General features: G+C 46.1%; 1 protein-coding gene across 1 annotated transcript; it reads right to left on the bottom strand.

The window, feature by feature from the left end:
- Positions 1 to 288,889: 288,889 nt before the first annotated feature.
- On the bottom strand, positions 288,890 to 542,626 carry LOC147113851 (pro-neuregulin-2, membrane-bound isoform-like). The gene is made up of 10 exons (XM_085995212.1): positions 541,912 to 542,626; positions 514,682 to 514,844; positions 506,196 to 506,314; positions 392,660 to 392,783; positions 380,062 to 380,132; positions 319,690 to 319,792; positions 318,683 to 318,806; positions 314,244 to 314,371; positions 306,606 to 306,824; positions 288,890 to 292,943 (listed from the first exon to the last, which is right to left on the bottom strand). The coding sequence occupies exons 1-10, from the start codon at positions 541,988 to 541,990 to the stop codon at positions 292,295 to 292,297; spliced, it is 1,779 nt and encodes a 592-aa protein (XP_085851338.1). The 5' UTR covers positions 541,991 to 542,626; the 3' UTR covers positions 288,890 to 292,294.
- Between the last annotated feature and the right edge of the window lie 34,090 nt (positions 542,627 to 576,716).

Here is a 576,716-nt window from a genome sequence, read left to right as displayed (position 1 = left end):
CCGGGAGGAAGTCCGGGAGTTTTGCGCGAACTGTCTTGTGTGCGCGGCAAATAGCCCCGATCCTCACAGGAGGAAGGTGCCGATGGGACACGTTAGGAGGGTAGAGGGACCATGGCAGTCAATCCAAATTGACTATATCAGACCCTTACCCGCCACCCAGGGAGGCTATAAATACTGTCTCATTCTGGTGGACATGTTCTCTAAATGGGTTGAAGCCTTCCCCTGCCGAACAGCCACAGCGTTAGGGACTGCGAGAATCTTGGTGCGGGAGGTGTTCTCGAGATGGGGACTGCCCCAGTTCGTGGAATGCGATCAGGGAAGCCAGTTTACCGGCCAAGTAATGCAGAACACCCTGATGCTGCTGAGCATTCAGGGGAAATGGCACGTAGCCTACAATCCACAGTCATCGGGGATTGTGGAGCGGATGAAACGCACCTTAAAAGAAAAAATGAGGAAAGAGATAATGGGTTCGCCCCAAAGGTGGGCAGAAGTCCTGCCTCTTGTCCTCATGGGGATCCGCTCCAGCCAGTCGAAGAGTACGGGGTACTCTCCGCATCAGCTCATGACCGGGAGGGTCATGAGAACCCCCACCCATGTCCTGGCCCCAGTCCTAACGGAGGGGCAGCTAAGGGAGGTGAATCGGGACAAATTCGCCCGCACGCTCCTTGAACGCCTCCAAAGGATCTATGAGGGGGCCGCAGGTAACATGGGGAGGCAGCACCAGGGAAATAGGATGCTGCTCGAGCCCAGTAAAACCCATCGCTGGGAGGTAGGGGATCTAGTGATGGTAAGGAACTTCGCCCGTGTGGGGAGTTTTGAGCCACTTTACATGGGTCCCTACAGCATCGTAGATCAGGCCAGCCCCATGGTGTATGCTGTGAAACTGCCCCGGCGCACAAAATGGTTTCACATCAATCAATGTAAGCTGTTTAAGCCGGAGGCAGGGAAGCAGGCAGCGGGGGCTGAAAAAGGCAGCAAAGAATTAAAAACTGCAGGGGAGCTGCAGCCGCAGGTCACACAGGCTGGACGAGCAGTCTGCGTGAGGGGAGGAGTTGTCCCGTCCACACGGGAGACTCCCCCATTGTTCTGGGACCCAGAAGGGGAGGAGCCGGAGGTCCTAGGTCCTGTCCCTGGTCACAAGGAAGCCGAGTCGGAGGACGAAGGTCCCGCCCCCGACTGCGGTGAAGGGGAGGAGCCAGAGGTCTTAGGTCTTGCCCCTGAGTGCAGCATTAGAGAGGTGGCGTCTGGGGGCGGAGACTCTCAACCTGGAGTCCCAGGTAGCGGGGAGGTGCCTGCCGCTGACCCAGAGCCTAGGGAGGCGGAGCCTGCGGGAGGAAGCCCACAGCCGGCAAGTCGTGGGGAAGCCACGGACTGCAGCCAGGGCCAAAACGCCAGCCAAGGGTCCGACCTACGAGGAAGCCTCATATGTGGTGACCCTTAGATGGTCAAATAGGAAACCGCAACCGAAGAAGGTTTGGTCACCGGTTTTCACAAGAGGGACCCCCCGGAAGAAAGCTGCGAGAAGTTTAAACGGTCCACAGCCAGCAGCCACGGGCTGCCAGGGACCAGCAGCTGAGACCGATGTGGGAACGCAGCAGGGGGAGGCCTGCGACGGTCCCCGCAGATTATAAGCTGGCCGCCCGGAGACGGGCGGCAGATGTATATATTTATATAGTTTTGGGTAATAAGGTTTAGTTTATTGTAATTTTAGAAAATAAGTAATGTGGTCTTCTGGAAGTATGGTAGCACTTTGGAGCGGTAGAGTGTGGCAAGTTTTAAGTGAGCTAGGGTCGCGGGACCCACTCACCCCGCACCCAAGCCGAGGAGCCCAGGGAGCCCGGCTCGAAACCTTTTTTTATCTCTCCGCCAAATCATAACAAGATGATGCCAGTTGGAAGCATCACCCTCGCGGCCCTGGTGGGCCTCAACGTCGTCTGGAGAGGAGAAACGGAGGATCACCGTATCTTTGGATGCTCCGGGGAAACTGCGCCTCTGGCCCACGACGGGCAGGGCCTGCGCGAAGCAGAGGAAGTCACTGGGTTGACCCATGAGGGCAACTGGCCCGGATGGCTGGGCTCGAACGCCACGAAATATTCAAGCGAAACTGGCTTCACATACGGGGAGGTCTCTTTGTCGTGTCCTCGGATCAAGATCCAGGCCACGTGGATCAGTGTGACTGTGGGGAATCGTATTTGCCTAACCTGCAGGGGGTACGTCCCCCTGGATAGGTGGTGGTGGCTCAGGAAACTGAGCAGGGACATGGGGAACCCCAGAGGAAAGTGGGAAAGGTTAGGGAACAACACTCACCGGACTATCACAGGGGCTCAGGGAGGGTTGACAGTGTGCTGGGATAAATGGTGGGAACCCGATCAGGGGATTTATGTGTGTATGTGGGGTTCAGAGAAAGTCTGCCCCACAGGTGTTTCCATCATTTTCCACAGCCAGTGGCAAGATAGCGGGAGGGGGATAGACTGGGAATCGCGCTTGGACGCATGCGCGGTCCCCTACTCCCCAATCGCGGTTAATGCGCTGAGCTAGTGGCCCGCCCCCGACAGCCCCTGCCCACGACCCAGACACCACGGACGGTAGCAGAGGGATGCCCCACCACCACCAAGGGACCAGGGAACGGGTTAGTATTAGTTCCCACTGACAAAATGGCCTATCAGGGAGTCCATTACGCGGTGGCCTCGGTCATCCTCAACCTGACCGAGGTGCACCTGCTGGAATGGTGCCCCGTAGAGACGGCAAGGCTGTATCAGGCCCTGCTGAAAGAGACCCTGCAGAAGTTTTACGAGTTTGACTTCGCGGGGGTCAATAGAACCGAACTCTACACCGAGGGCCACAAGGAATGGAAGCAGTTGGGGAGACAAAGAAGGGGCGCCGTGAACGACTGGTTCACAGGGTTTAACACTGGGTCGTCCATCATAAATAGTATGGATGACATCGAATTGCAACGGCAGGTTAACGGGCTAAAGACCCAGTTGAGGGGGATCCTCACAGACGAAAATCGGGTGGTGGGTTTGGAGCTCCATGAGGACCAGGCTATGACTCTCCATTTAAAAGAAATCATAACAGAGCTGGAGAAGCAGGCTTGGACGGTCAACGCTCTCATTAGAGAGGACAGGAACGCCTCAGATCAGGCTGCCCAGAATGAGGTGTGCGTACTATACGGAGCATGGTTGCTGGGCGAGGGCCGCAGCAATCTGGAGGACTTAAAACAGGGTTTGGTCCCCTCCTGGATCAGTAACAAACACCTTGCAGCCCTCCACCCCTTTGAGAACGCGTTGAGTCCGTGCCAGCTCCGGCTCGCTTCTGAGGCCTACCCAGTCCCGGTGGACTGTGGCCGCTCCAACCACACCATCATGGGGGTCGTCGTGCAGATCCCAGTAATGAGTAGGGCGGCCCGACCTGCGCCGGTGTATAGGGTGGTGAACATTGGAGTCATTCGGGGGGGAGCACACGTCCGTTTCGCAGAGGTCCCACCCTACGTCATTAAGTGGGAGCATGCTATGACGGGGACTGACCTCTCGGGGTGCCGTAGCCGGGTAGCACACATAATCCTGTGTCCCCAGCACTTGAATGCCTATTCAACACCACAGTGCGGGTTCAGTTCTGCTGACACTAAGCCTATCAATTGCACCATGGAAGCCATGGCACAAGACCATGTTCCCCCACAGGTGGCATACATAGGAGGTGGGACATATTGTGCCGCCACCGCAGCGTCTCACCACCGGCACGGACAGCACGGCTGGTGCGCGGTCAGTGAAAGCAGCTTCTGTTTCAAACCCGAGGCAGTAGTTCAAGTGGCACAGCTGCGGATAATCCCGATCCCTGAACCATCCACTGTTCACCTCACTGTCAAGGAGAACTTCATCGATCTCCAGAAGTACGTGGCCCACTTTGGTTTCACAATTCCCCCTCTCCCAGAACATTTAACCGAACTGCTGAAAGCAGTTACTGTCTCTCAGAAGCACTTCTTTACTTTAGAGCAGAAAACCACCGACATAGGGGCAAAAATCCAAGACATAGTGGTTCCACCATGGTGGGACCTTTTTGATAATATAGAGATCCCATCATGGGTCAGACTGGCTTCCCACATCTTAGTGGTGTGCCAGGTAGGGATCGTTCTGTACCTGGTCTGTGTCCAGTGTAGGAGGAAGGGACACGACAGGGAGTTCCCTAGTCAGCGGAATTGGCGGGGCCACTATGTCAGCATAAACGGGGACTCGCCCGTGTAGCTAAATGTTTTTATTCCATCTGTTTTTGGTGTATTATAACAAAGATTGTGTTGCGTCGGGTTATGACTCTAAGGTGAGTCTGTACATAGCATAAATGTTTCTCCGGTAGGGGATATCTACTCAACTCCGTTTTCGGGATGAGGAAAGTGCGTGTGTGAGGTACACTCCATAGTCAGGTAAACTACGGGGAAGGTCAGTTGGGGAGGGAGTGGATTTATGCTCACCCTAAAACATTCATGATACAAAAGACGATTTGAGATGTCCATTGTATCACAGGGGGAACTGTAGGATTCGCAAAAATCCAGGAAAATACAGTCTACATTGTAAAACCCCTGAAATGGCCACATTTTATGAACACAAGATGGAGTTGGCAAATCACATGACTCATTTCAGAAGGACATACCACTGCAGTATCTTAAAGAAACCTGAGTCACCACCGATTAGAAGATTCCAGAACTGACTGCAATTGATATGGTAAAATGGTTACAGTAGTAACGAAGTCAAAACAAAAGTATTTACACCTCAAGGTGTGTTAATTGCTAGCAAAACGCAAACCCATCTCTGAAATCGCAGAGCACAGACAAAACCTATTATCTGTACCAAACTCAGAGGGATACAGGACAGATCCCATTAGTTTCATTTACAAGACATTAAAATAAAGTACCCGCTTTTGTCAAAGCAGCCTGCCCATTACTTTAACAAAAGAAAACCCCTGATTTGGCGCCAAGATAAGGGCAAGAAAACAGTATAACTGTTGGGGGAAAAGAGACATTAAAAAAAACACCGTTTCACACAGACACGAGGTCAAAGGCAGAGCGAGTGGAGAGGTTCGATTATGGTTCGAGGAGCACGGATGGCCTACAAGTTCAAGCAGGAGAGCAGGTTCAGGAGCCGGTCCCATAAGGAAGATTGGAGATCCCGGACGATACAGGAGCACCAAGGTCAAGGACAGTTTTAAAAACCCTGGTGAGCATAGAGGTCCAACTCCACCTAGCTGATCTAGTTGAGGTATACTGTAGAGACGGGAGGGTTTTTAATATTAAGGGCTTTGTAATTCGGGCGTGTTATTCATCCTTCGTTGTGCCGTGCGCTTTCTCCACCCCCGTTTTATTATATCGCTGATCTAGAATTGATGTATTATGATAGTCAAAGTAACTCTTGTGTGTTAAATTTTAGTTCCCATTGAGAGGCGTGTTCATGATTTTTGTCTGCATTGTTTCTTCATTCTCTATGTTTTATTCTCCTTAAATATAAAGATACCTTTGATTTAAAACTTATCTTGCCTCACCTGATCCATTTGTCTTCCGAGTCACAAGTTGGGCCAACACATCAAGGTGGTCTGGCAATAAGCCCAGTGTCTAGAACCGGTGAGGGGGGAGCGCTTCGGAACCACTCACGAGCAGTGTGAAATCAAAAACCGATCTCGCACACCACAAGCTCGTTAAAATGACCCCTTACAGTTTCATAGGTTCCATTGTTCTCAAGAAACAGATTAACATGTTCACATTTTATCACCAGATGTCCTAAGCCAAAAGGTCAGCTTGACTTTATTATGGCAGTCAGCAGTTCTTTTAGTTTTAACTAGTTCAGTGTCCTTTGTTCAATTAGTAAAGTGGTCAAGTATCCCAGCATGCCTTAATGTTTAATACGTTTTCTCCCACACACTCAGAACCAAGAAAGAGCAGTATATTAAGAATACACTCAGCTCCATTGAGGAATCTATTGATTCTAATTGTTTCTGGGACAACTGGAATACATTACACAAAAAACAACACGACGAATTGGCCATTCAAAATGGAGACACATGGGAAAACCATTTTGAAAAATTATACCAGAAAAACACACTAAGCCCAGAGCAATATCAAATATGCAAAAAACTGGAAAAGCTCGAACTGGCCATAAAAGATAACCAAAACCCGCTAGACCCCCTAATAACTGAAAAAGAGCTTTTGAAAAATTCAAGGACCTGCGACCAGGAAAAGCTTGCGGTGCAGATGGCACCCTAAGCGAAATGATTAAACACACGGACGATAAAATGAAATTGGCTATCCTAAAACTCTTCAACTTGCTTCTGAGTGTCGGTTACTTCCCTGATATCTGGAACAAAGGACTCATAACGCCCATATACAAAAGTGGAGACAAAGCTGACACAAATAACTATCGAGACATCTGTGTAAACAGTAACCTGGTGAAGGTATTCTGTAGTATCGTAAACAAAAGACTTATAAACTTCCTTGAGGAGCACAATGTCTTGAGTAAAAGCCAAATTGGATTCCTATCAAACTATAGAACATCGGATCATATCTTCACCCTACACACCCTAATTGACAAACATGTTCATCAAAACAAAAGCAAAATTTTTGCCTGCTTTGTAGATTTCCAGAAGGCTTTCGATTCCATTTGGCACGACGGTCTATTCTTGAAACTTATTGAAAGTGGTGTAGGGGGAATAACATATGATGTAATTAAATCAATGTATACAAACAATAAATGTGCAGTTAAAATTGGAGACAAACAAACAAAATACTTCCCACAGGGGCGCGGTGTGATGCAGGGCTCACCCATCTCACCGACACTCTTTAATATTTACATAAATGAATTGGCAAAACTACTTGAACAATCGACAGCACCCGGCCTCACGCTCTATGAATCCAAGGTTAAATTCCTCCTCTATGCAGATGACCTGGTTCTGCTGTCACCAACTAAGGAGGGTCTACAGCAGAACCTGGATCTGCTAGAATCGTTCTGTCAGACCTGGGCCCTGACAATAAACCCCCAAAAAACCAAAGTTCTTGTGTTCCAGCAAAGATCCAGACATCAGGAACCCAGAATAAATTTCACACTAGGAACAACTAAAATTGAACAAACCACTAACTACAGATACTTGGGCTTAAAAATCAGTTCTATGGGAAATTTTCATCTGGCTGTGAATGAACTGAAAGAGAAAGCAAGAAGGGCTTTCTATGCCATTAAAAAATCAATCCAAATAGAAATCCCAATTGGCATTTGGCTCAAAATGTTTAAATCAGTAATTGAACCAATTGCACTCCATGGCAGTGAGGTGTGGGGACTGCTAACACAACAAGAATTTGCAAAATGGGACAAACATCCAATTGAGATCCTACATGCAGAATTCTGTAAAATTATCCTCCGGACTCAAAGGAAAACCGCAAACAATGCATGCAGGGCAGAACTAGGCCAATATCCACTATTAATTACTATCCAAAAAAGAGCCACCAAATTTTGGAAACACCTAAAAATGAGCAACCCCCACTGCTATCATTACGAAGCCCTGAAATAACAAGAGAGGATCATAAAGAAGAATACCCTCAGTCAACAAGCCCTGGGACCTAGTGAAGTAAATACTAACTCTACTAACAATAACCAGCCCCAGGACAGTGACATCGTAGCACAGAGAATTCGACCCAACACAATTGTCACTAAGAAAAAGGAAAAATATCTGTCATATTGGGCAGAAACAACAAAAACCCAAAACAAACTCAATTGCTACTTGGCCCTAAACAGACAATACAACATGGTTGAATACCTGACCACGGTAAAAGATAGCAAATTGAGAAAAACCTTGACTATGTACAGACTTAGTGAACATAGCCTGGCTATCGAAAAAGGCAGACACAGACAAACCTGGCTGACAAGAGAGGACAGGATATGCTCTCACTGCAGTCAGGGAGTGGTGGAGACAGAGATGCACTTCCTCACAGCTTGTGGAAAATATCAGGGCATAAGGGGGAATTTCAACCCAAAATTCACAAAAATATGCCCTGAATTCAAAAATGACGACCAGAAACTCCCATACCTATTAGGGGAACAGAGAAATTGTGTAACCTTAGCGGCACACTATGTTACAGGTTGCCATAAACAGAGGGACAAACATTAAATCTAAGAATAAAGTATATACAAATTATATGAATGTATATTTATACACTCAGGGATGTATATACATTGTATGGATAGATCTGCGTTGATGTGTTCAACCATAAATGTTTTTTCGATGCTTTGGCAACATAAGATGTACCTTGTCATGACAATAACGTGATTTGAATTGAATTGAATTGAATTGAGAGACTGGATTCAGAGAGAGAGAGAGACACTGGATTCAGAGAGATAGAGAGGCTGGATTCAGAGAGAGACAGAGAGACTGGAATCAGAGAGAGAGAGAGGCTTGATTCAGAGAGAGAGAGCGAGACTTGCTTCAGAGAGCGAGAGACGAGATTCAGAGAGAGAGAGACTGGATTCAGAGAGATATAGACTGGATTCAGAGAGAGAGAGTGAGAGAGTGGATTCTGCGACAGAGGGAGACTGGATTCAGAGAGAGGGATGTTGTGACTGGATTCAGAGAGAGATAGAGAGGCAGGATTCAGAGAGAGAGAGAAAGAATGGAATCAGAGAGAGAGAGAGGCTGGATTCAGAGAGAGAGAGTCTGGATTCAGAGAGAGAGGGAGACTGGATTCATAGAGAGACAGGCTGGATTCAGAGAGAGAGAGACTGGCATCAGAGACAGTGAGTGAGACTGGAATCATAGAGAGAGAGAGAGACTGGATTCAGAGAGAGAGGGGGAGAGATTGGATTCAGAGAGAGAGGGGGAGAGATTGGATTCAGAGAGAGAGAGAGAGAGAGACTGGATTCAGAGAGAGAGAGAGAGGGGATACAGAGAGAGGGGGGAGAGATTGGATTCAGAGAGAGAGAGAGACAGGATTCAGTGAGAAAGAGAGAGAGAGAGGCTGGATTCAGAGAGAGAGAGACTGGAATCAGAGCGAGAGAGAGACTGGATTCGGAGAGAGAGTCTGGATTCCAAGAGAGAGAGTGAGACTGGAATCAGAGAGAGAGAGAGAGAGACTGAATTCAGAGAGAGAGAGAGACACAGGATTCAGAGAGAGACAGAGACTGGATTCAGAGAGAGAAAGAGAGAGAGGATTCAGAGAGAGAGAGAGAGACTGGATTCAGAGAGAGAGAGAGACTGGATCAGAGAGAGAGAGAGAGACTGGATTCAGAGAGAGAGAGAGAGAGGGGATTCAGAGAGAGAGGGGGAGAGATTGGATTCAGAGAGAGAGAGAGACAGGATTGAGTGAGAAAGAGAGAGAGAGAGGCTGGATATAGAGAGAGAGACTGGAATCAGAGCGAGAGAGAGACTGGCTTCAGAGAGAGATAGAGATGCTGGAATCAGAGAGAGAGAGAGAATGGATTCAGAGAGCGAGAGGGAGAGACAGGAATCAGAGATAGAGAGAGACACTGGATACAGAGAGAGAGAGAGAGACTGAATTCAGAGAGAGAGAGAGAGACTGAATTCAGAGAGAGAGAGCGAGACTGGATTCAGAGAGAGAGAGCGAGACTGGATTCAGAGAGAGAGAGCAAGACTGGATTCAGAGAGAGAGAGCGAGACTGGATTCAGAGAGAGAGAGCGAGACTGGATTCAGAGAGAGAGAGAGAGAATTGATTCAGAGAGAGAGAGAGAGAGACTGAATTCAGAGAGAGAGAGAGACTGGATTCAGAGAGAGAGAGAGACTGGATTCAGAGAGAGAAAGACACTGGATTCAGAGAGAGAGAGAGAGAGAGAGAGAGACTGGATTCAGAGAGAGAGAGCGAGACGGGATTCAGAGAGAGAGAGAGACTTGATTCAGAGAGAGAGGTCGAGACTGGATTCAGAGAGAGAGAGAGAGAGACTGGATTCAGAGAGAGAGAGAGACACTGGATTCAGAGTGAGAGAGAGAGAGACTGGATTCAGAGAGAGAGAGACATTGGTTTCAGAGTGAGAGAGAGAGAGAGAGAGAGAGAGACTGGAAGCAGAGAGAGAGCCTGGATTCAGAGAGAGAGAGAGAGAGACAGGATTCAGAGATAGAGAGAGAGAGACTGGATTCAGAGAGAGAGAGACTGGATACAGAGAGAGTGAGAGAGAGACTGGATTCAGAGAGAGAGAGACTGGATTCAGAGAGAAAGAGAGAGAGACTGGATTCAGAGATAGAGAGAGAAAGACTGGATTCAGAGAGAGAGAGACTGGATACAGAGAGAGTGAGAGAGAGACTGGATTCAGAGAGAGAGAGACTGGATTCAGAGAGAGAGAGAGGGAGAGAGAGACTGGATTCAGAGAGAGAGAGAGAGACTGGATTCAGAGAGAGAGAGAGAGAGACTGGATTCAGAGAGAGAGAGAGAGACTGAATTCAGAGAGAGAGAGACACACAGGATTCAGAGAGAGACAGAGACTGGATTCAGAGAGAGAGAGAGAGACAGGATTCAGAGAGAGAGGCTGGATTCAGAGAGATAGAGAGACTGGATCAGAGAGAGATAGAAATACTGGAATCAGAGAGAGAGAGAGAGACTGGATTCAGAGAGAGAGAGCGAGACTGGATTCAGAGAGAGAGAGAGAGACTGGATTCAGAGAGAGAGAGCGAGACTGGATTCAGAGAGAGAGAGCGAGACTGGATTCAGAGAGAGAGAGAGAGAGAGTGGATTCAGAGAGAGAGAGAGTGGATTCAGAGAGAGAGAGAGTGGATTCAGAGAGAGAGAGAAAGAGACTGGATTCAGAGAGAGAGAGCGAGACTGGATTCAGAGAGAGAGAGAGAGAGACTGGATTCAGAGAGAGAGAGAGAGACACTGAATTCAGAGAGAGAGAGAGAGATACAGGATTCAGAGAGAGACTGGATTCAGAGAGAAAGAGAGAGAGACTGGATTCAGAGATAGAGAGAGAGAGACTGGATTCAGAGAGAGAGTGACTGGATACAGAGAGAGTGAGAGAGAGATTGGATTCAGAGAGAGAGAGTCTGGATTCAGAGAGAAAGAGAGAGAGACTGGATTCAGAGATAGAGAGAGAGAGACTGGATTCAGAGAGAGAGAGACTGGATACAGAGAGAGTGAGAGAGAGACTGGATTTAGAGAGAGAGAGACTGGATTCAGAGAGAGAGAGAGAGAGACTGGATTCAGAGAGAGAGAGAGAGACTGGATTCAGAGAGAGAGAGAGAGACTGGATTCAGAGAGAGAGAGAGAGAGAGAGAGACTGAATTCAGAAAGAGAGAGAGAGAGACTGGATTCAGAGAGAGAGAGAGAGACTGAATTCAGAAAGAGAGAGACACTGGATTCAAAGAGAGAGAGGCTGGATTCAGTGAGAGAGAGAGACAGGATTCAGAGAGAGAGAGAGAGAGGGTGGATTCAGAGAGAGAGGTTGATCTGTGGGGACCTCAATTCAAGATCTGGCGAAGAACCAGACTTCACCAATAATCAGGGAAACAATTACGTATTCGGGAATAACCTCTTCGATATCCCTTCCCTTCCATACAGGCATAACTTCGACAAGCAGACAAATACCCACGGAAAACAGCTCCCAGAGCTCTGTCGAAGCCTGGGTCTGTACATTGTCAATGGTAGGTTCATAGGAGACCTCCTAGGAAGATCGACCTATTGCTCACCTCTTGGCTGCAGCACCGTAGACTATATGATTACAGATTTGGACACATCCTCTTTCAGAGCATTCACAGTCAAACCACAAACAACACTGTCAGATCACAGTCAAATTACTATGTATCTTAAAAAGACAGAAACAAACAACATAGAAACACAACCCAGTAAACTGTACAACACCAAAAAATCGTACAGATGGGCCAAAAATGACACGGAAAAATACCAGAAAGCAATTAGCAATGAATCAACTCAAGCTCTCTTGGACACCTTTCTGGATAACATATACACTCACAATAAAGAAGGCGTAAACCGGGCAGTGAATAACCTGAACAATATTTTTGATAATTTGGCAACAAGGTCAAACTTGAAAGCTCGCAAGAACAAACCCAAAACAAAAAACTATGAAAAATGGTTTGACCCAGATTGCCATAACATGAGGAAAAAACTTTAAAAAACATCAAACCAGAAACACAGACATCCAGAAAACGAGGAACTACGCCTTACTTATTGCCAGACACTAACACAATACAGAAACACACTCAGAACCAAAAAAGAGCAATATATTAAGAACACACTCAGCTCCATTGAGGAATCCATTGATTCCAATTGTTTCTGGGACAACTGGAATACACGACACAAAAAACAACACGACGAATTGGCCATTCAAAATGGGGACACATGGGAAAACCACGTTGAAAAATTATACCAGAAAAACACACTAAGGCCAGAACAACACCAAATATGCAAAAAACTGGAAAAGCTCGAAATGGCCATAAAAGATAACCAAAACCCGCTAGACTCCATAATAACAGAAAAAGAACTATTTGAAAAACTCAAGGACCTGCAACCAGGAAAAGCTTGCGGGACAGACGGCATACTAAACGAGATGATTAAACACACAGACGATAAAATGAAACTGGCTATCCTAAAACTCTTCAACTTGGTTCTCAGTGTCGGTTACTTCCCTGATATCTGGAACAAAGGACTCATAATGCCCGTATACAAAAGTGGGGACAAAGTCAACCCAAATAACTATCGAGGCATCTGTGTAAACAGTAACCTGGGGAAGGTATTCTGTAGCATCATAAACAATAGACTTATAAACTTCCTTGAGGAGCACAATGTCTTGAATAAAAGCCAAATTGGATTCCTGCCAAACTACAGAACATCAGATCATATCTTCACCCTACAGACCCTAATTGACAAACACGTTCACCATAACAAAAGCAAAATCTACGCATGCTTTATAGATTTCCAGAAGGCTTTCGACTCCATCTGGCATGACGGTTTATTCCTGAAACTTATCGAAAGCGGGGTAGGGGGAAAAACATATGATGTAATTAAATCAATGTATACAAACAACAAATGTGCAGTTAAAATTGGAGACAAACAAACAAAATACTTCCCACAGGGGCGGGGGGTGACGCAGGGCTCGCCAATCTCACCGACACTCTTTAATATTTACATAAATGAATTGGCAAAACTACTTGAACAATCTACAGCACCCGGCCTCACCCTATATGAATCCAAGGTTCATATAGATTCAAGGTCTATGCAGACGACCTGGTTCTGCTGTCACCAACTAAGGAGGGTCTACAGCAGAACCTGGATCTGCTGGAATCGTACTGTCAGACTTGGGCCCTGACAATAAATCCCCAAAAAACCAAAGTCCTTGTGTTCCAGCAAAGATCCAGACATCAGGAACCCAAAATAAATCTCACACGAGGAACAAACCATTAACTACACATACTTGGGCATAAAAATCAGCTCTACGGGAAATTTCAAACTGGCTGTGAATGAACTGAAAGAGAAAGCTAGAAGGGCTTTCTATGCCATTAAAAGATCAATCCAAATAGAAATCCCAATTAGCAGTTAACTCAAAATTTTCAAATCAGTAATTGAACCAATTGCACTCTATGGCATTGAAGTGTGGGGACCGCTAACACAACAAGAATTTGCAAAATGGGACAAACACCCAATTGAGATCCTACATGCAGAGTTCTGTAAAGGTATCCTCCGGACTCAAAGGAAAACAGTAAACAATGCATGCAGGGCAGAACTAGGCCAATTTCCATTAATAATCACTGTCCAAAAAAGAGCCACCAAATTTTTGAAACACCTAGAAATGAGCAACCCCCAATGCTATCACTACGACGCCCTGAAATGCCAAGAGATGACCATAAAGAAGAATACCCTCAGTCAACTAGTCCTGGGACTCAGTGAAGTAACTACTAACACTACTAACAATAACCAGCCCCAGGACAGTGACAGCGTAACACAAAGAATTCGACCCAACACAATCGTCGCTGAGCAAAAGGAAAAATATCTGACATATTGGGCAGAAACAACAAAAACCCAAAGCAAACTCAATTGCTACTTGGCCCTAAACAGACAATACAACATAGCTGATTACCTGACCATGGTAAAGGACAGCAAACTGAGAAAAATCTTGACAATGTACAGACTTAGTGAACATAGCCTGGCGATCGAAAAAGGTAGACACAGGCAGACCCGGCTACCAAGAGAGGACAGGATATGCTCTCACTGCAGTCAGGGAATGGTGGAGACAGAGATGCACTTCCTCACAGCTTGTAGAAAATATCAGGGCATAAGGGAGAATTTCTACCCAAATTTACAAAAATATGCCCGGAATTCAGAAATTTGAATGACAACCAAAAACTCCCATACCTACTAGGGGAAGAGAGAAATTGCGTAACACTAGCGGCACACTATCTTACAGCTTGCCGTAAACAGAGGGACAACCACTAAAGATAAGATAAGAGTATATATAAATTATATGAAAGTATATTTATACACTCAGGGATATATCTGTTTACACAATATATGGATAGATCTGTATTTTTGTGAACAAACATTGAATGTTTTCCGATGCTTTGGCAACATAAGATGTAACTTGTCATGCCAATAAAGCGATTTGAATTGAATTGAATTGAATTGAATTGAGAGAGAGAGAGAGAGACTGAATTCAGAAAGAGAGAGAGAGAGAGAGAGAGAGAGACTGAATTCAGAAAGCGAGAGACACTGGATTCAGTGAGAGAGAGAGAGACTGGATTCAGAGAGAGAGAGAGAGAGACTGGATTCAGAGAGAGACAGAGAGAGAGAGACTGAATTCAGAAAGAGAGAGACACCGGATTCAGAGAGAGAGAGACTGGATTCAGTGAGAGAGAGAGAGACTGGATTCAGAGAGAGAGAGAGAGAGACTGAATTCCGAAAGAGAGAGAGAGAGACTGGATTCAGAGAGAGAGAGACTGGATTCAGTGAGAGAGAGAGAGACTGGATTCAGAGAGAGAGAGAGAGAGACTGGATTCAGAGAGAGAGAGGGAGAGAGAGAGAGAGAGACAGAGACTGAATTCAGAAAGAGAGAGACACTGGATTCAGAGAGAGACTGGATTAAGTGAGAGAGAGACTGGATTCAGAGAGAGAGAGAGAGAAACTGGATTCAGAGAGAGAGAGAGAGAGAGACTGAATTCAGAAAGAGAGATGTGATGAAATATTCCATTCATCACTCATCAGTATTTCTCTGCCTGTGACTGTGGTTGGTTTCAGTTTCATTTCCATTGTATTGTACTGTGTGTAGGGCTCCGCCCATACCTGGCTCCTATGTAAGCTGGCCCAGCCTGCAGCACATCCAGTACGGCAGATCTCTGGATGGAAGATACATTCTCCTCTGTGTGTTACCTTCTAAGTCAATAAAATTGATGTGCCTCAATAAATCCGAGACTCGATGTTAGCGAAACAAAACAAGGCTTTTATTGATTTAGAAGGTAACACACAGAGGAGCACACAATGGATCAACTCCTGAAACCCGAACGTTTGGATTTGGACCAGCATGATTCGGACGCATCGGCACGCTTCGGACACTGGTTTAGGTGTATGGAATTCTTCCTGGACAATTCCGCAGCCGTCAAAGACGCTACGGATGCTGCGAGTATGTATGATGAAATATTCCATTCATCACTCATCAGTATTCCTCTGCCTGTGACTGTGGTTGGTTTCAGTTTCATTTCCATTGTATTGTGCTGTGTGTAGGGCTCCGCCCATACCTGGCTCCTATGTAAGATGGCCCAGCCTGCAGCACATCCAGTACGGCAGACCTCTGGATGGAAGATACATTCTCCTCTGTGTGTTACCTTCTAAGTCAATAAAAGCCTTGTTTTGTTTCGCCAACATCGAGTCTCGGATTTATTGAGGCACATCAATTTTATTGACTTAATTTTCAACACAATGAATCAACTCTTGAAACCCGAACGTTTGGATTTGGACCAGCATGCTTCGGACGCATCGGCACACTTCGGACACTGGTTTATGTGTATGGAATTCTTCCTGGACAATTCCGCAGCCGTCAAAGACGCTACGGACGCTGCGAGTATGAAACTCGGAATTCTGCGGAATTGGGTAAGCCATCGGGTTTACCCCCTCATCCAAGACGCCGACACGTACCCGGCCGCCTGCGACATCTTAAAGGTGCATTACCAGCAGCCTACGAATGAGGTGTATGCTAGGCATCTGCTCGCTACTCGCGCACAGCGACCTGGGGAATCGGTGGAGGAGTTCCTAGGCACCCTGAAAACGCTTGGCAAAGGCTGCAAGTGCCAAGATGTAAAAGCCGCAGTGTACACTGACGAGCTTGTTCGTGATGCCTTTATCACAGGCCTCAGCTCCACTTACATCTGGCAGAGACTGCTGGAAAAAACGGGATTGGACTTGAAACAGGCTGCGGACACAGCACGATCCCTGGATGTGGCCCAGAGAAACTCGGACGCCTACTCTTCAGCCCGCGCCGTCCACGCCGCCACGTGTGCACCAAGGGCGCTGCCATCTTGGAAGGCATCTTCCCCGCCCGGCAGCCCGACACCGTCGGGGCCCCGCTCTCCCCCCAGAAGCCCTACGACAGCCGCGACACGTCGGGGACCCAACTGCTACTTCTGCGGGCAGCCGAAGCACACCAGAAACCTGTGCCCGGCTAAAGGCACCACCTGCTTTAAGTGCGGTAAGAAGGGGCACTTCGGGAAGGTGTGCAGAGGGAACCCCAACGGAAAACCCGCCACCGCCGCGTGTGCGCCGTGGGAGCGGCCATCTTGGACGCCATCTTGCCCGACCTCGTGGGGTCCGCCATCTTGTGAGCAGACAGCGTGGACGCCATCTTGTCTCGATCAGGGCCCTACAGTGGCATCGGTCACAGTGGACCAGACCAGGCCGCACCCGCTATCCAAATCAATGGTGGACATCGAGGTAAACGGGTGCAGGGTTAAATGTTTAATTGACAGTGGAAGCACGGAGAGTTTTATCCACCCTGAACTGGTACAACAACTCTCCCTAAAGGTGGTCCCTACTTGGGGTACCATCTCTATGGCTGATAAAACCCAGACATCGACCATTATGGGTTACTGCACGGTACAATTGTCCGTTAACGGAACTGTATACGATAATTTTAAAGTATTAATCATGAAGAATCTATGTGTGAGCGTGATCTTGGGCCTGGATTTCCAGTGCTACCACCAAAGCATCACGCTCAATTACGGTGGGTCCCAGCCGCCTCTCACAGTGTGCGGTCTGGCTACCCTGAAGGTAAAGCCGCCTTCGCTATTCGCAAACCTTACCCCTAACTGCCGGCCAATAGCGACCAAAAGCAGGAGGTACAGCTGGGAGGACAGGCGGTTTATCGCAACCGAGGTAGACAGGCTCCTGAAAGAGCGCATTATTGAACGCAGCAATAGCCCGTGGCGCGCCCAAGTGGTGGTGGTAAGGGGTAGCGAGTAGAAACGGATGGTGATCGACTATAGCCAAACGATCAACAGGTACACCCAACTAGACGCCTACCCGCTACCCCGCATATCAGAAATGGTGAACCAAATCGCCCAATACCGGGTGTTCTCCACCATCGACCTCAAGTCAGCGTACCACCAGCTCCCTATCAGACCAGAGGACCGCCCTTACACCGCCTTCGAGGCGAACGGACGCCTCTACCAATTCCTCAGAGTTCCCTTTGGGGTGACGAATGGGGTCTCGGTCTTCCAGAGGGAGATGGACCGCATGGTCGATGACCACCACTTGCAGGCAACCTTCCTCTACCTCGACAATGTCACCATCTGCGGTCACAACCAGCAGGATCACGACTCGAACCTCGAGAGGTTCCTGAAAACCGCACAAAAACTCAACCTCACCTACAACGAGGACAAGTGCGTTTACAACACCACGCGCCTCTGCATACTAGGCAGCGTGGTGGAGAATGGGGAAATCGGACCAGACCCCGACCGATTGCGCCTCCTACGGGAGCTGCCCCTGCCCAACACTCCCAAAGCCCTGAAAAGGTGCCTGGGGTTATTTTCTTATTATTCCCAATGGGTCCCCAACTACTCCGACAAAGCCCGCCCTTTCTTGAAAGCATCCTCTTTTCCGCTCTCTGCTGCGGCCCATGCCGCCTTCAAAAGCATTAAGCAGGATATTGAGCGGGCCACGCTACAGGCAGTGGACGAGAACACTCCCTTTCAAGTGGAAAGTGATGCGTCTGACTTTGCCTTGGCGGCCACCCTCAACCAGGCGGGCGGCCCGTAGCTTTCTTCTCGAGGACTCTCCAAGGGCCCGAGATCAGACACTCCTCCGGACCAAAGGAGGCCCAAGCCATCGTGGAGGCAGTGCGCCACTGGCGCCACTACCTAGCCGGCAAACGCTTCACCCTACTTACCGACCAGCGGTCGGTAGCGTTTATGTTCAATAATAAACGGAGGGGGAAGATTAAAAATGATAAGATTCTTAGGTGGCGGATCGAGCTCTCCACCTTTGATTATGACATCATTTACCGGCCAGGGGCCCTTAACGAATCCCCCGACGCCCTCTCACGAGGGATGTGTGCCAGCGCCACCGGGGATCGGCTACAGGCCCTCCACAATGACCTCTGCCACCCAGGGGTCACGCGGCTGTTCCACTTCATAAAGTCCCGCAACTTACCCTACTCGATTGAGGAAGTCCGGTCCCTGACCAGGAACTGTCGCACTTGCGCTGAGTGCAAGCCTCGGTTCTACCGCCCAGATAAAGCCCACTTAATCAAAGCTACACGTCCCTTTGAGCGGCTCAGCTTAGATTTCAGGGGCCCCCTCCCGTCCGTTGACCGCAATGTTTACTTCCTGAACATTGTGGACGAATACTCTCGTTTCCCATTCGCCTTCCCCTGCCCAGACATGACCAGCGCCACGGTCATTAAATGCCTCAACAGCCTGTTCTGCCTGTTCGGTATGCCGAGCTACATCCATACGGATAGGGGGGCGTCCTTCATGAGTGAAGAGCTACGCCAGTACATGCTGTCCAGGGGGATCGCCACGAGCCGTACCACCAGCTACAACACCCGGGGTAACGGTCAAGTGGAGCGAGAGAACGGGACAGTATGGAAAGCAGTCACTCTAGCTCTAAGGACCAAAGGCCTCCCTATCTCCCGCTGGCAGGAAGTCCTCCCAGATGTGCTCCATTCGATACGGTCGCTATTGTGTACTGCCACTAATGCCACGCCTCACGAGCGAATGTTTGTCTTTCTCCGGAAATCCACCTCAGGCGTATCCATGCCGTCATGGCTCTCCACCCCAGGTCCGGTATTCGTGCGAAGGCATGTGAGGGGCCACAAGACGGACCCTCTCATGGAGTCAGTGCACCTACTCCACGCCAACCCCCAATACGCGTATGTCCGGCACGCCGACGGAAGGGAGGACACCGTGTCCATAAAAGACGTCGCCCCAGCCGGTAACGACAACAACCACGACAACAGCAGCAACAACGACCACAGCAACACTTACCCACCCACTACTCTTTCATCATCCCCGGAAGAACATCGACCAACGGTACCCCCACCAACTACCCCTTCAACAACCCTGGCGGCACCCCCGGCAGAGACCCAGGAGGCCACCGGGGAAACCTAGCCGACACCCGCGGCACCACAACAGCCACGTCGGTCACAGAGGACTATCAAACCCCCAAACAGACTAAATCTATAGAAGGGGTGAATGTGATGAAATATTCCATTCATCACTCATCAGTATTTCTCTGCCTGTGACTGTGGTTGGTTTCAGTTTCATTTCCATTGTATTGTACTGTGTGTAGGGCTCCGCCCATACCTGGCTCCTATGTAAGCTGGCCCAGCCTGCAGCACATCCAGTATGGCAGACCTCTGGATGGAAGATGCATTCTCCTCTGTGTGTTACCTTCTAAGTCAATAAAAGCCTTGTTTTGTTTCGCTAACATCGAGTCTCGGATTTATTGAGGCACATCAAGAGAGACACTGGATTCAGAGAGAGAGAGACTGGATTCAGAGTGAGAGTAACTAGATTCACAGAGAGAGAGATTGGATTCAGCGTGAGATTGGAATCAGAGAGAGAGAGGCTTGATTCAGAGAGAGAGAGACGCTTGATTCAGAGAGCGAGAGGGTGAGACTGGAAGCAGAGATAGAGAGCGAGAGAGAGAGACTGGATTCAGAGAGAGAGAGAGACTGAATTCAGAGAGAGAGATACTGGATTCAGAGAGAGAGAGACTGGATTCAGAGAGAGAGAGAGAGAGAGAGAGATTGGATTCAGAGAGAGCGAGAGAGACTGGACTCAGAGAGAGAGAGAGAGACTGAATTCAGAGAGAGAGAGACTGGATTAAGAGAGAGAGAGAGAGAGGATTCAGAGAGAGAGGGGGAGAGCGAGAGGATTCAGAGAGAGAGACTGGATTCAGAGTGAGAGTGACTAGATTCAGAGAGAGAGCGTTTGGATTCAGAGAGAGATGCTGGATTCAGAGAGAGAGAGAGTGAGAGATTGGATTCAGCGAGAGAGAGGGAATGTATTCAGCGAGAGAGAGAGAGAGACAATATTAATATTGTTATTTATCATTATCATTATTGTTATCTTATCAGTATTATTACTATTATTAGATAGATATATGTGCATGCCTCATGAAATTTATACTAAATCATCACTTAGCATTATAGAAAATAGTGTTTCCACACTCATCCCACAAAATAGGTCCATTTTATTTCGTTTTATTGAACTATATAAATGCGTTCTTTCCACATAAGCTGCTGGAATATCCAGGGCCTCCGCTCCTCAACTTTTGGGATGAAGAGTACAGACCCTGAATTCCTAAAAGCTATAAAAGACATTGATATAATTGTGTTAACAGAAACATGGTGCCAAAAGGACATGCCGACCCACTGTCCTCCAATGTACCATGAAATCATTGTGCCCTCAGTAAAGAACACTAAAACACGCAAGGGCAGAACCTCCGGGGGAATATTGGTGTGGTATAAGGGAGAACTGGACAAACACATCTCACCGGTAAAACAGGGGAAATCACACGTATGGCTAAAACTAGATAAAAATATAGGAATAGCAAAAAAAGATGTTTACTTATGTGCGATCTACATACCTCCAATAGATTCGCCATATTTCGAAGAGGAGTTATTTGATACTCTCCACATGGAAATCAGCCATTTCCAGGCCCAAGGAAAGGTGATAATATGTGGGGACCTAAATGCAAGGACCGATTGTGAACCTGACTTCATAGACCCACAGGGAAACAACCATGTGTTTGGCCAGACCCCTTTAGATGTCACACCAGCCATCGCAAATCGGAACAACCTTGATCGTGAAATAAATAAAAGCGGTAGGGAGGTAGTGCAACTCTGCCGAGCCTTAGGCCTGTACATAGTTAATGGTAGGTTCAGAGGGGACTCCCTAGGGAGACTCACATACTCCTCAACTCTTGGGTCTAGTGTGGTGGACTATACAATCACTGACCTGGACCCCTGCGATATCAACGCATTCACTGTCAGGCAGCAATCCCCCCTCTCAGACCATAACCAAATAAATGTGTACCTTAAACTTTCTGCCCAAACTACAGACACAAAAAAGGAACACAGTAAGCTACATAAAATAAACCAGACATACAGATGGGCCCCAGACAGTGGAGATAAATTCATCACAGCACTAAATTCACCTGATCTCACAAGTAAAAGTTCAAAATTTAAAGAAAATCTATATGAGATCACCAGAGATGGTGTAAACACGGCCATAGAGGATATAAATATGATCTTCCATGAGGCAGCTGTAAAAGCCGACCTCGTGAAACAGAAGAGGAAGCATCACAAAAGACAAAATAAAAATATGAAATGGTTTGACCACGAATGCAAAAATGCCAGAAAAGACCTGAGAAAAATATCAAACCAAAAGCATCGGCAACCAAACAATCCGGACCTACGTACTAGATACAATGAAACCCTCAAAAGATATAAACACACCATTAGGAACAAAACACAAAACTATACCCACAAAATACTCGAAGAAATTGAAAACTCCACCAATCCAAAACAATTCTGGGAAATGTGGAATAACCTGAGTACAACACAATTGCAAGCATTACCAATCCAAGATGGCGACATCTGGAGAACACATTTTGAAAACCTCTACAAAGACATCCCAATAAACAAAACAAACCCAAGTCAACATCAGGTCACAGAAAAACTCCACACATTAGAAGCAACAATTAAAGACAACCAAAACCCTCTAGACTCCCCAATCACATGGAAAGAACTGGCCACAAAAACAAAATCTCTCCACCTAAAGAAAGCCTGTGGCCCAGACAACATCAAAAATGAAATGCTAAAGTTCAGCAATATGGAGATGCAGGGTGCGATACTCAAACTATTCAACATCATATTACGCTCAGGCTGTTTTCCCGATATCTGGTGCCAAGGATTAATCTCCCCCATATATAAAAGTGGAAACAAATCAGACCCAAATAACTACCGCGGCATCTGTGTCAACAGTTGTCTAGGGAAGTTATTCTGCAGTATTCTAAATAGTAGATTACTTGATTTTCTTAACAAACATAATATCCTCAGAAAAAACCAAATAGGCTTTCTTCCAAAACACCGCACCGCCGACCATATTTATACCCTTCACACCCTCATTGAAAAACATAAACACCAAACAAAAAATGGGAAAATATTCGCCTGTTTCATCGACTTCAAGAAAGCCTTTGACTCTATATGGCACGAAGGGCTCTATTATAAACTTCTTCAGTGTGGAATAGGGGGCAAAGTCTATGACCTTATTAAATCAATGTATCTGAAAAACAAATGCGGGGTCAAAATTGGAGACAAACGCACCGATTTCTTCACCCAGAGAAGAGGCGTCCGGCAGGGCTGCAGTTTGAGCCCGACCCTGTTCAACATATACATAAATGAATTAGCAGACATGCTGGAGCAAAGCGAGTCACCAGGTCTCCGTCTCCTGGATGGAGAAGTGAAGTCCCTGTTCTATGCGGACGACCTGGTTCTGCTGTCTCCCACAGAACAGGGATTACAGCAACAACTAGACCTACTCGACAAATACTGCCAAAATTGGGCTCTAACAGTAAATCTAAAGAAAACCAACATCATGATTTTTCAGAAAAGACCCAGATGTCAGGAAAACAAATACCAGTTTACCCTCAGTGATACCACTATAGGACACACTATGATCTACACCTACCTTGGTCTAACTATTACAGCATCAGGGAGCTTCAGCATAGCAGTGAATGCACTAAAAGAAAAAGCCCGAAGAGCCCTATATGCAATAAAAAGAAAATTCTACAACATCCAAATCCCAATCAAAATCTGGCTCAAAATTTTTGACAGCATAATCCTGCCCATTGCACTGTACGGTAGTGAAGTATGGGGCCCGCTAAATCACCAAAGCTACACTAAATGGGAAAAACACACAATAGAAGCCCTACATGCAGAATTCTGCCGAAGCATCCTTCGCACCCAAAGAAAAACGCCAACAAATGCATGCAGAGCCGAACTAGGCAGATACCCACTGATAAACATCCAAAAACGAGCACTAAACTTCCTAAATCACCTCAAATCTAGCTCCCCAGACACCCTTCATTTCAAAGCCTTTCAGACCCAAGAGCTAAACCCAGAAAAGAGTCCCCTGAGTCAGCTGCTACTGAAACTAAGTACTCAGCCGGACCCTGACCAGCCCCAGACCAACACAGCCGTCCAAACACCAATCCGAGTGAACCAAATCATTAAAAAATGCAAAGAAACCTACCTGGAACATTGGAACAAAATAACCGAAAGCCAAAGCAGATTAGAATGTTACCGGGCCCTAAAAAGAGAATATAAACTGGCAGACTACCTCACGACCATCAGAGACACAAAACAGAGACAGACCCTCACCAGGTACAGACTAAGCGACCACCAACTGGAGATTGAAAAAGGCAGATACAAGAAATCCTGGCAGCCTAGAGAGAATAGAATATGCGATCAATGTCTGGCTGGCGAGGTTGAAACAGAAATGCATTTCCTCCTAAAATGCGAAAAATTCAACACATCAAGAAACATATTATTCAACAAGCTAAGCCAAACAACCCCAGATTTCAAGGAATTGGATGATCTGTCAAAATTGAGATTAGTCCTAGGAGAAGGAGACAGACCATACCTTGGGGCTAAATATGTAACAACATGTCACAACCTGAGGACTGTTTAAAAGTAAGACTGTTTAAAATTAATATTGAACGTACCAAATGAAGTAGAAAGACTGTTTAAAATTAATATTGTTTAAAAGTAATATTGTATATACCCAACAAATGTCAAATCGATTGACACCTACAGAATGTTGGAAAACTGTACCTTTTTGCAATGTAAGCTTTGGCAATATGGTTCTCTGTAAACTTTCATGCCAATAAAGCATTTGAACTGAACTGAACTGAACTGACTGGATTCAGAGAGAGAGAGAGACTGGATTCAGAGAGAGAGAGAGATTGGATTCAGAGAGAGAGGGACTGGATTCAGAGAGAGCGAGAGACTGGATTCAGAAAGAGAGAGAGAGAGAGAGAGAGACTGGATTCAGAGTGAGAGATACTGGATTCAGAGAGAGAGAGACTGGATTCAGAGAGAGAGAGAGAGAGAGAGACTGGATTCAGAGAGAGTGAGAGAGACTGGATTCAGAGGGAGTGAGAGAGAGACTGGATTCAGAGAGAGAGAGACTGGATTCAGAGAGAGAAAGAGAGACAGGGTTCAGAGAGAGAGAGAGAGAGAGACTGGATGATGTGCCTCAATAATTCCGAGACTCGATGTTAGCGAAACAAAACAAGGCTTTTATTAACTTAGAAGGTAACACGCAGTGGAGAGAGGAATCTTCAATCTGGAGGTCTGCAGTACTGGATATGAGGCCAGACTGAGCTTGCTTACATAGGGGCCAGGTATGGGCGGAGCCCTACACACAATACATTACAATATACAATACAATGGTGAGGAGACGGAACTGAGGTAAGGGAACTGAAACCTGAAACCAACCACAGTCACAAGCAGTGATGAATGGAATATTTCATCACATTCACCCCTTCTATAGATTTAGTCTGCTCGGGGGTTTGATAGTCCTCTGCGACCGACGTGGCTGTTGTGGTGTCGCGGGTGTCGGCTGGGTGTCCCCGGTGGCCTCCTCGGTCTCTGCCGGGGGTGCCGCCAGGGTTGTTGAAGGGGTAGTTGGTGGGGGTGCCGTTGGTCGATGTTCTTCCGGGGGTGATGAAAGAGTAGTGGGTGGGTAAGAGTTGCTGTGATCGTTGTTGTTGCTATTGCCGTGGTTGTTGTCGTTACCGGCTGGGGCGACGTCTTTTATGGACACGGTGTCCTCCCTTCTGTCGGCGTGCCGGACATACGCGTATTGGGGGTTGGTGTGGAGTAGGTGCACTGGCTCCACGAGAGGGTCCGTCTTGTGGCCCCTCACATGCCTTCGCACGAATACCGGACCTGGGGTGGAGAGCCATGACGGCATGGATATGCCTGAGGTGGATTTCCGGGGAAAGACAAACATTCGTTCATGAGGCGTGGCATTAGTGGCAGTACACAATAGCGACCGTATCAAATGGAGCACATCTGAGAGGACTTCCTGCCAGCGGGAGATAGGGAGGCCCTTGGTCCTTAGAGCTAGAGTGACTGCTTTCCATACTGTCCCGTTCTCTCGCTCCACTTGACCGTTACCCCGGGGGTTGTAGCTGGTGGTACGGCTCGTGGCGATCCCCCTGGACAGCATGTACTGGCGTAGCTCTTCACTCATGAAGGACGCCCCCCTATCCGTATGGATGTAGCTCGGAATACCGAACAGGCAGAACAGGCTGTTGAGGCATTTAATGACCGTGGCGCTGGTCATGTCTGGGCAGGGGAAGGCGGATGGGAAATGGGAGTATTCGTCCACAATGATCAGGAAGTAAACATTGCGGTCGACTGACGGGAGGGGGCCCTTGAAATCTAAGCTGAGCCGCTCAAAGGGCCGTGTAGCTTTGATTAAGTGGGCTCTATCTGGGCGGTAGAACCGAGGTTTGCACTCAGCGCAGGTGCGGCAGTTCCTGGTCAGAGACCGAACTTCCTCAATCGAGTAGCGGGTAGGCGTCTAGTTGGGTGTACCTGTTGATCGTTTGGCTATAGTCGATCACCATCCGTTTCTTCTCGCTACCCCTTACCACTACCACTTGGGCGCGCCACGGGCTATTGCTGCGTTCAATAATGCGCTCTTTCAGGAGCCTGTCTACCTCGGTCGCGATAAACCGCCTGTCCTCCCAGCTGTACCTCCTGCTTTTGGTCGCTATTGGCCGGCAGTTAGGGGTAAGGTTCGCGAATAGCGAAGGCGGCTTTACCTTCAGTGTAGCCAGACCGCACACTGTGAGGGGCGGCTGGGACCCACCGTAGTTGAGCGTGATGCTTTGGTGGTTGCACTGGAAATCCAGGCCCAAGATCACGCTCACACATAGATTCTTCATGATTAATACTTTAAAATTATCGTATACAGTTCCGTTAATGGACAATTGTACCGTGCAGCAACCCAGAATGGTCGATGTCTGGGTTTTATCAGCCATAGAGATGGTACCCTGAGTAGGGACCACCTTTAGGGAGAGTTGTTGTGCCAGTTCAGGGTGGATAAAACTCTCCGTGCTTCCACTGTCAATTAAACATTTAACCCGGCACCCGTTTACCTCGATGTCCACCATTGATTTGGATAGCGGGTGCGGCCTGGTCTGGTCCACTGTGACCGATGCCACTGTAGGGCCCTGATCGAGACAAGATGGCGTCCACGCTGTCTGCTCACAAGATGGCGGACCCCACGAGGTCGGGCAAGATGGCGTTCTAGATGGCCGCTCCCACGGCGCACACGCGGCGGTGGCGGGTTTTCCGGCGGGGTTCCCTCTGCACACCTTCCCGAAGTGCCCCTTCTTACTGCACTTAAAGCAGGTGGTGCCTTTCACCGGGCACAGGTTTCTGGTGTGCTTTGGCTGCCCGCAGAAGTAGCAGTTGGGTCCCCGACGCGTCGCGGCTGTCGTAGGGCTTCTGGGGGGAGAGCGGGGCCCCGACGGTGTCGGGCTGCCGAGCGGGGAAGATGCCTTCCAAGATGGCGGTGCCCTTGGTGCACACATGGCGGCGTGGACGGCGCGGGCTGAAGAGTAGGCGTCCGAGTTTCTCTGGGCCACATCCAGGGATCGCGCCGTGTCCGCAGCCTGTTTCAGGTCCAATCCCGTTTTTTCCAGCAGTCTCTGCCGGATGTAAGTGGAGCTGAGGCCTGTGATAAAGGCATCGCGAACAAGCTCATCAGTGTACACTGCGGCTTTTACATCTTGGCACTTGCAGTCTTTGCCAAGCATTTTCAGGGTGCCTAGGAACTCCTCCACCGAATCCCCAGGTCGCTGTGCGCGAGTAGCGAGCAGATGCCTAGCATACACCTCATTCGTAGGCTGCTGGTAATGCACCTTTAAGATGTCGCAGGCGGCCAGGTACGTGTCGGCGTCTTGGATGAGGGGGTAAACCCGGTGGCTTACCCAATTCCGCAGAATTCCGAGTTTCATACTCACAGCGTCCGTAGCGTCTTTGACGGATGCGGAATTGTCCAATAAGAATTCCATACACATAAACCAGTGTCCGAAGCATGCCGATGCGTCCGAAGCATGCTGGTCCAAATCCAAACGTCCGGGTTTTAGGAGTTGATCCATTGTGTTGAAAAATAAGTTAATAAAATTGATGTGCATCAATAATTCCGAGACTCGATGTTAGCGAAACAAAACAAGGCTTTTATTAACTTAGAAGGTAACACGCAGTGGAGAGAGGTATCTTCCATCTGGAGGTCTGCAGTACTGGATATGAGGCCAGGCTGAGCTTGCTTACATAGGGGCCAGGTATGGGCGGAGCCCTACAGACAATACATTACAATATACAATACAATGGTGAGGAGACGGAACTGAGGTAAGGGAACTGAAACCTGAAACCAACCACAGTCACAGGCAGTGATGAATGGAATACTTCATCACACTGGATTCAGAGAGAGAGAGAGAGAGACTGGATTCAGAGAGAGAGAGAGAGACTGGATTCAGAGAGAGAGGGAGACTGGATTCAGAGAGAGAGAGACTAGATTCAGAGAGAGAGAGAGACTGGATTCAGAGAGAGAGAGACTGGATTCAGAGAGAGAGAGAGAGAGACTGGATTCAGAGAGGGAGAGAGAGAGGAAGGCGGGATTCAGAGAGAGAGAGGCTGGGTTTAGAGAGAGAGAGAGACTGGATAAGAGAGAGATAGAGAGAGAGAGCCTGAATTCAGAGAGAGAGAGGCACTGGATTCAGATAGAGAGAGAGACTGGATTCAGAGAGAGAGAGACACTGGATTCAGATAGAGAGAGAGACTGGATTCAGAGAGAGAGAGAGAGAGACTGGATTCAGAGAGAGAGAGACTGGATTCAGATAGAGAGGGAGACTGGATTCAGAGAGAGAGGGAGAGAGACTGGATTCAGCGAGAGCGAGAGAGAGAGAGAGACAGGATTCTGGGCGAGTGGGAGAGAGAGAGAGACTGAATTCAGAGAGAGAGAGACACTGGATTCAGAGAGAGAGAGAGAGACAGGATTCAGAGAGAGAGGGGGAGTGACTGGCTTCAGAGAGAGAGAGAGACTGGTTCAGAGAGAAAGAGAGAGATTGGATTCAGTGAGAGAGAGAGACTGGAATCAGAGAGATAGAGAGACAGGATCAGAGAGAGATAGTGAGACTGGAATCAGAGAGAGAGAGATTGGAATCAGAGAGAGTGAGTGAGACTGGAATCAGAGAGAGAGAGACTGGATTCAGAGAGAGAGAGACTGGATTCAGAGAGAGAGAGAGAATGAGAGAGTGGATTCAGTGAGAGAGAGAGACTGGATTCAGAGCGAGAGATAGAGTGACTGGATTCAGAGAGAGAGAGAGCCTGGATTCAGAGAGAGAGTGAGACTGGATTCAGAGAGAGAGAGAGAGATTGGATTCAGAGAAAGAGAGAGACAGGATTCAGAGAGAGAGAGAGACTGGATTCAGAGAGAGAGACAGACTGGATTCAGAGAGAGAGAGACTGGATTCAGAGAGAGAGAGACTGGATTCAGAGAGAGAGAGACTGCATTCAGAGAGAGAGAGAGAGAGACTGCATTCAGAGAGAGAGAGAGAGGGAGATGGAATTCAGAGAGAGAGATACTGGATACAGAGAGAGAGAGACTGGATTCAGAGAGAGAGAGAGAGAGACTGGATTCAGAGAGAGAGCGAGAGACTGGATTCCGAGAGAGAGAGAGAGACTGAATTCAGAGAGAGAGCGACTGGATTAAGAGAGAGAGAGAGAGAGGATTCAGAGAGAGAGGGGGAGAGAGAGAGGATTCAGTGAGAGAGAGAGACTGGATTCAGTGAGAGAGAGAGACTGCAATCAGAGTGAGAGTGACTAAATTCAGAGAGAGAGAGATTGGATTCAGGGAGAGATGCTGGATTCAGAGAGAGAGAGAGGCTTGATTCAGAGAGAGAGAGATACTGGGTTCAGAGAGAGAGAGAGACTGGATTCATAAAGAGACAGGCTGCATTTAGAGAGAGAGAGACTGGAATCAGAGAGAGTGAGTGAGACTGGAATCAGAGAGAGAGAGAGAGAGAGGCGGGATTCATCGAGAGAGACTGGATTCGGAGAGAGAGAGAGAGACTGGATTCAGAGGGAGAAAGAATGGATTCAGAGAGAAAGACTGAGATTGGATTCAGTGAGAGAGAGAGAGATTGGATTCAGCGAGAGGTACTGGAGTCAGAGAGAGAGAGTGGCTTGATTGAGATAGAGAGGGAGAGGCTGGAATCAGAGAGAGAGACAGATACTGGATTCAGAGAGAGAGTCTGGATTCAGAGAGAGGGAGAGAGATTGGAATCAGAGAGAGAGAGAGATTGGATTCAGAGAGAGGCTGGGTTTAGAGAGAGAGAGAGACTGGATCAGAGAGAGATAGAGAGAGAGAGCCTGAATTCAGAGAGAGAGAGACACTGGTTTCAGAGAGAGAGAGAGAGAGAGAGAGACTGGATTCAGAGAGAGAGAGACACAGGATTCAGAGAGAGAGAGACTGGATTCAGAGAGAGAGAGAGAGACTGGATTCAGGGAGAGTGAGCGAGAGAGAGAGACTGGATTCAGAGAGAGAGAGAGACAGGATTCAGAGAGAGAGGGGGAGAGACTGAATTCAGAGAGAGAGAGACACTGGATTCAGAGAGAGAGAGAGAGAGACAGGATTCAGAGAGAGAGGGGGAGAGACTGGATTCAGAGAGAGAGAGAGACAGGATTCAGTGAGAAAGAGAGACAGAGAGACTGGATTCAGAGAGAGAGAGAGAGACAGGATTCAGAGAGAGAGGGGGAGAGACTGAATTCAGAGAGAGAGAGACACTGGATTCAGAGAGAGAGAGAGACAGGATTCAGAGAGAGAGGGGGAGAGACTGGATTCAGAGAGAGAGAGAGACAGGATTCAGTGAGAAAGAGAGAGTGAGAGACTGGATTCAGAGAGAGAGAGAGATTGGATTCAGTGAGAGAGAGAGACTGGATCAGAGAGAGATAGAGAGACTGGAATCAGAGAGAGAGAGATTGGAATCAGAGAGAGTGACTGAGACCGGAATCAGAGAGAGAGAGAGACTGGATTCAGAGAGATAGCGAGACTGGATCAGAGAGAGAAAGAGAGATGGTAATCAGAGAGAGAGAGAGTGAGAATGGATTCAGAGAGAGAGAGAGAGACTGGATTCTGAGAGAGGGAGAGGCTGGATTCAGAGAGAGAGGATTCAGAGAGAGAGAGAGGGACAGGATTCAGTGAGAAAGAGAGAGAGAGGCTGGATTCAGAGAGAGAGGATTCAGAGAGAGACTCTATATGGCACGAAGGGCTCTATTATAAACTTCTTCAGTGTGGAATAGGGGGCAAAGTCTATGACCTTATTAAATCAATGTATCTGAAAAACAAATGCGGGGTCAAAATTGGAGACAAACGCACCGATTTCTTCACCCAGAGAAGAGGCGTCCGGCAGGGCTGCAATTTGAGCCCGACCCTGTTCAACATATACATAAATGAATTAGCAGACATGCTGGAGCAAAGCGAGTCACCAGGTCTCCGTCTCCTGGATGGAGAAGTGAAATCCCTGTTCTATGCGGACGACCTGGTTCTGCTGTCTCCCACAGAACAGGGATTACAGCAACAACTAGACCTACTCGACAAATACTGCCAAAATTGGGCTCTAACAGTAAATCTAAAGAAAACCAACATCATGATTTTTCAAAAAAGGCCCAGATGTCAGGAAAACAAATACCAGTTTACCCTCAGTGATACCACTATGGGACACACTATGAGCTACACCTACCTTGGTCTAACTATTACAGCATCAGGGAGCTTCAGCATAGCAGTGAATGCACTAAAAGAAAAAGCACGAAGAGCTCGATATGCAATTAAAAGAAAATTCTACAACATCCGAATCCCAATCAAAATCTGGCTCAAAATATTTGACAGCATAATCCTGCCCATTGCACTGTACGGTAGTGAAGTATGGGGCCCGCTAAATCAACAAAGCTACACTAAATGGGAAAAACACACAATAGAAGCCCTACATGCAGAATTCTGCTGAAGCATCCTTCGCACCCAAAGAAAAACGCCAACAAATGCATGCAGAGCCGAACTAGGCAGATACCCACTGATAATAAACATCCAAAAACGAGCACTAAACTTCCTAACTCACCTCAAATCTAGCTCCCCAGACACCCTTCATTTCAAAGCCTTTCAGACCCAAGAGCTAAACCCAGAAAAGAGTCCCCTGAGTCAGCTGCTACTGAAACTAAGTACTCAGCCGCACCCTGACCAGCCCCAGACCAACACAGCCGTCCAAACACCAATCCGAGTGAACCAAATCAATAAAAAATGCAAAGAAAGCTACCTGGAACATTGGAACAAAATAACCGAAAGCCAAAGCAGATTAGAATGTTACCGGGCCCTAAAAAGAGAATATAAACTGGCAGACTACCTCACGACCATCAGAGACACAAAACAGAGACAGACCCTCACCAGGTACAGACTAAGCGACCACCAACTGGAAATTGAAAAAGGCAGATACAAGAAATCCTGGCAGCCTAGAGAGAATAGAATATGCGATCAATGTCTGGCCGGCGAGGTTGAAACAGAGATGCATTTCCTCCTAAAATGCGAAAAATTCAACACATCAAGAAACATATTATTCAACAAGCTAAGCCAAACAACCCCAGATTTCAAGGAATTGGATGACCTGTCAAAATTGAGATTAGTCCTAGGAGAAGGAGACAGACCATACCTTGGGGCCAAATATGTAACAACATGTCACAACCTGAGGACTGTTTAAAATTAAGACTGTTTAAAATTAATATTGAACGTACCAAATGAAGTACAAAGACTGTTTAAAATTAATATTGTTTAAAAGTAATATTGTATGTACCCAACAAATGTCAAATCGATTGACACCTACAGAATGTTGGAAAACTGTACCTTTTTGCTATGTTAGCTTTGGCAATATGGTTCTCTGTAAACTTTCATGCCAATAAAGCATTTGAATTGGAATTGGAATTGGAGAGAGACAGGATTCAGAGAGAGAGAGAGAGAGAGGCTGGATTCAGAGAGAGAGAATGGATTCAGAGAGAGAGAGACACTGGATTCAGAGAGAGAGTGAGAGAATGGATTCAGAGAGAGAGAGAGAGACTGGATTCAGAGGGAGAAAGACTAGATTCAGAGTGAAAGACAGAGATTGGATTCAGTGAGAGAGAATGGAATCAGAGAGAGAGAGATACTGGATTCAGAGTGAGAGAGATTGGATTCAGAGAGAGATACTGGACTCAGAGAGAGAGAGAGGCTTGACAGCACAGCGGGCTCAAGCGCAGGAAGATACCACTCAGCTACCATGAGTCTACGCTCAGGAAAACAATATACCCTAGAGGACGTCGACCAGTCAAGCGAGAAGCATGAGCCTCTCCTAGCAAACGATGCCAAGTCACAGCCCTCTAAAGTATCCCCTAGGTCATCTCGGCGGTCCAGCAGACCGTCGTCATCGACAGCTTCTGCAGCCGCCAAAGCACGTGCCAAGGCAAAAGCTGCCCAGGCTCAATTGTCCTTCGCTGAAAAGGAAGCTGACCTTATGAAGCAGAGAGCTGACCTCGAAGCTAGTATGATGAAGCAGAAAGCTGACCTTATGAAGCAGAGAGCTGACCTCGAAGCTAGCATGATGAAGCAGAAAGCTGACCTTATGAAGCAGAGAGCCGACCTCGACGCTAGTGTGATGAAGCAGACAGCACAGTCCTCTAAAGTAGCCACTAGATCATCTCGGCAGTCCAGCAGACCGTCGTCATCGACAGCTTCTGCAGCCGCCAAAGCACGGGCCAAGGCAAAAGCTGCCCAGGCTCAATTGGCCCTTGCTGAAAAAGAAGCTAGTGTGATGAAGCAGAAAGCTGACCTCGACGCTAGTGTTACGAAGCAGAGAGCTGACCTTGCTGCCAGTCTCCACATTCTCCAAAGCCAGAGAGCTGCCGCTGCCGCTAAAGCTAAAGCCGCAGCTTATGAAGAAGGTGAGGAGAACGAAGGCGGGGAGCCCAGCCAGGAAACATATGTTCTGGGACAGCCCCTCAGTCCAGTGCAACGTACAAGTGAGTACGTCCAACAACACTCCAAATTGTTCTCCAAGGAAACATCCAACCATCTCGACGCAGAACCAGCTACTCACCACAGTAGCAAACAGCCTGTTGTTGGAGACACTGAGCTTAAAGGAGAAGAAACAAGCAAGACTTACCTACATAGACCTCCACAGCACTCGGCCAATCCGGCCAAGCAGTCCCCACCCGAGCCACAGGGTACACAGGACCTCGCTGGGTGCCTTATCCGCCGAGAGTTGTTGAGTTCGGGCCTTCTGGAGTTAGATGGCCGTCCTGAAAGTTGTTGGCCATGGAAAGAGTCCAACCCGAGACTACACAAGGTAGCATCGAACAGTGGACAGGTGATGGAAGCCTTCCCTGCAGAGGACCGTGCCAAGGATCTGAAGGATTTGCACCTTGGAGTGGATCCTCCCCCCCTTCAACGGAGCCTGGGGCTCTCCTGGAACCTGGAAACAGACAGCGTCACATTCCTGGTGTCCCGTGAAGAAAGGCCATTCACACGGAGAGACATCCTGTCCACAGTCAACAGTTTGTACGACCCTTTGGGGTTCGTAGCTCCCATAACAATGCAAGGAAAAGCATTAGTACGGGAACTCTCATCGGATCAGAGTGAGTGGGATGCTCCACTCCTCCCAGAAAAAGAAGCAAAATGGAACCTACAGTTGATCAGAGACAAGATTGACATCGATGTGGGCGCCGTCAAGTTCTTCACGGACAGCAAGATTGTACTTGGTTACATCCACAACTCCACAAGAAGGTTTTACGTGTATGTTTCCAACCGGGTGACTCGTATCAGACGATCCACTCACCCTGACCAGTGGTGCTATGTCTCCACAGACCTGAACCCTGCAGACCATGCTACCAGGTCTATACCAGCAGCACACCTACAGCAAAGCAGTTGGTTCTCGGGCCCCTCTTTCCTGTCTAATGTCAACACAGAGGAGACTCCTGAGTCCAATCCCTTCACCCTTGTGGAGCCTGAAGCTGATACTGAGATTTGGCCTGAAGTTACGACCCTGGTCACCAAAGCCTCAGAATCTCAGTTGGGCTCACAAAGCTTCGAGCGATTCTCAAGCTGGAGAACACTCTGCCGAACCACAGCCCGACTCATTCATGTAGCAGCATCCTCCAAGGGGAATTCGGACAACATAGAACGCAAAGGATGGAAATGTTCTAAAGAAGTATCCAGCACAAGTGAGCCTTCACAAGCCAAAGGTGCGATCATTCGCTCTGTCCAGCATGATGTCTTCAAGGAGGAATTCAAATGTCTTGAAGAGGGACAGACATTCCCCAAGCAAAGAGGAGAGTATTTGTCCACCCTACAGAGCCGTAGGAAATGGACAGAAGACAAGCCAAACATCAAAGTGAGAGACGTTGTCTTGCTGAAAGACAGCCAAGCACGCAGAAATGAATGGCCAGTGGGCCTGGTTGTCAAAACTCTGCCGACCAGGGACAAGAGGGTCCACAAGGTGGAGGTGAAGATTGTCAAGGAGGGGCCTATCAAAGTGTTTCTGAGGCCAGTCTCAGAGATCCTCCTTTCTGAAGTAACCTAGAGAACGGACTCTGAGTATGTTGCAGCCAAAGGATGTTTTCTTCAGGTTTATTTTGTATCTGTAGTGGTACAATGGAATTGTACCAAGTGGTGAGTGTGCTGCCTCTCCCTCTAACTTAACCTCACTGTATGTATTTAACTTACTTATATATGTATAACCTACCTGTTGGGGCCGTTGCCCCTTTAACTTACCTTTTAGGGCCATTGCCGCTTTAAGACGCGCCTTAGCGTGCTGACGTCACGTCACGTACAACGTAGAGAGAGAGAGAGACTGGATTCAGAGAGAGAGACAGGGAGAGAAAGCGAAACTGGGGGAGAGAGAGAGAGAGAGACTGGGGGAAGAGATAGAGAGACTGGGAGACAGAGAGAGATTGGGAGAGAGAGAGAGATTGGGAGTGAGAGAGAGACTGGGAGTGTGAGAGTGTGAGAGAGAGAGAGAGAGCAGAGCCCGAGCAGCAACCGGAGCACGGAGCCTGAAGCCGGAGAAAGGCCTGAGGAACCGGGCCGAGCGAGTCACCGGAGAGAAGGAGAGCGAGCAGCAACAGGAGTAGACCCAGACCGGGAGGAGCGGCCCGAGCCAGTCAAAGAGGCGAGTGGAAAGGTAGGGGTGCCGGATCGGGTCGGGCCTGGAGAGCGAGCAAGCCCGAGGCCTGAAACCCGAGAAACTCCGGGGTCGGAGAAACTCGGACAAACACCGGGCCGGGACAGCACAGCCGAGCCGAGAGGCTGGGGCCAGGGCAGAAGCCCGGAGAGAGCGTTGGGAGCTGAGAGCTGAGAGCGCGAAATTTGAATGAAGGGAAACGGCTGAAAGGAGAAAAGGAGCAAAGAGAGGTAACTGCACCTAGAGAGAGAGAGACGGAGCGAGAGAGCGTGAGAGAGAGAGAGGAGAGGAAACACCAGCTGGAGAGAAAAAGCCGGAGAAATAAGTTTTACCTAACTCTACCTAAGTTTCATTTTAGTTAAAGTTAGTTCGGAAAAAGTTTAATTTTATTTAAATTTAGCTCGGAAAAAAAAAAAAAAAAACCTGAATAAAGAACAACAAACCCGCGAGGAAAAGGAATAGAAACCCGAGAGAAACGATAAACTACCCGAACCAAGAGCCTGTGAGAAAAAGAGAAAGATAAACCTTTAAGAGCAGCTATATCAAAGATGAACCCCTGAAAAACTCCCAATTTTGGACCTAAAAGTGGGCTAAGGTGGAACACGACACAAAAAAGAGAAAAAAAAAAAGTTATCTATCTGAGACAAAAAACAAACGACTACAATGAGCAGGGAAATGATATATCCTGAGCAATGCACAAAAAATAAAGCAAAGGAAAAATACAAGTACACAACACTAAAAAATAACCCAGAAATCCTCTACGTTGACTATACCACACACAAAGGGACTAAGCTGAAGAACAACCTCATATTCTACACCGAATACGTCACCTCCTGGAAGGAGACTTTACAAAAACACTACACATACGTCTCCAGTGAAGGTATTGGCAGTGGAGGCAGACTGAAAATATGTAAAGATGGAAACCTAGATAAAGATGACCCCCTGCTAACCATAAGCTACTACAACAAAAATAGAAAGATCATGATACAGGGGAATGTGGAAAATCTGGACACCTTCGAAAAGGAATTCCCCCAGTTGAAAACTAAGGCAGACACAAAGAGGACCAATGGACAGGAAGCAAAAGAGAGTCGAACAGAGGATGATGAGAGCCAAGTGGAGGAAGAAGAAGAGAGACCAGCAGAGGAAAACACCTCCCTGTACATCTCCACCCCCCCCACACCTCTCAACAAAAACAAAACGATGAAAGAGAATCTGGCCAAACTAGAACTTGATTTCAACGAATACAGAGAAACACTGGCCAAGAATTTGAAGGAGGAATTCAAACAGCTAAAAACGGAATACGAGTCCACCATCCACAAGATGAGAAAGACCATAGAGGAGCAAAGAAATGAGATCAAAGAACTCCGTACTCAACAAAACAAAACAAAGGAGACCGTAGAAAGGCTCAGCAGGCAACACAAACCTCTTAAGGTCCAAAAACCTGAGGACACAAAAACAACACACACAAAGACACAGAACCCGCCGGATGCCACCCCACACGAAGACACACCGAAAGCCACAAACCCCGCTCCAACCAGCCCTCAGTCGAGTCATGCCCAGACTACTGCTACCCAGTCCTCACACACAGGAACACAAAAACCGACAGATACCCCCCCAAACGATGACACACCGAAAGCCCCAAACCCCGCTCCTGCCACACAACATATCCCAGAAACCCAGCCAACAACCAGCCACCAGGCGAGCCCTACCCAGACTACTGTTACCCAGTCTGAAAAACCAGCCCCTCAGGCGGTCCTGCTGACCGACTCCAACGGAAAGTTTCTGGACCCCCAGAGGCTGTTCCCAGACCATCAAGTCCTGAAAAAATGGTGCAGCAACACAGGCCAAGCAATGAAGATCCTGAACAAAGAATCCCTTGGAAGCCCCAAATGGATTGTGATCCACACAGGCACGAACGACCTACGCACCCTACAGGAAGGCACGGCTTGGGCGGTGAGCAGGATGGCAGAAAAGGCCAGCAGGGAATTCCCCGAGGCGCGGATCGTGATCTCCACATTACTGCCCAGAAAGGACACCCCAGCCTATATAATCCACAACACCAACAGGGAGATCGACATGAGATGTTCTGTCCTCCCCAACGTCTCCCTGGCCCATCATCCAAACATCAACACAAGGGACCTCTATGACGAAATACATCTACTCAAACAGCGGATGTGGGTCTTCGCAAGAAACCTCATAAACACTGCCAAAAGACGCAGCCCTCCCACCCCCTCTACCATTGGGAGCCCAAACAGGACCACCAATGTCCCCCACCCCCCTTTACAAAACCAACAACAGAACCGTGCTTTTATACCTGACCCAAGACCCCCCCTCTAGACCACAGACTGTAGACCAAGAACTGAGAAAGATCATGACGATGCTGAACAGCCTGATAGAAAGCCGGAGAAATTATTAATATTGTTATTTATCATTATCATTATTGTTATCTTATCAGTATTATTACTATTATTAGATAGATATATGTGCATGCCTCATGAAATTTATACTAAATCATCATTTAGCATTATAGAAAATAGTGTTTCCACACTCATCCCACAAAATAGGTCCATTTTATTTCGTTTTATTGAACTATATAAATGCGTTCTTTCCACATAAGCTGCTGGAATATCCAGGGCCTCCGCTCCTCAACTTTTGGGATGAAGAGTACAGACCCTGAATTCCTAAAAGCTATAAAAGACATTGATATAATTGTGTTAACAGAAACATGGTGCCAAAAAACATGCCGACCCACTGTCCTCCAATGTACCATGAAATCATTGTGCCCTCAGTAAAGAACACTAAAACACGCAAGGGCAGAACCTCCGGGGGAATATTGGTGTGGTATAAGGGAGAACTGGACAAACACACCTCACCGGTAAAACAGGGGAAATCACACGTATGGCTAAAACTAGATAAAAATATAGGAATAGCAAAAAAAGATGTTTACTTACGTGCGATCTACATACCTCCAATAGATTCGCCATATTTCGAAGAGGAGTTATTTGATACTCTCCACATGGAAATCAGCCATTTCCAGGCCCAAGGAAAGGTGATAATATGTGGGGACCTAAATGCAAGGACCGGTTGTGAACCTGACTTCATAGACCCACAGGGAAACAACCATGTGTTTGGCCAGACCGCTTTAGATGTCACACCAGCCATCGCAAATCGGAACAACCTTGATCGTGAAATAAATAAAAGCGGTAGGGAGGTAGTGCAACTCTGCCGAGCCTTAGGCCTGTACATAGTTAATGGTAGGTTCAGAGGGGACTCCCAAGGGAGACTCACATACTCCTCAACTCTTGGGTCTAGTGTGGTGGACTATACAATCACTGACCTGGACCCCTGCGATATCAACGCATTCACTGTCAGGCAGCAATCCCCCCTCTCAGACCATAACCAAATAAATGTGTACCTTAAACTTTCTGCCCAAACTACAGACACAAAAAAGGAACACAGTAAGCTACATAAAATAAACCAGACATACAGATGGGCCCCAGACAGTGGAGATAAATTCATCACAGCACTAAATTCACCTGATCTCACAAGTAAAATTTCAAAATTTAAAGAAAATCTATATGAGATCACCAGAGATGGTGTAAACACGGCCATAGAGGATATAAATATGATCTTCCATGAGGCAGCTGTAAAAGCCGACCTCGTGAAACAGAAGAGGAAGCGTCACAAAAGACAAAATAAAAATATGAAATGGTTTGACCACGAATGCAAAAATGCCAGAAAAGACCTGAGAAAAATATCAAACCAAAAGCATCGGCAACCAAACAATCCGGACCTACGTACTAGATACAATGAAACCCTCAAAAGATATAAACACACCATTAGGAACAAAACACAAAACTATACGCACAAAATACTCGAAGAAATTGAAAACTCCACCAATCCAAAACAATTCTGGGAAATGTGGAATAACCTGAGTACAACACAATTGCAAGCATTACCAATCCAAGATGGCGACATCTGGAGAACACATTTTGAAAACCTCTACAAAGACATCCCAATAAACAAAACAAACCCAAGTCAACATCAGGTCACAGAAAAACTCCACACATTAGAAGCAACAATTAAAGACAACCAAAACCCTCTAGACTCCCCAATCACATGGAAAGAATTGGCCACAAAAACAAAATCTCTCCACCTAAAGAAAGCCTGTGGCCCAGACAACATCAAAAATGAAATGCTAAAGTTCAGCAATATGGAGATGCAGGGTGCGATACTCAAACTATTCAACATCATATTACGCTCAGGCTGTTTTCCCGATATCTGGTGCCAAGGACTAATCTCCCCCATATATAAAAGTGGAAACAAATCAGACCCAAATAAGTACCGCGGCATCTGTGTCAACAGTTGTCTAGGGAAGTTATTCTGCAGTATTCTAAATAGTAGATTACTTGATTTTCTTAACAAACATAATATCCTCAGAAAAAACCAAATAGGCTTTCTTCCAAAACACCGCACCGCCGACCATATCTATACCCTTCACACCCTCATTGAAAAACATAAACACCAAACAAAAAATGGGAAAATATTCGCCTGTTTCATTGACTTCAAGAAAGCCTTTGACTCTATATGGCACGAAGGGCTCTATTATAAACTTCTTCAGTGTGGAATAGGGGGCAAAGTCTATGACCTTATTAAATCAATGTATCTGAAAAACAAATGCGGGGTCAAAATTGGAGACAAACGCACCGATTTCTTCACCCAGAGAAGAGGCGTCCGGCAGGGCTGCAATTTGAGCCCGACCCTGTTCAACATATACATAAATGAATTAGCAGACATGCTGGAGCAAAGCGAGTCACCAGGTCTCCGTCTCCTGGATGGAGAAGTGAAGTCCCTGTTCTATGCGGACGACCTGGTTCTGCTGTCTCCCACAGAACAGGGATTACAGCAAAAACTAGAACTACTCGACAAATACTGCCAAAATTGGGCTCTAACAGTAAATCTAAAGAAAACCAACATCATGATTTTTCAGAAAAGACCCAGATGTCAGGAAAACAAATACCAGTTTACCCTCAGTGATACCACTATAGGACACACTATGAGCTACACCTACCTTGGTCTAACTATTACAGCATCAGGGAGCTTCAGCATAGCAGTGAATGCACTAAAAGAAAAAGCCCGAAGAGCCCTATATGCAATAAAAAGAAAATTCTACAACATCCAAATCCCAATCAAAATCTGGCTCAAAATATTTGACAGCATAATCCTGCCCATTGCACTGTACGGTAGTGAAGTATGGGGCCCGCTAAATCACCAAAGCTACACTAAATGGGAAAAACACACAATAGAAGCCCTACATGCAGAATTCTGCCGAAGCATCCTTCGCACCCAAAGAAAAACGCCAACAAATGCATGCAGAGCCGAACTAGGCAGATACCCACTGATAATAAACATCCAAAAATGAGCACTAAACTTCCTAAATCACCTCAAATCTAGCTCCCCAGACACCCTTCATTTCAAAGCCTTTCAGACCCAAGAGCTAAACCCAGAAAAGAGTCCCCTGAGTCAGCTGCTACTGAAACTAAGTACTCAGCCGGACCCTGACCAGCCCCAGACCAACACAGCCGTCCAAACACCAATCCGAGTGAACCAAATCATTAAAAAATGCAAAGAAACCTACCTGGAACATTGGAACAAAATAACCGAAAGCCAAAGCAGATTAGAATGTTACCGGGCCCTAAAAAGAGAATATAAACTGGCAGACTACCTCACGACCATCAGAGACACAAAACAGAGACAGACCCTCACCAGGTACAGACTAAGCGACCACCAACTGGAAATTGAAAAAGGCAGATACAAGAAATCCTGGCAGCCTAGAGAGAATAGAATATGCGATCAATGTCTGGCTGGCGAGGTTGAAACAGAAATGCATTTCCTCCTAAAATGCGAAAAATTCAACACATCAAGAAACATATTATTCAACAAGCTAAGCCAAACAACCCCAGATTTCAAGGAATTGGATGATCTGTCAAAATTGAGATTAGTCCTGGGAGAAGGAGACAGACCATACCTTGGGGCCAAATATGTAACAACATGTCACAACCTGAGGACTGTTTAAAAGTAAGACTGTTTAAAATTAATATTGAACGTACCAAATGAAGTAGAAAGACTGTTTAAAATTAATATTGTTTAAAAGTAATATTGTATGTACCCAACATTGACACCTACAGAATGTTGGAAAACTGAACCTTTTTACTATGTAAGCTTTGGCAATATGGTTCTCTGTAAACTTTCATGCCAATAAAGCATTTGAACTGAACTGAACTGAACTGAGAGAGTGAGAGATTGGATTCAGTGAGAGAGAGAGAGTGGATTCAGAGCGAGAGATAGAGTGACTGGATTCAGGGAGAGAGAGAGGCTGGATTCAGAGAGTGAGAGACCGGATTCTGAGAGAGAGAGAGTGACTGGATTCTGAGAGAGAGAGAGACTGGATTCAGAGAGAGAGAGAGACTGGATTCAGAGAGAGAGAGAGAGACACTGGATTCAGAGAGAGAGAGAGACTGGATTCCGAGAGAGAGAGAGACACTGGATTCAGTGAGAGAGAGCGACTGGAATCAGAGAGAGCGAGAGACTGGATTCAGAGTGAGAGAGACTGGATTCAGAGAGAGAGAGAGACTGGATTCAGAGAGAGAGAGAGAGACTGGATTCAGAGAGAGCAAGAGAGAGACTGGATTGAGAGAGAGAGAGACTGGATTCAGAGAGAGAGAGAGAGACTGGATTCAGAGAGCGAGAGAGACAGGATTCAGAGAGAGAGAGAGAGAGACTGGATTCAGAGATGGAGAGACTGATTTCAGAGAGAGAGATACTGGATTCAGAGAGAGAGAGACTGGATTCAGAGAGAGAGAGAGAGAGAGAGAGAGAGAGAGAGAGAAAGAGACTGGACAGAGAGAGAGAGAGAGACTGAATTCAGAGAGAGAGAGACTGGATTAAGAGAGAGAGAGAGAGAGGATTCAGAGAGAGAGGGGGAGAGCGAGAGGATTCAGAGAGAACGACTGGATTCAGAGTGAGAGTGACTAGATTCAGAGAGAGAGAGATTGGATTCAGAGAGAGATGCTGGATTCAGAGAGAGAGAGAGAGTGAGAGATTGGGTTCAGCGAGAGAGGGAGACTGGATTCAGAGAGAGAGAGAGACTGGATTCAGAGAGAGAGAGAGACTGGATTCAGAGAGAGAGAGAGATTGGATTCAGAGAGAGAGAGACTGGATTCAGAGAGAGAGAGAGACTGGATTCAGAAAGAGAGAGAGAGACTGGATTCAGAGTGAGAGATACTGGATTCAGGGGTTGAGAGACTGGATTCAGAGAGATAGAGAGAGAGAGACTGGATTCAGAGAGAGAGACTGGATTCAGAGGGAGTGAGAGACAGGGTTCAGAGAGAGAGAGAGAGCCCGAAGAGCCCTATATGCAATAAAAAGAAAATTCTACAACATCCAAATCCCAATCAAAATCTGGCTCAAAATTTTTGACAGCATAATCCTGCCCATTGCACTGTACGGTAGTGAAGTATGGGGCCCGCTAAATCACCAAAGCTACACTAAATGGGAAAAACACACAATAGAAGCCCTACATGCAGAATTCTGCCGAAGCATCCTTCGCACCCAAAGAAAAACGCCAACAAATGCATGCAGAGCCGAACTAGGCAGATACCCACTGATAATAAACATCCAAAAACGAGCACTAAACTTCCTAAATCACCTCAAATCTAGCTCCCCAGACACCCTTCATTTCAAAGCCTTTCAGACCCAAGAGCTAAACCCAGAAAAGCGTCCCCTGAGTCAGCTGCTACTGAAACTAAGTACTCAGCCGGACCCTGACCAGCCCCAGACCAACACAGCCGTCCAAACACCAATCCGAGTGAACCAAATCATTAAAAAATGCAAAGAAACCTACCTGGAACATTGGAACAAAATAACCAAAAGCCAAAGCAGATTAGAATGTTACCGGGCCCTAAAAAGAGAATATAAACTGGCAGACTACCTCACGACCATCAGAGACACAAAACAGAGACAGACCCTCACCAGGTACAGACTAAGCGACCACCAACTGGAAATTGAAAAAGGCAGATACAAGAAATCCTGGCAGCCTAGAGAGAATAGAATATGCGATCAATGTCTGGCTGGCGAGGTTGAAACAGAGATGCATTTCCTCCTAAAATGCGAAAAATTCAACACATCAAGAAACATATTATTCAACAAGCTAAGCCAAACAACCCCAGATTTCAAGGAATTGGATGATCTGTCAAAATTGAGATTAGTCCTAGGAGAAGGAGACAGACCATACCTTGGGGCTAAATATGTAACATGTCACAACCTGAGGACTGTTTAAAAGTAAGACTGTTTAAAATTAATATTGAACGTACCAAATGAAGTAGAAAGACTGTTTAAAATTAATATTGTTTAAAAGTAATATTGTATGTACCCAACAAATGTTAAATCGATTGACACCTACAGAATGTTGGAAAACTGTACCTTTTTGCTATGTAAGCTTTGGCAATATGGTTCTCTGTAAACTTTCATGCCAATAAAGCATTTGAACTGAAAAAACTGAACTGAACTGAGAGAGACTGGATGCAGAGAGAGAGCGAGAGAGACTGGATTGAGAGAGAGAGAGACTAGATTCTGAGCGAGTGGGAGAGAGAGGGAGACTGAATTCAGAGAGAGAGAGACACTGGATTCAGAGAGAGAGAGAGAGACAGGATTCAGAGAGAGAGAGACAATGGATTCAGAGAGAGAGAGAGAGACAGGATTCAGAGAGAGAGGGGGAGAGACTGGATTCAGAGAGATAGAGAGACAGGATTCAGTGAGAAAGAGAGAGTGAGAGACTGGATTCAGAAAGAGAGAGAGACTGGATTCAGAGAGAGAGAGAGAGACTGATTCAGAGAGAAAGAGAGAGATTGGATTCAGTGAGAGAGAGAGACTGGAATCAGAGAGATAGAGAGACAGGATCAGAGAGAGATAGTGAGACTAGAATCAGAAAGAGAGAGATTGGAATCAGAGAGAGTGAGTGAGACTGGAATCAGAGAGAGAGAGAGACTGGATTCAGAGAGAGAGAGGCTGGATTGAGAGAGATAGCGAGACTGGATCAGAGAGAGATAGAGAGACTGGAATCAGAGAGAGAGAGAGTGAGACTGGATTCTGAGAGAGAGAGTGAGAGAGAGGCTGGATTCAGAGAGAGAGACTGGATTCAGAGAGAGAGAGACACTGGATTCAGAGAGAGAGTGAGAGAATGGATTCAGAGAGAGAGAGAGACTGGATTCAGAGGGAGAAAGACTAGATTCAGAGTGAAAGACAGAGATTGGATTCAGTGAGAGAGACTGGAATCAGAGAGAGAGAGATACTGGGTTCAGTGTGAGAGAGATTGGATTCAGAGAGAGGTACTGGACTCAGAGAGAGAGAGAGGCTTGATTGAGAGAGAGAGAGAGACTGGAATCAGAGAGAGAGAGAGAGAGAGAGTACCATGAAATCATTGTGCCCTCAGTAAAGAACTCTAAGACACGCAAAGGCAGAACCTCCGGGGGAATCCTGGTGTGGTATAAAGGAGAACTGAACAAACACATCTCACCGATAAAACAGGGAAAATCACACGTATGGCTAAAATTAGATAAAAATATAGGAATAGCAAAAAACAATGTTTACTTATGTGCGATCTACATACCTCCAATAGAATCGTCATATTTTGAAGAGGAGTTATTTGATACTCTCCACATGGAAATCAGCCATTTCCAGGCCCAAGCAAAGGTGCTACTATGTGGGGACCTGTGGTAAACCACTGTATTGTATATTGCCACCTCTGGGTGGCGCTGTGTATGGAGGCATGCCTCAGCTGACTCCACCCACCACTGTGTGGGTTTCGTTCAGACTTGTTCAGTCACTCACGAAGAAGCATGGTCTCTTCTTAGCTAATAAAAGCCTTATTCATCTCTTCTTTCGACTCATCATCTCTTCTTCGACTCATCACCTTTTATGAAGTAATTGATAAGCGTATCAATTTTATTAGCTAAAAGTTAAATGGCGACACCTGAGGAGCAACAACAGCAACGGATACAGCAGACATTGCTGAGAGCCCTCAGACCACCACGCCTGGACCTCGACCCTCAAGATGTGGGTGCATCAGCCAAGTTTGAACACTGGCTGAGCTGCTTTGAATCCTTCCTCGCAATCTCACAGGTTACAGAGGAGGATCACAAACTGAAAATTTTGACCGCCCAGGTGAGCCATCAAGTATATATGCTAATCCGGGACTCTAATACGTACGTGGCGGCCCTCGAGCTACTAAAAGGGCAATATACGCGCCCAGTGAACACAATTTACACCCGACACCTCTTGGGATCCCGCAGGCAGCAACCGGGAGAATCGGTAGGGGCATTTGCACGGGCGCTACTGGCACTCTGCAGAGACTGCGATTGTAAAGCGGTAACGGCTGTGGAGCACGCGCAGGGACTCGCCTGTGATGCCTTCGTCAGGGGCCTCCAGTCAGACCACACCCGGCAGAGACTGTTAGAAAGCAAGGAACCCGACCTGAAGACGGCCATTGCCCTTGCGCTCTCGTTAGAGGAGGCCCACCGAAACCTCGAGGCATACCCCCGTAACGGCGCCGAGACATGGCAATCGAAACCGTGGGACACGGGACCGCCGCCCCCGGCACCAACCGCTGCAGCGACCCAACCGAGACAGCAGCCTCCGGTAAGAACTGCTTCGATGCCCAGTAACCAGGCCCAAAAATGCTATTTCTGTGGCCAGTTAAAACATCCCAGAGCGCACTGCCCAGCTAAGACAGCTACCTGCTCGGGCTGCGGGAAGAAAGGCCATTACGCTAACGCCTGCAAGGGGAAGCCAGCCAGCAGCGCAGCGTGTGGGCCGTGGGAGCAGCCATCTTATCCGCCATTTTGTGTACCCCCGGCCGCATGGCATCCGCCGCCATCGTATCCAACGCACTCAACCGCCATTTCGTCACCGGAACCGACCACCGTCTCGGCGGATGACTATAGTGACTCACTAAGCCACATACTGGCCTCCGTGACGCTGGATCAAGGCCACCCTCACCATCTATCCAGCTCCATGATGGATATCGCGGTAAACGGCCGCGCCACCAGTTGCCTGATCGACAGCGGGAGCACAGAGAGTTTCGTCCACCCCGACACGGTACGTAGCCACTCCCTCACGATTCTGCCAACGCACCATCGCATTTCTATGGCGTCCAAGTCCCAGTCAATGGACATCAGCGGCTACTGTGTGGTGACCCTGTCAGTAGGGGGCACTGAATATCAAAAATTTAAACTGCTAGTCCTGCCCCGTCTTTGCGCTGCCGTCCTGCTAGGGTTGGATTTTCAGTGCCACCTTAAGAGTGTCACACTAGCATACGGTGGACCCCTCCCCCCACTCACAGTCTGCAACCAACAACTTTTAAATCGCCCGCTGCAAACCACCTGCAGCCTTTCCACATTAAAAGTCCCCCCCCTCCCCTGTTCGCTAACCTCACCCGCGACTGTAAACCCATCGCTACCAAAAGCAGGCGGTACAGTGCCGGGGACAGAGCTTTTATCAGCTCTGAGGTGGAGCGGCTCTTGAAGGAGGGCATTATCGAAGGTAGCACTAGCCCCTGGCGAGCCCAGGTTGTAGTCGTTAAAACCACTGCAAAACGCCGCATGGTAATCGACTACAGCCAAACCATAAACCGGTACACCCAGCTGGACGCGTACCCCCTCCCTCGCATATCTGATATGGTCAATCAGATTGCGCAATACAAAGTATTCTCCACCATCGACCTTAAGTCAGCGTACCACCAGCTGCCCATCCGCCATGAGGACCGCCAGTATACTGCCTTCGAGGCAAACGGCCGCCTCTACCACTTCCTTAGGGTCCCCTTCGGCGTCACCAACGGGGTTTCGGTCTTCCAAAGGGAGATGGACCGAATGGTTGACCAGAACGCGCTGCGGGCAACCTTCCCCTATTTGGATAACGTCACCATCTGCGGCCATGACCAGCAGGACCATGACGTTAATCTAGCAAATTTCCTCCGTACGGCCCAACGGCTGAACCTAACGTACAATAAGGAAAAATGTATGTTTCACACCAAGCGCCTGGCCATCCTCGGCTGCGTGGTGGAGAACGGAGTCATCGGGCCCGACCCCGACAGAATGCGCCCCCTAATGGAGCTACCCCTTCCCCACTGCCAAAAAGCACTGAAGAGATGCCTGGGGTTTTTCTCCTACTACGCCCAGTGGGTGCCCCTCTATGCAGACAAAGCCAGGCCCCTCATCAAAGCCACCTCCTTCCCCCTGACACCAGAGGCGTGTGCAGCCTTCACTCTTATCAAGAACGATATCGCGAAGGCCGCAATGCACGCGGTGGATGAGTCCATCCCCTTCCAAGTGGAGAGCGATGCCTCCGACTTCGCCCTAGCCGCGACCCTTAACCAGGCGGGCAGACCCGTGGCCTTTTTCTCAAGGACCCTCCAGGGCCCCGAGACGAGACACTCCTCCGTCGAAAAGGAGGCCCAGGCTATTGTAGAAGCGGTGCGTCACTGGAGGCATTACCTGGCCGGGAAACGATTTACCCTGCTCACTGACCAGCGTTCAGTAGCTTTTATGTTTAATAATAAGCAGAGGGGTAAAATCAAGAACGACAAGATCTTGAGGTGGAGAATCGAACTCTCCACCTACAATTATGATATCTTGTATCGGCCAGGGAAACTCAATGAGCCCCCAGATGCCCTATCACGTGGTACATGCGCCAATGCGCAGAGTGATAGGCTGCAGTCCCTCCACAATGACCTCTGCCACCCGGGGGTCACCAGGTTTTTCCATTTTATCAAATCCCGTAACCTGCCCTACTCCATCGAGGAGGTCAGGACCATGACCAAGAGCTGCCAAATCTGCGCCGAGTGCAAACCGCACTTCTATAGGCCGGACAGAGCAAGCCTGATCAAGGCCACCCGCCCCTTCGAACGCCTGAGCGTCGATTTTAAAGGGCCCCTCCCCTCCGCTGACCGCAATGTGTACTTCCTCAACATAGTTGATGAGTACTCCCGTTTCCCCTTTGCCATCCCTTGCCCAGACATGACCAGTACCACGGTCATCAAGTGTCTGAATGACATCTTCGCTCTGTTCGGGTTCCCCAGCTATATACATAGCGACAGGGGCTCATCGTTCATGAGCGACGAACTTCGGCAGTACCTGCTAACAAGAGGTATCGCCACGAGCAGGACCACCAGTTACAACCCCCGGGGGAACGGCCAGGTGGAAAGGGAGAACGCGACGGTTTGGAAGGCAGTCCTCTTAGCACTAAAATCTAAGGGCCTTCCGACCTCCCGCTGGCAGGAGGTCCTCCCTGCAGCGCTTCACTCCATTCGGTCACTGCTTTGTACTGCCACTAATGCGACCCCTCATGAGAAAATGTTCATTTTCCCCCGGAAGTCTACATCGGGAACCTCGCTACCGGCATGGTTGACTTCTCCTGGGCCCGTCCTACTGCGGAGGCACGTGAGGACGCATAAAACGGACCCCCTGGTCGAGCGGGTGCACCTCCTACACGCCAACCCCCAGTATGCCTGGGTGACATACCCAGACGGGCGGGAGGACACGGTCTCCATACGAGATCTCGCACCCTCGGGTACCCCTGAATTACCACCGTTATCCCCCTTACCACCGTTATCCCCCTTACCACTGTTATCCCCCACCACCCCTCCCAACCCAACCCCTGCAGACGGCATGCCAAAGCCCCAGGAATCTTCGCCAACCACCCAGACACCAGACCCGACGTCGGATGCTGCAACACCACCGCCGCCACCACGACGATCAGGACGTCAGACAAGGCCTCCTGATAGACTTAACTTGTAGTACCCTTCACCCCGCCGGACTTCACATTAAACAAGGGGTGAATGTGGTAAACCACTGTATTGTATATTGCCACCTCTGGGTGGCGCTGTGTATGGAGGCATGCCTCAGCTGACTCCACCCACCACTGTGTGGGTTTCGTTCAGACTTGTTCAGTCACTCACGAAGAAGCATGGTCTCTTCTTAGCTAATAAAAGCCTTATTCATCTCTTCTTTCGACTCATCATCTCTTCTTCGACTCATCACCTTTTATGAAGTAATTGATAAGCGTATCAGGACCTAAATGCAAGGACCGGATGTGAACCTGACTTCATAGACCCACAGGGCAACAACCATGTGTTTGGCCAGACCCCTCTATATGTCACACCAGCCATCGCAAATCGGAACAACCTCGATTGCAAAATAAATAAAAGCGGTAGGGAGGTAGTGCAACTCTGCCGAGCCTTAGGCCTGTACATAGTCAACAGAAGGTTCTGAGGGGACTCCTTAGGGAGACTCACATATTTCTCAACTCTTGGGTCTAGTGCGGTGGATTATACAATCACTGACCTGGACCCCTGCGATATCAACGCATTCACTGTCAGGCAGCAATCCCCCCTCTCAGACCATAACCAAATAAATGTGTACCTTAAACTTTCTGCCCAAACTACAGACACAAAAAAGGAACCCAGTAAGCTACATAAAATAAACCAGACACACAGATGGGCCCCAGACAGTGGAGATAAATTCATCACAGCACTAAATTCACCTGATCTCACAAGTAAAATATCAAAATTTAAAGAAAATCTATATGAGATCACCAGAGATGGTGTAAACATGGCCATAGAGGATATAAATATGATCTTCCATGAGGCAGCTGTAAAAGCTGACCTTGTGAAACAGAAGAGGAAAAGTTACAAAAGACAAAATAAAAATGAGAAATGGTTTGACCACGAGTGCAAAAATGCCAGAAAAGACCTGAGAAAAATATCAAACCAAAAGCATCGCCAACCAAACAATCCAGACCTACGTATTAGATACAATGAGACCCTCAAAAGATATAAACACACCATTAGAAACAAAACACAAAATTATACCCACAAAATACTCGAAGAAATTGAAAACTCCACTAATCCAAATCAATTCTGGGAAATGTGGAATAACCTGAGTACAACACAATTGCAAGCATTACCAATCCAAGATGGCGACATCTGGAGAACACATTTTGAAAACCTCTACAAAGACATCCCAATAAACGAAACAAACCCAAGTCAACATCATGTCACAGAAAAACTCCACACATTAGAAGCAACAATTAAAGACAACCAAAACCCTCTAGACTCCCCAATCACATGGAAAGAACTGGCCACAAAAACAAAATCTCTCCACCTAAAGAAAGCCTGTGGTCCAGACAACATCAGAAATGAAATGCTCAAGTTCAGCAATATGGAGATGCGGGGTGCGGTACTCAAGTTATTCAACATCATATTACGTTCAGGCTGTTTTCCCGATATCTGGTGCCAAGGTCTCATCTCTCCCATATATAAAAGTGGAAACAAATCAGACCCAAATAACTACCGCGGCATCTGTGTCAACAGTTGTCTAGGGAAATTATTCTGCAGTATTCTAAATAGTAGATTACTGGATTTTCTTAACAAACATAATATCCTCAGAAAAAATCAAATAGGCTTTCTTCCAAAACACCGCACCACCGACCATATCTATACCCTTCACACTCTCATTGAAAAACATATACACCAAACAAAAAATGGGAAAATATTCGCTTGTTTCATTGACTTCAAGAAAGCCTTTGACTCTATCTGGCACGAAGGGCTCTATTATAAACTTCTTCAGTGCGGAATAGGGGGCAAAGTCTATGACCTTATTAAATCGATGTATCTGAAAAATAAATGCGGGGTCAAAATTGGAGACAAACGCACCGGTTTCTTCACCCAGAGAAGAGGCGTCCGGCAAGGCTGCAATTTGAGCCTGACCCTGTTCAACATATACATAAATGAATTAGCAGACATGCTGGAGCAAAGCGAATCACCGGGTCTCTGTCTCCTGGATGGAGAAGTGAAATCCCTGTTCTATGCAGACAACCTGGTTCCGCTGTCTCCCACAGAACAGGGATTACAGCAACAACTAGACCTACTCGAAAATATTGCCAAAACTGGGCTCTAACAGTAAATCTAAAGAAAACCAACATCATGATTTTTCAAAAAAGGCCCAGGTGTCAGGAAAACAAATACCAGTTTACTCTCAGTGATACCATCATAGGATGCACTATGAGCTACACTTACCTTGGTCTAACCATTACAGCATCAGGGAGCTTCAGCATCGCAGTGAATGCACTAAAAGAAAAAGCCCGAAGAGCCCTATATGCAATAAAAAGAAAATTCTACAACATCCAAATCCCAATCAAAATCTGGCTCAAAATATTTGACAGCATAATCCTGCCCATTGCGCTGTACGGTAGTGAAGTATGGGGCCCGCTAAATCACCATAGCTACACTAAATGGGAAAAACACACAATAGAAGCCCTACATGCAGAATTTTGCCGAAGCATCCTTCGCACCCAAAGGAAAACACCAACAAATGCATGCAGAGCCGAACTAGGCAGATACCCACTGATAATAAACATCCAAAAACGAGCACTAAAATTCCTAAATCACCTCAAAACTAGCTCCCCAGACACCCTTCATTTTAAAGCCTTCCAGACCCAAGAGCTAAACCCAGAAAGGAGTCCCCTGAGTCAGCTGCTACTGAGACTAAGTACTCCTACTCAGCCGGACCCTGACCAGTCCCAGACCAACACTGCCATCCAAACACCAATCTGAGTGAACCAAATCATTAAACAATGCAAAGAAACCTACCTGGAACATTGGAACAAAATAACCAAAAGCCAAAGCAGATTAGAATGTTACCGGGCCCTAAAAACAGAATATAAACTGGCAGACTATCTCTTGACCATCAGAGACACAAAACAGAGACAGACCCTCACCAGGTACAGACTAAGTGATGACCAACTGGCAATTGAAAAAGGGAGATACAAGAAATCCTGGCAGCCTAGAGAGAATAGAATATGTGATCAATGTCTGACCGGTGAGGTTGAAACAGAAATGCATTTCCTCCTGAAATGCGAAAAATTCAACACATCAAGAAACATATTATTTAACAGGCTCAGCCAAACAACCCCAGATTTCAAAGATTTGGATGACCTGTCAAAATTAAGATTAGTCCTGGGAGAAGGAGACAGACCATACCTTGGTGCCAAATATGTAACAACATGTCACAACCTGAGGACTGTTTAAAATTAATACTGAATGTACCCAATGATGTACAAAGACTGTTTAAATTAATATTGTTTAAAAGTAATATTGTATGTACTCAACAAGGGTCAAAATTGTTAGACACCTACAGAATGTTGGAAAACAGTACTTCTTTGTTGTGAAAGCTTTGGCAATATGGTTCTCTGTAAACTTTCATGCCAATAAAGCATTTGAATTGTGAATTGTGAATTGTGAGAGAGACTGGATTCAGAGAGAGAGAGAGAGTGAGAGAGTGGATTCAGTGAAAGAGTGAGACTGGATTCAGAGCAAGAGATACAGTGACTGGATTCAGAGAGAGAGAGAGCCTGGATTCAGAGAGAGAGAGAGACTGGATTCAGAGAGAGAGAGAGAGATTGGATTCAGAGAAAGAGAGAGACAGGATTCAGAGAGAGAGAGAGACTGGATTCAGAGAGAGACAGACTGGATTCAGAGAGAGAGAGAGACTGGATTCAGAGAGAGAGAGACTGGATTCAGAGAGAGAGAGAGAGAGACTGGATTCAGAGAGAGAGAGAGAGAGATGGAATTCAGAGAGAGAGATACTGGATTCAGAGAGAGAGCGAGACTGGATTCAGAGAGAGAGAGAGAGACTGGAATCAGAGAGAGAAAGAGAGACTGGATTCCAAGAGAGAGAGAGAGAGACTGAATTCAGAGAGAGAGAGACTGGATTAAGAGAGAGAGAGAGAGAGGATTCAGAGAGAGAGGGGGAGAGAGAGAGGATTCAGTGAGAGAGAGAGACTGGATTCAGTGAGAGAGAGAGAGACTGGAATCAGAGTGAGAGTGACTAAATTCAGAGAGAGAGAGATTGGATTCAGAGAGAGATGCTGGATTCAGAGAGAGAGAGAGGCTTGATTCAGAGGGAGAGAGATACTGGGTTCAGAGAGAGAGAGAGACTGGATTCATAAAGAGACAGGCTGCATTTAGAGAGAGAGAAACTGGAATCAGAGAGAGTGAGTGAGACTGGAATCAGGGAGAGAGAGAGACTGGATTCAGAGAGAGAGAGAGAGAGAGAGAGACAGGATTCAGTGAGAAAGAGAGAGTGAGAGACTGGATTCAGAGAGAGAGAGAGAGATTGGATTCAGTGAGAGACAGAGACTGGAATCAGAGAGATAGAGAGACTGGATCAGAGAGAGATAGAGAGACTGGAATCAGAGAGAGAGAGATTGGAATCAGAGAGCGTGAGTGAGACTGGAATCAGAGAGAGAGAGAGACTGGATTCAGAGAGATAGCGAGACTGGATCAGAGCGAGATAGAGAGATGGTAATCAGAGAGAGAGAGAGAGAGACTGGATTCAGAGAGAGAGAGACTGGATTCTGAGAGAGAGAGAAACTGGATTCAGAGAGAGAGGATTCAGAGAGAGAGAGAGAGGCAGGATCCAGTGAGAAAGAGAGAGAGAGAGACAGGATTCAGAGAGAGGGAGAGAGAGAGACTGGATTCTGAGAGAGAGAGAGGCTGGATTCAGAGAGAGAGGATTCAGAGAGAGAGAGAGAGGCAGGATTCAGTGAGAAAGAGAGAGAGAGAGACAGGATTCAGAGAGAGAGAGAGAGAGAGGCTGGATTCAGAGAGAGAGACTGGATTCAGAGAGAGAGAGAGACACTGGATTCAGAGAGAGAGTGAGAGAATGGATTCAGAGAGAGAGAGAGAGACTGGATTCAGAGGGAGAAATACTAGATTCAGAGTGAAAGACAGAGATTGGATTCAGTGAGAGAGAATGGGATCAGAGAGAGAGAAATACTGGATTCAGAGTGAGAGAGATTGGATTCAGAGAGAGATACTGGACTCAGAGAGAGAGAGAGGCTTGATTGAGAGTGAGAGAGAGAGAGACTGGAATCAGAGAGAGAGAGAGAGAGATGCACTTCCTCCTAAAATGCGAAAAATTCAACATAACAAGAAACATATATTTTGACAAGCTCAGCCAAACAACCCCAGATTTCAAAGAATTGGATGACCTGTCAAAATTAAGATTAGCCCTGGGAGAAGGAGACAGACCATACCTTGGTGCCCAATATGTAACAACATGTCACAACCTGAGGAACAGTGAGGGACTAACGAGCACACCCATAGCATATATAAACATTAAGAATGTTTAAATCAATACCGAATGTACCCAACGACTGTTTAAAAATTAATACTGAATGTACCCAACGAGGGACAATGACTGTTTAAATTAATATTGTCTGTACGCAACGAAGGTCAAAATTGTTTGACACCTACAGAATGTTGGAAAACTGTACTTTTTGTTATGTAAGCTTTGGCAATATGGTTCCCTGTAAACTTTCATGCCAATAAAGCATTTGAATTGAATTGAATTGAATTGACTGGATTCAGAGAGAGAGAGAGAGTGAGAGATTGGATTCAGTGAGAGAGAGAGTGGATTCAGAGTGAGCGATAGAGTGACTGGATTCAGGGAGAGAGAGAGGCTGGATTCAGAGAGAGAGAGAGAGACCAGATTCTGAGAGAGAGAGAGACTGGATTCAGAGAGAGAGAGACTGGATTCAGAGAGAGAGAGTTTACCCTCAGTGATATCACTATAGGACACACTATGAGCTACACCTACCTTGGTCTAACTATTACAGCATCAGGGAGCTTCAGCATAGCAGTGAATGCACTAAAAGAAAAAGCCCGAAGAGCCCTATATGCAATAAAAAGAAAATTCTACAACATCCAAATCCCAATCAAAATCTGGCTCAAAATATTTGACAGCATAATCCTGCCCATTGCACTGTACGGTAGTGAAGTATGGGGCCCGCTAAATCACCAAAGCTACACTAAATGGGAAAAACATACAATAGAAGCCCTACATGCAGAATTCTGCCGAAGCATCCTTCGCACCCAAAGGAAAACGCCAACAAATGCATGCAGAGCCGAACTAGGCAGATACCCACTGATAATAAACATCCAAAAACGAGCACTAAACTTCCTAAATCACCTCAAATCTAGCTCCCCAGACACCCTTCATTTCAAAGCCTTTCAGACCCAAGAGCTAAACCCAGAAAAGAGTCCCCTGAGTCAGCTGCTACGGAAACTAAGTACTCAGCCGGACCCTGACCAGCCCCAGACCAACACAGCCGTCCAAACACCAATCCGAGTGAACCAAATCATTAAAAAATGCAAAGAAACCTACCTGGAACATTGGAACAAAATAACCGAAAGCCAAAGCAGATTAGAATGTTACCGGGCCCTAAAAAGAGAATATAAACTGGCAGACTACCTCACGACCATCAGAGACACAAAACAGAGACAGACCCTCACCAGGTACAGACTAAGCGACCACCAACTGGAAATTGAAAAAGGCAGATACAAGAAATCCTGGCAGCCTAGAGAGAATAGAATATGCGATCAATGTCTGGCTGGCGAGGTTGAAACAGAAATGCATTTCCTCCTAAAATGCGAAAAATTCAACACATCAAGAAACATATTATTCAACAAGCTAAGCCAAACAACCCCAGATTTCAAGGAATTGGATGATCTGTCAAAATTGAGATTAGTCCTAGGAGAAGGAGACAGACCATACCTTGGGGCCAAATATGTAACAACATGTCACAACCTGAGGACTGTTTAAAATTAAGACTGTTTAAAATTAATATTGAACATACCAAATGAAGTACAAAGACTGTTTAAAATTAATATTGTTTAAAAGTAATATTGTATGTACCCAACAAATGTCAAATCGATTGACACCTACAGAATGTTGGAAAACTGTACCTTTTTGCTATGTAAGCTTTGGCAATATGGTTCTCTGTAAACTTTCATGCCAATAAAGCATTTTAATTGGAATTGGAATTGGAATTGGAGAGACACTGGATTCAGAGAGAGAGAGAGACTGGATTCCGAGAGAGAGAGAGACACTGGATTCAGTGAGAGAGAGAGACTGGAATCAGAGAGAGAGAGAGTCTGGATTCAGAGTGAGAGAGGCTAGATTCAGAGAGAGAGAGATTGGATTCAGAGAGAGATAGACTGGATTCAGAAAGAGAGAGAGAATGAGAGATCGGATTTTTCGAGGGGGAGAGACTGGATTCAGAGAGAGATAGAGACACTGGATTCAGAGAGAGAGGGAGACTGGATTCGGAGAGAGATTGACTAGATTCAGAGAGAGAGAGATTGGATTCGGAGGGAGAGAGAGAGAGGCAGGATTCAGAGAGACAGAGACTGGATTCATAGAGAGATAGACTGGATTCAGAGAGAGAGAGAGAGAGAGACTGAATTCAGAGTTAGAGGGAAAGACTGGAATAAGAGAAAGAGAGAGAGAGACTGGATTCAGAGAGAGAGGGAGAGACTGGAATCGGAGATAGAGAGTGAGAGACTGGATTCAGAGAGAGAGAGCGAGACTGGATTCAGAGAGAGAGAGAGAGACTGGATTCAGAGAGGGAGAGCGAGACTGGATTCAGAGAGAGAGAGAGAGAGACTGGATTCAGAGAGAGAGAGAGACACTGGAGGCAGAGAGAGAAAGAGAGAGACTGGATTCAGAGAGAGAGAGAGACTGGATTCCGAGAGAGAGAGAGAGAGACAGAATTCAGAGAGAGAGAGAGACACTGGAGTCAGAGAGAGAGAGAGAGAGACTGGATTCAGAGAGAGAGAGACACTGGTTTCAGAGAGAGAGAGAGAATATAAACTGGCCTAAAAAGAGAATATAAACTGGCAGACTATCTCTCGACCATCAGAGACACAAAACAGAGACAGACCCTCACCAGGTACAGACTAAGCGACCACCAACTGGCAATTGAAAAAGGAAGATACAAGAAATCCTGGCAGCCTAGAGAGAATAGAATATGTGATCAATGTTTGGCCGGCGAGGTTGAGACAGAGATGCATTTCCTCCTAAAATGCGAAAAATTCAACACATCAAGAAACATATTATTTGACAAGCTCAGCCAAACAACCCCAGATTTCAAGGAATTGGATGACCTGTCAAAATTAAGATTAGTCCTGGGAGAAGGAGACAGACCATACCTTGGTGCCAAATATGTAACAACATGTCACAACCTGAGGACTGTTTAAAATTAATACTGAATGCACCCAATGATGTACAAAGACTGTTTAAATTAATATTGTTTAAAGTAATATTGTATGTACCCAACGAAGGTCAAAATTGTTTGACACCTACAGAATGTTGGAAAACTGTACTTTTTGTTATGTAAGCTTTGGCAATATGGTTCCCTCTAAACTTTCATGCCAATAAAGCATTTGAAATGAAAAATTGAATTGAATTGAGAGAGAGAGAGAGAGAGTGACTGGAAGCAGAGAGAGAGCCTGGATTCAGAGAGAGAGAGAGAGATACAGTATTCAGAGAGAGAGAGAGACTGGATTCAGAGACAGAGAGAGAGACTGAATTCAGAAAGAGAGAGAGAGAGACTGGATTCAGAGAGAGAGAGAGACTGAATTCAGAAAGAGAGAGAGAGAGAGACTGGATTCAGAGAGAGAGAGAGAGACTGGATTCAGAGAGAGAGAGACACTGGTTTCAGAGAGAGAGAGAGAGAGAGAGAGAGAGACTGGATTCAGAGACAGAGAGAGAGACTGAATTCAGAAAGAGAGAGAGAGAGAGACTGGATTCAGAGAGAGAGAGAGACTGAATTCAGAAAGAGAGAGAGAGAGAGACTGGATTAAGAGAGAGAGAGAGAGACTGAATTCAGAAAGAGAGAGAGAGGGACTGGATTCAGAGAGAGAGAGAGAGAGAGACTGGATTCAGAGAGAGAGAGAGACTGAATTCAGAAAGAGAGAGAGAGAGAGACTGGATTCAGAGAGGGTGAGAGAGAGAGAGAGAGACTGAATTCAGAAAGAGAGAGAGAGAGACTGGATTCAGTGAGAGAGAGCGAGACAGGATGCAGAGAGAGAGAGAGAGAGACTGAATTCAGAAAGAGAGCGAGAGAGAGACTGGATTCAGAGAGGGTGAGAGAGAGAGAGAGAGACTGAATTCAGAAAGAGAGAGACACTGGATTCAGAGAGAGAGAGACTGAATTAAGTGAGAGAGAGAGAGACTGGATTCAGAGAGAGAGAGAGAGAGCCTGGATTCAGAGTGAGAGTGACTAGATTCACAGAGAGAGAGATTGGATTCAGAGAGAGATTGGATTCAGAGAGAGAGGCTTGATTCAGAGAGAGAGATGCTTGATTCAGAGGGCGAGAGGGTGAGGCTGGATTCAGAGAGAGAGAGAGAGAGACTGGATTCAGAGAGAGAGAGACACTGGATTCAGAGAGAGAGAGAGACACTGGATTCAGAGAGAGAGAGAGACACTGGATTCAGAGAGAGAGAGAGAGAGACTGGATTCAGAGAGAGAGAGCGAGACTGGATTCAGAGAGAGAGAGAAACTGGATTCAGAGAGAGAGAGACTGGATTCAGAGAGAGAGAGATTGGATTCAGAAAGAGAGAGACACTGGATTCAGAGAGAGAGAGACTGGATTCAGAGTGAGAGTGACTAGATTCACAGAGAGAGAGATTGGATTCAGAGAGAGATTGGATTCAGAGAGAGAGGCTTGATTCAGAGAGAGAGATGCTTGATTCAGAGGGCGAGAGGGTGAGGCTGGATTCAGAGAGAGAGAGAGAGAGACTGGATTCAGAGAGAGAGAGAGACTGGATTCAGAGAGAGAGAGACACTGGATTCAGAGAGGGAGAGAGACACTGGATTCAGAGAGAGAGAGAGAGAGACTGGATTCAGAGAGAGAGAGCGAGACTGGATTCAGAGAGAGAGAGAGACTGGATTCAGAGAGAGATAGAGACTGGATTCAGAGAGAGAGAGATTGGATTCAGAAAGAGAGAGACACTGGATTCAGAGAGAGAGAGACTGGATTCAGAGAGAGAGAGACACTGGATTCAGAGAGAGAGAGACTGGATTCAGATAGAGAGAGAGACTGGATACAGAGAGAGATTGGATTCAGAGAGAGAGGCTTGATTCAGAGAGAGAGAGACTGGATTCAGAGAGAGAGAGACACTGGATTCAGAGAGAGAGAGACTGGATTCAGATAGAGAGAGAGATAGGATTCAGAGAGAGATTGGATTCAGAGAGAGAGGCTTGATTCAGAGAGAGAGATGCTTGATTCAGAGAGCGAGAGGGTGAGACTGGATTCAGAGAGAGAGAGAGAGAGACTTGATTCAGAGAGAGTGAGAGAGAGACTGGATTCAGAGAGAGGCAGACTGGATTCAGAGAGAGAGAGAGAGATTGGATTCAGAGAGCGAGAGAGACAGGATTCAGAGAGAGAGAGAGACTGGATTCAGAGAGAGAGAGAGAGACTGGATTCAGAGAGAGAGAGAGACTGAATTCAGAGAGAGAGAGACTGGATTAAGAGAGAGAGAGAGAGGATTCAGTGTGAGAGATTGGATTCAGAGTGAGAGTGACTAGATTCAGAGAGAGAGAGATTGGATTCAGAGAGAGAGAGAGACTGGATTCAGAGAGAGTGAGAGAGAGACTGGATTCAGAGAGAGAGAGAGAGACAGGGTTCAGAGAGAGAGAGAGAGAGACTGGATTCAGCGAGAGAGATACTGGGTTCAGAGAGAGAGAGACTGGGTTCAGAGAGAGAGAGAGACTGGATTCAGAGAGATAAAAAGAAAATTCTACAACATCCAAATCCCAATCAAAATCTGGCTCAAAATTTTTGACAGCATAATCCTGCCCATTGCACTGTACGGTAGTGAAGTATGGGGCCCGCTAAATCACCAAAGCTACACTAAATGGGAAAAACACACAATAGAAGCCCTACATGCAGAATTCTGCCGAAGCATCCTTCGCACCCAAAGAAAAACGCCAACAAATGCATGCAGAGCCGAACTAGGCAGATACCCACTGATAAACATCCAAAAACGAGCACTAAACTTCCTAAATCACCTCAAATCTAGCTCCCCAGACACCCTTCATTTCAAAGCCTTTCAGACCCAAGAGCTAAACCCAGAAAAGAGTCCCCTGAGTCAGCTGCTACTGAAACTAAGTACTCAGCCGGACCCTGACCAGCCCCAGACCAACACAGCCGTCCAAACACCAATCCGAGTGAACCAAATCATTAAAAAATGCAAAGAAACCTACCTGGAACATTGGAACAAAATAACCGAAAGCCAAAGCAGATTAGAATGTTACCGGGCCCTAAAAAGAGAATATAAACTGGCAGACTACCTCACGACCATCAGAGACACAAAACAGAGACAGACCCTCACCAGGTACAGACTAAGCGACCACCAACTGGAAATTGAAAAAGGCAGATACAAGAAATCCTGGCAGCCTAGAGAGAATAGAATATGCGATCAATGTCTGGCTGGCGAGGTTGGAACAGAAATGCATTTCCTCCTAAAATGCGAAAAATTCAACACATCAAGAAACATATTATTCAACAAGCTAAGCCAAACAACCCCAGATTTCAAGGAATTGGATGATCTGTCAAAATTGAGATTAGTCCTAGGAGAAGGAGACAGACCATACCTTGGGGCTAAATATGTAACAACATGTCACAACCTGAGGACTGTTTAAAAGTAAGACTGTTTAAAATTAATATTGAACGTACCAAATGAAGTAGAAAGACTGTTTAAAATTAATATTGTTTAAAAGTAATATTGTATATACCCAACAAATGTCAAATCGATTGACACCTACAGAATGTTGGAAAACTGTACCTTTTTGCTATGTAAGCTTTGGCAATATGGTTCTCTGTAAACTTTCATGCCAATAAAGCATTTGAACTGAACTGAACTGAACTGAACTGAGAGACTGAATTCAGAGAGAGAAAGAGACTGGATTCAGAGAGAGAGAGAGACAGGATTCAGAGAGAGAGAGAGAGAGAGAGGCTGGATTCAGAGAGAGAGAGACTAATCAGAGAGAGTGAGTGAGACTGGAATCAGAGAGAGAGAGAGACTGGATTCAGAGAGTGAGAGAGAGAGGGAGGTGGGATTCATTGAGAGAGACTGGATTTGGAGAGAGATAGAGGCTGGATTCAGAGAGAAAGACAGAGATTGGATTCAGTGAGAAAGGGAGACTGGAATCAGAGAGAGAGAGAGAGACTGGATTCAGAGTGAGAGAGAGAGAGAGACTGGATTCAGAGAGAGAGAGACACTGGATTCAGATAGAGAGAGAGTGGCTTGATTGAGATAGAGAGAGAGAGACTGGAATCAGAGAGAGAGAGAGACTGGATTCACAGAGAGAGAGGCTGGGCTTAGAGAGAGAGAGAGAGACTGGATAAGAGAGAGATAGAGAGAGAGAGCTTGAATTCAGAGAGAGAGAGACACTGTTTTCAGAGAGAGAGAGAGAGAGAGAGATTGGATTCAGAGAGAGAGAGAGAGAGAGAGAGAGACTGGATTCAGAGAGGGAGAGACACTGGATTCAGATAGAGAGAGAGACTGGATTCAGAGAGAGAGAGAGAGAGATACTAGATTCAGAGAGAGAGAGCATGGATTCAGAGAGAGAGAGAGAGACAGGATTGAGAGAGAGAGAGAGAGAGACTGGATTCAGAGAGAGAGAGAGAGAGACTGGATTCAGATAGAGAGAGAGACTGGATTGAGAGAGAGAGAGACTAGATTCTGAGCGAGTGGGAGAGAGAGAGAGACTGAATTCAGAGAGAGAGAGACACTGGATTCAGAGCGAGAGAGAGAGACAGGATTCAGAGAGAGAGAGACACTGGATTCAGTGAGAAAGAGAGAGAGAGAGACTGGATTCAGAGAGAGAGAGAGACTGGATTCAGAGAGAGAGTGAGACTGGTTCAGAGAGAAAGAGAGAGATTGGATTCAGTGAGAGAGAGAGACTGGAATCAGAGAGATAGAGAGACAGGATCAGAGAGAGAGAGTGAGACTGGAATCAGAGAGAGAGAGACTGGAATCAGAGAGAGTGAGTGAGACTGGAATCAGAGAGAGAGAGAGACTGGATTCAGAGAGAGAGAGGCTGGATTGAGAGAGATAGCGAGACTGGATCAGAGAGAGATAGAGAGACTGGAATCAGAGAGAGAGAGAGTGAGACTGGATTCTGAGAGAGAGAGAGAGAGAGAGGCTGGATTCAGAGAGAGAGACTGGATTCGGAGAGAGAGAGACACTGGATTCAGTGAGAGAGTGAGAGAATGGATTCAGAGAGAGAGAGAGACTGGATTCAGAGGGAGAAAGACTAGATTCAGAGTGAAAGACAGAGATTGGATTCAGTGAGAGAGACTGGAATCAGAGAGAGAGAGATACTGGATTCAGAGTGAGAGAGATTGGATTCAGAGAGAGGTACTGGCCTCAGAGAGAGAGAGAGGCTTGATTGAGAGAGAGAGAGAGACTGGAATCAGAGAGAGAGAGAGAGAGACTGGATTCAGAGAGAGAGAGAGAGTGAGAGAGTGGATTCAGTGAGAGAGAGAGACTGGATTCAGAGCGAGAGATACAGTGACTGGATTCAGAGAGAGAGAGAGCCTGGATTCAGAGAGAGAGAGAGACTGGATTCAGAGAGAGAGAGAGAGATTGGATTCAGAGAAAGAGAGAGACAGGCTTCAGAGAGAGAGAGAGACTGGATTCAGAGAGAGAGACAGACTGGATTCAGAGAGAGAGAGACTGGATTCAGAGAGAGAGAGAGACTGGATTCAGAGAGAGAGAGACTGGATTCAGAGAGAGAGAGAGAGAGCCTGGATTCAGAGAGAGAGAGAGACCCCTGCGATATCAACGCATTCACTGTCAGGCAGCAATCCCCCCTCTCAGACCATAACCAAATAAATGCGTACCTTAAACTTTCTGCCCAAACTACAGACACAAAAAAGGAACCCAGTAAGCTCCATAAAATAAACCAAACATACAGATGGGCCCAGACAGTGGAGACAAATCCATCACAGCACTAAACTCACCTGATCTCACAAGTAAAATATCAAAATTTAAAGAAAATCTATATGAGATCACCAGAGATGGTGTAAACATGGCCATAGATGATATAAATATGATCTTCCATGAGGCAGCTGTAAAAGCCAACCTTGTGAAACAGAAGAGGAAACGTTACAAAAGACACAATAAAAATGAGAAATGGTTTGACCACGAATGCAAAAATGCCAGAAAAGACCTGAGAAAAATATCAAACCAAAAACATCGCCAACCAAACAATCCAGACCTACGTACTAGATACAATGAGACCCTCAAAAGATATAAACACACCATTAGGAACAAAACACAAAACTATACCCACAAAATACTCGAAGAAATTGAAAACTCCATTAATCCAAATCAATTCTGGGAAATGTGGAATAACCTGAGTACAACACAATTGCAAGCATTACCAATCCAAGATGGCGACATCTGGAGAACACATTTTGGAAACCTCTACAAAGACATCCCAATAAACGAAACAAACCCAAGTCAACATCATGTCACAGAAAAACTCCACACATTAGAAGCAACAATTAAAGACAACCAAAACCCTCTAGACTCCCCAATCACATGGAAAGAACTGGCCACAAAAACAAAATCTCTCCACCTAAAGAAAGCCTGTGGTCCAGACAACATCAAAAATGAAATGCTCAAGTTCAACAATATGGAGATGCAGGGTGCGGTACTCAAGTTATTCAACATCATATTACGTTCAGGCTGTTTTCCCGATATCTGGTGCCAAGGACTCATCTCTCCCATATATAAAAGTGGAAACAAATCAGACCCAAATAACTACCATGGCATCTGTGTCAACAGTTGTCTAGGGAAGTTATTCTGCAGTATTCTAAATAGTAGATTACTGGATTTTCTTAACAAGCATAAGATCCTTAGAAAAAACCAAATAGGCTTTCTTCCAAAACACCGCACCACCGACCATAGCTATACCCTTCACACTCTCATTGAAAAGCATGTACACCAAACAAAAAATGGGAAAATATTCGCTTGTTTCATTGACTTCAAGAAAGCCTTTGACTCTATCTGGAACGAAGGGCTCTATTACAATCTTCTTCAGTGTGGAATAGGGGGCAAAGTCTATGACCTTATTAAATCGATGTATCTGAAAAATAAATGCGGTGTCAAAATTGGAGACAAATGCACCTGTTTCTTCACCCAGAGAAGAGGCGCCCAGCAGGGCTGCAATTTGAGCCCGACCCTGTTCAACATATACATAAATGAACGAGCAGACATGCTGGAGCAAAGCGAGTCACCGGGTCTATGTCTCCTGGATGGAGAAGTGAAATCCCTGTTCTATGCAGACGACCTGGTTCTGCTGTCTCCCACAGAACAGGGATTACAGCAACAACTAGACCTACTCGACAAATACTGCCAAAATTGGGCCCTAACAGTAAATCTAAAGAAAACCAATATCATGATTTTTCAAAAAAGGCCCAGGTGTCAGGAAAACAAATACCAGTTTACTCTCAGTGATACCATCATAGGACACACTATGAGCTACACTTACCTTGGTCTAACCATTACAGCATCAGGGAGCTTCAGCATAGCAGTGAATGCACTAAAAGAAAAAGCCCGAAGAGCCCTATATGCAATAAAAATAAAGTTCTACAACATCCAAATCCCAATCAAAATCTGGCTAAAAATATTTGACAGCGTAATCCTGCCGATTGCGCTGTACGGTAGTGAAGTATGGGGCCCGCTCAATCACCATAGCTACACTAAATGGGAAAAACACACAATGGAAGCCCTACATGCAGAATTTTGCCGAAGCATCCTTCGCACCCAAAGGAAAACACCAACAAATGCATGCAGAGCTGAACTAGGCAGATACCCACTGATAATAAACATCCAAAAACGAGCACTAAACTTCCTAAATCACCTCAAATCTAGCTCCCCAGACACCCTTCATTTTAAAGCCTTCCAGACCCAAGAGCTAAACCCAGAAAAGTGCCCCCTGAGTCAGCTGCTACTGAAACTAAGTACTCCTACTCAGCCGGACCCTGACCAGTCCCAGACCAACACTGCCATCCAAACACCAATCCGAGTGAACCAAATCATTAAACAAAGCAAAGAAACCTACCTGGAACATTGGAACAAAATAACCAAAAGCCAAAGCAGATTAGAATGTTACCGGGCCCTAAAAAGAGAATATAAACTGGCAGGCTATCTCTCGACCATCAGAGACACAAAACAGAGACAGACCCTCACCAGGTACAGACTAAGCGACCACCAACTGGCAATTGAAAAAGGAAGGTACAAGAAATCCTGGCAGCCTAGAGAGAATAGAATATGTGATCAATGTCTGGCCGGCGAGGTTGAGACAGAGATGCATTTCCTCCTAAAATGCGAAAAATTCAGCACATCAAGAAACATATTATTTGACAAGCTCAGCCAAACAACCCCAGATTTCAAGGAATTGGATGACCTGTCAAAATTGAGATTAGTCCTGGGAGAAGGAGACAGACCATACCTCGGTGCCAAATATGTAACAACATGTCACAACCTGAGGACTGTTTAAAATTAATACTGAATATACCCACTGATGTACAAAGACTGTTTAAATTAATATTGTTTAAAGTAATATTGTATGTATCTGAACGAAGGTCAAAATTGTTTGACACCTACAGAATGTTGGAAAACTATACTTTTTGTTATGTAAGCTTTGGCAATATGGTTCCTTGAAAACTTTCATGCCAATAAAGCATTTGACTTGAATTGAAAATTGAAAATTGAATTGAGAGAGACGGAATTCAGAGAGAGAGATACTGGATTCAGAGAGAGAGCGAGACTGGATTCAGAGAGAGAGAGAGAGAGACTGGAATCAGAGAGAGAAAGAGAGACTGGATTCCAAGAGAGAGAGAGAGAGACTGAATTCAGAGAGAGAGAGACTGGATTAAGAGAGAGAGAGAGAGAGGATTCAGAGAGAGAGGGGGAGAGAGAGAGGATTCAGTGACAGAGAGAGACTGGATTCAGTGAGAGAGAGAGACTGGAATCAGAGTGAGAGTGACTAAATTCAGAGGGAGAGAGATTGGATTCAGAGAGGGATGCTGGATTCAGAGAGAGAGAGAGGCTTGATTCAGAGGGAGAGAGATACTGGGTTCAGAGAGAGAGAGAGACTGGATTCATAAAGAGACAGGCTGCATTTAGAGAGAGAGAAACTGGAATCAGAGAGAGTGAGTGAGACTGGAATCAGAGAGAGAGAGAGACTGGATTCAGAGAGAGAGAGAGAGAGAGACAGGATTCAGTGAGAAAGAGAGAGTGAGAGACTGGATTCAGAGAGAGAGAGAGATTGGATTCAGTGAGAGACAGAGACTGGAATCAGAGAGATAGAGAGACTGGATCAGAGAGAGATAGAGAGACTGGAATCAGAGAGAGAGAGATTGGAATCAGAGAGCGTGAGTGAGACTGGAATCAGAGAGAGAGAGAGACTGGATTCAGAGAGATAGCGAGACTGGATCAGAGAGAGATAGAGAGATGGTAATCAGAGAGAGAGAGAGTGAGACTGGATTCAGAGAGAGAGAGACTGGATTCTGAGAGAGAGAGAAACTGGATTCAGAGAGAGAGGATTCAGAGAGAGAGAGAATGTTGGAAAACTGTACTTTTTGTTATGTAAACTTTGGCAATATGGTTCGCTGTAAACTTTCATGCCAATAAAGCATTTGAATTGAAAATTGAATTGAATTGGATTGAGAGAGGCAGGATCCAGTGAGAAAGAGAGAGAGCGAGACAGGATTCAGAGAGAGAGAGAGAGAGAGACTGGATTCTGAGAGAGAGAGAGGCTGGATTCAGAGAGAGAGGATTCAGAGAGAGAGAGAGAGGCAGGATTCAGTGAGAAAGAGAGAGAGAGAGACAGGATTCAGAGAGAGAGAGAGAGAGAGAGAGGCTGGATTCAGAGAGAGAGAAACTAATCAGAGAGAGTGAGTGAGACTGGAATCAGAGAGAGAGAGAGACTGGATTCAGAGAGTGAGAGAGAGAGGGAGGCGGGATTCATCGAGAGAGACTGGATTTGGAGAGAGAGAGAGGCTGGATTCAGAGAGAAAGACAGAGATTGGATTCAGTGAGAGAGAGAGACTGGAATCAGAGAGAGAGAGAGAGACTGGATTCAGAGTGAGAGAGAGAGAGAGAGACTGGATTCAGAGAGAGAGAGACACTGGATTCAGATAGAGAGAGAGTGGCTTGATTGAGATAGAGAGAGAGAGACTGTAATCAGAGAGAGAGAGAGACTGGATTCAGAGAGAGAGAGGCTGGGTTTAGAGAGAGAGAGAGAGACTGGATAAGAGAGAGATAGAGAGAGAGAACTTGAATTCAGAGAGAGAGAGAGACACTGGTTTCAGAGAGAGAGAGAGAGAGAGAGAGAGAGAGATTGGATTCAGAGAGAGAGAGAGAGAGAGAGAGAGAGACTGGATTCAGAGAGGGAGAGACACTGGATTCAGATAGAGAGAGAGACTGGATTCAGAGAGAGAGAGAGAGAGTTACTAGATTCAGAGAGAGAGAGACTGGATTCAGAGAGAGAGAGAGAGACAGGATTCAGAGAGAGAGAGAGAGAGACTGGATTCATGAAAGAGAGAGAGAGAGAGAGACTGGATTCAGACAGAGAGAGAGACTGGATTCAGAGAGAGAGTGAGACTGGTTCAGAGTGAAAGAGAGAGATTGGATTAAGTGAGAGAGTGAGACTGGAATCAGAGAGATACCTTGGGGCCAAATATGTAACAACATGTCACAACCTGAGGACTGTTTAAAATTAAGACTGTTTAAAATTAATATTGAACGTACCAAATGAAGTACAAAGACTGTTTAAAATTAATATTGTTTAAAAGTAATATTGTATGTACCCAACAAATGTCAAATCGATTGACACCTACAGAATGTTGGAAAACTGTACCTTTTTGCTATGTAAGCTTTGGCAATATGGTTCTCTGTAAACTTTCATGCCAATAAAGCATTTTAATTGGAATTGGAATTGGAAATTGGACTAGATTCTGAGCGAGTGGGAGAGAGAGAGAGACTGAATTCAGAGAGAGAGAGACACTGGATTCAGAGAGAGAGAGAGAGACAGGATTCAGAGAGAGAGAGACACTGGATTCAGTGAGAAAGAGAGAGAGAGAGACTGGATTCAGTGAGAGAGAGAGACTGGATTCAGAGAGAGAGTGAGACTGGTTCAGAGTGAAAGAGAGAGATTGGATTAAGTGAGAGAGTGAGACTGGAATCAGAGAGATAGAGAGACAGGATCAGAGAGAGAGAGTGAGACTGGAATCAGAGAGAGAGAGACTGGAATCAGAGAGAGTGAGTGAGACTGGAATCAGAGAGAGAGAGAGACTGGATTCAGAGGGAGAAAGACTAGATTCAGAGTGAAAGACAGAGATTGGATTCAGTGAGAGAGACTGGAATCAGAGAGAGAGAGATACTGGATTCAGAGTGAGAGAGATTGGATTCAGAGAGAGGTACTGGACTCAGAGAGAGAGAGAGGCTTGATTGAGAGAGAGAGAGAGACTGGAATCGGAGAGAGAGAGAGAGAGAGACTGGATTCAGAGAGAGAGAGAGAGTGAGAGAGTGGATTCAGTGAGAGAGAGAGACTGGATTCAGAGCGAGAGATACAGTGACTGGATTCAGAGAGAGAGAGAGCCTGGATTCAGAGAGAGAGAGAGACTGGATTCAGAGAGAGAGAGAGAGACTGGATTCAGAGAAAGAGAGAGACAGGCTTCAGAGAGAGAGAGAGACTGGATTCAGAGAGAGAGACAGACTGGATTCAGAGAGAGAGAGACTGGATTCAGAGAGAGAGAGAGACTGGATTCAGAGAGAGAGAGACTGGATTCAGAGAGAGAGAGAGAGAGCCTTGATTCAGAGAGAGAGAGAGACCCCTGCGATATCAACGCATTCACTGTCAGGCAGCAATCCCCCCTCTCAGACCATAACCAAATAAATGCGTACCTTAAACTTTCTGCCCAAACTACAGACACAAAAAAGGAACCCAGTAAGCTCCATAAAATAAACCAAACATACAGATGGGCCCCAGACAGTGGAGACAAATTCATCACAGCACTAAACTCACCTGATCTCACAAGTAAAATATCAAAATTTAAAGAAAATCTATATGAGATCACCAGAGATGGTGTAAACATGGCCATAGATGATATAAATATGATCTTCCATGAGGCAGCTGTAAAAGCCGACCTTGTGAAACAGAAGAGGAAACGTTACAAAAGACACAATAAAAATGAGAAATGGTTTGACCACGAATGCAAAAATGCCAGAAAAGACCTGAGAAAAATATCAAACCAAAAACATCGCCAACCAAACAATCCAGACCTACGTACTAGATACAATGAGACCCTCAAAAGATATAAACACACCATTAGGAACAAAACACAAAACTATACCCACAAAATACTCGAAGAAATTGAAAACTCCATTAATCCAAATCAATTCTGGGAAATGTGGAATAACCTGAGTACAACACAATTGCAAGCATTACCAATCCAAGATGGCGACATCTGGAGAACACATTTTGAAAACCTCTACAAAGACATCCCAATAAACGAAACAAACCCAAGTCAACATCATGTCACAGAAAAACTCCACACATTAGAAGCAACAATTAAAGACAACCAAAACCCTCTAGACTCCCCAATCACATGGAAAGAACTGGCCACAAAAACAAAATCTCTCCACCTAAAGAAAGCCTGTGGTCCAGACAACATCAAAAATGAAATGCTCAAATTCAGCAATATGGAGATGCAGGGTGCGGTACTCAAGTTATTCAACATCATATTACGTTCAGGCTGTTTTCCCGATATCTGGTGCCAAGGACTCATCTCTCCCATATATAAAAGTGGAAAAAAATCAGACCCAAATAACTACCACGGCATCTGTGTCAACAGTTGTCTAGGGAAGTTATTCTGCAGTATTCTAAATAGTAGATTACTGGATTTACTTAACAAGCATAAGATCCTTAGAAAAAACCAAATAGGCTTTCTTCCAAAACACCGCACCACCGACCATATCTATACCCTGCACACTCTCATTGAAAAGCATGTACACCAAACAAAAAATGGGAAAATATTCGCTTGTTTCATTGACTTCAAGAAAGCCTTTGACTCTATCTGGCATGAAGGGCTCTATTAAAATCTTCTTCAGTGTGGAATAGGGGGCAAAGTCTATGACCTTATTAAATCGATGTATCTGAAAAATAAATGCGGTGTCAAAATTGGAGACAAATGCACCTGTTTCTTCACCCAGAGAAGAGGCGTCCAGCAGGGCTGCAATTTGAGCCCGACCCTGTTCAACATATACATAAATGAGCTAGCAGACATGCTGGAGCAAAGCGAGTCACCGGGTCTATGTCTCCTGGATGGAGAAGTGAAATCCCTGTTCTATGCGGATGACCTGGTTCTGCTGTCTCCCACAGAACAGGGATTACAGCAACAACTAGACCTACTCGACAAATACTGCCAAAATTGAGCCCTAACAGTAAATCTAAAGAAAACCAACATCATGATTTTTCAAAAAAGGCCCAGGTGTCAGGAAAACAAATACCAGTTTACTCTCAGTGATACCATCATAGGACACACTATGAGCTACACTTACCTTGGTCTAACCATTACAGCATCAGGGAGCTTCAGCATAGCAGTGAATGCACTAAAAGAGAAAGCCCGAAGAGCCCTATATGCAATAAAAATAAAATTCTACAACATCCAAATCCCAATCAAAATCTGGCTAAAAATATTTGACAGCGTAATCCTGCCCATTGCGCTGTACGGTAGTGAAGTATGGGGCCCGCTAAATCACCATAGCTACACTAAATGGGAAAAACACACAATAGAAGCCCTACATGCAGAATTTTGCCGAAGCATCCTTCGCACCCAAAGGAAAACACCAACAAATGCATGCAGAGCCGAACTAGGCAGATACCCACTGATAATAAACATCCAAAAACGAGCACTAAACTTCCTAAACCACCTCAAATCTAGCTCCCCAGACACCCTTCATTTTAAAGCCTTCCAGACCCAAGAGCTAAACCCAGAAAAGAGCCCCCTGAGTCAGCTGCTACTGAAACTAAGTACTCCTACTCAGCCGGACCCTGACCAGTCCCAGACCAACACTGCCGTCCAAACACCAATCCGAGTGAACCAAATCATTAAACAAAGCAAAGAAACCTACCTGGAACATTGGAACAAAATAACCAAAAGCCAAAGCAGATTAGAATGTTACCAGGCCCTAAAAAGAGAATATAAACTGGCAGACTATCTCTCGACCATCAGAGACACAAAACAGAGACAGACCCTCACCAGGTACAGACTAAGCGACCACCAACTGGCAATTGAAAAAGGAAGATACAAGAAATCCTGGCTGCCTAGAGAGAATAGAATATGTGATCAATGTCTGGCCGGCGAGGTTGAGACAGAGATGCATTTCCTCCTAAAATGCGAAAAATTCAACACATCAAGAAACATATTATTTGACAAGCTCAGCCAAACAACCCCAGATTTCAAGGAATTGGATGACCTGTCAAAATTAAGATTAGTCCTGGGAGAAGGAGACAGACCATACCTTGGTGCCAAATATGTAACAACATGTCACAACCTGAGGACTGTTTAAAATTAATACTGAATATACCCACTGATGTACAAAGACTGTTTAAATTAATATTGTTTAAAGTAATATTGTATGTACCCAACGAAGGTCAAAATTGTTTGACACCTACAGAATGTTGGAAAACTGTACTTTTTGTTATGTAAGCTTTGGCAATATGGTTCCTTGTAAACTTTCATGCCAATAAAGCATTTGACTTGAATTGAAAATTGAATTGAGAGAGACGGAATTCAGAGAGAGAGAGATACTGGATTCAGAGAGAGAGCGAGACTGGATTCAGAGAGAGAGAGAGAGAGACTGGAATCAGAGAGAGAAAGAGAGACTGGATTCCAAGAGAGAGAGAGAGAGACTGAATTCAGAGAGAGAGAGACTGGATTAAGAGAGAGAGAGAGAGAGGATTCAGAGAGAGAGGGGGAGAGAGAGAGGATTCAGTGACAGAGAGAGACTGGATTCAGTGAGAGAGAGAGACTGGAATCAGAGTGAGAGTGACTAAATTCAGAGAGAGAGAGATTGGATTCAGAGAGAGATGCTGGATTCAGAGAGAGAGAGAGGCTTGATTCAGAGGGAGAGAGATACTGAGTTCAGAGAGAGAGAGAGACTGGATTCATAAAGAGACAGGCTGCATTTAGAGAGAGAGAAACTGGAATCAGAGAGAGTGAGTGAGACTGGAATCAGAGAGAGAGAGAGACTGGATTCAGAGAGAGAGAGAGAGAGAGACAGGATTCAGTGAGAAAGAGAGAGTGAGAGACTGGATTCAGAGAGAGAGAGAGAGATTGGATTCAGTGAGAGACAGAGACTGGAATCAGAGAGATAGAGAGACTGGATCAGAGAGAGATAGAGAGACTGGAATCAGAGAGAGAGAGATTGGAATCAGAGAGCGTGAGTGAGACTGGAATCAGAGAGAGAGAGAGACTGGATTCAGAGAGATAGCGAGACTGGATCAGAGAGAGATAGAGAGATGGTAATCAGAGAGAGAGAGAGTGAGACTGGATTCAGAGAGAGAGACTGGATTCTGAGAGAGAGAGAAACTGGATTCAGAGAGAGAGGATTCAGAGAGAGAGAGAATGTTGGAAAACTGTACTTTTTGTTTTGTAAACTTTGGCAATATGGTTCCCTGTAAACTTTCATGCCAATAAAGCATTTGAATTGAAAATTGAATTGAATTGAATTGGGAGAGGCAGGATCCAGTGAGAAAGAGAGAGAGCGAGACAGGATTCAGAGAGAGAGAGAGAGAGAGACTGGATTCTGAGAGAGAGAGAGGCTGGATTCAGAGAGAGAGGATTCAGAGAGAGAGAGAGAGGCAGGATTCAGTGAGAAAGAGAGAGAGAGAGACAGGATTCAGAGAGAGAGAGAGAGAGAGGCTGGATTCAGAGAGAGAGACTGGTGTGGTATAAAGGAGAACTGAACAAACACATCTCACCGATAAAACAGGGAAAATCACACGTATGGCTAAAATTAGATAAAAATATAGGAATAGCAAAAAACGATGTTTACTTATGTGCGATCTACATACCTCCAATAGAATCGCCATATTTTGAAGAGGAGATATTTGACACTCTCCACATGGAAATCAGCCATTTCCAGGCCCAAGGAAAGGTGCTACTATGTGGGGACCTAAATGCAAGGACAGGATGTGAACCTGACTTCATAGACCCACAGGGCAACAACCATGTGTTTGGCCAGACCCCTCTATATGTCACACCAGCCATCGCAAACCGAAACAACCTCGATTGTGTAATAAATAAAAGCGGTAGGGAGGTAGTGCAACTCTGCCGAGCCTTAGGCCTGTACATAGTTAACGGTAGGTTCAGAGGGGACTCCTTAGGGAGACTCACATATTCCTCAACTCTTGGGTCTAGTGTGGTGGATTATACAATCACTGACCTGGACCCCTGCGATATCAACGCATTCACTGTCAGGCAGCAATCCCCCCTCTCAGACCATAACCAAATAAATGTGTACCTTAAACTTTCTGCCCAAACTACAGACACAAAAAAGGAACCCATTAAGCTACATAAAATAAACCAGACATACAGATGGGCCCCAGACAGTGGAGATAAATTCATCACAGCACTAAATTCACCTGATCTCACAAGTAAAATTTCAAAATTTATTAAAATCTATATGAGATCACCAGAGATGGTGTAAACATGGCCATAGAGGATATAAATATGATCTTCCATGAGGCAGCTGTAAAAGCCGACCTCGTGAAACAGAAGAGGAAGAGTCACAAAAGACAAAATAAAAATAAGAAATGGTTTGACCGCGAATGCAAAAATGCCAGAAAAGACCTGAGAAAAATATCAAACCAAAAGCATCGGCAACCAAACAATCCGGACCTACGTACTAGATACAATGAAACCCTCAAAAGATATAAACACACCATTAGGAACAAAACACAAAACTATACCCACAAAATACTCGAAGAAATTGAAAACTCCACCAATCCAAAACAATTCTGGGAAATGTGGAATAACCTGAGTACAACACAATTGCAAGCATTACCAATCCAAGATGGCGACATCTGGAGAACACATTTTGAAAACCTCTACAAAGACATCCCAATAAACGAAACAAACCCAAGTCAACATCAGGTCACAGAAAAACTCCACACATTAGAAGCAACAATTAAAGACAACCAAAACCCTCTAGACTCCCCAATCACATGGAAAGAACTGGCCACAAAAACAAAATCTCTCCACCTAAAGAAAGCCTGTGGCCCAGACAACATCAAAAATGAAATGCTCAAGTTCAGCAATATGGAGATGCAGGGTGCGGTACTCAAATTATTCAACATCATATTACGTTCAGGCTGTTTTCCCGATATCTGGTGCCAAGGACTAATCTCCCCCATATATAAAAGCGGAAACAAATCAGACCCAAATAACTACCGCGGCATCTGTGTCAACAGTTGTCTAGGGAAGTTATTCTGCAGTATTCTAAACAGTAGATTACTTGATTTTCTTAACAAACATAATATCCTCAGAAAAAACCAAATAGGCTTTCTTCCAAAACACCGCACCGCCGACCATATCTATACCCTTCACACCCTCATTGAAAAACATATACACCAAACAAAAAATGGGAAAATATTCGCCTGTTTCATCGACTTCAAGAAAGCCTTTGACTCTATATATCACGAAGGGCTCTATTATAAACTTCTTCAGTGTGGAATAGGGGGCAAAGTCTATGACCTTATTAAATCAATGTATCTGAAAAACAAATGCGGGGTCAAAATTGGAGACAAACGCACCGATTTCTTCACCCAGAGAAGAGGCGTCCGACAGGGCTGCAATTTGAGCCCGACCCTGTTCAACATATACATAAATGAATTAGCAGACATGCTGGAGCAAAGCGAGTCACCAGGTCTCCGTCTCCTTGATGGAGAAGTGAAATCCCTGTTCTATGCGGACGACCTGGTTCTGCTGTCTCCCACAGAACAGGGATTACAGCAACAACTAGACCTACTCGACAAATACTGCCAAAATTGGGCTCTAACAGTAAATCTAAAGAAAACCAACATCATGATTTTTCAAAAAAGGCCCAGATGTCAGGAAAACAAATACCAATTTACCCTCAGTGATACCGCTATAGGACACACTATGAGCTACACCTACCTTGGTCTAACTATTACAGCATCAGGGAGCTTCAGCATAGCAGTGAATGCACTAAAGGAAAAAGCCCGAAGAGCCCTATATGCAATAAAAAGAAAATTCTACAACATCCAAATCCCAATCAAAATCTGGCTCAAAATATTTGACAGCATAATCCTGCCCATTGCACTGTACGGTAGTGAAGTATGGGGCCCGCTAAATCACCAAAGCTACACTAAATGGGAAAAACACACAATAGAAGCCCTACATGCAGAATTCTGCCGAAGCATCCTTCGCACCCAAAGAAAAACGCCAACAAATGCATGCAGAGCCGAACTAGGCAGATACCCACTGATAATAAACATCCAAAAACGAGCACTAAACTTCCTAAATCACCTCAAATCTAGCTCCCCAGACACCCTTCATTTCAAAGCCTTTCAGACCCAAGAGCTAAACCCAGAAAAGAGTCCCCTGAGTCAGCTGCTACTGAAACTAAGTACTCAGCCGGACCCTGACCAGCCCCAGACCAACACAGCCGTCCAAACACCAATCCGAGTGAACCAAATCATTAAACAATGCAAAGAAACCTACCTGGAACATTGGAACAAAATAACCGAAAGCCAAAGCAGATTAGAATGTTACCAGGCCCTAAAAAGAGATTATAAACTGGCAGACTACCTCACGACCATCAGAGACACAAAACAGAGACAGACCCTCACCAGGTACAGACTAAGCGACCACCAACTGGAGATTGAAAAAGGCAGATACAAGAAATCCTGGCAGCCTAGAGAGAATAGAATATGCGATCAATGTCTGGCCGGCGAGGTTGAAACAGAGATGCATTTCCTCCTAAAATGCGAAAAATTCAACACATCAAGAAACATATTATTCAACAAGCTAAGCCAAACAACCCCAGATTTCAAGGAATTGGATGACCTGTCAAAATTGAGATTAGTCCTGGGAGAAGGAGACAGACCATACCTTGGGGCCAAATATGTAACAACATGTCACAACCTGAGGACTGTTTAAAAGTAAGACTGTTTAAAATTAATATTGTTAAAAGTAATATTGTATGTACCCAACAAATGTCAAATCGATTGACACCTACAGAATGTTGGAAAACTGTACCTTTTTGCTATGTAAGCTTTGGCAATATGGTTCTCTGTAAACTTTCAAGCCAATAAAGCATTTGAATTGGAATTGGAATTGGAATTGGACTGGATTCAGAGAGAGAGAGACACTGGATTCAGAGAGAGAGTGAGAGAATGGATTCAGAGAGAGAGAGAGAGACTGGATTCAGAGGGAGAAATACTAGATTCAGAGTGAAAGACAGAGATTGGATTCAGTGAGAGAGAATGGGATCAGAGAGAGAGAAATACTGGATTCAGAATGAGAGAGATTGGATTCAGAGAGAGATACTGGACTCAGAGAGAGAGAGAGGCTTGATTGAGAGAGAGAGAGAGAGACTGGAATCAGAGAGAGAGAGAGAGAGATGCACTTCCTCCTAAAATCTGAAAAATTCAACATAACAAGAAACATATATTTTGACAAGACCAGCCAAACAACCCCAGATTTCAAAGAATTGGATGACCTGTCAAAATTAAGATTATCCCTGGGAGAAGGAGACAGACCATACCTTGGTGCCCAATATGTAACAACATGTCACAACCTGAGGAACAGTGAGGGACTAACGAGCACACCCATAGCATATATAAACATTAAGAAAGTTTAAATCAATACCGAATGTACCCAACGACTGTTTAAAAATTAATACTGAATGTACCCAACGAGGGACAATGACTGTTTAAATTAATATTGTCTGTACCCAACGAAGGTCAAAATTGTTTGACACCTACAGAATGTTGGAAAACTGTACTTTTTGTTATGTAAGCTTTGGCAATATGGTTCCCTGTAAACTTTCATGCCAATAAAGCATTTGAATTGAATTGAATTGAATTGACTGGATTCAGAGAGAGAGAGAGAGTGAGAGATTGGATTCAGTGAGAGAGAGAGCATATCTATACCCTTCACACCCTCATTGAAAAACATATACACCAAACAAAAAATGGGAAAATATTCGCCTGTTTCATCGACTCCAAGAAAGCCTTTGACTCTATATGGCACGAAGGGCTCTATTATAAACTTCTTCAGTGTGGAATAGGGGGCAAAGTCTATGACCTTATTAAATCAATGTATCTGAAAAACAAATGCGGGGTCAAAATTGGAGACAAACGCACCGATTTCTTCACCCAGAGAAGAGGCGTCCGACAGGGCTGCAATTTGAGCCCGACCCTGTTCAACATATACATAAATGAATTAGCAGACATGCTGGAGCAAAGCGAGTCACCAGGTCTCCGTCTCCTTGATGGAGAAGTGAAATCCCTGTTCTATGCGGACGACCTGGTTCTGCTGTCTCCCACAGAACAGGGATTACAGCAACAACTAGACCTACTCGACAAATACTGCCAAAATTGGGCTCTAACAGTAAATCTAAAGAAAACCAACATCATGATTTTTCAAAAAAGGCCCAGATGTCAGGAAAACAAATACCAATTTACCCTCAGTGATACCACTATAGGACACACTATGAGCTACACCTACCTTGGTCTAACTATTACAGCATCAGGGAGCTTCAGCATAGCAGTGAATGCACTAAAAGAAAAAGCCCGAAGAGCCCTATATGCAATAAAAAGAAAATTCTACAACATCCAAATCCCAATCAAAATCTGGCTCAAAATATTTGACAGCATAATCCTGCCCATTGCACTGTATGGTAGTGAAGTATGGGGCCCGCTAAATCACCAAAGCTACACTAAATGGGAAAAAGACACAATAGAAGCCCTACATGCAGAATTCTGCCGAAGCATCCTTCGCACCCAAAGAAAAACGCCAACAAATGCATGCAGAGCCGAACTAGGCAGATACCCACTGATAATAAACATCCAAAAATGAGCACTAAACTTCCTAAATCACCTCAAATCTAGCTCCCCAGACACCCTTCATTTCAAAGCCTTTCAGACCCAAGAGCTAAACCCAGAAAAGAGTCCCCTGAGTCAGCTGCTACTGAAACTAAGTACTCAGCCGGACCCTGACCAGCCCCAGACCAACACAGCCGTCCAAACACCAATCTGAGTGAACCAAATCATTAAACAATGCAAAGAAACCTACCTGGAACATTGGAACAAAATAACCGAAAGCCAAAGCAGATTAGAATGTTACCGGGCCCTAAAAAGAGATTATAAACTGGCAGACTACCTCACGACCATCAGAGACACAAAACAGAGACAGACCCTCACCAGGTACAGACTAAGCGACCACCAACTGGAAATTGAAAAAGGCAGATACAAGAAATCCTGGCAGCCTAGAGAGAATAGAATATGTGATCAATGTCTGGCCGGCGAGCTTGAAACAGAAATGCATTTCCTCCTAAAATGCGAAAAATTCAACACATCAAGAAACATATTATTCAACAAGCTAAGCCAAACAACCCCAGATTTCAAGGAATTGGATGACCTGTCAAAATTGAGATTAGTCCTGGGAGAAGGAGACAGACCATACCTTGGGGCCAAATATGTAACAACATGTCACAACCTGAGGACTGTTTAAAAGTAAGACTGTTTAAAATAAATATTGTTTAAAAGTAATATTGTATGTACCCAACAAATGTCAAATCGATTGACACCTACAGAATGTTGGAAAACTGTACCTTTTTGCTATGTAAGCTTTGGCAATATGGTTCTCTGTAAACTTTCATGCCAATAAAGCATTTGAATTGGAATTGGAATTGGAATTGGAGAGAGAGACTGAATTCAGAGAGAGAGGGAAAGACTGGAATAAGAGAAAGAGAGAGAGAGACTGGATTCAGAGAGAGAGAGTGAGAATGGATTCAGAGAGAGAGAGAGAGACTGGATTCAGAGAGAGAGGGGGAGACTGGAATCAGAGATAGAGAGAGCGAGACTGGATTCAGAGAGAGAGAGAGAGACTGGATTCAGAGAGGGAGAGCGAGACTGGATTCAGAGAGAGAGAGAGAGAGACTGGATTCAGAGAGAGAGAGAGACACTGGAGTCAGAGAGAGAAAGAGAGAGACTGGATTCAGAGAGAGAGAGAGACTGGATTCAGAGAGAGAGAGAGAGACTGGATTCAGAGAGAGAGAGAGACACTGGAGTCAGAGAGAGAGAGAGAGAGACTGGATTCAGAGAGAGAGAGACAGTGGTTTCAGAGAGAGAGAGAGAGAGAGAGAGAGAGAGAGAGAGACTGGAAGCAGCAAGAGAGACTGGATTCAGAGAGAGAGAGAGAGATACAGAATTCAGAGAGAGAGAGACTGGATACAGAGAGAGTGAGAGAGAGACTGGTATCAGAGAGAGAGAGACTGGATTCAGAGAGAGAGGGAGAGAGAGACTGGGTTCAGAGAGAGAGAGAGAGATACAGTATTCAGAGAGAGAGAGAGGCGGAGAAATTATTAATATTGTTATTTATCATTATCATTATTGTTATCTTATCAGTATTATTACTATTATTAGATAGATATATGTGCATGCCTCATGAAATTTATACTAAATCATCACTTAGCATTATAGAAAATAGTGTTTCCACACTCATCCCACAAAATAGGTCCATTTTATTTCGTTTTATTGAACTATATAAATGCGTTCTTTCCACATAAGCTGCTGGAATATCCAGGGCCTCCGCTCCTCAACTTTTGGGATGAAGAGTACAGACCCTGAATTCCTAAAAGCTATAAAAGACATTGATATAATTGTGTTAACAGAAACATGGTGCCAAAAGGACATGCCGACCCACTGTCCTCCAATGTACCATGAAATCATTGTGCCCTCAGTAAAGAACACTAAAACACGCAAGGGCAGAACCTCCGGGGGAATATTGGTGTGGTATAAGGGAGAACTGGACAAACACATCTCACCGGTAAAACAGGGGAAATCACACGTATGGCTAAAACTAGATAAAAATATAGGAATAGCAAAAAAAGATGTTTACTTATGTGTGATCTACATACCTCCAATAGATTCGCCATATTTCGAAGAGGAGTTATTTGATACTCTCCACATGGAAATCAGCCATTTCCAGGCCCAAGGAAAGGTGATAATATGTGGGGACCTAAATGCAAGGACCGGTTGTGAACCTGACTTCATAGACCCACAGGGAAACAACCATGTGTTTGGCCAGACCCCTTTAGATGTCACACCAGCCATCGCAAATCGGAACAACCTTGATCGTGAAATAAATAAAAGCGGTAGGGAGGTAGTGCAACTCTGCCGAGCCTTAGGCCTGTACATAGTTAATGGTAGGTTCAGAGGGGACTCCCTAGGGAGACTCACATACTCCTCAACTCTTGGGTCTAGTGTGGTGGACTATACAATCACTGACCTGGACCCCTGCGATATCAACGCATTCACTGTCAGGCAGCAATCCCCCCTCTCAGACCATAACCAAATAAATGTGTACCTTAAACTTTCTGCCCAAACTACAGACACAAAAAAGGAACACAGTAAGCTACATAAAATAAACCAGACATACAGATGGGCCCCAGACAGTGGAGATAAATTCATCACAGCACTAAATTCACCTGATCTCACAAGTAAAATTTCAAAATTTAAAGAAAATCTATATGAGATCACCAGAGATGGTGTAAACACGGCCATAGAGGATATAAATATGATCTTCCATGAGGCAGCTGTAAAAGCCAACCTCGTGAAACAGAAGAGGAAGCATCACAAAAGACAAAATAAAAATATGAAATGGTTTGACCACGAATGCAAAAATGCCAGAAAAGACCTGAGAAAAATATCAAACCAAAAGCATCGGCAACCAAACAATCCGGACCTACGTACTAGATACAATGAAACCCTCAAAAGATATAAACAAACCATTAGGAACAAAACACAAAACTATACCCACAAAATACTCGAAGAAATTGAAAACTCCACCAATCCAAAACAATTCTGGGAAATGTGGAATAACCTGAGTACAACACAATTGCAAGCATTACCAATCCAAGATGGCGACATCTGGAGAACACATTTTGAAAACCTCTACAAAGACATCCCAAAAAACAAAACAAACCCAAGTCAACATCAGGTCACAGAAAAACTCCACACATTAGAAGCAACAATTAAAGACAACCAAAACCCTCTAGACTCCCCAATCACATGGAAAGAATTGGCCACAAAAACAAAATCTCTCCACCTAAAGAAAGCCTGTGGCCCAGACAACATCAAAAATGAAATGCTAAAGTTCAGCAATATGGAGATGCAGGGTGCGATACTCAAACTATTCAACATCATATTACGCTCAGGCTGTTTTCCCGATATCTGGTGCCAAGGACTAATCTCCCCCATATATAAAAGTGGAAACAAATCAGACCCAAATAACTACCACGGCATCTGTGTCAACAGTTGTCTAGGGAAGTTATTCTGCAGTATTCTAAATAGTAGATTACTTGATTTTCTTAACAAACATAATATCCTCAGAAAAAACCAAATAGGCTTTCTTCCAAAACACCGCACCGCCGACCATATCTATACCCTTCACACCCTCATTGAAAAACATAAACACCAAACAAAAAATGGGAAAATATTCGCCTGTTTCATCGACTTCAAGAAAGCCTTTGACTCTATATGGCACGAAGGGCTCTATTATAAACTTCTTCAGTGTGGAATAGGGGGCAAAGTCTATGACCTTATTAAATCAATGTATCTGAAAAACAAATGCGGGGTCAAAATTGGAGACAAACGCACTGATTTCTTCACCCAGAGAAGAGGCGTCCGGCAGGGCTGCAATTTGAGCCCGACCCTGTTCAACATATACATAAATGAATTAGCAGACATGCTGGAGCAAAGCGAGTCACCAGGTCTCCGTCTCCTGGATGGAGAAGTGAAGTCCCTGTTCTATGCGGACGACCTGGTTCTGCTGTCTCCCACAGAACAGGGATTACAGCAACAACTAGACCTACTCGACAAATACTGCCAAAATTGGGCTCTAACAGTAAATCTAAAGAAAACCAACATCATGATTTTTCAGAAAAGACCCAGATGTCAGGAAAACAAATACCAGTTTACCCTCAGTGATACCACTATAGGACACACTATGAGCTACACCTACCTTGGTCTAACTATTACAGCATCAGGGAGCTTCAGCATAGCAGTGAATGCACTAAAAGAAAAAGCCCGAAGAGCCCTATATGCAATAAAAAGAAAATTCTACAACATCCAAATCCCAATCAAAATCTGGCTCAAAATTTTTGACAGCATAATCCTGCCCATTGCACTGTACGGTAGTGAAGTATGGGGGCCGCTAAATCACCAAAGCTACACTAAATGGGAAAAACACACAATAGAAGCCCTACATGCAGAATTCTGCCGAAGCATCCTTCGCACCCAAAGAAAAACGACAACAAATGCATGCAGAGCCGAACTAGGCAGATACCCACTGATAATAAACATCCAAAAACGAGCACTAAACTTCCTAAATCACCTCAAATCTAGCTCCCCAGACACCCTTCATTTCAAAGCCTTTCAGACCCAAGAGCTAAACCCAGAAAAGAGTCCCCTGAGTCAGCTGCTACTGAAACTAAGTACTCAGCCGGACCCTGACCAGCCCCAGACCAACACAGCCATCCAAACACCAATCCGAGTGAACCAAATCATTAAAAAATGCAAAGAAACCTACCTGGAACATTGGAACAAAATAACCGAAAGCCAAAGCAGATTAGAATGTTACCGGGCCCTAAAAAGAGAATATAAACTGGCAGACTACCTCACGACCATCAGAGACACAAAACAGAGACAGACCCTCACCAGGTACAGACTAAGCGACCACCAACTGGAAATTGAAAAAGGCAGATACAAGAAATCCTGGCAGCCTAGAGAGAATAGAATATGCGATCAATGTCTGGCTGGCGAGGTTGAAACAGAAATGCATTTCCTCCTAAAATGCGAAAAATTCAACACATCAAGAAACATATTATTCAACAAGCTAAGCCAAACAACCCCAGATTTCAAGGAATTGGATGATCTGTCAAAATTGAGATTAGTCCTAGGAGAAGGAGACAGACCATACCTTGGGGCTAAATATGTAACAACATGTCACAACCTGAGGACTGTTTAAAAGTAAGACTGTTTAAAATTAATATTGAACATACCAAATGAAGTAGAAAGACTGTTTAAAATTAATATTGTTTAAAAGTAATATTGTATATACCCAACAAATGTCAAATCGATTGACACCTACAGAATGTTGGAAAACTGTACCTTTTTGCAATGTAAGCTTTGGCAATATGGTTCTCTGTAAACTTTCATGCCAATAAAGCATTTGAACTGAACTGAACTGAACTGAGATTGGATTCAGAAGGAGAGAGACACTGGATTCAGAGAGAGAGAGACTGGATTCAGAGTGAGAGTGACTAGATTCACAAAGAGAGAGAGATTGGATTCAGAGAGAGATTGGATTCAGAGAGAGAGGCTTGATTCAGAGAGAGAGATGCTTGATTCAGAGAGCGAGAGGGTGAGACTGGATTCAGAGAGAGAGAGAGAGAGACTGGATTCAGAGAGAGAGAGCGAGACTGGATTCAGAGAGAGAGAGAGACTCGATTCAGAGAGAGAGAGAGACTGGATTCAGAGAGAGAGAGATTGGATTCAGAGAGAGAGAGACTGGATTCAGATAGAGAGAGAGACTGGATTCAGAGCGAGAGACTTGATTCAGAGAGAGTGAGAGAGAGACTGGATTCAGAGAGAGAGAGACTGGATTCAGAGAGAGAGAGAGAGACTGGATTCAGAGAGAGAGAGAGAGAGGATTCAGTGTGAGAGACTGGATTCAGAGTGAGAGTGACTAGATTCATAGAGAGAGAGATTGGATTCAGAGAGAGATTGGATTCAGAGAGAGAGAGAGACAGGGTTCAGAGAGAAAGAAAGAGAGACTGGATTCAGAGAGAGAGATACTGGATTCAGAGAGAGAGAGACTGGATTCAGAGAGAGAGAGAGAGATAGGGTTCAGAGAGAGAGAGAGAGAGACTGGATTCAGAGAGAGAGATACTGGATTCAGAGAGAGAGAGACTGGATTCAGAGAGAGAGAGAGAGAGACTGGATTCAGAGAGAGAGAGAGAGAATGGATTCAGAGAGAGAGAGAGAGAGACTTAATTCAGAGAGAGAAAGAGACTGGATTCAGAGAGAGAGGGAGACTGGATTCATAAAGAGACAGGCTGCATTCAGAGAGAGAGAGACTCACCAAAGCTACACTAAATGGGAAAAACACACAATAGAAGCCCTACATGCAGAATTCTGCCGAAGCATCCTTCGCACCCAAAGAAAAACGCCAACAAATGCATGCAGAGCCGAACTAGGCAGATACCCACTGATAATAAACATCCAAAAACGAGCACTAAACTTCCTAAATCACCTCAAATCTAGCTCCCCAGACACCCTTCATTTCAAAGCCTTTCAGACCCAAGAGCTAAACCCAGAAAAGAGTCCCCTGAGTCAGCTGCTACTGAAACTAAGTACTCAGCCGGACCCTGACCAGCCCCAGACCAACACAGCCGTCCAAACACCAATCCGAGTGAACCAAATCATTAAAAAATGCAAAGAAACCTACCTGGAACATTGGAACAAAATAACCGAAAGCCAAAGCAGATTAGAATGTTACCGGGCCCTAAAAAGAGAATATAAACTGGCAGACTACCTCACGACCATCAGAGACACAAAACAGAGACAGACCCTCACCAGGTACAGACTAAGCGACCACCAACTGGAAATTGAAAAAGGCAGATACAAGAAATCCTGGCAGCCTAGAGAGAATAGAATATGCGATCAATGTCTGGCTGGCGAGGTTGAAACAGAAATGCATTTCCTCCTAAAATGCGAAAAATTCAACACATCAAGAAACATATTACTCAACAAGCTAAGCCAAACAACCCCAGATTTCAAGGAATTGGATGATCTGTCAAAACTGAGATTAGTCCTAGGAGAAGGAGACAGACCATACCTTGGGGCTAAATATGTAACAACATGTCACAACCTGAGGACTGTTAAAAAGTAAGACTGTTTAAAATTAATATTGAACGTACCAAATGAAGTAGAAAGACTGTTTAAAATTAATATTGTTTAAAAGTAATATTGTATATACCCAACAAATGTCAAATCGATTGACACCTACAGAATGTTGGAAAACTGTACCTTTTTGCTATGTAAGCTTTGGCAATATGGTTCTCTGTAAACTTTCATGCCAATAAAGCATTTGAACTGAACTGAAAACTGAACTGTAATCAGAGAGAGTGAGTGAGACTGGAATCAGAGAGAGATAGAGACTGGATTCAGAGAGTGAGAGAGAGAGGGAGGCGGGATTCATCGAGAGAGACTGGATTTGGAGAGAGAGAGAGGCTGGATTCAGAGAGAAAGACAGAGATTGGATTCAGTGAGAGAGAGAGACTGGAATCAGAGAGAGAGAGAGACTGGATTCAGAGTGAGAGAGAGAGAGAGAGACTGGATTCAGAGAGAGAGAGACACTGGATTCAGATAGAGAGAGAGTGGCTTGATTGAGATAGAGAGAGAGAGACTGGAATCAGATCGAGAGAGAGAGACTGGATTCAGAGAGAGAGAGGCTGGGTTGAGAGAGCGAGAGAGAGACTGGATAAGAGAGAGATAGAGAGAGAGAGCTTGAATTCAGAGAGAGAGAGACACTGGTTTCAGAGAGAGAGAGAGAGAGACTGGATTCAGAGAGAGAGAGAGAGAGAGAGACTGGATTCAGAGAGGGAGAGACACTGGTTTCAGATAGAGAGAGAGACTGGATTCAGAGAGAGAGAGAGGGAGAGACTGGGTTCAGAGAGAGAGAGACTGGATTCAGAGAGAGAGAGGGAAGGCACTGCTAGGGCGGTGAGCAGGATGGCGGAAAAGGCCAGCAAGGAATTCCCCGAGGCGCGGATCGTGATCTCCACACTACTGCCCAGAAAGGACACCCCAGCCTATATAATCCACAACACCAACAGGGAGATCGACACGAGATGTTCTGTCTTCCCCAACGTCTACCTGGCCCATCATCCAAACATCAACACAAGGGACCTCTATGACGAAATACATCTACTCAAACAGCGGATGTGGGTCTTTGCAAAAAACCTCATAAACACTGCCAAAAGACGCAGCCCTCCCACCCCCTCTACCATTGGGAGCCGTAACCCAAACAGGACCACCAATGTCCCCCACCCCCCTTTACAAAACCAACAACAGAACCGTGCTTTTATACCTGACCCAAGACCCCCCTCTAGACCACAGACTGTAGACCAAGAACTGAGAAAGATCATGATGATGCTGAACAGCCTGATAGAAAGCCGGAGAAATTATTAATATTGTTATTTATCATTATCATTATTGTTATCTTATCAGTATTATTACTACTATTAGATAGATATATGTGCATGCCTCATGAAATTTATACTAAATCATCATTTAGCATTATAGAAAATAGTGTTTCCACACTCATCCCACAAAATAGGTCCATTTTATTTCGTTTTATTGAACTATATAAATGCGTTCTTTCCACATAAGCTGCTGGAATATCCAGGGCCTCCGCTCCTCAACTTTTGGGATGAAGAGTACAGACCCTGAATTCCTAAAAGCTATAAAAGACATTGATATAATTGTGTTAACAGAAACATGGTGCCAAAAGGACATGCCGACCCACTGTCCCCCAATGTACCATGAAATTATTGTGCCTTCAGTAAAGAACATTAAGACACGCAAGGGCAGAACCTCCGGGGGAATCCTGGTGTGGTATAAAGGAGAACTGAACAAACACATCTCACCGATAAAACAGGGAAAATCACACGTATGGCTAAAATTAGATAAAAATATAGGAATAGCAAAAAACGATGTTTACTTATGTGCGATCTACATACCTCCAATAGAATCGCCATATTTTGAAGAGGAGATATTTGACACTCTCCACATGGAAATCAGCCATTTCCAGGCCCAAGGAAAGGTGCTACTATGTGGGGACCTAAATGCAAGGACAGGATGTGAACCTGACTTCATAGACCCACAGGGCAACAACCATGTGTTTGGCCAGACCCCTCTATATGTCACACCAGCCATCGCAAACCGAAACAACCTCGATTGTGAAATAAATAAAAGCGGTAGGGAGGTAGTGCAACTCTGCCGAGCCTTAGGCCTGTACATAGTTAACGGTAGGTTCAGAGGGGACTCCTTAGGGAGACTCACATATTCCTCAACTCTTGGGTCTAGTGTGGTGGATTATACAATCACTGACCTGGACCCCTGCGATATCAACGCATTCACTGTCAGGCAGCAATCCCCCCTCTCAGACCATAACCAAATAAATGTGTACCTTAAACTTTCTGCCCAAACTACAGACACAAAAAAGGAACCCAGTAAGCTACATAAAATAAACCAGACATACAGATGGGCCCCAGACAGTGGAGATAAATTCATCACAGCACTAAATTCACCTGATCTCACAAGTAAAATTTCAAAATTTAAAGAAAATCTATATGAGATCACCAGAGATGGGGTAAACATGGCCATAGAGGATATAAATATGATCTTTCATGAGGCAGCTGTAAAAGCCGACCTCGTGAAACAGAAGAGGAAGAGTCACAAAAGACAAAATAAAAATAAGAAATGGTTTGACCACGAATGCAAAAATGCCAGAAAAGACCTGAGAAAAATATCAAACCAAAAGCATCGCCAACCAAACAATCCGGACCTACGTACTAGATACAATGAAACCCTCAAAAGATATAAACACACCATTAGGAACAAAACACAAAACTATACCCACAAAATACTAGAAGAAATTGAAAACTCCACCAACCCAAAACAATTCTGGGAAATGTGGAATAACCTGAGTACAACACAATTGCAAGCATTACCAATCCAAGATGGCGACATCTGGAGAACACATTTTGAAAACCTCTACAAAGACATCCCAATAAACGAAACAAACCCAAGTCAACATCAGGTCACAGAAAAACTCCACACATTAGAAGCAACAATCAAAGACAACCAAAACCCTCTAGACTCCCCAATCACATGGAAAGAAATGGCCACAAAAACAAAATCTCTCCACCTAAAGAAAGCCTGTGGCCCAGACAACATCAAAAATGAAATGCTCAAGTTCAGCAATATGGAGATGCAGGGTGCGGTACTCAAATTATTCAACATCATATTACGTTCAGGCTGTTTTCCCGATATCTGGTGCCAAGGACTAATCTCCCCCATATATAAAAGCGGAAACAAATCAGACCCAAATAACTACCGCGGCATCTGTGTCAACAGTTGTCTAGGGAAGTTATTCTGCAGTATTCTAAATAGTAGATTACTTGATTTTCTTAACAAACATAATATCCTCAGAAAAAACCAAATAGGCTTTCTTCCAAAACACCGCACCGCCGACCATATCTATACCCTTCACACCCTCATTGAAAAACATATACACCAAACAAAAAATGGGAAAATATTCGCCTGTTTCATCGACTTCAAGAAAGCCTTTGACTCTATATGGCACGAAGGGCTCTATTATAAACTTCTTCAATGTGGAATAGGGGGCAAAGTCTATGACCTTATTAAATCAATGTATCTGAAAAACAAATGCGGGGTCAAAATTGGAGACAAACGCACCGATTTCTTCACCCAGAGAAGAGGCGTCCGGCAGGGCTGCAATTTGAGCCCGACCCTGTTCAACATATACATAAATGAATTAGCAGACATGCTGGAGCAAAGCGAGTCACCAGGTCTCCGTCTCCTAGATGGAGAAGTGAAATCCCTGTTCTATGCGGACGACCTGGTTCTGCTGTCTCCCACAGAACAGGGATTACAGCAACAACTAGACCTACTCGACAAATACTGCCAAAATTGGGCTCTAACAGTAAATCTAAAGAAAACCAACATCATGATTTTTCAAAAAAGGCCCAGATGTCAGGAAAACAAATACCAGTTTACCCTCAGTGATATCACTATAGGACACACTATGAGCTACACCTACCTTGGTCTAACTATTACAGCATCAGGGAGCTTCAGCATAGCAGTGAATGCACTAAAAGAAAAAGCCCGAAGAGCCCTATATGCAATAAAAAGAAAATTCTACAACATCCAAATCCCAATCAAAATCTGGCTCAAAATTTTTGACAGCATAATCCTGCCCATTGCACTGTACGGTAGTGAAGTATGGGGCCCGCTAAATCACCAAAGCTACACTAAATGGGAAAAACATACAATAGAAGCCCTACATGCAGAATTCTGCCGAAGCATCCTTCGCACCCAAAGGAAAACGCCAACAAATGCATGCAGAGCCGAACTAGGCAGATACCCACTGATAATAAACATCCAAAAACGAGCACTAAACTTCCTAAATCATCTCAAATCTAGCTCCCCAGACACCCTTCATTTCAAAGCCTTTCAGACCCAAGAGCTAAACCCAGAAAAGAGTCCCCTGAGTCAGCTGCTACGGAAACTAAGTACTCAGCCGGACCCTGACCAGCCCCAGACCAACACAGCCGTCCAAACACCAATCCGAGTGAACCAAATCATTAAAAAATGCAAAGAAACCTACCTGGAACATTGGAACAAAATAACCGAAAGCCAAAGCAGATTAGAATGTTACCGGGCCCTAAAAAGAGAATATAAACTGGCAGACTACCTCACGACCATCAGAGACACAAAACAGAGACAGACCCTCACCAGGTACAGACTAAGCGACCACCAACTGGAAATTGAAAAAGGCAGATACATGAAATCCTGGCAGCCTAGAGAGAATAGAATATGCGATCAATGTCTGGCCGGCGAGGTTGAAACAGAAATGCATTTCCTCCTAAAATGCAAAAAATTCAACACATCAAGAAACATATTATTCAACAAGCTAAGCCAAACAACCCCAGATTTCAAGGAATTGGATGACCTGTCAAAATTGAGATTAGTCCTGGGAGAAGGAGACAGACCATACCTTGGGGCCAAATATGTAACAACATGTCACAACCTGAGGACTGTTTAAAAGTAAGACTGTTTAAAATTAATATTGAACGTACCAAATGAAGTAGAAAGACTGTTTAAAATTAATATTGTTTAAAAATAATATTGTATGTACCCAACAAATGTCAAATCGATTGACACCTACAGAATGTTGGAAAACTGTACCTTTTTGCTATGTAAGCTTTGGCAATATGGTTCTCTGTAAACTTTCATGCCAATAAAGCATTTGAATTGGAATTGGAATTGGAATTGGACTGGATTCAGAGAGAGAGAGAGAGACAGGGTTCAGAGAGAGAGAGAGAGAGACTGGATTCAGAGAGAGAGATACTGGATTCAGAGAGAGAGAGACTGGATTCAGAGAGAGAGAGAAAGAGACTGGATTCAGAGAGAGAGAGAGACTGGATTCAGAGAGAGAGAGAGAGAGACGGAATTCAGAGAGAGAAAGAGACTGGATTCAGAGAGAGAGGGAGACTGGATTCATAAAGAGACAGGCCGCATTCAGAGAGAGAGAGACTGTAATCAGAGAGAGTGAGTGAGACTGGAATCAGAGAGAGATAGGGACTGGATTCAGAGAGTGAGAGAGAGAGGGAGGCGGGATTCATCGAGAGAGACTGGATTTGGAGAGAGAGAGAGGCTGGATTCAGAGAGAAAGACAGAGATTGGATTCAGTGAGAGAGAGAGACTGGAATCAGAGAGAGAGACTGGATTCAGAGTGAGAGAGAGAGAGAGAGACTGGATTCAGAGAGAGAGAGACACTGGATTCAGATAGAGAGAGAGTGGCTTGATTGAGATAGAGAGAGAGAGACTGGAATCAGATCGAGAGAGAGAGACTGGATTCAGAGAGAGAGAGGCTGGGTTGAGAGAGCGAGAGAGAGACTGGATAAGAGAGAGATAGAGAGAGAGAGCTTGAATTCAGAGAGAGAGAGACACTGGTTTCAGAGAGAGAGAGAGAGAGAGAGAGAATGGATTCAGAGAGAGAGAGAGAGAGAGAGACTGGATTCAGAGAGGGAGAGACACTGGTTTCAGATAGAGAGAGAGACTGGATTCAGAGAGAGAGAGAGAGAGACTGGATTCAGAGAGAGAGAGACTGGATTCAGAGAGAGATAGAGAGAGACTGGATTCAGAGAGAGAGAGACACTGGATTCAGATAGAGAAAGAGACTGGACTCAGAGAGAGAGAGAGAGAGACAATATTCAGAGAGAGAGGGAGAGAGACTGGATTCAGGGAGAGCGAGCGAGAGAGAGAGAGAGACAGAGTGAGAGACAGAGAGAGAGACCGAGCGACCCGGCACCAGGACACCGAGAGCCCGGAGACACCCGGGACACAGCCCGGCTCACCGAGACCGAGAGACCGGCCCAGAGACACAGTAAGGCCCGGGGACAGAGAGAGAGAGAGCGAGGTCACGGGAACAGAGAGAGAGAGAGAATCCGGGAACAGAGAGAGAGATCCCGGCAACAGAGAGAGAGGACATCGGAGCGGGAGGGAGCGAGAGAGCGTGAGAGAGAGAGAGGAGAGGAAACACCAGCTGGAGAGAAAAAGCTGGAGAGAGAGAGAAACAGAGGCCTGAACCGCGAGACCGGAGACCGGGAGGAGCAGCCCGAACCAGGGCAATAAATAAGAGGCCTGGGGAGGGTGAACCCGAGAACGCGAGGCCCAGAGACCGCGGGATCGGAGACCGGGAGGAGCGGCCCGAACCGGGAAAACAAGTAAGAGGCCTGGGAAGGGCGAACCCGAGACCGCGAGGTCGGAGAACGGGAGGAGCGGCCCGAACCGGGAAAACGAGTAAGAGGCCTGGGGAGGGTGAACCCGAGACCGCGAGGCCCAGAGACCGCGGGAACGGAGACCGGGAGACCAGGGCAGAAAACAGCCTGGTCAGTCAAAAAACCCGGGGGCCTGAGACCGACACGACGACACGAGGAGATCCGCCCAGAGCGCGGAAAGCGAATGAGTCCGGGGCACGGAGAGTGGACGAGTTTGGAACACGAAGAGAGAGAGCGAGTCCGAGACCCGGAGAACGAGTGAGAGAGTCGGAAGAGAAAAAAAAAAAAAACGGAGAAATAAGTTTTACCTAATTCTACCTAAGTTTCATTTTAGTTAAAGTTAGTTCGGAAAAAGTTTAATTTTATTCAAATTTAGATCGAAAAAACCTGAAAAAAGAACAACAAACCCGCGAGGAAAAGGAATAGAAACCCGAGAGAAACAATAAACTACCCGAACCAAGATCCTGTGAGAGAAAGAGAAAGATAAACCTTTAAGAACAGCTATATCAAAGATGAACCCCTGAAAAACTCCCAATTTTGGACCTAAAAGTGGGCTAAGGTGGAACACGACACAAAAAAGAGGGAAAAAAAAGATATCTATCTGAGACAAAAAACAAACGACTACAATGAGCAGGGAAATGATATATCCTGAGCAATGCACAAAAAATAAAGCAAAGGAAAAATACAAGTACACAACACTAAAAAATAACCCAGAGATCCTCTACGTTGACTATACCACACACAAAGGGACTAAGCTGAAGAACAACCTCATATTCTACACCGAATACGTCACCTCCTGGAAGGAGACTTTACAAAAACACTACGCATACGTCTCCAGTGAAGGTATTGGCAGTGGAGGCAGACTGAAAATATGTAAAGATGGAAACCTAGATAAAGATGACCCCCTGCTAACCATAAGCTATTACAACAAAAATAGAAAGATCATGATACAGGGGAATGTGGAAAATCTGGACTCCTTCGAAAAGGAATTCCCCCAGTTGAAAACTAAGGCAGACACAAAGAGGACCAATGGACAGGAAGCAAAAGAGAGTCGAACAGAGGATGATGAGAACCAAGTGGAGGAAGAAGAAGAGAGACCAGCAGAGGAAAACACCTCCCTGTCCATCTCCACCCCCCCCCCCCCCACACCTCTCAACGAAAACAAAATGATGAAAGAGAATCTGGCCAAACTAGAACTTGATTTCAACGAATACAGAGAAACATTGGCCAAGAATCTGAAGGAGGAATTCAAACAGCTAAAAACGGAACACGAGTCCACCATCCACAAGATGACAAAGACCATAGAGGAGCAAAGAAATGAGATCAAAGAACTCCGTACTCAACTAAACAAAACGAAGGAGACCGTAGAAAGGCTCAGCAGGCAACACAAACCTCTTAAGGTCCAAAAACCTGAGGACACAAAAACAACACACACAAGGACACAGAACCCGCCGGATGCCACCCCACACGACGACACACCAAAAGCCACAAACCCCGCTCCAACCAGCCCTCAGTCGAATCATGCCCAGACTACTGCTACCCAGTCCCCACACACAGGAACACAAAAACCGACAGATACCCCCCCAAACGAGGACACACCGAAAGCCCCAAACCCCGCTCCTGCCACACAACATATCCCAGAAACCCAGCCAACAACCAGCCACCAGGCGAGTCCTACCCAGACTACTGTTACCCAGTCTGAAAAACCAGCCCCTCAGGCGGTCCTGCTGACCGACTCCAACGGAAAGTTTCTGGACCCCCAGAGGCTGTTCCCAGACCATCAAGTCCTGAAAAAATGGTGCAGCAACACAGACCAAGCAATGAAGATCCTGAACAAAGAATCCCTTGGAAGCCCCAAATGGATTGTGATCCACACAGGCACGAACGACCTACGCACCCTACAGGAAGGCACTGCTAGGGCGGTGAGCAGGATGGCGGAAAAGGCCAGCAGGGAATTCCCCGAGGCGCGGATCGTGATCTCCACACTACTGCCCAGAAAGGACACCCCAGCCTATATAATCCACAACACCAACAGGGAGATCGACACGAGATGTTCTGTCCTCCCCAACGTCTCCCTGGCCCATCATCCAAACATCAACACAAGGGACCTCTATGACGAAATACATCTACTCAAACAGCGGATGTGGGTCTTCGCAAGAAACCTCATAAACACTGCCAAAAGACGCAGCCCTCCCACCCCCTCTACCATTGGGATCCCAAACAGGACCACCAATGTCCCCCACCCCCCATTACAAAACCAACAACAGAACCGTGCTTCTATACCTGACCCAAGACCCCCCTCTAGACCACAGACTGTAGACCAAGAACTGAGAAAGATCATGACGATGCTGAACAGCCTGATAGAAAGCCGGAGAAATTATTAATATTGTTATTTATCATTATCATTATTGATCAGTATTATTACTATTATTAGATAGATATATGTGCATGCCTCATGAAATTTATACTAAATCATCATTTAGCATTATAGAAAATAGTGTTTCCACACTCATCCCACAAAATAGGTCCATTTTATTTCGTTTTATTGAACTATATAAATGCGTTCTTTCCACATAAGCTGCTGGAATATCCAGGGCCTCCGCTCCTCAACTTTTGGGATGAAGAGTACAGACCCTGAATTCCTAAAAGATATAAAAGACATTGATATAATTGTGTTAACAGAAACATGGTGCCAAAAGGACGTGCCGACCCACTGTCCTCCAATGTACCATGAAATCATTGTGCCCTCAGTAAAGAACACTAAAACACGCAAGGGCAGAACCTCCGGGGGAATATTGGTGTGGTATAAGGGAGAACTGGACAAACACATCTCACCGGTAAAACAGGGAAAATCACACGTATGGCTAAAACTAGATAAAAATATAGGAATAGCAAAAAAAGATGTTTACTTATGTGCGATCTACATACCTCCAATAGAATCGCCATATTTCGAAGAGGAGTTATTTGATACTCTCCACATGGAAATCAGCCATTTCCAGGCCCAAGGAAAGGTGATAATATGTGGGGACCTAAATGCAAGGACCGGTTGTGAACCTGACTTCATAGACCCACAGGGAAACAACCATGTGTTTGGCCAGGCCCCTTTAGATGTCACACCAGCCATCGCAAATCGGAACAACCTTGATCGTGAAATAAATAAAAGCGGTAGGGAGGTAGTGCAACTCTGCCGAGCCTTAGGCCTGTACATAGTTAACGGTAGGTTCAGAGGGGACTCCCTAGGGAGACTCACATACTCCTCAACTCTTGGGTCTAGTGTGGTGGACTATACAATCACTGACCTGGACCCCTGCGATATCAACGCATTCACTGTCAGGCAGCAATCCCCCCTCTCAGACCATAACCAAATAAATGTGTACCTTAAACTTTCTGCCCAAACTACAGACACAAAAAAGGAACCCAGTAAGCTACATAAAATAAACCAGACATACAGATGGGCCCCAGACAGTGGAGATAAATTCATCACAGCACTAAAGTCACCTGATCTCACAAGTAAAATATCAAAATTTAAAGAAAACCCATACGAGATCACCAGAGATGGTGTAAACATGGCCATAGAGGATATAAATATGATCTTCCATGAGGCAGCTGTAAAAGCCGACCTTGTGAAACAGAAGAGGAAGCGTCACAAAAGACAAAATAAAAATAAGAAATGGTTTGACCACGAATGCAAAAATGCCAGAAAAGACCTGAGAAAAATATCAAACCAAAAGCATCGGCAACCAAACAATCCGGACCTACGTACTAGATACAATGAAACCCTCAAAAGATATAAACACACCATTAGGAACAAAACACAAAACTATACCCACAAAATACTCGAAGAAATTGAAAACTCCACCAATCCAAAACAATTCTGGGAAATGTGGAATAACCTGAGTACAACACAATTGCAAGCATTACCAATCCAAGATGGCGACATCTGGAGAACACATTTTGAAAACCTCTACAAAGACATCCCAATAAACGAAACAAACCCAAGTCAACATCAGGTCACAGAAAAACTCCACACATTAGAAGCAACAATTAAAGACAACCAAAACCCTCTAGACTCCCCAATCACATGGAAAGAACTGGCCACAAAAACAAAATCTCTCCACCTAAAGAAAGCCTGTGGCCCAGACAACATCAAAAATGAAATGCTCAAGTTCAGCAATATGGAGATGCAGGGTGCGGTACTCAAATTATTCAACATCATATTACGTTCAGGCTGTTTTCCCGATATCTGGTGCCAAGGACTAATCTCCCCCATATATAAAAGTGGAAACAAATCAGACCCAAATAACTACCGCGGCATCTGTGTCAACAGTTGTCTAGGGAAGTTATTCTGCAGTATTCTAAATAGTAGATTACTTGATTTTCTTAACAAACATAATATCCTCAGAAAAAAACAAATAGGCTTTCTTCCAAAACACCGCACCGCCGACCATATCTATACCCTTCACACCCTCATTGAAAAACATAAACACCAAACAAAAAATGGGAAAATATTCACCTGTTTCATCGACTTCAAGAAAGCCTTTGACTCTATATGGCACGAAGGGCTCTATTATAAACTTCTTCAGTGTGGAATAGGGGGCAAAGTCTATGACCTTATTAAATCAATGTATCTGAAAAACAAATGCGGGGTCAAAATTGGAGACAAACGCACCGATTTCTTCACCCAGAGAAGAGGCGTCCGGCAGGGCTGCAATTTGAGCCCGACCCTGTTCAACATATACATAAATGAATTAGCAGACATGCTGGAGCAAAGCGAGTCACCAGGTCTCCGTCTCCTGGATGGAGAAGTGAAATCCCTGTTCTATGCGGACGACCTGGTTCTGCTGTCTCCCACAGAACAGGGATTACAGCAACAACTAGACCTACTCGACAAATACTGCCAAAATTGGGCTCTAACAGTAAATCTAAAGAAAACCAACATCATGATTTTTCAAAAAAGGCCCAGATGTCAGGAAAACAAATACCAGTTTACCCTCAATGATACCACTATAGGACACACTATGAGCTACACCTACCTTGGTCTAACTATTACAGCATCAGGGAGCTTCAGCATAGCAGTGAATGCACTAAAAGAAAAAGCACGAAGAGCCCTATATGCAATAAAAAGAAAATTCTACAACATCCAAATCCCAATCAAAATCTGGCTCAAAATATTTGACAGCATAATCCTGCCCATTGCACTGTACGGTAGTGAAGTATGGGGCCCGCTAAATCACCAAAGCTACACTAAATGGGAAAAACACACAATAGAAGCCCTACATGCAGAATTCTGCTGAAGCATCCTTCGCACCCAAAGAAAAACGCCAACAAATGCATGCAGAGCCGAACTAGGCAGATACCCACTGATAATAAACATCCAAAAACGAGCACTAAACTTCCTAAATCACCTCAAATCTAGCTCCCCAGACACCCTTCATTTCAAAGCCTTTCAGACCCAAGAGCTAAACCCAGAAAAAAGTCCCCTGAGTCAGCTGCTACTGAAACTAAGTACTCAGCCGGACCCTGACCAGCCCCAGACCAACACAGCCGTCCAAACACCAATCCGAGTGAACCAAATCACTAAAAAATGCAAAGAAAGCTACCTGGAACATTGGAACAAAATAACCGAAAGCCAAAGCAGATTAGAATGTTACCGGGCCCTAAAAAGAGAATATAAACTGGCAGACTACCTCACGACCATCAGAGACACAAAACAGAGACAGACCCTCACCAGGTACAGACTAAGCGACCACCAACTGGAAATTGAAAAAGGCAGATACAAGAAATCCTGGCAGCCTAGAGAGAATAGAATATGCGATCAATGTCTGGCCGGCGAGGTTGAAACAGAGATGCATTTCCTCCTAAAATGCGAAAAATTCAACACATCAAGAAACATATTATTCAACAAGCTAAGCCAAACAACCCCAGATTTCAAGGAATTGGATGACCTGTCAAAATTGAGATTAGTCCTAGGAGAAGGAGACAGACCATACCTAGGGGCCAAATATGTAACAACATGTCACAACCTGAGGACTGTTTAAAATTAAGACTGTTTAAAATTAATATTGAACGTACCAAATGAAGTACAAAGACTGTTTAAAATTAATATTGTTTAAAAGTAATATTGTATGTACCCAACAAATGTCAAATCGATTGACACCTACAGAATGTTGGAAAACTGTACCTTTTTGCTATGTAAGCTTTGGCAATATGGTTCTCTGTAAACTTTCATGCCAATAAAGCATTTGAACTGAACTGAACTGAACTGAACTGAGAGAGACTGAATTCAGAGAGAGAGAGACTGGATTAAGAGAGAGAGAGAGCGAGGATTCAGAGAGAGAGGGGGAGAGAGAGAGGATTCAGTGAGAGAGAGAGACTGGATTCAGTGAGAGAGAGAGACTGGAATCAGAGTGAGAGTGACTAAATTCAGCGAGAGAGAGATTGGATTCAGAGAGAGATGCTGGATTCAGAGAGAGAGAGAGGCTTGATTCAGAGAAATGTAAGAAGTCACACAACACCAGGTTATAATCCAACAGCTTTATTTGAAATCACAAGCTTTCGGAGCACTGCTCCTTCTTCAGGTGAAGTTTAGAAATGCATAAAGTCACAGCTTATATAGTCAGAGAATCATGTCAGATGTTTACAGGTAACCTTTCCAACTGCCATTTATCACACCTCGGCAGAAAGATAATCACAGCAGTCAAAGGTGTGAATGGTGTCCAAACAGGTCAGTCAGGGAAACATTACATCAAAGAACAATGAGGTGGGGTCACAAGGGGTCAAATATTGCAGATGCTGGGGTCTGTATGAAAAACAAAAAAACAGACAAAAACATTTTTTTTTTGGCTGGAAATCACAGCAGGTCCGGCCGCATCTGTGTAGAGAGAACAAGCCAATGTCGACTCGAGTCTGGATGACCCTGCATTAGGTGGGGTTACATGTAGCGTGACATGAACCCAAGATCTCGGTTGAGGCCATCCTCATGGGTGCGGAACTTGGCTATCAGTTTCTGCTCGACGATTTTGCGTTGTCATGTGTCTCGAAGGCCACCTTGGAGAATGCTTACCCGAAGATCAGAGGCTGAATGTCCTTGACTGCTGAAGTGTTCCCCGACTGGGAGGTTGGAATCAGAGAGAGTGAGTGAGACTGGAATCAGAGAGAGAGAGAGACTGGATTCAGAGAGATAGCGAGACTGGATCAGAGAGAGATAGAGAGATGGTAATCAGAGAGAGAGAGAGTGAGACTGGATTCAGAGAGAGAGAGAGAGACTGGATTCTGAGAGAGAGAGAGACAGGATTCAGTGAGAAAGAGAGAGAGAGAGACAGGATTCAGAGAGAGAGAGAGAGAGAGAGGCTGGATTCAGAGAGAGAGACTGGATTCAGAGAGAGAGAGACACTGGATTCAGAGAGAGAGTGAGAGAATGGATTCAGAGAGAGAGAGAGAGACTGGATTCAGAGGGAGAAAGACTAGATTCAGAGTGAAAGACAGAGATTGGATTCAGTGAGAGAGAATGGAATCAGAGAGAGAGAGATACTGGATTCAGAGTGAGAGAGATTGGATTCAGAGAGAGATACTGGACTCAGAGAGAGAGAGAGGCTTGATTGAGAGTGAGAGAGAGAGACTGGAATCAGAGAGAGAGAGAGAGAGAGAGAGAGAGACTGGATTCAGAGAGAGAGAGAGAGTGAGAGATTGGATTCAGTGAGAGAGAGAGAGTGGATTCAGAGCGAGAGATAGAGTGACTGGATTCAGGGAGAGAGAGAGGCTGGATTCAGAGAGAGAGATCGGGCCCTAAAAAGAGAATATAAACTGGCAGACTACCTCACGACCATCAGAGACACAAAACAGAGACAGACCCTCACCAGGTACAGACTAAGCGACCACCAACTGGAAATTGAAAAAGGCAGATACAAGAAATCCTGGCAGCCTAGAGAGAATAGAATATGCGATCAATGTCTGGCCGGCGAGGTTGAAACAGAAATGCATTTCCTCCTAAAATGCGAAAAATTCAACACATCAAGAAACATATTATTCAACAAGCTAAGCCAAACAACCCCAGATTTCAAGGAATTGGATGACCTGTCAAAATTGAGATTAGTCCTGGGAGAAGGAGACAGACCATACCTTGGGGCCAAATATGTAACAACATGTCACAACCTGAGGACTGTTTAAAAGTAAGACTGTTTAAAATTAATATTGAACGTACCAAATGAAGTACAAAGACTGTTTAAAATTAATATTGTTTAAAAGTAATATTGTATGTACCCAACAAATGTCAAATCGATTGACACCTACAGAATGTTTGAAAATGTACCTTTTTGCTATGTAAGCTTTGGCAATATGGTTCTCTGTAAACTTTCATGCCAATAAAGCATTTGAATTTGAATTTGAATTTGAGAGAGACCAGATTCTGAGAGAGCGAGAGAGACTGGATTCTGAGAGCATTTGGCACAAAATTTTCAAATCAGTAATTGAACCAATTGCACTCTATGGCAGTGAAGTGTGGGGACTGCTAACACAACAAGAATTTGCAAAATGGGACAAACACCCAATTGAGATCCTACATGCAGAATTCTGTAAAAGTATCCTCCGGACTCAAAGGAAAACCGTAAACAATGCATGCAGGGCAGAACTAGGCCAATTTCCACTAATAATTACTATCCAAAAAAGAGCCACCAAATTTTGGAAACACCTAAAAATGAGCAACCCCCACTGCTATCATTACGAAGCCTTGAAATGCCAAGAGAGGACCATAAAGAATAACTCCCTCAGTCAACTAGTCCTGGGACTCAGTGAAGCAACCACTAACACTACTAACAATAACCAGCCCCAGGACAGTGACATCGTAGCAGAGAGAATTCGACCCAACACAATTGTCACTAAACAAAAGGAAACATACCTGTCATATTGGGCAGAAACAACAAAAACCGAAAGCAAACTCAATTGCTACTTGGCCCTAAACAGACAATACAACATGGCTGAGTACCTGACCATGGTAAAGGATAACAAACTGAGAAAAACCTTGACAAGGTACAGACTTAGCGAACATAGCCTAGCGATCGAAAAGGGCAGACACAGGCAGACCAAGCTGCCAAGAGAGGACAGGATATGCTCTCACTGCAGTCAGGGAGTAGTGGAGACAGAGATGCACTTCCTCACAGCCTGTGGAAAATATCAGGGCATCAGGGAGAATTTCTACCAAAAATTCTCACAAATATGCCCTGAATTCAGAAATCTGAATGACGACCATACCTACTGGGGGAGGAGAGAAGCTGTGTAGCACTGGCGGCACACTATGTTACAGCTTGCCATGAACAGAGGGACAACCAGTAAACCTAAGAAAAGAGTATATATAAATAATGCGAATGTATATTTATACACTCAGGGATATACCTGTTTATACACTGTATTAATAGAACTGCGTTTATGTGTTCAACCATAAATGTATTTTGATGCTTTGGCAACATAAGATGTACCTTATCATGCCAATAAAGCGATTTGAATTGAATTGAATTGAATTGAATTGAATTGAATTGAATTGAATTGAATTGAAATGAATTGAATTGAATTGAGAGAGACTGGATTCAGAGAGAGAGAGACTGGATTCAGAGAGAGAGAGAGAGACAGTGGATTCAGAGAGAGAGAGAGACTGGATTCCGAGAGAGAGAGAGACACTGGGTTCAGAGAGAGAGGGAGAGACTTGATTCAGTGAGAGAGAGAGACTGGAATCAGAGAGCGAGCGAGACTGGATTCAGAGTGAGAGAGACTAGATTCAGTGAGAGAGAGATTGGATTCAGAGAGAAAGAGGGAGAGACTGGATTCTGAGAGAGAGAGAGACTGGATTCAGAGAGAAAGAGAGAAAATGGATTCAGTGAGAGAGAGAGACTGGAATCAGAGAGAGAGAGAGACTGGATTCAGAGTGAGAGAGACTAGATTCAGAGAGAGAGAGATTGGATTCAGAGAGAGAGGCTTAATTCAGAGAGAGAGAGATACTGGATTCAGAGAGAGATAGACTGGATTCAGAAAGAGAGAGAGAATGAGAGATCGGATTTTGCGAGGGAGAGAGACTGGATTCAGAGAGAGATAGAGACACTGGATTCAGTGAGAGAGGGAGACAGGATTCGGAGAGAGATTGACTAGATTCAGAGAGAGAGAGATTGGATTCAGAGGGAGAGAGAGAGAGGCGGGATTCAGAGAGACAGAGACAGGATTCATCGAGAGATAGACTGGATTCAGAGAGAGAGGGAGAGACTGGAATAAGAGAAAGAGAGAGAGAGACTGGATTCAGAGAGAGAGAGTGAGACTGGATTCAGAGAGAGAGAGACTGGATTCAGAGAGAGAGAGAGAGACTGGATTCAGAGAGAGAGGGAGAGACTGGAATCAGAGATAGAGAGAGAGAGACTGGATTCAGAGAGAGAGAGCGAGACTGGCTTCAGAGAGAGAGAGAGACTGGATTCAGAGAGGGAGAGCGAGAATGGATTCAGAGAGAGAGAGAGAGAGACTGGATTCAGAGAGAGAGAGAGAGACTGAATTCAGAGAGAGAGGGAGAGACTGGAATAAGAGAAAGAGAGAGAGAGACTGGATTCAGAGAGAGAGAGCCAGACTGGATTCAGAGAGAGAGAGACTGGATTCAGAGAGAGAGAGCGAGACTGGATTCAGAGAGAGAGAGAGACTGGATTCAGAGAGGGAGAGCGAGACTGGATTCAGAGAGAGAGAGAGAGAGACACTGGAGTCAGAGAGAGAGAGAGAGACTGGATTCAGAGAGAGAGTGAGAGAATGGATTCAGAGAGAGAGAGAGAGACTGGATTCAGAGGGAGAAAGACTAGATTCAGAGTGAAAGACAGAGATTGGATTCAGTGAGAGAGAATGGAATCAGAGAGAGAGAGATACTGGATTCAGAGTGAGAGAGATTGGATTCAGAGAGAGATACTGGACTCAGAGAGAGAGAGAGGCTTGATTGAGAGTGAGAGAGAGAGACTGGAATCAGAGAGAGAGAGAGAGAGAGAGAGAGAGACTGGATTCAGAGAGAGAGAGAGAGTGAGAGATTGGATTCAGTGAGAGAGAGAGAGTGGATTCAGAGCGAGAGATAGAGTGACTGGATTCAGGGAGAGAGAGAGGCTGGATTCAGAGAGAGAGATCGGGCCCTAAAAAGAGAATATAAACTGGCAGACTACCTCACGACCATCAGAGACACAAAACAGAGACAGACCCTCACCAGGTACAGACTAAGCGACCACCAACTGGAAATTGAAAAAGGCAGATACAAGAAATCCTGGCAGCCTAGAGAGAATAGAATATGCGATCAATGTCTGGCCGGCGAGGTTGAAACAGAAATGCATTTCCTCCTAAAATGCGAAAAATTCAACACATCAAGAAACATATTATTCAACAAGCTAAGCCAAACAACCCCAGATTTCAAGGAATTGGATGACCTGTCAAAATTGAGATTAGTCCTGGGAGAAGGAGACAGACCATACCTTGGGGCCAAATATGTAACAACATGTCACAACCTGAGGACTGTTTAAAAGTAAGACTGTTTAAAATTAATATTGAACGTACCAAATGAAGTACAAAGACTGTTTAAAATTAATATTGTTTAAAAGTAATATTGTATGTACCCAACAAATGTCAAATCGATTGACACCTACAGAATGTTTGAAAATGTACCTTTTTGCTATGTAAGCTTTGGCAATATGGTTCTCTGTAAACTTTCATGCCAATAAAGCATTTGAATTTGAATTTGAATTTGAGAGAGACCAGATTCTGAGAGAGCGAGAGAGACTGGATTCTGAGAGCATTTGGCACAAAATTTTCAAATCAGTAATTGAACCAATTGCACTCTATGGCAGTGAAGTGTGGGGACTGCTAACACAACAAGAATTTGCAAAATGGGACAAACACCCAATTGAGATCCTACATGCAGAATTCTGTAAAAGTATCCTCCGGACTCAAAGGAAAACCGTAAACAATGCATGCAGGGCAGAACTAGGCCAATTTCCACTAATAATTACTATCCAAAAAAGAGCCACCAAATTTTGGAAACACCTAAAAATGAGCAACCCCCACTGCTATCATTACGAAGCCTTGAAATGCCAAGAGAGGACCATAAAGAATAACTCCCTCAGTCAACTAGTCCTGGGACTCAGTGAAGCAACCACTAACACTACTAACAATAACCAGCCCCAGGACAGTGACATCGTAGCAGAGAGAATTCGACCCAACACAATTGTCACTAAACAAAAGGAAACATACCTGTCATATTGGGCAGAAACAACAAAAACCGAAAGCAAACTCAATTGCTACTTGGCCCTAAACAGACAATACAACATGGCTGAGTACCTGACCATGGTAAAGGATAACAAACTGAGAAAAACCTTGACAAGGTACAGACTTAGCGAACATAGCCTAGCGATCGAAAAGGGCAGACACAGGCAGACCAAGCTGCCAAGAGAGGACAGGATATGCTCTCACTGCAGTCAGGGAGTAGTGGAGACAGAGATGCACTTCCTCACAGCCTGTGGAAAATATCAGGGCATCAGGGAGAATTTCTACCAAAAATTCTCACAAATATGCCCTGAATTCAGAAATCTGAATGACGACCATACCTACTGGGGGAGGAGAGAAGCTGTGTAGCACTGGCGGCACACTATGTTACAGCTTGCCATGAACAGAGGGACAACCAGTAAACCTAAGAAAAGAGTATATATAAATAATGCGAATGTATATTTATACACTCAGGGATATACCTGTTTATACACTGTATTAATAGAACTGCGTTTATGTGTTCAACCATAAATGTATTTTGATGCTTTGGCAACATAAGATGTACCTTATCATGCCAATAAAGCGATTTGAATTGAATTGAATTGAATTGAATTGAATTGAATTGAATTGAATTGAATTGAAATGAATTGAATTGAATTGAGAGAGACTGGATTCAGAGAGAGAGAGACTGGATTCAGAGAGAGAGAGAGAGACAGTGGATTCAGAGAGAGAGAGAGACTGGATTCCGAGAGAGAGAGAGACACTGGGTTCAGAGAGAGAGGGAGAGACTTGATTCAGTGAGAGAGAGAGACTGGAATCAGAGAGCGAGCGAGACTGGATTCAGAGTGAGAGAGACTAGATTCAGTGAGAGAGAGATTGGATTCAGAGAGAAAGAGGGAGAGACTGGATTCTGAGAGAGAGAGAGACTGGATTCAGAGAGAAAGAGAGAAAATGGATTCAGTGAGAGAGAGAGACTGGAATCAGAGAGAGAGAGAGACTGGATTCAGAGTGAGAGAGACTAGATTCAGAGAGAGAGAGATTGGATTCAGAGAGAGAGGCTTAATTCAGAGAGAGAGAGATACTGGATTCAGAGAGAGATAGACTGGATTCAGAAAGAGAGAGAGAATGAGAGATCGGATTTTGCGAGGGAGAGAGACTGGATTCAGAGAGAGATAGAGACACTGGATTCAGTGAGAGAGGGAGACAGGATTCGGAGAGAGATTGACTAGATTCAGAGAGAGAGAGATTGGATTCAGAGGGAGAGAGAGAGAGGCGGGATTCAGAGAGACAGAGACAGGATTCATCGAGAGATAGACTGGATTCAGAGAGAGAGGGAGAGACTGGAATAAGAGAAAGAGAGAGAGAGACTGGATTCAGAGAGAGAGAGTGAGACTGGATTCAGAGAGAGAGAGACTGGATTCAGAGAGAGAGAGAGAGACTGGATTCAGAGAGAGAGGGAGAGACTGGAATCAGAGATAGAGAGAGAGAGACTGGATTCAGAGAGAGAGAGCGAGACTGGCTTCAGAGAGAGAGAGAGACTGGATTCAGAGAGGGAGAGCGAGAATGGATTCAGAGAGAGAGAGAGAGAGACTGGATTCAGAGAGAGAGAGAGAGACTGAATTCAGAGAGAGAGGGAGAGACTGGAATAAGAGAAAGAGAGAGAGAGACTGGATTCAGAGAGAGAGAGCCAGACTGGATTCAGAGAGAGAGAGACTGGATTCAGAGAGAGAGAGCGAGACTGGATTCAGAGAGAGAGAGAGACTGGATTCAGAGAGGGAGAGCGAGACTGGATTCAGAGAGAGAGAGAGAGAGACACTGGAGTCAGAGAGAGAGAGAGAGACTGGATTCAGAGAGAGAGAGAGACTGGATTTAGAGAGAGAGAGAGAGAGAGAGAGAGAGCCTGGATTCAGAGAGAGAGAGACACTGGAGTCAGAGAGAGAGAGAGACTGGATTTAGAGAGAGAGAGAGAGAGAGAGAGAGAGCCTGGATTCAGAGAGAGAGAGACACTGGAGTCAGAGAGAGAGAGAGAGACTAAATTCAGAGAGAGAGAGATACAGGATTCAGAGAGAGAGAGAGAGAGACTGGATTCAGAGAGAGAGAGACTGGATTCAGAGAGAGAGAGAGAGAGACTGGATTCAGAGAGAGAGAGACTGGATTCAGAGAGAGAGAGAGGGAGAGAGAGACTGGATTCAGAGAGAGAGAGAGAGATACAGGATTCAGAGAGAGAGAGAGACTGGATTCAGAGAGAAAGAGAGAGAGACTGGATACAGAGAGAGTGAGAGAGAGACTGGATTCAGAGAGAGAGAGACTGGATTCAGAGAGAGAGAGGGGGAGAGAGAGACTGGATTCAGAGAGAGAGAGAGAGAGACTGGATTCAGAGAGAGAGACTGGATTCAGAGAGAGAGAGAGACTGAATTCAGAAATGCGAAAAATTCAACACATCAAGAAACATATTATTTGACAAGCTCAGCCAAACAACCCCAGATTTCAAGGAATTGGATGACCTGTCAAAATTAAGATTAGTCCTGGGAGAAGGAGACAGACCATACCTTGGTGCCAAATATGTAACAACATGTCACAACCTGAGGACTGTTTAAAATTAATACTGAATGTACCCACTGATGTACAAAGATTGTTTAAATTAATATTGTTTAAAGTAATATTGTATGTATCCAACGAAGGTCAGAATTGTTTGACACCTACAGAATGTTGGAAAACTGTACTTATTGTTATGTAAGCTTTGGCAATATGGTTCCCTGTAAACTTTCATGCCAATAAAGCATTTGAATTGAATTGAATTGAATTGAATTGAGAGAGAGAGAGAGTGACTGGATTCAGAGAGAGAGAGAGACTGAATTCAGAAAGAGAGAGAGAGAGAGACTGGATTCAGAGAGAGAGAGAGAGACTGAATTCAGAGAGAGAGAGAGAGAGAATGGATTCAGAGAGAGAGAGAGAGAGAGACTGAATTCAGAAAGAGAGAGACACTGAATTCAGAGAGAGAGAGACTGGATTCAGTGAGAGAGAGAGACTGGATTCAGAGAGAGAGAGAGAGAGAGAGAGACTGAATTCAGAAAGAGAGAGACACTGAATTCAGAGAGAGAGAGACTGGATTCAGTGAGAGAGAGAGCGAGACAGGATTCAGAGAGAGAGACTGAATTCAGAAAGAGAGAGAGAGACTGGATTCAGAGAGGGTGTGAGAGAGAGAGAGAGACTGAATTCAGAAAGAGAGAGACACTGGATTCAGAGAGAGAGAGGCTGGATTCAGAGTGAGAGTGACTAGATTCACAGAGAGAGAGATTGGATTCAGAGAGAGAGAGATGCTTGATTCAGAGAGCGAGAGTGTGAGACTGGAATCAGAGATAGAGAGAGAGAGAGGCTGGATTCAGAGAGAGAGAGAGACACTGGATTCAGAGAGAGAGAGAGACTGGATTCAGAGAGAGAGTGATTGGATTCAGAGAGAGAGAGACTGGATTCAGAGAGAGAGAGAGACTGGATTCAGAGAGAGAGAGAGACTGGATTCAGAGAGAGTGAGAGAGAGACTGGTTCTGCTGTCTCCCACAGAACAGGGATTACAGCAACAACTAGACCTACTCGACAAATACTGCCAAAATTGGGCTCTAACAGTAAATCTAAAGAAAACCAACATCATGATTTTTCAAAAAAGGCCCAGATGTCAGGAAAAAAAATACCAGTTTACCCTCAGTGATACCACTATAGGACACACTATGAGCTACACCTACCTTGGTCTAACTATTACAGCATCAGGGAGCTTCAGCATAGCAGTGAATGCACTAAAAGAAAAAGCCCGAAGAGCCCTATATGCAATAAAAAGAAAATTCTACAACATCCAAATCCCAATCAAAATCTGGCTCAAAATATTTGACAGCATAATCCTGCCCATTGCACTGTACGGTAGTGAAGTATGGGGCCCGCTAAATCACCAAAGCTACACTAAATGGGAAAAACACACAATAGAAGCCCTACATGCAGAATTCTGCCGAAGCATCCTTCGCACCCAAAGAAAAACGCCAACAAATGCATGCAGAGCCGAACTAGGCAGATACCCACTGATAATAAACATCCAAAAACGAGCACTAAACTTCCTAAATCACCTCAAATCTAGCTCCCCAGACACCCTTCATTTCAAAGCCTTTCAGACCCAAGAGCTAAACCCAGAAAAAAGTCCCCTGAGTCAGCTGCTACTGAAACTAAGTACTCAGCCGGACCCTGACCAGCCCCAGACCAACACAGCCGTCCAAACACCAATCCGAGTGAACCAAATCATTAAAAAATGCAAAGAAACCTACCTGGAACATTGGAACAAAATAACCGAAAGCCAAAGCAGATTAGAATGTTACCGGGCCCTAAAAAGAGAATATAAACTGGCAGACTACCTCACAACCATCAGAGACACAAAACAGAGACAGACCCTCACCAGGTACAGACTAAGCGACCACCAACTGGAAATTGAAAAAGGCAGATACAAGAAATCCTGGCAGCCTAGAGAGAATAGAATATGCGATCAATGTCTGGCCGGCGAGGTTGAAACAGAGATGCATTTCCTCCTAAAATGCGAAAAATTCAACACATCAAGAAACATATTATTCAACAAGCTAAGCCAAACAACCCCAGATTTCAAGGAAATGGATGACCTGTCAAAATTGAGATTAGTCCTAGGAGAAGGAGACAGACCATACCTAGGGGCCAAATATGTAACAACATGTCACAACCTGAGGACTGTTTAAAATTAAGACTGTTTAAAATTAATATTGAACGTACCAAATGAAGTACAAAGACTGTTTAAAATTAATATTGTTTAAAAGTAATATTGTATGTACCCAACAAATGTCAAATCGATTGACACCTACAGAATGTTGGAAAACTGTACCTTTTTGCTATGTAAGCTTTGGCAATATGGTTCTCTGTAAACTTTCATGCCAATAAAGCATTTGAACTGAACTGAACTGAACTGACTGAATTCAGAGAGCGAGAGAGACACTGGAGTCAGAGAGAGAGAGGGAGACTGGATTCATAAAGAGACAGGCTGCATTCAGAGAGAGAGAGACTGGAATCAGAGAGAGTGAGTGAGACTGGAATCAGAGAGAGAGAGAGACTGGACTCAGAGAGAGAGAGAGAGAGAGAGAGGCGGGATTCATCGAGAGAGACTGGATTCAGAGAGAGAGAGAGAGACTGGATTCAGAGGGAGAAAGAGTGGATTCAGAGAGTGATGTGCCTCAATAACTTCAAGACTCGAAGTTAGCAGAATAAAACAAGGCTTTTATTAGCAAAGAAAAGATGCCGGTGTCTGCACCTAGCTTCACCTAGCGTGCTGCTGTTCTACTGCAAGACAAGCCTGGACTTGTCTTAAGTAGGGCCAGGTATGGGTGGAGCCGACACACAAAGGGGGCGGTGCCCTATACACAATACAAGGTACAAACACCGGAGCAGGCAATACAATATATACAGTTAACTACAGAGTCTGATGAATGGCATATTTCATCACATTCACCCCTTCTACAGATTTAGTCTGTCCAGGGGTGTGATAGTCCTTTGTGACCGACGTAACGGTTGCGGTGCCGCGGGTGCTGGCTGGGTGTCCCGGGTGGTCTCCTGGATCTCTGCCGGGGGCGCCACCGGGGTTGTTGAAGGAGTAGGTGGTGGGGGGGTAGGTGGTGGGGGTACCGTTGGCTGGTGTTCTTCCGGGGGTGATGAAAGAATAGTGGGTGGAGTGGGTGGGTAATAGTTGTTGTTGTTGTTGTTGTTGTAGTCGTTGTCGTTGTTGCTGTTGTTACCGGCTGGGGCGAGGTCTTTTATGGATACAGTGTCCTCCCGTCCGTTGGCGTGCCGGACATATGCATATTGTGGGTTGGCGTGGAGCAGGTGCACTGGCTCCACGAGAGGGTCTGTCTTGTGACCCCTTACATGCTTTCGCAGAAGTACTGGACCTGGGGTGGAGAGCAATGACGGTATGGATGCGTCTGAGGTGGATTTCCGGGGAAACACAAACATTAGCTCATGAGGTGTGGCATTAGTGGCGGTACACAATAGTGACCGTATTGAGTGGAGCACATCTGGGAGGACTTCCTGCCAGCGGGAGATAGGGAGGCCCTTGGTCCTTAGAGTTAGGGTGACTGCCCTCCATACTGTCCCGTTCTCTCGCTCCACCTGACCGTTACCCCGGGGGTTGTAGCTGGTGGTACGGCTCGTGGCAATCCCCTTGGACAGCATGTACTGGCGTAGCTCTTCACTCATGAAGGCCGCCCCCCTATCCGTGTGGATATAGCTTGGCATACCGAACAGGCAGAACAGGCTGTTGAGGCATTTAATGACCGTGGCGCTGGTCATGTCTGGGCAGGGGAAGGCGAATGGGAAATGGGAGTATTCGTCCACAATGTTCAGGAAGTAAACATTGCGGTCGATGCTCAAAGGGCCGTGTAGCTTTGATTAGGTGGGCTCTATCAGGGCGGTAGAACCGAGGCTTGCACTCAGCGCAAGTGCGGCAGTTCCTGGTCAGAGACCGAACTTCCTCAATCGAGTAGGGTAAGTTGCGGGACTTTATGAAGTGGAACAGCCGTGTGACCCCTGGGTGGCAGAGGTCGCTGTGGAGGGTCTGTAGCCGATCCCCAGTGGCGTTGGCACACATCCCTCGTGAGAGGGCGTCGGGGGATTCGTTGAGGGCCCCCGGCCGGTATATGATGTCGTACTCGAAGGTGGAGAGCTCGATCCGCCACCTAAGAATCTTATCATTTTTAATCTTCCCCCTCTGTTTATTATTGAACATAAACGCTACCGACCGCTGGTCGGTAAGTAGGGTGAAGCGTTTGCCGGCTAGGTAGTGTCGCCAGTGGCGCACTGCCTCCACGATGGCTTGGGCCTCCTTTTCCACGGAGGAGTGTCTGATCTCGGGACCCTGGAGGGTCCTCGAGAAGAAAGCTACGGGCCGCCCCGCCTGGTTGAGGGTGGCCGCCAAGGCAAAGTCAGACGCATCACTTCCCACTTGAAAGGGAGTGTTCTCATCCACTGCCTGTAGCGTGGCCTGCTCAATATCCTGCTTAATGCTTTTGAAGGCAGCATGGGCCTCAGCAGAGAGCGGGAAAGAGGATGCTTTCAAGAGGGGGCGGGCTTTATCGGAGTAGTTAGGGACCCATTGGGCATAATACGAGAATAACCCCAGGCACCTTTTCAGGGCTTTGGGAGTGTTGGGCAGGGGCAGCTCCCGTAGGGGGCGCAATCAGTCGGGGTCTGGTCCGATTTCCCCATTCTCCACCACGCTGCCTAGTATGCAGAGGCGCGTGGTGTTGAAAACGCACTTGTCCTCGTTGTAGGTGAGGTTGAGTTTTTGTGCGGTTTTCAGAAACCTCGCGAGGTTTGAGTCGTGGTCCTGTTGGTTGTGGCCGTAGATGGTGACGTTGTCGAGATAGGGGAAGGTTGCCTGCAAGTGGTGGTCATCGACCATGCGGTCCATCTCCCTCTGAAAGACCGAGACCCCATTCGTCACCCCAAAGGGGACTCTGAGGAACTGGTAGAGGCGTCCGTTTGCCTCGAAGGCGGTGTACGAACGGTCCTCTGGTCTGATAGGGAGCTGGTGGTACGCTGACTTGAGGTCGATGGTGGAGAACACCCGGTATTGGGCGATTTGGTTCACCATCTCGGATATGCGGGGTAGCGGGTAGGCGTCTAGTTGGGTATAGATGTTGACTGTTTGACTATAGTCAATCACCATCCGCTTCTTCTCGCTACCCCTCACCACCACCACTTGGGCACGCCACGGGCTGTTGCTGCGTTCAATAATGCGCTCCTTCAGGAGCCTGTCTACCTCGGTCGCGATAAACCGCCTGTCCTCCCAGCTGTACCTCCTGCTTTTGGTCGCTGTTGGCCGGCAGTTAGGGGTAAGGTTCGCGAATAGCGAAGGCGGCTTTACCTTCAGGGTAGCCAGACCGCACACTGTGAGGGGCGGCTGGGTCCCACCGAAATTGAGCGTGATGCTTTGGTGGTGGCACTGAAAATCCAGGCCCAAGATCACGCTCACACATAAATCCTTCATAATTAACAGTTTAAAATTATTATATACAGTGGGCTAGATTTTCAGTATAGGCAGTTTTGGGGCGCTAACCTTAGCGCCCGCCCGAAGTTAGCGCCCGCCCCAAAGTAGCGCCCCGTTGCCGGGAATTCAGTGGCTTCGCCCTAAGAGGTTGGTGGAGCGCTAAAAGAGGCGTTCCACTACTCTCTTTAGGCGCTAAGCCGGCGGTCCAGAGGGATAGCGCCCAGGCGGGGCGCAGCACGGGTGCGGTCATTTTTGCACTGACAGCAGACCCCGTGGTGCCGACCAGCTCTTAAAGGGGGAAGGGACGAATTGGTCTGCTGCCACGCCCTGCACACTGCAGCCTTGCAAAGAGGCCTCAACACTACTGCTCAGCCCCAGGGAGTCATGGCAACGCCAGAGAAGGCCCGTCAGCGTGCCCTGCGCTTCTCAGAGGGTGATCTGGACATAATGGTCACAGCTCTGGAGGTGAGGCGCAAGATCTTGTTTCCAGAGAGTGGGAGGAATCCAACCCACCACGACTACACCAAAGCCTGGAAGCAGATCGCCCAGAGGGTGACGTTCACCGGCGAGGCCCCCAGGACCCACAAACAATGCCGTAAGAAATACAACAATCTGACCAGGATTGTGAGGGTGAGTAGCCTTTCCAGTCTCCTCCTCATTCTTGCATGTACACCTGACATGATGGGCAAAGGGACCTGAAAGTCCTTTTGGCCAGCCCTCAGCCAGCAGCATTGGGACAGTCATGAGCATCAAATGGCCATTCGGCACTCTACACTTTGGCCAAGCTATTCCACCATGAGAGGCAGTGCACAGTACATCAGGGCTTCACTCTGTCCAAGCTATTCCACCATGGGAGGCAGTGCACACTACATCAGGGCTTCACTGCGCACTTACAGCCCGTCCTTTCTCTTGCAGGCTAAAGTAGCGTTTAATCACCAGGCCCGTGCCAGGGGTGGCCGCGCCAAGCTGCAGAAGCTCACTCGGCTGGAGGAGCGCGTGTGTGTGCTCATGGGAGCCCGTGTGATTGTCCCCACAGCGTGCGGTGTATCCGACCCTCCACTGCCCGGCAATGGTAAGGACCTCGCCTTTTGGCCCTCTCGCGTCGCACTGGCCCATCCGAGCTACCTCCTTTGCCACTGTCCCACCAATGCGCTGAATCCCACCAGTCCTAACTCCCTCGCTGACGCCGTCTCCTCACTCTGAAGCTACTCTTGTGCATTCCTGCTTTCAGCTGGTGACGACCAGGACCCTGAGGCTGCCAGTGACAGCACCTCCAACCAGGAGGAGGAGGAGGAGCAAGCCGGACCTTCGGGGGAACAGTCACGTCCCGCAGGAGAGGAGATGCTTGACACCTCCTCACTGGACGAGTGCCTGGAGGAACTGTCGCAGGGCAATGCAGCTTCTGGGACCAGTGGCGTCCAGCCACCCAGCAGCCGTGCGCGTGGCCCGCGGCCTTCCCCCCAAAGGGGGGAAGGATCAGAGGGGAGTGCTGCTGCTCGGCACACTCGCCGTCACCAACGCGGCAAGGGTCCCCTAGTTCGGCCCCCTCCTCCCCAGCGGGAGAGTCGCGACTCCAGTCCGGACACCTTCACTTCGGAGGAGGTGCGGAAGCTCGATCAGATGGCCGACGACTCGGACCGGCGCCACACGGAGCTCATGAGCGTGGTGGGGCGCATGCCTGAGGCCATCGAGTCGCTGGCGACCAGTGTGCGCGAGTTCGGGGCAGCAACTGCCGCGACTGGCCGCATGCTAACTGATGCCGTCAAGACCCTGGCGGATGTGATGCGCGCGCACACCAGGACCACAGGGCCACTCACTGCTGCCACACGCGCTGTCTCAGGCAGGCATCGCCAGGGCAGGCGCCGCGCTGGACCATCCCAGCAAGCCGGCCGTCGGCTGATTGCTGCGGATCCTGCAGTGCGGGCCCGGCCGAGTGCCACCGCGCCACAGCACCAGCCAGCGCATCCCAGACGCCAGCTGGCCCACATTGCGCCATCCGTCGCCGCCATTCCCCCTCTGGGGCGTCAAGGGCAAGCGGCTGCAGCTGATGGTGGCCAGGCTCAGGTGCGCCACTCAGGAGACGGCCCCTCGAGGCCCAAACGCCGTGTAGGCCGCCCCCCAGCGGCATCTGGCGGAAGGGCATCTGAGCCTCAGGCGCCTTCCCCCAGCCTCGCAGCAGCCACTGGGCAGAGCTTGCGAAGGAGCAGCAGGCAGGGCAGGGGAGGCAAAATGCTGGCCAAGGTCTCGCCCTCGCGGGCCACTCAGTAGAGGGTGTGGCCAGCTTTCCTTTAATATGGCGGTGGCCATCTTTATTTTGCCCATGGTTGTGCTTTTGGAGGGCTTTTTTTTTGCGTTAGGCCGACGTTGAGGCCCGGTTTCAATAAAGGTGGAGTGGCTCCTCCCCAGTTTGTGGGAGTGAGTCGTTTGTTGGGCTTTTTGTGGGGCCCGTTTATTGTTTTTGGGGATTCATGTGGGAAGGGCTTTTCATTTTTGTGTAATAAAAAATTATCTTTATTCATGCAGTCTCCATGGTTGTTCTTCTTAGTGTTTGTTGGCTTCGCCGGCTGAGGGCTTGCGGAGCGGCTGCATTCATCTTCCCTCATGGCCCCTGGCCATTCCCTGACAGGGGGCTTAGAAGTACCGTGTAATAAGGTGGCGTCGTGCGGCCCTTGGCCCTGGTCGCTCCCTCCTGGGAACGTACTCCTGCTCCTCCTCCTCCTCCTCCTCCTCCTCCTCATGCTCCTCCTGCTCCTCCTCCTGAGGTGCTGGTCCAACGTCAGGTGGCAGTGCCTGAGTCCTGCGGATAGCCAGGTTGTGTAGCATGCAGCAAACCACCACAAATTGGGAGACCCGGTCCGGCGAATACTGGAGAGCTCCTCCGGAGCGATCAAGGCAGCGGAACCGCTGCTTGAGGACCCCAATAGTTAGCTCGATGATGTTGCGGGTGGTTTGATGGCTCTCGTTGTAGGCCTCTTCAGCAGCGGTCCTGGGCGCGCGGAGCGGGGTCATGAGCCAGGTGCACAAAGGATAGCCTTTGTCCCCGAGTAGCCATCCTCTTGGGGGAGGCTGTGCCTGGAACATGTCATGCACAGTACTCTGCCGCAGGATAAAGGCATCGTGGCTGCTGCCTGGGAAGCTGGCATTGACTGCCATGATGCGCTGCTTGTGGTCACAGACCAGCTGCACATTCAGAGAATGGTAGCCCTTCCTGTTGCGATACTGCTCGCCATGCTCCAGAGGGGCCCGCAAAGCCACATGCGTACAGTCAATGGCGCCCTGCACCAAGGGGAATTCCCCGAGTCTGGAAAATCCCAATGCGCGCTGATGCTGGCTCTCCAGGGCCATGGGGAAGGAGATGAATTGGCTTCTCCTTCTGAACAGTGCTTCGGTCACCTGGCGGATGCAGCGATGCGCGCCGTACTGGGAGATGTTTGCTATGTCCCCAGCAGCGTATTGGAAGGAGCCGGTGGCATAGAAGTTCAATGCCACCGTCACCTTCACTTCCACCGACAGAGATGTCCTGCACCTGAGCTTTGGCCGCAGATCTCGGCGAAGCAGGTGGCAGATCTCTGCAATCACCCCCTTTCGGAATCGGAGCCTTTTAACACATCGCGCGGCACTCATGTTTAGGTAGGAGCGCTGCTGGCGGTATAGCCTGACTGGGTAAGGCCTACGTGGCCGACGCCTGTAGCCCCCTCTGCCTCTAGCCAGGGCTGCCCCTCTCACAATGCGTCTGCGAGCCCTACGGACATGGAGCTGCAGCTCCGCGTTGGCACCCCATGCAACCCCCATCAAATCCTGGAAAACACTCTAATTTCCAAATGGCCACTTGCAGCGCTGTTGCCTGAGTCCAAAAATACCTGGCTCTTGCTGCTTGAAACCAGTTAGCTTCCTCCTTGTTGTGTCTCCAGAAATGCGTTGCACAAGACTGTTTTCTGAAAAAAGGATGGCCTTTATACTGGAGAGGACGTTCCCTTTAATTAGCGCCCCCCGGGGCCCGCGCTGGTTGTGTTGCGTTCCTTTTTCCAAACGCTCCGGCCGCCCGCCGCACAATGGGGCGGTCCGACTGAAGTTTGCAATCGGGGCGGCCAAAGGGCGTTGCACGAGGATGTGACATCATTTTCTGCGCGCGCATCCGGGCGGGCGCTAAACTTTGCGCCGGCGCTAACGGGCAACTTAATTTGGGGCGGGGCGCAAACTGCGCTGCGCTCGGGCGCTACACGCATAGCGCCCGGAAATCACTTCTCTTAAGGCGCTAACTGCTGGCGCAAGCAACTGAAAATCTAGCCCAGTGTCTTGAACGGACAATCGTACCGCGCAGTAACCCGCAATAGTCGATATCTGGGTTTTGTCGGCCATAGAGATCCTGCCCTGAGTAGAGACTATAGTTAGAGAGAGTCGTTGTACCAGATCAGGGTGAATGAAGCTCTCTGTGCTCCCGCTGTCAATTAAACATTTAACCTTGCACCCGTTCACCTCAATGTCCACCATCGATTTGGATAGTGGCTGCGGTCTGGGCTGGTCCACTGTGATCGACGCCACTGTAGGGCCCTGGTCGGGACAAGATGGTGGGCCACACGAGGCCGGGTAAGATGGTGTCCACGCTGCCTGCTCGCGAGATGGCGGACCCCACGAGGTCGGACAAGATGGCGTCCAAGATGGCTGCTCCCACGGCGCGCACGCGGCGGTGGCAGTTTTGCCTGCGGGGTTCCCTCTGCACACCTTCCCAAAGTGCCCCTTCTTACCGCACTTAAAGCAGGTGGTGCCTTTCGCCGGGCACAGGTTCCTGGTGTGCTTCGGCTGCCCGCAGAAGTAGCATTTGGGGCCCCGATGCGTCGCGGCGGTCGTAGGGCTTCTGGGGGGACAGCAGGGCCCCGACGGTGTTGGACTACCGGGCGGGGAAGCAGAGGCGGCGTGGGCCGCGTGGCCTGCCGAGTAGGAGTCAGAGTTCTTCTGAGCCACATCCAACGATCGCGCTGTGTCCACAGCCTGTGTCAGATCTAGGCCCGTTTTCTCTAGCAGTCTCTGCCGGATGTAATTAGAGCTAAGGCCTGCGATAAAGGCATCCCGAATCAGCTCGTCCGTGTATACCGTGGCTTTCACGTCTTTGCATTTGCAGTCTTTGCCAAGCACTTTTAGGGTGACTAGAATGTCCTCTAGCGACTCTCCGGGTCGCTGTGTGCAGGTAGCAAGCAGATGCCTGGCGTACACCTCGTTGGTAGGCCGCTGATAGTGGGCCTTTAGAATGTTGCAGGCATCCAGGTAGGTGGCGGCGTCTTGTATGAGTGGAAAAACCCGGTGGCTTACCCGATTCTGCAGGATCACGAGTTTCACATCTCCGGTGGCTTTAGAGGCTGTGACGGCTTCGGAGTTGGCCATAAAGAATTCCAAGCACTGGAACCAGTGTCCAAACCATGCCGATGCATCCGAAGCATGTGGGTCCAAATCCAAGCGTTCCGGTTTCAAAAGTTGATCCATCGTTAAAAGTTTGCTAATAAAATTGATGCACCTCAATAACTTCAAGACTCGAAGTTAGCAGAATAAAACAAGGCTTTTATTAGCAAAGAAAAGATGCCGGTGTCTGCACCTAGCTTCACCTAGCGTGCTGCTGTTCTACTGCAAGACAAGCCTGGACTTGTCTTAAGTAGGGCCAGGTATGGGTGGAGCCGACACACAAAGGGGGCGGTGCCCTATACACAATACAAGGTTCAAAAACCGGAGCAGGCAATACAATATATACAGTTAACTACAGAGTCTGATGAATGGCATATTTCATCACAGAGAGAAAGACAGAGATTGGATTCAGTGAGAGAGAGAGACTGGAATCAGAGAGAGAGAGATTGGATTCAGTGAGAGGTACTGGATTCAGAGAGAGAGAGTGGCTTGATTGAGATAGAGAGAGAGAGAGACTGGAATCAGAGAGAGAGACAGATACTGGATTCAGAGAGAGTCTTGATTCAGAGAGAGAGAGAGAGACTGGAATCAGAGAGAGAGAGAGACTGGATTCAGAGAGAGAGAGAGGCTGGGTTTAGAGAGAGAGAGAGACTGGATCAGAGAGAGATAGAGAGAGAGAGCCTGAATTCAGAGAGAGAGAGACACTGGTTTCAGAGAGAGAGAGAGAGAGAGAGAGAGACTGGATTCAGAGAGAGAGAGACACTGGATTCAGATAGAGAGAGAGACTGGATTCAGAGAGAGAGAGAGAGAGAGACTGGATTCAGAGAGAGAGAGTGAGAGACTGAATGCAGAGAGAGAGAGACACTGGATTCAGAGAGAGAGAGAGAGAGAGACACAGGATTCAGAGAGAGAGGGAGAGAGACTGGATTCAGGGAGAGCGAGCGAGAGAGAGAGACTGGATTTAGAGAGAGAGAGAGAGAGACTAGATTCTGAGTGAGAGGGAGAGAGAGAGAGACTGAATTCAGAGAGAGAGAGACACTGAATTCAGAGAGAGAGGGGGAGAGACTGGATTCAGAGAGAGAGAGAGACTGGATTCAGAGAGAGTGAGAGAGATTGGATTCAGTGAGAGAGAGAGACTGGAATCAGAGAGATAGAGAGACTGGATCAGAGAGAGATTGAGAGACTGGAATCAGAGAGAGAGAGATTGGAATCAGAGAGAGTGAGTGAGACTGGAATCAGAGAGAGAGAGAGACTGGATTCAGAGAGAGAGAGGCTGGATTCAGAGAGATAGCGAGACTGGATCAGAGAGAGATAGAGAGACTGGAATCAGAGAGAGAGAGAGTGAGACTGGATTTAGAGAGAGAGAGAGAGACTGGATTCTGAGAGAGAGAGAGTGAGACTGGATTTAGAGAGAGAGAGAGACTGGATTCTGAGAGAGAGAGAGGCTGGGTTCAGACAGAGAGGATTCAGAGAGAGAGAGAGAGAGGGTTCAGTGAGAAAGAGAGAGAGAGAGGCTGGATTCAGAGAGAGAGACTGGATTCAGAGAGAGAGAGACACTGGATTCAGAGAGAGAGAAAGACTGGATTCAGAGGGAGAAAGACTAGATTCAGAGTGAAAGACCGAGATTGGATTCAGTGAGTGAGACTGGAATCAGAGAGAGAGAGATACTGGATTCAGAGTGAGAGAGATTGGATTCAGAGAGAGATACTGGACTCAGAGAGAGAGAGAGAGGCTTGATTGAAAGAGAGAGAGAGAGGGACTGGAATCAGAGAGAGAGAGAGAGAGAGAGAGACTGGATTCAGAGAGAGAGAGAGAGAGACACTGGATTCAGAGAGAGAGAGAGACTGGATTCCGAGAGAGAGAGAGACACTGGATTCAGTGAGAGAGAGAGACTGGAATCAGAGAGAGAGAGAGTCTGGATTCAGAGTGAGAGAGACTAGATTCAGGGAGAGAGAGATTGGATTCAGAGAGAGAGGCTTGATTCAGAGAGAGAGAGATACTGGATTCAGAGAGAGATAGACTGGATTCAGAAAGAGAGAGAGAATGAGAGATCGGATTTTACGAGGGGGAGAGACTGGATTCAGAGAGAGATAGAGACACTGGATTCAGAGAGAGAGGGAGACTGGATTCGGAGGGAGAGAGAGAGACCGGTTCAGACAGAAAGAGAGAGATTGGATTCAGTGAGAGAGAGAGACTGGAATCAGAGAGAGAGAGAGACTGGATTCAGAGAGCGAGAGATGGGATTCAGAGAGACAGAGACTGGATTCATAGAGAGATAGACTGGATTCAGAGAGAGAGATAGAGTGACTGGATTCAGAGAGAGATAGAGTGACTGGATTCAGAGAGAGAGAGACTGGATTCTGAGAGAGAGAGAGAGACTGGATTCAGAGAGAGAGAGAGTGAAACTGGATTGAGAGAGAGAGAGAGACTGGATTCAGAGAGAGAGAGAGAGACTGGATTCAGAGAGAGAGAGAGTGAAACTGGATTGAGAGAGAGAGAGAGACTGGATTCTGAGAGAGAGAGAGAGAGAGAGAGAGACTGGATTCAGAGAGAGAGAGAGAGAGACTGGATTCAGAGAGAGAGAGCGAGACTGGATTCTGAGAGAGAGAGAGAGACTGGATTCAGAGATAGAGAGAGAGAGACTGGATTGAGAGAGAGAGAGAGACTGGATTCTGAGAGAGAGAGAGAGACTGGATTCAGAGTTAGAGAGAGAGAGACTGGATTGAGAGAGAGAGAGAGACTGGATTCAGAGAGAGAGAGAGAGACTGGATTCAGAGAGAGAGAGAGACTGAATTCAGAGAGAGAGAGACTGGATTCAGAGAGAGAGAGAGAGAGACTGGATTGAGAGAGAGAGAGAGAGAGACTGGATTCAGAGGGAGAGAGAGAGACACTGGATTCAGTGAGAGAGAGAGACTGGAATCAGAGAGAGTGAGAGACTGGATTCAGAGAGAGAGAGAGACTGCATTCAGAGAGAGAGAGAGACTGGATTCAGAGAGAGTGAGAGACTGGATTCAGAGAGAGGGAGAGACTGGATTCAGAGGGAGAGAGAGATACTGGATTCAGAGAGAGTGAGAGACTGGATTCAGAGAGACAGAGAAAGAGAGACTGAATTCAGAGAGAGATACTGGATTCAGAGAGAGAGAGAGACACTGGATTCAGAGAGAGAGAGAGACACTGGATTCAGAGATAGTGCAACTCTGCCGAGCCTTAGGCCTGTACATAGTTAACGGTAGGTTCAGAGGGGACTCCTTAGGGAGACTCACATATTCCTCAACTCTTGGGTCTAGTGTGGTGGATTATACAATCACTGACCTGGACCCCTGCGATATCAACGCATTCACTGTCAGGCAGCAATCCCCCCTCTCAGACCATAACCAAATAAATGTGTACCTTAAACTTTCTGCCCAAACTACAGACACAAAAAAGGAACCCAGTAAGCTACATAAAATAAACCAGACATACAGATGGGCCCCAGACAGTGGAGATAAATTCATCACAGCACTAAATTCACCTGATCTCACAAGTAAAATTTCAAAATTTAAAGAAAATCTATATGAGATCACCAGAGATGGGGTAAACATGGCCATAGAGGATATAAATATGATCTTTCATGAGGCAGCTGTAAAAGCCGACCTCGTGAAACAGAAGAGGAAGAGTCACAAAAGACAAAATAAAAATAAGAAATGGTTTGACCACGAATGCAAAAATGCCAGAAAAGACCTGAGAAAAATATCAAACCAAAAGCATCGCCAACCAAACAATCCGGACCTACGTACTAGATACAATGAAACCCTCAAAAGATATAAACACACCATTAGGAACAAAACACAAAACTATACCCACAAAATACTAGAAGAAATTGAAAACTCCACCAACCCAAAACAATTCTGGGAAATGTGGAATAACCTGAGTACAACACAATTGCAAGCATTACCAATCCAAGATGGCGACATCTGGAGAACACATTTTGAAAACCTCTACAAAGACATCCCAATAAACGAAACAAACCCAAGTCAACATCAGGTCACAGAAAAACTCCACACATTAGAAGCAACAATCAAAGACAACCAAAACCCTCTAGACTCCCCAATCACATGGAAAGAAATGGCCACAAAAACAAAATCTCTCCACCTAAAGAAAGCCTGTGGCCCAGACAACATCAAAAATGAAATGCTCAAGTTCAGCAATATGGAGATGCAGGGTGCGGTACTCAAATTATTCAACATCATATTACGTTCAGGCTGTTTTCCCGATATCTGGTGCCAAGGACTAATCTCCCCCATATATAAAAGCGGAAACAAATCAGACCCAAATAACTACCGCGGCATCTGTGTCAACAGTTGTCTAGGGAAGTTATTCTGCAGTATTCTAAATAGTAGATTACTTGATTTTCTTAACAAACATAATATCCTCAGAAAAAACCAAATAGGCTTTCTTCCAAAACACCGCACCGCCGACCATATCTATACCCTTCACACCCTCATTGAAAAACATATACACCAAACAAAAAATGGGAAAATATTCGCCTGTTTCATCGACTTCAAGAAAGCCTTTGACTCTATATGGCACGAAGGGCTCTATTATAAACTTCTTCAATGTGGAATAGGGGGCAAAGTCTATGACCTTATTAAATCAATGTATCTGAAAAACAAATGCGGGGTCAAAATTGGAGACAAACGCACCGATTTCTTCACCCAGAGAAGAGGCGTCCGGCAGGGCTGCAATTTGAGCCCGACCCTGTTCAACATATACATAAATGAATTAGCAGACATGCTGGAGCAAAGCGAGTCACCAGGTCTCCGTCTCCTAGATGGAGAAGTGAAATCCCTGTTCTATGCGGACGACCTGGTTCTGCTGTCTCCCACAGAACAGGGATTACAGCAACAACTAGACCTACTCGACAAATACTGCCAAAATTGGGCTCTAACAGTAAATCTAAAGAAAACCAACATCATGATTTTTCAAAAAAGGCCCAGATGTCAGGAAAACAAATACCAGTTTACCCTCAGTGATACCACTATAGGACACACTATGAGCTACACCTACCTTGGTCTAACTATTACAGCATCAGGGAGCTTCAGCATAGCAGTGAATGCACTAAAAGAAAAAGCCCGAAGAGCCCTATATGCAATAAAAAGAAAATTCTACAACATCCAAATCCCAATCAAAATCTGGCTCAAAATATTTGACAGCATAATCCTGCCCATTGCACTGTACGGTAGTGAAGTATGGGGCCCGCTAAATCACCAAAGCTACACTAAATGGGAAAAACATACAATAGAAGCCCTACATGCAGAATTCTGCCGAAGCATCCTTCGCACCCAAAGGAAAACGCCAACAAATGCATGCAGAGCCGAACTAGGCAGATACCCACTGATAATAAACATCCAAAAACGAGCACTAAACTTCCTAAATCACCTCAAATCTAGCTCCCCAGACACCCTTCATTTCAAAGCCTTTCAGACCCAAGAGCTAAACGCAGAAAAGAGTCCCCTGAGTCAGCTGCTACTGAAACTAAGTACTCAGCCGGACCCTGACCAGCCCCAGACCAACACAGCCGCCCAAACACCAATCCGAGTGAACCAAATCATTAAAAAATGCAAAGAAACCTACCTGGAACATTGGAACAAAATAACCGAAAGCCAAAGCAGATTAGAATGTTACCGGGCCCTAAAAAGAGAATATAAACTGGCAGACTACCTCACGACCATCAGAGACACAAAACAGAGACAGACCCTCACCAGGTACAGACTAAGCGACCACCAACTGGAAATTGAAAAAGGCAGATACAAGAAATCCTGGCAGCCTAGAGAGAATAGAATATGCGATCAATGTCTGGCTGGCGAGGTTGAAACAGAAATGCATTTCCTCCTAAAATGCGAAAAATTCAACACATCAAGAAACATATTATTCAACAAGCTAAGCCAAACAACCCCAGATTTCAAGGAATTGGATGATCTGTCAAAATTGAGATTAGTCCTAGGAGAAGGAGACAGACCATACCTTGGGGCCAAATATGTAACAACATGTCACAACCTGAGGACTGTTTAAAATTAAGACTGTTTAAAATTAATATTGAACGTACCAAATGAAGTACAAAGACTGTTTAAAATTAATATTGTTTAAAAGTAATATTGTATGTACCCAACAAATGTCAAATCGATTGACACCTACAGAATGTTGGAAAACTGTACCTTTTTGCTATGTAAGCTTTGGCAATATGGTTCTCTGTAAACTTTCATGCCAATAAAGCATTTTAATTGGAATTGGAATTGGAGAGAGACTGGATTCAGAGAGACAGAGATTGGATTCATAGTTATCAGTCAATTCAATTCAATTCAAATCGCTTTATTGGCATGATAAGTTACATCTTATGTTGCCAAAGCATCAAAATACATTTATGGTTTAGCACATAAACGCAGTTCTATTCATACAGTGTATAAACAGGTATATCCCTGAGTGTATAAATATACATTCGCATTGTTTATATATATTCTTTCCTTAGTTTACTGGTTGTCCCTCTGTTCATGGCAAGCTGTAACATAGTGTGCCGCCAGTGTTACACAGCTTCTCTCCTCTCCCAGTAGGAATGGGAGTTTTTGGTTGTCATTCAGATTTCTGAAATCAGGGCATATTTGTGAGAATTTTTGGTAGAAATCCTCCCTGATGCCCTGATATTTTCCGCAGGCTGTGAGGAAGTGCATCTCTGTCTCCACTACTCCCTGACTGCAGTGAGAGCATATCCTGTCTTCTCTTGGCAGCCTGGTCTGCCTGTGTCTGCCTTTTTCGATCGCTAGGCTATGTTCGCTAAGTCTGTACCTTGTCAAGGTTCTTCTCAGTTTGTTATCCTTTACCATGGTCAGGTAATCAGCTATGTTGTATTGTCTGTTTAGGGCCAAGTAGCAATTGAGTTTGCTTTGGGTTTTTGTTGTTTCTGCCCAATATGTCAGATATTTTTCCTTTTGCTTAGCGACGATTGTGTTGGGTCGAATTCTTTGTGTTACCCTGTCACTGTCCTGGGGCTGGTTATTGTTAGTATTGTTAGTAGTTACTTCACTGAGTCCCAGGACTAGTTGACTCAGGGTATTCTTCTTTATGGTCAGCTCTTGGCATTTCAGGGCGTCGTAGTGATAGCATTGGGGATTGCTCATTTGTAGGTGATTCCAAAATTTTGTGGCTCTTTTTTGGATAGTGATTATTAATGGATATTGGCCTAGTTCCGCCCTGCATGCATTGTTTACTGTTTTCCTTTGAGTCCGGAGGATACTTTTACAGAATTCTGCATGTAGGATCTCAATTGGGTGTTTGTCCCATTTTGCAAATTTTTGTTGAGTTAGCGGTCCCCATACCTCACTGCCATAGAGTGCAATTGGTTCAATTACTGATTTGAAAATTTTGAGCCAAATGCTAATTGGGATTTCTATTTGGATTGATTTTTTGATAGCATAGAAAGCCCTTCTTGCTTTCTCTTTCAGTTCATTCACAGCCAGTTTGAAGTTTCCCGTAGAACTGATTTTTAAGCCCAAGTATGTGTAGTTAGTGGTTTCTCTCTCTCTCTCTCTCTCTCTCTGAATGCACTCTCTCTTTCTCTGAATCCAGTCTCTCTCTCTCTGAATCCAGTCTCTGTCTCTCTCTGATTCAGCATGGATTTCTACTAGCTGAATTTTAAATATATAAATACATAATTATAAGTATTTTAATATTGTAACTATGTATAAGTCAATATATTGGATTGTAATTTTAAATGTTTGAACTGCTTACACTCTATGTAAATATAAATGCCTTGAAGATTTGTGGTGACAGTGAATCTGCGGGTGGAGGTCTGCTGCGACAGGTGTGCGGCTGGTGGCTGGGCTACAAGCAGACAGGGAAGAGGAGAATCTAGGACTGAAGCTTAGGCTGAAACAGCGTTACAGGAAAACCAAGACCGGATGTTAAGTTGAAGTCTGGTGGGATCAGGAACAGAAACCGTTAGGTGTCCATGCCTATCAGGGAGGTGTCAGTGTGGGCAGGAGTCCTGTGAACACTTGGGGCAGGTCGGAAGATTGGCTCGGGTGCAAGCAGGGCATAGGCAGTTAGGGAAGCAGTGAGCTGTATGCTTACATTGTGTGTCTTTGTAGAAATGATTTTCTGAACCTGACTGCTCCGTCCTGACCATGAGAATTATAATACCATATGGTTAGCACTGATCAATCAGCAATGCTTGAAGCAGTCTACAACAAACTTTCTACAATTATACAGACACAGAAAGTTCAATAACATAGATGAATATTTTATGATTTATGCAACATTGGAACAATTGCTTTTGACTGCTCATATTCTGAATAGATAAAAATTAACAATAATATCCTCCGACGCGTAGTAGTAAACAGATGTCTATCATATTGAGCAATGCATAATGCTGAAATAGTGGACCACTTCCTGCTGTGCAATCTGATACTTAGTAATTTTTCTCAGATAGATACAGCAAATAACAAAAAGTGCAGCTCACGCAAGTTTCCTGAATTTATGCCAGTTCTGAATGGGCTGTAATTTAATACCTTAAATTTCTGGCCCAACAGGGCCCGAAGTCACTGGTGTTTTATGACTACTCTTTAAGCAATTTTTTTTTCTCCTAACTGAGACCTAAAATGTTTTTTTTCTGTGTCTTTAAATGCATTTTTATGGCATCAGAATGATTTACATTAAAAATTAAATAACTTCCACAATTGCATTTGCTTAAACATACTGTGACTAATTTGCATTAAAAATGGTTTGATGACTTCAAACCTTAACTTCATGCATAAAGACAGACTTAAAGGTGGAATATAATGTAAGTTCACTGTTTTCCTCAGTCCCAATTGTTAATGTTGATTTCTGCTTATTTTATGTCGGCTATGCTAATGAGATTCTCAGGGAATTTCGGTCTAACTTCACAGTGACACCATTTAAGGAAATTCTGGGCTGATATATTTTTTGGTAGAGAATTCATGAGTTTAGTTGATTGATAGGTGAAAGCTTTGATCCCTGAGCATTGTTTTAGCACTGAGCAGCAAAGGAAGCCAGAACATGAGAAGCATTCACGAGTAGGCTGAGGAGATATATTCCAGTCAAAGCTGGAGAATTTAGAAAGTTGTGCAAGGAATCCTGAAGCCCCAATGTTTAATGATATTCAGCCATCTAAGTTCAATAATGCAGTTGATTGCATGGTTACAGCTTTGGTCTCAGGGTATGAACTTAGCAATGACAATTTGTGCTGACTATAATTTGGTACATGAAGATTTACCATTACCAATCCAGACTGCTATGCCAGAATTGTGCTTACTTAAGAATTCTTTTTTAATGTGATTATAATTATCCAAACTTATAATACAGAAAGTGTAAAGCAAATTAAATCAAGCACATTGAATTTCCAGGACTTGGAGAGAAGGTTTTCTGGTACATTGACAGCACTGGGAGGAACTTTGTGGCAGACCCCAGATCCACCAAAGTACCACCCCTTATCGGCCACATCAGAAATAATTGTAATGTAAATGAGGGAAATATGACAAATGACATATTTTCCTCATTTACGTCCTTAGGAACACCAAGGGCACCTGTGAGCTTGCTACTATGGCCCGAGTGCGACAGTAAAATTCCTCCCTCCCATATCTGAGATGGTTGCCCCAGTTGAACAGGAATGGTGTGAGCTCCTGTCCGATATATTTGAATTGTTATACTCTGGTCCAACTCATGGTTCTAAGAGACTGCAAAGTTTAGGTTATGTTTAGAAAGAGCCTCAAGAGTATTTCACAGAAGTCAAGAAAAACGCAGCATGCTGGTTTCACACGACATAGGAAGGCTTTTCTTTACTCTGAAGCATGCCGTGATCAGAATAATTACAGATGTTATTTTAGCTGCAACAGATTTCAATTACAAATGTATTCCTATCGCACATGAACCCTGTCATAACTGCAGAAATATTTTCCATAGTGCCATCCTGATAATGCAACAGTCAAAGCATTATCGCATCACTTGCACAGTACACAGGGAACAATTGAAAGATTATTAGAAATTAAAAATAACTATTGTAAGATTTGCAAAATTTGTGCATCTCCCCGAAGGTTATTATCAATAAAAGGGGCCCTGCGTGGATATTTTGAAATTAAAAAGGGTACCCAAGCACCTCGTGGCAGAAAGCCTACGGGTCTCCAAAATGGATTCTGCAGCACAGACAGTTTGGGGAAATCTAAACTAAGGCTGCAGGTTTCCTGTGAGTGTTTTGGGGCCCAGACAAAACTGTGAATTATGTATTAGGCCGAATTGGAGGCAGATCTAAATTCAATGAGGTCTACAGTTAAAGCCATCAAACAGTCTACATACATAATTGGAAAGAGATTAAACACATCCATCGAGGCTGGACCAGCCCATCAAGGACGTTCAGGACAATACGAGTCAATTATCGGGCCGGTAGATGCAATTACCAGCCATTTAAAACCGTCAGTATAGATTGCTACGATTATTTTAACTAGCCCGCCAAAATTTAAAACAAAGAACTAACCTGATTTGGAGCGCAGATAAGGATTTTTCGATAAAGGTATAACTGAAGGCCCCCAGGTAGCAATCAGAAGAAGAAGAAGGAACTCCTGCTCTGCTCTCCTGCCGCTCTGCTGCTGTCGGTACTGCCGCTCTCCGGCTCTTCGGCCCCTCGCCCTCGTGGCTGCCGCTCAACCCCCGTCCCGCGCTTACCCCCTGGCCTTTGCCCGTTCCCTCTCCCACTCCATCTGGACTCGCCCCGACACCGGGTCAGGCGAACACGGGCAATTCAGGCCAGGTGAAGTGGGACGCGATGAGAGGAGGAGGAGGGAAGTCCACCCAGGGAAGGCCAACTGAGGGTAGGCTTCGAATCATCGTGCCTTCAGCCTCAGCCGGCCTGCGACTATCTTCACGCAAACTCAAGCTGTCGGCGAAGAATCATCCCTGCAAGGTAAAGTACCCAAGCAGAGACTGTAACTTTGGGGTACTCGAACCTGGACAACGCCCTTGCAGCACCCGGAGCCCATGTGATGATGGCAGGCTCCAGAGAGCACCAAGAGCAAACCCCGAACCCAACCGCTGTTTTGAGTCTAACAAACCCTTTTGATTGGTGAGCATGAATTCTGACCCCTCATAGCTTAACCTAGTTTGGTATAGGGGGTGGGATAAGGATAAGGGGATTGTTAAGGTAGTCGTTTTCCCTTGATGTGCCGTGTGTTCCCCATTCCCTGTGTAAGTATAATAATATTATTATGACTCTGTTGTCATTTTTGCCTGTAGAAGTGTACACTAATAATTTTCCATAAGATTGTATCGAGTTTTCCTCTTCAATAAAATATTGGTTTTGTTTGCATCCAATCACCTGTCTACTCAAGTCTTCTCTGTATCGCTGCCTGTATCTAAGTCTGGTGTCTAGAACCCAGGGGGCGAGCAATTCGAACCGCTCAAGGAAGGTAGTCAGAGGCAAAGCTGACTGACCCGAACACACCTGTGCAAAACCCCCCTACACTATAATTAAGCATTTGAAAGGAAATAAATTGTTGTTAACGTGGCAAATGGGGTGCTGAAATCACTGGTATCATTCTTGTGAATCTGCACTATACCTCTTCCAAGACCAATATATCTTTCCTGAGGTTTGGTGCTCAAAACTCAACGCAGTACTCTTACCAAGGGTCTGTACAACTGAAGCATCACTTCCTCACTTTTGTGTTCCAGCTCCCTTGAGACAAAAGTCAACATTGCATTGTAGGAGTCTACGTACTCCTAACAAAATATACTGAACTCGGAGAGGTTCAACAGAAAAGGTTTAATTGTTGAGACCACATGTTGAACACAAAAATGGCATCAGAGACTACACCAAGTCCGACTGTCTTTAATCAGTCCACAGCTTCGACTGCCCCTCCCCCGCTCTGGGCTTAACTATGTTGCAGATCGAGTTTCTTAAAGGTGTGATCCTTCTTAAAGGCATGACGCCTGATTTATAGTCTACGGACCGAAAAGCGGATTGTGTCCTTTCTGTGATCGGGAGGCCACACAGCTCCCCCCAGAATCCGCTAGTAGGGAGTGTACGAACCAGCATGGCGGCTTGATGGCACGGCCGGAACGGCTCTTGGTGGTTGGTGTCGGGAGCGGGGCGGTTGGACGCGTCGGGCTCTTAGGCGGTCTGCCCCGCGGTGGGGGTTGGCCCACTTGAACGGGTTCGTCGGGCTCTAGGTGCGCCAGCTTGAGCCGGTCAACCGACACCTTGTCAGTTCTGCCGCCCACTTGGAGGAGGAAGAACTTGTTCCCCGTCTGGAGTACCTTGTAGGGTCTGTCGTATTCCCTACCCCCCTATTCAAAAAGGGGGGTAGGGAAAAAGCAGGTAATTACAGACCTGTAAGCCTTACATCAGTTGTGGGCAAAATGCTGGAGTCCATCATTAAGGATGAAATAGCGGAGCACTTAGCAAATGGGGACAGGATAGGACAGAGTCAACATGGATTTACAAAGGGTAAATCGTGCTTGACTAATCTATTGGAATTTTTTGAGGGAGTAACTGGTAGAATAGATGGGGGAGAGCCAGTAGATGTGGTGTACCTGGACTTCCAAAAGGCCTTCGATAAGGTCCCACATAAAAGATTAGCATGGAAAATTGAGGCTCATGGGATAAAGGGGAAAGTTTTGGCGTGGATAGGGAACTGGCTGTCAGATAGAAAACAGAGAGTTGGAATAAACGGCTCATTTTCTGAATGGCAGGCAGTAACAAGTGGGGTACCACAGGGATCTGTCCTGGGCCCCCAGCTGTTCACAATTTACATTAATGACCTGGATCAGGGAGTCGGATGCAGCATTTCCAAATTTGCAGACGACACTAAACTAGGAGGTGGGGTGGGCTCAGAGGAAGAGACCAGGAAGCTCCAGAGCGATTTGGACAGACTGGGCGATTGGGCGGATAAATGGCAGATGCACTATAATGTGGACAAGTGCGAAGTTATCCACCTTGGGTGCAGGAACGGGAGGGCAAATTATTATTTAAATGGCAATAGATTGGGAGAGGGGGAAGTACAGAGAGACCTGGGTGTTCTTGTACACCAGTCACTGAAGGCGAGCATGCAGGTGCAACAGGCGGTCAAGAAGGCAAACGGTATGCTGGCCTTCATAGCAAAAGGGTTAGAATACAGGAACAGGGATACCTTGCTGCAGCTGTACAGGGCACTGGTGAGACCACACCTCGAGTACTGTGTACAGTTTTGGTCGCCTCATCTGAGGAAGGATGTTCTTGCCATGGAGGGGGTGCAGCGGCGATTCACCAGGCTGATACCAGGAATGGCGGGAATGACCTATGAGGAGAGACTATGTAGTTTAGGGATGTACACACTGGAGTTTAGAAGATTGAGAGGGGACCTCATAGAAGTGTATAAAATTCTGACAGGTCTAGACAGACTGGATGCAGAAGGAATGTTTCCCTTGGCGGGTGAGAACAGAACTAGAGGACATAATTTAAGGATAAGGGCTAAACCATTTAGGACAGAGATGAGGGGGAATTTCTTCACTCAGAGAGTGGTGAACCTGTGGAACTCATTGCCACAGAGGGCAGTGTACGCCAGCTCATTAAATATATTTAAGAGGGAATTAGATATATTTCTACGGGCAAAAGGGGTTAAGGGTTACGGAGAGAAGGCGGGGACGGGATACTGAATTAAAGGATCAGCCATGATCTCATTAAATGGCGGAGCAGGCACGAAGGGCCGAATGGCCTACTCCTGCTCCTATCTTCTATGTATCTATGTATCTATGTATGGGGGCTGTAGAGGTCCTCGGTGGGCGTCATGGCGCATGAAAACAAATTTGGCCATGTGCAGGCTAGGTGGTACGCGGGTTGCTGGTTCGCCGTGCCGGCCGGTGGGTACCGGAGCGAACTGTTGTGCTCGGTTGGCGAAAGCGCGGCGTTGCTGGTCAGCCGACCAGGGGGTCGTGGCGGTGGGCAGGAACTCTCCGGGTATGCGCAGCGGCTGGCCATACACGAGTTCCGCCGCCGAGGCTTGCAGTTCTTCCTTGACCGCGGAGCATAGGCCAAGTAGTACCCACGGGAGGTGGTCGATCCAAGCCTCGTCCTCGAGGCTGGCACGGAGGGACGCCTTCATGGACCTGTGGAATCGCTCGCACAGTCCGTTGGCTTGGGGGTGGTAAGCCATGGTGCGGTGAACGGCCACCCCGAGGTTTCGGGCGATGGCGGCCCACAGATCAGAGGTGAACTGCGGGCCTCTATCCGACGTCATGTTGGAGGGGACGCCGAACCGAGCAACCCAGGTCCCGATGAATTCCCTCGCGATGTCGGCGGTGGTGGTGGACATCAGTGGAATGGCCTCGGGCCAGCGGGTGGTACGGTCCACGATTGTCAGCAGGTGTGTGTGACCTTGTGATGGCGGCAGGGGGCCGACGGGGTCGATGTGGACATGGTCAAACCTTCTTTCTGGCACGGTGAACTCCTCGAGTGGGGCTTTGACGTGCTGGTGGATTTTGGCACGCTGGCAAGCTATGCAGGATCTGGACCAGATGCGCACATCTTTGCGCAGGCCGCGCCAGACAAATCGGTTGGCCACCAGTCTAATGGACGCGCGGGTGCCGGGGTGTGAGAGGCCGTGGACGATGTCGAACACCCGTTTTCGCCAGGACGCCGGGACTACGGGGCGGGGTTGCGCCAAGAAGGTGTCGCATTTGACTGTGACGGCGGACGGGCCGCAGGCGACGTCGGTCAGTCGCAGCCCTGGGAGGGTTGTGGGCGCAGAGAGCAGATTGGGGTCGGTGCGTTGCTCCGCTGCCAGTTGAGCATAGTCCACTGCCAGGTGGGCGCCGTGGATGGCGGGGCGGGATAGGCAGTCGGCCACCACGTTGTCTCGACCGGAGACGTGCCGGATGTCCGTGGTGAATTCGGACACCGCGGCGAGCTGGCGTTGTTGCCTGGATGACCACGGGTCCGCAGATTTTGCCATCACAAATGTCAGGGGTTTGTGGTCGACAAACGCGGTGAAGGGGCGGCCCTCCAGAAGAAATCTAAAATGGCGGACTGCCAGGTACAGTGCGAGGAGCTCGCGGTCAAAGGCGCTGTATTTGGCCTCCGGGGGGCGCAGTTGGCGGCTGAAAAAGGCCAGCGGTTGCCAGGCTCCGTCGACCCACTGTTCGTACACGGCGCCGACCGCGTGGTCGGAGGCGTCCGTGGTGAGGGCCACCCTGGCATTGGGCTGTGGGTGAGCGAGCATGGTGGCGTCGGTGAGCGCCTTTTTGGTCGAGTCGAAAGCGGTCAACATGTCCGCCGACCACTCGATCGCCATTCTGTCTTTCTTACCCCGGAGGGCTTCGTATAGGGGCCGCATGAGGGAGGCCGCTCTGGGAATGAAGCGGTTGTAAAGTTGATCATCCCCAAGAACTCCTGGAGGCCTTTGATGGTGGTAGGCCGGGGGAACTGCTGGACGGCTTGCACCTTGGCGGGCAGGGGAATGGCTCTGTCCTGCGTGATGTGGTGGCCGAGGAATTTGATCCTGCTGAGGCCGAATTGGTACTTGGCTGGGCTGATGATGAGCCCGTGCTCACTGAGCCGCTGGAACAGGGTGCGGAAGTGCTCGATGTGTTCCTGCTTGGAGGAACTAGCTACCAGGATGTCATCCAGGTAGACAAAGAGGAACTTCAGGTCCCGGAGGACCGAGTCCATGAGCCGCTGGAAGGCCTGGGCCGCGTTTTTGAGGCCGAAGGGCATTCGGAGGAACTCGAATAGCCCAAAAGGGGTGATTATGGCCGTCTTGGGGACGTCCGTGGGGTGGACTGGCACCTGATGGTAACCGCGCACCAGGTCAACTTTGGAGAAGACTGAGCGGCCGGCCAGTCTAGCCGAGAAGTCTTGAATGTGCGGTATGGGGTACTGATCCGGCGTGGTGGCGTTGTTTAGGCACCGGTAGTCCATGCAGGGGCGCCATCCCCCGTCGGGTTTGGTGACGATGTGGAGTGGGGAGGCCCAGGGGCTGTTGGAGCGGCGGATGATGCCGAGCTGTTCCATTGTGGCGAACTCGGCCTGCGCGATCTCCAGCTTGGCCGGGTCCAGCCTGCGGGCGTGGGCATACACCGGTGGGCCTGTGGTGGGAATGAAGTGTTCTACCCCGTGCATAGCAACTTTCGCGGAGAAGGTCGGGTTGCTGAGGGCTGGGAACTCAGCCAGGAGTGCTGAGTAGTCGTCCGTTGAGCGGGCGCGGCACTGCCACGCCATTTCGGCGGGTTGGGGGGAGGGCCATGGCGCCCGGGATAGGTGACATGGTGTTCATGTCCACGAGGCGGTGCCGAGGCATGTCGACCAACAGGCCGTGGGCGCACAGGAAATCCACACCGAGGAGCGGGGAGAGCACCTTGGCGGTGATAAACTCCCAGTGGTAGCGGCGGCCTGCGAGGTCGATGGTGACGGTGCGGGTGCCGTACGTCCGGATGTCGGTGCCATTGGCGGCAGCCAGCGCAGGGCCGTGGCTGCCTCGCTGGATCTCGAGGGCGGACGCGGGGATGATGCTGCGCTGCGCGCCCGTGTTGCATAGGAAATGGCATCCGGAGGCGCTGTCCGTAACGTACAGCAGCGCGCCTGCTTGCCCCATGGCCATCGTGTAGGCCGGTGTGGGGGCGGTTGGAAACGTGCAGGGATGGCTGCAGCGGCGTGCCCGTGCGCCGAACCGGGTATGGAAGTAGCAGTGGCCCTGGGTCGGAGGGCTTGGGGGACGTGGGGGCCTGGGGGGCCTCGTGGCCGAGCTGTGTAGCTGCGCGATAGAGGGTGGAGTGCGCGCTGACGCTGCGGAGGCCAGGTCGGGTGTGACGGCGTGGTTGGAGCCGGCGGACAGGAGCTTATCGGCTTTGTCGGCCAGGTCCTCGAGGTCCGTGAGGCTGGACGCCACGATCGCCAGGCGGATGCTGGGGGGTAGTTGGCGGATAAAGAGCGTGCGGAAGAGGGAGCCGGGCGGTTTCTCGTTGGTCAGAGCAAGCATGTGTGAGAGCAAGTCTGACGGCGTGGAGTCACCGAGGCCCGGGAGGTCGAGGAGGTGGCAGTTGCGCACGAATTGGGAGGCTGTGAATTTTTTAAGGAGTGCGGCCTTGAGATGTGCATACTTGCCTTCCTCCGAAGGGTTTTGTAGTGTTGTCCAGACTCTCGTGATTGTGGAGCTGCCCAGGGAGGCGAGGAGGTAGTCGTACATCGTTGCGTCGGCGGTGATGCCGCAGAGTCGGAATTGCGATTCAGCATGAAGGAACCAGGCGGTGGCTAGGTTCTCCCAGAACTCTGGCAGCTTCACAGAAACTGCGTTTGTGTCAGCCATGGTTACGCTTAGGAGTCATCCTGAGCGTCGGGGTCACCAATGTAGGAGTCTACGTACTCCTAACAAAATATACTGAACTCGGAGAGGTTCAACAGAAAAGGTTTAATTGTTGAGACCACATGTTGAACAAAAAATGGCGTCAGAGACTACACCAAGTCCGACTGTCTTTAATCAGTCCACAGCTTCGACTGCCCCTCCTCCGCTCTGGGCTTAACTATGTTGCAGATCGAGTTTCTTAAAGGTGTGATCCTTCTTAAAGGCATGACGCCTGATTTATAGTCTACGGACCGAAAAGCGGATTGTGTCCTTTCTGTGATCGGTACGCCACAGCATTAGCCTTTTTGATTACTTTTTGAACCTGTGCACTAGCTTTTAGTGATTTATATACACGGAGACCTAAATCCCTTTGCTTCTCCGTAGCCCCTAGTCACCATTAAGAAAATATTTTGATTTGTCTTTCCCAGATTTAAAGTGGATGACCTCACACTTCCTCACATTGAACTCCATCTGCCACAGCTTTGCCTACTCACTTAGTCTGTCGATGTCCCTTTGTAACTTCCTGCTCCCATTAACACAATTTACTGCGCCTCCTAACTTAGTGTCATCTGCAACATTAGATATACAACTCTCTATTCCTTTATCCAATCATATAATATGAAAAGCTGAGGCCTCTATACAGATCCCTGGAGAACACCACTGTTCACATCTCACCAACCAGAGAACATTCCCTTTTTCCTTACTCTCTGGTTACAAAACCATGTCACAAGGTTACTTCCAATTCTGTGTGTTCTCATTTTTACTAACAATCCTTTGTGTGGATGCCTTCTGGAAGCTTGTATAAAAATCATCCATAGACATTCCCCTATCCATCATTCCAGTGACTTCTTCAAAACATTCAACTAAATTAGTCAGACATGATGAAAAGGGATACAAAGTACTCATTTAACATCTGTCATTTCCTTATTATCCATTATAATCTCATCTGCATCCGTCTTTAATGGGACCACATTCCCCTTTACCACTCTCTTTTTATAAAAACTAGTACACACTGCAGCCATGGTACACCATTGGAGGAGGGGATGGAAGTTTAGGCTAGTGGATGAGGTGCCGATCAAGTGAAATACATTGTTCTGGATGGTATTGCTGCAGTTGCAGCCATCCAGACAAGTAGAGAATATTCCATCACTCCTGACTTACACCTTGTAGGGGATGGAGAAGCTTTGGGAGTCGGGAGGTGATCCACTCGCTACAGAATACCCAGCCGCTAACCAGCGTTAGTAACAATGGCATTTATGTGGCTGTTACAGTTGAGTTTCTGGTCAATGGTGACCTCCAGGTAGTTGATAGTAGGGGACTCGGTGGTGATAATGCTATTGAATATTAAGGAGAGGTGGTTAGGCGCTCTTTTGTTGGAGATGGTTATTGCCAGGCAATTTTGTGGTGTGAATGCTACATGCCACTTATCAGTCCAAGCCTGGATGTTGTCCAGGTCTTGCTGCATGCGGGCACGGACTGCTTCTTTATCTAAAGAATTGTGAATGCAGCTGAACACTGTGCAATCATTAGTGAATTCTGACCTCACGATGGTGGGAAGGTCATTGATGAAGCAGCTGAAGATAGTTGGGCCTAAAACCTTGTCTTGGAACACCTGCAGGGATGTTGTAGGCATTAGGATGATTGGCCTCCAACAACCACAACCATCTTTCTTTGTGCCAGGTATGATTCCAGCCACTGAAGAGTTCTTCTTAGATCCTGTTGCCGTTAATTTTACTAGGGTTTCTTGATGCCATACTCCGTCGAATGTTGCCTTGATGTTAAAAAAATACTTACATTTATATAGCGCCTTTCACAACCACCAGATGTCTCAAAGCGCTTTACAGCCAATGAAGTACTTTTGAAGTGTAGTCACTGTTGTAATGTGGGAAATGTGGCAACCAATTTGCGCACTGCAAGCTCCCACAAACAGCAATGTAATAATGACCAGATAATCTGCTTTTTGTTATGTTGATTGAGGGATAAATATTGGCCAGGGCACCAGAGATAACTCCCCTGCTCTTCTTTGAAATAATGCCATGGGATATTTTACATCCACCTGAGAGAGCAGATGGGGCCTCGGTTTAACATCTCATCCAAAAGACGGCACCTCTGACAGTGCAGCTCTGCCTCAGCACTGCACTGGAGTGTCAGCCTAGATTTATGTGCTCAAGTCCCTGGAGTAGGACTATGAACCCACAACCTGCTGACTCAGAGGCGAGTGTGCTACCCACTGAGCCACAGCTGACACTCTCACCTAACCTCTGGCATTCAGCTCTTGTGTCCATGTTTGGACCAAAGCTGTAATGAGGTCTGGAGCTAAGTAGCCCTGGTGGAACCCAAACTGAGTATCAGTGAGCAGGTTATTGGTGAGTAAGTGCTGCTTAACTGTTGATAACATCTTCCATAACTTTGCTGATGATTAGGAGTAGGCTGATAGGGCAGCAATTGATCGGCTTGGTTTTTCCTGTTTTTTGGGAAATTTTCCACATTATTCAATTGTTTCCATTATTATAAATGCACTGGAATGGCTACACTAAGGGTGCAGCTAGTTCTGAAGTACAGGTCTTCAGCACTACAGCCAGGATGTCATCTGGGTCTGTAGCTTTTGCTGCATCCAATGCGCTCAGCTATTTCTTGATGTCACGTTGAGTGAATCGAATAGACTGAAGACTAGCACCTGTGATGGTGGGGATCTCAGGAGGAGGCTGAGAAGGATTATCCACTCAGAAGTGAATGCCCATAGTCCTGTATTGTAGCTTCACCAGATTGGCACTTCATTTTCAGGTATGCCTGGTGCTGCTCCTGTCATGTTCTTCTACACTCTTCATTGAACCAAGGTTGGTCATCTGGCTTGATGGTGTCAGAGGAGCAAAGTTTATGCCAGGCCATGAGGTTACAGTTTGTGGTGCTACGCAATTCTGCTGCTGCTGGATGCCCAGTTTTGAACTGCTGTATCTGTTCATAATGTATCCCATTCAAGTATGGTGGTAGTGTGTAGGATGTCCTCGGTGTAAAGATGGGGCTTGATCTCCATAAGAACTGTGCAGTGGTCACTCTTACCAATGCTGTCTTGGACAAACACATCTGTGACAAGTAGATTGGTTATCTGTGCAGATTGATTTGTGGCAAGGTGGTGGAATCCTGAGAGAAAGATTAGCAGAATGTATCTGAATTGCTCTCATTGGTAGTTATGCAGTATAAGGGGTGTCAGGATATGAATGATTAGACATACTTTTAAAAGAGGGAAAAAGAAGGCAGGACTGCTGCAGCAGTGGGTACAAAATGACTTAGCTGAAGGTGTCCGCAGTGAAGGCTAATAATATCCTGGCTATAGTGCTGAAGATCTGTATACCATAACTAACTGCCCACCTAGCCAAGCTATGACAATTGCATCTAGCCTTTGCATATGTAAATAAGGGGCCTAATGTCTGTTTGAGGCCCCCACTGCAAGATTGGTTTGTCTTCAAGCAGCCGGCGCTGACTGCACTCAGGAAAATCAGATCTACATGCAGTCCTTAAATGGACCACTGCAGGCCGCAACAAACAAGATGAGATTTTAAAATATACTTACCTGAATGCGGAGCTGGGATGAGGAGGAGTGCTCCTTCCAAACCCACATTCAAAGAACACGGGCCACTACCGGCCACTGTTCCCCCAAACGCCACGGCTACCTCCCTGTGCGCCCCCCCCCCAATCCTCCCCTGGTCAATGATTCCTCCCTGACCCGGTCGTGCCCTCCCCCCGCCACTTTCTCACATACATGAGAGCAACCCGATCTTTAATGCCTCTTTGCCGGCGAACTGTCTGTTACTGTCTGCAGCTTTCCAGCTCAATAGTAATGTGGCCCAAGGGCTAATATCTAGTGCGCCTCAGGCCTCACCTGTGCCAACCCCACCCCCGCATGCCCAAATATCCACGCACCCAAATCTCTAGGCCTTTATCTGAAACTAATGGGCCAGAAATTCGCGGCCAAAGGCGTGAGTGCGCTCGGGGTACTCACGCATCTGGCCGTTGGAAATGCCGGCGTTCAGCATGAACAGCGCATGCGGGGAACGCCGGCATTTCCAGACCTCAAGCGCGTGCGACTGCACAGGCAGCGCTTGCGCAGTGAACTTCGTAGATTTCATTCATGAAATCCGTGAGGGTAAGTCCTCAGAAGTTACACTTGAAAAAAGCAAGTGTAAAGTGGTTCATTGGCTGCGGAGGAAGAAACATTTTATCGTGGAGCTTCTGAAATGCAATATTTTTGTTTGGGAAAGGGAGGGAAGTTATTTTAAGAAATTTTAAGTAAGTTTTAAAGTTAAATTTTTTTTTTTATTTAAAAGGGTTTTCAGAACGGTAGGTAGAAGGAGCAATTGTGGCTGTGTGAATGGAATGTGAGAATGAGTTATGTATGTATGTCCACATATATTCCTTTACGTATATGTATGTATGTTTTATATTCCTTTACTAATGTGTATGAATGTATGTTTTTAATTATGATTTTCCAATAAGTTACTTTCTCTGAAAGTCATAATTAAATAATACATTCATACACATAAGTAAAGGAATATATACATAACACGCAAAGGAATATATACAGACATACATACTTTCAGAAGCTCCACGATAAGAAATATCTTCCTCCGCAGCCTCTGGAGCAACAGTACCCATGCTTTTTTCATGTGTAAGTTGTAAGGACTTGACCTCACTGAAAGCAGTAATGAAAGCGGCGAATTATACTGCGCACGCGCTGCCTGTGCAGTCGCACGCGTTCTGCCTCTGAACCCCTTCGTTCAGAGGACAGGAAATGCCGGTTTTCCCCACATGCACTGTGCATGCTGAAAACCGGCATTTCATCCAGCCAGATGCGTAAGGACCCCGACCGTACTCGCGCAGTTGGAAGGGAATTACTGGGCCAACATTTTACATGTCAATAAAATGACAAATTTAACAATTGCACGACTTGCCCCCTCGCATCTGCGACTGAGGGTCCAAGGAGGTGCATTGCGCAAGAGGTCATCATCGTACGTATCCTCACACTGTTCCCTTTGGGGAACTGTATGAAGTGGTGGAAGGATTTATGGCCGTGATTAATGCTCATTCCGTGACCGTAACCATCTTTGAACCAGCCATTAGGGTGGTTAGTCCTATGGCGGGAGGGTTTTACGGGCTCCCACAACCCATCTGAGGGGGGTGGGGCACCAACACCCACGGACGCAAGTATCCCGCTGGATGTCCACCCAGAATTTAAAGTTGGAACTCCGACTCCACTTGCCGGGACTGTCTGGAGTGGGGTTCAAAACCCTACTCCTTCTGGCCCAGCGGCGGGGATGCTTACTGCTACGCAAAAGGCCCACTCCGCACAAAAGGTGACACCCATATGTTTCCTGTGCCTTTTCCCTCCCCGTGACTGGAGCCCTATGCTGCCATTTCACGTTGCTAATCGGATTGGGCCTTTGTCATAGCGGTAGGATCCCCGCCGCTGGGCCAGATCAGGGTAGGGTTTCGAACCCCGCTCCAGACAGTCCCGGCAAGTGGAGTTGGAGCTCCGGCTCTAAATTCTGGGTTGACATCCAGTGGGATATTTGCGTCCGTGGGTGTGGGTGGCCCCCCCTCCTTGTATAGCTTGTGGGAGCCCGTAAAACCCTCCCGCCATAGGACTAACCGCCCTAATGCCTGGTTCAAAGATGGTTACGGTCACGGAATGAGCGTTAATCATGGCCATAAATCCTTCCACCACTTCATACAGTTCCCCAAAGGGAACAGTGTGAAGACACGTATGACGACGACATTGCTAAATAAATAAATGGAATTTAAAAAATTCTTTTAGGGCTTTTAAAAGTCTTTAAATTGCTTTAATTCTGTTTAAAACTACTTCAGATTACTCAAAATAATGTAAACATTTTAAAAAGTTTATAAAAGTTACCAAAATCTTCAAAAAACTTCCAAAAACCTATTTAAACTGCTGCTTTGCATGTAAAAATGCTTAGCAGCTTGACAGAAACATTGGGGGCGTGTCCAGTGAAACTGAGACCTCAAGGGGCGTGTCTCACTTGCACTGCATGCTCCTGGCTTCGCGCTGGCTGCACTCCTGGGCGGCGTGACGTCATACGCTGCCCGGGATTCTTCTTCTGGAAACACCAATTCCAGGCGTCCCTGGAGCTGATCGGCAGTAGCGCGGGGTAAGTGCAGAAACGGGGCTGCAAGCCCCGTTCACCAATTTCTGGCCCAATATGTAGGTTGTACAGGTGCTTATTTGTTCCCTATCCCAACTAGTCATCCTTTAATTGATCTCTTAGGCAGTCCCTCGGAACTGAGGATGACTTGCTTCCACATTAAAAATGAGTTCTCAGGTGACTGATGAATCCAATGCGGGACTTACAGTCTCTGTCACAGGTGGGGCAGACGGTGGTGGAAGGGGCGGGTGGGTGGGGTGCTTGGGTTGACATGCGCTCCTTGCGCTGTTTGTGCTTGGCTTCCGCTTGCTCCCGGCGAAGAGACTCGAGGTGCAGGTTATTTAGCTCTTTAATTCTGTCAGCAACCAGTGGCAAATGCTAAAATAAGCTTAAACTAATTTCCGCATCTTATTTAAGTATAGTAATGAAAGCAAGGCAATGGAATTGCTAGAAACTGCTGGAGAGGACAGACACAATTGCAGTAACCCTTTTTAGGATTATTGGGATTTTAACATCTGTAAATGAAAATATACTATTCCCCTGCTGAACGAAAATAGCCCTTCGTTTTGAATATAATATTTGTAATTTAATCTGAATTATCCAGGTCATGAGTTTAGAACATTGAGATCACAGCCTTCTTGCTCCTAACCTGAAATGTTGAACAGATTAAACATTGAGAAAGAAATACTGCTGCCACTTGTCTGAATATCTTAGATTTAGTCCTCTTGAAAAGTGCTGAGTCCACAAGTCTGGCGATTGAACGAGAACCTACAGAAAAGTAAACATCTGTACTTTTAAAGAAGTAACATCTGGAATTTTTTAAGTCTATGACTTTTAAAAAAAATACAGTACCAACAGAAGAGGTTGTCACACAGACATGAAACATATGTTACATTCTTGATTTCTTCTGCAGCTTGCTGAGGAGAGCACATGCTGCTCCACAACAACAAACACTGTATGGTGTAAAATTATCATTTACAGTGCAGGGAGGTGATAAGATGAAAGGAAGAATTTGTTGACTTTAAATTAGAAGCACTAAGGCGCCAAAACATTGATGTTTCAACAATTGTAAAAATCGCAACCTCCAGGATTCGCATGTAGTATGTAGATTTATTAAAGGCCAGTCAAACGCTGGCTTCTATTTGTCGGGATTGCATGAGGGAACAAACAGCTCCTGCTGTCTTGGCATGAAAAGGGTCATTATCACTTCAATGACACAGTTCCTGGCATTGCAATGCCTCCATATTGGACACCAGAGAATAGTCACATTCCATCTGCTGCAGGACAAACTTTTTAATTGTGCTTTTTTAGTTTCAGAGCTGATCTCTGCATTTTTTTTACAGATCTTTCACGTTAGCAGCAGACGCAGTCAGTGATGCGATTACTTCCCCGATTATGATTAATCTATCCTTGCAGGACAAGCTATCAGACAACAGCTCCTCTTTATTTTCTAAAAAGAAATGTTCGCTCTCCTCTTAGCCTCCTCCCTTGTGTTATTGTAATGCTGGCATAGCCTTCTGAAAATTAATGGGTTAACTCCAACATGAAAATAATGCCAGTTAGAAAATCAAGGTCATTGATTCTCTACTGGAGTATGGTTCCATAGGGCCTGGTTGCCTCTGGTAGCTAGCCAAGTGCCCATTCTTCACTTGCAAATGTTGTCAGGCTATTTGACCACAGGGCATATCATAGTAAAGCCTGATTCAGTCCTCACGATGTATACACACACACGCCATTTATCTTTTGCACAAGCAGTAGTCTTAATTCCATGTGCCTGCCTGGTTTCCGTATGCCTTTCTTCCCCCTTCTTTCAAGCACCTATCTAACCTATTGCTCAATGTTGACATGGTCTCTGCTTTAATCATTAATTCCGCCAGTGCATTCCAAAGCCCCTTGGGGGACTGACTATTTAGTTACTATTAACAAAATGGCTGCAGCCAGAGATATTGGGGTAGATTTTCAACTTGTCACCCGAGCGTAAAACTGGTGTAGTGGATCAGCCGCCATTTTAGAAGCCGCCTAATTTTCATTTCCATTGATTTCAATGGAAGTGAGAATCAGGCAGATTCTATAACAGGCAGAAAATCCGCAACGGCAGTTTTACGCTTGGACCGCAAGTTGAAAATCTACCCCTTTTGTAGGTTAGAATAGTCTTCAAAATTCCTAGGTTGGCGGGGGGGGAGTGTTGGGGAACATTTTAGACTGGGATCCCAGTTCTGTTCTGGGACCACTTCTGTTCACCGTGTACATCAATGATTTCGACAGAGGGATCAGTGTCCACATTTGCAGATGGTACTAAAAAGCAGAGCTAGTGCACACATAATCAGTTAGCAGCACCTAATCCCACTGTTGCTGCTCATACTTAGAATAACATAGGCCTTTCTACCTCGCGACCTTGCACCTTGCCTACATATCTGTTATGACTCAGTTAAAATTGTGACTAACTAGAAAATCGTAACGTTTTTGTACTCTTTTGTTTACAATCTTTTCAATTGAGAAGCCACCAGCAACAACAGGTTAACTAGTTAGTCGCCTCATTGCTTATTTGCTTGTCTGCGTTGATTGGATTTTAAAATCGCAATAGTTTTTCAAAGTTGCAGCACTGAGTAGTCATTGCAGCTTTCCCTCGATGTATAGGTAGTAAAAAGTATTCTTCCTAGCACCATCTGTTATGCAGGTATTATGTGAAGGACAATTTTAGGAATCCATGTTTTTGCTTAGTGGCACTGACCTCCACTTTTTGCCTCTGGGTTTTTCCAATTGCAAGCAAGTCCAGCGAGCAAAAAGTAGAAGTCAGTGATGTGAATGGATGAAACTGAATATCTTCATAACAAATAATGCCAGGCAAAAATGTGTTGATCTTCTACTAATATCTTTGGGGGAAAAGTAATTTTGCAGCAAACTTGGAATACTGTAACTTTAATGTAAATTCCATTTAAGCGCAAAGTAACATTCTATTAAAAAGGCCCTCACTCCTCACTACCTGAATCAAAGAATCTGTTACAAAAATAACTGCAGAAACCAGAGTGTGTGCAGTGTTCATTCAGGGTGTTCATAGACTTTGCAACATCTCCACCATTACTGAAAATAGGAGCCTTGCTTCAGAACTTGCCAATTTTGCCTGTATCCAGTGGAGCCTTGTGGCAAAGGAAATTATAATACTGTGGTTTAAACTGACTCTTTAAATTGGGTTTCCAGCAGTCTCTGACCAGCACAGGTAAGTTACACAATTTGTCATTATCCTGTCATTGTTTCTGTATATAATGGAACAGATTAATAGGTTTAGGTTATCCTATAGCAGAGAGGACAATTCTTATAAAATATTTCACACGTAGACACACATTTCCAAATAGAGATACACAGACAAAGATACAGAAATGCAACACAGCCAGATATATAAACGCACACACAAACATATCATCAACATGCAGACACACATCAACCTTTCAACCAGCAGCTGCTTCACATTTAACACTTAATTCACACAAAGCATAAGGAGATTCAGTGCAGTATCTCTTCAACATCAGACTCCCATATCTAATCAATCCAAAGGTCTTCTCTTTGATTACAAATACATTTGTTATCAATTATTTTGGTGCCCACCATGGAAATAAAAGCTTTTGCCAGACTAAGAAATGAATGTTTGATGTTACAAGTCAGAAGATCACAAGATAAATTTTCTTGGTGACCTGGCCAATATTTATCCCTCTATGATAATTAATATGGAGCAACAAACAAGTGAACGTAATTATCGCAAAGACTGCTTCCCAACAAATGCAGCTTCATGCCTGTCTGCTCCTAACTGTTTGCTCTCTGGAGGAGGCAGAGGCTCTACACTCTGTGATCTCCGATTTAAATAATGCCTTACACTGGGCCTGTAACCTGCATAATCGAACATTAAAAAAAAAACAGGTTTTGTTCTGAAAAAGAGGAAATGAAACATGATTTTTGACTGCACAACTTAGAATGCAAAACTTTGAGGGAAAACGTATCTTAGGGCAAATACTTCTGTAGGAAAAGTTTCACGGTACCATTTGCCTTCTGCTTCATCTAAAATTAAATGCTTATTTTAGTCTCTTTTACCTACCTCATGGCAGCTCGAAAATGGTTTCTTTAATCTTGCAGCATTTCAAGAGGCCTCTTTCTCCTTCAAACCCATTTGTAATAGATGTTGACATGAAAGTTTGCCAATTCACATTAAAATGATGCTATGAATATTTATCCAATTGCAAGAAAAAATGATTTAGTAGTTTTCTAGCTTGATGTGTAAAAGTGTGTAATATATCAATGTAGCTACTGACAGAAAAAATCTAAATAAAGTTCACTCATATGTGGTTAACAGTGACCATGAGTCAAACTTTATTATGAGTTTAAAAATTCTTGCAGACTAGACAGGCTTTTCCCATAAGCACAATGAGTTGGTGCTCTTGCACTATATTAAGACACAAACTTTTTGGGGGGAATTTTTCGGGGGGTCAGCGGGCGTGTTTGGTGGGGGGTCATGTGGGAATTTTTTTTTGACAGTGGGTAGGGAACCCACTGTCAACCTGCCACCACGCTAGTTTCCCAGATGTTGGGTCTGTCATTGCTGAACAGACCCAACACCAAGTGGCGGGGGGGGGGGTGGAATTTAGATGATTAAGAGCTTGTTAACAGGCACTTAAAAACTATTTTAAGCTCACCTTTAGATTTTAAGAGTTCGCCCACGGGTTCTCCGCTGTTTGGGGATCACGTCAGGTGAGCAGGTCGGGATTTGTGTCAGCATGGGATGATTTCTTAACTTGACCGCTGAAAATGTTCTATTAAAGCTCCCAGCTCATAGCTGTTCACTTTCCAAAGTCAGAAGCTGTTGCTTACTGCATTTGGAATACAGACTGAGCTTTATGCAGGTTGCAAGTGTTTGGACCCGACTCTCTATCTAGTGTCATCTCATTGGAACAACCTCTCTCACCATTGACAGATTGCTTCTGTCATCTCAACTTCACCTGCCATCTATTACATCAACATCAGTGCCCTTGAAACTCACTCACCTTGGTCCTCAGAATCCCACTATGATCAGCCCCAGCATCAGCAGCACCAGGCACACCAGCAACATCAACAACAACACCAACCTTCTCCGCAATCAACTGATGCTGCACAGGACACAGGACATCAGCACCCGACCACATTGCTGCACAGGACGCCAGGAATGGCCTCACCATGGCCAGATTTTCTTCACTTGACGCTGTACACCCTGGCTGCCACATGATGCGCCAGGTTGGCACAACCCCACACCAACAACATTAGGCATCCCTACAATGCCCAAGCCATTCCTTTCACACTCAGCAGCATTGCAGGGGTGCCGTTATGCCTCACTATTCATTGCAACTCACTAAGCCACTTCCAAAGGTGCACACAAATCTTTCCAAGAATGCAAAGTGTTGAAAATAAAGATTTCAATGTTTGACAGTAGCTAAAACATGAACATTGGCTAAAACACCCAAGTGCCTACGCTTGTGTGTTGTTACTTGGTATGATTGGACTAGGATGAGGGTGAGTGTGAGGGGTGGCTAGTGAGATGGGATGTGATAATATAGATAGAGAGGGATGGGTGAAGGTGCAAGGTAAGTTGGTGTGAGTAAGGATGTGCAGGAGTAGGGTAGGGAAGGGAAGGCAGTGTGATGGGGATGTGATGAGTGGCACAACAGGATGAGGTTGAGTGTGGCTTTGCAGTAACGTTTCGTGATCTACTGAGATCATTGAAACATTTGTGGCACTGCAGCCTGGTCCTCCTGATGATGTCCCTGCTTGTGTCCTCCTGTGCAATGTGCAATCAGGCTGCGTTGGTCTCCTGGGGTGGTCTCTTCCACCCATGTGAAGGGAAGAGAACCTCCCTATGTGCTGTGACTCCCTCCATAAGCATATGGAGGGAGCCATGGGAGAGCTTGGGTGCAGCTGTGTTCCTCTGTGCAGTGCTTGTCAGTGTTTGCAGCACCTCAATGCTGTAGAACACTGACAGCACAACTGTCAAAATCAATTTGTGCATGGTCCCTTTAAGGAAACCGGTCAAGTGACATCATCAGACCCGCTTCCTTCAATTGGCCGGGAAACAAGCTGGGCGGGCATAACAGTGTAAGATCACTTTGTACAGCGGGCTGGAGCCAGCAGCGGAGCCGTAACACGCCATCTACCCCGGCCACACCGGACCTGCCGAGATCGGGGAACTCGTGGCCATAATGTCTCATTGAATTGATAAAGTTAGTTATTTTTAGACAGGAAACACTAAAAAACACTTTGATATGAGTCTAAAGGATTCTGTGTACTCCTATTACATACTAAATAATTCTGATTTTCCTGGGGAAAACCCTACTATGTGTGCACAGCACAGAAGAATAGCCGTGCACATGACATCATTTCTCTCGGTCCCTTAACGCCTTGGGGCTGCTTAAAGGGGCTGGAGCATCTTGAGGGTAGAACATGCAAGCCTGAGCCTAGGTGAGCAATGTGAAAACATACAACTTGCAGACAAATATCCTGGAGTACTTCTGAGAAGTTATTTTTGCCTGAAGATAATTTTTAAAGCGGCAAAGAACAAGATTTTCTGGCAGCAGTAAAGATAACCATTTGCAATCAAATTGCCAGTATAGAGGGCTCAACCATAATGGCACCTGCTTTTAATGATGAGGTTTTTGATGTTACAGGAAGTAGAGCAGGGGAGGGATGCCCTTTTTACCACCATGGAAGAAAATCATGAAGGCAGTCTGAGGCAAGCAGGGAAGAAGTGACTGAAGTCATCAACAGCACCAACACTGTACCAAGGTAATGGTGCATTGCTGAAAGAAGTTTAATGACCTCAACAGGAGGAGACTAAGTATGAACCTTTACATGGATTTTAAAATGTTTGCCAGTCATGTGGCAACTACCTAGCATTTCCTTTCTCTCAATATAATGAGCCAATTAAAATAGCATTGTGTAATGACGGTACAGTTTCTTCCACAATAAGGATTGACTGAGTAGTCAAAAGTCACACTCACTCCACACAAGTATCTGCAAGGCTCTAATGCATGAAAGATCACCTTTACAATAACTGAAACTATTGTACTTCTGAATACAAAAAGGAAAGGCACTGTTACTATTGCAGGATGTCATGATGCTATAGTAAGTCCTGGAAGTCCTTTTTGCAATATATAGATTACGCAGACTGAGGGGGCGATTTTTCCTGGATACTTTAGGTGCTGAAGAACCTCTGAGGTGTCCAAAATGGGGTCTTAAGCTGAAACGTTGGTTTAGCCTGTGTTTCACGCAAGACGCCATCTTGGTAAAGGAGTTGAAGTTTGCGCTAGGAACGGCCACCCAGAGGATAATTAAGGGGTTGATTGCCACTTAAATTTGCCTGCTCACGCTTATTAAGGAAGCTACATGGCATTTTGATGGATAGTGCTTGATGTAATGCCCTCTCCTAACATCGACCAGCTGATTGGGAGTAAGCAAGTCGTTGCAGAGGATTTCGAGCACAACTGAAAGGTAAACCTTTTACTGTTCACTTGCTGCTGGAGATTTGAAAAGGACTTTTGAAACACATCGAGAGACTTTCTGGAATACTTTGTCAAGACTTCACCAACACTCTAGCAACATTTATTCTGGAAATACTCTGAGGACATAACCTAAAAAGAGTGAGTGCTGTGCTAACACTACCTTATTGGACACCTTATAGGAGTCACCAGGAGAAAGGGAGTGGTTGGTCATGGGCATCTTGCTTGGGGTCCCCCTTGATCTGCACGAGGACTGGGAGGAGGACATGAGGCCAAGCAGAGCAGCAGCAACTGCTTCAGGAGAGAGGGACAGGAGGGCGAGGTGGAAACCTTCCCCCCCCCACCATGCGGGTACAAGACATCCCTCCTCCTCGGAATTCCTCCACAAGGACCTGTGCGCCCTCTCACTCGGTCCCTGAGCCATCCGGAAACATCCCGCTGTGCGTCAGCCAGCACACTCCACACCTTCAGTGGAAGTGAGCAGTTCTTGGGGTGTTTGAGATTGCACTGACTGTCTCCGCCATCTCTTTCCACACAGCCTGAATGATCCTCTTATTGATCTTCCTGCCCTCTATGCCCAAGAATCTCTCCCTTCTGGCTGTTACTACAACACTGCCATAGATGCATCTGTAAACCTGGTAACCCTTACTCTTGTTTACTCCCTGCCCACAAGGCTGCTGCTCTTTTAGACATCACTTTTGGCTGCTGGGAAATGGAGGACTGTAGGAGTCGCTGGAAATAAACAGACTGTGAGACTTTCATAGCAGCAAAGAAAAACGCGTGTTAGCTTTATTAACTCTCCGCATGGACTGAGGGACCCGGCCTCGTCACAGGGCTATGACGTCATCACACAATCGACAACTCTTAAAGAGACCCTGCCCCAATAACCCAACCAAGTTCCGTACATAATGTGGAGCGATAAAAACATTGGCTATACATAGTGAATTGTGTTACTGTCCCTATGTGGTCTCCGCCACATACGTCCCCCCAGCATTCACTAAAACTGGCAATGTCAGTCATTGAGGGGCCCGGATCACACGGCCGAAATGGCTCCTTAAGTCCGGGGCGGGGACCGGGGGAGGTCGCAGGAGGGTCCCCAGGCGCTCGGTGGTGGACTGAGGGTGCAGAAGCCGGAGGTCGGCCCCGCCGCAGGGGCTGAGCCAACCCAATGGGTCGGTCCAGATCCAGGTGGGCCGGCTTAAGATGGTCCACAGAAATGTAGTCCGGCTTATCGCCGACATCCACCTCGAAGGCCTTGTCCCCGGCTTCCAGGACGTGGAATGGTCCGTCGTAGGGTGGGTGAAGAGGTCCCCGGTGGGCGTCGTGGCAGACGAAAACGTACTCTGCCGCACGAAGGTCGGGCGGAACGTGGGACTGAGGGAGACCATGCTGCGACGTGGGCACCGGCGCGAAAACCTTGGCGTTGTCCAAGAGGGCGGACCGCTGACGGGCTGCGGACCAAGGGTCCGTGGCGTTGGGGACGAAATCCCCGGGAATCCGCTGCGGCTGCCCGTAGTCGAGCTCGGCAGACGAGGGCTGGAGGTCCTCCTTGGGGGCGGTCCTGAGTCCCAACATGACCCACAGGAGTCTGTCGATCCAACTGTCGTCCCGGAGGCTGGCCTGGAGCGCGGCCTTCATGGAGCGATGAAACCGTTCGCACAGCCCGTTAGCCTGAGGGTGATATGCGGTGGTGCGGTGGAGTCTCAACCCGAGGCCTTGGGCGACTGCGTTCCAGAGCTCCAACGTGAAATGGGGCCCCCGGTCAGACGAGACGTCAGATGGGGCACCGAACCGGGCGACCCAAGTGTTGATGAACACCCGAGCCACATCGGCGGACGTACTTGACAACAGCGGGACGGCTTCCGGCCATCGGGTGGTTCTGTCGACCATCGTGAGGAGGTGGGTGAACCCGCGGGAGGGCGACAGGGGCCCCACCAGGTCCACGTTAACATGGTCGAACCACCTCTCGGGCACCGCGAAAGGCGCCAACGGGGCCTTAGTATGGCGATGCACTTTCGAGCGCTGGCATACCACGCAGGTATTGGCCCAGTCGCGAACGTCCTTCTTGAGCCCGTGCCAGATGAACTTAGCCGCCACCAGCTTCTGTGACGGCTTCCTGCCTGGATGGGAAAGGCTATGGCCGGCGTCGAAAACCGGCCGTCTCCACCCGTCGGGCATGACGGGGCGTGGCTGCCCAGCGGAGATGTCGCACAGGAGCGTGGTGCCGGCGTCGTCAAACGCGACGTCCGCTAACTGAAGGCCCGTGACAGCCGTCCTGTAGGCTTGGACGTCCGGGTCAGAGGCCTGGTCAGCCGTCATGCGGGTGTAGTCGATGCCGAGGTGTACGGCACTGGCGATGGCCTGGGAGAGACAGTTAGCGACAGGGTTGTTTTTCCCAGCCACATGCTGGACGTCCGTCGTGAACTCGGAGACAAGGAAAGCTGGCGCTGCTGACAGGCTGACCACGGCTCAGAAAATTTGGCCATGACGAAGGTCAGCGGCTTGTGGTCCACGAACCACGAACGCCGTGAATGGGCGGGCCTCCAGCAGGAAACAGAAGTGTCGGACGGCGAGGTAGAGGCCGAGAAGCTCGCGATTGAAGGTGCTGTACTTCCGCTCATTGGGGCGGAGCTGCCGGCTGAAGAAGGCGAGCGGCTACCAGGTGCCATTGACCCACTGTTCGTGGACGGCGCCAACAGCATAGTCCGAAGCGTCAGTGGTGAGAGCGATCGGCGCATCGAGCAACGGATGCGCCAGCATGGTCGCGTTAGCCAGGGCCCTTTTCGTGTTCGTGAAAGAATTGGCCATCTCCTCGGACCAGTCGACGGCGAGCTTGGCGGGCTTGCCTTTGAGGGCCTCGTAAAGGGGCCGCATAAGCTGGGCTGCCCGGGGAACGAAGTGATGATAAAAGTTCACCATGCCCAAAAACTCCTGCAGGGCCCTCACAGTGAGGGGTCGTGGAAAATCCTTCACGGCCTTCACTTTCGACGGCAAAGGCACCGCCCCGTCCTTCGTGATGCAGTGCCCAAGAAAGTCGATCGAGGACAGCCCAAACTGGCACTTGGCCGGATTGACGATTAGGCCGTGCTGTCTGAGGCGTTCGAAGAGAGTCCAGAAGTGGGACACATGCTCCGTCCTGGAGGCGCTGGTGATGAGAATGTCGTCCAGGTAGATGAACAGGAACGGCAGGTCCCGTAACACGGTGTCCATTAGGCGTTGAAAAATCTGAGCGGCGTTTTTGAGACCGAATGGCATGCGGAGGAATTCGAACAGCCCAAACGGGGTGATCACCGTGGTTTTCGGGACGTCCTGCGGCCGAACGGGGACCTGGTGGTAACCCCGAACGAGGTCCACTTTAGAGAAAACAACTTTCCCGGCCAGGCGGGCGGAAAAGTCCTGGATGTGTGGAATCGGGTAGTGGTCGGGGGTCGTAGCGTCATTGAGGCGCCGGTAATCGCCGCATGGGCGCCAACCGCCGCCTGGTTTCGGTGCGATGTGGAGGGGCGAGGCCCACGGACTGTTCGACCAGCGAATGATGCCGAGGCGCACCATCGTGTCGAACTCGGCTTTAGCGATGGCGAGTTTCACCGGGTCGAGGCGCTGAGCGCGGGCGTAGACAGGCGGACCGGTGGTCGGGATGTGGTGTTTTACCCCGTGCTTGGTGGCGGCAGACGAGAAAGTGGGCTTCGTGAGGTCCGGGAACCCGGCGAGGAAGCGGGAAAACTCGTCGGAGGCCGAGAGTGCGCTGAACAACTTCGTCATGCCGGAACCACTGAGCGAACATGGGAGCGAACTGAAAGTCTCAACGTTAACGAGACGTCCGTTCTTGACGTCCACCAAAAGGCCATTGGCGCAGAGGAAGTCAGCGCCGGGAAGGGGGGTGGACACTTTTGCTGTAACAAAGTCCCAAGCGAAAGGCTGCCTGCCAAAACACAGCGCCACGCTCCGTTTCCCGAAAGTACGAATGGAACTGCTGTTGGCGGCTTCGAGGGCGGGGCCGTGGTTCCCCCCCTGTATGTCTACAGTTGACGTGGGCAGGACGCTCACCTGGGCACCCGTGTCGCAGAGGAAACGACGTCCAGAGTCAGTGTCCGTAATGAATAACAGACTACCTGAACGGCCGACTGCCATGGTAGCTAATGAGTGGGCCTTCGCGTTTCCCGACGCGGTAAAGCTGCATGGGGGCCGGCACTTCTTAGCGTTGGGGCCGAACTGCGCGTGGTTGAAGCACATGCTTGGGAGCTGCCGCCGTTGGGCTGTGGCGGTGGGGGCAGGGCCCCGCATGGCCACACAGTACTGTTGCCCGGCAGAGAAAAATTTGTCGGCCTCCTTGGCCAGGGCATGGAAATCACTAATATGAGAGTTGGCTAAAGCCGACCGTACCTGCCCTGGCAGCTGTTATAATAACAGTTCTCTGAAGAGGAAGCACGGCTTGTGCTTGCCCAGGAGGGTTAACATGTGAGGGCTTGGAGTCGCCGAGCCCGGGTAGAGAGAGAAGCTGGCATGCGTGCTCGGGTTCAGTTAGTCCAAAAGTCTTTAGGAGGTGCATTCTCAGCGTCGCAAATTTGTGGTGCTCCGGGGGGTCCTCGAGCAGGCTCACGACTCTGGCCGCGGTGGAGCTGCCGAGAGCAGAAACGATATAATAATACTTCGTGTCATCCGCGGTGATGTCCCGGAAACGTGGAGCGATAACAACATTGGCTATACATAGTGAATTGTGTTACTGTCCCTATGTGGTCTCCGCCACAGGACTCCCCCATCCCCACTTTTACTGGCTGCAGCCTTTTAAATGATCCATCAATTCTGAACTTCCCTCCCTCCCTCCCAGCAGCAGTAGCCTTAACATAAGCAAATTACCACTCCAAACTTACCCTGCATGGCAAATGATGGCCCCAGGAGGAAATTCCAATGGGTTAGCAGTAGATTTATGTGGCAAAACAGTATTTGCATTTCAATACTAATCCGACAATGGGAGGAAAATCCAACTCATTGGGGGAAAATTCGGTTGATTGCGCCACCCGTTAGCGCCTAAAGAGGCCGACAAGTGGGGTGCTAACCAACTAGCACCCGGGCGCAGCGAACCCTGTGCCTCTTCCCATATTGAGCGGACATTTTGCGCCGGCGCTAAACCGTAGCACCCGCTCGCCGGCGCACGCAAATCATGACATCATTTCAGTGTGCAACGCCTTTGGCGCGCCCCGGACTGCAAATTCAGTGGCGCCCCCCTCCGTTCCGCCTGGCGCTAATAAGGACAGCTTACCTGGAACATTTTCCAGTTGCTGTCGGGCTGGGGGAGCATTCTTTAAAGGGGACTGTTTAGTTTTAAAAGTGGCAGCCATTTTTCGACCACAACTTCTTAGAGAGATACAGAGAGTTGCTGAGCTGCAGACGGAGAGCCATTTCAACACTGAGCCAGCGCTGGCAGAAGAACTTCAGCTTTCTGACCATAACCTTGCTGTTGGTGAGCATCTGAAACGGCAAAACTTTCTGTGTGCACTTAATATGGGGGCAGCATTGGATGGGAACGTCCTGCTTCTGAATCATCTTGACAGGGCACAGAGACGCAGGGATAGAGGGGCAGGCATGGCCAGACGGAGGAGGGCCAACAGACGTCGCCACACGAGACCTTACGCTGCCAGGGTTTTCCGACAGCAATTTTCATATTTGAACATGTTGGAGGAGCAGTGTTTCTGAAGGCTGCACTTTAGTAGGGAGGTGGTGACTGAGCTGTGCCACCTGCTTCAGCCAGATCTGCAGCCTCAGCTAAGGTGCAGGACATCTCTGTCGGTGGCTGTGAAGATCACTGTTGCCCTTAACTTCTACGCAAGCGGCTCCTTTCAGGCCGCAACTGGGGACATAGCCAACATCTCGCAGTTCGCAGTGCATTGCTGCATCCGTCAAGTGACTGATGCCCTCTTTAGAAGGAGGCAGCAATACATCGCCTTCCCAATGACCCCGGACAAGCAGAGGGAGTGCACAGAGGGCTTCGCAAGAATAGCGGACTTCCCCATGGTGCAGGGCGCCATTGACTGCACGCATGTGGCTTTGCGGGCACCTGTAGAGAATGTGGAGGAGTTCCGCAACCGCAAGGGGTTCCATTCCTTGAATGCTCAGCTGGTCTGTGACCACCGGCAGCTGATCCTCGCTGTTAATGCCCAGTTTCCAGGCAGCAGCCACGACACCTTCATCTTGCGCCAGACCTCTGTGGCAGACCTTTTCGAGGCCCCGGCTCACCCAGGAGGCTGGCTTCTCGGGGACAAGGGCTATGCTCTCTGCCCGTGGCTGATGACCCTGCTCCGTTCGCCCAGCACCCCTGCTGAAGAACGCTACAATGCGAGCCATCAGGCAACCAGGAACAGTATTGAGCACACAATCGGCGTGCTGAAGCAACGGTTCCGTTGTCTGGACCAATCCGGAGGTGCACTTCAGTACTTACCTGAGCGAGTCTCCCACTTCGTGGTTATGTGTTGCATGCTGCATAACCTCGCAATCCTGAGGACCCAGCCAATGCCACCAGACATTGAAGCACCAGCAGAGGAGGAGGAGGAGGAGGAGGAGGAGGCGGAGGACCAAGATGGGAGGGAGGCAGAAACTGGAAGGGCCGTCCGTCAGAGGCTTATCAGAAGTCGCTTCTAGGCGACTCTCAGGGAATGCTTGCTGCCATTCCAGGAACAGGAATGGAACCGTTATGATACCCCAAAGCCTGTGAAGGGCAAAATGTGTGTAAAGAGCAGACATGGCCATTGTAAATAAAGAAATTTGTTTATTTAACAAAATGTGCTCCCTTCCCGCATGACAAAGCAATGGCAACCAAAAGCTAAACAAACAGAATGCCACATGAGTGCCTCGCACACCCGGGAGACTGTCCAAAACATCACTAACATTCAGACCAGCATCCTCGGCCTTGAATTCTACAAGTAACAGGTAAGAGCAGCACCTTCTACTTTCTCCCCCTCGATGGTGATCTGCTTCGCTTGCGAGATTGGCCCCTTCCCTCCCTGCAGCTCCTCCGTAATGGGACCCCAGTGGCTGCAGCAAGGCTGGGGGAGGCCTGCTGACTGTCCGAAAGCACAGATGCCCCTGAGGGACGGCCTGGAGGAGCTCTGGGCTTGGAGGGCCCGGCTGCTGACTGCTCCAACTCTGCATGGGTGGAAGCAGTCTGTCTTACAGGTGGTGGCAGCTGCAGTGGAGACGTGCCAGTGGTGGCATCAGGAATGCTGTCATCCTGAGAGCGGACAGCAGCTCCCTGGTCGGCCGACACACTGGCACTCTGACGGGGCAGCACCGCAACATGCGCAGCAATCGGCTGGTCCACAGATTGCTGGCCTGCTGTGGTGCTGCAAGGGCCCCGGGTAATCCTGCCCGATCCAGCGAGGGTGGCAGCAGTCAGTGCTCGCGTGGCCTCAATCTGCGTCTGCATGAGACCAGCGAGTGACTGCGTGGCAGCACTCAGCACTTGCGTGGCAGGTGCCAGTGCTTCGGTGAAGCCCTGGACAATCCTTTCCAGTGCTGTCCCAAAGTCCTGCGCACTCCTTTCCAGTGCTGTCCCGAAGTCCTGCGCACTCCTTGCCAGTGCTGTCCCGAAGTCTTGCGCACTCCGGGCCTGTGCTGCGCCAAAGACTTGGACACTCCGGGCATGTGCTGTGCCGAAGTCTTGGACACTCCTTGCCTGTGTCTCAATGGATTCAGGCATCCTTGCCACTGCAGCCATGAGCTCAGTGTGCCTCAGCCCAGCCTGGGCGCTCATTTCTGCGAGGGCATGCACCTCTTCTGTGCTCTGTGCAGCAGCACTCGGGGCCCAACTCGTTCTCCGGGGAGACGGCCCCCGAGCTTCCCTACCCCCCTCGTGTTGCTGCAGCCCGCTGGTTCCTGGAGCTGGCTCCTCCTCAGAGCATTCCCTCCCGCTCTCCTCCAGGGAAGTTGTCTGCAGATGGGATGGCTCACCTGAGGGTGGTTCAGATGGTCCAGCTTCCTCCTTCTCGTCGCCTCCCGAGTCAGTCGCAGTGGCAGCTTGAGGGCCCGACTCCCGAGCTGGTGCTGCAGCATCTGAAAGCAGGGAGGTTGAAGAGTGGCTTTAGCGAAAGGACAGGGTGGCAGCAAGGGATGCATGTATGCTGCAATGCACTGACGTGGGTCCAGAGTGGAAAAGCATGCTGGTGGGGGGAACAAGTGGAAGGAGAGAGTTCAAAAAGGTGATGACCTTACCATCGCTGTGCACAATGGGGTCGGCAGCTCCAGAGGCGACGGGACCACTCATTCGGCTTGCAACGATCTAGTGGACTCGCTCCTCCAGGTCTGTAAGGGTTTGCAGGTGAGGCCGGCCTCCTCCGGTACGAAGCTGTTGCCTGCGGTTGCTCGCCAGCTTGGCCTGCAAGAGAAAGGACGGGGTGTGATGAAACACGCTGCCCTGAGCTGAGATCACATGCCTCCCATGGTAGAATAGCCCTTACATTATGCTGCCCTGAGCTGACATCACATGCCTCCCATGGTGGAATAGCCCCTACTTAATGCTGCCCTGAGCTGAGATCACATGTCTCCCATGGTAGAATAGCCCTTACATTATGCTCTGAGCTGAATGTGCGTGTGTGTTTCCAGAAAGGGCCATGGATGCTGGATACCAGCTGGCCATTGGGGCTCTGCGCACCCTCTGGCCATAAAGTGAGGTGCAAATGGAGGGATGAAGACAAATCTGAAAAAGGCACTCACCCTAACGACCCGAGTGAGGTCGTTGAACTTCTTCCTGCATTGCGCAGGAGTCCTGGCCACCATGCGGCTGGAGGTGACTCTTTGGGCAACCTCCCTCCAAGCTCTGCGGTATTCGGTCTGATTAGGCCTCCTGCCATTCTCCGGGTACAACTGTAGGATTCGCAAAAATCCAGGAAAATACAGTCTACATTGTAAAACCCCTGAAATGGCCACATTTTATGTACACAAGATGGAGTTGGCAGATCACATGACTCATTTCAGAAGGACATACCACTGCAGTATCTTACAGAAACCTGAGTCACCACTGATTAGAAGATTCCAGAACTGACTGCAATTGATATGGTAAAATGGTTACAGTAGTAACGAAGTCAAAACAAAAGTATTTACACCTCAAGGTGTGTTAATTGCTAGCAAAACGCAAACCCATCTCTGAAATCGCAGAGCACAGACAAAACCTATTATCTGTACCAAACTCAGAGGGACACAGGACAGATCCCATTAGTTTCATTTACAAGACATTAAAATAAAGTACCCGCTTTAGTCAAAGCAGCCTGCCCATTACTTTAACAAAAGAAAACCCCTGATTTGGCACCAAGATAAGAGCAAGAAAACAGTATAACTGTTGGGGGAAAAGAGACAAACACAGTTTCACACAGACACGAGGTCAAAGGCAGAGCAAGTGGAGAGGTTCGATTACGGTTCGAGGAGCATGGAGGGCCTACAAGTTCGAGCAGGAGAGCAGGTTCAGGAGCCGGTCCCATAAGGAAGGTTGGAGATCCCGGACGATACAGGAGCACCAAGGTCAAGGACAGTTTTAAAAACCCTGGTGAGCATAGAGGCCCAACTCCACCTAGCTGATCTAGTTGAAGTATACTGTAGAGACGGGAGGGTTTTTAATATTAAGGGCTTTGTAATTCGGGAGTGTTATTCATCCTTCGTTGTGCCGTGCGCTTTCTCCACCCCCGTTTTATTATATCGCTGATCTAGAATTGATGTATTATGATAGTCAAAGTAACTCTTGTGTGTTAAATTTTAGTTCCCATTGAGAGGCGTGTTCATGATTTCTGTCTGCATTGTTTCTTCATTCTCTATGTTTTATTCTCCTTAAAAATAAAGATACCTTTGATTTAAAACTTACCTTGTCTCACCTGATCCATTTGTCTTCCGAGTCACAAGTTAGGCCAACACATCAAGGTGGTCTGACAATAAGCCCAGTGTCTAGAACCGGTGAGGGGGAAGCGCTTCGGAACCGCTCACGAGCAGTGTGAAATCAAAAACCGATCTCGCACACCACAAGCTCGTTAAAACGACCCCTTACACAACACACCTCGCCGGCGCTCCACCGCGCCAACCAGAGCATCCATTGCCCCCTCGCTGAAGCGCTGCGCTCTCTCCCTGACCCTCTCCATGTCCTTGAAGTTTTGGCCGTCACAGGTAGGTTGCCGTCGAGTTTGAGGCCTACAAGGCGCAGAGTGTGGCTGCAGATGAGAATAAATCTGCCCCTTTAAGGGCTGACCGGTGCCAGCGTGTCTAGGTCCAATCGATTATTGACAGCACCTGCGCTGCACCCACCCGCGGGGAAATTGCGTTGCGCCGCCGGGTTAGCGCCTTAAGAGTACCTTGCAGCGCCTGATTTAGCGCCGCAATCACCTTCAGGGGCGCTACAACCCAATATCGCTCGAGGTGGTGATCAATTGCGCCTGGCGCTAAACTTTGCGCACCGCCAGTACTAGTGCCCCAAATGGGGCGATACCGAATTTTTCCCCCATTTACTTTAATTTTAACCCACCCTTCCTCCCAATCGGAATCGCGCAACCTGACACCAACCCGCCGCATTCCTTAAAATATTCTGTAAATATTACAGTGGCGATTCAAGCCCTGGATGAGGCACCCACTAAAAGCAGGCAGAGGCCTACTTAAGATTCGGAAGTTGCGGCCTGATGATGTCATCAGCGCTGCGACGTATTTTTAACTTCACCACAAGGGGAGTCCCACGCTGTCTGTTGCCTGGCAGCAGAAACGTGACAGGAAGTGTGGATTGGCCAGAGGATACCCAGGTAAATATCACAAATTTGCCTGTTTTTAAGCTTCTTGTGGGCCAGTAGGAACATGAGTGCTCCCCCCGGGCCTCACAAGGAAGGATTCGGTCTCCCCACCCTGGCCTTCAGCCGATCATGCCCAGACCTCCCCTTCCTAATCACGATCGTACCCAGACCTCCCCCTTCCTGATCAGAATCGTGCCCAGACCTCCCCTTCCTGATCACGATCGTGCCCAGACCTCCCCTTCCTAATCACGATCATGCCCAGACCTCCCCTTCCTGATCACGATCGTGCCCAGACCTCCCCTTCCTAATCAGGATCGTGCCCAGACCTCCCCTTCCTAATCACGATCGTACCCAGGCCGCCCCCTTCCTGATCACGATCGTACCCAGACCTCCCCCTTCCTAATCACGATCGTACCCAGACCTCCCCTTCCTAATCACGATCGTACCCAGACCTCCCCTTCCTAATCACGATCGTACCCAGACCTCCCCCTTCCTAATCACGATCGTACCTGCATCCTTCCAGCCTCCCCTTTAATGTTGGGACCAATATCTCTGTGATTGCACTAGAGAGGGTACAGAGGAGATTTACGAGGATGTTGCCGGGACTGGAGAATTTTAACTGTGAGGAAAGATTGGATAGGCTGGGGTTGTTTTCTTTGCAACAGAGAAGGCTGAGGGGAGACTTAATTGAGATGTATAAAATTATGAGGAGTCTAGATAGAGTGGATAGGAAGGACCTATTTTCCCTAGCAGAGAGGTCAATAACCAGGGGGCATAGATTTAAAGTACTGTAACTAGCAAAAGGATTGGAGGGGAGTTGGGGAGAACTTTTTTCACCCATAGGGTGGTGGGAGTCTGGAACTTACTGCCTGAAAAGGTGGTAGAGGCAGAAACCCTAATCACATTTAAAAAGTACTTGGCTATGCACTTGAAGTGCCGTAACCTATAGAGCTACGGACCAAGAGCTGGAAAGTGGGATTAGGCTGGAGAGCTCTTTTTCGGCCGGCACAGGCCTGATGGGTCGAATGGCCTCCTTCCGTGTCGTAAATTTATATGATTCTATGATATGAAAGGTGGGGAATTGGATTCAGTGTCTCTGTGAACTGGGCAAGGAGGATTTTTTAAGGAAATGATTATCTGGTTAATCTGTTGAAAATTCAAATGTCACTTTGCTATCCGTTTAAAAAAAAATAAAAAATCTATTAATTGTGAAATATGAAAGTGCTTAAGATGAATGCATCAACTTAAAGTAAAAGTTCAAACTTTCCAGGCTTTCATCTACTTATGTTGTTTTTCCTCCAATGAAGGAATGTTGGATATGCTTACAGTTTAAATTACAAAGCCCATATAACTACTTATTTTCACATGTCAAAGGCTTATAAATTAGGCTGTTCTTGAGTTGTCAGACATCTGGGGCTGTGCCAACTTTTTTAGGTTGCTAGTCAGCTTTTACTGGATTTCTAGGTTGCCATGTATGCTGCTGTCATCTGTTAATTTAATTATGTTGCACTGAGACTGCAAATTTAGGTCACTTATGTATATGAGCAACAAAGGGTTCCCAGCATCGACCTGTAACATCCCATTCAATACCTCCCCCATTTTGGCATTGCTCCCTCTTACTGCTATCCACTGCTTATGTTTCCTTAATTACCCCCAATTGTAAGTTTCGCAAAATTCAGGCAGTTCCCCCCCCGAAGATTATTTAATTAAAAGAGACCCTGGTTGGACTGATTTTAAAAATCCAGGGGCACACAAAATGGCTGCGGTCAACCTTGTGACCAAAAGCTTGTAAATTACAATTATGGACTCTGTGACAAGCTGATAGCTTGGGTATTTTCGATGTCTGCGAGATCACGAGACCAGACAGAACTTTTACATTTATGTATTGGGAGCAAATTCAGTTACATTCAGGCCCCCGTTTACAGGTCATCAAGCTTGTTTACTCAAACGATCCAAACAATCAGCGGAGCCATCCAGGTTAGGCTGGCCCCATCAAGAAATCTGTTGAACAAAGAAGAGCAGTTATGGGATCATTAGAGACTATTACCAGCGATCTAAGTCGACGGGCCAAGATCGACACCTTTTTTCAATTCTAACTCGCTTAAATCAGACAAAGGATGAGCTGATTTAGCACGTGAGATAAGGGCTACCGAGAGGAGTATAAATGTAGCCCCTCAGGAAGCCATGCTCTCTCCCTCTCCTCGCCTCCCGCGCCCTGCCTGCCACCGCCCCAGGAAGAGGACCTACGAAGAAGAGCCCGTCCCGAGAGGTGAAATACCCTGCCAGGGACTATTTTATTACTGGGGTAGTTTCACCTGGACGGTACCCTGTGCAGCATTGATACCACGTGGCATTGAAAGGCAGCAGGACAAAGAAACAAGATTCTCGCCTGTTTAAACGACTCAGACTGGTGAGCATGGAATTCTGACCCCTCATAAGATAGCCTAGCGAGGTTTAGAGGGTGGGAGTTAAGGGGATTGCTAAAATTGTCATTTTAGTCATTTTCCCTCGATGTGCAGTTTATTTCCCATCCCTGTTAAGTGTAAGTGTACTGCATCCATATTATCCTTTGTATAGAATCATTCTCTGGTAATAAAATCTTGGTTTTTCTTTGCACCAAACCACTGGTCTGCTCGTTTTCTATATCGCTACCTGCAAATAAGTCCGGTGGTCAGAACTCAAAAGGGGTGAGCGATTCAAACCGCTCAAAAGGGTTAGTCAGAGGCATAACTGATGAACCCAAGACACCCACACAGTAAAACCCCTTACAGAATGGCAACTGCGGCAGGACCATCGGCAGCAGTAAGCGATATAGCAGACAGTGGTGCGGAGGAAGGAACAGCTATGGAAGAGAGGTTGTCCGATTATGTTTTTAGAAAGGTGAATATCACCAAAAAGTGGATAAGCACTCTGTTAAAGGCTGAGCGTCCGATAGATGCTGCCGCCCAGTGGACAGGGAGTAAGAAACATAAAAGGTCAAGAGAGAAAGCAGTGTGGATAATGTGCTACAAAAAGCAGGTCCTACTGTTGGACGGAGTTGTGGCGGCACAGGCTGCCAAGCTTAAGGAAGCAGCCCTGGAAGTCCAGGATAAGGAACTAGTGATTCAGGAACGAGCGCAGATGGCAAGGGAACACCAGGCCAAAATAGAGCGCCTGGAGTGCCAGATTAGTGAGGGCAAAAGTAACACGAGGCACAAGCTGGATTATCTGGAGTGCCAGGTTACCGAGGCCAAGAATAGTGAGATAAGGTTGCGGGAGCAGAACGCCCGCCTTATCCAAGAAATACGAGAGCAGGAGGAGAAAGTTAAGGAGGTTAAGGCAGCGTATAGGTATGCGAGAGAACAGGGGTTTGAAGACACAGATCATGGCCCCTGCAGAGAGGAAATTGAAAATCTGAGCCTGGCCCTAAGGAAGGCAAAAGGCATGGTGTGCCTCATAAGCCTGAAGGCAGGCCAGTAGGACTTTACCGGCAACTCAAGCAGAACAGTCCCGCAGGCAACGCCTGGGGAAGAGCTAGTCAGGGAACCAGAGGTTTCACGGCCACCACTCATAGCGCCGAACTTTCAGCGGGTCTGGCGGCAAAGGGGTTGGAAGATGAAGTGGTAGGGGAGGTACAGCAGCCCCCATTAGATAGGTCAGGACCGGGACTGATGTGCCCCATCCGACAGCGGAGGTACGGCCCGCCCGGGGAGGACGATGAACCTGGGGCCATCCAAAACCAATTCATCTTACCTCATGGCACCCAACAGCTCAGAGCCATGGTGAGTCATATTCCCAAGCTCTCCAAAACGGGAGACCCCTCACTGCACTTCCGAGAGCTAGAGCAGGCAGCCTGCGTCAACGATTGCGATGACGCAGAGCAGGCCAAGATGTTGCTATTCTCTCTGGAGGGTAAGCTCCTCCAGACCCTTTCGGATGAGTGCAAAAAAGGGCAGAAAGGGTATGACGATTTGAGAGATGGGATACTGGAGGCCATGGGTATGAACGACGGCAGTCTGTTCTCCCGAGTGGAGAGGACGGTACAGCTCGCAGGGGAGGCCCCGCAGGTGTTCGCAGACAGTCTGTGGCCAGTCTACAATAGTGCGTGTCTGTGAGTGGCGGATCGGGCATTCCTGACCCGGCCGCAGTTGACCCACTGGCTTCGTTGCCTGGTATCGAACTGCCTACCCCAGATCCGAGCCAAGGCCGAGGCCTGGTTCGACCCCCGAAGCCCCCAAACTACCGAAGAGACCGTAATCCGTCAGCTCACGGTAGCCTATAAAAACGGCAGAAGTAACGAGGCGCCCCAGCAAAAGGGCAAAGTTTATGAGGTTAAACCTGGGGTCCAAAATAAGAAAAAGTGGCACCAGGAAGGGAACAGTCCCTCTCAAATCAAGCTAAATTGCTATGGGTGCAGGAAGGATGGCCATTGGCGCAAGGATTGTAAAAATCCTTGGAAGGATAATAAGGGGAAGAATTCACCACCCCCAGCCCAAAAGGCAGAGGCAGGAGTTCCCACGGTCGAATCACTGTTAGAGTCGATGCGGGTTTTCCTGATCAGCCAGGGAAAAGTAGCAGCCACCCACCGGTGCTTTGATCCCTTCAGCCCCATCCAACTCCCAGCAATGACTAGAACCAGCGCAGCCGGTCGACCTGTGTCCCCGCGAATATGCTGAGGGGAGCAGGCCCTATGTTAAGATGGGGGTGAAGACGGTGCAGGGGAGATATTCGGTGGACACTGGAGCTTCCAGCATGGTGGTCCATTCGGAAGACCTGACCAATTCACCCCGGTCTAACAAGGTCCCATTTAGCTTAATGGGATCCACAGGGAAAGAGCAGGCTGGGGAAAGGTGAAAACCTTTGGCCATAGATTTAGGATCACTCCATACCACGTGGGAGGGTAACCAAAAGACTGACGAGGTGGCCAAGCAGGGGGACAGGGAAGGAGAGTTCTGGGACCCCTGTAGAGCAGACCTGGTAGCATCAATCCGGGACAAGGGAGGCACACAGTGGGTAGCTTTGGACCCGGACCAAAAGCAGGTCTACAAGCAGGCAGCAGGGAGCATGGGGAAGCAACATCGGAATAACCGATTGCTGCGCGAACCTAACAAAAGTCACCAGTGAGAGATAGGGGACCAGGTAATGGTGAGGAGCTACGCCCGAGTGGGGAGTTTAGAGCCACTGTACATGGGACCCTATAGCATAGTGGATAAAGCCAGCCCCATGGTGTATGCAGTAAAATTGCCCCGGCGCACAAAATGGTTTCATGTAAACCAACGGAAGCTGTTCAGGCCGGAGGCAAAGAAATAGGCAGCCGGGATCCAACCCGAGGTTAAAAATCCCCAGCCCGCAGCAAGTTCAAGTACACAGGCTGTGCAAGCAGGCGCAGTCGTATGCGTCAGGGGAGGAGTCACCCAGCCCCCTGTTCAGACCACTCCCCCCATCTTCTGGGATTCAGGTGGGGAGGAGGAGGAGCCCGAGCCAGATGGCCCCGCCTACAACACAGGTTTTGAACCTGAAGGCGGAGACCCTCAGCCACTGGCAGCCGGCAGCGAGGGATTACCTGTCCCCAGCTTAGGTTTGGGAGGGGTGGGACTCAAGGGAGAGGACCCTCAGCCAGTGGTCGTGGGAAACCTACAGGCCGCACCCACAAAGGCAAGGGCCCGAGCAAAAGGTCCACTCACCAAGGTAGCCCCACCAGTAGCCCTCCCTAGAAGGTCCCATCAGACACCCCAGCCCAGAAAGGTATGGTCACCGACTCCCCAGCTTAAGACGACAGCCTCCCGAGCCAGGGAGAAGCCGAAAGACAAAGGTCCCCAGCTAGCAGCTACAGACTGCAAGGGACCGGAAGTGCAGGTCAGTGCAGCCACGCCACAGGGAGCAGCCTGCAACAGCCCAAACAGGGATTAGGCTGGCCGCCTGGAGACGGGTGGCGGATGTATATAGCTTTAGTAGTTTAAGTTTATAGTGTTAAGTTTAGGGTGTTTAATTTAATTCTAATTAAGGTGATGGTTAGTTTTAAGTAAGCCGTCTCAGAGTATTGTCCATGTGAGTCGAGGTCGCGGGACCCGACCATATGTCACCCGAGCCAACGAGTCTCTAGGGAACCTGGCTGTATGCTTCTATATCTGTTACAGGAAATTTCGGAATGTACGGAGGCGTAATCCTGCTCGTCCTGCTCGGGCTGAGCACCGGTAGGAGAGGGGACGTCGAGGACCACCACATCTTCGGGTGCTCGGGGAACAGGGCGCCGGTGGCGGTCGACGGTAGCGGCGTACGGGAGGCGGAGGAGACCACCGCTTACTTCCACGAGGGAACGTGGCCGGGGTGGCTGGGATCCAATTCGTCCCAGTACTCCAGCCAGACCGGGTTCACCTACGGGGAGGCCTCCCTCCTGTGCCCCAGGATACGGATCATTACTCCCAGGATTAGCGTCACCGTGGGCAAAAGGACATGTTTAACATGCAAAGGACACATTCCCCTGGATAGGCGGTGGTGGCTCAGGAAATTAAGTAAAGGCATGGGGAACCCCAGAGTTGAGTGGGAACGGTTGGGGAACAACACTCACTGGACTATCACAGGGACCCACGGGGGGTTAAGTGTGTGCTGGGTTAAATGGTGGGAACCGGATCAGGGGATCTATGTCTGTATGTGGGGAACAGAGAAGGCCTGCCCCACAGGCATTTCCATCATTTTCCGCAGCTAGTGGCAAGATAACGGGAGGGGGATGGACTGGGAGTCTCGCCTGGACGCATGCGCGATCCCATACTCCCCAATCTCAGTTAATGCCACTGAACTAGTAACCCACCCCCGACAGCCCCTGCCCACGACCGTGACGTCACGGACGATAGTAGAGGGATGCCCCGCCACCACCAAGGGACCAGGGAATGGCTTGGTGCTAGTACCTACAGACCAGGTGCTGTATCAAGGGGTGCACTACGCAGTAGCCTCCGTGATCTTAAACCTCACCGAGGTACACCTACCCGCTTGGTGCCCCACAGAGACCGTGCAGTGGTATCAAGCCCTCTTGAAAGATATGTTCCGTAAATTTTATGAGTTTGATTTTTCAGACGTTGACAGAACCGGACTATACACCCATGAACTTTTGGACGGGATTGGGAGACAAAGAAGGGGTGCTTTTAACGATATGTTGCGCATTTCGGTTATCAGATTCCCCCTCTCCCAGAACACCTCACCAAATTGCTGAAAGCTGTTTTAGTGTCACAAAAACACATCTATACTCTGGAACAGAAGACTGTCCAGATAGGGGCCGACATTTTAAATATTACGACCCCACCCTGGTGGGACGTTTTTGAAAACAGAGGTCCCATCCTGGATCCGTATGGCATCCCACATCCTGGTGGTATGTCAGTTAGGGATAGTTCTCTACCTGGTGTGCATCCAGTGTAGGAGAAAGGGTCCCAGATTAGAGTTTAAAACTCAAAAGATGTGGAAGGAACATTATGCCCGGGTGGAAGAAGAGACACCTGTTTAAGTTTTGCGTCGCATCACTTAAACATGATAGTTGTTGTTTGTTATTTTTTAATAAAGATTGTTTCTTCATTTTATTGCGTTATTTTAATAAAGATTGTGACTGTTTGATAGTGCAGAATAAAAATTTTGTAATGTACCAAGTGGTGCAGGGGTGTTGGACCCCCTCCGCACTTGGATTTTGTAACGAACCGTATTTTCATCTAGATGCCTATCGCACATTGCGCTTTCTCTAAGTACGGGACATACATGTGTCGAGGGATTATGGATAGGTAAATACAGGGGAAGGTTGTTTATGGAGGGTCAGAAAATTTTGCTCACCTTTGGAACATGGATACTGCAAGCAAGTTTTAGTATCCTAGGGGGGACTATAAGTTTTGCAAAATTCAGGCAGTTGCCCCCCGAAGATTATTTAATTAAAAGAGACCCTGGTTGGACTGATTTTAAAAATCCAGGGGCACACAAAATGGCTGCGGTCAACCTCGTGACCAAAAGCCTGTAAATTACAATTATGGACTCTGATGTAACAAAAGAGTCTCACACATCAAGGAACTTTAAAGTAAGCTTTAAGCAACTTATAATTAAACTATATACAAGAGCGGTCTTCACCATGCCTCTAGGTGAAGCCCTTTTACCATACTGAGCAGTTCAGTATTTATACTAGTCCAAACACAAGGGCGGCACGGTGGCATAGTGGTTAGCACTGTTGCCTCACAGCGCCAGGGACCCGGGTTCAAATCTGGCCTCGGGTGACTGTCTGTGTGGAGTTTGCACATTCTCCCTGTGTTTGCGTGGGTTTCCTCCGGGTGCTCCGGTTTCCTCCCACAGTCCAAAGATGTGCCGGTTAGGTTGATTGGCCATGATAAAAATTGGCCCTTAGTGTTAGGGAGGATTAAATACGTGGGGTTACGGGGATAGGGCTTGGGTGGGATGGCTGTCGGTGTAGGGACCGGGTGCTAGGGTTTGGATGATCAGCCATGATCTCGTTGAATGGCGGAGCAGGCTCGAAGGGCCGAATGGCCTACTCCTGCTCCTATCTTCTATGTTTCTATGTTTCTATGTTAAGTGATGTATGCACAGGAAGTGATGTATTCACAGTTCACAGTTCACAGGAAGTGATGTGCACATAACTTCCCGGAAGTTATTATTATTATCACATTCTTCCCTCCTGCGAGATTAGAAGGCTGTGGTCTTCCTTTTATTCCACAGCCGCCGAACGAGGAAGAGTCGCACCCGTTTGGGTTCCCGTCGTAGAGGGTCGCTGATCCGCTTACATGCTGTTGGCCATTGATCAGAGTCTGTGTGGCCTGGATTACCCTGTGAAGGGTCGGGGAGATCATGGCTTTGTGTACGAGTCTCAATAGGTGCAGAGTCGGTCTGTCTCTGTTCAGAGGGAGGTGCAGAGCTGGTCTGTGGCGGATCAGTACTTTGGTGCGCGGTACTGGGAGGGTCGCAACTTTGAGTATGGGGTTCTACCGGCACCAAGCTAGTTGGTGTCAGGTCAGGATCCTGGAGAGGGGTACCTGGTAGGTTCCAAGAGGCTCCTGGTAAAATACCATCACTCGATGTCCCACTCGGTCCTGGTGGGCAGGGAGCCAGATCCCGTAATGATACGGTAGATTCTCGGCCGTCGGGATATCGTATGTATGCATAGGTGGGGTTGGCATCGGTTAGTTCGACCTCGTCTACGAGAGGGTCATTTTTAGATGTCCGAACGTATCTTCGGAGTAGTACAGGTCCAGGAGTAGTTAGCCATGACGGGAGGGATGTCCCATAAGATGAGCGACGCTGGAATCCAAAGAACCGCTCATGAGGTGTAGTATTTGTGGCTGTAGAAAGAAGGGACCGTATAGAGTGCAATGCATCCGGAAGCACTGTTTCCCATTGCTGGTTTGGTAGGCCCCAAGATCTTAAAGCAAGATGTACGGAATTCCAGATGATACCGTTATACCTCTCTAGCTGCCCATTTCCGATGGGATGATATGGCGTCGTTTTGCTTGTAGCAATTCCCCGTTCTGAGAGGTAGTCCTTGAGTTCCCTTGACATAAAGGATGGACCCCGATCCGAGTGAATGCAAGCCGCCATGCCACAGAGAGAAAATACCTGCTCAAGGCGGCAGATTACTGTGGACGCCAGCATATTGGAGCAGGGGAAGGCAAACGGAAAGCGTGAATATTCATCAATCATGGTGAGCAAATATGTGTTCCGAGTTGAAGAGGGTACTGGGCCCTTAAAATCGAAGCTAAGTCGTTGCATCAGTTGGGTTGCGTGTATGAGCATACCATCTGAGGGGCGGAAGAACTGAGGTTTTAATTCTGCACAAAGCCGGCATTCTGAGCACATTTTCTTTACATCTCCAGTAGAAAAAGGGAGATTCCGTGATCGTACGAAATGTAGCATGCGCGTAACGCCAGGATGACACAATCCATTATGGACATCTATGAGAGTAGAGGACGACATAGTGGAGCAGAATGCTCGTGTGAGGGTATCCGGGGCCACATTCTCCTTGCCAGGTCGATAGTGAATGGTGTAACCAAAAGAGGCCAGTTCCATCCTCCAAAGCTGTATTTTATTATTCTTAATTTTGGTTCGTTTTCGATTATCGAGCATGAAGGCGACTGATCGCTGGTCCGTGATTAATGTAAAGTGCTGGTGAGCTAGGAAATGGTTCCACTTCCGTACCGCCTCTATGATGGCTGTGGCTTCCTTCTCAACTGGAGGATAATGTAGCTCGGCACCTTGCAAGGTCCTGGACATAAATGCTACAGGATGACCTTCCTGATTTAGAGTAGCCGAGATCGCCACCTCCGAGGCATCACATTCAACTATGAAAGGGAGATTCTCATCGATGGAGTGAAGAGCCGCTTTCTCCAACGGTTTTTTGAGAAGGTTAAAGGCTGCAACAGCCGCTGTTTCCAATGGAAATGATCGAGCATGCAGCAAGGGTTGGATTTTGTCTGAAAAATGAGGAATCCATTTAGCGTAGTATGCAAACAGACCGAGAGCCCGACGTAAAGAAGCCGGATTCTTAGGTGACGGGAGCTCTTGGAGCGGGCGAAGTCTTTCTGGGTCTGGCTTAATGATACCATTGCCTACGCAGTAGCCAAGGATGTTGATGGTCGGTTGTGACTCAACAGATTTAGATTCATTCAAAGTGAAGTTACGTTGATGGAGGGCATCCCGAAATTTTTGGAGGTTGGCGTCGTGTTCCAGTTGATCGTGACCTGCAATAGTAATGTTATCAAGATAGGGAAAAGTGTCCCTTAAGTTTTCCTGCTTAACCAGGCCATCCATTGCCCGTTGGAAGACAGCCACTCCATTAGTAACCCCGAATGGGAGGCGACAAAATTGGTACAGCCGTCCATTAGCCTCAAAGGCCGTGTACTGCTTATCTGAGACCTTCAAGGGTACCTGATGATAGGCACTTTTTAAATCGTAAGTTGAGAACACTTTGTATTCGGCCAGTTTATTAACCATATCATCAATGCGTGGCAATGGGTAGGCGTCCAAGTCAGTATATTGATTGATGGTTTGCGAATAATCAATGCATAGTCGTTGTTTGTGAGGTTTTAGAGGGTTCTTGACGATGACGATTTGAGCCCGCCAGGGCGACGAACATAGTTCGATGATATCCTCTGCTAAAAGTCGAGAGATTTCAGCCTCAATAAAAGATTGGTCTTCCTGACTAAAGCGCCGCGATTTCATTATTATTGGTTTGCATCGAGGAGGAATACTGGCAAATAATGAGGGTTCATCAAGTGAAGCTGCTGATAATGCACAAAACGGTAATTTAGACAGTATATTAGAAATAGTAAGTCCAGGTTTGGATCCGCCGAACTCAATGGTGAGTTTCTTATGCTGTTTCTGAAAATCCAGCCCTAAGATGAGATCACTACATAAGTCCTTGAGCACCGAAAGTCGGGTGGAGGGATACATGCGACCATTAAGTGTCATATCAATAATACAAAAGCCGGAGATTCTGGTATTAAGTGATGACTGAGCCATTGCAATTGCCTGGTCCGATGGGAAGATATGTAGTTTCAATTTCGCAACAATCTGTTCTCTAATGAAACTATCAGTACTTCCTGAGTCAATTAAGGCATCTAAGGTATGCCCATTAATTGAAACTTTTGTAGCTGCATGAAACAGGTTCTGTGGGCAAGCAGCTGTAATTGGTGTCGTTGCACAGAGAGTGGCTGAAACTCTAGGTGTGCTTCTTCGGGAGAGAGCTCGAGAGGAAGCTTGATAGGTCCTAGCCGGAGCATCTTGATAGGCCCTAATTGGGGCAGTTCGGTAGGCCTTAGCTGGATAGGCCCTCGTAGAGGCTCTTGATTGGCAAACTTTTGCAAAGTGTCCCTTTTTATCGCAATGACTAGAGATCGCATTGCGAGCAGGGCAGAATTTCCTAGGGTGAAAAGAATCTCCACAAAAGAAGCATCCCTTCCTAGATTGCCAAGAGGCTGCTAAAGTGGGGTCATACTCCTCTTCTTCATCAGAAGTAACATCAGGATTAGATTCCTCCATGATAGGGTTCACCTGAGGCCACTTGAATCGTCTGGTTGCAGTTACAGCAGCAGATCGAGATCTGGGCAGCTGATAGAGGTCTGCATTTTTCTTTGCCAAATCCAGAGAACAAGCCAGGTCAAAAGCCTTTTGTAGCTCAAGTGTTTTACTTTCTAGTAGACGCTGGTGTATAAATGGAGAGGCAATCCCGTAGATGAAAGCACCACGAATCATTTCTTCGCGGTACAGCTCAGCCGAGGCTGCCTGAAAGTTACAATCTATGCTGAGCTTGCGAAGTTCTTGAAGGAATTCGTTAATCGATTCCCCTGGCCCTTGTCGGGCTGTGGCCAGTAGATGTCTAGCATAGACCTCATTTGCGGTCTTGGCATATAGTTTTTTAAGTGCCCGGATCACCTCATCGTAATTATCCCATTCATCAACATATTCAAACACTGTTGGGGTCACATAGTTGATAAGTATCTGCAGTTTAGTAGAAGCATTCGCTTTACATTCATCAAGAAAATTCTCAAAAGTACGGTACCAATGCTTCCATACCCTGCCAGCTGCTGGTGCGTTTGGGTCCAAGTCCAGACGAGTAGGTTTAAGGATGTTTTCCATGATGGGTGGTTCCCTGGATCCTTAACTCCGAGTTTGTCCGAAGGTCTAGCATTTGTGAGTGTAAATACTAAGTTGCTTAAATTGATGTAACAAAAGAGTCTCACACATCAAGGAACTTTAAAGTAAGCTTTAAGCAACTTATAATTAAACTATATACAAGAGCGGTCTTCACCATGCCTCTAGGTGAAGCCCTTTTACCATACTGAGCAGTTCAGTATTTATACTAGTCCAAACACAGGAAGTGACGTATGCACAGGAAGTGATGTATGCACAGAGTTCACAGTTCACAGTTCACAGGAAGTGATGTGCACATAACTTCCCGGAAGTTATTATTATTATCACAGACTCCGTGACAAGCTGATAGCTTGGGTGTTTTCGATGTCTGCGAGATCACGAGACCAGACAGAACTTTTACATTTATGTATTGGGAGCAAACTCAGTTATATTCAGGCCCCCGTTTACAGGTCATCAAGCTTGTTTACTCAAACGATCCAAACAATCAGCGGAGCCATCCAGGTTAGGCTGGCCCCATCAAGAAATCTGTTGAACAAAGAAGAGCAGTTATGGGATCGTTAGAGACTATTACCAGCCATCTAAGTTGACAGGCCAAGATCGACACCTTTTTTCAATTCTAACTCGCTTAAATCAGACAAAGGATGAGCTGATTTAGCGCATGAGATAAGTGCTACCGAGAGGAGTATAAATGTAGCCCCTCAGGAAGACATGCTCTCTCTCTCTCTCCTCGCCTCCCGCGCCCTGCTTGCCACCACCCCAGGAAGAGGACCTACGAAGAAGAGCCCGTCCCGAGAGGTGAAATACCCTGCCAGAGGCTATTTTATTACTGGGGTATTTTCACCTGGACGGTACCCTGTGCAGCATTGAAACCACGTGGCATCGAAAGGCAGCAGGGCAAAGAAGCAAGATTCTCGCCTGTTTAAACGACTCGGACTGGTGAGCATGGAATTCTGACCCCTCATAAGATAGCGAGGTTTAGAGGGTGGGAGTTAAGGGGATTACTAAAATTGTCATTTTAGTCATTTTCCCTCGATGTGCCGTTTATTTCCCATCCCTGTTAAGTGTAAGTGTACTGCATCCATATTATCTTTTGTATAGAATTGTTCTCTGGTAATAAAATCTTGGGTTTTTTCTTTGCACCAAAACCACTGGTCTGCTCGTTTTCTATATCGCTACCTGCAAATAAGTCCGGTGGTCAGAACTCAAAAGGGGCGAGCGATTTGAACCGCTCAAAGGGGGTAGTCAGAGGCATAATTGACGAACCCAAGACACCCACACAGTAAAGCCCCTTACAGAATGCACTTTCATTTCTTATGCTCAATATTCAATAAAATATGTTAGAAAAAGTGTCTCACATGTGATATTCTATAAAAGGGCTTTTGGAAGTCTAGGTATATTAGCTTTGAATATTTTCATTTTTTTAGCCTATTAACAGCATATTTGGGGTAGGCAGGGGCAGAATTTGAGAAAGAAGTGTTACGTTGGGTCACTGCCCTTTGTTTGCCTGCTGAAATTTCTGCCAGAGGTGGGGGTGACCCCCTTCCTTCTGTGTAGACATCAGTAAAAGTGGCGGGACTGGTTGGATGATATCACCTGCCCAAATTTCTGTCAGTCGTACCTCATTTGCCCTTGATGCAATGCATGCTTAAATAAAGCAGTTGTCTTTACGTGCCAGGACCTGATCAATAATTTAAAAGGCCAGTTTCCCAATGGCAATCAATTGAAGAGCAATCATTTGCTGTAGGGAAACGGGCCTATTTGGAAATGGGCCAGTTCCTTTTCACTGTTTTGACTCTTCAGTGGGCATAGCCGGCTTTCAGTCCCAGAAGGCACAGTTTCTCTATCTCTTACAGTGGCAAAGTGTGTGAGGCCCATGTCTGATGCTCCCTCAAAGCTAGGCTTAAAGAATAGAGACAGGGACATCTTCAACTATTCCTTGCAGCCCACTGGTGCTGAGCACAGACTCAGTGTCAATATATACCAAATAGTCCCAACTAGGTATTGGAAGCCCTGTGAAAGTGTCCTGCTCAATGCATCTATGATGGTACTGTCAGCTGCCACACTGTAATCTACTGATGTCCTTAGAAGCTGTTCCTAGTGTCTCGTTGCTGCAGAAATCTCCTTGGGCTGTCAGAGTCTCCAGAGTGTTCTACAGTTTACAGGAAGCTTCCCACAATGTGTTGCAGATACAGGTAGTGGACTCCATCATCTCAACCACGTGCATGGAAACTGTCTCTGTGTAAGATTGATGCTGTCTAGTCTTGGCTCTGTTGGAGACTGAGCCCCTTAGATCTGGGTCCCTAGGCTCCTCAGCCAAGGCTGTTTGTATCTCCACCCTACATGGAGAAATAGAACTCTCTCTTTCTTTGAATTCCAGGTCCCGAATATGACAGAAAAATGAAAGTCTAGGCTTCACACTAGTGAGGGAGAATAGGATTATTAAAGTTATTGGAATAGAAGCAGAAGGCTTAGTGAGAAATTACACTGAGGAGAAAGAGGAACAGGCCATGAGGTAGCATCTCTGTTGTAGAAGTTGCAAGTGATATCAAAAATTAAATGAGCAAATCAGGAAAAATAATTGTAGATAGGGTGATTGGAATTATTGGCAATTTGTGGAGAATGTTGTTCTGTGACGTAAACATGACCTTTGCAAAAAGCGATAGAAATTGGTATGCATTGCACTTGTTTTTCAGGCATAATGCAGCCCAATTTAGCCGTGGCATGGCCTGCACCCAATCTGCGCATGGGTAGGTCCTACTGCTAAATTAATGGGGCCCTTTTTTAGACACCCAAGGCGAATGCCTGAAACTGGCATTAAAGCCATTTAATGTGCAAATTAGGATCCAAAAACCTGTTGATGGACCCCATCCAGAAGTTAGTCAGCGATGAATGGAGCAGGTTAGGTTAAAATGACCCCTGCAGACTTCTATCCTATGTAGATACTTTTTTTTTTTAATTCATTGATGGGATGTGGGCGTCACTGGCTAGGCCTGCATTTAGTGCCCATCCCTAATTGCCCTTGAGAAGATGGTGGTGAGCCACCTTCTTGAACCGCTGCTGTCCATAAGAACATAAGAAATAGGAGCAGGAGTAGGCCATACGGCCCCTCGGGACTGCTCCGCCATTCAATAGGATCATGGCTGATCTGAATCTAGACTCACGTCCGCTTCCCTGCCCTCTCCCCGTAACCCCTAATTCCCTTATCTGCTAGGAAAATGTCTATCTCCATTTTAAATTTATTTAATGTTGCAGCTTCCACAGCTCTCTGGGGTAGCAAATTCCATAGATTTACTACACTCTGAGTGAAGAAGTTTCTCCTCATCTCAGTTTTGAAAGGGCAGCCCCTTATTCTAAGATTATGCCCCCTAGTTCTAGTCTCACCTGTTGCGTCCGTGTATAATACGGACTGCGGAGAACGGTACAACAGGTGTTTACGCAACGTGGCTCACACTGCAACTGAACTGTACAGATTACTACTCAGTGTTATATACAGGTGTGGTCACTGCCGGTACTGCAGTATACATGAGCTGTAATACATAGTTCCTCCCTTAAAGGTATATATGTTACAATTCCTCCCCTTTTAGATTAACAGTACCATAACACTCATTTAACAATTAAATATCAAACTAATTCCAATTAACACTTTTAACATGCAACATTGGCTGAAAATAGTCTATTTACATATTCAGTCTTTGGGGAGGCTTCCTGATCCTTTCTGGATAGCGCCTTTCCCGAGTGTCTTGCTCTTGGTGCGGAGGCGATTCTGGCCCCCTGTCGTCGGTTGGTTCATCAGCTTCCGATGCTACTGTTTCTGGGGTAGATGCGACCTGTACGTCGGGTTCATCACCAGGTACGCATGGGCGAGGCATGGGGTTGACTTGTTCCTGTGACTCTAGGATCTGGTCAGCATGGCGTCTCACGATGCTCTCCCCAATGTCCACTGTGTACATTAGTGGGCCCTGCCATGTGCATATCGTTCCTGGCTGCCATTTTTCTGTTCGGTAGTCGCGGGCCAAGACTGGTTGCCCTATATTGCAGCTCCTTGTTGGCTTCTCATAGATGTGCTGGAATTGCTTAATCTCAACATCTCTTCGTACATTTGGTCTGAGCAAATCCAGGCGAGATCTTAACCTTCGGTTAAAGAACATCATGGCTGGGGCCTGGTTGGTGACTGCATGTGTCGCATTCCGGTAGGCGAACAGGAAATTGTCCACCTTGTGCTGCAGCGGAATGTTGTCATTGTACATAGCCTTTATTGCCTTCTTAAAGGTTTGTACAAACCTCTCAGCCAACCCATTTGTGGCTGGATGATACGGGGCGGATGTGTAATGCCTTACCCCATTCTTTTTCAAGAACCTCCGGAACTCTTCGGACACAAACTGTGGTCCGTTGTCGGAGCAAATCTGTTCTGGCAAGCCATTCCTGGCAAAAATGGTCCGTAGGACTGCAATAGTTTTCTCCGTGGTGATGGAGGACATTTTGATGACCTCAGGCCATTTGGAGTGCGCATCCACGGCTATTAAAAGCATTGAGTCCATGAATGGACCAGCAAAATGAATATGCACCCATTGCCATGGAGATGAGGGCCACTCCCATGGGTGTAGAGGGGCCTGTGGTGGTGCATTTTGGACTTTCTGGCATCCTGAGCAGCTCTTGGTCAGGTCCTCTATTTGTTTATCGATTCCCGGCCACCACACATAAGCGCTGACTAGGTTTTTCATTTTTACCCCTCCCAGATGACCCTCATGAAGCTCATTGAGCACTCTATCCCTTAACTTCGGTGGAATTACCACTCGGGATCCACACATCAGGTCCCCCGGCACACTGACAGCTGTTCTCTCCTTGTCGAGAATGCTGGCAACAGTGAGTCGCCATGTGCTGGCCATCCCTTCACCGTCAAATCATATACCCGAGACAGTGTCGGGTCATTTCGGGTTTCCTTTTCGATATAAGCGTTAGTTACCGGTAGGTATTCAACTATAGTCGAATGGAATATTTCGACAGGATCCACTGCTGGTGCTTCCTCCACAGTAGGCAGTGGCAGGCGTGATGGCCCATCAGCATTTCCATGCTGTTTCGTGCCCTTATATTCAACCTCATAGTGGTGTGCCCCTAGAAAAAGTGACCATCTTTGTAGTCGTTGCGCAGTCATTACCGGAACGCCCTTCTTCGGATTAAAAATGGAGACAAGAGGCTGGTGATCAGTCAGCAAGGTGAATTTCTGCCCGTGCAGATAGTGATTGAACTTTTTCACTCCCCACACTAGGCTGAGTGCCTCCCTGTCAATCTGGGCGTAGTTACGCTCGGCTGAGGTTAGTGATCGTGACGCAAAGGCTATTGGCCTCTCTGAGCCGTCCGAGAATTTGTGCGACAGCACCGCTCCAATGCCGTAGGTTGACGCATCACATGCCAACCGAATTGGTAATGCTGGGTTGTAATGGGCCAATACCTCTTTCGATGTGATTAGTGTTTTGCTCTTCTGGAAAGCTCGTCTAGATTTGTCACTCCACTTCCATGGCACCCCAGTTTGCAGTAGGGTGTTCAGTGGGTGTAGTATTGTAGACAAATTTGGCAAGAACTTATGGTAGTAGTTTACCAGCCTGAGGAACGACCTCAGTTGTGACACATTTTCCGGTTCTGGAGCCTTGACTACTGCCTCAATCTTCTCTGGGGACTTATGTAACCCCTCTTTATCGATAACGTGGCCACAATACGAGATCTGTTTTCCAAAAAACTCGCATTTGAGGCAGTTAGCTCGGAGCCCATATTCCTGCAATCTAGTGAGCACCTGCTCCAGGTTGGCAAGGTGATCACTGTCATTTTCACCCATGACCAGGATGTCGTCCAAATAACACTGGGTCCCTGGGATCCCTTGCAGGACTTGTTCCATTGCCCTCTGCCAAATAGCCGGAGCTGATGCTACCCCGAATACCAGCCGGTTGTATTGGTAGAGACCTTTATGGGTGTTGATTGTGAGGTATTTTTTTGATGCTTCTTCCACCTCCATTTGCAGATACGCCTGGGCCAGATCAATCTTAGTGAAGCATTTCCCTCCAGATAACGAGGCGAAAATATCTTCATTCCGCGGAAGTGGATATTGTACGGTGTGAAGGATCGGGTTCACTGTTACCTTAAAGTCCCCACAGATGCGAACCTTCCTTGGTTCCCCAGGCGTGCTGCTCAACGACTTTTTCATCACAGGGACGATGGGTGTAGCCCACTCGCTCCAGTCTACCTTGGACAGTACACCTGAATGTTCCAGACTCTCCAGCTCTGCTTCAACGGCTGGGCGGATCGCATAAGGTACCGGTCTGGCCTTAAAAAATTTTGGGCTTGCGTTTTCTTCAATTTTAATCATCGCTGTCATGCCTTTTAGTGTTCCGAGTCCTTGCTGGAACACTTCTTTCGCGTCAGTTAGGATCTTTGACAGTCGCCCAGGTGTGACGTCCTCATCCTTTTTGTCAGCCACAGTCAGTGCCTCTATGGAATGCCAATCCAGTTGTATTTTCCGGATCCATTCACGTCCCAGTAATGGAGGTTCTCCATCTTGCAATACATACAGGTCTAGTTTTGGTGTTCCCTTACCATTATCTATAACGGTCACCCTTATTTTTCCTTTGGGGTAGACTTTTTGCCCCGTGTACGCCTTCAAAATAATTTTTGTGTCTCTCAAGGGTATGTGTGAGAATAGCCGCTCATAGTCGCGTCGGTTTATGACTGTTAGGGCTGATCCTGTGTCCAATTCCATCTTTACCTGGACTCCTGCTATCTTGAGAATGCCCCAAATGGTTCGGTGATCCTCCGTTGTGATCACATTATGTAGTTTCAGACAACTCAGTTCCCTGCTTTCGGAGTCGTTATCACTCTTTTATTCGTCTGAACTATTCTCCGTTATCTTATGTACCTTCTTGTACTTTCCTTTGGTCGGTTTCTTATTGCTGGTTTTCTTTCCCGACCTGCAGACTCGTGCTATGTGTCCTACTTTTCCACACTGTCTGCACACTTTGTCTTTGAACCAGCAATCATTCTGGTCGTGTGTTGTTCTGCCGCAGCGATAGCACTTCTCTGTTCCATATGACATTTCGTTTGTGCCATATTCTTGCGGTCTCTGTTGTATCTCTGCAGCGCCCCGTGCTGCTGCTTCATATGATACCGCAATGCTGAAAGCCTTTTCCAGCGTAAAGTCCTTTTCAGATAAAAGCCGTTTCTGGGTTCCTTCACTTTGAAGCCCACACACAAACTTGTCCCTTAAGGTATCTGCCAGTCCCGCTCCAAACTGGCAGTGTTTCGATAGTTTGCGCAGTTCTGTTAAATAACCTGCATTGCTTTCATCCTTATGCTGGTTCCGTTTGTGAAACTTGAATCTTCCTGCCATCAGCAGCGGTATGGGGTTTAAATGTTCCTTTAGTATCGTTACTATGTCTTCAAAACTCTTTTCCATTGGCTTCGTTGGGGTTACTAGATTTCGTAATAAACCATACGTCTTTGCACCCATTAAATTTAACAATACTGACGCTTTCTTGTCATCTGACACCCCATTTGCCTTGCAGTACACCTCTATTCGTTCGACACATGTAGTCCAATCTTCGACTTCATTGTCAAATGCGGTGATACTGCCACTCTTCGGCATTTTGGGTGTGGTTTAAAATGGCGTCTCCCAATGGCTTAAAATGGCGTCTCCCACGCTTACCTTCCTCCCCCGCTGCTGCCGACGCCACTCCCGGTGGTTCTCGTGGCAATGGCGGCGCCCTGTAGATTTCGTGCGCTTCTCCTGCGCTGCTGCCAACGCCGCTCTTGGCAGTCCTCGTGGCAATGGCGGCGCCTCGCGTGTTTCTGCGCGTCTCTCTCTCCCTCTCTCCGACGCTGCTCGGCCCCTGATCACCGGCTGCGCCCTGTGCGTTCTGCCCTCTCTCTCCCCCCCGTTGACGCTGCTCGGCCCTTTGCTGTGCCGCTCGGTCGGGCTCTAGCCCGCCGCTGTCCGGGAAGGGTCTGCACACTACCTGTTGCCAGCCCGTTTCGCTGGACCACCTCGACTGGAAAGCCAAGCCTGGCTCTCGACAGCCTCCCCCGCAATTCTCGAGTCTCGGCTGGATGACTGGGCGGCTGCCCGTGGTCGACGCCCGAGTCTCTGGCCTTGACCTCCAATCCACTGATCTCCAGGAACGAATCCCCGGGAGGTGATGCAGAGTTGCAGGTAGGTTCGAACCTGACTCGTCGCCAATGTTGCGTCCGTGTATAATAAGACACAGACTGCGGAGAATGGTACAACAGGTGTTTACTCACCGTGGCTCACACTGCAACTGAACTGTACAGATTACTACTGTGTTATACACAGGTGTGGTCACTGCCGGTACTGCAGTATACATGAGCTGTAAAACATAGTTCCTCCCTTAAAGGTATATACATTACATCACCCATCAGTGGAAACATCCTCACCACATCCACCCGATCAAGCCCCCTCACAATCTTATATGTTTCGATAAGATCGCCTCTCATTCTTCTGAACTCCAATGAGTAGAGTCCCAACCTACTCAACAATGGTGTAGGTACACCCACAATGCTGTTAGGAAGGGAGTTCCAGGATTTTGGCCCAGCGCCAGTGAAGGAACAGCGATACAGATCCAAGTCATAATGGGGTGTGGCTTGGAGGGGAACTTGTAGGTGGTGATGTTCCCATGCGTCTGCTGCCCTTGTCCTTCTAAGTGGTAGAGGTCGCGGGTTTGGAAGGTGTTGTTGAAGGAGCTTTGGTGAGTTGCTGCAGTGCATCTTGTAGATGGTACACACTGCAGCCACAGTGCGCCGGTGGTGGAGGGAGTGAATGTTGAAGGTGGTGGATGGAGTGCCAATCAAGCGGGCTGCTTTATCCTGAATGGTGTCGAGCTTCTTGAGTGTTGTTGGAGCTGCACTCATCCAGGCAAGTGGAGAGTATTCCATCACACTCCTGACTTGTGCCTTGTAGATGGTGGAAAGGCTTTGGGGAGTCAGGAGGTGAGACACTCGCCACAGAATTCCCAGCCTCTGGCCTGCTCTTGTAGCCACAGTATTTATATGGCTGGTCCAGTTCAGTTTCTGATCAATGGTAACCCGAGGATGTTGATAGTGGGGGATTCAGCGATGGTAATGCCAATGAATGTCAAGGGGAGATGGTGAGAGTCTCGCTTGTTGGAGATGGTCATTGCCTGGCACTTGTGTGGTGCGAATGTTACTTGCCACTTGTCAGCCCAAGTCTGAATGTTGTCCAGGTCTTGCTACATATGGACACGGACTGCGTCAGTATCTGACGAGTCTCGAATGGTGCTGAACAGTGTGCAATCATCAGCGAACATCCCCACTTCTGACCTTATGATGGAGGGAAGGTCATTGATGAAACAGCTGAAGATGGTTGGGCCTAGGACACTGCCCTGAGGAACTCCTGCAGTGATGTCATGTGATTGAGATGAATGACCTCCAACAACCACAGCCAACTTCCTTTGTGCTAGGTATGATTCCAACCAATGGAGAGTTTTCCCCTTGATTCCCATTCACCAGTTTTGCTAGGGCTCCTTGATGCCACACTCAATCAAATGCTGCCTTGATGTCAAGGGCAGTCACTCTCACCTCACCACTTGAGTTCAGCTCTTTTGTCCATGTTTGGACCAAGGCTGTAATGAGGTCAGGAGCTGAGTGGCCCTGGCTGAACCCAAACTGGGCGTCAGTTAGCAGGTTATTGCTGAGTAAGTGCTGCTTGATAGCACTGTCGACGACACCTTCCATCACTTTGCTGATGATTGAGAGTAGACTGATGGGACTGTAATTGGCCGGGTCGGATTTGTCCTGCTTTTTGTAGACAGGACATACTTGGGCAATTTTCCACATTGCCGGGTAGATGCCAGTGTTGTAGCTGTACTGGAACAGCTTGGCTAGGGGCGCAGCTAGTTCTGGAGCACAAGTCTTCAGTACTATTGCCGGAATATTGTCAGGGCCCATAGCCTTTGCAGTATCCAGTGTCTTCAGCCGTTTCTTGACATCACGTGGAGTGAATTGAATGGGCTGAAGGCTGGCATCTGTGATGCTGGGGACCTCAGGAGGAGGCCGAGATGGATCATCCACTCGGCACTTCTGGCTGAAGATAGTTGCAAATGCTTCAGCCTTGTCTTTTGCACTCACGTGCTGGGCTCCACCATCATTGAGGATGGGGATATTTTTGGAGCCTCCTCCTCCTGTTAACTGTTTAATTGTCCACCACCACTCACGACTGGATGTGGCAGGACTGCAGAGCTTTGATTTGATCCGATGGTTGTGAGATCGCTTAGCTCTGTCTATCGCATGTTGCTTCTGCTGTTTGGCATGCAAGTAGTCCTGTGTTGTAGCCTCATCAGGTTGACACCTCATTTTTCGGTATGCCTGGTGCTGTTCCCGGCATGCTCTCCTGCACTCTTCGTTAAACCAGGGTTGATCTCCCAGCTTGATGGTAATGGTAGAGTGAGGGATATGCCGGGCCATGAGGTTACAGATTGTGGTTGAATACAATTCTGCTGCTGCTGATGGCCCACAGCGCCTCATGGATGCTCAGTTTTGAGTTGCCAGATCTGTTCGAAATCTGTCCCATTTAGCACGGTGGTAGTGCCACACAACACGGTGGAGGGTATCCTCAACATGAAGACGGGACTTCGTCTCCACAAGGACTGTGCGGTGGTCACTTCCACCAATGCTGTCATGGACAGATGCATCTGCAACAGGTAGATCGGTGAGGACGAGATCAAGTAGGTTTTTCCCTCTTGTTGGTTCCCTCACCACCTGTCACAGGCCCAGTCTGGCAGCTATGTCCTTTAGGACTCGGCCAGCTGTGGTGCTACCGAGCCACTCTTGGTGATGGACATTGAAGTCCCCCACCCAGAGGACATTTTGTGCCCATGCTACTCTCAGTGCTTCTTCCAATTGGTGTTCAACATGAAGGAGTACTGATTCATCAGCTGAGGGAGGGCGGTAGGTGGTAATTAGCAGGAGGTTTCCTTGCTTATGTTTGACTTGATGCCATGAGACCTCATGGGGTCCTGAGTCAATGTTGAGGACTCCCAGGGCTACTCCCTCCCGACTGTATACCACGGTGCCACCACCTCTGGTGGGTCTGTCCTGCCGATGGGACAGGACATACCCAGGCATGGTGATGATGGTGATGTCTGGGACATTGGTTGTAAGGTATGATTCGGTAATTATGACTATTGTTGCTTGACTAGTCTGTGGGACAGCTCTCCAAATTTTGGCACAAGCCCCGAGATGTTGGTAAGGAGGACTTTGCAGGGTTGACAGGGCTGGGTTTGCCGTTGTCGTTGCCGAGGTCAATGCCGGGTGGTCCGTCCAGTTTTATTCTTATTGTTTCTCATAGCGGTTGTTTACAACTGAGTGGCTTGCTAGGCCATTAAGAGTCAACCACATTGCTGTGGGTCTGGAGTCACATGTAGGCTAGACCAGGTAATGGATGGCAGATTTCCTTCCCTAAAGGGCATTAGTGAACCAGATGGGTTTTTGCAACAATCGACAATGGTATCATGGTCGCCATTACTAAGACTAACATTTAATTCCAGAATTAAATTGAATTGAATTTAAATTCTATCAGTTGCCATGGTGGGGTTTGAACCCATATCTTCAGAGCATTTGACTGAGCCTTTGGCTTACGAGTCTAGTGACATAACCACTACGCCACCGCCTCTCGGTCAGTAGGGGGTTTTGTAAGGTGTGGGGGGATAACATGGAAGTGTGATATGACTTTTATTCATGAGTCAATCTTTGTTTATTGAAAGCCCCATCAATTCTGCTGTCCTTTATCTACCTGCTGACTGCTGGCTGCCCTATTCTCATGTTCCCTCGTTCATGTGTACTTGCCTCTTCATTATCATTGCTTTCGTCTTCCAGAAGCATCAAACCTTTCTTCATTCTGATATTATGTAGTGCACAGCAAGCTACAATAATCCTGAGACTCTTGCTGGGCTGTATTGTAGGGCTCCACCAGATTTATCTAGACACCTAAAATAGGACTTGAGAATTCCTATAGTCTACTTCATTGTTATGGACCTCAACATATCTGCTGTTCCCCTTTGTCTGCAGAAGCTTTACTGGCCATAAGTTATGACTGCAAGGGGTAGCGCTGATCACCAATCAACCATCCTGATACATGGTTCCTAGTTACAAGGACTGACATGGTAGGTTGTCACATGATGAGAGCTTCCTGCTTACCAGGCATTGATATGCAGGATAATGTGATTGCCATCACACTGTAGATGCTCATTAATGACTTGAAAACCTTTCCTTTTTATAAACTGGGGGCGATTATTATATGGGGCTTTGAGTGATTCATGCGCTCAATCAATTGCTCCTTGCATCTGTGGGCATCCTGTCAGACTGTAGAACTGGATAGTTCAATTGGGAAGGATATGAATTACACAGCCATCCTGAATAGAACTTCATTGTCTTCTTGATGCAGTGATGAGAGCAGCCCGACTAATGTGGCAAATGTCATGAGATACTGCAAAGAGCCAGTGGGAAACAAATTCCTGGCAGTGATGACCTTGACTGGTGGTTTTCTTGGCAGAAGTGGGCTGCTGGTCTCAGCCACCAGTTGCCATATTTCCCTGGGGGTGTAAGTGCAGCCTTCTGAGTCACCGACAGTCAGAAAAGTCTAAGGTCATCTTGGTCCATAGACTCTGGTGAGAAGAGGGGTAGAAATTGGAATGCGTTTTGCACATTTTCCAGGTCAAAAACATGTGCCATGAAGTTCAATTTTGTAGTGCAACGTTCTGCGTCAAAATGGCACCATGTGTCCAACACCATATTGGCAGCCATTTCAACAAACACAGGCACCATGGGAACATAGGAACATGAGATGGTCATTCAGCCCTTCAAGACTGTTATGTCATTCAACTAGATGATGGCTGGTCTGTATTTTAACTCCATCCCCGCCTCGGTTCTGCAACCCTTAATAACCTTGCCTAACAAAAATCTATCAATCTCAGTTTTGAAATTTTCAATTGACCTAGCCTCAACAGCTTTTGGGGGAGAGTTTTCCAGATTTCCACTATCCTTTGTGTGAAGGAGTGCTTCCTCACATCACCACTGAATGGCCGAGCTCCAATTTTAAGGTTACGCCCCTTTGTTCTCCACCAGCCTCCCGTACCAGAGGAAATCGTTTCTCTCTACCTACCCTATCAACTCCTTTAATTAGGTTAAACACCTCAATTAGATTTCCCTTAATCTTCTATACTCAAGGGAATACAAGCCTAGTCTATGTAACCTATCCTCATAATTTAACCCTTTTAGGCCCGGTATCATTCTGGTGAGTTTGCGCTGCACTCCCTCCAAGGCCAATATATCCTTCCTGAGGTGCGGTGCCCAGAACTGAATGCACTATTTTAAATATGCTAATAAGGGTCCTGCGCCTGAATCAGGACCCCTTTGTGAATTTGGTCTATGTGTGTGCCTGCAAGGTCACTTCCTAAACTTGCCCAGCAAACCATGGCGGGAACAGTCAGCAAGCAGCTTTCACAAGTGGTAGTTAAAGGGATCTTCACCTCAATTAAGGTGTCTCTAATTAGTAGTTTTAGGCTTTGAGGACGCTTTTGGGCCAAGCCTTTGGCTGTCTGGCATGTGTTTGTGCAATATTTGGAAGCGTTTGTGGAGGGCAGGAACTATTTCACAGGATTTGCTTGCTCTCAATTGCTGAACATGGGATTGCTTCTGGGCTTATCCTTGTGGTATAATTAATGTTGCATTCTGATTAACTTACTAATTTTGCAATTAACTCATTGCTTGCAAACTGAATTTTAAAAATAGTAACTATGGCCGCGATTTCGCAATCGGGATCGCGGCGAGAGAGGTAGTTGGCGAGTCACGGTTCCGCTCCTGGCTCCAGCTGCTCTGTGAAAATTATTTTAATTTAATTGGACTTGTTAAGCCCGCCCTGCACGTTTCCCGGCCAATTAAAAGGAAGCGGGTATGATGACATCATTTGATGACATGTCATCAGCCAGCTTCCTTAAAGGGACCATGGCCACATTCATTTTGACAGTTGTTCTGTCAGTGTTCTACAGCATTGAGGTGCTGCAAACACTGACAAGCACTGCACGAATGTGCACAGCTGCACCCAGGCTCTCCCATGACTTCCTCCATATGCTTATGGAGGGAGTCACAGCACGCTGGGAGGTTCTCTTCCCTTCCAAGGGCAGAAGAGACCTCCCCAGGAGATCAACGCAGCCTGGTTGCACATTGCAGAGGAGGGCAAAAGCAAGGATGTCGTCAGGAGGACCAGGCTGCAGTGGCGCAAACCTTTCAATGATCTCAGTAGATCACAAAGCATTACTGCAAAGCCACACTCAACCTCATCCCGCTGTGCCACTCATCACATCCCCATCACTCTGCCTTCCCTACTCTACTCCTGCACATCCTTACTCACACCAACATAACTTGCACCTCCACCCATCCCTCTCTATCTACATTATCACTTCCCCATCTCACTAGCCACCCCTCACACTCACCCTCATCCTAATCCAATCATATCAACTAACAACACACAAGGGTAGGCAATTGGATGTTTTATGCAATGTTCATGTAAATTGTCTGTTAATGTGTTGTCAAACATTGAAATCTTTATTTTCAACACTTTGCCTTATTGGACAGATCTGTGCTCACCTTTGGAACTGTCTTAACGAGTTCCAGTGAATGTTGAGACATAACTTCCCCCATCCCCCGCCCAATTGTGATGAGTGTGAAATGAATGACTTGGACATTGTAGGGATGCTTCATGGTGCTGATGTGGGGTGGTGCCAACTTGACACATTATGTGGCAGCCTGGGTGTACAGCGCAAGTGAAGTAAATTTGGCCATGGTGATGCTATTGTTGGCCTCCCAGGCAGCAATGTTGTCGGGTGCTGATGCCCTGTGTCCTGTGCAGCATCACGTGATTGAGGAGAAGGTTGGTGTTGTTGTTGGTGCTGCTGGTCTGCCTTGTGCTTCTGGTGTTGGGGCTGTTCATGGAGGGATTCAGAGGACCAAGGTAATATTTTTTCAAAGGCACCGATGTTGCTGGAATAGATGGCAGCTGAAGTTGAGATGACAGAAGTGATCTGTCAATGGTGAGAGAGCTTGTTCCAAGGAGGTAACAGTGGAGAGAGAGTTTACTCCAAATACTTCCAGACTGCATACAGCTCAAAAGTGTCTTCCAAGTCCTGAAGGCTCAAGCTTCTGACATTGGAAAGTGACCAGCTGTGAAATGGTGCAAGTATCAACATTATTAATATATTTTATAAATACACATTGCTCACAGCCTAGTCACTTTCTCCAAATAAAACAAACTTCCAGCGGAAGCAATTGAAGAAACCCTACAGTTAATTATTGTTCGACAAAGCAATGTTGCTAAATATCAAACACAAATGTATCATTGTTGGACCGCAGAATGTAAACAGTGACAGAAGAATGCTTGGGGGCTTCCCCTGGATTAACAGGTACAGTGAATGTAAATATGAACCTTCTTTCTGCTACTTACAAACTAATTAAGTTTTTTGATCAAGATTTGTTGGAAAGTTCTTTGGCTTCTCAGGAACCACCTTCATATTTCAGATAACCAAATATGTTGCTTAATAGATTGCAATGTTAATATACAGTGTGCCCAATCTTCTAGTTAGTATAATAATCACCCATAAGAATGACAAGTATGTAGAGGTAATTCAAGTGAAAGTCAATTTACAGAGTGCAGAAAATATTCCAGTACAGCTGATGAGTTGATGGAACTGTGAATTGGTGCCAGACCTGGCTGATCATGTCCACTGTTACTAGGCTATGCCCAGCAAACTGCAATGTCATATTTTGAAGTTGTTTTATTGCATTGTTCGAGTACCATTTATCTCATTAAAATTCAAATAATAAGAGGGCTGTGAATTAAAAAAAGCCCTCCTTCAATCACTTTTTAATATTATAAGTTAATAAATATGGAAGATAAATTATGGTGAGGGTGATTAATTGCAAAATAAACCATTGATTGCTGTTGTACCACATGACCCACAAATATGAAGTGCAGGTGAGCCATGTTTATGCTGTGATTTATTTTACTAGTAACCATTGTTTGAAACAAGTTTGTCATGGGTCTGTGCATACTGGGTTTTTTTAAATGTAAACTACTTTGCCTGCCCGCATGGTATATTTAATCACCTTCTAGATCTTGCTGGTCTAATTGCTGCCTGAAGGTCAACTCTAGACACCAAGATAATCATTCACCTTTCGTGAGGCTAAATTGTGTTGCTACAATAATGGCCCAGAAATTTGGGTCGGGGGCTTCCCGCGGGTGCAAGCCCCCGATCTGCACTTACCTTGCGTGCCGGCCGTTGAGCTGTGGGCCCCCGTGGAATTCCGATCCGGGGCCTGGTCCAGCTGCCGGCGTGCAGTGCTTGCGTATCCCAGGGGCGCAGTTAGTTTGATGCATCCCCTGGGGTCACGTGGGCCATGGGGAGCCAATCGGAGCAGGGAATGCTCCACTCATAAAATTGACAGGAAGAGCTGTCAAGACTTATAAGTACTATGGCCCCAAAACAGCACTAAATCTTCAAATACATTTTTTAAAAATCACATTTTTAAAATAAACTATAAATTACATGAAATAACTATTTTAAACAATAATTTAAATTTTTGGAAAAAATAATTTTATTTTCTAACGGGGCTAAAAATAAACTTACCTTTCTTTAAAGTATTTAAAAATAAAAAGCCTGTGGAAAAAATGTTTTAATTTTAATTAATTCACCACTTACCTTGTAAAAAGCAGGCCTTGCGACTGCTTTTTACATGTCTAACTTCTGGAGACTTACCTTCCCGGGAAAACCTGCAAAAAGCCGTAAGTTCGATGTGCACGCGCAGCCTCTCCTGCGCACGAGTTCAACCTCTGAACCCCTTCTTTCAGGGGAACGGAAGTGCTGGTTTCCCACGCATGCGCAGTGCATGCAGGAAACCGACACTTCTATTGGGCTTACGGGTGAGTACCCCGTGCGTACTCACCCGTGGAGACCCAAATTTCTGGGCCATTGTAACTGTCCATAAATCTTTGATCCTTTTGCCATTCCTAAAAGTATTGTGCTAATTAATCAAAAATGTCACTATTTTACCATGTAAAACAGAGTTTTGCTGTTGCGTTTTGTTGAGTTTATTAAATTGTGTCCCAAAATTTGGTAAGTCATGCAGGCATGTTTTCCCATTTTGCTGCAGGATCCTGAGGTTCTTGTGTATAATGTGTGCTTTATGACACCAGAAATTTAGAAAAAAAACTCAGAAAGAATCTTTGATATAAGGTTAAAGGAGTGTCTTCAAATATTCACAATACAATCTTATTTATTTTGCAAAAATATGGACTGGGGGAAGATTCAATACCATTCATGTAGCTCTGGTGCAGTCTTCACAGGTTCTATGACAGAATGGAGGGCAAATGGTTTGGCCAGCTCATAATTCTGCTACAGATTGCACTATTACCATTAATAGAGATAATTTTCAAACTCCTGCTTTCAAATTGAAATTGAATGGGGCTGCATCCAAAGTGCATTATTGGGATTAATGTGCACTGGCCAAACAAGCAGGAAATGTAAAATGCAGAATCAATTTTCTACTACAAAAGAAAAACTATCCAAGCAATAAATAAGCAGTGACAGATCATGTAAGTTTTACAGTTGAAACACAATGAAATCACCATGAGTAACTATTTCTATCCATTATAATTATTGTAATTGAAAGAAAGTGTTTATAATATTGTAATATTGAACATAAAGATTATTGGGATAGTGTTCTTTCAGATCATTTTATTTTGGCACTGCTTTAACCATTATTGTTAAATCCTTTTGCTCCTGAGAATTTCAAACATTTTCATTCTTTTCAATGAGAATTGACTAAATGATGTGGAATGTTGTAGGCAAATAGTTATAAAACCGTCAAAGTTTTTTTTTTAACACTTAGTGAATCTCTTTATGGTATTGAAAAATTATTATGTGGTATCCTTGGTACATTGATACTAGAAAGACACTGACTGAACAGACATTGTATAATCAATAATCTTCTTTGATGTCCATAAAGCCTGGCCAAAGGTATTAGATGTAGTTGGATCATAACCACTGCTCCTATTTTTTCAGACAGCAGGTGCCGGTAATGATTCTGCTGTTGCCATTTAGACCCATCTTTTTGAAAGAAAGAAAGACTTGCATTTATATAGCGCCTTTCACGACCACTGGACGTCCCAAAGCGCTTTACAGCCAATGAAGTACTTTTTGAAATGTAGTCACTGTTGTAATTTATGAAATGTGGCAGACGATTTGCGCACAGCAAGCTCCCTCAAATACCAATGTGATAATGACCAGATAATCTGTTTTTATGATGTTGATTGAGGGATAAATATTGGCCAAGACTCCGTGGATAACTCCAGTGCTCATCTTCAAAAATAGTGCCATGGGATCTTTTACATCCACCTGAGAGAGCAGACAGGGCCTCAGTTCAACATCGCATCCAAAAGCCAACACCTCTGACAGTGCAGCACTCCCTTAGCACTGTCACTTAGCTTTATGTACTTAGATCTCTGGAGTGGGAATTGAACCCACAATCTTCTGACTCAGAGGCCAGGGTGCTACCAACAGAGCCACTGACTGACATTGCTGAAGCTTTGTTCTTTACTTGTCCCATTACCACCCACTTTTCCCTTGCACCATCATCCCTTTTGCCATTGAAATCACTCCTGCCTTCCACCCTATCACAGACCTTTGTTTACTTTAGTATTCAATCATAATCTATGAAGTGTAGGTACACTTCTTTCCTAATTTCTATTGGCTTGTTTACTTAGGCAGTTTAATACCATCATAAATCAAAAGTAACAACAATGATAAATGGAGCTCTGCAATTGCAAAAGATGCATTATTAACAATATAAAGGAGCTTCTGTACAACAGTAAAATCAAGGTGGCGATAAGCAGAATTCTTATGTTTTGTATGTCAAGAGCATTGTATGGATGTGAAAACTGAACTTTAAATACTGAAGTCAGAAGACAACTGGAGCTATGTGAATTATAGTGTTGCAGACATTAGTTGAAAAGTAAAAGTAATTTGGCAAGTATGATTAAAGAAGAAAGAAGTTTTAAGGCTGATTATCTTGATGCAATTTGATAGTACACATTATTTAGGAGTCACAAGGCAATTTGGGGTTGTTATAGTTTGAAAATGTTGTTGCTAATAGATGAAGAGTCTGGCAAAGATTAATATGGCTACATGATGTGATCGAATGGGCAGGTTAGATGTGACATCAGGGACTGATTCAATCCACCTGCACAGAAACTAGAAAGTGCACTGGTTGCCAACCTCCAGAGCAGAGATTGGTAGTGAGATAGTGCTAAATGCCTGGAAGACAACACATTTAATGAGATTTCTATTAAAAATAATGTATCCATATTTAACATTTTCTGGCTATGTTTTGCTTTCCAATTGAATAGAAAAAAGGAACAGCAAATGTTAACAATTTACACATGGTCAAATTTGACAAAGACCTGGCTTAGATTCAATTGGAAACCATTTGTGTTTCTATAGTGTTAACATTAATATTTTAATTAAATGTAGTAAATATGTAGAGCATACATGAAGACACTGCTGGATTTATGACATGTGCATAATGAGGGCTTTTCTAAAATTCATAATCGACTTATCCCCACTGTTTATTCTGTTTTGCCTACATGTACCAAATTTTACATCGATTTTTAAAAGAGAATTGTATTTCCAAATAACCAACACATATGTGACCCAAATTGTGGGATCATTATATGTTGTGAATCTGGCATATCAGCTAGAGCATTAGGATAGACAGAGAAGGTAGAGTTGTGCTGTAGTCTTTTGTACAGATGTTGCTTAATTAAAAACATGAAGATGTTTTAATATGAAATGGCTGTATCATATGGGTGTTATTGCAATTTTTTCCATTCTCTTACAGCAAGACATCCTGAAGGAAACTTTGTGTGAAATTGCCAGCTTACAACCAATTTGTGTCCAGTTCTAGATAGTGTGGTTGTATTGGCTAATGCCCACTTGAGTCTGTCTAAATGCATTTCATGTTGGACCCTTACACATCACAGAAAGAAAAGTGACCCTTTCAGAATGGCCTGGATTCAAACCAAGTTGTGGCTAAAAGACCACAAATGATCCATTTCCCTAATAAAGTTAGGAAGGATAGAGAAACAGTCTATCTTCCTGTTTTGCTGGGGTAGGGTCTACAGCTTGCATTTAATAACATTCATTATTGTAAATAGCATATTTGTTTACTGTTGTGACAAACAGTACCAACTGTTCCCAACAGAAAATCTGCAAACAAGGAAGAGAAGATTAAATTAAATGTGCTCAAAGAGTTAGAGATAGGGCTACAACACTGTGGAAGTCAATGGAAAGGAAAGTTAGGCATAGTGTATAACAGCGACCGATTCGATAACGCACGTATAACACCTCTGTTGATGTTGAAAGTTTTGCCCCTCATCTTCAATTTCTTCTTCTTTGTCTCTTTGTGTAACTGAAATTTCCATATAAGCATATTTATATATAACAAAATTGCAAAGTTTCTCTATCCGCTGGTACATAAAATTCACCTAGTATATATGATAGAAAGCAAGGTAGGCTTGAACTATTGAGAATTTTGGAAATTCTCTTTTGGAATGAAATCTCTTTCCAGTAGCCTGGGTTCTGTGCCTGTCGAGTCCTGTTTTTAAGTGGTTATGGAAAAAGTTGTCATTGCATCTTCCTGATTGTCAATTTGGAGAAAAGAGATTACCTTCATCATGTGATGCCTGTCCTCGATCTTCCTCAGTAGAGACCTTCTGCACATTAGACTTTGAATCCTCTCTGCTTTCCTTGTTGTCACAGTGGAGAACTCAGTTAGTTAGTTGTTAGAATTTTAAGTGTAGCTCAGAGGTTGTTGCACTGAAGATGAACAGGTTATTGAAACTCAGTCACCATAAGTACTGCCCATACCCATTGAAAATGTACTGAAAAAATGTATCTCAGCACATTAATATCATGGGAAAAAGTTGCAATCGCCTTTGATCATGAAAGCTGCCCTGAGGCTTCAGTTTTGTTCACATTTCTGACCCTAGTCAGGACACAGATATACTGCCAAAGCATATCAACTTAGAAAGTACTTTTTATAATAATGGAAAATTCATCAGTCACAAAACTTGTTACTTCTTATTGCACGCTGGTTTCAAACTTCAAGCCAAATGCAGTTGCTGCTTCTGAACAGCTAGCAGTGTGCAGTATTAGGTCAGTGCCTGAACAGAGCAAGGTGCAGCCTGCTCCCAGACAACTGCAGTAAGAATTATATGGGACCCTTTGAAATGACAGAGCTTGGAGCTTTCCTCAAGGTTATTGAAACATGATATTGGCCTTGAAATTGCGGTCGGTGGTGTAGCTAAGGAGTACGCTGCCGACCTCAGAACAAAATTCACACTTACCTGGTGTGAAACCCCAGGCGAAAACTTGCTCTGAAATGCTGCAGAGTTGTGCATAGCATAGTGACCCACGGATCCCAGGGGTGCATCGTGTGTGTCAGTGTTCTTGGGATCGCGTGGGTAGTGCCCCTTTCACTAGCCAATTAGGTAACATAGAAAGCCGTGTTTGACTAATGCTTTAAAGGAGGATACAGGTCAATTGGAATCCAGCCTACAGCAAAGTTAAGCATAGCAACCTAACAGCCCCACTATAAATACTGGCTGGCCTTCACTCTTAGAACGTGAAACCCTGCCACCTCAGCATTGTGATGACCAAACCCTTTTGTCAATGAAAGTAGATCGATAGAAATTTTAAAACTGGCAATACAGTTTTTTGGTTGATATTCAATTTGAAATTAGAAGATTGACTCTGCAAGATTAAAACAATCTCATCCCTCAAACCAAGCCTTTACGGCTGCCTGCTAGGTTCTTTTACATGTTCGTTTTTAATTATTATGGCCCTGAAATTGCAATTTTCTCATCCCCCTCCCCTTATACTGTGCAAACAGGCTCCTGCACCTGTTTGCACCAACCATAAAATTTTCCAGTGTAATTGATGCACAGTTGGTGGGCAATTAGACCAACTTTTCACCAGCAATGAAGATTTGAAAGTTGCAGTGGATCATCTTTCTATTCAATACTTAACAGATCACAAGTTTGGGATTTAGCGTTTGATTTCCGGTCAGTTTCAAAGGCGGTATGACGGTGTACGTACACCGTCATACCAACCACAAATTCAGGACCTATGATTTGACAACCTGAATGATGAGGAGCAACTATGTGCCTTGTGGAGAATCTAATCTCTGATTCCAGCTATGGTTATCCTTCCTGCTGGATTTATCCCCATGGGTGATGAATGCTTCCACAAATGAAGGATCTTGGTTCTGAATTGTCCTTCTCATCTGCTGTGTGTTTCTCAAGTCCGGAATCCACATGGGTCATGTAACATTTGTACTCGAGCCTTTGGTCATCCTATTAATGTTGCCAGAATGGAATCGCAGTTTAACAGGACACACAAAGAGTGCTGTGTGACTATTGGTGGTAAGATAATGGGCCGTAATTTGCGACCCCTACGGGTATGTACGAGGTGTGCTAAAACCCGGAACTTGTGATCTGTCACAAATTCTCTTGACAGATTTTTCGCATCACCGGGAAAAAGGCTTCCATGGGTGGAGAGTTGGGTTGTTTGCCCGTGAAATTCTTACGCCTGGTGGAAGCAGGTGTAAGGTTTGCTTTTACCAGGTTAAGAGTTTTAAAAAACAGGAAAATACATTTTTTCCAATAATTTATACAATTAAAAACCTGTGAAATAAGGCAAGTTTATTTTTAGCCCCTTTAAAACATGTATATTTATTTTTCAAAAAATAAATGTTTTTGTTTTAAATATTTAATTAAATGCCATTTTAATTAATTTTAAATAGGTGGTTTAAAAATAAAAATTATTTGAAGCGTAGAGGTATTTTTTGGGGTATTCCCATTCATACTTATAGGGTTTCTGTACATATGGAATCCCCATAAGAATGAATGTTGTAAGATTCGCAAAATTCCCACATTCCCCCAAGGTTATTAATAAAAGGGACCCTGGATGGACAATTTTAAAAAGGGTACCCAAAAAAATGGTGTCCGCACCTCGTGACCAAAAGCCTGTAAGATTTTTAAAAGCTTGGGCCCCGATTTTCGGCATGTGTGGGGAATGGTCGGGTTTCCCCGAATGTGGGGTTTCTGACACACATAAAAAAGTGTCAGCCAGCTCCACGCAATTTTCCCTCAAGTGGCCAATTAATTTCCAGCATGTGGGAAGCCTTGCTAATTGTCCAATTCGAGTCAGAAATCCCCACAGGATGATGTCATCATTCGTGGTGCTTTCAAGGTCCATAGCAAGCACTGCATCCTCTGAAGGCTTCCAAACAAACCATACAGGATGGCAGAGGAGCCTGCAGCAGCTGTGGCCAGTGCCAGACCCCGAGCTGCCTTCAAATTCGACGAGGCTTCACTGCAGGCATTATTGGATGGGGTTAGGGCCCACAGGGAGATCCTCTTCCCTAGGTCATGGAGGAAGAGGCCTCCCACTGAGACCAATGCTGCATGGATGCAGGTGTCAGCAGATGCCAACTCTCTGGGAGTCACCAGAAGAACCTTGGCATTACATCTCCAACTCCTTCCTTTACTCCCCCACAGTACCATCCAGAGCCCCCGTCCTCACTGTGGAGGAGGAAGAGGCTGTGCAGCCAGACTCCTCAGAGAAAGCTCCAACCTCTGAGGGCGCAGCGTCAGCAGAAGTAAGCGCACCCAGCACCAGCGCAGACACTCACACCTCGGGGGGACATTCGGGACATAGAGTAGTGTTGTCACCTGGTGTTTCACAGCTCACAAGTGAGCCTCAGCAGATCCTGGAGACAGGGACAGCAATGGAGAGACCTCGTCGGAGGGCGCAGGACTCTGCCAGCTCAGCTCAGCTGCACTGCATGTCGACCCTCTGCCTCTGGGTCCATCCGCAAGAGAAGAGGTGATGGATCTCCATGCACAGATGCAGGAGTCTCTGGCAAGTTTTGTCTCCAGGGTCGCTGTGTGTGTGGAGCAAATGGAGGAGTCCATAGCGACCATGAGCAGAGCCTTTGTGGAGTCATTGGTGCATGAACGCATCACCATGGAAAGGTTGGCAACCTCCATGGAGGAGATAACTCGCCAGGGTACTGAAAACATGGTGCGTGCTCATAAGAGAATGACATCTCTTGAGGAGCGTTGGCCATCTGTTGATCAGAGAAACCAGATCTTCATGGAAGTCCTTCTGAGTAGGACTGCCAGTGCAGAAACGGGTCCCCATGGCCCCCTAAAGCGCAGCAAGGTGCTCTCAAGCCACTTCCAAGCACTGGCCCCTTCTGGCCTGTGTAGCTTCAGGTGAGTGAGCAGCAGCCTGGTGCTCCTGTTGCTGATCCTGCTGTTCCTGGTTCTGCTGCTGCCGCCTCTGCTGCTGGAGATCCTCTAATGGCAAGAAGGGAAGGAAAAAAAGGCGTCCCATGCTTCTCGTAGATGCCTCCACTGAGGAAGCGCTGAGTGAGGGTGGCGAGAGGGGCTTCCCATGAGATCGCATTGGAGAACTGTGTGAGGCCCCAACCTTCCACAGCTGTGCCTAAGCCTTGAAGAAGTAGCCCCATGCCTGCAACAACAAGATCCTTCAACATACAAGTGCTGTCCCTTTAAATCGCAGCTTCTCCGATTGACCTGCAGCTGACAGCAAGCAAGCCGGCAAGCTTCACGCCAGGTCTCATCAGCGGGGTTCCCCGTAGGTGTATTTCAGGTGGGGAAAGCCCCAAAGTCGCAACGGCCCCGCAAAATCCACTTCAACAAGGTAATTATTGATCATTAGTGTGCCGACGACCAGTCCCGCCAGCGGCGGCCGGGACTGAAGCGGGTCGTGCAGAAACGGCTGTCCGAAAGTCGGACGGGGCGGGGAATCAGGCGGGGGGCATCCTGACCCGCTTTTTCAGCGATTTTCGGCCCCCGGCCACATGAAAAGCCGCCCAACGGCTGCCAGAAAATTGACCCCTTGGACTCTGCAGCACAGAACAGGCAGTTTGGGAAATCGAAACTTAAAATGCATTTCTGTGAAAAGGACATTGTGTTTGGAAAGCCAGAAAGCTAGGCAAACACTGAATATGCATTTCGACAGATTGGAACAGATCAACCCAGTTAGGCCTAAGCAGGAGGCCATTAGTTTGTCCGCATAAATAATCGGAAACAGCTTAAGGAAGCCACCAAGGCTGGACAGGCCGATTAAAATGCATTAATGACAATACAACTCGGACATCGGGCCATCAGGTGCGATAAATGGCCATCTAAAGCCAGTTAGTTTAGATTGGTATAATCATTTAAAACAGCCCGCCAAAAGTAAAAAAATGGACTGACCTGATTTGGCACGCAGATTAGGGCCTTCGGAAGGAGTATAATTGTAGGCCCTCAGTAGCAATCGCCCCTTGACTCTTGCTCTGCCCTCTTGACTCTGACCTCTTGGACTGCTGCCGCTCGTACTCGTGCCCTGGCCTCGTGGCGGGTTCTCTTCGCGCTCCCCGCATTAAGTTGCAACCAAAGACATCCATACCAAGCACGGAGAGGGGAACGAGACCCGAGTCCAAAGTCACCCAGAACACACAGGCCACAAAAAGGGGCAGACGAAACGAGGCGAGACAAGGCAAGACGAAGAAACAAAAGTAAAGACCCGACAAGAGCAGAGAAGGGCAGCAAAAGACGCATTGATAAAGACCGAGTGCCTAGTTATAAGCTGGCGCTTGGGGAAGAATTTAGACGAATATGCTGGTGTTTTGACGCTTGGGTAGTAAAATCAAACCAGCCGTGAAGACCGCCAAATGCGACGTTACCGCCGACGACCGCCCGAGGGAGAAGGAAAAGGGAACCCATCACGATGAGACGACGATGGTAGCTGAGGAGAGGAAAGGTGTGTCGCAGCAACAGCTCCAGCACCGCACCCTGAGACCACGTGGCGACGGAGTACCCCAAAGGACAGGAGACCAAAACCTTAAAACTCGCAACTGTTAAAGCAACAGGCCTTGGATTGGTGAGCATGAATTCCTGGCCCCTCATAGCTTAATCTAGTTAGGTATAGGGGGTGGGATAAGGATAAGGGGATTGTTAACGTAGTTGTTTTTCCCTCGATGTGCCGTGTGTTCCCCATTCCCTGTATAAGTATATAGTTATTTGTTTATGCCTGTAATTGTTATACCAGTAATTTCTCATAAGACTGTGTTTTATTTCTGTTTTAATAAAATCTTGGTTTTCTTACACCAAACCACTTGCCTACTCAATTTTTCTGTATCGTCGCCTGCACCTAAGTCCGGTGTCTAGAACCCAGGGGCGAATTCAAACCGCTCACGGGCAGTCAGGGGCATAACTGACTGGGCGCACGTGCCACCCGCCACCCCCTACAATGGGGATCCCCTTCTGTCATTCGTTGGGCCGGCCCACATGATCCCAGGAGCACTCGCGAACCGCCTGTATCCCTGAGATACGCGCACCTCTGCACATGGCTATGCATAGAGGCCCAGGAGCGCGAGTCTCTGTGGATCCCGAGGCAGAAGGTAAGTTCGTAGATTTTTTGCCGGTCGAACCGCAAATTCAGGCCCATAGATAATATGACTTTTAAAAGAAGAGGCTGTTGGGCATATATAGCAGACAGACTATACAAAACTCAGGGACTCTGGGTAAACATTTATAAAACAAAACTGGAATGCAGTCTTTTTGCAGAGCTTTATCTTTTCTGTGGCACATAATTGTGAATTATCCGACTGATAGAAAAAGAAGATTTACAGAGGAATGAGGAAATTATTTTACTTTATTCATGGTATGGGAGTATATTGAATCAAGATTTTTTAAATGTTATAGTACACTAGCAAATTTTTTTTTGCAAGGGAATCATTTTGATTTACAAAAATCTTGGTGTGAAATTCGGTTACATCCCATTTGGGGGTGGTAACCGAGTTAAGGCCGGACATTTAGCGCCTGTCGCAGAAATACTGTCCCGGCTGCTAAATTGGGCTTACCACCCCGCACAGGAAGTGGGGCGCAATCCAGGGCGCTCCACTTCCTGTTGGGGCGGTAACTGAGGCGATTTCGGGGCACGATTGGCAGTGCTCCACGGAGGCTCTGCGGAACACTGCCATGTTTCAATGCCCCGCCCCTTCAGTTAAAGAGGAGGGCCGCTGCGCACACTGCAGGGCCTCTGATGGCCCACACTAGGCCACCAGGGCAGTGTGATGCCACGGCCGCAGCCCGGCACCGAGACACTGGGTGTCGTTCTGCACGATGGTGGCCAGGACCATGCCACGGCCCACCACAGAGGGCCGACCTGGAGGTCAGTCAAAAAACAGAAAATGGCGGCGCGAGTCGCGGCCGCACCTCCTCTTTAAATACCAGCCCGCGAGAGAAGGTCAACCCGGGTTCGCGATCCGCGAGGCTGGCGCTGACACCGCCCATGGCAGGCTATCGGGGCGCAGCTAAATTTCTGCCATGGAGCACTAAGGGGTCGTGCGCATGGTGATTTCTTGGGAGATGCTTTTATCGTTGCCCCCCCACCAGGCGATAAGCCCTTTGCGCCCCGTTAGCGTACCCCGGAAGCGCTAATGGTGCAAAGGAGCTGAATTTCTAGCCCCATGTGTGTTAATTAAGATCCAGTCAGAATGCAAAATGTAATTTTTTTTCTATAAATGTTGAATTGTTTTGCCCATTTTACATTTTTGCTCTGATTTCTTCAGATGGATGCTTCATGCTAAATATGCTTCAATTTTATTTCTTCTGTCATGCATAATTAATCTTGTTCTGTTCATCACATATATGCTTTGAACATTTTTGTGGCTAGAAAGCTGGATAATCTGGTTAAATCCAATTTCAAATTATTTTGAATGGGTTTTCTGCATCGATGCATGATTCATTGACCTCCGGATAAAATGATGGCCTAGATTTTCCTGGCCACTTGTGCTATTGTAATGGCATATCTACGGCATGGAGACTCTTGAATGGTGCAGAAGAGGAAATTATGAACTAAGTGAGTTATGCCATTAATTATGCTACATACAGATTTTCCTGGTGTCGGGCTAGAAAAAGCCTGAAGTCTATGGGCTGGATTTTCCTAAGCCCCTGGAGTCGGGTTGGAGGCGTGCGGGCGATAAAAATCGGAGATCCGGGGGTCCCGACCCCATCCCGCCTCCAACCCGCCTCCATGTCAATTTCATAGGAGTCGGGTTGCCGACAAGTGCTGGAACCCGACTCCCAGAGGCGGGAAGGGATTAAAGGCAATTAAACTGCCTGTTAACAGGTAGTTTTTTGCCTATTCGTGATTTTTATTGCTGGTTTGTGGGCTTCCCGACAGCTCCAAACCACGAAAAGTTTTCGAGGCGTGATGTGGGTCTGAGGTCTTGGAGGGGTCAAGATGCCCAGTGTTCAGGTGAGTGAGGGGTGCAGGAGTGCAAAGGTAAGTGTTTTGCAAGTGTTTAAAGTGTTTAAATAAGTTTAACTTACTTTTACTTAACTTTACAGGAGTCCTGCATTCCGGTGTCGGGAGTCGGCTGCAAGAACCACAGAAGCTCCGATTTTTAAAAAAAAATCAGCTTCTTGGTTTCTGCAGCAAAATGATTTTAAAGTTACCCTGAGAAAGGACTGAGGCTGAATTAGCAGTTTTTCAGTGCTTGACAGCTTCAAACAGCTGTTAAGCACTGATATTTCATCTGCCAAAAGCTTTTGACAGATGAAATGTCAATCTCTGACGTCACCTGTTGCCGGGTGGCCCTTAATTGGCCACTGAGCTCACAGGGCGGGCTCAACAAGGTCAATCAGAGGAAAATCCAGTGGGTTGGCCACATCTCCATGGAGGCAGGACAACAAGCCCAAATGTGGGTTTCCCACCTCCAACCTGCCCCAGTAGCAAAATCCAGCCCTTTGTCTATCAGCCAGGAATGAAATTCGGGTCTCCACTGGTGAGTACGCACTGGGTACACACCCGTAGGCCCAATGGAAGTGCCGGTTTCCTGCATGCACTGCACATGCGTGGGAAACCGGCACTTCCGTTCCCCTGAACGAAGGGGTTCAGAGTTCGACGTGGGAGAGGCTGCACGTGGGCATCGAACTTAGTTTTTTTTTGCAGGTTTTCCCGGGAAGGTAAGTCTCCAGGAGTTACACGTTTAAAAAGCAGGTGTATGGCCTGCTTTTTACAAGGTAAGTGGTGAAGTAATTAAAATTAAAACATTTTTTCCACAGGTTTAATGGCCCAGAAATTCAGGTCGGGGGCTTCCCGCAGGTGTAAGCCCCCGACCAGCACTTACTTAGCGCGCCGGCCGTTGAGCTGTGGGCCCACGTGGAATTCCGATCCTGATCCTGCTCCAGCTGTTGGTGCGCAGTGCTTGCGTATCCCAGGGGTGCAGTTAGTTCGATGCGTCCCCTGGGATCATGTGGGCCATGGAGAGCCAATCGGAGCAGGGAATGCTCCATTCATAAGTTTGACAGGAAGAGCTGTCAAAACTTATAAATACTACGGCCCCAAAACATCACTAAATCTTCAAATAATTTTTTTTTAAATCATCACGTTTTTTAAATAAACTATAAATTACATGAAATTGTAGGAATGTCTAGTTCCTATCCAAAAGACTGAGGTCCACTCAGGCGATCAAATAAACGAGGTTTAATGAAAACTAACAGACTTTAACGGATAACTACAGGAGAACATCGAATATAGGTCTAGTCAGTTCGGCAGCTCCACGAGGACTGCTTGGGCGGTCCCATGGCTGATGTCATCACGTCATCACGTTTGTCCCGCCGGTGGGGGATCGCATGATGAACGGCGTGACGTCATCGCGTTTACCCGCGCTATTAAAGTGATCGCGCTCTGTACATGTAAACAGTGAAAACAAAGATACAGACTCAGGCTGTAGCTAACAGCTATATATAAAAGCGGTACTTCGGTCTGTCCTTCCATCTGTCTGTCTGTCTGTCCGGCTATACACTCTCAGGTTATAGAGCGTACCTACACGTGTGTCACATCAAAAGAAAGCTTACGATTCTGGAACGGTCATAAGCGTTTTTACTTTTCAGTCGGACAAAAATTGCACCCACAGTATCCAAAAAACCTTCAAAATTCCGCTCATTATCCGCTCATTATTCAAAATTCCGCTCATTATCCGCTCATTAGCATCGAGTGACGTGAAGGTCGACCAATCGTACAGTCGAGCGAACCGACGGTCGACCAATCGCTGCGTCACGGGGGCAGGTTCATAGCGTGTGCGGGCGGGCCATCCTACAGTTGAGTGACGTGATGATTGACCAATCCTACAGTTCAGTGACCTGATGGTTGACCAATCGGTGCGTCACATTGCGTGTGTGGGTGGGCCTAATCGTTCTGACCCGAGCTGAGCTGCCGCCATCTTGATTCCTCCCTTGATTTTTTTCCCCCAGTTTGTCTGTGTGTGGAGGGCATTTTATCCACCACAAATTTGGTACTTTGGAGCCCAACTAACTCATTATAAAATTTAAGTGTAATAAATGAGTCCATTATCTGTTTGATTTCTCCAGGTCTGCTGCCTGCAGGCCTCAGGCCTTGAAGCCGGGGCCTCTCCTTGCCAGCCACGCCTGAGCTACGCACCAGCCGGCCCGCTGGGCCCAATTCCGAACCAGCGGCCATCCATCTTGGTAAAGGCTGGCTTGGCTCACTGCAAGCTGCTCACGCTTGATTCGTGCTCGTGCTACACGGCGCATGCGCACCTCCACACAGGGCCCACAGAGGGAAGCAGAGGGAAGCGAGCAGGTTAGCAGGGGGGGCGGGGCTCAGGAGGGGAGGGGGAGGGGGTAGCGGGAAGGGGGAGCGGAGAGGGTTACCTCGGCAACCGGGCTCGGCCAGCCGCAATCGGCCGTCTCAAGCCGCTCAGGCCCAGGCCCGGTCCTGGAGATCGGGAGGGCAGAGAGGGGAGGAGGGTTACCCCAACAACCGGGCCTGGCCAGCTGCAATCGGCCGTCTCAAGCCGCCTCAGGCCCGGCCTGGGGGGAGGGGCGGGGGGAGGGGAGGGCGGGGCTCGGGAGGGCGGGGCGCGGGGCTCGGGAGGGCGGGGGGCGGGGCTCGGGCTGACGGGGCGCTGTGCTCGGCTGGGCCATGTCAGTGCGTGGGGCGGCATGGAGCTCTGCGGAGCCATTGCCGGCGCTGGCCTCCGGTGCTTTGTGGCCTGCGGCCGAACGGTGGCTCCGGAGCTCGGGCTGACCGGGGCGCTGCGCTAGGCTGGGCCATGTCAGTGCGGGTGCCCCAGGCCCCGGTGCCTAGCCTTCTCCAACCACCGCCGGCAGCACAACTCTCAACACTGGCAGAGGGGAGAGGGTCTGCTGGCTCCCCCCCTCCCTTTCTCCCCCGTCCCCTTCTCCCCCCCTCCAGCTAGTATTATTAAAGGGAATTATATACAATTGATCAGAGTCCCTTAGTGGCTCCGCCACAAAATAACTATTTTAAACAATAATTAAATATTTGAAAAAAATAATTTTATTTTCTAACAGGACTAAAAATAAACTTACCTTTCTTTAAAGTATTTAAAAATAATAAACCTGTGGAAAAAATGTTTTAATTTTAATTAATTCACCACTTACCTTGTAAAAAGCAGGCCTTGCGACTGCTTTTTACATGTCTAACTTCTGGTGACTTACCTTCCCGGGAAAACCTGTAAAAAAAACTTAAGTTCGATGCGCACGCGCCGCCTCTCCCGCGCACGCGTTCGAACTCTGAACCCCTTCTTTCAAGGGAACGGAAGTGCCGGTTTCCCGCGCATGCGCAGTGCATGCAGGAAACCGGCACTTCCATTGGGCCTATGGGTGAGTACCCCGTGCGTACTCACCCTTGGAGACCCAAAGTTCTGATTATTTTTAAATACTTTAAAGCAAGGTAAGTTTATTTTTAGCCCCGTTAGAAAATAAAATGATCTTTTTCAAAAATTTAAATGATTGTTTAAAATAGTTATTTCATGTAATTTATAGTTTATTTAAAAAATGTGATTTAAAAAAAAATTATTTGAAGATTTAGTGTTGTTTTGGGGCCACAGTATTTATCAGTTTTGACAGCTCTTCCTGTCAAACTTATGAATGGAGCTCCCCATGGCCCACATGATCCCAGGGGACACATCGAACTAACTGCGCCCCTGGGATACGCAAGCACTGCGCGCTGGCAGCTGGACCAGGCCCCGGATCGGAATTCCATGGGGGCCCACAGCTCAACGGCCGGCGCGCAAGGTAAGTGCAGATCGGGAGCTTCCACCCGCGGGAAGCCCCCAACCCGAATTTCTGGGCCGATATTTCCTCAACGCCAGAGTCAATGTTTATAAATTTATTAGAAGAAATGATCGACAACACATGCGGTGATGTAAAGGCTGCGGGAGACCGCACATTACAGTCACTGAGATCAGCCCTCGAATTTCTAACTTTGCGTTACAATTTACGCTTTTTATACACTATCTGCAGACCTTTAGCTCATATTCTGCAGCCTGACCTTTACCCTCAATATTCATTAGTTCAACATCTCAGAGAATGCTCATCCTCTTCTGGACCCAGTTGATATCAAGCACAGGAGAAGGGGTAAGAAGGCCCAAGGCCTTGAGAGCCTGGCCTTATTTGGACATGTCCCAAAATGCTGCAGTTAGCGGATTTCAAAGATATTGGTAGTGAAATTCATCTTGGGCAGAATGGGCGATAGCGAATCAGGAGCTCACTTTATACTCGCCCAATTCCTCCCCCCTCCCATTGAATTCAATGGAAAAAGAAAATCAGGCGAAGTGTGAAAAGGGCTGCTGATTGACTGTTGTGTTTATCGCTCAGTGATAAACGTTAAAATTACCCCCAGTGTCTGTTTGTCACCTTCATGCAAGCTCTCCTAACACAGGGAATTGTGCACCACTCCACCGTTACCCTTGACGAAAGCAAGGTCATTCAAATCAATTGCAATCGCTATTTTCCTGCATTTAAGCCAGTTTTCATTCCGCTGCTGCTTAGATTGAAAAATAATGGCACTAATAGCCTGGCAGCGGCCTGATTTATTGATTTAAAGGATCAGCGGTGAAACTGACAAAAATCTCAACGTAAAAAGGGACACTACAGCTTAAAATAAATAATAACTAGCAAACTTCATTGACACTTAATCGTAAAATGTGTAAAGTACATTCTAAAATTAATTGGACCTATTTGCTGTACCATTTTTGGAAACAAAATAAAACAATCATGGAGCCATTTCCACATTTCCCAAGAAGAAAGAAACTAACAAAATAGCAAGCTTCAACCTGAAATGATGCCCGTTACATTTCACAAAGTTCATCGACGAATATGTAATCATTTTCGGTTTTGTCTTCGTTACTCTGGGAAGGTGGTTAATGTCCATGAAGTAAAATATTTCAGTGTCAAAAATTCATGGGTGCATCAGTCGGATTTACACTTGAGAATGCGTAGCCACGATGTTATTCGCTTGCAGTTACTGGAATCTCACCTGGCGCCGGTACGTTAAAAACAAATTATAGTAAAAATGTATAGATTTTTTTAGCTGCTAGATGGTTTCGTTTATTTATTGCAGTTTTTCAGATGTAGCATTTTGTTCACAATGCTTTTGTTCTCTTTTTTAATTACTTCAGGGTTACATTTGAAACTGACAGGAAAGTGGCCCTCCCAGCAAGTGTTTCCTAATCAACCCAACCCCCAATTTAAAACCCGCTCGGGATTGAAATCAACTTTTTTTTTATTGGTTCCTGGGATGTGGGCGTCGCTGGCAAGGCCAGCATTTATTGCCCATCCCTAATTGCCCTCGGGAAGTTGGTGGTGAGCTGCCATCTTGAACCGCTGCAGTCCGTGTGGTGAAGGTACTCCCACAGTGCTGTTAGGTAGGGAGTTCCAGGATTTTGACCCAGCGACGATGAAGGATCGGCGATATACTTCCAAGTCAGGATGGTGTGTAACTTGGAGGGGAACTTGGAGGTGGTTGTGTTCCCATGCGCCTGCTGCCCTTGTCCTTCTAAGTGGTAGAGGTCGCGGGTTTGGCAAGTTGCTGCAGTGTATCTTGTAGATGGTACACACTGCAGCTACGGTGCGCCGGTGGTGGAGGGAGTGAATGTTTAAGGTGGTGGATGGGGTGCCAATCAAGCAGGCTGCTTTGTCCTGGATGGTGTCGAGCTTCTTGAGTGTTGTTGCAGCTGCACTCATCCAGGCAAGTGGAGAGTATTCCATCACACTCCTTACTTGTGACTTGTCGATGGTGGAAATGCTTTGGGGAGTCAGAAGGTGAGACAGTCGCTGCAGAATACCCAGCCTCTGACCTGCTCTTGTAGCCACAGTATTTATGTGGCTGGTCCAGTTAATTCATTGAAAGCCTCACTTCATACTACTTGCTTGTTGTGTGTACCTGTTGCCACTCCAGAATAGTTTGCAGGCTGATAGCATGGTGGGAGTATGTCTTGGCAGCCACAGGGCATTCAGACTCTACTTTTTTCTTGAGGGGAAATGCATGCATGATGAAAGACAGCACAACCACACAGGTAATGGACCCTTGTAATGTCTGGCCTTTGACCCCTTATGAAGAGGAACCCCTCCAACTGCTGGACAGACAGGTAGATGAATAGGGGGCCTGGTGCCAGCTCTGTGCAAATACTTTTTCTAACCCGATACGATAGCAAAATACTGCAGATGCTGGAAATCCGAAATAACAACAGAAAATGCTGGAAAAACTCAGCAGGCCAGGCAACATCCGTGGAGAGAAATTAGAGTTGACCTTTCGGGTCGAAACCCTTTTTCTAACCTCCTGTCATATTTTGTGTGAAGAAGTGTTTCCAGACCTCAGTAATTTAGGATGTATTTTGTATGAAATGGAAACACTTGTTTAAATGGACACGAGGTTTAGTTTAGTAGAGCAAGAGTGCATCCTACTGAGAACAAATATGAATTTTCCAGCAACTTAAGTGGATATTGTTTTAAAGAAAACCTCATGACAGATGTAGTTTGTTGCTTGCATTGCTCGTTCACCAAACATGGGGTGGAATTTATCACTACTGCTAGCTAATCCAAAGCTAATGGCCCAGGATGGCCTTTCCTTGCACATGTCTATGATCAGTACTATTACTTTTAATGCCTTTTAATTTTTAGCCAAATTCATTATTATTTGAGAGCAGTTTTGTTTTGTGGCGCACATGAAAATTGAAAATGCCGAATTCACTGAAATAGGGGCCCTGTTAGACAAGTGTTAGATAGAAAAGACATTGGGCTGGATATTCCGATCCCTATGGGTGTGTACGCGCTGTGTACCCACCCGTAGGGACATCGGAAATGCCGGTTTCAGGCATGCACTGCGCATGCGCTGGAAACCGGCATTTCCGATCTGTCAAGAATGGTCTTGACAGATCCTCCAGCTGCCTGGGAGAAGGGTCTCTGCGGGCGGAGAGTTCTGTTTTTTGGACACCCTCCGCCCGCAGAAAACAATTACAATTCTTGCGCCTGTTATGTCTATGCACCTACTCACATCCCCATCTGACTATCCACCACTGACACTCACCCTCAGCCTAATGCAATCATAGCAAGTAACACCACAGAAGAAGGCCATTTGGCAATATCATGCCAAATGGTCACCTTCTACAGATGTAGTCCATCCATTCCTTACACTCATTCCATCACTCTCACTCAAAGGTCTCTTGCTTCCCTCCTTGCAGGAGAAGACAGCATAGAAAATGCGGGAGAGGCAGCGAACTGGAGGTGGCTCTCCAGTAACCACAACATTGACTGCAGCAGAGGAGGAGGCGCTGGACATCAGTGGAGTTGCGGAGCTGCTGGCGGTGGGAGATGGAGAGAGGGGGCCCTCCAGCTACCTGGTGACTGAATTAAATCTCATACAGCCACATGGCATACAACAGTCACTCATGGTGACTTGATGTCAGCAGCCAGTGAAATATGATCATGTGCATAATGGTAACTTGAAACATTCTTATCATAACAGTTCTAATTCATGTCTTTACTCTCCCACAGGTTCATCCAGTGTCCGCCCCCACCCCTCACACCCACTGTCCAGCCAGAGGAGGATGACGACTCCTCAGAGGAGGCCGCAGTTTCTGAGGGTGCAGCGTCACCAGACCCAAGCGCATCCAGCACCAGCGCAGATACGCACATGTTGGTGGGTCCAGTGAGAGAGTAGTGTTGTCACCTGGTGTCTCACACATCACAAGAGCAGATGGTGGTGACAGGGACAGCAGTGGAGAGTCCTCGTCGGAGGGCACAGGACGCTCCCAGCAGTGACCAGCTGGACACAGAAGCTGAACCTCGGGGGCCATCGACAAAGAAGGTGCTGCTTGAGGAGCAGCAAAAACATGCAGAGGGCTCTGGCAGCTTTTCCAGCCGTGATGTGTGCGATTGTAGGGAGAAAGGAGGAGTCCATCCCCAACATTAGCAGCACTATGTCGCAGGCGATGGCGACGATGTGCTGCTCCATGGAAAGGGTGGCCACCTGCATGGAGCAGCAAATGTGGCAGTCCAATGATAACATGCTCACTGTGAACAACAGCTTGCAGACTCTTATTACAGTCATATTTGGGAGGGATAAAAACCTAGACTTGGGCGATCTTCGCCCCACTGATGTGCAGCAAGGTGCTCGCCAGCTTGTTGCTAGCAGGGAGGTGCAGGTGGGCCATGTAGGGGATGGCGTGGCATGTGCCTTGCCCAGTCAGCTTCGCCTCTGACTGTCCCTTGAGCGGTTCGAATCGCTCTCTCACCCCTGGGTTCTAGACACCGGACATAGGTACAGGCGGCGATGCAGAAAATCGAGTAGACAAGTGGTTTGGTTTAAGAAAACCAAGATTTTATTGAAAACAGAATACAACAATCTTATGGAAAATTACTGGTATACAAATACAGGCATAAACAATTATTATACTTATATGGGAATGGGGAACACACGGCACATCGAGGGAAAAACAACTACATTAACAATCCCCTTATCCTTATCCCACCCTCTATACCTAACTAGATTAAGCTATGAGGGGCCAGGAATACATGCTCACCAATCCAAAACCTGTTGCTTTAACGGTTGAGAATTTTGAGGTTTGGTCTTGCTGTCCTTTGGGGTTCCCCGTCGCCACGTGATCTCAGGGCGCTGCACTGAAGTTGTTGTTGCAAAGCACCCTCCTTTCCTCAGCTACCGTCGTCTCGTCGCGGTGGGTTTTCTTCTTCTTCTCCCTCGGGCGGTCGGCGGCGGTAATGTTGCTGTTGGGGGTCGGTTGGCGATTTTCACTGCTTACTTGATTTTACTACCCAAGCTTTGAATGCCAGTATATTCGTCGCGGGCGTGGACACCCGCGTCTAACACCAACTTATACACAGTGCTCAAAACGACAACTTTTTCTCACTGTCCATACATGCGTTACCACTCTCTCCACCAAATGCCAGCTTATAACTAGGCATTCGGTTTTTACCAATTTGTCTTTCGCTGCCCTTCTCTGCTTTTATCGGTTTATCTTCTGCTCATCTTGTCTCGTCTCATCTCTTTCGCCCCTTTTGTGGCCTGTGTGTCCTGTGTGGAATTGAACTCGGGTCTCGTTCTCCTCCCGCATTTGGCCCCGGGGTAATGGGCGTCCTTGGTTGTTGAGCAGTGCGGGGAGCGAGAAGAGAACCCGCCACGAGGCCAGGGCGTGAGTACGAGCGGCAGCAGGCCAAGGCCACAGACAACAGTCAAGGGAAGAGCAAGAGCAAGAGTCAAGAGAGCGATTGCTACTGATGGGCCTCCAATTATACCTGTTCCTTCAACTCCTTATCTGCGTGCCAAATCAGGTCAGTCCATTGTTTAACTTTTGGCGGGCTGTTTTAAATGATTACAACCATTTATTTTAACAACTTTGGAGTGGTTGTCTCCGGGTCTAATGGCCCTGATGTCCTGGTTGTTTGTCATGGATAAAACCTAATTGTCCCCATCCTGACTTGATGGCTACTGTGAGCTGTTACCCATTAAACATGCAGAAAATTAATGGCCACGATTATAGGCCCGTTCTAGCTTGATTTGATTCGAGTCAAATAAATGCGTATTCTGTGTTTACTTTGTCTGGCTGGCTCCAAAGAGCCTCTGTTCACAGATTCCTGCATTTTAATGTTTCGTCTCTGGGCCTGCTTGTTGGCAGAGCCCTGGTTTTAAAAATCCTGTCAGTATTGGTCACAAGGTTTACAGAAGCCATTTTGGGTGCCCTATTTTCAATAACTTGTCCAAAACAGAGTGCCTTGATCCATAACTTGGGGAGTGCGGGAATTTTGAGAACCCTGTAGCTTACAGCCATGAGAGGGATGATGGTGAGCGGGGGCATGGAAGTAGAAGCTCAGCTCAAAGTGCTCCCACTTCTCCAACTTTATACCCCCCTCAGTCAGAGCCCCACATGCTTCCTCGGGTCCCAATTCACAAGTCTGCCCCTGCTCAGTTGCAGGAGAAGCAGTAATTGGCGGGGCCTTCACAGGCTCCAAAACCCAGTGCATATTTGCGAGAAGTGTCTAAGCAGTCAGAACAGGGATGTGAGCAATAACTTGTCCAAAACAGGGACCCTTGATCCATAACTTGGGGGTGCGGGAATTTTGAGAACCCTGCACCTTACACTCCCCGCTGTTGATACTAAACTTGCTTTAAGTATCATCCTGATGAGGTGAGCAAAATTTCCGACACTCCACAGTCAACCTTCCCCTGTAATTACCTATCTCATATACCCACGACACTTGCACTTCCCATTCTGCGAAAATGTGGTGTACATAAGTATACATAGAATAATTACAGTCTTTTACACACATCCAAGCATGGAGGAGTTCCAACACCCCTGCACCACTTGGTACACATACATCTTCATTAACAACACGTTTAAAAATCTTTTCAAAAAAACAACAAACACAAAAAAACAATTTCTAATCAGAAATACAAAACTCAAACAGGTGTATCTCCCTCCACCCTCACATAATGTACCTTCCAGGTCCTCTAGTTTCAGAATTCTAGTCTCTGACCTTTCCCTGTGCACTGGGTGCAGACTAGGTACAATACTATCCCCAGCTGGCACACCACGAGGATGTGGGAAGCCAGCCTGATCCACGAAGGGACCTCTATGTTATTGAAAATGTCCCACCAGGGTGGAAACAAAATGTTCAATATCTTAGCCCCTATCTCTACTGTTTTCTGCTCCAGAGTGTAAAAATGTTTCTGTGAGACTTTAACGGCTTTGAGTATCTTGGGAAGGTGTTCAGGGAGAGGGGGAATTTCGTAGCCGAAATGCGCTACGTACTTCTGCAAGTTGGGAAAATTCTCCTTTACAGTGAGGTGAGCAGTGGAGGATTCAGGAATGGGGACAATTCGTTCCTGGACCACTTGAACTTCTGCCTCGGGGCTAAAGCAGAAACTGCAGTCACTTACCGGACACCAGCTATGCTGTCCATGCTGGTAGTGGGGAGTGCCTGTGGTGACACAATATGTCCCACCTCCTATATATGCTACCTGTGGGGGAACATGGCCTTGTGCCATTGCCTCCATGGTACAATTTATAGTTTTCGCGCCAACAGCTTTAAACCCACACTGTGGTTTTGAATAGGCATTCAAGTGCTGGGGATGTTAGATTCGTGATTCGTTAAATAGGATGTTTCCCCAAGAACTACACGGATGCTGTAACTTAACAATCAACGGGTATTTACTGGAGTAGAGTAGTCTCAAGACTGAAGTACAGAAGCCTGCTCTGGCTTTATATACAGGTGTGGTCACTGCCGGTACTACAGTATACAGGAGCTATAAAACAGTTCTCTCTTAAAGGTACATACACAACAATTCCTCCCCTTTTAGATTAACAGTACCATAACATTCATTTAACAATTAACATTTTTAACATGCAACATTAACTGAAAATAGTCCATTTATAGATTCAGTCTTTGGGGCGGCTTCCTGATCCTTTCGGGATAGCGCCTTTCCTGAGGTTCTTGTTCTTGGTGCGGAGGCAAATCTGGCCCCTTTTCGTCGGTTAGTTCATCGGTTTCCACTGCTACTGGTTCGGAGGTGGATGCTACCGGTATGTCGGGTTCATCCCCAGGTACTCGAGACATGGGGTTGACTCGTTCCTGTGACGCTAAGATCTGATCGACGTAGCGTCTCACAATGTTCTCCCCGACATCCACTGTGTACATTAATGGCCCCTGCCTTGTGCATATCGTTCCGGGTTGCCATTTCTCTGTTCGGTAGTCACGGGCCAAGACTGGTTGTCCTACATTGAAGCTCCTTGTCGGCTTCTCATTGGTGTGCTGGAATTGTTTATCCTCAACATTTCTTCGCACATTGGGTCTGAGCAAATCCAGATGAGATCTCAACCTTCGGTTAAAGAACATCATGGCCGGGGTCTGGTTGGTAACTGCATGTGTCGCATTTCTGTAGGCTAATAGGAAATTGTCCACCTTATGCTGTAGTGGAATTTCCTCATCGCACATGGCCTTTATCACCTTTTTAAAGGTTTGTACGAACCTTTCAGCCAATCCCTTTGTGGCTGGATGATACAGGGCGGATGTATAATGCCTTACCCCATTCCTTCTCATGAATTTTTGAAACTCTTCGGACACAAACTGTGGTCCATTATCAGAGCAAATCTGCTCTGGCAAGCCGTTCCTGGCAAATATGGTCCGTAGGACTGCAATCGTTTTCTCTGTAGTGGTTGAGGACATTTTTATCACCTCAGGCCATTTCGAGTGAGCATCCACTGCTATTAAAAACATTGAGTCCATGAATGGACCAGCAAAATCAATATGCACCCGTTGCCATGGAGAGGAGGGCCACTCCCATGGGTGTAGAGGGGCATGTGGTGGTGCATTTTGGACCTCCTGGCATCCTGAGCAGCTCTTGGTTAGGTCCTCGATTTGTTGATCGATCCCCGGCCACCACACATAAGCCCTAGCAAGGCTTATCATTTTCACCCCTCCCAGATGACCTTCATGAAGCTCATTTAGCACTCTCTCCCTTAACTTGGGTGGAATCACCACTCGGGATCCACACATCACTGTCCCCTGGCATACTGACAGCTGTTCTCTTCTGGATGAGAATGCTGGCAACAGTGAGTCGCCATGTGTTGGCCATCCCCTCACCGTCAAATCATATACCCGAGACAGTGTCGGATCATTGCGGGTCTCCTTCTCTATATCCACGTTCGTTACTGGCAATCGTTCAATTATTGACGAATAAAATATCTCGATAGGTTCCACTGCAGGTGCTTCCTCCACAGTAGGCAGTGGCAGGCGTGATAGCCCATCAGCGTTTCCATGCTGTTTCGTGCCTTTATATTCTATTTCACATTGATTCGCCCCTAGAAACAGGGACCATCTTTTTAACCGTTGTGCAGTAATTACTGGAACGCCCTTCTTTGGATTAAAGATGGAGACAAGTGGTTGGTGGTCAGTCAGCAAGGTGAACTTCTGCCCATGCAGATAGTGGTTGAATTTTTTTACTCCCCATACTAGGCTGACAGCCTCCCTGTCAATCTGGGCGTAGTTGCGCTCGGCTAACGTTAGTGACCAAGACGCAAAGGCTACTGGCCTCTCCAACCCGTCTGGGAATTTGTGCGACAGCACCGCTCCAATACCATAGGGTGATGCATCACATGCCAAACGAATTGGTAGTGCTGGATTGAAATGGGCCAACACCTCTTTTGATGTGATCAATTCTTTACACTTCTGGAAAGCTCGCTTACGTTCGTCATTCCACTTCCATGGCACCCCTGTTTGCAGTAGGGTGTTCAGTGGGTGTAATACCGTGGACAAATTTGGTAAGAACTTATGGTAGTAGTTTACCAGCCCGAGGAACGACCTCAGTTGTGACACATTTTCCGGTGCTGGAGCCTTGACTACTGCCTCAATCTTTTCAGGGGACTTATGTAACCCCTCTTCATCGATGATGTGGCCACAATACGAGATCTGCTTCTGGAAAAACTCGCACTTGTGGCGATTAGCTCGTAGCCCATATTCCTTTAATCTGGTGAGCACCTTCTCCAAGTTGGCAAGGTGATCACTGTCATTTTTGCCCATGACCAGGATGTCGTCCAAATAACACTGGGTCCCTGGAATCCCTTGCAGGACCTGATCCATCGCCCTTTGCCAAATAGCCGGAGACGATGCTACCCCGAACACCAGCCGGTTGTATTGATAGAGACCTTTATGAGTGTTGATCGTGAGGTATTGTTTCGAGGCTTCTTCTTCCTCCATTTGCAAGTACGCCTGGGCTAGGTCAATTTTGGTGAAGTGTTTACCTCCAGATAACGAGGCGAAAATATCCTCAATTCGTGGAAGCGGATATTGTACCGTGTGAAGGACTGGGTTCACTGTCACCTTAAAATCCCCACAGATGCGGACCTTCTTTGGTTCCCCAGGCGTATTACTCAACAACCTCTTCATTACAGGAACGATGGGTGTAGCCCACTCGCTCCAGTCTACTTTGGACAGTACTCCTGAACGTTCCAACCCTTCCAGCTCTGCTTCGACGGCTGGTCTGATCGCATAAGGCACTGGTCTGGCGTTAAGAAACTTTGGGCTTGCATTTTCCTCTATTTTAATCGTTGCTGTTATGCCTTTTAGTGTTCCGAGTCCCTCCTGGAACACTTCTTTTGCGTCAGTTAGCATTTTTGACAGTCGTCCAGGTGTGACGTCGTCATCCTTTTTGGCCTCAACCTTCAGTGCCTGTATGGAATGCCAATCTAATTGTATCTTCCGGATCCATTCACGTCCTAGCAGTGGTGGTCCTCCATCTGCCAATACATATAAGTCCATTTTAGGTATTTCCTGGCCTTTGTATATCACTTTCACCCTTATTTTTCCTTTGGGGTAGACTTTTTGCCCCGTGTACGTCTTCAAGACAACCTCTGTAGCTTTCAAGGGTATATGTGAAAATAGCCGCCTGTAGTCCCTTTGGTTTATGACTGTTAGGGCTGATCCTGTGTCGAATTCCATTTTCATTTGGACTCCGTCTATCTTGAGTGTAACCCAGATAGTCTGGTGATCCTCCATTTTGGTTACCTTATGTAGTTTCAGACAACCCAGCTCCTTGCTTCCGGAGCCTGTGTCACTTTTCTGTTCATCTGAACTACTGACCATCACCTTGTGTACCTTTTTGTACTTCTCCTGTGGAGATTTCTTGCTGTTGGTTTTCTTCCCAGACCTGCAGACTCTTGCTATGTGTCCTGCTTTTCCACACTGTCTGCACACTTGGTCCTTGAACCAACAATCCTTCTGGTCGTGTGTTGTTCTGCCGCAGCGATAACACTTCCCTGTTCCATAGGACATTTCATTGGTGCCATATTCTTGCGGTCTCCGTTGTATCTCTGCAGCGCCCCTTGCGGCTGCTTCATGTGATACTGCCATACTGAAAGCCTTGTCCAGCGTAAGATCCTTTTCTGATAGAAGCCGTTTCTGGGTTCCCTCACTTTGAAGTCCACACACAAACTTGTCCCTTAACGTATCTGCTAGTCCCACTCCAAACTGGCAGTGTTTCGATAGCTTGTGCAGTTCCGTTAAGTACTCAGCATTGCTTTCGTCTTTGTGTAGGTTCCTTTTATGGAACTTAAATCGTTCTGCTATCAGCAGCGGTGTGGGGTTGAAGTGGTCCTGTAGGATTTCTACTATGCTTTCGAAATTCTTATTCACAGTCTTCTCTGGGGTTATTAGGTTTCGCAGTAACCCATAAGTTTTTGCACCCATGGAATTTAACAAAACCAGTGCTTTCCTAGCATCTGGCACTTCATTTGCGCTGCAGTACACCTCAATACGTTCCACATATGTCGCCCAATCTTCGACTTCATTGTCGAACATAGAGATACTGCCACTCTTCGGCATCCCTGGGTGTGATTTAACTGTCAAAAATGGCGTCTCCCGCACTTTCCCTTCTTCTCCGCTGGCACAAAATGGCGTCTCCCGCGCTTTCCTTTCTTCCCGCGCTCGCCCTTCTTCTCCGCTGCGGCTTCTAAAAATGGCGTCTCCTGCGCTCTTCCTTCTTCTCCGTGGCTCAATGGCGTCTCCCGCGCTCTCCCTTCTTCTTCCCGCGGACACTGTTCAGCCCTTGAGCCCTGGCTGTGCTCTGCGCGTTTTTTTGGGTTTTTTTCTGTGCGCCTTTCCCGTTTCCGCCGCTCGGTCCTGAACCCGGCTGCTGCTTTACCCTCTCTCTCTCCATTTTGTTTTTCCTTGACGCCGCTCGGTTTTCAACCCCCGGCTGCGCGCTGTGCGCTTCACCCTCTATCTTACCCCGTCGACGCTGCTCGGCTTTTTCTCTGCCGTCGGTCGGCTCCAGCCGCCGCTGTCTGGGAAGGGTCTGCGCTGTACCTGTCGTCAGTCTGTTGCTGATCGTCGTGGGTGGGGAACCAAGCCCGGCTCTCCACAGCCTCCCCTGCGATGTTCACTCTCTGCCGGACGACTGGGCGGTTGCTTGTTGTCGACGCCCGTGTTTCTTCCACCGCCCTCCCAGAGCGAATCCTCGAAGGGAAATGCAGAGTTGCAGGTAGATTCGAATCGACACTCGTCGCCACTGTTTGATCCGTGATTCGTTAAATAGGATGTTTCCCCAAGAACTGCACGGATGCTGTAACTTAACAATCAACGGGTATTTACTGGAGTGGAGTAGTCTCAAGACTGAAGTACAGAAGCCTGCTCCGGCTTTATATACAGGTGTGGTCACTGCCGGTACTACAGTATACAGGAGTTGTAAAACAGTTCTCTCTTAAAGGTACACACACAACAGGGGACACAGGATTATGTGTGCTCCCACTTTATGATGTAAGGTGGGACCGCTGTGAAACGAATGTGTGCACCCCCTTGAATGACTCCAATGTTCTCTACCCTGTATACCGGTGCACGTCGGGCTGTCCTACCCATGGCCGGCATTCTAACTACTATTCCCATGATGTTGTGGTTGGACCGCCCACAATCCACTGGGACTGGGTAGGCCTCGGAAGCTAGCCGGAGTTGGCATGGGCTTAATGCATTCTCAAACGGGTGGAGGGCTGCGAGGTGTTTGTTGCTGATCCAGGAGGGGACTAAACCCTGTTTTAAATCCTCCAGATTACTGCGGCCCTCGCCCAGCAACCACGCCCCATACAGCTTGCACACCTTGTTCTGCGCAGCCTGGTCAGAAGCATGTCTGTCCTCCCTTATGAGGGCATTTACAGTCTTTGCGTGCTTCTCCAGCTCCACTATAACCTCCTTTAAATGGACCATCATGGCCTGGTCCTCATGTAACTCCGAGCCTACTACTTTTTTCTCATCCATTAATATCTTCCTTAAGTGTGTTTTTAAACCGTTTATCTGGGTCTGCAGCTCTATGTCATCCAAACTGTTGATGGCAGAGGACCCTGTGTTAAATGCAGTAAAAACGTCATTCCATACTCCCCTTCTTTGTCTCCCTGCATAACCCAAATACTCGCGGTGTGTGGTGTACAGTTTGGTATTGTCGACATTGGCGAAATCGAACTCATAAAACTTCCTGAACATCTCCTTTAATAGGGCCTGGTATAGCTGCTCTGTTTCTTTAGGACACCACCCTGGTAAGTGTACCTCGGTGAGGTTTAAAATCACGGAGGCCACCGCATAGTGTACCCCCTGGTACAGCACCTGATCGGTGGGCACTAGTACCAGTCCATTCTGTAGTGTATGTACTTGGCAGAAGGAACTATATTCTGCAGCCCCTGTATACTGCAGTACCAGTAGTGACCACCCCTGTATATAAGCCTGTGTAGTAACTTTGCATAGTTAGTTCCAGTTTGTCTCCACTCAGTAAAGACCTGTTATAACCAACTCCTGCAGTCCGTGTCTCAGTTACACACGGACATAATACTGGCGACGAGCAGATCCGAACTTACCTACAGTCTGCACCATCTCATGGGGATCCATCCCTGAAGCGAAGTTTTCAGAGGTCGAGGCCAGAAGGAAGAAAGAAAAAAAAAAAAAAAAACAATCAGAAGAAACGGCCGTCGACCGTGGCCAACCGCCTCTGATTCATCGGAGTGAAAGAATTGCAGGAGAGGCTGTCGAGAGCGGGGCTTGGTTATCCTGTCGATGGTGTTCCAGCTAATCGGGCTGGTGGCAGGTAGTACACTGATCCTTCCTGGGCTGCGGCGGGCTAGAGCTCGATCGGGTGGCTTTTCAACGGGGCCGAGCAGCGTTGTCGGGAAGAGGAGAGAGAGAGAGAGGGTGGAGCACACAGGGCGCGGTCGGTGCTACGAAGCCAGGCAGCGTACAGACCCAAGAAGAGGGAGGAAAGTGTCCCGCAGGGTTGCTCCGACGATGGGGAAATAAAAGAAATTAGAAGCGCAGAAAGCCGCAAGGAGCTGCAGTTTGCCACGGGAACCGCGGAGAGCGGCGTTAGCAGCAGCGCGGGGGAAGTGCGCGAAGATCATAGGGCGTCGCCATCAAGGCATAAAACACCAGCAACAGCGCTAGCAGCAGCGGAGAAGACGGAAAGCACGGGAGGCGCCATTTTGTTAAATCGGGGAAGAAGGCAAAGCACGGGAGGCGCCATCTTAGATTTCCAAGATGCCGAAGACTGGCAATATCACTGCCTTCGATAATGCAATAGAAGACTGGAACACGTATGTGGAAAGTGTCGAAGTATATTGCGAGGCAAACGAAGTAGCCGATGAGAAAAAGGCATCGGTACTACTAAACTTAATGGGCGCAAGAACGTACGGCCTATTGCGGAACCTGATTACTCCAGCCAAACCGATGGCGAAGAGTTTTAACGAAATTGTTGATATCCTACAGGAACACCTAAATCCTACACCGCTGCTGATAGCAGAAAGATTTAAATTCCACAGGAGAAATCAGCATAAAGATGAGAGCAATGCTGATTACCTTACGGAGCTACGCAAGCTATCAAAGCACTGCCAGTTCGGAGCAGGACTGGCAGATACCCTACGGGACAAATTTGTCTGTGGACTCCTGAGTGAAGGAACCCAGAAGAGGTTACTCTCAGAGAAAGAGCTGACGCTAGATAAGGCTTTCAGCGTGGCAGTATCTTACGAAGCAGCAGCAAGGGGAGCTGCGGAAATACAGCAAAAGCCACAGGAATACAGCACCCACGAAATGACACGGGGATTTGAAAAATGTTATCGCTGCGGCAGAACAACCCATGACCAGAAGGACTGCTGGTCCAAGGACAAAATATGCAGGCAATGCGGAAAGATGGGACACATTGCACGAGTTTGCAGGTCTGGGAAGAAGAATAACGACAACAAAAAGGCTACTAAGGAACAGTACAGGAAAGTACAAAAGATGACGGACAGTAGTTCTGAAGACCAGATGAGCGATAGTGAATCCGGGAACAAGAGACTAAGCTGTCTCAAACTTCACAACGTAATCGCAAAAGAGGATCACCGAACCATTTGGGTCACCCTCACGATAGCAAGGTCCCAAGTCAAAATGGAATTGGATACAGGATCAGCCCTGACCGTCATGAATCGACGAGACTATGAGCGGCTATTCTCACACATACCCTTGAAAGAGACATCCATTGTCTTGAAGACGTGTACAGGGCAAAAAGTATACCCCAGAGGGAAAATAAGGGTGCCTGTCGAATACAACGGCAAGGAAATACAGAAATTGTATCTGTACATACTGCAAGATGGTGGACCACCATTATTGGGACGTGAATGGATCAGAAAGATAAGTTTAGACTGGCACTCCATTCAGGCACTGACGGTGGCTGGTAAAAAGGATGACGACGTCACACCTGGACGATTGTCAAAAATCTTAGCTAACGCCAAAGAGGTATTTCAACAAGAACTGGGAACTCTTAAAGGCGTAACCGCCTCGATAAAAATAGAAGAGAATGCAATTCCCAAGTTTTTCAAAGCAAGACCGGTACCACATGCAATTCGCCCAGCCGTCGAGGCAGAGCTGGAGAATCTGGAGAATGCAGGCGTGTTATCTAAGGTAGACTGGAGCGAGTGGGCGACACCCATCATTCCTGTCATGAAGAAAACGTTAAACAATAAGGCTGAGGAGCCAAGGAAGGTTCGCATCTGTGGGGACTTCAAGGTGACGGTGAACCCAGTCCTTCACACAGTACAATATCCTCTCCCGAGGATAGAAGATATTTTCGCCTCACTATCTGGAGGGAAGCGTTTTACAAAAATTGACTGAGCACAAGCATATTTGCAGATGGAGGTTGAAGAATCCTCTGGGAAGTATCTCACGATAAACACTCACAAAGGTCTTTACCAGCATAATCGACTGGTATTCGGAGTAGCATCAGCTCCGGCGATATGGCAAAGAGCGATGGAACAAGTCCTGCAAGGGATTCCGGGGACTCAGTGTTACTTGGACGACATCCTAGTGACAGGTGAAGATGACAGTGAACACCTTGCCAACCTAGAGCAGGTGCTCACTAGACTAAGAGAACATGGGCTACGAGCCAATTGCCCCAAGTGCGAGTTTTTTAAGAAACAGATATCATATTGTGGCCACTTGATTGATGAAGAGGGGTTACATAAGCCCCCTGACAAAATTGAAGCGGTAGTTAAGGCTCCAGCGCCTGAAAATGTGTCGCAACTGAGGTCATTCCTCGGATTGGTGAATTACTACCATAAGTTTTTGCCGAATTTGTCCACAATTCTGCACCCACCGAACGCCCTACTACAAACGGGAGTAGCATGGAAATGGAGCGATGAATGTAAGCGGGCCTTTCAGAAGAGTAAAGACCTAATCACTTCAAGAGAAGTATTGACTCACTACAACCCATCGCTACCAATAAGACTGGCGTGTGATGCGTCTCCCTACGGCATTGGAGCGGTACTATCAAATAAATTCCTTGATGGTTCAGAGAGGCTGATAGCTTTTGCGTCACGCTCGTTAACTTCAGCCGAGCGTAACTACGCCCAGATTGACAGAGAGGCCCTCAGCCTGGTGTGGGGGGTGAAGCTGTTCAATCACTACCTGCACGGTCAAAAATTTACTCTACTAACTGATCATCAACCTCTTGTCTCCATTTTCAACCCTCAGAAGGGCATCCCGATAATGACAGCACAACGGCTACAGAGGTGGTCCCTTTTCCTAGGGGCACACCAATATGACATCGAGTACAAAGGAACTAAACAGCATGGGAATGCTGATGGATTGTCGCGCCTACCGTTGCCGACGGTGGAAGAAGCACCTGCAGTGGATCCAGTGGAGATATTCCACTCGACCATAGTCGAATGTCTACCTGTGACGAATGCAAACATAGAAAAGGAAACACGAAATGACCCGACACTCTCTTGGGTCTATGATTTAACGGTGAAGGGATGGCCAGCACATGGCGAACCACTGTTGCCAGCATTCTCGCCGAGAAGAGAACAGCTGTCAGTGTGCAGAGGAACCTTGATGTGTGGATCCAGAGTAGTAATTCCACCCAAATTGAAGGATAGAGTGCTCAATGAGCTTCATGAGGGTCATCTGGGAGCGGTAAAAATGAAGAACTCAGCCAGAGCATTTGTGTGGTGGCCGGGAATCGATAGAGAAATCGAAGAGATGACCAAGAGCTGTACAGGATGCCAGAAGGTCCAAAACGCCCCACCACAAGCCCCTCTACATCCATGGGAGTGGCCCTCATCTCCATGGCAAAGGGTGCACATTGATTTTGCTGGTCCATTTATGGACTCGATGTTTTTAATTGCGGTGGATGCACATTCAAAGTGGCCAGAGGTAATAAAAATGTCCTCAACCACCACAGAAAAAACTATCACAGTCTTACGAACCATATTCACCAGAAATGGGCTGCCTGAACAGATTTGCTCCGACAATGGACCACAGTTTGTGTCTGAAGAGTTCCGGAGGTTCTTAAAGAACAATGGTGTTAAGCATTACACATCCGCCCCATATCATCCAGCCACCAATGGATTGGCTGAGAGGTTCATTCAAACATTCAAGAAGGCTATCAAGGCAATGTGTAATGAAGACATACCCCTGCAACACAAGGTGGATAACTTCTTGTTTGCCTACCGGAATGCGACACATGCGGTTACCAACCAAACTCCAGCCATGATGTTCTTCAGTAGAAGGCTATGGTGCCGCTTGGATTTGGTTAAGCCAAACATCAGAAGAGATGTGGAGAACAGGCAGTTTCAGAATATGAATGAAAGGCCGACCAGGAGTTTTAAGATAGGTCAGCCAGTTTTGGCCCGGGACTACCGCACAGAGAAACGGCAGCCAGGAACGATCTGTACACGGCAAGGACCTCTAATGTATACCGTGGATGTTGGAGAGAGCATTGTAAGATGCCATGTTGATCAGATTCTAGAGTCACTGGAAAACGTCAATTCCACACCACGATCCGATACACCTGGTGATGAAACCAAAGTACCAATTGCATCTACCTCAGAAATGGTGATATTGGAAGCAGACGAACCAAACAACGACGTTGATCCCGAATCAACTTTGCCAGAAGAACCTGATACCCCAAAGAGGCGTTATCCAGACAGAATCAGGAAGCCTCCTCAAAGACTGAACTTATAATTGCTTAACTTCAGCTAATGTATCTAGCAACTGTAATTGTAAATATGTTATTTAATTATTAATCGAATGTTATGTACTGTTTAGCTAAAAGGGGAGGAATTGTAGTGTATGTACTTGGCAGAAGGAACTATATTCTGCAGCCCCTGTATGCTGCAGTACCAGTAGTGACCACCCCTGTATATAAGCCTGTGTAGTAACTTTGCATAGTTAGTTCCAGTTTGTCTCCACTCAGTAAAGACCTGTTATAACCAACTCCTGCAGTCTGTGTCTCAATTACACACGGACATAATACATTCCCTGGTCCCTTGATGGTGGTGGGGCACCCCTCCCTGTGTGTCCTCGCCACCTGGGTCGAGGGCAGGGGCTCCCGGGGGCAGGTCTCTAATTCAGTGGCATTCACTGGGATCGGGGAGTATGGGACTGCGCACGCCTTCAGGCTGGAATCCCACTCCATCTACTCCCCGGCATCTTGCCATTGCCGGTGGAAAATGATGGATATGCCTGTGGGGCAGACCTTCTCTGACACCCACATACAGACATAAATCCCCTGATCCAGTTGTCACCACTTGTCCTAGCACACACTTAATCCCCCATGAGTCCCTGTAATCGCCCAGTGGGTATTGTTCCCCAATCGTTCCCGCTCGACTGCGGGGTTTCCCATATCTTTGCTCAGTTTTCTGAGCCACCACCACCTATCCAGAGAAATGTGTCCCTTGCACGTTAAACATACACGTTTTTCTACGGTGACGCTAACCCTTGTGGCAACGCCCTGTACCCTGGGGCACAGGAGGGAGGCCTCCCCGTACGTGAACCCGGTCTGGCTGGAGTACTGAGACAAATTGGACCCCAGCCACCCTGGCCACCTTCCCTCGTGGAAGTAAACGGCGGTCTCCTCCACATCCTGTTCGCCGCTTCCGTCGGTTGCTATCAGCGCTCTATCTCCTGAGCACCCGTAGATGTGAGAGTCCTCCACGTCGCATCTCTTTCCAACACTCAGTCCTATCAGGGCGAGTAGGATTACGCTCCCCTTCATCCTGAAAGTCTTTCTGCAACAGATACAGAAACATGCAGCCAGGTCCCCAAGAGATTCTTTGGCTTGGGTGAAGCATAGTCGGGTCCTGCGACCTCGACTCAAATACACAAACTCTTAGCAGATTACTACTTAATTTAAACTACCCATCACCTTACTTAACTTAAGCTAAAACACCCAAACTTAAGCTAAATACCTAAACTTAAATATGAACTTATATTTCCTAAACTATATACATCCGCCGCCCGTCTCCGGGCGGCCAGGCTAATTCCTGTTTGGGTTGTGGACTACCGCTCCCTTCGGCATGGCCGCACCGTCCTGCACTGCCGGCCCCTCTCCGCCCGTGGTTGCTGGCTGGGGACGTCTGTCCTTGGTCTTCCCCCTGACTCGGGAGGCTGTCCCTTTAAACTGGGGAGCTGGTGACCACGGTTTCCTTGGCTGGGGCGTCTGTGGGGACCTTCTAGGGACCTTGGTGGGTGGGGCTCTCTTGGCTGGTGGGCCTTTAACCCGAACTGCTGTCCCCTCTGGCGCGGCCTGTGGGCTCACCACTGCCGATGGCTGGGGATCTCCACCCTCAGGCTTTACCTTTCCCGAAGCTGGGCTAGGGGCAGGTAACTCTTTGCAGCCTGTTGCTGCAGGCTGAGAGTCCCCGCCCCCAGGTCCCAAAACTGGGTCCGGGGCAGGGTTTTCGCCCTCGGGTCCCTCCTCCTCTACACCTGGGTTAGGGGCGGGGTTTTCACCCTCGGGTCCCTCCTCTTCTAGATCCCAGAAGAGTGGGGAGTGTCCCAATCGGTGGGCGGGACGGCCCCTCCCCTTAAGCAAGCTACAGCGCCTGCCTGTGCAGTCTCTGAGCTTGCTCCTGCTGCAGGCTGAGGAATTCTATCCTCAGACCTTACCCCAACTGGCTGTTCTCTCCTTTCGGGTTTAAACAGTTTGCACTGATTAATGTGAAACCATTTTGTGGGCCGACGCATCATAACGGCGTATACCATGGAGCTGGCTTTGTCTACAATGCTGTAGGGCCCCATGTATAATGGTTCCAGACTCCCTACTCGGGCATAGTTCCTCACCATGACCTGATCTCCTATCTCCCACTCGTGGTGCTTTCGGGGTTCGAGCAGCAATCGGTTACTCCGATGCTGCCTTCCCATGTCCCCAGCCGTCTGCTTGTGGACCTGTTTAAGGTGCTCAAAGAGGTTTCGGGCGAACCTGTCCCGATTTACCTCTCTGAGTTGACCCTCCGTGAGCACCAGGGCTAGTACATGGGTGGGGGTCTGCATAACCCTGCCAGTCATCAGCTCGTACGGTGAGTACCCCGTGCTTTTTGACTGGCTGGCCCGGATCCCCTTCAGAACCAATGGTAGTACCTCGGCCCATTTACGGGGTGAGTCCACCGTCTCCTTCCTCAACCTTTCTTTTAAGGTCCTATTCATTCTTTCCACAATCCCTGATGGCTGTGGGTTGTGGGCCACGTGCCACTTCCCCTTGATGCCTAGCAGCATAAGGGTATTCTGCATGACCTGCCCAGAGTAGTGACTCCCTTGGTCGGACTCCACATACTGTGGTAGTCCCCACCGTGAGAACACTTCCCAGACCAGGATCCTGGCAGTACCCAGAGCTGTGGCTGTTCTGCAAGGGAAGGCCTCTACCCATTTCGTGAACACATCTACCAAGACTAGGCAGTACTTATAGCCTCCCTGGGCGGTGGGCAGGGGCCCGATGTAGTCAACCTGTATCGACTGCCATGGTCCCTCTACCCTCCTGATGTGTCCCATAGGTACCTTACTTTTGTGGGGGTCAGCGTTATTAGCAGCGCACACAAGACAGCCAGCGCAGAACTCGCGGACATCTTCCCTGAGTCCCGGCCACCATCCCGCCTGTTCCACCCGCTGCCAGGTGGTCTCAGGCCCGGGGTGTCCCGCTCCTGGGCCCTCATGGGCCAGTTGAAGGAATTCCCTCCAGTGCTGCTGCGGCACAACCCACTGTTGCCCCCGGAACAGCATACCCTCTTTCACGGAGAGGGTTGCTGTGCCGTAAGGACCCTATACCCCGTTTCCCTCAGTCACTGCGCTGAGGGCTGCTTTGAGGACGGGGTCTTGGGCTTGGACCGTCTTAAGGTCCGGGGCTAAAGCTACCCCTGCACTCCCTTGGGTCCCGTCCCTACCTCTGACTGCCGCCATGGGTCTGGACCATACGGGTCCCAGAAAGTGACTGTGCGGGCACCCTCCTTGGCGAGCATGTCAGATTGCTGGTTGCCTAGACTGTGGGGTTCTGTTGAGGAATGGGCTTTCACCTTGTGGATGAAAACCTCGCCTTCCTCCCCCACTGCCGCTAGGATCTTTTCCAGCAGGGGTTTTACTGTGAGGGTCTCCTGTCGGCGGAGGTGCAGCTGCAGCGGGACCAGATGGCCAGGTACTCCGTACATGAATTGCACTTAAACATGCTGTCCGAGCAAATCGTGTATGGGGTGGGGAAGATTTCGGGGTGTGTAACGACGTACACTACCGCGGACAGTTCAGCCTGCTGGGCGCTCATGGTGCTGGGGAGCTTAATCGCCAGGGCAATGTTTGCCGCTGGGTCGTAAACTCCACACCCCCTGGGACGCTCACCAGCAGAAACCGTGCTGGAACCGTCTACATAGATCTCGCGGCCTGTGGGATGCATCCCGGCCCGTAAACCTATGTCCACTTCCCAAACCCCTTCTACGGAAAACCGGTGGGCTGTTCCAGGATATACCACGTTGGCTGCGAGCTTTGGCTCACAGAGACCCTTCACTTTAAGATCCATCTGTGAGAGGAGCAGGGTCCAGCGGGCAATGTGGGCACTGCTCACTGTTCCATCCTTGATCCTCTCATCCAGAAGCATCTGGGTGGGTGTGTGATGGGTGAGGAGGGTGATAGGAGAGGTGCCTGTGAAGATCGGTGATCTTTTCACAGCCCAATGTGTGGCCAAGAGGTGCCGCTCACAGTTGGAGTAGCTCCTCTCCACATCCGTATCCTGGAGGAGTAGACCACCGGCCTCAGCCGGCCATGCCACACTTGGAGCAGCACAGCACTCAGGCTATCCCCGCTGGCTGCTACCTCCAAGGAAAACTCTTTCCCTCCAATTATGGCCCCTAGAGCTGGTGCGGTCTGCAAGTCCTTCTTGAGCCTGACAAATGCTGCCTGGCAACCCTCATCCCAAAGCCACTCCACTCTCTTGTGTAGGATTCGGAGAAGAGGGGCCGCTGTGGCTGCATAGTCCTCACTAAAGTCTCTGCAGTACCCAGTTAGCCCTAGAAATGACCTCACACCCGTGACTGTGTTGAGGCCTGGTAACTCTTGTACCGCTTCTCTCCTGGCCTTATCTATGGCCCTTTCTCCAGCGCGTACGGTGAGGCCTAGGAATTTAACCTCCTGCTGGCCGATCTGCGCTTTCTTGGGGTTTACCTTAAAACCCTTTTGCCCAAGCAGCTCCAGCAGTTCGGCCAATAGTGGGCTATGCTCCTCGCTCAAATCGGTGAACAGGAGCAGGTCATCCACATATTGTACCAACTGTCTGGGCTGACTGACATCCCTTAAACTGTTTGCCATGCACTGATGGAAAATGCTGGGGCTGTTATGGAAGCCCTGAGGCAAGCAGTTCCACGTGTACTGTTGCCCTTTAAACATAAAGGCAAACTTGTATTGATCCTCCCTCCTTAAAGGGATGGACCAAAACCCGTTGGAAATATCCAGCACCGTGAACGTGGACGCGGATGCTGGGATACTCCTTATCAGGTCGGCAACTGCTGCCACCATGGGTGCACAGGCTGGGATGTTACTATTGAGCACCCGATAGTCCACCGTGGCCCTCCAGGAATTGTCCGGCTTTCTAATTGGGCAGAAAAATGGCAAATGCACTATAATGTGGATAAATGTGAGATTATCCACTTTGGTGGCAAAAACAGGAAGGCAGATTATTATTTGAATGGCAATAGATTGGGAGAAGGGGAAGTGCAAAGAGACCTGGGTGTTCTTGTGCACCAGTCGCTGAAGGTAAGCATGCAGGTGCAGCAGGCGGTTAAGAAGGCAAATGGTATGTTGGCCTTCGTAGCAAGAGGGTTCGAGTACAGGAACAAAGATGTCTTGCTACAGTTGTACAGGGCCTTGGTGAGACCGCACTTTGAGCACTGTGTGCTGTTTTGGTCACCTTACCTGAGGAAGGACGTTCGTGCCATGGAAGGAGTGCAGCGAAGATTCACCAGGCTGATACTTGGGATGGCAGGAATGACGTATGAGGAGAGATTGTGTCGATTGGGCTTATACTCACTGGAGTTTAGAAGATTGATAGGGGATCTCATCGAAACCTATAAAATTCTGTCAGGCCTGGACAGACTAGATGCAGGAAGGATGATTCTGATGGCCGGGGAGTCCAGGACCAGGGGTCATAGTCTAAGGATAAGGGGTAAGCCATTTAGGACTGAAATGAGGAGGAATTTCTTCACCCAGAGAGTGGTGAACCTGTGGAATTCTCTGCCACAGAGGGTGGTGGAGGCCAGTTCATTAAATATATTCAAGAAAGAGTTGGATATATTTCTTAAGGCTAAAGGGATCAAGGGATATGGGGAGAAGGCAGGGACAGGGTACTGAATTAGGATGATCAGCCATGATCTCATTGAATGGCAGAGCAGGCTTGAAGGGCTGAATGGCCTACTCCTGCTCCTATCTTCTATGTTTCTATGTTTCTATGTAACCGGCCACAATGGAGAGTTCATGTGGGTGGCTATCGGTCTCAGAACTCCCTGCTGTACTAAAGAGGATATGGTTGCTTCCATGTCTGGCTCCGCTTCCCTGGGGAAGTTATACTGTTTCTGTGGTCGGGCCATGGGGTCCCCGTCTACGCTGACCTCAAACCCGTTGACCCTCCCGCAGTCGTGTTTGTGTGTGACAAATGTGGCCAGGTGGGCCTGCACAAATGCCTGGAACTCCTGTGGGGTGTTACTGACCATAAGCTCGAGGTTATAACCCTCTTTGGGCTTCATGGTGCACAGGGTCCCCTTCCCTTCCTTTCCTGGGATCACTACTACCTCGATGTCCTTTCCTTTACTTGCGCCCCATAGGCAATGATTTCTCAAATCTACTAGGATCCCGTGGCCTACATTAAAGTCGGCTCCCAGGACCCCTCTTCCACCCTCCACTTCCCACTTCATCAGGACACAGGTCCACTTAGAGCAGAGCCGTCCTAAACGAATGGCGAGCAGGATGGAAAATGAGCCAGCCTGTTCTTTGCCTGTGAACACCGACAGACTGTATGGGACCCCGTTAGATAGAGGCAAGGTGGTGGGGTTCGCTGAGTGGACCACGGTGCATGATGCCCCCGTGTCCAACAGATAGGTCCCCGTCACCTTCTCCACCTCCATCTCCACGAGGGGTCTTTTCCATTCATCGTACCGGAGAGAACACAGGTAAACAGGCTGCGCTGGCTCTAGTCAGGGCTGTGGGTTGGATGGGGCTGCCGGGGTCAGAGCACCGGTAGCGGCTGCTACTCTCCCATGGCCAGTCAACAAGGACCTCATGGTGTCCAAAAATAACTCGACCGTGGCGGGAGGGATTCCTGCCTCTGCCTTTTGGGCTGGGGCTGTGGAATGCTTTCCCTTGTTATCTTTCCAAGGGTTTTTGCACTCCTTCCGCCAGTGACCATCCTTCCCACACCCGTAACAATTCGTCTTTGTGTTGGGGGGTTATTCCGTTCCTGATGCCACTCTTTCCTACCCTGTCTGGGTTTTACCTCATGCACCTTCCCCTTAGGTGGGTGTGCATCGGTTCCCCTACCATTCTTATAGACTAGGGTCAACTCTCTGATCATCGTAAGTTCGGTGGTCTGGGGATTCTTGGGGTCGAACCAGACCTCCGCCTTGGCCCGGACCTGTGGCAAGCTGTTTGCCACCAGGCAACGGAGCCAATGATCCAGGGGATCCCCATTCAGGAACGCCCGGTTAGGTGTCCCCGGACAGGCACTCCGGTACACCGGCCATAACTGGTCCGCGAAAGCCTGCGGGGTTTCCCCTGTGAGCTGGACCGTCTTCTCCACACGGGAGAAAGGACTTCCCTCATTCATCCCCATGGCCTCCAGAACTTCATCCCTGAGCTCCTGAAACCTGCACTGCCCCTTCTTACACTCGTCAGAGAGGGATTGGAGGAGCCTACTCTCCAGGGAGAATAGCAGCATCTTGGCCTGCTCAGCGCCATCGCAGTCGTTGACGCTGGCTGCCTGCTCTACTTCCCTGAAGTGAATCGAGGGGTCTCCCTTTTTCGGAGAGCTTTGGGATATGGCTCACCATAGCCCTAAGCTGTTGGGTGCTATAGGGTAATAAGAACTAGTTTTGGAGGGGTCCCCCATCGTCGCCATTGACGGGTGGGCCGAACCTCTGATGCCGTGCTGGGCAAATCGGTCCCGGCTCCGACCTTTCTGGCGGGAGTTGCTCCACTTCCGCTCCCACCTCTGGCTCCACCCCACCTTGCTGCCAGACCTCGCTGAACCCTGGCGCTAAGGGTGGTGGTCGTGAGACCTCCTGTTCCTCAACCGGGTCGCCACTGGGCACTACCAGTGACATTTGAACTGTCCTCCCCTCGTTCCCCATAAAATCCGCCTGACCTGCCTTTGGCCTTATGAGGCACACCATGCCTTTTGCCTTCCTCAGGGCCAGGCTTAGATTTTCTATCCGTTCCTTGCAGGGGCCATGATCTGCATCTTCAAACCCCTGGTCGCTCGCTAACTTGTAAGTTGCCTTTACCTCCTGTACTTTCTCCTCCTGTTCCCTAACTTGCCTTGCCAAGCGGGCGTTCTTTTCCCGCAACCTTAACTCATTACCCTTGGCTTCGGTGACTTGGCACTATAGGTATTCCAACTGGGCCTTGTGTTCTCCCATTAAATACAACCTCTCCTGATTCAGGGCTTGCAATGCTACCACTAACTTTTCCCCTGCTAGAGCCTTATCCTGGATCTCCAGGGCTGACTCCTTTAACTCGGCTGCCTGTGCTGCAACGAGCCTGTCCAAAAGCTGGACCTGCTTTTTGAAACACATCAGCCAGACTGCCTTCTCTAAGGACTTCTTGTGTTCCTTTCCATCTGTCCACTTAGCTGCTGCATCTACCGGACGACAAGCCTTTAACAGAGTGCTGATCCACTTCTTTGTGATATTCACCTTGCTAAACACATAATCAGAAATCCTTTCAGTTAGATCCGTGTATCTTAATGTTGTGTCCTTCAATAATCAGACAACAGATGACAGGAACGATTCAACAGGTGTTTACTGAATGAGAGTTACTCTAGAACTAACGATACAGATCAGTACTCAGGGTTTATATACAGGTGTGGTCACTGCCGTTATACAGTATACAGGAGCTGTAAAAAGTAGTTCTCTCCCTTAAAGGTACATACATTACAATTCCTCCCCTTTTAGATTAACAGTACCATAACACTCATTTAACAATTAAATATCAAACTAATTACAATTAACACTTTTAACATGCAACATTAGTTGAAAATAGTCTATTTATAAATTCAGTCTTTGGGGAGGCTTCCTGATCCTTTCTGGATAGCGCCTTTCCCGAGTGTCTTGCTCTTGGTGCGGAGGCGATTCTGGCCCCCTGTCGTCGGTTGGTTCATCAGCTTCCGATGCTACTGTTTCTGGGGTAGATGCTACTTGTACGTCGGGTTCATCACCAGGTACGTATGGGCGAGGCATGGGGTTGACTTGTTCCTGTGACTCTAGGATCTGGTCAGCATGGCGTCTCACGATGCTCTCCCCAACGTCCACTGTGTACATTAGTAGGCCCTGCCGTGTGCATATCGTTCCTGGCTGCCATTTTTCTGTTCGGTAGTCGCAGGCCAAGACTGGTTGCCCTACATTGAAGCTCCTTATTGGCTTCTCATGGATATGCTGGAATTGCTTACTCTCAACATCTCTTCGTACGTTTGGTCTGAGCAAATCCAGGCGAGATCTTAACCTTCGGTTAAAGAACATCATGGCTGGGGCCTGGTTGGTGACTGCATGTGTCGCATTCCAGTAGGCAAACAGGAAATTGTCCACCTTGTGCTGCAGCGGAATGTTGTCATTGTACATAGCCTTTATTGCCTTCTAAAAGGTTTGTACGAACTTCTCAGCCAATCCATTTGTGGCTGGATGATACGGGGCGGATGTGTAATGCCTTACCCCATTCCTTTTCATAAATCTTTGAAACTCTTTGGACACAAACTGTGCTCCGTTATCAGAGCAAATCAGTTCTGGCAAGCCATTCCTGGCAAAAATGATCCGTAGGACTGCAATAATTTTCTCCGTGATGGTGGAGGACATTTTGATCACCTCAGGCCATTTCGAGTGCGCATCCACGGCTATTCAAAACATTGACTCCATGAATGGACCAGCAAAATCAATATGCACCCGTTGCCATGGAGATGAGGGCCACTCCCATGGGTGTAGAGGGGCATGTGGTGGTGCATTTTGGACCTTCTGGCATCCTGAGCAGCTCTTTGTCAGGTCCTCGATTTGTTGATCGATCCCCGGCCACCACACATAAGCCCTAGCAAGGCTTTTCATTTTCACCCCTCCCAGATGACCTTCGTGAAGCTCATTGAGCACTCTCTCCCTTAACTTGGGTGGAATTACCACTCGGGATCCACACATCAAGGTCCCCTGGCATACTGACAGCTGTTCTCTTCTGGATGAGAATGCTGGCAACAGTGAGTCGCCATGTGCTGGCCATCCCTTCACCATCAAATCATATACCCGAGACAGTGTCGGGTCATTTCGGGTCCCCTTCTCTATACCAGCGTTAGTTACTGGCAAGCATTCAATTATAGTCGAATGAAATATTTCGACAGGATCCACTGCTGGTGCTTCCTCCGCAGTAGGCAGTGGCAGGCGTGATAGCCCATCAGCGTTTCCATGCTGTTTCGTGCCCTTATACTCGATTTCATATGGGTGCGCCCCTAGAAAAAGGGACCATCTTTGTAGCCGTTGCGCATTCATCACCGGAACGCCCTTCTTTGGATTAAAGATGGACACAAGTGGTTGGTGGTCAGTCAGCAAGGAGAACTTCTGCCCGTGCAGATAGTGATTGAACTTTTTCACTCCCCACACTAGGCTGAGGGCCTCCCTGTCAATCTGGGCGTAGTTACGCTCGGCTGAGGTTAGTGATCGTGACGCAAAGGCTATTGGCCTCTCTGAGCCGTCCGAGAATTTGTGCGACAGCACCGCTCCAATACCGTAGGGTGACGCATCACATGCCAACTGAATTGGTAATGCCGGGTTGTAATGGGCCAATACCTCTTTCGATGTGATTAGTGTTTTGCTCTTCTGGAAAGCTCGTCTACATTCGTCACTCCACTCCCATGTCACCCCAGTTTGCAGTAGTGTGTTCAGTGGGTGTAGTATTGTAGACAAATTTGGCAAGAACTTATGATAGTAGTTTACCAGCCCGAGGAGCGACCTCAGTTGTGACACATTTTCCGGTGCTGGAGCCTTGACTACTGCCTCAATCTTCTCTGGGGACTTATGTAACCCCTCTTTATCGATAACGTGGCCACAATACGAGATCTGTTTTCTAAAAAACTCGCATTTGGGGCGGTTAGCTCGGAGCCCATATTCCTGCAATCTAGTGAGCACCTGCTCCAGGTTGGCAAGGTGATCACTGTCATTTTTGCACGTGACCAGGATTTCGTCCAAATAACACTGGGTCCTTGGGTTCCCTTGCAGGACTTGTTCCATTGCCCTCTGCCAAATAGCCGGAGCTGATGCTACCCCGAATACCAGCCGGTTGTATTGGTAGAGACCTTTATGGGTGTTGATTGTGAGGTATTTTTTTGATGCTTCTTCTACCTCCATTTGCAGATGCGCCTGGGCCAGATCAATCTTAGTGAAGAGTTTCCCTCCAGATAGCGAGGCGAAAATATCTTCAATTAGCGGAAGTGGATATTGTACGGCGTGAAGGACCGGGTTCACTGTTACCTTAAAGTCCCCACAGATGCGAACCTTCCTTGGTTCCCCAGGCGTGCTCCTCAACGACTTTTTCATCACAGGGGCGATGGGTGTAGCCCACTCGCTCCAGTCTACCTTGGACAGTACACCTGAATGTTCCAGATTCTCCAGCTCTGCTTCGACGGCTGGGCGGATCGCATAAGGTACCGGTCTGGCCTTAAAAAATTTTGGGCTTGCGTTTTCTTCAATTTTAATCATCGCTGTCATGCCTTTTAGTATTCCGAGTCCTTGCTGGAACACTTCTTTCGCGTCAGTTAGGATCTTTGACAGTCGCCCAGGTGTGACGTCGTCATCCTTTTTGTCAGCCACAGTCAGTGCCTGTATGGAATGTCAATCTAGCTGTATCTTCCAGATCCATTCACATCCTAGTAGTGGTGGTCCTCCATCTGGCAATACATATAGGTCCATTTTTGGTATTTCCTTGCCGTTATATATAACGTTCACCCTTATTGTTCCTTTGGTGTAGACTTTTTTCCCCGTGTACGTCTTCAAGACAATCTTTGTATCTCTCAAGGGTATATGTGAGAATAGCCGCTTGTAGTCCCTTCGGTTTATGACTGTTAGGGCTGATCCTGTGTCCAATTCCATTTTCACTTGGAATCCTGCTATCTTGAGCGTGACCAAGATAGTTTGGTGATCCTCCGTTTTGATCACATTATGTAGTTTCAGACAACCCAGCTCCTTGCTTCCGGAGTCTGTATCACTCTTCTGTTCATCTGAACTACTCTCCGTCACCTTATGTACCTTCTTGTACTTCTCCTGTGGAGATTTCTTGCTGCTGGTTTTCTTTCCCGACCTGCAGACTCTTGCTATGTGTCCTACTTTTCCACACTGTCTGCACACTTTGTCCTTGAACCAGCAATCATTATGGTCGTGTGTTGTTCTGCCGCAGCGATAGCACTTCACTGTTCCGTATGACCTTTCATTTGTGCCATATTCTTGCGGTCTCCGTTGTATCTCTGCAGCGCCCCGTGCTGCTGCTTCGTGTGATACTGCAATGATGAAAGCCTTGTCCAGCGTAAGATCCTTTTCTGATAGAAGCCGTTTCTGGGTTCTTTCACTTTGAAGCCCACACACAAACTTGTCCCTTAAAGTATCTGCTAGTCCCGTTCCAAACTGGCAGTTTTTCGATAGCTTACGCAGTTCCGTTAAATACTCAGCATTACTTTCATTTTTATGCTGGTTCCTTTTGTGAAACTTAAATCTTTCTGCTATCAGCAGCGGTGTGGTGTTTAAGTGGTCCTGTAGGATTGACACTATGTTTTCAAAATCCTTTTTACTGGCTTCTCTGGGGTTACTAGGTTTCATAGTAAGCCATACATTTTGGCACCCATTGAATTCAACAATACCAGCGCTTTCTTGTCATCTGGCACTTCAATCGCCTTGCAGTATATTTCTATGCGTTTGACATATGTCGTCCAATCTTCGACTTCATTGTCGAACGCTGTGATACTGCCACTCTTCAGCATTTTTGGGTGTGGTTAGACTGGCTTAAAATGGCGTCTCCCGCGCTTTCCTTTCTTCCCCGCTGCAGCTTAAAATGGCGTCTCCCGCGCTTTCCTTTCTTCCCCGCTGCGGCTTAAAATGGCGTCTCCCACGCTGCTGCCAACGCCGCTCTCGGCGGTCCTCATGGCAAATGGCAACGCCCTGTGGGTTTCGTGCGCTGCTCCTGCACTGCTGCCAAAGCCGCTCTCTGCGGTCCTCGTGGCAATGGCAGCGCCTCGCGTTTTCCTGCGCGCCTCTCTCCCCCGTTGATGCTGCTCGGCCCTTGAACACCAGCTGCGCTCTGTGTGTTATCCTGCATGCCTCTCTCCCCCGTTGACGCTGCTCAGCCCTTGAACACCGGCTGCGCTCTGCTCTCTCTCGCCTCTCTCCCCCATTGACGCCGCTCGGTCTTGAACACTGGCTGCGCCCTGTGCGCTCTGCCCCCTCTCTCTCCCCTGTCGACGCTGCTCGGCCTTTTCTGTGCCGCTCGGTCGGGCTCTAGTCTGTCGCTGTCCGGGAAGGGTCTGCACAGTACCTGTTGCCAGCCCGTTTCGCTGGGCCACCGTGACTGTAAAGCCAAGCCTGGCTCTCGACAGCCTCCCCTGCGATGCTCAAATCTCCGCTGGATGACTGGGCAGTTGCCCGTGGTTGCCGCCCGTGCTTCTGGACTCGACCTTCTTCCACTGTTCTCCAGGAGCGAATCCCTGGGAAGTGATGCAGAGTTGCAGGTAGGTTCGAATCTGCTCATCGCCAATGTTAGATCCGTGTATCTTAATGTTGTGTCCTTCAATAATCAGACAACAGACTGCAGGAACGATTCAACAGGTGTTTACTGAATGAGGGTTACTCTGGAACTAACTATACAGATCACTACTCAGGGTTTATATACAGGTGTGGTCACTGCCAGTACTACAGTATACAGGAGCTGTAAAAAGTAGTTCTCTCCCTTAAAGGTACATACATTACACTTTCCTCCATCATGGTTTGCTCATCCGAACCATTGTCTACTGCATCGCACCCCTGTTGCCGGAGTCCTGCCGCGGTCACCATTTTCTGTAGGGGTGGCATGGCGTGTGCTGTACCCAGTCAGCTTCGCCTCTGACTGTCCCTTGAGTGGTTCGAATCGCTCCCACACCCCTGGGTTCTAGACACCGGACTTAGGTACAGGTGGCGATGCAGAAAATCGAGTAGACAAGTGGTTTGGTATAAGCAAACCAGGATTTTATTGAAATCAGAATACAACAATCTTATGGAAAATTACTGGTATACAAATACAGGCATAAACAATTATACTTATACAGGGAATGGGGAGCACATGGCACATCGAGGGAAAAACAACTACATTAACAATCCCCTTATCCTTATCCCACCCCCTATACCTAACTAGATTAAGCTATGAGGGGCCAGGAATTCATGCTCACCAATCCAAAACCTGTTGATTTAACGGTTGAGAATTTTGAGGTTTGGTCTTGCTGTCCTTTGGGGTACCCCGTTGCCATGTGTTCTCAGGGCGCGGCACTGAAGTTGTTGCTGCAAAATAACCTCCTTTCCTCAGCTACCGTCATCGTCTCGTTGCGATGGTTTATCTTCTTCTTCTCCCTCGGGCGGTTGTCGGTGGTAATGTTGCGGTTGGGGGTCGGTTGGCGGTTTTCACTGCTTACTTGATTTTACTACCCAAGCTTTGAATGCCAGTATATTCATCGCGGGCGTGGACACCCGCGTCTAACACCAACTTATTCACAGTGTTCAAAACGACCACTTTTTCTCACTGTCCATACATGCGTTACCACTCTCTTCACCAAATGCCAGCTTATAACTAGGCATTTGATTTTTACCAATGCGTCTTTCGCTGCCCTTCTTTGCTTTTATCGGTTTATCTGCTTCTCATCTCATCTCGTCTCGTCTCTTTCGCCCCTTTTGTGGCCTATGTGTCCTGTGTGGTATTGAACTCGGGTCTCGTACTCCTCCCGCTTTTGGCCCCGGTGTAATGGGCGTCCTTTGTTGTTGAGCGGTGTGGGGTGCGAGAAGAGAACCCGCCATGAGGCCAGGGCGTGAGTACCAGCAGCAGCAGGCCAAGGCCACAGACAACAGTCAAGGGAAGAGCAAGAGCAAGATTCAAGAGAGCGATTGCTACTGATGGGCCTCCAATTATACCTGTTCCTTCAACTCCTTATCTGCGCGCCAAATCAGGTCAGTCCATTGTTTAACTTTTGGCGGGCTGTTTTAAATGATTACAACCATTTATTTTAATGACTTTGGAGTGGTTGTCTCTGGGTCTAATGGCCCCGATGTCGTAGTTGTTTTTCATGGATAAGACCTAATTGTCCCTGTAATGTATACAACATTGAAGGAACTACTTTGTTTTACGGATGTACATCCTTAGTTGCGAGCGTATATAACAGACGTGTATCAATTTGTATAGTCAGTGCCGAAGTTCCAGTTACCCAGTAAAGATCACTTGAAGTTACTCTCAGTCTCTGCTACTTTATTATTTTATGTAGTTGTGTATAGCGGTACAAACACAACAAATTGGCGATGAGAATTATGAACCTATGTCTTCCTATTCTGGCATCGCATCCAGAGGACACCGAAATTTGGACGAAAGGAGCGAGAAGGTAGAGAAAATGGAGCACGCTTGCAAAGCTAGGCAGTGGATACGTAAATCAAGTGAAAAGTGCACAAGACTTGCATGACGCTAGCTAACTAGTAAAGAAAGAAAAACGGGTTTGGAAAAAAAAAATGGCGATGATTGGCACGATTGCAGCATTTGATAGCAGCATGAAAGACTGGGCAACTTACATTGAAAGAGTGGAATTGTACTGTGAGGCTAACGGAGTGGAGGTAGAAAAGAAAGCCACTGTTTTGCTGAGTGTTATGGGCGCAAAGACATACGGGCTGCTACGTAGTTTATTAACCCCTGAAAAGCCAGCAAACAAAACATTCAAACAAATAGTGGACACATTCCAAGACCATTTAAGCCCCAAACCACTGCTCATAGCTGAAAGATTTAAATTCCATAAACAGAACCAGAGCAAAAACGAAAGCATTTCTGAATATTTGGCAAAGTTGCGCAAATTATCAGAACATTGCCAATTTGGAGTGGGCTTATCAGATGCATTGAGGGACAAATTTGTGTGTGGCATGCAAAGTGAAAGCACACAAAAGAAGCTCCTGTCTGAAAAAGACCTCACATTGGAGAAGGCTCTAAATATTGCAATATCAATGGAAGCAGCAGCACGTGGCACTTTAGAAATTCAACAAAAATCCCTGGAATATTCAACTAATAAAATGTCACTGAAACAAGAAAAGAAGTGCTATCGCTGTGGCAAAATGTCACATGACCACAATGACTGTTGGTTTAAATACAAAGACTGCAGACAATGTGGCAGACGAGGGCACATTGAAAGAGTCTGCAAAGCAAATAAGAAGCTGAAAACTGATACAATACAGAGTATCTTGGAATGTGTCCACTATTTGTTTGAATGTTTTGTTTGCTGGCTTTTCAGGGGTTAATAAACTACGTAGCAGCCCTTATGTCTTTGCGCCCATAACACTCAGCAAAACAGTGGCTTTCTTTTCTACCTCCACTCCATTAGCCTCACAGTAAAGATACATCAAGTGACTGAAAACAAGAAACCTTTCAAAGATAGATACAAGAAGGTACACTATGTGACTGGAGACAGTTCAGATAAATAAAAAAGTGACACAGACTCAGAGGAAGAGGATCTGGCTTGTCTAAAACTACACAGTGTAAAAGAAACAGAGGATCACAGAATAATATGGGTTACTCCAGAAGTGGCAGGAGTTAGGCTGAAAATGGAGTTGGACACAGGCTCAGTTTTAATAGTGATCTCTGTACATGACGACAAATGACTGTTTTCACACATACCGCTAAGGCCAACTAAAGTACTGTTAAAGACATACACAGGACAAAGAGTGTGCCCCAAAGGTAAAATAAAAGTGATAGTGACATACAAAGAAAAAAAAATACCGCAATTGAACCTCTATGTAGTGGAAAATGGAGGACCACCATTGCTGGGACGCAAATGGCTCAGGAAAATACAGTTGGATTGGCACACCATCCAAGCACTGTTTGTGTCAGCAAAGGAGGACAGCAACGCCACTCCTGAGAGACTGTCACAAATACTCTCTGACTCTCAGGAAGTGTTCAAGAAGGGAATAGGAACACTTAAGGGCATGAAAGCAAAAATAAGATTGAGGAGAACGCAAATCCAAAGTTTCACAAGGCCAGACCAGTGCCTTATGCAATTCGCCCTTCAGTAGAAGCAGAGCTGGAGAACTTGGAGCAGTTAGGGGTCCTGTCCAAGGTGGATTGGAGTGAATGGGCCACACCTATAGTTCCAGTGATGAAGAAAACCTCCAGCACAAAACCAGGAAAGCCAAGAAAAGTGCGCATATGCGGAGACTTTAAAGTGACTGTTAACCCAGTCCTCCACCCAGTACAGTACCCATTGCCTCGCATAGAGGACATCTTTGCTTCCCTGTCAAGAGGGGAACGCTTCACAAAGATTGACTTGGCCCAGGCCTATCTCCAAATGGAAATTGATGATGCATCAAAGCAGTACCTGACAATAAATACGCACAAAGACCTTTACCAGTACAATCGGCTGGTATTCGGAATAGCATCAGCTCCTGCAATCTGGCAAAGGGCAATGGACCAAGTCCTGCAGGGGATCCCAGGTACTCAGTGTTATCTTGATGACATCATCATTACTGGCAAGAATAACAACGACCACCTTTCCAACCTCGAACAGGTGCTCATCAGGTTACGGGAGTATGGGCTCCGAGCGAACCGAGACAAGTGTGAGTTTTTCAAAAAGGAAATCTCATACTGTGGGCATGTGATTGACAAGGACGGTTTACACAATTCTCCAGACAAGATTGAAGCTGTGATTAATGCACCAACACCTGAAAATGTGTCTCAGTTGAGATCATATCTTGGACTGGTGAACTACTATCACAAGTTCTTGCCCAACCTATCCACAGTGTTACATCCACTAAATGCACTGCTACAGACAGGGTCACAATGGAAGTGGAGTGACAGCTGTGAACAAGCTTTTCAAGAGAGTAAAAGACTCATTACTTCAGAAGAGGTGCTAGCTCACTTTGACCCATCCTTACCTATTCAACTAGCATGTGATGCTTCACCCCATGGCATTGGTGCCGTGTTGTCACATAAGTTCCCAGATGGCTCAGAAAGACCAATAGCCTTTGCCTCAAGATCATTGACTACAGCTGAACGCAATTATGCACAGATTGACCGAGAGGCCCTCAGCCTTGTGTGGGGAGTCAAGAAATTCAACCACTACTTGTATGGTCAACAGTGTACACTGTTACCTGACCACCAGCCTCTCGTTTCAATCTTCAACCCAAGGAAGGGCGTTCCAGTGATGACGGCACAACGGCTACAGCGATGGTCACTCTTCCTAGGGGCTCACCTGTATGACATTGAATACAAGGGGACCAAGCACCATGGCAACGCCGATGGTTTGTCACGTTTACCACTGCTGACCTCAGAGAGAACTACAACAGTTGACTCAGCAGAGGTATTTCACACAACAATAGTTGAGCAGCTACCAGTGACAAGCTCCCTCATTGAAAGAGAAACAGGCAATGACCCTACATTGTCAAAAGTTTATGACATCATTGTGAAGGGATGGCCAGCGCATGGTGACTCATTGTTTCCAGCATTCTCAGCTAGGAGGGAGCAGTTATCAGTGTGTCGGGGAACACTGATGTGCGGCTCACGAGTTGTGATTGCTCCCAAGCTTCGTAACCGAGTGCTAGATGAACTGCATGAAGGCCACTTAGGTACGGTAAAGATGAAAAGCCTTGCTCGTGGATACGTGTGGTGGCCGGGAATTGACAAACAGATCGAGGACCTGACAAAGAGCTGCTCAGGATGTCAAAAGGTCCAGAACGCACCACCACAAGCCCCTCTCCATCCATGGGAATGGCCCTCATCACCATGGCAACGTGTGCACATCGACTTTGCTGGACCGTTCATGGACTCCATGTTCTTGATTGCAGTCGATGCACATTCCAAATGGCCTGAGGTCATTAAAATGAAATTAACCACATCTGAAAAGACCATTTCAGTTCTGAGGACCATGTTCGCTGGAATGGACGACAATTTGTCTCTGACGAATTCCAAGGTTTCATGAGGAAAAATGGAATCAAGCACTACACATCTGCCCCGTACCATCCAGCTACAAATGGCTTGGCAGAAAGATTCGTACAGACTTTCAAGAAGGCCATCAAAGCAATATACAGCGAGAATCTACCACTGCAACACAAGATAGACAATTTCCTCTTTGCTTATCGGAACGCAGTACACGCAGCCACTAATCAGACTCCAGCGATGACGTTTCTGAACAGGAACCTGAGATCTCACATGGACCTTCTTAAACCGAATGTACGTCGTGATGTAGAGAACAAACAGTTCAAACATTTGAATGCGAAGCCAACAAGAAGCTTCAGTGTGGGTCAGTCAGTTCTTGCTCGTGATTTCCGGATGGAAAAGTGGCAACCAGGGACAATATCCACAAGAGAGGGACCACTGATGTATACTGTGGATGTGGGAGAGAACGTTTTGAGATGTCATGTGGACCAAATTCTGGATGTTCAGGTGGAAAACACCCCTATACCTCGCCCAGACTCACCTGACATGGAAACAGACACTCCTGATTCATCAGCATCAGCACCAGCCTCATCCACAGCTGAGAGCTCTACCTGTGCTGATAGCTCACCTGATGCAACTGTACCTGTACAGTCTCATTCCCCAAAGCAAAAGAGTCTAGAGAAACGTTACCCAGAGAGGCAGAGGAGGCCTCCCCAGAGACTTGACTTGTAAAAGGGCTGTTGACAAAATAAAATGTTATGTTGGAATTTGAATTTTGTTACTGTAAAGACAGTGGCCTAGAAATTCAGTTGCATTTGCGCCCAATTAGGGGCGAAAGAGTGGGTTGCGCCGGAAGTTGTGTCGCGCCCGAAATTAGGTGGGCCCTACCATCGGCGTTAGCCAGTAGCGCTGCGCCGGCACCGATGACGTCATCGGCGTGCGCAGTGCCCCGGTACCGCCCGAAACCACGCCGATCCCCATCTTCAGTAGCGGCCGCCTCTTCCGTGGCGGGCGCTAACAACATCGGGAGACTGGGTCCTTACTGCAGCCTTAGCGGCGCAAGTTAAGGTGGAGGTGCGGGGCGGCCGCTTTTTCGGCGGCCGCCTGCCCGCACCTCCTTCCCCGGCCTCCTCCACCCCCCCCCGCGGCATTGCCGGCTGGTTTCCGTGGAGCCCGGCACTTCTCCGTTGTGCCGGGCTCTTTTGCCGGCACTTGCAATCGGGGCTCCGGCCGTTGCAGGCACCTCCCCCTTAAGAGAAGGGGGAGGCCTGCAGTACAGCAGCCTGCCGCACCGCATCGGGTGGCGCAGTGGGACCGGGAGCGCTGAAATTCACTTTCAGCGCCCCAAGCGGGGCGGACACACCCTGTACCAGCGCCCGGTTCCGCTTTGGGGCGCTGAAAGTGAATATGGGGCGGGCACAACTGGCTCCGCGGCGGGCGCAAAATTTTCGGCGCAAACGTGCCGGCGGGGCTATACCCAATTTCTAGGCCAGTCTCTATGTTAATTATAGAAATTTTGCGTTAATATACTATTAAACTAAAGGGGGTGGAAGTGTAATGTATACAACATTGAAGGAACTACTTCGTTTTGCGGATGTACATCCTTAGTTGCGAGCGTATATAACAGACGCATATCGATTTGTATAGTCAGTGCCGAAGTTTCAGTTACCCAGTAAAGATCACTTGAAGTTACTCTCAGTCTCTGCTACTTCATTATTTTATGTAGTTGTGTATAGCGGTACAAACACAATAGTCCCCATCCTGACTTGATGGCTACTATGAGCTGTTACCCATTAAACATGCAGAAACTTACTGGCCACGACTATAGGCCTGTTCTAGCTTGATTTGATACGAGTCGAATAAATGTGTATTCCATGTTTACTTTGTCTGGCTGGCTCCAAAGAGTCTCTGTTAACAGATTCCTGCATTTTAATATTTTGTCTCCGGGCCTGCTTGTTGGCAGAGCCCTGGTTTTAAAAATCCTGTCAGTATTGGTCACGAGGTTTACAGAAGCCATTTTGGGTGCCCTGTTTTCAATAACTTGTCCAAAACAGGGACCCTTGATCCATAACTTGGGGAAGCGGGAATTTTGAGAACCCTGCATCTTACACTCCCCCCTGTTGATACTAAACTTGCTTTAAGTATCATCCTGATGAGGTGAGCAAAATTTCTGACCCTCCACAGTCAACCTTCCCCTGTAATTACCTATCTCATGTACCCACGACACATGCACTTCCCATTCTGCGAAAATGTGGTGTACATAAGTATACATAGAATAATTACAGTCTTTTACACACATCCAAGCATGGAGGGGGTCCAACACCCCTGCACCACTTGGTAACCATACATCTTTATTAACAACACGTTTGAGAATCTTTATTAAAAACAACAAACACAAAAAAACAATTTCGAATCAGAAATACAAAACTCAAACAGGTGTATCTCCCTCCACCCTCACATAATGTTCCTTCCAGGTCCTCTGGTTTCAGAATTCTAGTATATGACCTTTTCCCTTGCATTGGGTGCAGACTAGGTACAATACTATCCCCAGCTGGCACACCACGAGGATGTGGGAAGCCAGCCTGATCCATGAAGGGACCTCTATGTTATTGAAAATGTCCCACCAGGGTGGAATCACAATGTCCAATATCTTAGCCCCTATCTCCAATGTTTTCAGCTCCAGAGTGTAAAAATGTTTCTGTGAAACTGTAACGGCTTTGAGTATCTTGGTAAGGTGTTCAGGGAGAGGGGGAATTTCGTAGCCGAAATGTGCTACGTACTTCTGCAAGTTGGTAAAATTCTCCTTTACAGTGAGGTGAGCAGTGGAGGATTCAGGAATGGGGACAATTCGTTCCTGGACCACTTGAACTTCTGCCTCGGGCCTAAAGCAGAAACTGCTGTCACTTACCAGACACCAGCTATGCTGTCCATGCTGGTAGTGGGGCGCGCCTGTGGTGACACAATATGTCCCTCCTACTACATATGCTACCTGTGGGGGAACATGGCCGTCTGCCATTGCCTCCATGGTAAAATGTATAGGTTTCGCGCCAACAGCTTTAAACCCACACTGTGGTTTTGAATAGGTATTCAAGTGCTGGGGACACAGGATTATGTGTGCTCCCCGGCTCCGGCTCCCCGAGAGGTCAGTACCTGTCATAGCGTGCTCCCACTTTATGACGTAAGGTGGGACCGCTGTGAAACGAATGTGTGCACCCCCTTGAATGACTCCAATGTTCTCTACCCTGTATACCGGTGCGGGTTGGGCTGTCCTACCCATGACCGGCATTCTAACTACTATTCCCGTGATGGTGTCGTTGGACCGCCCACAATCCATTGGGACTGGGTAGGCCTCGGAAGCTTGCCGGAGTTGGCACAGGCTTAATGCATTCTCAAATGGGTGGAGGGCTGCGAGGTGTTTGTGGCTGATCCAGGAGGGGACTAAACCCTGTTTTAAATCCTCCAGATTACTGCGGCCCTCGCCCAGCAACCACGCCCCATACAGCACGCACACCTCGTTCTGCACAGCCTGGTCAGAAGCATTTCTGTCCTCCCTTATGAGGGCATTTACAGTCTTTGCGTGCTTCTCCAGCTCCGCTATAATCTCCTTTAAATGGACCGTCATGGCCTGGCCCTCATGTAACTCCCAGCCTACTACTTTGTTCTCATCCATTAATATCTTCCTTAAGTGTGTTTTTAAACCGTTTATCTGGGTCTGCAGCTCTATGTCATCCAAACTGTTGATGGCAGAGGACCCTGTGTTAAACACAGTAAAAACATAATTCCATACTCCCCTTCTTTGTCTCCCTGCATAACCCAAAAACTCGCAGTTGGTGGTGTACAGTTCGGTTTTGTCGACATTGGCAAAATCAAACTCATAAAACTTCCTGAACATCTCCTTTAATAGGGCCTGGCATTGCTGCTCTGTTTCTTTAGGACACCACCCCGGTAAGTGTACCTCGGTGAGGTTTAAAATCACGGAGGACACCGCGTAGTGTACCCCCTGGTGCAGCACCTGATCGGTGGGCACTAGTGCCAGTCCATTCCCTGGTCCCTTGTTGGTGGTGGGGCACCCCTCCCTGTGTGTCCTCGCCGCCTGGGTCGTGGGCAGGGGCTTCCGGGGGCGGGTCACTTGTTCAGTGGCATTCACTGGGATCGGGGAGTATGGGACTGCGTATGCCTTCAGGCTGGAATCCCACTCCACCCCCTCCCTGGCATCTTGCCATTGCCGGTGGAAAATGATGGATATGCCTGTGGGGCAGACCTTCTCTGACCCCCACATACAGACATAAATCCCCTGATCCAGTTCCCACCACTTCTCCCAGCACACACTTAATCCCCCATGAGTCCCTGTAATCGCCCAGTGGGTATTGTTCCCCAATCGCTCCCGCTCGACTGCGGGGTTTCCCATGTCTTTGCTCAGTTTTCTGAGCCACCGCCACCTATCCAGAGGAATGTGTCCCTTGCACATTAAACATACACGTTTTTCTACGGTGACGCTAACCCTTGTGGCAATGCCCTGTACCCTGGGGCACAGGAGGGAGGCCTCCCCGTACGTGAACCCGGTCTGGCTGGAGTACTGAGATGAATTGGACCCCAGCCACCCTGGCCACCTTCCCTCATGGAAGTAAACGGCGGTCTCCTCCACATCCCGTTCGCCGATTCCGTCGGTTGCTATCGGCGCTCTATCTCCTGAGCACCCATAGATGTGAGAGTCCTCCACGTCGCCTCTCTTTCCAAAGCTCAGTCCTATCAGGGCGAGTAGGATTACGCTCCCCTTCATCCTGAAAGTCTTTCTGCAACAGTTACAAAAACATACAGCCAGGTCCCCAAGAGATTCTCTGGCTTGGGTGAAGCATAGTCGGGTCCCGCGACCTCGACTCAAATACACACACTCTTAGCAGATTACTACTTAATGAAAGCTACCCATCACCTTTCTTAACTTAAGCTAAAACACCCAAACTTAAGCTAAATACCTAAACTTAAATATGAACTTACATTACCTAAACTATATACATCCGCCGCCAGTCTCCGGGCGGCCAGGCTAATTCCTGTTTGGGTTGTGGACTACCGCTCCCTTCGGCATGGCCGCACCGTCCTGCACTGTCGGCCCCTCTCCGCCCGTGGTTGCTGGCTGGGGACGTCTGTCCTTGGTCTTCCCCCTGACTCGGGAGGCTGTCCCTTTAAACTGGGGAGCTGGTGACCACGGTTTCCTTGGCTGGGGCGTCCGTGGGGACCTTCTAGGGACCTTAGTGGGTGGGGCTTTCTTGGCTGGTGGGCCTTTAACCCGAACTGCTGTCCCCTCTGGCGCGGCCTGTGGGCTCACCACTGCCGATGGCTGGGGATCTCCACCCTCAGGCTTTACCTTTCCCGAAGCTGGGCTAGGGGCAGGTAATTCTTTGCAGCCTGTTGCTGCAGGCTGAGAGTCTCTGCCCCCAGGTCCCAAAACTGGGTCCATGGCGGGGATTTCGCCCTCGGGTCCCTCCTCCTCTACACCTGGGTTAGGGGCGGGGCTTTCGCCCTCGGGTCCCAATCGGTGGGCGGGATGGCCCCTCCCCTTAAGCAAGCCACAGCACCTGTCTGTGCAATCTGTGAACTCGCTCCTGCTGCAGGCTGAGGATCTCTATCCTCAGACCTTACCCCAACTGGCTGTTTTCTCCTTTCGGGTTTAAACAGTTTGCACTGATTAATGTGAAACCATTTTGTGCGCAGAGGCATCTTAACGGCGTATACCATGGGGCTGGCTTTGTCTACAATGCTGTAGGGCCCCATGTATAATGGTTCCAGAGTCCCTACTCGGGCATAGTTCCTCACCATGACCTGATCTCCTACCTCCCACTCGTGGTGCTTTCAGGGTTCGAGCAGCAATCGGTTACTCCGATGCTGCTTTCCCATGTCTTCACCTGCTCGTGGACCTGTTTAAGGTGCTCAAAGAGGTTTCGGGCGAACCTGTCCCAGTTTACCTCTTTGAGCTGACCCTCCGTGAGCACTGGGGATAATACATGGGTGGGGGTTCGCATAACCCTGCCAGTCATCAGCTCGTACGGTGAGTACCCCGTGCTTTTTGACTGGCTGGCCCGGATCCTCATCAGAACCAACGGTAGGACCTCGGCCCATTTACGGGGCGAGTCCACCGTCTCCTTCCTCAACCTTTCTTTTAAGATCCTATTTATTCTACAATCCCTGATGACTGTGGGTTGTGGGCCACGTGCCACTTCCCCTCGATGCCTAGCAGCATAAGGGTATTCTGCATGACCTGCCCGGTGAAGAGACTCCCTTGGTCGGACTCCTATACTGTGGTAGTCCCCACCGCAACAACACTTCCCGGACCAGGACCTGCCAGTACCCAGAGCTGTGGCTGTTCTGCAGGGGAAGGCCTCTACCCATTTCATGAACACATCTACCAGGACTAGGCAGTATTTATAGTCTCCCTGGGTGGTGGGCAGGGGCCTGATGTAGTCGACCTGTATCAACTGCCATGGTCCCTCTACCCTCCTGATGTGTCCAATAGGTACCTTCCTTTTGTGGGGGTTAGGGTTATTAGCAGCGCACACAAGACAGCCAGCGCAGAACTCGCGGACATCTTCCCTGAGTCCCGGTCACCATCCCGCCTGTTCCACCTGCTGCCAGGTGGTCTCAGGCACGGGGTGTCCCACTCCTGGGCCCTCATGGGCCAGTTGAAGGAATTCCCTCCAGTGCTGCTGCGGCACAACCCACTGTTCCCCCCGGAACAGCATGCCCTCTTTCATGGAGAGGGGTGCTGTGCCGTACGGACACTCTACCCCTTTTCACTCAGTCACTGTGCTGAGGGCTGCTTTGAGGACGGGGTCTTGGGCTTGGACCATCTTAAGGTCCGGGGCTAAAGCTACCCCTGCACTCCCTTGGGTCCCGTCCCTACCACTGACTGCCGCCATGGGTCTGGACCCATACGGGTCCCAGAAAGTGACTGTGCGGGCACCCTCCTTGGCGAGCATGTCAGCCTGCTGGTTGCCTAGACTGCGGGGTCCTGTGGAGGAATGGGCTTTCACCTTGTGGATGAAAACCTCGCCTTCCTCCCCCACTGCTGCCAGGATCTTTTCCAGCAGGGGTTTTACTGTGAGGGGTCTCCCGTCGGCGGAGGTGTATCCGTGGCGGGACCAGATGGCCAGGTACTCCGTACACAAATTGCACGTAAACATGCTGTCCGAGCAAATCGTGTATGGGGTGGGGAAGATTTCGGGGTGTGTAACGACGTACACTACCGCGGAGAGTTCAGCCTGCTGGGTGCTCATGGTGCTGGGGAGCTTAATCGCCAGGGCAATGTTTGCCGCTGGGTCGTAAACTCCACACCCCGTGAGACGCTCGCCAGCAGAAACCGTGCTGGAACCGTCTACATAGATCTCGCGGCCTGTGGGATGTATCCCGGCCCGTAAACCTATGTCCACTTCCCAAACCCCTTCTATGGAACACCGGTGGTCTGTTCCAGGATATACCAGGTTGGCTGCGAGCTTTGGCTCACAGAGACCCTTCACTTTAAGATCCATCTGTGAGAGGAGCAGGGTCCAGCGGGCAATGCGGGCACTGCTCACTGTTCCATCCTTGATCCTCCCATCCAGAAGCATCTGGGTGGGTGTGTGATGGGTGAGGAGGGTGATGGGAGAGGTGCCTGTGAAGATCAGCGATCTTTTCACAGCCCAATGTGTAGCCAAGAGGTGCCGCTCACAGTTGGAGTAGCTCCTCTCCACATCCGTGAGTATCCTGGAGGAGTAGACCACCGGCCTCAGCCGGCCATGCCGCTCTTGGAGCAGCACAGCACTCAGGCTATCCCCGCTGGCTGCTACCTCCAGGAAAAACTCTTTCCCCCCATCTATGGCCCCCAGAGCTGGCGCGGTCTGCAAGTCCTTCTTGATCCTGACAAATGCTGCCTGGCAACCCTCATCCCAAAGCCACTCCATTGCCTTGTGTAGAGAGCAGACGGGCCGCTGTGGCTGCATAGTCCTCAATAAAGTCTCTGCAGTACCCAATTAGCCCTAGAAATGACCTCACACCCGTGACTGTGTTGGGGACTGGTAACTCTTGTACCGCTTCTCTCTTGGCCTTACCTATGGCCCTTTCTCCAGCACGTACGGTCAGGCCTAGGAATTTCACCTCCTGCTGGCTGATCTGCGCTTTCTTGGGGTTTACCTTAAAACCCTTTTGCCCAAGCAGCTCCAGTAGTTCGGCCAATAGTGGGCCATGCTCCTCGCTCAAATCGGTGAACAGGAGCAGGTCATCCACATATTGTACCAACTGTCTGGGCTGACTGACATCCCTTAAACTGTTTGCCATGCACTGATGGAAAATGCTGGGGCTGTTATGGAAGCCCTGAGGCAAGCAGTTCCACGTGTACTGTTGCCCTTCTCCACCTCCATCTCCACGAGGGGACTTTTCCATTCATCTTACCGGAGAGAACACAGGTAAACAGGCTGCGCTGGCTCTAGTCAGGGCTGTGGGTTGGATGGGGCTGACCGGGTCAGAGCACCGGTAGCGGCTGCTACTCTCCCGTGGCCAGTCAACAAGGACCTCATGGTGTCCAAAAATGACTCGACCGCGGCAGGAGGGATTCCTGCCTCTACCTTTTGGGCTGGGGCTGTGGAATTCTTTCCCTTGTTATCTTTCCACGGGTTTTTGCACTCCTTCCGCCAGTGACCGTCCTTCCCACACCCATAACAATTCGTCTTTGTGTTGGGGGGATTATTCCCTTCCTGATGCCACTCTTTCCTACCCTGTCCGGGTTTTACCTCATGCACCTTTCCCTTGGGTGGGTGTGCATCGGTTCCCCGACCGTTCATATAGACTAGGGTCAACTCTCTGATCATCGTAAGCTTGGTGGCCTGGGGATTCTTGGGGTTGAACCAGACTTCTGCCTTGGCCCGGACCTGTGGCAAGCTGTTTCCCACCAGGCAATGGAGCCAATGGGCCAGTGGATCCCCGTTCAGGAACGCCCGGTTAGGTGTCCCCGGGAAGGCACTCCGGTACACCCGCCGTAACCGGTCCCGAAAGCCTGCTGGATTTCCCCTGTGAGCTGGACTGTCTTCTCTACATGAGAGAAAGGACTTCCCTCATTCATCCCCATGGCCTCCAGAACTTCATCCCTGAGCTCCTCCTACCCGCACTGCCCCTTCTTACATTCGTCAGAGAGGGATTAGAGGAGCCTACTCTCCAGGGAGAAAAGCAGCATCTTGGCCTGCTCAGCGCCATCGCAGTCGTTGACGCTGGCTGCCTGCTCTACTTCCAGTGATGTTTGAACTGTCCTCCCCTCGTTCCCCATAAAATCCGCCTGACCTGCCTTTGGGCTTATGAGGCATACCATGCCTTTTGCCTTCCTCAGGGTCAGGCTCAGATTTTCTATCCGCTCCTTGCAGGGGCCATGATCTGCATCTTCAAACCCCTGTTCACTCGCTAACTTGTAAGCTGCCTTTACGTCCTGTGCTTTCTCCTCCTGTTCCCTAACTTCCCTTGCCAAGCGGACGTTCTTTTCCCACAACCTTAACTCATTACCCTTGGCCTCGGTGACTTGGCACTGTAGGTATTCCAACTGGGCCTTGTGTTCTCCCATTAAATACAACATCTCCTGATTCAGGGCCTGCAATGCTACCACTAACCTTTCCCCTGCTAGAGCCTTATCCTGGATCTCCAGGGCTGACTCCTTTAACTCGGCTGCCTGTGCTGCAACGAGCCTGTCCAAAAGCTGGACCTGCTTTTTGAAACACATCAGCCAGACTGCCTTCTCTAAGGACTTCTTGTGTTCCTTTCCCTCTGTCCACTTAGCTGCTGCATCTACCGGACACCCAGCCCTTAACAGAGTGGTGATCCACTTCTTTGTGATATTCACCTTGCTAAACACATAATCTGAATTCCTTTCCTCCATCATGGTTTGCTCATCCGAATCATTGTCTAATGCATCGCACCCCTGTTGCCGGAGTCCTGCCGTGATCGCCATTTTCTGTAGGGGGTGGCGTGTGCCGTGCCCAGTCAGCTTTGCCTCTGACTGTCCCTTGAGCTGTTCGAATCGCTCCCACTCCCCTGGGTTCTAGACACTGGACTTAGGTACAGGCGGCGATGCAGAAAATCGAGTAGACAAGTGGTTTGGTACAAGAAAATCAGGATTTTATTGAAAACAGAATACAACAATCTTATGGAAAATTACTGGTATACAAATACAGGCATAAACAATTATACTGATATGAGAATGGCGAACACATGGCACATCGAGGGAAAAACAAATACATTAACAATCCCCTTATCCTTATCTCACCCCCTATACCTAACTAGATTAAGCTATGAGGGGGCCAGGAATTCATGCTCACCAATCCAAAACCTGTTGCTTTAACGGTTGAGAATTTTGAGGTTTGGTCTTGCTGTCCTTTGGGGTACCCCGTTGCCATGTGGTCTCAGCTGAAATTGTTGCTGCGAAGCACCCTCCTTTCCTCAGCTACCATCGTCATCTCGTTGCGATGGGTTTTCTTCTTCTTCTCCCTCGGGCGGTCGTCGGCGGTAATGTTGCGGTTGGGGGTCAGTTGGCGGTTTTCACTGCTTACTTGATTTTACTAACCAAACTTTGAATGCCAGTATATTCGTCGTGGGCGTGGACACCCGCGTCTAACGCCAACTGATTCGCAGTGTTCAAAACGCCAACTTTTTCTCACTTTCCATACATGCATTACCACTCTCTTCACCAAACGCCAGCTTATAACTAGGCGTTTGGTTTTTACCAATGCGTCTTTCGCTGCCCTTCTCTGCTTTTATCGGTTTATCTTCTTCTCGTCTCGTCTCGTCTCTTTTGCCCCTTTTGTGGCCTGTGTGTCCTGTGTGGTATTGAACTCGGGCCTCGTTCTCCTCCCGCATTTGGCCCCTGTGTAATGTGTGTCCTTGGTTGTTGAGCAGTGCGGGGAGCGAGAAGAGAACCCACCATGAGGCCAGGGCGTGAGTACGAGCAGCAGCAGGCCAAGGCCACAGACAACAGTCAAGGGAAGAGCAAGAGCAAGAGTCAAGAGAGCGATTGCTACTGATGGGCCTCCAATTATACCCGTTTCTTCAATTCCTTATCTGCGCGCCAAACCAGGTCCGTCCATTATTTAACTTATGGCGGGCTGTTTTAAATGATTACAACCATTTATTTTAACGACTTTGGAGTGGTTGTCTCCGGGTCTAATGGCCCCGATGTCGTGGTTGTCTGTCATGGATAAGACCTAATTGTCCCCATCTTGACTTGATGGCTACTATGAGCTGTTACCCATTAAACATGCAGAAACTTAATGGCCACGATTATAGGCCCGTTCTAGCTTGATTTGATTCGAGTCGAATAAATGCGTATTCCATATTTACTTTGTCTGGCTGGCTCCAAAGAGTCTCTGTTCACAGATTCCTGCATTTTAATGTTTCATCTCCGGGCCTGCTTGTTGGCAAAGCCCTGGTTTTAAAAATCCTGTCAGTATTGGCCACGAGGTTTACAGTGCCCTATTTTCAATAACTTGTCCAAAACAGAGTCCCTTGATCCATAACTTGGGGAGTGCGGGAATTTTGAGAACCCTGCAGCTTATAGCCATGAGAGGGATGATAGTGAGAGGGGACATGGAAGTAGGGGCTCAGCTCAAAGTGCTCCCTCTTCTCCCACTTTATCCCCCCCTCAGGCCGAGCCCCACATGCTTCCTCGGGTCCCAATTCACAAGTCTGCCCCTGCTCAGTTGCAGGAGAAGCAGTAATTGGTGGGGCGTTCACAGGCTCCAAAACCCAGAGGATATTCACGAGATGTGTCTAAGCAGTCAGAACAGGGATGTGAGCAGCCTGCATCTACCTCTGATGAAGCCACAGGGGGTGCACATCGTAGAAGTAGTAGAAAAGTAAAATGAGACAATTGTAGACACACAAGGGTATGCACATGGATGTGGTCCAAACTGTTAGGGAGGAAAAATTCATTAGTGACCATTTTGGGTCACGAACATCGCCAGCGCGTTAAATTTAGCGCCCGGCAAAAAATAGCGCCGGCGATGGCTAAATTCATTTTTAACGCCTAAAGAGGGAAACGGAGCTCTAATTCAAGCACTCCACTTCCTTCTTAGAGCGCTAACCCCGAATATCGGGGCGGTGTGTTCTGCAGCGCTACGCACTGGGCCACATAGCACTACCACATGGAAGGGCTCCTCCCCTCATTAAAGGGAGAGCCCGAGCCCACAACTCTGTGGGGCCCAACCTGGACCACCGGGCAGCGGGGTACTGTGCCAACAGCCCGGCATTCTAGAGGAGTGCCGGGCTGCCAGATCGCGGCACGGACCCTGTGTTTAAAGACAAGTAAGTCGGATGACTTTTTTTCCCTGCCCACCACCTCCCCTTTAGTTAGCACCCCGCGAGCCTCCTGCCGCTCTGTTCCTGCCCCCTGAATCGGTCGCTGTCATCGCCCGACGCAGATTCAGGTGATGCGGGCCAATATTGCAGGCAGGGCGAAAACGGTGCGCTGCACACGATGATGACTTCGTTACCGGCGCCGCTGAATTTAGCAAGAGTTGTTAGTGGCGCTGTAAGGGGTTTTAGATCGCAGAGGTTTCTCTCTCTAGAGGCCTCTCTCTCTTGCACAGTAAAACCATAAGTGGTTCGACCCACTCGCCCCTTAGATTCTGTGCTCTGGACTTTGGGGCAGGAACTACAATGTAGAGAAAACTCTTATAGACCAAGTTTGATGAAACGAAATGGAATTTTATTGCATAATGTAAAACAAATCAAAATGCAAGCAAAATAAGAGGGTAAATGGGAGGGGAAAACACAAACAAATCATAATGACACAGTACTAACTAAGGCAAATACAGGCATATTATACTCTACAAAGATCATCATGAAATGGGGAAGACACACGGAACATCGAGGGACAACAACTCATGTTAATTATACCCTTAAATGTCCACCCCCTTAAACCTATCTAGATCTGATTATGAAGGGCCAGAAACATGCTCACCAATCCAACTAGGAAGTGTAAGGTTTTGAAACAGGTCTACGTTTGATTCTTTCAGGCGTTCCGTCTCCACGTGGTTGGTGGAGCCCCAGCGAACTGCGCCACACCTCTCTCCTGAGGTGGGGGTCGGGGATGGCTGGACACCGGCTGGTCTGGATGTCGGCGGGGTCGGGGATCATTTGTTCGACCCCAGTCAGAGGAGCCTCGGGCTGGCCCCCATCATCTTTTCTGTAGTTTTTTAATTGTCTCTTCTCCCGAGCCGGAGTGGGTCGATGGCCTCTCGTTTCCTCAATGGCCCAGGGTTGGTCGATGACCTCCCGATGTTTTACCCCGGGGCGGGACGCCGGCTCGAACCGTCTTCTTCTCCTTCTTCTAGCGATGATGCTACCGATACAATGGTAGCACCACGATGGCTTTCCTCAATGGCTTCTTTCCACGATGGCCGCTCCGTCTATAGCTTCCTCCCGTTCTTCTTTCTACCTCTGGGTTCCCAGATACACTTCTCATCAGAAGCCCCTATCTCGCGCCAAATCAGGTTACTCTTTTGTTTTAATTTTGGCGGGCTGGGAGCACAATGAGGTAGTTATTATATTTTAAACTGTTCTTGGATGGCCGGTAACGGGCCATCTCTGGTCTGGAATGACCTTCATTGTTTTTAATGTCCTGGTGATGCCCTTAACGGGTCCTTGATGCTCTTCTCATGAATATGAAACTGTTCCCTTTTGTCTGGTTAAACATTTAGATGGCCTTTATCTACAGGCCGATCTTGACTGGATCTGCATCCAATCTATATGCATATGTGGGTGTCTGGTTTCGTTCTCTCAGAAACGGCTTCCAGAACTTACTGTGGGCTGAATCCACAAAGCTGTCTGAGGACTGCAGGAACCATTTTAAAGTGTCCCAATAAGTTGGTCACGGGGTCTGGTGGCCATTTTGAATGCCCCTTTTTCCTAGGCTTCTTTTAAAACAGTCTTTAAAATCATGGCCGCTTCTGCCATTTGGCCTTTTATAATATAAAGTTCAATTTTGCGAACCCTACAGCGCCACACCCGGGGGGAAAGTCATTTGTGCCCCATTAGCAACCCCCCGGGGAAGCTAACGAGAGGCGCAAATGCACCGAATTTCTAGCCCTAGAACTTTAAAGTGCAGTTCAATTTATGAGCCACATATGTTTATTTCTTTGCACCACTTCTCTGTCTTGTCCATTTTTGCCTGCTACCTGGGAAGTGGCTTTGTCACGTGGACTGAATGGTGAGACATTACTTAACCTCAAGCAATGTGTGACAGGAATAGTTTGGTCATTTTAGGACTGCTTTGTGATATTGTTGGTGGTGGGGTTGGTTCAGCATCTGGGTGCCATATGGGTGCACTGGTGCAAGTTAACTAAATTGTGCCATTATGAGGCCATCCCAGGCCTCCCAGGCAGCAATGTGCACCACTGCTGGTTGCATTTGCACCTCAGGTTTCTCCTCCCCTTCCTCCTCCGAAAAGGCGCTGTGCTCTACGCCTTGTTCCTCCTGCAGCTCCAATCCTCGCTGCTGCTGCACTATGTTGTGCAGAGCGCAGCATACGACGATCATTCTGGAGACCCCGGCTGGTGCTTATTGAAGGGCTCCTCCAGATCTGTCCAGGCATGTGCTCTATTACACATCTGGTCATCATGTGGCTTTGATTGTAGCGCACCTCAACCTCATTGCTTGGCCTCCTCAAGGGTGTCATTAACCACATCTTCAGTCGATAGCCCTTGTCTCCAAGCAGCCAGCCGGTAAGTCTGGTCGGAGGTGTGAAGAGCTGAGGGAGAACTGGTGCAGCATGAAAGAGTCATGACAGCTCCCTGGGAATCTGGCATACACATGCATGATGATCTTATCGTGGTTGCAGACGAGCAGCACATTGAGGGAGTGGAAGCTTTGGTGGTTCACGAACACTCCTGGGTGATCTGGGGGTGCCTTGATGGCCACATGTGTGCAGTCGATGATGCCCTGCATCTGTGGGATACCAGCCAGAGCCGCAAAGCTGACTATCCACTCAGTAACACTGGCTTCATCAGTGGCAAAGTGTACATAAGTGCCTGACCTTTGAAACATGGCATCAGTCACCTGGGTAATGCAGTTGTGTGCGACCGACTGTGAGATCCTGCAAATGTCTGCTGCAGATCCCTGGAAGGAGCCTGAGGTGAAGAATTGAGGGTGGTGGTGACTTTGACAGCCACTGGTAAGGAATGTCACCAGGTCCTCTGGGCTGCAGGTCTTGTTCCAGCAAGCTACAAATGTCTGCCATGACCTGGCACGATAGCCTGAGCCTCCTGAAGCACTGCTGTTCAGTCATGTCCAGGAAGCTCATCTTCTGCCTGTATACCCTGTGTTGGGGGTATCACCTCCGGCAAGGTGCACCCCTGTGGCCATCCCTTCTCTCCTGTGGAGCAGGAGGTCATTGAGGAGAAGGCAGCTGGTGGTGTTGCTGCTAAGGCTCATCTTGGTCTGAATCTGAGGTCCAAGGTGAAACAGCATAAGCGGCACCCATGCTGATTGGATAGATGCCAGGTAAAGTGCAGCTCAGAGGCACAATCCTCCAATGTAGTGCAAGTGACTGCCAATGTAGTGAGAGTGGCTTCCGAAGTTGTAGCAATCATCTGCAAACTCCTGAAAGCAAACTCTCAACACCAATGGTATCAGCAAAAGCCTTTCCCTTAGGCAAGGAAGCAGGTGTGAGGTGTGAGTATTTATGTGATTTGATTTTCAACTGTCAATTGTCCAACTCGCACAAGGGCCGCTCAGCTCTCGCCTTGCTTTCACAGGTGACTTCTGGAAGGCCATGAATCCCATGGACAGCCAGTAAAAGCTACAACATCAGGTTAAAAAGGCTGTTAATAGCCTGTTAACGAGCTCGCAAATACTTTAATTAGGCCGCCCGCCTCTCCCGAGCGGGTCTCTGGCACGCTGACTAACACGCCTGAGTTAAAGGCGGAAGCCGGCAGGTTGAAGGCGGCTTCACGACACGCTATCAATTTCAGCGTTTTTAACTGCCCGCCCGCTCGCAAACCCACACTCTCTTCAAAGTAAAAATTCCGGTCATTACATCTGAATTTTCTGTTTATATTGAAGAAGTGCTTAGGGAATAAAGTACTACTTGTAAATGTCAAGACCGCTTGTTTATATACTATAATATTATTATTATCCTTCTACAGTACAATCATTACTATGAAGCAGAATAATTAATCAAAGGCTGAGTTGCAACTCACGGCTTAGATATTTAGCTTTATATTTATACACACAGAAAAATTAAGCACATGTGTATATTCAGATTCTGTGACTAACCATAACAGTGCACTATTTTCCAAGTTATTTAGACTTTTTAGGGCCTTTAGGAATGGAAAAAGCTGAGGGTGTAGTACTCAAATCTATCATGGGCACTCGACAGAACTTATCTGTCACAAAATAGAAAATATCATCAACAAATCTATTTTATTTGCCACGTGGACTTTCCAGAATACTACTTAAAAAATTACATAATTCATTTATTTAAACCATAAATTTATTCCACTGTTTTGTTAGATGTATTCAATTTTAACTGGTAATTTTTACAATATTTCCATATTTCTATTATATAAACATGCTCAGGGTCAATAAAGTGTCTGTAAGTTAATCTTTCAATATGCTATCAGTGTTCATCATTTAGTGAGGACACAATACCACATGTAATGCCCTGGTTGTTGATATGCACTGTCACACCTGCCCCTGGTGGAGCAAAACGTCACCATCAACTCCAGAGTTTATCTATCTAAGTGACTATCTAATAATAAACATCTTAACCACTTCCTGTAACTGTAACACTTACTTTCTGTACTGATATTCTGTCACAGTCACACTGTTGTTACACTCACAGTTACAATTCTATCACACTCATGTTCATGGTTCTGTTGCACTTAATGGCCCAGAACTTGGTGTCGGGGGCTTGCCGCGCGTGCAAGCCCCCGATGTGCACTTACCCGGCGCGCCGACATCTGAAACCTGGCCCGCAGTGGATTTCCTGTCAGTGGCCTGGTTCTGATGTCGGCGCGCTGTGCTAACCTGACCCAGCGGCGTAGTTAGTGCGATTTGCCGGCTGGGATCAGGTGAGCACTGTTCAGCCAATCAGGGGAGGGGAAACTTCATTCATAAGTTTGAGAGTAAGAACTGTCAAACTCATGAAAAGTACTGCACCCCAAAACACTACTTAAACTTTAAATAACATTTAAAAAAACATCCCAATCATTAAATTAAGTATAAATAAGTTAAAAAAAATAATTTAAACAATAATTTTTTATTTTTGAAAAAAATAAATTTTTAATAAAAAGGGTCTAAAACTAAACTTACCTTATTGTAGATTCTTTAAAATAATAAACCTGTGGAAAAAAAAATTCTAAATTGCACTAAAACACCACTTACCTGTAAAAATAAATACTTACGTGTGCTTTTTACAAGCGTAAAGACCGGAGGCCTTTACACATGCGCAAATCCCCCAAAACAGAGGAAATCCAAGACGCACGTGCTGCCCCCTACAGCGCACGCGCTAGGCTCTTCACCTCTTGGGTTAGAAGAGAGGAAATGCCGGTTTTCAGCGCATGCGCTGTGCATGCTGAAAACCGGCATTTCCTCCGGCCAGACGCGTGAGTACCCCTTCCGTACTCACGCGTTTGGGGAGGAATTACTGCCCCAATATACTGGCCCGGATTTAGTGGTCAGCAGCGAAGAAGCGGCGCTTGCCGTTCATTATGCTTACAGGTGCCCACAGACTTTTGAGCAGCAACTTACACAAGAACATAAGAAATAGCAGTAGGAGTAGGCCATTTGGCCCTTCGAGCCTGCTCCGCCATTCAATAAGATCATGGCTGATCTTCTACCTCATCTCCACTTTCCTGCACTATCCCCATATCCCTGGATTCCCTTCATATTCAAAAATCTATCGATCTCTGTCTTGATTATACTCAACATCTGAGCCTCCACAGCCCTCTGGGGTAGAGAATTCCAAAGATTCACCACCCTCTGAGTGAAGAAATTTTTCATCTCAGTCCTAAATGGCCGACCCCTTATTCTGAGACTGTGACTCCTGGTTCTAAATTCCCCAGCCAGGGGAAACATCCTCCCTGCATCTACCCTGTCAAGCCCTGTAAGAATTTTGTGTGTTGTGAACCTTCATTGCACTTCCTCTATGGCAAATATATACTTCCTTAGGTAAGGAGACCAAAACTGTACAGAATACTTCAGGTGTGGTCTCACCAGGGCCCTATATAATTGTAGCAATCTGGCGGAGCCACCAAAGGACTCAGATCGTTTGTACATCATTCCTTTAACAACATGTTAGCTACAGTCTGAGTCTGTATCTTTATTTACGCTGTTTATCTGTACAGAGTGTGGTTGCTTTAACAGCGCGGCTAAAACGTGATGACGTCACGCCGTTCATCACGTGATCCCTCACTGGCGGGAAAACGTGATGACGTCATGACGTCAACCACAGGACTGCAGGGGCAGTCTTCGTGGAGCCTCCAGAGAGAGCAGACCTACATTCGATGTTATCCTGCAGTTTCTTGTTAAAGCCTGTTTGTTTCATTAAAGTTCGTTTTATTTGATCGCCTCAGTAGAACTCAGTCTTTTAGTTAGGAACCCACGTTCCTACATTAGTGACCCCGACTTTCGTGAACAGTTTTCGCGGAAGATCTTCAGCATGGACACGAACGCCGTGACTCTGAAACTGCCACAGTTCTGGGAGCAACAGCCAGCCGCGTGGTTTATCCAGGCTGAAGCCCAGTTCGCCATCAGGAACATCGTCGCGGATCAAACCCGTTATTACTACGTGGTCTCCGCCCTCGATAGTGCAACTGCCTCGCGGATCGTCAGCCTCCTCGGTAGTCCTGTAGGGGGCTTCTCTTGCTTGCTCTGATCTCCTGCCAGGCTTCTTGCAATAATTACCCATGAGTGGTTCGACCCACTCGCCCCTACGGTTCTAGACCTTGGACTTAGGTGCAGGGAGCTGTAGTGCAGAAAAACTCAATAGACCAGGTCGAATAGCACGAAATGGATGCCTTTATTGAACAGTTTGCAGAAAATACATGTCATATGCACAGATTAAAGCAACTACAAGCATGCACACATCTATAAACTTAACTCTATAGAAATGGGGAACACACGGCACATCGTGAAAGGGGTAACACATTACAATTACCCTTAACCCCCTCCCCTAAACCTAACTAAGTTTCGATTTGAGGGACTCGGGATTATGCTCACCACTTTAAGAATTGCGAAAAAGGCTTTGCAGCCTTTCGACACAGCTTTCCGTCGTCACGTGGGTTTGGAAGCTTCTGGCGCAGCTTGTTTTCCTCTTGGTTCTCCTGCGATGTAGGCAGCCGGTACAGCCTTGGTGAGCGCTCGCCATGGATGGATCCGTTACCGATGTGATGTTGAAGAAGAACTGGAGCATCCGTTACCGATGTGATGTTGAAGAAGAACTGGAGCATCCGTTACCAATGTGATGTTGAACTGGATGCACACTCCGGGACCTGAGTGTCTTCTTCTTCGGCCTGGGTCGTCGATGATCTCCTGACAAAAGTACCCGGGCCTCCCTCGTCGTCTTCCCGTTGTGGCCGGGCCTTGCCTGGCCGAGCTGGCTTCCAAGCCGAATTCTTCTCGTCGTCTTCTCGTCGTGGCCGGGCCTTGCCTGGCCGAACACCGAACACGTTCCGAACCGAAGTGCTTCGAAGGTCCGAACCGAAGTGCTGTTTAACCGAAGAGTCTGGCCCGAAGCGTCCCGAAGTCGAACTTAACGATGGACTTTACTCAATCCACAGTTATACCTTTTTGGAACATTCTTATCTCCCGCCAAATCATAGTCCTGTCTTTGTAATAATTTTGGCGGGCAGAACTCTCTGCAGGGGTGTTTTGTCTTCATAAAGGGAGTTGGTGATAGCTGAACTGGCCTTCCTGGGCCGATAATGTCTTTGCTTTGTTACCGTAACTTGGTTTGTATATTGATCGGTCTGGAGATTGCCCTGGATGGCTGTTTAACGGCTTCTCCTTGTACAGTGTAATGGGTTTGTGATGAAATATTTCCATTCATCACTGCCTGTGACTGAGATCGGTTTCAGTGTAATTTCCCTTCCCCCAGACCTCATTGTATTGTGTACTGGAATGTGCTGTATTGTATACTGGAATGTGCTGGAATGTGCTGTGTGTAGGGCTCCGCCCAGACCTGGCCCCGTTTGTAAGCTAGCTTCAGTCTAGCCCCAATCTCCAGAAGGACGACATCTCTCTCGCTTACGTGTTTCGTTCTAAGTTAATAAAAGCCTTGTTTTGTTCTGCTACCTTCGAGTCTCGGAATTATTGAGGCACATCAATTTTATTAACTTATTTTTTCAACACTATGGATCAACTCCTGAAACTCGAACGTTTGGATTTGGATCAACATGCTCCGGACGCATCAGCACGCTTCGGACACTGGTTTGAGTGTATGGAATTCTTCCTGGACAATTCCGCAGCCGTCAAAGACGCTACGGACGCTGCAAGGATGAGACTCGGAATTCTGCGGAATTGGGTAAGCCACCGGGTTTACCCCCTCATCCAAGACGCCGAGATGTACCTGGCCGCCTGCGACATCTTAAAGGCGCATTACCAGCAGCCTACGAATGAGGTGTATGCTAGGCACCTGCTCGCCACCCGCGCACAGCGACCTGGGGAATCGGTGGAGGAGTTCCTAAGCACCCTGAAAATGCTTGGCAAAGACTGCAAGTGCCGAGATGTAAAAGCCGCGGTGTACACTGACGAGCTTGTTCGCGATGCCTTCATCACAGGCCTCAGCTCCACTTACATCCGGCAAAGACTGCTGGAAAAAACGGGGATGGACCTGAAACAGGCTGCGGACACCTCGATTTGGCCCAGAGAAACTCGGACGCCTACTCTTCAGCCCGCGCCGTCCACGCCGCCACGTGTGCACCGAGGGCGCCGCCATCTTGGAAGGCATCTTCCCCGCCCGACAGCCCGACACCGGCTGGGCCCCGCTCTCCCCCCAGAAGCCCTACGACAGCCGCGACGCGTCAGGGACCCAACTGCTACTTCTGCGGGCAGCCAAAGCACACCAGAAACCTGTGCCCAGCGAAAGGCACCACCTGCTTTAAGTGCGGTAAGAAGGGGCACTTCGGGAAGGTGTGCAGAGGGAACCCCGCCGGAAAACCCGCCACCGCCGCGTGTGCGCCGTGGGAGCGGCCATCTTGGATGCCATCTTGCCCGACCTCGTGGGGTCCGCCATCTTGTGAGCAGACAGCGTGGACGCCATCTTGTATCGATCAGGGCCCTACAGTGGCATCGGTCACAGTGGACCAGACCAGGCTGCACCCGCTATCCAGATCAATGGTGGACATCGAGGTAAACGGGTGCCGGGTTAAATGCTTAATTGACAGTGGAAGCACGGAGAGCTTTATCCACCCAGAACTGGCACAACAACTCTCCCTAAAGGTGGTCCCTACTCAGGGTACCATCTCTATGGCTGACAAAACCCAGACATCGACCATTCTGGGTTACTGCACGGTACAATTGTGCGTTAACGGAACTGTATATGATAATTTTAAAGTATTAATCATGAAGAACCTATGCGCGAGCGTGATCTTGGGCCTGGATTTCCAGTGCAACCACCAAAGCATCACGCTCAAGTACGGTGGGTCCCAGCCGCCCCTCACAGTGTGCGGTCTGGCTACCCTGAAGGTAAAGCCGCCTTCGCTATTCGCGAACCTTACCCCTAACTGCCGGCCAATAGCGACCAAAAGCAGGAGGTACAGCTGGGAGGACAGGCGGTTTATCGCGACCGAGGTAGACAGGCTCCTGAAAGAGCGCATTATTGAACGCAGCAACAGCCCGTGGCGCGCCCAAGTGGTAGTGGTAAGGGGTAGCGAGAAGAAACGGATGGTGATCGACTATAGTCAAACGATCAACAGGTACACCCTACTAGACGCCTACCCGCTACCCCGCATATCAGAAATGGTGAACCAAATCGCCCAATACCGGGTGTTCTCCACCATCGACCTCAAGTCAGCGTACCACCAGCTCCCTATCAGACCAGAGGACCGCCCGTACACCGCCTTCGAGGCGAACGGACGCCTCTACCAATTCCTCAGAGTCCCCTTTGGGGTGACGAATGGGGTCTCGGTCTTCCAGAGGGAGATGGACCGCATGGTCGATGACCACCACTTGCAGGCAACCTTCCCCTACCTCGACAACGTCACCATCTGCGGTCACAACCAGCAGGATCACGACTCGAACCTCGAGAGGTTCCTGAAAACCGCACAAAAACTCAACCTCACCTACAACGAGGACAAGTGCGTTTACAACACCACGCGCCTCTGCATACTAGGCAGCGTGGTGGAGAATGGGGAAATCGGACCAGACCCCAACCGATTGCGCCCCCTACGGGAGCTGCCCCTGCCCAACACTCCCAAAGCCCTGAAAAGATGCCTGGGGTTATTTTCTTATTATTCCCAATGGGTCCCCAACTACTCCGACAAAGCCCGCCCCCTCTTGAAAGCATCCTCTTTCCCGCTCTCTGCTGAGGCCCACGCCGCCTTCAAAAGCATTAAGCAGGATATTGAGCGGGCCACGCTGCAGGCAGTGGACGAGAACACTCCATTTCAAGTGGAAAGTGATGCGTCTGACTTCGCCTTGGCGGCCACCCTCAACCAGGCGGGGCGGCCCGTAGCTTTCTTCTCGAGGACCCTCCAAGGGCCCGAGATCAGACACTCCTCCATGGAAACGGAGGCCCAAGCCATCGTGGAGGCAGTGCGCCACTGGCGCCACTACCTAGCCGGCAAACGCTTCACCCTACTTACCGACCAGCGGTCGGTAGCGTTTATGTTCAATAATAAACAGAGGGGGAAGATTAAAAATGATAAGATTCTTAGGTGGCGGATCGAGCTCTCCACCTTCGAGTACGACATCATTTACCGGCCAGGGGCCCTTAACGAATCCCCTGACGCCCTCTCACGAGGGATGTGTGCCAGCGCCACCGGGGATCGGCTACAGACCCTCCACAACGACCTCTGCCACCCAGGGGTCACGCGGCTGTTCCACTTCATAAAGTCCGTAACTTACCCTACTCGATTGAGGAAGTTCGATCCCTGACCAGGAACTGCCGCACTTGCGCTGAGTGCAAGCCTCGGTTCTACCGCCCAGATAGAGCCCACTTAATCAAAGCTACACGGCCCTTTGAGCGGCTCAGCTTAGATTTCAAGGGCCCCCTCCCGTCCGTCGACCGCATTGTTTACTTCCTGAACATTGTGGACGAATACTCCCGGTTCCCATTCGCCTTCCCCTGCCCAGACATGACCAGCGCCACGGTCATTAAATGCCTCAACAGCCTGTTCTGCCTGTTCGGTATGCCGAGCTACATCCATACGGATAGGGGGGCGTCCTTCATGAGTGAAGAGCTACGCCAGTACATGCTGTCCAGGGGGATCGCCACGAGCCGTACCACCAGCTACAACCCCCGGGGTAACGGCCAAGTGGAGCGAGACAACGGGACAGTATGGAAAGCAGTCACTCTAGCTCTAAGGACCAAGGGCCTCCCTATCTCCCGCTGGCAGGAAGTCCTCTCGGATGTGCTCCATTCGATACGGTCGCTATTGTGTACGGCCACTAATACCACGCCTCATGAACGAATGTTTGTCTTTCCCCGGAAATCCACCTCAGGCGTATCCATGCCGTCATGGCTCTCCACCCCAGGTCCGGTACTCGTGCGAAGGCATGTGAGGGGCCACAAGACGGACCCTCTCGTGGAGCCAGTACACCTACTCCACGCCAACCCCCAATACGCATATGTCCGGCACGCCGACGGAAGGGAGGATACCGTGTCCATAAAAGACGTCGCCCCAGCCGGCATCGACAACAACCATGGCAATAGCGGCAACGACGATCACAGCAACTCTTACCCACCCACTACTCTTTCATCACCCCCGGAAGAACACCGACCAACGGCACCCCCACCAACTACCCCTTCAACAACCCTGGCGGCACCCCCGGCAGAGACCCAGGAGGCTACCGGGGACACCCAGCCGACACCCGCGGCACCGCAACAGCCACGTCGGTCGCAGAGGACTATCAAACCCCCGAACAGACTAAATCTATAGAAGGGGTGAATGTGATGAAATATTTCCATTCATCTCTGCCTGTAACTGAGATCGGTTTCAGTGTCATTTCCCTTCCCCCAGACCTCATTGTATTGTGTACTGGAATGTGCTGTATTGTATACTGGAATGTGCTGGAATGTGCTGTGTGTAGGGCTCCGCCCATACCTGGCCCCGTTTGTAAGCTAGCTTCAGTCTAGCCCCAATCTCCTGAAGGACGACATCTCTCTCGCTTACGTGTTTCGTTCTAAGTTAATAAAAGCCTTGTTTTGTTCTGCTACCTTCGAGTCTCGGAATTATTGAGGCACATCAGGGTTTAAGCGTTCGTTCGATTGTCCGCCCATTTCTTGATGGGTCTCATCCTGCCACCCAAATCTGTCCTGTACTTATAATCTAATCAATATGTATGCTCAGTTCCATGAGTTTCGGCTTCCCGAAACTGGTTTTCGCGGGCTTTTAATGTCCTCAATCCACAAGCCTGTCTGGCTTGCAGTAACAGAAATTCAAATGGTCCCAGAAGCTGGTCACGAGGTCTGGTGGCCATTTTGTGTGCCCTTTTATCAAAGGTTTCTCTGTATAAGCTTCTTTTGGTCAATAAAGCTGTTTTATTAACCCTATTTTCCTACGTGATTATTTAATGAAAAATTTCGCGAATCTTACAGTCCTCCTACTGACAGCAAGTATGATACGTTAATGGCGTGGTTGCTACAGGTCTTCGGGCTCTCGAAGTCAGAACGCGCTCGCCGGCTCCTCGCTATGCCTGGCCTCGGGGATTCCAAACCGTCCGAGCTCGTGAGCCAAATGCTCACGTTCTTGCATGCCGAACCGGAATGCTTCCTCTTCCGGGAGATATTCCTCTGCCAACTGCCGGAGCAGGTGCAGGCTGCCCTAGCCAGATCCGAGATTAAAGACTGCGCCGAGCTTGCTGCCGAAGCAGATAAGATTTTCACAGTAACCCAGCAGTGCTGCGCGGCCACAAGGCGCCCATCCCCCACAGACACGGCTCCAGCTCCTCTTGCAGCGGGCTGGTGCTCCTACCATGCCCGTTTTGGCATGAAAGCACGACGCTGCCGCTCTCCCTGCAGTTTTTCACCCAAAAATAAAACAAAGCTCCTGCAGTGTTCCTGGTGAAGGAGGACCGGGTCAAACGGGCGCTCCGCGGCTGCGATGGCCAGCGGATCTACGGGGAAACTTCTTTACATCACCGATTCTCTATCGGGTCGACGTTTCATTTGTGACGCCGGGGCGCAGTGTAGCATCCTACCTACGTCGAATCTCGATATGCAAGCTGGGAACCACGGTTTTTCCCTCGTGGCGGCTAATGGCGCAGCCATTTGAACTTTCCGAAAGTGGTGGGTCCAAGTCTGTTTCGGCGGTCAGCACTTCCATTGGGAATTCGTCACGGCCACAGTCTCGCAGGCCATCCTAGGGCAGATTTTCTGTGTGCCAACGGCCTCCTCGTTGATGTCCGACACCGCCGGTTGATCAACGCGGCCACCTTCCACTCGATTCCATGCCACCACGGTACCACCGTGGCATGCTCTATCGCCTGCGCTTTCCCTTCTCCGGACGACTTCACTCGGCTCCTCGGAGAGTTCCCGGAGCTGACAAGGCCCACTTTCTCCTCCTCGGCCACGAAGCATCGTGTTGAACATCATATCACCACTACTGGCTCCCCGGTTTATGCACGGGCTAGAAGGCTCAAACCCGGCAAGCTCACGGCTGCGAAAGCGGAGTTCAACACGATGGAGCGGCTGGGGATTATTCACCGGTCGAATAGTCCCTGGTCTTCGCCTCTCCACATTGTTCCGAAACCGGGCACCGGCTGGCAGCCATGCGGTGACTACCGACGCCTGAACGACGCCACTACGCCTGATCGGTACCCGATCCCGCATATTCAGGATTTCTCGGCCCATTTGGCGGGAAATTCTATCTTTTCTAAAGTCGACCTCGTCCGGGGGTATCACCAGGTTCCCATGCACCCGCAAGATGTCCCGAAAACCGCAGTCATCACCCCTTTCGGCCTTATTGAGTTCCTGCGGATGCTGTTTGGCTTGAAGAATGCAGCACAGGCTTTCCAGCGCTTAATGGACTCCGTGCTCCGAGACCTAAACTTCATCTTCGTATACCTTGACGACATTCTCATCGCCAGCGCTAGCAAGGAAGAGTACGTCTCCCATTTGCGTACCCTCTTTACACGCCTCAGCCAGCACAGTTTGATCATCAACCCGGCCAAGTGCCAGTTCGGCCTGCAGCGGATCGATTTCTTGGGACACCGCATAACATCAGACGGCGCCATCCCCTTACTGACGAAGGTGGAGGCTGTTACCTCTTTCCCGCGCCCGCCAATCGTCAAGGCTTTGCAAGAGTTCCTGGGGATGGTCAATTTCTATCACCGATTTGTCCCTAGGGTGGCTCAGCTAATGCAGCCTTTGTACGGGGCCCTCAAGGGCAAGTCCAGTAAGGATCTAATCAGCTGGGCGGCTGAGATGGACCAGGCATCGTCAACACCAAGAGCACTTTGGCCAACGCAACCATGCTGGCGCACCCATTTCCAGGAGCCACCATCGCCCTTACCACCGATGCGTCAGACTACGCCATTGGCGCAGGAGCAGTGGGTGAACTGCACGTGGCAACCGCTGGCGTTTTTCAGCCGTCAACTACGGAAAAATGAAAAAAAATACAGCACCTTCGATCGAGAGTTACTGGCCCTTTTCCTAGCCATTCGCCATTTCCGGTTCTTATTAGAAGGACGTCCCTTCACGGCTTTTGTCGACCACAAGCCTCTAACGATCGCCATGGCCAAGACCGCCGAACCGTGGTCCGCTCGTCAACAACGTCACCTGACGTTTATTTCGGAATTTACCACAGACATTCAACATGTGTCTGGTAAGGACAACCTGGTGGCGGATTGCCTCTCCCGTGCGATGGTCCACGCGGTTCACCTGGGGATTGACTACGCCCTCATGGCTGCGGATCAGGCCTCGGACCCAGAGGTCCAATCATACAGAACCGTCCCCTCTAGTTTCCAAGCGACCGACGTCAGTTTCCAGGCCGCAGGCACCACGCTCCTTTGCGACGTCTCCATGGGCGTTCCCCGAACTATCGTGCCAGTCGCATGGCGCCGGAAGGTGTTTGACGCCATACACGGGTTGTTGCACCCTGGTATGAATGCTTCACAACGGCTAATGTCGGCGAAGTTCGTCTGGAAGGGTATGCACCTCGATGTCTGTGACTGGGCCAACACCTGCGTGGTCTGCCAGAAGGCCAAGGTCCAGCGTCATTTTAAAGCTCCAGTGGCTCCGTTCGCTGTTCCGGAGCGTCATTTTGACCACGTGCATGTGGACCTTGTGGAGCCACTCCCGCCTTCTCATGGTTATATGCATCTCCTCACCATGTGGACCGCACCACTAGGTGGCCAGAGGCAATTCCTTTTGTTTCCACCACGTCGGCAGACGTCGCTAGAGCTTTCATCTCCTGTTGGGTTGCTCGTTTCGGGGTACCGGCGGACATCTCTTCCGATCGTGGGCCACAATTTTCCTCGGAGCTCTGGAACGCTGTAGCTCAGGGGCTCGGCACCAAACTTCATCGCACCACCGCCTATCATCCACAGGTGAACGGCCTTTGCGAGCGATTCCACAGGTCGCTTAAAGCCGCCCTATGGGCCAGTCTTCAAGGTGCAGGGTGGGTGGACAGACTCCCATGGGTCCTTTTGGGTCTTTGTACAGCACCCAAAGAAGACCTGCAATCGTCCTCAGCCGAACTCGTTTATGGCCAGCCTCTCCGAGTACCAGGGGATTTCCTCCCTTCTCCCACAGAGCCATGGTCCGTTTCCCAGCAACTCGTCAGCCACCAGGAAGCGGCCAGATGCTTCGCTCCAGTGCCTACATCAAATCACGGCTTACAGAACTCCCACGTGCCAGTGGAGCTGAAGAATGCCGAGTACGTATTTATCTGCCACAACGCTCACCGGGATCCGCTCAAGCCCCCTTACACTGGTCCTTTCCGCATCATCGAATCAGGAGACAAATCCTTTTCGGTCGACATCGGAGGAAAGCCGAATCACATTTCGGTGGACCGGTTGAAGCCGGCTCACCTGGACCTGGACCGCCCAGTCATCATCGCTCAACTGCTGAAACGTGGCCGACCGACCGCCCACAGCCACCGTGCCAGATCAACCACAGCCGCCCGCCAGCTCGACCACACTCGCCGCGCCAGCTCAACCACAACCGCCCGCCAGCTCGACCACCGTCCATCAGCTTCCTCTGCAGGGTTACTGAAGTCGCTCGGACAGACTTGTCAGGCCTCCTCGACGTCTCACTTTTGCTGTTAAAGACAATTCTGGGGGGGCGCATGTGGCGGAGCATAATTCCTTTAACAACATGTTAGCTACAGTCTGAGTCTGTATCTTTATTTATGCTGTTTAACTGTACAGAGTGTGGTTGCTTTAACAGCGCGGCTAAAACGTGATGACGTCACGCCGTTCATCACGTGATCCCCCACTGGCGGGAAAACGTGATGACATCATGACGTCAGCCACAGGACTGCAGGGGCAGTCCTCGTGGAGCCTCCAGAGAGAGCAAACCTACATTCGATGTTATCCTGCAGTTTCTTGTTAAAGCCTGTTTGTTTCATTAAAATTCGTTTTGTTTGATCGCCTGAGTAGAACTCAGTCTTTTAATTAGGAACCCACGTTCCTACAGTAAGACATCTTTACTCTGATACTCAAATCCTCTTGTAATAAAGGCCAACATACCATTTGCTTTCCTAATTGCTTGCTGTACCTGCATGTTAACTTTCAGTGATTTGTGTACAAGGACACCCAGGTCCCTCTGAAAACCAACATTTCCCAATCTCTCACCATTTACGGTTACTAAAGATCCTTTCCAGCGCGGTGCCCTCTACAGGGGAACTGTGGCGTGTGTGAGCATGCGCCTATTCAAAAAATCAGACTGAAATATCCTCACTGAGACAGGCAGGGGGTAATTTTAACTCACAGAAATGGGGTCAGGTGGGATGTTAAAAACTTTTTAATTTCAAACTCAAACCCAACCCACCCACTTCTGGTTTTAATAGGGGTGGGACAGAGGTGGGGGCGGTGGCTGGGCGGGGGGCTGGGGGGCGCAGGCGGACAACCAACCCACTCCCAGGAGGTGGGTTGCTCATTTAAATATTTAGGCTGTGTGCCTCAGATTTTACCTTCATTTTAAATTTTCCACTGGCCAGATGGGTTTCCTGGGCCTTGGGGAAACCCAGCAGCTAAAGGGAGGCGAGGCCTGCTGGATCCAGTAGCTTTTCAGCACTGCTTGTCAGCGAGGAGGAACAGGAATGCTTCCCCCCACCAGCACCCCCAGGTTTCGCCCCACCCCACCCCCTGCCGAAATCCGATCACCTCCCCCTCCCCCCCACTCTCCGAGCCATGATCTTCCACTGACCCAGCATTTCCAATTTCCCTCCCCCCACCCCCCCTGCTCCCCCGCACCGTCTTTCTGATCCCTCCCTCCCCTCTCTGTGCTTCTCGGCTGCAGCCTCCAGTCTCACCCCCTCCCCGACCCTTCCGACCTCAGCCCCTGACTCTTCCAATCCCCTCCCCCTCCAGCCTCCAATCTCTCTGCCCCCGCCCCAGCCTCTCAATCTGGCTGGCTGTGGCCAGGAAATGGAGACAAAAAATGTTAATCGGGTCCTGCCATTAAATTCAGCCAGACCTGAGGGCAATGGATGCCCGATGGCGGGGAAGTCCAGAACCAGGGGTCACAGTCTAAAGATAAGGGGTAAGCCATTTAGGACAGAGATGAGGAGGAATTTCTTCAACCAGAGAGTGGTGAACCTGTGGAATTCTCTACCACACAAGACAGTTGAGGCCAATTCATTAAATATATTCAAGAAGGAGTTAAATGTATTTCTTAATGCTAAAGGGATCAAGGGATATGAGGAGAAAGCAGGGACACGGCACTGAATTTGTATGATCAGCCATGATCTCATTCAATGGCAGAGCAGGCTCGAGGGGCCGAATGGCCTACTCCTGCTTCTATCTTCTATGTTTCTAGGTTTACCATTATGTCTCACCATTCACTGTAACTCACTAAGCCACTCCCAAAGGTGCACATAAATCTGTCCAAGAATGCAAATAGTTGAAAATAAAGATTTCAATGTTTGACAGCACATTAACAGGAATTTCACATGCACATTGGCTAAAACACCCAAGTGCCTACCCTTGCATGTTGTTAGTTGGTATGATTGGACTAGGATGAGGGTGAGTGTGAGGGGTGGCTAGTGAGATGGGGAAGTGATAATGTAGATAGAGACGGATGGGTGGAGGTGCAAGTTATGTTGGTGTGAGTAAGGATGTGCAGGAGTAGGCTAGGGAAGGCAGAGTGATGGGGATGTGATGAGTGGCACAGCAGGATTAGGTTGAGTGTAGCTTTGCAGTAATGTTTTGTGATCTATTGAGATCATTGAAAGGTTTGCACCACTGCAGCCTGGTCCTCCTGACGACATCCCTGCTTGTGTCCTCCTGTGCAATGTGCAACTAGGCTGTGTTGATCTCCTGTTGAGGTCAATCTGCCCAATGGAAGGGAAGAGGACCTCCCTGTGTGTTGTGACTCCCTCCATAAGCATATGCAGGGAATCATGGAAGAGCCTGTGTGCAGCCCTCTGTCTTTGTGCAGTGCTTGTCAGTGTTTGCAACACCTCAGTGCTGTAGAACACTGACAGCACAACTGTCAAAATCACTTTGCGCACGGTCCCTTTAATGAAACCGGCTGATGACGCGTCATCAAGTGACATCATCAGACCTGCTTCCTTCAATTGGCCAGCAAATGCGCTGTGCAGACTTAACAAGCCCAATCATGGTAAAATCATTCTGCAGAGCTGGCTGGAGCCAGCAGCGAGGTCGGGACCCACTACCGACCCCGGCCATACCAGACCCGCCGAGGTAGGGGAAATCGCAGCCATAGTTCTGGGAATGTTGCTGAATTCCTAAATTAACCACAACTATGGAGGTACAGGCACAAAAAGTGTATGACATTCCTTCAAACACAGGTGTGGATAAGGATATTGATAAGCATGTGCTACTTAACAAAATTTGCTGCGTTAAAAGGTGATACCTTTAAGCACCAAGTCTCATTCTTTGTAAACTACTTTCTTACAAGATGTTTCTTCCAGATTTATTATTCAACTAAACAGAAATTTGTCATCTTCTCTTCCCTCCGACCACCCGTGAGAGGCATGGTGTCCCTGGGTAAGCTTTCAGGACAAGTCAGTAGGAGCTGTAGCAACAACCATGATGCAAAAGAAAAATAGCTCTCTATGGTGAGTACAGCTGCGATTGTGCATTCATCACTGCCAAAAGTTCTGTTCTACCCAGCCTTCTCTTTTCACTTTCATTCGAAGCTTATCCTTGAAAGCGGGTCCCTTTTTCAGGGGTCTTTTAGGATTCAATCATTTTGTCTTACATTTCTTTACTGTACTGCTTCATATCATCCAATCTTTTCTTGGCTCTATGATAGGATTCCTATTGACCTTTGGTTAGAACCATTGTCTGACCAACAGTTCTGTTGGGGACAACCTGATTCCAGCACCACCATAGCTGGCAATAGCGATGAATTTAGGGGTAAGGTAACATAGTGGTTATGTCACTGGACTTGTAATCCATAAAACCTGGACTAATAATCATGGGAAAATGAGTTCAAAGCCCACCATGGCAGTTTGAGAATTTGAATTCAGTTTTAAAAACCTGGAAATAAAAAACTGATGCCAGTAAAACTAAGCATGAAACTGTCGGATTGTCATAAAAAAAAATTGGTGCATTAATGTCCTTTAGGGAAGGAAACCAGCTGTTCTGACCTATATATTACTCCAGTGGACAATTAAACAACTAACAGGAGGAGGAGGCTCCATGAACATCGCCTTCCTCAATGACTGTGGTGCCCAGCATGTGAGTGCAAATGAAGAAGCTGAAGCATTTGCAGCTATAAAATGGGTCAAATCTAACCCAGTCGATTACTGCCCCATTAGTCTACTCCCAATCATCAGCAAATTGACAAAAGCAAAATCTACGCATGCTTTGTAGATTTCCAGAAGGCTTTCGACTCCATCTGGCATGACGGTTTATTCCTGAAACTTATCGAAAGCGGGGTAGGAGGTAAAACATATGATGTAATTAAATCAATGTATACAAACAATAAATGTGCAGTTAAAATTGGAGACAAACAAACAAAATACTTCCCACAGGGGCGGGGGGTGACGCAGGGCTCGCCAATCTCACCGACACTCTTTAATATTTACATTAATGGATTGGCAAAACTACTTGAACAATCTACAGCACCCGGCCTCACCCTATATGAATCCAAGGTTAAATTCCTCCTCTATGCCGACGACCTGGTTCTGCTGTCACCAACTAAGGAGGGTCTACAGCAGAACCTGGACCTGCTGGAGTCATACTGCCAGACTTGGGCCCTGACAATAAATCCCCAAAAAACCAAAGTCCTTGTGTTCCAGCAAAGATCCAAACAACATGGACCCACAATAAATTTCACAGTAGGAACAACCAAAATTGAACAAACCACTCACTACACATACTTGGGCTTAAAAATCAGTTCTACGGGAAACTTCAAACTGGCTGTGAATGAACTGAAAGAGAAAGCAAGAAGGGCTTTCTATGCCATCAAAAAATCAATCCAAATAGAAATCCCAATTAGCATTTGGCTCAAAATTTTCAAATCAGTAATTGAACCAATTGCACTCTATGGCAGTGAGGTCTGGGGACCACTAACACAACAAGATTTTGCAAAATGGGACAAACACCCAATTGAGATCCTACATGCGGAATTCTGTAAAAGTATCCTCCGGACTCAAAGGAAAACAGTAAACAACGCATGCAGGGCGGAACTAGGCCAATACCCATTAATAATCACTATCCAAAAAAGAGCCACCAAATTTTGGAATCACCTACAAATGAGCAATCCCCAATGCTATCATTACGACGCCCTGAAATGCCAAGAGCTGACCATAAAGAAGAATACCCTCAGTCAACTAGTCCTGGGACTCAATAAAGTAACTAATAACAATACTAACAATAACCAGCCCCAGGACAGTGACAGGGTAACACAAAGAATTCGACCCAACACAATCGTCGCTAAGCAAAAGGAAAAATATCTGTCATATTGGGCAGAAACAACAAAAACCCAAAGCAAACTCAATTGCTACTTGGCCCTAAACAGACAATACAACATAGCTGATTACCTGACCATGGTAAAGGATAACAAACTGAGAAGAACCTTGACAAGGTACAGACTTAGCGAACATAGCCTAGCGATCGAAAAAGGCAGACACAGGCAGACCAGGCTGCCAAGAGAAGACAGGATATGCTCTCACTGCAGTCAGGGAGTAGTTGAGACAGAGATGCACTTCCTCACAGCCTGTGGAAAATATCAGGGCATCAGAGAGAATTTCTATCAAAAATTCTCACAAATATGCCCTGAATTCAGAAATCTGACTGACAACCAAAAACTCCCATTCCTACTGGGGGAGGAGAGAAGCTGTGTAACACTGGCGGCACACTATGTTACAGCTTGCCATGAACAGAGGGACAACCAGTAAACTAAGACAAGAGTATATATAAACAAGGCGAAAATATATTTATAAACTCAGGGATATACCTGTTTATACACTGTATGAATGGAACCGCGTTTATGTGTTCAACCATAAATGTATTTTGATGCTTTGGCAACATAAGATGTACCTTATCATGCCAATAAAGCGATTTGTATTGTATTGTATTGTATTGATGCAAGGAGTCATCAACAGTGCTATCAAGTGGCACCTACTCACCAATAACCTGCTCATCGATGCTCAGATTGGATTCCGCCAGGAACACTTGGCTCCAGACCTCATTACAGCCTTGTTCCAAACATGGACACGAGCTGAATTCCAGAGGTGAGGTGAGGGTGACTGCCATTTTAACCCAATGTGGTACCAAGGTGCCCGAGTGAAAGCAAAGTCAATGGGGATCATGGGGGAAAACTCTCAGCTGGAGTCATACTTGACACAAAGGAAGATTGTTGTGGTTGTTGGAGGCCAATCATCTGAGCCCCAGGAGATTTCTGCAGAAGTTCTGCAGGGCAGTGTCCTCGGCCCAATTATCTTTAGCTGCTTCATCAATGACCTGCCCTCCACCATAAGGTCAGAAATGGAGCTGTTTGCTGATGATTGCACATTGTTCAGATCCATTCACAATTTGTTAGATAATGAAGCAGTCCATGATAATATGCAGCAAGATCTAGACAACATCCAGACTTGGGCTTATAATTGGCAAGTAACATTCACGCTACATAAGTGCCAGGCAATGATTATCTCCAACAAGAGACAGCCTAAGCAGTTCCCCATGACATACAATGACATTATTAACAACAACAACTTGTATTTATATAGCACCTTTAACGTAGTAAAACGTCCCAAGGCGCTGCACAGGAGTATTTTAAGACAAGAAATTTGACACTGATCCACATAAGGATCAATTAGGGCAGGTGACCAAAAGCTTGGTCAAAGAGGTAGGTTTTAAGGAGCGCCTTAAAGGAGGAAAGAGAGGTAGCGAGGCAGACAGGTTTAGGCAGGGAATTCCAGAGCTTAGGGCCCAGGCAACAGAAGGCACGGCCACCAAATGTTGAGCGATTATAATCAGGGATGCTCAAGAGGGCAGAACTAGAGGAGCACAGATATCTCGGGGGGTTGTGGGGCTGAAGGAGATTACAGAGATAGGAAGGGGCGAGGCCATGGAGGGATTTGAAAACAAGGATGAGAATTTTGAAATTGAGGCGCTGCTTAACCGAGAGCCAATGTAGGTCAGCGAGCACAGGGGTGATGGGTGAACGGGACTTGGTGCGAGTTAGGACATGGGCAGCTGATTTTTGGATGACCTCAGGTTTATGTAGGGTGGAATATGGGAGGCCAGTCAGGAGTGCATTGGAATAGTCAAGTCGAGCAGTAACAAAGGCATGAATGAGGATTTCAGCAGTGGATGAGCTGAGGCAAGGGAGGAGACGGGCGATATTCAGAGGTGGAAATAGGCAGTTTTTGTTATGCTGCGGATATGTGGTTGGAAGCTCAGTTCAGGGTCAAATATGACGCCAAGGTTGCGAACAGTGTGGTTCAGCCTCAGACAGATGTTTGGGAGAGGGATGGAGTCAGTGGCTAGAGAACGGAGTTTGTGGCGGGGACCGAAACAATGGCTTTGGTCTTCCCAATATTTACTTGGAGAAAATCTTTGCTCATCCAGAACTGTATGTTGGACAAGCAGTCGAGAGAAGAGGTAGAGAGGTAGAGCTGGGTGTCATCAGCGTACATGTGGAAACTGACACTGTGTTTTCGGATGATGTCGCCAAGGGGCACCATGTAGATAAGAAATAGGAATATCATCACCAAATCCCAGCCCCATCAACATCCTAGGGGTCATCATTGACCAGAAACTGAACTAGACCAGCCAAAATAATGCTGTGGGTACTAAAGCAGGTTATTCTGCAGCAAGTGGCTCACCTGCTGATTCCTCAAAGATGCTCCACCACATACAAGGCACAAGTCAAAAGTGTGACGGAATACTTACCACTTGCCTGGATGAGAGCAGCTGCAATAATACTCAAGAAGCTCGACACCATCCAGGACAAAGCAGTCTTCTTGATCAACACCCCATCTTAGGCATCCACTCCCTTCACCTTCAGCATATCGTGAGCTACTAGGGATGGGCAATAAACACCAGACTTGCCAGCGATGCCCACACCCCAAAGAATGATTAAAAAAAAGAATCCCTCAGAAATTTCTATTTCCTATTTTTAACTATTTTGTTTTTTGTTGTACATCTCTTGTACTACAAGTTTCAGTATTTCTCCCTGCTGCACTGTTATCTTGGTAACACGCCAGCAAAGCCATGCTGTAAACATTTTCTATAAACTATGTCAGATTACTTTGTATATAGATAACAAAATACAATAAATAAATTAATAAGAATGATGTTTACATTGCAAAAGCTGAGGTTCTTTTTCCAAGCCCAGCAGCAATGTAATGGTTTAATAAAGCTAGTACACGGCATAACTTGCTATCTCTGGACAATTAAATCTGCTTTTTCTTTCCTACTCTTTAATGTTTAATTTCACTATGATTGGAGACCTGCAGAATTTTCAGGAAAACATTAGCAAATACTCCATCTTAATGGCACTTGGTAAAGTCCCTACAACATAAACCATATTTGTCGGAAGACTGGAAAACATCAGTGAGTGAAGGCCTTGGATTGTAACTAAGTGCTGTGTGTATGGTCTTCTATTTGCCCAAATACTGCCCAGCGAATACCCACCAAACCCTTATGCCTGGTAAAAGCAGGCGTAAGGCTTTCTTTTACCAGCATAAGGGTTTAAATAAATGTTAAAATAACATTTTAAAAATGAATTAAACATTCACTTACATTTAAAATGGCTTTAGGTTATTTTTATCCCATTTAAAAATGTTTAGATTTATTTTTCTAAAAATTAAATTTTTATTTTAAATGTTTAATTAAATGGCATTTTAATTAATTTTGAGCCTGTGGTCATTTATTTTTATTTCAGTGTTGTGAAATTGTATTTTTAGGTGATTTCTATTATGCTCATGGGGATTCCGTGCTTTAATGGTATCCCCATAAGCATCATTGGTTGGCCTGGCCCATGTGATCCCAGGGACGCTTGCGAATCGCATGCGCCACAGGATGTGTGGGCCTTTACGTAGGCGTATGCCTGCAGGCCCTGGAGCGCAAGAGTCCGAAGCTTCGGAGGTAGCAGGTAATTGCGGAGTTTTCTTGTTGTTCGGAGGCGTACGTGGGCGGCAAGCTTCCGACTGTAATTTCCAGGCCAATACCTTTGATGTTAAAGGGAGTGTTACAGACTAGCACCAGACCAACGTTGACAATCTTATTAGAGCACCACCCACTGGCATCAGAAGGAGACATCACAGGTAAAGTGTAACAACTACCTGTGGATATTTTAACATGAAACTCTGCAGAGAAATGTTTACATTTTTCAATGGAACAAATGACCCAGGCACCGATTATAATATATTAATTAATAGTGGGTCTCCTGTGGTGTTGCAGTGGTAAGTTGGAGAATGTGTTTACTTTCTCTTATCTGTCCCTTTTGACTTCATGTTACTCTTCTGTTTCTCTCTTTTTTACTTCTTTTTCCACAACCCTTCCATTTGCTTCTCTCTGTGTTTTAGTGGTGTGGCTGCAGGCTGAATATTCTAGTGGTCGCTATGAGGAAAATGTGGCCCTCAGTGGCTGCCTTCCATTCCTTCCTCCATCTTTCCCCCATCACATGTTTGTTCCACTGGATTGCCTACCCTTTCCCCTTCCTACCTCTTCTCTCCCATGGCTACCTCCCATCATTATCCTGCATCTTCCCCTTTGAACTACTTTTCTAAACCCTGTATCCTCTCATTCCCCCTCACTCTGCTGTCCCTCACCTCACCTATCACCCTTCATGTCCTCCTCTCACTCCTACTTGACCTCCACAAGGGCAGGTAGAAGCCCACATACCCTCAATTTAATTATGTTGTTATGAAATATATGTTCATAATTTTTCATTGAAACCTTTATTTTGAACATTAGGAATTTCAGTTACTGAAAAAATAGATGAAAAAATGCTCAAAGCATTTTGAGTAATTTGTAGGGAGAGGTTAATGGTATCACCTAGTGGCCAGAACCTGTAATTACTTAGTGACAGGAGCCTGTGGGCCTGAATTTGCAGTTGGAGGCTTCCCGCGGGCAGATGCGTAAACCCGGAACTTGCGAGGCCGTGCATACGCGGTCATAGATCCCAGAAAATCCAGGCCATCGACAGTTAAATACCTATTTTAAATGTATGATGTAAGATTTTTTTAAAGGAAAAGTTGACACAAAAGTTTGACAGATTTTGTAGACAGAATTATTAGATAAGATATAGATGAATAATCCTTCACTTTATTTAAATGTCAGCTTGGCTCAATGGTAGCACTCTGGCCTCTGAGGTGTAAGATCAGGGGTTCCAGCCCAGTCCAAGGACTTGAGCACATAATCTAGGCTGGCACTTAAGTGCGGTATTGAGGGAGTTTTGCATTTTCAGAGGAGCTGTCATTCCAATGAGACATTAAGCTAAGATCCCATCTGTCCATTCAGGTGGACATAAAATATCCCATTGGCACTATTTGAAGAGCAGGGTAGATCTTCCAGCCTTTCTCCCTCAATCAACACCACTAAATCATATTAACTGGTCAGTTACCTTGCTGTTTACTGCACGCAAATTGGCTGCATGTTTCTCCACAAAACAACAGTCGCTACACTTCAAAAAGTAATTCATTAGCTATGACGTGCTTTGGAACAAGCAGGTGCTGTGTTATTGCAAGTTCTTTCTTCTTTATGTATTTAATTTTTATCAATTGCGTTTCTAAAGCTGGAGATGCAGTGCAAAAGGATATAGAACATGTGCCAGGTTAGAAGTAGGTTTAGCGGTATTGATGGACAGTGTTATGGGTCTGGCAGCACTCCAGGTGGTTATGGGCTTTGATGCTGGTGGGAAAAGATAGGGAGTGGGAGGTTCTGGGGGCTGTCCTGTGGTTTGGCAGTACTGTGGAGGAGGAACCTGGGGTTTGGCAAAACTGGGGTAGTGTGGAATGTGGGTTTTGGCTTCCTGATAGATTCCTGGAGTCTGTTGGTGGGGGGGGGAGAATGGCCATGGTCTGGCAACATTGGCAGGGTCAGGAGTCCAGAGGCCTGGCAGCATTGGCAAGGTCAGGAGTCCAGAGGCCTGGCAGCATTGGCTTGTAAGTTTCTAATAGAATTCTGCAAACATTGAATTCATTGTTTTGTAATTGGTTCGTGGAAATGGACTGTTTTCCCTCTATGAATATGTATCATAGCTGCATAAAAAAATATGCAGATTCCACCCTCTGTGTCCCTGTCTCTCTGCCTTTCTGGAACAGTAAATAAACAAATAACTGCTTTAATAAAATTAAATTTTACTTTCAAGTTTTTGTATCACTTGGAATTTGGTTGGGGATGGCTAATTTTTCTGACAAACATCCTCTGTAAATGGCTACTCTTCCTTTTGATCATAAATGCTTCCATAAATTACCTCAAAGCATTATTTCTCCATGATGAGTCTCAAACTATATTATATTAGAAATCTGAAGACAGCAGAATAGTTTGTTGTTATCAACTTAGTTGGAGATAAGTTGAGTTTTGGCGTCCCTGGCCATTGGAGACGGGGAGCTCCCAGCTACCTGATGAAACAATTAAATATGAGCGACCCACATGTCATACGGCACTCGGTCATGTTGACTTGATTTCAACAGTGAGTGAAATATGATCATATTCATAATGAGAACTTGCCATTACTAATTCATGTCTTTTATCTCCGACAGGGCTTTCACACATGGACAAGGGGGGGGGGGGGAGACTGAATACCCCACCCAGTCACATGAATAAATCACTTGGTGAACTAGCTGATCATCCAGCACAGAGTGAGTTTGGTCGAGGCAGCTACACATAACTCGGAGGGTCAAAGACAATCACATCAGCTCCGGGAATTTCTGTGGGGGTTGACATTGTTTCCTCAGGGTTTCTGCTGATCTTCTGCCAAAGTTACAGTGGCCAGGTGTTTTAAGTGCGGCAAGGTGGGCCACAAGGCAAACCTCTGTTGGCCATGTAGATGTGAGCCAGGTGGCTGTAGAAGCTCATAAGACCTGTTATGCAGTGGTTGCTGATGCAGACCTTCACACGGGCACGGTGAATGTGTATACACAAAAGATTTGCAGACACTGGTTGTTCCTTCATGGCTGCCTAGTGTAAGACTCAAAGTTGCCTGCATTCTGGGGCTTTGGAAATGCACAGATGTTTCCATGGCCAGATGTTGCTTAGCATATTTCAGTTAGACAGGGGTAACAGAATTGGCACCTACTTGTCATTGCCATGCAAGGTTTTCATTGGGAATGACAGCTCTGGGAGGAAATGCCCAAATGATTCTGCAAAAGACAGACCTTATTAGTTTAGTGCAGTCGGCCGTAGAAGCTGCTGACCAAGTGGTACAAAGCCCAGGTCTCTCATCTGAACAGAGTCAGGAAGGCAATGTGAGTTTAGGCAGTGGGCTTGTTGAGTCCCTCTGAGTACTGTAGAGATGTGCAGGGTGCTGGCAAGTTTCACACCAAAATATTTAGTGATTTGAGTGTCCAGGGAGGACAAAGTAGTACAAAACAAGGGGGACTGAAGGAGGTGCAGTTTGCCAACCACACCCGAGGGTTAAGGGAAATGCAGAGAAAACCCGCACCCCCCCCCCCCCTCTACACCCCGATGAATTAAAAAAGGTACTTTATTCAGGAAGTGTGTTTCCAGCCACACAGGGGGCCCAACAGAACCAGAAGATGGTTCTGATTAACACCACATTCAGGATGGGATAGCCTTATGTGTCTTACCAGCTCAGTTGGAAGTCATGGGATGTCACATAACACACTGCCCAGCTGGGTGTCATTGGGCATGGCTGCTTCAACTAAGTGGCATGTTAATCAGTGAAGACATCCATGGCAACATCCAGCTGAAGGACACATCTGGAGGTGTATGTTGATTGAGCTGATGGGGTCGTCCAGGCAATTCAGATGCTGCAGACATACTCTGCTATATAATACATGGAACCATTGTTGGAGTAAAGATTCAGCGGCATCAGGTGCAGCAGTGCCTCATTTCTCAGGCAGGTTGCCACACAGTTGATGGACTGTTGAAGTCCAGGAGGATTGGTAGCTGTGTTGGCATGCCTAGTGTGGGGCACACTGTCTTCATGAGGGAACCATAGAGCTCACATATCAAGGATCTCTCCTGAAGGAGAGTGATGTGTTAAGTTTCAGGATTTTTTACCAATTAACTTAGGAGGAATTTTGGGTCATCTCTATTAAGATATTGCAATTAAATAAGTTAAAATTGGAACACAGAGGTTAAATCTATAAGCTACAGCATCTCGAGTTGTGGATTAGCTTCAGCACATAAGGAATTAGAGGCATCTTTCCGGGGTGGTATTTCTTGCTTACCACATCAGTTTGAGACAATGAGATTTGTTACCATCGGAGAAGGAGACTGGGTGATATTCTGGTATGTGCTATATTTAGTATATTCTTATGAGCCCAGCAGGGAATGCTGCTGGGGAAGCTTAAACCTAGGAGGGTGGTTGCCAGGTTGAGTGGCAGCTCAACTAGATAATCCTCAGCTGGGGGAGAGTCACATGTAAAATTTTGGCTTCCTGTCCAGCGAAGAAAGGAAATACAGAGACACACATGGGTCACTCTAAGAGAGGAAGTTAGATAGGGGGAGTGAGGGATCATTTCTTGAGCTAAGTGCCGATTCATTTCGGAGAAATTACAGATTAGAAAAGTTGTATTTAGCTCAGCAACCAGGACAGTGTGTCATGCTCAGTTTGGGTTCCACCAGGAGCACTCAGCTCTAGACTGCATTACAGCCTTGGTCCAAACATGGACAAAGGAGCTGAATTCCAGAGGTGAGGTGAGAGTGACTGCCCTTGACATCAAGGCAGCTTTTGACCAAGTGTGGCATCAAGGAGTCCTAGTAAAATTGAAGTCAATGGGAATCAGGGGGAAAACTCTCCACTGGCTGAAGTCATACCTAACATAACAGAAGATGGTAGTGGTAGATGGAGGCCAATCATCTAAGCCCCAGGACATCGCTGCAAGAGTTCCTCAGGGCAGTGTTCTAGGCCTAACCATCTTCAAGTGCTTCATCAATGACCTTCCCTCCATCATAAGGTCAGGGTAGGGACGTTCGCTGATGCTTGCACTGTTCAGATCCATTCGCACCTCATCAGATAATGAATCAGTCCATGCCCGAATGCAGCAAGACCTGGACAACATTCAGGCTTGGGCTGATAAGTCACAAGTAACATTCACGCCAAACAAGTTCCAGGCAATGACTATCTCCAACAAGAGAGACTCTAACTTGACATTCAATGGCCTTGCCACGCCGAATCCCCCATCATCAAATATTGGGGGGTCACCAGAAACTTAACTGGACCAGCCACACAGATTTACCGTGGCTACAAGAGCAGGTCAGAGGCTGGGTATTCTGCAGTGAGTCTTTAACCCCCTGATTCCCCACAGCCTTTCCACCATCTACAAGGCACAAGTAAGGAGTGTGATGGAATACTCTCCACTTATCTGGATGAGTGCAGCTCCAGCAACACTCAAGAAGCTTGACACCATCCAGGACAAAACAGCCCGCTTGATTGGCACCTCATCCACCACCTTAAACATTCACTCCCTCCACCACCGGCGTACTGTGGCTGCACTGTGTATCATCTACAAGATGCACTGCAGCAACTCACCAAGGCTTCTTCGGCAGCACTTCTCAAACCCGCGACCTCTTCCACCTAGAAGGACAAGGGCAGCAGGTGCATGGGAACACCACCACCTCCAAGTTCCCCTCCAAGTCACACACCATCCTGACTTGGAAGTATATCGCTGATCCTTCATTGTCGCTGGGGCAAAATCCTGGAACTCCCTCCCTAACAGCACTGTGGGAGTACCTTCACCACATGGACTACAGCAGTTCATAAGAAGGCAGCTCACCTTCTCAAGGGCAAATAGGGATGGGCAATAAATGGTGGCCTTGCCAGCACCGCCCACATCCCATGAACGAATAAAAAAAAAAAAAAACTATCCCCCCATATCCTTCTCGACATACCTACAGCCTTTGACATGGTTGACTACATCATTCTCCTCTAACACCTTTTCTCCGTTGTCCAGCTGGGTGGGACCACCCTTGCCTGGTTCCACTCTTACTTATCCAGTCATAGCCAAAGAATCTCCTGTAATGGCTTCTCTTCTCGCTCTCACATCATTACCTCTGGAGTCTCCCAAGTATATATCTTTTGCCCCCTCCTATTTCTCATCCACATCAGTAACTTCATCCAAAAACACATCCCAAATGTACTCTGATAACACCCAGCTTATCACCACCTCTCTCAACCATTCCAGTGCCTCTGTGTTGTCGAACTGCTTGTCAACCATCCAGTCCTGGAGGAGCCGAAATTTTCCCAATTAAAATTGTAAGACCAAAGCCATTGTCTTTGGCCCCTGGCACAAACTACGTTCTTTGGCCACCAATTCCAACCCCCTCCCTAGACACTGTCTCAGGCTGAACCGAACTGTTCGCAACCTTGCTGCCCTATTTACTCTGAGCTGAGCTTCTGACCCCATATCCATCACAGAGACCACCTACTTTCACCTCCGTAATATCGCCCATCTCCCCACCTGCCTCGGTTCATCTGCTGCCGAAACCCTCATCCATGCTTTTATTACCTCCAAACTTGCCTATTCCAATGCTCCCCTGGCCGGGCTCTCATTTCCACCCTCCATAAACTTAGGCTTATCCAAAATGCTATTGTCCATATGTTAACTCACACCAAGTCCCATTCACCCAACACCCCTGTGCTCGCTGACCTACATTGGCTCCCACCAATGCCTCGATTTTAAAATTCTCATCCTCATTTTCAAATCGTTCCATGGCTTTGCCCTTCCCTATCTCTACAACCCTCTGAGAACACTACGTTCCTCCAACTGTGGTGGGGGATGCTTCTTGTACAACCCCCACACCGTCGCCCCACAATTGGCAGCAATGTCTTCTCCTGTCTAGGCCTTAAGCTCTGGAATTCCCTCCCTAATCCTCTCCGCCTCTCCCTCTCTTCCTTAAGATGCTCCTTAAAACCTACCTCTTTGACAAAGCTTTTAGTCAGCTGTCTTAATTTCTCCTTTGGGTTGGTGTGAATTTTTTTCTGATTATGTTCCTGTGAAGTGCCTTGGAACATTTTTAACTACACAAAGGTGCTATATAGATGCTTGTTGTTGTTGTAGTAGTCTAGAAGAGAACAGTGATACTGGACCCCAGAGAATCATGCAGATATATTGCTATAAACATACAGAATACAAAAGATACAGCAGCGCTGATGGATGCACATTTGTTTATTTTTGTAACTTTAGCCCATGAAGAGCATAGATTTATTTCTTTATTTATCTAACTACACTGTGTAAAAGACATATGTCTATATACTCCAAAAATTACCTGCGCAGTGCACCCCAGGAGATTTGGCACAACAGAGTAAAGCAGTTGCAGTGGTCTCTTTGTGTTGTGCTTAAGGAGAAATTATTAGAGAAGAAACCTCAAACATTTGACTCCCAGAGACTACTACCATATTGGTTAACTACTACATTTCAAAATGTACAATCTCAACTAGCTGTCTTTTTTCATGCAGAAATAGCACTAATAAAACATACATTTTATTTTCCTCCGTATGATCAAAATATACCTTTTATCAACATGGAAACCTCTGACCTCTCGTATTATTAGGAAGTAGAAGGACTGGCTAGGATTATTTATACATCATATCCATCTACTGCAGCACCTCCCAAACCCGTGACCTCTACCACCTAGAAGAACAAGGGCAGCAGGCGCATGGGAACACCACCACCTCCAAGTCACACACCATCCTAACTTGAAAATATATCGCCGATCCTTCATCGCTGGGTCAAAATCCTGGAACTCCCTCCTTAACCGCACTGGGCGTACCTACACTTCACGAATTGCAGCGGTTCAAGAAGGCGGCTCACCACCACCTTCTCAAGGGTCAATTAGGGATGGGCAATAAATGGTGAGCGACGCCCACATCCCATAAATAAATTAAAAAAAAAAAGATATGACTCTGGTTACAGAAATCTTTATGGGAACCTCAACACTCCATTTGGAACTGGTGGGTAACCCTGCACACTCTCCCCTGTGATGTGCCCAAGATGCACCCCTGGAGGCATAGGTGTCTACCATTTACATGCAAACTTTGAGGTGTCAGTGGTGGAAGTCCTGGGTGCATGCATTCCAGCACTTTCACTAGGTTGCGGCCCCCATAGAATTTTGGCTTCACCATCTTTATTGGTGTGCAGTCTCCTTAAAGGCTGCTGGGTGAACTATGAAGTTATAACCTCACACCTTTTATTGTTAAATTACATTGCAAAATAGTACTGAAGAGATGGAAAATATTCCAATATGGTTTAACATAGAAACATAGAAGATAGGAGCAGGAGTAGGCCCTTCGAGCCTGCTCTGCCATTCAACGAGATCATGGCTGATCATCCAAACCCTAGCACCCGGTCCCTACACCGACAGCCATCCCACCCAAGCCCTATCCCCGTAACCCCACGTATTTAATCCCCCCTAACACTAAGGGTCAATTTTTATCATGGCCAATCAACCTAACCCGCACAGCTTTGGACTGTGGGAGGAAACCGGAGCACCCGGAGAAAACCCACGCAAACACGGGGAGAATGTCACCCGAGGCCGGATTTGAACCCGGGTCCCTGGCGCTGTGAGGCAACAGTGCTAACCACTATACCACAATTTACTGAAAAAGAATGAATTTAACTCATCTTTTCAGTCCTTATCATTTAAGTATTTGTTAGTGCACTGTTATGGGGAGGGTAACATTATCTGGTATGATAATCCTACCATGTTTTACACTGATCATCTAGCATGAGCAGAATGGAGTCAGGCTACAATGGAAATGTGCAGTGTGGTGTAGGCCTATTGCCCCTGCACACTCTTTATACGCAAATCTAAAATTGTGTAACACATTGAAGGTCAAAACCTATTCTATTTTGTTAAAATGTTAAAACAATCTGTAACTTTGTTTTATTATTGAAATAACCTAACATATATCATCTGAGAATGGCAGTCCATACCCACTTGTGGGAGAATCACGGCTTTAGTGGTATTTGTTGCTGGGATAAATTGCGCCTTTAAAACTTCACATTAAAACAGGTTTTTTTTTTTTGAATAACTAATTTTTTTTATTTTCAGTCATGTATAGTTATTTTCATATACTACAGCAACGTATATAAATGCCCGTTTGACTATAAAACATCGAAGAAAGTGGTTTAGCAAAATCATCTCCATGAACACAAGTCCTTTGCAGTGGTTGCCTGACTGGGACCTGACCATTGCTGTTGAGTGTTGTGGCACTGATCCTGTTCTCAGACAAATCCTCTGTAGTTGTACTATATATGTACATGGGCAAGAATCAGACATGACAAGCGTTTGGCTGCGGCACTTTGTAGAAAAAAAAAACCTAAAAATCTTGGTCATGTCTGAGGTAGATAGCTGCTAAACAGCTACTTCAAAGGCGAGATTCTTAAGAGTCTCGGAGAAGCGTTTGCAGACCTCTTCTGAAATTTATTTATGGTATTTTCACAGTGCCTTGAACTATCCAATCATGAAACATTTTTTAAAATTATTTTCAATGAATGGCAATGAGGCTCTCAAAAATATACTTATTAATGATTAAATCACTGAAGTAAAGAGGAAATAATTTTATTAGAACGAAAATATTAAAGAATAATTTTCTGAGTAATGCTGCAGCACAAATGAAAGTTATTAATGAAGGGAATAATATGACCAAAAAATACTAGATGCACTGCAGAATCTCACTGCAGAGCATCGAGTGATAAGTATCTAATGCAGCTTTGAAGATTAAAACACTTTATGCAATGTGCTTTATAATGAGTTGAATAGAATCTTGTAATTAAGGAATACAAGAACCATTTACTTTATCATTGCCCACTCAAAGCAGGCATAAATACTTGTGAATTCCCACTGGAAATAATCAAAATCCTTGAAGCTCTGGGAAGAAAAGAGTTTGAAATGAAGTACTTCCATACAGGAAAAAGGGAGATCAGAGGGCTGCTTTCACACACACATCCCTGTGACTGGCTACAGATCACCGCTTTTAGTGCGTGGGGATGGTTTATGCGAGATGGGGGATATATAAAAAAGGGAAAAGGAAACAATAAAAAAAAAAACAAGAAAGCAACAATGTAAGAATTTAATACAAAATAAGATCCTGCTATGTATCACATGATAATGTGCAAGGACTATACTGGAGTATCTCAGAATAAGCATCAAGATGGCTGTCACATGAAACAGCCAGTAACTAACAGAACTAAAAATAAAGGGGGGAAAAAATCACCCTATTTTACAAAAGGTAAATGTTGCAAGTTAGTCTACTAAAAGTACAATAGAGGAAAGCTTTTGACAACATAAAGACGTTGTAGCTTGGCATCTAGATACACAATTAACAGCAGTATAAGTATACACAGTTGTACCTAGAACCACTATAAAATGTGATCAAGTCTGCATGACTGTAACTGATGAATTACAATGGTTACTACTAAATGCACTTCAAAATGAAGAATAGTCCTCACTGCTATGATCAATATTGTTTTCTATACCATGCATCTTTGATCATTACATAAAAAGAAGTTCGTCATGTTAACATTATAAATTGTGTTTAGCAAATATTGTTTTGAAATTTTTCAGTGAGCAAGCAAGGGTGTAATTTTGGAGTATCTGAGTGATTAATGTAAAAATTTATTCCAAAGTTTACCTTTGATTTATAACATATAATCATAGCAGCATTTAAATGATGTACACTTTTAAAAAGTAAACAAATCTTCTGACATTAGTTGCATCATATAATAACATTAGTAGTGAAACTATGGCCCAGATTTGGTCTTTGGAACACATCGGGCGGATAATGTGCAGAATGATTGCAATGCCCACCCAATGCTGTTAGCGAGGCCTGAACTATTTTGATGGTCGGGTTGGGAATTATCAACAGGGAGCAGGGAGTGCAATAAAGGTCATCCTCAAGCCAAAAAACTGCCAAATAAATTAATTTTTGTTCTTGCCAGACCTGCTTGAAGCGACTTGTTTGGCTAGTTTCTCGCCCTGTGTAATGGGCAGGCGTACCCTGGGCGGGTGCCATGCTAGGAACTACCAGAATGGCACTAGCATTCTAACTACATCATAGGACTCTGATTTGCATAGCTTAATGAGGCTCCTGCCTGTTTCCAGCAGGAACACTGATGCCTAAATTGAGGCCTGCTTGAAAATCACAGCAGGCAGGCCTCAGGCAGGAAGTTGTCGGTAAGTAACTGTTTGCAATTTTAGTCTGCTGCCCTGCTCATGCTGACAAATGGGGGCCTATTTTTTCTAAAGTGCTACCACCACCTCCATAGTATAAAAAGTAGATGGAACATTTTAATAAAGTAATGGATACATTTTGTTTTCTTAAAAAAAAACTGTAGGAATGAATGCAGAACAAGTGAATTCTCTAACTCCTGATATGCTTCACATTAGGAAGGCTGGCTTAGTGGATCAAACTATAAAATGAATTTCCAGAGAACCAGAGGCAAATTGCTGTAAAGATAGAAATGTTTATCAAATAAAACTGATTACTTGGCACACAACACGTTGGGTTGCAAAACTCCACTTCAAATGGTTTCCAGAAGAAAGGTTAAAGGCAAAATAGAAGTCAAAAATTCAATTAAGCATGCAATCATGTCAATAGTAGAAGTGAAATAGGCTGCCCGTTAAGTAATAAAGGAATTCTATTTTTTTTAAAAACATAGTACGGCATTCACCTTCTGCAAAATCTTTGACTCCCCCTCTCTTCTCGCCCCCCTTCCCCCGCAGAACAAATCCCTTGTGGTTTCATGCCATTTTTGTTCTGCTAAATGATATCTAGCTTGTTCTATAAAAACAACCAGCCTAGAGACTTGGATTCTCAGATCCTGAAGATACAATTCCAGCAGCGTAAGATTTCTTGCCAGAAATGCTTCACTGCCAATAAACATAGAATCACTGGAGTGCAACAAATTCATGCTTATTTTTAATACACACGATAACAGTCTTTTAAAGAACTAATGGCAACAATTAACTTTAAATAAAGTATTTAAAAGTCACATACTGTACCCTATTCTTCAAATAAAAGAAAATGCTGCCATTACCTTTATGCCTTATGCGTTACCTTTTGTGAAGCAAATCAATTGTAGGAGTAATATAACTGAAATCATCACAGCTGGCTGGTTGGGCCCTGTCACAACTTTGCTGAAGATGAATGCATTGTGGGAATTTGGGAAAACAGTTAATCATTGTATTGTGGGCACTACATTTCCTTAGCCCCATGATATAGATTTATGCTATGTGCTGTGTGGCATGCAATGTTTTACAACAAGCGTTGGGGTTCATTGAAAGTAAATAATATAGGTTTATTTCAAAATGGACAATGCTAATTCCATATTTCACAGCCCTGCATGGCAAACAGTTGAAATGTACCAATAAAAGATTTGCAGAACCCATAATAAACCTGCACTAAAAGGGACAATAGATGAAAAGTTATGCAGTTCATTAAAAACATGTTAAATCTCTCATTCCTAGCTTCCCATGCATCAGTCCATTTGGAATGGTAAAGACATGCAAAATCATGTTGCAAAAATTCCATCAAAAACAAATACCACAAAGTTGTTGCTTATTAATTTCCAGTTTCCAATCTGACCATTTTCAAAGCATATTTGAAAATAACATTAAAATGAAAGTGGTCCGATTTTTTTGTCAAATGGTGCTTTTGTACTTTTCTGGTGAAAACAGTTGAGAATACTGATAACGAAAACCCAAATAACTGCAAATGTTGCAGACTCTTTAGTGATGTCTGAACGTCATGTCTGGCTTGCACTGACCTTTGAATTTTTATGTTGGTGAGACAGTCAGTAAAGTGGACTCAGAGTAAATGGCTGCCAGTCTGGTGCCAAGGGAGCTTATCCTGGTAAATTCCTAGGCTGAGATGGGTTGCAAATATTAATCTAATCTTCACCGTTATTTTCTTCTTGTAAAAAGTAAGAAATATTTATTAATTTGTTTGGGGGGGCAGAAAAATAAATATAGTTATATTCTGTCCTCCCAGTCAAATAAAGTAAAGAACTGAGTTCAGCCAGGATGTCACTTGATGTTTCAGGAACCAGTAGATAAATAATATCAGATACAGATGTCTGTGTCCAGAATTCAAAGAAGTATAACTCTCTCCAAATGCAAGAGAGTCCGTGCTAAAAATAAAAAAACAAATAATGGGTGTATAATATAATGAGTCCAAGGTAGAAATACTACAAAACTGAAACATCAGCAGGAAATCTGGTATCAGCATACAGCAAAAGGCACCACAATATTATTCTATTTATGATGTGAAAAATTGGCACACCATCATCGTCTTTAACTGTAAATCATATTTTACATATAAATACATGTTTTCCCTATAAAAAGACTTTCCTGTTAGCTGTAAGACAACTTTGCTAAAATGAAAATAAAATGTTTAATTTAATTTTAGAATATTTGATAATTATATAAAATAAAATATTTTTACAGTTGCAGATCTATGGCATTTACACAGGGTTCGAGTCTTGATTTGATTTTACACGTGTTACTCGGGTGTGTAAGTCCCCTCGCACATTGTGCCGATTGGATGAGTAAGTCCTACTATCAGATGATCGGAATACTGAAGCTGCTTCTGTGTTTGCTGTTGGAGGGTTCTGAGTGCTTAAGAACGGTGTATGCTCTCCTGCTTTCTCACCATCAGAATCAGTGTCAGAGCAGCAACTTTCTGAGTTTGAATCACAGTCGCACTCAGCTCTGTGTGAAATGTGACCATTTGGTTTTGTTTTTCTCCACCTTCTACTGCTGTTTGCCATTTTCTTTGGTCGATCTAGTGTTGGGATGTACTCTTGTGTTGTCTCATACTCATCATCCTCTACCATTCTCATTGGACTGGGGGGTAGACTTCCAAAGCTGTCATGAAGATAGCTGCGGCGCTGCTTGTAGGGGTCGTGTCTCTGGTTGTCTAGTTGGTGCTTGTGGTATCTTCTCAATAAAGGCTGTTCATCTTCCACCGTATAACCCACTGCCGCTGGAGGCAATGATGTTGCATGGGTAGATCCACGTGGAGACATCTCAAAACCAGGTGCATATGAAGGGAGAGAGTAATGTAAATCAACAGGTGACAACCGGGCTGGTGTTGTGAGGGCAGACACATACCTAAAGAAAATCAATAGCATCAACACTTGAAATACTGTAAGATAGGTCATTGTACTATTTCAATTCAACTTGTGTGCAAACATGAGAAGTTGTATTGCAAGGCCTTTTTCTTTTCAAATTTTCCTTCCAATTTTATCATCTTACTCTTTCTATCCTCATGCAGGATTATGGTTTCACTAGTTGCAGCTAGCTCTCTGGTGCCTCACCTGGTGGTCATTCTTCATCAATGAACCTGGACAGTGAACATACTCGCATTATTCAAGCCCAAACCTGTCCTTAACCAACATGCCACACATAAACACCTCCATTAGTGATGGTGCATAGAGATCAAGATTAGGAATTTTACTTGAGTTTACCATCCCAAGCATGGGGATACTGAAGGCAATTGTAGATCCAGTGCCACATTGGCTGAGAGCAGCTAAAGATCTCTATGGCTAAATGGCATAGAACATACTGAATCTGCTCAATGAGCCATTGGTGGCGTCTCATAAAAGACCCTCTACAACGACAACAAAGAATGCAAAGACGATAAACATGGCTCTAATATGCTATCTTTACTGATGTTAATTCAGCTTCTTTACACTAAAATGGTGGTCCAGCAGAACTTGCATGTTCCCTGTAAGCTTGCTGATATATATATTTCCCTGTCAATTTCTTAGTTGAGAAACATTATATTCTTTCAGTAAATACACAGCATAACAGCAGATTGACCTTTAAATTTAACTAAAGCATTACACATTCTAAAGTTTAAAAAATAATCCACAAAACATCTGCGGGACACACTGCACAACTGTATTTTGTCGTCCAACATGTAGAAGTATTTTTACTTCAATAGAAAAGTTTTTTAAAATGCACAGGCCTAGAAAATATAAAGGGCCGTGACCCAGCAGTTGAGCCCAGTTGTGCTTGCCACGAAACATCGCTCCTCACCCTATAAAAGTTCACAGGGTCAAGGAGAAGGACTTCCATGAGCAGTACTTTGGGGGGACATGTGCAGTCTACCCACCCCATGGAGTAGAAGTATTTGCCTGCCACTGAGGCCCTGTGTCAGGAGGCCACGTACAAATATATATCTTTTATTTATAAAAGCACCCTCTAATCTTTGGGTGCCCAGGCCACAACCCAGGTCTGGACCCTCGGGTGGCTGCTATCATTGAGATACACCCAGTGAGACTAAGGACTGGATTTTGCCAGCCCTGGGGAGGTGGGTTTGGAGATGGGACTGCCAGGAAAATGGTACAATCTGGGGATGGGTACCCATCCTGCCCCCATGCCATCTTCCCAGGAGGCAGGTAGCCGATCGAGGCAGGTAGCCGATCCACGCCGGGTCCCATCTCCTGGATAGGCAATGGCAAACATTCAAAGATCACATGGATGAACTACAGAATTTGTTCATCCCAGTTTGGCATAAAAATAAAACAAAAAAGGTGACTCAACAGTAGCTAACAAGGGAAATTAGGGATAGCATAAGATCCAAGGAGAGGACATATAAATTGGCCAGAAAAGGCAGTAATCCTGAGGAAACTGAGCAGTTTAGGATTCAACAAAGGAGGACAAAGGGATTAATTAAGAAGGGGAAAATAAAAACTGACTGTAAAAGCTTTTATAGATATGTGAAGAGAAAAAGATTGGTGAAGTCAAATGTAGGTCCCTTGCAGTCAGAATCGGGAATTTATAATGGGGAACAAAGAAATGGCAGACCAACTAAATACATATTTTGGTTCTGTCTTCACAAAGGAGGACACAAATAACCTCCCCAGAGATGCTGGGGAACATAGGGTCTGATGAAAGGGGTGGAACTGAAAGAAATCAGTATTTGTAGGGAAAAGGTGTTAGGGAAATTGATGGGATTGAAGGCCGATAAATCCCCAGGGCCTGATAATCTACATCCCAGGGTACTTAAGGAAGTGGCCCTAGAAATAGTAGATGCATTGCTGATCATCTTCCAACATTCGATGGAATCTGGAACAGTACCCATGGATTGGAGGGTAGCTAATGTTACCCCACTATTCAAAAAAGGTGGTAGAGAGAAAATGGGAATTACAGACCGGTAAGCCTGACATCGGTAGTGGGGAAAATGCTAGAGTCCATTGTAAAAGATGTAATAGCAGAGCACTTGGAAAACAGTGACCGGCTCGGACAAAGTCAACATGGATTCACAAAAGGGTAAATCATGTTTGACTAATCTACTGGAATTTTTTGAGGATGTAACTGGTAAAATAGATAAGGGAAAACCAGTGGATGTGGTGTATCTGGACTTTCAGAAGGCCTTTGATAAGGTCCCGCATGAGAGATTAGCGTGTAAAGTTAAGGCACATGGGATTGGGGGCAAGGTATTGACTTGGATAGAGAACTGGTTGGCAGACAGAAAGCAAAGAGTTGGAATAAACGGGTGTTTTTCTGAGTGGCAGGCAGTGACTAGTGGGGTACCGCAGGGACCGGTCCTTGGACCCCAGCTATTCACAATATATATTAATGATCTAGACAAGGGAACTAGATGTAATATCTCCAAATTTGCGGATGACACAAAGCTGGGTGGGCGTCTGTGCTGTGAAGAGGATGTCGAGAAACTCCAGGATGATTTGGACATGTTGGGTGACTGGGCAGAAACATGGCAGATGCAATATAACGTGGATAAATGTGAGGTTATCCACTTTGGTGGCAAAAACAGGAAGGCAGATTATTATCTAAATGGCAATAGATTGGGAGAAGGGGAAGTGCAACGAGACCTGGGTGTCCTTGTGTACCAGTCACTGAAGGTAAGCCTGCAGGTGCAGCAGGCGGTTAAGAAGGCAAATGGTATGTTGGCCTTTGTAGCGAGAGGGTTTCAGTACAGGAACAAGGATGTCTTGCTGCAGTTGTACAGGGCCTTGGTGAGACCACACCTTGAGTATTGTGTGCAGTTTTGGTCGCCTTATCTGAGGAAGGATGTTCTTGCCATGGAAAGAGTTCAGCGAAGATTCACCAGGCTGATACCTGGGATGGCAGGAATGACGTATGAGGAGAGATTGGGTCGATTGGGCTTGTACTCGCTGGAGTTTAGAAGAATGAGAGGTGATCTCATTGAAACTTATAAAATTCTGACAGGACTGGACAGACTAGATGCAGGAAGGATGTTCCCGGTGGTCAGGGAGTCCAGAACCAGGGGACATAGTCTAAGGATAAAGGGTAGGCCATTTAGGACAGAGATGAGGAGGAATTTCTTCACCCAGAGAGTGGTGAACCTGTGGAACTCTACCACAGAAGGCGGTGGAGGACAGTTCATTAAATATATTCAAGAAGGAGTTGTATATATTTCTTAAGGCTAAAGGGATCAAGGGGTATGGGGAGAAAGCAGGGACTGGGTACTGAATTCTCCGATGCAACAACCATCTAATTTCTGCTCACAAAAGAGGTTTGATGAGTCTTGAATACAAGGACTCATCAAACAACATAGAATGTCTGTGGTTGACAGCTTCTCTGTAACGTTCTCTATAACCGGCTGTAAGTTTCGCAAAATTCAGGCAGTTCCCCCCCCCCCCCCCCCGAAGATTATTTAATTAAAAGAGACCCTGGTTGGACTGATTTTAAAAATCCAGGTGCACACAAAATGGCTGCGGTCAACCTCGTGACCAAAAGCCTGTAAGTTCCAATTGTGGACTCTGTGACAAGCTAACAGCTTGGGTATTTTTGATGTCTGCAAGATCACGAAACCAGACAGAACTTTTACATTTATGTATTGGGAGCAAACTCAGTTACATTCAGGCCCCCGTTTACAGGCCATCAAGCTTGTTTGCTCAAACGATCAGTGGAGCCATCCAGGTTAGGCTGGCCCCATCAAGGAATCTGTTGAACAAAGGAGAGCAGTTATGGGACCGTTAGAAGCTATTACCGGCCATCTAAGTCGATGGGCCAAGATCAACACCTTTTGTTCAATTCCAACCCGCTCAAATCAGACAAAGGATGAGCTGATTTAGAGCGTGAGATAAGGGCTACCGAGAGGAGTATAACTATAGCCCCTCAGGAAGCAATGCTCTCTCTCTCCTCGCCTCCCGCGCCCTGCCTGCCACCACCCCAGGAAGAGGACCTACGAAGAAGAGCCCATCCCGAGAGGTGAAATACCCTGCCAGAGACTATTTTATTACTGGGGCATTTTCACCTGGACGGTATCCTGTGCAGCATTGAAACCATGTGGCATCGAAAGGCAGCAGGGCAAAGAAGCAAGATTCTCATCTGCTTAAATGACTCGGACTGGTGAGAATGGAATTCTGACCCCTCATAAGATAGCCTAGCGAGGTTTAGAGGGTGGGAGTTAAGGGGATTGCTAAAATTGTCATTTTAGTCATTTTCCCTCTGTGCCGTTTATTTCCCATCCCTGTTAAGTGTAAGTGTACTGCATCCATATTATCCTTTGTATAGAATTGTTCTCTGGTAATAAAATCTTGGTTTTTCTTTGCACCAAACCACTGGTCTGCTCGTTTTCTATATCGTTACCAGCAAATAAGTCCGGTGGTCAGAACTCAAAAGGGGCGAGCAATTCGAACCGCTCAAAGGGTTAGTCAGAGGCATAACTGACGAACCCAAGACACCCACACAGTAAAACCCCTTACAGAATGGCAACCGCGGCAGGACCATCGGCAGCAATAACCGATATAGCAGACAGTGGTGCGGAAGAAGGAACAGCTATGGAAGAGAGGTTGTCCGATTATGTTTTTAGAAAGGTGAATATCACCAAGAAGTGGATAAGCACTCTGTTAAAGGCTGAGCATCCGATAGATGCTGCTGCCCAGTGGACAGGGAGTAAGAAACATAAAAGGTCAATAGAGAAAGCAGTGTGGCTAATGTGCTACAAGAAGCAGGGCCTACTGCTGGCCAGAGTTGTAGCGGCACATGCTGCCAAGCTTAAGGAAGCAGCCCTGGAAGTCCAGGATAAGGAAATAGAGATTCAGGATAAGGCCCAGCAGAGGAGAAATTGTTCATTGCCCTTAAGACGCTAAATCAGGAATGAGCGCAGACGGCAAGGGAACACCAGGCCAAAATAGAGCGCCTGGAGCAGTGATGGCAAAAGTAACACGAGCCACAAGCTGGAGTATCTGGAGTGCCAGGTTACCGAGCCAAAAATAGTGAGATAAGGTTGTGGGAGAAGAACTCCCGCCTTATCCAAGAAATACGAGAGCAGGAGGAGAAAGTTAAGGAGGTTAAGGCAGCGTATATGTATGCAAGAGAACAGGGGTTTGAAGACGCAGATCATGGCCCCTGCAGAGAGGAAATTGAAAATCTGAGCCTGGCCCTAAGGAAGGCAAAAGGCATGGTGTGCCTCATAAGCCTGAAGGCAGGCCAGTCGGACTTTACCGGCAACCCAAGCAGAACAGTCCCGCAGGCAGCGCCTGGGGACGAGCTAGTTAGGGAACCAGAGGTTTCACGGCCACCACTCATAGCGCTGAACTTTCAGCAGGTCTGGCGGCAAAGTGGGGTGGAAGATGAAGTGGTAGGGGAGGTACAGCAGCCCCCGTTAGAGAGGTCGGGACCGGGACCGATGTGCCCCATCCGACAGCGGAGGTACGGCCCGCCCAGGGAGGACGATGAACCCGGGGCCATCCAAAACCAATTCGTCTTACCTCATGGCACCCAACAGCTCAGGGCCATGGTTAGTCATATCCCCAAGCTCTCCGAAATGGGAGACCCCTCACTGCACTTCCGAGAGCTAGAGCAGGCAGCCTGCGTCAACGATTGCGATGACGCAGAGCAGGCCAAGATGCTGCTATTCTCTCTGGAGGGTAAGCTCCTCCAGACCCTTTCGGATGAGTGCAAAAAAGGGCAGAGGGGTATGACGATTTGAGGATGAGATACTGGAGGCCATGGGTATGAACGACGGCAGTCCGTTTTCCCGAGTGGAGAGGATGGTACAGCTCGCAGGGGAGGCCACGCAGGTGTTCGCAGACAGGCTGTGGCCAGTCTACAATAGCGCATGTCTGGGAGTGGCAGATCGGGCATTCCTGACCCGGCCGCAGTTGACCCACTGGCTTTGTTGCCTGGCGTTGAACTGCCTACCCCAGATCCGAGCCAAGACCGAGGCCTGGTTCGACCCCCGAAGCTCCCAAATTACCGAAGAGACCGTAATCCGTCAGCTCACGGTAGCCTATAAAAACGGCAGAAGTAACGAGGCGCCCCAGCAAAAGGGCAAAGTTTATGAGGTTAAACCTGGGGTCCAAAATAAGAAAGAGTGACACCAGGAAGGGAACCATCCCTCTCAAATCAAGCTAAATTGCTATGGGTGCGGGAAGGACGGCCATTGTGCAAGGATTGTAAAAATCCTTGGAAGGATAATAAAGGGAAGAATTCACCACCCCCAGCCCAAAAGGCAGAGGCAGGAGTTCCCACGGTCGAATCACTGTTAGTCGATGCTGGTTTTCCTGATCAGCCAGGGAAAAGTAGCAGCCACCACCGGTGCTTTGACCCCATCTGCCCCATCCAACTCCCAGCAATGACTAGAACCAGCGCAGCCTGTCGGCCTGTGTCCCCGCGAAAATGCTGAGGGGAGCAGGCCCTATGTTAAGATGGGGGTGAAGATGGTGCAGGGGAGATATTCAGTGGACACTGGAGCTTCCAGCACGGTGGTCCATTCGGAAGACCTGACCAATTCACCCCGGTCTAACAAGGTCCCATTTAGCTTAATGGGATCCACAGGGAACGAGCAGGCTGGGGAAAGGTCAAAACCTTTGGCCATAGATTTAGGATCCCTCCATACCACGTGGGAGGGTAACCAAAAGACTGACGAGGTGGCCAAGCAGGGGGACAGGGAAGGAGAGTTCTGGGACCCCTGTAGAGCAGGCCCGGTAGCAGCAATCCGGGACAAGGGAGGCACACGGGGTAGCTTTGGCCCCGGACCAAAAGCAGGTCTACAAGCAGGCAGCAGGGAGCATAGGGAAGCTGCATCGGAATAAACGATTGCTGCTCGAACCTAACAAAAGTCACCAGTGGGAGATAGGGGACCAGATAATGGTGAGGAAGTACGCCCGAGTGGGGAGTTTAGAGCCACTGTACATGGGACCCTATAGCATAGTGGATAAAGCCAGCCCCATGGCGTATGCAGTAAAATTGCCCCGGCACAAAAAATGGTTTCATGTAAACCAATGCAAGCTGTTCAGCCCGGAGGCAAAGAAACAGGCTGCCAGGATCCAACCCGAGGTTAAAAATCCCCAGCCCGCAGCAAGTTCAAGTACACAGGCTGTGCAAGCAGGCGCAGTCATATGCGTCAGGGGAGGAGTCACCCAGCCCCCTGTTCAGACCACTCCCCCCCATCTTCTGGGATTCAGGTGGGGAGGAGGAGGAGCCCAAGCCAGATGACCTCGCCTACAACACGGGTTTTGATCCTGAAGGCGGAGACCCTCAGCCACCGGCAGCCGGCAGCGAGGGATTACCTGTCCCCATCTTAGGTTTGGGAGGGGTGGGACTCAAGGGAGAGGACCCTCAACCAGCGGCCGTGGGAAACCCACAAGCCACGCCCACAAAGGCTGGGATCCGAGCAAAAGGTCCACTCAGCAAGGTGACCCCACCAGTAGCCCTCCCTAGAAGGTCCCCTCGGACATCCCAGCCCAGAAAGGTATGGTCACCGGTTCCCCAGCTTAAAACGACAGCCTCCCGAGCCAGGGAGAAGCCGAAAGACAAAGGTCCCCAGCTAGCGGCTACAGACTGCAAGGGACCAGAAGTGCAGGTCAGTGCAGCCACACCACAGGGAGCAGCCTGCAACAGCCCAGACACGAATTAGGCTGGCTGCTCGGAGACAGGCAGCAGATGTATATAGTTTTAGTAGTTTAAGTTTATATAGCCTTAAGTTAGGCTATTTTAATTTAATTCTAAGTAAGGAACAGTTAGTTTCGATTTAAGTATGAAGCCGTCTCAGAGTATTGTCCATGTGAGTCGAGGTCGCGGGACCCGACCATATGTCACCCGAGCCAGCGAGTCCCCAGGGAACCTGGCTAGATGCCTTTATGTCTATTGCAGGAAATTTCGGAATGTACGGAGGCGTAATCCTGCTCGCCCTGCTTGGGCTGAGCATCGGTAGGAGAGGGGACATCGAGGACCATCACATCTTCGGGTGCTCGGGGAACAGGGCGCCAGTGACAGTCGAGGGTAGCGGCATACGGGAGGCGGAGGAGATCACCGCTTACTTCCACGAGGGAACGTTGCCGGGGTGGCTGGGATCCAATTCGTCCCAGTACTCCAGCCAGACTGGGTTCACCTACGGGGAGGCCTCCCTCCTGTGCCCCAGGAAAGTGTGAGGTTATGCACTTTGGCAGAAAATATCGTAGAGCAAGCTATTATCTTAATGGAAAGAAACTGGAAAGTACTGAAGTACAAAGGGATCTGGGGGTCCTGGTGCATGAAACTCAAAAGGTTAGTATGCAGGTGCAGCAAGTGATTAAGAAGGCCAATGGAATGTTGGCTTTCATTGCTAGGAGGATAGAATATAAAAATAGGGAGGTATTGCTTTAGTTGTACAAGGTATTGGTGAGACCGCACCTGGAATACTGCATACAGTTTTGGTGTCCATACTTAAGAAAAGACATACTTGTTCTCGAGTCAGTACAAAGAAGGTTCACTCGGTTAATCCCGGGGATGAGGGGATGGACATATGAGGAGAGGTTGAGTAGATTGGGACTCTACTCATTGGAGTTCAGAAGAATGAGAGGCGATCTTATTGAAACATATAAGATTGTAAAGGGGTTGGATCGGGTGGATGCGGGGAGGATGTTCCCGATGATGGGTGAAACTAGAACTAGGGGGCATGGTCTTAGAATAAGGGGCTGCTCTTTCAAAACTGAGATGAGGAGGAACTACTTCACTCAGGGTGGTAGGTCCATGGAATATGCTGCCCCAAAAAGCTGTAGAAGCTACATCATTACATAAATTTAAAACAGAAATAGACAGTTTCCTAGAAGTAAAGGGAATTAAGGGTTACGGGGAGCGGGCAGGAATTTGGACATGAGTCTAGGTTCGGATCGGACATGGCCCTGTGGGTAGCGGAGCGGGCCCAGGGGCCGTGTAGCTTGATCCTGCTCCTATTTCGTGTGTATAATTCTGTTAGATTCAGGAGATGGTTCTGTGATAGTAGATTGGCGGTTAGGATCAGATCAGCCATGATCTTATTAAATGGCGGAGCAGACTCGAGGGGCCGATTGGCCTACTCCTGCTCCTATTTCTTATGTTCTTATGTTCCCAGGATTAGCATCACCATGGGCAAAAGGATATGTTTAACATGCAAGGGACACGTTCCCCTGGATAGGTGGTGGTGGCTCAGGAAATTAAGTAAAGGCATGGGGAACCCCAGAGTTGAGTGGGAACGGTTGGGGAATGACACTCACCGAACTATCACAGGGACCCACGGGGGGTTAAGTTTATGCTGGGCTAAATGGTGGGAACCAGATCAGGGGATCTATGTCTGTATGTGGGGATCAGAGAAAGCCTGCCCCACAGGCATTTCCATCATTTTCCGCAGCCAGTGGCAAGATAACGGGAGGGGGATGGACTGGGAGTCTCGCCTGGACGCATGCGCAATCCCATACTCCCCAATCTCAGTTAATGCCACTGAACTAGTGACCCGACCCCAACAGCCCCTGCCCACGACCGCGACGTCACAGACAATAGTAAAGGGATGCCCCGCCATCACCATGGGACCAGGGAATGGCTTGGTGCTAGTACCTACAGACCAGGTGCTGTATCAAGTGGTGCACTATGCAGTAGCCTCTGTGATTTTAAACCTCACCAAGGTACACCTATCCACATGGTGCCCCACAGAGACCGCGCAGTTGTATCAAGCCCTCTTAAAAGATATGTTCCGTAAATTTCATGAGTTTGATTTTTCAGACGTTGACAGAACCGGACTATACACCCACGAGCTGTTGGCTCCAAATTGCTGAAAGCCGTTTTAGTGTCACCAAAACACTTCTATACTCTGGAACAGAAGACTGTCCAGATAGGGGCCGACATTTTAGATATTACGACACCACCCTGGTGGGATGTTTTTGAAAATATCGAGGTCCCATCCTGGATCCGTATGGCATCCCATATCCTGGTGGTGTGTCATTAGGGATAGTTCTCTACCTGGTGTGCATCCAGTGTAGGAGAAAGGGTCCCAGATTAGAGTTTAAAACTCAAAAAGGTGTGGAAGGAACATTATGCCTGGGTGGAAGAAGAGACACCTGTTTGAGTTTTGCGTCGCATCACTTAAACGTGATGGTCGTTGTTTATTTTTTTAATAAAGATTGTTTCTTCGTTTTATTGCGTTATTTTAATAAAGATTGTGACTGTTTGATACTCATCTATAGATGCCTATCGCACACTGTGCTTTCTCTAAGTACGGGAAATACATGTGTTGAGGGATTATGGATAGGTAAATACAGGGGAAGGTTGTTTATGGAGGGTCAGAAAATTTTGCTCATTTTTGGAACATGGATACTGCAAGCAAGTTTTAGTATCCTAGGGGGGACTGTAAGTTTTGCAAAATTCAGGCAGTTCCCCCCCCCCCCCCCCCCAAAGATTATTATTTAATTAAAAGAGACCCTGGTTGGACTGATTTTAAAAATCCAGGGGCACACAAAATGGCTGTGGTCAACCTCATGACCAAAAGCCTGAAACTTCCAATTGTGGACTCTGTGACAAGCTAACAGCTTGGGTATTTTTGATGTCTGCAAGATCACGAAACCAGACAGAACTTTTACATTTATGTATTGGGAGCAAACGCAGTTACATTCAAGCCCCCGTTTACAGGCCATCAAGCTTGTTTACTCAAACGATCAGCGGAGCCATCCAGGTTAGGCTGGCCCCATCAAGGAATCTGTTGAACAAAGGAGAGCAGTTATGGGACTGTTAGAAGCTATTACCGGCCATCTAAGTCGATGGGCCAAGATCAACACCTTTTCTTCAATTCCAACCCGCTCAAATCAGACAAAGGATGAGCTGATTTAGAGCGTGAGATAAGGGCTACCGAGAGGAGTATAAATGTAGCCCCTCAGGAAGCTATGCTCTCTCTCCTCGCCTCCCGCGCCCTGCCTGCCACCACCCCAGGAAGAGGACCTACGAAGAAGAGCCCGTCCCGAGAGGTGAAATACCCTGCCAGAGACTATTTTATTACTGGGGCATTTTCACCTGGACGGTACCCTGTGCAGCATTGAAACCACGTGGCATCGAAAGGCAGCAGGGCAAAGAAGCAAGATTCTCATCTGCTTAAATGACTCGGACTGGTGAGAATGGAATTCTGACCCCTCATAAGATAGCCTAGCGAGGTTTAGAGGGTGGGAGTTAAGGGGATTGCTAAAATTGTCATTTTAGTCATTTTCCCTCGATGTGCCGTTTATTTCCCATCCCTGTTAAGTGTAAGTGTACTGCATCCATATTATCCTTTGTATAGAATCGTTCTCTGGTAATAAAATCTTGGTTTTTCTTTGCACCAAACCACTGGTCTGCTCGTTTTCTATATCGCTACCTGCAAATAAGTCCGGTGGTCAGAACTCAAAAGGGGCGAGCGATTCGAACCGCTCAAAGGGGGTAGTCAGAGGCATAACTGACGAACCCAAGACACCCACACAGTAAAACCCCTTACACGGCTTCCCCTTAATTGGCCTGCTAAGGCCGCTGGGCAGGCTTGACAAGGTCAATCAAGGGAAAATAGCATGGGTTGGCCAGAAGTTGATGGAGGCGGGACTAAAACCTGACAAGTGGGAGTCCCACCTCCAAAAGCTCCCCATTGGCAAAATCCAGCCCTAAGTATACTTGTGATGATGCTATACTGAGGCCCTAGGATATTCTGCCTCACCTTACATTGATGGCCTGGTAGGGTCATGCAGAGACCCTGCCCCAATAAAGTCATACATGTAACTTGTACTTAAGGCAAAGAACTGGGGTATCTGGGTCCCACCGAGTTTATGGTAATTCCAGGAGTCTGCCATGCAATTGTTGGGGAATAATACATAATGATTCAGTCCACAAATTACATAGGATTACATAGGATATACAGCACAGAAACAGGCCATTCGGCCCAACCAGTCCATGCCGGCATTTATGCCCCACTCGAACCTCCTACGTCTTTCCTCATCTAAATCTATCAGCATAACCCTCTATTCCCTTCTCCTTCATATGGTTTTCTAACCATCCCTGAAATGCATTTATACTATTTGCTTCAACCACTCCCTGTGGTAGAAATTTCCACATTCTCACCACTCTTTGGGTAAAGAAGTCTCTTCTGAATTCCCTATTGGACTTCTTGGTGACGATCTTATATTGATGGCCTCTAGTTATGCTCTTCTCCACAAGTGGAAACACTCTCTCTTTATCTACTCTATCAAAACCTTTCAAAATTTTAAAGACCACTATTAGGTCTAACAGTGGTTAGCACTGTTGCCTCACAGCGCCAGAGACCCGGGTTCGAATCCGGCCTCAGGCGACTGTCTGTGTGGAGTTTGCACATTCTCCCCGTGTTTGCATGGGTTTTCTCCGGGTGCTCCGGTTTCCTCCCACAGTCCAAAGATGTGCGGGTTAGGTTGATTGGCTATGATAAATTGACCCTTAGTGTTAGGGGGATTAAATACGTGGGGTTACAGGGATAGGGTGGGACATGTGTTGGTGTAGGGGTTACGGGGATCGGGTGGGATATGTGTCAGTGCAGGCTCGATGGGCCGAAATGGCCTCTATCTGCACTGTGGGGTTTCTGTGATTTCTGTGATAGGTCACCCCTCAGCCTTCTTTTTTCAAGAGAAAAAAGATCCAGTGTGTTCCTCCTTTCCTGATAGGTATACCCTTGCATTTCTGGTATCATCCTCCAAGTACTCCAAGTGTGGTCTAACCAAGGTTCCATACTAGTTTAGCATAACTTCACTACTTTTCAATTCTCTCTCTCTAGAAATAAACCCTAGTGCTTGGTTTGCTTTTTTTGTGGCCTTGTTAACCTGTTTCGCTATTTTTAGTGATTTGTGTATTTGTATTCTGAGATCTCTTTGCTCCTCTACCCGACCCAGACTCACACCCTACAAGTAATAAGTGACCTCCCTATTCTTCCTACCAAAATGTAATACCTCCCATTTATCTGTGTTGAAATTCATTTACCAATTATATGCCGATTCTGCAAGTTTATTAATGCCTCCCTGTAATTTGTTGCAGTCCTCCTCAGTATTGACTATCCTCCCCAATTTGGTGTCATCCGCAAATTTAGAAATTGTGTTTTTGATTCCAAAATCTAAATCGTTAATATAAATTGTGAACAACAGCACTGATCCTTGTGGAACACTACTTCCCACCTTCTGCCACTCTGAATAGCTACCCTACTCTCTGCTTTCTATGTTGAAGCCAGCTAGCTATCCATTCTGCTACTTGTCCCCTGACTCTGCATTTTCTGACCTTATTCATTAGTCTGTTATGTGGTACCTTACCAAAGGCCTTTTGAAAATCTAGATAAATTACATCTACTGCATTACCCTTGTCTATGCTGTCTGTTACCTCTTTAAAAAATTCAATGAGGTTGGTCAAGCAAGACTTTCGCTTTTGAAATCCATGCTGATTATTCATTATTATATTTTTGATTTCTAGATGTTCTTCTATTTTCTCCTTTAGTAGGGATTCCATTATGTTTCCTACCAAATAAATACACGTAGAACACAATCTTGAGCTATAAAATGATTAATTTCATACCTGTCACTATGCGGTGAGTCTCGGAGAGAATCCACTGAGTCTCTGCAATGGAAGATCGGGTGCCTTGTGTCATGATGACCACAAACTGCACTTAGTCTGCCTCGTGGTTCCTTGGGACTGTTACATTTGCTGGTTTCTAATGACGATGTCATCATACCAGAATGCATTTCTGAAGTAACACTGTCCGTCTGCTCTACGCTCCATGTGTGGTCTCCATTTCTATAGGAAAAAGCCATATAATCATCAGAATTAGCTGGATAGACATTAGTACCCCAGGACATGAGAAATTACCTAGCTTAATAGAACTTTCTGTCATGAAAAAGGATATATTTTAGTTTGATAAGATGGCAGGAGTTATCATTTGTAATTTATGTGCACTTGTTGATATATATGCATAATAACAGCATATCAAATCACAAATTATTCAAAAGTAGTAGAAACACCATCAGTATCCAGATTTTTGAGAAAACAACTTTCTTTTCATTTCTTGTCTTGTTTGGGGTTGGTCAAGTATGGGGGCCAATGGCACTCTGTGACCAATCACTAGGAGGCACAGGGGAGCAGCCAAGCCCTCCCTGTGGGAGATGCTTTGCTTCTAATCAGTGGCTCCCTCAGACAACTCGTTCCAGATTGGGAAGTCACTGTGTGTGGAATACTGGCTACAAGAGCAATGTTCCATAATTTAGTAGACTGGCATGTTGCTGAAGTAGCACATACCGTGCCACTGCTCCATCTCAAAAAATGTTGGAAATTGTATAACAAATTCAATTAGTTATGTTAATGCTAACATTTATTGTTTAGACTATATATCCATGAAAAGCACCCCAAAAAAAGAGTAAGGCTTTAAGAAATCATGAAATACGAAAAACAATTTAGTCCATCATGCCGTTCTTTTCACACACCATGTACAATGAGTGAGCCTTTGGTTTGGTGATAGCATTCCTGCCTCTGAATCAGAATGTGCAGGATTTGAACCCCATGCCAGATAGTCCTGATGAGTGGAGATCAGAGCTCTGACTCTGAATTCTGGGTTGACATCCAATGGGGTACTTGTGTCTGGTGGGTATGGGTAGGCTCCACTCCTCATATGGGTATTGGGAGCACATAAAACCCTACTGCTGTATAGGACTAATCAGTCTATCGGCTGGTATAAAAGTGGTTATAACCATGGAAGGAGCAGTCAAATCATGGCTTGTGAGGTTGTTAATCAGCCTATTAATTCTTCCACTACTTCACACTGTTCGCCAAGGGAAGAGTGCGAAATTCAGTGCAGTAATGAGGGAGTGTTGTATTGTTGGAGGTGCTGCCTTTAGGATGAGATGTTAAGCCAACATCCCAACTGCCCTCTTAGGTGGACATGCAAGATCCTATTGCACTATTCAAAGGAAAAGAGCAGCAGAGTTCTACTGGTGCTCTGGCCAACATTTATCCCTCAACCAACATCACTAAAGCAACAGAATATATGGTCATTTATCTCATTGTTGTAATGTAGGGAAATGTGGCAGCCAATTTGCACACAGAAATGTTCCACAAGAAACAGTGATAGCACTTCAAAGGTACTTCATTGACTGTAAAGTGCTTTGGGACATCCTTAGGGAATGAATGGTGCTATATAAGTGCAAGATATTTCTATATCCCAGATGAGCAACCTTAATTTTCATAGCTCCCACCAGCTCAAGAATGTTTCATACAGTGTTCAATCATCCCTATCTGTACTTAGGCTTATAAACTGTGGCTTTTATTTAATTACTTATGTAGTATTTGAGTTATAAGGGCTGATTTTAACTTGCAGAAGTGGCGGAAAATGGGTGGCAGCAGATCAGGGTGCTCGTTATACACCCCGCATCAGTTAAAAATCAGTCCAGGAAAGTCCTCAGTAAAAGAACATAAGAACATAAGAAATAGGAGCAGGAGTAGGCCATTCGGCCCTTTGAGCCTGCTCCGCCATTCAATGAGATCATGGCTGATCTTCTGTTTCAATTCCATTCACCGGCCTTATTGCCATATCCCTTGATGCCCTTACTAGTCAGAAATGTATCGACTTCTGTTTTGAATATACCCAAAGACTGAGCCTCCACAGCACTCTGGGGTAGAGAATTCCAAAGATTCACCACCCTCTATGTGAAGAAATTTCTTCTCATCTCAGTCCTGAATGGCCTACCCTTTATCCTGAGGCTGTGGCCCCTGGTTCTAGACTCCCCAACCAAGGGAAACATTCTCCCACCATCCACCCTATCAAGCCCTGTAATAATGTTGTATGCTTCAATGAGATCCCCTCTCATTCTTCTGAATTCAAGAGAATACAGGCCTAGTTTACTCAATCTCTTCTCATACGACAGTCCCGCCATCCCAGGAATCAATCTCGTGAACCTTCGTTGCACTCCCTCTATGGCAAGTATATCCTTCCTTAGGTAAGGAGACCAAAATTGTACACAGTACTCCAGGTGTGGTCTCACCAAGGCCCTATATAATTGGAATAAGACTTCTTTACTCCTGTACTCAAATCCTCTTGTAATGAAGGCCAGCATACCATTTGCCTTCCTAATGGCTTGCTGTACCTGCACATTCACTTTCAGTGACTTATGTACAGGGACACCCAGGTCCCTTTGAGCATCTGCCTTCCCCAATCTTGCACCATTTAGGAAATACTCTGCCTTTCTGTTTTTTCTACCAAAGTGGATAACTTCACATTTATCCACATTATAATCTCTCTGCCATGTTCTTGCCCACTCACTGAGCCTGTCGAGATCCCCTTGAAGCCTCTTCACATCTTCTTCGCAACTGACACTGCCACCTAGCTTTGTGTCATCAGCAAATTTGGAAATGTTACATTTAATCCCCTCATCCAAATCATTGATATAGATTGTGAATAGCCGGGGCCCAAGCACCGATCCTTGCGGTACCCCACTAGTCACAGCCTGCCATCCTGAAAAAGACCCGTTTATCCCCACTCTTTATTTTCTGTTTGTTAACCAATTCTCAATCCATGCTAGTATATTACCCCCAATTCCATGTGCCCTAATTTTGTTCACCAACATCTTGTGTAGGACCTTATCGAAGGCTTTCTGAAAATCCAAATACACCACATCTACCAGTTCCCCTTTGTCTACTCCACTAGTTACATCCTCAAAGAACTCCAATAGGTTTGTCAAACAGGACTTCCCTTTCATAAATCCATGTTGACTCTGCTCAATCTTACTATTAGCTTCTAAGTGCCCAGTTATTGCATCCTTTATAATAGATTCCAGCATTTTCTCAACTACTGATGTGAGGCTAACAGGTCTGTAGTTCCCCGTTTTCTCTCTCCCTCCTTTCTTAAATAGCAGGGTTACATTTTCTATCCTCCAATCTGCAGGAATCATTCCAGAATCTATAGAATTTTGGAAGATGACAACCAATGCGTCCACTATCCCAATGGCCACCTCTTTCAAAACCCTAGGATGTAGGTCCTCTGGTCCTTGAGATTAATCGACTTTTAGTCCCATTAATTTTGCTAGTACTGTTTTTTTACTAATAATAATTTCTTTACGTTCCTCATTCTCACCACACCCTTGGTTTTCTCATATTTCTGGGAGGTTTTTTGTGTCTTCCTCTGTGAAGACAGAAACAAAGGGCAGGATTTTCATTGGGCTGTGGAGGCGGGATTGGAGGCATGTGGGGGGTTAAAATCCTGAAATCGGGGGGCACGAACCCATCCCACCCCCAACCCACCTCCATGCCAGTTTCAAAGGAGGCGGGTACCCGACCCGCACTGGGACCCGCCTCCCCGAGGTGGGAAGGGGATTAGTGCCAATCAACTGCCTGTTAACAGGCAGTTTTTAGCCTAATCCCTATTTTCATTCTTGAAGTGTGGGATTCCCGACGGCTCCAAACCACGCCAAGTTAGCGAGGCGGGCCGTCGGGCTGAAGGGCTTGGAGGGGTCGAGATGTCCGGTGTTCTGGTGAGTGATGGGTGCATGAGTGCAGAGGTAAGTGTGTTTGGTGTGTTTAAAGTGTTTAAAGAAGTTTTACTTACCTTTACAGCCTTCCTTCCTTCAGGTCTCGGGGGTCCCTCATCTCACTGGCACAGAAAGCAGAAAGGCCGTGATCTGGCAAAAATTGCAGCAATCAGCTTTCTGTTCCAGAGAGATCTCTAAATCATCCTGAGAGGAAGGAATTAACTTAGAGAACAAATTGTCAGTGTTTGACAGCTTCAAATAGCTGTCAAACGCTGATATTGCATCTGTCAAAAGATCTTGACAGATGAAATATCAATCTGTGATGTCACCTGTTGCTGGGTGGCCCTTAATTGGCCTGCTGAGCCCGCTGGGTGGGCTCAACAAGGTCAATCAAGTCAAAATCATGTGGGTTGGCTACAACTCGATGGAGGTGGGACTACAGCCCCGAAAGTTGTAGTCCCGCCTCCTACTCACCTCCTCAATCCAGCCCAAAGTATTTATTTAATTTCTCTGCCATTTCCTCATTCCCCATTATAAATTATCCCATCTCTGACTGTAAAGGACCTACATTTACCTTTGCCAGTCTTTTCCTTTTCACATACCTATAGAAGCTTTTACAATCCGTTTTTATATTTTTCACTAGTTTGTGCTCATATTCTATTTTCCTTTTCTTTATCAATTTCTTGGTCCCCCTTTGCTGATTTCTAAAAAGATCCCAATCCTCAGGCTGACCGTTTTTTCTGGCAACTTTATAAGCTTCCTCCTTTGACTTAATACTACCTTTAACTTCTTTTGTTAGCCATGGCTGGATCACTTTTCCTTTTGGGCTTTTATGCCCTAGAGGAATATATGTTTGTTGTAAATTATGCATTATTTCCTTGAATGTTAGCCATTGTATGCCCACCTTCATACCTTTTAGTGTAGTCTCCCAATCTACCATGGCCAACTTGTCCCTCATACACTTGTAGTTTCCTCTGTTTAGATTGAAGACCTTAGTTTCAGATTGGACTACATCACTCTCAAACTTAATATAAAATTCAGTCATATTATGGTCACTTGTCCCTAACGGCCCCTTTACCACAAGATTATTGATTAGCCCTTTCTCATTACACAGTACTAGATCCAGAATAGCCTATTCCCTGGTTGGTTCCTCCACGTATTGATCCAGGAAACCATCTCGCATACATTCCAAGAATTCGTCCTCCACGCCATTAGTGGTAATATGATTTGCCCAGTCAATATGTAGATTAAAGTCCCCCATGATTACCATATTGCCCTTGTTACATGCACTTCTAATCTCTTGATTGATACTGTGCCCTACAATACCACTACTATTTGGTGGCCTATACACAACTCCCACCAATGTTTTCTGCCCTTTGCTGTTTCTTAGCTCCACCCAAACTGATTCCAGTTCTACATTACGATCTGCCAAGCCAAGATCCTTTATCTCTACCATACCAATCTCATCCCTTATTAACAGTGCTATGCCACCTCCTTTTCCTTTTTGTCTGTCCTTCCTAAATGTTGAGTAACCTGGAACATTCAGTTCCCAGATTTGGTTACCCTGCAACCATGTCTCTGTAATGGCAATTACATCATACCCATTTACTTCTATTAGTGCCATTAATTCATCCACCTTGTTGCGAATGCTACATGCATTTAGATAAAGTGCCTTCAACTTTGCCTGTTTAATATTTTTCTGGTAGTTAACAGGCAGTTAAGAGGCTTTTTCCATTTTGAGACTTCTGCGGGCTTCCCGACATCGGGGACCCCCACCAGGGTAAGTGAGGCGTGCTGTGGGTCTGTTGTAATGTTTGTATATAGATGACAGCTGCAGAAGTGGTGTGAAGGATGCAATGGGACACTGGTGAGTATCAGAGGTAAGGAAATGTTGGGAAAGTCATTTTTAATGTGTTTAGATTTTTCTGTAGGTGACAAGCTTTGAGTTTGTGTGGCCTCACCTCAATGGGAGAAGTGACAGATCGCTTCTATACCCTCACCTGCAGCTGCCATCTGTTTCATCCTAAGGAGAGAGTCACTGGAGAGCCTGGGTGAAAGGGCTCACCTGTGTACAGTGATTGTCAGTGTTTGACAGCACCTCAAAGCTGTCAAACACTGTCAAATCATCTGTCAAAAATTTATGGTTCACGTACCGTTAAGAAAATCGGCAGATGAAGCGTCATTAACTGACGTCATCTGACACCGACTTTCCCTTAATTGGCCAGCAAGCCCACAGGGTGGGCTTAGCAAGGCCAATCAGGGGAAAATAGCATCTGTGCGTCGGACGTCACTGGGGCGGGACTAGAACCCGCAAGGCAGCAGTCCTGTCCCCAACGCATCTCAGTGAGTAAAATCCAGCCCTAAAAGTTTAACTTTACTATTGCCAGTACAATGGTTACAAGGTGCTCCATCTAAATTGTCTCATCTTTTGGAGAAAACATAAATCTGCTAAAATGCACTAATAATGTAGCCTTGAACTCATAGTCAGAACATTTGTTTTGCTTTACATATGAAAATTTGTCCAGGATGGTAATAGTCAATTGGAAAAAAATTGAGGTTAATTTATTATAGGTATTCTTAATTCTGAGTTACAGCCAACTGGAACTACACACCAAACTCTGTTAATGCATATCTAGTGTCATAATTTTAAACTGAAGAGAGTCATCAGTGTCAGTTGTGATTTGTGGAACTGGCATTGTTGCATATATAATCTCTTCTATTATCTGTACTGTTTTGCAACTATGGGTCTGACAAATGATGAATAATAGGAGCATGCCCATTTTTCAGCGTAATTAATGAATTACTAACAAAATCACAGGAATGCATAGCTTCAAAAAAGAAATTTTGATAATGATATTGAAAAACTAGTAGGAATCACAATGCACCTGCATTTAACACTCATAAACAGTTAATGATCCACTTAACCAGAATAAATGTTGAAGAGTTTGTTAATCCAGCTGTGAAGTACAATTATTGTTGACAATGGCTGAACAGCAAGTGCATTTTCAGTGATGGATGACAGCCTCCAAATATGCAAACAGCCGTGCATTATGTCACTGACATGGTTAACTGGCTTAAGGTCCAAAAGAAGTTTAATGACTTAAAGAAAAACATAAAGGTAAGACATAAATATTATTGTAAATCAGTAGCACAGAGCTTGTATTTGCAAAAGCAGGACCTGCTGTCATGGAGAAACTTTAAGAAGGTTACAGCAAGTTACTAAAAATGGAAATAGCATGATTATGCCAATTACATTATATGTGCCATAATGGGAAAGATCATAAGAAATTTTAATGGCCAAATCACACTGTTTTGATCCCCCACTGTTCCTATGTTTAAAGGCAAAACTCACACATAACAGAGGGACATTGCATTCAACGGGTAGTTGTCCTCATGACATTAAACAACTTTGCATATGAAGCTAGAGTTGGATTTACTCAAGAGAGTTTAGAAGGTATTGACTGTGGAGATTGAAGCTGCACACAGAACTAATGAAATATACCAGATTAATCATATATTCACTTATTTGTATGCTGTGCTCCTGCAGATCAGTGGTATATTTGGAATAACAGCCAGTTTGCACTCAAACAGCAATAATTCTGCGCCATCCTGTAGTTTTGAAAGTTAAAAGAAGTAAATGTTCCTTGTATCATTGTCTTTAGGTGAAAGTGGCAGTGCTTGCTCATGAATAGTTGATTACCTGTGGCTGGATGTGTGTGTAGCTGTGGAGGAGTGATGAGATGTGGATGATGGCTGGCTTGCAGAAAATGAGGTTTCCGTTTCATGTCGTCTCACATGTTCAGAGGCTGGAACATTTTTCGAAATGTACTGTACAGGGAGAAAAGAAAAAAAAATCCTGACAGTCAATCAATAGGGCTCACAGCCATCAAGATTTAAATGTCAATCAGTCCATGTTTTTACAACCAAGCAGTTAAGAAAACTATGGTCAATTACTCACACTCTAAACCATCAGAGACAAATTATTATAATTATTCAAATCCGTATTTTTATATTGGGTTTTGAATAGTTTGATATGTTTCCAATTCCTATTGAGGAATTCCCTTGTAACTCAAATTATTCCCAAGAAGGCTAATTTTTAAAGAGGATTGCCTGACCTATTATGGTTGGTTAAGGGTTAAGGAATCAACTGGACATGAAAGCCTTCTGGGTTATTATTTAATCACAGGCCTGGAAATTACAGTCGGAGGCTTGCTGCCCACATACGCCTCCGAACCGCAAGAAAACTCCGTACTTCCCTGCTGCCTCCGGAGCTTCGGGCTCTTGCACTCCTGGGCCTGCATAAAGGCCCACGGGTCCAAGGGGCGCATGTGATTCGCAAGCGTCCCTGGGATCATGTGGGCCAGGCCAACCAATGACAAAGGGGGATTCCTATGATGCTTAGGGGGATTCCATTTATGTACAGAGAATCCTCGTAAGCATAATAGAATTCACCTAAAAATATAATTTCACAACACTGAAATAAAAATAAATGAACACAGGTTCAAAATTAATTAAAATGCCATTTAATTAAACATTTAAAATAAAAATGTAATTTTTTGAAAAATAAATTCAAACATTTTTAAATGGTACAAAAATAACCTAAACCAATTTTAAATGTAAATAAATGTTTAAATCATTAAAAAAATGTATTTTAACATTTATTTCAACCCTTACGCTGGTAAAAGGCCTTACGCCTGCTTTTACCAGGTGCAAGGGTTTGGTGGGTATTCGCTGGGCAGTAGTCACACAAATAGCCCAACTCTGCACCAGCGAAAATGAATTTGTAGCAGATGGGTACAATCTGTCAAGGAGAAACCTGGCAGATCGCAAGTTCCGGGTTTTCGCACATGCCCATCACATGTGGAAACCCGGAACTTGCAGGGCACTTACGACGTCGTATCATAGGCCTCATAGAATTCAGACCATAGAAATTACACCTCAGAAGGAAAACATTTAGCCTATTCCACCTGTACCAGCTTGTGTGTTGTTCAAGACATTGTGAACTTTTCATCAAAACCTTTGAATCCTTATACACTCTTCACAATTAACAGATTCACCAAAAGGACAATTCACAAAAATACCATGTGGGGGAGGAGGGAGATTTGCTTTGTGTACTAGATGTAACAAAGTTGTAAATGCATTGGTTATAATGAGTTAACAATTTTGATACACATAATTCAGGCAATCTTTCCCCATGTCCTTTGGTGTCTGTAACAATCAAAGTTCTCTAAATTATATTGTGATAAAATGCATTTGCGTTTAACTTTCAAGGTAGTCCATGATTGCAGCTATTGATCCGAGCTGGTATTCTGCCTGCTGCTAATCAGGGTGGTCAGTCTCATGCCACTTGGCTTTAGTGTACTCAAGTAGCTCGTGACTGATAATTACATTTTGGGCCAATGCACATTCAAAACTGCTTTGCACTGATGCAATATTATAACTGTGGCCTATATGTGGACTCAATGGACCAAAGAAAAAATGAGATGCCACTTATTGCTAAAAGTTTCCACTTTATTTTACAAATTTTAGAGTTCAGTATATCTAATTCTGTAACACTGCATTGCATCCTATGATATTGTTCCATGTCTAATGGTTATCTATGAAGATTTATAATTGATATATCAATGATTTAGACTTCAATGTAGGGGGCATGATTAAGAAGTTTGCAGATGACACAAAAATTGGCCGTGTGGTTGATAGTGAGGAAAAAATCTGTAGACTGCAGAAAGATATCAATAAATTGGTCAGGTGGGCAGAAAAGTGGCAAATGGAATTCAATCTGGAGAAGTGTGAGGTAATGCATTTGGAGAGGGCTAACAAGGCAAGGGAATACACAGTAAATGGTAGAATACTGAGAAGTGGAGGAACAGAGGGACCTCGGAGTGCATGTACACAGATCCCTGAAGGTAGCAGGACAAGTAGATAAGGTGGTTAAGAAAGCATACGGGATACTTTACTTTATTAGCTGAGGCATAGAATACAAGAGCAGGGAGGTTATGCTTGAACTGTATAAATCACTAGTTAGGCCACAGCTAGAGTACTGCGTACCGTTCTGGTCACCACATTACAGGAAAGATGTGATTGCACTAGAGAGGGTACAGAGGAGATTTATGTGGATGTCGTCAGGGCTGGAGAATTTTAGCTATGAGGAAAGATTGGATAGGCTGGGGTAGTTTTCTTTGGAACAGAGGAGGCTGAGGGGAGATTTGGGTGTATAAAATTATGAGGGGCTTAGATAGAGTGGACAGGAAGGACCTATTTCCTCTAGCAGAGAGGTCAATAACCAGGGGGCATAGATTTAAAGTAATTGGTAGAAGGATTAGAGGGGAGTTGAGAACTTTTTTTCACCCAGAGGGTGGTGGGGGTCTGGAACTCACTGCCTGAAAGGGTGGTAGAGGCAGAAACACTCATCATATTTAAAAAGTACTTGGATATGCACTTGAAGTGCCGTAACCGACAAGGCTGCGGAGCAAGAGCTGGAAAGTGGGATTAGGCTGGATAGCTTTTTTTCAGCTGGCACAGACACGATGGGCCGAATGGCCTCATTCTGTGTCGTAAATTTCTATGATTCTATGAGGGTTATGGAAATACAAGTGTAAAAGCATAATTGTTTGCTATTTATTTTTATTTAAATCAGTAAACCACTAATTGTATAATGTCTGTTTGCTAGGAGCAGGTATGAGTAAGTGATTGCAATAAGGGTTTATATAATCATCACATTTCCAATGTTTTCACTCCTTTCTAATTACCTATCTCCTTTAAAATACCAAGCAGAACATTCACTCCTGTATCAAGAAAGGCCTTCTAGTGTTTTCCTCATAAATGGGCACAGGGCCCATCTGGCCATTCTTTATGTGCGAATTTAGACAACGAGTATTGGTAGGTCATTGGACTCTGGAAACATTACAGCCTGAACCTTTCTTCACCCGATGGCTGCACACTAATGCTTTTCAGGAGGAGATGCTGGATAACAATCGTGAGCAGAGATCCTCTTTTCTAGCCTAAGGTGCTCTGGCCTAATTGCAGTGCCATTACCCTAGGCCGAGATCAGCTAACTGCATTTGCTGGAAATTTGTGCAATTACTATTTGCAGGATATTGTGGCATGAGTGACTCAGGCCATTATTTAAGCCCCGCCAAAATTTCATGGGAATTTTGCGCTGTTGTGCCGAAGCAGTTGAACAGCTAATTATCTTCGCTCCGCCCCCATTACAATCAATGGTGAGATTGAGTTTGCTGAGTCAAAGCCCCCGAGATCACCTCTGCCACTTAAATCGTTGCAGATTGGCGCTTGTGGGGTGAGTATGCAGGAATCGTAACAGGAACGTGTTTAAAAGAGGCAATATCACTCTGGGCATCATAATACAGTTACTGTCTCAATTCTAAATTTTCTTCATCAGCTTAATCAAAGCAGAGCTCACATTCTTGAAAGTTTAATGTAATGCAAGTATCATTTATACTTATTTATTGCATTGCTAAATACTGTAATCGAAAAAAGTAGGGTAATTCTTGAAGCACTGTGAAATTGCCTTTTGGGGTGACTGTTTTCTACATTGCTTCTAAAATTGCATTCTGATGTCAATCACGCTTGAAGTACAGCACTTTTACAATCCACAGCTCCAAGCCATAACCTCACGATACAAAATAATTGTTTGTTCTTGTGGCAATATTTATTCATCCCTGTTTATATCTTCTAGTAATTTGCTGCCAGATATAAATAAATAAACAAATAAATTAGGTTGAAATTCCTGCAGAAATCAACAGTTGAAGTGAATTCTTAACTATCCATTGGCCGCGCCACTCCTTTGCTGCTATACTCGCTGTGGCGTATTCTAATTATTTTTGCAGCAAATTGTGGCATGAATTCGCCACTGGAAGATCGGGGAGCACTGCAGTCTAAACTATGCCTTTCATTGCCAATATCGGCATTGCAGCGAATTCTGGGCCAATATGGTTTAGTACCACACTTGGCAGTACATTTACCAGCTGAGCTGTCAGAAGCACCCTGGAAAGGGCTTTTTAAACACAAGCATGTTAACCAAAATAATTGCTAAGCAATAAACAGGATTATCACGAAATAATCTCTTCCTATAATCACATTTAGCCGTCTTAAATCAGTTCAGTAAATAGAAGTACGTACATCAACCATTTGAATGTCTTCTGGGAGAGGGCCAGGATGGTTGGGTCCATTGGCAAGGTTTCGGTTTTGATGGTCCGCACAAAGATTTTGCCTCAAATGGTTGTGCATTTTCTTCCTTTGCTTTCTATAGAAGAACAATAACCAGAGTAAGTTCTACACAAAATAACAGACATGGTATTAAAATAACTTCAACAAATCGCAACATATTAGACCTATGGGATTAAATAAATAAATTAGCACATGGGATCTTGGTCTTCATAAATAGAGGTATTGAGTACAAAAGTAGAGAAGTTATGCTGATCTTTTATAAAGCGCTGGGTCGACCACAACTGGAGTATTGCATCCAGTTCTGGTCACCACACTTTAGGAACGATGTGAAGGCACTTGAGAGGGTGCAGAGGAGATTTACCAGAATGGTTCCAGGGATGGGGGATCTTAGCTACAAGGACAGGTTGGATAAGCTGGATTTGTTTTCATTAGAGCAAAGGAGGTTGAGGGGTGATTTGATAGAGGTATACAAGGTTATGACAGGTTTGGATAGGCTAGATGGGGTAAGGCTGTTCCCACTAATTGATGGTACAAGGACTAGGGGACACAGGTTTAAGATTTTGGGCAAGAGATACAGGGGGGACGTGAGGAAAAACTTTTTTACATAGCGAGTGGTGAGGACCTGGAATTCGCTGCCGATGGAAGTGGTGGAAGCGGAGACACTCAATGTTTTCAAGGGGAGACTGGATAGGTACTTGAGGGCTACGGGGATAGAGCGGGGGAATGGGACTGACTGGATTGCTCCACAGCGAGCCGGCGCAGATTCGATGGGCCGAATGATCTCCTCCTGTGTCGTATGACTCTATGACTATGACCTCAGAAATATAAATGTATCTATTACATTATTTGCAAATTTGAAAAAGAAATACAAATTACTGTACACTGCAACAATCTAGAAACGACTTTAAATTCTCATAAGATGCTTTACATTACAGTGACTGGCAGATTGTAAGACTTACTTTGTTTTGCAATATGCCACAACACACACAATTCCAACCACAAGAAGAGCAACACAAATGCCAGTAATGGTCAAGACTCTCTTTTGATACAGTTCCTCGGCTTCTGCAAACAGAAACACAGGGTACAATAGGGTTAAATGCCTCATTCAGACTTAACCACAGGCACCACCTAATTTACTTCAGTCACAAGTTGCACATGAAAAGCCCTCACTGGAACATTTCTCACATTAATTCCATACACAGAAACATATATGCAAATACAATCATAGGTAGTGTACTAAATAGCTAGAAATAAATTGAAGTTAACTGTACTTAAAACACAGCAAACAAAATGACAATTAACCCCCCGCCCTGAACACACTAAGGACAGACTGCAGGCCTTCATAATAAAACTTTTTTTTAAATTCAGCTGAAGAGCTATTTAAAATAAGCAGTAAAATTAAAATGACAGCGTATTAAGGTATAACTCATCAGCTTCAGAGAGATTTCAAGTTAAGGAGGAATAGTTAACATTTTAATTTTTGTTTAAACGTTCTAATTTTGATATTCTTATTCAGCTATTAGAAAAACAGTTGAAGCATATTTGCTGTAACCTAGTAATTATAGAGATTGAAAATTGACAGTAGGCAGACTAGTTAAACACTGTTTATATGTGTGTCAATTACAGCAATGAGAATATAAAGAAATCAAAAGACAACAGAAAAATGGGAGACACAAAAGCGTTTTAGTACAAATAGCTGGTAACAGATTGGGGGTTTGGGGGGGTGCGGGGGAAGTGGGGAAGTCAACGGCCTGGCGTAGCATGCTTGTTACTGAAGAAGAGAATGGGCACATTGAGGGAAGAAAGATTAAAGCAGACTGTGAAGGGATGCCCCAGACTTAAAAAAAAGGCATCCTGACAAGACATGGGAGTTGGAATTTTTTTTTGTGATCAATAATTAGAATGACAGCAGCACTCATTTTGCTGAAGGCGAGAGAAATGAACAGGCTCATGTGTTATTAATGCTTTGTTATTACCCTTTTGCAGTTAATATTAGGGAACTGCTGTGACATCAATGACATCATATTTATCATGTGCATGACTAAAGACTAACCAAAGTACACAAATGTGTCTCAAAAATCTGAGATTAATTGCACAATCTTACCCAGGATGAAAACAAACTTGTTGAAAGTTTACATTCAAGTAAAGTGACTTTTGGTACAAGTTTTTGAAACTGTTTAATTTTCTCTCAATAAATAAGTTTCATTTGCTTTAGCTCGAATGTTTAGTTGTTTTCCTTAGCTGGGTCCATTTCTAATTTTTAAACTGTGTGCCATAAAAATTGTTTATATTAGCTGCAACTTCAGCAAAAACATTATGACCTGCAGCCTTGCTTGATTTACTGTTAAATCAACTTTATTATAAACCAAGTTTGGAGTTCAAAGAATAGGTCTCCTAGTCTAAATACCAGCTTCACTTATTGAAACGCTAACAGATGACACAAGCTTACACACATCTGGAGCTAACATGAAATTTATAGGTCAAACATTTAAGCAGCAGTTTCATGCTGTCTATTTACAACAGTTCTAAATCTGGCAAGAGTTCTGCTGGGCCAGCTGCAGCTCATCTCTAGTCAAAAAGAGTGCTGCTATAGAAAAGCTTTGCTTATCTGTAGCTCAATGTCATCATTAGATACTGGACTCCTTTATTTTGGTAATGGATGGATTAGTACAACTAGCCAGCTGCAGTCAGATCATCCCTTCAAAGCAAAAGAGGTTGCTAGAAATCCAAGGCAGCTTTTTAAATTTGCAGATTAAAATGAATGGTTTTCCATACCCATAAATTCAAATCCAAGATGCTCTGCCAATGCAGAAAGTTGACAAAAAAGAAAGAAAAAAAGGAGAACAGTTTCAGAGAAGAATATTTAAAACATACCAAAAATTATACACGTTATGTGGTTAGCTCGAACTTTGGTACAGAAATAAGGCAGGTGTGACATTAACATGTAACATAGCGCTCAGGGAAGCCTTTCCATCTCGGACAATGGGCACTACCATTACAGGCAGAAGTTTTACACATGCAAAACAAGACAGGAATGGGTGGAATGCAGTTAGTTGCAAATGATTACTCCCTTCTTTACAATTCTAGGGAACAATATTATGAAAGACATAAGGTGACTATTTAGGAGTACAAAGACAAGTTATTATTTATGATTTTATATCATGTTTAATGTAGAGATGGCTTTATCTGTGCTGTGAAAACATTGCTTTCAAATAGACTAATGTTATGTATACTAGCATTAAAAGGGGCTGAAAAATCTGGCTACCAATTCCACCTAGTTTTATACAGAACGTACGCACAGCTCTTATTCGTGAAAAATAAGCCTGATTTGTTGGTGTTGGCAATGAGAGTGTTAAGGTGTACAAGACTAGTGGCAAAATAAAATATCTTCTTGTCCATAGAACGTATGATTATCATTGTGCTTTTTATTGTTTTTTTCTCTTGTCAAATTTGTCCCTTCCTTCCTCTCTTGAAGGCACTGCGGTCTTGTTAAGATCGAATTCTATAAACCTCAATTGCCCTCCAATACCTCACCCAAATGCCTATTATTCATGTCTGAGCCTTGAAAGTGATTGTTGGCAGGCTATTTGACTGTGGGAGCATCACTGCTGAACCTGATCCTGTCCTTACCTAATGTGTACATGTTACTGGACAGCAGCAAAGAACAGGAACCCTATCCAATTTTGCCATCCTTATCCCAAGGATACTGAGGTCAATTGTAGCATCACAACCATCCATTGGCTAAGATCAGTTAAATCAGCACAGACTGAGGACTGATCATGGGAACTTCCTGATATTTATGATTTAGCTTCTTGGCTGGTTAAATTCTTTGAGCTATCCTATTAGGGAATCCAGTGATGATTGTTTAACATTATACTATGATTTACAGTGAATAATTTTCTCTGAAATGCAATGTAAATTATTAACTAGTATGTTATGACACTGAAACCACAAAAGTGGTTAAGAATGCTGCAGAACTACGAAACAGTAGTTCCGCTGATAACTAAGAAACAAATTCTGGGTGTGAATTTCCATCGAGTTTCTCCTGTTCGTCAGCTGTAACTTTGGTAGAAGAGCCATGGAAACTATGGAAGTTATGATTGGGAGAACCCTGGAAGAAATTCACCCCCTTAATTTCTAATTCTAAGTATATAATCATTGTACAAAATAATGGATATCAGAGAATTAATTCAAGGCTGTGAGTTTCGGCTAAGTTTGACATTGTTCAGTCTTTATTCCCATGGTCTTGTAACACAAACTGAAGTATCTATAATTGTATATGTTGAATAATCTTAAAGTGTCTGAATGTCAGGAATATCCCACACCCTCTGATGTGGTATTCTTGGTATCTCAAGGACAGGCATTCACAGTCAAAAGAAGATTGTACTATAAAGCAAGGCTGCAGATTATATGGGAGAAGGAGGGTTACAGAATTGAAATAAGTGGGAGGAATGCATAATGTCTAACAGAGTTCTTTCTCCAAGTGGCTTAAATGAAAGAGAATAATTTGAAAAATGCAGCATTTTGTCATTTTTGTACACCAGCTACTGGATTATCCTTAACTCTTAATTGGTGAAGTCGTTTAAGCCGTGTTGTTCAATACATTAGCCACTAGCCACATGTGGCTAATTGGGAATCCAATTGTGGCTAATTACATTCTGATTAGTAAATAAAAAATGAGTAATAGACAGTGTCGTTGAGCAGGTGATCTCACGGCATGTTCGCATGGCATGTGCTTGTGTACTTTAACCTTTTTGTGCATTTGTTGGTAAATTGGTAAGACAAAAAGCAGAGTGTGCGAGTGTGTTTTAATTGCTGTGTGTGCTTTACTTCCTTGGTTACTCATTATTTGCTAATATGGTGCATAACATGGGTGAAAATGCTGGACTTCAGCACCATGTAAACACCAGCAATATTGGGCTGAATTTTAATGGGGAAGGCACGTTGGGGTGGGGTGGGGTGGGGTGGGGCGCGTTGGGGTGGGCTCCGAGGTGGTCAGATTCCCGCAGGTCCTGCCCACTTTAACGGCAGGGCCTAATTTAAATGGGAAGCCTCTGTTTCCCACCCGCAGCCAGCCAGATTGAGAGGCTGGCTGGTTCCAGGTGGATATGCCTGTGGCACTAGGCCGCAGAGAGGAGGGCGGGAGGGATCGCATGGAGGTTGAGGGGTTGGGGGCTGGAAGAAGATTGGGGGGTTCCAAAGTGGTTCGGTGGCTGGAAGAAGATCGGGGGCGGGGTCCGAAGTGGATTGGGGGCCTGGAGAAGATTGGGAGCGATCTGATGTCAATCGGGGGCTGGGAGAAGATTGGGGGGGATCTGAAATGGATCGGGGGCTGGGAGAAGATTGGGGGGGCGGGGTCCAAAGTGGATTGGGGGCCCGGAGAAGATTGGGGGGGATCTGAAGTTGATCGGGGGCTGGGAGAAGATTGGGGGGGGATCTGAAGTGGATCGGGGGCTGGGAGAAGATCGGGGGGGGCGGGGTCCAAAGTGGATTGGGGGCCCGGAGAAGATTGGGGGGGATCTGAAGGGGATCGGGGGCTGGGAGAAGATCGGGGGGGATCTGAAGTGGATCAGGGGCTGGGAAAATATCAGGGGGGATCTGGATTGCATCGGGGGCCCGGAAAAGATCGGGGAGGGCCAGAGAAAGGAGGATCGGAGGCCTGAGGGGGGGAGGTCTTGTGGAGGGATTGGAGGCCTGGGGGGTACTGGTGACCTGGGGTGAGGTCTCCGATCACAGTGGGGTGGGTTAGGTAGGGACTCTGGATCCAGGAGATAGGTGTAACGGCACTTACCTCCTGGGTGCAGTCCTTGCCTTGCTGTAACTGGTGAGTTTCATGAGGTGTGCAAAACCCCACCAACTGCAGTTAAATGCAAAATGGAAGTTAAAGAAGAGGCTTCCAACCTCATTATAATATTTAAGTGGATGGCCCGCTTCCTGGCAGCAGGTTGGTTCCCCACCCCCATCCCGCCTCCATTAAAACTGGAAGTGGGCGGGTTGGAGGCTGGTTCAGGTCGGGATTCTGATTTTTTACTACCCCCATCCCAACCATTTTTTTAGGTTAAAATTCCCCCCATTGTATGGAGTTATCATTGCGGTGAGCAGACATTCCCTGCACCGGAACAGGTAAGCCAGAGGCCCGATCAAAATTGGTCCTCATTTAAATTAGACTGGCAAGCTGTGGACATCAGAGAGGCCCTCAGGTCCTGAAAGGGGAGGGGGAGGTGATCGGGAAGGGGCCAAATAGGGATGGGCAATGGTCTTCGGGACTTGTATGGAGCCGGGTGGAGCAGGAGTGCTCCTTCTGGCTCCACATTCAGGTAAGAAATATTTTTAATAAACTCTAACGATTGCTGGCTAGTCTGCCCGGGTCGCCTAAAAAATAGTTCTCACAAATTTAGCAATGAGATCAACACCTCTATAGATTGGGCGCATGCCGTCCCACTGCTAAATTGGTATGCTTTGCTCTTGTTTCACGCCTCAAAAATAGGTGCAACGCATATCAATTTCTACCCTTATATACTGGCTTTCTTAGATCTCAAAAACTTTTAGGAACATATAATAAATGGAACCAGCAAAACTGGAAATAAAGTTACCTGAGATATTAAGAGTGAGACAGAATCGAAATATAGTTTAATTGTCTCATTGGATTTTCCAAAAATAAATTATTCAAGCAGAGACAAATCCATTATTATGGAGGAAGAATGTATAAAATTGAAAAAAAATTACGGATTGGTATTTCTCCAGCTGCACCAATAGATCTTTCTGTTGAATGTTTGATTTTATGATCTTATCAATCAGTGCATCGCCTACACCAGGGATGTCCAACCTTTTGCAGCTGAAGGCGAAATACATGTGTTAAAACCAGTTAATTGGTGACATATGATTAGGCAGAAATGCACGCCCTCATATGCAAAAATACGAGACCCCTACACAGAAAAATTGCTAGATCCTGTACACACAAAGAATGAGATGCCCATAAAGCAAGGCTCCCTTATATAAAAATATGAGGCCTCTCATATACATAAAAGTGATATCCCCATAAACAAAATATGCAATTATAAATACCAATATCCATATTTATAATAGGAACTGCCTCCCTCCAGTCGATCCGCTGTAGCACTACCACTAGCAGTAGGGTGTAATTACAGTGTATAGGCAGTTTCTATTATAAATCTGGCCATAGGTATTTATAGTGCAACATAAAAATAAGGCCTTTAAAATGGCAACTGAATTACAACTGTGCAGCCTGCTCCAATTATCCTGTGCCCTCTAATCTTGTTTCACCTGACTACACTTGATGTTGACTCCCTATGTGCGATTATCATTGGAGATTCACTTAATATATTAAAAATCTTACATTTGTGCACCCTTTCTGTATTTTTTCCATTATAAATGTCTATGTCTACATTTATAATGGGAACTGCCAATGTAAACTGGTTAGGCTGTAATTACACCCTCCCCCCTATGGAGGTGCTACAGCGCCACCGCTAGCAGGAAGGTGCAGCATGGCTTGTTTACATAGGCAGCTTCCATTAATTGACCTGTGAGCCACATCTTGAACACCACTGATCTACACTACGCAAGTACTGGAAGCAATCAGAGTTGAGAACCTGAGCATACAGACCTAATATATCATGTTGGTACCTGCTAATTATTATCCCTCTAATAAACAAGTAGCAACGGTATATAGTAATCGCCAGAAATCTCCTCAGAAGTTCTCCTGAATGGCTGCCATAAATTTGAAGAGCACATCTTTCTTGCATATATTTAATGGCCCTGAATTTCGCGTCTCCACGGGTGAGTACGCACGGGGTACTCACCCGTAGGCCCAATGGAAGTGCCGGTTTCCTGCATGCACTGCGCATGCGCGGGAAACCGGCACTTCCGTTCCCCTGAAAGCAGGGGTTCAGAGGTCGAACGCGTGCACGGGGGAGGCTGCACGTGCGCATCGAAATTCTTTTTTTTTTTTTTTTTTTTACAGGTTTTCCCGGGAGAGTAAGGCTGCAGAATTTAGAAATGTAAAAGGTAAGTGGTGAATTAATTAAAATTAAAACATTTTTTCCACAGCTTTATTATTTTTTAATATTTTAGCCCCGTTAGAAAATAAAATTATTTTTTTCAAAAATTTAAATTATTGTTTAAAATAGTTATTTCGTTTAATTTATAGTTTATTTAAAAAATGTGATTTAAAAAAAAATTATTTGAAGATTTAGTGATGTTTTTTAAGAAGAAGGGGCCGTAGTATTTATAAGTCTTGACAGCACTTCCTGTCAGACTTATGAATGAAGCATTCCCTGCTCCGATTGGCTCCCCATGGCCCACGTGATCCCAGGGGACGCATCGAACTAACTGCGCCCCTGGGATACACAAGCACTGCGCGCCGGCAGCTGGACCAGGCCCCAGATCAGAATTCCACGGGGGCCCACAGTTCAACGGCCAGCGCGCTAGGTAAGTACAGATCGGGGGCTTACACCCACGGGAAGCCCCCAACCCGAATTTCTGGGCCAATATGAAAGTACCGTAAAACTGTTTCTTTAGAGCTACGGGCTTTAAGCCTTATGTGATCTAATAATTAATTAATTCAAAAATATAAAGTAAATAATGGCACATAAAACTGATAGTTGACTGTACTTGTGATCATTAACTGTAACTAAACTTTGCTTTCAATATAAATATAGGCTGGGGCTTAAGACAAAGTATCTGAGGGAATTGCATCTCAAACACTACTTGACTAAAGACAGAAAGTCAAAAATAATGTCAACCTTCCTTAATCTCCTTAGGTTTACTTCTCTCTTACCAATGTTTTTTGAAATATTTTTGTTTAAGCAGCAAGTACAATTGAGTTATTGAAAAGTCACTAAGTTCAACAGTGTCAGGGAGTTAACCTAATAGGGGAAAAATTCAGTATCGCCCCGTTTGGGTCGCCATTGTCGGCCATGCGCAAAGTTTAGCACCTGGCGCTAATTATCGCCTCTGACGGCAAATTTGGCTTTTATCGCCCCTGGAGGTGATTGGAGCGCAAAATCAGGCGCTTCACACCTGTCTTAAAGCGCAAAGGCCGAGGAGCGAGGCGCTACCTCACAGCGCTGGCGAAGCTCATGTGATGTCAGTCAGCAATGGAACACAGACAAACTGGCGCCGGTCAGTTCTTAAAGGGGAGTTCTGATGAAAGGTCATCGACCTGAACCGTTAACTCTGTTTCTCTCTTCACAGATGCTGCTTGATCTGCTGAGTTTCTCCAGCATTTTCTGTTTTTATCTTAAAGGGGAGGGTTGATTTTGCTCTCCATCCACATCCTGCTCATTGCAGCCTTGAATCTCGGCCTGCAGAGACCTGTACATCAAATCTGCTGGAAAGAACAATGGAGAGACCCAGGTAAAGAGCTCAGAGTGCAGCCCCCACAGTCTCTTCTAAATCGATACAAGGAAGGGCAAATCAAAATGAACCTGCAAAGTGCTGCTCAGTACCCAAAACTCCTTCACACAGCGTTGAATCTCTCCAGGAGTCTCTCTCCTTCTCTCTCTCAGAATGCGTGGTGCAAAACTGTCACCAACAAAAAAAGGCAGGAAGCGGTCGCCTTTAAATAGCGCGCACCCAGTCCCTTCCTGACTGCAGAATGCTCCCCTCAACCTGTCATTGCTAGCGGCAGGCGGTAAGGCAGGGGGCGCCACTCAATATCCGATTTGGAGCGCTACCGGGGCGTTGCGCACTCGACTGACGTCACGATCTGCCGGCACAGGAGATCGTGGCAGTAGTGTTTAGCGTCGCCGCAAAATGTCTAGTTAATTTCGCGAGCAGCGCAAACATTGCTGCGCCCGGGCGCTAGTTGCTTTGCGCCCCATTAGCGCCCTCTTAAGGCGCTAACGGGAGGCACAAACCAATTGAATTTTTCCCCCAATATCTTTACTTGAAGAGGATGCACCCCAATACTCTGGTTAATGACTATCTCAACATATAATTATTCAGCTCCCTCGCACAGTCAGGCTCAGTAACACTTCCAAGTCAACATCACCAAAAATATCATCAGCATCAACTTTTTAAACAAAATCATTTAAAGAAACAGACGTAAACAGAAAGATCTTAATGTTAATGACAATTCATTGCAATGGTTTGAATTTAGTTACAATATATTTTAGAGGCTCTGCAGTTACACTAGCAATACTGCAGGTTTATTATTACTGATACACATGGGTCTTTCAATAAAATGCTAGTTCCATGGTAAATTGTTACTGATCATCATTGATTGATGTGTCTGGAGTAATGAGATTTAATATTCCTTGGGGTTACGATTGGACTGTTGGAACCAATATGCCTGTTTTTATGGAAGAATAGAAACAATTTTCAAGTGGCAGAGCGAACCTACCACCCACTGGATGAAACAAATCATTTTCACGGTCGGGCTTCATTAGAATAAAATCATCGAGCTGCCAGTGCTAAACAACCACTGAAAAGCAGCTTGTTGTTTGGAGGGAGCAGGAAGTCCAGCAACCCATCTGCGGAGCTGAGCCAGCAGAGGACCTTTTAATGGATGAGGGACAGGCCGATCAGGTGGAGGAAAGGGCAAAACGTCCAACAGAGGTCGGGAGGATTTTTGTGGGGACACAGGAAAAGCATTAAACTCCTCTTGCCCTGCAAAACGTCCACTACTTACCTGAACTCTGGCCTTTTCTAAGGAGCCTCCAGAGATCCCTTTAAGGGACGCCGGTTTAACCGCTTACCGCATAGAGCATGGGCAGGACTAACACACCAAGGACATTGTGCGTTTTAACTTTAAAATTGCATCAGAGTCCTATGTACATCAATGAAACAAAAATCAGGCAGATTCCACAATGGACAGGCAATCTACTCCGCCAAGTTACTGCCCAAGCGACAAGGCTGAAAATGACCCCGTTAACTCTGATTTCCAGATGAATGACTTCTACTTAATAAAGGTAGAGGAGGAGATGGGTTTGGGGAATGGTTGTAGATCAATCTGTTAATATGTCTCTACTTGTGAGATGGTGATTAATGAAAACTTAGTATTAGGGTGTATCGCTAGAATCACAGAATCAAAATCCATAGAGCTTAACTCACATTTTGCATAATGCATTAGCAAAATTATATTTAGAATATTGGTTCCTGGCTGCAAATTGAACTGTTAAGGATACTAAGAGCAAGAGCAAAATATGTGACATAAGAAAACTACGAGGCACTTGGTCTGAGTATTAAACAAGGCTTTAATCAACTGTTTTTCAACATAGAGATCTAGTTGTGTCCTTCACTAGTTCCTGTTAAAGAATGTCCTAAGCAAGCTGGGCCCATGCCCGAGTATTTATACTCTCCCTGGACAGCGCTACCAGCAGGCCGCCCAGTATTACTTCATAAGTCATTTCCACATGAATGACAAGATTCATGTCATTCTTCCCGCCTGAAAGATTGGAAGTCCGGCGGCATCCTTCTACCGAATTAATCGGACTAAGAATAGACGCAGTCGTTTGGATCTCCATTGGAGGCCGGAAGGCACGTCTCCTCGGACCATATTTTGGTCCCTGGGTCGCTTGGTTTGTATCGGCGGGCCGACAGAGTCCGTGTCGCCTTGAACGACCTGAGGGGGACTGGGGAGATCGTGGCTGATGTGATAAAACTCACTACGCACTTGGTTTGAGCATAAAGCAAGGCTTTAATCAACTTGTTTCAGAACATGGAGGTCTAGTTGTACTTCACTAGTTCCTTGTCTTACAAAATGTCCCTGGCAAGCTGGGGCCCACGCCCGAGTATTTATACTCCTTGGACGGCGCCACCAGCTGGCCGCCCAGTGTTATTTCATAAGTAGTTTCTTGATGATGAGATTTATAACATTCTTCCTGCCTAAAAGATTTGGAAGTCCGACGACTTCCTCTTAACGGATTAGGCGGACCACGAATAGCCGCAGTCTTTTAGATTTTTGTTTATGGCCAGAAGGCACGTCTCCCCGGACCGTGTCTTGGTCCCTGGGCCGCTTGATCCGTACCAGTGGATCGACAGGGCCCGTGTTGCTCTGATCGACCCGGGGGAGGCTGGGGAGATCGTGACTCTGGGTGTGGGTCCCCACAGGTGCAGAACTGGCTTCGTCCCATTAGTTAACCGGGGATTGACCGGCATCCTGGCCTGGGGTGGCCATCCCACGGGGAGCGCTCAGCTCCCTGAGCGGATCTGGCGGGGCAGCCAGCAGATCCCTTGATGTCCCAGGTAGGGCGTCATCCTCGGGGGAGCGCAGAGTGTCGGCCTCATCCCCACGGGTCCCTCCATCAGTTGGGTCCGCGGAACCGGCCGGACAGGGAGCCAAGTCCCGGAGCGAAACGGTGGACTCCCGGCCATCCAGGTACCGCACATGTGCGTACGTGGGGTTGACATCCGTAAGTTCTACCTCGTCGACTAGAGGATCGGTTTTCGACGATCGGAAGAATCTTCGGAACAGCACGGGGCCAGGAGCTGCCAACCATGACCGTAGAGATGTCCCATGGGTGGAGCGACGCTGGAAGCTGAAGAATCGCTCGTGAGGTGTGACATTGGTAGAAGTAGAAAGGAGAGACCTGATGGAATGCAACACGTCAGGGAGCAGTTTCCCACTGCTGGTTTGGTAGATTGCATGACCTCAGCGCAAGACGAACAGCGTTCCAAATGATAGCGTTGTATCTCTCAACCTATCCGTTACCAATGGGATGGTATGGTGTCGTTTTACTGGTGGCGATTCCCTGTTGGGAGGGATAACTTTTCAGTTTGCTTGACATGAAGGAGGGACCCCGCTCAGAGTGGATGAAATTGGCCGTACCGCAAAGGGAAAAGACTTGATCAAGGCATTTGATCACTGTGGAAGTAAGCATATTGGGACAGGGGAAAGCAAAGGGAAAGCGTGAATATTCGTCCACCATAGTCAGTAAGTAGGTGTTCCGTGTTGAGGAAGGCAATGGCCCTTTAAAGTCAATGCTGAGTCGATGCATAGGCTACATAGCATGTATGAGCAAGCCATCCGATGGACGGAAGAATTGCGGTTTTAACTCTGCACAAATATTACAGGAGGAACACGTTCTTTTCACATCTTCCGTAGAAAATGGGAGATTTTTAGATCGCACAAAGTGCAACATATGGGTAACGCCAGGATGGCATAAGTCAGTGTGAAGATCTGCCAGAGTCGAAGTTGACATAGAAGAGCAGAATGCCCACGTGAGGGTATCTGGGGCCACATTCTCTTTGCCGGGTCGATAATGTATGGTGTATCCAAAGGCAGCCAATTCCATCCTCCAGAGTTGTATTTTGTTATTCTTGATCTTATTGCGTTTCCGGTTATCCAGCATAAAGGCCACGGAGCACTGATCGGTTATAAGTGTGAAATGGCGACGAGCGAGGAAATGACTCCATTTATGTACCGCTTCTATGATGGCCGTAGCCTCCTTCTCGACAGGAGGATAATGGAGCTCGCTACCCTGCAAAGTTCTGGACAGAAATGCAACGGGTCGACCACCTTGATTCAAGGTAGCAGAGATCGGCACATCCGATGCATCGCACTCGACCACGAAAGGAAGATTTTCATCAATGGAACGAAGCGTGGCTTTTTCCAGTTGTCGCTTGAGGAGGTTGAAAGATGAAATAGCCATTACCTCCAATGGAAATGACTTAGCGTGAAGCAGGCGCTGGATCTTGTTGGAGAAGTGGGGTATCCATTTCGCCTAATAGGCGAACATGCCGAGTGCCCGACGAAGAGAGCCGAGATTCGTAGGGGGAGGGAGCTCCTGAAGCGGACAATATCGCTCCGGATCCGGTTTGATGACACCGTTGCCCACTCAGTAGCCAAGGATGTTGACTGATGGTACTGATTTCACAGATTTGGACTCATTTAAGGTTAAGTTGCGACGATGGAGAATGTCAAGAAATTTCTGGAGGTTGGCATCATGCTCCTTCTGGTCATGACCAGCAATGGTGATATTATCCAGATATGGAAAAGTGTCCGTTAAGTTCTCCTGTTTGACTAGGCTATCCATTGCCCATTGAAAGACGGCCACCCCATTGGTAACACCAAATGGAAGGCGACAAAACTGGTTAAGCCGACCATTGGCCTCAAAGGCTGTATACTTTTTGTCAGAGTCCTTTAACGGTACTTGATGATATGCGCTCTTTAAATCAAAAGTTGAAAATACCTTGCAGTTGGCAAGGTTATTGACCATGTCATCGATGCGTGATAGTGGGTAGGTATCCAGGTCCGTATACTGGTTAATAGTTTGCGAGTAATCGATTGCAAAGACGTTTCTTGTGTTGCTTCAGAGGATTTTTAACAATGATGACTTGAGCCCGCCAGGAAGATGAACATGGCTCAATGACACCGTCAGCTAGAAGGCGAGAGATTTCTGCCTCGATAAAGGCTCGATCATCTTGGCTGAAACGTCGTGATTTAGTGACTATGGGCTTACATCGGGGGGAAAGATTGGCAAACAAGGAGGGCTCGTCGAGCGAAGCCGCCAAAAGCGCACAAAACGGTACTTTGGAAATAGTAAGCTCTGGCTTTGACCCTCCAAACTCGAAAGTAAGTCTTTTGTGTTGTTTCTGGAAATCCTGTCCCAAGAGCACATCACTGCATAGGTTCTTGAGCACCCCGAGCCGGGTGGAGAAATAAGTGTTGCCATTGAGGATAAGGTCGACAAGACAAAAGCCGGAAGAATTGGTGGTCAGTGTCGTCAGAGTCATTGCAATTTCCCTGTCTGAGGGGTAAATACGCAGTTTTAACTTATTGACAGCCCGCTCACTAATGAAGCTGTCAGAGCTGCATGAGTCGATTAGTGCACTCAAAATGTGTCCATTTACCGAAACCTTCGTGGCTGCATGGGACAGACTTTGGGGAAAAACAGCTGTGATGGGAGGAGGGGCAGTTTTACCCTTGACATCTGTAACCTTAGTAGTGGTTCCTTGGGGGAGGAGCAGTTTTATAGATTGCAGCTGTATCCTTAGTAGTGGCTCTCGGGGGAGGAGCAGTTTTATAGATAGTAGCTGCAAAACTAACAGGAGCTCTCGACTGGTATACCTTAGAAAAGTGGCATTTCTTACGAACAGTGGCTCTTGACTGGCATACCTTAGAAAAGTGTCCTTGCTGCAACGATTGCTGGTTGCGCTGCGAGCAGGACAAAATTTCCTATAACGGAACGCACCTCCACCGAAGAAACACTTCCTTCCGGATTGCCAAGATGCCGCTAGGGCGGGGTCATCATCAGTGTAGGTTTCTAGGGTAGTGTTACCATCAGCCAGGTTGGAGTCGTCATCCATGAGGGCTTTTACCCGAGGCCTATCAAAGGAGTCACTAAAAGTGATAGCAGCAGCCGAGAACATGCCTGGTCATAGGCAGCCTGTAACTTGAAGTTTTATTCTCCAACAGACGCTGACGTATGAAGGGAGACGCAATCCCATTAATAAAGGAATCACGAATTAACTCCTCCTGGTACTGCTCAGCTGTAACAGCTTTAAGATTACAATCCTTGCTGAGCCTGCGAAGTTTCTGAAGGAATTCGTCAAGTGATTCCCCGGGTTGTTGTCGAGTTGTGGTAAGTAGATACACGTAGTGTCCGTGTATCAATAACACACGGACTGCAGGAGAACGGTAATAACAGGTGTTTACTGAACAGAGGGTGTGCTGGAACTGAAAGTACAGAAGCCTGCTGCGGCTTTGTATACAGGTGTGGTCACTGCCGGTACTACAGTATAAAAGCAGTTCTCTCTTAAAGGTACATACACAACAATTCCTCCCCTTTTAGATAAACAGTACATAACATTCATTTAACAATTAAATAATAACTCATTACAATTACAATTTTCTTTGTACTATATACATCAGCTGAAAGTAATCATTTATAAATTCAGTCTTTGAGGAGGCTTCCTGATCCTGTCTGGATAGTGCCTTTCTCGAGTATCCTGTTCTTGCGGCGGAGTCGATTCTGGCTCATTGTCATTGGTTGGTTCGTCAGCTTCCAATACCACTGATTCTGAGGTAGACGCAATCTGTACTTCGGGTTCATCACCAGGTGCGCATGCTCGTGGTATGGGTTTGACTTGTTCCTATGACTCTAGAATCTGGTCAGCATGGCATCTCACGATGCTCTCTCCAACGTCCACTGTGTACATTAGTGGTCCCTGCCGTGTGCATATCGTTCCTGGCTGCCATTTTTCTGTTCGGTAGTCGCGGGCCAAGACTGGTTGCCCTATTTTGAAGCTCCTGGTTGGCTTCTCATTGATGTGCTGGAATTGCTTATTCTCAACATGTCGTCTTATGTTTGGTTTGAGCAAATCCAGGCGACATCTTAACCTTCAGTTAAAGAACATCATGGCTGGAGCTTGGTTGGTGACTGCATGTGTCGCATTCCGGTAAGCAAACAAGAAATTATCCACCTTGTGTTGCAGTGGTATGTTGTCATTATACATCGCCTTTATTGCTTTTTAAAGGTTTGTACAAACCTCTCAGCCAATCCATTTGTGGCTGGATGATATGGGGCGGATGTGTAATGCTTTACCCCATTATTCCTCAAAAACCTCCGGAAATCCTCGGACACAAACTGTGGTCCATTGTCGGAGCAAATCTGTTCTGGCAAGCCATTCCTGGCGAAGATGGTCCATAGGACTGCAATAATTTTCTCCGTGGTGGTGGAGGACATTTTGATGACCTCTGGCCATTTCGAATGTGCATCCACGGCGATTAAAAACATTGAGCCCATAAAAGGACCAGCAAAATCAATGTGTACCCATTGCCATGGAGATGAGGGCCACTCCCATGGGTGTAGCGGGGCCTGTGGTGGAGCGTTTTGGACTTTCTGGCATCCTGTGCATCTCTTGGTCATTTCCTCGATTTCTTTATCGATTCCCGGCCACCACACAAACGCCCTGGCTAGGCTCTTCATTTTTACCCCTCCCAGATGACCCTCATGAAGCTCATTGAGCACTCTATCTCTCAACTTGGGTGGAATTACCACTCGGGATCCACACATCAAGGTCCCCAGGCACACTGACAGCTGTTCTCTCCTTGTCGAGAATGCTGGCAACAGTGAGTCGCCATGTGCTGGCCATCCCTTCACCGTCAAATCATAGACCCGAGAGAGTGTCGGGTCATTTCGGGTTTCCTTCTCTATACTTGAGTTTGTAACAGGTAGTTATTCGACTATGGTCGAATGGAATATCTCAACAGGGTCCACTGCAGGTGCTTCCTCCACTGTAGGCAGCGGCAGGCGCGATAGCCCATCAGCGTTTCCATGCTGTTTCGTGCCCTTATATTCTATGTCGTATTGATGTGCCCGTAGAAAAAGGGACCATCTTTGCAGCCGTTGCGCTGTCATCACCGGAACGCCCTTCTTTGGGTTAAAAATGGAGACAAGAGGCTGGTGATCAGTCAGTAAGGTGAATTTCTGCCCGTGCAGATAGTGATTGAACTTCTTCACCCCCCACACCAGGCTGAGGGCCTCCCTGTCAATCTGGGCATAGTTACACTCGGCTGAGGTTAACGAGCGTGACGCAAAGGCTATTGGCCTCTCTGAACCGTCAAGGAATTTGTGCGACAGCACCACTCCAATGCCGTAGGGAGATGCATCACATGCCAACCGAATCGGTAGTGTTGGATTGTAGTGGGCCAATACTTCTTTTGAAGTGATTAGGCATTTACATTTCTGAAACGCACGCTTACACTCATCACTCCATTTCCATGCTACTCCAGTTTGCAGCAGGGCGTTCAGTGTGTGCAGAATTGTAGACAAATTTGGCAAGAACTTATGGTAGTAGTTCACCAACCCGAGGAACGACCTCAGTTGCGACACATTTTCCGGTGCTGGAGCCTTGACTACTGCCTCAATCTTGTCTGGGGACTTATGTAACCCCTCTTCATCAATCACGTGGCCACAATATGAGATTTGTTTCCTGAAAAACTCGCATTTGGGGCGGTTGGCTCGTAGCCCATATTCTTGTAATCTAGTGAGCACCTGCTCCAGGTTGGCAAGGTGTTCACTGTCATTTTCGCCCGTAACCAGGATGTCGTCCAAATAACACTGGGTCCCCGGGATCCCTTGCAGGACTTGTTCCATCGCCCTCTGCCAAATAGCCAGAGCTGATGCTACCCTGAATACCAGTCGGTTGTACTGGTAAAGACCTTTGTGAGTGCTTATCGTGAGGTATTTTCTAGATGCTTCTTCTACCTCCATTTGTAGATATGCTTGGGCCAGATCAATCTTCGTAAAGCGTTTCCCTCCAGATAGTGAGGCGAAAATATCTTCTATCCGCGGAAGTGGATATTGTACTGTGTGAAGGACTGGGTTCACAGTTACCTTAAAGTCCCCACAGATGCGAACCTTCTTCGGTTCCCCAGGCGTGCTGCTCAATGACTTCTTCATTACAGGAACGATGGGTGTGGCCCATTCGCTCCAGTCCACCTTGGACAGCACACCCGAACACTCCAGACTCTCCAGCTCTGCTTCGACAGCTGGGCGGATCGTATACGGTACCGGTCTGGCCTTAAAAAATTTTGGGTTTGCGTTATCTTCAATTTTTATCATTGCCGTTACGCCTTTTAGAGTCCCAAGTCCTTGCTGGAACACCTCTTTCGCGTCAGTTAGAATTTTTGACAGTCGTCCAGGTGTGACGCCGTCATCCTTTTTGTCAGCCACAGTTAGCGCCTGAATGGAATGCCAATCCAATTGTATTTTTTGGATCCATTCACGTCCCAATAATGGTGGTCCTCCATCTTGTAGTATATATAGATACAGTTTCTGTGTTTCCTTGCCATTGTATTTAACAGGCACCCTTATTTTTCCTCTGGGGTAGACTTTTTGCCCCGTATATGTCTTCAAGACAATGGACGTGTCCTTCAAGGGTATGTGTGAGAATAGCCGCTCGTAGTCTCGTCGATTCATGACTGTTAGGGCTGATCCTGTGTCCAATTCCATCTTTACTTGGGACCCTGCTATCATGAAGGTGACCCAAATGGTTCGGTGATCCTCCTTTGCGATCACGTTGTGTAACTTTAGACAACTTAGTCTCCTGCTCCCGGAGTCATTATCACTCTTCTGATCTTCTGAACTACTGTCCGTCATCTTTTGTACTTTCTTGTACTTTTCCTTAGTAGTTCTTTTAGTGTTGGTTTTCTTTCCCGACCTGCAGACTCGTGCAATGTGTCCCACTTTTCCACATTGCCTGCATACTTTGTCCTTAAACCAGCAATCCTTCTGGTCAGGGGTTGTTCTGCCGCAGCGATAGCACTTTTCTGCTCTATATGCCATTTCATTGGTGCTATATTCTTGCGGTTTCTGTTGTATTTCCACAGCTCCCCGTGCTGCTGCTTCGTAGGATACTGCAACGCTGAAAGCCTTTTCTAGCGTAAGGTCCTTTTCCGAAAGTAGTCGTTTCTGGGTTCCTTCACTCTGGAGCCCGCAGACAAACTTATCTCTTAAGGTATCTGCCAGTCCTGCTCCGAACTGGCAGTGTTTCGATAACTTGCATAGTTCCGTAAGATAGTCAGCATTACTCTCGTCTTTGTGCTGGTTTCTTTTATGGAACTTGAATCTTTCTGCTATCAGCAGCGGTGTCGGGTTTAGATGTTCCTGTAAGATATTGACAATCTCTTCAAAGCTTTTCTCCATTAGTTTAGCTGGGGTAATTAAATTCCGCAATAGGCCGTACGTTCTCGCGCCCATCAAATTCAATAATACCAACACCTTCTTTTCATCGGCTACCTCCTTTGCCTTGCAGTACACTTCAATTCTTTCCACAAACGTGGTCCAGTCTTCTATTTCGTTGTCGAAAGCAGTGATGCTGCCACTATTCGGCATCTTGGGTGGTTTAAAATGGCGCCTCCCGCGCTTTTCCTTCTTCCCCAATGGATTAAAACGGTGCCTCCCGCGCTTTTCCTTCTTCCCCTTGCTGCCCATGCTGCTCCTAGCATTCTAACTAGTAATGGCGGCACCCCGCGGCTTTCTGCGCGTCTCTCTTTTGTTAATTAATTTTCTTAGTTTTATTCTTCTTCGACGCTGTCCACTGCGCCTCTCTTTTCCTTCCCCTTTTTTATTTTCTTTAACGCTGCCCAACTCTTGAGTACCGGCCGTGCCCTGTGCGCTCCACCCTCTCTCTTTTTCTTCCCGACGACGCTGCTCGGCCCCCTTGCAGAGCCGCTCGATCGAGCTCTAGCCCGCCGCAGTCCGGGAAGGGTCAGCGAACTACCTGCTACCAGCCCGATTTGCTGGGACACCTTGACTGGAGAACCAAGCCCAGCTCTCCACAGCTTCCCCTGCGATTCTCTGAACTCTGATGGATCACTGGGCGGTTGCCCGCACTCGACGCCCGTTGCTCTGGCTTCGACCTCCAAGAAGCTTCTTTTCAGGGATGGATCTCCGTGAGGTGATGCAGTACTGCAGGTGAGTTTGAACCTGCTCGTCGCCACTGTAGTGTCCGCGTATCAATAACACACGGACTGCAGGAGAACGGTAATAACAGGTGTTTACTGAACAGAGGGTATGCTAGAACTGAAAGTACAGAAGCCTGCTACGGCTTTATATATAGGTGTGGTCACTGCTGGTACTACAGCATAAAAGCAGTTCTCTCTTAAAGGTACATACACAACAGGATTGACATCCATTAGTTCCACTTCGTCGACAAGGGGATCACTCTTAGAGGATCGGACGAATCTTTGGAGCAGCACGGAGCCAGGAGCTGCCAACCATGATGGTAGGGACGTCCCATGAGTGGAGCGATGCTGGAACCTGAAGAATCATTCGTGAGGAGTAGCGTTGGTGGATGTAGAAAGAAGAGACCTGATGGAATGCAATGCGTCAGGGTGCATAGTTTCCCACTGCTGGTCTGATAGGCTGTGTGACCTCAGTGCAAGATGAACAGCCTTCCAAACGATGGCGTTGTATCTCTCAACCTGTCCATTTCCAAAAGGATGATACGGTGTCATTTTACTTGTGTCGATTCCCCATTGGGAAAGATAACTTTTGAGTTCGCTTGACATGAAGGAGGGACCCCGATCAGAGTGGATGAAATTGGCCATCCGCAAAGGGAAAAGATCTGATCGAGGCATTTGATCACTGTGGAAGTAAGCATATTGACACAGGGGAAAGCAAAGGGAAAGCATGAATATTCATCCACCATAGTGAGCAAGTAGGTGTTTCATGTTGAGGAAGGCAATGGCCCTTTAAAGTCAATGCTGAGTCGCTGCATAGGCTGTGTAGCGTGTATGAGCGAGCCAACCGACGGACGGAAGAATTGCGGTTTTAATTCTGCGCAAATTCTACAAGTGGAGCATGCTCTTTTCACGACTTCCATAGAAAATGGGCGATTTTTAGATCGCACAAAGTGCAACATACGGGTAACGCCAGGATGGCACAAGTCAGTATGAAGATCTGTAAGAGTTGAAGTTGACATGGAAGAGCAGAATGCACGCGTGAGGGTATCTGGGGCCACATTCTCTTTGCCGGGTCGATAATGTATGGTGTAGCCAATGGCGGCCAATTCCAACCTCCAGAGCTATATTTTGTTATTTTTGACCATAGTGCATTTCCGGTTATCCAGCATAAAGGCCACAGAGCGCTGATCAATTATGAGCATGAAATGGCGACGAGTGAGAAAATGACTCCATTTACTTACTGCTTCGATGATAGCCGTAGCCTCCTTCTCGACAGGAGGATAATGGAGCTCGCTACCCTGCAAAGTTCTAGACAGAAATGCAACGTGTCGACCGCCTTGATTCAAGGTAGCCGAGATCGCCACATCCGATGCATCGCACTCGACCACGAAAGGGAGATTTTTATCGATGGAATGAAGCGTGGCTTTTTCCAGTTGTTGCTTGATGAGGTCGAAAGCTGAAATAACCATCGCGTCCAATGGAAATGACTTTGCGTGAAGCAGGGGCTGGATCTTGTCAGAAAAGTGGGGTATCCACTTCGCATTATAGGCAAACATGCTGAGGGCCCGATGAAGAGAGCCGAGATTCGTAGGAGGAGGGAGCTCCTGAAGCGGACAAAGTCGCTCCGGATCCAGTTTGATGACACCATTGCCCACCCAGTAGCCAAGGATGTTGACTGATGGTACTGATTTCACAGATTTGGACTCATTTAAGGTTCAATTGCGACGATGGAGAACGTCAAGAAATTTCTGGAGGTTGGCATCATGCTCCTTCTGGTCATGACCAACAATGGTGATATTATTCAGATATGGAAAAGTGCCCGTTAAGTTCTCCTGTTTGACTAGGCTGTTCAATGCAAAGACGGCTACCCCATTGGTGACACCAAATGGAAGGCGACAAAACTGGTTAAGCCGACCATTGGCCTCAAAGGCCGTATACTTTTTGTCAGAGTCCTTTAACAGTACTTGATGGTATGCGCTCTTTAAGTCAAAAGTTGAAAATACCCTGTAGTTGGCAAGGTTAGTGACCATGTCATCGATGCGTGGTAGTGGGTAGGCATCCAGCTCGGTTTACTGGTTAATAGTTTGTGAGTAATCGATTGCAAAGACGTTTCTTGTGTTGCTTCAGAGGATTTTTAACAACGACGACTTGAGCCCGCCAGGAAGATGAACATGGCTCAATGATACCGTCAGCTAGAAGGCGAGAGATTTCTGCCTTGATAAAGGACAGATCATCTTGGCTGAAACGTCGTGATTTAGTGACTATGGGCTTACATCGGGGGGAAAGATTGGCAAACAAGGAGGGCTCGTCGAGCGAAGCCGCCGAAAGCGCACAAAACAGTACTTTGCAAATAGTAAGCTCCGGCTTTGACCCTCCAAACTTGAAAGTGAGTCTTTTGTGTTGTTTCTGGAAATCCTGTCCCAGGAGCACGTCACTGCATAGGTTTTTGAGCACCCCGAGCTGGGTGGAAAAATAAGTGCGGCCATTGAGAATAAGGTCAACAAGACAAAAGCCGGAAGAGTTGGTGGTCAGTGTCATCAGAGCCATTACAATTTCCCTGTCTGAGGGGTAAATACGCAGTTTTAACTTACTGACAGCCTGCTCACTGATGAAGCTGTCAGAGCTACATGAGTCAATTAATGCACTTAGAATATGTCCATTTACCGAAACCCTCGTGGCTGAATGGGACAGGCTTTGGGAAAAAACAGCTGTAACACTAGTAGTGGCTCTTGGGGGAGGAGCAGTTTTATAGATAGCAGCTGTAACACTAGTAGTGGCTCCTGGGGGAGGAGCAGTTTTATAGATAGCAGCTGCAACACTAGAAGAGGCTCTTGACCGGCATACTTTAGAAAAGTGACCTTTCTTACTGCAATGATTGCAGGTTGCATTACAAGCAGGACAAAATTTCCTATAACGGAAAGGACCTCCACAGAAGAAACACTTCTTTTTAGATTGGCAAGATGCCGCTAGAGTAGGGTTGTCATCAGTGAGGGCTTCCACCTGAGGCTTACCAGGGGAGTCACTAAAAGTAGTAACAGCAGTCCGTGCATATAGTAAAAAATAGGCATCTGATTTTTTTTGGAGCTAAGTCCAGAGAATATGCCTGGTTATAGGCAGCTTGTAACCCGAGGGTTTTATTCTCCAACAGACGCTGGCATATGAGGGGAGAAGCAATTCAGTTAATAAAAGAGTCACAAATTAATTCCTTCCGGTACTGCTCAGCTCAGACAGCTTTAAGGTTACAATCTTTACTAGCCTGCGAAGCTCTTGAAAGAATTTGTCAAGTGATACCCCGGGTTGTTGTCAAGTTGTGGCCAGTAGGTGCCGAGCAAAAATTTTGTTTGGGGCCTTAACATATAGTTTCTGTAGTGTTTGGATAGCGGAGTCATAGTCTACACAGTCTTCGATAAAGTCAAACACATGAGGGGATACATAATTGGCAAGCATTCATAACTTATTAGGAACATTCTCACCACACTCCTTGAGGAAGTTGCTGAAGGTACCAGTGTTTCCATACCTTAGCAGCTGTAAGTGAATTCGGGTCCAGGTTGAGACGGGCGGCTCTGAGTAGTTTCTCCATAATGGATTGATTACTACATCTGAATTCCCTTCTACAGTTTGAATCATAGCTGTCTGTTCCCAAATCCCTCAGAGCGTGGAGCGGGTTGCAGTTGATTAAATTGACGTAAGAAAACTACTAGGCACTTGGTCTGAGTATTAAACAAGGCTTTAATCAACTGTTTTTCAACATGGAGATCTAGTTGTGTCCTTCACTAGTTCCTGTTAAAGAATGTCCTAAGCAAGCTGGGCCCATGCCCGAGTATTCATACTCTCCCTGGACAGCGCCACCAGCAGGCCGCCCAGTATTATTTCATAAGTCATTTCCACATGAATGACAAGATTCATGTCAATATGATTCATGTTTTTTTTAAATAATGTTGGAAAAAATGTAACTCAGTAAATTCTTTGAACTGAATTAGGAATCAAATACAAGAATTAATGCTTTAAATGTAGAAATCTGCCAATGTGTTCAGAATAGCATTTTTCATGAGCTTGTTAAATTACAGGATAACTACAGTGAAGTTTGCTACTTGTGGATTATTTTTAAAGGAATTTGACAAATTTGTGCTCCAGAAAGTATAGAGGAATAAAATTAGTTTTAGACCAACACATGGGATGTTAGGTGAAGGCTGAGGCTTTGAGAGATAGAAAATCGGAGGAAAACATTGGGCTGTATGTAGCATATTTGAGAAAACAAACATGATGAGCTGAATTACCTTTTCTTTCTCTATGTTCATTTGTTCTTGTTCTGAACAGTCTGTGTATGCAAATAGCAATGATGGAGCAGAACACGAGTAATTAGATTCTTTAGCACCTAATTTAATTCTGTGGGCATTCTTGGTATTTTCATCTTCCAACAAGATTAATTGACTCCAGTGAAGATCAAAAGAAAATCCTACATGTGTAATTTACAGTCCACGCTGCAACTGCATTCTGCAATGATTATAAACCCCAGCCCAACAATGCTCATAGACTAAAGATGCTAGTCCACTTTGTGCCAGTGTGTTCAATGGACCTTTCACTTGTTAGAATAAAATTTTGCTGGGCAAGATTGCTGGACAAGATTTTGCTGGAAAAGACACAAACAACAAATTCGCTGACTGGGACTAATTGAATCACTGCACAGTGAGACATGCCACGCTTACGCATGGCTGGAACAAAGTTCGTCTCGTGTCCTGACTGGGACTAATTGGATCACTGAGGACTAACAAGATTCACTGGTATCCTATCATCGAACTAATCACTTGTATCCTATTATCGAACTAATCACATTCCGCCGGGGAACAAGACGGAACGAAGACCTGAAGAGGCAGAATTGGCAACACAAGTGTGTAAACTCCTGACTGGAGGAAAATAACGATATGCGCTAATAAACGAATTGATTGGATGAATGTAAATGATCTAAAACCAGCTTCTTGGAATTGTATATAAGCTCAGCACGTACTACAATCGGGGAGAAGGTGCTCTCGCAGACCGCGTGGTTGCAGACGCTTCTCCCAGAGCTCTGTCATTTAATAAAGTTGTCTCTCTTACTCAAAGTCTAGTTTCCGAGGAATCATTTTTCCCACAACAAATTGGCGCTGCGAGCAGGGTGCCACGGAGCTGAACAGTCGTTTGAATCAGTGACCAGGGTGAGTAGTCAGATTTTTGACCGCCCATAAATCAGAGACACTCGACAAGGCGACTGAACGGCGAAGCGGCACCAAAACGAATCTGGGACACAGACTGATTGGGTAAGAGACACTACTTGATTTGTATTTGTGTATTTGTATTTGTGTATTTGTATTTGTGTAATAGTAACTAAGAAAAACCTCGGACCAGGAGGACACTTGTCTCAGACACCTAGCCTCAGGCCGGTTGTTAAGAGGGCAAATGCCCCACGCGAAGGCCAGGACCATGAAGTAGGTGCCGAGACTCCAAGGTGTTCTAAAGTCGTGATACTAGTCGAGTACGGTTAACATTTTCCTGCATTATATCATGTTGCTAAGTGAACTAGGAGATTATTAGTGTCGGTGTTGTAGGACCCTGATCAGGTAAACAGACACCGGGGAGGGGTAGAAACCCCGTCCAACAAGCAAGCGTTACACGTCCGGGCACTTTTGAGAGAAAGACAAACCCGGACCTCTGAGAACGCTGGCATAGAGTGCGACAAGAAGCTCGGGTATTCTCGGAAGGAAAGAATAGGGGGGCTCTCTAAGGAACAGATCTCCAGACACGAAGGAACGATCGGTGAAGCAGCGGCGATGTCAGGTGAGGAAGTTAAGAGGGGACCTTCGGGCTCCCTCACATATTCTTATATGACAAACCGACAGTCGTTAATTAAGAAGAGGCAGAAAGACGGTTGGGATGTGTCACAGACTTTAGAACTCCAGAGAAGCTGGTTGACTAAACAGACAAAGGATAAAACCAAGAAGGCAGGAGTGTTATTAATACACCAACTATCAGGACTCATTGAACAAGTAAACGTAATAAAGAAAGTTGCACAAGACAAAGTACAGATGGTTACGGAACTAGAGACAAAGGCGAAATGTCAAGCAAAGATTATAAAGGAATTAGAGTGTAAGGTATATGAGGGGGGACGAATGGGGACCTGTCTAGTCACCACCTCCCTTCCCCCATATTACAGTGCAGAACCAACAGCCCCTGCAGGCGAGGGGGACGTTGAAATAGTCGAGATGGCTCCTGTGAGTCGGGGCGGGACATTGGTTTGTAACTGGCGGTGGGATTAGCCATTCACTCCCGGGGAAAGACAACAGATCATGACCGTCTTAGGAAAACTCCAGCCCCGGAGCCAGAATGTTAAATTCTGGATGGAACTTAACGCCGTCTGGGTAGGGCACCAGTTGCACCTAAGGGATATTCACCAATTGGTCCGAGCAGCCTGCCCTGCGGACAAGTGGCGACTTGTGGCAGGCGGGCATGCAGTTCAACTCACTCAAGACTACAGCGGAGGGCATTGGACACACGCGGTAGCCCTCATTGACGAAATGGACACCCAACAGCCGGCATTTGCCCTTTTTAAGACAGAAGTCCAGAGGGTCCTAGGTGATTCCCCCACGAATTGGAATAGAATCACAACAACCAAACAACAAAAGGGTGAGGGAGCGTCAGAATATGGAGAACGATTATTCAATATCTACCAAGAGAGCTCGGGCCAACAAAATGCCATTAGGACGGACCCGGCCTTTATACAGGCATTTAAGGATGGCTTGTCACCCAGACACCAAGGCATCATTAAGATGGGGGTAGTAACTGCCAGAAACTATGATGACCTGGTAGAATGGGCTAGTGGGGTAGATGGAAGTGGGATGGAGGATAAGGATAAGGATAAGGTTAAGGTAAAGCAAGAGATGGTAGCAGCCGTGACTAATTGGGAATCTGGAACCCGACCCAAGAAAGGACCATGCCACAACTGTGGAAAGATGGGCCACTTTGCAAAAGAATGCAAAGGGAAGAAAGTTGACAAACAGTGCAATTATTGCGGAAAACGGGGGCACCTAGAGGCCGCCTGTTACGGAAAACACGGCAGGCCTAGTGAGGGGCAAAACACCCTAACCGCCGAAGAATATAAGGAATGGCAGGAATATAAGCATAGTAGTTGATGTCCGGTGGCCCCCATAAAAGGTAAAAGGGAGGGGAGAATTTATGTGTCTGCACTAGTAGGGGGCCGACAATGTGAAATGCTGGTGGACACAGGCGCATCAGTTTCCGTCACTAACCTCCCCCTCCCCACGACTAGTAAGTCAATACTCCTGCGAGGACTCAATGGCACTAAAGTGCCAGCTCACTTGAGCACCACGCAGCTGGTGGAAATCGATAATATATACCTCCCCATGAAATTCTATGTGTGTAAAAATAATGAAGGTACAATATTAGGTAATGATATAATGAGGGAGTACAAAGCAATAATTGATTGTGGCAAAGGAAGGTTAACATGGCCAAAGGCGGATGGCCGTAAGGAAAAGATTAGACAACTGGCAAATAACACTGGCACCCTTGGGGTGGCCACCGTAACTACCAGGGACTGGCACGAAGATACGGGAGGATACGGAGCCTTTTGTGATTCCGTGATTGGGGTATGGGCTGAAACAAAGTTAGATACAGGAAAAGCTAGTATCGACCCTATTAAGATTCCCGGACCAGAACACAAATCCCACCGCCAGTACCCAATAAAGGCGGAGGCCAGGAAGGCAGTCGTGGACATAGTGAAGGGGCTAGTAGAAAGGGGTATCCTGAGGGAAACCACGAGCACTACTAATTCCCCCACATGGCCAGTAGAGAAACCTGATGGGAGCTATAGGTTGACTATAGACTATACGGCCCTCAACAGGGTCACTCCTAAATTACACCCCATCGTTGCCAGCCCCTCAACAATTTTGAATGGGCTATCCCCTGAACAGAAGATATTCACCGTTTTAGACATAGCTAACGGATTCTGGGCACTCCCATTAGATCTGGAATCACAAGAGAAATTTGCATTCACAGTAGGGGATAAACAATATACGTGGACCCGATTGCCACAGGGATTCCATAATAGCCCAGCTATTTTTCACCGCGTCATGAGTGATAGCCTAAAACAGATAGAAGTACCTAAAGGAAGCACTATTTTGCAGTACGTCGACGACATACTAATAGCCTCGGAAACGAAGGCAGACCATCTGGCAACCCTATATTTAGTACTAAGGGCCCTAGAGACGGCTGGCCTCAAGGTAAGCCCTAAAAAAGCACAGATAGGAAAAACTCAGGTCCTATACCTGGGACATCTAATCTCCCAAGGACTTAAAGAAATGCCACAGGACAGGAAACACGCTGTCCAGGGCATGCCGAGACCCGTAACAGTACGCGGAGTCAGGAAGGTACTGGGGCTCTTTAATTACAGTCGAAATTTTATCCCGGGGTTCGCTAAATTAGCAGAACCTATACAAAGATTAGTGAAAGGGGGTAAACCCGCATTGGAACCGATAGATTGGGGACCAGAACAAGAGGAAGCTTATACTCAACTAAAGTCTGAGCTAGTATCAGCCCCAGGGCTAGGACTGCCAGATATGAGTAAGGACTTCCACATACATTGCAACAATGAAGAAGGGTTTTACACAGCAGTAGTTACACAGGATCATGGGGATAAAAGAAGGCCCGTTGCCTACTATTCCACAGCGGAGGGACCAGTAGTCACAGGGCTCTCCCGGTGCATAGCTGCATTGGATTGTGCGGCTTGGGCAGTAAAGGTTAGTGAGCCGATAGTAATGACAGGAAACATTATATTGCACACTAAACACACTCTGGTAGAGATGCTGAATACCGGGAAATTAAGATCCGTCTCGAACATGAGACGTGCCAAGTGGGAGGCCGTCCTCCTCCCTCCGAGTAAAGTAGTAACCATTGTTAGAGACACAGGGGAGAACCCGGCAGAAGGAATACTGGGAACTGGGGAGCCCCACAACTGTGGGGACGTAGATATGAACCTGGAAGAAGATAGGATAAAAGACACCACTTTAGCAACAGCGGAAGAGACATTGTACGTAGATGGTTCACGCAAGTATATAGATGGGCTGCCCCGAACGGGGTGGGTGGTGGTTAATGGTGAATTAAAAACCGTAGAGTCAGGATGGATTGATGGAGGCCTATCGGCCCAAGTAGCAGAGCTAGTGGCTCTCACCAGGGCACTAGAGTTGTCAGAGAATAAAATCGTGAACATTTACACAGATAGTAGGTATGCCTTTGGGGTGGTCCACGATTATATGACTGCATGGGGTAGGAGGGGATTCATTACTGCGGGAGGCAATCCCATAAAACACCAGCTGAGGATAGAAGCCCTCCTAGAAGCTAGCGACAAGCCCCAACAGGTAGCAGTAATTAAGATTAAGGCACATCAGAGGGAACCGGACCGGACTAGCCCGGACTGGTTAAATCACCAGGGGAACCAGGCTGCAGACCAAGCAGCACAAAGGGCGCTAGAGCAAGAAAGGATTGAAGAAGTACCAATAGCCACTGTGAGCAGCTCCGACGACGAGATAAGTATTGACGAACTCCATGAGGACACCCCCGACGTTGAAAAAGGTACGTGGGAAGAACAAGGCGCAAAGCGGGGAAGCGATAATGTCTGGCGAAAGGATAACAGGGTAATGGCCCCCAAGTGCATTCAAAATACGTTATTAGAACTCCACCATGGGCTTGTACACTCAGGGAGAGAAGCGATGATGGGAAGCCTCAGCAAAGAATGGTGGTGGAAGGGGATGGGAAGAGATATCGCGAGATACTGCCATCGATGTATCACCTGTGCGCAGTATAACCCCGGGCGACCCATAAAGGTCAAAATGGGACATCAACCAAGGCCACGAGGGCCCTGGGAGCATATACAAATAGACTTCACAGGTCCCCTTCCACCGTCACATGGCAAAACATACTGCCTCGTGGTCATAGACCAATTCACCCACTGGGTAGAGGCTTTCCCCACGCGAAATTGCACCGCTTTGACGGTTGCCAGAGTCTTAGCTGAAGAAGTAATCCCCAGGTGGGGAATATCAATTCAAATGGACTCTGATCAAGGTACCCACTTTACCGGGAGTGTCATAAAAACGGTATGCCAATTAATGGGAATTAAACAAAAATTCCACACCCCATACCACCCTCAAAGTTCGGGCATGGTGGAACGAATGAACCGAACCCTTAAAAATGCATTGGCAAAGGCAATGCAGACGTCGGGGAAAACCTGGACTGAAGTATTGCCCATTATCCTAATGAAGCTGCGAGCTACTGAAAACCGAACGACAGGCTTGACCCCTTATGAATTGATGACAGGAAGGGCAATGTAATTGCCAGAAGGCATCATAACAGGTGGGGCCGATGTAGGCCCTTTAAAAGATAGACTAAAACGATACATTCTGGAACTTAGCACTCAATTAAAGGAGATGCGAAAGAATGTCCGCAATAATCAGGAGGACAAGGATCGGGCACAAGAGCTCACAATGACGGCTTATGTTCCCTCAGCGGGTAGTAAAGTCATGGTGAAAACTCTGCCCAGCAAACCAGGGTTCGCCCCAAAATGGAGTGGGCCATATGAAATCATAATCAGTGGGGATACCTGTGCCTGTCTAGACATAAGGGGTAAAGGAGTATGGAAGCATTGGAAACAATTGAAAGTATATAAAGACAACTGACTGGCTACTTTCTGAATCTGTTTTACAGGTGATCTGCATACCCTTTGTCATAAAATTCCTGTAAAGACTGGACTGTAGTGATATATTAATCATGTTTAGAGTATTATGGGTAATGGCGTTATTTTATATTGTCACGGGAAGCGCGGTACCCCATTTACGTAAAGAGAGAGGATTGCATGTAAATACCTTTCTGTATATGTCATATGTCTATGCGAAAAAAATGGGCCAAAGCTCCTGCTGGGTGTGCGCCCATGTGCCCACCCATACGGGGGGAGGAATCCCATTAAGGCCTATCCCCTTTAAGGTAGAGGAGATGGTAGGGTGGTTATTATACTCTAATACCACCTGGAATAAGGAGGATACCATACAAACCCAAAATAGCTTGAATCCAGATCAGCTGGAACATGAGTGGAAACAGGCAGGGTATAACCCCACGAACTTTAAAGGATGGTTTCATCTCCAGTACGATAATCGAAGGTATCCAGAAGAGCTATTAATCAGCACAGGGGGAAAACTAAACAATGCAGAGGGGGAAGTCTGCTTGGTAACCTATGACGAGACAGGGTTAGTGGTTGGATGGAGTAAGTGCAAGTATAATTACACTTTAACGAAAACCAGTACTAAACCACCAGGTGCCCTAGAATGGCCCTACGTGGGAACGTTTAATTTATCCGAAGTGCTAAACCGGACTAGCAATCTACCCTGGAGGGGAATACCTGGGATCATGTACCAACTTTGGAACAAATTTGAGGCCTATAATAATACCTATTTCATTTGCGGATATAAGGCGTATCCATGGCTTCCACGAACCTGGACTGGGTCATGCTATATAGGATACGTAGTACCATACATCCATTATTTATCCTCCCTAACCCACCACTACGGGTACCAGTCGTTATGGCAACCAGCCAAGCGTGTTAAGAGAGCTATTATGGAAACCGAAAGATTCTGGGCTATAGCATTCCCCTGGTACGGAACAGGAAAAATAGCAAGGGAATCCATAAACATGGCAGCAGTGCTCGAACAAATAGCCAACGATACGGCTGAGTCCCTGAGAGAAATGAGTGCCGAAATGGTGGCGATCCGGACCACCGCCTTACAGAATAGGATAGCCCTAGATTATCTGTTGGTGGCGCAAGGAGGCACCTGTGCCCTGATCGGGACAGACTGCTGTACATATGTCCCAGATAGCTCCGAGAATATCACGAGCCTAGCAAATCATATCCAAGAAGAAATAAAGAAGCTCCATCAACCCACAAGCACAGGGTGGCTTGATTGGTTGCTAGGGAAAACCGGGTGGGGAGCGTGGATGATGCAAGGGATAATAATAATAGTTGTAATTTGTATGTTGATGTGTTGTGCGCTGAGCCTTATAAAGTTGTGTTGCCAAACTGCTATGAAAACCGTGATGCCGATCGCCTCTATCGAGGAGGAACACACCAACCTGCTACCAAGGGACAAAGAACACCAATACGACACTGTCGAAGGAACAACCAAACCCCCGGACATAAGCCAGTGGCTGTAAGCACCGACGAAAGGGGGACCGAGGATAGTCATCTGGGAGCAAATGAATCATGCTCCAGGACCAAGAGGAGGGACTGTTAGAATAAAATTTTGCTGGACAAGATTGCTGGACAAGATTTTGCTGGAAAAGACACAAACAACAAATTCGCTGACTGGGACTAATTGAATCACTGCACAGTGAGACATGCCACGCTTACGCATGGCTGGAACAAAGTTTGTCTCGTGTCCTGACTGGGACTAATTGGATCACTGAGGACTAACAAGGTTCACTGGTATCCTATCATCGAACTAATCACTTGTATTCTATTATCGAACTAATCACATTCCGCCGGGGAACAAGACGGAACGAAGACCTGAAGAGGCAGAATTGGCAACACAAGTGTGTAAACTCCTGACTGGAGGAAAATAACGATATGCGCTAATAAACGAATTGATTGGATGAATGTAAATGATCTAAAACCAACTTCTTGGAATTGTATTTAAGCTCCGCACGTACTACAATCAGGGAGAAGGTGCTCTCGCAGACCGCGTGGTTGCAGACGCTTCTCCCAGAGCTCTGTCATTTAATAAAGTTGTCTCTCTTACTCAAAGTCTAGTTTCCGAGGAATCATTTTTCCTACAACACACTTGAGATGAAACTTTGCAAAGGCTCATGAAAGGATTCAAGCATTACATTATCATGTCTGCATATCTTTTCATGTATTTTGTTAAAGAGGGCTTAATTTTCCGGGGTCGTAGTGGGCGAGATCGGTGGCGAGTCGGATGGGAATGTTGTTATTTTTGATAGCGGGTCGGTAACCCGCTGTCATCTCGCTCCCATGTGCTTTTCCCACAGGCGTGTCTGTCATCGTGGAGCCAACCTAACCAGCAGCGGCGGGGACCCAATTGAGATCATTATCAGGTAGTTGACAGGCACTTAAGAGCCCTTTTTCACTTACTTTTTAAATTTCCCTGCATGGCCACGGGATTCACGCAGCTTAGGAACCACGTCTGTCAACCTGAGGCGTGACTTCCGTGGCCATTGCTCCAGCTGCTTACTTGACAGCATGGAAAACAAACCAAAATAAAAACATGTTGATTACATCACCTAACAGATTGATGGAGATTCTGTTCTACCTGAAAAGCTACTGGTAAATGTTAATTCAGAAATTCCTGAAGGGATGTAAGTGCTACCCTGGATGATGACGGAAATATATTTTTCACTGGCCATTCTCAGCTGTAGCCTTCCAACTCAACAGTAATTGCAGTGAATTGATCTGCACTATAAAAAATGACATATAGCATTTAAATAAATGTTTGTGTTGTTTCTGGTCAGGTTTTGTGATTGTCCAGTTACACATTAAATCAAGATGTGGAGATGCCGGTGTTGGACTGGGGTGGACAAATGTAGGAAGTCACACAACACCAGGTTATAGTCCAAAAGCTTTATTTGAAATCACAAGCTTTCGGAGCGCTGCTCCTTCGTCAGGTAAAGCTGTTGGACTATAACCTGGTGTGTGACTTCCTACATTAAATCAAGTCATCAACCGTAACAATTTCATTCACATCACTGATTCTAATGGTTCAATTTGCTTTCAGTCCCTGAATATAAATAATGTAACTTTTCAGTCTGAGACTTTAGGGTGAATTTCTGCAGAGGTTCTTGTAATGTATGTACCTTTAAGGGAGAGAACTACTTTTTACAGCTCCTGTATACTGTAGTACCGGCAGTGACCACACCTGTATATAAACCCTCAGTAGTGATCTGTACAGTTAGTTCTAGAGTAACCCTCATTCAGTAAACACCTGTTGAATCATTCCCTGCAGTCTGTTGTCTGATTATTGAAGGACACAACATTAAGATACACGGATCTAACATTGGCGACGTGGCAGATTCGAACCTACCTGCAACTCTGCAGATTCGCTTCTGGAGAACAGTGGAAGAAGGTCGAGTCCAGAAGCACGGGCGTCGACCACGGGCAACCGCCCAGTCATCCAGCGGAGATTTCAGCATCGCAGGGGAGGCTGTCGAGAGCCAGGCTTAGCTTTCCAGTCACGGTGGTCCAGCGAAACGGGCTGGCAACAGGTACTGCGCAGACCCTTCGCGGACAGCGGCGGGCTAGAGCCCGACCGATAGGCACAGAAAAAGGCAGAGCAGCGTCGACGGGGGAGAGAAAGAGGGCAGAGAGCACAGGGTGCAGCCAGTGTTCAGGACCGAGCGGCGTCGACGGGGGAGAGAGACGAGAGAGAGCAGAGCGCAGCCGGTGTTCAAGGGCCGAGCAGCGTCAACAGGGGAGAGAGGCACGCAGGAAAACGCGAGGCACTTCCATTGCCACGAGGACTGCAGAGAGCGGCATTGGCAGCAGCGCAGGAGCAGTGCACGAAACCCACAGGGCGTCGCCATTTGCCACGAGGACCGCCGAGAGCGGCGTTGGCAGCAGCGCGGGAGACGCCACTTTAAGCCGCAGCGGGGAAGAAAGGAAAGCGCGGGAGATGCCATTTTAAGCCAGTCTAACCACACCCAAAAATGCCGAAGAGTGGCAGTATCACAGCGTTCGACAATGAAGTCGAAGATTGGACGACATATGTCGAATGCACAGAAGTATACTGCAAGGCGAACGAAGTGCCAGATGACAAGAAAGCGCTGGTATTGTTGAATTCAATGGGTGCAAAAATGTATGGCTTACTACGAAACCTAGTAACCCCAGAGAAGCCAGTAGAAAAGGATTTTGAAAACATAGTGTCAATCCTACAGGACCACTTAAACCCCACACCGCTGCTGATAGCAGAAAGATTTAAGTTTCACAAAAGGAACCAGCATAAAGATGAAAGTAATGCTGAGTATTTAACGGAACTGCGCAAGCTATTGAAACACTGCCAGTTTGGAACGGGACTAGCAGATACTTTAAGGGACAAGTTTGTGTGTGGGCTTCAAAGTGAAGGAACCCAGAAACGGCTTCTATCAGAAAAGGATCTTACGCTGGACAAGGCTTTCAGCATTGCAGTATCACACGAAGCAGCAGCATGGGGCGCTGCAGAGATACAATGGAGACCGCAAGAATATGGCACAAATGAAATGTCATACGGAACAGTGAAGTGCTATCGCTGCGGCAGAACAACACACGACCATAATGATTGTTGGTTCAAGGACAAAGTGTGCAGACAGTGTGGAAAAGTAGGACACATAGCAAGAGTCTGCAGGTCGGGAAAGAAAACCAGCAGCAAGAAATCTCCACAGGAGAAGTACAAGAAGGTACATAAGGTGATGGAGAGTAGTTCAGACGAACAGAAGAGTGATACAGACTCCGGAAGCAAGGAGCTGGGTTGTCTGAAACTACATAATGTGATCAAAACGGAGGATCACCAAACTATCTGGGTCACGCTCAAGATAGCAGGAGTCCAAGTGAAAACGGAATTGGACACAGGATCAGCCCTAACAGTCATAAACCGAAGAGACTACAAGCGGCTATTCTCACATATACCCTTGAGAGATACAAAGATTGTCTTGAAGACGTACACGGGGCAAAAAGTCTACCCCAAAGGAAAAATAAGGGTGAACGTTATATATAACGGCAAGGAAACACCAAAAATTGACCTATATGTATTGCCAGATGGAGGACCACCACTACTAGGATGTGAATGGATCCGGAAGATACAGCTAGATTGGCATTCCATACAGGCACTGACTGTGGCTGACAAAAAGGATGACGACGTCACACCTGGGCGACTGTCAAAGATCCTAACTGACGCGAAAGAAGTGTTCCAGCAAGGACTCGGAACACTAAAAGGCATGACAGCGATGATTAAAATTGAAGAAAACGCAAGCCCAAAATTTTTTAAGGCCAGACCGGTACCTTATGCAATCCGCCCAGCCGTCGAAGCAGAGCTGCAGAGTCTGGAACGTTCAGGTGTACTGTCCAAGGTAGACTGGAGTGAGTGGGCTACACCCATCGTCCCTGTGATGAAAAAGTCATTGAGCAGCACGCCTGGGGAACCAAGGAAGGTTCGCATCTGTGGGGACTTTAAGGTAACAGTGAACCCGGTCCTTCACACCGTACAATATCCACTTCCGCTGATTGAAGATATTTTCGCCTCGCTATCTGGAGGGAAACACTTCACTAAGATTGATCTGGCCCAGGCATATCTGCACATGGAGGTAGAAGCATCAAAAAAATACCTCACAATCAACACCCATAAAGGTCTCCACCAATACAACCGGCTGGTATTCGGGGTAGCATCAGCTCCGGCTATTTGGCAGAGGGCAATGGAACAAGTCCTGCAAGGGATCCCAGGGACCCAGTGTTATTTGGACGACATCCTGGTCACGGGTGAAAATGACAGTGATCACCTTGCCAACCTGGAGCAGGTGCTCACTAGATTGCAGGAATATGGGCTCCGAGCTAACTGCCCCAAATGCGAGTTTTTTAGAAAACAGATCTCGTATTGTGGCCACGTTATCGATAAAGAGGGGTTACATAAGTCCCCAGAGAAGATTGAGGCAGTAGTCAAGGCTCCAGCACCGGAAAATGTGTCACAACTGAGGTCGCTCCTCGGGCTGGTAAACTACTACCATAAGTTCTTGCCAAATTTGTCTACAATACTACACCTACTGAACACGCGACTGCAAACTGGGGTGCCATGGAAGTGGAGTGACGAATGTAGACGAGCTTTCCAGAAGGGCAAAACACTAATCACATCGAAAGAGGTATTGGCCCATTACAACCCGGCATTACCAATTCGGTTGGCATGTGATGCGTCACCCTACGGCATTGGAGCGGTGCTGTCGCACAAGTTCTCGGACGGCTCAGAGAGGCCAATAGCCTTTGCGTCATGATCACTAACCTCAGCCGAGCGTAACTACGCCCAGATTGACAGGGAGGCCCTCAGCCTAGTGTGGGGAGTGAAAATGTTCAATCACTATCTGCACGGGCAGAAGTTCACCTTGCTGACTGACCACCAACCACTTGTCTCCATCTGTAATCCAAAGAAGGGCGTTCCAGTGATGACTGCGCAACGGCTACAAAGATGGTCCCTTTTTCTAGAGGCGCACCAATATGAAATCGAGTATAAGTGCACGAAACAGCATGGAAACGCTGATGGGCTATCCCGCCTGCCACTGCCTACTGCGGAGGAAGCACCAGCAGTGGATCCTGTTGAAATATTTCATTCGACTATAATTGAATGCTTGCCAGTAACTAACGCTGGTATAGAGAAGGAGAACCCAAATGACCCGACACTGTCTCGGGTATATGATTTGAAGGTGAAGGGATGGCCAGCACACGGCGACTCACTGTTGCCAGCATTCTCATCCAGAAGAGAACAGCTGTCAGTATGCCAGGGGAGCTTGATGTGTGGATCCCGAGTGGTAATTCCACCGAAGTTAAGGGATAGAGTGCTCAATGAGGGGTGAAAATGAAAAGCCTTGCTAGGGCTTATGTGTGGTGGCTGGGGATCGATCAGCAAATCGAGGACCTGACAAAGAGCTGCTCAGGATGCCAGAAGGTCCAAAATGCACCACCACATGCCCCTCTACACCCATGGGAGTGGCCCTCATCTCCATGGCAACAGGTGCATAGTGATTTTGCTGGTCCATTCATGGACTCAATGTTTTTAATAGCTGTGGATGCGCACTTGAAATGGCCTGAGGTCATCAAAATGTCCTCCACCATCACGGAGAAAACTATTGCAGTCCTACGGACCATTTTTGCCAGGAATGGCTTGCCAGAACAGATTTGCTCTGACAACGGAACACAGTTTGTGTCCGAAGAGTTCCGGAGGTTCTTGAAAAAGAATGGGGTAAGGCATTACACATCCGCCCCGTATCATCCAGCCACAAATGGATTGGCTGCGAGGTTCGTACAAACCTTTAAGAAGGCAATAAAGGCTATGTACAATGAGAACATTCCGCTGCAGCACAAGGTGGACAATTTCCTGTTCGCCTACCGGAATGCAACACATGCAGTCACCAACCAGGCCCCAGCCATGATGTTCTTTAACCGAAGGTTAAGATCTCGCCTGGATTTGCTCAGACCAAACGTACGAAGAGATGTTGAGGGTAAGCAATTCCAGCACATCCATGAGAAGCCAACAAGGAGCTTCAATATAGGGTAACCAGTCTTGGCCCACGACTACTGTACAGAAAAATGGCAGCCAGGAATGATATGCACACGGCAGGGCCCACTAATGTACACAGTGGACGTTGGGGAGAGCATCGTGAGACGCCATGCTGACCAGATCCTAGAGTCACAGGAACAAGTCAACCCCATGCCTCGCCCATACGTACCTGGTGATGAACCCGACGTACAGGTTGCATTTACCCCAGAAACAGTAGCATCGGAAGCTGATGAACCAACCGACGACAGGGGGCCAGAATCGCCTCCGCACCAAGAGCAAGACACTCGGGAAAGGCGCTATCCAGAAAGGATGAGGAAGCCTCCCCAAAGACTGAATTTATAAATAGACTATTTTCAGCTAATGTTGCATGTTGAAAGTGTTAATTGTAATTAGTTTGATATTTAATTGTTAAATGAGTGTTATGGTACTGTTAATCTAAAAGGGGAGGAATTGTAACGTATGTACCTTTAAGGGAGAGAACTACTTTTTACAGCTCCTGTATACTGTAGTACCGGCATTGACCACACCTGTATATAAACCCTCAGTAGTGATCTGTACAGTTAGTTCTAGAGTAACCCTCATTCAGTAAACACCTGTTGAATCGTTCCCTGCAGTCTGTTGTCTGATTATTGAAGGACACAACATTAAGATACACGGATCTAACCGTTCTCTCACTTGTCCATTGTTAACTTCAATAGAAGAGCTGCAGAAATCCCAGAAACACATTGTAAGCACCACTTACACTGTTTGTCACGGATTCCGCAGCTCTTCCACTGAACTTGCAGAAGATTGTAAATCCACCGCTTTACAATTACATTTAAAATCTGCTTAAATTTATGTATTACCTATACACACACATCTTTTATTTGTACCAGTTACTGATACAAAAGTCTATAGATTTGTGACTAAAGCACCAATAACTTCCCAATTAATGTACTTTTTAAATTATGTTCTTGATCGTATTTGTAGATGGCATCATATTATTATTTAAATATTTCTTTGTCACTCATATATAAATTTGATTATATTACTATATAATACTATATTCAACACCCACTATGTTAAATTAAACTTAAAATTTAATGTGGCTGTTAGATCCGTGTGTTAATGGAGACACGGAATGCAGGAGTTGATTTAACAAGTGTTTACTGAACAAAGTCTGGAGGTGAACTAACAACACAAGACGCTACACAGGCTTATATACCCGAGTGGTCACTACTGGTACTACAGTATACAAGGGCTTCAAAAACATAGTTCCTCTTAAAGGTACATACACTACAATTCCTCCCCTTTTAGATAAATAGTACATAACATTTTAAGTAATCATTAAATAACAATTTTACAAGAACAATAATATACACATTTGCTGAAGTTAATCAATTACAAATTCAGTCTCTCTGGAGGCTTCCTGACTCGGTCCGGATAACGCCTCGGTGGTGTAGTAATTTCTTTTGTCAAGGTCGATTCGGCTTCAATGCTAGTGTCGGGTTCATCTGGTTCCAGTATCACTGGATCGGAGGTAGATACTATGGGTATCTCTGCTTCATCACTAGGCATATAGAGTTGTGGTGTAGGTTGTCCTTTTTCGGATGACTCTATGATCTGGTCAGCATGGCGCCATATTATGCTTTCTCCAATGTCCACGGTATACATCAGCGGTCCTAGTCGTGTGCAAATAGTTCCAGGCTGCCATTTCTCGGTACGGTAGTCCCGGGCCAAAACTGGTTGACCTATCTGGAAGGTTCTAGTTGGCCTTTCATTCATGCTTTGAAATTGCTGGTTCTCTACGTCCCTTCTGACGTTTGGCTTGACCAAATCCAGCCCGCATCTTAGTCTTCTATTGAAAAACATCATGGCGGGGGTTTGGTTTGTAACCACATGTGTTGCATTCCTGTACGCAAACAAGAAGTTATCTACCTTAAGTTGTAGATTTATGTCTTCATTACCCATGGCCTTTATGGCCTTCTTGAAGGTCTGGACAAACCTTTCAGCCAATCCATTGGTGGCGGGATGGTATGGGGCGGACGTGTAGTGCTTAACCCCATTGTTTTTTAAGAACTTCCTGAATTCTTCGGATACAAATTGCGGTCCATTATCAGAACAGATCTGTTCAGGCAGCCCATTCCTGGTGAATATGGTCCTTAATACTGTGATGGTTTTTTCCGTGGTGGTGGAGGACATCTTTATTACCTCCGGCCACTTGGAGTGTGCATCCACCGCGATTAAGAACATTGAGTCCATAAATGGACCAGCAAAGTCGATATGTACCCTTTGCCATGGAGATGAGGGCCACTCCCATGGATGTAGAGGGCTTGTGGTGGGGCGTTTTGGACCTTCTGGCATCCTAGACAGATCTTGGTCATTTCTTCGATGTCTCCATCGATACCTGGCCACCACACAAACGCTCTGGCTAAGGTCTTCATTTTCACTCCACCCAGATGCCCCCCGTGAAGCTCCTTTAGCACTTTATCCTTGAGTTTGGGTGGAATCACCACTCTGGATCCACACATCAAGGTTCCTTGGCACACTGACAGCTGTTCTCTTCTTTGCGAGAATGCTGGCAACAGTGGTTCGCCATGTGCTGGCCATCCCTTCACCGTTAAATCGTAGACTCGAGAGAGAGAGAGAGAGAGTCGGGTCATTTCGCGTTTCCTTTTCAATGGTAGAATTTGTCACCGGTAGACATTCCACTATGGTCAAGTGGAATATCTCCACTGGGTCCACTGTAGGCGCCTCTTCCACCGTTGGCAACGGTAGGCGCAATAACCCGTCAGCATTCCCATGCTGTTTTGTTCCTTTGTACTCTATGTCATATTGGTGTGCCCCTAGGAAAAGGGACCACCTCTGTCGCCTTTGCGCTGTCATAATGGGAACGCCCTTTTTAGGGTTGAATATGGAGACGAGGGGTTGATGGTCAGTCAACAAGGTAAACTTTTGTCCGTGTAGGTAATGGTTGAATTTCTTCACCCCCCACACCAGGCTGAGTGCCTCCCTGTCGATCTGGGCATAGTTACGCTCAGCTGAGTTCAATGAGCGTGACGCAAAAGCTATCGACCGCTCCGAGCCATCAGGGAATCTATGCGATAATACCGCTCCCACGCCGTAAGGGGATGCATCGCATGCCAGTCTGATTGGCAGTGATGGGTTGTAATGAGCCATCATTTCCCTGGACATGATCAAGCCTTTGCATTTATGGAAGGCACGTTTACAGTCTTTGCTCCATTTCCAAACCACTCCCGTTTGTAGCAGTGCGTTAAGCGGGTGCAGAACCGTCGACAAGTTTGGTAAAAATTCATGATAGTAATTTACTAATCCCAGGAACGACCTTAATTGTAAGACATTTTCAGGCGCTGGGGCCTTTACGACCACTTCAATTTTTTCAGGTGACTTATGCAACCCTTCTTCGTTAATGACATGGCCACAGTATGATATTTGTTTCTGGAAAAATTCGCATTTGGGGCGATTTGCTCGTAGGCCCCGTTCTCTCAGCCTCGTGAGCACCTGCTCCAAGTTGGCAAGGTGCTCGTTGTCGTTTTCTCCTGTTACAAGGATGTCGTCTAGGTAGCATTGAGTCCCCGGAATCCTTTGTAGGACTTGCTCCATAGCTCTTTGCCAGATAGCCGGAGCTGATGCCACTCCGAAAACCAGTCGATTGTACTGGTACAGGCCTTTGTGTGTGTTTATCATGAGATACTTTTTAGAGGCCTCCTCAACCTCCATCTGTAGATATGCCTGTGCTAAGTCAATTTTGGTGAAACGTTTCCCTCCGGATAGTGAGGCGAAAATATCTTCTATCCTCGGAAGAGGATACTGTACCGTGTGAAGAACTGGGTTTACAGTCACCTTGAAGTCCCCACAGATGCGAACTTTTCTCTGTTCTTCAGGTTTATCATTATTCAACGTTTTCTTCATGACCGGGACGATGGGTGTTGCCCACTCGCTCCAATCTACCTTGGATAACATGCCTGCTTTTTCCAAATTCTCCAGCTCTGCCTCGACAGCTGGACGAATTGCGTATGGCACCGGCCTTGCCTTAAAAAACTTGGGAATTGCCGCATCTTCCACTTTTATTGAGGCGGTGGCGCCTTTCAGGGTTCCTAGTTCCTGTTGAAACACTTCTTTGGCGTTAGCCAAGATTTCTTTTAATCGTCCAGGTATGACGTCATCATCGTTTTTTTTCTTACTGGTCACCGTCAGTGCCTGAATGGAGTGCTAGTCTAAACGTATCTTTCTGATCCATTCACGTCCCAACAACGGTGGACCACCATCTTGCAGGACGTATAAATACAACTTCTGTATTTCCTTGCCGTTGTATACAACAGGCACCCTTATTTTCCCTCTGGGGTATACTTTCTGCCCCGTATATGTCTTCAAGACAATGGATGTGTCTTTCAAAGGTATATGCGGAAATAGCCGCTCATAATCCCGTCAACTCATGACGGTCAGAGCTGATCCTGTATCTAGCTCCATTTTGACTGGGGACCCCGCTATCGTGAGGGTAACCCAAATGGTCTGGTAATCTTCTTTGGCAATTACATTATGTAATTTGAGACAGCTTAGTCTCTTGTTTCTGGAGTCGCTATCGCTCTTCTGGTCTTCGGAGCTACTGTCCGTCATCATTTGTACCTTTCTGTACTTTTCCTTATTGACCTTTTTACTGTCAGCAGATTTCTTTCCAGATCTGCATACACGTGCAATGTGTCCCATCTTTCCGCATTGCCTGCATGCTTTGTCCTTGAACCAGCAGTCCTTCTGGTCATGGGTGGATCTGCCGCAGCGATAACATCTCTCGAAACCCCGTGTCATTTCATGGGTGCCGAAGTCCTGTGGCTTTTGCTGTATCTCTGCAGCTCCTCTTGCTGCTGCTTCGTATGATACAGCCACACTGAAAGCCTTGTCCAGTGTCAAATCTTTCTCAGAAAGTAGTCTTTTCTGTGTTCCTTCGCTTAGGAGACCGCAGACGAATTTGTCTCGTAGAGAATCTGCCAGTCCTGCCACGAATTGGCAGTGCTTTGACAGCTTTCGTAATTCGGTGAGGTAATCAGCGTTACTTTCATTCTTGTGCTGATTCCTCCTGAAGAATTTGAATCGTTCCGCTATCAGCAGCGGTGTTGGGTTTAAGTGCTCCTGTAAGGTATCAACAATCTCCTTAAAATTCTTGTCCATCGGTTTGGCTGGAGTGATCAAGTTTCGTAACAGCCCGTATGTCCTTGCGCCCATCAGATTTAGAAGTACCGATGCCTTTTTATCATCCGCTACTTCATTCGACTTGCAATATACCTCCACTCTTTCCACATATGTGGTCCAATCTTCTATATCACTATCGAAAGCAGTAATATTGCCAGTCTTCGGCATCTTGAAAATCTAAAATGGCGCTTCCCGCGCTTTTCTTTCTTCCCCGCCAAGTTAAGATGGCGCCTCCTGCGCTTTCCCGCCGCTGCCGCTGCTGCCAACGCTGTTCTCCGCGGTTCCCGTTGCGACCTGCAGCTTTTCGCGGTATTTCTATTTTTTTTATATATCACTTCAATAGTTTCTCCGTTACTTGGAGAACCGTTCCCGTCGTGGAGCGGACCCTCTGGGACTTTCCCCTCCCTCTGCTCGGTCTGAACGCCGACCTGCTTTGCAGCACCGGCCGCGCCCTGAGTGCTCCACCCTCTCTCTCTCTTTGCTTCTGCTTCCCGACTCGCTGCCCGGCCCCGTTGCAGAGCCACCCGATCGAGCTCTAGCCCGCCGCAGCCCAGGAAGGATCAGTGCACTACCTGCCACCAGCCCGTTTAGCTGGGGAAACCACAGACTGGAGACCAAGCCTGGCCCTCGTTTTCAAGTTTCTTCGAGTTATTTTTTTTTTCTTGCTTCTGGCTTCGACCTTCGTCTGAGGAATCGATCCCCTTGAGGTGCTGCCGAATTGCAGGTAAGTTCGTTTCTAACTCGTCGCCACTGTTAGATCCGTGTGTTAATGGAGACACAGAATGCAGGAGTTGATTTAACAAGTGTTTACTGAACAAAGTCTGGAGGTGAACTAACAACACAAGACGCTACACAGGCTTATATACCCGAGTGGTCACTACTGGTACTACAGTATACAAGGGCTTCAAAAACATAGTTCCTCTTAAAGGTACATACACTACAGTGGCCATGGTCCCTTTAAGGATCCCAGCTTAAAACACGCCATGAATGACGTCACCAGACCGGCTCCATCTAATTGGGCCAGGTAACACGCTGGGCAGGTTTAATAGGCCCCATTAAGGTAAGTTCATTTTCTACAGTGAGATGGAGCCAGCAGCGGGGCCGGGATCCGACATGGACACCGGCCGCACCGGGCCCGCCCAGGTAAGGAAAATTCTGGCCAGAGAGCTTCTTGATACATTCAGGATTATAAGAGATAAATCAGATTTCTGCCTTGTTGCTGCCTTTGATAATATGTAGAAATTATTCTAGGATCTTTTGACTCACTGGCTTGATTCTTCTTCAGCCCCTTACTGGGTCTCAATAATACTGGCTGATTTACTTCACAGTTTTGTTAAACAGATAACTGAACTAGGCAATATGATTTAGTAAGGCGCTGAAAATGAGTTGAGGCAGAGTTGAAATGTCCCAGAAAAATTTGCATAAGCGCCAAAGACATGAAGTTCAATTTCTCATATTATGCTTATACAGATGTATTACTAGATACCTATCACCACAATACCAATAAACAATTCACTCACCCTACTAACATTGTGCTTTAAATTCAAATTGGTTGTTTTTCTTTTTATTTCCTTTCACAAAACAATATTTAACTAAATGTACATTCAAATTTTACATGTGGTTTCCCCCAATTTCATGGTAATCCAAGGTCATGTTCAGCATTAACCTGAGTTATTAACCTGAGACATCCTATGAAGGCCTGCACCTTTAGTTTGATGTCCAGTTATGTACCTACCCATATATTTGTTAACTTAACAAAAACTTCAGTGAAGAAGGGACAAGGATGGAATTTTGGGATACTCCAGAAGTGACTGTGTGGGGCAGGAGGAAAAATCTTTTGCTGGATATGTGTTGGCTCCATTGTGACAAATGGGAGTGGAACCAGGCATCGGCACACTTCTGGAAGTGTAACTCAGAGGAGAGATGGCAGAGGAGGATGGAATAATCAACTGTGTTTAACTCTGTGGAAAAGTTGAAGACAAGAAGTGATAATGCAATAAGGTCATTGTCACAAAAGGTGTCATTAGTGACTTTACTCAAGTTTTATTATTGACATTGGGAAGGGTGAAAATCAGACTGTAGGAATTTGAAGAGAGAATTTTGGTGTCATAGAGTCATAATGGCACAGAAGAAGACCATTCGGCCCATCGCGTCCGTGCCAGCTCTCTGTAGAGCAATCCAGTCAGTCCCATTCCCCCGCTCTATCCCCATAGCCCAGCAAATTTATGTCCCTCAAGTTCCTATCCAGTCTCCCCTTGAAAACATTGAGTGTGTCCACTTCCACCACTTCCGTCGGCAGCGAATTCCAGGCCCCCACAACTTGCTGCGTAAAAAAGTTTTTCCTCACATCCCCCCTATATCTCTTGCCCTAAACCTTAAATCTGTGTCCCCTAGTCCTTGTACCATCAACTAGTCTAGCCTATCCAAACCCATCATAATCTTGTACACCTCTATCAAATCACCCCTCAACCTCCTTTGGTCTAATGAAAACAAATCAGCTTCTCCAACCTGTCCTTGTAGCTAAGATCCCCCATCCCCAGAACCATTCTGGTAAATCTCCTCTGCACCCTCTCAAGTGCCTTCACATCCCTCCTAAAGTGTGGTGACCAGAACTGGATGTAATACTCCAGTTGCAGCCTAACCAGCGCTTTATAAAGGTTCAGCATAACTTTTCTACTTTTATACTCAATACCTCTGTTTATGAAGCCCAAGATCCCATATGCTTTGCTAACCACTCTCTCAGTATGTCCTTCCACCTTCAGGGACCTATGCACATTAACTCCCAGGTCCCTCTGTCCCTGCACACTCTTTAAATCTGTGCCATTAATTGTATATTGCCTCTCCCTGTTCTTTCTGCCAAAAGGCATCACCTCACACTTCTCTGTATTAAATTCCATCTGCCACTTGTCTGCTCATTCTGCTAGCCTTTCTATGTCCTGTTGCAATTAATTGGTATCATCCTCACTGTTTGTCACACACCCAAGTTTGGTGTTATCAGCAAATTTAGAAATTCTACTCTGTATTCCAATATCCAGGACATTTATATATATCAAAAAAAAAACAGTGACCCCAGCACTGACCCTTGGGGAACACCACTGTCTACCATCCTCCAGTCTGAAAAACAGTGATTTACCAAAGCTCGCTCTTTTCTGTCCTTAAGCCAATTCCTTATCCAAACTAACACTGACTATTCCATGAGCCTCAATTTTGTTAACTAGCCTTCTATGTGGTACTTTGTCAAATGCCTTCCTAAAATCCATGTAGACAACATCCATTGCATTCCCTTCATCAATCCTCTCTGTTACTTCATCAAAAAAATCAATTAGATTAGTCAAACACGATCTGCCTTTTACAAATTCATGTTGGCTCTCTTAATTAGCTTAAACCTCTCCAAGTGGCCCTTAATTTTTTCCTTGATTATTGTTTCTAAAACTTTACCCACCACTGATGTTAAATTGACCAGCCTGTAGTTACTAGGGTTGTCCTTACACCCTTTCTTGAACAATGGTGTCACATTTGCCACTTTCCAATCCTCAAGCACCTCCCCCACATCTAGGGAAGATTGGAAAATTATGGCAATCCCTTCTGCTATCTCCTTCTCCAATTCCCTTAGCAACCTGGGATGCAAGCCTTCTGGACCAGGCGACTTGTCCACTCTAAGCATACCCAGCCTTTCTAGTACATCCTGTCTATCAATTTTCACCCCTTCCTTTGCTTCTACCTTTTCCACTTCTACCGATATTTTGTCAGCATCCACCTCCTTAGTAAACACCGATACAAAGTACTCATTGAGTATTCCAGCCTTGCCCTGCGCCTCAAAGCATATATCACTTTCTTTGTCTCTAATAGGCCCCACCGCGCCTCTTACTACACGCTTACTGTTTACATGCCGGTAGAAGATTTTTGTGTTCCCTTTTATGTTAACTGCCATTCTACTCTCATATTCTCTCTTTGCCAATCTTATTTTCATTTTCACTTCCCCTCTCAACTTATTGTATTTGGTTTGGTTCTCCCTTGAAGAATTCACCTGATATGCATCATATACCCTCTTTTTGTGTTTCATCATCTTCTCTATCTCCCTCGTCATCCAAGGAGCCCTTGCTTTGGTTCCCTTACCCTTCCCTCTTGTTGGAATGTACCTAGCCTGTACTTGGAACATCTCCTCCTTAAAGATCACCTATTGTTCTGTTACAGTTTTTCCTTTTGGTTCCATTTTACCCTGGCTAGATCCTTTCGCATCCCATTGAAGTTAGCCCTATTCAAACAGGGGGCTAAAGGGGGGGAGGAGCGAAACATGATCAAAATCACTAAGGAAGTGGTACTCGGTAAAATAATGGGACTCAAGGCGGATAAATCACCTGGACCTGATGGCTTACATCCTAGGGTCTTGAGGGAAGTGGCGGTAGGGATTGTGGATGCATTGGTAATAATTTTCCAAAGCTCCCTGGACTCGGCAATGGTCCCGGCAGACTGGGAAACTGCTAATGTAACACCCTTATTTAAAAAGGGCAGTAGACAGAAGGCTGGAAACTATAGACTGGTTAGCCTAACATCTGTGGTAGGTAAAATTTTGGAGTCCATTATTAAGGAGACAGTAACAGGACATTTGGATAATCATAATTTAATAGGACAAAGTCAGCATGGTTTTATGAAGGGGAAGTCATGTTTGACAAATTTGCTGGAGTTCTTTGAGGAAGTAACGTATAGGGTGGATAAAGGGGAACCAGTGGACGTAGTGTATTTAGACTTCCAAAAGGCATTTGACAAGGTGCCACACAAAAGATTATTGCTTAAGATAAAAAATCACGGGATTGGGGGTAATATTCTGGCATGGATACAGGATTGGCTATCTAACAGAAGGCAGAGAGTTGGGATAAATGGTTCATTCTCAGACTGGCAATCAGTAACTAGTAGTGTTCCGCAGGGGTCAGTGCTGGGTCCCCAACTCTTTACAATCTATATTAACGATTTGGAGGAGGGGACCGAGTATAACATATCAAAGTTTGCAGATGATACTAAGATGGGGGGGGAAAGTAGTGAGTGAGGAGGACATAAAAAACCTTCAAGGGAACATAGACAGGCTAAGTAAGTGGGCAGAGATTTGGCAGATGGAATACAATACTGGAAAGTGTGAGGTTATGCACTTTGGCAGGAAAAATCGTAGAGCAAGTTATTATCTTAATGGCAAGAAACTGGAAAGTACTGAAGTACAAAGGGATCTGGGGGTCCTGGTGCACGAAACTCAAAAGGTTAGTATGCAGGTGCAGCAAGTGATTAAGAAGGCCAATGGAATGTTGGCTTTCATTGCTAGGGGGATAGAATATAAAAATAGGGAGGTATTGCTTCAGTTGTACAAGGTATTGCTGAGACCGCACCTGGAATACTGCGTACAGTTTTGGTGTCCATACTTAAGAAAGGACATACTTGCTCTCGAGTCAGTACAAAGAAGGTTCACTCGGTTAATCCCGGGGATGAGGGGATGGACATATGAGGAGAGGTTAAGTAGATTGGGACTCTACTCATTGGAGTTCAGAAGAATGAGAGGCGATCTTATTGAAACATATAAGATTGTGACGGGGTTGGATCGGGTGGATGCGGGGAAGATGTTCCCGATGATGGGTGAAACTAGAACTAGGGGGCACAGTCTTAGAATAAGGGGCTGCTCTTTCAAAACTGAGATGAGGAGGAACTACTTCACTCAGAGGGTGGTAGGTCCATGGAATATGCTGCCCCAAAAAGCTGTAGAAGCTACATCATTACATAAATTTAAAACAGAAATAGACAGTTTCTTAGAAGTAAAGGGAATTAAGGGTTACGGGGAGCGGGCAGGAATTTGGACATGAGTCTAGGTTCGGATCGGTCATGGCCCTGTGGGTAGCGGAGCGGGCCCAGGGGCCGTGTAGCCTGATCCTGCTCCTATTTCGTGTGTCTAATTCTGTTAGATTCAGGAGATGGTTCTGTGATAGTGGATTGGCGGTTAGGGTCAGATCAGCCATGATCTTATTGAATGGCGGAGCAGGCTCGAGGGGCCGATTGGCCTACTCCTGCTCCTATTTCTTATGTTCTTATGTTCTTATTCCAGTTTAGATGTTCCATTCTAGATTGTTCCTTGCTCCTCTCCATTGCTAATCTAAATCTTATGATATGATGATCACTCGTACACAAGTGTTCTAACACAGACACTTGGTCCACCTCATTCCCCAGCACCAAATCCAGCAATGCCTCCTTCCTAGTTGGGCCAAGAACATACTGTTCAAGGAAATTCTCCTGAACACATTTCAGAAATTCCTCCCTCTCCTTTCCCTTTACCCTAGCATTATCCCAATTGATATTTTGGTAATTAAAGTCCCCCAATATCACCACTCTATAGCTCTTGCATATCTCTGCGATTTCCCTGCAGATTTGTTCCACTACCTCCCTCTCACTATTTGGAGGCCTATAGAATACCCCAAGTCGTGTGATCATACCCTTTTTGCTCCTCAACTGCAACCAAATGGATTCTGTCCTTGTCCCCTCAATAACATTCTCCCTTTCCAACACTACAATGTTTTCCTTAATCAGCACTGTCACCCCACCTCCCTTTTTCCCTTCCCTATCTTTTCTGAATACCTTGTACCCTTGAATATTAAGTGCCCAGTCCTCACCATTTTTAAGCCATGTTTCCATTATTGCCACAACATCATATTGCCACACAGCTAATTGTGCTTGTAGCTCACCAACCTTATTCACCACACTTTGTGCGTTTACGTACAGGCATTCCAAACCCATTTTTGAATTTTTCATAGTGAGTATTGAATTGAATGGTAACAATGCATTCTGGTACATTGAAGAGGAACGGATTGAGGAGTTGAGGGTTCTTTTAGAGGAGGGGGTGATGACTGCAAATTTACAGAGGAGGAGTACATTGCCTAAACAAAAGGAATCATTTATAATGTTGACAAGTATTGGGTCAAGGAGAGGTAGTTGAATATTCAGGAGGTGGGAGAAGCAATGATCAGGGTGGCACAAGGTGGGTTGTTTAGAGGAGATGAGCCTGGTGAAAGCTAATGGGGGAAATTTCAGCAATACTGATCAGGATTGGAGAGAGACTGGAAGGGGATAGGGAAGGTGGAGGAGATGACAGCTTGCAAGATGTCTTGATCTTTGAGATAAAATCCTCACAATTAACAGTAGAGGTGAGGTTGGAGGAGGTCCAAGTAGGGTTTTGGAAGAGTTGGTGATAATTGAGGATTCTGCGATTATCCTTACACTCAAGGATGATCTTGTAGTCATAGAAGGATTATATTATGGAGAAGAGATGTGACTGTTCCTTGAGTTGGTGAAGCAGATCTAACAGTGGATAATGAGAATGATCATGCTGCAGGTGCTTTCAAGTTTACAGCCTTCACACTTGTGGACGCCAAGGTGAGAACAGTACCAGGCAGAATAGTGGAATGGAAAACCCTAAGTAACTTGGACAGTTAGATGGTGTGTTGGTGTTGGTGTTGGAGCTGGGAGGGAAAAATTTCCCAGAGTGTGGTGCGAGGGGAGGTGGGCAAGGATTACATAGGCAGAGAGGAAGATGAGGTTGTAATCAGAGATTACCTTGTCAGTGATTAAAATCTCTAAGGTGGTGAGGCCTCGCCATGATGGCAAGGTCAAATGGATAGCTATGGGTGTGAATGGGGAAGGCTGAGTGAGAAGTCAGAGGAGAGGATTCAGGGTGTTTAGATTAAGACTGAAGTCACCAAAGATGAGAAGTCACTCCATGCAGAGGCTATAGGAGGAAATCTTGGCAAGTGAGGAAATCTACATGATATAAGGGGTTAATTTCAAGTGCTTGCTGGGTAAAAGTTTTCAGACTTGACACTGGGCAAGTGTCGATGTGTAACTAGAGCTATTGCACGTACTCGAACTACAGCCAAGAACAGATGTCTGCCCACCTAATGAGAATGTAGAAGTGAAATAATGAGTTCCTTTGATGTACCAATGACCTGATAACTTGTGACCGTAAGCAAAGCTAGCCTCCCAATATATGATTAAAGAGGACCTCCGGTTACACGATTCATGCCCTGTTATAGATTAACGGTTGACTTATGTGTCCAGGATCCTTCTGTCAATATGTTATTTCTACCTGATGATTAATCTAAAATGTATCCTGATAGAGGAACAAAGGAATGTCAATCAAACTTGTTTGTTACACTGTATAAATATGGAACGCTTACGCTGTATCATTGGAATAGTAGCCTCACCCCTTGAGTAGAGGTGCTGATTCCCCTTGCAAGAAGTGAAATAAAAGGCCTGTCCATCTGACGAATCCAAGTGTGTATTGAGTCATTACCCAGAGCTAAGAAGTAAGGCACTTCTACAATTTGGAGGTTCCACCGAGATGGCTTGCTGTACCAATTGGTGAGTTAACAGACGCCGAGTACGTTGCTCGGTTGGGAAAATCCCATCGGCCGAAGGTGGTGTTTTGCCACATTTTTGGGACTTTCCCTGCCAGAAGCATAGCTGCGCATAGTCTGTTTATTCCATTGGACAGTACTGCCATCGGGTAATTGACTCACAAGGTTCGGAGGTTAAACTGCCGTTGTGACTGCTTCCCTTTCAGAAACGGAACAGAGGACCAGCCATGAGGCGCTGACGCCCCGCGAACAGGATCGTGCAGAAAAGGACTGTATAAAGGTACCAGAGAGAGAAGGTTAAGTCAGGAATTTGATTAACTAAGGAGCTAGTGATTTATTGGAAATTGAACTAGCAAGGTTCCAGCTTGCTGAGAGAGAAGGTTAAGTCAGGAATTTGATTAACTAAGGAGCTAGCGATCTATTGGAAATTGAACTAGCAAGGTTCCAGCTTGCTGAGAGAGAAGGTTAAGTCAGGAATTTGATTAACTAAGGAGCTAGCGATTTACTGGAAATTGAACTAGCAAGGTTCCAGCTTGAAGTTAGCTGGGACAAATTGAAGGCCCTTTTTGCTAAAGATTTGGCTAAAGGGAGTAGGGTAGAAGGAGAGAAGAGCTTGAAGTTAGCTGGGACAAATTGAAGGCCCTTTTTGCTAAAGATTTGGCTAAAGGGAGTAGGGTAGAAGGAGAGAAGAGCTTGAAGTTAGCTGGGACAAATTGAAGGCCCTTTTTGCTAAAGATTTGGCTAAAGGGAATAGGGTAAAAAAAAGAGAGAAGAGTGGGCGGTTGTCTGAAACACAGTGTCAATGTTTAATGTTTATGAGAGTGAGTATTTAACTACTTGTTATTATCAATCAACTTTGCAGCTTTGTCCAGTAAGGCTGCATAGGTTGGGGATTTAGTAACACTTTGGTTGTTGTTTAACAAGTGTATTGTTTATTGTTTATTGTTATATGTATTAATATTTAGTCATGTCTGATCTGTAGAGGCGTCCCACGCAGATCATAGAGTGTTACGGAATTGTTGTATGTTTTAACTAAAATATTTAAGCTGAAAAAAAAAACTGCAGAAGGGGTTGGAAAAGACCCAAGCCGGGGAAGTGAGTCCCGCAGCGGAATGTATGGTTGAGAAAATAGTGATGTCTTTTACATGATCCACTAAGCTATTGTGGATTCAGTATTTTCCCCAGTTAGAAATACCTTCCACGAGGGTTGAGAACCCTCGAGTTTTATACGTATGTATAGTTTATTAATCTGATCTGTAGGGGCGTACAACGCAGATCATGGATTGTCACGGGAGTTTAGATTGTTTTAAGTGAACCATTTAAGCTGCTAAAATGGGTGCTAGCACCAGTAAGCCACCCGAGAAAGGCACGCCAGCAGCCTTTATGTTAAAGAACTGGTCAATCATCCATTGATCACCTACCAAATTGGTCCAAATGGACTGTAAATAAGACTAGACCCTTTCCCTCAGATAGTCATTTAACATAGAAAGAATTACTTGCCTCGAGGAATGTTTAACGGACAAGAGAAAAATAGAGAACAGCCAGATAAAAAGACTGCCTCTATGTTTGTTGAGTCAGAAAAAAAAAATTACCCCGAAGAAACACCTTTCTCCTCTATTATGGTAGGATAACAAGGTAACTATAGAAGGATGAATAGAGGGGAATATAGAGGAAGACGTGGTAGAATAAGAGGGTATGGACGATCTGGTAATTGTTACAATTGCGGACAACCCGGACATTGGGCAAACCAATGCCCTGCGAAAAATTGTCAGAACCAAACCTCCAATAATGGACCTCCGTTAGAGAATAAAGGTCCTAATTTCACTGTCCATAACCCTTTTTCGGACCAGTCAGGAGGTTACCCTACAAACGGACAGGGATTTAGGAGAAATAGAGATTAGAATTTCTGACTGACACCAGCAGCCCCAGACCACCAAATGCCGGTTGTTTCTTTAAATTTACGCAGCGAACCTGAAGTTAAAATGCAAATAGCTGGGAGACCTATGTCATTTTAGTAGATACAGGAGCAACCTTTTCAGTGTTAGGGAAAGGATATTCTGAAGGAATGCCTATTAATGGGAAAAAGGCCCCGATAGCTGGATTGGCTGGAATACTACAATGCTTGAATCAATCGACTCCCCTCACAGTAAAAGTAGAAGAATTTGAGGAAGAACACTCCTTTCTGTTATCAGGAGATGTCTCTATGAATTTATGTGGAAGAGACTTGCTGTGCAAAATGAATGCTACAATCATTTGCTCCCCATCAGGAGTAACGGTAGAAATCCCAGTAGATAAGGCATATGCGTACCCAGTAACAGAAATAAAACACCCTGTTCTTTACGCATGGGAAATTGCCGACCCAAGTTTGAGTCCCAAACTTGTCAGTCTGTTAGGAGCGTGGGGATTCGTTACAAGCTCCATAAAACAATACCAGGAATCCCTGAAACTAGGGAAATGGCATTCAAAATTGCACTGCACGGCCTGCTATGACAAAACAGGACAAGATTATCAGCCGTTTTAAAATGTAAAATACCTCCTAACTATTAGACTGCACAGCCCTATAAAGTTACAATTAATCCAGCTGCACCATTACCCAAAAGGTCACAGTATCCATTGTCAGAGAAAGCAGAAAAAGGAATTGAGCCAGTGATGGAATCATTGTTAAAATAGGGAGTTAACGCCGGATAGAATAAAGGTCGTTTGCAACACATCGTTGCCAAAAACTAAAAGAGAAATGAAGCATTTTCTAGGAATGACTGGCTACTGTAGACAATGGATATTGAACTATTCAGAAATAACCAGACATGAGCATGACAAATTTGGAAAATTCGCGGTTACCTGACTTCCACGGGAACCCAGATTAAAAATGCACAAGAAGTGCAAAATCTTTTACTAGCTATTCAGAGACGTAAACAGATTGCAATTATTAAGTGCCAAGCAGACAAGGTTGCGCTTGGAAACGCTGCTGCAGATAGCGCTGCTAAGTCAGTAGCTATATCAAGTACTGAACGACAAGTTTCAGCCTTCCCTGTTAGGGAAAAGCCAGAGATACCGCAGCCCCCGTCCTTAGATGATGTGCTGACCCATCAAGATAGGGCCAGTTCTGATGAAGTAAAGGAATGGGTTGTTAATCATTGTTTTAAAAAACACTGACGGCTTATGGGTTCATCATGACGGCCACATGGTGGCACCCAAATCATTACTATCACCAATTGCCCGATGTGTTCATAAATTCACCCATGCGGGCAAAGGGGGGATGGCGGACTATATCCTCAAGACCTGGTATGCACCAGGAATCTCAAAGTTGGCAAAACAAATATGTGAAAATTGTACTATCTGCCAGACCATGAATGCAGGGAAAATAAAGAAGGTACAGCCCGCATCCCACCCAAACCCCATGGGCCCTTTTGTACACTTGCAAATGGATTTTATTGAACTACCTGTATGTATGAGCTTTAAATATGTATTAGTTATTACTGATATGTTTTCAAGATGGATTGAAGCTTTTCCTTGCAGAAAGAATGACGCTACCACTGTTGCTAAATGTTTATTGAAGGACATTGTACCTCGCTTTGGGATACCAGCAAAACTGTCAAGTGACAATGGGTCCCATTTTACGGGAACAGTGATTAAGGAACTATGCAAAGCCTTACAGATTAACCAGCACCTCCATTGCAGTTATCATCCACAGTCGGCTGAACTAGTGGAAAGATATAACGGGATGCTGAAAAACAAGCTTGCAAAACTGTGTAAAGAAACTGGACTTAAATGGGTTGATCTGTTACCCATAGCTTTAATGACAATGCGGTCTGCTACCAACAACTACAGGATTGTCGCCTCACGAGATCGTCATGGGAAGACCACAAAGATTGCCCTTTTCGGCACCTTTAACAGCTAAACAAATGGACATTCATAAAATGGAGGAAGATATGTTGAGTTATTGCATTGCACTAACCAAATGCATTTCTAGTTTCCATCAACAGGTGAAGGAAGCCCAGGTCGATCCCGCTGAAGGAAAGTGCCATACTTTCGAGCCAGGAGATAAACGTCAATATAAAAATCTTCAAGCGAAAGAATAGCCTTCAACCCAGATTTGAGGGACCCTTCCAGGTACTCCTGACCACAAACACCGCTGTGAAAGTAAAGGAGCGACCAACATGGATACATGCGTCCCATTGTAAGAAGGCATCAGTTGAAGACAATACACTGCCAAGATGAACTGGATTTGGACTTTAACAAGACTGTTCCCTTTGTCAACGATAATTGAAACTGCCATATTGATTTACCCAGATCCCCTGAAGGGCAAACCATGCATAGAAGAATGTGTACTTTTAAACAGTGATTTCTTTTATATTATATGCTATAACGAGACTATGAAGGTTCAGCTTCAGGATCACACTATGCAGGTACCCCCGTATCAACCCCTGAGTCTTAGGATTAGGCAGAATAAGATAGTAGAAGATAGTGGACAGAAGCTTGATAAGCTATGGGTCACATGCCCTGATACTGTGTCACCAAGTGACAGAACTGCGAACGGAGGGGTTATCTGCCATGGTAATTCAAGAGGAGGACTGGCTCTGATAGCTAAGTCAATGTTTTATGATAATCCTTTTACTCAACCCCTCGTTTCAACATCAATTACTCAGAAAAGAAAAATTAATAGGACCGCTAAGAAACAAGGAGGGAGAGGTGGAAGACTGTTAAATAAGCATAACTATCATCATGTTAATACCTTTGTATACATGAGTTATTTGCACCAGATATGGAACAAATTTGAAGCCTATAATAACACCCATTTCATCTGTGGGCATAGAGCATACCCTTGGTTACCACAAAGTTGGACTGGGTCATGTTATTTGGGATATGTAGTGCCCTATATACATCATATTTCATCTTTGGATAGCCACCCTGGGACACGAGTAAAACGAGCCATTACAGAAACTGAAAGGTTCTTTGCTATAGCATTTCCCTGGTATGGAACAGGGAAGCTAGCAAGAGAATCTATAAACATGGCAGCAGTGTTGGAACAAATAGCCAATGATACTGCTGATGCTCTTAGTGATGTAAACGCAGAAATGGTGGCTATGTGCACTGTTGCTTTACAAAACCGCATGGCTCTGGACTATTTGTTGGCAAAAGAAGGGGGCACATGTGCAATCATAAAAACCGAATGTTGCACCTATATCCCAGATAGCTCAGAAAATATCACCAACCTGGTAAACCACATAAAGGAGGCTGTAGAGAAACTACGTCAACCTGAACCATGGTCCATGTGGGATTGGATTTCAGGATGGGGAGGAGCACTAGGAAAGCAAATTTTGGAAGCCTTAATCGCAATTGTGATGATAATAATTTTAATTAGTTTATTGATTGGTTGTTTAAAATTATTGTGTACAAAAGTCCTTTCCTTATTAACGTCAACTCCTCCAGTACCAATGATGTCTGAATATGAGGATATTAAGGGTGAGACCTTTGATGTAGAGTTTCTTAAACTTAGCGAAATAGATTGTCCTTAGAAAGGACAAAAGGGGGGAATGAGGAAATCTACATGATATAAGGGGTTAATTTCTAGTGCTTGCTGGGTAAAAGTTTTCAGACTTGACACTGGGCAAGTGTCGATGTGTAACTAGAGCTATTACACGTACTCGAACTACAGCCAAGAACAGATGTCTGCCCACCTAATGAGAATGTAGAAGTAAAGTAATGAGTTCCTTTGATGTACCAATGACCTGATAACTTGTGACCGTAAGCAAAGCTAGCCTCCCAATATATGATTAAAGAGGACCTCCGGTTACACGATTCATGCCCTGTTATAGATTAACGGTTGACTTATGTGTCCAGGATCCTTCTGTCAATATGTTATTTCTACCTGATGATTAATCTAAAATGTATCCTGATAGAGGAACAAAGGAATGTCAATCAAACTTGTTTGTTACACTGTATAAATATGGAACGCTTACGCTGTATCATTGGAATAGTAGCCTCACCCCTTGAGTAGAGGTGCTGATTCCCCTTGCAAGAAGTGAAATAAAAGGCCTGTCCATCTGACGAATCCAAGTGTGTATTGAGTCATTACCCAGAGCTAAGAAGTAAGGCACTTCTACACAAGGAATCATGGTGGGAGGAGTAAAGAGAACAAGGACTCTAAAGGAAAAGCTGGAGGAGTGGAAGACAGTAGTGCACTTGAATGAAGAAAAGGCGTCAGAGGAATAAGGGGTGGATAGTATGGGCAGGGGGCGCTGGTGGAAGTTGTATCCAGATAGGTGGCTTTGGCAAAGGAGAAAGAATTACTGTCTTGTAGCCAGATTTCTGCCATGTCTAGGATATTGATAAACTCACCAAGGATGATGTCATAGAGAGTGAACATTCTGGAAAGTGGCAGAGGGCTGAAGACTGTGTACCCACTGTGGTAGCCAGAAAGGCATGGAGTGGGAACGATAGGTGACAGGGAGGATGCTAAAGAAATTAACCACTGGTGAATGAGCAGCAAGGGATGTTCACCAAGAATAAGAGATCAGGCAGTTGGGGATGCTGCAAGAGACAAGAATGGGTGGCACTGTGGGCTCAGCTGGGTAACACTGGGGTAGGGCAGAGAGCCATGTGCATGGTAAAGAGGGACTTAAGCTTGCAATGACAGTAGGAAGAAAGGTCAGCAGGGAGTAGCAGTGAATGGGGCAAGGGGATGTATTATAGAAAATGAGAGAGAGAAAAGTCGGAGTATGGTGCCAGGGGCAGGAGGAGATAGGGGTTAAAAAGAGGAGCAGAGAAGTCAGAAGGCAGTCAGTAGGGGTAGTGATCTCGGGTACAGAGCGGCAAGCAATGTACACAACAAAAGTAGGTTTAAGTTATATAAACAGATACAATGGAGTGGAAAATGTGATTTAACAAGTTCTATACATAGAGACTTAGGAAGTGGTAATTCGGAGTCCAGGGTTCAGACTGAATGGTGTTCAGGTCTTATTGATGATCCGGGGCTAGTGTTAACAGATTTAACAGTTAACCATTTTCTTAAAATAACAGTTAGATTTTAATTCATAAATTAAAATGATCTGCCTTCATTAAAAGAGCAGTCATTGTTGTTCTGCAGGAGGTAAGTAAATCTAGATATAATACTGCAACTAGAACTAAACCCAGGAAAGAACTAAAATAAATGAACAAATATTAAACTAGAATTGTAACATACTATAACTCTCAATCATCTTACAGGTTTTTTTTAGTTAAAATAGTCCTGCCACATTCTATGCATTACTGCATCGAAATTGCAAGAGCTTTGCATTTTCATACTTTATCTATGCTGCAGTCACTTTTCTTATAGACATTAGTCTTCCCTGAGTTCCACCCAATCAACAACTGAATCTTAACTGAAATTATAATCAGCATAACAAGGTTTCACAGAATTCAGTTATTCTGTCTGTGAAAAAAAAAAAATTTAGTAAAAATTTACACCTTGTCGTAACATGAACCTTTGAATGTTGTCTAACAGCTAATGGCTCGGCTCCCCCGTTGCCTTGGATGAAAGTATCTGTCATGTTGGGTAAATACACTTGCATAATATTTCTATTTAATTTACAGAATAAGGATAGGAAGATAGTTTCACAAACAATTAAAACCAGATGAGGCATAAACACACTGTGAGCCATTCTCAAACATGGTTTTGCATAAAAGAAGAGGTCACTGAAAAGAAACTGCATGCAAATGTCATGGACATGGAAATATTCAGTATGTCCATTTTGGATTACCAATGTATTAGCATTCTGGTGTTTATAGTTATTATAAAATTTTATTTATTTTAATAAACATAATACAACTTCCTTTATTGATCACTTGCATAGGATAGTCAATTGTCTGTTTTTGTAGCACAAATTTGGTCCTAATGAGGTTTAGATGTTTATTAAAGAAGTACCATTTGCATGAAAAAGATTTGGCAAACATTGTATTCTTTGTTTCCAAATCTAATTGGATTGAAATGCATGACATGGAGATCTAACACTTCACCTTTACAGATATTGGCTCTGATTCCTCTCTAATCCCAAATCAAATAAAAAAGGTTTTCCAAACACTTTTCAAGGAAGATAGTGCCTGATTCATATAGCTGTGCCCCCCGGATGGTATTACCATTTCATAGAAGTCAGAGTGCTATCATGCTACCTGTATTGCTTGCTCTAATGCTTACTGACATTTGTGGTCAGATATGGGAATGGAGCATTACTCCCAATAACTGATACATATCCATGAGCTATGTACAATAACTATGTGCTTTACCTGACCAAATACTCCAGCCAAAGGCAGTATAAAGTGTAATCTTTGACCAAATTTATTGGAGCTTGAGAAATTCATATTTCTATGCAGTAATGTGCATTGAAATGCAATTCTATAGATATCTATTGCTGTGTCATTTTCCAAATGAACAAATATTGTTTACAAAAAGCCTACCTAATTTTATTCTGCTAATTTTGTCAACTGTGATGCCTCATTTGGTATTTGATTGAAATTAGGGGTACTTTTATATATTTCTAGTAAGTTTGTGTGGTACTAGCTTTCTAATTTAATTTTTTGTTCTACTCTGAAGACACACAGGTTTAATAGTTTTAGGAAGGCTTTTAGGGAGGCTTTTAGGGATTGCGATATAGGAAAGACAGGTAATAGCATTATCAACAGAAAGCAGTAGCAGAAAAGCATGCTATGATTCAGCAATAGCATGCTTCAGTTTAAGAAGAGAAGAAATGGACGTACTGTAGAAACTGGCCATTACGTAGTGTTGACAGCGATCACCTGTAAATTCATTTGGACACCTGACAAGAAAAACAAAAACCATAGCGAAAGAAACAAGATAGAAAGGATTTAACATTAGAACAGAGCATTCGAGGACACACATCCCAAAAACATTGGTGAGACCACTGGATTATTCAACAGCAGAAGGAAAGTTTTCAAAAGAAACTAGTTTTTTTTTAACCTAGTTGCCTTTATATATTGCTTCTGTAAAAATCCCCAACTCCAGTGGTGTCACCAAGGAAACCTAGAACTAGTGCAACACTTCCTTACATAACATACTTAGATCAGGTTTATATGTTCTCAAGGGCTCAGTCTCCAAACATCTTTGTCCGAAGAATCCAGGCTGGCATCTGGGGGAGGAAAAGGGGACAAATCACAAAACAAATGTAGGCAAATGCTAGGCTGAAGTTACAAAATAACTTCATTCCCCAGTGGAATAATTTGTGTTATAATGAGAATGCAAAGAAGTTGCTTGAAATAGCATGTTCCTGTCACCACCATTTGTTTGGTAGTTCCACTGAAGGCTGGAACAGTTTATTTTACTACAAAAAAATAAGAAAACTGATAACAAGTATTTTTATTTTTATTTAAATTCAATAAAATTAGATGACAAGCAATTTTGGATAAACACAAATAAATTTTTGGGTTGTGGTTCCAGTACTGTATGAAAACAACACTGACAAAATGGCACTATATACTTCTGAGGAGTTTAGTGAAAAAGTAAGAACAGGCAAAATTATGGAACCTGAAGTAATTCGAGGTGCAAGGACAGTCAACATGAAAGTGATATTGATATGTGAAGCTATTATAATTTAATGAATGAAATTACTGTATATCATCATGTACTAGAAATATAAATAGTGTCTGGTAATGTCGAATTTATATAAATATTTAAAATACAAATATAATTTGATGTGACACAACTCATGGTTTTATGCATGAAATTGTATTAACAAATTTCATAATATAATTTTGCAAAGTAATTAGGCATTGGCTACAAAATCTTAGTTGTATTGACAGCCATTTTATAATAACCAGCTACATGTAATTCTTTCAAAGGGAACTCAACCCCATTTAAAACATAATCATTTGAGATAGTTTCCTCACAAACACAGTAATCTTAATTACTTTTTACCGTATTGTGGAGAAATCAACTTAGGACATGGAACCTGGGGGTCAACAGGACTTCTCTAGCTTCCCATGTGTTCTGGGTAATAGTCCACAAGGGTTTCATGTAGTCTGTAATTTTGCTTTACAAATTTCCACACAATTTTGTCTTGTTATATATTTTTAAACCTTTAGTCTGCTGAAAATCCATTTGCAAATATAGTAGAGGTCCACATGTTGCAGGCAATATATCTTTCAGAATAAGTGAATGGGTAGAATATTGATCAAAATTACTAATGATTACTGAATTCTTCCAAGTTACACAATATTATTTGTTTGATTAGATTTTTCCCATTGACCTCATTTCTTTTAATTTGTTTTCTTTTGCCTAATTCCAAGTAATTTGCCAATTCCCTCCTTTCTTTTTTCTCTGACTAGATTCCATTTTATATAACCTATATGTTCTCCCAATCCTTTAGAAAAACTGAAACAAGTACTCCTTTGGTTAAAAGGAAACATTACAAACACATAGGGGCAGCTCAATCTAGTAGCACGATAAAATAAAATCATCAATTAAATTTGAAGAGGAGGAGAGAGTGGATGGTGCAGTCTGTCTTAGTAGCAAGATCCTGTGAAGATTTCCAACGAACCAACTGACACTTACTATCCTCTGAGAACTGGAGGCTGGCACCAAATCTAATAAACTGAATCATGCTATAAACAACTTTTACTCATTAGCTGTACTTTTACACCATTATAAGGATTTCAGATAGGACCTACAAGCCAAAGTACTTGTTCAAAAAAGGGGACAAGGTTAAACTTGGCAATTACAGTTGGTGGTGGGGAAGCTTTTAGAGGCAATAATCCGGGAGGAAATTAACAGCCACTTGGACAAGTTTGGACTAATAAAGGAGAGCCAGCACAGATTTGTTAAGGGCAAATAGTGTTTGACTAATTTGATTCAGTTTTTTGATGAGGCAACAGGGAGGGTAGATGAGGGCAGTGCAGTTGATCAAGAGGTGTTTGATAAAGTACCACATAATAGGCTTGTTAGCAAAATGGAAGCCCATGGGATAAAAGGGATAGTAGTAGCATGGATACAAAATTGGTTAAGGAATAGAAAACAGAGAATTGTGGCGAATGGCTGTTTTTTAGACTGGAGGGAGGTATACACTGGTGATCCCCAGGGTTCAGTGCCAGGACTACTGCTGTTTCTGATATACATTAATGACTTGGACTTGGGGGTACAGGGCACAATTTTGAAATTTGCAGATGACAGGAAACTTGGAAGTATAGTAAACAGTGAGGAAGATTGAAATAGACTTCAAGAGGACATAGACAGGCTGGTGGAATGGGCGGACACGTGGTAGATGAAAAGTGTGAGGTGATACATTTGATAGGAAGAATGAGGAGAGACAATATAAACTAAAGGGTACAATTTTAAAGGGGGTGCCAGAACAGAGAGGCCTGCGGGTGTTTTTGCACAAATCCTTGAAGGTAGCAGGACAGGTTAACAAAGCAGTTAATAAAACATACGGGATCCTGGATTTTATAAATAGAGGCATAGGGGAGCAATTCCCCTAGAGAGCCACTTGGGGTGCTAAGTCAAAAATGTTTGAAAAGTTAGTACCAGGCGCTAACCTTGCAAACATTTGAGAAATTTCCATTTTTTGCTCCAAGAGGGAAGTGGAGCTAAATCAAGCGCTCCACTTGCCTCTAAGAGCGCAAGAGGCGGGGAATTTTCCGATCCGGGCAATGGGCTCAGCAGCGCCACCTGTGGCCACGTGTGGCACTGCCACGTTACGGGGCTCTTCCCTCAATTAAAGGGAAGGGCTCCCCACTGCGAGCTCTGCATTTTTTTTGGCATCTGCTGGAACACCGGGGTGCGGGAGTGCCGCGCGATCAGCCCGGCACTGAAGCTGAGTGCTGGACTGACAGATCGCGGCGCTCAGCCCGCGTCCGGTGCTCAGAAAATATATATTTTTTTAAATCGCCAATTTTTTTTCATGTCGAGTGGCCAGCCTCACTGTTCGCGACCCCTGCAGCAGTCGGTTACATCACCTGGCGCTGCTGCGGGGCGCGAGGGAGAATTTTTCTCCCGAGGCACTACTGGGGCACTGAGCCCGGAGATAACGTCATGATCTCCGGGTGCAGAAGATCGGGGCGATACCCGGTAGCGCCGCCACTAACCTCCTGTGGAATTTCGCAGGAGGCATGGTTATCACCTCGGGAGCGAAAAGCCATTTGGGCCCCGTTAGCGCCTCCCACTGGAGGTGCAAACTAGGGGAATTTTGCCCCCATAGAGTACAAAAGCCAGGAGGTTATGCTAAACCTATATAAAACACTAGTTCCAGCTAAAGTATTGTGTCCAATTCTGGGCACCACACTTTAGAAAGAACATGAAGGCTTTGGAGAGGATACAGAAGAGATTTACCAGAATGGTTCCAGTGATGAGGGATTGCAGTTAAGTGGATAGACTAGAGAAGCTGGGGTTGTTCTCCTTAGAGCAGAGAAGGCTAAGAGGAGATTTGATAGAGGTGTTTAAAATCATGAAAGGTTTAGATAGAGTAAATAAAGAGAAACTGTTTCCAATGGCTGAAGGGTCGATAATGAGAGGACACAGATTTAAGTTGATTGGCAAAAGAACCAGAGGCGACCTGAGGAAAAACCTTTTCTCACACCAAGTGGTTAGGATTTGGAATGCACTGCCTGACAGGGTGGAAACAGATTCAATAGTAACTTTCAAAAGGGAATTGGATAAATACTTGAAGGATAAAAAATTGCAGGGATATGGGGAAAGAGCCAGAGAGTGGGACTAACTGGACTGCTCTTCGAAAAAGCCGGCACAGACTCGATGAGCCAAATGGCCTCCTTCTGTGTTGTACTATTCTTTTCTTCTGTGATTGCTAGATTTATCCTTTTATAAATAATTAAACATAACTGCAGTACTGTTGAGATATGTTGGCAAATATCTTCCACCTGAAAACCTTTTCTTGATAATGTAACAGTGCAACAAATAATGAGAAAAATAACCCCTCAATGTAAACCGAACTGTTAGACTGCTGTTTGACGACCACTTTTCTATACATGCAAAATAATTTTAAGTGTAATTAGATGTGAATGTGTCAGTGTAACTCAGGAGTCAGACTGGTGATCTAAAACAAGTTATGAGACTACCTCCAGTGGATACACTCACACAATATGGGCTCTGCACCAGGTGTAGTACAATTCCAGAAGAAGCTTCATTCCACACTGTGCAATTATGTCCTTTCAGTTTTATGATATTTTGCTTAGGCACACATTTTTTATTATGAAAAATCACCTTTGAGCATGAAATGGTAAAGGATAGATTTCTCCACAATACCCGAATACTGTACCATGATTGTACACTAAACTGCAGAAATTAAGTATTTTTTAAACGTCAAATTGTTTTTACATTTTAAGGAGTAAGGCAGAGTCAAAATTCTCAAAATCCTCCTTTTACTTTTGAAAGCTTTGAAAATAAAAGCTGCTAAACTCAATGAGTTATGATCGGTATAAAGTTAGTTAGATTTATTCATAATAATCAGCATAAAATGAGTCAGTACAGGTGCACAAACCGTGCAGTTCATTTGCTTGCCTTTCTTTTTCACCCACACATGCAGAAGAGCCAAGTTACTGAAAAACAGTGGAACTATGAAGTATATAGTCACAGTTAGAATTGCTGAAATAAGAACCATGTGGGCCAAATCATCATATATGCGGCTGAATCATGCACATACTGACGGGGTTAGAGGTTAAAGCAGTCAGTAGAGGCTGATTCTGCCTGCTTCTGACACCAACACAGTACGGCACATTACAAAAATGTTAAATGCAGGAAAGCTGCAGATGACCAAACGCGATAACCAGGGTAAAAAGAGCACTTAATCATCAGAAAAAATATGATGCTTGGTATGGAATGATAGTATGTGACTTGAAGCATGTGGAGCTATTGAACCAAGGAGTGTTGAAGATTATGGAAAGCCATCAAAGTAGAAGTACAATTTATGATAAATGCTCATTGCAAAGGTTGCTGAGGTGACTGGACACAGTTTAACATGTTATCTGCTGTTCTCTCCAAGCTTTGCATCAAAATGTTTATTTTCCACAATTAAAATGACCATGGATTGAATTATCAGGAACACCCTTTGAGATGAGATATTAATATGCTATTAATAATGCAGCTCTAATTTTTTTTGAAATGTCTTTGTACAGATGGTTGGAGCTGCAACACATTTATTAATCCATGCTGTCACCAAATGTGATATGTGCTTTTGTCTCTCTGATTTAACACATGACCAGTTCCAAATCTCAGCCATTTCATAGTGGAAGGTGTCAAGCAGAAGTGTGGCAATTCACCAGAGGAAAAATAGAGAAAATTAATGGTCTGGTCATGTCACCTTATTTTCACAAATCTGGCATTGGCTGGTTGAAGAGTTGTTAGATGATATACCCTGGGAACAGTTCTCTAGCCCTTCTTTCCAGATAATGAATGATATGTTCAAAGGAATCTGGGGTAAAATATTTACAACATGCCCGAAAAATAACTTTCTCAGATAGAATTTCTGTGGGGATTCTCACAATCTCCTGCCATAACTCCAACAGCCGTTTATGCCATTGTTCTGGAGTTTCCATTGAAGTTAAGGCGGGATATTGATAGATAATTGATAAATTGGCTCTGAAATAAAAACCTATAGAATAAACATCAAATGAATTCAGTAATGGGCCTGAGGAAACGAATTATTAGGGTATGCCCTGATTTTGTAAAAAAGTGAGGAATGGTGTGTCTCAGTTAAGTGACAAACTGCACTGTGCAGTGAGGTAATAAGCTATAACAGACCAAAAACAATCCCAGATTTGATTTCTAGCTTGTACTGAGTTTTTAAAAAGGCCCAGGGCTCTGGCTCCTTGTGTGATCCAAAGACCCTTGCTTAAAGTGTTGTAGATGTCAGATAGGCACAGGATTAGGTTTGGCTAGAGTGCCGCACAGTGAAATAGCTAGATGATCTCACTGTCCAAGCTTGCACATGGCAACTTTGGCAATGTACTGCCACTGCTGGTAGAACCATACCCCAGCAGAAATCTACATCTTCAAACGAGGAAGATTAAAAGGAGACAAATCAACAGAGAAGAAGTAAAAATACCCAGGAATGATGAGGGATTTAAGCGATGTGAGTTTGAGTTTCAGTATGCATCTTCTATCAAAACAAAAAATGTTTTTTGAGGAATTAGCTAGTTTCACCTGAAATCCCAGGCTCCAACAACTTGATAAGCCAACTTCTAATAGTGACAGGTGACTGAGTATAATGTCACAACCTGCCTGTTTATTAGTTTTTACTCTCTGACCAATGACTGGTGACATTATAGTAAAATCTTGTAATTCAGTGATCTGGTCCTATTTTCAACTATGGTATGATTTGAGGACGGGACAGGACCCAAAGCAATCTAGAGTGGTACAAACATTTGGTCATCAATCATTATATTGATGTAAATTTATCTCTGTGGAGCAGGTATGGTTCCATTGCTCATCTTTGCAAGACTTGGCTTAAATCTTATCTGAAGGCTTCATTCCTTTTGAGAGTAAATGTCTTGCTAGTTCAGCAATTCAGGTTGATTAATTGAACAGGCTGATTAATCAATCAAACTGGTTGTGAGACTGGCTAGCTAGAACAAATCTACGATGCCTCTTTACAAAGGCAAATAGGAAGGAACGTGAGGCATTTAATACCTCTGCTTTGCCCATGTTCGTGGTCAGCACATTTTAGTTTCATTTATCTTTTTGCCTGGAGCTGAACTAATTTCCCATTGAAATTAATTAATTACTAAAACTAAATGATTTGAAGACTCAAAGATTTATGGTGTGAAGTGTTGCACAACATGTGTCCAGTCTCTCTCAGCAGGGCAGGGATAAGAAAGCAAGATACAGAAAGATGGCATGCTTGGTTATGGTAGTCATGGTATTCATAGATTAGATTTGTTCTGTCATTATCCCCAGATCAGACCCAGACACCTATTCTTTGTAGCCCAGTACTCAGAGCAACAACCTTTGAAAAACATTGTGTGTTAGTTGCACAGCACAGAGAACACTTAAGGCCCATTAACTCTCAAGTTAGTATTCAGTGCTTTTAAATAAGGTACATAAACTCTGATTACACAATGACATTTTTCCTTTTAAAAATTGACAATTTACATTTTCAATGCCTGGGTCACACAGCACCTTTCAGATGGTTTATTCTCAGTTTTTAAAACTGAGGTGCTAAAAAAATGAGTTTCCAGCAATTAGGCAAAGTTGCCCATTTTCGTAACAATTCCAGGCTACAGCGCCAGTTTTTCTGTTCTGCCTTATTCATTTTAAATGTGGTGGCTTTCATTAAAGCAATTCGTAAGCAAGGTTCTATCTATAATAACTTCCTTCATTTTGTTTTCTTGCACACTCTTGCGCAGTAATAGGAATGCCTTTACATTACAGTGCAGCGTTTTCAGTATTTAGTCAATGTTTTTGTTATGCTTGACAAAACCTGTCTTTATATTGCAGACTCGATCTCGGTAGAGTGACCTAAGTACTCCCACATTTACATCCCAGTAGTACAGCCAGCATTCCCGTAAACTGGCTGCAAAGTAGGGTTTAGTACTTTCTTGCATGCATTGACTGGCTGTGACAGTTTGAGCGATGCCCTTGTGTGAAAGGCTGGCATCATGATGTCAGCGGTAAGTTATATCTTCATGCCATCACATGGAATCACTGTACATTTGATGATATTGTGATGTTGTTTGTGACCTCACTACCAGAACTGTGCTGCTGCCATCAGAGGAGCACATTTACTGGTCCCAGGAAGACCAGCAGCAGTTGGGAAGGCCCTGTAAAAAAATGGGTCATCTTGTCACCAGTCTTAAAAAGTCCGGCGCATTTATTTTTTAGTTGCTGTTGGCTATGCAAGACCCACATGTCAGCAGCTCGCAGCGCCGAAATAATGTAAAAACAGCTAGCATTTCCAGCAAATATATAATCACAAAATGCTGCGTCCTATACCAAATGTAATTTAACAGGTTGTTTGACTATGTGGCCAACAGAAGCAGATTTTTGTAGCTGAGAGGTACAGAACTCGAAAGCTGAGTGTTGGATTCCCAACCAGACAGGCCCGAGTGTAATCCTGCTCTTGGCAATCATTCAAGGCCAAATTTTATCAGCTCTCTACCGGATTATTAGATGGAGAGCCTTGGAGGGGTTAACACTTCACCTCTGGGATGAAAAAAAGCTGGTATTAGCAGTCCTCTCCCCACGGAAGCCATACCACCTTCTTTCACATATTTGCAGCATAAGCCTCTAGCTCAGGTGATCCTGCTTTACTGGATGAAGGAAAGGGATGCTGCAGGCAGTACGAGCACAGATACTAGGGAAGGGAGGGAAGAGAGGGAAATCTGGTAACACACACGTAAATTAAGAATACAGACGAGTTAAAAGGTGCTTATTGGAATGTTGTCTCCAGTCATTTAATCAAAGTATATATCGTTGTGGAACTTTGGGGTCATCCTTTAACCAGGCTATCATGAAGTTATCATAAAGTATAACAAGTTATTTTAGCTCTACAATTGTCAGATAAACCCGCATCTATTACCGTCTCTACATGTCCGTACTCATTTTGATAGCAACCCAGGTGTCTCAATAGCCAGAGGCTTTTTGCAGCTGTGGAGGCAGGCAATGCACCGCAGCATATTATAGATCGATTTCTGTGATGTCACTGGAGCCGATGTCAAAAAGGCTGCTGACCTGGAAATATCAACTGTAAAGTACTAATGCAAAAAGGGGCTGAGTAATAAGTAAAACAGTAGTGCACTGTCAGTTTACTTGTATTTTTCTAACAATTAACTACAAAACCAAAAACATTCTTTATAAACTATGCACTGAGAAGCTTATTTCTTAACCAATCCAATTGCAGCGACTGCTAGTAGTTAAATTTGAAATTCCTAACTGATCTAAATGAACAAGGTTATTGAAAGATGAATACTATCATTTAGTGTTGAATCTGGACAGTAACATGAAACTGTGAAAATGGAGGGTTTGTTCCAAAGATATGAAACATTCCATTCAGTCATTTCTGCAGAAACAGAAGAAAAGGGGATAAAGTGCTTGGTATCAAGTACAATTAATCCGTATGAGCCACTCCATTAGTTTTTAGGTTATACCCCTTGCTGAGTGTTTTTACTAATTGCTGCATCTTTATACACATATTGTTCTATTTCAAATATATTTGATCACATTTGAGGAGAATGTTGTTTCAAGTACTGTGGATGTAAGAGTTAGTATTAGTTTTCATGAGTATTTTGTAATGGAAGGTCATTAATAGCTCTATGGAGGTGGGTAGCTAGTTCTCATTAACGTGACAGCTCTAATGCTGAAGGCTGAGAGAGCACAGGATTTTGAGGTTAATCAGTCATTAAACTGCAGGTAATGGAAATAACATTTCTGGTGTTATTTAAAGTTTCAAATGTGGAAAAATGAGTTGGAATGAGTTATTAATAAATGTGCACAAGTCCCTTAAAAGCATAATTTCTAACAAGACAGTTCTGGAAGTCGCATACTTGTGTTTTCTTTCATGGCTGTCACATAATGAGTCATACAGAAAAGAAGAAAATAGCATTGGAGCAATTGTTAAAATACTTGCAATTTTGTAAACTATTTTGAGCGTGATTCCACTGTCTCACTTCTGTGAACAGTTCATCTTTTATTGAGTGAAAGTGGGTGCAAAGCATGTTTTTCATTGTAATATGAGGTGGTGCCTTCCTGTGCAACCTTCCACTTGAAGAAATGAATGTGTGCAAGAGAGACAGAGAGAAAAATAGGGCAAGGCACTTCATTAGAGAGCCTCCATGCTACACTGCCTCCGGGAAAGTGGTGAGTCCAATACTGACAGACTGAAGGCAGTTCTATTTATAAGCAGCAAAGGTTCTAGAGAGATCATTAGTTAGGAGGGTCGCGAACTGACCACGTTAAAAAATTACATTTATTTTCTAGGTTATATCACTGGGAGAAAATGAGGGACCCCATTGAAATAGGGATTGAACTTAAAAGGCTTCTTGTCACTTTTTCTCTCATTGTGTATGCATCTATTAAAAGGGATCAGCAATTTGATTTTCAAATATGGCATCACAAATGGGCAGCTATAATTAACATCACAGCTGACATCATCAGGAACAGATCTATAGATATAAATTATAATAAACATGTCACATGTGCTATGGATTATATAAAGCCATTGTTTGGTGACTGTGGACCAGGCAAAAAGTTTCCATACTATGCAGAGGGAATAGGGATTTATACCGCTGTGTGTTTAAAAAAAAACTGAAAACAAGAGAATTGTACAAGCATAAATTCAATACAAGTAGGAAAAAGTCTAAAAGAAGCTGAATATTAGATATCCATCCAACACTTCACCAATAATGAGACTCTCATTTGTCAATGGGTGGAATTAATGATAAGGCAAAGTAATAATTTTAATTGAAAACAGAAGTTACTCATATCTTCTCATTAAAATGCATTGGTTCACCACCGCTTCCAGGAATAGGGGAGGCTGCACCTGGTGCTTGGGATAGGGATCCCCTATCGGTACACGGCCCACCAGGTGGTCTGCATGTTACCTGCCTTTTTCCTTCATAAAAATCTTGGGCTACTGGAGCCTTATCCATTTTGCCTGATTTTTCAAGCTTCCTTCCTTTCCCTCTCTGCTATTTTGCTGTAATCATCTGGGGCTCGGATACATCTCTTATTTCTCAAATGTTTCTCATTAATGCCTCCTTTTGTCACACCAGTATCATTTCTGTTATTTAATCATCTCCTGTTCTCCACTTAATCACATACTCATTTTCCCTGGTGCGGTTTTTCCTTTTATAAGCTGTTGAACTGTAACATCTCCCTTTTCTGGTCATTGACCTGAAACATTAAGCCTATTTACCTCTCTCCACAGATGCTGCCTGATCTGTTAAGTGTCTCCAGCAATTTCCAGCATCTGAAGTAATTTGCTTTTTTCATTGCAATTTTAAAATTTTCATATTTAACTTGTCTTATACTTAATAAATATTTCATGTTATTCTGATTGATTGATTCCAGCCCGCACCTCCGCACCCCGCCCCTGCCCCCTCCTTAATTGTTTTCCTCATCACTCCTGATTCATGCTAGGATACAGTTCCAGAGTGGTACCTAGTGGCCATCTGTTATACATGAGCCTGGAAAGTGCCTGAACACAGGCTATCTAACGGTGAGGAACATCTTAGCCAAGCACAATGCTGTCTTCTCCCAACATCCAAACACTCTCACTTACAAAAGCAAGCACAAATTTCTAAACAGAAATGTATGTATTGTGAACAGGAGAGTGAATCCTGACCAATTCTTTCCCAATTGCCATCTTTATAAAGCATTGAAATTAATGATGTCTTGATTGTTTGAAACATCTCTTTTCCACAAGTTTGACATGATGAGAAGATATTTACAAAATAGATTTGATTAAAACATTCAAAAATTATCCCAACAAATCAAATATGATCAGCTTGGCTGCAACAATTCTGTGAAAGATTTTGCTACCCAGTTATTGGTACAAAAAGTGGTTACAATAAGCCCAAATGCAGTTAATTCATTTGTACTCTGAAACTTTACAGCCATAGGATTAGAGAGATATGATCTATCATCCTTGTGTAAATGCCAGAACCACACAGTAGCAATGATTTGGATTGGTAAAATGCACTGCGGGGAATTTAGCTTAGAACAGAAAATACTAAATTGATGTAAGGTAAAGTCTGTTGGTGAGGAACTGTTATGGTACCCAAATGAATTAACCTATTTGAGAAATTGTTCCCTATGTTCACAAACAATACAGAAGCTGTTACCTGAAATCACTTCACCATGTCAGATAAGAAATGCTTCCAGTTGGTTTGCACAGAATGATTTGTTAAAACTGCCTCTGAACAACTTTATATTTCAAAGTAACCATAAATAAGGAACAGCTTGTCTTTTTTTCTTGTAAAGGGGTAAATAATTATGTAGCAAGAATGTACCTATTGAACATGGCAGCTTAGGGCTTCAAATCCCTACAGGCATCAACTGCATTATCTGATTTGTTGGACTCCTGCCGTCTTCCTAGTGAATAAACTGTAAGGAGTGAGTTATTGCTCGTTTCAATTTATATTCCGATTCGTGAACATTTCTTCCAACATTTAGCCAAAATCAGAAATCACAAATGCCACATTGCACACTGTTAAGATCCATATACCCTCTGCATAATACATAAGTAAGTGTTTTATTTAGGCAATACATGTATGCAGATGTTAAGCGACGAGTACTGAAGGTGATTTTCTGTAACATTTTTAAAGGAGGTTTAGGTTTTATTACAATAAGCAACGCCTAGCCATGGGTAGTCTTCAGATATTTATTTCATTTAGTTGACACTATGAAAGAATCCCATTTCAATACAGTTCTGTATTTCAGCCTGCCAAAATACATTTTGCATTGTTACTAGATATAGCAGTGCAATACAATGACAACTTCATAACCTTTTTTGCAATGTTATTTTTCTGGGCCATCTGTGCAGCAGTATTGTGGTTGTACAGTCCAATTACTATAATTAGTCTCTCGTTCACTATCAAGCCTTCAGTACTCAAAAGGCAAAACATTTTCAGTGTTATCAAATGAAACATGTTTAATATCAAAGGAAATACTGAATCAACCCCTTCTAAAATAGTATAGAAAAATGCACTCACTTACTTGCAAGAAAGTTTATTAATACCATCAATATAATAACACACACCACCATTGACACAGTAGGATTTCTCAGTATCATTGCACCTTCTAGCATGGCCGGATTCAGGTGAGAATGTAGTAGTAGCAGCTGCAAAAGAAAACATGGGACAAATTTAGAACGTCCTGCACATCAAAAAAAGCAGAAGTTACAGTTCATAGAACTTTAGAATATTATAGCAGAAGACGACCATTCAGCCCATTCTGTCTCATGCTGGTTCCCTGAAAGAGCTATCGACTTATTTCCATTTCGTTGCCCTTTCCCCAAACCTTCATAAGTTTTTCTTTTTCAAATATTTATCAATTTTCCTTTCAAAAGCAACTATGGCATCTGCTTACACCACTGTATCAGGTAGGCATTCCATGTCCTAATAATCCTTTGTGTAAAAGAAATTCTCCTAACCTCTCCTTTTGGTGATGATCTTAAATGTATGCCCTCCAGTTACTGACTCACCAACCAATGGCAAACGTTTTATTTTATTAAAACTTCTCATGATTTTGAAAACCTCTGTCAGTTTTTCTTTTAAACTTTTTTTGTTCTATTGACAAGAGCCCCAATTTTTTTAGTCCCTCCTCACAACTAAAGCCTCTCATCCCTGGTATTTCTACACTCTCATTATGGCCCTGATAAAGGTCAGAAATGGGGATGTTTGCTGATGACTGCACAGTGTTCAGTGCCATTCACAACTCCTCAGATAATGAAGCAGTCAATGCCCACATGCAACAAGACCTGGATGTCCTTCAGGCTTGGGCTGATAAGTGGCAGGTAACATTCGCGCCACAGAAGTGCCAGGCAATGACTATCTCCAACAAGAGAGAATCTAACCACCGCCCCTTGACATTCAACAGCATTACCATCGCAAAACCCCCCACCATCAACATCCTGGGGGTCACCATTGACCAGAAACTTAACTGGACCAGCCACATAAATACTGTGGCAACAAGAGCTGGTCAGAGGCTAGGTATTCTGCGGCGAGTGTCTCACCTCCTGACTCCCTAAAGCCTTTCCACCATCTACAAGGCACAAGTAAGGAGTGTGATGGAATACTCTCCAATTGCCTGGATAAGTGCAGCTCCAACAACACTCAAGAAGCTCAACACCATCCAAGACAAAGCAGCCCGCTTGTTTGGCACCCCACCCACCACCTTAAACATTCACTCCCTCCACCATGGCGTATCGTGGCTGCAGTGTGTACCATCTACAAGATGCACTGCAGCAACTCGCCAAGGCTTCTTCGGCAGCACCTCCCAAACCCGCGACCTCTTCCACCTAGAAGGACAAGGGCAGCAGGCGCATGGGAACACCACCACCTTCAATTCCCCTCCAAGTCACACACCATCCTGACTTAGAAATATATCGCTAATCCTTCATCGTCGCTGGGTCAAAATCCTGGAACTCCCTACCTAACAGCACTGTGGGAGTACCTTCACCACACGGACTGCAGCGCTCACCACCACCTTCTCAAGGGCAATTAGGGATAGGCAATAAATGCTGGCCTTGCCAGCGATGTCCACATCCCATAAAACAAATTTTGAAAAAAGCAACAAACTGGACACAATATTGTAACTACAACCTAACCAATGATTTGTATAGCTTGAGCATTACATTTTTACTATTGCTCTCTATACCTTTATTTATAAAACCTAGGATATCAGGTGCTTTTTATGCAGTCCTATCAACTTGTCCTTCCACGTTTAAAGATTGGTGTATCTAAACTTTTTTCTGCTCCTCCAGTCTTTCAAAAGTTTTCCCATTTAGTGGTTATGTCCTCTTCTTACACTTCCTCCCAAAATTTATTACCTCATGTTTCTTTGCTTTACATTGCATCTGATAGCTAGCTGCTCAATCAACTAACAGTTTTTTGGCTAATCCCTATTTTGCCACCTAAAGTGTGGGCTTCCCCATGGCTCCGAACCTCGCCAGGGTCAGCGAGGCGGGCCGTCGGTCTGCGGGGGTCGGAGGGGCCGAAAAGTGCGCTGTGCAGGTGAGTGATGAGTGCAAGTGTGGAGAGGTAAGTGTGTGAGGTGAGTGTAGAGTATTTTAATAAGATTACTTAACTTTGCTTCTTCCTCCAGGCTTCATCCCTTTAGGCTGTGGAGCTGCCTCATCTCACCGGCAGAGAAAGCAGAATGGCCGCTGCATTCTTAAATGCAGCAGCCTTCTGCTTTCTGCTCAGGAAGGCTTTCTAATTGAGTCTTCAGTAAAGGACTCAAATTAGAAGACAGATTGTCAGTGTTTGACAGCGTCACAGAGCTGTCAAACGATGACCATTCATCTGTCAAACAATCTTGACAGATGAAACGTCACTCGCTGACATCACCAGTAACTGGCTTTCCTTTAATTGGCCTGCTAAGTCCGCTGGGCAGGCTTAACAAGGCCAATCAAGGGAAAATAACGTGGGTTGGCTGGATGACGATGGAGGAGGGACTAAAACCCGACAAGCAGCAGTCCCGCCTCCATCACATCCCCACTGAAAAAATCACCCCCTTAGAGTTCTTTTCATAGTTAATCACATTCCCTATTTTTGCATCATTTGCAAAGTTTGATATTGAGTCCTCATAGCCAAGTCCAGATCATCTTATATATTGAGAAAGCAATGGTCCCTATGTCATTACACTGACCCCGGGGGCATGCCACTACTTCATGTTTTATGTCCATAACAAACTTCCTACAGTGGTATCACCTCTTTTTAATGCCATCTGCGCTCATTTTATTAACAAGCCTCCTATGAGGCATCTTATCAAACGCCTTTTGAAAATACATATACGCAGCATTTACTGCATTTCCTTTATCAATACATTCCATTATTTCCTCAAAGAATTCTGTTAAATTTGTCAGACATAACTTGCCTTTTACAACTCTGTGTTGGCCATCCTTAATTACGGATGTCTTTCCAAATTTCAATATATTGTAATATTTGTAGATTTATACTTTAAATTACAATCATTTGTATTAGAAGTGGGATAATTTGTCATTTCAGTCACAAGTCTTAGTGACAGTGAGAAGATCTCATTTTATTTCCAAGTTGGCTAATTATTTTATTGAGTTGTAATATTGTAAATAAAAGGACAAAACTTTGTTCCCTTATGGTTATCAGTACATTCATCATATTCTATTTGTAAAGCCTGCGAGCTATTGCTGACCTGCTCCCTGGTAAGAATGCTAGTGTAGGGACAGCAATCCCTCAAATTGTCACCGTGTCCACTGGTTATCCAAGGATTACACAATTACAGGAGTAACCAACAAATACAATAATAATTATTTAGCAAAGTATCAGTTATTGATCACTTGCTTCTAAACTGTGTTCAAGAATGTGTAGGAGCTGTTTAAACAAGCAGATCTGCCTCAAGAATACAAATTACATTTTTCTGGGGTAGATTTTCAACTTGCAGCCCTCTGTACATCTGGCATTGTGGATCGGCCACCCATTATAGCAATGGCCCTATTTTCTTTTCCATCAGTAGAAATGAAAAAAGGACAGTTTCTATAACGGGCGCCCGATCTGTAATGCCAGTTTTATGCTCTGGTGGCAAGTTGCAAATATCTCAGAAAATAAAATTAAAGAGATTAGAATAAAGTTTTACATCAACTGGAAATTATATGAATCAGGAGACATGTAATGCCTCGTTTGCAAAAATCATGAATATGTAATTTCATCACATTTAAATGTTTCATTTTAATTACTGTCATTAAAAAATAAAGTTAAGGTGCATGTGAAAGTAATATAATGAAAACTCTCCAAACTTCCAAAGGTACATAATGAGTAAGTGATGACAGTTCAATCACAACTGAGGCTGTAATGCCTAATGTGAATCCTTTAATGTACGCTGGAAACCAGATGACTTATTTACCATTGCAGAAGAGGTGACACTTGATAGCAGGATATGTTGTGCGAGTAATGGTGGAGTGTTTATCTAGTATCTCAGATTAGTGCAGCAAGCATTTTAAATACCTCATATATAAATGGTACATGAGCCTCATACAATGGGGGATAAATTGGGAGGAATTTTAACATAGGTGAGTGGGTGGGAGTGGGTGTGGCTGGGGGGGTTAAATGGGGAAAAATTGGAAGCGTGTCGGGAAGCTGGCTCCAACACGCTGACTTCCGGCTTTTACTCAGGCAGGACAATGGGCGGGCAGTAAACCTGCTCCCAGAAGGTGGGTTGGTGCTTTAAAGATGATAATGAGGCTGGAAGTCTCGGATTTAACCCTCTTTGCAGGTTTTATTGCGGCCGGACGGGTTTTCCGGGCCTCGGGAATCCTGGCCATGGCAGCGAGGTGAGGACAGCCTCAGGGAGCACTCCTTGTGGGCCGGGAGGAGCAGGAGTGCTTCCCCCCACCACCCCCGCCTCCGGCTTCCCAGGCTCCCCCACCATCAGCCCCCCTCCCATAGAACGCCTCCCCCAGGATCGGACCCCCTGAGGTGAGGGAATGGAAACCCCCCAGGGATTGGACCCTCCACCATGGGATCGGACCTCCTCCAGGGCAGCCCAGGTATCTGTTAAATCACTCATCTATGTAAACGGGACTCCTGTGATGTACATAGCACCTCAAAGCCATTTTAAATGCCCACATTTTAATATCCACAGTAGACGTTACGCTCAGTAAAACTTGGTGGGTGGTACAGCAGAAGAGGCCCAACAAAGGTAAGGGCTAAATTCATTTTGGTGGTATGCTTCTCTGGACTCCACAAGAATAATATGGGCTGCTACCACCCCAGGCTTCCCTCCCACCTCCGCGATCATATACCCCTCCCCCGGGTCAGCCCGGAGCCAACGAGCTGCACGGGGTGACTGTTGGCGCCCGAAGCCATCCAAATATATGTTAATGAGGCTCGGCCCTCAAAATGGACTGGTTCTCCAGCCAACACTATCGGGCAGCCAGCCGGATCACTCCACCAGTCGGACGTCCGATAGTTAAATTCCAGCCCATTATGTGTGTGTCATAAATGAGCCACTATCAAGTGTTATTTAGTATTCACTGTACTGGTTTGTTTCCTGAAAATGCACAGTTAACGCATCCTTCAAACGCTGTTTGATCAAACCAGCCAGACTCAAAAGAGATGCATTCATCCATCAGGAAGGTTCAGTAAGTCTTTCGGCCTTATTGTATTTGTCCATACAGTATTATCAGGCTGCGAACTTCTTAATTAACCTTCTAAAAAGACTTCCCTTGCATTACGCAAGGCCAACAATAAAGATAAAGAAAAAGAGTATCCCATTTAACAGGTAGTTGGAAAAGCAGATTATTTTGTTGTTTTTATCAAATATCTAATTTAAATAATTCTCCATGTAAATCCTTGTAAGACATATACAACATGCTAATTTATGATTAATTAACAAAATTAACTTGGATTACATGCATTAAAAATCTGCTAATGCCTACAGACACTTGATGCAAAATACCAAGGCAGAACCATTAGTCATAGCCAAAAGTTATCAGACAGACACTAATTCCCATCTGTTGTGGGTGAGTGTAAAGACCCTTGTAACTCACACACTTGAAGTTAGACCATAGGACTAAGTAATGCATTTATGTAATTCTGTATATAATTTAATCTATACATACTGGGACAACTATGAATAACAATCAATCAACAGATTTGCTTTCTTGTAACAAAGGCAGCAACACGCAGAGTGCTCCAATAGGTTGTTACACTTTTTAATTGAACAGTCAGTAAACTACTAATATCATTAAAATGTGATGGCTTAAACTCCGTTCAATTAAAATGCAATCTTGTATCTAGAGAGACACTTCGGCAATCTGAAGAGCAATTCATTTTACGAAAATGTATAATAGTTGTGTAAGCATGTGAGAAAAATACCTGTATTGTAATCCAAAACTTACTTTAAAAGATTGGGAAATTATTGAGTAAGTGGCAGCAGTCTTCTAATTGAACCCTTGTTAACTTCGTAAAATACTCAGCAATCTTGATGACATTTAAGGGGAGATGTGTGTCTGGACTCACTGGATTGCCTCAATGCAGTAAATATCAAAAATCATGTGAGTTGGAATGCAACACGTGTAAAACAACCTGCCTAATTTTCCTCCACTGATGCTGATGTCAAACTGCAATAAGGGCATTCATTTGTTTGCAACTGTTCTCAATTAAAAGGGCTCAAAATTGTCTTGAATATTATGCATAATTTCATCTTCTTCTCTTCCATGCCTAACAGCACACGAGACAACCCAGTTCTTTCACTGCTTTACATGCAGAAGCTCGTGCTCTGGGTTGTTTCTGCAACTAAGTCCCTTTTTATGTGACAGGTCGTTAGCCCGGCTCACAACTTCCTACCAGGAGCACCGGCTAAATGTGATGGGCAGATCGCTAGTCCACTCCCATCCGACTCAAATAACCCGCTGGATGTCAACCCAGTATTCGGAAGCTGGAGCTCTGGTCACCTGCTTGCCAGGGATAATTTCAGAATACTCCACCTTAATTAAATACCACATCAAACAATGAGCTAGCTGCTGTGCCAGATTAGTTGAAGCCTGTCTGCCATTTTAAAATGAAAGCCTGGAAATTGGTGTTAGTGTTCAACTTAATGCCTGAGTTACTAAACAATAATGCCTATTTTAAATTTAAATATGTGCCTATGTGCAGAGCATTGCAAATTGCTGTGGAGTGAAAGCTTGCGACAAAACTACAATCATCAGTCAAATTCCAAATCAACTGCATCCTAGGTGCAATGCATTGCCGGCTATCCTGTGATCTACTGCAAGGGCTGAAGTCTGTGGCCTGGATTTTTTATTTATGGGTGAGCTACTGCATACTTTAGTTGAAACTTCACAGCCTAGAAATTCGATTGCGCCTGAAAATATATGTAAATGAGCTTACTCGGGACTTGGCAAATGGTGCGAAGGGCTAAGAAATGCAAGGGAATGCAAGGGGATTGATTAATGGGTGGAAAACTGGCAGAAATGGCTTTTCATCCCATTTTGCTGCCAAAAAAGTTACTTTTTCAACAATAACAACTTGCATCTATATAGCAAGTTTGACATAGTCAAACATCCCAAGGTGCTTCACAGGACAGTAATTTTCCAATTCTACAATGAAATTTCATGAAAACGATGTGAAATTTCTTGTCAATTGTCATCTGCTGCATGCTCCTTAGCTTTGCCCTGCAAAGAGACCTCACCAATTTTGAGAGAAGGGTAGCATAGTGGTAATGTTACTGGACTAGTAATCCAGAGGCCTAGACTAATAATTCGTGTAGTTCAAATCCCATGATGGCAGCTGGAGAATTTAAATTCAGTTAATTAAATAAATTGGGAATGACCATGAAACTATTGGATTGTCATAAAAACCCATGTCGTTTAGGGAAATAAATCTACTGTCCTTACCTGGTCTGGCCTATATGTGACCCCAGACTAATTGACTCAGTTGTAACAAATCACTACAAGAAACAATAATAAGAATAAAACCTGACAGACCACCTGGTATCAAAATCCTGGAACTCCCTCCCTAACAGCACTGTGGGAGTACCTTCACCACACGGACTGCAGCAGTTCAAGAAGACGGCTCACCACCACCTTCTCAAGGGCAATTAGGGATGGGCACTAAATGCTGGCCTTGCCAGTGATTCCCTCATCCCAGGAATTAATTTAAAAAAAAACCTACAAAGAACTTGATGGAAAAGAAATGGGTGAAAATTACAAAAGAATTAGCTGTGGAACTAGCAATGCAACAAAGAAGACTGGTGTACTCGGCACTAATTAAAGATGTCTTCCAATGAGACAGAGCTGCACCATTACTCAAAGCTGCAAACCCACACTTAGAAAGCAATTCTGCTGAAGCCACCTCCTCCTAGACTTTTATGTTCAGTTCTTCAAATACTATTTATGGCCATATTATGATGGATTCCTGCTTTATTATAACCAATGATGAATAAATACACAGCACAATGTTCAAATCAAGTTCTGGGCATTTATTTTATTAATTGTGTGGCATGTGAATGATGTCAGCTTGATCTGGCATGGTGTTGCCCCTTTGTGCTTATGCGATGTTTAAGATGTGTGATACCTCAGCTACTACTCCTTCTAATTGATTCCCTTGTATAAGGAGTTAACATTTGCTGGCCAGCTGCACGGTTTCACTGATAAGATTCTGATGACGTGGACCTCCTTGAATTTTGCAATGTGAAGACCTGGTGGTTGAATGGTCCAACCGGGTTTCCTCCACCTTCTGTCATGCCTGCCTATGAGAGGATGGGCATTAATGTCAAAGTGTGTCCCATGCCACCCCAATTTCTTTCAGTAGGGCTTCTCTGCCTATGCAGTGAACTGACTTTTCCTAACTCTGCAATGCCCCATTCTTTATCCACTTTGCTCATCTAATACCTGCTCTTGGCTTCCCAGTGCTAATTAAACTCTATTATTATCTCATAATTGCAGTTCATAACTGATTATATTTCATAGAGTGGTCCACTGTTACATTTCCATTTTCTGCACTCACTGTCATCACCAAACAGGTCAGGTATAGTACAGTTTTAATACAGATCAAAGCTGTCTCCACTCTATCCCAGGGGTTTAAGCATATTCTTTAGCCTACATTCTTAAAATAATAAAAGTTTACGTTAAGCAGCTTTCTTTGTCACCCTCCTAAAAACTAAGGGCTAGATTTTCAGTATAGACAGTTTTGGGGCGCTAACCTTAGCGCCCGCCCGAAGTTAGCGCCCGCCCCAAAGTAGCGCCCCGTTGCCGGAAATTCAGTGGCTTCACCCTAAGAGGTTGGTGGAGCGCTAAAAGAGGCGTTCCACTACTATCTTTAGGCGCTAAGCCTGCGGTGCAGAGCGCAACACCCGAGCTCGGGCGCAGCGCACGGCAGACACTCTGGTGCCAGTGAGCTCTTAAAGGGGAAGGGTGCATGTGTTTTTTTTAAAGGCAGAGTCTGGGGGGGAAAACAGCAGGAGGATGAGGATGAGGATGAGGATGAGGTGGTGGTGGTGGCCGGAAACATAAATACACCGTTCACAACAACACACTGGATCCTTCCACACAACACATGCAGACCGCCTTTTATAGTGCAGGAGGAGTGCCCTTTAATTTGCGCTCCCCAGGGTGTGTTGCGTTCCATTTTACAAATGCTCTGGACGCCAGCCGCACAATGGGGCGGTCCGACTGAAGTTTGGATTCGGGGCGACCAAAGGGCGTTGCACGAGGATGTGACGTCATTTTCTGCGCGCGCATCCGGGCGGCCGCTAAACTTTGCGCCGGCGCTAACGGGCAACTTAATTTGGGGCAGGGCGCAAACTGCGCTGCGCCCGGGCGCTACACGCATAGCGCCCGAAAATCACTTCTCTTAAGGCGCGAACTGCTGGCGCAAGCAACTGAAAATCTAGCCCTAAGTTTCTTAGTTAATCCCGCAATAGTGTACCACAACAATTTTCAGGTTTAGACATCTTACTTCAGAATTTAACATTGTACACAAGTCAAAAGGTGAAAATAATCAATTTTTGTTAGTGTAGCAATACCAGCACTGCATGAATGAAGAAGCGTAGCAGGTATTGATGAATTACAGGGAGACAGGCACAGGGGTAACACCAAGTGGAGCTTGTGAAGCACTTACTGTGCATCCCTCCTTTCCCCCTTTTTCTCCTGTCCTTTGTTCAGCTCCTTTATTTGGTCCTTAATTTCCCAAACTTGAGGAAGTTATTTGTTTGTGTGTTTAGTTTTCCTCTCATTGCTAAGTTCCTTTTAACTTGTATTTCTCGTCACTTTAGGCTATCCCTCTTGTTTGGTTCTCTAGCTGTGAACACTGCATTTCTACCATCTTTGGGCCAATCAATTGTTAATTAGTGGGATAGTTGCTTTAATCTTCAGGTAATCCATGAAATCTTCAATTTTTGACTTGTTTTGTATTCATCAAGTGCTTTTGATCTGTCATGGGATTGCCGATATTATTTCACATCAATTACAACATATTATTAGTAGTAGTATTATTACTGATAATGACCACAAACTTGACTCTTCAAAGTGCAGTTGAAAAAAAATGTTGTGAACTTTGTGTGAAGAGCTTGAGTTTTAGATAATGGAATACATTTTCATTTTTTCGCACTCAGTGCCATCACCAAACAGGTCAAGTATAGCACAGTATTAATGCAGATTAAAGCAACCTCTACTTCATCCCAGTAACATGCCTTATCTCCATGAATGAGACTGCCAATTAACTGCTTAACTGTGGATTACTTTATTCAATGGATTCGGGCCCATGAAGAGCAGTAATGAAACTATCTATTTTCACATTAGACACTTACAAATGCAACTTTCAGTCAATACTCTGGGTTCAATTTGACTCAAAGGAGGCAATTTTGACAGGAACAGTAGCACCCCGAAAATAGTGGGTAATGACCTACCACCTCATTTCCACCAATGGTGTGTGTTAAATCCGTGAATCTTGATGTATGGTGTCCTTCAAGAAATAGACAGAGACTGCAGGGGAACAATCAACAGGTGTTTGCTGGATGAGGGTTACTCTAAAACTAAAGTACAGATCCCTACTCAGGGTTTATATACAGGTGTGGTCACTGCCGGTACTACAGTATACAGGAGCTGTAAAAAGTAGTTCTCCCCTTAAAGGTACATACACTACAGTGTGGCCATGTCTATCATCCCCACGAACTTCGCCCACCATCAGTTGGCGGTTCAGCCAAAGAGGAGCCCAGCAGGTCATTTCTAATTTAATTTTGTGGGGTAAGGTGGACCACAAAAACAACCTGGGGCATTCCCACAAGGACGCTGGTTTTCCAGTCACCCAAACACAATTGAGAGGGAAAAGCCTACCCCAATGCCCTAAAGCAGGGCTCACTGACTACACCAACCACTCCCTGTAACCTCTCAGTGTAAACCCAGTGAGCTCTCCCCATGCAAATTTTTCACATGATGCTCCTTTTTGCTTATATGACATTCCTAAAGATAATAGCTTAAAGATGTTTTACTGTTCTCACTGTAATTATAAATTATCATGCATGATTATAAGGTATTTTTTTAATATGCAGGACAGGAATCATCATTGCTCATGCATAATGCCAAACCATTCACTCAGAGTGTTACTTGCTTCACTGGCAAAAAGCCAAAACATGTCACTCACATTTAAAATGATTAAGCATGTATGGTATAAATGATTTATTATGATAGTTTGGAAGGACATGATCCTGAACTCATAAGGAGGAAAAAATGTTTTTAAAAAAGTGCTGTAATATAACCCTAAAAAGACATCCAACATGACGCAAGATACGTGTGTGATTGGATCAGACGGAATTAGTACAATGGCAGACAAAATTAGCCACATGGATTAATCAGCAGATGGGTTTCCATTATCAGTTAACACATAGGTCTTAAAATTACATTGTGGAATACCAACAAACAAACATTTAATGTGTTCATTTGACACATCTCTATCTGCTATTTGAACAAAGGTGTTAATCTATTTAAAATAAATTAGTTAATGCCGCTGCTAAAATAGCACAGAGAGAAATTTCAGATAAATGCACTAAGTATTTGTATGCTAGTATTCCATGGGGAAACATGCAGAAGCTTTCAAGTGAAACAAAAGCAACTATCGGAAAAACAAGTTGCTCTCACAGGCAAAAAAAATCTTCTTGTAACTATCCCTCTGCTTGTCTTCCATTTTTAATTTTTCTCTGTATCTCTCTTTTTGTCTTTCTGTTTGTCTTCCGCCCTTTCTACCTGAGACTAGAGGAAGGCCTGAGCAGGGAGGCCCAAGCCTGGAATCAGGACTGAGGCTAGCTCCAGAGTGAGTTGTGCAGGGAATGTAAGAATTACTTGCTCAGTGACTGATAGTGGTTATGTGGTGACTATGAACCAATCAGATGTCTGGAAAAATACACCAGGCAGGAACTCATTTTGTTACTTAATGTAAAAATGTTGAAACAATTAAACAGGTTATGTAGCATAAAGCTGAAGTTTTGCAAGTCCACCAAAAGTCTCTCAGTAAAAAGGTTGTCGGTCAGTAATGCTGTTGACCTTCTGACGAAGTAAGTAATGTTGATAACCGTATAGTTCAAAAACAATAAATTCAAAACCTGCCCAATCAGAACAAATTACCATGACAGGGCAAATGATTCACATAGACCAGTCAGACTTCGCAACAGGAACAGATAAGGAAAACACCGGCCCCGATTTTCGGCTTGTGTGGGGAATGGTCGGATTTCCCCGAATGTGGGGTTTCTGACACACATAAAAAAGTGTCAGCCAGCTCCATGCAATTTTCCCTCAAGTGGCCAATTAATTCCCAGCATGTGGGAAGCCTTGCTAATTGTTCAATTCGAGTCAGAAATCCCCACAGTATGATGTCATCATTTGTGGTGCTTTCAAGGTCCATAGCAAGCACTGCATCCTCTGAAGGCTTCCAAACGAACCATACAGGATGGCAGAGGAGCCTGCAGCAGCTGTGGCCAGTGCCAGACCCCGAGCTGCCTCCAAATTCGACGAGGCTTCACTGCAGGCATTATTGGATGGGGTTAGGGCCCACAGGGAGGTCCTCTTCCCTAGGTCAGGGAGGAAGAGGCCTCCCACTGAGACCAATGCTGCATGGATGCAGGTGTCAGCAGATGCCAACTCGCTGGGAGTCACCAGAAGAACCTTGGCATTACATCTCTAACTCCTTCCTTTACTCCCCCACAGTACCATCCAGAGCCCCCATCCTCACTGTGGAGGAGAAAGAGGCTGTGCAGCCAGACTCCTCAGAGGAAGCTCCAACCTCTGAGGGTGCAGCGTCAGCAGAAGTAAGCGCACCCAGCACCAGAGCAGACACTCACACCTCGGGGGGACCTTCGGGACATAGAGTAGTGTTGTCACCTGGTGGTTCACAGCTCACAAGTGAGCCTCAGCAGATTCTGGAGACAGGGACAGCAGTGGAGAGTCCTCGTCGGAGGGTGCAGGACTCTGCCAGCTCAGCTCAGCTGCGCTGCATGTCGACCCTCTGCCTCTGGGTCCAGCCGCAAGAGAAGAGGTGATGGATCTTCATGCACAGATGCAGGAGTCTCTGGCAGGTTTTGTCTCCAGGGTCTCTGCGAGTGTGGAGCAAATGGAGGAGTCCATAGTGACCATGAGCAGAGCCTTTGTGGAGTCATTGGCGCATGAACGCATCACCATGGAAAGGTTGGCAACCTCCATGCAGGAGATAACTCGCCAGGGTACGGAAAACATGGTGAGTGCTCATAAGGGAATTGAGGAGCGTTGGCCATCTGTTGAACAGAGAAACCAGGGCCCCGATTTTCGGCTTGTGTGGGGAATGGTCGGATTTCCCCGAATGTGGGGTTTCTGACACACATAAAAAAGTGTCAGCCAGCTCCACGCAATTTTCCCTCAAGTGGCCAATTAATTCCCAGCATGTGGGAAGCCTTGCTAATTGTCCAATTTGAGTCAGAAAACCCCACACTATGATGTCATCATTCGTGGTGCTTTCAAAGTGTCCAGCAAGCTTCTCCACCTCTGCAGGCTTCTCAACCACTCTTGCACAATGGCAGAGGAGCCTGCACCAGCTGCTGCCAGCGGCAGAGGCCGAGCTGCCTTCAAATTCGACGAGGCTTCACTGCAGGCATTATTGGATGGGGTTAGGGCTCACAGGGAGGTCCTCTTCCCTAGGTCAGGGAGGAAGAGGCCTCCCACTGAGACCAATGCTGCAAGGATGCAGGTGTCAGCAGATGCCAACTCGCTGGGAGTCACCAGAAGAACCTTGGCATTACTTCTCTATCTCCTTCCTTTACTCCCCCACAGTACCATCCAGAGCCCCCGTCCTCACTGTGGAGGAGGAAGAGGCTGTGCAGCCAGACTCCTCAGAGGAAGCTCCAACCTCTGAAGGCGCAGCATCAGCAGAAGTAAGCACACCCAGCACCAGCGCAGACACTCACACCTCGGGGGGACCTTCGGGACATAGTGTTGTCACCTGGTGTTTTACAGCTCACAAGTGAGCCTCAGCAGATTCTGGAGACAGGGACAGCAGTGGAGAGTCCTCGTCGGAGGGCACAGGACTCTGCCAACTCAGCTCAGCTGTGCTGCATGACGACCCTCTGCCTCTGGGTCCATTCGCAAGAGAAGAGGTGATGGATCTCCATGCACAGATGCAGGAGTCTCTGGCAGGTTTTGTCTCCAGGCTCGCTGCGAGTGTGGAGCGAATGGAGGAGTCCATAGCGACCATGGGCAGAGCCTTTGTGGAGTCATTGGCGCATGAACGCATCACCATGGAAAGGTTGGCAACCTCCATGCAGGAGATAACTCGCCAGGGTACGGAAAACATGGTGAGTGCTCATAAGAGAATGATATCTCTTGAGGATCGTTGGCCATCTGTTGAACAGAGAAACCAAATCTTCATGGAAGTCCTTCTGAGTAGGACTGCCAGTGCAGAAACGGGTCCCACTGGCCCCCTAAAGTGCAGCAAGCTGCTCTCAAGCCACTTCCAAGCGCTGGCCCCTTCTGGCCTGTGCAGCTTCAGGTGAGTGAGCAGCAGCCTGGTGCTCCTGGTGCTCATCCTGCTGTTCCTGGTTCTGCTGCCGCCTCCTCTGTTGTTGGAGATCCTCTAATGCCAGGAAGGGAACGTCCCAAAGGCCTCCCATGCTTCTGGCAGATGCCTCCGTTGAGGGGGTGCTGAGTTAGGGTGGTGAGAGGGGCTTCCCAGGAGCTCACACTGGAAAAGTGTGTGAGCCTCCAACTTTCTGCAGCTGCTCCTAAGGCTTCAAAAAGTTCCCCCAAGCCTTGATCAACAAGGTCCTGCAGCCTGCAAATGCTGCCTATTTAAATCTCTTCAGCCCTCAGCGACCTGCTGCTGCAAGCAAGCAAGCCAGCTGTTTTCACGCCAGCTCTCATCGGCGGGGTTCTCCGCAGGCGTGTTTCATGTGGGGAAAGCCCCAAAGTCGCAACGGCCCCGGAAAATCTTCCTTAACAAGGTGATCATTGGTGATTAGTGCTCCGACGAGCAGTCCCGCCAGCGGCGGCCGGGACTGAAGCGGGGCACGTGGAAACGGCGGTCCGAAAGTTGGATGGGGCGGGGAATCAGGCGGGGGGGGGGTGGTCCCGACCCGCTTTTTCGGCGATTTTCGGCCCCCGGCCGCATGAAAAGCCGCCCGACGGCAGCCAGAAAATCGGGGCCACCATTTTTTCAAATTTATATGACTGGATCTCGCATGGCATTGCTCACAGTAAGTCAGAGGATATGTTATTTTATAAGGGCAAGAGCATTATATCATGTAACATGCAATATATTATTTACTGTTAAGCTGTGAGTATGCAGTCTATCCCTTTAAATTCACGAGGCTAATTGTCATAATTGAAATATACCAAAGGCAATCGCAGGCTAAAACTTCTTAAGAACATCATGAGGTCAATTAGATGGTAATTAGATGGGCCAAACTTTCTCTAACTTTTCCCCTGCCCTAGCCCTGAACTCACATCTTGCTCCAGTTTTTCTCCGATCTCCCCTCATGACCTCTCTGCACTCATCTTGTCCATGAGACCCACCTCCTGCTCCCTCGACCTTATTCCCACCAAACTGCTGACCACCCAACTTCCTTTTCTGGCTCCCATGTTAGCTGACATTATTAACGGTTCTCTCTCCTCAGGTACTGTCCCCCTCTCCCTCAAAGCTGCTGTCATCACCCCTCTCCTCAAAAAAACAAATCTTGATCCCTCCGTCCTTGCAAACTATCATCCCATCTCCAACCTCCCTTTCCTCTCCAAAGTCCTTGAACGTGTTGTCGTCTCCCAAATCCGTGCCCATCTTTCCCACAATTCCGTGTTTGAATCCCTCCATTCAGGTTATCGTCCTTGCCTCATCAAAGTCACAAATGACATCCTTTGTGACTGTGACAAAGGTAAACTATCCCTCCTCATCCTTCTTGACTTGTCTGCAGCCTTTGACATGGTTGACCACTCCACCCTTCTCCAACGTCTCTCCACCATCATCCAGCTGTGTGGGACTGCACTTGCCTAGTTCCTTTCTTATCTATCTAATCGTAGCCAGAGAATCACCTGCAACGGCTTCTCTTCCCGCTCCTGCATCGTTATCTCTGATGTCCCCCAAGGATCTGTCCTTGGCCCCCTCCTAGTTCTCATCTACATGTTGCCCCTTGGCGACATCATCCATAAACACAGCGTCAGTTTCCACATGTACGCTGACGACACCCTGATCTACTTCACTACCTCTTCTCTTGACCCATCCATGGTCTCTAAATTGTCAGACTGCTTGTCCAACATACAGTTCTGGATGAGCAAAAAGTTTCTCCAATTATATATTGGGAAGACCAAAGCCATTGTTTTTGGTCCCTGCCACAAGCTCCGTTCCCTAGCCACTGACTCCATCCCTCTCCCTAACATCTGTCTGAGGCTGAACCACACTGTTCGCACCCTTGGTGTCATATTTTACCCCCAAATGAGCTTCAGACCACATATCCGCAGCATAACAAAGACCGCCTATTTCAAACTCCGTAACATCGCCCGTCTTAGCCCTTGCCTCAGCTCATCCGCTGCTGAAACCCTCATCCATGTTTTTATTACCTCTCGACTTGACTATTCCAACTCAATCCTGGCTGGCCGCCCATATTCTACCCTACGTAAACTTGAGGTCATCCAAAACTCGGCTGCTCGTGTCCTAACTTGCACAAAGTCCCTACGCCCATCACCCCTGTGCTCGCTGACCTACATTGGCTCCCGGTTAAGCAGCGCCTCGATTTCAAAATTCTCATCCTTGTTTTCAAATCCCTCCATGGCCTCGCCCCTCCCTATCTCTGTAATCTCCTCCAGCTCCAGAACACCTTTGAGATATCTGTGCTCCTCTAATTCTGCCCTCTTGAGCATCCCTGATTATAATCGCTCAACCATTGGTGGCTGTGCCTTCTGTTGCCGAGGCCATAAGCTCTGGAATTCCCTGCCTAAACCTGTCTGCCTCACTACCTCTCTTTCTTCCTTTAAGATGCTCCTTAAAACCTACCTCTTTGACCAAGCTTTTGGTCACCTGCCCTAATTTCTCCTTATATGGCTCGGTGTCAATTTTTTTGTCTTATAACACTCCTGTGCAACGCCTTGGGATGTTTTACTACGTTAAAGGTGCTGTATAAATACAAATTGTTGTTGTTGTAATTGTTTTTCTATAAATTAGCAGCTCCAAGATCCTCTCCAAAGTCAGAAGAACCTTCTGGAAATGACTGGCTTTCTTAATTTACTTTTTCAAAGATTATTTCTCATCTGGAATAAAGTGTGTTGGACGCACACTAAATGCAAGACAAAATCTTTATATATAACTGCACTTGAAAATAGGTGTTTGCAGTCTAGAATTTGTGACAAATTGAATAAATGTCAAGATTTCAACAGCAAAATTTGTAAACGCCTTAACTTGAAACTTAATTTTCCAAAATATATACAGACGATGCTTAAAGAGCTATGAATAAAATGGCTCTTTTGAGAAAAACTTCAGGGCTGTACAAAACTTATACAAAAAAGTAGCTTAAAGCGATTGACAATTGTTTCTTACTTTGTTTTAATTTTCTCTAAAATAGTTTAAATTCAGAAATGCCTGTATACTGTTAATTTTGTCTCAAAATATTCATAAGATATTACATAGTTTGCTTTATGCTTTGAATATCTCTCCACTACAAATGAAATTTTAGCCTGTTATTGGCTGTATCAGTAGCTTTTTTTCAGTTGGAGAACATTATTCTTGGAGAAAAGTTCCCCTTCCTTTTCTCCAACTTGAATGCTGTCACTAGGCTACATGAAAAGTGACTGTTTCCTTACGATTGGATGGAATTCAGACTGTTTATTCAGTGACAACATGGGAATCCTGGAAAGAAGACTCAGTCAGATATTTACAAGATCTTTGAGCTGCAGGATGCAATAGTCAGCGTGATGGGAAAGTTTCAGATTCAGTAGGCCTGATCAAAATCAAACCATTGCATTACAAACCAAAGCAGACTGTTCTCTCGTGCTTAATCATTATGTATGGTTAGACTGATTTTCTTTTGCCTGCAGAATCTATGGGGATATTTTAACCTAACCCAGATCGGACTGGCCGCCCATTTTGTGACCTGCTGATTTTACTCTCATTGCTTTCAATGGAGAGTAAAATTGTGTGGAGTGTAAAACCAGTGGCTGACCCAATCCTGTCAGTTTCTTGCCAAGTGGGTTAGAGTAAAATAACCCCCTAGTTACATGTTTGAGTTTATAAACTGTCACACAAATACTTTTGATCACAAAGCAATATGTTGCATAATTTTTCAGTGGACAGTTAGTGACACGGTAATGTTTTATCTTCACTTATAAACACCAAGCAAAATGCTATCCATATCATTTCACCAAGATGCCAATGATCCTTTAATGATGTATTTTAATGAGTGGTTCATGTATTATATGGTTTGGTTTACGTAATATATTTAGTCTAGAGGTAAAACACACCTAAGTTTATGATGTCTGGCAGACTGTGTGCATGTCTTATTTATTCAGATAATAATGCTTTTCAAAACAGTCTCGTTTGTCTTTACAGCGTAGATTTTCCATAGCTTAAAAAAAAGGCATTAATTAACGGAGAGGCAGGCCTCAATTTTAACTCAGCTGCGGGCTATTGGCGTGTTCCCCAAATATCGTGTTTCCCACACGAACCTAAATGGATGTGGGAGATTGATGCAATTTTAACTCAATTGGCCAATTGATTTCCAACGTGTGGGAAGCCTTTGGAAATGGGTTTTTCATGAATGAAAGTCCCCTCCAATTACGTCATCATTGCTGCTGAAATTAAGGTCCACAGCAGGCCTTGCTTCTTCTGCAGACTGCCAAGCTTTCTCCATTTGATGGCACAGGAACCTGCAGGAACAATGGCCAGCGGGAGGCCAAGAACAGCTCCTAAGTTTGATGAGGCAGCACTACAGGCACTGGTGGATGGGGCTAGGGCCCACAGGGAGGTCCTGTTCCCTTCATCAGGGAGGAAGAGGCCTCCCAGTCAGACCAAGGCTGTGTGGATACAGGTGGCTGGGGAGGTCAACTCCTTGGGGGTCACAGGGCACACCTGGATGCAGTGCAGGGAAAGATTCCATGACCTTCAACGCACTGGAAAAGTAAGTATGAAGTTCCCATCACCCTCAATCTGATCTCCACTTGTCTCCCTCATTGCAGGAAAAGAGAGCTCACAATAAAAGGGAAAGAGCCAGGACAGGAGGAGGCCCACCATCATTAGCCCAGCTCACCCCCTGGGAGGAAGCTGTCCTGGAAATTGTCGGGGTTGAAAAAGATGCGCACATTGGGGACGGACACACTGGTGCATCACAGCAAGCTGGTGACAGAATAGTTTTCCACCTCTGTCATTGACATTGCATGAGTCGCTGATAATGATTCTGAAGCTATAACAGATGGACTTATGATCATCTTCAATATGCAATGTGAATGTAACCTTGACCTCATATCTCTAACTCTTTCCTTTACTCCCCCACAGGACCATCGAGAGTCCCCGTCCCCACTGTCCAGGAGAAAGAGCCTGAGCTTCCAGACTCCTCAGAGGAATCTGCAACCTCTGAGGGCGCAGCGTCAGCAGAAATAAGTGCACCCAGCACCAGCGCAGACACTCACACCTCGGTGGGACCTTCGGGACATAGAGTAGTGTTGTCACCTGGTATATCATAGCTCACAAGTGAGCATCAGCAGATTGTGGAGACAGGGACAGCAGTGGAGAGTCCTCGTCAGAGGGCACAGGACTCTGCCAGCTCGGCTCAGCTGCATGTCGACCCTCTGCCTCTGGGTCCATCCATAAGATCAGAGGTGATGGAAGTCCATGCACAGATGCAGGAGTCTCTGGCAGGTTTTATCTCTAGGGTCGCTGCAAGTGTGGAGCGAATGGAGGAGTCCATAGCGAACATGAGCAGAGCCTTTGTGGAGTCATTGGCGCATGAACGCATCAACACGAAAAGGATGGCTACCTACGTGGAAATGATTGCTGTCTCCGTGGTAAGGCTGGCTACGGTAGAGGAGAGGAGGGCTACGGCCACGGAGGAGGTTAGTCACCAGGAATAGAATGACATCTCTTGAGGACCGATGGGCATCTATTGAACATAGAAACCAGACCTTCATGGAAGTCCTTCTGAGTAGGACTGCCATTGCAGATACGGGTCCCCATGGCCCCCCTGATGTGCAGCAAGGTGCTCTCCAGCCACTTGCAGGCGTGGAGGGGGAGCTGACCCATGAGAGGGAGGTTGGTGACAGACCTCAAGGAAGTGGGGGTTCCTCTCCAGGCGCTCACACTTCCATGCCACTGCAGAGCCCTCGGTCAGAGCCCCACCGGAGTCCACACCCAAGTGAGATAGATGTCTCAACCCCTGCACAGCCGCAGGAGCAGCAGACTGCTGACGAGCCCCCACAGGCTCGCCACCGCAGAGGACGCCCGCCAAAGTTGTCGAGACAGGAGCAGCAGGAAAGTGAGCAAGGGGCCTCCACATCTGCTGAAGCCACAGGGGAACCACGACATAGGAGCGCGTGTAAGAGGAAAATAAAGCACAAGTAGTCACAAGGGTAGTCACTTGGGTGAAATTTTATGTATTGTTAAAAAAAGGCATCAGGTGAATTCTGTCAATAAAAAGTCTGATGGCTACTGCTGTATTTGTGGCGTGTGTCATTTCGCGAATGGGACTTTAACACTGAGGGCTTAGGATTACTTGCAATTGTCAGTATGCTGGACAAATAGCTAGGAATCTGCAGGGTCTTGGCCATTGTCGATGCTCAGGTAAGAAGCTGCGAAGCAAAAGTGCTTGATTGGCTAGGCTAAGCAAATCTGGCCAGGATGAGTGCGTTCCTTGCATCCCGGGCAGCAATGTTCTGGCATAATGCTGCCGCTGGTTGTTGGTCCTCTGCAGGATGGTCATTTTCGCCCTCCTCCTCCTCCTCATCATCATCATCATCTGAGGAGGGTATGTGAGGAGCCACTTGGTCGTCAGGAATCTGCAAGCCACGACGCTGTGCTATATTGTGAAGTGCACAGCAAAACACGACGATTCTGGAGACCCTGGCTGCTGAGTACTGTAGGGCTCCACCTGATCTATCCAAGCATCTGAAGCGCATCTTCAGCAAACCGATGGTTTGCTCGATAATGGATCTGGTGGAAATGTGGCTGGAGTTGTAGCGCTCCTCAGCTTCGTTGGCTGGCCTCCTCAATGGCGTCATTAGCCAAGTCCTCAGGGGATAGCCCTGTCTCCAAGTAGCCATCCATGAAGTTGGTCTGGTGCCCTGAATAGCGGAGGCACACTAGACTGGCGCAGTATGAAGGAGTCATGGCAACTGCCAGGGTACATGGCACAAACATGCAAAATCTCCTTCTTGTGGTCACACACCAGCTGAATATTAAGGGAGTGGAAGCCCTTGTGGTTGACAAAAATACCTGGATTGCGATGGGGTGCCCTAAGGGCCACATGTGTGCAGTCAACGATGCCCTGCACCCTTGGAAAGTCTGCCAGATGAGCTAATCGAACCGCTCGCGCCATCACACTTGCGCAATCCTTGGTGAAATGGATGTGATTGTGCGCGAGGGCAAAGAGGGCATCGGTTACCTGCGTGATGCAAGTGTGTGCGGCCGCCTGGGAAATACCGCTGATGCCTGCTGATGATCCCTGGAATGAGCTTGAGGCAAAAAAGTTGAATGCGGTGGTGACTTTGATGGCCACTGGTAAGGAGTGTCCACCTGGTCCTCTGGGCAGCAGGTCTTGCTGTAGCATTGCGCAGATGTCAGTCACTACCTCTCGCGAAAGTCGGAGCTGCCTTTGGCACTGTTGCTCAGTCATGTTAAGGTAGCTGACCCTGTGTCTGTAGACCCTGTTTGGGGGGTATCTCCTCTGCCGATGGGCTTCCAGGCGCTGGCCCCTTCTGACCTGTGCTGCCTCAGGTGGGTGAGCAGCAGCCTGTTGCTGCTGCTGCTGCTGCTGTTGCTGGTGCTGCTGTTGTTCCTGGTTCTGCTGCTGCCGCGCCTGGTGCTCGAGCTCCTCTAATGTCCAGAAGGGAAGGAAAAAAATGGCTCCCATGCTCCTGGCATATGCCTCCGTTGAGGAAGCGCTGAGTGAGGGTGGCGAGAGGGGTTTCCCAGGAGTTCACACTGGAGATGTGTGTGAGGCTCCAACCTTCCACAGGTGTGGTTAAGCCTGGTAAAAGTTGCGCCGGGCCTGAGACATAAAATCCTGCCACCTGCAAATGATGGCTGATCAAAACTCCTCTTTAATGGTTGACCTGCAGCTGATAGTCAGCAAGCCAATAGTGCTCCCGCCAGGTTTCACAGTCGTAATTCCCACCAGGCGTGTTTTACGTGGGAAAAGGGTTAAAAGTGCAAGGGACTGTTAAAATGGCATTATAGAGGCCATTTAGTGGTGATTAAGGGCCTTAAAGACCAGTCCCGCCTGTTGGATGCGGGATGGATTCGGGACCATCAGACATGCCTGAGTAAAAATGGCTCGGAGTCGGGAACCAGGCAGGGGGGGTCCCGCCCACCAGTTTTTGTGATTTTAACCCCCCGCACGCCTCCAAGCCTGCCTCCACGGCTCAGTTAAAATCGAGGCCGCAATCTTTATCCATTTTGCTTTCCAGGTGGGTTTATCACCTGAGATTTCCCATGGTCAGACCTAAGAAAATATGCAGTTGAACTGCTAGCCTAAATTGGGCTCTGTGTTGGGATCTCACCAAAGGGGTGGGGAAAATTAAAGGGATACAGTTACTAAAAGATGCGCCCACATGTGGAAACATAAATTTTATAAGCCATTTAAATGGATTTCAGCCTTTCCAAATGCTGTCTCAGGCAAAGAAATGGCTGTCCAAATAACTGGTGGCTGCTGCACCATCACTTACGTACATACTCACACCCACTTCATGTAGTAGCAAGTCACTTTGCCAGGCACCAAACAGAGAATGTGGGTGTTGCACCATTCTTTCACTCGCCTACTGACACCTTTTTCTGTCTCTGCAGAATATGGAGCCTGTAAGCAAGTGATGGAATGGTACAGCATCCACGTTCCCTACCTGATTCCTGAAAAAGTAGAGTGCTACTACATGAGGTGGGTGTGAGGTGATTTGCCCGGTTTGCTACTCTACAGCTCCCTTTCCAGAGGAGAGCAATGCAGCAGGCCCATCAGAAGGTAGCAGTGACAAGGTGTAGGGAGGAGCTAACCTTCACTGTCACTAGTAGTGCCATCCTTAGGGTACAAGTTGATTCAAGGTGTCCGTGCAGAAGATGGCACAGATCTGCAACTGATGCCATGCTGACCCAGAGCCTGCAGAGCTGGTTTCTCACTATTATTGCCAGACACATGTGCCAGGACCTAAAGGTATAGATGACAGCATAATGACAGGTGCAAGCAGTTTGGCTCTGATGCCTGCTGATCTCCCTGGCATGTCTTCTTTCATCTTGTACAATTTCAACCATAGGGTTGTTTTTGAAGCGCCTCTATCACTAAGCTGAACTTGACTTGCTGACTGCTAAGGACTCTTCACGTAGATGTCTTGTAGCTTTCTAAGCTTTCTTGAAAGTTTGTCTTGCATGAGTTCCTTTTTCATGTCACTTTTTCAGCTCTTTTGTTTTGCTATGTACATGCTTTATTTACTCATCTTTCCAGTGATTTGGCAAATAATATTCAGCTTGTTTAGATTCTGAATATACATTAAGAGAAAGAGAGAAAAACATCATGAAACTGTCAGCAAACATTTATAAACAGAATTCTGTACTAAAAACTTGATTTAAAAGAAAACTGAAGCCAAAAACCTTGAACCCTGCAAGAGTTCCAAAGCTCGTGGAGTTTCCCTTCGGCCCATTTCAAATGGAACAATGGGCACCCAAACACAATCTTGGCTTAAGCAGATGAAAAATGGTGCTAACCTTCAAATTTGAACTCTTTGCATTGGTGTTATTAAAAAAAAACTACTCACCAACCACAATGAATTTTAATTAGTGTATAATGTTGAAAAGTTCATTCATCTCCTGTAGAGTGCATACTTTTGGAGGCAAATAGCCAACAGATGAGCTGGCCAGAAGAAGCAGCAGGATTTGAAAGAGAGCACAAAGGTAAGTCTTGACTATTATTACTGTAAAGTAAGCGCACGGAACATATAGGTGTCAGCCTTGGCTCAGTGGTAGCACTCTCACCTCTGAGTCAGAAGATTATGCATTCAAGCCCCTCTCCAGAAATTCAGCACATAAACTAGCCTGAAACTTTAGTTCAATACAATACTGAGGGAGTGCAGTGTTGTTGGAGGTGTCATCTTTTGGATGAGACATTAATGTGAGGCCCTGTCTGCCCCCTAAACTGGATATAAAAGATCCCTTGGCATTATTTGAAGAAGAGCAGAGGAGTTCTGCCAACATGGTGACCAGCATTTATCTCTCAAGCAACACCACTAAAAAAAAGATTATCTGGTCATTTATCTCATTGCTGTGGGACCTTTGCCTGCCACAGATTGGCTGCCATGTTTTCCGACATCACTACACTCCAAAAGTACTTTATTGGCTGTGAAGCATTTATGATATCCTGAGGCTGTGAAAGATGTCATTCTTTCTTTATATATGGACATGAAAGGAATTAATATTTGCAAAATATAGATGCAAAATCCATTGTACTGATATCGAAAAACATCACAGAGGACGTAGCAAGTAATTCAGTGGAAATCAAAACAGAAGGTTATGCAAAATCCATGACACATGCCATGATCATAAGCTGGTTTTGGATGAAGAAAGCCATTCTGTGAATCTTAGTTCATCCATCGAGAATGATCTTAATGTTACCCTTATTTCAGCATCCGATAGTTTTTTTTACAAGATTCCAGGGTTTTCACCTCCATTATTCTTCCTGGAAGTCTATTCCATATGTTGATCACTGTTTGGTGTAAACAGTTTATTGACATAAGTCCTAAATTTAGCTTTTACTAATTTGAATCTATGTCCTCTTGTCCTACTCTCATTATTTAACTAAACATAATATTCCAGGTTTATCTTTTCCATTCCCTTAACTGTCGCGATAAGATCACCTCTTATACATCTCCTTGCCAGGCTGAAAATCCCAAGATTATCCAGTCTTTTCCTGTAACTTAAAACTATGACACCAGGGATCAGCCCCGTGGCTCTTCTCTGCACTGTCTCCAATGCTTGAGTGTCCCCCTAGTGTATTGGTGATTTTCCTCCTTCTGATGCTGACCTGGAGGTTTATAACATAATGCTACCTTGAATGTTTTTTTCAAATTTGAGATGACTAACCAGAGCCGTTCATTTTGTAGCTTATCCCTCCCACAAAATCAACTTGGTTTACAGGTGTTCAGTCAAAGCTATCATCTCTGTTTTTCCATCTGCCTCTTCTGAGACCTTGTTTCCTTCTGCTTTGGTAAACAGAGCCTGGTATCAGTTTGTTAATATAATCTCTTGGGTAATGTCGCAAACTTTTTTATCTTTCCTACTATATCAACCAATCTTAATCCACCCAGTATCACAGAACTGTTCACCTACCAAGTCGAATGTTATCCATTGCCCCTCAAAAATGTTCTCACTTTTGTATGCCCTTGTAAGTTTCTATACCTTTTTCTCTAAAGCTATAACCAAATTATTAACAATACTGTGGAGGAAGAATTCCTGGAGTGTTTACGGGATGGTTTCCTGGACCAATATGTCGAGCAACCAACCAGAGATCAGGCCATCTTAGACTGGGTATTATGTAATGAGAAAGGATTAATTAGCAATCTTGTTGTACGAGGCCCCTTGGGTCGGAGCGATCATAATATGATCGAATTCTTCATTTAGATGGAGAATGAAGTAGTTGACTCAGAGACTAGGGTCCTCAATTTAAATAAAGGAAACTACGATGGTCTGAGGAGCGAGTTGGGTAGGATTGATTGGGGAATGGCACTCAAAGGGTTGATGGTGGATAGGCAATGGCAAACATTCAAAGACTGAATGGATGAGCTACAGAATTTGTTCATCCCAGTTTGGCATAAAAATAAAACAAAAAAGGTGACTCAACCGTGGCTAACAAGGGAAATTAGGGATAGCATAAGATCCAAGGAGACGACATATAAATTGGCCAGAAAAAGCAATAATCCTGAGGATTGGGAGCAGTTTAGGATTCAACAAAGGAGGACAAAGGGATTAATTAAGGGAAAATAGAATATGAGAGTAAGCTTGCAGGGAACATAAAAACTGACTGTAAAAGCTTTTATACATATGTGTGAAGAGAAAAAGATTGGTGAAGTCAAGCGTAGGTCCCTTGCAGTCAGAATCAGGGGAATTTATAATGGGAAACAAAGAAATGGCAGACCAACTAAATTCATACTTTGGTTCTGTCTTCACAAAGGAGGACACAAATAACCTCCCAGAAATGCTGGGGAACATAGGGCCTGATGAAAGGGTGGAACTGAAAGAAATCAGTATTTGTAGGGAAATGGTGTTAGGAAAATTGATGGAACTGAAGGCCGTTAAATCCCCAGGGCCTGATAATCTAAATCCCAGGGCACTTAAGGAAGTGGCCCTAGAAATAATAGATGCATTGCTGGTCATCTTCCAGAACTCGATAGACTCTGGATCAGTACCCATGGATTGGAGGGTAGCTAATGTTACCCCATTATTCAAAAAAGGTGGTAGAGAAAAAGCGTGGAATTATAGACCAGTAAGCCTGGCATCGGTAGTGGGGAAAATGCTAGAATCTATTATAAAAGATGTAATAGCAGAGCACTTGGTAAGCAGTGACAGGATCGGACAAAGTAAACATGGATTTACAAAAGGTAAATCATGCTTGACTAATCTACTGGAATATTTTGAGGATGTAACTGGTAAAATAGATAAGGAAGAACCAGTGGATGTGGTGTATTTGGACTTTCAGAAGGCTTTCGATAAGGTCCCACATAAGAGATTAGCGTGCAAAATTAAGGCACATGGGATTGGGGGCAAGGTATTGACTTGGATAGAGAACTGGTTGGTGGACAGAAAGGAAAGAGTTGGAATAAACGGGTCGTTTTCCGAGTGGCAGGCAGTGACTAGTGGGGTACCGCAAGGATCGGTGCTAGGACCCCAGCTGTTCACAATATATATTAATGATCTGGACGAGGGAATTGGATGTAATATCTCCAAATTTGCAGACGACACAAAGCTGGGTGGGAGGGTAAGCTGTGAGGAGGATGTCGTGAAACTCCAGTACGATTTGGACAGATTGGGTGATTGGGCAGAAGCATGGCAAATGCACTATAATGTGGATAAATGTGAGGTTATCCACTTTGGTGGCAAAAACAGGAAGGCAGATTATTATTTGAATGGCAATAGATTGGGAGAAGGGGAAGTGCAAAGAGACCTGGGTGTTGTTGTGCACCAGTCGCTGAAGGTAAGCATGCAAGTGCAGCAGGCGGTTAAGAAGGCAAATGGTATGTTGGCCTTCGTAGCAAGAGGGTTCGAGTACAGGAACAAGGATGTCTTGCTACAGTTGTACAGGGCCTTGGTGAGACCGCACCTTGAGTATTGTGTGCAGTTTTGGTCGCCTTACCTGAGGAAGGACGTTCTTGCCATGGAAGGAGTGCAGCGAAGATTCACCAGGCTGATACCTGGGATGGCAGGAATGACGTATGAGGAGAGATTGTGTCGATTGGGCTTATACTCACTGGAGTTTAGAAGATTGAGAGGGGATCTCATCGAAATCTATAAAATTCTGTCAGGCCTGGACAGACTAGATGCAGGAAGGATGTTTATGATGGCCGGGGAGTCCAGAACCAGGAGTCATAGTCTAAGGATAAGGGGTAAGCCATTTAGGACTGAAATGAGGAGGAATTTCTTCACCCAGAGAGTGGTGAACCTGTGGAATTCTCTGCCACAGAGGGTGGTGGAGGCCAGTTCATTAAATATATTCAAAAAAGAGTTGGATATATTTCTTAAGGCTAAAGGGATCAAGGGATATGGGGAGAAGGCAGGGACAGGGTACTGAATTTGGATGATCAGCCATGGTCTCATTGGATGGCGGAGCAGGCTCGAAGGGCCGAATGGCCTACTCCTGCTCCTATCTTCTATGTTTCTATGTTTCTATGTTTCTTTTATCTTGTACGTCATAGGACCTCTAGTAGCATTTTAAATAGGCCTACCTCCTGATTCAGGGGGACGCTCTGGCTGCCTAGCGGCAGGCCCAGGGAAACATTTCCCCAGCCAAAGCGATGACAGCAACAGTAGCTCTTTGCCCAACATTTTTGAGGTTACTCTTCCTTACCATTACTAAACTGAATGAATGAAATCTATTGGTCTGCCTTTCAGATTTACTGCCTCAATCCCTCACTCCTTGTAGTTAAGTAAAAATAGTCACAGGCAGAAATGAGCAGTCCTGAGAGAATTTACTGTATAGAAACATAGAAACATAGAAGGTAGGAGCAGGAGTAGGCCATTCGGCCCCTCGAGCCTGCTCCGCCATTTAATGAGATCATGGCTGATCATCCAAACTCAGTACCCTGTCCCTGCCTTCTCCCCATATCCCTTGTTCCCTTCAGCCTTAAGAAATATATCTAACTCCTTCTTGAATATATTTAATGAATTGGCCTCAACTGCCTTCTGTGGTAGAGAATTCCACAGGTTCACCACTCTCTGGGTGAAGAAATTCCTCCTCATCTCTGTCCTAACTGGCTTACCACTTATCTTTAGACTGTGACCCTTGGTCCTGGACTCCCCCACCATCGGGAACATCCTTCCTGCATCTAGTCTGTCTAGTCCTGTTAGAATTTTATAAGTTTCAATGAGATCCCCTCTCATTCTTCTAAACTCCAGCGAATATAAGCCCAATCGACCCAATCTCTCCTTATACGTCATTCCTGCCATCCCAGGTATCAGTCTGGTGAATCTTCACTGCACTCCTTCCATAGCAAGAACATCCATCCTCAGATAAGGTGCCCAAAACTGCACACAATACTCAAGGTGTGGTCTCACCAAGGCCCTGTACAACTGCAGCAAGACATCCTTGCTCCTGTACTCGAATCCTCTCACTATGAAGGCCAACATACCATTTGCCTTCTTAACCGCCTGCTGCACCTGCATGCTTACCTTCAGCAACTGGTGCACAAGGACACCCAGGTCTCGTTGCACTTCCCCTTCTCCCAATCTATTGCCATTCAGATAATAATCTGCCTTCCTGTTTTTGCCACCAAAGTGGATAACCTCGCATTTATCCACATTATACTGCATCTGCCCAATCAACCAACCTGTCCAAATAATACTGGAGTTTCTCGGCATCCTCCTCACAGCACACATGCCCACTCAGCTTTGTGTCGTCTGCTAACTTGGAGATATTACATCTAGTTCCCTCATCTAGATCATTCATATATATTGTGAATAGCTGGGGTCCTAGCACCTATCCCTGCGGTACCCCACTAGTCACTGCCTGCCACTCGGAGAGAGACCCGTTTATTCCAACTCTTTGCTTCCTGTCTGCCAACCAGTTCTCTATCCAAGTCAGTACATTACCCCCAATCCCATGTGCTTTAACTTTATATGCTAATCTCTTATGCGGGACCTTAACGAAAGCCTTCTGAAAGTCCAAACACACCACATCCACTGGGTCTCCCTTATCTATTCTACCAATTACATCCTCAAAAAATTCCAGTAGATTAGTCAAGCGTGATTTACCTTTTGTAAATCCATGTTGACTTTGTCCGATCCTGTCACTGTTTTCCAAGTGCTCTGCTATTACATCTTTTAAAATGAACTCTAGCATTTTCCCCACTACCGATGTCAGGCTTACCGGTCTATAATTCCCCGTTTTCTCTCTACCACCTTTTTTGAATAGTGGGGTTACATTAGCTACCCTCCAATCCATGGGAACTGTTCCAGAGTCTATAGAATTTTGGAAGATGACCAGCAATGCATCTACTATTTCGAGGGCCACTTCCTTAAGTACCCTAGGATGTAGATTATCAGGCCCTGGGGATTTATCGACCTTCAATTTCCCTAACACCATTTCCCTACAAATACTGATTTCATTCAGTTCCTCCCTCTCATTAGACCCTATGTTCCCTGACATCTCTGGGAGGTTATTTGTGTCCTCCTTTGTGAAGACAGAACCAAAGTATGTATTTAATTGGTCAGCCATTTCTTTGTTCCCCATTATAAATTCCCCTGATTCTGACTGCAAGGGACCTATGCTTGACTTCACCAATCTTTTTCTCTTCACATATCTATAGAAGCTTTTACAGTCAGTTTTTATGTCCCCTGCAAGCTTACTCTCATACTCTATTTTCCCCCTCTTAATTAATCCCTTTTTCCTCCTTTGTTGAAAAATGGTGGTGTGATCCAATGTATCACAGGTGAGGGTATTTCACCCATTGAATTCCTTCACATTCTGGGATTTAATGGCCCGGATTTTCCAGGGCCTATGATCACATACGCGGTGTGTACGAGGCCGTAAGTGCCCCGCAAGTTCTGGGTTTCCGTATGCACTGCGCATGCGCGAAAGCCCGGAACTTGCGATAGAACCACCGCATCCCCGGGAAATGGATATTCGCTGGTGGAAAGAACTGCCCAGCGAATGCCCACGAAACGCTTACGCCTGTATTTTAATTCATTTTGAATATGTAATGATTTATTTTTATTTAACTGGTGTGCAATTGTGTTTTTTAGGTGATTTCTATTATGCCTATGGGGATTCCGTATGTAAATAGAATCCCCATAGGTATAATAGGGATCCCCCTTTTTCATTGGTTGGTCTGGCCCACGTGATCCCAGGGGTTCTTGCAAACCTGGGATACGTGGGTCTTTACGCATGCGTAGACGTAGAAGCCCAGGAGCGCGTGTCTACGACCTCCGGGACCATCAGGTAGACTTGTACTTTTCTTGCGGTTCAGAGGCATTCACCCGCGGGAAGCCTCCGACCGCAAATTCAGGTCCAGTGTTTTTAAATCTGAACAGTAACCCTGGAGCAAAGGCAGTTCCTTCCTGAATATAAGAAACCCTTACTCATGAACATTGCATGCAGACACAGGTAAGCCATGATGGTCTGTTGCATGACTGAAGAAACACCTGGAGCTCAACACCAGCTGGAATTTGGGTTTATTCTATGGGAGCACATCCCCTGTTACAATCTCTCAGCCATACTGAAGTAAACTCTCAAATACCACACCCTGCTTTCAAGCACTGAATGATAATTAACACAAGACATTTCTTTTAATTATCCATCCCATAGACAGTAAAATTGTAAGCTGCCCAGACAACAATAATTCAGTTAGCAAAAGCAAAATAATTCAGTTAGACTATTTGAAAAGACAACTTTCATATTGCATGTTCAAGTACCACTGAAGACAGCCTGACCCAGTAGAGGAAACAACGGACATGTGCAGCATTTCTGTGGCAATGAAAAGTGTTCTTCTACTGGCTGAGCCCCAAAAAGTTTGTGTCACAAACAATTATTTCATAATTGTAATGGACTCCAACCATGTTGGATAAGGGATTGTGGAGAGTTGGCTGATTGAAGGATAACACATGTGATACTGCACTTTATGTTTGTCTGTCAATTCCCCATTCTGAGTGGAGTCCATTATGATGATTTCATTATTATTTCTGCTGTTGTTTAATCAACTACAGGAAACTCTTTGGTATCCAGCACCGACAGGACCGGGATGGAGCCGGATGACGGAGAGGGTTATCTACCGAGGCTATTTTTAACAAACAAAAATTTAAAAATGGGGAAATGTGCAGTATACAGTTGTAATGTATATACCTTTAAGGGGGGAACTATGTTTTACAGCTTATGTATACTGCAGTACCGACAGTGACCACACCTGTATATAACACTGAGTAGTAATCTGTACAGACCAGTTGCAGTGTGAGCCACGTTGAGTAAACACCTGTTGTACCGTTTTCCGCAGTCTGTGTTTTATTATACACGGACGTAACATTGGCGACGAGGCAGGTTCGAACCTACTTGCAACTCTGCATCACCTCCCGGGGATTCGTTCCTGGAGATCAGTGGATTGGAGGTCAAGGCCAGAGACTCGGGCGTCGACCACGGGCAACCGCCCAGTCATCCAGCAGAGACTTGAGAATTGCGGGGGAGGCTGTCGAGAGCCAGGCTTGGCTTTCCAGTCGAGGTGGTCCAGCGAAACGGGCTGGCAACAGGTAGTGCGCAGACCCTTCCCGGACAGCGGGCTAGAGCCCGACCGAGCGGCACAGCAAAGGGCCGGGCAGCGTCGACGGGGGAGAGAGAGAGAGGGCAGAGTGCACAGGGTGCAGCCGGTGTTCAGGGGCCAAGCAGCGTCGGAGAGAGGGAGAGAGAGACGCGCAGAAACCCGTGAGGTGCCGCCATTGCCACGAAAACCGCCGGGAGCGGCGTCGGCAGCAGCGGGGGAGGAAGGAAAGCGCGAGAGACGCCATTTTAAGTCATTGGGAGACGCCATTTTAAACCACACTCAAGATGCCGAAGAGTGGCAGTATCACCGCATTTGACAATGAAGTCGAAGATTGGACTACATATGTCGAATGAATAGAGGTGTACTGCAAGGCAAATGGGGTGTCAGATGATAAGAAAGCGTCGGTATTGTTAAATTTAATGGGTGCAAAGACATATGGTTTATTACGAAATCTAGTAACCCCAACGAAGCCAATGGAAAAGAGTTTTGAAGACAGAGTAACGATACTAAAGGAACATTTAAACCCCACACCGCTGCTGATAGCAGAAAGAAAACCAGTAATAAGAAACCGACCAAAGGAAAGTACAAGAAGGTACATAAGATAACGGAGAATAGTTCAGATGAACAAAAGAGTGATAACGACTCCAAAAGCAGGGAACTGAGTTGTCTGAAACTACATAATGTGATCACAACGGAGGATCACCGAACCATTTGGGTCACTCTCGAGATAGCAGGAGTCAAGGTAAAGATGGAATTGGACACAGGATCAGCTCTAACAGTCATAAACCGACGGAAATATGAGCGGCTATTCTCACACATACCCTTGAGAGACACAAAAATTATTTTGAAGACGTACACGGGGCAAAAAGTATACCCCAAAGGAAAAATAAGGCTGACTGTTATATATAACGGTAAGGAAACACCAAAACTAGACCTGTATGTATTGCAAGATGGAGGACCACCTTTACTGGGACGTGAATGGATCCGGAAAATACAACTGGATTGGCATTCCATACAGGCACTGACTGTGGCTGACAAAAAGGATGATGATGTCATACCTGGGCGACTGTCAAAGATCCTAACTGACGCGAAAGAAGTGTTCCAGCAAGGACTCGGAACACTAAAAGGCATGACAGCGATGATTAAAATTGAAGAAAACGCAAGCCCAAAATTTTTTACAGCCAGACCGGTACCTTATGTGATCCGCCCAGCCGTCGAAGCAGAGCTGGAGTGTCTGGAACATTCAGGTGTACTGTCCAAGGTAGACTGGAACGAGTGGGCTACACCCATTGTCCCTGTGATGAAAAAGTCATTGAGCAGCACGCCTGGGGAACCAAGGAAGGTTCGCACCTGTGGGGACTTTAAGGTACCAGTGAACCCGGTCCTTCACACCGTACAATATCCACTTCCGCGGATTGAAGATATTTTCGCCTCGTTATCTGGAGGGAAACGCTTCACTAAGATTGATCTGGCCCAGGCGTATCTGCAAATGGAGGTAAAAGAAGCATCAAAAAAATACCTCACAATCAACACCCATAAAGGTCTCTACCAATACAACCGGCTGGTATTTGGGGTAGCATCAGCTCCAGCTATTTGGCAGAGGGCAATGGAACAAGTCCTGCAAGGGATCCCAGGGACCCAGTGTTATTTGGACGACATCCTGGTCGTGGGCGAAAATGACAGTGATCACCTTGCCAACCTGGAGCAGGTGCTCACTAGATTGCAGGAATATGGGCTCCGAGCTAACCGCCCCAAATGCGAGTTTTTTGGAAAACAGATCTCTTATTGTGGCCACGTTATCGATAAAGAGGGGTTACATAAGTCCCCAGAGAAGATTGAGGCAGTAGTCAAGGCTCCAGCACCGGAAAATGTGTCACAACTGAGTGTTAGATCCGTGATTCTTTAAATAGGATGTTTCCCCAAGAACTACACGGAGGCTGTAACTTAACAATCAACAGGTGTTTACCAGAGTAGAGCAGTCTCACGACTGAAGTACAGAAGCCTGCTCCGGCTTTATATACAGGTGTGGTCACTGCCGGTACTACAGTATACAGGAGCTGTAAAACAGTTCTCTCTTAAAGGTACATACACAACAATTCCTCCCCTTTTAGATTAACAGTACCATAACATTCATTTAACAATTAACATTTTTAACATGCAACATTAACTGAAAATAGTCCATTTATAGATTCAGTCTTTGGGGCGGCTTCCTGATCCTTTCTGGATAGCGCCTTCCCTGAGGTTCTTGTTCTTGGTGCGGAGGCGATTCTGGCCCCCTTTCGTCGGTTAGTTCATCAGTTTCCACTGCTACTGTTTCTGAGGTAGAGGCTTCCGGTATGTCGGGTTCATTCCCAGGTACGCGAGACATGGGGCTGACTCGTTCCTGTGATGCTAAGAACTGGTCGACGTGGCATCTCACAATGTTGTCCCCGACATCCACTGTGTACATTAATGGCCCCTGCCGTCTGCATATCGTTCCGGGTTGCCATTTCTCTGTTCGGTAGTCACGGGCCAAGACTGGTTGTCCTACATTGAAGCTCCTTGTCGGCTTCTCATTGATGTGCTGGAATTGTTTATCCTCAACATTTCTTCGCACATTGGGTCTGAGCAAATCCAGACGAGATCTCAACCTTCGGTAAAAGAACATCATGGCCGGGGTCTGGTTGGTAACTGCATGTGTCGCATTTCTGTAGGCTAACAGGAAATTGTCCACCTTATGCTGTAGTGGAATTTCATCATCGCACATGGCCTTTATCGCCTTTTTAAAGGTTTGTACGAACCTCTCAGCCAATCCATTTGTGGTTGGATGATACGGGGCGGATGTGTAATGCCTTACCCCATTCCTTCTCATAAATTTCCGAAACTCTTCGGACACAAACTGTGGTCCATTATCAGAGCAAATCTGCTCTGGCAAGCCGTTCCTGGCAAATATGGTCCGTAGGACTGCAATCGTTTTCTCTGTAGTGGTTGAGGACATTTTTACCACCTCAGGCCATTTCGAGTGCGCATCCACTGCTATTAAGAACATTGAGTCCATGAATGGAACAGCAAAATCAATATGCACCCGTTGCCATGGAGAGGAGGGCCACTCCCATGGGTGTAGAGGGGCATGTGGTGGTGCATTTTGGACCTTCTGGCATCCTGAGCAGCTCTTGGTTAGGTCCTCGATTTGTTGATCAATCCCCGGCCACCACACATAAGCCCTAGCAAGGCTTTTCATTTTTACCCCTCCCAGATGACCTTCGTGAAGCTCATTAAGCACTCTCTCCCTTAACTTGGGTGGAATTACCACTCGGGATCCACACATCACTGTCCCCTGGCATACTGACAGCTGTTCTCTTCTGGATGAGAATGCTGGCAACAGTGAGTCGCCATGTGTTGGCCATCCCCTCACCGTCAAATCATATACCCGAGACAGTGTCGGATCATTGCGGGTCTCCTTCTCTATATCCGCGTTAATTACTGGCAATCGTTCAATTATTGACGAATAAAATATCTCGATAGGGTCCACTGCTGGTGCTTCCTCCACAGTAGGCAGTGGCAGGCGCGATAGCCCATCAGCGTTTCCATGCTGTTTCGTGCCTTTATATTCTATTTCATATTGATTCGCCCCTAGAAACAGGGACCATCTTTGTAACCGTTGTGCAGTCATCACTGGAACGCCCTTCTTAGGATTAAAGATGGAGACAAGTGGTTGGTGGTCAGTCAGCAAGGTGAACTTCTGCCCATGCAGATAGTGGTTGAATTTTTTTACTCCCCATACGAGGCTGAGGGCCTCCCTGTCAATCTGGGCGGAGTTGCGCTTGGCTGAGGTTAGTGACCGAGACGCAAAGGCTACTGGCCTCTCCAACCCGTCTGGGAATTTGTGCGACAGCACCGCTCCAATACCGTAGGGTGATGCATCACATGCCAAACGAATTGGTAGTGCTGGGTTGAAATGGGCCAACACCTCTTTTGATGTGATCAATTCTTTACACATCTGGAAAGCTCGTCTACATTCGTCATTCCACTTCCATGGTACCCCCGTTTGCAGTAGGGTGTTCAGTGGGTGTAATACCGTGGACAAATTTGGTAAGAACTTGTGGTAGTAGTTTACCAGCCCGAGGAACGACCTCAGTTGTGACACATTTTCCGGTGCTGGAGCCTTGACTACTGCCTCAATCTTTTCAGGGGACTTATGTAACCCCTCTTCATCAATGACGTGGCCACAATGCGAGATCTGTTTCTGGAAAAACTCGCACTTGTGGCGATTAGCTCGTAGCCCATACTCCTTTAATCTGGTGAGCACCTTCTCCAAGTTGGCGAGGTGATCTCTGTCATTTTCGCCCGTGACCAGGATGTTGTCCAAATAACACTGAGTCCCTGGAATCCCTTGCAGGACTTGATCCATTGCCCTTTGCCAAATAGCCAGAGCCGATGCTACCCCGAACACCAGCCGGTTGTATTGATAGAGACCTTTATGAGTGTTAATCGTAAGGTATTGTTTTGAAGCTTCTTCTACCTCCATTTGCAAGTACGCCTGGGCTAGATCAACTTTGGTGAAGCGTTTACCTCCAGATAGCGAGGCGAAAATATACTCAATTCGTGGAAGCGGATATTGTACCGTGTGAAGGGTTGGGTTCACTGTCACCTTAAAATCCCCACAGATGCGGACCTTCTTTGGTTCCCCAGGCGTATTACTCAACGACCTCTTCATTACAGGAACGATGGGTGTAGCCCACTCGCTCCAGTCTACTTTGGACAGTACTCCTGAACGTTCCAACCCTTCCAGCTCTGCTTCGACAGCTGGTCTGATCGCATAAGGCACTGGTCTGGCCTTAAGAAAGTTTGGGCTTGCATTTTCCTCTATTTTAATCATTGCTGTTATGCCTTTTAGTGTTCCGAGTCCCTCCTGGAACACTTCTTTTGCATCAGTTAGCATTTTTGACAGTCGTCCAGGTGTGACGTCGTCATCCTTTTTGGCCTCAACCTTCAGTGCCTGTATGGAATGCCAATCTAATTGTATCTTCCGGATCCATTCACGTCCTAGCAGTGGTGGTCCTCCATCTGGCAATACATGTATGTCCATTTTAGGTATTTCCTGGCCTTTATATATCACTTTCACCCTTATTTTTCCTTTGGGGTAGACTTTTTGCCCCGTGTACGTCTTCAAGACAATCTCTGTAGCTTTCAAGGGTATATGTGAAAATAGCCGCTTGTAGTCCCTTTGGTTTATGACTGTTAGGGCTGATCCTGTGTCCAATTCCATTTTCACTTGGACTTTGTCTATCTTGAGTGTAACCCAGATAGTCTGGTGATCCTCCATTTTGGTTACCTTATGTAGTTTCAGACAACCCAGCTCCTTGCTTCCGCAGTCTGTGTCACTTTTCTGTTCGTCTGAACTACTGTCCATCACCTTGTGTACCTTTTTGTACTTCTCCTGTGGAGATTTCTTACTGTTGGTTTTCTTCCCAGACCTGCAGACTCTTGCTATGTGTCCTGCTTTTCCACACTGTCTGCACACTTGGTCCTTGAACCAACAATCCTTCTGGTCGTGTGTTGTTCTGCCGCAGCAATAGCACTTCCCTGTTCCATAGGACATTTCATTGGTGCCATATTCTTGCGGTCTCCGTTGTATCTCTGCAGCGCCCCTTGCGGCTGCTTCGTGTGATACTGCCATACTGAAAGCCTTGTCCAGCGTAAGATCCTTTTCTGATAGAAGCCGCTTCTGGGTTCCTTCACTTTGCAGCCCACACACAAACTTGTCCCTTAACGTAACTGCTAGTCCCGCTCCAAACTGGCAGTGTTTCGATAGCTTGCGCAGTTCCGTTAGGTACTCAGCATTGCTTTCGTCTTTGTGTTGGTTCCTTTTATGGAAATTAAATTGTTCTGCTATCAGCAGCGGTGTGGGGTTTAAGTGGTCCTGTAGGATTTCTACTATGCTTTCGAAATTCTTGTTCACCGGCTTCTCTGGGGTTATTAGGTTCCGCAGTAACCCATAAGTTTTTGCACCCATGGAATTGAACAAAACCAGTGCTTTCCTAGCATCTGGCACTTAATTCGCCCTGCAGTACACCTCAATACGTTACACATATGTCGCCCAATCTTCGACTTCATTGTCGAACGTAGAGATACTGCCACTCTTCGGCATCCTTGGGTGTGATTTAACTGTCAAAAATGGGGTCTCCCGAGCTTCCCCTTCTTCTCCGCTGGCACTAAATGGCGTCTCCCGCGCTTTCCTTCCTTCCCGCGCTCGCCCTTCTCTGCTGGGGCTTCTAAAAATGGCGTCTCCCACGCTCTTCCTTCTTCTCCGCGGCTCAATGGCGTCTTCCGCGCTCTCCCTTCTTCTCCCCGCGGACACTGTTCAGCCCTTGAGCCCTGGCTGTGCTCTGCGCATTCTTTTTTTTTGTGTGCCTTTCCCGTTTCCGCCGCTCGGTCCTGAACCCGGCTGTTGCTTTACCCTCTCTCCATTTTTTTTTTTCACGACGCCACTCGGTTTTCAACCCCCGGCTGTGCCCTGTGCGCTTCACCCTCTGTCTTACCCCGTTGACGCTGCTCGGATTTCTCTCCGCCGTCGGTCGGCTCCAGCCGCCGCTGTCCGGGAAGGGTCTGCGCTGTACCTGTCGTCAGTCTCTTGCTGATCGTCATGGCTGGGGAACCAAGCCCGGCTCTCCACAGCCTCCCCTGCGATGTTCACTCTCTGCCGGACGACTGGGCGGTTGCTCGTGGTCGACGCCCGTGTTTCTGGCCTCGACTTTCTTCCACCGCCCTCCCGGAGCGAATCCTTGAAGGGAAATGCAGAGTTGCAGGTAGATTCGAATCGACACTCGTCGCCACTGTTAGATCCGTGATTCTGAGAGTATGATGTTTTTCAATAACCACACGGATGCTGTAACTTAACAATCAACAGGTATTTACTGGTGGAGGGTAGTCTCAAGACTGGGGTTACAGAGGCATTCGCAAGGCTTATATACAGGTGTGGCCACTGCCGGTACTACAGTATACAGGAGCTGTAAAAGTAGTTCTGTCTTAAAGGTACATACACTACAGGTTGTATTGATAGAGACCTTTATGAGTGTTGATCGTGAGGTATTGTTTCGAGACTTCTTCTACCTCCATTTGCAAGTACGCCTGGGCCAGATCAATTTTGGTGAAGCGTTTACCTCCAGATAGCGAGGCAAAAATATTCTCAATCCGTGGAAGCGGATATTGTACCGTGTGAAGGACTGGGTTCACTGTCACCTTAAAATCCCCACAGATGCGGACCTTCTTTGGTTCCCCAGGCGCATTACTCAACGACCTCTTCATTACAGGGACAATGGGTGTAGCCCACTCGCTCCAGTCTACTTTGGACAGTACTCCTGAACGTTCCAACCCTTCCAGCTTTGCTTCAACGGCTGGTCGGATCGCATAAGGCACCGGTCTGGCCTTAAAAAACTTTGGACTTGCATTTTCCTCTATTTTAATCGTTGCTGTTGTGCCTTTTAGTGCTCCGAGTCCCTCCTGGAACGCTTCTTGTGCGTCAGTTAGCATTTTTGACAGTTGTCCAGGTGTGGCGTCGTCATCCTTTTTGGCCTCAACCTTCAGTTCCTGTATGGAATGCCAATCTAATTGTATCTTCCGGATCCATTCACATCCTAGTAGTGGTGGTCCTCCATCTGGCAATACATATAGGTCCATTTTAGGTATTTCCTGGCCTTTGTATATCACTTTCACCCTTATTTTTCCTTTGGGGTAGACTTTTTGCCCCGTGTACGTCTTCAAGACAATATCTGTAGCTTTCAAGGGTATATGTGAAAATAGCCACTTGTAGTCCCTTTGGTTTATGACTGTTAGGGCTGATCCAGTGTCCAAATCCATTTTCACTTGGACTCCGTCTATCTTGAGTGTGACCCAGGTAGTCTGGTGATCCTCCATTTTGGTTACCTTATGTAGTTTCAGACAACCCAGCTCCTTGCTTCCGGAGTCTGTATCATTTCCCTGTTCGTCTGAACTACTGTCCATCACCTTATGTACCTTTTTGTACTTCTCCTATGGAGATTTCTTGCTGTTGGTTTTCTTCCCTGACCTGCAGACTCTTGCTATGTGTCCTGTTTTTCCACACTGTCTGCACACTTGGTCCTTGAACCAACAATCCTTCTGATCGTGTGTTGTTCTGCCGCAGCGATAACACTTCCCTGCTCCATATGACATTTCATTGGTGCCGTATTCTTGCGGTCTCCATTGTATCTCTGCAGCGCCCCGTGCGGCTGCTTCGTGTGATACTGCCATGCTGAAAGCCTTGTCCAGCGTAAGATCCTTTTCTGATAAAAGCCGTTTCTGGGTTCCTTCACTTTGAAGCCCACACACAAACTTGTCCCTTAACGTATCTGATAGTCCCGCTCCAAACTGGCAGTGTTTCGATAACTTGCGCAGTTCCGTTAAGTACTCAGCATTACCTTCGTCTTTATGCTGGTTCCTTTTGTGTAACTTAAATCTTTCTGCTATCAGCAGCGGTGTGGGGCTTAAATGTTCCTGTAGGATTTCTACTATACTTTCGAAATTCTTCTCCACGGGCTTCTCTGGGGTTATCAGGTTTCGCAGTAAGCCATTAGTTTTTGCACCCATGGAATTTAACAAAACCAGTGCTTTCCTAGCATCTGGCACTTCATTCACCCTGCAGTACACCTCAATGCGTTCCACATATGTCACCCAATCTTCGAATTCATTGTCGAACGCCGTGATACTGCCATTCTTCGCCATCCCTGGGTGAAATTTAACTGTCTAAATGGCATCTCCCGCACTCTCCCTTCTTCTCCGTTGGAACAAAATGGCGTCTCCCGCGCTTTCCTTCCTTCCCGCACTCGCCCTTCTTCTCCACTGCGGCTTCAAAAAAAATGGCATCTCCCGCGCTCTCCCTTCTTCTCCGCGGCTCAATGGCATCTCCCGCGCTCTCCCTTCTTCTCCCCGCGGACGCAGTTCAGCCCTTGAGCCCTGGCTGTGCTCTGCGTGTTCTCCTGTGCGCCTTTCCCGTTGCCGTCGCTCGGTCCTGAACCCGGCTGCTGCTTTACCCTCTCTCTCTCTCTGCTTGTTTTTCATCGACGCCGCTCGGTTCTTTAACCCCCGGCCGCGCCCTGTGCGCTTCACCCTCTCTATTACCCAGTCGACGCTGCTCGGCTTTTCTACGCCGTCGGTCGGCTCCCGTCGCCGCTGTCCGGGAAGGGTGTGCACTGCACCTGTTGCCAGTCTGTTGCTGGATCATCGTGGCTCTCAACAGTCACTCCTGCGATGTTCACTTGTTGCCGGATGACTGGGTGGTTGCTCGTCGTCGACGCCCGTGCTTCTGGCCTCGACTTTCTTCCACCGTCCTCCCGGAGCGACTCCTTGACGGGAAATGCAGAGTTGCAGGCAGATTCGAATCAACCTCGTCGCCACTGTTAGATTCATGATTCTTTAAATAGGATGTTTCCCCAAGAACTACACGGAGGCTGTAACTTAACAATCAACAGGTGTTTAATAGAGTAGAGTAGTCTCACGACTGAAGTACAGAAGCCTGCTCCGGCTTTATATACAGGTGTGGTCACTGCCGGTACTACAGTATACAGGAGCTGTAAAACAGTTCTCTCTTAAAGGTACATACACAACACTGAGGTCGTTCCTCGGGCTGGTAAACTACTACCATAAGTTCTTGCCAAATTTGTCTACAATACCACACCTACTGAACACCCTACTGCAAACTGGGTTGCCATGGAAGTGGAGTGACGAATGTAGACGAGCTTTCCAGAAGAGCAAAACATTAATCATATCGAAAGAGGTATTGGCCCATTACAACCCAGCATTACCAATTTCGTTGGCATGTGATGTGTCACCCTATGGCATTGGAGCGGTGCTGTCGCACAAATTCTCGGACGGCTCAGAGAGGCCAATAGCCTTTGCGTCACGATCACTAACCTCAGCCGAGCGTTAATACGCCCAGATTGACAGGGAGGCACTCAGCCTAGTGTGGGGAGTGAAAAAGTTCAATCACTATCTGCACGGGCAGAAATTCACCTTGCTGACTGATCACCAGCCTCTTGTCTCCATTTTTAATCCGAAGAAGGGCGTTCCGGTAATGACTGCGCAACGACTACAAAGATGGTCACTTTTTCTAGGAGCGCACCACTATGAGATTGAATATAAGGGCACGAAACAGCATGGAAATGCTGATGGGCTATCACGCCTGCCACTGCCTACTGCGGAGGAAGCACCAGCAGTGGATCCTGCCGAAATATTCCATTCGACTATAGTTGAATACCTACTGGTAACTAACGCTTGTATCGAAAAGGAAACCCGAAATGACCCGACACTGTCTCGGGTATATGATTTGATGGTGAAGGGGTGGCCAGCACATGGCGACTCACTGTTGCCAGCATTCTCGACAAGGAGAGAAGAGCTGTCAGTGTGCCTGGGGACCTTGATGTGTGGATCCCGAGTGGTAATTCCACCCAAGTTAAGGGTTAGAGTGCTCAATGAGCTTCATGAGGGCTCATCTGGGAGGGGTAAAAATGAAAAGCCTAGCCAGGGCTTATGTGTGGCGGCCGGGAATCGATAAACAAATCGAGGACCTGACCAAGAGCTGCTCAGGATGGCAGAAAGTCCAAAATGCACCACCACAGGCCCCTCTACACCCATGGGAGTGGCCCTCATCTCCATGGCAACGGGTGCATATTGATTTTGCTGGTCCATTCATGGACTCAATGTTTTTAATAGCCGTGGATGCGCACTCGAAATGGCCTGAGGTCATCAAAATGTCCTCCACCACCACGGAGAAAACTATTGCAGTCCTACGGACCATTTTTGCCAGGAATGGCTTGCCAGAACAGATTTGCTCCGACAACGGACCACAGTTTGTGTCCGAAGAGTTCTGGAGGTTCTTGAAAAAGAATGGGGTAATGCATTACACATCCGCCCCGTATCATCCAGCCACAAATGGATTGGCTGAGAGGTTCGTACAAACCTTTAAGAAGGCAATAAAGGCTATGTACAATGACAACATTCCGCTGCAGCACAAGGTGGACAATTTCCTGTTCACCTACCGGAATGCGACACATGCAGTCACCAGCCAGGCCCCAGCCATGATGTTCTTTAACCGAAGGTTAAGATCTCGCCTGGATTTGCTCAGACCAAACGTACGAAGAGATGTTGAGAGTAAGCAATTCCAGCACATCCATGAGAAGCCAACAAGGAGCTTCAATGTAGGGCAACCAGTCTTGGCCCGCGACTACCGAACAGAAAAATGGCAGCCAGGAACGATATGCACAAGGCAGGGCCCACTAATGCACACAGTGGACGTTGGGGAGAGCATCGTGAGACACCATGCTGACCAGATCCTAGAGTCACAGGAACAAGTCAACCCCGTGCCTCGCCCATACGTACCTGGCGATGAACCCGACGTACAGGTCGCATCTACCCCAGAAACAGTAGCATCGGAAGCTGATGAACCAACCGACGACAGAGGGCCGGAATCACCTCCGCACCAAGAGCAAGACACTCGGGAAAGGCGCTATCCAGAAAGGATCAGGAAGCCTCCCCAAAGACTGAATATATAAATAGACTATTTTCAGCTAATGTTGCATGTTAAAAGTGTTAATTGTAATTAGTTGATATTTAATTGTTAAATGAGTGTTATGGTACTGTTAATCTAAAAGGGGAGGAATTGTAATGTATATACCTTTAAGGGGGGAACTATGTTTTACAGCTCATGTATACTGCAGTACCGGCAGTGACCACACCTGTATATAACACTGAGTAGTAATCTGTACAGATCAGTTGCAGTGTGAGCCACGTTGAGTAAACACCTGTTGTACCGTTCTCCACAGTCTGTGTTTTATTATACACGGATGTAACAACAGTAATTGGGTACTACCGGCAGCGCGGGAGAGTCAGACTCCTGTTATTGAGGTGTTCGGACTTCCGACGGTGCCAAGAAGTCGAGTAGTGGCAGGTTGGAAAACTACTCCCACCGACTAACTCGGCCACCACGGGAGACTCGAACTCGGACACGGCAACATTTCCGGTTATTGAGGTGTTTTCAGAGTATGAATTTTGCCGGTTAATAGAGAATTCCGGATATGTAGGTTCCGTTTAAATGAGAGTTTCCTGTATCTTGTTTCCAAAACCATTACTTTCGTTAAAACATGCAAGAATATTTTTCATTGCCACTGGCCTCTTACGCATTACCGATTTTAATCACTCCACCATTGGTGGCCGTGCCTTCAGCTGCCTAGGCCCTAAGCTCTGGAATTCCCTCCCTAAATATCACCATCTCTCCACATCTCTCTCCTCCTTTAAGCCGCTCCTTAAAACCTACTTCTTTGACCAGGCTTTGTTTACCATTTTTTCAATTGTTTCTGGGATGTGGGTGTCGCTGACAAGGCCAGCATTTGTTGCCCATCCCTAACTGCCCTTGAGAAGGTGGTGGTGAGCCGCCTTCTTGAACCACTGCATTCCTTGTGGTGAAGGTACTCCCGCAGTGCTGTTCGGGAGGGAGTTCCAGGATTTTGACCCAGTGACAATGAAGGAACGGCGATATATCTCCAAGTCAGGATGGTGTGTGACTTGGAGGGAAACTTGGAGGTGGTGGTGTTCCCCTGCACCTGCTGCCTTTGTCCTTCTAGGTGGTAGAATTCGCGGGTTTGGGGGGTGCTGTTGAAGAAGCCTTGGTGTGCTGCTGCAGTGCATCTTGTACATGATACACACTGCAGCCACGGTGCGCCGGTGGTGGAGGGAGTGAATGTTTAAGGTGGTGGATGGGGTGCCAATCAAGCGAGCCTTTTGAGTGTTGTTGCAGCTGCACTCATCCAGGCAAGTATTCCATCACACTCCTTACTTGTGCCTTGTAGATGGTGGAAAGGCTTTCGGGAGTCAGAAGGTGAGACACTCGCTGCCGAATACCCTGCCTGTGACCTGCTCTTGTAGCCACAGTATTTATGTGGCTGGTCCAGTTAAATTTCTGATCAATGGTGACTCCCAGGATGTTGATGGTGGGGGATTTGGTGATGGTAATGCCATTGAATGTCAAGGGGCGATGGTTAGCCTCTCTCTTGTTGGAGATAGTCATTGCCTGGCACTTGTGTGGCGCGAATGTTACTTGCCACTTATCAGCCCAAGCCTGCCAACACTGTGCAATCATCAGTGAACATCCCCACTTCTGACCTTATGATGGAGGGAAGGTCATCGATGAAGCAGCTGAAGATAGTTGGCCCTAGGACACCTGACCTAATATCTCCTTATGTGGCTCGGTGTCAAATTGTGTTTGATAACGCTCCTATGAATTGCCTTGGGATGTTTTACTATGTTGAAATTACAATATAAATTCAAGTTGTTGTTGAAATATTAAAGAGATAAATAGTTTGTGCTTCATTATGCATATCATAAGGAATTTATTGTTCTTTTATTATTCTGTGTAATATTTAATTTGCAGATGCATTTCTATACTATGATATCCCATAGCATTTGAGTGTTAAGAACACTTACAGTGATGCAGCTATTATGCTAAGGAATTGTTTGATCTATTAGTTTGCATTTTAAGCATTAAAGATACCAATGAGTTAACAGAAAGGTAATGAATTGACCTGCAATCTGATTGAATATGTACAGAATGTGAAAACTACAACGACATATTAATCATAGCATTCATGAGATACCATATTAAACTTTCGTCTACATTAATAAACTTCAGGTGCAGAATCCAAACCATAGAAGAAGCATGACTCCAATTTTCCCTGTGACTGTCATACTTGGTAAACTACCTCATAGCAACTAAGTAGGAACGTGACAAACCTGTGAGTAATTACCTTGCACATCACAATGCTGGAAACGGCTGAAATGTTTTAAATACGGTAAGCACAGCAAGTGACTGTGGATCATGGTAAACAGTTCTGTGCTAACTGACACCACAATTCACAAAAGCATGGTGATGAGGTCAGGCACATGCTGTCACTATGACGTGACACTAAGCTCCATGTAATTCTGAACCACAAATATCACATTACTGGGGCAAAAATAGCACTACATGCTGTTGTGTATGTACCTTTAAGAGAATAACTGGTCTCAGACTGCAGTACCGGCAGTGACCACCCCTGTATAAAAGGCGCTAGAGAGCCTCTGTTTGTTAGTTTTCACTATTGACTTCCACCAGCAAAGGCTTGTTTGTTTTCACTCCTGCTGGTCCGTGTCTCAATCATTCACGGACTTAACACTGGCGACGAGTAAGAAACGAACTTACCTGCAACTCGGCAGCACCTCAGACGACGTTGTTGAAGGTCGGAGCCAGAAGAAAGAAAAAAAAAAATATAGTCCAAAGAAACTCGAGAAACGGGCGTCGACCGTCAATCATCGGTTTGAAAACTTGCAGGAGAGACTGTCCAGAGCCAGGCTGGGTTCCTCGGTCTGTGGTTTCCCAGCTAATCGGGCTGGTGGCAGGTAGTGCTCTGATCCTTCCTGGGCTGCGGCGGGCTGAAGCTCGATCGGGTGGCTTTTCAACGGGGCCGGGCAGCGAGTCGGGAAGCAAAGAGAGAGAGAGAGGGTGGAGCACAAAGGGCGCGGCCGGTGCTTTGAAGCCGGGCAGCGTTCGGACCTAAGAAGAGGGAGGGATGTGTCCCAGAGGGTCCGCTCCACGACGGGAAAATAATAAAAGAAAAAGAATCAATATTTAACGCGCAAGAAACCATGGAAAGCAGCGCTAACAACAGCGGGGAAGAAGGCAAAGTGCGGGAGGCGCCATTTTGTTAAATCGGGGAAGAAGGCAAAGCGCGGGAGACGCCATTTTAGATTTGCAAGATGCCGAAGACTGGCTGTATCACTGCTTTTGATAATACATTAGAGGACTGGACCACGTATGTGGAAAGAGTCGAGGTATATTTCGAGGCAAACGAAATAGCGGAGGGGAAAAAGGCATCGATATTGCTAAACTTAATGGGCGCTAGAACGTACGGCCTATTGCGGGACCTGATTACTCCAGCCAAACCGAAGGCGAAGAGTTTTAACAAAATTGTTGCTGTCCTACAGGAACACTTAAACCCTGCACCGCTGTTGATAGCAGAAAGATTTAAATTCCACAGGAGAACTCAGCACAAAGATGAGAGCAATGCTGAGTATCTTACGGAACTACGCAAGCTATCAAAGCACTGCCAGTTCGGAGCAGGACTGGCAGATACCCTACGGGACAAATTTCTCTGTGGACTCCTGAGTGAAGGAACACAGAAGAAGTTACTCTCAGAAAAAGAGCTGACGCTAGATAAGGCTTTCAGCGTGGCAGTATCGTATGAAGCAGCAGCCAGGGGAGCTGCAGAAATTCAACAAAAACCACAGGAATACGGCACCCACGAAATGACACGGGGATTTGCAAAATGTTATCGCTGCGGCAGAACTAACCATGACCAGAAGGACTGCTGGTCCAAAGACAAAATATGCAGACAATGTGGGAAGATTGGACACATTGCACGAGTTTGCAGGTCTGGGAAGAAGACCAGCGACAACAAAAAGGCTACTAAGGAACCGTACAAGAAAGTACAAAAGATGACGGACAGTAGTTCTGAAGACCAGATGAGCGATAGTGAATCCGGAAACAGGAGACTAAGCTGTCTCAAACTTCACAATGTAATCGCAAAAGAGGATCACCGAACCATTTGGGTCACCCTCACGATAGCAGGGTCCCAAGTTAAAATGGAATTGGATACAGGATCAGCGCTAACCGTCATGAATCGACGAGACTACGAGCGGCTATTTTCACACATACCCTTGTGAGAGACATCCATCATCTTGACGACGTATACGGGGCAAAAATATACCCCAGAGGAAAAATAAGGGTGCCTGTCGAATACAATGGCAAGAAAATATGGAAATTGTATCTCTACATACTGCCAAATGGTGGACCACCGTTATTGGGATGGGATTGGATCAGGAAGATAAACTTAGATTGGCATTCCATTCATGCAATGACGGTGGACGGTAAAAAAGATGAGACGTCACTCCTGGACGATTGTCAACAATCTTAGCTAACGCCAAAGAGGTATTTCAACATGAACTGGGCACGCTTAAAGGCGTAACCGCCTCGATAAAAATAGAAGAGAATGCAGTTCCCAAGTTTTTCAAAGCAAGACCGGTACCATATGCAATTCGCCCAGCCGTCGAGGCAGAGCTGGAGGATCTGGAGAAGGCGGGCGTGTTGCCTAAGGTCGACTGGAGCAAGTGGGCGACACCCATCGTTCCTGTCATGAAGAAAACGTTAAGCAATAAGTCCGGAGAGCCAAGGAAGATTCACATCTGTGGGGATTTCAAGGCGACGGTGAACCCTGTCCTTCACACAGTACAATATCCTCTTCCAAGGATAGAACACATCTTCGCCCCACTGTCTGGAGGGAAGCGTTTTACAAAAATTGACCTAGCACAAGCATATTTGCAGATGGAGGTTGAAGAGTCCTCTAGGAAGTATCTCACGATAAACACTCACAAAGGTCTTTACCAGTATCATCGATTGGTATTCGGAGTAGCATCGGCTCCGGCAATATGGCAAAGAGCGATGGAACAAGTCCTGCAAGGGATTCCGGGGACTCAGTGTTACTTGGACGACATCCTTGTGACAGGTGAAGATGACAGTGAACACCTTAACAACCTAGAACAGGTGCTCACTAGACTACGGGAACATGGGCTGCGAGCCAACCGCCCCAAGTGCGAATTTTTTAAGAAACAGATATCGTATTGTGGCCAAGTGATTGATGAAGAGGGGTTACATAAGTCCCATGACAAAATTGAAGCGGTTGTTAAGGCCTCAGCGCCTGAAAATGTGTCGCAACTGAGGTCATTCCTCGGGTTGGTGAATTACTATCATAAGTTTTTGCCGAATTTGTTGACAATTCTGCACCCACTGAACGCCCTGCTACGAACGGGGGTAGCATGGAAATGGAACGATGATTGTAAGCGTGCTTTTCAGAAGAGTAAGGACTTAATCACTTCAAGGGAAGTATTGGCTCACTACAACCCAGCACTGCCAATCAGGCTGGCGTGTGATGCGTCTCCCTACGGCATTGGGGCGGTGCTGTCACATAAATTCCTTGATGGTTTAGAGAGGCCGATAGCTTTTGCGTCACGCTCGTTAACTTCTGCCGAGCGTAACTACACCCAGATTGACAGAGAGGCCCTCAGCCTAGTATGGGGGGTGAAGAAGTTCAATCACTATCTGCACAGTCAAAAATTTACTCTACTAACCGATCATCAACCTCTTGTTTCCATTTTCAACCCTCAGAAGGGCGTACCAATAATGACAGCACAACGGCTGCAGAGATCGTCCCTTTTCCTAGGGGCACACCAATATGACATCAAGTACAAAGGAACTAAACAGCATGGAAATGCTGATGGATTGTCACGCCTACCGTTGCCGACGGTGGAAGAAGGAGACCTTGCAGTGGATCCAATGGAGTTATTCCACTCGACCATAGTCGAATGTCTCCCTGTGACGAATGCAAACATAGAAAAGGAAACACGGAATGACCCGACACTATCACGGGTCTATGATTTAACGGTGAAGGGATGGCCAGCACATGGCGAACCACTGCTGCCAGCATTCTCGCCGAGAAGAGAACAGCTGTCAGTGTGCAGAGGAACCTTGATATGTGGATCCAGAATAGTAATTCCACCTAAGTTGACGGATAGAGTACTCAATGAGGGTCATCTGGGTGGGGTAAAAATGAAGAACTTAGCCAGAGCGTTTGTGTGGTGGCCGGGAATCGATAGAGAAATCGAAGAGATGACCAAGAGCTGTGCAGGATGCCAGAAGGTCCAAAACGCCCCACCACAAGCTCCTCTGCATCCATGGGAGTGGCCCTCATCTCCATGGCAATGGGTACACATTGATTTTGCTGGTCCCTTCATGGACTCGATGTTTTTAATTGCGGTGGATGCACATTCAAAGTGGCCAGAGGTAATAAAAATGTCCTCAACCACCACGGAAAAAACTATCACAGTTTTGCGAACCATATTCGCCAGGAATGGGCTGCCTGAACAGATTTGCTCTGACAATGGACCACAGTTTGTGTCTGAAGAGTTCCGGAGGTTCTTAAAGAACAATGGCATTAAGCATTACACATCTGTCCCATATCATCCAGCCACTAATGGATTGGCCGAGAGGTTTGTCCAAACATTCAAGAAGGCTATCAAGGCAATGTGTAATGAAGATATACCCCTACAACACAAGGTGGACAACTTCTTGTTTGCCTACTGGAATGCGACACATGCGGTTACCAACCAAACTCCAGCCATGATGTTCTTCAATCGAAGACTACGATGCCGCTTGGATTTGGTTAAGCCAAACGTCCGAAGAGATGTGGAGAACAGGCAGTTTCAGAATATGAATGAAAGGCCGACCAGGAGTTTTAAGATAGGTCAACCAGTTTTGGCCCGGGACTACCGCACTGAGAAATGGCAGCCAGGAACGATTTGTACACGACAAGGACCTCTCATGTATACCGTGGACGTTGGGGAGAGCATTGTAAGACGCCATGCTGACCAGATTCTAGAGTCACTGGAAAACGTCAACTCCACACCATGATCTGATACACCTGGTAATGAAATTGACGTTCCAATTGCAGCTACCGCAGAACCGGTAATATTGGAAGCAGATGAACCAAACAAAGACATTGATCCCGACGCAACATTGCCAGAAGAACCTGATACCCCAAAGAGGCGTTATCCAGACAGAATCAGGAAGCCTCCTCAAAGACTGAACTTATAATTGCTTAAACTTAACCAATGCATCTAGCAACAGTAATTGTGATTGTAATTCGTTATCATTTAGTTGTTAAATGAATGTTATGTACTGTTTATCTAAAAGGGGAGGAATTGTTGTGTATGTACCTTTAAGAGAATAACTGGTCTCAGACTGCAGTACCGGCAGTGACCACCCCTGTATAAAAGGCGCTAGAGAGCCTCTGTTTGTTAGTTTTCACTATTGACTTCCACCAGTAAAGAGTTGTTTGTTTTCACTCCTGCTGGTCCGTGTCTCAATCATTCATGGACTTAACACATGCTGTCATAATTAATAGCATTAACTTGATCTGGTTTACACTGGCAAAAAATAGGGCAAATGTCTTGAAAGTATACTTGCAAGAAACAAAAAACTGTTAACCCATCTACATGTAAGCTATTCTAAACAATAAGTCCGCACATGATGAATTTTTGCAATGGTTTCATTTTAGAAGAGAACTGCCAAAATCTCCAGAAGGGTAATCATTCAGAAGAATTGTAGTTTTTTTTATATAATAATGATGGTGGCACACACTCATTGGCATTTTAGGAAGTAAATTACTTATTGCAGCATGACTGACAATATATAAAGAGTGGTATAAAATAGAATAACAATGACGTTTAGCTAGTGGTAAAGTCCTTTTAATACACTAATTGAAACAAATAACAAAAAGCAGCATAAATAGTGCCTGCAGCTCCAAGACCAAGTGTAAAAGCAGCTAAATACCATAAAATAATAAAGTCCCATCTCTATACTGCACCAAATCTTGTTCTGACATGTTTTACTATTGTGGATCCCACAACAGCAACTCTTATGAGATCCTGTCCCCAAAGGTTCACAGGCCACAATCCCAGTAACGATTGTGTCCACCAATGTCAGTGGAGGGCACCAAATTAACATGGGGATGGGGGGCATCTGTAACTCATAGAATAGAATCATAGAATTCTTACAGCACGGAAGAAGGCCATTCAGCCCGTTGAGCCCGTGCCAGCTTTCTGCAAGAGCACCTCCGCTAGTCCCACTCCCCCGCCCGCTCCCCGTAGCCCTGAAATAATTTTTATTTCCAGTACTTATCCACTTATCCAACTCCCTTTTGAAAGCCGTGATTGAGTCTGCCTTCACCACCTTTTCAGGCAGTGCATTCCAGATCCTAACCACTCGCTGCATAAAAAAGTTTTTTCGTATGTCGCCTTTGGTTCTTTTGACAATCACCTCAACTCAGGCGCATCTCCCTTTCCCTATTCCATGCTGCTGGGAAATCCAGTGTCTGGTCACTTTGTGGGGTGAGGGAGGGCAGTCCTTGATCTCGCAGAGATCTCATGGAGACCCTCTCTGTGGAAGAGGGCCAATTCGGAAGTTTTTAAAAGTTTTAACTTTATCTTCAGAGGTCCAGGTTGCTTCTCCTCTCTTGATCCCCATTCCTCTCCAATGGGCTCACAGGCACCCTTTTGGAGGCCAGTATGTCTTATCTATTTTGGTACAACAGCCTCCAGTATTGAGCTGGGTCTCTTCTGGAAGGTGAGAAGGATTAGCAAACAAAGTCCTCGCCCCTAGTTCTTCCCCCTTGGTAATTGGCCTTGTAAAGGGTGGGTGAAGATTTAATCCCTTCCAATCTCTTACAATACTGACCAGGATCTCCCAGAGTTAGCTGGGATCCGATGTATCTGGGTGCCGATTTCTGGCACATTCCACTGGACTCTCACATGAATTATGGCAAGACTCCAGCAGAAATCACAAGAAAATTGAAGGTCAGTAACATCTGCTTTGGAACTGAATCATATTGATATGCATCATGTTACTGGAAGCATGAAGATTGGAAGCTCTTTGATGCGCTTTCAGTATTGACAGCCGGACATTTTGCATTTACATACAATTTAAAGTGATTGCAAATTTGTTGACTGGGCAGAATAAACATTAGACAATCAGAAATGAAAGTTCCTGAAAGAGGACTGATAAATGTACAGTACTTAAAATATGGCTCGATTGTGAAGTGCATGTCTTAACTGCAGCATTTGCTGTTTCTCTCACAAGAGGTTGCTTAAATTGAGCTATACATCAGTGAAAGCTTTAAACCCAATGGTAGTGATAGAGCTCTGGAAAGTCCAAAAACAAATTGAAAACTGAAATATCATATTAGATGGATTTAAATAAGAACATACAAAAACCCACAGCCATGCATGCATATCTCTCATAATCTCACACTTCAAGTTCCTAGGCTGGAAAATGGTTGGTATTTAAAGGCAGAAATTAAGTGCACTGAGGCAGGAGGGAGGAGATTGGGGAGGAACCCCTTTCCAGCTCTCGAGAAATTCCACCAAAGAGGGGGCTTCTTCTGCCTGCAACCCCTATATCCTGATGTCGGGTAGGATTAGAGGGATCCGGGGCTCCCTGGAAATCACATCAATTATGCCTCTTGTAAGGTCACCAGTAAGTACATCTGCACGTATGTGGGCCCCACATTGCTGTATTGAAATGTAATCAATCCAAGACAGGTTGATTATTGGTTGGATATTAGGCCCACCAGCAAGGAAGAAGTAGCTAAGCCCAGCCTGTGCCTCTGCTCAACAAATCGGCATGTCATTGTAAAATCCCATTAGTTATGCGGGGCACCTGCCCCAAATTTTTTAATGATCCCATCCCTGGGATTTGGAAGAGAGTTAAAGAGAGACCAGATGGGCATTACCTGAATTTCTTGGCTTCTGTCTTCTCCGACACAGGTGATGCAATAAAAGTGCTGCAGTTAGTTAGATATTGCCTTTTACATTTGAGACCTGGGTGCAAATCCAAACCAAACAATGAGGTTAAAGTCTCCTCTGTCTGCTAGCTGTAAAGGTCTTATGTCAATGGATTTTGGGCAGCCTCAATCTCGTTCCTTTTGGGCAAAATCTTTACTTTTTTTTAATTGTATTATCAAGAATGGACGTTCGCATATATATTTTAGAAAGCTATTCTACATATTGGTGCACGTTGACGCACGTATTTTATGAAAGTGTACATTTACATATATATTTTTCAAAAGCCATTATTTGCAGTGTTTGCAGGAGGAATGTATTGATACATCCAGGTTTCTTGCCATGACTGTGCTTGAATTAGAAGCAGTGCAACTCCTAATTTGCCATTAATTGGTAATCATAGTCAGACAGGCCACAGGATTGTTAATGTGGGAAAATGTCACAGTCGTGCAGCAGGAGATCGTTTTCTAATATTGGAGCATAGTAGCGAGGGCATTATTCTGCATCTGGTTCTGTTATATCTTATGCAGAAGTGCTTGAAACTGACATCAGGGGCTGGATTTTCATTGAGGAGGCGGGTAGGAGGCGGGACTACAACTTTTGGGGTTGTAGTCCTGTTTCCATCGAGTTCTAGCCAACCCACGTGATTTTGACTTGATTGACCTTGTTGAGCTCACCCAGCGGGCTCAGCAGGCCAATTAAGGGCCACCCGGCAACAGGTGACGTCACAGATTGACATTTCATCTGTCAAGACCTTTTGACAGATGAAATATCAGCGTTTCACAGCTGTTTGAAACTGTCAAACACTGACAATCTGTACTCCAGGTTAATTCCTTCCTCTCAGGATGATTTAGAGATCTCCCCAGAACAGAAAGCAGAGGCTGCAGATTTTGACAGCTGGCGGCCATTCTGCTTTCTGTGCCGGTGAGATGAGGGACTCCCGAGACCTGAAGGAGGGAAGGCTGTAAAGGTAAGTAAAGGTTAGTAGAACTTCTTTAAACACTTTATACAGACCAAACACACTTACCTCTGCACTCATGCACCCATCACTCACCTGAACACCGGATATATCGACCGCTCCAAGCCCTTCATCCCGACGGCCCACCTCGCTAACTTGGTGTGGTTTGGAGCCGTCGGGAATCTCACATTTCAACAATGAAAATAGGGATTAGGCTAAAAACTGCCTGTTAACTACCTGTTAACAGGCAGTTAATTGGAACTAATCCCCTTCCCACCTTGGGGAGGCGTGTCCCAGTGCGGGGCGGGTACCCACCTCCTTTGAAACTGGCATGGAGGCGGGTTGGGGGCAGGATGGGGTCGGGACCCCCGATTTCGGGATTTTAAACCCCTACACGCCTCCAATCCCGACTCCACGGCCCAATGAAAATCCAGCCCCAGGACTCTGCAGTCTACCTGACAGTGTAGACACCTCCAGGGCTCTGCAGCCGGGTCCAGGAGTCAATGTTCACAGCTTTTGCAGCTTTGGTGGAAGCACAAATGGCTGCCATGCAGCCTCTGGGCTCAAACATGTGCTTCGCCCTTGGAAAGGCAGATGTCCACCTTGGAAAGATTGATGGAGCAAACGGATGGGGGCTTTAAAGGTGTCGCTCATCTCCTGCAGTTTGCTTTCTCGCAGATCAGTGGAAATGCAGATGGGAGTCCCATGAAAGTGGCAGTGGCAGCGGCATGTGTTGCCTTCTCTCAAGCTGTCAGGCATCTGTTTCCTTGCCACTTCTTGAACCAATACCAACCATGGTGCCAGAAAATCAGCAGGGCTAGGCTGCCCTAGCAGCTGCTGAAGTGGTGCAGTCTGCAGCCGGGTCCTCAGAGACCCAAGCTGCCAGAAATTGCCATCAACAAGCATCTCAAGGGTCCCCACGTGAGCAAAAGCAGCCTTCCACCAACTCTGCTGAAGCCATTGGGGGAGCACCACATAGGGTTAGCAGAGTTAGTAAACCTTCCTTTAAGAAAAATACAATAGGTTGATCACTTGGGTGACAAAAGAATTCACTATAATATTGTGTTTGGATTTAAACTCAACACCTTGATCACATTTGGCATTTTGATCTCTAGTTTCTTCCCATTACAGTTTCTTAGTCTGCATTGTCAGAAAGTCACAGACATAGAGGTTGGCTGAATGGTTTCAATGTTCTTTAACACAGAATCACGGAAGTGGTGAACGGGTACAAGGGGCTAGAAATTGGCAACCTTTGTGCCTCCCGTGAAATTCAATGTGGGGGGTAGCGCCAGTGGTAAAACTTACCGCCTTGCTCTCCTGCGCCCCGGAGATCGTGACATCATCCGACGCACATCGCCCCGTTACCGCCCCGGATCCTAAATTCACTTCCGTCCCCTGCAGCTTCACTGGCCGTCAGCAATGGCAGCTGCAGGAGGCGTTGTGACCTCGGCCAGCCGCTTGGGGAGCGGTAATTAAAGGGATTGGTGGTCAGGTAGGCCTAAATTTTTTTCTCACCCCTTTGTGTTGTTTTAAAAAAAAATTTGTTGCTGCCATTGATCAGCCCTGCACTCTCTTACAGAGCTTGGGGCTGCACCTCGCGGATCGCGGGTGCCGTTGCCGACCCATCCCCAGCCTTACCTTTAACTGCTGTGAGCATTGGCCCTTCCCTTTAAGGGAGGGAAGGAGCCTGCAAATCCGGCTGCGCTGCACGTAACATTGCTCAGCGCTCTGCCGATCCCGTCCCTCTCACTCCCTTTAGCGCTCTAAGGGAAGTGGTAGCGCTTGATTTAGCGCTCCACTTCCCTCTTGGAGCGCTACAACCGAATTTCGTGGGAGCCTCTCATCATTAGCGCCTGGCGATAATTTTTCCGCTTCTGAAGTTTTAGCGGCCCAAACCGGGTTATAATGAATTTCTCCCCCATGGATTGTTACTGAGGGCTTTTTCTGACTTTTTAAGTAAGGGGATTGAGGAGGTCACCGAAAGCGCTGCTCTATCAACTGCTCCCTGGCTCTTCTAATGGCAATGTATTCTGCTTGCCCTTCTGCTTGTGGTTCTCCCTCATCTTCATTCAATTCTTCCTCATCTGAAGATGCCTCCTCTTATTGCATTGCCTCCTCCAATTCCAATCCTCCTTGCATTGCCAGGGTTGTACAGAATGAAGAAAACTTCAAAGATGTGGCCCACTTTGTCAGGGCCATATTGTAGGGAGCCCCAGAGTGATCAAGGCACCTGAATCTTTGCTTCAAATGCCAATGGTATGTTCTATGATGTTCCTGGTGGTCCCATGTACTTGTATTGATCAGGAATGGGGAAGTTGTGGAGGGGCGTCATCAGCCAGGTGTGGAAGGGGTATTTCTTTTCCCCTAGAAAGATATGCTATGACATTTCTGGATGAGTGGAAAAGTGGGGCAATGGATGAGTGTCACAGAATGAAGGCATTGTGGCAGCTGCCAGCGAAACTGATGGAGGCTTGCATTGTCCATCCGCAATGATTGCACACCAGTTGAACACTGATGGAGTGGAAGCCCTTCCTGTTCACATAAGCTGGTGGCTTGTCTTCTGATAGCAATATGAGTTTATTATGCCCTGGATATGAGGTTAGCCAGCTACTGCTGTGAATCCCACAGTTCTCCCATTTTGGCTGTTGACATCCATTGGGAAGGTAATGTACTGCTTTGTTCTGGCAAGGAAGGCATTGGTAACCTGCTTGATACAGCTGTGCACTGCAGACTGAGAGATATGGGTGACATCCTCTGTAGCAAAAAGGTTAAGGGCAGTGGTGACTTTGACAGCCACTGGTAAAGCATGTCCACCTGATCCAGCAGGCAGCTGGTCCTGCTGCAACAGGCACTGCTACTCACAAACATCCAAGAAAGTGTCTTGGCCTATAGATCCTGTGGGCTGAGTAAGGCCTTCTACAAACAGGCCCTCTCACCTGCTATCTTCTAACAGGCCCACCTGATGCATGTTCTGGTTCTTCAGGCTCCTCCTCCTCTAACCATTCGTCCAAAGGAGTGAAGCAAAATCAACACCCATGAGCTGTGAGTGCTCAATGAGGGTAAATAAGGGGAAAAAAAGTCAGAGAGAAGCAAACTAGAAGCTCACAACTGCTTTGGAAATGCAATATTCACAATGGCACAGAGATCTTAATGACCCAAGTGCCAGGCTGGTGAGCACCCTTTAAATTCAGCTTTCAATCATGTCAGTCAGTTTGTGAAGCCAATGCCGCCAAGTTTTGCTCAGTGGGTTTGCTACTGGGGGGGACTTCTGACCCGCCCAGTTAAAACCACGTCGGGTTCTGAAAGGCGTGATTAGACCCCCATTTGAATTTATTCATGAAGCACCCACCTGTTTCTGGGGGGGGGGGGCAGGGTGTTCCAGATCTGTCAGCTACAGAATTAAAATGGCAGCCAGCGGCTTTCGCGATTCTAACCACTCACCTATCGTGTGCCCGTCGAGGCAGGCTGGGTGAAAATTGGGGCCTGGGTGACTGAAGTGGGAAGAGCTCATATTTGCAGCAATAACATCCCTCGCCTTAATGACTCCCAAAAATAATTGGAAGTGTAACTATACAGTCAGAATGATAAATATGCTTGAAAGCCATGATGAATTAAATAAAAATTGAAGTCCCTTCTACTTAAAGAAATCTTATTTTACATTATATATGTCATATAAATAGAATTTACATCTGGGACTGCTGGTTTATCAAAAATAAATAACTCGGGCTGTTGATGATTATAAATCCATAACAAATCACACAGCTAGTACCACGCAATGGTTTATTTTCCATAAACCACTAGTCCCTGAGGTGTTTCCTGTAAGTACTGCATGGCAGGTAGTCACTAATGAAGTTTTGCTAAATCTACTGAAGCTTCTTATTGAGGTTGAAGTTGTGGTTGATGGACCAACCTGCAAACCAACTGATAGACAATGCTGCAGCATAACACACTCTCCAGCAAGTAAGAGCAATTTAACCTCAGAGTTTGAGTCATCGTATTCTCAACTGGTTCTTAAATTTTACAATTTAAAGCAGCACAAGTACTTATTTCCACATTGATGGTGCCTTTACCAGACTTCCTGCAGAAATGCAAAGCATTTGTTAAGTAGTTCTGCCAATCAGGATTGAGCATACCAAATCAAAGGTAAGTATATTTGAATATTATGAAATCCAAGTGAATTATTTTGACCAGAATAAAGTTCAGAAAATAAATCCTTTAACAAGGGTTTGCAATTAAGGAGTAGTTGAAAACACAACTTTGTTCAGTCTAACTTTGCACGTAAGATGTCGTTTCTGTCTCCCTCCTTAGCTGTTCACTCAGACAGAACTCACCTGTGTGCAACCGCAGTGTCCTATTGACCCGGAGCTGAATTTCTGGTCCGTTGCCGAGACCTCTTATTTCCATCTCTGGAACATTGCCCACTTCAACCCCTTTGCCGCTAAAGCTTTCATCCACATCTTTGTCATCTCAAGGCTTGATTTCGCAAACATTCTCCTCTTTAGTTTTTTCAACTCTATCCTACACAAACTCTAACTCATCTAGAACTCTATAGGCTATAACCTATTCTGCACAAATTCCCACCCACTCATCACCATTGTCTTCACCAAGCTCTAATGTGTCCCCATCCCCCAGCGCATGGATTTGAAAATCCTCATCCTGATCCTCACCCCACCCTATGTCTATTATCTCCTTTTGCCCTATATTCCAGCTCATTCCCTCTATTCATCAGACAGCTCTGAAGCAAGTTTCCCTAGTAGCAGACCCTTCAACTACCAGATACATACACTCTGGTATTCTCTTCCCCAAACCTTTTGCCTTGCTGTTTGTCTTGGTCTCATTTGGGGATCTTTTGATTATTTTTCCACAAAAAGGGTTCAGAAAAGGTTATTTTAAATGTTGAGTTTTAAAGCATAATATATTTATGCAAGTTAAAATGCTAATGAGCTATCTTTTTCTCATAGACTGTAAATAATAAGCAATTTGTTAGCTTGCTCTGGTAATTGATAAAGATCTTCCGGCCATTGTATTGGAATGTCTTTGATCACTTTCCATAGCTCTGAACAGTGAGGGATATAAGACAAAACATACAAACATAGGCAATCAAGCAGAGGTCTTTGGAAGAGACAGCTGCAAAGCCCAGAAAAGGTAGCATGATAGTTAGAATGCAGGGTAAGTATCTTGTATAAGTCAAGCCAAACAACCCACACATGCGGACAAGTGTGGCATGTTTGTATTTTGTGTTATTGTGCTAAGATAAGTGGAACTGATTGAATTGAGTCTGATTGGAACTGCTGTTCTGTATAGTCACCTTACTAAGAAATGAAGCAATTTAATGATTTGTATCAGGCCTCATCTTACCAAGTATTTGCTCCCTCTGCCTTCAAAGATATTTAAGAAACACTCATGCAAAAGGCATGAATATCCAGTCCAGATGCTACTGTTACATCCCTTGGTTAGGCTATCACACAAATAGATGCAGAGCAATGTGAGTCAACGCTCATAAAATTAAGATACTCAGATTGCCAATGAGAGTGATTGATGCTACTGAATCCGACAAGGTATCTATAGCAGATCTGAATTCGTAACAGTCTCTTTACTTCTAAATCATCCTCAGAAGTTGCTTCTTTGACCATACTTTCAGTCACTCTCCCACTTTCAGCTTGGTGTCCACCACTGCCCCAAGAGCTGCATTCGGATATTTGTATTCCATCTCAGAACTTCACCCCATGCTCGCTGACCTACATTAGCTCCCAATGCCCCAACGCCTCATATCAAAAATTCTCAACCTCACGTTTAAATCCCTTCATGTTTTCGTCCCTCCCCATCTCTGTAACTTTCTTCAGCCCAACACCCACCCCTCCGAACTCTCAGTTCCTCTGACTCTGGCCTCTTATGCAACCCTTTCCCTTTGTTCCACCATTGGCTCCCGTGCCTAGAGCTGCCTAGGCTCCATGCTCTAGAATTTCCTCCCTAAACCCCTCCACCCCTCTTGTCTCTTTTAAGACCCTCCATGAAACCCACCTCTTCGACTCCTCAAAATGTCTCCTTTTTGGCTTCATGTCTATTTGTTGATTACATCTCTGTAAAGCACCTTGGGACATTTTTCTACATTTAAGGTGCTATATAAATGCAAGTGTTGTTGTTACATTAAAAGTGCTATATAAATCGAAGATGTTTTTATAGTTGAAAGGATTTGTCAAACAGCCATGTCAAAATAAAGAACATTTCTTATAATCAAGAAATTAAAGCATATTTTTCTCCTTTTTCAAGATTATTGGCCCAGAAATTCCTGGGAACATGTGCCATTGTGTATCTTACAGCATAGAGACCATTGAACGGCACAAGAAAGATGAATTTGTGTAATCAGTGACTTACGCCATTAATTATGCCACTCCATATTTTCCTAGGACATCTGCGCCAAGCCACATTTACCCTAGCTGAAAACAGTGAGAAGTTGATTATCATAGCTCTGCCCCCATTAAAATCAATGACAATCTCGAATTTCCTGGATTCACACCAGTTTTCACGTGGCTGCCACCTAGACTTAAAAATAATGGCGCTGGGTGACTTGGCAGCGGCGTGAGTTATTGCTCCAAGATCAGTTACTTTTAAACAGTTGGCCTGAGCTTGTTCGCTTAGCTCTGTAAGAAATAGCTGTTAGATTCAAAGATGGGTTTTAATTCTTAGACCAGGGACTGACAACAGGCAAGCAGAAAAAGATAGCATAAATGCCAGCAAGGTCGAATATCAAGCATCAAAAGACAAATAGAAATGATAAGGGAATGGTAAAATGCAAGGAAACAGGGAGGCTAGCACCTGCTTATAACAAGGAGCCACAAAACCCCAGGGGAAAGTTGGTGGAGTTGGCTATTGGGAGGATCTTGGAGGTCATATCTGACGCATGGACTTATAATTGTTATTATAGTTGTAGTATTATTTTGTGTCATGATGACGGTTTTGAATGCATGTTGTAGGGCAGCTGTGTCCCGAATAGTGCCGGTTGCTATAGTTGATATAATCGAGATTGAGCCAGAAACCGAACAGTTAATGCGGGATAATGAACAGATAGAAGTAGGTACATACATGTAAAGCTCTTCAATCATTTGCACAGACCACTATGCCCAACACAAAATGACAGATAGAAGGGAGAGACAAACTTAAACTAATAAGTTGAAGCCTTCAATACAGGAGAAATCCCGAGGATGGTAAAAGCTGAAAAGAAGCTGGTATCCCTAACCAAAATTTAAATTTGGTGCGGGACCAACAGGAGGGATTGAAAGGGTTAAAAGCAAATCCTTTCAGTGTTTAAAATGCAGGGCAAACAAATTACTTCAGACAAAGGAAAAAGAGAGGGGTCATGTGCAAGATCACTAAGAGCTGAGAAGAAACCAGGTGGCAATAAACCAGCCCAGCCCAGCCCAAGGACATTATACAATGGAGCCTTACAAGAACAGGATAAGACACAGCCACCAAGCTACACACAGCTAATGCTGAAGTGTGAAAAAGATTTAATAAAATGTCAGCTAAACTTAAAGTAGTAACATAAAGAAACAAAATGGCTTGTGTAGATTATTAAAGAAGCCTCAGCCTAGCAAATATGGTCTGGCAGCCTGTAGAACCAGACGTCATAATCCAGGTGGCAGAGATAAGAAACAGAACAGAAAGGGCTCAGTTACAAACGAGTTGTTGATACTGTAACCTATGACCTGCAGCCCAGTATTGCAGACCAAGAAGGGTCACGAGGGCCTAACCGCCAGAATCATTGCAGGGGAGGATTAATTAGCTATTGTATTGAAGGGGTTAAATTAAACCCTCTCAGAATTCGGACAGCCGAGGTGACCACTACTTAAGTGATGCCAGCAAAATTAAAATCAGAACAAAGGAGTGGGGTCATGTGAAAGTGACTAAAAGAAACCAGGTTGAGATAAGAAATATCACAATAAAAGTTGACTTATGTAAAAAGGCAAAACTAAACAAAGGACAGTGTGTAGAGAAACTTTGCAAAACAGAGATAAGACGCAGCTGTGGGACAAGACAGAATGTGTGTTAAGCGATAAGAAATGTGCTGCTTTAGCTAAAAATTGTAGACACAGCAGAATATGGGGTCATGGGAATTTGACCTGTGACCAAAGGCATAGTAAGATGTAACTAACCTTTACTAATACTGAAAAGAATAAATAAGCCATATGTGATCAGGTGATTATTGTAATACAATGTGATTGGATGAAAGTAGAATAAAAAGCTGTACCAACCAAGAGAGAACGAGAAGGTGCTCGCACAGACCGCGGGGTCTGAGACTCTTCTCCCAGAGCTCTGATAATAAACTACATCTTTTTACTTTTACACGGTTTAGATGCGAATTTATTTTCACCACAACAGCTCCCTAGGTGAATCCTGCCTTTTAGCATGTGTTAAATCATATAGCAATTTTACTCACAATTTATCCCCAAATTGTTGCCAGATCAGAATAATGAAATCACAAAACAATCATAAATACGCGACACCCTGGTCAGCGACTCTGATTCACTCCTGGTGAATGTACTTTCCAGGAATAATGTCAAGGTGCTTCCCAGGACACCAGGCACCGTTATTTTATAGACTGGGACAGATTCCTCTTCTGGTATGTGTTTGAATTATTTCAGAGACAAGCAGCTGGTCCTGCCTGAAAACTTTGCGAATAAGGAGAGGCTGCTCAGAGAGGCCGAGTACTTCAAGCTCAGCGAGGTGACCAAATTTGTAATCCCATGGTCATCAAGCAGAACTCACTGAATGACGGGTCATGCCAGAGTGCCGTTGAGGAGAACTCCCAGAGCAGCGATCTGTTGGCCAAGAACGTTCCTTATGGAGAAGAGATCAGGGTTTCTATCTCCTAAACTTGAGTCTAGGATAACCAGGCTCATGCGAAGTTTCAGAGGGTGCCGAGGATCATGGTCTGTGGCTTCTGATTCACCGCTATGCTCTTTGCGGTGTATTCTAATTAGAAATGCAGAGAAATATGGAGGAATTTACCAACGGCGAGAATGGCACGCTATGGTGTATGTTGCCGATCTCACGTTGCAGGAAAACCTGGGCCATTATGTGATTGAAAAGTAAAGCCTCTTCAGAATCAGAATCTGTTGTTCAAATTTGAGACAGGCAATAATTATTGCATTTAAAAATAGAGACAAAATGCCAATCAGCCTTGTATTACAAGCTGATTCAAATTGTTAATGGACAAAGGTCCAATGTTAATTTGTTCTTGTAGTGTGCTGGTTTTTTTTGCTTACACAAGATGAGATTTGAACTATATGGCACACCTAATGAAATTGCTGGAAAAACTCAGCAGGTCAGGCAACATCCGTGGAGAGAAATTTGAGTTGACGTTTTGGGTCGAAACCCTTCTTCAAAACTGGAAAGAAAATAAAATAGATCGAAGGCAGGGCTGCGATTGAACAAAAGAAAAGAGACAATAAAAGTTATTCGAAACCAGACGAGATGGTAATAGGCCAGTGGAGACAAAAGACAGCTGAGATTAGGTGTGAAGTGTGCTGGCAGGATAGGAGACAGCTGCCAGGTGGGAGAGAGAAACAAAAGGAAAGGGGGGGGGGAAAGGAAGACCCAAAACAAAGGGGTGGAAAAAATGATAAGTAAAAAAGTAATAGGGGCCGAGGTTATGATCTGAAATTGTTGAATTGGATATTTAGTCCGGAAGGCTGCAAAGTGCCTAATTGGAAGATGAGGTGCTGTTCCTCGAGTTTACGTTGAGCTTCCGTGGAACAATACAAGAGGCCAAGGACGGACTTAGTTCTTCATTCAAATATTCAGTTGCAACAACAAATCAGTTTCTTGCAGTTAAATAGTCTAGTCTAATGTTAGCATAAACTTTGAACAGTTTTGCAGTAGTTATCATTTATTTCAATAAGGTCTGTGATGTTCTAAGTAAATCTGTGAACAGCCACTGAATTCTTTTGAGTTCTTCCATAACCAGGAGCACACATAATTACTGAGTTTTATGCTAATAGGAAGAGCTGCAGCTGAATGCTATCTTTGGCTTTTCTACTACAAATTGGTAGTAAATATTTAATAAAGGCTATTAATAAATACATATATCATTATGCACATTTAGTATGCAAATCAATTAAAATCAAGCCATTCTGGTACAAAATGTGATACTCTCTAACAGTTTAGGCTGTCAGCAGAGATCTAACCTACTGGGAGGACTCTTCAACAGACTGCATTGCCACTGCAGGTGGGTATGCAGCTTGGTCCTATATACTGACACCCACATGAGCAGGAATTTGAGGGGGCTGCCTAAAAAAATCACATGGCAGTAACCAGGAGAGAGGATGGCATCATGAAAGTGGACTCTAGCATGGCACTGATCAGCAGGAGGGCAGACCTGATGGTACCAGTTAGATCCTGCGGACCCTGAGAGATGTTATTCTGAAGCTTTTGGAAGCCAGTTGATTGTTTGGCAAAGACCATCAGGAGCTGGATTTTCCGTCTGTGGGCAGGTTAGCAGCAGAACAGGGATATTGTTTGCCCACACGAATCCACCGCTAACACATCTGATACGTTTGCCACCACAGCCAGTTAAAGAGGTTTATCTATTTTCCAGCCGCTGATGGTGTCAGCTGTTTCAAGGGGCATCAGCCTCAGGGGAGAGAGGGAGTTAGCAAGGGCTCCCAGGTTTTCAGATACGTCTTTGCAGGCGCTTCTGGCTGAAGTCAAGACCAGAAGGGAGAGACTCTTGGGCACTGAGGGCAAGAAATCACACAAGAGGGTCATTCATGGAGGAAGGTGGTAGATGCTGTCAGTGCAATCTCAACCACTCTAAGAACTATCACACAGTGCAAGTGGAGGTTCAGTGACCTCTCCAGGGTAGCTAAGGTAAGTCATGGCACTCTTGCCATCCACATGCTCTACCATTCAACCACCTTCACTCACCTACTTACTTACATTACTTTTTCTCCCTTGGCCTGTCGGGGAATTTCTGTTATGGAAAGGGCAACCACTGAAAACATTCAAGCATCATCTTCACTCAAAACCACTCAGAAAACTCACATTCAGCAACTCCCATTATAATAGGATGCATGCACGTATGTGGGAGAAGCGTCCATTGCACTTACGTGGGAGAAGAGTCCATTGCACTTACATGCCATGAACATTGTCTTGTCTCCCTCCAAAAGACAGGCTGGACCATGAATTCTGCAGAAATACAACTGGAGAATGAGCACAATCACTAAAAGCCCTCAGTCCACATGAGCAGGAGGCACTGGAAGTCATAGGCAGCTAGATCACTAGCATGGTGGATAGGGGAGTGTCTATGGAAGCTGTCTACATAGACTTCCGGAAAGCATTTGATAAGGTTCCGCACAAGAGTTTATTAGCAAAACTGAGAGCACATGGAATTGGAGGTAATCTTGTGAGGAGGTAGGAGACAGAGATTAAGGATAAAAGGTATGTACTCTAATTGGTGGGATGGGACAAGTGGTGTTCCCTAGAAATCTGTATTGGGGTCTCATCCTTTCACTGTATATATTAATGTCTTGGCTGATGGAATAGAGAGTTGTATATCCAAGTTTGCAGATGACAAGTATGTTGTGTGGATGGGAGCAGAAAGTTACAAAGGGACATTGACAGACTAAATGAGTGGAAAAACTATAGTAGATGGCGTTCAATGTGGGGACATATGAGGTTGCCCACTTTGGATCTGAGAAAGACAAATATTTTCTTAATGGTGAGAGACCAGGAGCTGTGGAGGGGAAGAGCGATTTACGTGTACATGTACACAATCATGAAAAGCTAGTGCACAGGTACAAAAAGCAATCAAAAAGGCTAATTGAATGTTGGTCTTTATCTCAAGAGGGTTGGAATTCAAAAGTGAGGAAGTGATGCTTCAGTTGTATAGAACCTTGGTCAGACCCCATCTGGGGAACTACATTCAGAAGTGGTAAAGTCTGGTGACTCCGGGGTGGCAGAGGTCGTTGTGGAGGGTCTGCAGTCTATCAATTTGCGCGTTGGCACATGTACTTCGTGATAGAGCATCTGGGGGTTCGTTCAGTTTACCAGGCCGGTACAAGATCTCATAATCATAGGTGGAGAGCTCGATTCTCCACCTCAAGATCTTGTCGTTCTTGATTTTGCCCCTCAGCTTGTTATTAAACATAAAAGCGACCGAACGCTGGTCGGTGAGGAGGGTAAATCGTTTGCCTGCCAGGTAATGCCTCCAGCGTTGTACAGCCTCCACGATCGCCTGGGCCTCCTTCTCGACCGAGGAGTGTCGGATCTCAGAGCCCTGGAGGGTCCTTGAGAAGAAGGCCACCGGTCTCCCCTCCTGGTTAAGGGTTGCGGCTAGGGCGAAGTCGGATGCATCGCTCTCCACTTGGAAAGGGATAGACTCATCCACCGCGTGCATTGTGGCCTTAGCAATGTCTCCCTTAATGAGGGAGAAGGCTGCGCATGCTTCTGCCGTCAGGGGGAAGGAGGTGGACTTCATGAGGGGTCTGGCTTTGTCCGCATAATTCGGCACCCATTGGGCATAGTAGGCGAAGAGCCCCGGGGTCCTCTTCAGCGCCTTTGGACAGTGGGGGAGGGGAAGCTCCATGAGGGGACGCATTCTTTCGGGGTCGGGGCCGATGACTCCGTTCTCTACTACGCAGCCGAGGATGGCAAGGCGCGAGGTGTTAAACACACATTTCTCCTTATTGTAGGTGAGGTTCAGCCGTTGGGCCGTACGGAGGAATCTCTCCAGATTAACATCATGGTCCTGCCGGTCGCGGCCGCAGATGGTGACGTTATCTAGATAGGGGAACGTGGCTTGCAGCCCGTTCTGGTCAACCATCCGGTCCATCTCCCTTTGGAAGACCGAAACCCCGTTGGTGACGCCGAAGGGAACCCTAAGGAAGTGGTAGAGGCGGCCATTCGCCTCGAAGGCGGTATACTGGCGGTCCTCAGGGCGGATAGGGAGTTGGTGGTAGGCCGACTTAAGGTCGATGGTAGAGAATACTCGGTACTGTGCAATCTGATTGACCATATCAGATATGCAGGGAAGGGGGTATGTGTCCAGCTGGGTGTACCGGTTTATGGTTTGGCTGTAGCCGATGACTAGGCGGTTTTTATCACCGGTCTTAACGACTACGACTTGGGCATGCCAGGGGCTGTTGCTCCTCTCGACGATGCCCTCTTTCAGGAGACGCTGCACCTCAGAGCTAATAAAAGCTCTGTCCCCGGCGCTGTACCACCTGCTCTTGGTAGCGACGGGTTTACAGTCGCGGGTGAGGTTGGCGAACAGGGAGGGGGGCGGAACCCTGAGGGTGGATAGGCCGCAGGTGGTACGCGGTGGGCGGTTTAAAGGCTGTTGGTTGTCGACTGTGAGTGGGGGGAGGGGTCCACCGTATGCCAAAGTGACACTTTGAAGGTGGGATTGGAAATCCAGCCCTAGTAGGATGGCAGCGCAGAGTTGGGGCAGGACGAGAAGTTTAAAATTTTTATACTCCGTGCCCCTAAACAACAGGGTCACAACACAGTATCCGCTGATGTCTGTTGAATGGGACCTCGACGCCATCGAGATCCGGTTGCGCGTTGGCTGGACAGTGAGGGAGTAGTGGCTCACCGTGTCTGGATGGATGAAACTCTCCGTGCTTCCGCTGTCGAACAGGCAGGTCATGGCGTGGCCGTTTACTTTGATGTCCATCATGGACTTGGACAGGTGATGCGGGCGAGCTTGGTCCAGTGTGACGGAGGCTAGTGTATGGCTGAGCGAGTTGCTGTAGTCTGCGGGTGAGGCTGTGGTCGGGTCTGGAGACAAGGTGGCGGTCGAGTGTGGTGAACAAAATGGCGGTGCCCACGACGTTGCATAAAATGGCGGAGAAGATGGCCGCCCCCACAACTCACATGAGGCACTGCCGGTGTCGGTGGCCTTGATCAAAGATGGCCGCCCCCACGACTCACACGAGGGGATACTGGCATCTGTGGCCTTGATGAAAGATGGCCGCCCCCACAACTCGCATGAGGCACTGCTGGCGTCTGTGGCTTTCCCCCTGCAGGCCTTCGCGAAGTGGCCTTTCTTGTGGCAGTCGGAGCAGGTCGCGTTTCTTGCAGGGCAGCGTGCCCTCGGGTGTTTCGCCTGGCCACAGAAAAAGCAGCCGGCGGCCTGATCGCGGGGCTCTGATGTCGCAGCCGGTACCGGGGGTGGCGGTCCCGATCGGGTCCGGGACGCTGACGCTGAGGTAGGTCCCAGAGGCGGCGGTGCGAGGGGTATTGCGGTCGGGGTCGGGCCCGAGTCCCAGGGTCGCGCAGCACAGTACCTGGAATACGCCTCGAGGTCCCGATGGGCCACTTCCAGAGAGCGAGCGAGGGCTGCAGCTGTGTTCAGGTCGAGGTCCTTTGATTCGAGCAGTCTTTGCCGTGAGTAGTCGGACCGAAGGCCTTTCACGAAGGCATCGCGGATATTCTCTTCAGTATTTTCTGCAGCCGTTACAGCTTTAAAGTCACAGTCCCTGCCGAGTGTTTGTAGCGCCCGTAAAAATTCATCTACAGACTCTCCTGGCTGTTGCGGGCGGGATCTTAGGAGATGTCTGGCATACATAGAATTTACCGGGCTCCGGTACTGCTCTTTCAGCAGGTTGAGGGCGGCCTCGTATGTAGTAAGGTCCTGGATGAGTGCAAATACTTTAGGGCTCACTTGGGCGGTCAGAACTCTTAGTTTGGATCTCTGAGGCACGCCGGATTCTCCCAGGTAGGATTCGAAACAGCTCAGCCAGTGTTTGAAGTCGAGGGCTGAGTTTGCTGCCTGTGGGTTTAGATCCAGGTACGGCGGTCGGAGGGCTCGCAGCCAGGCCGGCTGCTGTGGCTGTTGTAGCTGGGCGTCTGACTGGTCGTTTGGCTGCTCCGTTAAAGACATTTCAAAATTTAGCCAATAAAATTGATATACCTATCAATTCATCCAATGAAAAGCGACGAGTTAAGACAGTAACTATAGGTTTTTATTGGCTAAATAACAGAGCCCACCCTCGTGGGTGATCGGATCCAACAAGGAGGAATACCAGCCAGTCGACCACCTTTATACCTGGGCAAGTAGGTGGAGCCATGGGCGGAGTCAGCAGTGGTCAGCCCAGGTATAACAGCGTGACAAGAGGCGACCTCGTGTAGTGATACAACAGTGTACACAGTGATAACCATAGTGTAACGATATAACAGTGATAACCATAGTGTAACGATAGTGAACGATAAAAGTGGTTTACCACACATTATGAGGACATTCCCTTGAGTTTAGAAGATTGAAGGGCGGTCTAATTGAGGTGTTTAAAATGATAAAGGGCTTTGATAGGGTAGATACACAGAAACTATTTCTCCTGGTAGTGAAATCCAGAACAAGTGGCACAATCTTAAAATTAGAGCTAGGCCATTTAGGAGTGAAATCAGGAAACGCTTTTTCACACAAAGTATCATAGAATAGTACAGCACAGAAGGAGACCATTTAGCCCATTGAGTCTTTCGAAGAGCAGTCCAGTTAATCCCACTCCCCCGCTCTTTCCCCATATCCCTGCAATTTTTTATCCTTCAAGTATTTATCCAAATCCTTTTCGAAGGCTACTATTGAATCTGTATCCACCACCCTATCAGACAGCGCATTCCAACTCCTAACCACTCGGTGTGTCAAAAAGATTTATCCTCATGTCGCCTTTGGTTCTTTTGCCAAACACCTTTAAATCTGTGCCCTCTCGTTATCGACCCTTCAGCCATTGGAAACAATAATTCTCTTTATTTACTCTATCTAAACCCTTCATGATTTTAAACACCTCTATCAAATCTCCTCTTAGCCTTCTCTGCTCCAAGGAGAACAACCCCAGCTTCCCCAGTCTATCCACATAACAGTAATCCCTCATCCCTGAAACCATTCCAGTAAATCTCTTCTGTACCCTCTCTAAAGCCTTCACGTCCTTCCTAAAGTGCTGTGCCCAGAATTTGACACAATACTCCAATTGGGGCCAAACTAGTGATTTATATAAGTTTAGCATAACTTCCTGGCTTTTGTACTCTATGGGCTGGATTTTGTCATTGGGGCGGGCTGGGGTCGTGTCATCCGCTTTTCGTGTTATCCACCCGATTCCAAATCAATGTGGGAGATTGATCCGATTTTCACATAATTGGCCAATTGAGTTCCAGCATGTGGGAACCCATGGCCCAATTAGTTTTTTCAGTCTGAGACTCGCCTCCGATGACATCATCATTGCTGCTGCATTTAAGGTCTGCAAGAAGCCTTGCTTCTTCTGCAGACTGCCAACCTTTTGGCCTTTGCAGTCAGAGGGACCTGGAGGCAGAATGAGCAGCGGGAGACCAAAGTCTGCTCCCAGATTTGATGACGTCACCCTGCAAGCTTTGGTGGAGGGAGCAAGAGCTAGTAAGGAGGTGCTCTTCCCTTCTTCAGAGAGGAAGAAGCCTCCCCAGCAAACAAAGGCTGTGGGGGTCCAGGTGGCCCAGGAGGTGAACTCGTTGTCCCTCATCCGCAGAACCTGGCTTCAGTGCAGGAAGAGGTTTCATGACCTTCTGTGCACTGGAAAAGTGAGTATGACTTTGCCATCACCCTCAATCTGATCCCCATTGCCTTTCCTCACCAGCACTCAGCTTTAGCAACCTCTTTCTCCAGATCCCACTTGACACTGACATCCCTGCACACTTACCCATTCCCTCTCTCTCTATGGTCACATTCACCTAACTATTCGACTATGCAGCCCTCACACTCCCTATCATTGTGATGCTATGAAAACAACTTACAAAACACAGGGAGGGCCCTTGGTCTTGCCAACTCACTCCATCTTTGTCTCCTTCTAAGCATCTATGCTATGGATTCTCTACACTCACTCCTTCATTATCACTCAAACTCCACTTGTCTCCCTCATTGCAGGAAAAGAGAGCTTACAATAAGAGGGAAAGAGCGAGGACAAAAGGAGGGCCACCCTCAGTAGCCCACCTCACCCCTTGGGAGGTTGCCGTCCTGGAGATAGTGGGACTCGAGGACAATGCGCAAGTGGGGGACGGACAGACTGGTGCATCAGAGAAAGCTGGTGACAGAATAGTTTTTCATCTCTCTCATTGACATTGCATGAGCCGCTGATAATGATTCTGAGGCTATAACAGATGGACTTATGATCATCTGCAATATGCAATGTGCATGTAACCTTGGCCTCACATCTCTGACTCTTCCCTTTACTCCCCCACAGGACCATCGCAAGCACCTGTCCCCACTATCCAGGGGGAACAGCCTGAGTCTCCAGAATCCGCAGAGGAAGCTGCAACCTCTGAGGGTGCAGCATCAGCAGAAATAAGCGCACCCAGCACCAGCGCAGACACTCACACCTCGGTGGGACCATCACGAGATAGAGTAGTGTTGTTACCTGGTGTATCACAGCTCACAAGTGAGCATCAGCAGATTGTGGAGACAGGGACAGCAGTGGAAAGTCCTAGTCGGAGGGCGCAGGACTCTCCCAGCTCGGCTCAGCTGCATGTCGACTCTCTGCCTCCGGGTCCATCCATAAGATCAGAGGTGATGGAACTCCAGGAACAGGTGCAGGAGTCTCTGGCAGGTTTTGTCTCCAGGGTCGCTGCAAGTGTGGAGCGAATGGAGGAGTCCATCGCGAACATGAGCAGAGCCTTTGTGGAGTCATTGGCGCATGAACGCAGCACCACGGAAAGGATGGCAAACTCCGTGGAAAGGCTGGCTACGGCCATGGAGGCAGTAAATCGCCGGAGTGAGGAAAACATGGTGAGTGTTCAGAATAGACTGACATCTCTGGAGGAGCGATGGTCAGCTATTGAACAGAGAAACCAGAGCTTCATGGAAGTCCTTCTGAATAGGACTGCCAGTGCAGATACGGGTCCCCATGGCCCCCCTGATATACAGCAAGGTGCTCTCAAGCCACTTGCAAGCGCTGAGGGGACCTGACCCATGCGAGGGAAGTTGGTGGCAGACATTAAGGAAGTGGGGGCTCCTCTCCAAGCGCTCACACTTCCATGCCACTGCAGAGCCCTCGGTCAGAGCCCCACCAGAGTCCCCACCAGGAGTCTCAGCCCCTGCACAGCCACAGGAGCAGCAGACTGTTGACGAGCCCTCACAGGTTTGCAACTGTTTAAGGGGGGAACTATCTTTTACAGCTCATGTATACTGCAGTACCGGCAGTGACCACACCTGTACATAGCACTGAGTAGTAATCTGTACAGTTCAGTTCCCGTGTGAGCCACGTTGAGTAAACACCTGTTGTACCATTCTCCTGCAGTCTGTGTCTTATTATACACAGACACAACATTGGCAACAAGTCAAGTTCGAACCTACCTGCAACTCTGCATCACCTCCCGGGGATTCGTTCCTGGAGATCAGTGGATTGGAGGTCAAGGCCAGAGACTCGGGCGTCGACCACGGGCAACCGCCCAGTCATCCAGCAGAGACTTGAGAATTGCGGGGGAGGCTGTCAAGAGCCAAGCTTGGCTTTCCAGTCGAGGTGGTCCAGCGAAACGGGCTGGCAACAGGTAGTGCGCAGACCCTTCCCGGACAGCGGCGGTCTAGAGCCCGACCGAGCGGCACAGCAAAGGGCCGAGCAGCGTCGACGGGGGAGAGAGAGAGAGGGCAGAGCACACAGGGTGCAGCCGGTGTTCAGGGGCCGAGCAGCATCGAAGAGAGGGAGAAAGAGACGCGCAGAAACCCGTGAGGCGCCGCCATTGCCACAAGGACCGCCGAGAGCGGCGTTGGCAGCAGCGCAGGAGAAGCGTGCGAAACCTACAGGGCGCCGCCATTGCCACGAGAACCACCGGGAGCGGCGTTGGCAGCAGCGGGGGAGGAAGGAAAGCGCGGGAGATGCCATTTTAAGCCATTGGGAGACGCCATTTTAAACTACACCCAAAATGCCGAAGAGTGGCAGTATCACCACGTTTGACAATGAAGTCAAAGATTGGACTACATATGTCGAATGAATAGAGGTATACTGCAAGGCAAATGAGGTGTCAGATGACAAGAAAGCGTCGGTATTGTTAAATTTAATGGGTGCAAAGACGTATGGGTTATTACGAAATCTAGTAACCCCAACGAAGCCAATGGAAAAGATGTTTTGAAGACATAGTAACAATACTACAGGAACATTTAAACCCCACACCGCTGCTGATAGCAGAAAGATTCAAGTATCACAAACGGAACCAGCATAAGGATGAAAGCAATGCCGATTATTTAACAGAACTGCGCAAACTATGGAAACACTGCCAGTTTGGAGCGGGACTGGCAGATACCTTAAGGGACAAGTTTGTGTGTGGGCTTCAAAGTGAAGGAACCCAGAAATGGCTTTTATCTGAAAAGGACCTTACACTGGAAAAGGCTTTCAGCATTGCGGTATCATATGAAGCAGCAGCACGGGGCGCTGCAGAGATACAACAGAGACTGCAAGAATATGGCACAAACGAAATGTCATATGGAACAGAGAAGTGCTATTGCTGCAGCAGAACAACATACGACCAGAATGATTGCTGGTTCAAAGACAAAGTGTGCAGACAGTGTGGAAAAGTAGGACACATAGCATGAGTCTGCAGGTCGGGAAAGAAAACCAGCGATAAGAAACCTACCAAAGAAAAGTACGAGAAGGTACATAAGATGATGGAGAATAGTTCAGATGAACAAAAGAGTGATAACGACTCCAAAAGCAGGGAACTAAGTTGTCTGAAACTACATAATGTGATCACAACGGAGGATCACCAAACCATTTGGGTCACTCTCAAGATAGCAGGAGTCCAGGTAAAGATGTAATTGGACACAGGATCAGCCCTAACAGTCATAAACTGACAGGACTATGAGTGGCTATTCTCACACATACCCTTGAGAGACACAAACATTATTTTGAAGACGTACACGGGGCAAAAAGTCTACCCCAAAGGAAAAATAAGGGCGACCGTTTTATATAACGGTAAGGAAACACCAAAACTAGACCTGTATGTATTGCAAGATGGAGGACCACCATTACTGGGCTGTGAATGGATCTGGAAAATACAACTGGATTGGCATTCAATACAGGCACTGACTGTGGCTGACAAAAAGGATGACGACGTCACACCTGGGCGACTGTCAAAGATCCTAACTGACGCGAAAGAAGTGTTCCAGCAAGGACTCGGAACACTAAAAGGCATGACAGCGATGATTAAAATTGAAGAAAACGCAAGCCCAAAATGTTTTAATGCCAGACCGGTACCTTATGCAATCCGCCCAGCCGTCGAAGCAGAGCTGGAGAGTCTGGAACGTTCAGGTGTACTGTCCAAGGTAGACTGGAGTGAGTGGGCTACACCCATTGTCCCTGTGATGAAAAAGTCGTTGAGCAGCACACCTTGGGAACCAAGGAAGGTTCGCATCTGTGGGGACTTTAAGGTAACAGTGAACCCGGTCCTTCACACCGTACAATATCCACTTCCGCGGATTGAAGATATTTTCGCCTCGCTATCTGGAGGGAAACGTTTCACTAAGATTGATCTGGCCCAGGCGTATCTGCAAATGGAGGTAGAAGAAGCATCAAACAAATACCTCACAATCAACACCCATAAAGGTCTCTACCAATATCCCCGGCTGGTATTCGGGGTAGCATCAGCTCCGGCTATTTGGCAGAGGGCAATGGAACAAGTCCTGCAAGGGATCCCAGGGACCCAGTGTTATTAGGACGACATCCTGGTCACGGGCGAAAATGACAGTGATCACCTTGCCAACCTGGAGCAGGTGCTCACTAGATTGCAGGAATATGGGCTCCGAGCTAACCGCCCCAAATGCGAGTTTTTTAGAAAACAGATCTTGTATTGTGGCCACGTTATCGATAAAGAGGGGTTACATAAGTCCCCAGAGAAGATTGAGGCAGTAGTCAAGGCTCCAGCACCGGAAAATGTGTCACAACTGAGGTCGTTCCTCGGGCTGGTAAACTACTACCATAAGTTCTTGCCAAATTTGTCTACAATACTACACCCACTGAACACCCTACTGCAAACTGGGGTGCCATGGAAGTGGAGTGACGAATGTAGACGAGCTTTCCAGAAGAGCAAAACACTAATCACATCGAAAGAGGTATTGGCCCATTACAACCCAGCATTACCAATTCGGTTGGCATGTGATGCGTCACCCTACGGCATTGGAGCGGTGCTGTCGCACAAATTCTCGGATGGCTCAGAGAGGCCAATAACCTTCGCGTCACGATCATTAACCTCAGCCGAGCGTAACTATGCCCAGATTGACAGGGAGGTCCTCAGCCTAGTGTGGGGAGTGAAAAAGTTCAATCACTATCTGCACGGGCAGAAATTCACCTTGCTGACTGATCACCAGCCTCTTGTCTCAATTTTTAACCCGAAGAAGGGCGTTCCGGTGATGACGGCGCAACGACTACAAAGATGGTCACTTTTTCTAGGGGCGCACCACTATGAGATTGAATATAAGGGCACAAAACAGCATGGAAATGCTGATGGGCTATCACGCCTGCCACTGCCTACTGCGGAGGAAGCACCAGCAGTGGATCCTGTCGAAATATTCCATTCGACTATAGTTGAATACCTACCGGTAACTAACGCTTGTATCGAAAAGGAAACCCAAAATGACCCGACACTGTCTCTGGTATATGATTTGACGGTGAAGGGATGGCCAGCACATGGCGACTCACTATTGCCAGCATTCTCGACAAGGAGAGAACAGCTGTCAGTGTGCCGGGGGACGTTGATGTGTGGATCCCGAGTGGTAATTCCACCGAAGTTAAGGGATAGAGTGCTCAATGAGCTTCATGAGGGTCATCTGGGAGGGGTAAAAATGAAAAGCCTAGCCAGGGCTTATGTGTGGTGGCCGGGAATCGATAAACATATCGAGGACCTGACCAAGAGCTGCTCAGGATGCCAGAAAGTCCAAAATGCACCACCACAGGCCCCTCTACACCCATGGGAGTGGCCCTCATCTCCATGGCAACGGGTGCATATTGATTTTGCTAGTCCATTCACGGACTCAATGTTTTTAATAGCCGTGGATGCACACTCGAAATGGCCTAAGGTCATCAAAATGTCCTCCACCACCACGGAGAAAACTATTGCAGTCCTACGGACCATTTTTGCCAGGAAAGGCTTGCCAGAACAGATTTGCTCCAACAACGGACCACAGTTTGTGTCCGAAGAGTTCCGGAGGTTCTTGAAAAAGAATGGGGTAAGGCATTACACATCCGCCCCATATCATCCAGCCACAAATGGATTGGCTGAGAGGTTCGTACAAACCTTTAAGAAGGCAATAAAGGCTATGTACAATGACAACATTCCGCTGCAGCACAAGGTGGACAATTTCCTGTTCGCCTACCGGAATGCGACACATGCAGTCACCAACCAGGCCCCAGCCATGATGTTCTTTAACCGAAGGTTAAGATCTCGCCTGGATTTGCTCAGACCAAACGTACGAAGAGATGTTGAGAGTAAGCAATTCCAGCACATCCATGAGAAGCCAACAAGGAGCTTCAATGTAGGGCAACCAGTCTTGGCCCGTGACTACCGAACAGAAAAATGGCAACCAGGAACAATATGCACACGGCAGGGCCCACTAATGTACACAGTGGACGTTGGGGAGAGCATCGTGAGACGCCATGCTGACCAGATCCTAGAGTCACAGGAACAAGTCAACCCCATCCTCGCTCATACGTACCTGGTGATGAACCCGACGTACAGGTCGCATCTACCCCAGAAACAGTAGCATCGGAAGCTGATGAACCAACCAACGACAGGGGGCCAGAATCGCCTCCGCACCAAGAGCAAGACACTCGGGAAAGTCGCTATCCAGAAAGGATCAGGAAGCCTCCCCAAAGACTGAACATATAAATAGACTATTTTCAGCTAATGTTGCATGTTAAAAGTGTTAATTGTAATTAGTTTGATATTTAATTGTTAAATGAGTGTTATGGTACTGTTAATCTAAAAGGGGAGGAATTGTAATGTATGTACCTTTAAGGGGGGGAACTACTTTGTACAGCTCATGTGTACTGTAGTACCGGCAGTGACCACACCTGTATATAACGCTGAGTAGTAATCTGTACAGTTCAGTTGCAGTCTGAGCCACTTTGAGTAAACACCTATTGTACCGTTCCCTGCAGAATAAGAGCATGGTACTCACGTGAGGACACCACCCGCCAGGTACATGGTTCATACTCATGTGACTCGGCCAACGTTGTCTACCTCATACGTTGCAGGAAAGGATGCCCCGGAGCATGGTACATCGGCGAGACCATGCAGACACTGCGACAACGGATGAATGGACCCCGCACAACAATCGCCAGGCAGGAGTGTTCCCTCCCAGTCGGGGAACACTTCAGCAGTCAAGGACATTCAGCCTCCGATCTTCGGGTAAGCATTCTCCAAGGCGGCCTTCGAGACACACGACAACGCAAAATCGTACAGCATAAACTGATAGCCAAGTTCCGCACTCATGAGGATGGCCTCAACCGGGATCTTGGGTTCATGTCACACTACATGTAACCCCACCTGATGTAGAGTCATCCAGACTCGAGTCGTCGTTGGCTTGTTCTCTCTACACAGATGCGGCCGGACCTGCTGTGATTTCCAGCAAAGAAAATGTTTTTTGTCTGTTTTTTGTTTTTTGTTTTTCATACAGACCCCAGCATCTGCAACATTTTACCCCTTGTGACCCCGCCTCATTGTTCTTTGATGTAATGTTTTCCTGACTAACCTGTTTGGACACCATTCACACCTTTGATTGCTGTGATTATCTCTCTGCCGAGGTGTGATAAAGGGCAGTTAGAAAGATTACCTGTAATCATCTGGCATTATTCTCTGACTATATAATTTGTGTCTATAGGCATCTCTCCACTTCACCTGACGAAGGAGCAGCGCTCCGAAAGCTTGTCATTTCAAATAAAACTGTTGGGCTATAACCTGGTGTTGTGTGACTTCTTACATTTGTCCACCCCAGTCCAACACCGGCATCTCCACACCTTAAGCTAATATGGCAGGGGAGGAAAAAGCAAGATGAAGAAGCAGAAAGGAAATGAAAAGGGAACGGTAGTGTAGGAAAGATATTAAAAAAAACAGAAGATAATAAAGAAAAGATCAGAAGGAGGAAGGATTAAAATGATTAAGATTATCAAATAGACAGAGGCAGGTTTGAATTGTATACATAACATCTTGTGAATAAAATTGGTGAGCTAAAGGCATAAATTGCTATAGGGCTTATTAATCAATGATTCCGTTACAACACTAGAACATTTGGATGATAATAGGGGACATCTCTAATCAGCCCTAGCCATTTTAAAACATTCTTTTACTTATGTGTCAGTGGCACCAGCCCCCCTGGAGTGGCTTTCCAGAGGATTTGTCCAGTCCCTTCTTAATGTTGGATGCCCCCAAGATGCGCCATATTAGCATGGGTGCCCCCCAGAAAAATGCAGATTAAGGAACCCCTGAAAAGTCCCGCAGGTTCCTGTCAGGTGCAACTTGACATTTTGGATCGCGAACCACAGACGTTCAGGTTCCTAATTAGTCATGGCATTGTGCAATTAAACAGTGGTGCGTTTAATCTTTTTCATAATATTTTTGATTTATGTCGTTTTACACCTGCACAGGATTACTTGCTTCCATTTAGCCTCAACTGGGACAAAAAGATGGCCAAGATCATAAATGTTTCCTCGGACACGATCGATGCTATTCCACAATCAATTGAGGGCACATGCGCTTATATCTATTGGAATTGATAAGGTCAATTAGCCTTGAATATCCCTTAATGTCTCTTAACTTCTCCTGCCTTCAATCCTATCACAGACCTTCCCTTTTGTTCTTTCATCCCCTCCCCCCTTTCCCAGCCCCTGCCCTTGCTTAAAAATCTGTTCCATTTCCTGCTTTTTTCCAGTTCTGACAAAAGGTCATCGACCTGAAACGTTAACTCTGTTTCTCTCTTCACAGATGCTGCCTGACCTGCTGAGTATCTCCAGCATTTTCTGTTTTTATTTCAGATTTCCAGCATCTGCAATATTTTCTTTTTGTATTAGTCCCTCCTTGAGATGGCTCTCATGATGAGCAGTTGACAGCATACTCTAATAACAAGTGTTACAACAGAGATACGGTGCATCCCTGTCTAAACAGGATCGTGTGACCAATGTAGCATTATTCTGTGCACAGCACATGGAATAAAAGAGAAGAATGCTAGCTCCAAGTAGACGTCTGTTCAAGTTTAATTCAGAAAAATTCATCACAGAAGATTAATGAGGGCAGAAAAGAAAGGATTCTTTCGAGAGAAAACATTTACATTCTAAACTAATTAAAGTAGACACTGGAGCACCCGAAACGTAACAGCAGCTTTCATCCTCACGAGACCTCTTGTCCTATATATTAATTAGTTAAATTGGGATTGCTGATATCTGCAGCGTATAATAAAGTCCTGCCTACAGAACAAATGGGCTGCTGTGAAACAAGTTGAGCAAGCTATTATAATCATCAAAGAAGATAAAAGAAGAAATTAACAAATGTCGCCATCATTCATTAAAGGAGCATATTTGTGTAGGATGAATACTTTCACTAAGCTTATATATTTTTATTTCCCGACAGTCATGTTCTGTAAAATGACATTTTCAGAGGCCAGATATGCTCATCAGTGGCATCACTGCATGAATCCACATGGAGGATCAGTATGGGAGCCCGCCAGAATACAGCAGGCCCCAACTGACAAGCTGCATCGAAATGCCTGATTGGCATCCAGAGATTTCCTGTTCAACTCAAATGAGGTCCGATGCTGAATTTTGGTCAGTCCTCGGGCTGACAGGGATCAAGTGCACGAAGCAATCGCTTCATCGAATCACCAGTCCAATTTCTCGGTTGTGTGTTTGCACCATAAACCTACCCCAAATTACACTCCCACAATAAAATGGAGGCTAAAAGAGGAAGGTAAAGCATAAGTGGAGAATAGCTCTCCTAATGGCTTGAAAGAGGCCCACGTAATGCCTAGAGTGGCACTGACTCATAAGAGACTCATGCACCCAATGGTGCTGAGTAATTCTTATAATGATAACAATATAACTCTTGTGAATTCTGAAATTTATATGCTGAATGTTGTTGAAAACAATTGATGAAAAGTTCTGAGAACTTAAAGTTTACTTCACCATTTTCTACTTCACTCAGGAATATGAACAATTTCACTGTACAGCAGAGTTAGTTACATAACGGGAAAGAATGGGTAATTTGACCATTCCTTCTGCAAGATGTAATGCCACATTTATGGCAATACTCGAATATGGTGTCATTATGGCTTTGAGCCTTCACAGACGTCACAGAAAATATGCAAGGCTTTAGAAATAATTAGAATGTTGTCTTGCCATTCTTCCTCCTTGGATCATTAAATTTTCCTTTCAACAATACATTTCATCTTGAGTCAAGTAAGAATCTTACAAGCTTTTCAGGGAGATGACAAGAAAAGCTGTGTACATGTCTGGCATTTCATAGATTAAACACAATTCCTACATCGCTTTAATTATACTGGAATTTTGTCAGACCTGAAGAAACTTTAGAGGCGGGGTAGCGGGGTAGTGATTTAGGTGGGGAGCAGGCTCCAACTTACATACCATTAGAAATATTAACTGTAACCTCAAAGGAATGAGCAAGTTCATACAGATCACCGCTGTCCCACACATCTCTTTAGAAGTCAAAATACAAATACTACATCAGATTTAAAGCAGATTTTTAGTGCAACCAGATCAGAGCCATCAGCACTTTGGACCAAGTAATTTGTCAGCATTTAAACAGACAGACCATGGCATCTCCCTGTCAGCTTCAAACCGAATAACTCCGAAAGTAAGAGCACATGTGCTGATAATTACTGGAGAATCTCAGGCCAAAAGTTAGCTATGTATAGTTAGGGTGTCCTTGAATGTATTATATATTTGAAGAAACAAACTAAAAGTCTTTTCCATTACATTGTATTCTCTAAATAAATACCTGCCCTAAAAAACCTTTGTGGTAAACCACTGTTATAGTTATCACTGTATATTGTTCTCACTGTTCTCACTGTCACATCACTACACGAGGTCGCCTCTTGTCGCACTGTTATACCTGGGCTGACCACCTCCGACTCCGCCCATTACCTGCCCAGGTATAAAGGTAGCTGACTGGCTAGTATTCCTCCCTGTTGGATCGGATCACCCACGAGGGTGGGCTCTGTTATTTAGCCAATAAAAACCTTCAGTTACGTTCTTAACTCGTCGCCTTTTATTGGACTAATTGATAGGCATATCAATTTTATTGACTAAATTTTAAAGATGTCTGATAATGAACAGCAACAGCAAGGAGCTCACCCAGCAGCACAGCAACAGCAGCCTCCAGACAACGGGCCACACCAGCCGGCTTGGCTGCAAGCCTTGAAACCACCATACCTGGATCTAAACCCACAGGCACCAAACTCAGCCAACGACTTCAAACACTGGCTGGACTGCTTCGAATCGTACCTGGAGGAAGCCGTCGTCCCTCAGAGATCCAAACTAAGAGTCCTGAAAGCCCAAGCGAGCCCGAGAGTATATACACTCATCCAGGACATGACTACGTACGACGACGCCATCAACCTACTGAAACAGCAGTACCGGAGCCCGGTAAACTACATGTACACTAGGCATCTCTTAAGATCTCGCCAGCAACAGCCAGGAGAATCGATAGCTGAATTTTCACGAGCGCTGAGACAACTCGGCAGGAACTGTGACTTTAAAGCGGTGACGGCTACTGCGAACATGGAAGACAATGTCCGCGACGCCTTGGTGAGAGGCCTACGTTCCGACTACACACGGCAAAGACTGCTTGAAGCTAAGGACATAGACCTGGACAAGGCCGAAGCCCTCGCCCTCACCCTAGAGGCCACCCAGCAAGACCAGGAAGCGTTTGCCAGGTACTATTCGCGACCCTGGGACTCGGGCCCGACCCCCACCCCACCACCCTTCACAGCGCTGCCCCCGGGACCTATCTCAGCGTCTGCATCACGGATCCGACCGGGCCCGCTAGCCCCGGTACCGGCCCCGACATCAGGCAACCCCGATCGGGCCGCTGGCTGCTTCTTTTGCGGCCAGGAGAAGCATCCGAGGTCGCGCTGCCCAGCCAAAAACTCGACCTGCAAAACCTGCCTCAAGAAAGGCCACTTCTCCAAGGCCTGCAGAAGCAAATCCTCAGAAGCCAGCAGTGCCTCATGCGAACCCTGGGGGCGGCCATCTTTGTGCGGGGCAGCCGAAGCCTGCAGAGCCTCATGGGAAAACCAGGGGCGGCCATCTTTGTGCGGGGCAGCCGAAGCCTGCAGAGCCTCATGGGAAAACCAGGGGCGGCCATCTTTGTGCGGGGCAGCCGAAGCCTGCAGAGCCTCATGGGAACAGCAGGGGCGGCCATCTTTGTGCGGGGCAAACGATTTAAACAGAGCCTCATGTGAACTACGGGGGCCGCCATCTTCGCCGCCATCTTGTCATGACAACGACGCGCTCATCTACACCCTAGCTTCCGTGACCCTGGATCAAGCCCGCCCGCACCACCTGGCCAGCTCAATGATGGACATCAAAGTCAACGGCCACGCCACGACCTGCCTGTTCGACAGCGGAAGCACGGAGAGCTTCATCCACCCAGACACGTTGAGCCACTACTCCCTCCCCGTCCTGCCAACGCGCAGCCGCATCTCGATGGCATCGAGGTCGCACGCCACAGACATCAGCGGCTACTGTGTCGTGACATTGTCGGTTAAAGGGACAGAGTATAAAAATTTTAAACTCCTCGTACTCCCCCAGCTGTGCGCTGCCGTCATACTAGGGCTGGACTTCCAATCCCACCTCCAAAGTGTAACCCTAGCATACGGTGGACCCCTCCCCCCACTCACAGTCGACAACCAGCGAAAGTTAAACCGCCCACCGCGTAACACCTGCAGCCTATCCACCCTCAAGGTACCGCCACCTTCCCTGTTCGCTAACCTCACCCCCGACTGCAAACCTGTCGCTACTAAGAGCAGGCGGTACAGCGCTGGGGACAGAGCCTTCATTAGCTCTGAGGTGCAGCGACTCCTGAAAGAGGGCATTATTGAGGGGAGCAGCAGCCCCTGGCGTGCCCAGGTGGTGGTAGTCAAGACCGGCGACAAAAATCGCCTGGTTATCGACTACAGCCAGACCATAAACAGATACACCCAGCTGGACGCATACCCCCTCCCCCGCATATCGGACATGGTCAATGAGATTGCACAATACCGCGTATTCTCGACCATCGACCTCAAGTCGGCCTACCACCAACTCCCCATCAGCCCGGAGGACAGCCAGTACACCGCCTTCGAGGCGAATGGCCGCCTCTACCAATTCCTTAGGGTCCCCTTTGGTGTCACCAACGGGGTCTCGGTTTTCCAACGGGAGATGGACCGGATGGTTGAACAGAACGGACTAGAGGCCACTTTCCCCTATCTCGATAACGTCACCATCTGCGGCCGCAACCGGCAGGACCATGACGTGAATCTGGAGAAATTCCTCCGTACGGCCCAACGGCTGAACCTCACCTACAATAAGGAGAAATGCGTGTTTAACACAGCGCGCCTTGCCATCCTTGGCTGTGTAGTAGAGAACGGAGTCATCGGCCCCGACCCCGAAAGAATGCGCCCCCTCATGGAGCTACCCCTCCCCCACTGTCCAAAAGCACTTAGGAGAACCCTGGGGCTTTTCGCCTACTATGCCCAATGGGTACCCAATTATGCGGACAAAGCCAGACCCCTCCTGAAAACCACATCCTTCCCCCTCACGGAAGAGGCGTGCGCGGCCTTCTCCCTCATTAAGGGAGACATAGCCAAGGCCACAATGCACGCAGTGGATGAGTCAATCCCCTTCCAAGTGGAGAGCGATGCATCCGACTTCGCCCTAGCCGCTACCCTTAACCAGGAGGGTAGGCCGGTAGCCTTCTTCTCAAGGACCCTACAGGGCCCCGAGACCCGACACTCGTCGGTCGAGAAGGAAGCCCAGGCAATTGTGGAGGCAGTACGGCGCTGGAGGCACTACTTGGCAGGCAAACGATTTACCCTCCTCACCGACCAACGCTCGGTTGCCTTCATGTTTAATAACAAGCTGAGGGGCAAGATCAAGAACGACAAAATCTTGAGGTGGAGAATCGAGCTTTCCACCTATGATTATGAGATCTTGTACCGGCCCGGTAAACTGAACGACCCCCCTGATGCTCTTTCACGCATTACATGCGCCAGCGCGCAAAGTGATAGACTTCAGACCCTCCACAATGACCTCTGCCACCCCGGAGTCACCAGACTCTACCATTTCATTAAGGCCCGCAACCTGCCATACTCCATCGAGGAGGTCAGGACCATGACCAGGAACTGCCAGATCTGTGCTGAGTGCAAACCGCACTTCTATAAGCCGGACAGAGCAAGCCTGATCAAGGCCACCCGCCCCTTCGAGCGTCTGAGCATCGACTTCAAGGGGCCCCTACCGTCATCCGACCGTAATGTGTACTTCCTCAACATCGTTGATGAGTACTCCCGTTTCCCCTTTGCCTTCCCCTGCCCAGACATGACCAGTAACATGGTCATTAAATGCCTGAACAAACTCTTCGCCTTGTTCGGGTTCCCGAACTATATACATAGTGACCGGGGCGCCTCCTTCATGAGCGAGGAACTCCGTCAGTTCCTATTGGAGAGGGGTATTGCAGCAAGCAGGACCACCAGCTACAACCCCCGAGGGAACGGCCAGGTGGAAAGAGAGAACGCGATGGTATGGAAGGCCACCCTCTTAGCCTTAAAGTCTAAGGGCCTCCCAACCTCCCGCTGGCAAGAGGTCCTCCCGATTGCGCTGCACTCCATCCGGTCACTACTTTGCACTGCCATTAACACCACCCCCCATGCTCGAATGTTTGTCTTCCCCAGGAAGTCGACTACGGGAACCACCCTACCAACCTGGCTGACCTCTCCGGGACCCGTCTTGCTGCGAAAGCACGTGAGGGCCCATAAAACGGACCCCCTGGTCGAGAAGGAGAACCTCCTGCACGCCAACCCCCAGTACGCCTATGTGGCTTACCCAGACGGACGGGAGGACACTGTCTCCTTACGAGACCTCGCACCCTCACCCCCCCCTCCCAACCCCCCGAGTCCAGCCGAGGTAGACGGCATGCCGGAACCCCACGAGCCTTTGCCGACTACGCAGACACCAGCTTTAACACCGGATAATGTAACACCGCCGCTGCGACGATCGGAGAGGCTAACGAAGCCTCCGGACAGACTGACATACCAGAGCTGGTAATACACTTCACCCCGCCGGACTCTAATCTAAACAAGGGGTGAATGTGGTAAACCACTGTTATAGTTATCACTGTATATTGTTCTCACTGTTCTCACTGTCACATCACTACACGAGGTCGCCTCTTGTCGCACTGTTATACCTGGGCTGACCACCTCCGACTCCGCCCATTACCTGCCCAGGTATAAAGGTAGCTGACTGGCTAGTATTCCTCCCTGTTGGATCGGATCACCCACGAGGGTGGGCTCTGTTATTTAGCCAATAAAAACCTTCAGTTACGTTCTTAACTCGTCGCCTTTTATTGGACTAATTGATAGGCATATCAACCTTTACACAGGTACAATTTCCTAAAATACTACAACGAAAGCCAAGAATTTAGGAAGATGAGGAACAAGCTAACTGAAGTGAGGTGGAAGGAGAAATTTGCACACAAACTATAGAACAACAGTGGGAATTTTTTTTAAGAGATTGCAAAGGTGCAGAATAAGTATATTGTAGGAATGGAGGTTCCTACCAAGAAGACTGAGTTCGACTCAGGTAATTAAAATAACAAACTTTAATGAAACCAAACGAGTTTAAACTGGAAACTGCTAGAACACATCAATAACAGGTCTACTCTCCTTGAGGGCTCCACGAGGACTGATCCTCTGGTCAGAAGACTGACATCATGACGTCATCATGTTCTTCCTGCCATTGGGGCATCACGTGACTAACAGCATGACGTCATCACGTTGAAACCGTGCTGTAAAGGTAACTAGGCATTGTACAGACAAACAGTGTAATTAAAGGTACAGGCACAGACAGTAACTACATTGCTGTTAAAGGAATTATGTACAACTGCTCCGAGTCCTTTGGTGGCTCCGCCACATGCGCCCCCCCAGAATTGTCTTTAACAGAAAAGGTGAGGCGAGGAGGAGGCCAGATGAGCCTGTCCGATCGACTTCGGTACCCTGGTAGAGGAAGTCGACGACCGGTGGTCGAGTTGGCAGTCGGTTGCGGCTGAGCAGGCGCGGCGGAGTTGTCAGGCGGCTTTGGTTGATCTGGTGCAGCGGCAACGAGCGGTCGGCCACGTTTGGGTGGCTCAGCGACTACGACAGGGTGGTCCAGGTCCAGGTGAGCCGGCTTCAAGCGGTCGACCGAGATATGATCGGCTTCCCTCCGACGTCGACCGAAAAGGATTTGTCTCCTGGTTCGATGATGCGGAAAGGGCCAGTGTAAGGGGGCTTGAGCGGATCCCGGTGAGTGTCGTGGCGGACGAAGACATACTCCGCATTCTTCAGTCCCGGTGGCACGTAGGAGTTCTGCAAACCGTGATTGGATGTAGGTATCGGAGCAAAGCATCTGGCCGCTTCTTGGTGGCGAACGAGTTGCCGGGAGGCGGACCATGGCTCCGTGGGAGAAGGGAGGAAATCTCCTGGTACACGGAGCGGCTGGCCATAGGCGAGTTCAGCTGAAGATGATTGTAGGTCGTCTTTGGGCGCCGTACGAAGACCCAACAGGACCCATGGGAGTCTGTCCACCCATCCTGCGCCTTGAAGACTGGCCCGGAGAGAGGCTTTAAGCAACCTGTGGAATCGCTCGCAAAGGCCGTTTGCCTGCGGATGATAGGCGGTGGTGCGATGAAGTTTGGTGCCGAGCCCCTGAGCCACAGCGTTCCAAAGATCCGAGGAAAATTGTGGCCTGCGGTCAGAAGAGATGTCTGCCGGTACCCCGAAACGGGCAACCCAACAGGAGATGAAAGCTCTAGCGACGTCTGCCGAAGTGGTGGAAACCAAAGGAATTGCCTCTGGCCACCTAGTGGTGCGGTCCACTATTGTGAGGAGATGAGTATAACCCTGAGAAGGCGGAAGCGGCCCCACAAGGTCCACATACACGTGGTCGAAACGATGCTCCGAAACAGTGAACGCAGCCACTGGAGCCTTGACATGATGCTGAACTTTGGCCTTCTGGCAAACGATGCAGGTATTAGCCCAGTCACAGACATCGATGTGCATACCTTTCCAAACAAACTTGGCCGACATAAGCCGTTGTGAAGCCTTCATCCCCGGGTGCAACAACCCGTGTATGGCATCAAAAACCTTCCGGCGCCATGCGACTGGCACGATAGCTCGAGGAACTCCCATGGAAACGTCGCAAAGGAGCGTGGCACCTGCGGCCTGGAAGATGACGTCGGTTGCTTGGAAGCTAGAGGGGACGGTTCTGTATGATTGGACCTCCGAGTCCGAAGCCTGATCTGCCGCCATGAGGGCATAGTCGATTCCCAGGTGCACCGCGTGGACCGTCGCACGGGAGAGGCAATCTGCCACCAGGTTGTCCTTACCAGGTACATGTTGAATGTCCGTGGTAAATTCAGAAATAAACGTCAAGTGACGTTGTTGACGAGTGGACCACGGTTCGGCGGTCTTGGCCATGGTGAACGTAAGGGGTTTGTGGTCGACAAAAGCCATGAAGGGGCGCCCCTCCAATAAAAACCGGAAATGGCGAATGGCGAGGAAAAGGGCCAGTAGCTCCCTATCGAAAGTTCTGTACTTTTTTTCATTCTTTCGTAATTGACGGCTGAAAAATGCCAGCGGTTGCCACGTGCCATTGACCCACTGTTCTTGCACTGCCCCAATGGCGTAGTCTGATGCGTCAGTGGTAAGGTCGATAGTAGCACCTGGAAGTGGGTGCGCCAGCATGGTGGCATTGGCCAAAGCGTTCTTGGTGTCGCCGAATGCCTGGACCATTTCAGCTGTCCAGCCGATTGGATCTTTACCGGGCTTGCCCTTGAGGGCCCCGAACAATGGTTGCATGAGTTGAGCCGCCTTGGGGACGAAACGGTGGTAGAAGTTGACCATCCCCAGGAACTCCTGCAAGGCCTTGACTGTTGACGGCTGCGGGAAAGAAGTAACCGCCTCAACCTTCGTCGACAAAGGGACGGCGCCGTCCGATGTTATGCGATGTCCCAGGAAGTCGATTTGTTGCAGGCCGAACTGGCACTTGGCCAGGTTGATGATTAAACCATGTTGGCTGAGGCGCGTAAAGAGGGAACGCAAATGGGAGATGTGCTCCTCCTTGCTGGCACTGGCGATGAGTATGTCGTCAAGATAGACGAAAATGAAACGCAGGTCTCAAAGAACAGAGTCCATTAAATGCTGGAAAGCCTGTGCTGCGTTCTTTAAGCCAAACGGCATCCGCAGGAACTCAAAGAGGCCAAAAGGGGTTGACTGCGGTTTTCGGGACGTCTTGTGGGTGCACTGGAACCTGGTGATATCCACGGACGAGGTTGACTTTAGAGAAGATAGAATTTCCCGCCAAGTGGGCCGAGAAGTCCTGGATATGCGGGATCGGGTACCAATCCGGAGTGGTGGCATCGTTGAGGCGTCGGTAGTCACCGCATGGCCACCAACCGCCGCCTGGTTTCAGCACGATGTGGAGAGGCGAGGACCAGGGACTCTTGGATCGCCGAATGATCCCGAGCCGCTACACTGTGGCGAACTCCGCCTTCGCAGCTGCGAGCTTGCCGGGTTCGAGCCTTCTAGCCCGCGCATAAACCGGGGAACCAGTAGTGGTGATGTGATGCTCAACACCATGTTTCGTCGCCGAAGAGGAGAAGGTGGGCCTTGTCAGCTCCGGAAACTCCCCGAGGAGCAGCGTGAAATCATCTGGAGGAAGGAAAGCACAGGCAATGGAGCGCGCCACGGAGGTACAGTGGAAGCACGGAATTGAGTGGAAAGTGGCCGCGTTGATCAGCCGGCGGTGCCGGACATCGACTAGTAGACTGTTGGCACACAGAAAATCTGCCCCTAGGATAGCCTGTGAGACTGTGGCCGTGACGAATTCCCAAAATAAGCGCTGACCTCCGAAACAGACTTCGACTCGCCGCTTTCGGAACGTTCGAATAGCTGCACCATTAGCCGCCACGAGGGAAAAACCGAGGTTCCCAGTCTGCATGTCGAGCTTCGACGCAGGTAGAATGCTACACTGCGCCCCGGTGTCACAAAGGAAATGGCGGCCCGAGAGGGAATCGGTGATATAGAGGAGTTTCCCCGTAGAACCGACGGCCATCACCACCGCAGAATGCCCGTTAGACTTGGTCATCCGTCGCCAGGGACGCCGCCTGCGCCTTCTTGGTTTTTTTTCGGGCGGAAAACTGCAGGGGGAATGGCAGCATCGTGCTTTTGTGCCAAAACGGGTGTGGTAGGAGCACCAGCCCGCTGTAGGAGAAACCGGGACTGTGTCTGTGGGGGGTGGGTGCCTTGTGGCCACGCAGCACTGCTGGGTAACCGTGAATATCTTATCAGCTTCGGCCGCAAGCTTGGCGCAGTCTGTAATGTCGGATCTAGCTCGGGCAGCCTGAACCTGTTCAGGCAGTTGATAGAGGAAAAGCTCCCGGAAGAGGAAACAGTCCAAAGATGTGCGGGTTAGGTTGATTGGCTATGATAAATTGGCCCTTAGTGTTAGGGGGGATTAAATACGTGGGGTTACGGGGATAGGGTGGGATATGTGTCGGTGTAGGCTCGATGGGCCGAAATGGCCTCTATCTGCACTGTGGGGTTTCTGTGATTCTGTGATTCTGTGATTCCAGTTCAGCACCCAAGAGCGTGAGCATTTGGCTCATGAGCTCGGACGGTTTGGAGTCCCCGAGGCCGGGCAGCGATGAGCCGGTGAGCACGCTCCGACTTTGATAGCCCGAAAACCTGAAGCAACCGCGCCTTAATTGCATCACACTTGCTGTCAGTAGGAGGATTACCGATGAGGCTGATGATCCGTGATGCAGTTGCGCTGTCGAGGGCGGAGACCACGTAATAATAACGGGTCTTATCCGCGATGATGTTCCGAATGGCGAACTGGGCTTCAGCCTGGATGAACCAGGCGTCTGGTTGTTGCTCCCAGAACTGTGGCAGTTTCAGCGTGACGGCGTTCGTGTCCATGTCGAAACTTCCACAAAAATCGTTCGTAGAAGTCGGGGTCACCAATGTAGGAACGGAGGTTCATATCAAGAAGAATGAGTTCGACTCAGGTAATTAAAATAACGAACTTTAATGAAACCAAACGAGTTTAAACTGGAAACTGCTAGAACACATCAATAACAGGTCTACTCTCCATGAGGGGTCCATGAGGACTGATCCTCTGGTCAGAAGACTGACGTCATGACGTCATCACGTTCTTCCCGCCATTGGGGCATCACGTGACTAACGGCGTGAAGTCATCACGTTGAAACCGTGCTGTAAAGGTAACTAGGCATTGTACAGACAAACAGTGTAATTAAAGGTACAGGCACAGACAGTAACTACATTGCTGTTAAAGGAATTATGTACAACCGCTGAGTCCTTTGGTGGCTCTGCCACAATATTCCATTAAAAAAGAAGGAAACTACAAGTAGTTTTAGGATGCCATGTATATATAAAGCGATTCAAAAACCAATTATAATTGAACAAGATATTTTATTAGGACAATAAGAAGGTTACATTCCCTTCTGCCTGATTTCATTGGAACAGAGTCAGAGAGCTGCCCCAATATTTTTGATGCCTCCATGGAGGTCCTGATAGAGGAGGTCAGGGCAAGTATTAGCCAGTTTGCCAGGGATATTTCAGTGCCAGCTCTTTTTGCCAGGACATTGCAGTGCCAGCCAGTTTTTCAGGGATATCACACTGTTCTGACGAAGGGTCATCGACCTGAAACATTAACTCTGTTTCTCTCTTCACAGATGCTGCCTGACCTGCTGAGTATTTCCGGCATTGTCTGGTTTTATTTCACACTGTTAACCAGTTTGCCAGGGGTATTGCAGGATGACACTAGCCTTTCAGTGCCATCCTAGCTCGTCCCTTTTCTCTTTCCTCTAGGTCCCTCTCAGCACCTGGACCCTGCAGAAGAAGACACCTTGGAGGAGCTAATGGAATTCTCACTTTGGTCACAAGGGGTGTAGAAAATAAAAGCCAATAGGTAATAATGAGCCTATATAAAACCTTAATAAGATCTCAGATTACTATGTGCAATATTGGGCTCCACACTATAGTAAGAATATTGAGGCTTTATAAAGATAACAATGCAGATGCACTAGGATGCTGCCTGGTAGGAGGAATTACAAATTTGAAAAAGCACTTGGAAAATTTGAGTCTTTTTTCATTATAACACTACAATTTAAGGGCAATATGATAGAAGTGTTTAAAATATGAAACAATGAGATGGTAGAAAGAAGCAGATTGTTTCCAAGAACGAGTTGTCATAGATACAAGATTATATGTTAGAGATTTAGAACAAAGGGCAGGGGGAACTTTTTTACACAGAGGGTTGTGTGGATGTGGGATTCAGAGTTACTGGTTTGAGGCTGAAACTTTGTTAACATTCCAGATTAGATTGGATAGGTAGATACAGGAATAAAGGTTTGAAAGGATACGGGAACAGAGTGGGTAAAAGTGATTAGGACTATTTGCTCGCATGGAGGGTAACACGGTCTGATTAGGCCAAGTGGCCGGTTTCCATATTCTATGTATTTCTCTGTATAACTAATTCAAAACAAACTAGTCGCTGAAATCCTCCAATGCACAGAGTGCAAGTATCAACATAATCTATGTAACCCATCCTATGATTTTAGACTGCATTCAGTTTGATTTGGCTAAATTCAGTTCAACAGCAACAACTATCATTTATATAGGGATTTAAATTAGTAAAACATCCCAAGGCACTTCACAGGAGTGTTATCAAATAAGGTTTGACACCGAGCCAGATAAGGAGATATTAGGACAGGTGACCACAAACTTGGTTAAAGAGGTAGGCTTTAAGGAGCTTCTTAAAGAAGGAGCGAGGGGTAGAGAGGCGGAGAGGTTTAGGGAGGGAATTTCAGAGCTTAGGGCCTAGGCAGTTGAAGGCATGGCTGCCAATGGTGGAGTGATTAAAATCGGGGATGCACAAGCCGCCAGATTTGGAGGAAGGCAGAGATCGCGGAGGATTGTAGGGCTGGAGGAGGTTACAGATCAACCCTGCTCAGCAGGTGGAGATTTTCTGCAATCATAACAGTTCCTGAAAGTGCAGATTTGAATCTTAGAACCTTTGTAGCTCCTACAGGCTACACACTTTTAAAATCTAAGCTTGATGTCACTTAACCACTACATCTCATCTTCTAGATTGAAAGCTGTACTCTGCTTTGTTCACCTCTCTCCTACTATTGTATCCAGGTAACAAGTCAAGGAAATCTAAGTTACTTCATTAAGTTGTACATTTATTTTTGATAAGTGTTTATTGTCCGATATTATTACAGACAGATTAGGCCAGATCAGAAAAACTAGCATTTCAACGATTGTTTTTTGAAAATATCAGAATTTTTGGCCTGTACCTACTTTAAAACAATACTTCTCAAAATATGGACAGTAAGGGCTGTTTCTATACTCAGAGTGTTAGTATGAACTGCACAATCTCTACTCAAGTGACCTATGTGCCCTTTTGTCTATATACTGATGAAGCACAGATTCTTTTTAGTTATTTCTCCAATTCTGCTTTAGTGATTGGCTCTTGCAATCTATTAATTCTGACATTTTCTCTAATCTAAATGTTTAGATGTCTTCAAATTCATTGTACTTTTAAAAGTTAAAGTTAAACATTAACAAAGTAAAACACAGCTGTCATTTTGACATTTTGAAGAATTCATGATAATATTCGAAGTGTTTTAAATCAAGGGCTGGGCAATAAGCCAGTGTGAGAATATTATGAACTGCAGATCACAGAAATAAAAAAAATATTTGTATAATTGGGACAGAAATATCTTAATGCAATAATGTAGTACAGACACCAATTTGAATTCAGAAATGACCTTACACATACGAAGCATTAAAAGAAAACTTTAAACAGATGCATTTGTTATTACAGAATGTGATAGCACTTAAGGAACAAATTATACAAATACATTATTTTTTAAGAATTAGACAATGGTGCTTAATGTTAGCACAATAAACTGTAGAGAGATTACTTACGGAATTCCTGTATTGCAATCAAGCTGAGCTCTGTAGTAGATAAGGACTGTGTTGAAATCTCTGTCACAGGAGATGATTGTAACAATAACTTCATAGTTGAAGAGAAGGTAGAAGAGGAAAGGGAGAAACTAGAAAATCTGAAGCTGTAAGAGCTTTTGAAGGAAGAATTTGAAGTGGGCATAGCTTGCAGCCCATCTAAGGAAGTTGTAGTCTCTTCCTCAGTTTGAAGAACTGATCGTTCGGAGGTCACTTCACTTAAAAGCACAGGCAATGTTTTAGTTAAGTAGGTGCCAGCAGGGCTCTGTGCAACCCCTTTTAGATCAAGTAAATGTGGAAGTTCACTCTCATATTTTCTAGTCACAAGAAACCATTTTGTGCCAGCAATGAACAGTATCAAGCAAATCAAACATGCCAGGACCAGAATGATACAGATCTTTTCAGAATTTATATACTTTTGCACAAGGCTCCTCTCTTTGCAGGCACAACAAAAATAACCAGCAGTAAGTTCTGATGGGCTTCGATCATTTCCACCAAGTTGGCTTTGGGTTTCATCATCCTCACATGAGGCATCAATAGGAATGGAGGCAGAGAAACAGTGCATAGGTGGTGCCAAGGAATAAGCAGACCCATCTTGAGCCATTGCCGATGTCTCGAATTATAATATTACATCCAGCAGATCAGGAAATATTAGTATCATGGAAACACAGGGGAAACTGCACGGTTTATGTCAATCTTTATGTTTTTCACTTTACCCAGGAAAATAAACAGAAGTTGTCAAAAATACATAACCTATTGCAAGTTCTTTGTTTCTTTCTTCTAACATAATGGAGTTAGGATGAGCTGGAAACAAGAATCAATAATATTTCTTAAATTGCACTATTTCTTACCCTGAGATAAAACATTGTAGTTCCTTTTGCCGAGAACACTGTTTCCTTTTACTCGAGATGCACAACTGACAAGAAATCCCCGACATCTTGCAGATGAACAAGGTCTCTGAACACCTTAGCTGTCAGTTCCATTAAAATCTAACTAGCAGCACAGGCAAGTGTGTTCTCCAGTCAAAAACTACTTGCGATCAAAATACTCCAGTCAGAGCTGCACACTGGCTATACACCCTTCAACAGCATATTGTCATAATCGGGCACAAGGAAAAGGCATCTTTATATCTTTTAGGCGAGAAAGGATGAGTAATCGATTATGCTAATACAAAGAGTCACATATGGAGAGCTGCTGGTAAACTGACACAAAGGGCACATGGTGATACTCTGGGGACCAGCAACCACAGTATGTCTTTCCATGGGGAATAGCAAACACAGTTTATGCACATACTGATCAAATTTCAGTCAACTACTATGAACAAAGAAAGATAAGAATCAAAGAATAAAAAATTACATTGCTCCTGGGTTCTGGGAAAAAAATTGCAGGCATCTAATCACTAATGCAGTGATATTTTTGCTTTTAGTCCAGAGACATGGTGCAGCTGAGAGTTTCCATGTGTGCTTTTCTATTTGAACTACTGCCCACAGGCAGCAGTCAATCCATCAGGCTCGAATACCACCTAATACCAGTCTCTAATGTAGAAAACAGTGTAACTCACCTGCTGTGGGTGGGATTTGTTCTCTTATTTGCCTCAGTTGCAGCCGTTAGCTGAGGTCTGTTCTGATAGATATGTTCTAGAAGACCACCATTGCAAAGTAATTGGGTGTGAAGAAAGGCAGTTGCAATACATGAATCCTCAGTGAAGCCCAGAGACTGCTATTTATCAGGCTGAATCCAGTTAGAATTGGGTAATGCAACAGCTAGTTCACCAGGTCCCTCAATAATCACACAGTATAGAATACCTGAGGACAAGTGATCTAAGTTTTAAAGTAGTTGCCTCAACACAATAATTCAGACCAATAGTTTTCCTTTTTTTTATAAAACTCCTTTGGCAGGTATATAGAGAATACATATCAGAATGCCATTGGATACAAAATTTAGCAACAACTACCCAGTAGAATAACACATCAGTAATGGAAACATGAAAGTTGAAATTCAACTTTGGTGAGTGCGCAAAACGCGTGGCATCAAAGCGACCCCTCGTTAAACAGACTGTTTGATTTTCCTTTCCTTTGATGTCAACCGAAAGGAAAATCAGGCAGGGTGTATAACGGGGGTATTAAAGTGTGTAGTTTAATGTTCGGTACAATTGTTCAATAAATATTATATCCAGTGGGATCCCTGGCATGTGTTTGGCTTATACCATAGTTCACAGGATTTCAAAGGTCCAATTTTTTAATTTTTAAAGATAAAGCTAGGATTTACATTTGTATTAAGGAGATTATGGAAGTGAAATTCACCTTTGGCAATCACAAAACATGTGGTAGCGAATCGGCTGTTTTTATACATCCCATCCAATTTTCCTTTCTATTGAACTCAATCGGGTGGGGTATATAAGTGGTGGCCAATTCGCTACCGTGTGTCTTATGCTCTCGCTGTAGTTGAATTTCACCCCATATGGATGGTAGATGGTGGATGGATGGATGGAATTGAGTGCTGCTGTCTTGGTAGTAAAGGGAGAAAATGTTACTTGTGGGGACTATAATCATGTACCCTTTAAATCAACCTTCTGTTCATGTACTGAATCAACATGCAGAATTTAAAATACCATCATCCCAAGCAACAAAAAGTTACATTCAACATCTTTTGAGTCCCAAATGATAGGATAAAAGTAAACAGCATTTATAGAGTTTGGAAGGCATAAGAAAGAATGGGGCAAAAAAGTCATTCAGTCCACCAAAGTCTTCTCTCCACAGACTGTATACAAGTGTCCCATTGGGACCCAATCGATTCGTTCATTAAAGAAGACACCAACAACAGGTAAAGCTACAAGAAAGCAAATATCGGTGAAATTTCTCCCTAATCCTCATTATCAAGGAAACCTCCAGGAGCATATTTCCTCCATTCACTAATGTTAGCATAAACCAGCTTCATATTAATGTCGACTTTTGCTAACATTAGTGAACAGAAGAAGCTATAACCCCAGAATATTAATTCAGTCATACAACACAAACATACAACTCTGACCAGCTGCTTTGCATAGACGACTTATCCATGGTCCCAGCAGAGCATGAACCTTTGTATAATGTATTACATCATGTGTGACTATATTCTTATAAAGTACAATACTATTCCTAAACAGACACTTAACCAACTCCTTTAAAAGGAGTTAATTAACATAACATTAACTGTTTTTCCTGTCAGTCTATTCCACATATTGATGTTGGAAGAAACAAGTTCTCCTCTGACATTGCTGATTTTATATTCATATCTCCTGGTTATACATGGGCATAACTATGCCACCTAAATATTCCAACAAAGCATTCATTTTCCTTCATTTGATAAAATCTTGCAGTGTTACCGTATTAGTTAAAGTGAAGTGCATGTTCTTGTCATTATCATTATCAACCATCGTTGCCTGCAAATTAATTTCTAATGACTTAACACACAGCCATCGGGTTTGTAAAGAACTTTTGAATGAATTGTTATTTTTCATGTGACTATGAATACATGAAAATAATGATTTCAGTAGTCTGCAATAGAAAGCATTTACAAAAGAAGACACTCTAATGTAATGCCACAATGAAAAAGAACATATCTTAATTAAATGAGCTCCTTCAAAGTGTCTAAATCATTGGAGCTGTCTCATTTAATTATGGATCCATTTCTCGCATTCTGCTGCCTTTTCCTTAATCTCTGTGTAAAGCAGACTCTCTGTAGAATCAGCAATCAGACATCTTGCTCGTATTAATTTACTTTCTTCAAAAGTTAGAGAAGTAACATTGTACACAATACATAAGTTATGCCCCTCAGTAATCTGTGGGGGTGAGAGTGGTCTTAATGGTAACACAAAACGAATCACAGCAAATCGGAAGCCCACTGCCCAATTTTGTTTTTCATTAACTTCACTGTAAAAGATAATCAGGCAGGTTATTAAAGAGGCTGCCGATTCATTATCACCCATTTTGTGCTACCACTGAATACCAATTTCACCTTGTATCTTTGAAAACAAATGATTTGCTTTTACACCTTGGAGGGTAACCATCAAGGGAGAGATCCGCACATTTCGCAACCTTTGTCTTACAGGCTTCAGTCAGTTGGTCGCAGATTCTCTGTCTAAAGGTTACTAATGCAATTTCTCACTTAGACTATACTATTACTCATTGCAAACATGTTGGAGCAGTACAAAAGAGTTCATTCTGCAGTATGCCTGTTAAGTTATCTCCTTTTACAAATTACATGCTCCTACATTTCTGACACTTATGGATTTAAGTAAAATCAAACACTCAGCCATATGCTTTCAATGAAAGCACTCTTGACATTCAGTCACTGCTCCCTCAGACTGCGAGTAATTTACTTTCTTTACATTTGCTAATGTTTAAGAAAGGGAAAATAGAATATGAGAGTAAGCTAGCAGGGAACATAAAAAATGACTGTAAAAGCTTTTATAGATATGTGAAGAGAAAAAGATTGGTGAAGTCAAGCGTAGGTCCCTTACAGTCAGAATCAGGGGAAATTATAATGGGAAACAAGGAAATGGCAGACCAACTAAATACATACTTTGGTTCTGTCTTCACAAAGGAGGACACAAATAACCTCCCAGAGATGCCGGGGAAAATAGGGTCTGATGAAAGGGAGGAACTGAAAGAAATCAGCATTTGTAGGGAAATGGTGTTAGGAAAATTGATGGGACTGAAGGCCGATAAATCCCCAGGGCCTGATGGTCTACATCCCAGGGTACTTAAGGAAGTGGCCCTAGAGATAGTAGATGCATTGCTGGTCATCTTCCAGAACTCGATAGACTCTGGAACGGTACACATGGATTGGAGGGTAGCTAATGTTACCCCACTATTCAAAAAAGGTGGTAGAGAAAAAGCGGGGAATTATAGACCAATAAGCCTGACATCGGTAGTGGGGGAAATGCTAGAGTCTGTTATAAAAGATGTAATAGCAGAGCACTTGGAAAGCAGTGACAGGATCGGACAAAGTCAACATGGATTTACAAAAGGTAAATCATGCTTGACTAATCTACTGGAATTTTTTGAGGATGTAACTGGTAAAATAGATAAGGGAGAATCAGTGGATGTGGTGTATTTGGACTTTCAGAAGGCTTTCGATAAGGTCCCACATAAGAGATTAGCGTGCAAAATTAAGGCACATGGGATTGGGGGCAAGGTATTGACTTGGATAGAGAACTGGTTGGCAGACAGAAAGCAAAGAGTTGGAATAAACGGGTCATTTTCCGAGTGGCAGGCAGTGACTAGTGGGGTACCGCAAGGATCAGTCCTAGGACCCCAGCTGTTCACAATATATATTAATGATCTGGACGAGGGAATTGGATATAATATCTCCAAATTTGCAGACGACACAAAGCTGGGTGGGAGGGTAAGCTGTGAGGAGGATGTCGTGAAACTCCAGTACGATTTGGACAGGTTGGGTGATTGGGCAGAAACATGGCAAATGCACTATAATGTGGATAAATGTGAGGTTATCCACTTTGGTGGCAAAAACATGAAGGCAGATTATTATTTGAATGGCAATAGATTGGGAGAAGGGGAAGTGCAAAGAGACCTGGGTGTTATTGTGCACCAGTCACTGAAGGTAAGCATGCAGGTGCAGCAGGCGGTTAAGAAGGCAAATGGTATGTTGGCCTTCGTAGCAGGAGCGTTCAAGTACAGGAACAAGGATGTCTTGCTACAGTTGTACAGGGCCTTGGTGAGACCGCACCTTGAGTATTGTGTGCAGTTTTGGTCACCTTACCTGAGGAAGGACGTTCTTGCCATGGAAGGAGTGCAGCGAAGATTCACCAGGCTGATACCTGGGATGGCAGGAATGACGTACGAGGAGAGATTGTGTCGATTGGGCTTATACTCACTGGAGTTTAGAAGATTGAGAGGGGATCTCATCGAAACCTATAAAATACTGTCAGGTCTGGACAGACTAGATGCAGGAAGGATGTTTCGGATGGCCGGGGAGTCCAGAACCAGGGGTCATAGTCTAAGGATAAGGGGTAAGCCATTTAGGACTGAAATGAGGAGGAATTTCTTCACCCAGAGAGTGGTGAACCTGTGGAATTCTCTGCCACAGAGGGCGGTGGAGGCCAGTTCATTAAATATATTCAAGAAAGAGTTGGATATATTTCTTGAGGCTAAAGGGATCAAGGGATATGGGGAGAAGACAGGGACAGGGTACTGAATTGAATGATCAGCCATGATCTCATTGAATGGCGGAGCAGGCTCGAAGGGCCGAATGGCCTACTCCTGCTCCTATCTTCTATGTTTCTATGTTTCTATGTTTTTCTGTTTGTCGGCTAGTAACTGGCACTAATACAAAGAAACTGCTGGCTTTTATGTATCAATGGTGTAGAAAGCAACTTCAGCCAAAAATATTCTGTTCAAAATGTTCATATCTCATTCCCAATCAATCTCGTAGCAAATCTAGTCAATCCATGCAAAGTTTTTACTTCACAACTGTTTTCTACAATGCTGCATAAAAGCTCAACCATACAATTGTTACTCCGGGGGAAAAATTCGGTATCGCCCCGTTTGGGGCACAATTATCGGCCGGCTGCAAAGTTTAGCGCCTGGCGTTAATTATCGCCTCCGACTGCAAACTTGGCTTCTATCGCCCCTGGAGGTGATTGGAGCGCTAAATCAGGTGCTACACACCTGTCTTAAGGCACTAACGCCGAGGAGCGAGGCACTACCTCAGAGCGCTCGCGAAGCTCATGTGATGTCAGCCAGCAATGGAACACAGACACACTGGCGCCAGACAGTTCTTAAAGGGGAGGGTCGATCTTGCTCTCCATCCACATTCTGCTAATTGCAGCCTTGAATCTCGGCCTGGAGAGACCTGTACATCAAATCTGCTGGAAAGAACAATGGAGAGACCCAGGTAAAGAGCTCAGAGTGCAGCCCCCATAGTCTCTTCTAAATCGATGCAAGGAAGGTCAAATCAAAATGAACCTGCAAAGTAGGTCCTGATGGGCTTCGATCAGTACCCAAAACTCCTTCACACAGCATTGAATCTCTCCAGAAGTCTCTCTCTCTCTCTCTCAGAATGTGTGGTGCAAAAATGTCGCTGACAAAAAAAGGCAGGAAGCGGGCGCCTTTAACTAGCACTCCCCCAGTCCCTTCCCGACTACAAAACGTTCCCCTCAACCTGTTGTTGCTAGCAGCAGGCGGTAAGGCAGGGGGCGCCACTCAATATCCAGTCCGGGGCGCTACTGGGGCATTGCACGCTCGACTGATGTCATGATCTGCGGGCGCAGGAGATCATGGCGATAGTGTTTAGCGCCGCCGCAAAATGTTTGGTCAATTTCACGAGCGGCGCAAACAGTGCTGCGCCCGGGCGCTAGGTGCTTTGTGCCCCATGTTAGCGCCCTAGGGTGCTAACGGGAGGCGCAAAGCAACCGAATTTTTCCCCCTCCTAGTTTTAGAGCTCTACAATTAAAGTAGAAATAGATCAACTAATATTTTAAAAATGTTAAATGTTCTGTTTTACAGTATCTACTGAAGGTAGTACGCTAATCTAAACTCTTAAACTACAAGTGTCATGATTTTTGAATGTAATTGTTTATATGGTTATGAGCTATTAATGTAAACAAAGGGACTGGTCACAGATTTGCAAGTGTGTATGGTTTACTATTTGTTAGATCCGTGGTTCAGTGGATAAATAATTACACGGATGCTGTACATAACAAATAACAGGTCTTTACTGGAGGAGGGCAATCTCTAGACTGGAGTACAGAGGCATGCGCACAGCTTATATACCGGTGTGGTTACTGCCGGTACTACAGTATACAGGAGCTGTAAAAAGTAGTTCTGACTTAAAGCACATACACTACAATTCCTCCCTTTTTAGATTAATAATACCCCCTTAATATTCAAATAACAATTACATTTTTACATGTACATTCAATAACAAAAGTCCATTTATAGATTCAGTCTTTGGGGCGGCTTCCTGACCCTTTCGGGATAGCGCCTTTCCGGAGGTTCTTGTTCTTGGTGCAGAGGCGATTCTGACCCCCTTTCATCGGGTAGTTCATCGGGTTCCACTGCTGCTGGGTCTGAAGTAGATACTACCGGTATGTCGGGTTCATCCCCAGGTACTCGAGACATGGGGGTGATGCATTCCTGTGATGCTAAGATCTGATCGACGTGGCGTCTCACAATGTTCTCCCCGACATCCACTGTGTACATTAATGGCCCCTGCCTTGTACATATTGTTCCGGGTTGCCACGTCTCTGTTCGATAGTCCCGGGCCAAGACTGGTTGCCCTACATTGAAGCTCCTTGTCGGCTTCTCGTTGATGTGCTGGAATTGTTTGTCCTCAACATTTCTTTTCACATTTGGTCTGAGCAAGTCCAGACGAGATCTCAACCTTCGGTTAAAGAACATCATGGCCGGGGTCTGGTTGGCAACTGCATGTGTCGCATTTCGGTAAGCTAATAAGAAATTGTCCATCTTATACTGTAGTGGAATTTCCTCCTCGCACATGGCATTTATCGCCTTCTTAAAGGTTTGCACAAACCTCTCAGCCAATCCATTGGTGGCTGGATGATACAGGGCGGATGTGTAATGCCTTACCCCATTCCTTTTCATGAATTTTTGGAACTCATCGGAGACAAACTGTGGTCCATTATCAGAGCAGATCTGCTCTGGCAACCCGTTTCTGGCAAATATGGTCCATAGGACTGCAATCGTTTTCTCTGTAGTGGTTGAAGACATCTTTATCACCTCAGGCCACTTTGAATGAGCATCCACTGCTATTAAGAACATTGAGTCCATGAATGGACCAGCGAAATCAATGTGCACCCGTTGCCATGGAGAGGAGGGCCACTCCCATGGGTGTAGAGGGGCATGTGGTGGTGCATTTTGGACCTTCTGGCATCCTAAGCAGCTCTTAGTTAGGTCTTCGATTTGTTGATCGATTCCCGGCCACCACACATAAGCCCTAGATAGGCTTTTCATTTTCACTCCCCCCAGATGACCTTCATGTAGTTCATTTAGCACTCTCTCCCTTAACTTGGGTGGAATCACCACTCTGGATCCACACATCACTGTCTCCTGGCATACTGACAGCTGTTCTCTTCTGGATGAGAATGCTGGCAACAGTGAGTCGCCATGTGTTGGCCACCCCCTCACCGTCAATTCATATACCCGTGACAGCGTCGGATCATTGCGGGTCTCCTTCTCTATATCCGCGTTTGTTACTGGCAATCGTTCAATTATCGATGAATAAAATATCTCGATAGGGTCCACTGCTGGTGCTTCCTCCACAGTAGGCAGTGGCAGGCGCGATAGCCCATCAGCGTTCCCATGCTGTCTCGTGCCTTTATATTCTATTTCATATTGATTCGCCCCTAGAAACAGGGACCATCTTTGTAACCGCTGTGCAGTCATTACTGGCACGCCCTTCTTAGGATTAAAGATGGAGACAAGTGGTTGGTGGTCAGTCAGCAAGGTGAACTTCTGTCCATGCAGATAGTGGTTGAATTTTTTTACTCCCCATACTAGGCTGAGGGCCTCCCTGTCAATCTGGGCGTAGTTGCGCTCGGCTGAGGTTAGTGACCGAGACGCAAAGGCTACTGGCCTCTCCAAACCGTCGGGGAATTTGTGCGACAGCACCGCTCCAATGCCGTAGGGTGATGCATCACATGCCAAACGAATTGGTAGTGCTGGGTTGAAATGGGCCAACACGTCTTTTGATGTGATCAATTCTTTACACTTCTGGAAAGCTCGTCTATGTTCGTCATCCCTCTTCCATGGTACCCCTGTTTGCAGTAGGGTGTTCAGCGGGTGTAATACCATAGATAAATTTGGTAAGAACTCGTGGTAATAGGTTACCAGCCCGAGGAACGACCTCAGTTGTGACACATTTTCCGGTGCTGGAGCCTTGACTACTGCCTCTATCTTGTCAGGGGACTTATGTAACCCCTCTTCATCGATGACGTGGCCGCAATACGAGATCTGTTTCTGGAAAAACTCGCACTTGTGGCGATTAGCTCGTAGCCCATATTCCTTTAATCTGGCGAGCACCTTCTCCAAGTTGGCGAGGTGATCACCGTCATTTTCGCCCGTGACCAAGATGTCGTCCAAATAACACTGGGTCCCTGGAATCCCTTGCAGGACCTGATCCATCGCCCTTTGCCAGATAGCCGGAGCCGAGGCTACTCCAAACACCAGCCGGTTGTATTGATAGAGACCTTTATGTGTGTTGATCGTAAGGTAATGTTTCGAAGCTTCTTCTACCTCCATTTGCAAGTACGCCTGGGCTAGATCAATTTTTGTGAAGCATTTACCACCAGATAGCGAGGCGAAAATATCCTCAATTCGTGGAAGCGGATATTGCATCGTGTGAAGGACTGGGTTCACTGTCACCTTAAAATCCCCACAGATGCGGACCTTCTTTGGTTCCCCAGGCGTATTACTCAACGACCTCTTCATTACAGGAACGATGGGTGTAGCCCACTCGCTCCAGTCCACTTTGGACAGTACTCCTGAACGTTCCAACCCTTCCAGCTCTGCTTCAACCGCTGGTCTGATCGCATAAGGCACTGGTCTGGCCTTCAGAAACTTTGGGCTTCCATTATCCTCTATTTTAATTGTTGCTGTTATTCCTTTTAGTGTTCCTAGTCCCTCCTGGAACACTTCTTTTGCGTCAGTTAGCATTTTTGACAGTCGTCCAGGTGTGACGTCGTCATCCTTTTTGGCCTCCACCTTCAGTGCCTGTATGGAATGCCAATCTAAATGTATCTTCCGGATCCATTCACGTCCTAGCAGTGGTGGTCCTCCATTTGGCAATACATATATATCCATTTTAGGTATTTCCTGACCTTTATATGTCACTTTCACCCTTATTTTTCCTTTGGGGTAGACTTTTTGCCCCGTATACGTCTTCAAGACAATCTCTGTAGCTTTCAAGGGTATGTGTGAAAATAGCCGCTTGTAGTCTCTTTGATTTATGACTGTTAGAGCTGACCCTGTGTCCAATTCCATTTCCACTTGGACTCCGTCTATCTTGCGTGTAACCCAGATAGTCTGGTGATCCTCCATTTCGATTACATTATGTAGTTTCAGACAACCCAGCTCCTTGCTTCCGGAGTCTGTGTCACTTTTCTGTTCGTCTGAACCACTGTCCATCACCTGGTGTACCTTTTTGTACTTCTCCTGTGGAGATTTCTTACTGTTGGTTTTCTTCCCAGACCTGCAGACTCTTGCTATGTGTCCTGCTTTCCCACACTGTCTGCACACTTGGTCCTTGAACCAACAATCTTTCTGGTCATGTGTTGTTCTGCCGCAGCGATAGCACTTCCCTGTTCCATAGGTCATTTTGTTGGTGCCGTATTCTTGCGGTCTCCATTGTATCTCTGCAGCACCCCTTGCGGCTGCTTCGTGTGATACTGCCATACTGAAAGCTTTGTCCAGCATAAGGTCCTTTTCTGATAGAAGCCGTTTCTGGGTTCCTTCACTTTGTAGCCCACGCACAAACTTGTCCCTTAACGTGTCTGCTAGTCCCGCTCCAAACTGGCAGTATTTCGATAGCTTGCGCAGTTCCGTTAGGTACTCAGCATTGCTTTCGTCTTTGTGTTGGTTCCTTTTCTGGAACTTAAATCGTTCTGCTATCAACAGCGGTGTGGGGTTTAAGTGGTCCTGTAGGATTTCTACTATGCTTTCAAAATTCTTGTTTACCGGCTTCTCTGGGGTTATTAGATTTCGCAGTAACCCATACGTTTTTGCACCCATGGAATTTAACAGAACCAGTGCTTTATTAGCATCTGGCACTTCATTCGCCCTGCAGTACACCTCAATACGTTCCACATATGTCGCTCAATCTTCGACTTCATTGTCGAACGTAGAGATACTGCCACTCTTTGGCATCCTTGGTTGTGCGTTAACTATCACCAATGGCGCCTCCCGCGCTTCCCCTTCTTCTCCACTGGCACAAAATGGCGTCTCCCACGCTTTCCTTCCTTCCCGCGCTCGCCCGTCTTCTGCGCTGCGGCTTCGCAAAATGGCATCTCCCGCGCTCTTCCTTCTTCTCTGCGGCTCAATGGCGCCTCCCGCGCTCTCCCTGCTTCTCCGCGGCTCAATGGCGTCTCCCCTTGCTTCGCCCCGCGGACCCTGATCAGCCCGTGATCCCTGGCTGTGCTCTGCGTGTTCTTCTCATGATATTTGTCGACGCCACTCAGTCTAGAACCAGGCTGTTTCTTACCCTCTCTCTCTCCGGTTTTGCAGTATTTTTCTTTGACGCCGCTTGGTGATCAACCCCCGGCTGCGCCCTGCTCTCTTCACCCTTTTTCTTACCCCGTCGACGCTGCCCGGCTCTCTCTCTCTGCCGTCGGTCGGCTCCAGCCGCCGCTGCTCGGGAAGGGTCTGCTCTGGACCTGTCGTCGGTCTCTTACTGCTCGTTGTGGCTGGGGAACCAAGCCCGGCTCTCCACAGCCTCCCCAGTGAAGTTGGATCTCTGCCTGACTGCTGGGCGGTTGCTCGCGGTCGACGCCCGTGTTCCTGGACTCGACTATTTTTTTTGTTTTTTTTTGTTTATTGTTGCAGGTAGATTCGCATCAACACTCGTCACCACTGTTAGATCCGTGGTTTAGTGGATAAATAATTACACGGATGCTGTACATAACAAATAACAGGTCTTTACTGGAGGAGGGCAATCTCTAGACTGGAGTACAGAGGCATGCGCACAGCTTATATACCGGTGTGGTTACTGCCGGTACTACAGTATACAGGAGCTGTAAAAAGTAGTTCTGACTTAAAGCACATACACTACACTGTTATTATGTTTATGAGTCGTGAGCGTCTTAAGTAGTACTGGGTTCAGTATAACAGTTGGGGCTGGATTTGTGTCTCAGAAACCAACACTTTCAAAACATAACATTATTGCACGCAAGAAAACTGGTCTATCTACTTAATAGTGTTAATCAAACTGCCTACCTCCCAAAGGTGGCAGACTTAGATCTTGATGGATTTGATTGGATTTAATTGGGTAAAATGGGCCACATATCCTGAGTGTTCCAGTTTACTCCTAAATTCAGAGCAACAACAACTTGTATTTATATAGCGCCTTTAATGTAGTTAAACATCCCAAGGTGCATCACAGGAGCGTTACCAAACAAAATTTGACACCAAGCCCAATAAGGTGATATTAGGGCAGTTGCGAGGTAGGTTTTAAGGATCGTCTTAAAGGAGGAAAGAGAGGGAGAGAGGATTAGGGAGAGAATTCCAGAGCTTAGGGCCTTGGCAGCTGAAGGCACGGCCACCACTAGTGGAGCAATTAAAATCGGGGATGGTCAATAGGCCAGAATTGGAGGAGCGCAGATATCTCGGAGGGTTGAAGGGCTGGAGGAGATTATAGAGATAGGGAGGGGCGATGCCATAGAGGGATTTGAAAAATCTCCTTTAGATTATCAGTATTTCTCAAAAAATAATTTAACCTTGAACCATATGGATCTTCTTGAATTACCTCAGATTGCAGTTTTGCCATCACAGAATGTAACTTTTACAATACAACACTGTTAATACGAAGAAAAGATTGCAGATGACAAAGAGAAAGGGACAAAAAAGAGAATAATAGGCAAGCAATTGTTTTTTGACCACAGATTATTGTATATTTATATACACACATTGACCCAGATTATCTTTGGTGGAAAAAAAAACAACGCAAGAGCCAAGCACTTTCCCATTTTTTCAGTTCAGATTTAACTGGCAGTGTAAGTTATGTAATCATAGTTACCCATTTTTGGGGTTTGTGAGATCTAAACAATGCAATTCAATACGTACTGACTTCCTTCCTGCCCACTGAGAGATTGTATTTCTTTGATCACAAGCACTACCTCAGTGAATTAGTTGGGCACCTCATGTTCACCAACATACAAAATGTTAGTAATCAATGTCATCGATTTCAAATTTAAGAACTCAGAACAATTGCACCTGCTGTCTAGGACAATTTCTTGTATAATTATAATAAAGAAAGGTCAGCCACCTCATACTCTGTGTTAAAGGGAACTTGTGACTGACAACAGATTTCTTACTTGGAACAGCAGCTGTCTTTTGCATCACTGCTTCTCTTGGCCTAGACAGCAATAAGCCTAACAATATGACAATTTAGCACTATTAGGACATGTACTGGTAATAGCCCATGTACAGTTGTCACACTGCCCTCTAAAGGATGGTACAATGAATTCAACTTACATATCTTTAGATCTACCATTGGAATACAATTCATGATGCATATGCAGTAGTTTAATGTCATTTAAAATTATAAGCATAAAGTTTCATTGGCTAAAATTGTACTTAGTGAAATTATTGTTAAACTTGAGAACAATAGATTGTTATTTATAGATTGCTCAAAAAGAAAGTCATTTTAAAAAATGGCTATTTGCCATAATACTTTGTTTTCTCGCTAACAAAATGTTTTCCCGCCGTGGCCACTTAGACCTGCCAGGGGAGAACAAAGGAAAAAAATCTAATATGCACAATCGACTGTGTTTTTAAATGATGGATCTTGGCTCGGATCCCTGATAAGAAGCCTATAGATGAATGGCAGATCAGTACAAAAATAAAAAGTGATCATGTTAATTTCAGTTCTGTAAACTTTCCATCATAACATCTCAAAGATAAACAGATTTAACTCACAGCATTTGGCAGCAGCTGCTTATCTTGGAAAGAGTCATTGTCTTTGCAAAATTAATCGTAGCAAATGGAGGTTTAAGAATGCATTTCTTTATGGTTTGGTCACTACTCTATGAACCCTTTGACTTTGAGAAGAAAAGGGAGAGACTGCTGCTGTTTAAAACATTTTGTGGCGTCATCACCTTGCTCTTCTACACAACCTAATACAGTTTTCTTTCCACCAAGGTTACAAACGTTGGAGAAGACAGTTCAGTAATCTGCTTGAACAAATGCATCACTGATAAAATGACCTCTGTCTTGGATTATAACCTGATTCTGATTACTCAATTATAAGAATATTCATCTATAATTATTACAGTAATTATGCAATTTAAGTACTACTGCTGTAGGTAACGGGCCAAATGTATAATTATTTAAACCATTTTAATTATGCGTCTAAAAACCCTAATTCACAGTTCGAGCAGTACATCAATATTATACCTTAATGAGAGAACAGCAACAGTATCCTCTTTCTGTCAGATTTGTGCTACCTTGGAGGAGGTCATTGCGATTAACCAAGTCCTCTCTTCCCTGACATTTTACATATTTTACTTGGATCCCAGTTTGCTGCTGAAAAATCTGATGATGAAAATCGACTTGAATAGATGACTCGCAAAAATGTAAAGAAACTTCAAGAAATTTCAACGTTGTTTCAGTAAAAGCAAAGGCCAGAATAACTCATAAGACCTGTTATACAGGCCAATACAAAAGCAAAATACTGCGGATGCTGGAAATCTGAAATAAAAACAGAAAATGCTGGAAATACTCAGCAAGTCAGGCAGCATCTGCGAAGAGAGAAACAGAGTTAACGGTTCAGGTTGATGACCTTTCGTCAGAACGACGGGTCATCGACCTGAAACGTTAACTCTGTTTCCCTCTCCACAGATGTTGCCTGACCTGCTGAGTATTTCCAGCATTTTCTGTTATACAGGCCCTTAGGGGACCCCCAAAATGATTTGTAAATGAAGTGAGTGTTAAATAACAATCCACTGAATATCAACTCTGTATCTGGCTCAAACTGTGACTCTATTGAATGTGAATCGCTGCTGTGTCAGTGTCAGTGTCAGTGGTGCCACACACATAATTTCCATATTAAAATGCAGAACAATTTGATGAAGGAGCGAAAGAAAGAAAGAAAGAAAGAAGCTACTTTATTGTTTGTCTATTGGCCTATTATATGTCATTACCTTCCTGTCATATGCAACAGCCGTAAGCTGAAGGGGCGGCAGCAATTTTACCTTCCTCCACTGGGTGGGAATGAAAATCACAGCACTGTACTTACTGCCCCGTTCCCACTCCAGTCCTGCTTGCCTCCGTTTTCCTGGGGTTGACCTTTTTCAGGTGGGAGCCATATTCCAATATGCTAATGATGTACATATGAACCCAATGCAATTTTTAGGTACCATTGAGTGGAGCTTGGTTGAGTGACTGACCAACTGCAGGCTGCTCAGAACAAGTTTGTTTTTAAGAGCCCTGCCCCCGAGGGTAAAATATCTGACTTGGCTCCACACAGAGTTAAAATTAGTCTTCAAACCTGAAGAGGGTTGATCTCTACTGTGCAAGTTAGTTTTTCTTTATGTCTTATTAAATGCTAAGCAGCAGTAAGAAGCAAGAAAAAAGAACCATATCTTTTGCTTATATAAATCCTGGTGTGCCTGAACCCATGAAATAAAATCAACCAGTCCACAGTTACGTTGGAACATAAAAACAAAGGAATAGGAGTAGACCATTCAGCCCCTCAAGCCTATTCTCCCTTGAGGTCTGACAGGTTTCTACAGAAACCGCAAGAATCCCAAGGCTGATCAGTTCATTACTCGACATCAGGGAGGATCAATTGGGAGCACCACTACACAAGCGTAACAGAAGCTCTCACAGACCCCTCCTATGTAGACAGCCCTCTCACACCAACAGGGACACGCTCAGATCTGATGAAGAAGAACAATGTGATGCACCAGAAAGAGACAACACTAACTTGCATTTATATGATGCCTTTAGCATAGAAATATTAATAGGAAAACATCCTAAGGCGCTTCACAGCAATGTAATGAGACAAAAATTGACACCGAGGCAAAGAAGGAGCCATTAGGAAGGATGACTAAAAGCTTGGTCAAAGAGGTCGGTTTTAAGGCAGGTCTTAAAGGAGGAAAGAGAAGTGGAGCTGGAGAGGTTTAGAGAAGGAATTCCAGAGCTTAAGGCCTGGACGGCTGAAGGCATGAATGGTGGGGCAAAGAGGAACGCAGAGTTCTCCGAGAGTTGTAGGGCTGGAGGAGGTTACGTAGATAGGGAAAGGTGAGGCCATGAAGGGATTTGAACATGAGGGTGAGAATTTTACATCTGAGGCGGTGGTGGACTAGGTGCAATGTAGTGCAGCGAGCACATGGGTTATGGGTGAGTGAGCCTTGGTGTGGTTTAGGACATGGGCAGTTTTGTTTTTGTTGAGCTCAAGTTTATGGTAGGTGGAAGCTGGGAGGCCGGCCAGGAGAGCATTGGAATAGTCGAGTCTGGAGGTAACAAACGCATTGATGAGGGTTTCAGCAGTGGATGGGCTGAGGAAGGGATGGCGATGTTATGGAGTTGAAAGTAAGTGGTCTTTGTGATGGAGGGGATATGGGGTCGGAAGCTCAGCTCAGGGTCAAATAAGAAGACAAGGTTGCAAACAATCTGGTTCAGCTTGAGACAGTGACAGGGGAGAGAGAAAAGAGTTTGTGGCTGGAGCGGAAGACAATGAATTTGGCTTTCCCAACGTTTAATTGGAGGAAATTGTGGCTCACAGGACTGGTCTGACGAAAGGTCATTGACCTGAAACGTTAACTCTGTTTCACTCTCCACAGATGCTGTCTGACCTATTGAGTATTTCCATCAATTTCTGTTAGGTAAGAATGGAACCAGGCGAGGGCAGTCCCACTGAGCTGCACAATGGAGGAGAGATCATTGAACAAGGATGGTCTAGTCGACCATGTCAAAGATGCAGAGGTCAAAATTATGTGAATTGATAGTGAAGCACAATCTCAGTCACAGAAGATGTCATTTGTGACATCGATTAGGACCATATCAGTGCTGTGGCAGGGGTGGAAACCTGATCGGAGAGGTTCAAACATGGAGTTGCGGGAAAGATAAGCACAGATTTGAGAGGCGACAATATGCTCAAAGGCTTTGGAGAGGAGGGTGTTGATGACAGCAGATTTAAGGGGAGGGAGCAGTGTCAGAGGAGAGAGAGTTACAATGGCCAAGAAATTAGGTTCGGGGGCTTGCCGCGCGTGCAAGCCCCCGATGTGCACTCACCCGGCGTGCCAACATCTGAAGCCTGGGCCTGCTTGGAATTCCTGTCACTGGCCCGGTTCAGATGTCGGCGCGGTGTGCTTACCTGATCCAGCGGCGTAGTTAGTTCGATGTGCCGGCTGGGATCAGGTGAGCACTGTGCAGCCAATCAAGGGAGGGGAAACTTCATTCATGAGTTTGATAGTAAGAACTGTCAAACTCATGAAAAGTACGGGCGCCCAAAAGACTAGTTTAACTTCAAATAAAATTTTTAAAAACATCCCAATAACTAAATAAACTATAAATAACTTTAAAAAAACTATTTTAAACAATTAATCACATTTTTGAAAAAAATAATTTTTTAAGAAATCGGGTCTAAAAATAAACTTACCTTACTGTAATGTCCTTAAAAACAATAAAGCTGTGGAAAAAATGTTATAATTTGAAATAATAGACCACTTACCTTAAAGAATCAAGTCCTTACACCTCCTTTTTATATGTCTAAAAAGTTCAGGCCCTTACACACGGGCAAACCTGTCAAAAAGAAGGAAGTTCAACGCGTGCGCGCAGAGTCCTGCGCGCACGCGTTGGACCTCTGAACCCCTTGGAGGAAATGCCGGTTTCCCGCGCATGCGCTGTGCATGCTGAAATCCAGCACTTCCAACTGGCCCACGCGTGAGTACCCTGTCCATACTCACGCGTTGGGACCGGAATTACTGGCCCAATATCAGCAATTATGGGGGCCAGGAAGGGACATTGGGTGGTCTGCAGTGTAGTGGTAATAGGGTTGAACGATCTCATGGTCATGATGAGCTCAGAGAGGACATGAGGGGAGATAGGAGAGAAACTGTAGAAAGGGATCCTTGGGGGAGTCTTGGTTTGGTGGGCAAGGGGAAGGATGGGATGCAGCAGAGGCAGCTGAAGGGATGGTCTCAATCTGTGAGAAAGACGCCCATGAGCTCCTTGCACTTCTTGTTTGAGGTGAAGGTGGAGTGGGCAGGGGAGATAAGTTTAAGGAAACTGCTAGTTGTGGAGAAAAGATGTCAGGGGTATCCTTTGCTTTCCAGGATGATCCTGGAGTAATGAACAGTTTTGGCAGAGGGAAGAAGGGCTCGCTAGTGCTTAATGTGGTCCAGCCAGATCTGGAGGTGAATGGCTAAACCATAGACATTCAAATCTGGACTCTTTGAAGTTAAGGGAGAGAAGTTGGGGCCCATACCAGGGGAAAGACTGAAGTAGGAGAGTGTAAGAGCTTTACTGGGGACAAGGGCATCAAAGGCTGTGGTGAGGGAGTGATTGAATGAATGACAGCTGCAGAGGTAAGGAAAGATATATAAATGGCTTCAGAAGCAACACTAATGTTTCAGTATTTGGATATAATCCTTTTTGAAATTCGAACAGGATCCCAGACAATATTTGCTCTTCAAAAACAAAAATTGTCAAATATTTGTTAAAAGATGCATACGAATCGATAGCCTATTCTCAAATCATATGCATGACCACAAAAGCTGTGACATTATGAAACAGCTGATGCCCCATTTACCAGCACCGGTTTCCCTCTTCCAGTGTGGGCTAAAGAGTTTATTAACTCTTTCATTCCTAGGTAGAGTTCAATCAATGCTGTCCTGTTTAAAATGCTGTTGACTATAAAAACATTCTGACTGTATATAAGTACTCTCTTATGAAGAAAATTATGAAAATTAGCACAAATTCTATTAACCTCCACGAACACGGATATGGTAATACGCTCTACTCCACACATTCATAATGTTGACAAAGCTACAGAACATATACACACTTACCAGCTTGAACATTAATGGTCGTTTTTGAAGTGTCCTTGCCTAATGCATTCTCAGCCTCACATGTATATTCCCCAGCATCTTCCACCTTCAGTTTATTTATCTGAAGCCTTGAGTTTTTTCTGCAGAAAAGAAATGAATAATTTGGGAGCAGTCTTAGATACATATTTGGAAATTGTAAAAAGTTGAACAAGACACAAAGTTTTGCAGCTGTAATTTTAGCACAAAAATGTAGACTTTGGATCCATTTGGTGTAATCTGTATTTTGATTCACTTTCTTTGCTCTAATTTGATTAAATGATAATCTTCAGCATAAATTACTGGAACCTTTGTCCTGATAAATTAAACTTGCAACACTGAAATATACCACTGGGGTGCCGGTGACATTAGCATCTGTTGAGAAATGACCTGAAGCACAGTGCTCTAAAATAGGTCAAAAATGTATCACAGAATTTTGTTTACAGAGGCTTTATATCTTCTATCTTAGACATCTGTAGTTTAGTTAGATTAACCAATCATAGACATGGTTCTTAAAGATAGGATTCTGCAAGATTTCTAGAATGTTTGATTATTGATTTGTTTAATGGAAGAAGCTATTTAAAGCATCATCACCATCCTCTTAATATAGATGAGCAAATTGCTTCACTCATCCTAATGATTCAAGAATTATGGAGAGGAATAAAAAAAATCCATTGCTGAAGTGCACTTGTGGACATTGGATAAGGACAGGATTGGCTTTAGCTATAATATCCCCATGGTTAAATAGCCAACATGCAACATCGAGGGTTATACAGTAAAATTGGCCAATTGGGTCAGATACTGGTAGACAACCAGTGTCGATAGAACTGGATTCCAGCAAGGAGAGGAAGGGAGGTGAGAAAATTGGCAGATTAAATTAGCTAAAACGGTGAAAAAATTGCAACAAAATGCCACTAACACCTTTAAGGGATCAAAGCTCTGTTGCTACTTTTTCCTGCAGCAGTAAATGGTGGGTTGCCATGGCTTCACTGCATCCGAAGTGACTGTATTGGCAATAGAGCAGCTGGGTTCACTAATTTATTTTACAGATGCCACTGTCATCCCTGTAATGATATCAGCAAATAGTGATGATATTTGTCTGTGTTTGATTACTTATGCCTTACAGCATATTTGTCTGTGTTTTTGATTACTTGTGCCTGATCAGCAGATGTCATGTGAGAGACAAGCAGTCCAGAGGAGTTTTACTTTCAGTTTCATTCTAGATGCATCACAGCATAGTGTGTTCTGTAAAAAGCTGTAGAAAGTCTTGAACAAGACTTGAGATTAAACAACATTCTCTTTCAGAAATGAGTCTTTATTGAACCCAAAAACAAATCAAAACATGGTGTCAGAAGTGGCTGAAAGAGAAAAAATCTGAAATTAGCAACTTGATGGGACAGTGAAAGCAGTTGTGGCAAGTAAGCGAAATCAGCTCTCCACATATTAGCAAGCCAAAAGAGAACATCGTTGCTTACCATTAGAGAATAGCTAACGAAGTGAAAAATGGAAGGTTTACACCCACCGGCGACGCTTCAATTGACAGGTAATGTGGCTGAAAATTGGAGAAGGTTCAAACAACGTTTAGAGTTGTATTTAGCGGCAATCGGAGCTGACAAGAAAAGTAATAAACAGAAATCATCACTGTTCTTGCATGTCGTGGGTGATGAAGCGCTGGAGGTGTATAATAACTTCACATTCGCTGTTGATGGAGACAAAATGAAGCTAGATAAAATAATGGAACAGTTTGAGGCCTACTGCATACCTAAACGCAACGTGACCTTTGAGAGGCACAAATTTTTCACATGTGTACAGAAAATCAGTGAGACTATTGATCAGTATGTGACTGAACTGAGAAACCGGAGCAAATTGTGTGAATTTGGGGGACTCACAGACTCGCTGATAAAAGACAGGCTGGTGTGTGGTATTCGAGATAATGGTCTAAGGGAAAGACTGCTAAGAGAGCAAGATCTAGACCTGGGAAAAGCCATAGCACTGTGTAGGGTTACAGAGACTGTGAAGTTGCAGGCAAAGGAGCTGTTCAGTGACAGTAGCTGCAACGTGGATGCAGTGAGAAAGAACGGATACAAACCATTTAACAAAGAGAGCGCCAATGTGAAAAAAGAGACGTGGCCAGCAAACGAAAATGAAAGAGACAATCGGAAGTCATGTAGTCGATGCGGTACACAGCATCCACCAAGAAAGTGTCCAGCATATGGTAAAACATGCAATAGATGCAACAAAAACAACCATTATGCCCGTTGCTGTAAGAACCAAGCGCAACAAAGCAAGGTCCATACAGTAGATGAAAGCGAGATAGAGGAATTCAATGTAGATGTTGTGTCTGAAAACAAAAAAGAAAGAGACTGGATGTTGACACTAAAAGTGAATGACATACACATTCCATTTAAATTGGATACTGGAGCACAAGTTAATGTGATATCAGAGACCGATTTTAAGAGAATTAGACCCAGACCAAAGTTACATGGAATACAAGTGAAAGTGACCGGATACTCAGGTACTGATATACCAGTGAAAGGAAAATGCATTGTCAAAGTAACACACAAGGACAGAGAGCACACGCTAGCATTAATCGTGGTGCCAAAGGATGTGCAAGCCATACTAGGGTTAAAAGCCTGTGAGAGACTGAACCTGGTAAAGAGAGTCCTCGTTGTGGAAAGCGAAGGAGAGACAGTCTATGATGAACTCATGAAAGAGTACAAAGACCTATTTAAGGGTCTAGGCTGCATTCCAGGAGAACACACGATCAGAGTAGATAAAAGTATGACACCGGTCATACATCCATGCAGAAAAGTTCCATTTGCTCTTCAAAAGCAACTGAAGGCAGAGTTGGACAGGATGGAAAGCCTGAACGTGATTCAGAAGATAGATGAGCCAACTGAGTGGGTGAGTTCCCTCGTCGTAGTGGACAAAAAGAATGGAAAGCTCAGAATTTGCCTGGATCCAAGAGATCTAAACAGAGCAATAAAGAGAGAGCACTTCAAGCTTCCTACACGTGAGGAAATCATGGCACAGTTTGCAAATGCAAAATATTTCAGCAAGTTAGATGCGTCCTCAGGATTTTGGCAGATGAAGCTGGACGAAGCAAGTTCAAGACTGTGCACGTTCAACACTCCATTTGGCAGATACAGATTCCTAAGGTTACCATTTGGCATTGCCTCAGCTCCTGAGGTGTATCACAAGACTATCCATATGATCTATGAGCACCTGGAGGGAGTTGATACATCAATGGATGACATCATAGTATGGGGAACCACGAGAACTGAGCATGACGAGAGACTGAAAAAAGTGCTGGAAGCAACAAGGAAAACAAACCTGAAGCTGAATAGAGAGAAATGCCAGCTCGGGGTGACAGAACTGACATTCGTGGGAGATATCCTTAGCAGTGAGGGCATCAGACCAGATCCCAGAAAGCTGTCCGCCATTGAGAATATGCCAAGGCCACAATGCAAAAAGGACGTGCAGAGGTTTAATGGAATGATCAACTACATAGGTAAATTCATATCCAACCTCTCAGAAAAAATAGCGCCACTGAGAAGACTAACTGAAAAGAACATAGAATGGGAATGGAATCATGAGCATGAGAAGTCATGGAGCGATCTAAAGAAACTGCTCACAGAGGAACCAGTTCTGAGGTTTTATGACCCAGCGAGACCCATCAAGATATCATCAGATGCATCACAGAGTGGGCTCGGTGCCGTTCTTCTGCAACAATATGACTACTGGCAACCTATTGCATATGCATCGCGCTCAATGACAGACGCGGAGACGCGATATGCTCAAATAGAAAAGGAGCTGCTCAGCATCACATACGCCTGTGAAAGATTTCACCAGTTTGTGGCAGGACAAGCAATCAGTGTAGAGACTGACCATAAGCCCTTGATTGCATTGTTCCAAAAGCCACTAAATAGCTGTCCGCTTAGAATACAAAGAATGATGATCAGGCTGCAACGCTATACACTGAATGTTGCGTACACACCGGGTAAGCTGATGTATACAGCAGACACGTTGTCCAGAGCTGTTGACCCAAGTGAGCCCGCAAACACCACAATGGATGAAAAAGTGAACGCCTACGTGGACATGATCACAAGTGCACTGCCCATAGCAGATGCAAAAATGGAGCTCATAAAGACTGAGACAAACAAAGATGAAACAATGAGACGACTGAGAAAAAGCATCTTGGATGGATGGCCCAACATGAAGCAAGACTGCTCACCTGATATAGCAGAGTACTGGAACTGCAGGGCGGAACTATCAGTGGTCGAAGACATCATCTACAAAGGAAGTAAAATAGTTATCCCAAAGAGTCTGAGAAGAGAGATGCTAAAAAAGATCCATGGAGGACATCTGGGAATCGAAAAGTGTAAGAAAAGAGCACGAGAGGTGATGTACTGGCCACGAATCAACCAAGATGTGACAAATGAGGTGTCAAACTGCACAATATGCCTGAAATATCGAGCAAGCAATCCGGTAGAACCACTAAAGCCACACCCAGCACCAGACAGACCTTACCAGAAGGTAGGCGCTGACCTATTCGTATGTCAAGGGAAGGACTATCTTGTCGTCACAGACTATTACTCCCTGTATCCAGAGGTTTGTAGACTGTACACCACCACTGCAGAAGCTGTGATAAGAAGTATGAAAGCCATATTCTCCAGACATGGCGTGGCAAGCGAGGTCTTCACAGACAACGGACCCCAGTTTAACAATGCAAATTTCCGACACTTTGCCAAAGAGTGGGACTTTGTCCATACAACGTCAAGTCCTCACTATCCACAGTCCAATGGATTAGTGGAAAAATCGGTCCAGACAGTGAAAAGACTGATGTACAAGGCAAAAGACAGTGGAACTGACTTCTACCAAAGCATGCTTGTATACCGCACAACGCCGCTCGAGTGTGGTATGTCACCAGCCCAACTCCTGATGGGACGTCGGCTAAGGTCAAACCTGCCCATCCCGGAGAACCTCCTGAAAACAAAAGAGGGGGAGAAAGTGAGGAAGTTCAAAGAGCAACAGAAAGAAAAGCAAAAGTACTACTATGACAGAGGAACACAAAACCTACCTGAACTCCACACTGGTGACCAAGTAAGGTTGAAAGTCAAAACAAACACATGGACTCAGAAGGGAACTGTCCTGAGTGAAGTTCAACCAAGATCATACACCATTCAGACAGATGAGGGTGCTGTTCTGAGAAGAAATCGTCGAGATCTTCTCATGGGACCAGCCACAGCAGGTCAAGAGACTGATACTGGTGAACAACCTGATCACACAGCTGAGAACCAATCATCTGAGGCAACAACTCAGATTCAAGGACAATCAATCAGAAAATCCTCAAGACACGTGAAGCCTCCTGAGAGACTCATTGAGCAAATTTAAGGACTATTGTTAAAGAAGGAAGTAATGTTATCTTATTCTTTCTTCAAGTTCTAGTGTATTGACATATTTCATGTGAACACACAAAGCAAGGGTAAAAAACCTTGATCATGATAATGATAATGTAAGTTCATTAAATGTTGTTAGTTAAAAGTAAAATACTTTTGTTTTAAGAAAGGGAGATGTAATGATATCAGCAAATAGTGATGATATTTGTCTGTGTTTGATTACTTATGCCTTACAGCATATTTGTCTGTGTTTTTGATTACTTGTGCCTGACCAGCAGAGGTCATGTGAGAGACAAGCAGTCCAGAGGAGTTTTACTTTCAGTTTCATTCTAGATGCATCACAGCATAGTGTGTTCTGTAAAAAGCTGTAGAAAGTCTTGAACAAGACTTTAGATTAAACAACATTCTCTTTCAGAAATGAGTCTTTATTGAACCCAAAAAGAAATCAAAACAATCCCTTCTAGTGTCATAAGAAGTTTCTCCACCCTTCTTAATGTGCCACAAGAATTCTTCACTGTTGCTAATGGGGTGAGGGGAATGAGAAAAAGACAAAAGAGAATACAAGGCGGAATTTTTACTCCCCTGTCTGACGGAAATTGGGCGGGGCCAATTAAAATGGAGCAGGATACTTATCCACTGGTCTCCCGCCTTGATTCAGCTGTCAGCAATTTTAATTTTCAGGCACTAAGGATAGCTGCCTAAAGCTGGTGGTCCTTGTTTAAACATACAGATTGAGTCCAAATTAAATCATCAGGACCCAGCTACAATATTAACCCCAGGCCTGTGCAGGGAGGTGCCTCTAGGCCCAACCTGCCGGGAATAGGAGCCAGGGCCAGAAGCAGGAGTGCTCCTTGTTCCCCACAAAGAAACCATGGGCCTCATCTGTCCTGGGCTTCCCTCTCCCAACTCCCAGGTCTACTTACCTTATGTCGAGGGACCGTTCCCTTCTTCCTGCCACCCAAAATCTCACTTCTACCCACCTTATTCCTTGCCTGACTGCTCACTAGGCCACGTTCCTGCTTAGGATTAAAATCAACCCTTTTGTTTCAGCATTGCTGAGTAGTATTAATGCTGTAGATCTTGACACCAGCACTAGTCAGCAGTGTCATTACTATTAGACAACCTCACTCATGATATACCCAGGTTTTCACTGGGTGAGCAACGTTAAAATCAGCCCTCTATAGTTGTTGTCATTGTTGAAAGCACTTTTAGGTTGCATTCTCCCAATCAAGGAAATTGGTGTGGATTGCAGGAACTGATATGTGTGAGAAAAGTCAGGGAAAATTAGGACAGATATATGTGGCCTCAAAAACTCACAGATAGTAAATCTATTAGCATAATAAATGTTATCACCTCCAGCTTTAGCAGTAAGTATTAATGGCAATCAGGAAAAGGCCAGCTGCTATTTCACTTGAACTCCATAGTAATAGATCAACCTGTTTTGTTTATAACTTAAAAGCCTGGACGTATTCAGTTGAAAGTGCATTTGCAAAACTGAGTCTTTGTGTGAATTTCAAAGCAAAACCTCTAACTTTCATTTAAAAGCTTCCTCCTTCAACTGTTTATGTTGCATGAAAGGCTATATGGTTAGCTTCACATTTAAGTCCAGTAGAAAAGGCATCTCAACTCCCCCAACATCGTCTATTTACACGAAATGAAACTTTACAACTGAATGTGACCTTGTTATCGGAGGTAGCGTAATGATCATAAACCAGTAACATAAAAACTGTGGTGAATTGTAAATACAAATGGAAAAGGCACTCTCATGGTAGTTATGCTTTCTCCCCCGATGCACCAAATTGTGAGTTTTTAACATCAACTGTGTCATCAGAGATACCTAGTGGATATAAGGCACTTACCCATAGGGAGAGGTAAAATCAAAGGCAAGTCACTGATCTCATATACCACCTAGTCTCCAGTTAAATAGCAGCACTAGCAGAAGTGTTTGTATCGGTTTATGTCTCCTCACAATGGCTCATTGATCATAGGAGGAATGGCACTTTACTCATCATATGCAGCATGTGTTGATTCCTCCCATTAGCAACAGTAAAGATTTCTTTTAAGAACAGACTACACAAAACACAGATACCAGCATTCAGGATGCTGGAAGTGGGATCCATAGGCATATACCAGGCCAGGTTTGTGACCTTGAACACTCAAAAGACTTCAAGAAGCCCCAAAGTCACTGGACAACATCAATTTTTTTTCCTCTTCTGCTGGACGAGCTGACTTTGAAGGTGGGCAGCAATCCATCTGCACATTTTCTACATCTTCCCACTGAACAGGTAAACAAGATGCGCCAATACTGGCATGGGTGCCCATCGGTAATATCTAAATTAGTTAACCCAGGAATGTTAGTGAGGTCAGCACTTAAGTTACTGGCAGGGTGCGATTACTGCTCTGCCATAGTTATAGCGGCAAAGTTGGATCCCGGGTTTTCAGCCCCGATATCCAAGCCTCACAGGAGCTATTCCCATTATATCATTGTCAGTTTTCTATCTACGCCCCACTTCCAGCTATTCTTTGTGGCCTTTCTGATCGATTACCTATACTGAGAGTGACTAAAATCACTTAACAGGATTCTTACATCAATCGCAAAGAAATCATACAATCAGCCTGGGCTGGATTCAATCCCAGGCCCAGGTAGAAGTAGGACAGTGTGTTAAACCACTGCAGTTCCTAGCCTCTACTAGGAAATATAGTAGGAATATGTGGAATTCTCTGCCACACAGGGCAGTTAAGGCCAATTCATTAAATATATTCAAGAAGGAGTTGGATATATTTCTTGAGGCTAAAGGGATCAAGGGATATGGGGAGAAGGCAGGAACAGGGTACTGAATTTGGATGATCAGCCATGACCTCATTAAATGGCGGAGCGGGCTCAAGGGGCCGAATGGCCTACTCCTGCTCCTATTTTTTTTTTTAAAAGATTGCATAATGTTTTCACTGTACTTTTGTTTCCAACTGTAAAAGCCATGATAAAACAGTGGAAAGTGAATTTCCCAGTGAATTAGTAAAAAAAATACTTAAACGTCAAACGTAAAAGCAGAATTGTATATTTTGTGAACTTACTTCCCAGTTTTTATCTTGACTTCTTTGTTTTTCTGTATCTCTGTTCCATCTTTGAACCACTTGTATGTGGGGCGGGGATTTCCTGCTGCCTCACATTTCAGAGAAAGCTTCTGTCCTTCCAGAAGCGTTTGGTTCTTCAGTTTCTTCAGCTTCGGAGGAACAGCTGTGAAGACACAAATTAACCTTGGAGTCAATCCACTGGAAGAGCCTGTCCAACAATTGCCTTCAAATACTAACACATATTGAGGTGAGGTAATCATTGCTATAAAAAATGGTGGCCAGAAATTTCCTTGGGGGTTTCTCCCGATTGGCCACCATAACGTTGGCAGAAACCCCGGATAAACCATGAAAACGGGTTTCTGTCGATCTTCTGCCACAGTTACGGTGGGAGGCGACTGATAGGAAGAACCCCCGAAAAAATTCCCGGCCATAGACGGGCTGCTAAAAAAGTGTTCCTACTGTAACATTTAGGGTTCCTTTGTTAATGCTCTTCTAAGTCTGTAGCAGAAACCTTAATACAATGCCAAATGGCGTAAGAACGTATATTCAATGCCAATCAAATCTGTGGCAGAAGCTGTAGGAAGATTGTATACAGCATTTATTTGTAATAGAAATATATATGCTGTTAAGGGCTGTTTTGGGCCTGAATGCACAAGTAGGGACTATCTGCTACTCAGTATGGTTATCTGAAGACACTTGACCTCAGTGATAGTTTGTCAAAATTCCTCAATTAGTTTGGGGCTTGAGAGTTATCACAGAACTATTTTCAACAACCTGCTGACACAGGTGCACCTTCTGCTGGAATGCTGCAACTTAATTCCTCACATTTCTATCAGTAATTTAATAGGTTTCACTCTGCAATTATCAGTATTATTTTTCACATTGCACATTTCGCTATTCCTCTGTAGAACCCAGCGCACTGCCAGTTTGAAGTGCGTGGAAGCACAGAACGCTAATCCAATACAGCTGTGCTCCCTCATTCTGCTCTCTGTTGACACCTGCACCTATAAGCCAACCAGAAGCACAAAGCATTTTCAAATAACATTTGCTGACCATAAAATTTTTAAAAGAGCTTCTGGTGTGAAAATATAAATATATAGGGGTGAAATTCAACTTTGCAGGGATGCAAAACGGGGAGTTGTGGATTCACCGCTTGTTATAAATCCTCACCAGATTTTCCTTTCCATTGCATAATGGACGCAATATCAGGCAGGGTGTGTAACGGGAAGTTGATCCGTTACTGCCCATACTGTGCACAGCCAAAGTTGAATTTTAACCCCACAAAGTCATTCCTATTCATGTAATAAGCTCACAACATATTAAACAGAAATGATGGGCTGGATTTTGCCAATGGGGAGCTTTTAGAGGCGGGACTCCCACGTGTCGGGTTTTAGTCCCCCCTCCATCAACTTCTGGCCAACCCACGCTATTTTCCCTTGATTGACCTTGTTAAGCCCACTGGGGCGGGCTTAGCAGGCCAATTAAAGGGAAGCGGGTTACAGAGAACGTCAGCGCATGAATTGTCATCGTTTGACAGCTCTGTGAAGCTTACAAACACTGACATTCTCTGTTGTTTCATGAGTCCTTGTATTCAAGACTCACCAAACCTCTTCTGTGAGCAGAAATTAGATGGTTGTTGCTTTGGAGAATGCAGCAGCCATCTGTCATCTCTGCCGGTGAGATGCGAGACTCTCCGCATCCGCAACTGGTGAAGCCTGCAGGAAGAAACAAAGGTAAATAAACATTTCCTTTCACTTTCCACTCACCTCACATACTTACCTCTCCACACTTGCACCCATCACTTACCTTCACAGCACACATTTGCACCCCTCCGACCCCCGCAGACCCACTACTCGCCTCGGTGACCCTGGCGGGGTTCACAGCCTTCGGAAAGCCCACACTTGTGTGGGTAAAATGGGGATAATCCTCTTAACTGCCTGTTAACTACCTGTTAACAGGCAGTTAAGTGGCTGTAATTCTCTTCCCGCCTCCAGGAGATGGGACCCGATGCGGGTCGGCTACCCGCCTCCCGGGAAGATGGCACGGAGGCGGGTTGGGGCGGGATGGGCACTTGCCCCCAGATTCTGCCATTTTCCTGGCAGTCCCACCTCCAAACCCGCCGCCCCAGGGCTGGCAAGGTCACGCCCATGGTGTATAATAGACAGCAGAGTTAATATTCTGTTAATACCGAAAGCAGATTTTAAAAATTGTATAATTACTTTCTTCAGTACAATAACATGATAAATATAAGTTACTCTTTGGAGTTTAGTTGGCTCAGTTGGTAGCACAAGGTTGTGGGTTCATAGCCATAGTACAATATTTTGTATCAGTCTTTACAGTAGAAGACACTAAGAATATCCCAACACTGGACAAACAGGGGGCTAAAGGGGGGGAGGAGCTAAACACGATCAAAATCACTAAGGAAGTGGTACTCGGTAAAATAATGGGACTCAAGGCGGATAAATCACCTGGACCTGATGGCTTACATCCTAGGGTCTTGAGGGAAGTGGCGGTAGGGATTGTGCATGCATTGGTAATAATTTTCCAAAACTCCCTGGACTCGGCAAAGGTCCCGGCAGATTGGAAAACTGTAGACCGGTTAGCCTAACATCTGTGGTAGGTAAAATTTTGGAGTCCATTATTAAGGAGACAGTAACAGGACATTTGGCTAATCATAATTTAATAGGACAAAGTCAGCATGGTTTTATGAAGGGGAAGTCATGTTTGACAAATTTGCTGGAGTTCTTTGAGGAAGTAACATATAGGGTGGATAAAGGGGAACCAGTGGACGTAGTGTATTTAGACTTCCAAAAGGCTTTTGACAAGGTGCCACACAGACTATTGCTTAAGATAAAAAATCACGGGATTGGGGGTAATATTCTGGCATGGATAGAGGATTGGCTATCTAACAGAAGGCAGAGAGTTGGGATAAATGGTTCACTCTCAGACTGGCAATCAGTAACTAGTAGTGTTCCGCAGGGGTCAGTGCTGGGTCCCCAACTCTTTACAATCTATATTAACGATTTGGAGGAGGGGACCGAGTGTAACATATCAAAGTTTGCAGATGATACTAAGATGGGAGGGAAAGTAGTGAGTGAGGAGGACATAAAAAACCTGCAAGGGGACATAGACAAGCTAAGTAAGTGGGCAGAGATTTGGCAGATGGAATACAATACTGGAAAGTGTGAGGTTATGCACTTTGGCAGGAAAAATCGTAGAGCAAGTTATTATCTTAATGGCAAGAAACTGGAAAGTACTGAAGTACAAAGGGATCTGGAGGTCCTGGTGCACAAAACTCAAAAGGTTAGTATGCAGGTGCAGCAAGTGATTAAGATGGCCAATGGAATGTTGGCTTTCATTGCTAGGGGGATAGAATATAAAAATAGGGAGGTACTACTTCAGTTGTACAAGGTATTTGTGAGACCGCACCTGGAATACTGCGTACAATTTTGGTGTCCATACTTAAGAAAGGACATACTTGCTCTCGAGTCAGTACAAAGAAGGTTCACTCGATTAATCCCGGGGATGAGGGGATGGACATATGAGGAGAGGTTGAGTAGATTGGGACTCTACTCATTGGAGTTCAGAAGAATGAGAGGCGATCTTATTGAAACATATAAGATTGTGAAGGGGTTGGATCGGGTGGATGCAGGGAAGATGTTCCCGATGATGGGTGAAACTAGAACTAGGGGGCATAGTCTTAGAATAAGGGGCTGCTCTTTCAAAACTGAGATGAGGAGGAACTACTTCCCTCAGAGGGTGGTAGGTCCATGGAATATGCTGCCCCAAAAAGCTGTAGAAGCTACATCATTACATAAATTTAAAACAGAAATAGACAGTTTCCTAGAAGTAAAGGGAATTAAGGGTTACGGGGAGCGGGCAGGAATTTGGACATGAGTTTAGGTTCGGATTGGTCATGGTCCTGTGGGTAGCGGAGTGGGCCCAGGGGCCGTGTAGCTTGATCCTGCTCCTATTTCGTGTGTCTAATTCTGTTAGATTCAGGAGATGGTTCTGTGATAGTAGATTGGCGGTTAGGATCAGATCAGCCATGATCTTATTGAATGGTGGAGCAGGCTCGAGGGGCCGATTGGCCTACTCCTGCTCCTATTTCTTATGTTCTTATGTTCTTATGTTCCCACTCCAGGGAACTGAACACATAAATCTAGGCTGACACTCCAGTGCAGTGCTGAGGGAGCGTTGCACCGTCGGAGGTGCCGTCTTTCAGATGAGACATTAAACCGAGGCCCCGTCTGCCCTCTCAGGTGGACGTAAAAGATCCCATGGCACTATTCCAAAGAAGAGCAGGGGAGTTATCCCTGGTGTTCTGGCCAATATTTATCCCTGAATCAACATCACAAAAACAGGTTATCTGGTTATTATCAATTGCTGTTTGTGGAAGCTTGCTGTGCACAAATTGGCTGCCGCGATTCCTACATTACAACAGTACTCCATTGGCTGTAAAGCACTTTGGGATGTCCAGTGGTCATGTAAGGCGCTATATAAATGCAAGTCTTTCTTTCTTTCAATAGTGGATTATGTAAAATAGATCATTCAGTGGTGCAAAGCTGCAGAACTTGTGAGTGTTGTGTTACAGGAGTAACATAGGAACATTAGGAACAGGAGTAAGCCACTCAGCCCCTTGAGCCTGTTCCACCATTCAATTACATCATGGCTGACCTGCATCTCAACTCCAATTACCTGCCTTTGCGCCATATCCCTGGATACCCTGACCTAACAAAAATTTATGTAACATTCCCTGCAGCATGTATTTTCGATTTTCTGTAATCCCCGTATTCCTGATAATTGCTTTCTTTGTCCTTATTCGTTCTGTATTATCATTTGAAGATCTTTCTGGTATCCTATTTTGGTTGGAAGACGGATGGTAGGTAGAAGGCTGTGGTCTGATAGCAGACTGTGGTTGACAGGTCAGTCATTGGGAATTCACGCTGTCATTATGAGGTTATTAGTTCACATTGGGCAGGCCAATGAAATGAACTCTGGGATAAGAGCTACAAAGAAGTGAGAATGATAGGGAAACAGATCTGAAGACAGAAAAACGTATGCAGGAGAGAAATACGCTGGCAGAGAGCAACTTGGAAGAAAGGGAGAAACTGTTGGCCATCAGGCTCAGTAGTTTTGTCAAATAGCTTCAACAGTGCAACATGAGATCTGTAAACCAGTGAGTATAGTTCATTGATATAAATCACACAGGTTTGGTATAATTTGAGAATACAGACAGAAGTGGAATACCAAATTTGACTTATGAAATAGAAATTGGTTCAACTCATGAATGGAACAGACCCAAGAAAGTCATTCAAGTTTTGCAACAAGGAAGTAAATTTGGGATTCTACTCTTGATCATTCCTGGGAATTTCCTGGGGGTGTTCTGTCAATTGGCCGCAGTAACTTCAGTGGAAGATCGGCAGAAACCCCTGTTGTGATTTTTGGTTTGGGCGGGCAGTGGGAGGTGCGCTCGCGATACCCGCCTTCAGTCACTGCCTTGAGGTCCAAGTCATTTTTAATGGCCGGACCTCACTTGGTTACTGTTGGCAATCTGCAAACGCAGTACCAGCACTCGCAGGTAGCTCATCAGTCAGCAGGGGGTGAGGAGGGAGTTCCGATGGATCCCACCTGGAGCTGAAATGGAAGTTACATTTTAATCAAGGGTGGGGGGGGGGGGAGAGGAGAGGCAATCGTGGAGAAGAGGGTGAGGACCCATGTTCCCGTTAAGCTGGGCAGTCGTACGGCGCGCAGCTGTCTGGAGCTCCTCATCTTCTCAATGGAAAAAACGCACATGCTCGGGAATTTAAAAGGGCCACGCACCCTCCAAAACATTAGAGGGAACATTGGTAAGGACAGGCTGGCAGTGGGCCGCAAGATTTTTGTGAGGAGCAATTATGCTCCTCCTGGCCCCACAAAAATCTTTTTAAAAACATACTGGGCTGTTTGTGAGCAACTTGCAGTGGTCCCTTTAAGGACACTCAATGCCTGGTACCAATGGGCCTGGTACCGTCGGAGGCCATCAAAACCAGAGCCCCATTTACGCATCTATCTGGGGTTTCTGCCGAAGTTACGGCAGCTAATCAGGAGAATCCCCGAGGAAATTCCCAGTACATGTATTTCACAGTGGAATTACACTTCTGACTATTATGTCCGTGAATGATTGAGACACGGACAGCAGGACTTGAACAAAACAAGTCTTTACTGATTGAAGTCAATCGGGAAACTGAAACTACAGAGGCTCACTAGCGCCTTTTATACAGGGGTGGTCACTGCCGGTACTGCAGTCTGAGACCAGTTATTCTCTTAAAGGTACATACACAACAATTCCTCCCCTTTTAGATAAACAGTACATAACATTCATTTAACAACTAAATGATAACTAATTACAATCACAATTACGGTTGCTAGATAAATTGGTTAAGTTTAAGCAATTATAAGTTCAGTCTTTGAGGAGGCTTCCTGATTCTGTCTGGATAACGCCTCTTTGGGGTATCAGGTTCTTCTGGCAATGTTGAGTCGGGATCAATGTCGTTGTTTGGTTCATCTGCTTCCAATATCACCGATTCTGCGGTAGCTGCAATTGGTACGTCGATTTCATTGCCAGGTGTATCAGATCGTGGTGTGGAGTTGACGTTTTCCAGTGACTCTAGAATCTGGTCAGCATGGCGTCTTACAATGCTCTCTCCAACGTCCACGGTATACATGAGAGGTCCTTGCCGTGTACAAATCGTTCCTGGCTGCCATTTCTCAGTGCGGTAGTCCCGGGCCAAAACTGGTTGACCTATCTTAAAACTCCTGGTCGGCCTTTCATTCATATTCTGAAACTGCCTGTTCTCCACATCTCTTCGGACATTTGGCTTAACCAAATCCAAGCGACATCGTAGTCTTCGATTGAAGAACATCATGGCTGGAGTTTGGTTGGTAACTGCATGTGTCGCATTCCTTGTGTTGTAGGGGTATATCTTCATTATACATTGCCTTGATAGCCTTCTTGAATGTTTGAACAAACCTCTCGGCCAATCCATTAGTGGCTGGATGATATGGGGCAGATGTGTAATGCTTAACACCATTGTTCTTTAAGAACCTCCGGAACTCTTCAGACACAAACTGTGGTCCATTGTCAGAGCAAATCTGTTCAGGCAGCCCATTCCTGGCGAATATGGTTCGTAAAACTGTGATAGTTTTTTCCGTGGTGGTTGAGGACATTTTTATTACCTCTGGCCACTTTGAATGTGCAGCCACCGCAATTAAAAACATCGAGTCCATGAAGGGACCAGCAAAATCAATGTGCACCCTTTGCCATGGAGATGAGGGCCACTCCCATGGAAGCAGAGGAGCTTGTGGTAGGGCATTTTGGACCTTCTGGCATCCTGCACAGCTCTTGGTCATCTCTTCGATTTCTCTATCGATTCCCGGCCACCACACAAACGCTCTGGCTAAGTTCTTCATTTTTACCCCACCCAGATGACCCTCATGAAGCTCATTGAGCACTCTATCTGTCAACTTAGGTGGAATTACTACTCTGGATCCACACATCAAGGTTCCTCTGCACACTGACAGCTGTTCTCTTCTCGGCGAGAATGCTGGCAGCAGTGGTTCGCCATGTGCTGGCCATCCCTTCACCGTTAAATCATAGACCCGTGATAGTGTCGGGTCATTCCGTGTTTCCTTTTCTATGTTTGCATTCGTCACAGGGAGACATTCGATGATGGTCGAGTGGAATAACTCCATTGGATCCACTGCAAGGTCTTCTTCTTCCACCATCGGCAACAGTAGGCGTGACAATCCATCAGCATTCCCATGCTGTTTAGTTCCTTTGTACTCGATGTCATATTGGTGTGCCCCTAGGAAAAGGGACCACCTCAGCAGCCGTTGTGCTGTCATTATCTGTACGCCCTTCTGAGGGTTGAAAATGGAGACAAGAGGTTGATGATCGGTTAGTAGAGTAAATTTTTGACCGTGCAGGTAGTGATTGAACTTCTTCACCCCCCACACTAGGCTGAGGGCCTCTCTTTCAATCTGGGCGTAGTTACGCTCGGCAGAAGTTAACGAGCGTGACGCAAAAGCTACCGGCCTCTCTAAACCATCAAGGAATTTATGCGACAGTACCGCCCCAATGCCGTAGGGAGACGCATCACACGCCGGTCTGATCGGCAGTGCTGGGTTGTAGTGAGCCAATACTTCTCTTGAAGTGATTAAGTCCTTACTCTTCTGAAAGGCCCGCTTACAGTCATTGCTCCATTTCCATGCTACTCCCGTTTGTAGCAGGGCATTCAGTGGGTGCAGAATTGTCGACAAATTCGGCAAAAACTTATGGTAGTAATTCACCAATCCGAGGAATGACCTCAGTTGCGACACATTTTCAGGCGCTGGGGCCTTAACAACCGCTTCAATTTTGTCAGGGGACTTATGTAGCCCCTCTTCATCAATCACGTGGCCACAATACGAGATCTCTTTCTTAATAAACTCGCACTTGGGGCGGTTGGCTCGTAGCCCATGTTCCCGTAGTCTAGTGAGCACCTGTTCTAGGTTGTTAAGGTGTTCACTGTCATCTTCACCTGTCACAAGGATGTCGTCCAAGTAACACTGAGTCCCCGGAATCCCTTGCAGGACTTGTTCCATCGCTCTTTGCCATATCGCCGGAGCCAATGCTACTCCGAACACCAATCGATGATACTGGTAAAGACCTTTGTGGGTGTTTATCGTGAGATACTTCCTAGAGGATTCTTCACCCTCCATCTGCAAATATGCTTGTGCTAGGTCAATTTTTGTAAAACGCTTCCCTCCAGACAGTGAGGCGAAGATGTCTTCTATCCTTGGAAGAGGATATTGTACTGTGTGAAGGACTGGGTTCACCGTCACCTTGAAATCCCCACAGATGCGAACCTTCCTTGGCTCCTCAGACTTATTGCTTAACGTTTTCTTCATGACAGGAACGATGGGTGTCGCCCACTCGCTCCAGTCGACCTTAGACAACACGCCTGCCTTCTCCAGATTCTCCAGCTCTGCCTCGACGGCTGGGCGAATTGCATATGGTACCGGTCTTGCTTTGAAAAACTTGGGAATTGCATTCTCTTCTATTTTTATCGAGGCGGTTACGCCTTTAAGAGTGCCCAGATCTTGTTGAAATACCTCTTTGGCGTTAGCTAAGATTGTTGACAATCATCCAGGAGTGATGTCATCATCTTTTTTACCGTCCACCGTCATTGCATGAATGGGGTGCCAATCTAAGCTTATCTTCCTGATCCATTCATGTCCCAATAACGGTGGTCCACCATTTTGCAGTATGTAGAGATACAATTTCCATATTTTCTTGCCGTTGTATTCGACAGGCACCCTTATTTTTCCTCTGGGGTATACTTTTTGCCCCGTATACATTGTCAAGACGATGGATGTCTCTCTCAAGGGTATGTGTGAGAATAGCCGCTCGTAGTCTCGTCGATTCATGATGGTTAGCGCTGATCCTGTATCCAATTCCATTTTGACTTGGGACCCTGCTATCGTGAGGGTGACCCAAATGGTTCGGTGATCCTCTTTTGCGATTACATTGTGAAGTTTGAGACAGCTTAGTCTCCTGTTCCCGGATTTACTATCGCTCATCTGGTCTTCGGAACTACTGTCCGTCATCTTTTGTACTTTCTTGTACGGTTCCTTAGTAGCCTTTTTGTTGTCGCTGGTCTTCTTCCCAGACCTGCAAACTCGTGCAATGTGTCCCACCTTTCCGCATTGCCTGCATATTTTGTCTTTGGACCAGCAGTCCTTCTGGTCATGGTTAGTTCTGCCGCAGCGATAACATTTTGCAAATCCCTGTGTCATTTCGTGGGTGCCGTATTCCTGTGGCTTTTGTTGAATTTCCGCAGCTCCCCTGGCTGCTGCTTCGTACGATACTGCCACACTGAAAGCCTTATCTAGCGTCAGCTCTTTCTCTGAGAGTAACTTCTTCTGTGTTCCTTCACTCAGGGGTCCACAGACAAATTTGTCCCGTAGGGTATCTGCCAGTCCTGCTCCGAACTGGCAGTGCTTTGATAGCTTGCGCAGTTCCGTAAGGTACTCAGCATTGCTCTCATCTTAATGCTGAGTTCTCCTGTGGAATTTAAATCTTTCTGCTATCAACAGCAGTGCAGGGTTTAGGTGTTCCTGTAGGACAGCAACAATTTCGTTAAAACTCTTCGCCTTCGGTTTGGCTGGAGTAATCAGGTCCCGCAATAGGCCGTACGTTCTAGCGCCCATTAAGTTTAGCAATTCCGATGCCTTTTTCTCATCGGCTATTTCATTTGCCTCGCAATATCCCTCGACTCTTTCCACATACGTGGTCCAGTCCTCTATTGTATTATCAAAGGTAGTGATACAGCCAGTCTTCGGCATCTTTGCCTTCTTCCCCGCTGATTAAGATGGCGCCTCCCGCACTTTGCCTTCTTCCCCCGCTGTTGCTAGCGCTGCTTTCCACGGTTCCCATTGCAACCTGCAGCTCATTGCGGTTTCTTGCGCGTTTAATATTTCTTTTTTTTAAATTATTTTCCCGTCGTGGAACAACCCTGTGGGACTCTTGCCTCCCTCTTCTCGGGTTTATACGCAGCCCGGCTTCGTAGCACCGGCCGCGCCCTGTGTGCTCCACCCTCTCTCTCTCCTCTTCCCGACAACGCTGCTCGGCCCCGTTGCAAGCCACCCACTCGAGTTTGTGAACACCGCAGCCCAGGAAGGATCAGTGTACTACCTGCCACCAGCCCGATTAGCTGAAGCACTGTCAACAGGAACCAGGCCCCGCTTTCGAAAGCTTCTCCAGCAATCTTCAACTCCGCTAACACAGTGGCGGATGCCCACGGTCGACGCCCGTTTCTACTGCTTCTTTCTTTCTTCTGGCCTCGACCTCTGCTCACTTCGCTGCAGGAATGGATCCCAGGAGGTGGTGCAGACTGTAGGTAAGTTCATATCTGCTCGTCGCCAGTATTATGTCCGTGAATGATTGAGACATGGACAGCAGGAGTTGAACAAAACAAGTCTTTACTGATTGAAGTCAATCGGGAAACTGAAACTACAGAGGCTCACTAGTGCCTTTTATACAGGGGTGGTCACTGCCGGTACTGCAGTCTGAGACCAGTTATTCTCTTAAAGGTACATACACAACACTGACCATGTATGCATCGGCAATAGCATGAAGGGGAAAAATATATTTTAACCAGTATTTGTGAATCTCATGATGCTGAGGAACTGAATAGTAATTTGAGATGTAATTGATACGGCTGTTACACAACCCAATGTACAAACCCGTGACTCAAACAGAAAAACATCAGTCACATGATCAATAACTGCATTTGCTATTTTTAAAATAATAAAGCAACATAATTTTTTTTACACTTCAAATAACATTGTATGTAATCTACATAAAAATAAATCAAATAAGAGTGCCAAGACACTTAGACAAGTCAAATGATTCCAGTGATGCTGAGAATGCAGGAGCTAGAGTTCCCTCTGGTTTATATTATAGAAACATAGAAACATAGAAGATAGGAGCAGCAGTAGGCCATTCGGCCCCTCGAGCCTGCTCCGCCATTCAATATGATCATGGCTGATCATCCAAATTCAGTACCCTGTCCCTGCTTTCTCCCCATATCCCTTGATCCCTTTAGCCTTAAGAAATATATCCAACTCCTTCTTGAACATATTTAATGAATTGGCCTCTACCGCCTTCTGTGGTAGAGAATTCCACAGGTTCACCACTCTCTGGGTGAAGAAATTCCTCCTCATTTCTGTCCTAAATGGCTTACCCCTTATCCTTAGACTGTGACCCCTGGTTCTGAACTCCCCGACCATCTGGAACATCCTTCCTGCATCTAGTCTGTCCAGTCCTGTCAGAATTTTATAAGTTTCAATGAGATCCCCTATCATTCTTCTAAACTCCAGCGAGTATAAGCCCAATCGACCCAATCTCTCCTCATACGTCATTCCTGCCATCCCAGGTATCAGCCTGGTGAATCTTCGCTGAACTCCTTCCATAGCAAGAACATCCTTCCTCAGATAAGGTGCCCAAAACTGCACACAATACTCAAGATGTGGTCTCACCAAGGCCCTGTACAACTGTAGCAAGACATCCTTGTTCCTGTACTCAAACCCTCTCGCTACAAATGCCAACATATCATTTGCCTTCTTAACCGCCTGCTGCACCTGCATGCTTACCTTCAGCGACTGGTGCACAAGGACACCCAGGTCTCGTTGCACTTCCCCTTCTCCCTCAAGTTTCAGGTTGAGTAACTGTTTTTCAGCTTACTTGTAACTCGTCTGTTATAGTAGGTTTGTACACAAGTCAGTCCACTATTAGAAACTTGTTTTGCCACTAACCCCAACTTTTTTTTTTGAAGAATTTTCACTCATAAGATACATGACAACACCAGCATGGATGAAACAGCATCAATCTAAATCTGTTATATATACATATCTATCTATCTATCTAGATGTCTCATTTCTAAAAATCTTACATTGTTGCACACTTCCTGTCAACTTTTTATTACAAATTCCTGTGTCACATCTATAATGGAAATGGCCTATGTAAACTTCACTGCAATTACACTCTCCTGCCAGTGGTGTGGTAGAACCTCCATTTTGCGTTTTCAAACTCCTCTGCCTGTAAACCCTTAAACTCCAATCTTCTCTGCTTCCCAAATTTATTACAGAAAAAAAGAACAGCATGTCTGACTTTAAAAGGCACACTCTAGGTCAATTATCCCCTGCCCTCTATTAATACTTCAACTGAAGTATACAGTTGATCTTGACTCCCTGTTTGAAACAAAATGAAACATTAACTAATATTTATCCACTATGTATTAAAAAATGGTGAGTAGTCACAAGATTATAAAGGTAATGCACTAGAACATCGTGTGGTAAGCCTAACATGACATTACCAAGTAATTGCAGTAATTGAACACACAGAAATCTCAAGCATTAAATCTTACTGGCTGTATTTCTCCTCCTCCGTTGGCTGGCTGCTCTATGTCTCGACTGTCTTCCCTCTCCCAGCATGAATGGATAACCTTGAAATATTTCCCAAGAAGTACACATTCCTTTTAATCCTCCACACACCCCGATGAAAGACTGATCAATGATGGCTTAGGGACTGCTACTGCAGGTAATTTGATTTGACATTCAGCACATGTTTGGTAGACAACTCGGACAGCAGGATATTGATCCTATGCCTCTCCCCCTGCCCGCCCCATGTGGCTCAATTTCCCGGCAGTCCACTGAACCGTACCATATCCTGTGCTCCTCTTCCCCCTCGCATTTATATAGTGCCTCTCATGTCTTCAGGATGTTCCAAAGTGCCAATATAATGGCCCAGAAATTCGGGTCGGGGGCTTCCCGCGGGTGCAAGCCCCCAACCTGCACTTACCTTGCGCGCTGGCAGTTGAGCTCTGGGCTCCCGTGGAATTCCGCTCCAGGGCCTGCTCCAACTCCCGGCACGCTGTGCTTGCGTGTCCCAGGGGCGAAGTTAGTGCGATGCGTCCCCTGGGATCACGTGAGCCATGGGCAGCCAATCGGAGGAGGGAAAAGCCCATTCATAAGATTGACAGGAAGACCTGTCTAAACTTATAAATATACGGGCCCCAAAATAACAGTAAACCTTCAAATAATTTTTTTTTATCACACTTTTTAAATAAACTATAAATTACATTAAATAACTATTTTAAACAATAATTTAAATTTTTGAAAAAAATAATTTTATAAAAAAACGGGGCTAAAAATAAACTTACATTGCTTTAAAGTATTTAAAAATAATAAACCTGTGGAAAAAATGTTTTAATTTTAATTAATTGACCACTTACCTTTTAAAATGCAGGCCTTACGCCTGGTTTTTACATTTCTAAAATCTAAAGGCTTACCCTCACGGAAAAACCTGTAAAAAACGTAAGTTCAAAGCGCACGCGCAGACTCCCGCGCGCACGCGTTCGACCTCTGGACCCCTTCGTTCAGAGGAACGGAAGTGCCAGTTTCCCGCGCATGTGCAGTGCATGCAAGAAACCGGCACTTCCATCGGGTCCACGTGTGAGTACCCCGTGCGTACTCACGCGTTGGGACTCGAATTTCTGGGCCAATACTTTTGACGAAGGGTTATTGACCTGAAACATTAACTCTGTTTCTGTCTCTACAGAAGCTGCCTGACCTGCTGAGTATTTCCAACATTTTCTGTTTTTATTTAATACTTTTGACGTGTAGTCACTGTTGTAATGTAGGCAAACACAGCTGCCAGTTTTTTGCCCAGCGTCATCTCACGGACAACAACAAGATAAATGGCCAGTTAATGGGGCTAAATTCAACATCGGCAGAGCGCTAAACAGGCTGAAGTCAATGGAAAGGAAAATCAGACAGAGTGTATAATGGGCACTACTGCCCGTTTTACAGAATTGCTGAAATTGAATTTTTACCCAAATCGTGTTGGTTGAAAGATACATTTTGGTCTGGACACTGAGAAAATGTCACTGCACTTCCTGAAATCATGCCATGGGGTCATCACAGAATCACAGAATCACAGAAACCCCACAGTGCAGATAGAGGCCATTTCGGCCCATCGAGCCTGCACCGACACATATCCCACCCGATCCCCGTGTATTTAATCCCCCTAACACTCAGGGTCAATTTATCATAGCCAATCAACCTAGCCCGCACACCTTTGGACTGTGGGAGGAAACCGGAGCACCCGGAGGAAACCCACGCAAACACGGGGAGAATGTGCAAACTCCACACAGACAGTCACCCGAGGCCGGATTCGAACCCGGGTCTCTGGCGCTGTGAGGCAACAGTGCTAACCACTAACCACTATCATAGTCCACTTCAGACTGAAAGCCCAGTTACTCAAAAAACCCATCCTCGACCTTTCTGTCTGTGAAAACTACCACACCATCTCCAACTTCCCCTTCCTCTCCAAAGTCCTTGAATGTATTGCTGCCTCCCAAATCCGTGCCCATCTTTGCCGCAACTCCACATTTGAATCTCTCCGATCAGGTTTCCACCCCTGCCACAGCACCAGATCAAAGTTACAAATGACATCCACTGTGGCTGTAGCTGTGGTGAGAGCACAGCAGATTGAGCTGGTAATGGACTGAGCTGGAAAAGGGGAATTTCTTAAGAGTGGGAATTCGATGCAGAGGGGGATGGAGGTTCTAAGTAAATTAACAAAGGGACAAAAGCAAAAAAATAAAAGATGGAGAAGGGCAAATTCAATAAATTTAATTGGAAGGGATTTGCCTTTGTCTTTCTTCACTGTTTAAGGTTTTTTATTAAAACTCAAACAAGCTTAAAATTTTAAAGTTGCACGAGGATGGAATACTTTGTGCATTGTAGAAGTTGTGAGATGTTTGCCTTCCAGGCCCAGAATCTGGAGGGCTTCATCTGCAACAGCTGCAGGCTGGTCATTGCACTCACGGCTGAAGTGGTCAGCCTTAGTGAGTGACTGACCACACATCAAAATATTAGGGAGGGAGAAGTTTTTATAGATGATGTATTAGAGAAGACCACACTGGGGATCGGCAGAGGAGAGAAACCCCCAGTACCTAGAAGAGGAGGGTGAGTCTCTGTTAGAAAGAGAGCCAGAAGTGGGTAGTGGAGCATCCCTAGTGCCCTCCAGCAGTTTCTCTCCTCTGAAAAGAGATGATGTGGAGACTCAAGAGGTGGCTGCTACAGGCGAGAATGTTCCATTCACGGAGGCAATCCATCATCCTGTCAAGTGAAGGAGGGAAAAATAGAAAGAATAACAGACAATTTGTGGTATTAGGGGATTTGATTATCTGGCTCACAGATAGAGTTCTGTGCAAACCGAACCCAGAAATGGTACATTGCCTCCAGGGTGCAGGTTGACAGAATGCTAGCTGACGTAAGTGAGCAAGCAACTGTTGTCACCCATGTGGGAAAAAACAACATAGGTATAAGAGACCAGAGGTCCTTCATGCTATAGTTATGGCATTAGTAAGGAAGTTTAAGGGAAGGGCCTCAAATGCAATATTTTCTGAAATACTACCATTGCCATGTGCTAATGATGAGAGACAGAGGGTAATTAGGCAGACTAACACATGGCTGAGCCTTTACTGTAGGGAATCAAGATTTTGGCTCTTCAAACCGTAGGACAACTTTTGGAATAAGGGAATCTATACTGAATGCATGGGCTCCATCTAAACAAAAAAGGGCGATAAAGTTGTTGGCAGGCATGACAAATAGAATGGTAGGGCAGTGTTAAAACTAGAAGCGGGTGTATCAGAGCACCCATACCAATTAATGGGGTACAAATTAATCTGGACCCATTTTTAGGCTGATAGGTAGATCCTGTCGTGCCTCCATGGGCAGCTCACCCATCTCCAAAAATGAGTTTCGCTGACAGGCCCTTAGGGAGGGGCCGAGAATGGGGGAGGGGGAGGAAGGACAGGGGCAGGTGGGTCGATTGCAGCCATCAGGGTCTGTTAGCACTCCTGCTCCTCCTGATGCCACATGCTTTTAAAAAAATCAATTGTTTACCTATTCGGTGGCAGCCGCTGCTTAGGCCACATCCACAGCTGAAAAACCGGAGGATGCCTGCTCCGCTCAGAGCAGCCCAATTTCCCAGAAGGCTCCTAAAGCAGGTGTTACACCCCTCAATGGCATGTGCAAGAAGCTTAACGCCTGTTTTAGATGGCCACCCCGGATGACTGAAAAATAGCCTCATCCAATTTGGGGTTGGATTTTTTCAGGTGTCTGTGGGTCTTAAGATGTTGGTCCTCAAAATTTTGGGTGACGAGGTACAATTTCTACCACAACAGATGAAAAAGAGGTAAACTATTAAAAGGGGTATGCTATAGACACCCAGGCCAGGGAAAGACATGATCTGGTACTGTGGATGAGATAAGGAAGGTGACTTGTAAGAGACCAATTCTAGTAGTTGGAAATTTTAACTTACCAGAACTTGATTGCATTAATAATGTCTCTACTGGCAAGGCAAGGAAGGGATTTCTAGAGTTAGTGGAAGACTGCTTATGATTCAGTTTGTAAAAAAGCCAAAAAGGGGAGAAAACATCTTAGATTTGATTGAGAGTTATTGGGACGATTAAATCCCAACACAAAGGTGGGTGAGGCTTTAGGTACCAATGATCGTAATTTGATCACATTTGACATTACATGGAGAGGACACACTTTATGTGCTTCAGAAGTCTTGTCAGAGTGGGCCTGGCAGATTTGAATATGGCAGAACTATACAGTTCCTTCAAGAATATGATTCTGAATGCAATGGACCATTGTGTATTCATGCAAAGCAAGGGTACCAAGCTTAAAGGCACTTCTGCCTGGTTCGACGAGGCTACGAAGTAATTCAAAGAAAGGGAAAAAGGCATTTTAGGCCACAAATTAAATAGCACGGAATTAAGATGGATTCAATACCAAAAGACATGCCAAAGGAGTGTAAAAAAGGCATTAATATGGCAAATAAACATTTTAAATTGAATATGCCAAGAAAAGTAAGGGCAATAATAAAACTTTTTTTAGTTATATTGAGAAAAAGAAAATGAGCGCTGGTGTGTGGCCACTGAAAGTGGGACTGGGTGAGAGCATGACAGGCTGCAAAAGTCCTAACTAAGTTTCTTGCCTCAGTTTTTAGAAAGGGAACCAAAGGGTGTTGCAGATGTATGTCGTGACACTATTCACATTACTACCAGTACATTTGCAAACAGCTGTGCAAACCTAAGGTACATAAATAAAGGAAGGAAATTGCAGGAACTCTGGCACAAATCTTCCAGAAATCACTGAATACTGGAGAGGTGTCTGGGGGCAGAAAAAAACACAAATGTTGGGCTGAAAAAGTGACCCAGAAAACTACAGACAGTGAGTTTCACATTCACTGTGGGTAAAGTTATAGGAACCTCTATTAAAGATAAGGTCATGGAGCATCTGGCTGGAAATAAAATCATAAAAGATCACCAAAGAATGTGGATTCATGGAGGGGAGATCTTGCCAATCTAATTTGTTGGTTTTCTTTGTGGGTGTGACAAAGGTGCTTGATAGGGGTAAGGCAGTGGATGTGGTGTTCTTGGATTTCTCCAAGGCCTTTGATACAGTTCCTCTGGAAAGGTTTGTATTGAAAATAAAGATAGCGGGAATCAGTGGAAATATTTTACAACGGATATGCAATTGGTTGACTAATAGAACCCATTGTACAGGGACTGTCATCAGCCTGGGAGATGTTACCAATAGGATCCCACTCGGGGTCTGTTTTGGACCACTTTGGTTTAATATCTTCAAAGGGCCATAGGAACAGGTGTAGGCCATTCAGCCCCTAGAATCATTCCTCATAATTTAACCTTTTAAGCCTGGTATCATTCTGGTGAATCTGGGCTGTACCCCTGCCAAGACCAATATATATTTCTTGAGGTTTGGTGCCCAAAACTGACGCACTACTCCAGATCAGGCCTATACTACTGAAGCATCATTTCCTTACTTTTAAATTCCAACCCTCTTGAGATAAAGGCCAGCATTCCATTAGCCTTTTTAATTACTTTTTGTAGTTGTGCACTGGCTTTTAGTGTTTTGTGTACACAGGCACCTAAATCCCTTTGCTCCTCCACAGCTCTTTGCCTCTCAACATTAAGAAAATATTCCACTTTCTCTTTCTCAGATCCAGAGTGGATGATCTCGCATTTCCCCACATTGAACTCCAAATGCCATATAATAGCACACTCGCTTAGTTTATCTATGTCACTTTGTAACTTCCTGCTCCCTTCCATACAGCTTGCTGTGCCTCCTAACTAGTGTCATCCACAAACTTGGATAGCCAACACTATATTCTTTCATCTAAGTCATTAATATATATGGTGAAAATTTGAGTCCTCAGTACAGATCCCTGGGGAACACCACTGTTCGCATCCTGCCATAAATGACAAAAATGATCTGGAGCTATGAGTCACAAGATCAGTGGCTAAATTTGCTGATGATACAAACCTATGAAGGTGATAGACTGCAAAGTTGAACAGGATAAACTGCAGGAGGATTAGAACATACTTGGGAACTGGGCAGACAGGTGGCAGATGAAGTTCAATGTAGAGAAGTACAAAGTGCTTCACACAGGGGAAAAAATCCAGCAAGGGACTATTACTTAAATGGAAAGAAAATAATATGTATGGAAAATGAATGAAATCTGGTAGTCCTGCTTGACAATAAATTGAAGCAATTGCAATAATGCTCGATGGCAGTGAATAAAGCAAATCAAATTCTGGCATGTGTTACAAGGTCAATATTGAGCTGAGATAGTCACACTTCAAAGTGTCAGAAGCATAAGGAGAAAGAAAAGCAATAATTTAATGCTTATTTTTTCCTGATCTGGAGCCAGAAATTTACAAACCCCTTCCAATCTGCAAGCTTCTCTCACTAATTAGATGTGGAACACTGGCTTACTTCCCAAGAATGGGTCATACAATCATACAATGTATAAATGGAGCTCAATGAGTCAAGAAAACCTCCAATTGCAGTCCCAAAAGGCAAAGGAGTCCGTTTATTACAACTACTCATATGTTATTACATTCTTTCCTCTTTCCATCCTACAATACACACAAAACTGGTTGCTGCATAAAAGATAAAAACCGAAGATTCATGAGATTAAACAAAAAGTAATGATGGAAATCTAAAAGAAAAACAGGAAATGCTGGAAATACACAGCGAGTAAGTCAGCATCTGTACAGAGAACAGTTAAGTTAATGTTTCAGGTGTAGATCCTTTGTTAGAATTGGAAGAATTTACAGATAAACAGCACTTCAAAAGGAACAAAACAAAGGGAAGAGGGGAAAGAAACTAACATACATGCGAGAAGCAGAATGACCATGCTGAAAAGACTGTTATAAATTTCTGGCCTGCAGTAGATATTCTCTCGGGTTTAGTGTCACTGATCTCTAGTCGTTCCTGTAAGCGGATCCTGTGCTCCTTACAATCAAGAGTTCACCATTACTGCGCAATATCTAGTTACATGATATTGACCCTGAACTGTAACAATAAAATCTGTTGTTATATGAACTAGATACTATAATCCCACCTGGCCCATTATGTATACTTCTCCAATTTTCCGAAAAGTAGTCTGATGAATACTTTACTGCGACAAGGCTGATTATAGATCAACATTTTACAAATAGAGCAACATTTTATATTAAATCTCACTTGACTTCAACTTATTTTTCTAAATCTTGTAACATGGAAAATAACAAAGTGTGCCACACTGCCCCTGTTAGCAGACTAAGTGTACACTTCTGACCAGAGGACCCTCTGAGACTGGTGAAGGCTGAACTTAAGAAGAGAACTTTCTCTCTTTAGGCCAGACTTCCTAACCATAGAATTACACAGAATATTCGGCACAGAAACAGGCCATTTGGCCCAACCAGTCCATGCTGATGTTTAGCTCCACTTGAGCCTCCTTCCATCGTTCCTCATCTAGCTCTATCAGCATAATCATAGTCATAGAGCCATAGGGCTGGATTTTCATTGGGCTGTGGAGTCGGGATTGGAGGCGTGTGGGGGTTTAAAATCCCAAAATCGGGGGTCCCGACACCATCCCGCCCCCAACCCGCCTCCATGCCAGTTTCAAAGGAGGCGGGTACCCGCCCTGCACTGGGACACGCCTCCCCGAGGCAGGAAGGGGATTAGTGCCAATTAACTGCCTGTTAACAGGTAGTGAACAGGCAGTTTTTAGCCTAATCCCTATTTTTATTGTTGAAATGTGGGATTCCTGACGGCTCCAAACCACGCCAAGTTAGCGAGGCGGGCCGTCGGGATGAAGGGCTTGGAGGGGTCGAGATGTCTGGTGTTCAGGTGAGTGATGGGTGCATGAGTGCAGAGGTAAGTGTGTTTGGTCTGTGTAAAGTGTTTAAAGAAGTTCTACTAACCTTTACTTATCTTTACAGCCTTCCTTCCTTCAGGTCTCGGGAGTCCCTCATCTCATCGGCACAGAAAGCAAAATGGCCACCAGCTGTCAAAATCTGCAGCCTCTGCTTTCTGTTCTGGGGAGATCTCTAAATCATCCTGAGAGGAAGGAATTAACCTGGAGTACAGATTGTCAGTGTTTGACAGCTTCAAACAGCTGTGAAACGCTGATATTTCATCTGTCAAAAGGACTCTCTGGGCAGGCTCAACAAGGTCAATCAAGTCAAAATCGCGTTGGTTGGCTAGAACTCGATGGAGGCGAGACTACAACCCCAAAAGTTGTAGTCCTGCCTCTTACCCGACTCCTCAACGAAAATCCAGCCCATAGAGTTATACAGCACAGAAAGAGGCCCTTCGGCCCTTCGTGTCCGTGACGGCCATCAAGGCCTGTCTATTCTAATCCCATTTTCCAGCACTTGGTCCGTAGCCTTGTATGCAATGGCGTTTCAAGTGCTCATCTAAATGCTTCTTGAATGTTGTGAGGGTTCCTGCCTCTACCATCCTTTCAGGCAGTGAGTTCCAGATTCCAACCACCCTCTGGGTGAAAAAGTTTTTCCTCAAATCCCCTCTAAACCTCTTGCTCCTTATCTTGAAACTATGCCCCCTGGTTATTGACCCCTCTACTAAGGGGAAAAGTTCCTTTCTATCTACCCTATCTATGCCCCTCATAATTTTGTACATCTCTATTCCCTTCTCCCTCATATGCTTTTCTAGCTTCCCCTTAAATGCATCTTTACTATTCGCCTCAACTATTCCCTGTGGTAGTGAGTGCCACATTCTCACCACTCTCTGATTAAAGAAGTTTCTTCTGAATTCCCTATTTGATTTTTTGGTGACTATCTTATATTGATGGCCTCTAGTTTTGCTGTTCCCCACAAGTGAAAACACTCTCTCTGTGGCTACTCTATCAAAATCTTTCATAATTTTAAAGACCTCGAGAAGGCTGAGGGGTGACATAATAGAGGTCTTCCTTTCCTGATAGGTATAACCTTGCAGTTCTGGTATCATCCTTGTTAATCATTTTTGCACCCTCTCCAGTGCCTCTATATCCTTTTTATAATATGGCGACCAGAATTGTACACAGAACTCCAAATGTGGTCTAACTAAGTTTCAATACAAGTTTAGCATAACTTCACTACTTTTCAATTCTATCCCTCTAGAAATAAATCCTAGTGCTTGGTTTGCTTTTTTTATGGCCTTATTAACCTGCGTCATTACTTTAAGTGATTTGTGTATTTGGGGATGCTTCTTTCCTTTATTTCTTAGAACTTAGGAATCCAAGGGCTTAACCTGTGACCATCTCCTAACTCCGTGCAACAAAACACATAATACTGCGGATGCTGTAAATCCAAAAGAAAAACTGAAAAATGCTGATGTCGGCAGGTTCGGCAGCATCTGTGGAGAAAGGAAAAAAAAGCTAATGTTTCAGGTATATAACCCTTGGTCTGAGAAAGGGTCATATTCCTGAAATGTTAACTTGATCCATTTTCTGCAGATACTGCCTAACCTGCTGAGTTTTTCCAGCATTTGCCTGTTTTTGTCCCAGCTCTGTGTGTCTGGGGATCGGCCAGCTGTGCTTCCAATCAGATCTAACTACCACCCTCCTAGGTGTGAGCTCCTGGCAACGAACCCCAACTGACTTCAAATGAATAGAGCCATTCCAACATCTCACGCGTAAATGTTTACTGAGCTATTTTAAACAAACCTCTATTGTCCCAAAGATTCTGGATAAATGCTACGTCTGAAGTTTAATCTGCACCCCCAGTGCAAAGCTGTTCTGTGGATTTAATCCCTCGTGGATGAAATTTAACTTAACAGTAACATTTGAGCATCATTTTCATCCAAATCCTTCCTTTACAATTACAAAACATGACAGTGGCCCATCTAAAAGGTATTAAGAAAGGTATTCTACATTGACTTATATAACCAACAGATACCATCAGAGATCCCCGAGCCCACTAAGCAAATTAAAATGTTGAAGATTCTTATTCCACCAGTCTCTGAACCCATTTACTTCTTGAGTGTAAACTTCGCTCAATGATAGCACTCTCACCTGAGTCAGAAAGTCGTGGGTTCGAGAATCACTCCAGGACATGAGGACATAATCTAGGCTGATACCTCACTGAGGTACTGAAGCAGTGCTGCATCGTCAGAGGTACAGCTTTTTTGATGCGACATTCGGGGTGCTTTTCAAGAAGTGCTCAAAATGGGCACAGAGTTGGTGGGGCAGCCACGCTACCCGTCCGTTAGTGCCAGCGTGAGGCCTGAGCCAATTTGAGGCTGCTGGGGAGCTGCAGGCATCAAGCAAGCAGCCTGCAGCAGCTTGCCAGTTCTTGAAGGGCAGGAAATCAGCCCATTCCCATGCAGAGCTGGCCGGCAGGTCGGGCCTGTGGGGCGGGGGTGGGCGGGTTAGGGGGCTTTGAACTTCTGCTCCTCCTGGGCCCAACAAAAAAAAAGCTGATTAAGCTGCTCAATGCTTTGTACAAATGGGTGGAGTTATGTGTGATCCACGTTCTGTCAATGTGTACCTGAAAATTGTAATGTAGAGCCTACAAGTACAGGATGCTGATTTGCATATTTAAGCAGTCTTCTACATGCTGCTCATCCATTTACAGGCCTGCCTGAAAATGGCATCAGGCAGACATTGGGCATTATGGGGTGGCCAAGGTGTCTCCCCACCCTCTCCAACTTTCAATTGTCCCGGCCCATATTTTAGACGATAAAACCGGCGATCAGCAGTTGAAAATCACCCCCATTAAACTGAGGCCCCGTCTGATTGTTTAGATGAATGTAAAAGATCCCATGGCACTTTTTCAAAGAGCAGTGAGTTCTCTTGGTGTCCTGAGCAACAATCAGCTCTCAAAGACCACTACCAAACAGATTAACTGGTCATTAAACTCATTGCTGTTTGTAGGACCTTGCTGTACACAAGTAGTTAGCTTTGTTCAAAACAACATTGCCTACACTTCAAAAATATGTTGTTGGCTATGAAGCACTTTGGTACATAATCAGGATGTGAAAAGTGCTCGGTAAGTGCAGGTTCTTAATTTTTTTTCTTTAATAACGGCAGATAGCTGCAAATAATAATATTCTTATCAGGCAAACACATTAACCAGTTGTAGAACCTAATGTTAAATTTAATACCGGCCATCGCTGCTATTTCACCTGGTTTCTTTTTCGAGTAACTATACAGATGTCACCTTTTTGGATTATGCTGCACAACATTCCAACTAGCAATCAGTTTCAGTTACAGGTATGTGGTTAACAGAGGTGTTTTATAGAAAGTGATATGTTTATCAAAATGTAAAAGAAACTAATTCAGTGTACATCATGTAAATATTTAAAAGTTAGGTACAAATACTACTTAATTTTCAAAATGCTCTCCATTCACTGCTGCTGAACTACACAATTTTATTTTCTACGAAAAATCCACATTTAATCCGTGGAATAATCACACAGACCTTCATCTTTACTGGTGCTAATCATGTAACTGTTTGACAAGGTGGGCTATAAATTTGTCCATGCAGCGCCCATTTTTCGGGCACTAACTGGCCTACTAAGTCTCCAGTGTGGCGGGCAGGAAGCACACGTACATTTCCAGCCTGAAGTGCAACAACACCTGTCATATTGGGAAAGGAACAAAAATCGGCATCCAGGACCCACACCTGAAATAGGCATTATCCGCTTTTCATATGCAAATAAGGGGCCTAATGCAAGTTTGAGGCCCTCACTTCAAGATTGGTTTGTCCTGACCCCAATCCTCTCTCTCTGCCTCCTACTCTGACCCCCAGCCACTTATCCTTCCCTCCCGGCCTCTGATCCCAACCCAGGCCACCCTACCCTTCCCCCACCCCCCGCCCCAGCCTCCAACCCCAAGCTTCCTCTCCCGACCCTCGGCCTCCAACCCTCGATGCTCCCCTCCGCCAGCCTCCTCTGCCGACCCCTGATCTTACCCTCCTGCCTCCTATCCTTCACCCCACCCACCTGGCCTCCAATCCCAAGCCCCGGCTTCACTTACCTGAGGGCTGCTATGATGTTAACAGTGGCCTGATCTTGGCCTCCTCTTCGCCAGCTGGCTGCTTGCCCCATGCCGGCTCCACAGTAATGAGGCCTGAGGCATGTACCCTGTGCCCCCGTGTGCCCAAAAATGGGTGCACCCGAATTTCTCGGCCGATATGTTTGTTTAGCACCTGGCAGTTCACAACGCACTGATGTCTGGATAATATTATATTTTACCCGCTTAATGCATTATTTCAAAAATCAACCTAAGGAGTATTGTGCCCTGTTTTCTCGTGCAGTTGCACACTATGCCAGCCAGTCACTGTCCAATGAGCTCCTGTCTGAATACAATCCTTATGGTCCAAGAACGATGACGTGTTGTTGCCTTAATGCTTTGTATTTTGAACCTGCCTGTGGACATCGTCAGGTAAGTTGCATTTTGAAACCTTGATCTCGATGACACTTTTGGCAGCAGAAATATTAGTGTCAGTGAGCCTTTCCACACTTAAAATTTTTTCACATATTCTCATTTGAGTACCCACATGTTAGTTGAATAATATCAGCTGCCACAAAGCTCACTGTGTTATGTCTTGCAGTCGGACATAAACCAGGCAAACTGAGTTTCTCAGATTTTATTGCTTTTCCCCATCCAGTGATACATCAGCAGCCCCTCAATACACTGCATGGAGGTGAGGGATAGAACTTGTCTGCAAGCTTGGCAGCGAGTGAATCAAAAGCGAAATTGTTGTGATGAGCAGGGGGGCCAGATTCTGATTCAACAGCAGGAAATTACAGCAGGCTCAGGTCTACTTTAAAATCTCCTGCTACAGAAACCAAATTGCATTCTTTTCAGCCAATCAGTTTTGAATTTTTTCATTTTGCTGATTTCATTGCTAGATGCTGCAGTTAGATAAATAAATCTGAATGCAACTGATTTTTCAACAGCCTAATGCCTTTTGAGGTTATGGCATATGACTGTACAAAGGGCTGTATAGTGGCGCACCACACTGAAGCCCAATGTGTAGGAGGCTGCCATTCAACTGATTTGCCAATCTCAGCCGTGAAGGAGTGAAGAAACACCAAACAAGTCAAGTACTTCCCCATGGAGGATGGTGTGTCCACACTGGGCTAGTTTCAGTCACCACCTAGCAACCAACTTGACAGCAGCATTGTTAAACGACTGGGAGGAGGTTACACACCTACCCTCTTGGTAATATTTGGTGCATGGCCTGTTTTATCTACTCAATTTTATCTACTCATATTAATTTAATGTTTTATAACCTATAAAACAACATTGACAGTGTTGAACTTAGATGCAGAAAGGGATTACTTGTTTAGGGATCAACACTGGGATGAATAGATGCACTGCTCTAAGTAGTGATCCACTAAAGCAAACATCTTGTGCCCTCAGTTTGACAAATCAAACAGTACTAAAAACTTTTGTTTGTCAAATTCAACCATGTAATATATAATTCTTTTCAGAAACTGTACCTTAAACATCCGAAAGCAAATATTTATTAAACGATTACCAGCACAGAAGCTGTAAAGACACATACAGCAAGATCTTTAACTTGATGTGTTGCAGACATAGCACATTGGAACATGCACACAGAATCTACCCTCTTTAAAATATACTGAAAAATCTTCTAAGGAAAACTGCTGCTTAGATTTACTACAAGTCAAAATCTCATCAAGATTACAAGTTACAATACTTATGCTCTAGTGGTTATAATAGTGAAGGAGTTTAATTTGAATGTAAAAGTTAGAAGTGACATTTTCATATTGAGGTATTTTTCACATGAAGGAATGCAGATAATACTGGAGATAGCACCATGATTTCACAAACTGCACAAATAAATTTACACACTTGAGCCAGACTGTCTTTCCAGATACTACAATGGAGCATGCTCTTTACAATGTGTCAGATTACTCCTAAATAGGGAACTCTGCCCATATTTCAACAAACATCTTTGAAAACTGAACAATACGTGCCTGCATTTATTTTCCTTTCTTCCAGTTTTAGCAAGTAGATTTCAGAATATATATTTTGAAAACAGCTACTTCTTAAATATTCCATTGAGACTTTTTGTAAAGTATAGCATTTATGTTGCAAGGTTTATCTTTAAAGACTGTCAAAGTAACCCAGTTTTTTACATGTTAAAACCCATCCAATTCATACAGTCAAAAAGATTACATTGATTTGCAGTAACTTGTCCCTTTTCGCATAAGGGCACAACCTAAAAAAGCAGTCAGAGAAATTGCAATTAATTTGTATTAGTTGCTTCACTTACACTAAAGAGACATTGTTTAAAATAAATTACCTTTTGATTTTTTCCCCTTCCCTTTACCACGTTTGTCACCTTTCTTTTTTCCTCTGCCCTTTTTCTTGTTTTCAGACATTCTGTGCAGTTGGAAACTTACCCTCACACAGACGCAACAGATTATGCTGTATGAAGACTGGCTTAACTTCCTTGTCCCTTATGTTTATTCAACACCCACTATTGTACCTCCTACTACTGGATGACGCTTGCTTGAGGCTGACTGATGGGGGTTTCCTATCCAGCAACCAGTAACTAAACAAGCCGCTATGTTTTCCAGTGATTTATTGACTGCATATTTTAATTGTTTTGGTTAGAGTAGCATAGAGGCAATTTTGTTTAGGTACAGAAAGGCTATTCCTCAACATTATCAGAGGGGAATGGACACACTTTCTTACCTTAGTTTTGCCAGAGTTGATTTGTTTGCTTTACTTAGCTGACCACACTGAAATCAAAGCAGAAAATCACGGCAAAGCTAAAGACGCACACCATTGAAGGTGATTTTAACCAGTTGAGTTAAATTGTGTTATCATGAGAAACCATCATTAACAAAAGCACATCAATGGGACATTCTATTATTTTCAATCATTATCCAGTGACAGGAGACCACAAGAAGAATCTGTGTGGAGTATCTAAATACCGTCCATGCTGATAAAAAAAAGCTGCTGACAACAACTCAGCAGTTTTCATGAAGAATCAATAGGGGAAAAATTCAGTTGCTTTGTGCCTCCCATTAGCGCAAAGCACCTAGCACCCGGGCATGGCGCCGCTAACGCCTCCTGCGAAATTTAGCGGGAGGTTAGCAGCGGTGGTAGCCAGTAGTGGCCCGCGGCGCTGCGCCTCTGGCGATGATGACATTGGTATGCGCAGCGCCCTGCTCGCAAACTTGGCACGCGCCCCCCGACCTACTGCCGGACACTATGTCTGACAGGATCAGGGTGCCGTGTTTGCGGCCGGGGTGGTGCAAATTAAAGAGCAGGTGCTAGGCGGCCTTTTTCTTGGGCCGCCTGCCAGCACTTGCCCCCTCTCGCCTCTTCCTGGGGGTGCCGGCCACGATCGGTCAGCCTGGCACTCCTCTTGAGTGCTGGGCTGTTTTCCCAGCACCCCGTTCCCCTGTGGTCCAGCAGGGCCCCAACGCATGCTGCGCTAGGCCACTCCCCTTTAATCAGGGGAGGGAGGCCTGCAGTACCGCGGTGCTACATGCTGATGCGTGTGGCGCTGCTGCACATAGCACCGCAATATTGAGCTGGAGCACCCCAAGAAGGAGGCGGAGTGCTTCCGGTAGCGCCCCGCCTCCTGCTTAGGGTGCTACCATTCAATTTCGGGTACGGGGGTGCTAATTTTTTCGGGGCGCTAAAAGTAGCACCCCAGTGAAGTTAGTGCCCCAAAGAGGGCGCGACTCAATTTTTCCCTCAATGTTTATACACACAGAGTAACACTGTGGGATTGATTTTAACCTTGAGCAGACTTCAGGTGGGTTGTCGGGGGGTGGGGGGGGCGGCGGCGGAGTGACTTCGAAATGCACTCGCTGGCATAAATTTCAGGTCGGGGGGTGGCGGGGAGGTAATTTTAACTCCCGGGCCTCACTTACATGTGGCAAGTAGGTTTTCCACCCATTCACATTGTGAAGGGGAAACCCGCCCATTTTCAGTGTGTATTTTCTGGTGGGCCTCCTATTTAAAGAAGGAATGCACCTCTTAATGGGAGGTTGAATTTTTTGCTGCAAGAAGATTTTCCAGGTTTCCTGAAGCCTCCCTGGAGGTCCTAATCAAAGAGGTGAGGACCTTGGGCACCAACAATACGTGGGAGCCCTCCGCACACCCATCATCAGTCCATTAAAACATAAATGTGTAGTAAAATGCAGGAAGAAATAAGCCCATAGGATGTTTACACACTTCATTAAGGTTAAGGGCAGTGGTGAGTTTGACAGCTACAGGCAATGCATGGCCACTTGGGCAAGCAGGCAGCAGGTCCTGTTGCAGGAAAGTGACTTTTGACCTATAGACCCTGTGGGCTGAGTAAGGACTCCTATGAGAGGCTGCCTCACCTGCTGTCTTCTAACAGGCCCACCTGTTGCTCATCCTGGCTTTTGAGGCTGCTGCTGCTCTCTTCTTCCAATTCAATTGATTTTTGAATATTAAGAGAATTGAGGGATATGGGGATAGTGCAGGAAAGTGGAGTGGAGGTAGAAGATCAGCCATGATCTTATTGAATGATGGAGCAGGCTCGAGAGGCCAAATGGTCTACTCCTGCTCCTATTTCTTATGTTCTTATGTTCTAACTGTTCCACTATCAAAATCAATGAAGCAAAAATGGTACCCACGATACGCTGTGAGAACTTAATCAAGGTGAATAAGGCAAAGAAAAAGACAGAATCAAGCAATCTCCAAGCCCAAAGAGCTCGATTAAATTCACTAGGTACAATAATCCCTATGATCTGAGTACCTGCAGCTGAGTGCCCCTTTAAATAAGTGCCTCCACTTACGTCAGTCAGTTAGTGCCTGAAGCCAATCCCACAAGGTTTTACTCAGTGGGTTGGCCACAGGGCAGCGCCCAGTTAAAATCATGTTGGGGTCCTCATTACATCATTGGATTTGCATGCATTCATGAGCCATCTGCCTACTTCAGGAAGACTCCTCAGCCACCTAAATGAAATGAGCAGTTAAAATGGGGGCCAGCGAGATTACAGCAGGAACGGGGCGGATAGTCAAATTGATCAAGTTTAATGGTCCCCTTCGCCCCGTTCCACCGGGCGGGGTGGGTTATAGGTGACCTCTGTGTGTTACAAAAAGCTATGCATCAAGGGCTTGAGTTGATATCATAAATGTCAGTGCAGTGTTGTATAATGCATAGAAATGTAGTAAATTTATTTTTACTGCTTTCATTTTTTTAACCAACAAAGCTATCTTGGTAGACAGTGACAGTAACAAATGAGAAGCTTATACATGATATTAAGAGGCCTGTCGGAGCTTCCATATACTGCATCACAGTACAGGTAGACTATCCTTTATCCGAAAACCTCGGGACCAGCCGTGTTTCGTTTTTCGGAAAATTTCGGATTTCGGAAGGTATTTTATAAGACTGGGAAATTTGTCGGGGGTGGGTCGGCGGGGGGTTGGCGGTGGGGGTCGGCGGGGGGTCGGTGGTGGGGGTCGGCGGGGGTCCACGGGGGTCGGGGTCGGCGGGGGTCCGCGGGGGGGTCGGCGGGGGGGTCGGCGGGAGTCGGGGTCGGCGGGGGTCCGCGGGGGGGTCCGCGGGAGTCGGGGTCGGCGGGGGTCCGCGGGGGGGTCGGCCGGGGGGTCGGCGGGAGTCGGGGTCGGCGGGGGTCCGCGGGGGGGTCGGCAGGGGGGTCGGCGTCGGCGGGGGGGGTCGGCGGGGGTCCGCGGGGGGGTCGTCGGCGGGGGTCGGGGTCGTGCGCCACTCTGGTCATGTCGTGCGCACGACTTACGCTGAACGAAAAAACCTTCGGTTTTTAGAGGGTTTCGGTTTTCGGAAGTTCGGATAAAAGGTAGTCTACCTGTATTGTAATGCCATAAATGCTTCTACTGAGATTACATGGATATTCTTCTTTACTAATTATATTTAATTTTAAAACAGAAATATTTCTGCCTTCTCAATCTCCAATGATGGTGGTGGGATGAGGGGTTGAAAGATAAGATTTAAGGACATTTAGTGAAGCAAAAATAACTAAAAGACAACTGTTCATACTCTTAAAAGAAACAAGGTAGGAAAATAACAATACAAGATGTTATTGTTGCTCATGTGAACTAGTTGAATAGCACCCATAATATAGGTTCAGTTATTGAGTTGTGACCATGATTTGAGTCCTATTTGTGGCATTGTAGGAATCGTCAGATCCCTAGCTGAAATACTGAGGTCGAGTCAGTCCGATAATTAAACGAAGTTTAATGTAAACTAAAGAACAAACAATGGAATGCAGGAGAAACAATCAACAGGTCTTTTCTTAAGGCTGGCTTCATGACGTCTAACCTGAGAACCTCCCAGCCTGACGTCATGACGTCATCACGTTTCCCGCCGTTCGGGACGTCACGTGACCAACGTGATGACGTCATCGCGCTGGTTCTGGAACTTACCGAGAACGGGTTATTTACAAACAGTAAACAAACATAGGTGCTGTAGCACTCTGTTAAAGGCAGTTATATAGTACAGGAGTCCCTTGGTGGCTTTGCCACAGCATGATAAATTCTTACAGGATTTCCTCAGAAGCCCTTTAAGGTATTGGGACAGTGAAGCGTTACAACTCTAATAAGGACATTGTAGATTGCTACGTAATTTGAAATGGAACTTGGATTACTGTTCCCTTAAACTGGATAATTTATAAAGCTATTGAAAACCACAACATTTTAATGCTTTGTGATCAACCCAAACAAACATAGCGCTACAATTTCTTACAGAGCTTCTTACAAAGCTGTGGCACTATGCTTTTCAGATCCGAAGAAGCCATTGTTTGAAACTTACAACTCTTTTACTCAGATACAAAACAAATAATGCTGTTCAACCCGTCCATTCAGTTCAAGCTAATTGTTATCTGGAATAGGTTCTGGAGAAAACTGACCAAATCAACAGGTATTTGCAAAGAATACTTTGCTGATAGGGTGAGATGACGAGGGGTGGGAGGAAGCTTGTGTGGAGCATAAACACCGGCACTGACCAGTTGGAGCAAATAGCCCATTTCTGTGCTGTACATTTTATGTAATTCTATGTAATAAACACACAGATGAATTATGAAATCTCCATTTAATTACATAATGTTAAATACAAAATTGCAAGTTTTAAACATGCATGATTAAGAGACGTAGGCCTAGAAATTCAATTAAGCCCGAAAACGGGCGGTGCCACCGCAGGCCGAGGTTAACGGCCACTGATTTAAATGAGTGGAGCACAGAATCTCCCGTGCAACGCGCTCTTTCCAGTAGTAGCATCAGCAGGAGGCCGAAGGTCCCGTCTAAAGGATCAGTGCGGTGTTCTCGGGCAATGTGCTCTTTGGGATAATTTGGTGGTGGTTCCTGGGTATTGCTGGGTCAGGAGGTATCGAGTCCGCTGATGGTCCTTGTAGGGTTGGAGCATTGACCTTTGCGGCACATTAGGAGGCATTTGTTTGTCCACGGCTTCCCTCTTACTTTCTCGGGCATTTCTTTGGGTCTTGTGTGGGGTCCACAAATGGGTACCAGACTGCCTGCACTCCCACCCTCGCTAGCTGCCATAGGTCCACAGATGTTTCACCCAGATGTTTGCTGTGTGGAGGTTTGTGCTCCACCATGGTGCTGGAGGGGGAGGGGGATGGGGATGCACCATCTTGCAGCTAGCAGTGGCAGTGCACTAATCTGCATATCACACGGGGGATTCACTCCCCGGTGAGTGGCTCTTAAAGCACAGGCTCAGATCTGGAGGGACTGTGACTGGAAAAACCACATAAAGACTGTGGCATAGATGTCGTTAAACCATTGCATGAGAAATCAACTGAAATAAACTTTAAAAAAAAGAGAAACATGAACCTCTTGGTCAGGAGTTTACTGGTGTAAATCGTGCAGAAGAGAGTTCAATTAAATGTTTAACAACAGCAGACTTTTGAAGAACTCTTGGTGAGAATATGGTGTTAAGCCTTCTAAAAACAGACTTCCAAACTTTGCATATTATGTTATCAGTTCCTAAACTAGAAAACCCAATGTATAAAATTTAAGGAAATGTAACTTTGATTTTTTCCTGAGATTCTTACAACTGTAATATAGTAGAGTTTATTTTAAAAGTATTTACATCCTGTAATGTTTGGCTGACCAGGTGGGAGAGTTGATGCATCTCATTGGAAGCTGTTTTCACTCCAATTACATAGTCTGTGCTCTCCATAGTTACCTGAGCAGCTGTTTACTGTACTGTTTATAGTTCACCGACGCTTTCTCCCAGCTATACACACTATCAATGGCTGCACGCACAGGCGTGCTTTGGAGAGGGCGGCAAGACGAATGGCGATGTGCGAAATTGATGAGCGTGCATCAATTCAGCGTTGCACCCCGATTGACATCACACTCCGGGTAATTAAAATACTTGCAGCGAGCGCAGAAAACGGCAGTGCGGCCAACCTGCCCACTATGGCAGCTGTCGCATTCTGTGCCAGAAGTTGTGGGGGGTGGGGGGGGAAGTGAGGGTGCTGCGATCTTTTCTTCACAACTGGTCTTAACGGCCGGCGCTAAAGGTTCAAATTTCTAGGCCAAAGTAAGTAAACATGAGGCATGACACAACAAAAATCTTCTAATCACAGACAAGAACTGCATGGATAATAGAGGTGGATTAGGAGGATTTGTTGATTAAATACCAGTGACCTTCATGGGATCCACTTTCGAACAGTTTTGATAACTTGAGATAAAAGACATAACTCAAGTAATTTGATTAAAAGATGGACGTAAACAACATTTGTGCCAAACTTTCTCCTTATCAATGTCAATACTGTAACCTTCTCTAACCATATCCAAATAATAGACACTAATTAAATTAGAGTTTTGTGACAAACAACTCTTACTGAAGGCAGGTGCATGGGTGGATGTGTAGGATTTTTTCGGAATGTTAATCACAGGCACAGAAAAGCCATAGAACCACATTACTGTTCCCTTTCCTTGAGCACATCAATAAAAAACGAACGTGAGATACTTAACCCTTTCAACACGGCTAATTTATCCATGCCAAAACTTTCATTAAAATCCCACAGTGAACTGTTTGTGAAGCAATCATTTGAATGTTGCTTTTTATTTATTTATGTGGTTGAAAGATACACATGATGTCTACGTCACATTGACAAAATAAGATAAATTATTCAAAAGTTGTTTGTCATCCAGTAAACATTCCGTTAAAGCTTTAAATATGGGTCTGTACTAGTAAAAGTTTGTGATAATTGCACTAGGATTTTACGTATATAAAGCTTATCTTGTCAATGAGCCAAGTATTAGAGAATTTTTTAATAATCTAATTAACCTTAAACCTATTTTTTAAAGTCATGAATGGACTGGTACTTCCTTTCGTGACTGAGTAAACCCCAAAATCACACACCTCTTTTCCTATTATAGGATTACAAGTCTCAGACTCATGCCTAAACTAGTTATTATAACACTGTGTTTAATGGGAGAATACGACTGTATGCAGAAAGGATATGTATTAAAAAAATCACGCCATTTTGTGCATCAAAGTCAACAAACACACTACTAGGGTCATAATTAAGAGCTAAAGGGACAATATCTGATTTATGTCGCTCACCATAAGGTTAACATCAGTAAAACAATATTTTATCACCACAGAAACTGTCAGTATTCATGACAAGGCATCCACTGGAAAGTTAAAATCAAAGACTTGGCCTTCCATGATAAAAAAATGCTTCCACCCTTAAAAAACAAGCAAGGACATGCGTGCGGATGTATATGTGCTTTCAAACTGCTTATTAACTTCTCCCACTGCTGAACTTTGCCCAATCACAAAGAGTTTCAATTAAACTGTGTACAGATACTAATGCTCCGTGTAGGTGGCAACAGAAACTTGATAATAGGTTTCAGCACAGTTCTCACACTCTGAAAAGTGCAGTTCTTACAATGGCAAATAAGTGACTTTTACCTGAAACATTTATTGTAAAAAAAATAGGAAACTGAAACTCTTGTAATGATCCATAGATACAAAGAGAACTGGACCATGTCTGATGTCCCACTGAAACTATTTACTTATATTGCTATATAAGAAGGCACTATCGTGATTTCAAGAAAGCAAAAGCTTTGCCAAGTAGCCTGAACAGAAATAAATGACGTGCATTTTCTATACAGGTGATATTTGTTATATCAGATCCTATCAATGTTGTGAAATGTTTTCAATGTGATCTACTCTTTGGAAGATCTGATTTAAAAATATCACACATCTGTACAGCGCACCCATCCTCCAGTCCATTTTTAGAACCTTTTATGTCAGGACTTGAAAATAAAGCTCAGATTGAGTGGTTTGTTTTTCATGAGCTGAAAATGCCAAGCCAGGTTGTGCCGTTACAAATGCGGTTCATTTGCAGTCCGAAGCACTGCTCAATTTTGATCTGCTTATAGTTTGCCATGCCAGAAACAAAAATTGAATTGCAAGGCAACGTGCCATTTTTCAAATGCAAAGATTTGCCCTCAGTTTAAATTATTTATAACTGTTTTGGTAAAATATTTACTAGAAATATTCCAACCTTCATAATGAAAAAGAATTTGTAACAACTTGAGAAACCTGACATTACTTAATGACCAGGTTGCCCGCAGTAACAAGGCCATAGCTGCTGACTGTAACAATTGGCCCAGCTTTTCCTGTGATGGCGAGATTGGTGACCTGCACCGGGTATCTCACCATCTGGCGCACTGATCTCGCCGTCGCTAACTTGCTCCAAATATTGCTGATTTTCAAATTAGAATACGCTGCAGCAAGCATAGCAGGAAGTCGGCCACTCAGCGCCAATCTAAGAGCTGGAGTCATGGCACATTCACCATCCAGAGCCGTGGGAGTTTCAGTAAAAAAGATGTGTAACTTCTTAATTTCCAATTATTTTAAGATTTGAGATTTTTCTCAGTTCCACTGCTGCATGTGATCTATGAATTCAGGTCACTCCAAGCCACTACATTATAAATTATTAGTACTTTAGGAATAACATAATTATTAACTTTTACTTTTACAAATTATGAGGGCATAAAATGAACTAAGCTTGAATTTTCAAACTTACTGTAAAGATCTGGGAATGGAGATCACAAATCTTTGTGGTCAGCAAAGAATTACATAATAACAGGCTGACTTTCCTCAAAGTAGATGGGCTTGAAATGTTTGCTGAGGTATATGTACATCAATTTACTCATATAACTGATTGAAGCAACAGTGATTACTAAGCAAATTAGAGTTATTAGAAAATATATGTTTGCTGTGTTAGCGGCTTTAGTGAGGTTGAGCACGGTGGGAAAACAGAGAAGGGGTCACTTAAATTCTGAAAACCATTTCATAAATTGAAAGGGCCCCGGAGATATAACATGGTGATATTAAAACTAAAAATCCCAGGTGCAGGAGATGGATCCTGAGAGCTCCCAATTACATGCCCAACTGGTCCATGCCGGTGTTTATGCGCGACACGAGCCTCCACCCTATCTTTGCAACAATAATACACTTTTAACAACTGGGAATGTACACCCAATCTTGGAGCAACGAATCACACCTCAGCCAGGTCACCAGCGCCATTATTTTTGTGCTCAAGTTGCAGCGATGTGAAAACTGGATTAAATGCAGGAAAATAGCCATTGATTTTAATGGGGGCGGGGCTATAATAATGACTTTCTGTTTTTGGCAAGGGTAATAGCAGAGCTGCTGAAAAGTTCCAGCAAAATATGGACTGACATAAATAATGGCATAAGTCACTTACTGCACAATTTCCTCGTTCTTTTTTCTCCGCTCAAGGGTCCCTACGACGTGCATGCAAGTCCCCAGGAAAATCTGGGCTATTACTGACAACTTTGCTGCTCAAAGCACCGATTTTAACTCGGAACGGGAATCAGGGGTGCAGGGGCCAAAGCGGGCAACGAACCATTCGCTCCCCAGAGCATGAGGCCTGAGAGATTTTAACTCCCAGGCCTCCTTTGACTCCCAGTCCGCATCAACATAGAACATAAGAACATAAGAAATAGGAGCAGGAGTAGGCCAATCAGCCCCTCGAGCCTGCTCCGTCATTCAATAAGATCATGGCTGATCTGATCCTAACCGCCAATCTACTATCACAGAACCATCTCCTGAATCTAACAGAATTAGACACACGAAATAGGAGCAGGATCAGGCTACACGGCCCCTGGGCCTGCTCCGCTACCCACAGGGCCATGACCGATCCGAACCTAGACTCATGTCCAAATTCCTGCCCGCTCCCCATAACCCTTAATTCCCTTTACTTCTAGGAATCTGTCTATTTCTGTTTTAAATTTATGTAATGATGTAGCTTCTACAGCTTTTTGGGGCAACATATTCCATGGACCTACTACTCTCTGTGAAGTAGTTCCTCCTCATCTCAGTTTTGAAAGAGCAGCCCCTTATTCTAAGACTATGCCCCCTAGTTCTAGTTTCACCCATCATCGGGAACATCCTCCCCGCATCCACCCGATCCAACCCCTTCACAATCTTATATGTTTCAATAAGATCGTCTCTCATTCTTCTGAACTCCAATGAGTAGAGTCCCAATCTACTTAACCTCTCCTCATATGTCCATCCCCTCATCCCCGGGATTAACCGAGTGAACCTTCTTTGTACTGACTCGAGAGCAAGTATGTCCTTTCTTAAGTATGGACACCAAAACTGTACGCAGTATTCCAGGTGCGGTCTCACCAATACCTTGTACAACTGAAGCAATACCTCCCTATTTTTATATTCTATCCCCCTAGCAATGAAAGCCAACATTCCATTGGCCTTCTTAATCACTTGCTGCACCTGCATACTAACCTTTTGAGTTTCGTGCACCAGGACCCCCAGATCCCTTTGTACTTCAGTACTTTCCAGTTTCTTGCCATTAAGATAATAACTTGCTCTACGACTTTTCCTGCCAAAGTGCATAACCTCACACTTTCCAGTATTGTATTCCATCTGCCAAATCTCTGCCCACTTACTTAGCCTGTCTATGTCCCCTTGCAGGTTTTTTATGTCCTCCTCACTCACTACTTTCCCTCCCATCTTAGTATCATCTGCAAACTTTGATATGTTACACTCGGTCCCCTCCTCCAAATCGTTAATATAGATTGTAAAGAGTTGGGGACCCAGCACTGACCCCTGCGGAACACCACTAGTTACTGATTGCCAGTCTGAGAATGAACCATTTATACCAACTCTCTGCCTTCTGTTAGATAGCCAATCCTCTATCCATGCCAGAATATTACCCCCAATCAAATAGTCATCCCTGGAAATAAAACATTTTGTGTTGAAATACAAATTTCTGGGGTCACTCATGACCTTTACAAATTGTATACCTGTAATTATGTAATCTGTGTAATTTATACCCACATTTGATTTTTAATCTTTATGTAATACTTATTCTAATTTTAATAAACAGAGTACCTACTGCAAAACTGAATACTTTTTTTATATTTCAGAAGAATACCATAAAAACTCAAATCTAAAGATCTTCCTCACTTGCTTTAATAAATATAGTATTCCCATTTGAATGATCATCTAAGATAATAATGTAATCTGGTTAAATATTTACAGAAAATAAAAAACCTAATAAAAGCATTATATTGTTGCTTTGTTTCATTTTCACATTTAAGTATCTCAGCTTTGTTTGATTCCTTTGGATTTGTAATTGTGTTCGTCCCCAACTGTGATTTTTTAGTATTTATCCCGTAACTCTAATAATGTCATCCATCAACATGATGACTGCACTGAATCTGGTACAGTGCAAAAACTGCCAGACAAATAATTATTTTAAATCAATGGTATTAGATAAATGTAGAAATGCTTCTTATCAAAGTAAGACAAGATCACTACTGCAATCTAAATCACATTTATTTAGCAACAAATTCCTTTTGTTCTGCACTATCTTCATAGATTATTTTGTAAGCATAGAAGGATGAAATGGCCACCTCAGAGTTTTACTGACATTTATCAGTGATTCAGCTTTCCATAAAACTATGCTTATAATAATAATTACACAATACATACATGAAAATCCACCACAGTTAAATCGAGTTCTTGCCATGGGGGTTCTAGTCGTGTAACTTGTAAGGATCTATAAATTAGCACATCAGAAGTAGATACACTGCAATCCCCTCAGCAATACATCTGACATGTCTCAAACATTGTCCTTCAAAGAAATAAAAAGTGGAATAAGGCCAGGCTTGTTGCTATTTGTTTTCATTTATGGTTGAAATAATCATAGCAACAGTGCTAAATTTTGACTTCTCCAAACGATGTGGGGCCACAAAGAATATAATTTATGGCATTGCTACATTACTTAGTGCCATTTTGAGAAGTTACATTTCTTTTTGGCAGGTGGGGGTGGTAGGGGGTGGGGGGGAGGGGAAGCGGGGGAATGGCTGGCAACCATTCACCTGCTCTTTTGCTCTAACTTTCCTTCAGCTGCAATTGTCCATTTTTCATGTTTTTGAAAGGGAAGAGCGGCTAATAGCTTTAGTACAAAACCATAAATAATAGAGAAAATCTGGGTTCAGCAACAGATCAACATCAATGGGAATACACCGCCAACAAATCATTTACAAGCAGTTTCAATACGCACATTAATGAGACAATTTTATGAGACCGCACAGCTGGAAGGGAGCCTCACCTGCCGGCAGTCCAATTCAGAGATTCAGATGAGCACTGCCCACAAATTTCTCTCCGTTAAAATGAATAGTCAGAAAATCATGTGCAGTCCAAGTTTCTGATTCACACTTCCAGTGGGCAAGGTTCCACGTTGGCAACACCGACTTTATAAAGTTCCCCCCCAGAGTGAAAAGTAACATATTACAAGAGAATGTTTTGAGAATATGCTTTGCTTTTTGCTCCTACAAATAAGACATCACAAAACAGGCTGAGAAAAATGACCAAAGTGTTGGTAGGTCACCCCAGTTACATGTTAGCCTGGTTTAAGCAAAGATTTGTCTCCCCTGATCTAATGCACACAACAGAATTCCACTGATAAAAGTAATTTAAGCATTCAAAAAATAAAACTTGGTTGTTTAAAATAACTTTGTTTACTAAATGCATGAATTAATGAGAAGTAACTCTGGATCACGGTGCAATCATGGACGTAACTTCACTTGCACATGGAGACTGTATATTCAGCATCTTCTTCAGTGATTATAGGTGGAGAGCTTGAGCTGATGATTTAATTAACATGATTGCTATGATGCATAGTACACCACCGATCAGACAATCTCTCATACTTTCCTAGACTTTCCCTGAGGCAGCAGTTTCACTACAGAAAGTGGAGTGTGACTTCAGCCCAACTCTGAATTTATGCTACAACTTCTTTATATTGAAACAAACCACCGTTGTTACATTTGTAGTGACGTGAGCCTCAAACAGTTACTGACAATGTCAGGTCATGTGTCAAAAAAAGGATAGGAAACCAGTTACTAGATCATTACTAGAACCCTACGCATGAATTTAGTAAAGATCAGAACTGCTGGCAACATGCTAAGCAGAAGAATGGCACAGTTGTTGTTGATGAACCTGTGACATAAATGAAGCATTTATTCTAAGACATATCAGTATTGACTTCTTACTTTCTTTCTATCACTGGCACACAAAGGGTTAAAGGCAGCTTCATTTATAGAAAAAAAAGTGCTAACTTATTTGGAGACAATTGTTGCAGAATTAGTTGTTTGTCTGAAGGGGGTAATTGTAACTGAACCCACCCAGCGGGAAATTGATGGGATGGGATCAGCTGCCCGTTTTACACCCCATCCAATTTTACTTTCCATTAACCCCCACAATTGTCCCCAGTGGTGGAGGCAAGCCAATCAGTTCAAATACAAACACCTTATGGGATTGGCTCAATTATGTATTTGACTGGCGGCTCTTTCTGAGTTTAACACAGTAATTTAAATATGTTTGGTCATTTTTAAAATAGAAATTCAAAGTGGAGAATTCTTCTGAAGCCTTCAGAGATAATCAGATAGCTTCTGTGGACAGTGAGAAAAATAGAACTGCCGGTTAAGAATATTGTGTACTTTATAGTTTAGCGCAGTGGTCGTGACTATTTTCTTTCTATTTAAGGAGTTAGTTAATCTTAATTAATGCTGTAAAACTCAGTGTGCCACCGCTACTGTTCACTTCTTATTTTACAATTTAATCAATTTATTTGGTAGTTAAAGCCTAATTCACAGTCTAGTGAAGTGTTATTTAGTTACATTCCAAAGTTGAGGAAAATCACGTGAAGACATGTTGATTATACTCCATGGTCCTGAAATTCCACAGGGTTCCAAAGGTCTCCTACCGGAGATACAGAATTGTGGAGACCCAGTTATCAGGTGTGGGCCGTTTTTGCCAGTTTCTGACTTGACTCGTAAGGGGTGGAAATTCTGTCTGCACGTTACCAGGTAAGTGATTGGCTAAAGATGGGGCCAGGGACAAGGACTTCCTAACTACTGAGCCTCAGTTGGGACCCAGTGTTACAACGGCAGCTGGTATGAGAATGATGAGGCATAGAGGCCTCCACAAAGGTGCATGTGGCCTTAATGGTGGGTCCAGGCCTGGCAAGAACTGGGTGGTATTTTTTTAACTCCTGATTGGCCCCTTTGCTCAGAGCTGAATGGAGTGATGGCATGGTTTGGAGTAGATCTTAGTTTACCAGTGCATGGAGTGAGCAGGCACCAAAGATGCACCCCAAGTCGGCACTTGTGCCCACCTGCCCAGGCAAATGAAGTACCTTCCACTGACCCATCAAACTTCAGTGGGGTCTGTAGTGTATGTAACCATTCTACCTTTAAGAGAACTATTGTATGTAACCGTCCACCTTTAAGAGAACTATTTTAGGTGTTGCACTACTTTATGTTGGCTGATGTATACTGTAATACCGGTAGTGACCACACCGGTATATAAGTGCTGTGGCAGAATTTATTGGGCAGATTCGCCCTGACCTTCGAATAGTAAAGTCCTGTTTTAAGTTACTCTGGTAGTCTGTGTATTAATTAACTAAACAACTCACAGACTTTACAGTGGCGACGAGTCCGATCGTACCCTGCGGCAACAATACTTCCGAAGCAGTTAACGAGCGTCGAGAAGAGGCAACCGCCCTCGTCGTTCTGCTGGGAGAAAAACTCGAGGCTGCAGAACTAGAAAGGAAGAAGAAGTTAGAGACAAAGACTTCCATCAGCAACAGGCACTGACTGTCCCTTCTGCCACGGTGAGGAGTGAGCCGATCAGCACGAGAAGCAAGGCGGCCACGGTGACTGTGAGTAAGAGAAAGTAAAAAGAATAACCGGAGGATAAGGGCGGTGCACTCGACCACGGTCGAGGGGGAAAGGAGCCGGACAGAAGTCGGGTCCAGAGGCGCTGAGACTGGGGCAGCGTGGAGCAAGGAAGCCGCGGTACAGACAGGCCGGGGGACGCAACGGCGTCGTGAGACAGCTAGACCGCGACCGGCGAAAAAGGCCGGGCAGCGACCGAAGCCACGAAGCGCTGCGACCGGGAGCGTAGGCGCAGGAAGAGATAAACTCAGCCGCAGCCGGGGAGGGAAGCACCGGACTGCGAGAGGGCTGGGAGGCGCGATTGGGAGCCGAGTGAGCGGGAGAGGCAGAGCCGACCAAGGGGGAACTGAGCGAGAGCCAGTCCAGCGGCTGAAACTGTTCTCCGTCAACGGGGTGTACCCAGCGCCGGTAGAGCCGAGCGAGCGGGAGAGAGACAGAGCCCGAGCAAGGGGAACCGAGCGAGAGCCAGCCCAGCGGCTGAAACTGTTCGCCGTCGACGGGGTGTACCCAGCGCCGGTTGCCCTGCCGAGAAAAGGGAAAGCACTGAAGTCGACGCGCAGGCTGTGAACCTGAAAGCCAGCGGCCGTCGCCCGTGGGGAAAGTGTACCCCTCCCGCTAGGGAGGAAACGCGGGAAGCCGCCATTAGGCGGGGAAGAAGACAGAAGCGGGAAACCGCCATTGAAGTGGGCGGGGAGGGAAGATAAGCACGGGAAACCGCCATTTTCGCGGGAACCGCCATCTTGGAAAAATAAATAAAAGAAAATTTAAAGAAATAATTCGTGGTGTTATCAGGAAGAGAGGAAGATGCCTAAGCGTGGTAACATCAATGATTTTAATTCCGAGGTAGAAGACTGGGCCACGTATGTGGAACGCATTGAGATCTATTGTGAGGCCAATAAAATAGAAGAAGATGACAAAGCTATAACCTTGCTAAACTCGATGGGCGCGAAGACATACGGGCTCTTGAAGCATCCACTAGCACCAGCTAAACCGGCGGATCAGACTTTCGATGATATTGTGACTGTTCTGAAGGATCACTTGAACCCCACACCGTTGATGTTGGCGGAACGATTCAAATTCTATGCGAGAACGCAAAGGAAAGACGAAAGCAACGCAGAATACTTGGTCGAACTACGTAGACTAGCGAAACACTGCCAGTTTGGAGGGAATCTGACAGAGGCATTGCGAGACAAGTTCGTGTGCGGGTTGTCAAAGGAAGGAACGCAAAAGCGACTACTTGAAGAGAATGACCTTACACTTGACAGGGCTGTCCTTATTGCAGCATCGCACGAAGCCGCAGCGAAGGGAACTGCAGAAATGCAGCTAAAGGCAGCGGCACTCAGTGTGGATCAAATTACCTCGAGTACAACAAAATGCTATCGTTGTGGGAAGACAACACATGACCAGAACCAATGCTGGTTTAAGAACCAGGAATGTAGGAAATGTGGCAAACTGGGTCACATAGCTAAGGTATGCCGGTCAGGGAAGAAGACCAACAACCAAAGGAAGCCATCACAGGAAAAGTACAACAAGGTACACAAGGTGGCTGAGAAGAGTTCAGACGAACAGAATTCGGACTCAGACCCAAACGGCCAGGAGCTGGGCAGTCTGAGAATTCACAATGTGAGTAAGGAAGCTGACCTACAAACTATCTGGGTCATGCTAAAAATAGCTGGAGTCCAAGTGAAAATGGAGTTGGACACTGGATCAGCTCTATCAGTCATAAATCGAAGGGATTACCACCGGCTATTCTCACATATACCCTTAAGAGATACTAAGTTCGTATTGCAGACATACACGGGGCATAAAGTATACCCCATGGGGAAGATAAGAGTCAAGGTGAGAGATGGGGGTAAAGAACACCCAAGAATGAACTTATACGTACTACCTGAGGGAGGACCACCACTTCTGGGACGGGAGTGGATCAAGAAAATAGACATGGAATGGCACTATCTAAAAGCCATAACGAGTGAGGACTCGGTGCAGACAATCAGCTCAGATTCTGAAACGGATGACGATAAGACCAACCCAAATATGAAAGACAAGGCTAAAATGGACTTGCCGACTAAGGTTGGAAGAACGAAGGCATGCATAAAGGCTTTTGCTCCAGAGAAGAACAAAGTTTCAGAACAGAACTCCACCGAACAACGATAACATAGTTTGACAGAGAATTCTGAGTCTGTTCAGTTTACGGACATATCCATGACTGACGAACACCGAGCTCGGACTCAACTTTATTTCAAATTACGACAGCAAGTAGAACAAGTGAGTTACCGTCTCGAACAAGAGATGAAAACAATGAAAAAGTTCTATGACACCGAATGGGAGAATCTGGAAAGACAACAGAAGCAGCTAGCTCAAGCAGAGAGCGACCATAGAGCCATTGTGACCAATTACCGATCACATCTCCCTTATGCTGTTCAGGAGTTAGAATATTTGCAGGAAGGAGCAAATGAAGAGGAATCTTCAGGAAGCCAGGATTTTATTCCCGTTCTTCTCTACGACTCCTTACAAGCAGAGTTTGAGAAGTTGAAGGAACAGTATGAACAGGCCCAGGCTACAATCCTGGAGGGGATTAACTCGGCAACCTCCGAAAAGCTAGTTTCAGTAGAAGCATATGAGCAACTAAAGGTTGAACATGAGCAAGAAGTCCAAAGGCTGCAGGAAATTCTTGATGAGCTCAAGGCCAAGACAGACTCATCGGTAGAAGTTCCATCCATAGATGAGAAATTAGAGGTGAAAGACATGGCAGAACATGAAAGACAAGATGTCCAAGAACTCATAAAAATATTGAAGGAAACCCAAGACAAATATGAGGCAGCAATGACCGAGGTTCAACAACTTGAAGAACAGATTCAACTGGGAATCCTTTCAGTGGAAGAAAAGGAAACTGTAAGAAACACAGAGACTGTAAGAATGGGCCCTGAACATGAGCTAGAGAGCATCAAGGTGCAACTTCTCCGAGTGCTGAAAGCCAAAGTACAAGAGGAAAAGAAGGTGAAAGCATTGGAGGAAAAGGTGGATGAAATGGAGAAGACTCTGATCCACAGTGTTCCCGTGGAAGAGTTAACGGTCAGCCAACTCCTTCATATGCTGAGGGACAAGACTCTGCAATGGGAACAATCTGAACACGAGCTTCAATCTTCAAAGGGAAGGAGTTCGGAGCTCTCAAAAGTTATGGAAATAGCTGAGGTTGCAACACAGATTTTACTGGGATGCCAAAAGTACGCTGAATCACGTCTATGTGAACAACAGAATGTTGAAACAGCTGCTCCAGTAGAAGGATTGAATAGCCCGATCAATCAATCCCCGATGGAAGGGGAAGTATTGAAATCACAAATGAGGTCATTAGTGAAGGATTTGCAGGAAACCCAGGAAGAGCGGGATGAATATGAACGCATGAAGAAGTCTCTTCAGGAAAGATGTCTAGGGAGGGAACAACAGTCGGCTAACGTCCAGTTGGGTAAGGAAGAAGTAGCAGGCCCTCTCGCTAGACTAGTTCAGGACGACACCGAATATTACCATGACCTGTTGAGTGACACGGAATATTACGAGGACTTGGTCTGCCCAGCTTGTGATGAAAACTCCCAAAGTGCAGAAATCAGGATGAAGCACTTAAAGTCTAATGAACATAGGGAGATGGTGGCGCTACAGCTGGCAGCTGATAAGGGAGCCCCGAGAGTCTCCAAGAAGCAGAAAAGGAAAAGACGAAGCAGAAAATAATGACCATCTGAACCATTATCACCTCTACCAGACCACGCACGTGCTCCCTCCAAATGGAGCCAAATCAGTTGGAAGTAGAAAAACTTCCCAAGGAATCCAATGGTTTTTAAAAGTCAGCAATGCTGGTTCAGAAGTGATGGAAGTTCAAGCTGTTAAGTTTAGGGAAGGGCTATTGGATGAGTCACTCCAGCAACGTGAACCGACTACACCATCGGGAACTGCTACACCACGGAGGCGTTGTCCGGACTGAGTTAAGAAGCACAGGAGATGCCTCCACAGAGACTAAATCTGTGAACTGTTTTCCACAGAGACTGAAATTGTGAACTGTTTTCCACAGAGACTATATCTGTGAATTGTTTTACATGAAGTTGAATACATGTATGTTTAATGGAGAATAAGTATGTTGTAAGCTAAAAGAGGAGGATTGTAGTGTATGTAACCGTTCTACCTTTAAGAGAACTATTGTATGTAACCGTCCACCTTTAAGAGAACTATTTTAGGTGTTGCACTACTTTATGTTGGCTGATGTATACTGTAATACCGGTAGTGACCACACCGGTATATAAGTGCTGTGGCAGAATTTATTGGGCAGATTCGCCCTGACCTTCGAATAGTAAAGTCCTGTTTTAAGTTACTCTGGTAGTCTGTGTATTAATTAACTAAACAACTCACAGACTTTACAGGGTCAGTGTTGGAGGGCACCGGCGGGCGTGATTGCTGGGATCTCAGCCTGTGGAATTTCAAGGCCGGTAAACCAAAATAAAGTGTTCAGCATTCTCTGTTTGACTCCTGGTAATATCATAAATTTACTTTGATATCCAGACAACTGATAGCGCCCTCTATGTCAAAGGGACAAGGTTTGCCTACAGGAGTAGTCTGAGACACTGAACCCCCAAAAATATCGAGAGTAAAATCCTTCAAAATATAGCAGAATCTATGGATTTTCCCAGTGGAGGCGGGTTCGCGTCGGGTGCACTGTTTGGCGGGTTCCAGTCCCGCTGCCGGTTTCAGCCGCACTGAGATAACGATTTTCACTTAACTGGGCTTATTAAGCCCACCGTGCATGTTACCCGGCCCAATCAGTGGATTCGGGTCTGCTGCTCACCCCTGCTGACGTCTTCGATTCAGCTGCATTTAAGGGGCCCATGCAGCCTTTGGGTTTTAGTAACTTTCTGATGCTCCTGAGTGCTATTCTTTGCAAGATGACTACTCCAAGAACAAAGGCTTCTCCTCGCTTTGATGCTGACTCCCTCCACGCTCTTGTGGAGGGAGTAAGAGGGCGCAAGGAGGTTCTGTTCCTCTCGATGGCCGGAGGAAGCCTCCTCAGCACACAAAGGCAGCCTGGCTGCAAATTGCTGAGGAGGTGAGCGCCAGGTCTTTGTGTGCACGCACCTGCCTGGGTTCAGTGCAGGAAAAGGTTCAATGATCTGTTACACTCAGCAAAAGTGAGTATAACATCACACTTACCTTCAATCTGCTCTCCATCTCTTCTCATCACCAGCACTCTGCATTGTCAACCCGCTCCTGTACATCCCACTTTACCCTTACATCCCTTGCACCCTTAACCATCCCTCTCTCTCTATGTACAGAATCACTTCACCATTCTACTATGCACCCCTCACACTCACTATCACTGTTATGCAATGACAACAACTAACAATGCACAGGGAGGGCCCTTGGTATTGGAACCTCACTCTGTCTTCCTCTAAACATCTATGCTATGGCTTCTCTACATTCAACATTCTCGCTCAAGCTTCGCTTGTGTTCCTCATTGGAGGAAAAGAGAGCCCACAATAACAGAGAGAGGGGGAGGACAGGAGGTGGCCCACCTTCCATGGCGCATTTAACTAATGCTGAGGAGGCTGCTATCGAGATCGTTGGAGGTGCAGAGGAGCTGGAAGTGGGGGATAGAGAGACGGGCGCAGTAGAGCAAGCTGGTGACAGAATAGATTTGCAACCCTCTCAGTTAGGTTTCATGAGTGACTGATATGGCATCTAATGTTCATACAGATTGAGTTTTGATCATCTGCACAATGGGATGTGTCTGGTACCTAAATATCAAATGTCTAACTCATGCCTTTACTCCTCCACAGGACCATTGAGAGCCCCCCTCCCCACTGTCCAGGAGGAAGAGCCGGACAACTCCTCAGAGGAACCTGCAGCCTCTGAGGGAGCAGCGTCAACAGAAATGAGCACAACCAGCACCAGCACAGAGACACACACCTCGGTGGGTCATTTGCGAGATAGATTAGTGTTGTCACCTGGTGTATCACAGCTCACAAGTGAGCATCAGCAGATGGTGGAGACATGGACAGCAGAGGAGAGTCCTCATCAGAGGGCACTGGACGCTCCTTGCTCCGCTCAGCTGCATGTGGACGCTGTGCCTCTGGGGCCATCCAGAAAGAGAGCGGTGCTAGAGCTTCAGGAACAAGTGCAGGAGGCTCTGACAGGGTTTGCAACCATGGTGACCGCGAGTGTGCAGAGAATGGAGGAGTCTATGTCAAACTTGAGCAATGCCGTGGTGCACGCAATGGCGAATGTAGGTGCCGCCATGGAAAGGATGGTAACCTCCATGGAGGACATAAATCGCTAGACACAGCAGAACATGGTAACACTTCTAAATAGATGGTCATCTCTGAAGGATAGATGGGCATTTATTGAGGAGAGAAACCAGAGGTTCATGGATGTCCCCATTATGAGGAATGTCAGCACAGAAATAGATCCTCATGGCCCCACTGATGTGCAGCAAGGTGCTCTCCAGCTACTTGCTAGCAGTGAAGTGCGGGCGAGCCATGTCGGTGGTCGACAACAAGGAAGTGTGGGCTCCTCTCCAACCCTCACACTCCCATGCCACTGCGGAGCCCTCGGTCAGAGCCCCAGATTCCTCACCCAACTGAGATGGGCGTCTCAGCCTCTGCACAGCCACAGGAGGAGCAGACTCTGGAGGAGCCCTCCCAGGCTCCCAAACCCAGAGGACGCCCGCCAAAGGCGTCTAAGCAGGCGCAGCAGAGAAGTGAGCAAGGTGCCTCTACATCTGCTGAAGCCACAGGGGAAGCACCACATAGAAGCACGCATAAGAGAAAGTTAACACACAAATAGTCACAAGGGTAGTCACTTGGATGTTTTGATATAATACAAAGTTACGTTTGTCATCGTTATTTCAATTGTATTAAAGAAATGCAATGTCAAAGGTTCAAAGAGTTGGCCTATATGTGCTCAGAAATGGAAGCTGCACAGTGAGGGGTCAGGGTGCCTTTCATCTGCCGTGATGGTGGGGAGAGTGATAGGAATGCTCAGTTCATTGTACAGATGCTGTATGGTGTGTAATGAAGGCCGTGCAAACGCTCATATCCATGTGCCAGCCATGTGTCTTTGCTGCGTATAGTTATGCGAATCTGGCATGGATTAGTGTATCCCTTGCCTCACGGCCAGCAATGTGTTCGCATGCTGGTGGCACTGGCACATCCGACTCCGCAAGGTCCTCCTCCTTCTCCTCTTCTGAAGAGGCTGTGCGCTGAGCCACCTGTTCCTCAGGGAGCGGTAAGCCACGCTGCTGTGTGATGTTGTGCAGGACACAGCAGACCACGATGATTCTGGCTGGTGCGTACTGTAGGGCTCCACCAGATCTATCCAGGCATCTGAAGCGCATTTTGAGCAAACCGATGGTTTGCTCTATGATGCTTCTGGTGGAAATGTGGCTCTCATTGTAACGCTCCTCAGCTTCGTTTGATGGCCTCCTCATCGGTGTCATTAGCCATGTCTTCAGGGGATAGCCCTTGTCTCCAAGGAGCCATCCGGAAAGTTGGGTTGGCGGATTGAAGAGCTGAGGCACATTGGACTGCCGCAGGATGAATGAGTCATGGCAACTGCTAGGGTACTTGGCGCAACATGCATAATGTTCTTCCTGTGGTTACACACTAGCTGGACATTAAGAAGTGGAAGCCCTTGCGGTTCACAAATACAATTGGGTTGTGATGCGGTGCCCTAATGTCCAAATGTGTGCAGTCTACGATGCCCTGCACCCTTGGGAAGCCTGCCATATTTGCAAAGCCAACTGCACGTATGGTAACACTTGCTTCACCTGTGGAGAAGTGGATGTAATTGTGTAACTTGGCAAACAGGGCATTAGTAACCTGCGTGTTGCAACTGTGTGCGGCCAACTGGGAAATGCCGCTGATGTCTGCTGCTGATCCCTGGAAGGACCCTGAAGCAAATAAGTTTATTGCAGTGGTGACTTTGACGGCCACTGGTAAGGAGTGTCCACCCACTCCTCTGGGCTCCAGGTGTTGGTGCAGCATTGCGCAGATGTCAGCGACTACCTCTCACGAAAGTCTCAGCCTCCTTTGGCACTGATGCTCACTCATGTTGAGGAAGCTCATCCTCGGCCTGTAAACCCTGTGTTGGGGGTATCTCCTGCAGTGAGGTGCAGCCCTGTGCTGATGTCCTCTGCCCTGTGCAGCATCAGGTGGGTGAGGAGGAGGTTGGTTCTCCTGTTGTTGCTGCAGCTGTTGTGCCTGGTTCTGCTGCTGCAGCGGCTGCTTTTGCTCTGATTCTGAGGACCAGGATGAGAGGATATAAATGGTTCCCATTCCACTGGTATATATGTCAGTTGAGGAAGAGATGTTATAAGCGCTCAGTCAATGTGGGGAGAGGGTTTTCCAATGAGGTCACAGTGCATATGGATCTCAGAATAAACATTTACAACCTCAAAACAACTGGAAAATGTGTTCCAAAACCTCAAAACAGAAAGTTCTGGCATCTGAAAATGAATCACGTTACAGGTCAGCTTTTATGCTGCAGGAGCAGCTGTCAACAATTCAGCGCGTTGCTGAACCCGGCACAATCAGCTGGCATGTTTGTAGAATGACGTGGAACATGCTGAAAATGTTGCAAAATGGAAAAAGCCTCTCAAAATAGGATTAGCCAGGCAGTTAACAAGCTGTTAACTGCCTTAAGTGGCTTTCCCGCCGCTTGGTGTCGGGTCTGATCCGGACTCGCAGACCCGACACTTTGTAAAGTTGCGTGGAGGCGGGATGGTGGCAGGTTCACTACCCGCCATCAATCATTTTGATTTTAACTCCGGACCCGCCTTCAAACCCGCTCTCTGAGCGCCGGCAAAATCGCGACGGATATAACAAGAAAAGAGCTAAAAATGGTGTGAGGCAGCGAACCCAAACTTGATTTAGGTGAAGTGCAGACTTCCCTGAGCAATGTCCAGTGGGTGTGAGAAAGATGTCAGGTGATACTATTGTAAGATTTGCAAAATTTCTACATTTTCCCAAAGGTTATTAGTAAGAAAAGGGACCCTGCATGGACATTTTAATGAAAAAAAGGGTACCCAAAATGGCGTCCGCACCTCGTGGCAGAAAGCCTGTGAGATTTTTAAAACTTGGACTCTGCGGCACAGGCAGTTCATGGAGAAATCAAAACCAAAGCTGCAGTTTCTGTGAAGAGAGACTTTGCATTTGTAAAACCAAACAGAACTTTGAATTATGTATTAGATCAAATTGGAGACAAATTTAAACCCAGTTAGGCCTATAGTTAAGGCCATCAAGCAGTTTGCATATATAATCGGCAACAGATTAAGGAAGCCATCGAGGCTGGACAGGCCCAACAAGGTGCATTCATGACAAAACAAGCCAATTATCGGGCCGGTAGATGTGATTACCGGCCATCTAAAAACAGTTAGAGTAGATTGCCACCGTTATTTAAAATAGCCCGCCAAAATTAAGACAAAGAACTAACCTGATTTGGCGCGCAGATAAGAGCCATCCAAAGAAGTATAATTGTAGGCCCACCAGCAACCTTCTCGTGCTCTGCTCTCAGCCTTGCTCCAGCTCCGGCCCCTCGCCCTCGTGGCTGCTGCTCTTTCCCTGTCCTGCGCTTACCCCCTGGCCTTTGCCCGTGCCTTTTCCCCACTCCATCCGGACTCGCCCAGGCACTGCATCGGGCGGACATGGACAATTCAGGCCAAGCGAGGCGGGACGCGACGAGGCGAGGGGGAGACGAAGTGAAGAAGACGACGGAGAAGACGAACTGAGGAAGACGACTGAAGACAGGTTTCGAATCATCGGGCCTTCAGTCTCAGCTGACCTGCGACTATCTTCATGCAAACTCAAACTGTCGGCCGAGGAAGAGAAACTGCCATCCCTGCAAGGTAAAGTACCCAAGCAGAGACTTTAACTTTGGGGTACTTGTACCTGGACAACGCCCTTGCAGCACCCGGAGACCACGTGATAACGGCAGGCTCCAGAGAGCACCAAGAGCGAACCCCGAACCCCACCGCTGTTTCGAGTTCAGCAGACCCCTTTTGATTGGTGAGCATGAAGTTCTGACCCCTCATAGCTTAATCTAGTTAGGTATAGTGGGTGGGATAAGGATAAGGGGATTGTTAAGATAGTTGTTTTCCCTCGATGTGCCGTGTGTTCCCCATTCCCTGTATAAGTACAGTTATTCTTTTGTATTTTGCCTGTAGAAGTGTATACTGGTAACTTTTTCATAAGATTGTATTAATTTCCTCTTCAATAAAAATCTTGGTTTTGCTTACATCCAACCACCTGTCTACTCGAGTCTTTTCTGTATCGCCGCCTTGTACCTAAATCCGGTGTCTAGAACCCAGGGGCATGGGAGCGATTCGAACCGCTCATAAACAGTCAGAGGCATAACTGACTGGGTGTACGCGCCACCACACACCACCCCCTACACTATGAACAAAATCAGCAATATTTATAGATCATTGAAAATCACAGAGGAGCTGTTCATAAGCATTAACTGTATAATATGTTTGGTTATTTAATTAATTATAGATGATTCCAACGAAGGATGACATATACACAGATTGTTAACCATCGTATACCTATTTCCAAATACACCAGTCTATCAGTCCAGTAGTTATTAACCAGATTAAATCATATCTCTTTTTATAGTTATCAGGCTATCAGCGTATCACGTTCTCTCTCAAATGAATGAACATGTCACCTTAAGTCACCTTAAAATCAGTTATAGCTAAACACTAATGAGGCTTTGGAGACACTGCTGCAAATCAAATACTCCACCTCTGGAACATCTGTATTATAGAAATTTGCCCTTTAATGCCTTATGATTTGTTATGAAGCAATTTAGCCCAGGAAATTTGTCTTTGGCTCTCAAAGCAGACATTGAAACTATCATTTAACTTAACATAGCTGTTAGCAAAACCTTTGGCAGGAAATGCTAATAAATTTCTACGTCTCTTTGAACCTTTCGAGTGTGGTCATAGAATGTGGTTGCAAAACTGCAAAACTCATAGTGGCCTTAATAAACCTGTCCCTAAATAGGCTGTCTCACTACATTGAATTCTGTTCTTATATTTTGTTACATTTTAGTAAAACAAATTGAAATTCATAATTAAATTGCATTCTATGAATACGAGCAACATGTTTACTGCTTAATATTTAAAGATGTTTAAACATGTGCCCAAATAATATTGTAAAAATAAAACAGGTGTAATTTTAAATCAGTCAGTCCTAGTGCTACAAGCAGAGAACCTATGATTGGGGAAATTAATGGGTTGACCGTATGAATGGATGGGCTCATGAACCACATCTCATCTACTTAGCAACACCATGCTCAACGAATATTCTATATTCTATTGGTGCCATGTCTTTTTCCTTTGTTTAAGAGGTTTTTGCAGAATGTGGGATACAGAATTGTATACCCATGTAGCTAAAAACCATGTGGAATGATTTTATGACAATAAAGAATTTATTCTGTATCTGTGGGATAATAAAACCAGGACTACTTTGTCCCTCAAATATAAAAGGACTGCTGTAAATCTGCCATTAATAGGTACTTCACGATAATACAATGTTTACAAAATGTTGCACAGAATTAAAACAAGAGTTACTTTTAATTCCATACAGCTGCTGAAAAAGAGTTTGGAGTGGTTATTTGAATGACTTATGTTTATATGTGAAGTTGTAGAGATACAATTCCATGTCAACTCTGTAACTCGCCGGTGAAGATGAAATGTCCCCAATTTTTTCAGTTCTCAAAACTGATAGAAAATAAGCCAAACTACATCTAAAATTTGGGCTAACCCAGTTCTACTGCACCTTGAAAGGAATTAAATTACATCCAGGTGTCACGCTTCTGCGGAAATGTTCAATACCATATTTGCTGAATAGACAGCTGAAATTCAAAAGTTCAATCTCCAAAAATACATTGAAATGTAACACCCCAACTGGCTGAATCATGAATACACACAAGGAAATTAAATATCTCCCTCAAAACTTCAAAACTTTGATCTGGGAAAGATAATAGCCTGATAGCACAGCAACTCATGTTCTCAAAGTCCTATCTGATGAACTCGCTGCTTACTTTACACATCTATTTGTACTTTCACTGCAACCCAGTGGAAAGCAATATATGTTGGGTCTTACAAGAAAAGGATCAAAGACTCAAGAATAAATGACCAGTATACCTACTGCCAATCTTGTCAAAGATCACAGTAAATGAAAAGTTGCAGCAGTCGATTACATTTTCACTAGAGAATGGCAACTTGCCCTTATTGCAAAGTTGTTGTGTACCACTGCAGCCGTTGAATTTGATATTAGACTTATTTACAGGATGTAAATATTTGATCATGATGGGTTTTTTTTTAACCATAGCAGCTGTCCATCAGGAAAGCATGACACAACTTTATTCCCAGTCATCACCAAATACCTGATGGCTGCTGTAAAATTGATTATTTTACTGATGACATCTCCCATATTCTTAGAATCAATACCGCTTCTGAAAACCAAGCAGTGACTGAATCAGCGCAGGCAAGTGCAGACAGAATCGAAGAGTTGTTCAACAAATGATGTAATGGCCCAGTAATTCCGTTCCAAACGCGTGAGTACGGTTGGGGTACTCACGCGTCTGGCCGGAGGAAATGCCGGTTTTCAGCATGCACAGCGCATGCGGGGAAAACCGGCATTTCCCGTCCTCTGAACGAAGGGGTTCAGAGGCACAGCGCGTGCGACTGCACAGGCAGCGCGTGCGCAGTGAACTTCGTCGATTTCATTCATGGATTCAGTGAGGTTAAGTCCTTACAACTTACACATGAAAAAAGCATGAGTAAAGTTGCTCCAGAGGCTGCGGAGGAAGATATATTTTATCGTGGAGCTTCTGAAAGGCAATATTTTTGTTTGGGAAAGGGAGGAAAGTTATTTTAAGAAATGATGAGGTAAGTTTTAAAGTTTAATTTTTTTTTTAAACGGGTTTTCAGTACTGTAGGTAGAAGGAGCAATTGTGGCTGTGTGAATTGAATTTGCTGTGTTTATTAAATGTGAAAATGACTGTTCTAAAATGAATAATGTAACATTTCCAACATTTTTAAGAAAGAAACTTTTCATCAGTAACTAATTATGTATGTATGTCCATATATATTCCTTTACGTATATGTATGTATGTATATATTCCTTTACTTATGTGTATGAATGTATGTATTTAATTATGACTTTGAGAGAAAGTAACTTATTGGAAAATCATCTCGGGCTGTGAAATTGATCAGGCGGGTATGATGTATTACCAAGACGATAACGCGTTTCTCCTGCCATAGGCCGGGGTGATTTTCTAGCCAGTCACTTCATTAAAATTACTTTAACAACTCTTTCCATTTCTTCCTTGCAAGGACGTCTGTGTAAGCAGGAGGCCTGTGAGCGAGAAAAATGCCTGGGAACTGCTAGTAGCCAACACCTTCACGAGCTAGTGGCGCCTTGTACCTCCCCCTCCCCCCGCAAGGCAAAGAAAGGAGCAGACACAATTTAAAGTGAAGCAGTGAACTTTTATTGCATCATAAAACAGTTTTCAGGGTCAGTTTTGATGTAGATAGTTTATAACTTTAAAATGTTAACTAGCTATTTCCTGCTTTTCAAACATTTGTAAACATGAATAGTTCAGAAAAAAATGTGTTAACATTTTAAAGTGACTTTTTCTGTTTTCTTAGTGCAATAAAGACATTCAAGGTGGAAACTAGCTATGTTCTAATTTTCAAATAGTTGTTGTAAAAATACTTTGGCTCCAATAAAAGTTGCTAATTTTTTTCAAACTGACTACAGGCTGCACTGTTTAAAGGAAAAGGTTACATATCCTTTCAGTCACAAATAAACATTTCAATGAAAACAGCAACATTTTACATGTCAATAAAATGAAAAATTTAACAATTGCACGATTTGCCCCATCGCATCTGCGACTGAGGGTCCAAGGAGGTGCATTGCGCAAGAGGTCATCATCGTACATATCCTCACACTGTTCCCTTTCGGGAACTGTATGAAGTGGTGGAAGGATTTCTGGCCACGTTAACGCTCCTTCTGTGACCATAGCCATCTTCATACCAGCCATTAGGGTGGTTAGTCCTATGGCGCGAGGGTTTTACTCCACGTAAAAGGTGACACCCATACGTTTCCTGCGCCTTTTCCCTCCCCGTGACTGGAGCCCTATGCTGCCACTTGAAAGACCAAGCTATCATCTGTCCTTTTTGCGGCACCTTGGACTTCTCATTACCAATGATGAGCAGGCGCTGCGCCTCCACCTCGTTGAGGAGATTGCTGAGGTCATCATCAGTTCAATTGCGAGTTCTTTTAATGCCGTGAATTGTGCTCATTCCAGCCATTTCACGTTGCTAATCGGAGTGGGCCTTTGGCGTAGCGGTAGCATCCCCGCCGCTGGGCCAGACGGGGTAGGGTTTCGAACCCCGCTCCAGACAGTCCCGGCAAGTGGAGTCGGAGCTCCAACTATAAATTATGGGTGGACATCCAGCGGGATACTTGCGTCCGCGGGTGTGGGTGGCCCCCCCCCTCGTATAGGTTGTGGGAGCCCGTAAAACCCTCCCGCCATAGGACTAACCACCCTAATGGCTGGTACAAAGATGGTTACGGTCACGGAAGGAGCGTTAATCACGGCCATAAATCCTTCCACCACTTCATACAGTTCCCCAAAGGGAACAGTGTGAAGACACGTACGACGACGACGTTGCTAATTAAATAAATGGAATGAAAAAAATGCTTTCAGGGCTTTTAAAAGTCTTTAAATTGCTTTAATTCTGTTTAAAACTACTTCAGATTCTTCAAAATAATGTAAACGTTTTTAAAAGTTTATAAAAGTTACCAAAAGCTTCATAAAAATACCAAAAACCTATTTAAAATGCTGCTCTGCATGTAAAAATGCTTTGCAGCTTGTGAGAAACATTGGGGGCGTGTCCTATTAAACTGAGACCTCAAGGGGCGTGTCTCACTTGCACTGCGCGCTCCAGGCTTCGCGCTGGCTGCACTCCTGGGCGGCATGACGTCAGACGCTGCCCGGGAGTCATCATTTTAAAACAGAAATTCCAGGCGTCCCTGAAGCTCAACGGCTGGCGCGTCGGGTAAGTGCACATCGGGGGCTTGCACGTGCGGCAAGCCCCCGATCCTAATTTCTGCCCCATTATCTTCAGCCCTGAGACGAGCATGTCATTAACAATTGAAAAGAGCTTGGGTGTGAAATTGGGATCAGCAGCACCCGTTGTTTGGGTGCTATGGGTGCCGTTTGGGGGACCAAAATGGTATTCAATGTGCGCACGTACACATCCGCCACAAATCGCGCCGGACACCGTCTTGCTACCCACGTCTGAAGCAGGCGTTAGTCTATTTGCATATGCAAATAAGGGGCCTAACACCTGCTTCTGGTCCCTGCTGCAACCTTGGTTAGCCCTGAAGTAGCCAGTGCCAGTGCTAGTATAACCAACACTAAACACCCCATAAGTAAAAAAAGGTAAGTACTTACCATAGTCACCACCGCCCCTGGTCCCGAGATCTCTGACCTCACTCCCAACTCGGACCTCCAGGCACCCCCCAATCTTCCCCCAGCCCCGACCCTGACCACCTAGCCACTCCCCCACCCCTGACAGCACTCCCCACCCTCCAACAGTACTTCCGAGATCTGTGATCTTCCTACCCAATCCCTGACAGCACTCGCCACCCCCCAATAGTACTCCCGAGGTATGTGATCTTCCCAATTCATCCAAGGTCTGGGATCATCTTACCTGACCCCCCAACAGTACTCCTGAGGCCTGCGATCTTCCTACCTGATCCCCAACTGAGCCCTGATCACTAACTCTGAGGCCCACCCATTCCTCCTCCAGATCCCCGCGATCCAACCCAATCACTTACCTGGAAAATGGAGGACTAACCTGTTTGGGTTCTGACCGCAGCACCATCTACATTATAGAGTCATAAGGGGTCGATTTTCAGTGAGGCGGGCTGTTAGGCGTGCGGGGGGCTAAAATCCCGAATTCGGGGGTCCCAACACCATCCCGCCCAAAACCCGCCTCCACGTAAGTTTCAAAGGAGACGGGTACCCGCCCCACACTGGGACCCGCCGACCCAAGGCAGGAAGGGATTAGTGCCAATTAACTGCCTGTTAACAGGTAGTTAACAGGCAGTTTTTAGCCTAATCCCTATTTTGAGGGGTGTCGTGTGGGATTCCCGATGACTCCAAACCATGCCAGGTTAGAGCAGGTGGGCCGTCGGGTTGAAGGACTTGGAGGGGTTGCGATGTTGGTGTTCAGGTGAGTGATGGGTGCATGAGTGCAAAGGTAAGTGTGTTTGGTGTGTCTAAAGTGTGTAAAGAAGTTTAAATTACCTGTACTTACCTTAACAGCCTTTCTTCCTCTAGGTTTCGGGAGTCCATCACTCAGCCGGCACTGAAAGCAAAATGGCTGCGTGCTGTCAAAAGTGACAGCCTTCAGCTTTCATTGCCGGTGAGAGTTCTAACTGAGTCTGTGTAGAAGGACTCAGGTTAGAAGTCAGACTGTCAGTGTTTGACAGCTTCAAACAGCTGTGAAACACTGATATTTCATCTGTCAAGACCTCTTGACAGATGAAATTTCAGTCTGTGACGTCACCTGTTGCCGGGTGGTCCTTAATTGGCCTGCTGAGCCCGCTGGGCGGGCTCAACAAGGTCAATCAAGGGAAAATCGCGTGGATTGGTCGGACGTCAATGTAGGTGGGACTAAAACCCGAAAGTTGTAGTCCCGCCTCCTTCCCGACAGCTTAATGAAAATCAACCCCATAGAGTTCTACAGCACGGAAAGAGGCCTTTCGGCCCATTGTGTCTGCGCTGGCCATCAAGACCTGTCTATTCTAATCCCATTTTCCAGCACTTGGTCCGTAGCCTTGTATGCTATGGCGTTTCAAGTGCTCATCTAAATGCTTCTTGAATGTTGTGAGGGTTCCATTCAGGCAGTGAGTTCCAGATTCCAACCACCCTCTGGGTGAAAAAGTTTATCCTCAAATCCCCTCTAAGCCTCCTGCCCCTTACCTTGAAACTATGCCCCCTGGTTTTTGACCCTTCCACTAAGGGGAAAAGTTCCTTTCTATCTACCCTATCTATGCCCCTCATAATTTTGTACACCTCAATCAGGTCCCCCCTCAGCCTTCTCTGCTCTAAGGAAAACAACCCCAGCCTGTCCAGTCTCTCTTCATAGCTGCACCCTCTGCAATGCAATCACATCCTTCCTATAGTGTGGCGACCAAAATTGCACACAGCATTCCAGCTGCGGCCTAACTAGCGTTTTGTACAGCTCCATTATAACCTCCCTGCTCTTATATTCTATGCCTCGGCTAATGAAGGCAAGTAGCCCATATGCCTTTTTAACCACCTTATCTACCTGTCCTGCTGCCTTCAGGAATCTATGTACATGGACACCAATGTCCCTCTGATCCTCTGTCCTTCCTAGGGTCCTACCATTCATTGTGTATTCCCTTGCCTTGTTAGTCCTCCCAAAATGCATCACATAATGAGGTCCGAGGCCTAAAATCCGGGGCTCCTCGGACCTCTCCATTTGAGCATGGGCGCACCTGAATTTCTAGGCCCTTGACCGTGGTTCAGCTCATTTGCCTCTACTTTATTCTCTCCTCAGATGAAATATATGGGTGCAGACATTAAATTCTGCCCGAAGACAGGTGTGCAGGTGGTGGGGCACACGTTGCACGTACCTTGTGAAGTTGTCCGAGGGACCATGTGATATTGGTTCTGGCAGCTCATTGTAATTATTTAGACATGCAGTCAGCACTACTCACACTATTGGTTACATGCCTTTTTGGGGTGTGGGAAATCGGGCGTCTCTGATACCACTTATATGCTCCTCTTAAAGGGGAGGTGCACTCTGACTACAGACAACAGGGAAACTTCTGAGACTGTATAAAATGGCTGGAAGAGGTGCAGAGTGGTTAAGGTAGTGGACAGGAGGATGGAGATCCTGTTCCCACCAAGGGCAGAAAGTCCTCCGGGTAACACCTCCGGCAGCAGTGGGAAGAGGTTGCAGAGGATGTCAATGCCAGGAGCTTAGCTCCTAATATATGGCTGTAATGACCAAAGAAGTTCAATGACCTCACCAAAATTATCAAGGTAAGAGTACTGCCCTCTTACTCCCTGTTCACACCTCCACCACCTCCAGCCTCACTATTCACAATACACCCTTCCTCTGCTTCCCTTCACTCTCCTACAATTACTGCCCCACACTTCACTCTATTTCCTTATCCTAATATTCACACACTCACCACTATTCCACTATTGCAACCCTCACTTCTCCATACCTCACATTATATACACTGCATACAAACTATTCAACATGACAGGTACATTCTCTAAATACCCATCCAAATTTGCACATGGACCTATGAATAATGATGGAAATGACTGCTGCTAGAAAATTGAATGCTATTAGCACATTGCCATTCTGGTTAAATTTGAACCATTCTTAACCATTTAGAACTTATAATCAGACATCAAAATCAACCCCATATTGTTTGTCTTACTAGAATTATCCATAACTATTTCAGTTAATTTTCATAAATTGTTAACCCCATTTTTTTAATCCTTTCTTTCAAAATTGACAACCTGCAAATCAGTGGAAGTACTTCTAATATATTGGCCTGAAGAAAGCTTCCCACAAAGATCTCGCGATCTCTGTGGTGAGAAGTTCGGCTTTTCCAATGTTCATTTGAGTTCAGTGTAAGTTAATGGGAATTCCCTAACGTGAGCTGCTGTTATGTCAATAAGCTGTCTAAGCAACCAATCACAATGCAGAATTCTCACAGACCGGAAACCAGGAAGTGAAAAAGATCCCTTTATTCCAACTTTTAAAAAATGTTATAGAGAGCAAAACAATGATTAAGGCTCTCACGTGGGGAAAAGGTAAACCTGGTGAAGAAACTTTTAAAAATATTTTTTTTTTAAAGTCTTAAAAAATTATATTTTCATTAAAGTGGATAAATTTGACACTTCAAAAAATTAAAATTAGTTTTTAAGGGCCATAAGATTTGTTTAACAGTCAATACGCTGTCAAAACCCCAGTTACACATAATCCAAACAGGTCTGACTTTTAATGGGGTATTTAACAGTGATATTACTGGGGAAAAGCCAAATCTCCCTGATTACACTGATTGCTGGCTATGGAGTGGGGGGAGGGGAGAGCATGGGTGACCACAGCGCAGCCAGTCTCGGAGCAGTGAACGACTGACCGCAACTTCAGGATTTCCGCATTAGGATGTGCATGTGCTAAATCCTGACGTTGTCGCCAGTTTCAAAGGCATCGCAAAATACAGGCTGTGTTAATAGCTTGTTGGCTGAATTAGTAATTGGGATGATCAGTTCTTCCCCTAAATCTAAAAGCTTTTAATAACAATATCATTCCCATTGTTGTACATTTCATATAACAAGGGCTGCTGCCATGTCCCTAAATAGGTTAATTCTGCATCAGCAGTAAAAGCATTAACACAGTAATAAAGCTCTATTTCTTTAGAGGTGCACAATAAGGCAATTCTGAACAAATGACACTTTCAGCTGGCTTTATCTACAAGGTTTGCTGAGTACAGGAAGCAACTAGTGGTATTAGCATTAATAGAAATTCTGTATGCCACATCCTTCATCAATTTCAATTGCATTAATTTATTGTCTATTGGAGACGTTGGGCTGGATTTTCTCAGTGGTGTTGGGATGGTGGTGGAATAGCTGTTTGCTGGTTCTGGTCCCGCTCCCGGCTGCAGCCGCTCTGTCAAAGGGATTTTCCCTTGATTGGCCTTGTTAAGCCCTCCCTGCGGGCTTTCCAGCTAATTAACAGGAAGCGGGTCTGATGAC

This window comes from Somniosus microcephalus, chromosome 8, assembly GCF_052327205.1.
Source record: "Somniosus microcephalus isolate GS21.2 chromosome 8, FLI_Smic_1.0, whole genome shotgun sequence".
Taxonomy (NCBI): Eukaryota; Metazoa; Chordata; class Chondrichthyes; order Squaliformes; family Somniosidae; genus Somniosus; species Somniosus microcephalus.
This window is presented reverse-complemented; position numbering and strand designations above follow the sequence as displayed.

What these genes read in the sequence shown, in the direction of transcription:
- LOC147113851 (XM_085995212.1), bottom strand. Translation starts at nt 541,990, where the DNA reads ATGTCTGAAAACAAGAAAAAGGGCAGAGGAAAAAAGAAAGGTGACAAA. An exon ending in AACATATAAACCTGATCTAA is followed by an intron (nt 319,793 to 380,061) that starts GTATGTTATGTA and finishes TTCTGTTTGCAG; the next exon opens with AAGCCGAGGAACTGTATCAA. An exon ending in GACTCACCGCATAGTGACAG is followed by an intron (nt 292,944 to 306,605) that starts GTATGAAATTAA and finishes GATTTTCTTTAG; the next exon opens with GTATGTGTCTGCCCTCACAA.